The sequence below is a fragment of the Canis aureus genome, chromosome 3, assembly GCF_053574225.1.
Source record: "Canis aureus isolate CA01 chromosome 3, VMU_Caureus_v.1.0, whole genome shotgun sequence".
Lineage (NCBI taxonomy): Eukaryota > Metazoa > Chordata > Mammalia > Carnivora > Canidae > Canis > Canis aureus.
In genome coordinates, this window is record NC_135613.1 from 8,866,003 (window position 1) to 9,442,718 (window position 576,716).

At 39.5% G+C, this 576,716-nt stretch overlaps 5 protein-coding genes, 3 long non-coding RNA genes and 2 pseudogenes across 25 annotated transcripts; 5 read left to right on the forward strand and 5 right to left on the reverse strand.

Annotated features, from left to right (window-relative positions):
- The first annotated feature begins 244 nt into the window (after positions 1-244).
- On the forward strand, positions 245-122,194 carry NFAT5 (nuclear factor of activated T cells 5). 10 transcript variants are annotated; one of them, XM_077888564.1, is made up of 15 exons: positions 245-660; positions 2,414-2,467; positions 50,383-50,508; positions 64,068-64,626; positions 71,567-71,759; positions 74,558-74,748; positions 76,570-76,742; positions 89,225-89,359; positions 89,485-89,537; positions 96,710-96,842; positions 102,203-102,286; positions 109,635-109,783; positions 110,494-112,993; positions 113,656-113,899; positions 114,335-122,194. In XM_077888564.1, the coding sequence occupies exons 1-14, from the start codon at positions 588-590 to the stop codon at positions 113,889-113,891; spliced, it is 4,659 nt and encodes a 1,552-aa protein (XP_077744690.1). In that variant the 5' UTR covers positions 245-587; the 3' UTR covers positions 113,892-113,899; positions 114,335-122,194. The 10 variants fall into 10 exon arrangements, with proteins under 10 accessions (XP_077744690.1, XP_077744692.1, XP_077744693.1 ...); XM_077888566.1 differs by having other exon boundaries at positions 102,206-102,286; XM_077888567.1 differs by lacking the exon at positions 2,414-2,467.
- On the reverse strand, positions 45,833-57,157 carry LOC144308284 (uncharacterized). 2 transcript variants are annotated; one of them, XR_013374800.1, is made up of 3 exons: positions 56,995-57,157; positions 54,754-55,038; positions 45,833-46,085 (listed from the first exon to the last, which is right to left on the reverse strand). It is a non-coding gene; the product is annotated as an uncharacterized LOC144308284 (long non-coding RNA). The 2 variants fall into 2 exon arrangements; XR_013374799.1 differs by having other exon boundaries at positions 45,833-46,082; positions 56,995-57,156.
- Positions 122,195-127,213: 5,019 nt separating the features above from the next.
- NQO1 (NAD(P)H quinone dehydrogenase 1) lies at positions 127,214-138,291 on the reverse strand. Its single transcript, XM_077888603.1, has 7 exons — positions 138,143-138,291; positions 133,302-133,440; positions 131,746-131,910; positions 131,038-131,168; positions 129,823-129,936; positions 129,069-129,170; positions 127,214-128,143 (listed from the first exon to the last, which is right to left on the reverse strand). Exons 2-7 carry the CDS (start codon positions 133,303-133,305, stop codon positions 127,838-127,840), a joined length of 822 nt encoding a protein of 273 aa, XP_077744729.1. The 5' UTR covers positions 133,306-133,440; positions 138,143-138,291; the 3' UTR covers positions 127,214-127,837.
- Positions 138,292-138,584: 293 nt separating this feature from the next.
- On the forward strand, positions 138,585-149,897 carry LOC144308293 (uncharacterized). Its single transcript, XR_013374801.1, has 3 exons — positions 138,585-138,863; positions 148,492-148,603; positions 149,241-149,897. It is a non-coding gene; the product is annotated as an uncharacterized LOC144308293 (long non-coding RNA).
- A 1,832-nt stretch (positions 149,898-151,729) lies between these two features.
- NOB1 (NIN1 (RPN12) binding protein 1 homolog) lies at positions 151,730-159,539 on the reverse strand. The gene is made up of 9 exons (XM_077888666.1): positions 159,381-159,539; positions 159,127-159,259; positions 157,835-157,965; positions 156,682-156,753; positions 156,360-156,488; positions 156,062-156,265; positions 155,219-155,316; positions 153,026-153,170; positions 151,730-152,334 (listed from the first exon to the last, which is right to left on the reverse strand). The coding sequence occupies exons 1-9, from the start codon at positions 159,441-159,443 to the stop codon at positions 152,065-152,067; spliced, it is 1,245 nt and encodes a 414-aa protein (XP_077744792.1). The 5' UTR covers positions 159,444-159,539; the 3' UTR covers positions 151,730-152,064.
- Positions 159,540-166,085: 6,546 nt separating this feature from the next.
- WWP2 (WW domain containing E3 ubiquitin protein ligase 2) lies at positions 166,086-311,820 on the forward strand. Of its 5 annotated transcripts, XM_077888636.1 has the most exons (26): positions 166,150-166,204; positions 167,030-167,088; positions 190,655-190,739; positions 199,117-199,264; positions 199,611-199,732; positions 231,153-231,290; positions 233,112-233,208; positions 256,925-257,052; positions 269,599-269,809; positions 282,385-282,474; positions 290,879-291,053; positions 297,655-297,709; positions 301,235-301,316; positions 301,889-302,017; positions 302,397-302,472; positions 302,778-302,849; positions 303,073-303,161; positions 304,952-305,111; positions 306,381-306,514; positions 306,836-306,976; positions 307,596-307,716; positions 308,063-308,167; positions 309,079-309,175; positions 309,335-309,407; positions 309,855-309,914; positions 310,446-311,820. In XM_077888636.1, the coding sequence occupies exons 3-26, from the start codon at positions 190,670-190,672 to the stop codon at positions 310,723-310,725; spliced, it is 2,853 nt and encodes a 950-aa protein (XP_077744762.1). In that variant the 5' UTR covers positions 166,150-166,204; positions 167,030-167,088; positions 190,655-190,669; the 3' UTR covers positions 310,726-311,820. The 5 variants fall into 5 exon arrangements, with proteins under 5 accessions (XP_077744754.1, XP_077744762.1, XP_077744767.1 ...); XM_077888628.1 differs by lacking the exon at positions 167,030-167,088 and having other exon boundaries at positions 166,086-166,204; XM_077888641.1 differs by lacking the exons at positions 166,150-166,204; positions 167,030-167,088 and adding an exon at positions 170,043-170,145.
- An 869-nt stretch (positions 311,821-312,689) lies between these two features.
- On the forward strand, positions 312,690-312,840 carry LOC144311651 (U4 spliceosomal RNA; annotated as a pseudogene).
- An 11,141-nt stretch (positions 312,841-323,981) lies between these two features.
- Positions 323,982-332,602, reverse strand: PSMD7 (proteasome 26S subunit, non-ATPase 7). The gene is made up of 7 exons (XM_077888678.1): positions 332,423-332,602; positions 330,057-330,148; positions 329,145-329,237; positions 328,345-328,442; positions 327,505-327,585; positions 325,577-325,668; positions 323,982-324,933 (listed from the first exon to the last, which is right to left on the reverse strand). The coding sequence occupies exons 1-7, from the start codon at positions 332,494-332,496 to the stop codon at positions 324,489-324,491; spliced, it is 975 nt and encodes a 324-aa protein (XP_077744804.1). The 5' UTR covers positions 332,497-332,602; the 3' UTR covers positions 323,982-324,488.
- A 56-nt stretch (positions 332,603-332,658) lies between these two features.
- Positions 332,659-469,886, forward strand: LOC144308333 (uncharacterized). Of its 4 annotated transcripts, XR_013374821.1 has the most exons (8): positions 332,659-332,784; positions 333,285-333,445; positions 355,233-356,869; positions 392,382-392,576; positions 393,719-393,750; positions 413,371-413,632; positions 452,374-452,531; positions 469,654-469,886. It is a non-coding gene; the product is annotated as an uncharacterized LOC144308333 (long non-coding RNA). The 4 variants fall into 4 exon arrangements; XR_013374820.1 differs by having other exon boundaries at positions 332,664-333,445; XR_013374822.1 differs by lacking the exons at positions 332,659-332,784; positions 333,285-333,445 and adding an exon at positions 354,832-355,203 and having other exon boundaries at positions 356,104-356,869.
- A 29,096-nt stretch (positions 469,887-498,982) lies between these two features.
- On the reverse strand, positions 498,983-499,511 carry LOC144304334 (large ribosomal subunit protein eL20 pseudogene; annotated as a pseudogene).
- Positions 499,512-576,716: the final 77,205 nt, after the last annotated feature.

The following is a 576,716-nucleotide window of genomic DNA, read 5'->3' on the forward strand; positions in this document are numbered from 1 at the left end:
GGTCGGCGCAAATACCTCTTCCCTCCCCGGGGCCCCAGGCGCGGACACCTCCCTGCCTCCCTCCCTGCTGGCGGGGCCCTTTCCCGGCTGGGAAACAGCAGCCGCGGCCGCGGCGGCAGGAAGCGAAGCCCTTGTTGATGCTGTTCCGTGGCGCGTCTCCCCGCCCTCCGGCGGCCGCCCTCGCTCTTCCAGGCTGCGGGGCGCCCCCCTCCGCGCCTGCGCAGTGCCCCGCGGGGGGCGGGGCTCAGATTCCTGTCAGCGGCGGCGGCGGTGGCGGCGACCGTCAGTTTTCGCTGAGGAGAAGCACGAAACGGACCCGTTGGCTCTCCCCCCCTCCCTGTCCCCGCCCTGAGCCCCCCTCCTGGCTCGCCGGGAACCAGCCCCCGTGGAGTTTTCCCCTCCGCCTCGCTGCCGTTTCCTCGGTCCTCGGCCCGGTGGAAGTCCCTGCCCTCGAGGAGGAGGCAGCCGCAGCCGCCCTCGCGTCGCCGCCCCCGGATCGGTGCCCGCGGTCCCGGAGAGGAGGTGCCGCCGCCACCGCCGCTCCCCCGCCCTCCCGCTGCCCTCGGGCCGGGCTGGGTCGAGCTGCGATGCCCTCGGACTTCATCTCCTTGCTCAGCGCGGACCTAGACCTGGAATCGCCCAAGTCCCTGTACTCGCGAGGTGAGTCAGGCTGGGGGCTGGGGCGTGGGGGCGGGGAGGCGCGGCCCGCGGAGCCCGGGGGGTCCCCGGCGGGGGCGGGGGGGCCCGGGCGGCTCGGGGCCTGCGGGGGGGGCGGGGAGAGGCCGGCGGGTCGGGCGGTGGCGGAGTGGCGGCCCCTCCCCCGCGGGGCCGCCGGCCCCGGGTCTCTGCGGCACGCGCCGCTCCGAGCCCCCCCGCCGCCCGCCGCCCGCGGGCCCGGCCCCGCCACACAGTCGGAGCTGCCGGCCCGGCCCCCCCCCCCGCTCGGGGACCCCCCGCCCCCCCCGGGCCGCGGCCCCTCTCGCCAGGACCCTCCGGCGCCGCAAAGTTGCCCCCGCACGCGCGGCGCGGCCCGAGGCCGGTTCCGAGGGCAGGGGCACCATTCCCCCCCCCTCCGGGTTGTTTGCGCGGCGGCGTCCTACCCCCCGCTCCCTCCGGCCTAGTCCACTCCCTCCCGGTGTTGGGACGGCCCCCCTCGACCAGGCGTTCTCCCTTTCCTCGTCATCTTCTTGCTGGAAAGGGCCCGAATTTTCTGTTTTCTGTTTTTTTTTTTTTTTTTTTTTTTCCCTTCCTACCTCTGTGGCCTTCTCATGACTTACACCTCTGTCTTTTACAAAAGATAGGGGTGCTCGCTCGCTCTCGCTCTCTCTCTCTCTCTCTGGATCTAGTTTTATTTCTCTCCTGTCCCAGGGGTACCGGCTCGGGCACTGACGCTGTCCTTTGAGAATTTTCTCTTTGGTTGCCGTGTTCCAGGGCTCGTTGCAGGAATGGGGCACCCTTAACAGGAGATTTCACATTTTCTATAAACTCTTTCGGCGAAGGCCTAAAGGGGATTCCCGGGATCCACGATATTAGCACTCGAGTCGATCTCTACGGGGTTTAAATTCCTATGCTGGGCACCGCAAGAATGTGTTAGAACAGGTTTCCCCCGTTGCAAGGGGCACCAAACCAAAATGCTCCCGCTGCACTCTTCACCACTTTTTTTTTTTTTAAACCACCGGGAGGGGCAAAAGACAAAACTGGGTTATTAGCTATTCATTTCACCATATTAAAAAATATATATGTGTGCCGTTGTGAACCTCCTTCCTGAGAAATCCAGCATTTCTTCGGTTTTGGTGTGATGTATCCATCCGCTGACTCCCCCCCCCCGCCCCCCCGGGGGTACTTACTTGAGCGTCACGTCAGTAAACGTAAATTGTTTAAGTGAATCGGAGTGAGATGGTTCACCCTGGAAGGTACTGGACTTTACAGACTGACGATTGGGTTTGTACAGAGAGTCCTACTTAGTAACCGTGGCCATTGTCTGTTGCTCTGATGACTTTAGTTGGCAGTCACAAATCCCGTAGGATGTTTTTCAGGCAGCGTACCTGAAGTAGTTTGGAAATATTGTAGTTTAGAGCGTCAGAAGAAAAAGATGCTATCAAGCGATGATTCTTAGAAGAGGGCTAATGTGGTATTACAATTGGGTGCTAAAAATAGGCAAGACATTAACACCATTTGTGCAGTAATCATCAGATAATTTTCCATGAAACAAATGCTTTATGAAAAATCTAAGTTTAGCATAGAGACCAATGTAGAGGCAATTCAGCCTTCTTTTGGAGAGTATATTCACAGATAGGAGCTTTAGCTCTTAAAAATACATGGCAGTTATGTAAGAGATGTATGCTACCCTTGCCTTTTTTCTTTTTCAAGTCATTCAGCATAAAAAGTACTTAATGCTTTTTGTGTTTTTCAGATTCTCTGAAGTTACACCCATCACAGAATTTTCATAGAGCTGGACTATTGGAAGGTCAGCAAAGTACCATTTTAAAGCATATTGTGTGAGTATGCAAAGGCTTTCTCTGAAATGGAGTTTAAGTGAGAAAGTGTGAAACTTTGCAAACTCATACAATGTAATTTTCTCCTAAAGAGCCTGATCCTTCTTTTAGAGCAGCTGAATGTTTCAGTGGATTTTGTTGCTGTGTTTGATGTGCTTGTTAGCTTATTGTATCTGCTTTGAGAAGCTTTGAACCCCGCCCCACCCCACAAAATCATTAAAAATTATGTGTTGGGTGTTCTACTTTGGAATTCCAGATCTTAATTCTAGCTTTTTATAAACTGAATATGAAAAGGCTCAAATATTATGATCATGAATACAACTGAAAGAGTGACACCAAACACATACTTAGTTTGAAAATTCAGAATTTAGGATTTTTATATATTGAGCATTTCAAAACAGCATGTTAATTATTTATTACAAAAGCGATGTTATTATTGTTGAATTATTTTTAAGGATAAGAAAAGCCAAGTGACAGAGATGATGCCTGAACTATGCTTAGAAAAAGAGAGTTTGAGAAAGTTCTGGAAATGTTAATAGAAGGTGTAGAATTTAAGCAGCTCATAATTACTTTAGAAAACGTTATATTGAAAAAATGGGAAAACTTTGTTGTTTTTAGCATTTTAAGACAAAAAATACCTTTTTTTTGTATTTTCATAGGGTTTTTAAAATAAATTTTTTTAGTTTATTTATTTATTTATTTATTTATTTATTTTTTAAGTAATCTCTACACCCAGTGTGGGGTTCAGACTCACCACTCCTTGGATCAAGAGTTGCATGCTTTTCTGACTGAGCCAGCCGGGGGTGGGGTGGGGTGGGGTGGGGGTGTCCCTGTGCTTTGAGGATTTTGAGGTGGTTTTACATATATCCTCTTTGAATTTTGTAATCCTGCAGTTGGACAGCAAGGAATTTATTTTCCCATTATAGAGATGAGTAACCTGAGGCTGAAATTAATAAAAGTCACACGATAGCAGAAATAATGCTTTTTGTGTTTTAGCTGGAATTCTATATCCAAAGCCAAGCTGTCACTGTAAAATATATATGTAACCAGTAACTTAAACATTTTGTGGTCCACTTAAAAAAAGCTCTAAATATTTAAGTTTGATTTTAGATGCTTGCCTTCCATATGGTAGTCTGACATAGTGCTGGGGAAGAGTTGGTTTTGTAATTGAGCTTGAGTTTGAATACTAATTTAGTTATTAATAAACTCTGTGGCCTTGGGCAGGTGATTTCACCTCTCTAAACTTTAATATTCTTTCTATAAAAATGTATATAATTTCTTAAATTTAGTGAGGTAATATGTATGAAAATGCCTAGTGTAGTGTCTGGCTTAATAAATGTTGGTCTTTTCCTTTAGTTATCAGCTAACTTGTTTTAACTATAATATAGAACATATAAAATGTTTTCTAACTATTGATTGTATTTATACTTATCAGAAGCCCATTGACAGATATTAGTATAAAAATCAACTACAATTTGAGGCAAGAAATTTTATGTTTCTTGGTGAAGCAGATTTCCGTTTTTTATTCATATTGTTCCATTTGTGACTGTGCTGTAGATTTATATTTGTCTCTACAAAGCCATCCATTTTCTGGGCAGCAGACCAGAGAGTATCATAATCGTAGAGATTATCAGGGCGGAGAAAGATAGGGGGGAAAAAGTGTTAATTATTTCTGGAAATATTTTTAACAAGTCAGGGGAAATGCAGACAGCCATTTAATATGTTTATTTACATGTATGTGCTTCAATACTTTAATTATTAAATTTTTATTTTGGATGAGAGGATAATTTTTTTGAAGCGATACCATCCTTTCATAGGTTATATATGTTGTGAAATGTATCAATATCAGCTATCATTTTCTGTCTTTGATACAGAGAGTCATAAGAAAGTTTGTGTAATGAAAGTATTTAATATATGCAGTCTACTTCTGTTTTAATCTTTTATTATGGACATTTTAAAGAACATACAATAGTAGAGAATGAAATAATGAGCCCTCATATGCCTATCACCAAGTTTTTAACAATTCTCAGTGCATGCCTAATCTTGTTTCTTTTATACTCTCCCTTTCCCCAAGCAGTATTATTTTATTTTTTAAGATTTATTTATTTTATCTAAGAGAGAGAGTGTGAGTGGGCACACAGAGGGAGAGGGAGATGCAGACTCCCCACTGACCAGGGAGCCCATGGGGCTAGATCCCAGGACCATGGGATCATGACCTGAGCCCAAGCAGAGGTTTAACTGACTGAGCCACCCAGGTGCCCCATGCTGTATTATTTTAAAACAAATATCAGACATCAAGTCATTTCATATATACATACTTTTATATTGTAGTGATACTTCCTTATTACTTGTTTTTGAAAGATATTATTTATTTATTCATAAGAGACACTGAGAGAGAGGCAGAGACACAGGCAGAGAGAGAAGCATTCTCCCCGCGGGGATCCCCATGCAGGATCCCAGGAACCTGAGTGGCTCATGGTTGAGCATCTGCCTTTGGCTCCGGTCGTGATCCTGGGGTCCTGAGATAGAGTCTTGCACCAGGCTCTCTGTAGGGAAACTGCTTCTTCCTCTGCCTGTGTCTGTGCCTCTCTGTGTCTCTCATGAATAAATAAATAAAATCTTAAAAAAAAAAATACCGTAATTTATTTTTATTTTTTTATTTTTTTTAAACATTTTTTTTTTAATTTTTATTTATTTATGATAGTCACAGAGATTGAGAGAGAGAGAGAGAGGCAGAGACACAGGCAGAGGGAGAAGCAGGCTCCATGCACCGGGAGCCCGATGTGGGATTCGATCCCGGGTCTCCAGGATCGCGCCCTAGGCCAAAGGCAGGCGCCAAACCGCTGCGCCACCTAGGGATCCCAAAATACCGTAATTTAGAGGTGCCTGGGTGGCTCAGTCAGTTAAGTGTCTGCCTTCTGCTTGGGTCACAATCTCAGGGTCCTGGGACCGAGCCACATGTCAGGTTCTGCTCAGCAGGGAGTCTAATTCTCCTCCATCTTTCCTTCCCCCCATGCTCATGTGCACTCTCTCTCAAATAACTAAATAAAATCTAAAAAAAAAAAAAAAAATACAGCATTTAATCCAGGAAATACATATTCTGATTTATTTCAGTAGTCTCCTCTTCCTGACCTCTTTTTAAGATACACTTCTGCTGGAGGCTACTGCTTCTAGTTATAATGTACCTTGTAATCTGTGTGAAAATTGTAGGTCATACATCAAACTTGGGTTCAAATCCTTGTTTCAGCATTTGTGCTTGACCTTGGCTTACTCACTTATCTTTTGTGCTTCAATTTTCTCATCTTTAAATGAAGGCAATCGTATTATCTTCATCATGGGTTGCTGTGAAGAGTATTTGAGGCAAATTCATGTGTAAGCATTTAACCTAGCACATAATGCTCAATAAATATTAGCTAAATAATTCTAAACAACAACCACTTACTTGGCATTTACTGTGTGTCAAGAACTTTATAAATATGAACTCACTGAATTCTCTTAACTCTTCAAGATGGTTATTATTATCCAGTTTTACAGATGAGGGTGCTAAGGCATGAGAAGGTTCAGTAACTCACCCAGAGTCACACAGCTGGTAAATTGTAGCCGAGATTTCAACACCGGTATTCTCACTGTAGTCTCTGCTCCTAACTATTATACTATACGGACTTCCTGTGTTATGTAAGTATTTTCTAATCATATATATGCATACTTTCTGTCAGTAGTCTAGATTTCCATTGACTAGTAAATCCAACCCTGAGTAAGGACAATTTAATTACTATCCTATAATTTGTCAAATTTTTATAGAATATATTTTTTCCAATTTTAAATTCTCTCTTTAGGAAAACCAGGTTGGAAAACTTGCAGTTTAGTGTTATTGACCTTTAAAAATAGATTCAAGGGATACCTGGGTGGCTCAGTCATTTAAGCATCTGCCTTTGGCTTAGGTCATAATCTCTCAATTCTGGGATCCAGCCCTGCATCAGTTGCTCTGCAGAGCGGAGAGTCTGCTTCTCCCTTTCTCTCTCCCTCTCCCTCTTAGTCCCCATCTGTGATCTCTCTTGTTCTCACTCTCTCAAATAAATAAAATCTTAAAAAAAATTAAAAGTAGATTCAAAATCTCAAAATCTCTTCAATTGAATTTGCTTTTTTCCTACGTATCAATCTGGTTCTTCCTGTTACTATGTGTGTGTGTGTGTGTGTGTGTATATATGTAAATGTATGTGTATATGTATGTATATATATTATTAAAAATAGCAAATTCATTTTTTTAATTGCGGCATAGTTGATGTAAAACATTACAGTTTCAGAGTGTAATGATTCATTATATGTGTATATTGGAAAGTGACCACCACAATAAGTCTAATTAACATCTGTCACCATATGTAGTTCTGCTACTACCTTTTTTTTTAAGTTTTTTTTTTTTTTTTAAGACTTTATTTATTCATGAGAGGCAGAGAGAGAGAGAGAGAGAGAGGCAGAGACACAGGCAGAGGGAGAAGCAGGCTCCATGCAGGGAGCCTGATGTGGGACTCGATCCTGGGTCTCCAGGATCACGCCCTGGGCCAAAGGCGGGCACTAAACCACTGGGCCACTGGGGCTGCCCCTGCTACTACCTTTTTATTTATCATGGTGATTGCCTGACAATGGAAAAAGGGTCAAGGTATTTTTTTTTTTTTTTTAAGATTTTACTTATTTATTCATGAGAGACTCAGAGAGAAAGAGAGGCAGAGACACAGGCAGAGGGAGAAGCAGGCTCCATGCAGGGAGCCTGATGCGGGACTCGATCCCAGGTCTCCAGGATCACACCCTGGGCCAAAGGCAGGCCCTAAACCGCTGAGCCACCCAGGGATCCCAGGGTCAAGGTGTTTAATGCAGTAATACATAGCCATAAAATAATGTTTCTGATGACCCCATAATTACACGTGAAACTCTTAATGAAATACGTAAATAAAAGAGATACTGTTGGAATTATGCTAAAAATAACTCACATAGAAAAAGTCCTGTACAGATGTATATACTATAAGATTTTACTTTTGATTCTTTTTTTTTTTTTTTTAAGATTTTATTTATTTATTCATGAGAGAGAGAGAGGCAGAGACACAGGCAGAGGGAGAAGCAGGCGCCACGCAGGGAGCTGGACGTGGGACTCGATCCTGGGACTCCAGGATCACGCCCTGGGCCAAAAGCAGACGCTCAACCGCTGAGCCACCCAGGCGTCCCTGATTCTTTTTTTGCATTTTCCCTGCCTTCTTTTTTTTTTTTTTTTTTTTTTTCTGCCTTCTTTAAAGAAGATATTTTATATAGATTTAAAAAAATAAAATTGTTTATGGCTAGTGTGTTCAAAAAACTTGAAGGCTAGGAATCTTTGGAGTGCCTAGAGGAAAAATTCAAATATGGAGGAAAAGTTGTTGTTTCTTATATTTTCTGCATTGAAAAATGTTGATTTTGGCATGTATGGTTTTCCATGTAGAAAACTGGTAAAAAAATTTTTTTTGAAAACATAAAAATTAAACTAAAAGTAAATGAGTACAAGTAAGAGGGCATTCTGAAAATGTAGATATACGAATGTAGAAAATCAGGTAAAACAGGAAAAAAACATAAATTGGAAAAAATAGAGTAATAAAAACCATGGATTAAATTTTAAAATGTTTTAAAAGCAAGAGTTAAGAGATTACATGATGGACCAAATTGGTTAAATAAGAGCTAACTACCAATGTGAGGTAGTCTTAATATGAATTAAATATTTCAAACTGGAAGATTTTTAAAAGAAAGTACGAAGTAATACAATGACTTAGGGACAATAAACTACTTCTTTTTTTTCTTATTGCTGTCAAACTATTTGATATGTTACTATTGCATAATTATACTTTATAGTTTACAAAATGAAAATCCTAACAGAGTAGCAGTATTTTCCTGACTTTCTGGAGTATTTCTGAATTGCCATTAAGCCTGATTTATTTCTCTTCCTAGGGCTGATGTTAGTAAGGTAGTTAAACCATTAACTCTTAAATGATGAAATGTGTGAATAGTTATCTTGATGGAAAGGATTTTTTGAAAATATTTAACGTTAAAAATAATCTGTTGGATTCTTTTCTTGTTTAGTGTCAATTTTGTTTTAAAGATTTATTTAATTTATTTATTCATGATAGACAGAGAGAGAGAGAGAGGCAGAGACACAGAGGGACTCCATGCAGGGAAGCCCGACGCGGGACTCGATCCCCAGACTCCAGGATTGCGCCTTGGGCCAAAGGCAGGCGCTAAACCGCTGAGCCACCCAGGGATCCCAATTGTTTAGTGTCTATTAATCTCTATAGATCTTTATCTCGTAAACTAAAAATATCATTATGGGAATAATTATGGAAGTGAAGTTCAAACATTATAAAAGTCATACATACTGAGTTCATCTTCACTTCTTGGTACTAGAATCCATCTCTCTCTGATTTCCTACCATTTGTTTTTGTGTCTCTTTCTAAACTCTGTTTTTGTTATATTCATCAGTATTAGCATTCTGTTGCTTATTACAGTAAGAGGATAGAAATTCATATTTAATCAGATGGTTCTTGGCTGCTCTTAACACACTCTTGACTGTACCATAATTATTCCAGGAGTCTCCTAAAACTTGAAAGTAATAGTACAGAAAAACATCTTACTGTAATTAATAATATATATAAATACATATAATTAATAATATATATTTAAAAAGTGGTTACTTTTTATTAGAAAAAATTGACTTGTTATATTGTTCACAAAGAATAATAGGTAATTAGAGAAAAATAGAAGATCAGATTACTCTGAGACATCATTTGGACCTGATTGTGTAGTAAGAGAAGGCAGTCCTGTTAGTCCTAAGGTATAAGACATTCTCCAATAGAAATGTTGCTTGTTAACTTATGTTATTGTCTTATTGCAAGGATTATATTTCAAATTCCATAGAAGAGATTTATGTGTCTTTTATTTGCTATTGTCTTAATAAAAATTAAGGTTAAAATAACAAAGTATATAATATACTAATTACAAACATGTCCCTAAGTGAAAAGGTAGAAATTTTCTTTATGGACAAACTACAGATAATGATTTTAGCTTCCAAATATAAATAAAACCAGGTGTTGTGATAAATGATCTGTATATATATATATATATTTTTTTTAATGATCTGTATTTTTGATGATTTGAACTAAAGATGTGCTGTGTGGAAATTTTTAGTTATTTTTACTTATTCTTAACTATTGAAATATAAAATTTTTTCTCTTTTTATTTATTTTATTTATTCATGAGAGACGGGGAGAGAGAGAGAGAGAAAGAGAGAGGCAGAGAGAGAAGCAGGCTCCACACTGGGAGCCCGATGCAGGACTCGATTCTGGGACTCCAAGATCATGCCCTGAGCCAAAGGCAGGCACTCAACCACTGAGCCATCTGGGCATCCATCTCTTTTCTTTTTAATATTTATTTGACAAATAGGTGATGATAATTACTGTTGGCCAGCCATAAATATTCATCTATGTCTTTCCCATTCAGAAATGTTAGTCTTTTAGTAAATTTGGTATTGGTTGTTTTTTAGGGGGGTGTATTGAAGGTCAGACAAGAACAGAAAAGTTTCTAAGAGTGACCTAAGTTGTTGATTCTCTTATCTTTATAAATTTAGTTCAGTGTGGTGTTTTAGTTTTAAGAAATCTACTTACAGTAATATTTGTGGGACATGTTAAAAGAAACAGTGTTGATAAAGAAAAAATAATACGTTTGGTGCTAGTAGTAATTGAAAACATTTTTTTGAATTTTATTTATTTATTCATGAGAGACACAGAGAGAGAGAGAGGCAGAGACACAGGCAGAGGGAGAAGCAGGCTCCATTGAGGGAGCCGGACGTGGGACTTGATCCCGGGTCTCCAGGATCACGCCCTGGGCTGAAGGTGGCGCTAAACCACTGAGCCACCCGGGCTTCCCTGAAAACATTTTTTGAGCGATTTATGTGTGCCAGAATTTTACAGATATTTTTCACAGTCCTCAGAAAAATTTTATGAGATAGTATCAGTATCTGTATTTCATAAATGAGCAAACTGAGGTACAGAGGGATTCACTGATTTTCCCAAGGTCGCATAGCTAATCCAGAAGGCTGGGATTTGAAACTTCACTATTTTACTTATCCTGACTCTCTTTAGTATAAACATTTGATAATTGGTATTTACACTTTGGTCCCTACTAAAATTACACCACTGTTCGGATGGTTTAAAAAGAGTGCTTTGTGTAGGATTCTTCAACTAAACAGCTTTAGTTGAGAGAGTAAGAGAGAAATTTCTATAAGCCACACATAAAAATCCGTGAAGACTATAATGATGACCCTTTGAGGGAATACTTTAACGCTCAAAACTGGCAAATCATTGCCTGGTTTTGGGACTGTTAAGGTCGAACCACCCCTGTTTTGACAGATGATGGTACTCAGAAGTGAGAAGTAGGGAAAGGGTAAGTAGAGCATTACTTAAGGAGAATTACTTGAGAAATAGAGGATGCCGTGTGACTCGTAATTTCTTTGGCAGTAGTTTTATGGAAGCATGGAATCGTTGCACCTTCTTTCTGCTGAAATATTTCTTGTTTTTTTTTCTGCTGAAATATTTCAGAACCTAACTAAATTTGAATGGAGATGAATAACAGAAAAAACAGTAGTAATAGAGCCTCAAGAGTCCTGTGCTTGCTATGATGGGTCATTGTTCATGAACTTCCTGAAAATTCTGTGTTAGGCATTAGAAAATATGGATTTTAATTCTAGTTTGGTTTTGAGACCATGTGGAAAATCATACAAGCATTCCTTTTCTTCAGTAGAGGCATTAATAGCAGTTTGCTTACCTAAGAGTTAAGAGGAAGAACAACTGACACAAAGAGGACCAAACTATAAAATGTATGAGTAGTGATATTTTGTGTAAGGCTCTATTAATTTACTTTGGTTCTTTGTACTGTCTCTTTTTATTTTTTTTTATTTTATTTTTTACTGTCCTTTTTGAAAAAGTCTTTTACTCTTGTCTCCATTTTCTCATGGTACTTTGTACATTTTGCTTGTTAGTTTTACGGTTATTATTTGTATCCCTTCTTTCCCTTCTTTTTTAAAAATAACAAACCATCTTTAAATAGAGGTACAGAGGTTCACCAATTTTGAGTATTCCATGAATATTTAACAAGTGTATACATTTGTATAATCACAGATAATAATACAGAACATTTCAGTCACCCTATCAAGCTACCTCTTGCTCTCTTGGCAGTTCGCCCACTGCAGCCCCTCAGGCAACTACTCCTCTGTTTTTCTTTATAATGGATGAGTTTTGTCTTTTTAAGAGTTTCGTATACATGGATTTATACGTTATATACCCTTTTTTCTTTAGCTTTTGTTTGTTCAACCACCATAACATTCTAAAACAAAATTATTTTTTTAAAGGTCATACAAGTAATAGACTTTTTATGTATACATTCCTATATTCTATAATGTAGCCAAGTGTAGTTTTCTAGGGATGACTTTTCATGTTTATATGTAAGTATAGGTTGCTTAGTCATAATATTTATATTTATTCATTAACTCAAAATGAATTTACATGTGGATCCTGGACACCTATAGTTTATAGCTCAGTAGAAGAGATTATATGTGAATAAACAATGATAACAGTGTTTTAAAGAGTTTCACAATTCAATCTAGATTAGAGAATGAAATTAATATGGTTGACTTTTAACTTTTATTTGCTAATAGGAAAATACTTTTGTGCACGTTGTACCAGAGCATATAGTTTGCCTCTGTACTTGACAATTGTAAATTGAAGTTTAGAACTTCAAAATTTCTTTGTAAAAAGTAGTTTAAGTCTTGAGAGGGTTATACAGTTGAAGTACATAGGGGGGGTATGTACTTTATTTTCTCTGATTATAGGTTAAGTGCATAGGTTAAAACAGAATATGAGCTTTCTGTCACATGTAAGTGAGTACTATCTTGTTCTTAACTATATTGTAAGCACTAATTTTGAATAAAATTTAAGTCTGCCCAGTAATCATTTATGTTATGTACCATACTGCTAGTTTGGACCTTATACATTAAAATATTTTTGTTGGCAACATAATGGAACAATTAAATCTTTGTTGAAGGGGGCCTCATTATACAACCTTAAATATTTGTTTGAATTAAAGTTTTCATTACATTTGTTGAAGTAAGTTGCTAAAATGCCTTGTGTTTAAAGTGTATAACAGCAATGAAGCACCCAAACATAGGTTTAAGCTAACAAGTAGCTATTCTTCACGCTAAAGTTGTAATTAGAAGTCTTAAAGATCGTGTACTATCTCTTTTTTCCAGTTTTAAATACCAACTTGTTGGGTTTTCAGTCTGAAATGAAGATTTTACTTGAAAAAATATCACTGTAAAATGGAATTAACGATAATAAATTAATGTTCACAAGTGTAATCATTCAGTTTATAAGCAACTAGGTGATAAGCAGTTATAAGGATTTTTTTTTTTAGATTTTATTTTTATTTTTTTATTTTTATTTTTTTATGATAGTCACACAGAGAGAGAGAGAGAGGCAGAGACACAGGCAGAGGGAGAAGCAGGCTCCATGCACCGGGAGCCCGACGTGGGATTCGATCCCGGGTCTCCAGGACTGCGCCCTGGGCCAAAGGCAGGCGCCAAACCGCTGCGCCACCCAGGGATCCCCAGTTATAAGGATTTTAGAAATACTATAAATTAAAAATTTACTTGTTTTTTTAAAATTGTATTTTGAACTCCCAACTTTTTTTTTTAACTGTTAAATCATATTCTTTAGAGTATTAGGCTAGAGTAAATGAAGGGAAAATATAAACATAGAGCTTGAATTTTATAATTATTTTTTAATAACATTTCATTTTCTTAGTTTATTTTTATTTTTTAAAGATTTATTTATTTATTCATGATAGAGAGAGAGACAGAGAGACAGAGACAGAGACACAAGATGAGGGAGAAGCAGGCTCCATGATAGGAGCCTGATGTGGGACTTGATCCTGGGACTCCAGGATCGCGCCCTGGGCCAAAGGCAGGTGCTAAACCGCTGAGCCACCCAGGGATCCCCCTTCTTAGTTTATTTTTACCTGAATAACAGATGCTTTGGATAAAATGACTACTTAATTCCTTTATTTTTTTTTTTAAAGATTTTATTTATTTATTCACGAGAGGAACAGAGAGGCAGAGATATAGGCAGAGGAAGAAACAGCCTCCCTACTGGGAGCCCAATGTGGGACTCAATCCCAGGACCCCGGAATCATGACCTGAGCCAAAGGCAGATGCTCAACCACTGAGCAACCCAGGTGCCCCTACTTAATTCCTTTAATAAGCTCATTTGCTTTTTTGTTTTTAAATATTTATTTATTCATGAGAGACAGAGAGAGAGAGAGAGAGAGAGGCAGAGACACAGGCAGGGGGAGAAGCAGGCTCCATGCAGGGAGCCCAATGTGGGACTCGATGCTGGGTCTCCAGGATCATACCCTGGGCCAAAGGCGGCGCTAAACCACTCAGCCACCCGGGCTACCCGCTTTTTTGTTTTTAAACTGGGTAATGAAGTAGTTGAACAGAATGTCACTGGTTAGCTAACTTACTAATCTATTATAGTAAACACAAATGGTACATTTATAGTATAAAAGTAAAACTAAGTAAAAACTAAAAAATAGCTTTCCTGAAAACATTTTTCAATGAACTTAATAAGAATGGATAGAATCAATATGAAAAATTCTGCCCAGAAGAAATTCAGTACATACTTAATTGAGAACAAATGAACAGAAGAGTTGAAGTTGCATATGAAGAAGTGCTTTTCTTGGGATTTTAAAAATGGTAAAGATAATGATTAGAAAAATCAGAGTTCTACGTATTTATCAGTCTTGTTAATAAAAACCCAATTTCAGAAGCATGCATTACTTAATAGCTGTCTGATTTTAGGCAAGTTACTTAACCTTTCTGTGACTGAGTTCTATAAATTGGGGAAAATAGATTCATAGATTTATTATGAAGATTAGATGAGTTATATCTAAAGTACTTGGAATAGTACTTGGCACACGGTAAGCACTATATAAGTATTTGTTAAACAAATAAAGTAAAAATTCATATCTATAAATAAATTACTTGACAAACATATTTACCCAAAATGTAACAAGGAACCAGGAGTTTATTAGCATAAGCTTCTGAACACCCAAATCAGATGTTGCTAAATTTATATACTAAGGTTTAGGTATTCATAGCACAGTGTGGTACAGAATTTAAATATATAAATTTAATCATATTGCTTGCTTTAAAATCCTTTAATAAAGATAACAAAATTCTTAAAGACCTGGCTCCTGATTATCTTTTTTTTTTTTTAAATTGAGATAATTTGTTACTTTAACCATTTTAAAGTGTATATAATTCAGTGAGTTTAGTGCATTCAAGATATTGTGCAACCAGCACCAGTATATAATTCTGGAACATTTTTACCCTCTTGAAAAGAAACCCTTTATTTACTTAGCCAGTCACTCCTCAGTTCAACCTATCCTAAAAGCAGCCCTCTTCTACTTTTTGTCTCTGGATTTGCCTATTCTAGACATTTCCTATAAAAGAAATCATATATGGTCTTTGGTGACTTCTTTGTGTCACTTAGCATAATGTTTTCAAGGTTCATCCATTTTATAGCATCTATTAGTAATTCATTCCTTTTTATGGAAGAATATTTCTGACTTTTTTTTTTAAGAGTTTATTTATTCATGAGAGAGATAGACAGAGACATAGGCAGAGGGAGAAGCGGGCTCCCTCCAGGGACCCTGTTGTGGGACTTGATCCCAGGACCCGGGATCATGACGAGCCAAAGGCAGATGCTCAACTACTGAGCTATACAGGTGCCCCTATTTTTGACTCTTCATCCATTCATTTGTTCACGGACATGTGGGGTTTTTTTTAGCTATTATGAACAGTGTTGCTATGAACATTGTGTACAAGTTTTTATGTGTACAGATTTTTTTCTTTTTTTAAAAATTGTATTTATTTATTCATGAGAGACCCAGAGAGAGAGGCAGAGACATAGGCAGAGGGAGAAGCAGGCCCCCTGTAAGGAACCTAGTGCGGGACTCCATCCCAGGACCCCGGGGTCACGACCTGCACCAAAGGCAGATGCTCAACCACACGACCTGCACCAAAGGCAGATGCTCAACCACGGAGCCACCAGGTGCCCCCAGATTTTTTTTCTTGGAGCATATACCCAGGAGTGGAATTGCTAGATCATACATTAATTCTATTTAAAAATTTTTGAGGAATTGCCAAACTGCTTTTCACAGTGACTGCATCGTTTTACATTTTCAGCAGCAATGTGTAAGGGTTCTTATTTCTTCATATCCTTATCAATATCCTTATCAACACTTGTTATTATCTCTTTTTGATTATAGATGTCCTAATGGGTATGAAGTCCCTTATGGTTTTGATTTAATTTCTCTCATGACTAATATCGTTGAGCATCTTTTCATGTGTTTATTAACCATTAGTATTTCTTCTTTGGAGAAATGTCTACACATAGCTTTTGCTCATTTTTCAATTGAATTATTTGTCTTCTTATTGTTGAGTTGTAAGAGTTCTTTATTTATTTTTAATTTTTATTTATTTATGATAGTCACAGAGAGAGAGAGAGGCGGAGACATAGGCAGAGGGAGAAGCAGGCTCCATGCACCGGGAGCCCGACGTGGGATTCGATCCCGGGTCTCCAGGATCGCGCCCTGGGCCAAAGGCAGGCGCCAAACCACTGTGCCACCCAGGGATCCCGTAAGAGTTCTTTATATAGGGGTGACTGGTGGCTCAGTCAGTTAAGCATCTGCCTTTGGCTCAGGTCATGGTCCTGAAGTCAGGCTGGATCGAGCCCGGTGTCAGGCTCCCTCCTCTGCTCCTCCCTGCACCCACCCCTCCATACCCTTTATCTCTCTTTTTTTGTTTATTTTCTCAAATAAATAAAATCTTAAAAAAGAGTTCTTTATATATTCTGTATACAAGTCCCTTGTCATGTGATTCGCAGAAGTTTTTTCCCATTCTGTGGGTTGTCTTTTTACTTGCTGGATAATGTCTTTTGATGCACAAACATTTTATTAAATTTTAAGTCTACTTTATCCGTTCTACTCATGATTTGTGTCATATTTAAGAAACTTTTGTCCAACTTAAAGTTACACAGATTTGCACCTATATTTTTTCCTGAGAGTGTGATAGTATTGGGTCTTACATTTTGATTTTTGATCCATTTTGAGTTAATTTATTTCTGGAGTCTCAGTTCTTTTCCATTCATCTTTCTCTCCTTATGTCAGCACCATACTGTCTTGGATACTGTAACTTTGAAATAAATTTTAAAATTGAGACGGGTGAGTCTTCCAATTTTGTTCTTTTATGAGATTATTTTGACTATTCAGAGTCCCTCAAATTTCCATTCGAATTTTATTTTTTTTATTTTTTATTTTTTCCATTCGAATTTTAAGATTAGCATCTCAACTTCTGCAAAAGAATGAACTGTGTTTTTAATAGGGATTGCATTGTATCTATTTTGAGGAGTATTGTTTGTGAAATATTGCCATCTTAATAATATTAAACCTACTTGTCTATGAACATGGGATATTTTTCCTTTTATTTAGATCTTTACTTTTTTTCAACAGTGTTTTGTACTTTTTGGAGTATAAATTTTACACATCTTTTAAACATTTATTTTTAAGTATTCTTTTACTCATTATTTTTAAGTGTTAGTAAAATTATGAAAATGATTTGAGGAATGGTCTCTTAAAACTAGGAGACCTTTAATATTGAAATACTAGATTATATATGTATTCCAAAAAACCCAAATCATGATGTCTGAGAGGATTGTGTTCTAGTCATATACAACCATGTTGAAAACTTCAATTGTAATAACAATTGCATTAGAATTACAACAGATAGAAAACTAGGCCTTTATAGAATTGGAGCTATTGAATCTGTAAAGACAAAATCTTAGATAATAAAGATGAAAATGGAGGTAAATTTGTTTTTTAAACCCAGAATACTCAAATAAGAAAGTTCTCTTGAAGCTTGACTGGAACACCTTTAGGACAAAATGTAGGACTATGTAGTATAGTGAGTAAAAGTTTTCTTAGGGGAACTTTTACAATGTTACAACTGAAAAAAAAAAAGAATCTAGAATGGTTAGTTAAATTAATAGATAATTAGGATGGCCATCATGGATAATTGAGAAAGCTAGAGATGGGATCTTAATTTTATGGCAAAGAAACTGTGTGGTGCTTTTATCAGAAAATACAGTTTTTCTCAACAATGCTTTTTTTTTCTCTACGTTTGGGTTATTTTTTGGGTGGTGAGTTTTAATAAAAAAAAAAAAAAGTTTCTAAAATTTTGTGCCCCACAGAACAGAATAACCAGTTAATACGAAGTGATTTTATAGAACTGGAAGTAGACCTCAGCTCTACATAACGTAGCTTTTTCAACTCGTATTGGAATAGGTTTCCTGGGATTTTTTTAAAAAGATTTCATTTATTTATTTTAGAGGGAGAGAATATGAGTGGGGAGGGGTCGAGGGGTAGGGATAAAGAATCTGAAGCCGAAGCCAACTCTGTACTGACCATGGAGCCTGATGTGAGGCTCCATCCCACAGACATGAGATCATGTCCTGAGCTGCTGAAAGTAAGAGATGGACACTCAACCAAGTGAGCCTCCCAGGCGCCCTAGTTTTCCTGGGATTTTAGTAGAGTGAAGTGGATTATGTATATAGGCATATGTGAGATCACTTCTGTCAAACCTTGGTCCCCAACAACTATTTAATTAATCTTGTAATTTTTAACTGTCATGTACTAGGAGCAAACTTCACTTTAAATATAAGTGAATGAGAAATAAGACAATATTATTTATAGACAGATTTTATTTTATTTTATTTTTTTAAGATTTTATTTTTATTATTTATTCATGAGAGACAGAGGGAGAGAGAGAGGCAGAGACACAGGCAGAGGGAGAAACAGGCTCCATGCAGGAAACCCAACATGGGACTCGATCCCGAGACCCCAGGATCACACCTTGGACTGAAGGTGGCGCTAAACCGCGGAGCCACCCAGGCTGCCCCTATAGACAGATTTTAAAACACATTATGTGTATATCTTTTATGTGCAGAAACATTGCTTAGAAATTTTTTTAGCCTTTAATTTCTGCAGGGTCCTAGGAGTGATGTAGCATCTAAAACACTGATTTGGGACTACCATACTTGTATTATTGATTTCGTTGGTGTAATACCACTACTTTTGGAATAGTTGTGTAAAGGATGCTTTTTAAACATTTTTTTCCCCTGCTAGGTATTAATCAGTGCATTATAGAATTCTTAAATCCAGAAGAGTTGTTTTGTTTATTTGGTTTTTTTTTTTTCATTTCACTCCTATGATACTCCCTTTTTTTTAAATTGAGATATAATTGACATATAACATTGTATTAATTTTAGGTGTATAGCAAAATGATTTGATATATGTGTGTATTGGGAATGATTATATGACAATAAGTTTATTTAACATCCATCACCACACAGTTACCTTTTTTCTTGTGATGACAACTTTTAATCTTACTCTCTTAGCAGCTTAAAAAAATTTTTTTAAGTTTTTTTTTTTAAGATTGTATTTATTTATTTGAGAGAGCACAAGCAAGGGAAGCAACGGGCAGAAGGATAGGGAGAAGCAGGCTCCCTACTGAGCAGGGAGCCCAATGAGGGGCTTGATCCTAGGATCCAGTGAGCATGACCTGAGCTGAAGGCAGATGTTTAACCAACTGAGCCACCCAGGCTCCACTCTTAGCAACTTTCAAATGACAATACAGTGTTGGTAACCATAGTCACTATACTATACGTCATATCCCTAGAACTTATTTATCTTATAAACTGAAATTTTGTTTTTTTGTTTGTTTTTTTATTTTTTTGTTTTTTTGGTTAAACTGAAATTTTGTACCATTGACCACCTTCACCTGTTCCACCCACCACCTGCAACTTCTGGCAACTGTCAGTCTGTTTTCTGTAGTTCTCTGTATCTCTGAGTTCGGGGTTTTTGTTTTATATTATTTTCTTTTGTTTTAAATAATATGTTTAAGTGAGATCATACAGTATTTGTCTTTCTCTGTCTTCATTTAGTGTAATGTTCTCAACGATGCTTTTGTTCTCAAGCTCTAGTCATGTTGTCACATATGGCAAGATTTCCTTTTTTATGGCTGGGTAATATCCCTGTTCACATGCATGTGTGCATGTGTGTGTTACATTTTCTTTACCCACTTATCCATCAATGAACATTTAAGTTGTTTCTAGTCTTGACTTAATATATATAATGTTTCAGTGAACATGGGGGTGCAGGCATCTTTTCAAGGTAATGATTTCATTTTCTTTAGATAAATATCCAGAAATGAAATTGCTGGATCACATGGTATTTCTATTTTAATTTTCTTTTCTTTTTTTTTTAAGATTTTATTTATTTATTCATGAGAGACATAGAGAGAGGCAGAGACACAGGCAGAGGGAGAAGCAGGCTCCACGCAGGGAGCCCAATGCGGGACCCAGTCCCGGGACTGCAGGATCATACCCTGGGCCCAAGGCAGATGCTTAACTGCTGAGCCACCCAGGCGTCCCTGTTTTAATTTTCTTTTAAAAAAGATTTTATTTATTTATTGATGAGAGACAGAGAGAAGCAGTTTCCCTGCAAGGAGCCCGATGTGGGACTTGATCCCAGATCCCAGGATCATGCCCTGAGCCAAAGTTAGATGCTCAACCACTGAGCCACCCAGGTGTCCCATCTATTTTAATTTTTTGAGGAACCTGTGTACTGCTTTGCATTATGGATGCACCTGATTGACATTTTTGAGCACAGAAATTTATTCTATTTAAATAAAAATGTGTTCTTTAAATGAGAGAAACACTTAGATGATTGGCTATAGACAAACACAGTATGAAGAGAGTCTACTCCATTTTATTGATTGGAACAATTATTTATATTTACTTTAATAGCAGAATACTGCTTGTGCTATTAAACATATTTAAATTTTACTTAACATACTGACTTTAATAGCTCTTCTGTAAATACTGCTAAATGTATAAATGTTTTACTATAAAAGCACAGATAGAATAAAATGTATACAATTTCAGTAAAAACATGAATAGATTTTCAGCATCATTAGTCATTAAGGAAATGCAAATTTAAACCACAATGAGATACTACTTTATTCCCACTAGGATGGCTATAATCAAAAGACAGATAATAGCAGGTGTGGGAAGGATGTGGACAAATCACCTCATATACTACTGGTGGAAATGTAAAGTGGTGTGGCCACTTTAGAAAATAATCTGGCAATTCCTTAAAAAATTAAAAGTAGAGTTACCGTATAATCCAGCAGTCTCATTTCTAAATGAGGTTTCATTTCAACAGAAATGAAACCATCTGTACACACAGAGACTTGTACATAAATGTCCATAGGAGCATAATTCTTAATAACCAAAATGTGGAAACAACCCAGATGTTCATCAACTGATAGATGGATGGATAAAGAAAGTATATATCCATTTAATGGAATAATATTCGGCATAAAAAGGAATGCATTACTGATACATGCTATAACATGGAAGAATTTTGAAAATGTGCTAAGTGAAAGAAGCCAATCACAAAACATCACATACTGTATGATTCCATTTATATAAAATATACAGCATACATAGATCTATAGGGACAGAAGGTAGATTAGTGGTTCCTAATCTACCTAGTGGTGGGATTTGAGCATAGGGAATGATAAGAGTTTGGGGTGTTTTTTGGAATGGTGATAAAAATGTTCTAAAATTGATTGTGGTAAAAAAAATTGTGGTGACGGTTGTACAACTTTGTGAATATACTAAAAACTGTGCATCAAGAGATGAATGGATAAAGTGTGGTATTGTACAGATAATAGAATATTATTCACCCTTAAAAAGAAATGAAATTTGATACATCTTACAACATGAATGAACTTCAAAAACATGTGTTAAGTGAAATAAGCCAGATACAAAAGGACAAATATTGTATGATTTCATGAAGTATCTAGAATAGAGACAGAAGGTAAATTGTGCTCACTAAGGGCTATGGTAAGAGGCTAATGGAGAGTTATTGTTTAATGGGTATACAGTTTATATTTGATATGATGAAGTTCTGGAAATGAGTAGTAGTGATGGTTGTAGAAAATTGTGAATGAACTTAATGCCATTGAATTGTATACTAAAAAATGCGGTGGTAAGGATCCCCTGAGTGGCTCAGTCAGTTGAATGTCTGACTTTTAATTTTGGCTCAGGTCATGGTCTTCGTCATGGGATCAAGCCCTGAATTGGACTCCACACATAGTGAGGAGTCTGCTGCTTCTCTTCATCTCCCTCTCCATCTATCTCTCCCCACTGCTGGCAGCCATGTGGATTCTCTGTCTCTGTTTCTCTGTCTAAAGTAAATAATTCTTTTAAAAAATGATGTGGTAGATTTTATGTTACATATATTTTACCACAAAGATAAATATATATATATTAAAAAGCAGAAAAAAGTAATTTTAAGAGTCTGAGATAGACTTTTTTGATGCAGTTACTGAGATAGGTAATTGTGTGATGGCACATGAAAGAGAGACTGTTTTTCCCATTTAACAGAATATATTTTAGTTGTTTAAATCATTTATGGTTTTTGTACTTCTGTTTTCATAAAATGTGAATTTTTCTTGCTTTCTGTAGGGGACCCAAAATCTTTTTTTTTTTTTTTAAGATTTTATTTATTTATTCATGAGAGACACAGAAAGAGAGAATCAGAGACACAGGCAGAGGGAGAAACAGGCTCCATGCAGGGAGCCCGATGTGGGACTTGATACTCCAGGATTACGACCTGAGCCAAAGGCGGATGTGCTTAACCCTTGAGCCACCCAGGTGTCCCAGGACCCAAAATCTTTAGCTTTAAATGTGAATGGAATGACCTGGACCTCACTGATTGTGCTACATCTTGAATGACCAAAAACAAAATTTTGATGAGCCAGTCTAGACCACAGATGACTGAAAAATTCATGAAGTAGACAAAATAATTTAGATTGAAAAAATTTTTTTACTATTAATATGCATGGTTGATTCATTTTGTTGATTTCTGGAAAGCAAATGTTTATATTTAATAGTAGCAAGTGGATTGCAGTTTTCCAATAAATGTCACAGAATTGTGGCAGAGAGCCAGGAAGAAGAAAAGCTGCATTAGTGAAGTGAGACACACTTCTGTAGCTATGGAAACTATAAACCCTACTAAGTCTCAAAAAGGTATTCTCTTTGTATTTGTACTATTAATTAGACTTTAGTAGAGGTTAATGAGGACCCTAGATAACTGCTAGATTAAATATAGGTATAATTGTATTTGTCGGAGGCCTGGGTAAGAGGCATTTGTTGGGTAGTTTAGTATTTATTTTGTATGAACATTAAAATACTTAATTTCCTTTTCTTTAATTTGGTTTATTATTAGTTCTTAACTATGAAGATACTTTCTATTTGAAGATGTTTTCTTAGATTATTGCCATAGTTCAAGTTTTAATTTAAGAATAAATGAGAGAATATGAACATCATTCAATTAAGTAAGTTAATCTTGGCCAGTATTTGTGTTTACTGATAAATGTATATTGTGTTTACTGATAAATGTATATGTGCACAAGTTGATTTTATGAATAAAGAATGTTTTAGGTATAAATTTGTCACTTTGGTAATTCATAATAATTTTTGTAAAATGGTCCTTTTACTAGCAGGAACTTCTTGATGGATACACTGACTGACCTATAGGCTTATATTTCCCCTAGTTACAGAAAGTAATTTACTCTGAAGAAAATTTAAGATTAGATTTGTAATCCAGGTTGCCTATATTCATTTGATCGAATTATAATGGACTGCTTGTGGTGGCAAGCTTCCAGAGGGAGATGGTGTCAAATTCTAAAAATAGAAAGGTAAACTAGAACTGAAAGATAGCTACTGAGTAATTGTGTTTTTACTATACTTGTTTGTGTGTAAATCCAAAAGTGTGTTTTTCCTTAAATTTAGATGTGTTTTGTTCTCTTATACATTTATACTAGGAAGTCTTTTGCAGAAATAACAACTCCAACCAGCATGAAAGCCAATTGTATTTTGGAATATCCCTTATCAAATAGACTTAGAAGTGAAATTTAGCAGTCCTTTATTATATGAGCAAAATGAAATAGAAAAAGTGAACTATGAGAAGTAAACTCTTTTGGAAATATCATTTTAGGGTGGACCCTATAATATTGCTCACAAGAGAAAACCTATCCATTTGGAAATGCCACATTAGAGGAAAATTGGCAGAGAAAAAATACTAGGCCTTCTTCCGTTAAGAATTATTTGAATATTCACCACTATCTAGTTCTTTTTTTTTTTTCTTTCAAGATTTGATTTATTTATTCATGAGAAACACAGAGAGAGGCAGAGACACAGAGGGAGAAGCAGGCTCTTCGTAGGGAGCCTGATGCGGAACTCAATCCCCAGACCCTGATTCAGTGAGCCGAAGGCAGATGCTCAACCACTGAGCCACCCAGGTGTCCCTCCACTATCTAGTTCTTGAACAAAGATAGACCAGAGCATTATATGGAAGGTCCTTTTCATTGTGTTTGACCTCTCCTTTTCCTATTTCCTTTTTAGTAGGATGATGTTCATCTACTTGATTATTGATTTTTTTTTTTTTTAATCTTTATTTTTTTTTTTCATTTATTTATGATAGTCACACACAGAGAGAGAGAGGCAGAGACACAGGCAGAGGGAGAAGCAGGCTCCATGCACCGGGAGCCTGACGTGAGATTCGATGCCGGGTCTCCAGGATCGCGCCCTGGGCCAAAGGCAGGCGCTAAACCGCTGCGCCACCCAGGGATCCCTATTGATTATATTTTGCAGAGATAATGGATTGTAGTAAACATAGCTCCTTATAAAGGGACTGGATGGTGTATCCTGTGAGAAAAATACCATATTCATGATCCAAATGTGGATGTGCTTATCTTGTCCAAGTGGCACATCCACATCTGGATCGTTGAAATCCTTAAACAATCAATTGAGAAATTCAGAGGATGACATTTAATAAAAGTCAGAGTTAAAAAAGGGGTGCCTGTGCGGCTCAGTTGGTTGAGTGTCTGACTTTTTGTTTCTGCCCTGGTCATGATCTCACGGGTCATGGGATTGAGCCCTGTGGCAGACTCTGCACTCAGCAGAGAGTGTGCTTGAAGATTCTCTCCCTCTGCCTCTCCCTCCACTAGCACGCTATCTCTCAAATGAATAAATTGTTGAAAAAATAAGAGTAAAATAGGTTTTATCAGTTAAAATAGCTAGGAATAGACCATAAAAAGCAATATCCCTAATTTTGGGATTTAAAAGTGCATAGAAGTGCAGGTTGCAGAGTCTGTATCAGGATGCTTCAGATCACTTCTTTGAGTCTTTAGAGTAAGGCTCTTGAATTCTCCATTTCTAGGAATTAAAAGAGAAGTCTCTCTCTCTTTCTTTCTCGCAGCAGTAAGTTATTTTCCTTGATAATTTGTTTTGTTACTTTATCTGTTCTCTGTATATTTTGTCTTCCATCGCAAGTGATTCTTGGACACTCCAGGTATCTAAAAAGATCCTTCTTGGGCTTTTGTACATCTACTAAGTACAGATTTAAATGAGTGCTAAGTGTTAGGTGATTAATTATGACGATTCTGAATCAACCAATAAATTGATGAGTCTTGTTTTAGGCAGTTAGGCTATAGTATACAAAGGAAACAAAATAGTTTCAGACACAGAGAGGCAGAGACCCAGGCAGAGGGAGGAGCAAGGCTCCCTGCAAGGATCCCCATGAGGGACTCCATCCTGGAGCCCAGGATTCCGCCTTTAGCCAAAGGCAGAAACTCAACTGCTGAGCCACCCAGGCGTCCCTCCTAATAAGTTTAGATTTGAGCATTTATTTAAAAAAACGTGTTAGGAAAAGTTCAGGATTTTTCAGGGAGAGGTATTTCACAATACAGAACAATACTATTTCTTCTTTGTATTGTTAAAATTCAGTTGAATTTCAAAATTAAATTTTGGAAAATGTTCATTCATAGTTTCAGTCTCAGGTTAGAAAATTATATAGAGGGCAGCCCGGTGGCCCAGCGGTTTAGTGCCGCCTTCAGCTGGGGATGTGATCCTGGAGACCCGGGATCGAGTCCCACATTGGGGCTCCCTGCATGGAGCCTGCTTCTCTCTTTGCCTGTGTCTCTGCCTTTCTTTCTCTCTCTCTCTGTATCTGTTGTGAATAGATAAATAAAATCTTTAAAAAAAAGAAAATTATAAGGAGAAAATAAATTCTAAGTGGTTTAACAAATTTATAATTTAATGTTCTGTAACTTGTGTTCTGTATCTATATATTTTTCTGGCTTTTCTTTCCCTCTTAGCCTGACAGGATAAGGTTTGTCCCATATAATTGTTTTTTTCATTTTGTTAAACATATTTTTTATGTTGATGGCTATCTTTGAGCTAAGGGTAAAAAGACATTGAGTCTCTCATTGCCTCAAAGGTGAATTGTTTTGTAACAACTAGTTTGAGGTTTCCATTGTGTTTTAAATACTGTAGACCTGTAATATTCTATTACTAAATATAAATAAATGAATTAAACATCAGAGTCTTAGAATTTTATTTTAACTGTACAAGTTTATAAAATGTGAATTTTACTGAGTTCTTTTATCTTTCTAGAAGATGTTATAGTGAAACATCTAAGAAGCAAATTGGCAATGGCATTTCCCATTGAAATAATTTTAATTCACCTCTAGTACTATAGCACAGTGGCATTTTTAACAAAGTGGTTTTGAGAATTTAGATAAAAAAGGTGTAATCCCCAAAATGGTGGATATGTAGAATAGGGTGAGTAAGGAAAGTGAATAAAGGAAGGAAATGGTAAATTCAATTTTTAAGTTTATTAGTATAAAAAAAGATGTCATTTTTTGTACAGTATTAGCGTATAAGATTATCAGATTTTTTTTAATCACAAAAACTTGTATTTTAACCTGTTTTCATGTTAGAACTTTTTTCCGGATACTATTTTCAGCTGTAACTGTTAGTGGGCTGAAGATATCTCCTAGTTCATTAATTAATCTGTTAGCACTTGACTACTTTAATAGATTCAGGAAAATCTGCTACTCTTTAGTCGAAATGGTTAAGATTTGCAGTTGGAACTTTTCTGCTTCTAGTATATCTTCCAATTTTGATTTTTTTAAAGATTTTATTTATTTATTCATGATAGACATAGAGAGAAAGAGAGAGAGAGAGAGGCAGAGACACAGGCAGAGGGAGAAGCAGGCTCCATGCCGGAGGCCGATGTGGAACTTGATCCTGGGACTCCAGGATTGCACCCTGGGCCAAAGGCAGGCGCTAAACCACTGAGCCACCCAGGGATCCCCCAATTTTGATTTTGTTTTGAGAAAAGTTTAACTTTAATAGACTGACTAATGTCATAATAAATAACAAGAGGATTATTTACATTGTAAAAGAGTGGTCAGGTGGATGGCTTATGCCAGTGTTGTATTATACTTTGCATGTAGCTTTGTAGAGCACTTTGATACACAGAATTTCATTTAATCTTTTTGACAACTGGAAGGTATTGTTATCATCCCTGTCTTGTGTATAATAAAACCCAGGGGTTACTTGGCTGGGTCGGTTGGTGGGGTATGGAACTCTTGATCTTGGGGTTAATTTTAGCCTCACATTGAGTGTAGAGATCTCTTAAAAATAAAATCTTTAAAAATATAAAATAAAACCAAAACCCCAAATGACGGAGACTTGCCTAAGACACTGTTCATCATTAGAAGAGCTAGGTTAAAACAAAAAGCATTCTGACTTCTGTTCTATTCCTTTTTTCTGTAACCTCAGCCATGACCATTTATTTACTTACTACAGAGACAATGATAAAAGACAAAATGTGATTCCCATCCTGATTGGGCTTATCTTCTAGTTGGGAAGACCAACTAATAAATACTTAATTAAAAATAACATTCTGGGAGGCGCCTGGGTGGCTCAGTTGGAGCATCTGACTCTTGGTTTTGGCTGGGGTCATGAAGAGGGGGTGTGGTATGGTAGGGAGATCGGACTCTGTGCTTAGCAGGGAGTTTGCTTGGGATTCCTCCCTCTGCCCCAACTGGCGTGTGTGTACATGTGTGTGTACTCTCCCTTTCTCTCTCAAATAAATAAATAAATCTTTAAAAAAAGAGAAATTCTGGGCAGCCCAGGTGGCTCAACGGTTTAGCGCCACCTTCAGCCCAGGGCCTGATCCTGGAGACCAGGGGATCGAGTCTCACATCGGGCTCTCTTCATGGAGCCTGCTTCCCTCTCTGCCTGCATCTCTGCCTCTCTCTGTGTGTGTGTCTCATGAATGAATAAATAAAATCTTAAAAAAAAGTAGATTTCTGAGTGCTCTGAAAAGGGAAGTACAGGGCAGCCCTGGTGGCGCAGCGGTTTGGTGCCGCCTGCAGCCTGGGGTGTGATCCTGGAGACCCAGGATCAAGTCCCACATTGGGCTCCCTGCATGGAGCCTGCTTCCCCCTCTCCCTGTGTCTCTTCCTCTCTCTCTCTCTCTGTGTGTGTCTATGAATTAAAAAAAAAAAAATCTAAAAAAAAAAAATGAAAAGGGAAGTACAGATTGATGAGGTGGGGCTTGGGAAGGTGCTGATATGCCAGGGAATTAATCAGGAAGGGCTTTTTTTTTTTTTTTTTTTTTTTAGATTTTATTTATTCATTCATGATGGGGGGGGGGCAGAGACACAGGCAGAGGGAGAAGCAAGCTCCATGCAGGGAGCCCGACACGGGACTCGATCCCGGGACTCCAGGATCATGCCCTGGACCAAAGGCAGGCTCTAAACCGCTGAGCCACCCAGGGATCCCCAGGAAGGGCTTTTGATTGAAGGTGATATCCAGACTCAGTATTGAAATCATAAAAATCAGTAAGGTAAAGGTGAAGGGGCTGTGTTGGAGGAAATTGTTCCAGGTAGGGGGAGAGTATGATGGTGGAAGATTCATATGTCATATAATTGAAGGAAATTCAGTATGGCTGGGTCTTATAGTTAGAGATTGGATGGCAGCCCGCGTGGCTCAGCGGGTTAGTGCCTGCCTTCAGCCCAGGGCCTGATCCTGGAGACCCAGGATCGAGTCCCACATCGGGCTCCTTGCATGGAGCCTGCTTCTCTCTCTGCCTGTGCCTCTGCTTCTCTCTCTCTCTGTCTCTCAGAGTAAATAAATAAAATCTTAAAAAAAAAAAAAAGGGATCCCTGGGTGGCGCAGCGGTTTGGCGCTTGCCTTTGGCCCAGGGCGCAATCCTGGAGACCCGGGATCGAATCCCGCGTCGGGCTCCCGGTGCATGGAGCCTGCTTCTCCCTCTGCCTGTGTCTCTGCCTCTCTCTCTCACTGCATGCCTATCATAAATAAATTAAAAAAAATAAAAAATAAAAAAAATAAAAAAAAAATAAAAATAAAAAGCAAAACTTAGAGATTGGAGAAGGGAATGTTAAGGGGGGGGAAGGTATAGCTGTGAAAGATGTGGTAAACCAAGGCTGGCTGTGATAACATTCTGAATTTAGTAGCACCAGGGATGTAGGGAAGAGTATCACCAGTATCATGAAAACCTGAATAAATGTGATAGAAATATTGTAGTCAGGCAGTATTATATACGGTTATTACATATGTCTTGTCTTTGTACGGTAAAGGGCACATAATCTTAACAGTTGGAAACATAACTTTGCACTATTCACTGGTGAACTCTGAAAGATCAGCTTTTGCTGTCATATTCTTTTGCTACCATTTCTAGCCTGGCTTCCCTACTTTGGTGTGTCTAGGTTAATCTTCCTTTAACATATTCTTTTTTTTTTTTTTTTTTTTTTAAGAGAAGGAGTAGAAGGACAGAAGGAGGGGCAGAAAGAGAGGGAGAGAGAATCTTAAGCAGGCTGTCTGCTGGACATAGAGTTGATCGTAGCCAATCCCACAACCTTGAGACCATGACCCAAGCCAAAACCAAGAGTCAGATGCACAACCTACTCAGCTACCCAGGCACTTCCTGAATTAGGTTTTAAATAGATTATTCAGGCTATGGTATAGATAATAAGCTGAGTAAAATAAATAGGAAATGAGTTGAGAGGCAGTTGCATTAGTCTAGGTGAGACAGTTAGACCAAGATGGTAGTAGAAGAGGTAGCAAGAAGTGGTAGAATTGTAGATGTATTTCACAGAAAGAGCAAACAAGATTTGTGTCTACATTGGGTGTGAAGTGTGAGAGAAAAAGATGAGTGAAAGATGATACCAGAATTTTATAACCGAGCAACTAGAAGAATGGAGTTCTCATTTAATGAGATGCAAAGACTCTAGTGGATGAGTAGGTGAGAGAAAGTAAGTCATGAGATTGGTTTTAGGTAAATTAAGGATAAAGAGTCTTGTAAGTGTCCAAATGGAGATGTTAAGTCTTAAACTGGAGGCAAACATTGATAGTCACCACGTTATGGGTATCATTGGAGTTATTGTTGAAGTTGGAATTAATAATTAGAGTAAGAAAGAAGAATGCTGAGGGTTCATTTCCCAGTGAAAACAAAACAAAACAAAACATTTAAGGGGCATGAAAAAAGGAGTGTACTACAGAGGAGTAAATGAGGGAAGAAAAGGAACAGAAGATAGTGGAGAGAGGAATTTCCAGAAAGCAGAGGCAGTCATTAGTGTCAGAAGTTAAGTCAGGAGTTTTTTGATAACAGAAGTTTTTTTTTTTAATTAATTAATTTATTTATTTATGAGAGAGAGAGGGGCAGAGACACAGGGAGAAGCAGGCTCCATGCCCGGAGCCCGATGCAGGACTCGATCCCGGGACTCCAGGATCGCGCCCTGGGCCAAAGGCAGGCGTGAAACCGCTGAGCCACCCAGGGATCCCCGGTAACAGAGAAGTTTTACTGGAGTAGTGGGGACAGCAGCCAAATATAAGTAGCTGATTAACGTGAGTAGTGAAAATAGGGACAGCTAATGAAGACAGCTTGTGTTGTGCTAAGTGTGATCGTGAAGAGAAGGGGAGGTGGAAGCTTCAAAGAGATGAATAGGAATAGGAATCCTGTGGAGTGAAGAAATTGAAGATAAAATTATTAATAGAAAGTTTTGGAGGAACAAAGAAGAAAAGGGGATCTAATATACAGTGTTGTTTCTCTTGAGCCTTAAGGGACAGGAGTAAGGATAATTTGTAACTGGAAGAGGAAATATGGGAAGTTAATGTCCTGTAGCCTGTTTTCTCTCTGGAGAAATAGTCGTTTTCCAGGAATGATAGAAAATAGGGTAGTGGCTTTAAAAGAATAATTATGAGGAATGGAGGGGAAAACGGAGAAGGAATACTAAGGGGAAAAAAGTTTCCCTGAGCTACGTTGAGGAAGATCATGAGTTCATAGTGGTACTGGTCCATGTGTTTTCATTTTTTCCATCAAAACTTAGAAGCTATGGTTCAGGAATGTTGAAGATGAATGGTTAGGATCAGTATGATAGAAAACCCTGAGGACAGGGTGCAGGAAGTTTTCTTCAAGACACAATCTTATGTTTTCCCTGAAGTTGTACCCCATTGGGCTTTTTCTTTTTCATTTTGTACAGGGAAAACCTGCTAACACACTGCCTTATGTTTAATCTGTTAAAATACACACGCACACACGTTGAATTTTAAATGTGCAAAAGTACAAAATAAGGACAAATCACATGAAACCTTGCTGTGTCTAGATATAGTTATTAATATGTTGGTGATTATTTCAGACATCTCTCTTTGTGTACATATCTATTTATTAATAGATTTCTGCATAAATGGGATTATAGTATATCCTGTTTTCTTATCTGCTTACAGATAATATTAAATATAGATCTGTCTTGCTATTATTGCAGAATATTCCATGGTTGAAATAACAAAATATATGTAAATTAGCCAATCCTTTGATCGTGGGCCACTATTTTATTTTTTACCTGTTACAAACATCGCTGTGATCAACACAGTGCATACTTTTTTTTTCTGTACTATTATGGATATTTCCTGTGAGTAGTAACAACTAACACTTATGTAGTATTTTCTCTATGGTGAGTAGTGTTAAATTACTATTTAGTGAAATTACTATTTAGTAGTGTTAAATTTTCTCTATGGTGAGTAGTGTTAAATTACTATTAAGTGCTATTAATAAATAGCACTTAAATTTGTCTTACATTTCTAAATTTCTTTTGCTGTTATATTTTTTTTTTAAATTTTTTTATTTATTTATGATGGTCACACACAGAGAGAGAGAGAGGCAGAGACATAGGCAGAGGGAGAAGCAGGCTCCATGCACCAGGAGCCCGATGTGGGATTTGATCCCGGGTCTCCAGGATCACGCCCTGGGCCGAAGGCAGGCGCGAAACCGCTGCGCCACCCAGGGCTCCCTCTTTTGCTGTTAAATTTCAAGGTGAATCCTTCAGATTTGTATCTTTTAGTTGGATCTTGAGAATGCAGTAACTAAATAAAAACACCTGTATATAATTGGGTAAGACCACACTCAAATATATAGTGTTGCGATTAAGTGCTTAGGCTTTGGAGCCACAGCAGATTTAGATTCAAAAATCCTTGCTCTGCTGTTTACTTTGGTTATAGGTCTCTAAATTTCAGCTTTCAGTTTTTTAAACGAAAGACATAGTTCCTGGGACACCTGGGGGTGGCTCAGTGGTTGAGTGTCTGTCTGCCTTTGGCTCAGGGCATGATCCCAGTGTCCCCGCAGGGAGCTGCTTCTCTTTCTGTGTCTCTCATGAATAAATAAATAAAATCTTAAAAAAAAAAAAGACATAGGCCTAAGACCCATTTTTTTCACTAAGAGGATTTTTAAGCTAAGATGAAATAAAATTTATTTTTAAAAATTTTAAACTAATTAAAATACTTTAGGGTGCAGTTTAATGTTATTTTCCTTTTCTAAGTTAAGGAAATGTAGAGAAATCTTGGTTATCATCTTTTGTTTAATAAGTGTTCATTAATGAAATTTATGCTATTATTATAAATCATGTACTCAAAGAATAGTTAATACTAGAAGAAAATGCCCATGATGGATATTAAATTAAAAAGGAAAGAAGACATAAAATAATGATCCCAGTTTTATTTAAAAACAATAAGACTAGTAGGAAATTAACTAAAATGTTAGAATGGTGATCTCTGAAAATTGAGATTTGAAGTGACTTTATTTTCTCTCTCAAATAAAATCTTTAAAAAACAAAACCATGAAAATGTTAAAATAAGAATCACCATGTATTAGAAAAAAAAATTTTTTTTTAAATTTTGTTTATTTATCATGAGAGACAGAGAGAGAGAGGCAGAGACACAGGCAGAGGGAGAAGCAGGCTCCATGCAGGGAGCCCGACGTGGGGCTCGATCCCAGGACTCCAGGATCATGCCTTGGGCCGAAGGCAGGCGCTAAACCACTGAGCCACCCAGGGATCCCCTGTATTAGAACTTTGTAACTGGGACGTCTGGGTGGCTCAGGGCGTAATCCAAGAGTCTCAGGATCAAGTCCCACATTGGGCTTCCTGCATGGAACCTGCTTCTCCCTCTGCCTGTGTCTCTGCCTCTCTCTCTCTCTCTTTGTCTCTCATGAATAAATAAATAAAATCTTAAAAACACAACAACTTTGTAACTGAAAGCTTTATAATATCATCTTTTAATTCTTCCTCACAGATTTTAATTTTCAGTGTTCATATTTATTGCAACCCTGTAGTTGCTGTCAACCATCTGATTTCTCCCTCTGCCTCTCTCTCTCTCTCTCTCTCTCTCTGGATCTCTCATGAATAAATAAAATCTTTAAAAAAAATTGTACTTACTAAAGAAAATAAATGTCCTTACGGTAGTGTAATCCTATAAAAATGCCCTGGAAAAAAGTTTTATTTAGTTACTGGTTTTTTTTTTTGTTTTTTTTTTTTTAAGATTTTAATTATTTATTCATGAGAGACACAGAGAGAGGCGGAGACATAGACAGAGGGAGAAGCAGGCTCCTTGCAGGGAGCCTGATGCAGGACTTAGTCCCGGGACCAGGATCACGCCCTGAGCTGAAGGCAGACACTCAGCCGCTGAACCACACAAGAGTCCCATTATTTAGTTATTGTTGTATTAATTTAAGCATTTTCACCGTCCAGTTGTTCCTTAACCCTTTGTTAGCATGGAAGCATTCTCTAGGAAATTCAGTTATATTTCACAGTTGTCAAACCTAATGGCATTTTAAATTTTTATTTAACTATTATTTTATTAAAAATTTTTTTTCCTAATGGCATTTTTTAAATTAAATCTCTTCTATATGTCCTCTTTTGGATCTTCAAGCCTTTCATTATTCCTGGCTATTTCCCTTATGCCATCCAACATACACAATTTCTTCTTCCACACAAAATAAAATAAAGCCTTTATTTGGTCCTGTATCTGTAAGTTTTTTCCCTTCTCTTTGGAAAGACTTTGTGAAATAGTAGTCTATATTTCTGCTTACACTACATTTACTTCCTCACTTCCATTTGGTCTTCAATTCTTTTGCCTTCTGGCTTCTCTCACCATTACTCCCTTGATATTTCTTTGGCAAAAGTATCAAGAAATTCCTTTTGCCACATTAAATAAATACATTCTTCCAAATTTTTCCTTACTTGAACTGAATGAGGCATTTTCATTTTTGGCTGTCCACTCCCAAGACTGTTCCTTTTTTTGACACTGTACTGTTCAGGCTCTCCTCTGACTGTAACTTCTTGCCTGGCTTCTTTTCTTATTCTGATCCTTCTGCCTTTTATTGTTTATATAGTCTGTCAGTTATCTTATACATTGCCACAGCTTCTGTTTTCTTGCTCATTCATGCACTCATCAAATGATGCCTGTTTGTGCCAGGCACTGTGCTGTTGCTGAGAGTGAGGACTGACACAGCCACTGTCCTCAAGATGTGAATAGTCTAATAGGAAATACATGTAGATTAACTGTTCCACTGTTGTGGAACAGTGTATAATAAATTTTTTGGTAAAGGAAATTCATAGGAGGGATGCTTAGCTGGGACTAGAGAGGTCAGGAAGAGCTTTTTGGGAAGAAGTAACAGTTGAAAGAGTCTTTGGGAGGTCAGGGTTTCGGGCAGAAGCAATAGCATTTGCAAAGAAATAAAAGTAAGGGAGTGTTTGGCTAAAGAATTGAAAATCATTGTATCTTGAGAGTGTAGAGGGAAAGAGGAGAATGGGGAGGGGATAAGGTTGAAGGGTTATAAAGTAGGCACTCATTAATATTCATTCCATAAATAGTTGGTGCTCTGTGTGTTACTTTTAACCGTACTTTCACATAAGTATACATTTTCAAAAAAGATTTTATCTTTAAGTAATCTCTAAACCTAACATGAGGCTTGAATTTACGACTCCAATATCAAAAGCTGTATGCTTCACCAACTGAGCCAACCAGGCACCACAACATAAGTATTCATTTTAAAACCCTAGTTTTCACTCCTGCTGCTATGAACAATCATAACTAGGTTTTAGAGGCTGAGTCTGTGATAATTGATTACAGTTATAGACTGGTGTTATCATGGGTTTGTACTGGTTATATTACTAGATCTGACTTAGAATGTTCCAAGACTTTTTTTTTTATTGATTATTCAAGATTTTGGCCTTCTGTCTCGGATTTTAAGTTATAATCATTGTCATTAATGTGTAATCTATTCTTAATCTCTAAATGTTTAATATATGTGGCTTTATTCTAACTAGATTTTCAGGTCTTTGAGGGCATAGAATACTGTGTCTAATTTCTTTTACATCTTTGTGTTAGAGCACAAAGAGTCTATTTATATATGTCTGTATATGCAGAGTTTATATGCTTACAAGATTAACACTCATTTTTTTTAACCTTAAAGGGCTTAACTCAATGTCTTTTACATGAGGCACATACACTTTTCAAATATTTACTTAAGTAACCTGAAACATATTCAAATTTGTTGAAGGTTGTCAAGTAGAACATGGTGATATATTAGTTCTTCCTTTCTAAGCAAAGAACATACTGATATGGGTTAAAATAAAATAGCATAACTTCTTTTAGTGAGGATAGAGTAATACGGATTAGACTTAACCTCCTGCCTGAAGCATCTAAAAGAGAGAGAAAATATATGAAACACGGGTTTTCTTTATATCTAACATCAGACCGTGAAAGACAGTGACAGGAAAGGGGGGAGTGGAGGGCAAATGAGATGAGCCCTGTGAGTCCCCTGACTTACTCTGTGAAGATAGTTTCTAGGCTGTGGTGGTGCAGAAAGGGGCAATCCAGATAGAGCCCAGTGGTCTCCCTGAATTGAGGAGGTAAAGCTAGGAGTCTGGGAAAACCCAGATAGCTACAGTTCTCAGAGCAGAGTACTGGAAAGGAGGGAAATGCACATGGAATTCTGAAGATCAGGAGAGGATCTCCTTTAAGTATTCATTTGAGTAATGATCATTACATGCATGGATGAAAACTACCTAAGACTGAGGAAAAAAGTGAAAGGATTAGAAAGAAAGAACAGTGCTCAGCACTGACAGAGTGCTAGATATAATGCCCATTTGTACCAGTGAGAGTAGAAAAACCTCTTAATTCAGGGGACATTAGTGTTAAGAAAGGTCTTTAGTAGTAAAGAAAACTGAACCCTGGACTAAACATGCTCTGGTCATGCCTGACAAAGCTTAAAAAAGAAAGAACTAAAGGATCAAACTGTTTCCAGGTGGCTTAATCATATCCCCAAAGCTTAAGAATATTTATAGGAATGTAAAAACATTCAGCACACAGCAAGGTAAAGTTCTCAGAGTCTGGCTTCCAATCAGAAATCACCATGTAGGGGCAGCCCAGGTGGTTCAGCGGTTTAGTGCCTGCCTTCAGCTCAGGGCGTGATCCTGGAGACCCAGCAATGAGTCCCACATCGGGCTCCCTGCATGGAGCCTGCTTCTCCCTCTGCCTGTGTCTCTGCCTCTCTCTGTGTGTGTCTCTCATGAATAAATAACTAAAATCTTAAAAAAAAAAAAATCACCATGTACTCTAAAAGTTTATGTTATTCTATCAAAAATCACTAGTCATGGAAAGAAGCAAAAAATTGTAATGCATAGAAAAATCAGTAAGTCAAAACTGATTCAGAAATGACTAGTGGCTTCTGTTGTTTGCATTCATTGACATTTCCAGGTTATTGGCTTAACACCCACGAGGTAAAAAGAAAACCCAGTAATCCACTGCTAACCTGGGTCCCATGATCCAGAGCTGATCTGCCTTCTTTCTTCCACTTTTCAGTCTTTTTTATGTGTTCTTTTAAAAATGTATGTAAAATCTAAGATTTTTAGCTGAACTTGCAGGTATAGGGAAAACTGTGTCTACTCTATCTTTCCAATAGAGAATGTCTCTGAGACTTTTATTTTTGGAGTGAAAACAAACATTCCTTGCTGAATCAATTGGATATGCATATGGAAAACAATGAACTTTTACTTCAGACTCGTAATGCAATAAAACCAATTCCCGCTGGGTATAAATATGAAAGGTAAAGCAAAAAGACTTCTGGAAGAAAACACAGTAGAATATCTTTATGTCCTTGGGGTATGCAAGGATTTCTTAAATAGAATATAAAAATCATTAACCATAAATGAAAAAATTGATAGACTGAACTTCATTAAAATTAAGAACTTCTGTTCATTAAAGATACTATTAAGAGGGTGGAAAGGCAAGGCACATATGGGACAAGATATTTACAATATGTATATTTGACATAAGATTTGTATCTAGAATATGTAACATACTTGTGCAAATTAATATTTTTACAAAAGGGCAACCTCAGGGAGCCTGGGTGGCTTAGTCAGGAGTTTAATTCTTTTTTTTTTTTTTAATCTATTTTATTTATTTATTTTTTCAGGCTTCTGATTCTTGATTTCAGCTAAGGTCATGATCCTCAGGGTCATAGGATTGAGTTGTGTTGTGTTCAGCAAGGAGTCTGCTTGAATTTCTATCAGCCCCACCTCATTCGTGCTTGGGCTTCATCTCTCTCTCTCTCTCTCTCTCTCTCTCTCAAAAAGACCCCCCCAAAACAAAAAAGAAAAACAAGAATAACCCAATTAAAATATGAGTAAAAGACTTGGGCTTGAACAGCAAAAGAAGATAAGCATTTATAAAGTTGTTCAAAACCTTAGTTACCAAATTAAAACCAGTGTGATATCACTCCATCTCTGTGAGATGGCTTATAAAAAATTATAAAAACATTTTTATTATGACTGAATTTGTGGCATAGCCAGAACTTCATACATGGATGATGAGAATGTATTAATGCAACCTTCTGGGGAAACTAGCAGTATCTACTAAAGTTCAGTATAAATACACCTTTTGACTCAGCAGTTTTATCTCTGTATCCAAGGGAAGTACATATATGTGCATGTGAGAATATTGATGGCAGTATTTTTATAATAGGTAGAAACTATAAACAGCTCCATTGTTTAACACCAGAATAGATTAATTGTAGAATATTCAAAAGACAGAAAAATATATAGATGAACTGCTATAGCAGTGTCAATAAACTGAACAGACAATGCTGAGTGAACGAAGCTAGGCACAAAAGGATATATCCTATATGATTCTTTTATTATATAAAGTTCAAAAATGGGCAAAACTATAATCTATGGTGATAGAAGTTAGAAGATTTGTTAGTTCTTGGGCTGGTACCTGAGAAGAAGCATAAAGGATGCTTAATCAACTGGGTGGTAATTATTATGTGTGTGTGTTCACTTCTTTAAATTCTTCAATCTCAAGACATAAGTTATGTATACTTCACTGTAAGTGTATATTATGCTTTAATAAAAAGTTAAAACACTGAAAAACAATCTATTCTGAAATTAAAACCTATGAGGCAGTAATAATTAACGTGTTTTATTTATGTATACTTTACAGTCAAAGCACTTTTCACATATATCAGTACTGTGATTATAAACATAAAAGTACTTTATAAATTCTAAAGATTTTATTTATTTATTCATGAGAGACACACAGAGAGAGAAGCAGAGACACAGGCAGAGGGAGAAGCAGGCGCCATGCAGGGAACCCAATGTGGGACTCAATCCTGGGTCTCCAGGATCGCGCCCTGGGTCAAAAGTGGCTCCAAACCGCTGAGCCACCTGGGCTGCCCTGTAAATTCTAAATTGTAATGTTATCAGACACTATTTTTTAAAGATTTTATTTATTTATTTGAGAGAGAGAGCAGAAGGCAGGGGGAGGACAGAAGGAGAAGCAGACTTCCCTGGTGAGCAGGAGCCTGGCGCAGGACCAGATCCCAGGACCCCAGGACCATGACCTGAGCTTCAGGCAGGTGCTTAACCAACTGAGCTGCCAGGTATCCCTTTCAGACATAATTTATTTTTAGAACAATATTCTAGAGCTATTTCTCTACTTGTTTCTGTTTATGGACCACATCGTGGCATAAAATAATGCATAAGCTTACCCTTTCATTTGCTGTTGTAAAATGACAACTGAAAATCATTTTCAGGGCAGCCCCAGTGGCTCAGCGGTTTAGCGCCACCTTCACCCCAGGGTGTGATCATGGAGACCTGGGATTGAGTCCCACGTCCGGCTCCCTGCATGGAGCCTGCTTCTCCCTCTGCCTGTATCTCTGCCTCTCTCTCTCTCTCTCTCTCTCTCTCTCTCCTTTCTGTGTATTCTCATGAATAAATAAATAAAATCTTAAAAAAAAAGAAAATCGTTATCAGAATTAATAAAAATAATGGCTTTGTTGATCAGTAAAGTGACATTTAGTTACTACATCAAAATCAAGCTATTCTTTTTTTTTTTTGCAAGAAACAAAGTATTAAACTTTCATGTTATAATAAATGTTACTTGTATTTAGAGAATCCAGGAAGTAGATGATCTAGAAGAGGACTGTGTGCTGTCAAAATTTTACTCATTGAGAATCTTTGGGTTTTGCCCATAAGAGATAATTCTAAATAATATCTCTCAGGTTTAAAATAACAGGAACTGTGCTAATTCGCTTTATTATTGTAGGTATTGTCCAAGTCTTCATGTATCAAATATAAGTATCAAATATCTAAAATTATCTACTGTGATGTGAAATAGCAATTGTCATTTTAGTCAGGAATGACAGACAACACTCCTTTTTGATATGTAAATGTAATTGTTTCCTCTTCACAAGTTTGAAATTTAATCTGCAGAGAATGGTTCTTTTTTTTTTTTTTTTAAGATTTTTATTTATTCATTCACGAGGGACACAGAGAGAGAGAGAGAGAGAGAGAGAGAGAGGCAGAGACACAGGCAGAGGGAGAAGCAGGCCCCATGCAGGGAGCCCGACATGGGACTTGATCCCAGGGCTCCAGGATCAGGCCCTGGGCTGAAGGCAGCGCTAAACCGCTGAGCCACCCAGGGATCCCCTGGTTCAGCTCTTTGTTACTGTTCCTTTCTACTGTTTAGGGGGAGGGGGAAATGGCAAAACTCATGCCTGAACATTTGAGGCTAAATTTCATGCTTAAAAGTAATGACTCTTTGCCAGAACCATTATGGAATTCTATAAAAAATATGCATTCTGTGATCCTGCCTATTGTAAACCCTTATTCAGTAGGTCTGTGGTGGAATCCCAGGGCATCTTCATTCAGGGAAAGAAAATACATATTTCAAATGCAATTCTGATATGCATTGTTGATTACCACTTCTTAAATTAAGAGGCAGAAGTAATGAACTTGCTCGTTTATTTCCACTAATGGTAGATAAATATTTTTGATCTCTAAATAGCTTACTTCTAAAAGTTTTGAGGTTTGCATATTCTGTTTGTTGATAATCTGTGTGTGGAGAAGAGAGAAAAAAGTGAGCTTGTTGATTTATTTAGTATTGGCTTGAGGGAAGAAAAAAAATTCATGTTACATGAACAGAAAAGAACAAATTTGATAGGAAATTAGTTTTTTATATCACTGAAAATGAAGACCCTAAAATATGAAAAGTAATTTTTGTTTGTTCATTAAGAAAATGGTAGTTTAGGGATCCCTGGGTGGCTCAGTGGTTTAGCGCCTGCCTTTGGCCCAGGGCGTGATCCTGGTGTCCCGGGATCGAGTCCCACATCAGGCTCTCTGCATGGAGCCTGCTTCTCCTTCTGCCTGTGTCTCTGCGCCTCTCACTCTCTCTCTCTCTCTCTCTCTATGTCTATCATGAATAAATAAATAAAATCTTAAAAAAAAAAAAAGAAAATGGTAGTTTAGGTGATGATAGAGTGGAAGCCAGAAGATGGAATATGGGGAAATAGTTCGGAGTAGAAAATACTGCAGAAAAATGACATTAAAGTGTTAGAACATCCTGGTAGTGATAACAAGGAAAATAAGATAGATTTTGTTTGTTTTGTTTTTGCTCATTGAGATTATGAGGATGGAAACAAGATTTAATATTTTATAATTGGGTAGAATCAATCAAGATAGATGATTTGCTTATGATTCACAATATTCATTTGTTCATTCTAATTGTATACACAGGAATACTGGGAAAAGAATTTATCTTTCAGCCAGCTATTCTCCTATTCAGGATCCAGCTTCAACCAGTCTTGGCTATGCTAATAAAGTCATAACTTAATAGGAATATAATTTCTTTTCTGTAAAAAAAAAGTTATGCTGAATACTTTCACTGCTTCTACCTCTAAAATTCTATGCTTTTTTATGTGAATTTTTGGTTAATCTCATAAAACTACATTCATATCATTCTTGGCTAGCCCTCTTTTTTTTTTTTTTTAATATTTTATTTATTCATGATAGACACAAAGAGAGAGAGAAGCAGGCTCCATGCAGGGAGCCAGACGTGGGACTTGATCCCGGGAATCCAGGATCACACCCTGGGCTGAAGGCAGGAGCTAAACCGCTGAGCCACCCAGGGATTTCCCTTGGCTAGCCCTCTTTACCTTTAATCTCTTTTTTCTTTTTTTTTTTCCACACATAACATCTATGTCTTGGTACTGATTCGATTGGTTATTCATGTACTTGCAGTCTACCTCACTGGATGGTAAGCTGTTTGAAAACAGAGATACAGGTCACTTTAATGTCCGCACCTGTAAACACAAAATGGATTAATGGTGACAAAATTAGGTTTCTCTTTTAGAAAAGAAACTTCTGAACTACCTTGTAATGCAAGGTCTATCCAATTAGAAATAACACTGAAGTTAGGGGCTCCTGGGTGGCTCAGTTGGGTTGAGTGTCTGCCTTCTGCTCTGGTCCTGGGATCAAGCCCAGAATGGTCTCCCTACTCAGTGGAGAGTCTGCTTCTCCCTCTGCCCCTCCCACTGCTCATTCTGTCTCTCAAATAAATAAATAAAATCTTAAAAAAAAAAAAAGGAACACTGAAGTTAAGAACTCTTGTGTTATTGTGCCTGGCACATAATTGGCACTTCAGAACTGTGCTTAAAAAAGAAAATACTGCATTTAATACATGAATGAATGAACAAATCATTTATTTATTAACTGTCTTTTCAAGATTAAAAACAATATAGATATATATTCTACTTTTCAATGATAGATTATTATATATGTTGATGAGTGCATGGTTATTTTAGCTTAAAAAAGGAATGACTATAAAATATGTTATATAATATGGTTAATTGTCAGACAGTGGAAGAGATCTTCATTCAGTATTGGCTTGTGAACATTCAGCTAAATTTTAAGGTATGTACATTACAGTGTATGGCTCTGATAAGCACCCACTAGGCTGCAGATAATTTCTTTACGTTCCTTGGATTCTGCATCTGGATATCTCTTCTCTCTTTTCGCCTCTCTATTAATGTTTTCTTCACTCTGTTTGGGCTCTGAAACCCTGTCCTACCCACTTCCTCCACTGTCTCAATAGATACCTTCCTCACCCCACTAGGCTTCTGACACTCAGCCCTGGGTCCTGCTCATACCTTTCTTTGACTCTGTCTAAACTCCACGGTTCTTAAAGCTCTAATGAAAAAAATATTCTTATAAGATCTTTGAAATTGCAAACAAATAAATATTTTACTCAATAGTTTATGTCATAGATATGGCATTGAGGGACGCCTGGGTGGCTCAGCGGTTTAGTGCCTGCCTTCTGCCCAGGGCATGATCCTGGAGTCCCAGGATTGAGTCCTGTATCAGGCTCCCTGCATGGAGCCTGCTTCTCCCTCTGCCTCTGTCTCTGCCTCTTTCTCTCTTTCTCTCTGTGTCTCTCATGAATAAATAAATAAAATCTTTAAAAAAAAAAAGGAAAGATATGACATTGAAAGTCTCCTTCTAGGACAGACTTAAGTAATATTCAGAAAATAATACAAGTAAATTCAGAATGTTAGGTAACCAGGAAGGTTAGTCGAATAGTATATTCCATTCTATATTTCATAAATGTTTGTAAGTTAATTTGAAATAATTGTAAAATTATTTTTTATTTTTAAAATATATTTATTATTTATTGTTTTAGGTGAAAAGTAATACCTACTAGAAAAAATAAATCATGTATTATATTAAAATGGTTATGGAATTCAAATTAGTTTTCTTATTTCCCAAATTGTTACTATTTATGCTGCTCTATATTACTTAAAATATCTTAGAACACTAGATTGTTTTAGGAAAACAATAAAAAAATATACTCAGGAAGAAGTGATATGATTAAGTAAATATGTGATAGAAAACTACTAATTGACTTAGATGACAAAAATTTGTTAAAAAAGAATATCACCTACTAGTTATTCTTGGACTTCATAATCTTTTAGAAACCAAATATCCAGTAGACCTGCAGCCAGTACATTTTTCCAGTGGAGATGCCAAGTATGATGACTGTCAAGCCTGAAGTGTTTTTAACAGAATGAATGCTGTCTCTCTTGAATGCAGAACTATGTTGGCACTGTGGAGGTGCCAGGCATTTTGTTTTAGAATGTCTGACATGAAACCATAGCCTTGGGATTGACTGGCTTATTGAGACAGTTAATAGAGAGATGGAAGAGTAAAGCAATTAGTTCCCAAACCATTTGCAAGGATTTTTTGAAAGTCTTTTAACTATTTCAGGTGCTATGCTAGCTTCATATTTAGAGTGTAAAAAAATAAGTAAAACTTGATTTTTAAGTGGATTTTTCAGTATTCTAGTGTTTGCATCTGATATCAGGGAGCATTCATTATTTGAATAACTGGTGTCTGTGCTGTATTATTAGTTTACTTTTTGTTAAATTTTAAAGCATTCCCAGAACAAAGTATTATCCTTTTTTTTTAAGATTTTGTTTCTGTTTATATATTCATGAGAAACACAGAGGGGGGGAGCAGAGACACAGGCAAAGGGAGAAGCGGGCTCCATGCAGGGAGCCCAATGTGGGACTTGATCCCGGGACTCCAGGATCACGTCCGGGGCCCAAGGCAGGCGGCACAACTGCTGAGCCACCCAGGCGTCCCAGTATCATCCTTTTTACCACACATATTTCCAGTTATAGTTGCTTGTTTGACAGTTAAATAGAAACATCTTATTTCCAGAGCTTTCCTCCCATATTTTTATCATTCATCTCTGCATGCAGTTAAATCTGTAGTATTGATTGTGTATTTTTTTCTATTTCATTACCTGAAAGTAAATAAAGTCTTCAGAAAAGTCATAAAGTAAGTGGGCTGACAAGTTTGGTCTTTACTTTTTGACCCTAAATCAATTGAACATTGAATATTAGCTATCAGGTCAAAAGGGTGAGGTAAGGATACAAATTCCAACAAAAGAATGATGACTTACATAATTGTTTTTAGCAGATCATCTTATTTAAGCCTTATAGCAATTCTGTGAGGCTACACACTATCCATGCATAATCTTAATTTTTTTGTATTTATTGTTTTCTTATATATTTTAGGAAAATAACATCTGTGAGCTCACTGTCCAGCCCAACTTATTTCTGTTCCTCCTTTGTCCTGTCTCCTTTCTCCCCATCAAAGGAACCCATCGTCCTAATAAACTTTATATTTATCATTGCTTTCTTTTGTATCACATTTTTCATTTTTTACTATTGCACAGTCTTCAAATTCTTTTTTTTTTTTTAAGATTTTATTTGAGAGAGAAAGTGAGTGAGTGCATGAGCAGGGGGGAAGGGGCAGAGAGAGAGTAGGAGAAGCAGGGCCCCAATGTGGGGCTCCATCCCAGGACCCTGGGATCATGACTTGTGCCAAAGGCTGAAGCTTAACTGACGCAGCCACCCAGATGCCCCAGTCTTCAGATTCTTTATTGGTAAAACCTGCCTCCCAGGATTGTTTTGAAATTAAGTTAAAAATCTATACAGTGCCTTTGCATAGTGCCTGACCCATCCCCAAATGCTTGGTAAATGGTAGTTGTATTAATCTTATTTTGCTGAACATGCCTTTTCTCAGCTATTTCCTATATTTTATCACCCTGGACCCTTCTAGGGGAAAGTGAGAGAGTATGGGGGTTTGAAGTCTTTTTACCTTTCCTTGGGACTGAGCAACTTAAACAATGAAGCAATAGAGAATGAGGTTTGGATTATCAGTGGTTTGGGAACAGAGTTCGCAATTGAGAGGAAAAAAAATAAGCTGCACTATTAAGTTACCAATTTTTGCCTTTTCTTTCACTGCATTGTACTCTAGGATTTCTGTCTACTTTGAGTTTGACGCAGTATAGGAAAACTCCTCGTAACCACTGTTGAAGAATAAAACTACATTGACCCAGAAAATAATCAGTGACATAAATGGATCAATTAGAGTTTACTCTGAATGACCAAACAAACAAACCAGCCAGTTAGCCCATTTTTACATTGTTCACCTTCCCACCCAAATTGGGAAGTATTGGTTTGCTTTCAGTATCTGAAAATAATTTCATTACTCCATTTCTTCCTTCCCCCTAATGGCCCTAGGCTCTACAGTATGGCACCAACAGAAGATAAATTCTTGATCATCTGAGCTTGTTTCCCTTTCTGCCTAATACCCTTTTTCATATACTTATGTTAATAATTTCTGTTAACATTTATTATATCACACCTGCCCTAATTCTACTACAGGGATATTTAAGCAGTACACTTGCTTGGGATTTTGGTCAACTAAAATGCATAATGAACCAGCAAGTGAGTTGATTAAACATTACTACATAAATTATTAGCAGTGTTAATAGAAAAAATAGGTAAGACAGCAGTCACTTCAATCCTGGCTGACCAGGGAAAGAATTCCTTAGAAAACTAGAATTTTAAAGATTTCCTTAGAAAACAGTGCCTGGCTGGCTTAGTTGGTGGAGCATGTGACTCTTGATCTTGGGGTTGTGAGTTCAAGCTCCATGTTAGGTATAGAGGTTCTTTAAAATAAAGGGGGTGTGTGTGCCTGAGTGGCTCCGTTGATTGATTATCCAACTCTTTTTTTTTTTTTTTTTTTTTAAGATTTTATTTAGTTATTCATGAGAGACACAAAGAGACAGGCAGAGGGAGAGGCAGGCTCCATGCGGGGAGACAGATGTGGGACTCAGTCCCGGGTCTCCAGGATCACGCCCTGGGCTGAAGGCAGGCGCTAAACTGCTGAGCCACCCAGGGATCCCGATTATCCAACTCTTGATCTTGGTTCAGATCTTGATCTCACAGTTATGAGTTCAAGCCCCAAGTTGGGTTCTGCACTGGGCGTGGAGCCTACTTAAAATAATAAAAATAAAAATAAAATAGAAAAGTAAAATTATTTCTCAATTTAAAAAAAAAGAGAGTGCCTTTCATTACATTGTACAAGAACAATTTTTATCAGCTGTTACATTAATCCTAACTAAATTTCACTTTATTCCTCTGGGCAGATATTCCAGCCTTGCATGATCTGTTATGAATTACAACACATAATATATCCTTCTTAAGCCTATGACATTTGCAATATCTTTAAGATACTGATGTAGTAACCACCTCCCTCCAGGTTTGTTGTTTTTTTTTTTTAAGATTTTATTTATTTATTCATGATAGACACAGAGAGGCAGAGACACTGACAGAGCGGGAAGCAGGCTCCCAGCAAGGAGCCCAATGCAGGACTGGATCCCGACCCCAGGATCATGCCTTGAGCCAAAGGCAGATGCTCAACCGCTGAGCCATCCAGATGTCCCTCTTTCCAGGTTGAACCCATACTTTTTTTGGGTGCTGTTGCTTTAGTTACCTGTTTTATAAAGTCTGCATTTCTTCATCTAGGTTATGAGAACTTTTAAAGATTTTCCTCAGAATTTTACTGAATGTAGGATAACTATACCTGTTGGCATTTTCCTGGCCCTCCGATAGAAGACCCTTAAAAAGTAAATTAGTGTGCATCTTGGCCTTCATAATTTCACTTTTCATAAATAGAAGCTATATAAAGAGAGATTTTTATCCATAAGGTTTATTAGGAACAATGAGAGATGTACTTTGCTCTTGTACATTTTCATTTGTACTTGTTCTCATCCTTTTTTTTTTTCTTTTTTTAGAAAACAGCTTTACTGATATAAATTTACATATCATAAAATTCACCCATTTAAAGTGTACAGATTCAGTAGTTAGTTTATTTACAGAGTTGTGTAATCATTACCATAATCCAATTTTGGATCGTTTTACCATCCCAAAAAGAAAACTAGTGACCATTCCCTCTCCCTTTAAAAAAAAAAAATTTAGAAGTGATTTTACTTTTGTTTTCTAATGAAGTCTTTCCTTAAGAAACTGCCTTTCCATTATGGATTTCCTGGTCTCCTTCATATTCCTTGTTTATAAACCTGGAATTTCATTCCTTCCTTATCTATCTAATTGGTTTAAAAGATAACACAAGAAAAATAGATATATCTTAACATGAGGTGATTAGTACAAGCTTAGGACTTTTTTTTTTTCTTCTATTTTTCAATTTCATGGATTTTAAATTACCTACGATCTTGTTCAGAAGTTCTTTCATTGATGGGATCCCTGGATGGTGCAGCGGTTTGGCGCCTGCCTTTGGCCCAGGGCGCGATCCTGGAGACCCGGGATCGAATCCCACGTCGGGCTCCCAGTGCATGGAGCCTGCTTCTCCCTCTGCCTGTGTCTCTGCCTCTCTCTCTCTCTCTGTGACTATCACAAATAAATAAAAATGTAAAAAAAAAAAAAAGAAGTTCTTTCATTGGGCAGTAGATACTGTAAAACTGTAATTTGGATTGAATTTAGGAGTAAATTAGAATAGTATTAACAACATAATTTATATTTCTTTAATCTTTTTTTTTCCTTTAATCTTTTTAATGTCTTAAGGGAAGCAGATTTAAGAATAAGGCCAGTATATGTGATTGGGTCCTACAGTTATAGCTTGAGAAGAGTTTCTTTGAGATAATGGGTAAAAGAAAAATTTTATTTATTTTTTTATTTTTTATTTTTTATTTTTTAATTTTTTTTAAATTTTTATTTATTTATGATAGTCACAGAGAGAGAGAGAGAGAGCGGCAGAGACGCAGGCAGAGGGAGAAGCAGGCTCCATGCACCGGGAGCCCGATGTGGGATTCGATCCCTCGTCTCCAGGATCGCGCCCTGGGCCAAAGGCAGGCGCCAAACCGCTGCGCCACCCAGGGATCCCAAAAGAAAGATTTTAATGAGGATTTAAGTCTTGGATTGTTTGAAGTAGCAGAGCCAACCCAGTTATGTCTGAAATCAGAGCCTATGATGGTAATGACTATATTAACTGCTTCTTCGCTTGGGTAGATATGATAAAACTTCTGACATCTTTGATTTCCAAACGCTTGAGTCAGTTAATCAGAAAATACCTTTGATGAAGGAATGAGTCCATGCTTCCTATTCCTACACCTTCTACTTGACCTTGCATGTTAGTTTGTTTTGGGGGGGGTAGGCTGTGGGGACGGTTAAGATTTAAGTTCTATATTTAGTTACGTTCTTTTTTTTTTTTAAATACCTAAGATATTTTTATTTGTGAGTCAATACCTCTTTTGCACACTTTTTTTTTTTTTTAAGATTTTATCTATTTATTCATGAGAGACACAGAGAGAGAGAGAGAGAGAGAGAGGCAGAGACACAGGCAGAGGGAGAAGCAGGCTCCACGCAGGGAGCCCAACATGGGGCTTGATCCCGGGACTCCAGGATCAGGCCCTGGGCCCAAGGCAGATGCTCAACCACTGAGCCACCCAGGGATCCCCCTATTTAGTTACTTTCCAATGTATTTTTATTAACATTGCTTTTATACTTCTAGTATAGATTAAATTTTATATACTTTGGGAAAGGTAGAGTGTTTCAGCCCACAGGGTTTGTTTTGTTTTGATGTATTTATTTTAATAATTAAAGAAGTAGAGAAGGAGAACTAGTGAAGTGCTATTAATGATGGCCTATTACTAGGACATTTTTTTTCCTTGACATGAATGTATTTTGGTAGATCCTTTCACTTTTCATCTAAGCTATTTTTATTTTCATATTTCCTTTTGGTTTGTTTGGACAAAAGGACTTGAGTGTGCTTCTCTTATGTATAAGGAAGAAATACAATTGTTTTAAAATCAATATTAGATGTTACTGGCATTTCTGTTTTAATTAAGTTCTCCAAGTGTTAGGTAGTAGGGTTTTTCAAAAGAAAACTTTCAGTTGGTTCTGTACTATGAATGGAGATCATTTAATGATAAAACTTCTAATTTTATCTTTCCTTCAGGACACTCTTCCTTATCCCTGCCCACATTAAAATTGGTGTACCTAATTCAGACTTTAATTGGAAAGATCAATTTATGCATTCAGTAATCGGTAACTAAAAATATTGTTTTTATCAAGAATAAAATATCTTATAGTGCTACCTTTGTTTTTTTAATCTCATGCAAATAATTAATAATCTTTTTTATTTGTTGGAATGTTGAGTTTCTTGGAATACTAGGCAAGTCTCTTAAACCTTGTGTCTCACTTCTTTTGAAAATGAGCATATGATTCTAAGTGGTCTTTTGAAGTTTCTTCCAACATTGATTCTACTACCCCTACAGGATGTTTTGAGAATTATTTGTGCCCCAAACCATACATTAATAACTATAAAAGAATTTTAAATTAGTAGAGATAAATGTAATTTTATGGACAGTGATTATAAAGTACATTAAAAAGAAAAGTATTCTTTAGTCTGAGATACAAAAGTAATCATAGTTTAGTTAGGCTTTTATCCTTTCTGATTTAAGAGTATCCTATACTTGTGACTTTCTAGAGTTTGGAGTTAGCTCAGAATAAAAGAACAATATTTCCTTGAGCTATGACTAGCACTCCTTGTTTAGCTTTTTTGGGAGGGGAAAAATACATTATGATAATGAATTAAAATATTCACTAAAAGGTGTTGGTTAGAAGAGCAGGGCTAGACTAATGGTTTCATTGGAGAAGCCAAATAAACCTGATAAGATATAGTAAATTGCACTCATTATTACAAAGGAAGATATTGGACCATTTTGTTATTTGACATTTCTTACATTTTTTCTAATTTTATCCAGTTCTAAAATTTAGTAACTTTAGAGACCATCTTAAATATAAAGGATAAAGCCAAGAAGAAAAGAGGGGACAAAATTAATGGAAAATTCATTCTTCAGTTCAGTAAAATTGCATAATAAAAGAAAAATATTTGCTAATAATTCATTACCACAGTAATTATATGGAGTTTTTGTGTGAGTGTGTGCATAATATAGTTCTCCTCCTACGTGAAAGTACTTATTAATTTCATGCTCATATATTAGGTTATTGACTTATATTCTTTTAAAACTTTTTTCTTAAAATATAAAAATAAAAAAAAATAAAAACCTTTTTCTTGAGCAGCCCGGGTGGCTCAGTGGTTTAGCGCTGCCTTCAGCCCAGGGTCTGATCCTGGAGACCTGGGATCTAGTCCCTCGTCAGGCTCCCTGCATAGAAACTGCTTCTCCCTTTGCCTGTCTCTCTCTCTCATGAATAAATAAATAACATCTTTAAAATTAAAAAATAAAATAAAAATTTTTTCTTCTTTCTCCAACAGAATCTGTCTATGATCTTCTCCCAAAGGAGTTACAGTTACCTCCATCTAGAGAAACATCTGTAGCATCAATGAGTCAGACAAGTGGTGGTGAGGCAGGCTCGCCTCCTCCAGCTGTAGTTGCTGCTGGTATGCATTTCATTTTACTTTATTAAAGAAAACTAGTGTATTATCTGGCCAACATGAACAGTGCTGGCAAAGTTCATATCAAAAAGAGTGTGATTTGAGGGTTTGTTTTAGAAGGTTTAAAAATACTTTTAACCTTAAAATATTTCAATATACATTTCTTGATACAATTCTTATTTCTTAAAATTTCATATTGGCACATGTGTCAGTGCCATTTCTTTTCTAGGAGCTTACCTTCAGCTATGGAAACAACAAGCTCTTTTATTGACTACACATAAAAAAATTACATGCCAAGCTATGAATAGAAAATTAGCATTTGAATCTCAATTTAAAAATTCTTTTTAAAAATTTGCTGAAAGAGAAAAATACTGTATTTTGTATAATCTGAAAAAAGACTCAAGCACTCAAGTCTCTTTTCCGTTTATAGAATGTTACTGTAACTTTTTCCCTATATTTGAAAACGTCACTTCAGACTTGTTTTAAATTCAGTTGAAAGTAATGGAAGATTTGAATGTATTATTTATATAAGGCCATTTTGTAATGTCAATTAAATATAGAAAATAATGTTTTAAATGTATCAAGTTTATTTTTATTCAGCTCTCAAATCATACACTTTATATAAAATTGGTTCCATTTTTTAATGAACCAGAATAAAGGATTGATGGACAAGCCAATAGAAAAAAACCTTGATTATTGATAAATTAATGAGTGCTTTTAATAATATTAGATTGCCCAACTGTATTTCTTTTTTTAGTTGGGTTTTATAGACTGCTAAGTGTGTTTGGTTTAAAAAAAAAAAAGGGGAAAAAAAAAAGGGAAAAATTATATATATATATGTGTGTGTGACACACACACAGACTCTGAAATTTTATCCTTCTAAGTAGAGGTTTCTTATCCAATGATACCTCTCATCTTTTAAGTGGTACTTAAAATCCATCACAGCACTGTTTTCAGTAAATTCATTTCATTTCTAAAAGAACAGTGAAGCGGAAGGTTATGGTTTAAATAAGGATTTGGTACTGTAATAGAACTTGATATATTTTTCTTGTATGCATTAACCAGTGTACCATTAACCTTGTGTACAAATCTTTTCCCTAAGCTATATACTGCAGTGCGCAGCCTTCCTGGTTGAGGGCAGGAAAACTTAAACATAGCAAAGAAACTTATCAGCCCTGCTCACTGTTCATGTGTTGCCAGACATTTTCTAACAGATTCTGTGGATTTAATTGTGAACTTTTTAGTTATCCAATTGGTAAGATGACCTGGTTTTACTTTATATCCACTGGATTCTAAAATGTCCTTGATTATTTTTTCTGGAATTTAAAATTTTACATATTGCTTAAAAATTGTATCAGATGATAAAATATTTTTGAAAAAAAATTGTAATGAAATATTTCACTTTAAATCCACAAGTAGAAATTGACTAACTGATTTCTTTTGTATCTTTTGAGATTATTTTTTATAGACTTGTTGAATCTATATAGAACTAAAAGTCTGTTTCTTCTGTGCTTTTTAACATCTGTTGACAGTAGATCCAGTTCCTTTTAAAAGCTGAAAAAATGTCAGGTTTGGAAAAGAACACTTCCTTTTAAATAATACCAAAGTCAATTACAAGTTTTTATATATAGGTATTAAAAGTTCTTGAATTTGAGTCCCTCATAAAATGTTGATCCTCCCTCCTTCCCCCTATATAGTTGAGAAAATCTTCTCTAGATAAATTAGATTGAAAGACATGAGTTGAAAAATCATGAAAATAAGAGTTAACCAAAGGAAATATTCTGAAGTAATAAATTCTTATTAGAGGGAGAAGTTATTGATATTGTAAAGAAGGTGAAAAGAGAATGAGGAGATAACATGGACTGTTTTCTTATATTCACATACAGAAAGTTTCTATGGTCTAAAACCAAGTCATTTGTAATTGTTTTTTACATAAATTTACTTTTAGTAACCAATATAATCTTATTCAAGGATTCTGTCTTATTGGTAGAATAATCTTAGTTACATAACATTATAGGTAAGAGAGTTTAAATTACAGAATAATTGTAGGGAAATCAGTTAGTATATGTCATTATGGAGTTGCTTTTTTATTTGACATGAATATCTTTAGTGACATAACTGTCAAAGAGAAAGATTTGGAGTAGATTACCAGTTTACTCAGTGTTTCCTGGCCAAAAGATTTGATGTCTAAGGAAAGACACATTAATTTAGACTTCTTTGAGTTTTATTTTTAATTTGCTGTTTAAATATGAAATGCATAAAAATGATGATTCTTGATGTAGTTAATTCTTCAGAGTTTTGAAGGAGCCGGATTGGCTGCTATCAGGTATGAGGGCCTGGTGGGAACAGACTTCTAGTTCTGCTATAAAGGTTTGTGTTTCACAAGTTCTAAATCAATTTAAATTTTGAAATTAAGAGGCTGGGCATATAGGTATTCATGTACATTCTTTATTACTTAATTATTGAAAATGTGTTTCTCAGATTCGCCAATCTAGATTTTTTTCCCTTTACTTATTATTGAGGGAATGAGTAAACATAATGCTGCTAATCCACAATCCAGAATATTGGGTAAAAGAGTATCTCTCAAACCTTCTCTGCCTCTACACTATTCACACTTTCATTCCCATCAGTAACATCTTTTTATTGGGTAAGTTCCAGGGCTGAGGCTGGGAGAAAAAGGGCTTACTTCTACACAACTCCTCCTCTCTCCATGTGTCAAGTGTCAAAATCTGGGAATCTAGCTGAGAATCAACAGTCTGAAATTTGTACTCCTCATTTTTTAGTATCGTGCTGCCAAAGCAAGCACTGTACTCCTCACTTTTGTAAAATCTCTGCTTTTGTCCCATTAGAAAGGTAATTAAGAGTTTGAGGGTTAAGAAAGAGGTAGTAAGTTTGAGGTTCAATATGTGAATAAGTTGTAGAAATACAGATTTTCTGAACAGTATTGTAGGTTCTCAGCAGTTAAGACAGGGGCCGTTTTCCTGACACAAAATAGTCATCCAGATGAATTAATAGCATTTTCGGCAAGATAAGGAGTTGCTCAAGAAATGCAAACTGTGGGGCAGCCCTGGTGGTTCAGCGGTTTAGTGCCGCCTTCGGCCCAGGGCATGATCCTGGAGACCCGGGATCGAGTCCCACGTCGGGCTCCCTGCATGGAGCCTGCTTCTCCCTCTGCCTGTGTCTCTGCCTCTGTCTCTCTCACAAATAAATAAATAAAATATTTTTTAAAAATAAAATAAAAATAGAAAACTGTGAAAGAATTATTTTTGTTTGTTTTTGTGGGGGTGGAATCCTGTACTATAGGTTTTAAAGAACTAAAATGCAGGTATTATTTAGAACTAAAACAGTTGTACCAGACTGTGGGGAGTTTTTGCAAAGACTTATGGCAGCCATTTTTCTTAAATAACAGCTTTATTGGTAAATAACTCCTATATCAATCAAGTATTTTTTAATCTCTTCATATGTTTAGTTTTTAATTCTTAGATTTACTTAATTTAATTAAAATAGGAAGTTTTCCATTAGAAGTGAACAGTACACTTAATCCTCATTTTAAAAAGTCAGTTTATTTTCTTATTCCATTCTAAACTCTTTGTCTTCATATGGGATATGGCATTATGTTGTTAGTTTATATCAAAATATGACTTTGCTAAAGTAACTATTTCATTTTCTTTAAAATTTTTATTCTAATTCTTGAGGTAAACAATGAATTAAACCATAAGTTTTATAATTCAGCCAGAGAATCTTAAGAATAACTAGTGATTCTTTGTTATTTGTTTTCATAAAATTATTAATTTACTTTCAATAATTATATATTAATACTTTTTAAATAAATAATACAGTTTCAGGATACTAATACTTTGTAGCACTTTTTAATTTGTATAGGTGTACACACAGATTAAGCATGTGTAATAGAAATACCTGTTGAATATCTCCACTAGTTAGGTCATCAGAGGTTTTTAAAGGTTGTAATTTTAGTTAATGACTTTATATAAGGTGATCTATATAATATGCTTTTTTGTTAGAAGGAAGAGACTTATTAAATAGTGCTTTGAATTTTACAAATGCTACAGCAGTTAATAATCGCCAAGTACTTAACAGATACCTTCTATACTGAAATAGCATAATTGAGTGCTATTTATATTAGAGGAGAGGATGCTAGAGAGCTAAATTAATGTCCTATAATCAAAGAGCAGCTATACTTTAATTTTAGATATCTTAATCATCTAATAAAATAGGAATTTCTAAACATACATAACAGCGATACAAAATAGGAGTTGAAGAAAATGTAAGTTGCCATTTTTAGTTCCTACTATAGGAATTGTGCTAGGCAATTTGCATATCATCATATTTCAGTCCTAGGTACAAGATACTTCTCTTCTTTCCCGATGAGGTCTCAGTTCTTTTCTTCTTGCCATTTTACTTCAGGGAATTGTGTGCCTCTATTTTACTTAGATAACTGCAGTTCCTGGACTAAGCAGCGTGTAGGATATTGAGTTGTAAAAGCCATACGCCCCTTATTTCTGCAAGTTTCAGGATCTACAAATGAGAATATGATTTCTAGAAGAATATTAAGTTTTAATAACAGTGATTCACAGCAACAGAATTATGCATTTGATTGAATTTATTGTAACTTACTTACAGTTATGTAATTTGTATTTTCTTCAGCTGAATAAATTTTGAGGAGCAAATTTGCCTTTGATTGCTGTCCTAAGTTAACTTGGTAAACATATTTCAGAATTTTGGCCATTTATGTAGTATACTATTCCAAAAATTTATACCCAAAGCTCATTAGCAGGAATGGTGATTCACCTATATATTGATGTTGTGAGCTAAAATGTTATTTGATCTTGGTTATTCTATATGGCCATTTCAACTTTTTCTAGAAAGTTAGAGCACTTCCAGAAGGAAATCAGATCTTAGTTACAAATATGTTGCAAGTAGGTGTAAAAACTCTATTCCTCATTGTCTTTTAACTGAAATTATATTGTAAATCTAAAGTATACATTTCTATATTTCTATATGTATAAATGTATACATTTAGATTTATGTTAACATCTGCATTACTAAAATGAAAAGCATAAGCAAACTTGGGACATAATGGTGAATTCAGAAACAAGAATTCTGGAGGCTATCTGTTTTATAAATTTTCATTGACAAAAAGTACATATAGCCTGTTGATTTATCCTTTTAATGCTTATCTTTACCTCTTGATAATTTTTAGCAACAACTCTATAAATACTGTGATTTATTCTGTTTCTGATAGAAAAAGCATATTTTTATATTACCTGAGTGTGTAGAGTAGCATTTTTTTATTTTTATTTTTTTTAGAGTAGCATTTTAAAACTGCTCAATGATTTCAACCTTCAATAGACAAAATACATGCAAAAAATAGGCAGATCTATTTTAATGTATTTTATACAATTTAATATTAATAAGTTAATAGAAGTGGGCTTACTTTCTTACATCATCAATAAGATTGATAATATCATAAGTAAAAGGTGTCACCATGCCAATTGCCGTAAGTAATTGTTTTATAACAGTTGTATATATAATATCAATAAAGTTGTATAAATAGTACTCCAGCTGGGCAGGAGTAAGGAGAATGGATTAGGGTAGGGCACAACAAAAGATTTCAGCTGTTTCTGTTAATTATTTTCTCTTAAAAATAAAATCATGTAGTATTTGTTAAAATATGAGCAGAGGAAACAGTATTAGTTTTGAATATTTCATGATTTAAAAAACACCATGTAGTAGATGATTAAAATAAGTCAAAATATTCAGTGAACTATGCTGTTAAAAAGTAATAAAGGTATGAGATATGTTAGATCCTTGATTATTTTTGGCGTGAGAGTACATTACCTTTTTATCAATAAATGCAAGTAGATATCCATCCAGTGGTATTTATTTAGCCCACTGAGCTAAAATTCATTTCCTGCGTCATCCCTTCATGAAAAGTTGTTATTGTCAATTAAATTAAATAGAAAATAACTGAGAAAGCACCTCAAAGTGCCAGGCCTGTACAGGCATAATCTAGATAATAACACGCACACACACACACACACACACACACGTTATAGTTTTACTTCTATTTATTTATTTCTCCCACACATGAAAAATAATAAAATTAATACGGGTTTTGGAATCATTAGGATCTAATTTGCATCTTATTGCTATCATATCATTTCTATCATACAGACATAATTTTGTAGAAGTTAAAAAATTTGTAATATTGCCCCTATCACTACACAGTTAATACCAGCTTCTTATGGTTATTACAAAGATAAATATGTAAAACACTTAACATTACCAGAGAATTAATGATCATTCAGTAAACATTGACTTTCCTCCTACGTTTCTCCTTTCATTTGTAAAGTTTTTTTTTTTTTTTTTTCATTTGTAAAGTTTAAACAAATAGATCTTAATCTTATAAAAATAAGTTTTTAACCTTATTTTGCTTCTTTCTTTCCATTCTCACCCAGTCTCTTTTTATACCTTATTTTGAAATTTTGCCTGTTAGTCGAGATAGAGCCACTCATGGGCCATGGTATTTACATTCTGACTTATTCTTTCATGTTGACACTCTCTCAATATGAACCCTTGTATATAAAAGAGACATTGATAGAAGATGATGAGTCATAGGGAGAACAGACATTTCTCAAAGGGAGATTCTAAAAGGTGACTATTAGGGATTCTAGTTCCTAGAATTCTCTTCCCACCTTTTTTTAAATGAACTGATACATTTGTGTGATCAGCTGTCAGAATTTCTAATAGAACAATGTATAATTTACCTTATGTTTTTTGCATAGACACTTTTGCTTGTGGATCTAATATCCACTCTAACCCAGACCCAGGTGTAAAACCTGATTAATTAAATTACAGATTTTAACAATATAAATACTTTCTTCCCCCTTTTTGGTCTCCTCTAAAAAAAAGAAAAAAAAATGAAGACATTGGACTTAGAGTTGGCAGGAGTACCTTTATTATTTAATCTAAATATGTTAAAGTGTATTATGTGATAATGCATCGAGGTGACCTTCAAATAGCATCCTTCAGAACTGTTTTTCTCTAATTCTTACCTAAATTAATATAGTGACAATCTCTGTTTTTGTCTTCACATAATATTCCCTTTCAAATAGTAAAATAGTTGAATAGTTGTTTGGTTTTTTTTTTTTTTTTTTAGCCTGTACTTCTTGGGGTCTTTGACAGTGTAATAAATATAGTATCAGCTAGTATAATTATTCCCTTTTAGTTTAATCTTTTTGAGGTAAAGGATTCTTTTTAGGCTTTAGTCTCTTCACTCAGTATTGACCAGTGATGTTATCCAGTAGTACTTAAATCACCGGATGGTAAAAAAGCATCTTTCTTTTCCAACAGGAAAGGATTTAAAACCAAATTGCATAATATATACCTAGTATGTATTTTACACTGTGCTTAGATATTTAGGGTTGAATGGGACAGAAGATATGTTTAAACATTGCTATAAATGTCAGGACACTTAACAAATTTTGTAAGCATTTTATTTTTCAGGAAACATTCTTTAATGAATACTCTGTGAATAGGGGCACCTGGGTGGCTCAGTCGGTTAAGCATCTGACTCTTGATTCAGCTCAGGTCATAATCCTCAAGAGTTGTGAGATTGAGCCCCATATTGGGCTCTGCGCTGCGTGTGGAGCCTGCCCTTAAGGTTTTCTCTTTCTCCCTCTCCTCCTTCCTGCATTCTGACAAGGTAAAAAATAATTATTTTAGGAGAATTTAGATTAAAAATGGGAGAATAATTATTGTGTAGTATTAGAACTCTGATTGGCAATTTGATGGACTGGGGAAGAAAAAGATGGCTTCCAATAAATCAGTAACCTTTCAGCTTCAGCAACAGTGCTAATTATTTTTTAAAATAGAGCCTCTAGATCAAACGTTTTATGTACAATAGCATATCTAATTTAAAAGTGAAAATTGCTACTTTTTTGAGGAGTATGAGGAAGTAGGCCTGAGAAATGAAAAGATTCTTTTGCTGCTAAAATACAGGTATTTCTTACTTCTTGAGTGTTTTGGTTTCCCTTTTACTTCAAGGGAATTTGGGTAAAAGTACAGCCTAAAAAACACCTGAGAGAGACCATTCTGGCTTATGGATTAGATTGCATTAGTAAACAGGAGAACAAATTGGTGAATATGAGTTAACAAAAAGTTTGGATAAGAAATTTTTCCACATGCATTTATTTGGATGTTGATAATTTAATTTTTTAAAGTTTGTTTTCAAACATTGCTTATTGTGGCATGTTAACTTATGTGGGTGGGGAAAGTACAAATGGAAATTGAAATTGTTAAACGTGTAAATTAAATGATCAATCCTACAATTTTTTTTTTATTTTTTTATTTTTTGTTGTTCTTGGTAAAGTAATCTGGATTGCTTATTTTATATGCTGGGATGCTAGTTGTTTTTTCTATTAATACACTTAACTTGCATTCTAGCTTCGCCATTCAGAGACAGGCATCGTGTGGTGGGTTGTGTGACAGTGTCTGTCAATAGTGAAGACAAATAGTGCCAGAGACACTTAACCCATCCAATCTCACCCAGGGTATAGGTCGGTCTCGTTTTCAGACTTGTTCATAAGTCTTTTTTTTCTTTCTTTCTTTCTTCCTTCCTTCCTTTCTTTTTTTGTTTCTAAATAGTGGATTGATACTGATTGAAACTAAAAACTTTTTGTAAAGTTTTAAACTTTACATTAATACTATGAGAAGAAGAAGAAGAAAAGTAGAAAATGAAGGTTGGCATGTAAGGTGTTGACAAAGCAGGTTTGCAGCCACTTTGTGTGTTCTAGATTTTTCAATCCCTTAGCAACATGAATGTTGGCCTTACAATTTTTTTCTCTCAATATCTTTCTTCTTTGATCTAAAATGATGTCCTTGTATCTGGTGACTTTTATCAGGCAAGATGTTTAGATTTGAAGTCATTGTTACCAGAAAGAAAATGAAATGCTTTAAAAGGATAACTGAGGTTGAACAATAAGTGTTTTAGAATGGAAATGTTTCCAAATACCTGGATTGGTTTTTAAGATTATTTTCTGAACAGTCAATGGTTTACTCCTTCTCCGTTCCACTATTGGTTCACTTAAGCACACCTGCAAAATTTTATGGCTTTGTTTTAATGACTTTGTTAGGAAGCTTAAATGATTTTGCACTGATGTTGAAAGTTTTAAAATATATGTGCTTATTTAAATGCTAGAAATCACAATTTTATCATAGAAGCTCAGTTAAATGCTATTTTGCCACACATTTTAAATTAGTGATAGGTTTTTGTTTCTTTTAGGGACTTAAAGAATGTTTTAAATTCAAATAATAATACTTAATAATACTTAGAAATTCTAGGATATCCATGTAGGCAATATCTGCCACTCTATCACCACTACTTTGAATATTTATAGTGAACTTTAATGATTCCATCAGTTCTTAAAAGAATATAATATACAACTTATGTTCGCTATCATTACTGGCAGTCTAGTAATTGGCTACTGCTAATAATAGAATTGTTAGGCTTAGACATAGAACACTATAAATATGATACTTCCTTTCACTTACATATTTTAGAATTAATCTATTCTTTTGAAATTATAAGTCTTCATTAGTAAATGTAGAAATGGTTTTCCCTTTGGTTCGCCATGCTCTCTAGTCACAAAAGTGTTACGGAAAAATAGAATTCCTTTAGGTTCAAAGATAATTTTTTCATAAAAGAAAAAAATGAAAAATTTATTCATGTGTTACTTATGTAAGAGAATTTTAAGAAAATTTTAAGAAAAATTTAAAACTTTACAGAGCATTGGTATGGGATTTAAAAGAACAAATTATAAAGGTATGAAATAGAAATAACATTGCAACTATTCTGCTTAGTGAGAAGAAAATAAAAGCAGTTATTAGAACATTTTTATTTGGAGTTTGTGTACTTTTAATATGCAGCAATAAAATGTAATCTGTACATTCCTAATGGATAAAAGTGGGGACTTAAAACCAAAAAAGGGGGTTAGCATATTTTGTTCATAACAACTTAAAAATAAAAAAGAATATATAGATGAGGCAGGATTACATTAGCATTTTAGTTCTATAGAAAGTCATTTAAAGCTGTTTCTTGATATTAATGATATAGTCACTGAAAGGTTTTTGTAGATATTTTAAGTGCATTTATAATATTCCCAGTAATGTTCTTTATGCTTTTCTGGGATTGCTTGGGAATGAGAAATTTGTATTTAGAAATCAAAAATGTTTTTCATATAATTTAATGCATTTTTAATAAATAATGTTTTATTCTTAGTAAATTTATGGATTAATACACAAATAGATAATATGGCTTATATATATTTCAAGAAAGGAAGTTATTAGTATACTCTGTAGAAATAGCAAGTAGTTACCTCTAAACTCTTAAGGTACTTCTAAACCCTTCCCTGTATCAGATAATGCTATTATAGTCATACATATTTTAAGCACTTGGAGTAGTAAATCCTTTTTTTATACCTGACATGTTCATCATGGGCACATTGTTACATTTATTGGTCAATATAACTTTAATATAATTCAACATATATATCAAATATTGGCTTCCAATAAATCAGTTTAATAAAAAATTAAAATTTTTACTATATGCAAGGTACTGTATTAGATGTTGAGAGGGTCTAAGAAAGATCTAAAAAGGGGCCCATAGTTCTTCACCACCTCATTTGGCATTATTATTACACTTAGATGATGTCTTGCTAACCAGAATGTAACATCTTTATGCAAAGGATTTTATACACTATTATTGTCATTATCAACGTAAAAATAATATTGTTGTAAAGAGTTTTATAATTTAAAAAATTGTCTTATTATAGTCTTAAAATGAATAGAATCTTTTGTAATTTAGGCTCAAACTGAGATAGGCTTTAAAAAGTAATACTTTTTAATTAAAGGATGCTTACTGCTGTCTTCTGACAGAGTTTATGTTTTCAGTTTCATAGTTTTGTGCTAATGAACTTTTTTATTTAATAAGTATATCCAGGAAACTGCAGGTAAAATATAAAAATTGTATGTTAGGTGTCCAAGGAAAATGTATAGAATATTTTAATTTATGTAGGGTATGAGATCACAGTTTGGCATACCTGTCCCAGAACAGACATTTATGTATGATTATATCAATTGGGTTTTATAACATGATTACTTTGGTAAGATTTGCAAGATAAAATCATATATACCTGTAAGAGCAATACCAGGCTATGTCTTGCATATTAAATTCATAAATATCAAGTAACTTGCTTTTGAGTTCATGATCGCTTTCCACCAGTACTTTCCATCTGTCATGGACAGGGATCCCTGAGATGTTCATATTCTGCATTCTCATTTGCATGATATTTAGATTCAGAAAGAATGGGTGGGGGAAAGCCGCTTCATAGAAATACACATTCACACAGCATTCATGCTGCATGTTTTGTGTGTTCCACTGCAAATACTGCATGCTGCATACTTTTATTTCTCTGAAGATGAAGAACATAGGCTTATACACACACAAAAATTTAGTTTCATTTTGCCAATAGTTGGAACAGATGGAGGAATGTTATAAGTTTTCTATTTTTTAAAAATGATTTTTATAGTATTTAAAAAAAAAGAGGAAAAAACTTGTTATTTAAACCCAAAGTGGCTACAAATCAGCTCCTAAACTGTCACTGACATTAGCATCTAGATTTTGTAGTTTTTACAAATCTTTTAAAATATTTATTTACTAAGAAAACATTGCATTAATGCATGATACGAAATTGATAAATTTTTCTTTAAATTGGAATGCAGTTTAAAGTGACTGAATTTTCCAATTTCAGCTACTGCATTTGACAAGGACACAAAGTGGAAAATGGAACTGGTATCATCTTAATTGCTCTAGGTTCTTTGACTTATGATAGTTGGGGAAAATATTTCCACATGGCATTATGTAGATCACATCATTAATGGCTAATATAATTACTATGCTCTTCAGCTTTGACAGCAGTGATGAAAAATTATGGGTGAATTTAGCTCTTTTAATTGATTTAAGTGTTCTGGTATGTTTTTAATTTAAAAATAGATCTTTGGCACTTGGCTTTTGATTATCTGAACATTGACATTCTTACATTTCACTCTTTACATTAGAGTTGATAAGAATGTTGCAATTCCAATGACTGCACATTACATTTTTAAGTTTTATCCTACCACTTTAACACAGTGGCACACTTGGCTATAGATAAAAACTAATTTTAGATTTAAACATATCTTTTATCTCTGTCACATTACCAATTTTTAAGTTTGGTGTATGGGATTATGAGTCTCTCCATATCTTATACAAGATCAAATGGCATTTCTAAAATTTTAGAACTGACAACTTCCAACCTTAGCATTATTAGTGTGCCTCTGAGTTCGTGCTGTTTAATGGTTAAAGTAGTATTATTTTTCAACAAGCTGTTCTGCTGGTTGCCACATGTTTTGAAAGATACACTTAAATCTTTCTTGCTAGGTATAATAACTAAATGGCCTTATAAAAGACCTTTTTATAGAAACTAATTCTAGTGCTTCCCCAGCACTAGAATTTTTTATTCAACTCTTTTTTGTTAGACTTCAGTCAATAAAAGTTACTATTACTTATATTAAGAAATTCCCTTAAAATCAAGTAGGCTCATTAAAGAGAGAGGAGATAGATAGTGGTAACCAATTGCTGAGTGTGTAATCAAGTACTTTGTAAGAGAAATCCATCCAATAATCAGTCTTAACCCAGCTTTCATTCTGCCATAAAGGATGGATTTATTTACTCTAGAGATTATAGTTTTGAACTGCTATTTCTAACTTCTGGATACCCTCTGTGGTTAACTTCCTTATCTTCCACAGCCTAGCATATTCCAAATCGAACTTTATCACTTTTATTCTAGATTTTACAACAATCATAGTGACGGTACCAGTTCCATTTTGCCTCCAATTCAGTTGATTATATATTTTTTCTATTTATTTCTCATTTTATAATTGATATCTGGAATAATCAGCAGCTCTTTTCTCATTTATTTTCTCATATTTTTATTCCAGGATTTGCCTCTGAAGCAGGGAGTGTCTGCATTAAAAATGACCTGTAGTTCTCTGCTTCATAGGTTAGAAACTTATTTTAATATTTTGTGGCTAAGCACAGTCCCACTTTTCAAATTCTATAATGGATTATTTAATTGGCATTGAATGTGGACCACAAGCATATATTTCATATTGGGGTTTTATTATCTTAAATGATTAAAATTCAACAGAACATCCAGCTGAGGCAATAAAAGCTTTATTCTTGCTTTACAGCTTAAAACATTAAATTAGATTTTTAAAAATCTATCAATTATAACAAGTAAAATATTGCTGTTTGGGCATTTTTTAAAATTGCGTTTTTTAGGCCTTATATTGCTTGAAGCATTTATATTCTAAAACTTAACCAAATTCCAACTATTCATTTTGGGGAAAAACAATCAGTTCACGAATCACATTTTCAATGGGACTGCTAGCCAGCATAGGTGAAAACATGTATAGTGTATTTACTCTTAAATTGTACACCGCAGATGCTTCTTCAGCTCCCTCCTCTTCCTCCATGGGCGGTGCTTGCAGCTCCTTTACCACCTCTTCCAGCCCTACCATTTATTCTACCTCAGTCACCGACAGCAAGGCTATGCAAGTGGAGAGCTGCTCCTCAGCCTTGGGGGTAAGTAACAGAGGGGTAAGTGAAAAGCAGTTAACCAGTAACACAGTTCAGCAGCATCCATCAACACCGAAGAGGCACACAGTCTTGTACATCTCACCACCACCTGAGGACTTGCTGGATAACAGTCGGATGTCCTGCCAGGATGAGGGGTGTGGATTGGAATCAGAGCAGAGCTGCAGTATGTGGATGGAGGATTCCCCCTCCAACTTCAGTAACATGAGCACCAGTTCCTACAATGATAACACTGAGGTACCTCGTAAATCACGAAAACGAAATCCAAAGCAGAGGCCGGGGGTCAAACGACGAGATTGTGAAGAATCTAATATGGATATATTTGATGCCGACAGTGCCAAAGCACCTCACTATGTGCTTTCTCAGCTTACCACGGACAACAAAGGCAACTCAAAAGCAGGAAATGGGTTGGTATTCACATTTTTTAAAATTCTATCACCATTATGCAAAACAAAACAAAAAATAAATAAATCATTCCCCAGTTTTTGTAATTGCTCAGCTCAAGTGTGCATATAAAGCAAAGATACTGAATTTATCATAGAAATACATGAAAGTTCTAACTTAAAATTACCAAGTTTCACTAGAGAAAAACATATTATTAATAGATTTTAGCAATAGGTATTTTATTATGGGTATGATTCAGTAGTAGAAAATAATCTGTTTTGAAATGACTTTTAAATTACAAATGGATTTGTATTTTAAAAGGATTTAAAAATATTTTTACTCAGAGAAATAACTACAATGTAATGGCTATAGTTAACTCAAAACGTTCGAAAAGGGCTAGTTTGTGTTCTTTCATGTTGTCTCCCCATATAGATCAACCCATTTCCATTTCTATGAGGATTTTAGACTTTTTCTTTTTGCTTTTGATTGAAAACAAGAAAAAACTAAATTGACGGTTTGATTCTCATCATTTATTCATGTACTTTTTAAGCTTTTTCTTTGATACATTGTGCTGACATTAAAGAAGAATAAATATATCACTAATTTTTTTATCTGTGATTCTGGGTTAATGTATTGGAAGATGATAGAACACGACCATGGTACACATTTGAATTTTCATTCATCTCCACCAGTTCACAGCACTTACTGTAAACATATCTGTAAATAAATATATCTCCGTGGCTATAGGAGAGAATATTTATTGCTATAATACAGAATACTATGAATTATTTTTAATTTTGTAATTCCTTTAGTACTTTTATTATATTTAATTGCTTTTTAAATTAGATTTTTCTGTAGTGCATTCAACATAACTTGATAAAATGTAACTCATTGGATTTTGAGAGTTTTTTTTTTGGGTGGCAGATTATGGTCATTTAGTTGACCCAGAACCTCCTACAATTTCAGGTTGTTACAAAGGCTGTTGGAGAAGCTTTTGGTTGGTTTACTACTCGATGACATCATTCATTTCTTTTAAGTTAGAAATTTGGTTGAACATTCTAGAGAATATTTTTAATGTATATTAAGCTTGTTCTTAAATATTCTCCCCATATTACATTTTTAAAGTAATATCTACCATTTAGGCATAATTATTCTATACTGTTTTTCTTTTCTTCTCTCAATTAGAACTCCTTTGGGGTGATGTAGTTAAATAAAAATACACATTTAAATGTTTTTTTTTTTTTCTTTTTAGAAAGTCCAGATTAGGAAATTATCTTTAAAAAAAAAAAACAAAACAGTAAGATACACCCTTTCGTAAATTCTTGCTATTAGCAAAGTCAATTCTAGAACATATTTGTAGAAGTAGTACCTAGAGAATAATGCTCTGAAACATGATAGCACTGATTTAAAAGACTTGTGTATATAAGTATGTGTTTATTTGGGCTTCAATGCAAAAAAAATTTTTTTAAGTTCCGGAAGAGAGATTTTCATTTTTATACTGAAATAAATGTTAAAGGTCCAAATGAAGAACAAATAAAATTTTGACATAGGATTAGTCAACACATATGATTTGCAGTTCCTATTAAAGAGATATCTTGACCTACATCTTTTCTGCTTCTGCTTTTGTATGATAGATATATCTTAGAAATGATTTGAGGTTACCCAGGGAAAGTATAATAACATTTGTCAAGACAAAAATCTCTCATGAAATAATTCATGGAACAGAAACTCATCAAGCAGCAGAAGAAATGTCCAGCTTCTTAGGTAATGGAAAAATATTTGACACTAGCAAATAGAAATGATGGAAGAAGTTTTAATTTTGAATTTATAGAAACTATATCGAGGAGAGGATAAAATCTCGTAAATATTTAGAAAAATAGGCTTTTCAAAGCAGTTAATTAAGAAGATCTCAAGCCAAAGTGCTATATTCTTCAACAAGAAAGGTATTAGAAACATGAAAGAAGGGCACTTATGTGGCTCAGTGGGTTAAGCGTCTGTCTTCAGGTCATGATCCTAAGGTCTTGGGATCAAACTCCATGTTGGGCTCCCTGTTCAGTGGGGAGCCTGCTTCTCCCTCTCCCTCTGCCTGCTGCTCCCTCTGCTTGTACTTTCTCTGTCTCTCAAATAAATAAAATCTTTTTAAATAGAAAGAAATTTAGAAATCTTTTGAGAGAGAGGATATATATAGTCTTAGATCTATTAGGTCATAAATTTATAATTTACAAATGCTAAATTATAGGAAATATACTCTCAAATATGTTGCATATTGATCTTCAAGATGGAAATAGCATTTTTGTATAATTAAATGTTATATAAAAGAGCTTATTAAGAAAACAAAATCATTTGAAAAGGAACTACTCAGTCCTGGGATGCCTGGGTGGCTCAGCGGTTAAGTGTCTGTCTTCCGCTCAGGGCGTGATCCTGGAGTCCTGGCAGCGAGTCCCACATCGGGCTCCCTGCATGGAGCCTGCTTCCCCCTCTGCCTGTGTCTCTGCCTCTCTCTGTGTGTGTCTCTCATGAATAAATAAATGAAATCTTTAAAAGAAAAAAAACAACTACTCAGTGTTTAAACATTTCTCACCATGTCATTTTTAAATTCAACTAAATGTTCTGAGAATCAGTAGCCCTAAATCTCTTCTAGATATTCCTTGAAATTAAGATATGATGTCATCTGATATGAAACCTTTTTTAGGCATTTTGTTGTGAAAATTATTTTTTGTGACATAGACAACCAGAAGGATATTTAACTCCTGGGTGGCTCAGTGGTTGAGTGTCTGCCTTTGGCTCAGGTCATGATCCCGGGGTCCTGGGATTGAGTCCCACATCAGGCTCCCCAGAGGAGCCTGCTTCTCCCTCTGCCTATGTCTCTACCTCTCTCTCTGTGTCTCTCATGAATAAGTAAAGATCTTTAAAAAACAACAACAAAAAGACTTCTGAATAGAGTATGCTAAAACAGTGGATTTACCTTTTAGATGTCATTTAAAAGTAAAATCCCATACAGTTAACTGCTATTCTCTTGTTTGTTCTTAAGCCATCATGCCTTGAAAAATTAGTAATTTCATTGACTACTTTTCTAAAATTAGTTGACATTTTCTTTGTTTTATGTGTTTTACGTGTCTAAAGATCTAAATATATATGTATAGATGTTTACATTTAAGCCTTAGAGAATAAAGATAGTTCTGGGGCTTATAAAAGTATCATTTCAGAAGTTGTTTAGTTACATTGAACTATTCTTCTTTAAGAATGTGTATACTTGTCAACTCACTCAGCAGTCTTCGTCCTGAATGAGATATCTTGTTTTACTGAAAATAGTGTTCATCTGTTTATCCTCATAAATATTAGCTTGGCTAGCATAAGTGAATACAAAAACTGTATCTTGCCAAATTCATTGATATATGCTAAACTTTCCTTATATTTCAAACTGTTGCCTTTTCTATTATAAAATTAATAGATACTAATTACAAACATTTGGAAAAATGCAGAAAAATAGAGGAAAATAAATAATCCATAATCTAGTCACTCAGTACAAGTACTGTTAGCATTTTGTTGAATTTTCTTTTCAATGAATATTTGGGGGGAGGTGTTTTTACATAGTTTCTGTGAAGTGAATATTTTTGTTTTGATTTTAAAATAAGTTACAAATGATAAAATTGTAGGTTTTCATAAGTAAGAGCAAATTTTTGGAGAGCACGTTGTATTGAAAGGAGATGTTTGAATTTCTACCCAGAATGATGAAAGGGAAAATAGGATTTATTGCCTGTTGTTCCAGTTTCAACTCTTTGATTCATAGAATTTATTCTTCTAGGGCCTTTTAAATGACTTAAACAGGTAATCGTTGACTTACGTATGTCAAACTTACATGAATGGCATTCCTTGGCCAGATAGGATCCAGTCTTTCTCATCTTACTGTTATAGGTGTTCTTTTTTTCGTCTCTTTCCTTTCTTTGTTCCTTTCTCTTTTCTATTTGCCTTCAAATAATGACTAATTTCTCAGCACCTGTGGTTTCAGGAATTGTGCTAGGTTTTGGGAATATGAAGATGTAGGGCACATCGTTAGGTCTCAGAACTCCCCCACTTACCTTGTCAGTCTTACTGCATTCCTTGGCATTCCTTCATTTCTCCATTCTTCTGTCCCTTTCCTAGCCATGAGGTTCATCCTAGTCCCTGGTTCCATTGAGCATATAGCATTTCCTCGTTTTGTTTTGGTAATAGAGACAACAACTTGGTTAGAGATGGAGGGTTAAACAGTAGGGCCAGATTTAAGGCTTCTTAGCCACCATTGCTCTTCTTTTTTTTTTTTTTTTTTAAATTTATTTTTTATTGGTGTTCAATTTACTAACATACAGAATAACCCCCAGTGCCCGTCACCCATTCACTCCCACCCCCCGCCCTTCTCCCCTTCCACCACCCCTAGTTCGTTTCCCAGAGTTAGCAGTCTTTACGTTCTGTCTCCCTTTCTGATATTTCCCACACATTTCTTCTCCCTTCCCTTATATTCCCTTTCACTATTATTTATATTCCCCAAATGAATGAGAACATATAATGTTTGTCCTTCACCGACTGACTGACTTCACTCAGCATAATACCCTCCAGTTCCATCCACGTTGAAGCAAATGGTGGGTATTTGTCATTTCTAATAGCTGAGTAATATTCCATTGTATACATAAACCACATCTTCTTTATCCATTCATCTTTCGTTGGACACCGAGGCTCCTTCCACAGTTTGGCTATCGTGGCCATTGCTGCTATAAACATCGGGGTGCAGGTGTCCCGGCGTTTCATTGCATTTGTATCTTTGGGGTAAATCCCCAACAGTGCAATTGCTGGGTCGTAGGGCAGGTATATTTTTAACTGTTTGAGGAACCTCCACACAGTTTTCCAGAGTGGCTGCACCAGTTCACATTCCCACCAACAGTGTAAGAGGGTTCCCTTTTCTCCGCATGCTCTCCAACATTTGTTGTTTCCTGCCTTGTTAATTTTCCCCATTCTCACTGGTGTGAGGTGGTATCTCATTGTGGTTTTGATTTGTATTTCCCTGATGGCAAGTGATGCAGAGCATTTTCTCATGTGCGTGTTGGCCATGTCTATGTCTTCCTCTGTGAGATTTCTGTTCATGTCTTTTGCCCATTTCATGATTGGATTGTTTGTTTCTTTGGTGTTGAGTCACCATTGCTCTTCTTTGTTTGAAGTCATAATGTTCCTCCTGGGACCTGTTTGCTTTTGGAGTTTTTTGTCCATAGTCCTCTACTGTCTCCTATATTTTCAGTGTGAGTTCTACAAAAAGCATTATAGGGCATGACTTTTATTTATTGTATTTTTATGATTTAATCTATTCATTTAAGGGGGGGAAGGGGAGGGGGAGAAGGAGAGAATCTCAGGCAGATTCCCCACTGAGCCCAGAACCCAGCGCAGAGCTCAGTCTCATGACCCTGAGATCATAACCTGAGCCAAAAACCAAGAGCCCAGTGCTTAACCAACTAAGCTACCCAGGAGCACCTGACTCTTTTCTAAAACGTACTGGATGGCTCAGTTGATTACCTGCTTTTAGCTCAGGTCATGATCCCGGGGTCCTGGGATCGAACTGTGCATCAGGCTCCCCACTCCCAGGTCAGCGGGGAGTCTGCTTCTCCCTCTCTCTCTGTCCCTCCCCCTGCTTATGTTCTCTCTCACTCACGGTCTCAAATGAACAAAAATCTTTTAAAAAATTTATGTGCGTGGATAATTTTATTTTATTTTTTAATTTTTATTTATTTATGATAGTCACAGAGAGAGAGAGAGAGAGAGAGAGAGAGAGAGAGAGAGGTAGAGACATAGGCTGAGGGAGAAGCAGGCTCCATGCACCAGGAGCCCAACGTGGGATTCGATCCCGGGTCTCCAGGATCGTGCCCTGGGCCAAAGGCAGGCGCCAAACCGCTGTGCCACCCAGGGATCCCTGTGCGTGGATAATTTTAAATCTGTTAAAACTAGTAGTATTGTTTTATATTTATTTTATCACATATTTGCAGTGCTTCAGGTTAAATATGTTGGCCTAAAGTCCTAACGACCATTTGAAATATTTTTCTTTGGACGCTCCACATAGCAAATGCGTGATAAACATTAGAAACGCAATGTTTTTTATTAAAGATTTTATTTATTCATAAAAGACGAGAGAGAGGCAGAGACATAGGCACAGGGAGAAGCTGGCTCCATACAGGGAGCCCAACATGGGATTCGATCCTGGGACTCCGGGATCACACCGTGGGCCAAAGGCAGACGCTCAACCACTGAGCCACCCAGGTGCCCCTAGAAATACAATTTTAAAAAATAGATTGCCTGTGTGTAAAGCCCAGATTATAAAGATTTTATATGCTAAGGATTTTAGTTACTTAATCACAAATAAAAATACAATGAAAAATTACACTTCTAAGAAAGATTATTTAGAATAAATCTAAACTTCCAATAAAAATTGGGGCACTGATTTTTATTACTTTTTCAAAAAAATTATACTGAGAAAGATATCCAAAAGAATATGTATGCCTCTTGTACTTTAGATGTTTTATTAAGGTCTTTTGCTTGTTTCTTTTTGCTACCCCCACTTTTCTTTTGCTTTGGAAGTCTGATTAGAAAATGACAGTAATTAATCTTGTAGCCTTAAAATTTGTTTTGACTACAGTACATTGTGAAAGGTTATAATGACATCAGCTATTCTCTTACCTGTTATTCCTGGCTTACTACATTCAGTCTGTCCTCCCTTCTTTCTACCACTCGTATGCATTTTTTATTTTTGCATTGTATAGTTAAGTTTTATTATGGAATTTTAAGAGATACTTTACTTATGAAATGTATCTTCCCTTAGGCTGTAAATTGTCAATAAGATAATCATTGGTTTTTAATGTTACTGCCTATTGTTTCTTCATCTTAGATGACTTTTGTAGAAAAAAACCTTTTTTGATACTTTTTCCATGTTGTGCTTTGACTTTCCAGAACATTGGAAAACCAAAAAGGAAGTGGAGTAAAGAAGAGCCCTATGTTGTGTGGACAGTATCCTGTTAAAAGTGAGGGAAAGGAACTGAAGATAGTTGTACAGCCTGAAACCCAGCACCGAGCTCGGTACCTGACTGAGGGTAGCCGTGGCTCAGTAAAGGACAGGACACAACAAGGCTTTCCTACAGTAAAGGTACTGATTTTATTTAGCAATATACAAAGAATTTTCTCCAGTTTTGTTTTTAACGAGCAAAAGCTGCCTACAATAGAATGATAGAATTACTAGCTATATATAGTAGAAATTAAGGCAAAAGTCTAACTGAAGCCTATATTGTTACTTTGATATCATTTAAATTTTAGCTTAGATGAAAGAGGAAGTGAGAGAGTATTCTGATAAATATCTGGAAACCATGAATTATGTTCCCCTTATATTTGACATTGGTATCAACCTGATACTTAATTCTTCCCAAATTTAATATTTAAGAAGAAATTTTAAAGTGAATTCAAGGGATGCCTGGGTGGCTCAGCAGTTGAACATCTGCCTTGGCTCAGATCGTGATCCTGGAGTCTCAGGATTGAATCCCACATCGGCTCCCTGCATGGAGCCTGCTTCTCCCTCTGCCTGTGTCTCTGCCTCTCTCTCTGTGTGTCTCTCATGAATAAATAAACAAAACCATAAAAAAAAAAATAAAATGAATTCAAAAAATATTGTAGAAATTATTATGAACTTGGAAAATAAGATTTTTGAGATGGCTAAAGGAATCACAACTATTCATCTCAGAAAAGAATTGGTTGATAAATAGTTTAAGTCTTCACTTTAAGAAATAGGATATCAACTGAAACTTCATTTTTTCAGAATTTAGAAGGAAAAAGGGGGCTTAAATTTCAGCATCTGGGAAACTTTGTTAGAAAGAATATTTCTCTTTGAAGACAAACCAAAAAAGAGTGGATGGGAGATGTTTAGTAAGTGTTCCTACCCCTTATAAAACATTAAACATGATGACTTTTGGCTAGTCTGTGGTAAATTCTTGTAAAATACAGTTTATGGGGATCCCTGGGTGGCGCAGCGGTTTGGCGCCTGCCTTTGGCCCAAGGCGCGATCCTGGAGACCCGGGATCGAATCCCACGTCGGGCTCCCGGTGCATGGAGCCTGCTTCTCCCTCTGCCTATGTCTCTGCCTCTCTCTCTCTCTCTCTCTCTGTGACTATCATAAAAAAAAAAATACAGTTTATGAAAATGTGTTAGTTGAACAGTATTCAGTTGGACTGCCTTTCATTTTAAATTTTAATGAAATAATGGTAGAATCTTAGGATCAGGAAACCTATCCATGGCTATTTCTAAGGTTGGGTTAATAGCCTCGTGTACAACATCATTCCTATCCCTCTGCTACTTACCATACCAGTTCATCTTCAATCCCCCAAATTCAGGACAAATAATAGGTAAATAAGAAATTTCAGTTGTGCTTTTTGTAAATATTTGTCTAACCAGATGGATTGATAGTTTGGGCAATATTTTTAACCCAGTTCTGACTTTAAGTTATGCTTTGTTTAAGTACTCTCTGGTCAGAAATATTATTAGATTAATTGCCTGTGATAGGGAGTGAATTGACAGATCTCAGAAGTTTATTTATTCATTCATTCAACAAGTATGCATCCCTTTATGTGCCAGACACTGTTCCAAATACTGCTAATAGTTTGGGTAGATTGGTTATTTGTCTGCTTATTTCCCTCATTTTTTTTTTAAGATTTTATTTATTTATTAGAGAGAGAGAGAGAGAGAGAGAGAGGCAGAGGGAGAAGCAGGCTCCATGCAGGGAGCCTGACGCAGAACTCGATCCCAGGTCTTCAGGATCATGCCCTGGGCTGAAGGTGGCACTAAATCACTAAGCCACCGGGGCTGCCCCTGCTTCCCTCATTTTGATATCTTTTCACAGAGATACAGCTATACTGGGTTAGTATTAGAAAAGATTAGATTAGCTGTACTGGTTAGTATTTAGAAAAGATGTATGAATTTTTTAATGCACTTTGGTGTACATTGTACAAGTTATTTTGTGATTTCAGGCATTTTATATTAGAAGCTTCAGTGTTTAACTGTAAACCTGAACAAAAATCTGCATTGGAATTGTTTATTCCCAAATGCTGTTTTAAATATTTATTTATTCTTCAGCATACAAATTAAAATTTATGAAGGCTTGTTAGAGACCTGTTAGGACCCACAGATCCTGGGTTGAACTAACAGTTTTTCAGACCATTATGTTTTGGTCCAGTATTTCATGATGTTATGTATGCGTATACTCCATTTCCCTATTATTTAAACAGTTGCACTTCAAACACTTTTCTATTTAAATAGCTTTAAAAGAGAAAAATTCAGTATATGTACTCTTTTGATGATGATGCTAGCGATGCCACTAACACAGTTTAGTGAATTTTCCACCAGTGGTGGTGGTATATTTTGAGAAACCTGCATGCTTTGGCAGTCTATAAATTTATAAATACCTAAAGGACTGTGTATTCATTTGCATCTGGTTGTACAAGTTAATTATAAATGATAATTTATCATTAAACATAAATTTTAATCAAAGTATGATTATTACAGAATTAAAACTTATGATTTCCTGCAGAAACTTAGCCAACTCCTTTTTTTTTTTTTTTTTTAATTTATTTATGATAGTCACAGAGAGAGAGAGAGAGAGGGAGAGACACAGGCAGAGGGAGAAGCAGGCTCCATGCACCGGGAGCCCGACGTGGGATTCGATCCCGGGTCTCCAGGATGGCGCCCTGGGCCAAAGGCAGGCGCCAAACCGCTGCGCCACCCAGAGATCCCCCAATTCTCCTTTTTTAAGAAAATAATGTACTTTTATTCTTCTTAAGGATTTAAATTATTTATTGTTGTCTAGTTATAAATATAGAACTTGGTCTTAAGTGTTTGATTTGACAATTAGATTATTTGAAAGGCTAATTAGTGTTTATATTCCATGTTATCTCATTCCAGCTGGAAGGCCATAATGAGCCAGTAGTGTTGCAGGTGTTTGTGGGCAATGACTCTGGTCGAGTGAAACCACATGGATTTTATCAGGCCTGTAGGGTAACTGGGCGAAATACAACTCCCTGTAAAGAAGTGGACATTGAAGGCACTACCGTTATAGAAGTTGGTCTTGATCCAAGCAACAACATGACACTGGCGTAAGTACTTAGGAAACAGTTTTTCAGTATATATTACACCTTTACAGTGGCATCAAAAAAATTTTAGTTTCTAATGTAAAAAAGGAAGATTTTGAGTATTTTATTAAAATATTTTAAACATTACAAGTACAAAAATAGATTATTACAGAATGGTAATGGGTTAAAATGAACTCTTTTTGCCCTTTGCATTGGAATTCCCGTGATGAAAGGCAAGGAAATAAAAGCCAGGTGGAATGCTAGCTTTTTTGAAAATAATATGGACTTACTTGGGTTAATAAAAGTAACATTAAAAAATAAAAATGACAGACGATTAGATTTGCTTTCCTAAATTGTGCTCATAGTGTTTATATTAGAAACTCTTTGACAGAGACCATTCATGGTACCTTGACCCATCTTGATGTGAAAAAGCATATTGCTGTTCTAAATTCACCTTCTGTTTTTATTTTCCTTTTTTAAAAAGGAATGTTCTGGGGCTTTTTCATCTTATGGATTTTCATTGCCTAAAACCTATTGGAAGTGTTAATGATTTAAATTAAAAACTTTTTCCCCTTAAGGCTTTTATTAAGGTCCTTTAATCCTAAAGTTGAACCATAACAACAGCAAATATATTGAAAAGGGGTAAACTTATGTTGTAATTATTTGTATTGGATAGCTAAGACATTTCTCTATTTTCAATTCCCTTTTGAAAGCCATTTTGAATAGGTTAGTAAGAGGTTAATTAGAAAGGGAAATTTTGAAGAATATTTAATAAAGGCTTATTTTTTAACTTTTGAAAATTATAAAAATAAGTGTATATAGAGGAAGAAAGGAAAATTTATTTATTACAAAAATAGTGCTTATTCATTATAAGTTGAAAATACAGAAAAATAAAAAACAAAAAGAAAAATGAATAATAATAAAAAGCTAAAAACATACCAAACGCCAACGTCCCAGAAATAACCACTATTTTGATATGTGTCTTTCCATCCTTTTTTTTTTTTTTTTTTGGATAACATTGAAATAATACTGTACCCACTGTTTTGTAACCTTACTTTCACTTACCATCAGCATTTTCCATATAGTAAGTATTACTTTAAAAGCATATAATTTAATGGCTGTATAGTGTTCTGTTCTTTTTTTTTTTTTTTTTTTTTTTTTTTGTTCTGTTCTTTTTGGGGATAGTTGCTAGTTTTGTTTGCTTGTTTTTAGGTAAAATTCTTTCCCTCTATTTTAATATCTGAATTAGCTGCAGAGAGGATACATTTATTTTTTTTAAATGGCTGTTGGGGTGCCTGACTAGCTCTTGATCTCAGGGTCGTGAATTTGAGCCCCACATTCTGTGTAGAGCATACTTTAAAAAAAAATAAAATTTAAAAACGGCGGAAGTATTTCTTGTAAACCATTACTTGTGTTCAGGTTTTGAAATAGTGATTTTACTTTACTATTTTTTCCATTAGCATTATAAATGAAAAGTTGACAAGATTAAGAATTATGAATATTCAGAATTCACCCTTCTGTACTTTTTAAATTTGGAAACTTATGATTGTATTACATATTCAAAAAACTAATAATTAGCAATTTTTTTTAAAGAAACTTATTTTGGGGGGCACCTGGGTGGCTCAGTCAGTTAAACATCTGACTCTTGATTTCAGCTCAGGTCATGATCTCAGGGTTGTGAGATTGAGCCCCTGTCAGGCTACCCACTGGGTGTAGAACCTGCTTAAGATTCTCTCTTCCTCTGTTGTTCCCCCTCTTAAAAAAAAAAAAAAAATTATTTGGTTAAGAATATTGTACTATTTATACAACAGAAAATATCAGTTAATGTCTTTTTTTCTGTGCTAGGGTGGACTGTGTAGGAATATTGAAATTGAGGAATGCTGATGTTGAAGCCAGAATAGGAATTGCTGGTTCCAAGAAAAAAAGCACTCGTGCCAGATTGGTTTTTAGAGTTAACATCACAAGGAAAGATGGCTCCACTTTGACACTGCAAACACCCTCTTCTCCGATTTTATGTAGTAAGTAAGAAAATATATATTGATTTTTTTCATTTTCTGTTAATTTTCAGACATCTCTAAATTTGTGATCATGCAAAACTTGAAACATGTTATTATTTTTAAAGATTTTATTTATTTATTTATTTATTTATGAGAGACACACAGAGAGGTGGGGGGGGGCAGAGAAGCAGGCTCCATGCAGGGAGCCTGATGTGTGACTCGATCTCGGGACTCCCTGGGGTGAAGGCAGGTGCTAAACCACTGAGCCACCCAGGGATCCCAAAACTTGAAACATTTTAAAAGCTATAGTCAGATTTTTTAGTCTAAAGGTGGATAAATAAAATTCTAAAGGTGGTAACATTTTGTAGTTCCCTATTATCATCCTGAACTGATTTTAAAAGTAATTTGAGGTGACGCCTGGCTGGCTCAGTCACTAGAGCATGCGACTCTTGATCTCAGAGTTGTAATTTCAAACCCCCCAAATTAGGTGTGTAGCCTAGTTTAAAATTTTTTTTTTATTAAAAAAAATGTACTTTAGGACAGCCTGGGTGGCTCAGCAGTTTAGCGCCGCCTTCAGCCCAGGGCATGATCCTGGAGACCCAGGATTGAGTCCTACATCGGGCTCCCTGCCTGGGGCCTGCTTCTCCCTCTGCCTGTGTCTCTACCTTTCTCTCTGTGTGTCTCTCATTAATAAATAAATAAAATCTTTAAAAAAATGTACTTTAGGGGCAACTGGGTGGCCCTTGGTTAAGCTTCCAACTTGGTATCAGCTCAGGTCTTGATTTCAGGTTCATGAGTCAAAGTCCTGCCATTGGGCTCCATGCTGGGCATGGAGCCTTCTTAAAGAAAAGAAAAAGTACCCTGAATGATTTATGAAGTAAATTGGAAAGCCAAAGAATTGATAAGTTGCTTTAATCCCAAGTCTGTTTTCTATTAGAATGTAAGAAATACTAAGATAAGCAGAACTTTGAGAATATATAGCAGTCGGAGTTCTGATTACAAATTATAGCATTAAATTATAGTGTTGGGAAGTGAGAAATGAAATTCTTATTTTGCTAATCTTGGCATGGAAAGTAAATGAATGACGTGTGTGTGTGTGTGTGTGTTTGTGTGTTTAGATTCAATCATATATTCTAGTTTCCCTATAAGGAATATTATTACAAATAATAAATAGGAAAAATTTTCCCTTAAGTATCACTTCAGAAAATTTTCATTGGGGGAACCCCGGGTGGCTTAGTGGTTTAGTCTCGCCTTCAACCCAGGGCACGATCCTGGAGTCCTGGGATGGGGTCCCACATGGGGCTCCCTGCATGGAGCCTGCTTCTCTCTCTGCCTGTGTCTCTGTCTCTCTCTCTCTCTCTCTGTGTCTCTCATGAATAAATAAATAAAATATATTTTAAAAAAAGAAAATTTTCATTGATTGTAATTTTCTTGGGCATTGTGTTTTTATAATTTATACCTGAATTCAGAAGAGCAGAAGAGACTCAGATCCATCCATTCAGTTGACTCTCCTTTGGGTTGTTTTGGATATTACAACCACTACTCCTAGGACAGTTACAAAACCTTTGTTAATGTATTTTAGTTTTGTCGAATTGTTTTATCCTTTGTAATTCTTATTTTTCCCTTTCTTTTAATTCATCTCAGAAATGACTATATAACCGTACTTTAAGCATCAAACACCGAATTTTTTTTAAGTACTAATGTATCTTTCTCATCTCAAGAGAGTTCAGTTGGGGGATCCCTGGGTGGCGCAGCTGTTTGGTGCCTGTCTGGTGCCTGTCTTTGGCCCAGGGCGCGATCCTGGAGGCCCAGGGCGCAATCCTGGACACCCAGGATCGAATCCCACGTCGGGCTCCCTGCATGGAGCCTGCTTCTCGCTCTGCCTGTGTCTTTGCCTCTCTCTCTCTCTCTCTGTGACTATCATGAATAAATAAAATCTTTAAAAAAAAAATTCTTTAAAAAAAAAAAGAGTTCAGTTGGATTTCTCTATTTTTCATTATTATGACAAATTTCTGTTGATACTGGTATTTCCTTGGGCCATTTCCGTGTGATGTACAGTTATAAATAGACTGCTTTTACAGATCGTAGATTCCATTTCCATTCTGTTGCATTTAGATAGGCACAAAATAAATAATCTGTAGATGGTTTATTGAATTCTAAAGCTTTTTTTTCCTTTTTTTAAGATTTTACTTATTTATTCATGAGAGACACCGAGAGAGGCAGAGACAGAGGTGGAGGGAGAAACCGACTCCCCTAAGGGAGCCCATTGAGGAACTCTATTCTCGGACCCCGGATCATGCCCTGAGCTAAAGGCAGATGCTCAGCCACTGAGCCACCCAAACGTCCCTAAAGCTTTTCTAATTGGGGTGCTCCAATTCTGGATTTACTATAATTCACAATATGTCCCAGCTTGAATCTTACTAGGATGAATTTCCAATTTTAGTGGTATATTTGCACTTCTTTTTTAAAGTGATCTAATACTTTGAGCATGACTGTAGCCACTCTCTGAAGCCCAGAGCCAGGAGATGGCTAGATAATTCAGATTATACTGCTTCAGCAGAAACCGAGAAATCGTTGCCAACTTTAATTATTTGTTCTTTCGTTAGTGTGTTATTCATTTCTTCATTTTATTTTTCATTAAGGTATTATTGAAGTATAAATATAACTGGCTAAAGATTGTAGAAAATACAAAAGAACTAGAAAACATAATTTTCTGAACTATTTCACCTGCAATTATTATCATTTCTTAATTATCACTATTAATGATAATATTGTCCACAAGGCAAAGAAGTATATCTCTCTGGGAGGTGATGTGTGGGGTGGATTTAATGGCCCTAAGAAGCAGCACCACACAGTGGAAAGGATATACACCAGTGATAAAAGTTAGCATGTTTTGAGCTCTGACTATATGCTGGGGATTTTGTTAAACACTTTATAAGCATTGTATCATTCAGTCCTCTCTGTTACCAGATATGGATTTCATTCTACAGTTGATGAAACTGATATTTAAAGAGATTAAATAACTCCCTCAAGGTCACATAGCTAGTAAATCTTAAGACCAGGATTTAGAGCCTTTGCTTTTAACCACTATGCTACATTGCCGTTATAATCAATTAAAATTGCAGTGCTGATGCCAAGTTTAAAAAATTCATTTCATCCTAGCCATCGCCTCTGGATGGTTACAGAAAGAGATTATGTTAGTGAACTGTTTCCTCTACCTAGGAGGTTTATATTATGTAATTTAGACTTCTTATGAATTAAGAAAAGAGATCTGAGTTCATATTGCGGGATTTTACTTGAATTACCTATATTGTCCCTTCCTTTTTTTTTTGTAGAAGTCATTTATTACGGAGGTATTGGATATTTTTTTATTCCTTTAGTTGACTATTTGTCACTTTCTTTTTGCTTAGAGAGACTAGATTAGATAAACATGAGCAGTACTTTTTTTGAAAGAAAGGAGTACCTAAAAGGATATAGTCTTGCCATTTGTGACAACATAGATGAATCTACAGGGTATTATGCTGAGTTAAAAAAGTCAGAGAAAGTACCATATGATTTCACTTACATGTAGCATCTAAAAACAAAACGTGAATAAACAAAAAGAATAAGACCTATAAATACAGAGAACAAATTGATGTGGTAGCCAGGTGGCTGGGGGATGAGCAAGATGGATAAAAGGGAGTGGAAGATCCAGGATTTCAGTTACAGAATGAAATCAAATAAAAGATACAGCATAGGGGAATATAGTCAGTAGTGTTATAATAGTGTTGCATGATGACAGATAGTAGCTATACTCATGGTGAGCATAGCATAAGGTAAAGAGTTGTTAAATCATTATATTGTACACAAACTAATGTAACATTGAGTATATGTCAATTAATATTTAAATTAAAAAATCACTTGCAAGAAGAACATACTTTTAATTTGCTATAAACATACTATCACGTATGTTTACGTGATAGTTTTCATATTTATTAATGTTCACTGAATTTCATGCAAACGGTTTTTTTTTCTTAAACTATATAACTAGCTTAAAGTATTTCTAATAGTAATTTCTATGAATATCAATTAGAGCTAATCTTAGGGCAAGAGTCTAAGCCTCCTTTTTCTTTTTAATTTTTTTTTTATTTATGATAGTCACACACAGAGAGAGAGAGAGAGAGAGAGAGAGGCAGAGACACAGGCAGAGGGAGAAGCAGGCTCCATGCACCGGGAGCCCGACGTGGGATTCGATCCCGGGTCTCCAGGATTGCGCCATGGGCCAAAGGCAGGCGCCAAACCGCTGCGCCACCCAGGGATCATCTCTAAGCCTCCTTTTTAAAAATTTTTTTAAGTATTTCTACCCCCAACTTGGGGCTTGAAGTTACGACCTGAAATCAAGAGTCTCATGCTCTTCTAACAGAGCCAGACAGATACCCCTTAGCCTCCTGATCTGTACATTCCTAATGGTTCAGTGACTTGTTTTTTTTTTGAAGACCTATCATCTTATGTAATGAATGTCATCATTCTGTGTTCAGAATATAATTTTACTTGATCTTCATGGGTTTTCTTTCTTTTTTTTTTTTTTTAAGATTTTATTAATTTATTCATGAGAGACACACAGAGAGAGGCAGAGACATAGGCAGAGGGAGGAGAAGCAGGCTCCATGCAGGGAGCCTCATCCGTGACTCAATCCCAGGATCTGGGATCACGCCCTGAGCCAAAGGCACATGCTCAACCACTGAGCCACCCAGGTGTCCCAAGTTTTCATTAAATATGTTGCCCAGCAGTGTGTAGATTGGTCAGTCTTTTTTAACTGACAACAAAATGAAATATTTTAAATTTTTTTATTACTTTTTAATTATTTTTATTAAAATAATAGATATACAGGAAAAGGTATTAACTTCAATATTACTTTTTATAGTATTTTTTTATCCTTGTTATACTGTATGGTTTATAAAGCACTTTCATGTATGCTGAGGTCTTACTTAGAAAGTTAATAAATACGTGTTTCCCTTGTATTTAGAATTAGACACATAGGAGTTAGAGAAATTGAGATGATAATACTAACTTGACTTACTAATAAAACTGTTTGCAAAAGGACTTTTTCATTGCATGGTAGGATATATCTATCAACCCAGCGAGAGCAACCTTCCACAATTGGAGGCCTCTTATCAACTGGCACAGACCATCTAAAATGTATGTTTTATGCATGTAGGCAGTTGCAGAAGAGGTAGGCAAGAAGACTAGGCTAACCATGCCCAAGTGCTGGTTCCCACTTCTCTGTAGTTAAAAAATTCCTCCTCTCTAGTATTAATCTTTTTTTTTTTTTAAGATTTTATGTATTTATTTGTGAGTGAGAGAGAGAGAGAGAGAGAGAGAGAGAGGCAGAGACACAGGCAGAGGGAAAAGCAGGCCCCATGCAGGGAGCCTGATGTGGGACTCGATCCCAGGTCTCCAGGATCATGCCCTGGGCTGAAGGCGACACTAAACTGCTGAGCCACCCGAGCTGCCCTCTGGTATTAATCTAATGGAGTTTCCTATTAATAGTAGTACTATGTTATCCCATTTGATCTTGACAAAATTCTGTGTTATTAATAAAATAGAAGTGATTAGTTTCACTTTTTATGTAATAGGGACAAAACTGTTCAGTGTAGGAAATGGTAGGTAAGAGATAATCTGATGTTTTTGTAGTTGGTTGTTTTGGGCTGATACCTACTATAGAATATAGGAAAGATTTTATTTATTTGATTTTTTTTTTAGAAGTATGTTTTTTTTTTTTTTAAGATTTATTTATTTTATTCAGAGAGAGAGACTGAGACACAGGCAGAGGCAGAAGCAGGCTCCATGCAGGGAGCCCGACATGGGACTCGATCCCAGGTCTCCAGGGTATGGCTGAATGGTATTCCAGGCTGCAGGCGGCGCCAAACCGCTGCGCCACTGGGGCTGCCCAGAAAGATTTTATTTTAATCAACCGTAACGTAATAGTGGATATACTTCTTAAATTGTATAGATTATTTTTTTTTTATTTTTTTTTTATTTATTGATAGTCACACACAGAGAGAGAGAGAGGCAGAGACATAGGCAGAGGGAGAAGCAGGCTCCATGCACCGGGAGCCTGACGTGGGATTCGATCCCAGGTCTCCAGGATCCCGCCCTGGGCCAAAGGCAGGCGCTAAACCACTGCGCCACCCAGGGATCCCTTAAATTGTATAGATTATAATTAGGGTATTGGCATATGGCATTTATATCTTAAATTTACATACAATTTAGGTTCATGCTTTCTGTCCCAGAGTAGACAGTTTCTTTTTTCTTTTATAATGGCTTACTGAGATATAATTTACATGCCATGCAGTTAAGCCTTTTATTTATTTATTTATTTTTTTAAAGAAAATTTTTTTTATTTATTCATGAGAAACAGAGAGACAGAAGACAGGCAGAGGGAAAAGCAGGCTCCATGCAGGGAGCCTGACACGGAACTCGATCCTGGGTCTCCAGGATCAGGCCCCGGGCTGAAGGCGGCACTAAACCACTGAGCCACGCAGGCTGCCCACAGTTAAGCCTTTTAATGTGTACAGTTTAATCATATTCACAAAGTTGTATGACCATCACCATTACCTAATTTTAGAACTTTTTAAAAAGATTTTTATTTATTTATTTATTTATTTATTTATTTATTTAACAGAGAAAGAAGGAGAGAGAGTATAAGCAGGGGGAGCGGCAGGCAGAGGGAGAGGGAGAAGTAGGTTCCCCACTGAGCAAAGTACCCAATGCAGGGCCTGATTCTAGGACTCCAGGCTCTTGACCGGAGTCAAAGGCAGATGGTTAGCTGACTGAGCCACCCAGGCACCCTTTTAGAACATTTTTATCACCACCAAAAAGAAACCTCCTATACTTCTTAGGAGTCACTCACATTCCCCTGTTACCCTAGACCCTGGAAACCACTCTTCTACATTCTGTCTCTATGGATTCACTTATTCTGAACATTTCATATAAATGGGATCATCCAGTATGTGGCCTTTTTATCTGGTTTCTTTCTCTTAGCATGTTTTCAAGGTTCATTGATAATGTAGCACATACCAGGTACTTCATTCCTTTTTATGGCTGAATGGTATTCCATTATTGGATATACCACAATTTGTCTATCCATTCATCCACTCATGGGCATAGGGGTTGTTACCAACTTTTGGTTATGAATAACGCTTCTGTGAACATATATGTACAGGTTTTTGTGTGGGTATGTAGTTTCATTTCTCTTGAGTATATACCTTGGAGTAGGTAGAATTCCTGGATCATATAGTAGACAGTTTCTTGTTTAACATTTCTTTGAAATCCATTTATGACTCACAGGATACGGTTTAAAAAAAAAATTTCTCTGTACTGCTACTCCCTGTTTTAACATTTTTCTGAAAATATCAAAAGGAACTGAACTCCCTGAATTTTATCATCATTTTATCTCTGTTCCCCAGTAATTTTGACTAATTTTTCTTTTTTTAAGATTTTATTTATTCATGAGAGACACGGAGAGAGAGGCAGAGACACAAGCAGAGGGAGAAGCAGGCTCCTCACAGAGAGCCCAATGTGGGACTCAGTCCTGGACCCTGGGATCACGCCCTGAGTCAAAGTTGTTCTTATTGGGGTTACAATTTACTCCATAGAAACAGTACTGTATTCTAACAAAATACTGCCTTATTTCCATTCAGTCAGTCATTTTATTCAATATAAATGTGTTGCTTCTCAACCTTGGCTGTTAGAGTCTTCTGTGGTGCATTTAAAATTAAAAACAAACAAACAAACAAACACTTATTTAAATCAGAATCTCCAAAGGTTTGGGGAAAACTTCATAGCTAATTAAAGGGATAGTTAAAACATACCCAATTCTGGAAATAAAGATGTGATAGCTTAAGGAACTTACTCTAGCAGGCTAGAGAAAAAAAAAAACAGATAAGTAAGTTTCCTATTATAAAATGATATAAAGACTATAGCAGATGTGTGAATAGGGTACAGGAGAAACATTAGAAAAAAAGAACATCTTGTTTTGGAGATGGTAAAACTTGTGCTGTGTGTTGAAGGACAAATAGAAGCAAACCAGGCAGAACAGGGTTTAGATGAAGGTCATTGTAGGCAAAGGTAAGGGTGTATAAATACACTCAATGAAAGCATATGCTTCTTTCAAGGGAATTAAAAAGAGGTTGAGGGGTGCCTGGGTAGCTTAGTTAGTTAAGTGTCCAACTCTTGATTTCAGCTCAGGTTATGATTTCAGGGTCGTGAGATTGAGCCCCTAGTCAGGCTTGGCGCTGGGCATGAAGCCTACTTAAGATTCTTTCTCTGCCTTAAAAAAAAAAAAAAAAAAGAAAAGAAAGAAAGAAAGAAAGAAAGAAGAAAGAAAGAAAGAAAGAAAGAAAGAAAGAAAGAAAGAAAGAAAGAAAGAAAGAAAGAAAGAAAGAAAGAAAAAGATACTATGAAGGAAGTGGTAAGATTTGAAGCTACTAGAGCCTGGCAAGATCTGTTTTATAGAGACATGTGTGTTGAGCTAAATAATTTGAATTTTAACCTGACTACTTTAGGGAGCCTGAGGGTTGCACTTAGCCTTTGGAGTAGGGATATGAGGGAAAAGGAAAAGTAAACATATAAATAAGACACAGTGAAGCAAAGGGCCTCCAAAGTCTTTTTATTTAAAAAATTAATAATAAGAATGTTTCATTACAGGTTCCTGGTTTATGTTTATTTCCATGAATATAACCTTTTTGACATGTTTGAGCAATTGGAATAGAGAGAGAGGTGAAAAGGAAATAGGTTAGTAAGAAGGGTTAGAATTGGAATGGGAGATAAAAGGAAACAGGAAGATGAGAGGAGGTAAAAGAGGAAGAGGGGCCAAAAGGGTGATAGAGGTAGAAGGGAGGAGAGGAAACAGACACTTGATCTTCGAGCTAGAGACACTCCATGGAAAGAAGGCCTATTGCCAGTATTTATGTGCTTTGTGACATTGAAAAAAGAAGTCCTGCTTTTACTTGTTTAACAATGACTACTGGACCTATTCTCTGTTTTTGTTTGTTTTTAAGGGGATGAAAGAATTATTCCCTTTTATATTGTTTATATTATTTGGTGATACTATAGCAAATTAAAAATAGCAATTTTCATATTTTTTAGTATCTACCCTTCTATGCTAATTTTTAAAAATATAGCAAAATTAATTTTAGCTTTCTTCACCATAACGTGTATTGGATTAAATCGGACTGAATTTAACAAGTTTCTAACTCTGTTATTTCTGTGTATCCCACAACTTTAGGAAAAGGATCGTAACATTGAGTAAACTTTCCTTCTCTTCACAGACATTTTTAAAAAGCTTACTAATTCTTTTGGCACAATGAAATATTTGCTCTGTTATTTTTCAGTATTCAGACATTCATTAATTTTTTTCAGCTTTATTTTTGAAGCTAGTATTTGAAAAGCATCTAGAAGCACATTGTTTTTATAATACCAGAAAAGTGGCTGCTTTTTTTGTGTTACAATTTTTTAAGCAATGTGATCACTTTCAAGAGCTGGCTTACTAATTACTTAAAGATAAAAATAAAATAGTTAATGCTTATAGTGACTTTAGTTCTGTTTGGTATGGTGTCTAGCTCTTCGGTAACCATTAAACTTTTTAATAGAAAAGACCTTTTAAGATCAAAAGTTAAAAGTTAAATTATCTTGAACAGTAATAGACTAGTTCTTTGTATAAGTAAATACAAATATATAGAAGATATATACACAGTGTACCTTTCAGAAGGGCCTCATTTGGCCATTATATACCCTTAATACATAAAAGGAAAAAAATGAGATAGGAAAAAAATAAGTTTTGATAAGCATCAGTGAAGTGGAATTTCCACATAGTATTTGAAAATGGGGAGAAAGGTTATATACATACTTTCCATTCATTTGAATATAATATATTCATATAAATTTTCACCTCTTATTGTTTTCTAATCAAAATAATATTTCCTGGGGTACATGGGTGGCTCAGACCTTGGAGAATAATGACTCTTGATTCAAGGTTGTGTGTTCAAGGCCCATGTTGTGTATAGAGATTACTTAAAAATAAAAAAATCTTTAAAAAATTTACTGTTTTTCTTGAATGTCCTTTAATTTTTTTTTTAAAGATTTTATTTATTTATTCATGAGAGACAGAGAGAGAGGCAGAGGGAGAAGCAGGCCCCATGCAGGGAGCCTGATGTGGGACTCAGTCCTGGGACTCCAGGATCACACCCTGAGCCAAAGGCAGACGCTCAACCACTGAGCCACCCAGGCATCCCATTGAATGTCCTTTTAAAACAAATATCTAGTTCCAGTCAGTGTTACTCTAAAAAGCTATAAATTAGTTAAGTTAATTCTTCATGGGGATCCCTGGGTGGTTCAGAGGTTTAGTGCCTGCCTTTGGCCCAGGGAGTGATCCTGGAGTCCCAGGACTGAGTCCCGCGTTGGGCTCCCTGCATGGGGCCAGCTTCTCCCTCTACCTGTGTCTCTGCCTCTCCTTCTCTCTGTGTCTCTCATGAATAAATAAATAAAATCTTAAAAAAAAAAAAAGTTAATTCTTCATTTAAAAAGGGCATATAGGGGATGCCTGGGTGGCTCAGTGGCATGATCCCGGAATCCTGGGATCAAGTCCCATATCGGGTTCCCTGCAAGGAGCCTGCTTCTCCCTCTGCATATGTCTCTGCCTCTCTCTGTATCTCATGAATAAATAAATAAAATCTTAAGCATATAATTGCTAGTATTTGGCCAATAACTGTTTGTGTTTTCTTCATACATTAACCCTCTGGGTTTTAACCAGTGTATATGGTTATACATTCACACTTTCTTTTAAACTCTTAGACGTTGCTGCAAGTGTCATTTTCTGTTTGAATATTTAATGAAAGTACCTGGGTGGCTCAGTGGTTGAATGTCTGCCTTTGGCTCAGATTGTGATCCCGGAGTCCTGGGATTGAGTCTGGCATCAGGCTCCCCGCAGGAGAGAGCATGTTTCTCCCCCTGTCTCTGCCTCTTTCTGTGTGTGTCTCATGAATAAATAAATAAATATTAAATAAGGACAGGATACTTGTTAGTATCAGAAAATAAGGCTAAATGATGCAGTAACAACAACAACAAAACTCAGTGGCATTCAACAACAGTTCTATTTCTCCCTCATTTTATGATCGAATTGGCTGTGGTTTTGAAGCAGGTCCATTCCCTTCACTTTAGGATTCAGGCTGAAGAAGCTGCTCTTATCTGGGACATTGCCATTTTTGTAGTAGAGCGGAAGAAGGAAATAGTGAAACCATGTGAGGTTCTAAAAGCCTTTTCCTTGGAACTGGCACATTATTTCAGTTCACATTTCATTATACAAACAAGTCACATGGCCAGTCCTGATATGTGCATGGAACTTGTATACTATATTCACTTCTTGAATATTTATACTGTTTATCAGCATATTAAATACTTAGAGAAATCCTTTTGTTTATTTAGCTTTGCTTTAACCCAGTATTTCTCAGATTTACTTGACTTAGAAACCTGTTTTGCTAAGGAATACTTATTAGATTTTCTTAAGGAAATCCTGGCATGAGAAAAGTTGGTAGGCTGATTATAATATATTCATTAGATTTGTGCCCTCAGTACTTTACAGCTTCTTTGTTTATTTTAGTAGTGGTTACTTTGTCTTGTAATTGGAAAACTAGTGCATTTTATTTTTTGAGCTCAGGTCATCCTAATTCAGGGAGATCCCCTTGTAGAAAAAACTATTCAGATTTGGAGTCGGTCTGTTTTTAGGTGTTCTTTTGGTGTGGGGCCTCTGAGTCCTGGGTGTAGATTCTGAAAGTAGCCCTCACCACCACCCAGAGGCACATATTGCTTCAGAAGTCTCGTAATGGCAAAAGCATAGCTGGCATTTTTGAGGTTAGGACTGTGGGACAAGCTTGTTTTTATTTTTTTTATTTTTTTTTTTTGACAAGCTTGTTTTTAAATAGAATTCTTAAAAAATATTACGACAAATACAATTAAGTGCATTTTTTTAAGATTATTCATAGAGACACAGAGAGAGAGAGAGAGAGGCAGAGACACAGGCAGAGGGAGAAGCAGGCTCCATGCAGGAAGCCCAACATGGGACTCAATCCCGGATCTCCAGGATAGGATCACACCCCGGGCTGCAAGCGGCGCTAAACCACTGAGCCACCGGGGCTGCCCAACTAAGTGCATATTTTAAAACCTATTCATCAATCACATAATGATAAAACAAAGATGACATATAATAAAACCCCATCTTAGACATTAATCTATCCCTACAAAATCTCATCAGAATTATTAAAAATTAATACATTAATAAAAATACAGAATTATTAAAAACTAATTCCTGGGTTTTTCTTGTTAGGGTGAAAGTTAAGCTGCAGGGTAAAGGAAGTCCAATTCAGAGGTCCACAAAGACAACTTCTAGAACTGGATAATTGAGTCGATTTTAGAAAAGAAATAAGTGTTGGTGGTTCTTTTTATGGAATGCTTATGTGTACCCACAGCTCAGCCAGCAGGAGTGCCAGAAATCTTAAAGAAAAGCTTGCATAGCTGTTCAGTGAAAGGAGAGGAAGAAGTATTTTTAATCGGCAAGAACTTTCTGAAAGGAACTAAAGTTATTTTCCAAGAAAATGTTTCTGGTAAGTAGGCATAATACTGGTATGGAAAATGTCGCATGTTCTACTTTGTTATAAAGATACAATAATAGCTACAAAGTAAAAAGAGTTTCAGAATTTTAGTAAATTACTGTTTTTATTTCAATCAGATGAAAACTCTTGGAAGTCAGAAGCTGAAATTGACATGGAATTATTTCATCAGGTATAATTTAACCCTTTTTGTAGTTTAATTATTTACTCTTTGAGAAATTTAGTTTTGTTCTGAAATTTTCCTGATCAATAGATTAAATTTCTTCTTTATGTAGAATTCATACAAATCATATAAAAGTTTCTTTCTTGAGAATTTCTCTAACTGAAATGGAATTATTCCACTGATGCTAAAAATGACAGTTACCTATTTTTAAAAGTTAGAAGCATTAATAAATTATCATTGTTAATAAATGAAACCTTTCTTTCCTGGTATTTGTTTGTTCTGAGGATTTGGATTATCCAGATTTACTATTTAGTTAAATCAAAGGAAACTTATTTATCGAGTACCTGCTATGTGTAGGTGTTCTATGTTTGTTAGTTACTTTTTCGCAGAGGCACTGTTTGTTACACTTAAAGGGTCTGTAGGACCTCACCATACGTTATTTTCTAAATGACAAGTAAAAAGAGCTTGAAAACAGGGTAAAAAACTGGCTTATGAATTAGAATGTGGAACAAATAGTATTACACTTACAGAAGTTGAGACTATCAGAAGAGAAGGACAAATTAATGAACAAATCAGATAGAAGGCATATGCAGAATAACACATATACGTATAGGTCATGAAGAGAGGAACAAACTTACATGTAAAATACCCAAAGCCTAAAATTTACCAGAGGAGAAGAAAAGGAGTAGAAAATAGCACATGAAAGCAAATAGTAGAGATGGAAGAGGAAAAAATTAGAGATTGGCTAATTTAGCAAAAAAGTTTGTAACTTTTAAAGTTTTTTTTATTGCTTTGTATTTTTTTTAATAAAATCTAAAATATATATCCACTATAATACATTGCCAAACTCAAAGCTAAGGGCACAGTGTTCTCTGATACTGCCCTCACTTCAGATACTAGGCACAAGTTCAGGAGTCTCCTGACCACTTTCATTTTTGAACAGTAGGCTTCAGATTTAGAGGTTCCCACTCCCTACTCAGATTTGCTAGAATAACTCACAAAATTCAGGAAGCACTATATTTAATTTCAGTTTTATTAAAGCAAAAGGACACAAATCAGAACCAGCCAGAGGGAAAAGACCCATAGAGCAAGGTCTGGGAAGGTCCCGAAGGTGAAGCCTCTGTTGTCCTCAGGATGCCTTACACTCTCAGCACATCCATGTGTGACAATACACAGAGTATTATCAATCAGGAAGCTCATCCAAGCCATTGTACCCAGAGTTTTTGTTAGGGCTCAGTCACATATTGCCCATGCAGCTAACCTTTAGTGTTCAGTTGCATCAGAGCTTGAAACTAATATGACATATTCCAAAGTCCCCTTCGTAAATCACATTGTTGGATGTGTTAATCCAGTGGCAAAAGTCCCAAATCAGAGATACCCCTATCGAGCAGAAATTAAAGGTCTTAGAGATTACTTTTCAGTAGCCAAGGGCAAAAACTAAATCTTACTTTGGGTTGAGTTAATTCTTCACAAAATAGTATCCTATAATAAGTGGAGCTTCTTATACACCTAGATAAATGCTATGTAGAAAGTTTTCCTCTGGCTTTATGCTACTACTACATGCTGTCAAAAAGAGATAGTGGGACTTAACAGTCATTTGTTTGTCACATATACCTTTGGGCAATATGTCTTAACTGAAGTTCTAGCACTTACTTTATCACTAATACGTAAATTTTTACTAGATTATATGAGAGATTCCTTCTAACTCTGACATTTTATGATTTCTTATATAACTTATATGATCAGACCATTCACACTCCCCATGAACTACAGTGGCTTCCTTTCAAGGACTCCCAGAGGTTAGGAACAATATATTTTGAGTCTTCTGTGTTCCTCATAATATTAAGCACTTAACATATAAAAAAAAAAAAACAACTGTCAGTTCATTTTATTCACTTTGAAGAAAATGAGGACCTTGGGGTCTGAGGTTCCTTATTTTTTCTGAGGGGACTTAAAACCCTGATTTCAACCAGGCTCTTACATGCCTGTAGTTTTGGTCCTGACTAAAGCTTAACTTATCTGTGCAGTACTTCTATGTGTTCTATAAACATTTTGTTTTTTGATGAGTTGGTTAGATTAATGTAAATTCCTTTCTAATAATATTCTATTATAATTTCTCTTCCTTACCTTATGATATAGTTTATAGATAAGAAAACTAGTTCTGGAGACTGAGAAACTTGCCCTATAAATTGTACAAAATATTAAGATAGCTGCAACAAATTATAGTCTTAACTTGCTGATTCATATAGAACTTAAGAAGTGTTAAGAAGTTAAGTCTTTTGTGAAGTCTTTTCTCCTCCTCCTCCTCTTCCTCATCTTTCACCTTCCTCTTCTTCTCCCCCTCTTCTTCCTCTAACTCCTCTCCCTCTTCCTCTTCCTTCCTTCTTTCCGTCCTTCCTTTTTTTACTTCTTTACCTTTGAGGCATGGGGTAGTTAATATTCTTAAAACACTTTTTTTCAGGGTAGTTATACCAGCTACAATAGATTAAAGAAGAATAATCATAAAAATAAGACATGGTGGAATGGAAAGGAATTAATGTCCTTATTTGGTGACTTTATCTAGAGGTCCTGGGGTTTTTTCAAGCAAGTATGTATAACAAACTAAAACATAATATGATCTTTCATTAATTCTATGGTTCTTTTCATTTTTAAATTTTTATCTTTTTCAGAGAGCTTTCTGTCTTTTTTTTCCTAAGAGACTTTCTGGGAAGTGTTTTAGAATTGGATCACAATGGAGATATAAAGAATTGATCCAACAGATTATATTAAAGAAAAAGAAAAAAAACCAAAACATTTAGGGGTGCCTGGCTGGCTCAGTTGGTGGAGCATGTGACTCTATCTGGGGGTTGTGGGTTTGAGCTTCTGTGTAGAGATTACTTTTAAAAAAAAATCTGTTTGAAAAAATAAACATTTAGAGGAAAGAGTACTCAGAAAACAAGAGAAAAGAAATTTTAGTCTATACAGAAAAGCTGAAAGGACCTCTGTAGTATTAAAAAATGAACAAAAGATGGTATAGTAGAAAAGACCATTTAAGATAACTTTGCAAGTTGCAGTTATGAGTAATTGTGATAACTTCGTTTGCAACCCCAAAAATTAACTCATCAGTCGTTAAGCTTTTTTATTATTTAGAAATTTAAAAAATAATAAATTAAAAATAATATAAGTTTAAAAGTTGAGAGGTCCTGGCTGGTTCAGTTGAAGGTGCATATGACTCTGACCTCAGGATTGTGAGTTTGAGCCCCATGTTGAGTAGAGAGTAAGAATGAATAATACTTTAAAAATAGACTTAAATAAATTGAGATTAATGAAGTCTGGGAAAAACAGTTCTTTGTTTAATATCTGGCTCTTCTATTCAAAGCAATAATATCTTGTGCACATATATACCAAATGTGATAGGCACATGGTCATTATATCTACTCCCAGCTTAACAATTTCAGATAAATTCTGCCTATTAAATATATACAAAAGATACATATCTTAAAGATCAATCTCTTAAGATTGATCTTTCACATATAGTTAGATTATATAATCTCTATGTATATGTATATATACATAGTCTTAAACATAAGTTGGTTTTGAAAGAAAGCAAGAGTTTCACAGCTTGAAATATGGAGATGATTTTAAAAAGGGATCTAGAAACTAAGAATGGTTATATTAGAAACTAAGAAGTATATAATTCAATTTAAGAATAGCTTGTTTAAAAAAAAAAAAAAAAAAAAGAATAGCTTGTTTTAGGGCAGCCCCAATGGCCCAGCAGTTTGGCTCTGCCTTCAGCCCAGGATATGATCCTGGGACCTAGGATCGAGTCCCACGTCAGGCTCCCTGCATGGAGCCTGCTTCTCCCTCTGCCTGTGTCTCTGCCTTTCTCTATGTGTCTCTCATAAATAAATAAATAAAATCTTCAAAAAAAAAATAAAACAAAAAGAATAGCTTGTATTATAAAACATGAAACAGGCATTAGTGTATCAAAAAATACAAAGTTGTATAGATTGTTATTAATCTTTAGTCTTCTGAGGTCTTTCTATTGCACTCTTTAGAGGGAAACAATAAAAAATAAAGAGAAGCTTAGGAGTTTTGGAAAAGATGGAATTATCAGTTTAAATATGGAAAGTTATTGAAAGAAATGCCAAAAGAGATCCTCAGAATTTTGGGGAACATCTAGACTAAACAAAGGCTTAGAGGTCACATATTTTCAAATTATTTTATTAGGAATTTTGTTAGTGTTTCTAATCTATGTCTACATATGTAGACATACCCTAACTGCAAAATGAACGTGGCAATGATAAATTGTCATTTAGGAGAATGGAAAATATCTAGCACCATAGCTTATAAATTTAAAAAAAAATTATCTACTGAGAAGAAAATTGTTATTTTGAACCCAGGCAGATTTTTTCTAAGAAATTAAAATTAAGATATGCTTCTATTTTTATGCTAGAGAATATTGACTTGCTCCAAAGGCCTCCCAACCCTTTGTGTATTTTATCTGTATTGTGCTCCTAACTTAATGGTAGCTAATTGCTCTTAATTTACTAAAATAAAAAAAAAGTTGTTTAAAAACAACTTTCTATCACTTCATAATTTACCTAGTTTTTAATTCAAATCACTTGTAGAATTTCTAGATTCAAATTGAAAAAAAAATGGAGAGAGTATGAAAGAATAGTATAAAAATAGGTTCATTTGGTTTTTTAAAGGTTTCAAATTAGATTTGTTTAAATATACTCTCAAAGCAAATGGAGTAAAAGCTTTTAAATAACATATGCATCCAACTTTTAAATACTAATTCTGTTACTGATTACCAAGAACTAAGATTTTATTCAGAAGAATAATTTCAGTTGCAAAATTTGCCAAATAATTTTAAGAAGGAGAGGATAACCTCATAAGCCCATCCATTCAAACATCTCTTCAGGTAGGACTGCTTTGTGACATAGAGTGTTCAAACAAAAGAGTAACGTTAAGAGTAAGCAGAATTTTAAAACTGTTTATTAGAAGTTAGATCAGTGCAGATACATTTTTTGATGAGCTTATGTGTATTTGAGTATGTGTTTTCAGTATCTCCAAATATCTGTAGACATACACTCATGTATACATGTGTTTTCACCTAGCTTAAAAAGTGATTGATTGATTGATTTGAGGGAGGATGGCTAACTGGGCTTAGGAGGCATAGTGCCATAAATCAGAAGTTATTTCTTTACTTCTAACATGACTGTTTCAGAGAGTGTTTTAAGATGGCTTAGAAACGGGGAATCCAGGGGTGCCTGGGTGGCTTAGTGGTTAAGCATCTGCCTTCAGCCCGGGGTATGATCCTGGGGTCCCAGGATGAAGTCCCACATTGGGCTTCCTGCATGGAGCCTGCTTCAGTCTCTACCTCTCTTTCTGTGTCTCTCATGAATAAATGAATAAAATCTTTAAAAAAAAAAAAAAAAAAGAAGAAGAAGAAAAGAAAAGAAACGGGGAATCCCTGGGTGGCTCAGCGGTTTAGCGCCTGCCTTTGGCCCAGGGCGCGATCCTGGAGACCCGGGATCGAGTCCCATGTCAGGCTCCCGGCATGGAGCCTGCTTCTCCCTCCTCCTGTGTCTCTGCCTCTCTCTCTCTCTCTATGTCTATCAAAAATAAATAAATAAATCTTTTTAAAAAATGGCTTAGAAACGAACTAATTGCTCAAAAATTGAAACCTTGATCTTGGCCCCACTTGTCACTTGTCACTTAGTTCTATGAACTGAGTCAATCAACTGTAGTCTAGCTAAATAAGAAGGACGCCTGGGTGGCTCAGTGGCTGAGCGTCTGCCTTCGGCTCAGGGTGTGATCTCGGGGTCCTGGGGTGGAGTCCCGCATCAGGCTCCCCATGGGGAGCCTGCTTCTCCTCTGCTTGTGTCTCTGCCTCTCTCTCTGTCTCACATGAATAAATAAATAAAAAAAAACTCACATCATCCTCATTTGCCATCGTTAGCCTCCTGCATATCACATCCTCAGTAGAAAAACATAATCGCTAGCCCTTAATACTCCTTCCCATTACTATAATATACTAGGGAAGAAGTTGCAAAACTCAAATATGGTTCAAGAAGATGAAGTCTTCTTTGAGTGAGTGCTGATGAAGCACTATACACTTTTTTCTTATGAGGATGCTTCTGCCACTATCTGACAGAAAAATAACTTTGATTTGGTAGGGTTGGGTACACTGAACTCTATCTGACTTTAATGAGAAAGTGGTTAGGAAGCAGTTGTGAACTGCATTGCGAAAGGCACTTCACAATTAATGTTGTACAAAACATATAATTGACATTGTGCTTGGTGGGCATATTTTTTTCCTCAAAATTTATTCATTTTTTAATTCAACAAATACATTTGATCTATATTGTATAAGGTGTTTAACAGTGGTTATAGAATGAAAAACAGAACATCCTAGGTTCTTACAGAGCTTAAATTCTTGTGATTGGAGAGTGAAAAAACAATCACAGTAATTTAAAGTGGTGATAAATGCTATTTTAGAAATAAGATTATGTGACCCGGTTGGGAAGGGTTACTACTTCAAGTAGTATGGTCATAGAAGGCCAGCCTCTATGTGGAGGTAACATTTTGAGTAAGACCTGAAAATGGGTTAAGAACTAGCCATTTGAAGAGGCGAACAAAGAATATTTCAGTGGGAGAGACAAGCAAGTTGTAATAGCTGTGAGGTAAAAACAAAAATGAATTTAATGTGTTAAAAGACTGGACTGAGAAGGTTGGCATGGCCAGAATGTAACAAGCTCAGGGAGAATGGAAAAGAGAGATAGTTGGCGGGAGAAGCACCTTGTAAGCCGTTGTAAAACATTAAAAGCAGGGATACTTGAGTGGCTCAGTGGTTGAGCATCTGCCTTCAGCTCAGGGCGTGATCCCCGGATGGAGTCCCACATTAGGGCTCCTTGTGGGAGGCCTGCTTCTCCCTCTGCCTGTATCTCTGTTTCTCTCTCTTTCTCTGTGTCTCTCATGAATAAGTAAAATCCTAAAAAAATAAAAATAAATTAAAACAGTTTTAAGTTTAATGTCATGATGCCTGTAAACCTGAGCTTTAAAATGCTTTTTTTTTCCTAGTCAGACTTTTTATACTTTACAGCTAACAGGAAATGTACTTAACTATAATTATTTCAAATTTTTAATTTAAATATTGCTTCTTTTTTGACTCTTGTTATTTCCTTTAAATTTAGAATCATCTTATTGTGAAGGTTCCCCCATATCATGACCAACATATAACGTTGCCAGTATCAGTGGGAATATATGTAGTGACCAATGCTGGAAGATCTCATGATGTTCAGCCATTCACTTACACTCCTGACCCAGGTATGTCAAAATAAAAATTCTGAACTAAAATCAATCACTAATTTCTAATTTTTTGGAAGCATATGAAAACCAGTCAACCAAAAAGAAAAAGTTGTGTGCTAGGATGAATTGATTTCTAAGGGCATGATTTCCTAAGAAGATGGCCACCACATACTGTTTTTACTCTTATGTCAAGGATATTTATTATTTCTGCTTATGCTCCAATAGTAAAAAGAAAAGCTAGGAATGCACTGAAGTTTACTCTACAGAATTATATCATCCATATTACTTGGTAAGAGTTATCATTCATTTAGTACCTCTTATATACAGAAAGGTAAAAGTGACGACTTTGAAAAACTTAATAGTTTAGTCTGTATCTGGCCTATAGGATGCATTTTGGGAGAGGGAGAGATGAGCTTGGATTGATAAATGATAAAATCACAAGTGTAGTTATATGCATGTAACATTTTCTAATTTGTAGTCAAAAATATTAATTTGGTTAATATTTCAAATACAATTTCAAGCATTTAGGTAAAGTAGTTCCTTTAGAAACCAGAACAATAAAAACAATTGAAATGTTCATAAGTTTAGAAGATCTCTGGGTAGGAAGTCTCTTAAGAATTTCTTCCCTACGGGGATCCCTGGGTGGCTCAGCGGTTTAGTGCCTGCCTTTGGCCGCTCCAGGGCATAATCCTGGAGTCCCGGGATCAAGTCCCACATCAGGCTTCCTGCATGGAGCCTGCTTCTCCCTCTGCCTGTATTTCTGCCCCGCCCCCATCTCTCATGAATAAATAAAAAAATCTTTAAAAAAAAAAAAAAAAAAAGAATTTCTTCCCTACACGTTTAGTTGCTTAAAGAAGAGAAGTCTTTTCCTGGCAAAAGTAGGGGGAACATTTTAGAAAATGAAACTCTATACATGTTCCATTTACCTAGGCTTGATTTCTGCTATGTTTACCATTGGTTCAGTTCATTCCAGTCTCAAGCATACTTCAGAATTAGCATTTCTTCCATATTTTAAGTTTATTGTTTATGTTATTCCCATATAGTTCAGGATTCATTGAGGTACAAGGTGACTAAAGGTGGCAGAGGGGAAAAAGCCCAGGCAAGAAAAAGCAAAAGCAATGGAAACCGTAACTAGACCTGAGTTAATCTTATCTTGATAATTACTTTCTATCATTTAATGAATCTCTCCCCTTTTTAAAAAATCATGTCTAGGGACACCTGGGTGGCACAATGGTTGAGCGCCTGCCTTTGGCTCAGGGCATGATCGCAGAGTCCCGGAATCGAGTCCCATATTAGGCTCCCTGCATGGAGCCTGCTTCTCCCTCTGCTTGTGTCTCTGCCTCTCTTTCTCTCTGTCTCTCATGAATAAACAAATAAAATCTTAAAATAAAATAAAATTTATTAAAAAATAAAAATAAAATAAATCATGTCTAAATTTCACAGCATTGCTTATTATTATCCACCAGTTTGCTGTAAAAGTATGCTATATTACATAGCATTAATGAAATTAATATTTGTCTCAGAATAAAAGATCAGCAGTAAAATTTTCAGGCAGGAAAAGGCAAAGTTTAGAAATAATATACTGGTTTAAAAAAAAATAAATAAAAGAGAAGATACTCAAAGAGACCAAATATTTTATTGTTTTCTTTCTAGAAAGGTTTCAAAAATCCAAGAAAGTTTGACTTAAAACTAATGGTAGCTAAAGCATTGTAGTAATTGCTAAATTACTTAAATAGTGGCATTTAATATTTTTTGTTAAGAGGAGCTTACTCGTGAGGAGAAAGCTGGCATAATTGATACAGAACTAATGAGCTGTATCATTTGTGTGGAAAGGGAAGTGGGAAGTGTAGGTATCTAGTCAGGGAATAGCCTCAAAGATTTTGCAGTGTTGAAAATACTGAGGTTTTATGGTTGTTTGTTTTTATTGATTAATTATGAAGAACATTTTGGACTTTGCAGTGTTTAGTGTCAGCACTAAGAATACTGTCCTTTCTTACTGATACATATTGATGATTAGAAATTTCCCTTTGAGGGGATCCCTGGGTGGCTCAGCGGTTTGGCGCCTGCCTTTGGTCCAGGGCGCGATCCTGGAGTCCCGGGATCGAGTCCCGCATCGGGCTCCCGGCATGGAGCCTGCTTCTCCCTCTGCCTCTCTCTCTCTCTCTCTCTTTATGTCTATCATGAATAAATAAATAAATCTTTAAAAAAAAAAAAAGAAATTTCCCTTTGAAAAATTGGCAAATAAAACAGCTTTTAAGTCTTCTGCTTAACAGCATACACTAATTGCCTATCTTTGGCCACATTTAGGCAATCATTAACATGTTTATTCTTTTAAGTTTTTCCTTTCATATTTTGTCTTCAATAGATAATAGTTACACTCAGAATCTCTTAATCAAATAAATACATACTATGCAAACTTTGTAATAAGACCTAATGCTTCAGTTTCTGCCTTTATGATATAGTTAATTAAAGAATTTTCCTGGGGATCCCCGGGTGGCTCAGCAGTTTAACGCCTGCCTTCAGTCCGGGGTGTGGTCCTGGAGTCCCGGGATTGAGTCTCATGTCGGGCTCCCTACATGGAGCCTGCTTCTCCCTCTGCCTGTGTCTCTGCCTCTATCTCTCTCTCATGAATAAATAAATAAAATATTTTTTAAAAAGAACTTTGCTATAATTTCACTTTTTGTGTTTTCTGAAATATAATCGTTTCAGATATACATGAGAGAGAATATGATTTTCAGGAAAACTTGGTTATAGAAAATTTGCACTATCTCATGATAAACCAATTGCTGTTGTGATTCATCTGGGGACTGTGGTTAAACATTTGAGTATTCAGTGGTGTATAATTATAACAGCAAAAACTAGGACTACCCCAGTATTGTAGAAATGATGACTATTATACTACTTGCCTAAATATTTAAAAGTTATAATTAAACTAGCAAATTAATATGTCCTATCCTCCTGATTTGACCAAGGTACTTTCATACCAACCTGAAAGAGGAGAGTTGAATTTAGGATTATCAGAATGCTTGGGAGTTCCAAGTCAGATATGGCAACACAAGGAAGGAGGATTCCCCAGTCTGGTAGCCTTCTTTTCTTTCTTAGCTTCATTCTATACCTAGAGGGCCTTTGTGCACCAACCAGTGCTTCCAAGCTCTGTCTGCTCTGGAAATCTGAGACTGTACTCATAGTCTAACATAGTTATGCAGAAAATTCGGGGATCATGAATATTTGGTACATGTGATTGGGGCAAGGGTTCAATTGAACATAAACTGGTTCTGCATGCTTTGCCAGATAAAGCTCCTCTACAGTGCTCTGAGTCTAGAGCTAAAAAATATACTTCATGTGCATGTTCCCAAGCTTTTAGTTTGCAGGGTCATAAAACTTTGCCAGTTAGTCACCAAAGTTTTCACTTCACTCTATGAAGACACATAAATCACATCAGGTATTTTTTGCAGTGACACAGCAGTGGTATTTCTGTAAGAAATGAGGGATATAATAATTACTCTTTTTTTTTTTTTCTCTAACAACAATTGACTAAAACTTGATTTTAAAAGTTGAAATTTAAATGTTTTCAAAGATTTCTATTTTTAAATCTGTGGTTGCTGGGGTACCTGGGTGGCTCAATTGATTAGGCATCCAACTTTTGTTTTCTGCTCAGGTTATAATCTCAGGGTCATGAGGTCAAGCCCTGCATCAGGTTCTGCATTGGGTGTGGAGCCTTCTTAAGATTCTCTCTCTCCCTCTCCTATTCCCTACCCTGCTCACACACTCAAGCTCTAGATTGGTAGATTGATAGATTGATAGATGGATGGATGATAGGTAAGTCTGTAATTGTTAGAATTATTGTTATGCTTTAAAACTGTCTATGGATTTCTTTTCCATTCAGTTCCCTATATGTCATTCATTGGACTTCCTGTGTAGCACACTAAGTTATTTAACTTCATTCTTAGATGTGTTCATTTTGTCTTTTTATTCACAACTAACTAGCTCTTTATAGTCTCTTCATAAGTATCATTTCACATTGTCCTATCAAAAATAAGAAATTGAAAATAAGGTGGAGCTCTTGGCTGGCTCAGTCAGTAGAGCACCATGCTTGATCTCAGGGTTGTTAGTTCAAGCCCCACATTGGGTATACACTTTACTTAAAAATAAATAAAGATAAAATTTAAAAGAAATTGAAAATAAGGTGATTCTGTTCCCATTCTGAGTAAGTCACAGATTTTTTAAAAAGATTTATTTATTTATTCATGAGAGACAGAGAGAGAGAGGCAGAGACATAGGCAAAGGGAGAAGCAGTCTCCTCACAGGGAGCCCAATGTGGGACTCGATCCTGGATCCCAGGATCACACCCTCGGCTGAAGGCAGACACTCAACTTCTAAGCCACCCAGGCGTGTCCCTATTTATAATTTTAGAACTGAACCCTACTCTCAGGTCCATTAAATTTAAAGTTGCCATGGTAGCTGTAGTTGCTATGACTAGATGTAATAGTCTAGAAATTCTCTATTAATAATATACAAAGATTATTTTTTCCAAGGCTTTACAAAAGGAATAATCATAATGTTATAGGTTCTGTTTATCACTTTTTTTTAAAGATTTATTTATTTATTTATTTATTTATTTATTTATTTACTTATTTATGATAAACATAGAGAGCGAGGCAGAGACACAGGAGGTGGAAGAAGCAGGCTCCATGCCAGGAGCCCAACACAGGACTCGATCCCGGGTCTCCAGGATTGCGCCCTGGGCCAAAGGCAGACGCCAAACCGCTGAGCCACCCAGGTTCAGATAAAAATAAAAAATATTTATCACATTTTTAATTTAGTTCAACTGATTGATTAACATTTCTCAATCAGTATTATTTTAATAAATCATTTATGTAGATGAATGGTGAATTTTTTTCATTCTGGTGTTAAAATATATTTGATACATTTTAAAAGTTTTATATCCATCTTGGGGCACCTGGGTGCAGCATCCAACTCTTGATCTCAGCTCAGGTCTTGATCTAAAGATTGTGAATTCAAGCCCTGCATTGGGCTCCACGCCCAGCATGGAGGGGGGGAAAAAGGGGAAGAAAAAAAGGTTTCACATCAGTCTTCTACTCATCACATATTGTCAATGTGAATACTGTTACAAAAAGGATTTTAAGTTGCTGTTGTTTCTTGTTTTGATACATGAGCATGTTACTGCCCATTTGGTTGGTGAGTTTTTAGGGCATAGATTGGTGATTATAAAAACTCATCTCTGCTTAGATTTTCTGCTAAAAAAATAATTTAATAATATTTTATAGGAAATATTCCAATTAAAGATTTTTAGGATACACCTTTTTCTTAGGGAAAGTTTAAATAAATACATCAATCTTTTTGTTTTGCTTTTATAGCAGCAGCTGGTGCTTTGAATGTAAATGTGAAGAAAGAAATATCTAGTCCTTCAAGACCTTGCTCTTTTGAAGAGGCCATGAAAGGTACCAAGTCCATTCTTTCCAAAAATTATAAAAAGGTGATCCTATTTATTTTGTCTGGCAAATCTTACTATTTTGTTTTTTCTTATGTGCTTAGAACACTTAACAGGGTACCCTCCATGTCACAAAATAAACATTTGTTTAACTTTACTGAATGCAGAGACTTATTTCCCAACTTGATATTTCCCGTTATTCACCATATGAACAAACTCTTTTAAAGCGTATGTTGGAGGAGAGGAGATTTTTCTAATGTTTTTTATTCCCTAATGTTAAAGTATAAAATACAATAATTTATGTAAAATAGGGTCTGTAAAGCTTCTTGCTACCAAAATTAATATTGGACATTGAAATTTTGAAACTGAAATTTGAACTATTTTGAAAAAGTTTACTTAGATTTCTTGTTATCAGGCAGCCCTGGTGGCGCGGCGGTTCAGCGCCGCCTGCAGCCCGGGGTGTGATCGTGGAGACCCGGGATCGAGTCCCATGTCGGGCTTCCTATAGGGGGCCTGCTTCTCCCTCTGCCTGTTCCTCTGCCTCTCTCTCTCTGTGTGTCTCTATGAATAAATAAACAAAATCTTAAATAAAAAAAAAAAAAAAGATTTCTTGTTATCATCCTTCCTTCTGACATCATATTTACTCCTGCCAACCCCAAGAAACAATGAAGATACCTTCAGGATGTTATAATGTAACACAGAGTAAATTTCTTTTTCTTTCATTCTCTTTTTTTTTTTTTTTTTCCAGCTTGCAGACTTGATTCTGTGCCCAGCCTGTAATACCTGGGACGTCAGAGGGGCCAAAATCAAGATTTTTTTTTTTTTCTTAAGGGATTTCTAACACAACTAGATACTCAGTGGTGATGCTTTTTTGCCGTTATAGATGGAGATGTCAATTACATAATCCCCATTGATTTATTTTTATAATTCCTAGCCATTATTTATATTTTTCTGCCATGAAATTCATGAGTTAAAACCAATCTTAAAATTAAAAATATTTAATCAAATATGATGTGTTTTTAAATATCATCAGTAGCAAAATCCAGCATTCATGTACATAACTTACCATTTTAATTTCTGACTATGAACACATCCAGAGTAGATTAGTGAGGGATTTTGCAATAGGAAGTAAACAGCCAAGTTTATCTGATTCAACTACAGGAAAATTTACAAATCTATATAATGGATAACCATAGCTCACATTTATCAAATGTATATTAAGTGCTAGGCAATATGCCGTACTTTTTACTGGCACTATCTCATTTAATCTTCCAAACTTTATGAAGTAGGTAATTTATTATTCTCATTTCACAGGTGAAGAAACCAAGGTTAAAAATTTGCTCTAGGTCACTTAGCCAGTAATAACAGAAGGATAGGTTGAGCTCTAGTGTGTAAGGTAACACATCTAAGCAAAAATTATTTAAACCATGCTTATTGGGCAGCCTTGGTAGCTCAGCGGTTTAGTGCCACCTTTGGCCCGGGGTATGATCCTGGAGACCCGGGATCGAGTCCCACATCAGGTTTCCTGCATGGAGCCTGCTTCTCCCTCTGCCTGTGTCTCTGCCTCTCTGTGTGTGTGTGTGTGTGTGTGTGTGTATTCTCATGAATAAATAAATAAAATCTTTAAAAAATAAAAAGATAAACCATGCTTATTAGATGAATAATACCATAATTAATTAATCAGTATAGAAAGGGATATTTGTGATCTTTTTTTTTTTTTTTTTTTTTGGCCAACTTTGCCATCCATGCTTTTATCCAAAAAAAATTTTTTTTAAAGATTTTATTTATTCATGAGAGACAGAGAGAGGCAGAGACAGAGAGGGAGAAGCAGTCTGCCCATGGGGAGCCTGATGCAGAACTTGATCCTAGACTCCGGGATCACACCCGGAGCTGAAGGCAGATGCTCAAACGCTGAGCCACCCAGGCATCCCTCTCCAGAATTTTTTGGTGGTACTTTCATAGTGTATCATACTAATGGGACACTAATCCAGTTTAACATGAAATTTCTAATATAAGATTATGAGTTGAAGGTTGAAAGGTTGTAAATGTCATGCTTAATTCTTAGTAATAAATGATTTAGTTTATCAAAATCTTAAAAGGCTAAAAAACCGGATAAGAAACAAACACATACACATGTTATTAGTTTTTCACAATTTAGACCTGATTTTGACAGTTTTATCAAATCATGGTAAAATTTTTTTAAAGATAGAAAATTGAATACTAAACATTGATTTAAATTTTTTACTTGTCATTTTAAATTTTATATCATTATTTGGAGATTTCCTGAACAACGACATAAAAATAGTAGCTTTCAGAACCAACAGTTTTCTTTGACATATGGCTTATTTTTATGATTTCTTGAAATCAGAGCATTAGTGTAATGCCAAGTTGCTGAGAGATTTTTTAATAATGAAGACTGAGCAACATAAATGACTTAAATTTGTGTTCTGGCAGGAATCTTCTAAGTAACGTTCTTATAAATAGCCATCAATTACATTGAGCTTTAGAACTTGATACCAAGTATATTATTGAAAGATATTGAAAACTTTTGCTTTAAAATAAGTTTCTAATTTCTTAGGGTTTGGGGGAAGTGTGTAGGGAGTAAGGAGGATGACTGCACAGCTCACTCAGTGAGATATTAAATCTAGAGCCAAGGTATCATGATTCATTTTTGGTTTTAGTCAACTGTGTATGTATCCTTTACACAAAAGTAATAAAAATTATATAGGGAGTGCCTGGGTGGCTCAGTCATTTAAGTACCTGCCTTCGGCTCAGATCATGATCCCAGCATTCTGGAATCAAGTCCCACATTGGGCTCCCTGCTCAGTGGAGAGTCTGCTTCTGCCTCCTTCTACCTCTGCCTGCTACTCCCCTTGCTTGTGCTTTCTCCTCTGTCAAATAAATAAAATCTTCAAAAAACAACTAATTAAATAATATAAAGTGTGCAGTGTAAGCTACTATTAACGGTTTCTAGAACATATTTCCAGAAAGTATCTCTGTAGGTACAGGTAGACATGAGGAGACACTCTAGAAAGATGGCTCAAAGACTGTGATACAGGTTTATTAGGACCCAGGGATAAGTTTAATTGACCCTCGAATAATACAAGTTTCAACTGCGCAGGTCCACTTATATGTAGATTTTTTCAATATAGCATGTTTCCTTATGATTTTGTTAATAGCATTCTTTTCTCTAACTTTATTGTAAGAAAACCGTGTGTAATACATACATAAAATATGTGTTCATCAACTATTTATGTTATCAGTTAGGCATCTGGTCAAAGTTGGCTATCAGTTAAGTTTTGAGGGAGTCAAGTTCTATATGGATGTTCAACTAGTATGGCAGGGTCATTGCTTCAACCCCCATGTTGTTCAAGGGTCAACTTGTATTGATGTGCATTCTCTTAGTTTCGGCTTTGTAAGGAGTGCTTCACTGGATGAGTGAAAAATAGTTGAGAGCATATACTTTTCTCACTGGTTTTAACTACATGCAAAGGTTTAGAAGCTTGGAGGAACCATATCTCAATCCATTTCACAGGTGAATAAACCAAGGCTCAGAGAAGTTAAGTGATTTGCCTCAGGGTCACACAGCTAGTAACTGATAGAGCTTGTGACTTAGATGTCTTCCACAACTCTGTATTTTCTTACTCTATTATTTCTTCCCCTATAAATCTTAATTTATACAAACATATTTGTACTCCACCTAAATACTGCTTGCTGATAACAAACTTCCATAAAAATTATTCTGAATTTCAAAGATTATTCGGCATAGATGGAGAGAACAGTTCAAAAGTTGGCATAAACTGTCAATGCCATTATTCTTTACAAATTCACATTGATATTTGGATGGTTAAATATGTTTGTCTTATTTACTTTGTGGGTTTTCTGAATTGGCTTAAAAGTTCTCCCCTAGCCCTTACATAATACACAGACTTCATATGTTTGATTTTTCCCTCCCTTCACTAAAATGTAATTTCCAGGCAGTAGGGCTTTATCCATCTTAGTCATCACTGGAACCTGGAACAGTGCCTGAAATTTTGTAAAGGATCATAAATATATAATGAGAATGTAGGAAGGCAAAGTAGGGTGACATCTCTCAAGCCATTTAATATTGTTTACAGGTCCATTAAAGATATATTTGTGGGTTCTGGGACATAATAGTATACACTTATTTTTCCCTGTCCCTCCTTTCTAAATATACCTTGGAAATAATTGACACCAAGTGAGTTTCCTAGTTTTTCTTTTATCTACCATTTTATCTGAATTAGGTACCAGAGAAGTCTGCAACTCAGAACTGGCAACCTACACAGACAGAAAGAATAAATCAATAAATAAGCATGAACAGCCTGCTCTCAAAGACTAGGAAAGGCAAAGCCTAGCAGAGTCTTAGTGGGATGACTCATATCTAATGACAGCAGCTGATCCACGAACAAAATGTGGGGACTAGCACATCCCCCACTCAAATTTGTAATAGCAACAGCTATATGGTTAACTCACCCCATACACCACATCTGCCAAGTAGCAGTGGGCCCAATATACTAACAGTAGAACCAAAGAGGTCCCGAATACAGGCTTCACATAAGCCAGAAGCAGCAGGTCGGTCTGTCTGGGTGGGAACAGCAGAACCCAGGGATCCAACCCATCCCCTCCCTCATATCAGGCAGTAGCACACAGGCCCTTCCACCTGTGCTGGTGGCATCAGCAGGCCCTGCATCTCCTTGCCCTTCCCTCAGCAGCAAAGCAAGACCCAGGCCCAACAGCTCCTGGCCCTCCCCCTAAGGGTAGAAGATCCAGGCCAAGTGTCTCCCAGTCATCTACCCAGTGACAGAAGGCAACCCATTGTCAGAAGGTGAACCAGACTCAGGGTCTCCCAAATCTTCACCCAGTGACAAGGAGCCCACCTTAACCTCGAAGTTCTTGAGCAACCACAGGGCAGAAGTAGCCCATGTAAGTGCTTTCCCACCTCTAGCAGCACTAGCAGAAATAGAATGGGAAGCCCAATAGTATCAGCAGACTAGAGAAAATACCAGGAAAAATGTTTTCTTTTCTGTAGGTTCAGCATCCCTTGCCACCCACACCAGGGAGTTCAGGGAAGGCTTTCCATTCTTATGGGTAACACCAACAGGTTTCCAGCTACTGCTCATATAGAACTAGAACAACAAACAGACCAGATTGTCAGAAACCTCAATTATTATTGGCCATAGAAAGATTTTGTGCATATGGCTATAGATAGACTTGTATCTTTGCGTGGGCATTAGACAAAATGTCCTTTTCTTGTTAGTCAACACTAGTAGACCTACCTGTTTGTCAGCAGTCTCCTTAGGAGATGTTAAAGACCCTTGCTCAACTTGTTCTACTTGTTCTCATTTTCCAGAAGGGGGAAAAAAACTATAATAATAAGAATTATCCTCTAAGTAAATTTGGGCAAAATTGTATATAGACATGTTAAACAGTAACTGTGTAGGTAATGCATTTATTTGTCAGTGGATGTTTATATACAGTTTCTCATTGAACTGTAATATAAGTTTATCTTTAGATATTGAACTTTTTAAGTCAGAAATACTAGAATGAAAATATGCAACACTGTACTGTAAGATTAACCAAATAATCCACAGCGAACTAAATTGACTATGACAAAGGTAAAGTAGATTCATTTATTAATTTCTTCATTAATTCAGCAAATATTTATTGGTTATCCATTATGCACCAGGCAACAACAACAAAATCTGCCTTCACAGAGTTCACTTTCTAATAGAGTTCAAAAGCAAGAATAGGAACTGAGTATTACAGGATCAACTTGGGACACTACCAGTGGTCTTTCAAATTGTCTTGTGAGATGGGTCTAGAATACTTTCAAATGCCTGCCTTGTACATGATCCGAAGTTCTGTCTTAGTCAAACTTGGACTGTGAGTTGCATTGTATTGGTATTGTTAGAATCTAGGTGAAAAGAGGTCTGAGAACTCATGAGTAAATGATCCAGTTTTCAAAGTAATAAAGTATAAAATACCAAAAGTTAAATGAGCACTTTTCCCTCCCTCAAGATAATCAGTTTCCATAGGAGTTGTTTCTAGCCAGTTAGTTGTGAGACAAGTTGAAGTAAGACCAGAAAATTTCAAATATTTTTAAATCAAATTATTACAAAGATAGCTATCCTATTCATATATACCATATGCCATTTTAAAGTCCTCTTTGAAAAAGAAAAAAAAATAAAGTCCTCTTTGTAGCCAGTATTTCTTCTCCGTATCACATTAAGAAGTTTAATTAGCTATGCTTCTGGGGATTTTGTATTTCTCTCCACAGGGTTTCAAAGTAGTGGTATACTCTGGGTGCAGAATTTGGCTAGGTATTCAGTTCAGAAGACTATCATTAGTGGTATCAGTAGGCTCCACTAAGTGCCAGTAACACAGACTTGAGGCAAAAAAGAAGTCGAAGAAAAGGGATCAAGGAGAAAAAATAGAATGAAATGGTTGAACCTACCTTATCTGCTATGTATTAACTCTCCCTAGCATAAATCTGTAACTATTCCTGCAAACTAGAGTAAAGAAAGTGGAAAATACTTGATGGTTTTGCTTTGGAAGTTTAATTGGTAAATGTTTTGATTTTATGCTGCCAGGCAACTAACCACATGCTCTAAGAGGAGAGTTGTAATTGAGTAGCTTTAATTTGGAGATTTCTAAGCTGTACGCTATAATATATGTGATCATGTTGATTAGTGTAACTCATGGTACTTTGAAAGGGCCCTGAGGGATATAGCTTGATAATTGAACTGAGTAACCTTGTTGAATTCAACCCAGTCTCAGGTTCCTATCAGGAGTCCTCAAGCCACTATTACTTCAAAAAAGGGAAGACACTTTTTTTTTTTTAGATTTTATTTATTTATTTATCTATTTATTTATTTTTAAGATTTTATTTATTTATTTATTCCTGGAAGACAGAGAGAGAAGCAGGCTCCTCACAGGCAGCCCAGTGCGGGACTCGATCCCCAGACCCGGGATCACGCCCTGAGCCGAAGGCAGACACTCAACCGCTGAGCCACCCAGGCGTCCCAGATTTTATTTATTTATTCATGAGAGAAAGGGAGGCAGAGGGAGAGGCAGGCTCAATCCCAGGACCCCAGGAGCATGACCTGAAGCCAAAGCCAGACACTCAAGCAACTGAGCCATCCAGGTGCCCGGAAGACACATTTTGATACATCAGTTTTTATATCCTATGCTGCCAGCATAGCATCAAAAAATAGACATATTTAAATCATGACTAAGAATCACCATATTATAGAATGAAATAATTAATGATGTTAGTGATTTTAAGTTTTCTTTCTTTTTTTTTTTTTTTTTTTTTTTGTGTGTGTGTGTGTGTACAGCAATGAAAACTACTGGTTGTAACTTAGATAAGGTAAATATTCTTCCTAATGCTCTGATCACTCCACTCATATCAAGCAGTATGATTAAGAGTGAAGATGTTACTCCAATGGAAGTAACAGCAGAAAAAAGATCTTCCCCTATTTTTAAGGTAAGCTGCATTGACTAGTGCCCCACATCTTCTCAGTTATAAAAATTGCTAATTTGATTTCTTTTCCCCATGTTTGTGCTTTTACTTTTACTTTTTTTTTCACATGTGTTTCTTTTTGGATGCAGTTAATGAGTTTTGGTTTTCATAATAAATGCTTTAACATGCCAATAAAATAGCCTTCAAAGTGACTTCCAATATATCTTGATAAGGGAGGAATTGATTAATGTTAGCTAGATCTCTGGGATGTGGGGTATTCATGAAAGTACAAGTTTAATAGTTTCAGAATTGGAGACATTTTTATTTTCTTTTTTTCCCCAGTTTTTTTCTATAACCCCCTTTCCCTTTGTCACTTAACTCCTTTCCCTCCTATAATGTTACCAATGATCCACAAGATGGAGATATTTTTGAATTTACTATTAATTCATGAACTGTAGAATTAATGTGTTCTTCCTGTCCTTAGCACATCAATAACTAACTGATTATTCTAGTTTTTTGACTGTCTTTGCTTACAATATTTATTAAAGAAATATCATAATGACAGATATGGTGTCACCAAGAATCCTAGTCTTACACATTTTATGAAAAAACAATGTAGAGTGGAAAATTGGTCCTGCATATACATATGTATTCAGAGTAATAATTTTTGAAGTATCAAATGAGCTAATTTGATGTTTATATATACATATTATTTGGGGATTTTTATTTTTTAGACTACAAAGACAGTTGGATCAACTCAACAAACATTAGAAAATATCTCTAACATAGCAGGAAATGGGTCTTTTTCATCATCATCATCTTCCCACTTACCTTCTGAAAATGAAAAGCAGCAGCAGATTCAACCCAAGACATACAACCCAGAGACCCTGACAACTATCCAAACACAGGACATTTCACAGCCTGGTACCTTTCCAGCAGTTTCTGCTTCTAATCAGCTGCCCAACAGTGATGCACTACTGCAGCAGGCTACCCAGTTTCAGACCAGAGAAACTCCAACTAGAGAAGTACTGCAATCAGATGGTACAGTGGTTAATTTGTCACACCTGACTGAGTCATCCCAGCAACAGCAGCAGTCACCACTACAAGAACAAGCGCAGACTTTACAGCAGCAGATTTCATCCAATATTTTCCCATCACCAAATAGCGTGAGTCAGCTACAGAATACAATTCAGCATTTGCAAGCCGGAAGTTTTACAGGCAGTACTGCTAGTGGCAGCAGTGGAAATGTTGACTTGGTCCAACAAGTTTTAGAGGCACAACAACAGTTATCTTCAGTTTTATTTTCTGCTCCAGATGGTAATGAGAATGTTCAAGAACAGCTTAGTGCAGACATTTTTCAACAAGTCAGTCAAATTCAAAATAGTGTAAGCCCTGGAATATTTTCCTCAACGGAGCCAGCAGTCCATACTAGACCAGATAATTTAATCGCTGGAAGAGCCGAAAGTGTTCACCCACCGACTGAGAACACATTATCCAGTCAACAGCAGCAACAACAGCAGCAACAAGTAATGGAATCATCAGCTGCGATGGTGATGGAGATGCAGCAGAGCATCTGCCAGGCAGCTGCCCAGATCCAGTCCGAGTTATTTCCTTCACCTGCGTCAGCAAATGGGAACCTTCAGCAATCTCCAGTTTACCAGCAGACTTCTCACATGATGAGTGCATTATCTACCAATGAAGACATGCAAATGCAGTGTGAATTGTTTTCTTCTCCACCTGCAGTTTCTGGAAATGAAACTACTACAACCACCACACAGCAGGTTGCAACCCCTGGCACTACCATGTTTCAGACATCAAGTTCAGGAGATGGAGAAGAAACTGGAGCACAAGCAAAGCAGATTCAGAACAGTGTCTTTCAGACCATGGTCCAAATGCAACATAGTGGGGACAGTCAACCTCAAGTTAACCTTTTTTCATCTACGAAAAGTATGATGAGTGTGCAGAATAATGGTACTCAGCAACAAGGTAATGGTTTATTCCAGCAAGGTAATGAGATGATGTCCCTCCAATCTGGGAATTTTTTGCAACAGTCTTCTCATTCACAGGCTCCACTTTTTCATCCTCAGAATCCTATTGCTGATGCTCAGAACCTTTCCCAGGAAACTCAAGGTTCTATTTTTCACAGTCCAAGTCCTATTGTCCACAGTCAGACTTCTACAACATCCTCTGAACAATTGCAGCCTCCAATGTTTCACTCTCAGAGTTCCATGGCTGTGCTGCAGGGCTCTTCTGTTCCTCAAGACCAGCAGTCAGCCAACCTATTTCTTTCCCAGACTCCAATGAATAATCTTCAAAGTAACACAGTAGCCCAAGAAGAACAGATTTCATTTTTTGCAGCTCAAAACTCAATTTCTCCACTTCAGTCAACATCTAACACTGAGCAGCAAGCTGCTTTCCAACAGCAGGCTCCAATATCACACATCCAGACCCCTATGCTTTCTCAGGAACAGGCACAACCCTCCCAGCAAGGTATGTTCCAGCCTCAGGTGTCCCTGGGCTCCCTGCCTCCTAATCCAATGCCTCAGAACCAACAAGGACCGATCTTCCAGTCACAGCACTCAATAGTCGCTATCCAGAGTAACTCTCCATCCCAGGAGCAGCAGCAGCAGCAACAGCAACAGCAGCAGCAACAGCAGCAACAGCAGCAGCAGAGCATTTTGTTCAGTAATCAGAATACCATGGCCACAATGACATCTCAGAAGCAGCCACCACCAAACATGATGTTCAACCCAAGTCAAAATCCAATGGCTAATCAGGAGCAACAGAACCAATCCATCTTTCACCAACAAAATAATATGGCCCCAATGAATCAAGAGCAGCAGCCCATGCAATTTCAGAACCAGCCTACAGTTTCCTCTCTTCAGAACCCAGGCCCTACCCAGTCTGAGTCACCACAGACCTCCTTGTTCCATAGTTCTCCTCAGATTCAGTTGGTCCAAGGGTCACCCAGTTCGCAAGAGCAGCAAGTAACACTGTTCCTCTCTCCAGCATCCATGTCTGCTTTGCAGACCAGTATGAACCAACAAGACATGCAGCAGTCTCCTCTTTATTCTCCTCAGAACAACATGCCTGGAATCCAAGGAGCAACATCTTCACCTCAACCACAGGCTGCTTTATTTCATAACACTACTGGAGGCACAATGAACCAACTACAGAATTCTCCTGGCTCATCTCAACAGACTTCTGGAATGTTCTTATTTGGCATTCAAAATAGTAAGAAACTCTTTCTGATTTCTTATTTCTTAAATGTTATTGATTGAAATGGTCAGATTATTATTTTTACTAAAAGGAAGCAAAACACAGGGGTGTTAAGAGCACAGAGTGTACTTAGAACTGAGTTCAAGTTCCAACTATACTACTTATATACTGTGAGATCATGGACAAGTTACATGACCTACAAAAGCTTCAATTTCCACATCTTAAATGGTGGTAATATTATCTACTTACTCAAAAAAGGATAATGGGAGGACTAAATGTGGTCATGAATGTAAATGAAGGTGTTTGCCATTTTAAGCTATAAACTTGAAAGGAAAATGAAGTAAGAATGACAGAAAATATCTCTGCCAATTAAAATAAGTAGTTTCCAAGGAGGTAAAAACTCATCTTTAATGTTTATATACCGAAGAAAATGTGTAGGACTTACTTAGGATTAACGAAGCAAAGTTGTAGTTGTATACCACTTAGAGGAGACCTGGGATGAAGTCCAGTACTGTTCGGTGAGAACCTTTTTATGGGGCTGTCAGGTGCCTTCCTTCTAGTTCTATATTGGGTAGGCACAATAATCAGTTTCCCCCAGCAACTAATAAATATCTTCTTATAAATATTAATGGAAAGTAACTAATCAGGTAGCTTCTCTATTTTAAATGTCTCTGCAGACTGTAGTCAGCTTTTAACTTCTGGACCAGCTACATTGCCAGATCAGTTGATGGCCATAAGTCAGCCAGGCCAACCCCAGAATGAGGGTCAGCCTCCTGTGACAACACTTCTTTCTCAGCAAATGCCAGAGAATTCTTCACTAGCATCCTCTATAAATGCCAACCAGAACATTGAAAAGATTGATTTGCTTGTTTCATTGCAAAACCAAGGGAACAGCTTGACTGGCACCTTTTAACTGGATGAGTAAGTACAACATTTTGGCTTTTTTATTGAGAAGCATCAATAAATTGTATTATTCTTACCAGATTTGGGCTTAAGTAATACCACTCTTTAAACCCTACTCTTTTGAAATATAGCTTTCTCACAAGGTAGTATTTTTTCGATCTGCATAAATTACTCGAATGATAGCTCGTAGTCCTGTTGTTAATACCAGGCAATCCAAGTTTCTTTGCCATGGAATGATGGAACATCCAAGGAACATACTATATGTTAGATAGAGTTACATCTCATTTCTCCCTTCCTCCAGAAATACTGAGTCAGAAAAGTCTGTGGAAATATAAATATGATGAGGTATCATTTATGGTATTGTAATATACTTTGGGGTCATTCAAGGTAATGGGAAATTTCTAAATGCTTCCCTCCCTAGTGAGTTATATTCAACTTCTCCTTCTTTTTTAGAAATTCCATGAAGAAAATTCTGATTCCAAGATGTCCTGAGATCATGTGATTCCATGAGGATTTTTGAACTGTTACTTTAAAAACAAAACAAGAGTATGAAAAACTGTGATTGAGTAAATGGATAGATTTTACTTTTACTGCAAAAGAGCACACCTATGCTGCCTGTTGCAGTAATTAGCCACCATTGTTAACATCTTCATATTTTATATTCCTAATAACAGTAATGACTGAGAATCTATTTGAGTTTCCAGCTGACAGAATTAATTGTTGCTATTTTCCTAGGCGCTATTTCTCTAAAAGTACAGTTTAAATCCGAAAGCTGGACTGCTCAGTTATTATTGCTATTAGAGAGTAATTCAGAATGTCATGTTTACTTTTGTTCTTCATTCATATTTTCTTTCCTGCATCGTTTTAGTGAAGTAATGGCTTTTGAAAAAGGAAAGGTCACATAGTAACTAAAACTAAGGCTGTGATTCTTCCATATAAGAAGCACGGCTATTGGCCAAAGTGAAGGAATCTTTTGTCAGTTTTTATGGAGAAACTGAAGGGGTAACATTCTAACAAGTAGCTGTATTAAGAGCTCTGCACAGTTAAGAGGCATCTTTATCACAAAAGGCAGACAGCACACAAACTAGGAAGAGCTGAAATGCTATTGATTTTATTTTTTCCGAGAGTTGCTAATTTTCTGCATTTCTCTTAAGGGGTTTAGCCATAAATGTGCAAAAAAAAAATTATCTTGCTCTATCAAAAAATGAAGGGGATAATATGTGGTAAATTATGTTCTGATATCCTCCTTCAGCAGTTAAAACTGAACTGACACAGCAATTTGAGTGTTTTCTTCTGATCCCCGTAGTGGACCGATGTTCCCTTTTTATCATCATTTATATTATTCTCCTCTTCTCACTTTATTTTAGACAATGAGTAATATACTAGCTTTGTGACCCTGTAGCAACTTAAAGGAAAAGGCCACTTTGGTCTGGGGTAACCCAGCAACTCCTGCAGCACAGGCGGGGCGGGGGCCACCCTCTCAGGAATGAGGGGAGCTGATTCCTGAGAAACAAGAAACAATGCATTTTTTCCATGAACGGTGCTGTTCTGAAGTCTTCAAATTTTCCCCTCTAATAGAAAGCAGTATACATTTACATTTAAAAAAAAAAAAAAAAAAGGCAAACAAATTTCTTGAAACATCACTTCTCCCTGAACTGCAGAGAGTGTAATTCACTTGTCACCTCAGTGCTTTACAGTTTGAAGTGGTCACTTACCTGATGGTTCCCACAAGCCTTAGGCTTTACAGGGTCATGTCATTGACTTAAAATGAAGAATTAACTTGTGTTACATCTATAGAGAGCAAAATTACACACTCCAGAATTTGCAGTTGTAGCATTAGTTATACAGTTTTGGGTGTTCTTGCCACCCATGGGATGCCTGCTTCTCACTACAACCTATTGTCTGGACACATGCTTATGTCTTATTTTCCTTTTGGCATGTAGAAAGCTGTTAATACAGTTTAAGGCCAAATTGTGTGTGGCTTCTATCTGTAGATAAGATGTTTTGGTATTCATGTCCGTTTCATTTATTTTTTTTAAGTGTACAAAAAAATAGCCTGTTAATTGTTTGTCAAAGGCTACTTTTGTTTGTTTGTTTTTTAATTTTTTTCTATCCTATACATTTAGTTGAACTTTGTGGAATTGTGGTGTTGGTTTTGTTTATACAGCCAGATTTTTCCCCCTTTTTGTGGTCTTCCTTGGTTCTTCAGATGTGCTCTTCTTCTGATTTGTTCTTCTATATTCTTCCCTCCACCCCAACCCTTTCTTTCTTTCTCTCTCTGATTGAGAGGCATTGAATTACGTTTTCAGTAGTACAGGCTTCTTGCCGATATGAAGGGAACTTTTCAGAAAGAGACCTACTCTGGGTCATTTACTTTTGAATACAGTTTTCAATCGTTCAAGTTTTGGATGGTTTATATCTAATGTGTGTTTCATTTTTTTGGAAAGCTATATTTTGTATTTAGGAAATGGTATACTATTTTGCTATTTGTACTGAGTGAGTACATTGGCATAAATATAGAAATTTATATATATACATATATATAAACTATTCTTTTTTTGCCACACATTTTTGTGGTAAATTTGTGAGTTTGTCTGATGTTCTACCACAACGTGGCGTCTGATAACAGTGAGGGGGGGTTTGTTATGTCTTTATTGAGTATTTAAGTATCTTTTGAAACAAATGACCTGTTCATCTGTGGCCATTCCATCGGGCAGTTCCTTGATGCTATCAGTGGGCTAGAGGCAGCTTACTGTGTGTTTGCTGGGTCTTCACTCGGCAAGATGTCAGAGTAAGGAAACCCACCTAGGCAGTTGTGTCAAATGGTGTTTCACGAGAATGAGCCATTCAGTCCTTGCTCACTATATATTTAATATTTTATTGTTGTTATTGTTATTATTAATTGGCTTTCTGTATTCTATGCCTTTTATTTATAATGACACTAAAAAAATACCCATGTTTGTAATTTTAATAACATTTTCCCCATCTTGTAATATCCAGAGCTACTTTATAAATTCTCTGAACCAAAAGCATTTTCCTCAATATGTCATCTCTCCCCACCCATCAGGAAAAATTACCCAATATAGTTCAGGTTATAAGAAGGACCAGCCACACAATCCAGTGCTTCAGTTTTAAAATGTAAAACTCTAACTGCAGAGGTATAAAGAGGTAGCTTACCCAGCAGGTATAAAAATAGGAAGTAGAAATAAAATACGTTTATTTCTGAGTTTTCTGACTTTTTTTCTAAGAGATTACACAGGAGACTCAGGAAGTCTGTTTGTTCACCAGGTTCCAATTAGAATGTTTGTTAACACTGCTCTGTGGATGAAGTGGTGGCAAGAAGACTGGCTTGTGTGCTGACTTCTGTTCTGTTGTTTAGCCAGAGGCTTATCATTGTAAAATGCTGATTGCCAATGCCAAGTCACCAGGGACCAATTTTCTGTTTTATGGCATCTAAGTTTAGAACAGAACATACACCTGAACTGTAGTGGCTTGATTGGATGGAGCAGAAAACCCAATTTTTATTTTCATAAATTTTGTGGTTATTTATACAAGGGCTGTGCTATGCTACCATATTCTTATTTGATAATGATTTTTTTCTTTTTTTTTTTTTTTTTTTACCATTGTTAAATGTTCCTTACCCCTAAAGGTCAATGTTAAGTACAGCATTCTGAATATTTGGTTACAAAAAACATTTGTCTTCTTATTGAAGAGTTAGCTCAGTGGTCAGTGGTTGATACTTGTGCTAATAATAATACAACTTCCAGATTACTGTTACAAATTATATGGGATAGACTCCATGAGCCAGCAAAGGCCTTGGAAGCAACAATTTATTAAATTTATTTATGGCAGAAGGACCTAAATAAACTATGAACCTCTTTTATTCCTTTATATTGTTACATTCAATTGCTCTTTCTTTTAGCAACTCACCTTAATGCTTGGAGCTTATCTGTCTCTCTCTAACTTACTCTGTGTGTGTGTATGTGTGTGTTACTCTTTATTGTCATTCCATTATAAATCCACACCAACGTGGGAGAAGATAACTAGAAGTCATATTTGCTACTGAGCTTTATCATATTACCTTTGTAATTAGAGTATCATGCTGTTATTTAGTCAGTGCAAATCTATTTTTGCCATTCTCCCTAGAACAGGTTTTTAAAGAACTATTTATTATAAGAGCAGAATTAATGAAGGACCTCCCTTTCTTTTTTCTTTTTTGGTAATACTGTATATGCTATAGTTGAGAAGTTCATTATAGTGCATTTTTTGTCCATCAGAACTTCAGCTAATCTGCCTAGAAAAATAGTGTCAAAGGAAATGAGAAAGAATTTGTATCAGAGTCCCTCTAGGACTAAGATAATGATTCCTTTTGACCATTTAAACTGTTTTGGACAGTTGTTTTGGAAAAGTTAAATGTTTTAGACAGATCAGTAATTAAAGACTAGAGTTAAATGCTATAATAATCAAAGCCTCAAATTAAACATGGCTTATAAATACTAGGAGTAATTTGAGAATTTTTCATTGTTCTGATGAAAATTTCTGTTCTAATACCTGGTTCCTAATTGAATTTTTTTCTAATTCATTGAAAATTATGTGAGGCCTGTTAGCTTTACTTCGTGACCACAGGCTTCATCCCTACCCAGTGCAGCCATGTTGTATATGCACACATTTGGTTATAAGGAGGGACTCAGTGGGGAGACTGTATAGATCAGCTTTATTAGAAAAATAACTCAGAGTACATAGCCCTAGTAAGTTAGGTTAGTAGAATCTTGTTACATACTAAAAAGAAGTTTTCTCTTCTGCTTATTTGTGTCACTAGAACTAAGTCATGGACATAATTTGTATTCATAATGCAGTAAATATCAGAGTAACATCTACAATGTCACTTGTGTGAATTGTCCCAGTGCTCTAATCACGTATTTAATCCCCCTTGATTTAATGCCATTCTAGCCTCCTTCATTAATAAAATTGTATCTTTATTCCACTTTCTCTTTCAGGAAGTTTTTTTTAAATAATATTTTATATCTAGATCAAATGCTTATGGAAAAGTGCCTTTTTACCATGAGAGTGCCCCTTTCTTGTAATTTCATTTTACACTGTTGCCAAAAACAAATACACAAATGATTTCGCTAGGCCCCAACTTCAATTTTTTCATTTAGTCCATTCTTTTCTCTATTTTTCATTCATCATAGAAAGTAACTTCCCTAGGATTCTCCCTTTGGCTTAGAGTAACAGAGAAGTTACATTGCTAGAATTGTTCCTCTGAGGGAGGGTAAGTAATAGATTATAGAATTACACTGTTTGGGCTTTATATAAATTATCTACATATGTCTTCATCTTGACCAAGTAATGATAGGTCCTATCTGAATGCTAATGAAAATTTTATTATCTGTGAGACTCCATGTACACAAATGTTTGTAGTTAAATTTCAGGAAGGAAGTATTTAAAGCATCTTCTCTGATCTTACTAGACAGATGAAAATCACTAACATAGTTTAGGTAAAACCTGGTAATGTCAACTTTTCTAACTAGACAAGGCCATGTAATTCATTGTAGTGCTCCTCTTGTCTGTCAGAACCTTCGTAATCTTTATGAAAAATAGTGTCCAAGGAAATAAAGTAGTTATATTGGAATCCCTCTAGGACTAAGATAATGATTCCTTCCAACAAGATACAGTTGGATTAAGTGTCCCTCTGGTTTTTGTCAATTTTGCCTCCATTCTAGTTCTAGTTCCTTACTGCAGTGGTGGGTGCCTAACAAGAGGGCAGGAGAGCAGTAGCTTTGGCATAGAGCTGTTTTCCCTATGTATTTCTTTTACTTAGTGGCTCTGAAGACTGCAAACCTTTTATGCAATATTCTTAATACCCTAATGATATTATGCACTTTAATCATTCCAAAGAAGTCAAGAATGCTGTATAGTGATGATTCCTTCTTAATAAATACATGTTAACTATTTATGTCCCTTTTTATTTTGGATAGCCAGCTATCCAAATGTGTTATATGAATATTTTCTAAAATGACTATAGTAGGACTATAGTAGGACTATAGTAGGACTTAAGACTTTGACTATGTGAAGAAATGATTACACTTCAGCAAATCATTTTAGAAATATTAAATGTTCAGCTTGCTAATCTATATGTTTGAGACTTAATTAAAACCAGCTTTCTTCCAGTATTTTTTTATGTCATGTTTATAAAAACGTTGTAGTATATAGTTTCTACATAAATAGTGTAAACCAGTGGTTTTCAAAGTATGGTCCTCAGCCCACCAGCCAACATCTGTATCACTTGGGATCTAGTTAGAAATGCACATTTTGGGCCCTATCATAGACATACTGAATTAGAAACTCTGGCATGGGGCCTAGCAATCTGTGTTTTAACAAGCCCTCCAGGTGATTCTGATGTATGCTCAATTTGAAAACCACTGGTATAAATGTTATACAGTAAAATCTAGAAAGGTTTTCCCCCAATTCATACAAATAGTTATATATATTGTTCTTTATGTAAATTCAGCTTAACCCGGTTATCCATAATCATTTATTGGCAATGTTAATTTATTCTTAGTACTGCCTGTAGAAATATAATATGTTTTGTGTACATAAATAATTTAGTTATTGATAATTCAGTTAACTTAGTTTGGCATTTTCCTACCATTTACTAAAAAAGTTTACATTAAATGACTGATTTAAATACATAGGTGCAATCTTCTATATTTCTTTAAATTGTTAAGATATTTAAATAGCTAAAACAATTGACGGGTGCTAAAGTCTCCTGTTTATCCATGAAATGGGTACATTGTGGGCAGTGATAATACAAGCTTTCTTTTCATTGCCTCTTACTTTACCAGCAGACCACAATTTTGGTCTGGCTAGACCAACTTTCAGAACATCATTCCTTGTATTTAGATTTGTATCTGAGATATTAAACAAGATGGCTAGCCAGGTCACAAAGCACCTTATTTATTTAATTTCTTTTTTTAAATAGATAAAACTTATTTAAAAGTAGCTCGGTTTGTATGAGAACTGATGCAGTAGAGATATAGCTGTTCTCAGAACTTATACTTCAGACAAGCATTATTTACTAAAATAAATATTGGACAAGATAGTGCATTATATAATCTGGGCATTTCTCCCTTCTCAATCGTATGCTTCATGGTAAATATAAACTAACAAGATAAGTAGATTTATCCATTCATTTTAGTCTCCATGTGTAATTCAGCACCTCCATAATTGCTGTAATCTTCCTTCCACTGTTTACAAATCACCCAATTAATCAACTCATGGAAGAAAAATGCACATTCAAAATAAAAATAAAATAAAATTTTATAAAAGTCACCACTGCTGTCTTTGCTTAATACTAGCAGTGGAAATATAAGTGGCTTACTCTACAAACCTTGGTGCTGGCAGTACATAGGCAAACTGTGGGGAGATGCTCTAGGTACATTCCTCCTTTCTTGTTCCCTTCCCACCTCTTCCCCACTTTATTGCGTAATATATTCCTGTATCCAAAGAATTCTACCACAATTCTATTTGACTCCAACTTAGAGTGTTTCTTTTCTTTTAAAAGCCCCGTGTTTAACCATATCATCCTTGCTCTCTTTTTTTCCCCAGAAGTAATTTGAAATAGTTTGAAATAGTTTATATAGGGTTGCTTATTATTTTAGCTAATGAACCTCAGGACAACACACACATACACACCATCTCAGATGTTTGAGATTGGCTTTGGAATCAGCCTAATGTGTCCAATTAAGAACTGTCTTGCACTAAAGTGTTTATGCCTTTAGTAGCTACAAGCTGATTCCAGTGACATTGAGCTAATTTCTTTTGAGCTAATGAATGTATCTGCTCACCTTGTTCCCTTCTAATTGGTAAGCTCCAAGTAATTCCTACTTTTTTCGGTCAACTTTTACTGAGTTTTATTTACTTCTTTTACTTAGTCTTTTCATTAACATACTGCAGATATTTCATTAACCTTTTCTCGAGTGCTTTAGCTACCATTCTGCCATTTAAGTTTTTTAATTGTATTTTGCTTGAGCACATTGGTCAACCACTGAACTGCCTTCTTCCATTGTCCTGCAATGATATAAGGATTACATTTTTGTGTATATGGCTTTCATAGTTGGGATTTCAGAGCACTGACACCAGATATTTTCAGTTTGTTCTGTGGGGGAATTTCATTTGCATCTATGTTTTTAGCTATCTGTGATAACTTGTTAAATATTAAAAAGATATTTTGCTTCTATTGGAACATTTGTATACTCGCAACTATATTTCTGTAAACAGCTGCAGTCAAAAATAAAACATTGAAAGTTTTCATTTTGCAGTGGGTAACTGTCTTTTTTCCTCAAACTTTTGAATTAACATCCATGAATGTCAGTTTTGAGCAACATGAGTATGTGGCTGAAATGATAAAATCAGTAGGAAAAGGTATGAAATATAGATCTGTTTTTGAACACTCTGTGTCTATTTTGTCAGGCAGTGTACAAAGTGACAGTGTGGTAGCAAACCATGTATCAGAGAGGTGCTTTTGCCAAAAACCAAATCTCCCCAGCCTTCAGTCCCACATCCAGAGGCAATCTCTTTTTGTTGTGCTATCAGTTACTTCCACATATATAAATTGATGTTCGCCAAAACGTATATATAACATACACTGGTGGTATTTGAAATGAAACATGAGTAAAACATACATGTCTTTGTGCATTAGGAAAAAATGTACATCTACCTACTAGACTCTGGGGAAATGTGATACTTAAATATAGATGATATATGGACATCATCTATATAAGTAACTGAAACTTCAGAAGCACTGCTTTAAACAGTATGCTTATACCTCTTATCAATATAGACTGTGTTGATTCTATGAAAGTGACTGAATTTTAGCCTACCCAAATGTATACACACGTGAGTTGTCCATTTTGGAGGCTTTATATTATTTTAACAATGCTGCCATTGTTGCAAATGTGTTTAAAGGTTGTCTTTTGGCATTTATTGACTTCATCAGCACTGGAAAGAAGTGATAATGAAGTGAAATTCAGTAAGTATAAATATCAAAAAGGGTGGGGAATGGGCTAGATGGGTGATTAAGGAAGGCACTTATTATAACGAGCACTGGACATTGTATGTAAGTGAGGAATCACTGAATTCTCCCAAAATTCTAACTCCACTGTGTTAACGACCTAAAATTTAAATTTAAAAAAAATTAAAAAGTAAAAGTAATAAAAGGGTTAAAAAAAACAAAAACAAAAACCTTGGATCGGAAAAACAGCCTGTTGTGTGGGCAATAGATTGATCTGAAGTGGAGACTGTTAAGTGGCTGCCAGAAAAGCTGATGCAATCCTGGGTTACATAATTCAAGTTACAGTGTCCAGAACAAGGGAGGTAGTTGTCCTTGCTTTACTTCAAGCTCCTAAGAGTACTACTCTGTCCTATCATAAGGAGCGAACACAATCTTGACAGCCGTGTATCAGGCCTATATGAGAATTGGAACATCATTCATGCCTGCTCAGGACCCAACAGGGACTTCTGGAAGTATAAAAGTAGCTACAATTTCTCAACACCAACAGTTAATGGTCTCGCTCTCCAGAAGAGGTATGGATTGCTACTCTTGTGCTCTCTTTCATGGTGCCATCATCCTTGCTTCTACTAAGGCAATATACTGTAGTATTTAAAAGCCTAAGATCGGGTGACAAACCATGAGAGACTCTGGGAAATGAACAAAGGGTTTTGGAAAGGGAGATGGGAACTCTGGGAAATGAACAAAGGGTTGTGGAAGGGGAGATGGGTGGGGGGATGGGGTAACTGGGGACAGAGGAGGGCACTTGATGGGATGAGCACTGAGTGTTATATGTTGGCAAATCAAACTTCAATTAAAAAAAAAAAAGCCTAAGATCTTGAGTTTGCCCACCTGAGTGGAGTTCTGGCTCCTGCACATACGATTTAACTTCATTCTTTCATCTCCTTACTTATAAAGTACAAACAAAAATAAAACCCTTTTCTTAGGGTTATTGCAGAACTAAGTAAATTAATCCATGTAAAATTACATAGTTCCTGGCACACAGTAAGTGCCTAATCAGTGTTAACCTTGTTTTCGTATTACTAGTCCTGATACTACTTAGCTCTTCTGTTCTTTGTGCACGAGATCCCATCTCCTTTTGTTTTGTTTTGGTTTTTTTTGTGCGTGTGTGTGTGTGTGTGTCTCCTTTTGTTTTTTTCCAAAGACCTGTTCCTTTCATTGCCTTCTTTCTCCAGCATCAAAACCTTTCTCTCTGAGTCATTCCTACTGGCATGTAAATTTGCTATGATGTCCCTTATCTTTTAAAAAGTCAAATAACTTTGTTTGCCCATACAACTGTGTACACAAAGTTTCCACTTCCTCCCCTTACATTCTTTCTTTCTTTTTTTTTTTTTTTAAGATTTTATTTATTTATTCATGAGAGACACAGAGAGAGAGAGAGGCAGAGACACAGGCAGAGGGAGAAGCAGGCTCCACGCAGGGAGCCCGACGCAGGACTCAATCCCCGGTCTCCAGGATCACACCCTGGCCTGAAGGCGGCGCTAAACCGCTGAGCCACCGGGCTGCCCCCTTCCATTCTTTCTTGAACGCATTCCAAACCACTCCTGAAATGCCTCTTGTCCAAATCACCAGTGGCGTCCACATAGCTATATGCAAGTCCATTCTCAGACCTATCTTACTTGGCTTACGAGTAGTATTGGACACACTTGATCACTTCCTCTTCGAAACACGGTTAGCTTTCAGACCCCACATTCAACAAGCCTGCTCTGCTGGCCACCTTTTTAAATTCTCATCTTCTTGACCTCTTTAACACCAGAGAGCCCTAGAGGGGTCAATCATCGGATCTCTTTTCGTAATTTATTTCCTAGGTAATCTCATCCGTGACATTGCTTTATATACTATCTCTCTGTTGAAGATTTTCAAGTGTATGCCTCCAGTCGTAGTGTTCACCAAAACGTATATATAACATACACTGGTGGTATTTGAAATGAAACATGAGTAAAACATACATGTCTTTGTGCATTAGGAGAAAAATGTAACTTCTCCCCTAACTCCAGGTTCCTTTTTTTTTTCTTCTTTTTAAGATTTTATTTACTTATTTGAGAGAGAGAGAGCATGCTAGAGAGCATGAACTGGGGGAGAGGCAGAGGAAGAGAAAGAAGCAGACTCCCCATTGAGCAAGGAGCCCATTGTGGGGCTCCATCCCAGGGCCCCTGGATCATGACCTAAGCCGAAGGCAGATGCTTAACTGAGCAACCCAGGCACCCCGTAACTGCATGTCCCTATTATCCTTACTAGACACCCATTTCAAACATAAAATGTCTGAAGTCAAATTTTGATTCCACCCTTCCCGACCCCAACTTCTGCCCCCAATATGCTTTCCAAATTCTTGCTCATCCCAGCAAATGCAATCTCCGTTCTTCCAGTTGTGTAAGCCAAAATATGTTTTGAGTTTTTTATCTGACCTAGATCCAGTCCTTTACCAAATACTGTTAACACAACCTTTGAAATACATACAACCTGGGACGCCTGGGTGGCTCAATGGTTGAGCGCCTGCCTTCAGCTGAGGGCGTGATCCTGGGGTCCCCGGATCGATTCCTGCATCAGGCTCCCTGCATGGAGCCTGCTTCTCTCTGCCTGTGTCTCTGCCTCTCTCCCTCTGTGTCACTCATGAATAAATAAAATCTTTTTTTAAAAATGAAATATACAGCCTTTTAAAATCCACTTCTTGACACCTCTTGCTCAAAATGTTTATTGGCTAGATTGTCACACTGTCCCACAATTCGCTGTGCTTCCATGATTGCCTTATACTTGATTCCTCCCCTACCAGCCAGAATTAAACATGGGTCATATGATATTATACTTCTGCCCAAAACTCTCCAGTGACTTCCTATCTTTATATTCTTACAGCACTTGTAAGGCTCTATATGATCCGATCCCGGCTATATGTCTGACATAGCCTTCTGTTTTTTTCTCTGCTTTGGTTACACTAACTTCTTATTTCTTCTTCACACCGCGCACTTTCCTGCCTCAGGTATTTGCACGCTGAGATCACTACTGCCCGGACCGCCTTCCTTCACGCATCTGCCTACACCTCACTCTCTCACTTTGTCAGGACTTCGCAAACATGTAGCCTTATCGGGCAGGTCTTTCTTGATTACCTTGTATAAAACAAAACTCCTATCCCATCTCTCTCTTACCCTGCTCTTTCTTCCTTGCATTAGGTACTTGGTTTTTGTCAATCGTTGCCAACTCCCACTGCCTAGAAGAGTATCTAGCCCATTGACTGGATAAATCAGAATAAATGAGGCAAATCACAGTAAATACTGCCCCTTGGCATTTGTTTACTGAATTCTAGGTTTTTCTTGATTTCTAGAATGTTTTTCCTGGATCTCTGTAAATGTCCCGTAGATTCCCGGCGAGGGTCTTAATAGGTTGTTTCTTTACCAATTCAATATGAAGCAGCCCTGTTGGGAGAGCTCTCCAGTCTTATAAGCTTCTGGCCATAATTTTTTTTTTTTTAAGATTTTAAGATTTTATTTTTAAGGGGCCGGAACTCACAACTCCAAGATCAAGAGTTGGATGCTCTACCAAGTTGGCCTCCAGGCACCCTGGCCGTAATTTATTGTTGCAGACTGATCCCATCTTCCCTAGTAGGTTCCACTTTTGCCTGTATGCCTCCATCACTAGCTTCACTGAAACCAATGAGTGTGCATCCATTTTGTAGAAATGGTTTTTATTTCATCTGGAGCTTTCAGAAATTTACAAAAATTGCAGTGAGAATGAAGGCAACAAGAAAACATCTTTCAAACTGAAGCACCTAGCCATCTGCCATTGTAGGGGGAAATACCCAAATGCCTGTCAGCATCTGACACGTGAGGCTCCTGCCTGCTGCCCTCCTTTTCTTGGCTGGTCCAGGACCTGTTCCCAGTGTCCAGCAACCTTGTTTTGCCTCCTCTCTCGTTTCCTTTCAGTGCACCACAAGAGGGCAGCCTTTCATCATACTCTACTGGAATTATACCGACAGCGAGCTGCACTGCTGTAATCTAAACTGGAAATTGGAACAGTATACCAAAATTGTTCAAAGTTAACGAAACTCTAGGATTACAATTTCATCCCCAAAATGGTGGGACCAAACCACATCCAAAAGGAAAGTCATCAGTTTAGCAGTGGAGAAGAAAACCTCTAGGGTGTTCTAAGCTCAAAAATAAAGTACTATTTGTAGGAGGCTTTTGTTAAGTAACTATTTCTTGTTTGGTCATTGTAGCAGATGTACTGTATGGATGTGTTGGTTTATTTCTGCAGATATTAAATTAGAAGACTGAGACAAAGAAGAGACCTTTATTATCTTTTCACTTGAAAGTATCTCTAGGTACTGTATACAAACTACAAAAGTTGAAGCAAGAGGAACTCTCACATTAGGCATACTAGTCACGGCGCAGTAATTAAAGCCAGTATCTATGGTAAACAAGCATAGATTAGTAACTACTAAACCAGTCCCTTGGGTCAGCACCCAGTCATTTTTTTTCTCTGACCAATTCCCTTCTGCCATAAGCCACAGAGAGGAAACTAAAAGAAAAGTATGTCATTAAAGGGCTGGATGCTGTCTCGCAGATTCAGCCCTAAAAATTCATACTTAAAAAGAATTAAATTGTATAGAGGACCTTAAAGAATATTGTCTGGCATCTTTTCTCCATCTTTCCCTGCTGTATATCCTGAGTGGCCTCTTGAGCCTAATCAGATTTTGCCATGATCGCAATCATAAGAATCAGTTATATTTACTACAACTATCCAAAAATATAGGAATACAGTCTATTCTGTCTCCTAGTCATTCCTTGTGGAAAAAGAAAAACACACAAATCTCAAAGACTAAAGCAAGTCAAAGAAGTCCAAAAAAGAAACCTCGATTTGGCTACATTTTAGAAGGAAATAAAGCCTTGTGAGTTTCATTTTCTGGCTTTGATCTGGTTGTCAGTTGGGATGGACTTGCCCAAATGATGGCCCACAGAAAGGCCAAATTTCTCGTTTTTCTGCTTATCTTGCACTTCCTTTTTCATTAAGAATCCTGCCTGAAAGTTTAAGTCAAAGAGGCTACTTGGAGCAAAATACAGTGGAGTCTCATTCCAGATATTCTCCAGGCGTTTCTTCCATCCTTCCAAGATCTGAATTCGGACATCCATAGGAGTGTGCCCAATGCTATAGGTCAGTTGAGGTTCCAGGACTTGGAAGCCACAGAAATGCAGAGTGCCACTCTGGGGATACACCAAAGCACAAAGATGAGTCACACAACAAACCCTACACAGCTTGAACCATATACAAACAGCGAAAGTCAATCTAGGTTTTCCAGTAAGAGGATCCAATGTAGGGGCCTGAGGCCCCCTGGAGAAGCAATTCATATCTGTTTTCTTTCTCTCACCTGCTCTCTATTCCTAGCTGTTACCTATTTTATTTAGCCTAGTCAGCTGAACTCTTCTTTAAATGAATAAAACCTTGAAACACTGCCAGCCTGGGATCCTCTGCCAAAAATGCCGGAAGTTCTATTACATAAGGGAGTTTCAGCTTCTTGGCAGCCAACTCGTGCCAAGGCATGCCAATTTGCCTTTCTCTGCCTCTCTGTGTAACTAGAGGAGTCTCAATAAATGATTCCTATAACTTCTTCTCCAGTACCAACTGCCCGCTATTATAGGGGGCCACCATATTTGTTCTCTCCAATCCTCTTCTCTAGAGGGGATTATCTTGATACTCCAGTGACCCACCCCCAAAAAGCCTACCTCTGACTTCACTCTTGTTAGCTGGACTAAATTATTTCTTACAATTTTCTAATAGTTTGTGGGGCCGTAGCAACAACTTGGCAAAGGCCAGGAAGATTGGAGAGGTGTCGGTCCTCGGGAGAGAATCATTACCTGGCTCTACAAGTCTGGGGGTTATCTGCACTAGTCCTCGGTTAGGAGGCAGTAGTGTTTGGACGTGCCATACTCGTGTTCTTCTTTTAGTACAGGGGCCTGGGAAGACCAGGAAGGCAGGGGAGGGAGCGCCCTGGAGTTCTGAGTTACTACGTTGCTTTCGTCCTCACACCTCGACACCTCGGATCTGTTTTCAGCTGCTCTCTTGAGGCTCTGGACCCCACAGAAAGCTTGATTGATTAATCCCCCAGAAGGTTCATTGAAAACGAGTAACCTGAATTGGCCAGAGAATGATATTCATGTCTCCGTGGATACCCTGCAGAGAGTACATGGAGCCGCTACCGCCCGTGGTGATGGAGAGCACCGTCTTCTTATTCTGTAAAAGCAAAGTCGTCACCCTCCACATCTCCATGGCGACAGGAAGTTAATGACAACCCCAGGGGAAAGAACACACAGGTCCACCCACCTGCTATTCACGTCACTTCTCACATTGGCTCCTCTGAGCCAGCCACCCGGGTGGACTCCAGAAGTCACACTCCAGGGCAAGCCCAGGAGTCTCGATTTGCTCCGGGGGCGGGGGGGGGGGGTTGTTAGCAAATCAGGAAACTATAAGATCAGTGTGGATGCCTGGTGGAACTCTGTCCCCTCGCGGTGCTACCCACATACCCAGGCATGGAATCCAGGAGGCCTCAGAATGTGTCTTGTGTAGTATTTGGGTGTCTAGAAAACTGAGATAGACTCTCTGTTTAACTCTTATTATGGAAAATGTCCAACATACATAGAGAAGAAAGCATAAGGACACTTCTGCCACTCAGCTCCAAGTCTCCATACTTGGCCCTCCCCGTCTTAGCTAATATCCTTGCCCCTCATGTTCCTGGGGTATTTTAAAGCAAGTCCTAAAGTCACGTCTAAATATCCATAAAAATTTTATCATCCATCTCTCCCAGGAGCCTGACCGTAGTATCTAGTGGTGTCCCAGACCCTGCCTGAGGGAGAATCCCGCTGCTGGAGCAGAAGCATCCACGTACCCGGAAAGGTCCCTTGTCATACATGGCCGCGTACGTGTAAGCAAACTCTCCGATGAGCACTCGCTCGAACCAGCCTTTCAGGATGGCAGGGACTCCAAACCACTGCAGCGGGAACTGTGGGGCGAAGGACACAGAGGTCAGATCAGGAACCGCCAGCGCAGGGCAGCCCCTATGGCCCAGCGGTTAGCACTGCCTTCCGCCCAGGGCGTGAGCCTGGAGTCCTGGGATCGAGCCCCACGCCGGGCTCCCTGCATAGGGCCTGCTTCTCCCTCTGCCTGGGTCTCTGCCTCTCTCTATCTGTTGTGAATAAATAAATAAAATCTTTAAAAAAAAAAAAAAAAAGGAACCACCAGCGCAGAGGCGGCGCAGCTGTGCAGCTGCTGCCTGTGATGTCAGGAAGGGCAGACCCTTCTTGGGGCCCTTCTCATTTCTTCTGGAGAAGCAAGGACATTAAAGAAAATTATTGTCCTTGGTCTGTTGGCCTGACACTCCTATTTCTGCCCAAAGAACCAAATACGGGCAGGTCTGCAGAAAGCCACATGCGCTTAAGATTTGTTTCCATGAGCGGCGTCTGGGTGGTTCAGTCAGTTAAGCATCCAACTTGACTTCAGCTCAGGTCATGATCTCGGGGTAGAGAGATCGAGCCCCGCAGCAGGCTCCACCCTCAGCAGGGCTCCGCTTGAGATTCTCTCTCTCCCTCTGCCCCTCCCCCAACTCTCTCTCAAAGAAATAAATCTTAAGAAATTATAAAAGATTTGTTTCTCTGAAATCACATTTATCAGCAAAGTCTAAACAGCAGGGATCGCAAAGTTTGCTTCAATGTGTGATGCCTAAATCCACATTTTCCCAAGAGCTCATTTTAGTAGGAGCCGTGGCAACACTATGAAACCTGCACCTAGTGTTCGCAGGTGTACAATCCTGTGACCGAGCACAAACAGCCGGAGTGTGCACTCACCCAGGAGGCCAAAGGGCCGGGGGCTAAGGTCTACCAGAGAACTCCCATGAGAAAGGCTTGTTGGGCCTCTTGTCCGGATAAAAGAACAAGGACCCCAGAGGGCGCCCCGCTCGGCAGCTGGAGCACAGGCGGCCCGCGGCAGAGCCGAGAGGGGGGCTGCGCACCCGAGGGCCCCGGCGGCGCCAACCCCGGGGAGGCGCGGGCTCCCGCTTGGGCCGTGGCCCCCTGAGCGCCGGCCTGGGAGCGCGCCCGGCTCCCACCTGGAAGATCACCAGGTCTGCGGCTTCCAGCTTCTTCTGCTCGGCCACGATGTCGGGGCTCAGGCGGCCCTCCTTATAGGCTAGAGCGGCCTCCGCGGGGTACTGAAAGTTCCCGGGGTCCTTGGGCGTCCCTGCGGGGGGGGAGGGACAGGTGATGGGGGGCACGTCCTTGGGCGTCCCTGCGGGGGGGGGGACAGGTGATGGGAGGACACGTCCTTGGGCATCCCTGCGGAGGGGGGCAGGTGATGGGGGGACATGTCCTTGGGCATCCCTGCGGGGGGGGGCAGGTGATGGGGGGCCGCGTCCTTGGGCATCCCTGCGGGGTGGGGACAGGTGATGGGGGGACACGTCCTTGGGCGTCCCTGCAGGGGGGGGACAGGTGATGGGGGGCCGCGTCCTTGGGCGTTCCTGCAGGGGGGGACAGGTGATGGGGGGACACGTCCTTGGGCGTCCCTGCAGGGGGGGACAGGTGATGGGGGGCCGCGTCCTTGGGCGTCCCTGCGGGGGGGGGCAGGTGATGGGGGGCCGCATCCTTGGGCATCCCTGCAGGGGGGGGACAGGTGATGGGGGGCCGCATCTTTGGGCGTCCCTGCGGGGGGGGGAACAGGTGATGGGGGCTGCATCCTTGGGCATCCCTGCATGGGGGAGACAGGTGATGGGGGGCCGCGGGGAGCCGGCCGGGCCCTCCCGGAGCAGGGGCTCGCCTACCTGTCACATCCCGCCTGGAGATGACGGGGTTGAAGTTCATGGCGTACAAGTCCGACACGGTGACCTCCCACCCTGCGGCCTCCAGGGCCTCCACCGCAGCCTCCTTCATGGCGTGGTTGAAGGAGGCCTTCTCTGCGTGGGCCAGGACGATCAGAGCCTTCCTGGCTGCGGGCACACGAGGCAGGAGGGAGGCAGCGCCCACTTCGGGGTGCGCACTCCGGGTCTGGGGCTTGGGGGGCTCAGCCCGAAAAGCCCGCGACCCTTGCTCTGGGAGTCGTGACTTCTAGCTCCACGTTGGGCATGGAGATTAGTAAATAAATAACCAAACTTTAAGAAAAGGGGGAAGAGTCGACTTTGTTAGGCCTTGGGTGATACAGTCCACCCCCTGCGGCCAGAAACACAGTTACTCCTTACAAGTACCAGCGAGGGGTGCCCGGGTGGCTCAGGTGCAGCCGCCTGCAGCCCAGGGTGTGATCCCGGGGTCCTGGGTTCGAGTTCCGCATCGGCTCCTGCATGGAGCCTGCTTCTGCCTCTGCCTCTCTCTGTGTCTCTCATGAATAAGTAAATAATTTTTTTTTAAATACCAATGAATAAAGGAGGCATTTTAACTCAGTGGCTAATTTTGTTGGCATACTTAAGTGGCCATCTGCATGAAAATGGAATTATCCCCTAGAAAATTGACGTGTTAGGAGTTAGGATAGTGGTTCCCCTTGTGGAGGGGTAGCAACTGGAAAGGCACAGAAGGGGCTCTTGGGGTGCTGCCCATGCTCTGTTTCTTGATCTGGGTGCTGACCACACAAGTCTATGAAAAGTCACTTCGAATTTGTGCACTTTTCAGAGTGTCTATTGTGTTCAATATGTATTTTGTTGTGTTTTTTTTTTTTTTTCACTATCCCACAGACAGACCACATAGAGCAAAAAATTCCTGGCAGAGAGTAAAGATCTAAAGGGAGAATTTATATAACCTAAAGATAGAGAGTACTTTTTTTTTTTTAATTTTTTTAATTAATTAATTTATTTATGATAGTCACAGAGAGAGAGAGAGAGAGGCAGAGACATAGGCAGAGGGAGAAGCAGGCTCCATGCACCGGGAGCCCGACGTGGGATTCGATCCCGGGTCTCCAGGATCGCGCCCTGGGCCAAAGGCAGGCGCCAAACCGCTGCGCCACCCAGGGATCCCCCTTTTTTTTTTTTTTTAATTTTTTTAATTAATTAGATAGAGAGTACTTTTTAAGAAAGACTAGAGATTCAGAAACCATGAAGGAAAAGCTTGCCAGATAAAGACAAATAAAAATTAAAACTTTGTGTGTTCCAGAAAGCACCATAAACAAAGTCAAAAGACAATCAGCAAGGGAAAGACATCTGTAACTCTTAGCACAAAGTGTTCAAATCCCAAGGAATGCCTACAAACAGGACAAGACAATGCAGTAGCAACAATGCAAGGTCATGGGCACACTATTCACAGAGGAAGAAATGCAGATCAAAAACCAAAACAGAAGGAGTGCCCTGCCTGGCCTGTCACGAAAAACAAATTAAAATGAGCTATCAGTATTTACCCATTGGACTGGTGAAATAGGAGCGGATTGGCGAAACAGGAGCGTCTGGCTGGCTCAGTCAGGGGAGCGTGCAACTCTTGATCTTGGAGCTGGGAGTTCGGGCCCCACGTTGGAGGTAGAGATTACTTAAAAATAAAATCTTTAAAATAAAAAAAAAAAAAAGATTAGCAAAACAATTCAAACAAGCAACTGAGGGCTATTGAAATTGCAGGAAAACTGGCACCTTGTCAGTGGGACTATGAATTGCCAAGTAATCAGGCCAAATTTCTTAAAATTTTAAAGACACACGAATCTTTGGCGCACCTGGGGGGCTGACTGGCATGAGCTCAGGGTCGCAAGACTGAGCCCTGCACTGGGCATGGAGCCTGCTTAGGATTCTCTCTCTTTCTCCCTCCCACCCCCAACCTTGTTCCTGCTCGCTCTCTCGCTCTCTCTCAAAAACAAAACAAAAAACAAAAAACAAGAAGTCTTTGATCTCGCTCTCTGACTTTGGGGGGATCTGTTCTACAGACTAAAAGCATCGGGACACAAGGAGGTTTACTGTATTCTTGCATTGGCAAGCACTGCACACAGCCTGCCCGTGTATTGATGGGGAGTCTGACTCCAGGACACACAGAAGAGACCAGTAGGCTCTTGCCGAGCTGACGCTATCGTCTCCCAGAACGACAGCCACCATAGATGGTTGCTGATAAAATGAAGTAAAGTGAATCCATTCTTATGAAAGACAAAGAGGGGCATCTGGCTGGCTCGGTTGGAGCCCGCAACTCTAGACCTTGGAGTTGTGAGTTAGAGCCTCACGTTGGGTATAGCCATTACTTAAAGAAAAAAAAAAAAAAAGACAAAGAAACTACACATATGTGTGCGTAGATTTGCGGCCTCTAGGTATGAGGGAAGAAGAGATGTGCAAGGATCACATGAAACTATTAATGGTTTTCTTAGCTGAGTACGAGACGGCAAGGAGGTAGAGACAGAAGGGAAAGATTTACTTTTTTTTCTTGGACCTTTTTTCCTTGGGCCTGTATTCATAAAGTTGCCAGAACAAGCAGGCTATACGCTCACGAGAACAGCGTGCATCTTTTTAAAGTTTTGTTTATTTTTAAGCAATTTTACCCAACGTGGGACTCAAACTCGCAACCCTGACACCGAGAGCCCCACACTCTTCCGACTGAGCCAGCCAGGTGCCCTTCATTCTTCCTTATTTTAACTGAAGTATATTCGACAATGTTACGTTAGTTTCAGGTGACTGACACAGTGAGTCCTCGACCGTGTACTAGGCTATGCTCCCCCCACGGTAGCTACCACCTGTCACACCCTACGACACTATCACAATACCGTCGACTACATCCCCTGTCGGACCTTTTACCCCGTGATTATTCATTCTGTAGCTGGAAGCCCAGACCTCCCACTCCCCTTCACTCATTTGGTGCCCCTCTGCCCATCCCACTCCCCTCTGGCAAAGTTGCTTTGTTTTTTGTATTTAAGGGTCTGTGTCTTTTTGTTTGTTCATTGTTTGGGTTTTTAGATTCCATACAAGTGAAATCAGGTACTATTGGCCTTGCTCTGCCCTAACAGCATTAATGAGAGCTTACTATGTGCTGGGCACTGCTCTGAGTGCTTGGCATTCTTCTGTAATTGTCATGGCAACGCTGAGATGTGTGTGTGTGTATATATATAAAATTTACTATCCCCATGTTATGGATGAGAACAGTGAGGCACAGAAAAGCAAGTTTCCCAAGTTTACATAGCTAAGTGGTGAAACTCTAATACTTTATATAGACATGGGGCATCTGGCTGGCTCGGTCGGAGGAGCATGGGGCTCTTGAGCTCATAGTTGTGAGTTCAAGTCCCACACTGGGTGTACAGATTACAAAAACAAAAAGAAACAACAACTTAAATATATATAGAGAGAGACCTAGATAAATCCATGCAACCATGTGCTGGGCAGCAGGGGAGGTACCAGAGGACGGAATAGATCACCACCCCTGCTCCTAGCAACTGGCATCACAGTCTCATTTCTTTCTTTCTTTTTTTTTCCTCTTCCTTCCTTCCTTCCTCCTGCCCTCCTTCTTCTTTTCTTTTCTTTTTTCTTTTTTTCCTTTCCTTTCCTTTCCTTTCCTTTCCTTTCCTTTCCTTTCCTCTTTTCTTTTCTTTTCTTTTCTTTTCTTTTCTTTTCTTTTCTTTTCTTTTTTCTTTTTTCTTTCGAGAGACACAGAGGCAGCCACACAGGCTGAGGGAGAAACAGGCTCCGCGGGGAGCCGGACGCGGGACTCGATCCCGGGCCCCCGGGGTCACGCCCGGGGCTCAGACGCTGGGTCCCCCAGGTGCCCCCCCACTACCTCATTTCTTACTAACTCCTCACGGCTGTGCCCCCGGTGGGGCCCCATGGGAGCAGCTGCTTCGGGCTGAAGGACCGGGGCCCCGAGGGCCGCGCCCAGCCTGCGCGGGCATCTCGGGCTGAGGGATTTAAGGACATGACTCATCTGCTTTGAATCAGGAAAAGGGAAAAGGGAAAGAGGCTCCGGAGGCTTCCTCAACAAACTCCTACCCCCCCCCCCCTTTTTTAATCAACTCCAGGACTTAACACTCTTGGGAGAAATGTGAGTATATGAAGTTCTGACAAGCATGTTCTCTGCGACTTACCTTTGCGTTAGTTATATCAATATTTACTGAACTCTGCTTTGTCAGGTTTTATTCTCTTGGCTTCTTACCTACATATAAAGATTCTTTTTTACTTAGTATTAACAAGCGTTTCCTAAGTGGTAAAATATAAAGTCACTTGACATAAGATGAGAAATCGGGATATTTATCCCTAGCTTTCAAGGAGCTCACCACCTACTAGCTTCGGGGGATGCCTACCACCTTCAAAAATAAGCAATATAAGGGGCACCTGGGCGGCCCAGGGCTTGGGTGTCTGCCCTTTGCTCAGGGCGTGGTCCTGGGGACCCGGGATCGAGTCCCACGTAGGGCTCCATACATGGGGCCTGCTTCTCCCTCTGCCTGTGTCTCTGCCTCTGTCTGTGTGTCTCATGAAAAAATAAAATCTTAAACTAAGAAATATAAGACGAGGCCCAAACAGGAAGGATGTATTTGCAAGAAATACAACCAGCAAAGTTCAGTAGCTGGATATATATACACACACACAGATATATATATATATATATATATATATATATATATATATATATATATATATATATTTTTTTTTTTTTTTTTTTTTTTTAATTCATGAGACACAGGGAGGCAGACACAGCAGAGGGAGAAGCAGGCTCCATGCAGGGAGCCCGACGTGGGACTCGATCCCGGGTCTCCAGAATCACGCCCTGGGCGGAAGGCGGCGCTAAACCGCTGAGCCACCCGCGCTGCCCTAGATAAATAATCTATTAAAAAAAAAAAAAAAAAAGATAAACAAATGAAATCACCTATAGGTATTGTAAACCTACAACTTACACCGAAGTATTTTAAATTCTAAGGCCAAACAAGGTGGCCAGATTGGGCCTCTAACCACCGGTGCCTGACCTGTTCTGGAGGGAATTTTTTGCTTCTGAGGTCAAGTCCGTCTCAAACGCCCACCCAAGGTTGTGGAGATGGGGTGGAAACAGGAGCTCCCCTTCCCTCCCGTGTGTGGGGAGGGCTCACCCCGGGATGCAGTTTGAGTCATGGAGGAAAATTGAGACCTAAGCCCCTGGGGATCCCTGCAGACAAATGAGGGCTGTGGGAGCCCTCTGCTCCCAGGGCACCCTACTCTGGGGCCATCTCTGCTCCGGGGCCGCCTCCGCTCCGGGGGCGCCTCTGTTCCGGGGGCACCCCTGCTCCGGGGCCACCTCTGCTCCGAGGCACCCCTGCTTCGGGGCACCCTGCTCCGGGGGCTCCCCTGCTGCAGAGGCACCCTGCTCCGGGGCACCCCTGCTGCGGGGCGCTCTGCTCGGGGACACCCCTGCTGCGGGGCCGCCTCTGCTTCGGGGCACGCTGCTCCGGGGGCTCCCCTGCTCCGGGGCACCCTGCTCCGGGGGCTCCCTGCTGCACGGCACTCTGCTCGGGGGCACCCTGCTGCGGGGCACCCTGCTCCAGGGGCTCCCCTGCTGCGGAGCACCTCTGCTCCAGGGGCTCCCCTGCTCCGGGGCACCCTGCTGCAGAGGCACCCTGCTCCGGCGCAACGTGCTCCAGGGGCTCCCCTGCTCCGGAGCACCCGTGCTGCGGGGCACCCTGCTACAGGGGCTCTCCTGCTCCGGGGACTCCCCTGCTCCGGCGCACCCTGCTCCAGGGGCTCCCCTGCTGCGGGGCCGCCTCTGCTTCGGGGCACGCTGCTCCGGGGGCTCCCCTGCTCCGGCGCACCGTGCTCCAGGGGCTCCCCTGCTCCGGAGCACCCGTGCTGCGGGGCACCCTGCTCCGGGGGCTCCCCTGCTTCGGGGCACGCTGCTCCGGGGGCTCCCCTGCTTCGGGGCACGCTGCTCCGGGGACTCCCCTGCTCCGGCGCACCCTGCTCCAGGGGCTCCCCTGCTGCGGGGCCGCCTCTGCTTCAGGGCACGCTGCTCCGGGGGCTCCCCTGCTCCGGCGCACCGTGCTCCGGGGGCTCCCCTGCTTCGGGGCACGCTGCTCCGGGGGCTCCCCTGCTCCGGGGCACCCGTGCTGCGGGGCACCCTGCTACAGGGGCTCTCCTGCTCCGGGGACTCCCCTGCTCCGGCGCACCCTGCTCCAGGGGCTCCCCTGCTGCGGGGCCGCCTCTGCTTCAGGGCACGCTGCTCCGGGGGCTCCCCTGCTCCGGCGCACCGTGCTCCGGGGGCTCCCCTGCTGCGGGGCACCTGCTGCGGGGGCGCCCCTGTCCGGAGCGGCGCGGCACTCACCCGCCAGGGCTCCGGTGGCGCGCGGCCGCTGGGTGCTGGCTGTCGGGGCCGCGGGGGTGGGGCCGCGGCGTCGGGGCAGGGCGGGGCTCGGGGTGCCGCTCGCAGCCGCCGCCGCTTTATGGGCCCCGGGCGCCCGGCCCACGGGGGCGGCCCTGCCGGGCGGAGCCGGCCCCGGAGCCCGGGGCGCAGGGCGGGGCGTGCGGGGACCGCGGGCTGGGGGGCCCCGATGTGTGAGAAGGGGGCCGGGGGCGCGGGGGGGCGCGGGGGGGCGCGGGGGCGCGGGGGGGCCACCCGGCGGTGCGGGGCGCCCGGGCCTCCAGGAAGAGGCGGGGAGCGGCGGCCGCGCCCGGGTGTCGGTGTCTCCGCCGGGAAGGGCCTTCGCACGAGATGGGCGGGGGGGGGGGGGGGGGGGGGGAGCCTCGGACTCGCTGAGTCACGGTGACTCGGAGCCGCGGCCTGGGCCTGAGGTCTCGGCTCGGGACGGGGATCCGGGAACCGCGTCCTGCTCGGCGGCACCCTGGGCCTCGGGGTCGCCCTGGGCCTCGGGGTCGTCCCCAGCCCGGCCTGCTCTCGGAGGGGGCGCCGGGGGAGCAGCCCGGGGCAGGGGCGCCCGTGGGAAGGCCGAGACCACCGCACCCCGGGGTCGGGTCTCCTGGGGGGAAACTGCGGCGACGCCTTCCTCCTATGGCTTTCACTGGGCTCCTTTGATCGTGCTTTGCAAGTACGGCTCTTTTTTTTTTTTTTTAAATAAATTGAAAGTTTGTGGCAACCCTGCATTGAACACATCCACGGGCACCCGGGTTCCAGCCGCATCTGCTCGTTTTGTGTCTGTCAGATTTTGGTAATTCTTGCAGTATTTCAAACCTTTTCATTGTATTTGGTACAGTGATCAGTGATTATAACTAACTGAAAACTCAGATGATGAGGTTTTTTTTTAACATTGAAGTATCTTTACATTCAGGTACGTAATTGTTGGACATAATGCTATTGCACACTTAATAGACAAGTGTGGGGTAAACAATTTGTATATGCATCAGGAAACCAAAAAATTCATATGACTTGCTGTATGGCAGTTGTTTGCAACTCAACCTGTAATATCTTTGAGGGGGAAGGAAAAAAAGAACTTCAAAGTGCAAACATCAGAAAAATTAGAGATAATAACTAAGAAAATTCAGAGGGAAAGGAGCTGGGAACTACACCCTTCTGGGTAGGGTTTCCAAAACTTAGGGGGCACTAAAAAAACTCAGTAATCAAAATAAATATTTTTAAGGCTGTTTTTTTTTTTTTTTTTTTTTTAAGATTTTATTTTTTAAGTTATCTGCAAACCCTATGTGGGGCTTGAAACCATGACCCCGAGATCAGGAGTCACCTGCACCAGTGGCTGAGCCAGCCAGGTGCCCCAAATGGTTTTTTTTAAAATTGAGATATAATTGACACATATCACTGTGTAAGTTTACAGTGTCCGTTGGTTTGGTACATTTCTGTATCACAATATGATTGTTACATATTGATTTCACAATATGATTGTTGCATTAGCCGACTTCTTTCCCAAGTCGCACATTTATCATTTCTTTTTTTTTTTTTTTTTTTATCATTTCCTTTTTGTGTTGGGAGCAGCTAAGATTTAGTATCTTAGTAACTTATTACTCTGTAATGTGATATTGTTGACTTCAGCCACCCTGTTGCCATTAGATCCAGAACCTGTTGATCTCCTGGTTATAAGTCTGTACCTTAAGGAACAGCTCCCCAGCCCCCTCCCCCCACCCCCTGCTAACCACCATTCTACTCTGGTGCTCACAAGGTCAATTTTTTCTTTTTTTAAAGACTCCACACGTAAGTGATACCATATAGGACTTGTCCTTCTGTCTCTCGGCCTCATTCTGTCTAGCATAATGCCTTTAGGATCCATCCATCTTGTCAAAACTGGCAGGATCTCCTTTCTCACGTCTGGTTAATACCCTTTGTGCATGTGTCTTCTTTATCCACCCACCTGTTGACAGACACGTTGTTTCCATAGCACGGCTACTGTGAAGAAGGCGGCCCTGAGCCTGGTGTGCAGGGGTCCCTTTGAGGTGCTGACTTCAGTTCCTTCAGATAGAAGTGGGGTTGCCGGGTCAGGTGGTGGTTCCATTTCTAATTTTTTGAGGAATCACTCAAAAAATTGCCATAACAGCTGTAATGAGTTTTAATTACATAAATCAGTTAGAATCCTTTCTCTTTTTTTTAATAAAGATTTTATTTATTTATTCACGAGAGAGACAGAGAGAGGCAGAGACACAGGCAGAGGGGGAAGCAGACTCCCCATGGGGAGCCTGATGCGAGACTCGATCCCAGGACGCCGGGATCATGACTGAGCCACCCAGGCGCCCCTAGAATCCTTTATTTCTAAGGAAAACCAAGAAGGAAGCAACCGTGGACTGTTGGTTACACTAGCATTCTGTGGACTGGTAGATTTATGAACACGTTTAAAAAGTATTTATTTATTTTATTTTTTGAGAGAAAGAGTGTGCATGAGTGGGGGACGGGGAGGGAGGGACAGAGGGAGAGGGAGAGGAGCCCAATGTGAGGTTGGACCCTAGGACCCCGAGACCATGACCCCAGCTGGAGGCAGATGCCCAACTCACCGAGCCACCCAAGCACGAATACGTTTTACAATTTCTAGAGGTATAGTCTCCCTCACAGTAAAGTTTTCAGTGTGGCAACAAGATGTTACCTACTAACAGGCCTACATACCTTTGGTTCATCTGTAAAAGGGAGCCAAAAGTGTATGGACTTACATTCAGTAATTAATGTTTCCATATTTTACCTTATTTATTTATTAAAGGTGGGGGTGAGCAGAGGGACAGGGACAAACAGACTCTGTGCTGAGCGTGGAGCTGGACGCTGGGCCGGATCTGATGCCCCTGAGTTCGGGACCTGAGCAGAAACCAAGAGTCCGATCCTTAACCCCCTGACCCCCCAGGCGCCCCTCCAGAGTTTGTCTTATTTGGAAATGATCTAGATACTTAATGAATATCCATCATTTAGCTTCTCTCAGGGTTGGGGATTTTGTAGGTTCTGCGGTGTCTGTTGTCACAAGGAAATGTCCTCAAGGTTGATGGGGGACCTCGAGTCAGTCTAATTCATTCCAAGACCAGCCTAACCTAAGCGCAGGCTTCCGATGGTCACCTGCCGGGTGCTCCAGGAGCCTCTCAGAGCTCAGCCTGTGCCCGTCACTGTTGTGGCCTTGGCTTCCCAGATGCCCCTTAATGACGGAGCTGCTCCTCCTCTACCTCACTGGCACGTTAACAGGAGCCAACAGTGACCAACAAAATGGAACTTTCTGGTATGGAGTATATAAAATGGAATAGAATTTAAAAAGTTAAATAGCTTATGATAAACAGTAGTCCCCCATTCTATGCTTCCTAACTTGAGTCCTCTTTCCCAAAGTATTTTTATTTAGCGATTTTATGTATGTATGTTTGTATGTATGTATTCATGAGCGATCCAGAGAGGCAGAGACATAGGCAGAGGGAGAAGCAGGCTCCGCCTGATGCAGGACTGGATCCCAGGATCCTGGGACCATGACCCAGGCCACAGGCAGATGCTCAACAACTGAACCACCCAGGCGTCCCTCCCAAACTATTTTTGCTGATGCTTTGTGGTATGCCATATTTCTTAGTAGTGTCCTGTTTTAGGATTCTTTTAAGACTTTGTCTGTTGGCTTGATATAAAGAGGAGGACTAGCACTTTGATATTGTCTGCCACCTTTGCTCCTTCCAGTCTCCCCGTTGCTTAAGTGTCTGTCCTCGGCTCAGGCTGTGATCCCAGGTTCTAGGACGGAGCTGTACGTAGACTCCCTGCCCAGTGGGGAGTCTGCTTCTCCCTCTCTCTCTGCCTCTCCCCCTGATCCCACTCTCTCTTTTTCTCAAATAAATAAATTAAATCTTTAAAAAAAGTAAAATACAAAAAATTTTTGGCTAACTCAATATTTAGGGTTTATGCCATTATGACAATGAGCCAAGTAGTGAATTAGGATTTTATTTTCTTCTACAACTTATTTTCCTAGAGTTAATAATTGCCTCTTTTTCCTCATTAGTTTTCTACACCATAAGCACTATACTTGTTCTCAAACCTTCCACCGAAATTGTGAAAAGCAGAGGTGCCTGTTTGGCTCAGTTGGTGGAGAGTACAGCTCTTGATCTTGGGGTTGTGAGTTTGAGCCCCACGTTGAGTGTAGAGATTACTTAAAAATAAAATCTTGGGGCACCTGGGTGGCTCATTTGGTTAAGCATCTGACTCTTGATTTTGGCTCAGGTGATGATCTTGGTGTCATGGGATTGAACCTGGTGTCAGGCTATTCAGTGGAGACTCTGCTTCCTCTCTCCCTCTGCCCCTCCCTCCATGCATGCTCGTTCTATAAAATAAATGTTAAAATCTTTAAAAATAAAATAAAATCTTTTAAAAATTGCAAAACACAAATAAGCACCCCATAAGTGCTGTTTTTCACTTGGTCAGACTCCTCAGGTTTACCACTTGTGTTCTTCTGGGAAAAGTCCTGGCAGTCCTCTATTTCACTCTGGACTGATCACACTCTGAGGTTGGCTGCAAAGCCATCTTCCCGGGCTTCTTTCTCACCGCCCTTTTGTGTTGGAGTCCACGTATTCCTCTTTGCTTTACTCTCTCGCCACCCACCTCCCAGATCGCATTCTCTGCTGGTTTGCTAAGAAAGGATAAAAGGAAGGTAGTTTTTTTGGATACATTGCATATCTGACTGCTTGGTGGGGTGTAGGATTTTATGGCTCTGCTGGAGAATCTGATATCCACTTGAATGGGACCTGCCTTTTTCCCTGTAAGTACCCGAGGTGTTTTTATTCCCAGTGTTGTGACATTTTATCTAGATGAATATTGCAAGGATAACGCCAATATAACCTTATTCTGTACTTTTACCTGAAGTTAGGTCCTACTGCGGAAACCACATTGTATTAATTCATGCTTTTCTAAATCATCAGAATATGTTACGCTATACTTGACAGTGGACGATTCTTCTAACTTTATTATCCCTTCGTGTAAGAAAAGTCAACAGAATTTATTCCTTTTCCCCCACAGAATAGGAAGTAATGATCGCTAATTTACTGAAGACCTGTTCTGAATACACTTACATGTATTAACTCATGCTAATCCTGCACACTGCACTTTGAGGGAAGTGCTATTATAATTCTCATTTTAAAAAAAGACTGGATGGGGCACCTGGGTGGCTCAGCGGGTTAAGTGGCTACCTTCAGCTTGGGTCATGACCCCAGGGTGCTGGGATTGAGCCTCGCATCGGGCTCCCTACTCCATGGGGAGCCTGCTTCTCCCTCTGCCTGCTGCTCCCCTGCTTGCATGTTCTCTCTCTCTCTCTGTCAAATTAATAAAATATTTTTTAAAATAATAAATAAAAATAGGTTTGAGATATACAAGATATGAAACTCACCTATTTAAAAGGGACAGTATAACAGCTTTTAATATATGTATTGTTTTGCAATGGTCACAGTAATCTGATTTTAGAACATTTTCATTAATCCCCAAAGAAACCCATTAGCAATCCACTCTCCGTTTCTCCTGCCTGTCCTCCACCCTTTGGCCCTAGGTAACCACTAACCTGCATTCTGTTTCTATGGATTTGCCCAGCCCAGGCACCTCATGGAAACAGTGTACATTAGATAGTCTTTTGTAACTATCTTTTTTCACTTAACATAGTGTTTTCAAGGTTCATCCATGTAGGAGCAAATATCAATACTCCATTTCTTTTTATGACCGAATAATATTCCATTGTATGGATGAACCATGTTTTGTTTACCCACCATCAGTTGATGGGCATTTGGGTTGTTACCACCTTTGGTTATTATGAATAATCTACTGTGTATAAGTTTTTGCATGGACATGGGTTTTCATTTCTCTTGGGTGGGTATCAAGGAAGAGAATTGCTGGTTACACACTGTGTTTAACATCTGAGAAACCGCTAAACTGTTTTCCAAGTAGCTGCAGTATTTTACATTCCTGCCAGCAAAGCATGAGTGTTATAATTTCTTCTCACCACCACATGCTATCCCCTGTCTCGTGTATTATAGCTATCCTAGTGTGTGTGTGAGGTGCTAGCTCACTGGGGTTCTGAATTGCATTTTCCTAATGACTAGTGATACAGAATATCTTTTCATGTAATTCTTGGACATGTACATATCTTCTTTGGGAAAATGTTTATTCTGTTTCTGTCCACATTTAAAAAATTGGGTTGTCTTTTTGATTATTGAGTTTTAAGGTTTCTTTTTTTTTAAGATTTTATTTATTCACGAGACACACAGAAAGAGGCAGAGACACAGGCAGAAGGAGAACCAGGTTCCCCGAAGGGAGCCCGATGTGGGACTCGATCCCAGGACCCTGGGATCACACCCTGAGCTAAAGACGAATGTTCAGCTCCATATCAGCTGCAAATGCCCTTCAGAGTTGTAAGGGTTCTTTATGCAAATTTCCTTTTTTTTTTAGCTCTTATACTCAGCATGGGACTTGAACTCACAACCCCCAGATCAAGAGTCATGCACTCTACCAACTAAAGTTTACCAACTTTACCAACCTCCTTTATAGAAGTTCCTTATTAGATACATGACTTGCAAATACTTTCTCCCATTCTTTCGGTTGCTTTTTAATTTTCTCAATGGTGTCTTTTAAATCATGTAAGTTATTAATTTTTTAAAAGATCGTATTTATTTGAGAGAGAGGGCAGAGAGCACAAGCAAAGGAAGGGGCGGGGAGAGCGGCAGAGGCAGAAGGAGAAGCTGACTCTGCTGAGCAAGGAGCCCCGTGTGGGGTCTCTATCCCAGGACCCTGAGATCGTGACCCAAACCGAAGGCAGACACTTAACCAACTGAGCCACCCTATAAGTTTTAAATTTTGATGAAGTCTAACTTCATAACTTATGATTCTTTTATCATTTCTGCTTTGGTGTCATATCTAAGAAATCATTGCCTAACCCAAGATGTATACTTACAAGGTTTTTTTTTTCTGTGAGTTTTATAGTTTTAGCTCTCATGTTTAGGTCTGTGACCTACTTTGCAGTAATTTTTGTGTATGATGTGAGGTAGGGAATAAAACCCCCATTTGAGAGATAGTGAAACTGATGAACCAAGTGGTAATACGGCTTGTCCTTGGCTCGACAGCTAGTCAGTGGTGGGGTTTAGAATTTGAACTCAGGCCCTCAGACTGCAGAGGCAGCTTCCAACCCCCACCTGCTTTCAGAGTTAGGGTGAGAATTTTTTTAATGGTTTTATTTATTTATTTATTTATTTATTTATTTATTTATTTATTTATTTAAAATATTTTATTTATTCATTCATGAGAGACACACAGAGAGAGACAGAGACACAGACAGAGGGAGAAGCAGGCCCCATGTCGGGAGCCCGACGTGGGACTTGATCCCAGGACCCTGAGCTAAAGACAAATGCTTGGCCCCTGAGCCACCCAGGCGCCCCAGAGTCAGAATTCTGGACCCCAGCTCCAGATCAGCTGCAAATGCCCTTCTCTTGGAGCTCTGTTCGCATCTGTAACAAAATCGGTTTCAGCTGCGTTGCCTTAAAAGTCCCTCCAGCTTTAATTTGCTGTCAGTTTGAAAACTGTACAGTTCCCATGGGGTTCTGGGAGCAGGCCTGTCCCTAGTGTATGTGTGTACCAGGCATTGTGTGTCGAGAGAAAACCACGTCCTCAAGGTCTCCCCCACAGCACCAGGGAGCGGCCAGCACCCTGGAGCTGCAGAAAGCTTGTGGATGGTCTTCATTATCTAAAAATAAAATGCAGAAGTAGGAGAAACCTCAGGGGTCCCCCATCCTCCTGATGAAAGAACACAAACAGCCTCATTAGTCACCTACTAAGGCACTGCCTCCACAGGGTGCCTCCTGTTTTGCATAAGGAGTCCCTAAATCCCCCTTGCTGTGGGTGACGGCTCGTACAGTAGCTCAGGGCCCCAGGGGCCTGCGTGGGGACCTGGGCACCTGTTGTCTTCCGCCGTTCCGTGGCTACCAGCCCAGGATCCCTGCAGGGAGGGCACAGGTCTTTGCTATTAGGGGATTACTGACCGGACGGGGGCCTCCTCCGCGCTGTCCCACTGCGGCGATCGCCGGTGCCCGGGCCCCCACCGTCCTGCTAGACGTCTGCGTGCTCCCCGGGACCTTTGGCAGACGAGGCCGTTCTCTCTGGGGCTTCTGCCCGGCCCGCTGGAACTGAAATTTCTCTGGACCTGGCCCGCGTGTGTTGTGAGCGATTTTAGCTGATACAGCAAATTGAGTTCTGGTGTCCGGTCACAGAGTTCAACGTCTAGAAGGGACCCCGTTTTCAATGCTTGATCCTTCCTGTTCCACCCCCACTGGTAATTCCTGAGCTCTTGCACAAATGCCGTCAGAGATCAGGAAATTTCCGAGAGCAAACTACAAGAAAAGTTAGGGGAAAGTAGGGCGCCCGGGGGGCTCAGGGGTTGAGCGGCTGCCTTGGCCCAGGTCGTGGTCCTGGAGTCCCGGGATCGAGTCCCACGTCGGGCTCCCTGCAGGAACCTGCTTCTCCCTCTGCCCGTTTCTCTGCCTCTCTCTCTGTGTCTCTCATGAATAGATAAATAAAATCTTAAAAGAAAACAGAAGTTAGGGAAAAGCATTCCCTGTCTCTTGATTATTTTGTCCAGACTAGTGTGAGTCACGCATTCAGTTCTACAAGCATTTATTAAAACATCATTCAAGATCCAGGCAATGAGCTTCACGAAAGGTGTAGAAAGATAAGCCCCACCCCTTCCCAAGTTTGCAGACATGTGAACAACTCATTTCTACACTACAGTAAACGTACACCACACCTCTGTGTCATCATGGGTCACAGAATTACAGCCTCATTGTGGTGTTAATAATGCAGAAAGGTTGCATTAATGAGCATTGACCTTCAAACATCTGAACATACAGTGATCCCGACAGGGAAATTATTTCCACCCTAGCTATCTCCCTGTTCACACGTATCGGGGTGAAAATAGTAAATTTGGGGAGCTATTCTTCCAAATGTCTCAGTTTTGCATTTGATGCTTGATGGTGGATTACAGTGGTACTCTACCCCGGGGGTGGGACTCTACCCTGGGACAGTGGTACTCTTCCCTGGGGGGTGATTTGGAAATGTCACAAACACTGCTGTTGACTGTATCTTGTATTAAGGAAGAGAGCAGTAGAGAACTGATGCCGGCACACTTGATCTGGGGGCCCCTAGGGGGTCCTGCAGAACTAGCCAAGAGGGCCCTTGGCTTCATGCAGGATAGAAATCAAATGTGAGGCAGCAGAGCTTATTGAAGACCTAGGAAGAACAGATACAGACCGAGTGTGTAGCAGACTCAGAAAGGAAAGGAGCACAAGTCTCATCTTTGGGGTCTGGAGGTTTTTATGGAGGAGTGTGGTCTGGTATACAAGTCCCCTCAGGCATCCAGGAACCTGTTTGCACAAAGACGAGGGCTCAGTTGGAGCCACAGGGTCTTGGCATCGAGATGTGTAGCTCCAGTGGTCTGGAATACGCATATGAGGGTGTCCTCGAGTCCTCCTCGCCCGGCCCTTCCTTACGTGTTATCTATTCCAAAGAAATCATGAACCCCTCGTGCCTTACAAGGAGGACATCCTGAGGCATGTGTAAAGCGGGTTGGAGGTGCAGGTCCTGGTGAGAACGGAAGCAGGAAAAGGAGCAAAAAGCAGATTTTTATGAAGTCCTTCAGTTTCCCTGTCTCAGAATTATCACCTTATTGAAATGTTACTCAAGATTGCCAGTAGGATTTGGATTAAATATGAATTTCAAGAGTCGTGAACTAGCAATCAAAACTTTCTCAAGGATAACATAAGAGTTCTTAAGCTTTTAAAACCTCAAGTCTGGGACGCCTGGGTGGCTCAGCAATTGAGCGTCTGCCTTTGGCTCAGTGTGTGATCCCGAGGTCCTGGGATCGAGTCCCATATCGGGCTCCCTGCATGGAGCCTGCTTCTGCCTTTGTCTCTGCCTCTCTCTCTCTCTCTCTCTGTGTCTTTCATGAATAAATGAATACAATCTTTAATTAAGCTTCAAGTCCTCAGGACCTAAATGCTGGAATTAACTTGCTATGCGCGTACTTACAATCTCTCATATTGTTCTTGCTCACGAGTTTATTCCAAAGCCACTTGTATGCATCTCTACAATATGTGGTTGTCACTAATGCTGTTCACCAAGTATTTTGAACATCCTACCTTCCGGCCATTGATTGGGATTGCATTTCTTGGTCCTGTTTGGTTGGGTGAGGCCATAGGACTAGTTCTGGCTGGTGAAATTTTTTCTGGAAATTTTCTTCCTTGCCTCAGGAAGCTGTTCACAGGATGTGTGGACCAGTGCTTCGCTGACTCAGCAGGGCCCACTGCCATCTCCAGAGCGCCTCACCTTAATACTCCATGCTGCCCTAGAGTTGCAACAAAGGTGAGCTTTTTCTTCTTTACAAATCGAAGTTTTTGTTCTCTGGAATGTTTTTTCTTGATTTGAAGTAAACGTGGTGAAAAGCGAAAAGTTGACAAGCCTAGGTATTGGGTGTGGGGGTCTCCCAATTGGATGGGAAGCCACCAAACGTGGGGTGACCAGATGGGTGGAGGCCCGCAGCAGGGGCGGAGAAGGAATCCACCCAAGGCAGAACAAAGGAGATAGTTCACGGAATCTACCACAGGGAGCGGCAGGCGGAAGAGCAAGCCAAGGGACGGTGTGCCAAGAGGCGTCGGTGGGGGCTGTGGTTGGAGGGAGGTGAGGAGGTATGGGAACGTAAAGAACTTCCTTTGTTTGGTACCAGGTGTAAGTAACTCCTTGGTCAGCTAGGACTTAGGGATATTTTGAGGTGGGTTGTCTGATGGGCCTGCTTCTACGTAGCAGTGGGGGTGTCGAAGGGTCCCTATGGGTCCTTCTACCTGACTCAGGCTTCCATTGTTCAAGTTGGTTGCCTAAAATCGGCCTCTGCATTGGACACAGGGTGTTACAGTATCCCCTACTTTTCTGTAAGTCTGATAGTATGAGGAGAAAGAGAAAGGGATTCTCAGAGGCTCTCGCCCTGACCCCCCCTCTCCCCCAGCACCCTGGACTGGAGCTGTGTCCACAGCCAATCAGCTGGCAACCCCAGTGAGTCTCACAGAGGTGGAGGGCAGGGGAGCCAGCGTTCACCCTGTTTCCTGTGGTCTCCACTGGTCCATTTGTTGCATAAAAGATGGACTAAGCTGAAACCTTGGCCTAGACACTCGCAAGGTATGTGACTTGAAGGCATTTAATCTCATGTAGAGGATGAGTGCTGGGGTTCACAGCACCCACACCTCGTAGCAATGTCCTACCCAGTAAATAGATGAACACGGATTATATACTCAACCCAGAGCCTCTAACATGATGAAGTGCGAATGGGTAGCTTCCATCATGGAGTGATAAAGAATAAGGAAGATCTCTATGAATGGATGGGGAGTGATTTCCAGTGGGGCTCAAACCAACAACCCCAAGATCAAGTCACATGCTCTACTGAGCCAGCTAAACACCCTACTACTTAGTGTCAGAAAAGTTTGGGCACCTGGCTGCTTGGTCAGTGGGACATGAAACTCTTGATTTCAGGGTTGTGAATTCAAGTCCCACACTGAGCGTAGAGATTACTTAAAAACAGAATCTTGGGGATCCCTGGGTGGCTCAGCGGTTTGGCGCCTGCCTTTGGCCCGGGGTGTGATCCTGGAGTCCCGGGATCGAGTCCCACATCAGGCTCCCTGCATGGAGCATGCTTCTCCCTCTGCCTCTCTCTGTGTCTCTCATGAATAAATAAATAAATCTTTCAAAAAAAAAATAAAAACAGAATCTTTTTATTTTTATTTTTTTTAAGATTTTATTTATTTATTCATGAGAGACACAGAGAGAGAGGCAGAGACACAGGCAGAGGGAGACGCAGGCTCCATGCAGGGAGCCTGATGTGAGACTCAATCCCAGGACCCCGGGATCACCCTGAGCTGAAGGCAGACGCTCAACCACTGAGCCACCCAGGGGTTCCAATGTTTTTGTTTTAAGTTCAATTTAACTATATGAGAAATGGATTAATCATGTAAGAAAAAAAACCTAATTAAGGAGCTTCTGAAGATTACTATATATACACACATACATACACACATGCACACACACACACACAAACTCTTTGTACTTTGTGTTTATATTGTCAATATGAAGAACTTGGAAAAAAATCTTGTGCTCAGGTTCATATCCCAAGTAATCAAAGTTAACACTTAGCAGGACACCGGGTCAACCTATCACTCATGTAACATTCCTGCCCAAAGCGTTTCCTCTGAAATTTCTTGGGGTTATGTAATCTGTCAAACCCAAATGGAGGGACATTTTATTTATTTATAAAGGTTTTTATTTGAGAAACAGTGAGAGAGTGAGAGAGAGAGCATGAGCGGGGTGCAGGGGTAGAGGGAGAAAGGAGACTCCCTGCTGACACGGGCCTTGATCCCAAGACCCTGGGATCATGACCTGAGCCAAAGGTAGATGTTTAAAATGACTGAACCACTCAGGTGGCTCACATCTTTAAAAAACGGTGTTCAGAACTGGGAGGGCAGCCCTAGTGGCGCAGCGGTTTAGTGCTGCCTGTGGCCCAGGGTGTGATCCTAGAGACCAGGGATGGAGTCCCATGTCTGGCTCCCTGCATGGAGCCTGCTTCTCCCTCTGCCTGTGTCTCTGCCTCTCTCTCTCTGTGTCTCTCATGAATAAATAAAATCTTAATAAGAGTGAATCTAGGTCAAAGTCTGTAGTTTACTATACTGAACTTTCTTGAATGACTGAAATGCTTAAGTTTTTTTCTTTTAAAGATTTTTATTTATTTATGAGAGAGACACACAGAGAGAGAGAGGCAGAGACACAGGCAGAGGGAGAAGCAGGCCCCATGCAGGGAACCTGACCTGGGACCCGATCCCGGGTCTTCAGGATCACACCCTGGGCTGAAGGTGGCACTAAACTGCTGAGCTACCCAGGCTGCCCAAGTTTATTTACTTATTTTATTTATTCATGAGAGAGAGAGAGAGAGAGAGAGAGAGAGGCAGAGACACAGGCAGAGGGAGAAGCGGGCTCCATGCAGGGAACCCGACGCAGGACTCGATCCCATGTCTCCAGGATCAGACTCCGGGCTAAAGGCAGCGCTAAACCGCTGAGCCACCAGGGCTGCCAAAATGTTTTTTAAAAAAGATTTTATTTACTTAACAGAGAGAGAAAGCATGTGTGCATGCATACATAAGCAGGGGAACAGTGGGCAGAGGGAGAAGCAGACTCCCTGCTGAGCAGGGAGCCTGATGTGGGGCTCGATCCCAGGACCCTGGGCTTATGACCTGAGCCAAAGACAGACATGTAACCAACTGAGCCACCCAGGCACCCCTTAACTGGTTTTAAAAAAAGAAAAAATAGCACTTCCTAGTTTTATTATAACAAATTTAGTGTATCTTCCTGTAAAAAAAATGAAAATATAAATGCTTCATACTTGAGTATAGAGCTTACGTGTTAGCCTTCAAATTACGAAGCAGACGTTTGCCAACTTGATACAAAGGCACAGAAGCTTATAACCACATTTATTAGAAAAATATCACCAGCTGGAAGTTCCTTTCTTTGAATGCTGAAGATATGCTCTATGGCACCTTTCTGTCTGCTTTCATCAAGCTCCCCTCAATACGGCAGGAATCCCAGTCTCTGGATGCTCAGAGGCCAAGGGATGGCCCCGTTCCACCTGGGACCCCACCCGGCCCACCCCAGGTGTCAGGAAGCAGCACTGCCTAAGCCAGGCCTACTGTTTCCACCAGACGGCCCTGGAGTCCAACAGCTGGAGAAATGAGGCACCTGAGGTGCCAGCAGCTGCAGCGGCAATCCTGTCTGCCCATGGAGCTTGCAATTCACCTTTTCTTTACAAACTTCTTTCTGGAAGCATTAGGATTTAACCGCCTCCTGCCCGCTCCCAAGGCGTTGTCTCGGATCTGCAGGGTGGCTGACCGGCTGGAGATGTCATTCTCGGCAAAGGGAGACACCCCCGCGATGTAGTCAGGGGCAAACACGTCTGTTTTCTGTCTGGCCTTTCGGGAGAGTCTCAGCTGAGGGAAGCGCTGGTCCTCGGTCAGATGGGGGTTGATGGCGTATTTGCCCCCTTTGGGAGTGGGAAGGGAATACTGCAAACAAGATGAGGAAAGGCCATGAGGATGGGGCACCCTATCCAAACAAGCCCAATCCTGTTAACGTCAAGCACCCTGATGGTTCTGGATGCAGGCAGAGAACATCACGGAGTCACTACACACCCTCGGCCGACAACGGAGTTACCTCCAGACACAGAACTCTGGCAAGCAGGTGCCATTTTCAGTGGTGGGGGTTTAGTTATTCTGAAACAGGTACTGTAGGACTGAGCAAGTAATCATGGAAAGTGGTGTAAAGATAAAAGGGAGGGGTAGGATGAACTTTGCTCGGTTGAGATGGAACTTAACTCATTTTAAGACTCAGACACGTAATAGAAGATACTCCCGTGCATATTTATGTATGTTCGCTTACACTTACAAACTCTGTCCGCTGTGGGCTGAGAAATCTCTGACTCCCTAGGGCAATGAGCCCACCCGCCCACCCTGTGCTCAGCTCTTTGCTTCAAAAAACCATTTTCCCTATGGAATGAGAGCTCCAGAGAGAAGTGGCTGATGCCAGGGCAGGGACAGCATTAGAAGAGCAGAGAGCCAGAAAGTAAGACCATGTTCAAGGAACAACCGGGATGTTTAAATGCCAAGCTTTCTTGGCCCTCTCTGTTCATCTTGATCCTGGTGCTAACAGGTCTTGCTCCCCCACGGCTGCCAGGGGACGGGGAGATCTGCGACTCACCCGGAGGCCCCGCGGGTTGAGCACCTTCGGGTTGCGGGAGAAGTGCATGTGGAGGCTTCCATCATCGCTGACAGTCACAGACACCTTCTTCAGGGTCTTGTTTCCACAATGGGAACAGAACACTCGGCTCATGTCAGATGTTGTCCTGGAGACACAAAAGGCAAAGCTCTGCACTGAGGCCACAGGCGGCAAGCCCCGTCCCCAGAGTACAAGGTGAGTCAGGGTGTCAGAGGAGGAGGACAACAAGAGAATGGGGAAGGCCCAGGAGCCCCCTAACACGCCAGAGACCACGGCCGCTCGGCCTCACGCTGCTGCTACAAGCAAGCTGCCGCCACATGCTCCACGGGAAACGGCACATGAAATGACGCAGGCAGCAAATCAGCGCACGTGGAAACTGAGCAGAATGTCGTTACACTGGTAATGAAGACTTACTGAACTGTTAGGCATTATTCCACAAGTTTGACATCAAAGCAATCCTATGGAGCTGCCATTATGTCCATCCTATAGACGGGGAAGCTGAGGCAGGTAAGGTAGCTTGCTCAAGGTCACAGAGCCAGTATTTGGTAAATGCAAGCCCAAGGAACCTGGGTTCACAACCAATGCTCTTAACATCACCATACCTAGCCAAGGGGCATTGTTACTCACTTCCCACATCGTGCGCTGCAATGTCAGCCAGGGTATTGAGCCAGGAGGTGGCTCCAGAAGTACCCAGGATGTCCTAATGAGTCACACAGGAAACACTGACCAGCGGCTCGTTGGGTGGGTGTGGGTGTGGAGGGCTGGCCCTGAGGCCTCCCCTCTCTCCTACCCACTTGAGCCCCAACAGGGGATCTTGGACAGGAAAATCTGCCACTGCCAAGGACTAAGTGGCAGGGTTGATACCTGTCCTTGAGGAATTCTCCCTCAATTCCCCGTGGTCAGGAGATGAGCTGTGAATCTCCTGAGGAGCCGAATCCTTTACCGGCAAGTCTCTGAGAGTAAACCAAGCGCCTCTCGACAGACACTAGGAACTAATTATCCTGTGTAAGAAACCATCCAGTCACTGGGGCTCATCTCACAAGAATGGAGAACATTTCTAAGAGCTGCTAAGAGTGAGTGTCCATTTGGGGGAACTTGGCGTTTTGTAACAAAGGGCATTGGGGGAAATGGGGTTTCCGGAAGCAGGCGTACAGAGGCTGGTGCTGGGGCAGGGCCCCCGTGCCATGAGTGACTGGTTGTTTTGAAGCCGACAGGGGAGCAATGGTCCATTTAGGCAACTTTACCCTCAGTGGGAAAGCCCTTAGGGACCTAAGGAGGCACCTTGCTGCTTCAGAAACTTCCATGCGGGCCTCTGCACTGAAAGGTTCCGCAAGATGATTGACATGATGGCTACGAAATCTAGACCGAAGCTACGGAAAGGTTGTAAGCCACCATAGCGTTAAGATCACAGGGCCATGCTCCACCAGCAAGACTGCAGTACAGGGTCTTCTGCTCCAAGTAGGTCTCCAGGACCCTGGGGCCTGCCCGCTGAACACCAGCCCCCACTACAAGAACCAACTCAAGAGCCAGAAGAGAAATGGAAGAGAAGGGCATGATCCATGAACTAACAGTTCACCTGAGCGGACAACTTCCTATGTTCCAGATACACACTCCTATAAACTATCAGCTTTTTCAATTTACCTAAGAAAAATCTGAAGCACTAAGAAGTTCACCAACTTCTGAAAAGCTACTGCGAGACAAAATCTGGATCTGACCCTGTACGATCTGAATCCATCCCATTTAAAAAAAAAAAAAACAAAACAAAAACCAAAGAGCACAATGAACCCCCATGGGCCCCTCACTCCACTTCAACAACCATCAGTTGATGGCCACCCTGTTCCATCTCTACCACAACCTACTCTTCCCACCTGAGTATTATCTCAGAGCAAATCCCAGGCATCATTTCATCCATAAACATTTTAGTACATAGGTTAAATGATGGGGGTTCTTTGCTCATAACCCACACCTTTAATCCTAGGACTAAGATAAGATAGGCGATCAGGTGACCTCTGTCCAGAGGTTTTAGCGCTCTGGTGGGGACAGAACCTAGCTGCCTCTGAAAGACAAGGCAGAGGAAAACCCACAAACAAGGTTCTCCTTCAGAAAATTGACAGACGGGACAGAAAGACAAGAGTTCAACAGAGAGGCAGTGGGTCCAGATGATCAGCTACGTACTTGAAACAGCCGTGGCAGCGCAGGATGTAGCTCCGGGCCTCACGGATCAGCATGCCATTCACCGCCAGCACGTGCAGCCCCATCTGAAGCAGAACATTCTGCAACCAACAAGTTAAAGCACAAATAAAGTCAGCAAGACCAAATTCTCTTTTGACATCTGTATAGTCACTGTTAAAGGGCTTCACAAAGGCTGGTTTGCTTCATAAAGGACTTCTGCTAAGGGAAAGTGAGCTGAGGGTGCCTCTCAAGACAGGTAACAAGGACGAAGACCTAGTTTTCTCTGGTCTTTCAAGGGTCCAGGTCTTCCGCCAGGGCCCCCTCTCGTTTTTAAAAAATTATTTATTTATTTATTCATAACAGATACACACAGAGAGGCAGAGACACAGGCAGAGGGAGAAGCAGGTGCCATACAGGAAGCCTGACGCGGGACTCGATCCAGGGTCTCCAGGATCACACCCCAGGCTGAAGGTGGCGCCAAACCACCACCAGGGCTGCCCCAGGGCTCTTAACAAAGACATTTATCTTGTCAAAGGCAAATACACTCTTTTCAGAGCTGGAAACCTCTACTTTTTCTAAGTTCCTAAGCATGGAAGGTACGGAAAACCATCCAGAGACCATGAATGGTAAACATTAGAAACTTAACACATGATATTTTGTCACTACCTTGATTCTCTACTCTCCAACCTAAACTACAAATAATTAAAGAGCACAGGTAAAGTTTCTAGAACCAGGAAAAGTAGTATCACAAGGTAGAGCTGTACATATCCCCAAACCTCAGAGGGATCCCTGCCCACGAGAAGTTATAAAATAGAGCCTAGGGCCAGCCAACGCCCATCCACCCACCTGCATGGCAAAGTCTGTAGTCACACAGCCAACCCGCACACCCTTCGGGACGGCACACTGCTCCAACTCCCGCTGGATCTGCTTGATGTTGCTGGGTGTTATCCATCCACCCCCGTCATCATCACTATCCTCGTCTTTACTTTCTTCAAATCCATTCTCTCCTTCCTCATCTTCCTCACTTGGAACATCATCACCTTTGTCAAGCTGAAACAACAGAATTCTCAAATTCCTAGCCCCACAGGAACAGCAGGAAGACACTGGCATGTTGTCACCAGGAGATCATAAATCAAGGCCTCACCAGCAGCTCCTGCAGTTCACGATCAATATTAGGCAAAGGGTTTCTCCAGAACATGAAGGAACTGAATTCTAGGTTCTCAGGCTCAGCAGCTGGATGTCCACATTGTACTGTTTCTCGTGGGGGTTTAGGCTGAGGTTAAAAGAATAATAATTTTATTCTTTTGATTGAGAGCATTATAGATGCAATGACAGAGAAGTTGGATCAGACAGGGCTGGACTAACTAGAAATTAGCCTGGATAAATATAGCTCACTGTAAAGAATTTGTGGAGATGGGACATGTAGCAGAAGAGGGCATGAGAGCATGGCCTGTCTAAGGCATTACCTTTGAAGGCAGATGGAAACCAGAAATGTATAGAGGAGTTTCTGGGTGCTGACTTGATGAGCTCACTTTAACCTTTAAAAAGAAAAGAAAAAAGTGCCAACCCTAAGCAGAAAAATACGGTTTGAAAATTCAGTATGGAAGAGTAAGTAAAATAAACAGAAAAAACACTTTCCCAATGGTTACTGAAAATTGGGAAACAAAAATAATTATTCAGTGATTCCACTAGTGCCAAATAAGCACTTTAAAACATTTCTTTTTTTTTGTCTTCATAAATAAAGCTCTGATGAACACATTATTATTATTTTTTAAAGATTTTATTTATTCATGAGAGACACACACACAGAGAGAGAGAGAGAGAGAGAGAGAGGGGGGCAAAGACATAGGCAGAGGGAGAAGCAGGCTTCATGCGCGGAGCCCGACGTGGGACTTGGTCCCGGGTGTCCAGGATCACACCCTGGGCTGAAGGTGGCGCTAAACCGCTGAGCCACCCAGGCTGCCCCATTATTTCTAAACTTGCATATATCGGGTTCTTCTGGTTCTTCTTCCACCTAAGTTTTATACTTAGGATCAATGCCTAAGAGTAAAACTGCTGGATCAAAAGATACAGTATTATTCTTTAAAGATAGATGTTTTAAAGCTTCTGATACAAAATATCTAACTCCTGGGGCACCTGGCTGGCAAAGTGAGTAAAGCATGAGACTCTTATCTCAGGGTGTGAGTTTAAGCCCCACAAAGAACTTACTTAAAAGAAAAAAAAAAAAAAAAAAAGGGACACCTGGGTGGCTCAGTGGTTAAGTGTCTGCCTTGGGCTTAGGGCATGATCCCGGGATCCAAGATGGAGTCCTGCTTCGGGTTCCCTGTGGGAAGCCTGCTTCTCCCTCTGCCTGTGTCTCTGCCTCTGTGTGTCTCCCATGAATAAATAAATAAATCTTAAAAAAAAAAAAAAAAAAAAGAAAGAAAGAAATACAGTGTCTGAGTTCAAAATACTCAGGGCTGGGGTCAGTAGAAATGAAACCTGACAGATCATGACATAAGTGTGGAGACATAGTAATGGGAACACGGGGTCCATCATACTATTTATTCCCTCCACTTCTGTGTATCTGATAGTTTCTGAAATAAAGTTGGAAGAAAACCAATAATCTTCCTGACTTACCTTTTCTGGTTCTCGTTTTAGGTGTGACACCCCAACAAACTCTGCTTCTAATTGATAGGTGAGTGCCAGCACTTGGATATCTGTGGCAGAAAGGCTGGGATAATCTCCAGTTTTCTTTGAAAACTCAGTCACTGTAAAGAGGGTCCCAAATCGCATTAGAAACAAGACTTATAACCATAGATAACCAAAGAGACTGAAAAGAACTCAGGATCAATATCCCAGAAATCCTCTTAATACTTTCGTCCAGGGATCCCTGGGTGGCGCAGCGGTTTGGCGCCTGCCTTTGGCCCAGGGCGCGATCCTGGAGACCTGGGATCAAATCCCACGTTGGGCTCCCGGTGCATGGAGCCTGCTTCTCCCTCTGCCTATGTCTCTGCCTCGCTCTCTCTCTCTGTGTGACTATCATAAATAAAAAAAAAAAACAAACAAACAAACAAAAAAAAACTTTCGTCCATGTCCTTATGCTTTTCTACTCACTGTTGAGACATTTGTATTCTCTATCATTAAAATTCACTCTAGTTAGGTTGACTATGACATCTTTATCTAGCACAGATTACTAGAAAGTCACTGAAAGGGACACCTGGGTGGCTCAGTGGTTGTGTGCCTGCCTTTGGTTACACATGATCCTGGAGTCCCGGGATCGAGTCCCACCTCGGGCTCCCTGCATGGAGCCTGCTTCTCCCTCTGCCTGTGTCTCTGCCTCTCTCTCTGTGTCTCATGAATAAATGTATTAAATTTTTTAAAAAACTGTATTTATCCTTAAAAAAAAGTCACTGAGAGCATGTTTGCAACTGATGAGTTCATGAATTCCTCATTATGTCGGAATAGAAGGTCTCTTCTCAGCTCTAAAATTCTTTGATTCTTAGAATAACCATCTGGATTAATAGCATATTCAGATTCCAAAGTAGGATGAAAAATTCAGTCAATAACTTGTAGTCTACGATGAAACAAAATTATTGGAGGCTCTGCAACGACTCTGCTTTGTAACAGTAGCACTCACCTTTCCTAAAAAGCAGCTCTAGACAGGGCTACAGTGTACAGGGCGCTCACCGTGCACCAGCAGCTCTGGCACTAACAGCCTTTTCCATTTCATCCTCCAACCAAATCCTAGCAAACACCATCAGCTCTTCCGCGGGGGGGTGAAGTGACCTGCCTGCGGTCAGTAACCGGCCGGGCCCGGCGGGTTCCTGACCCGGGGGGTCCCTGGCCCCGTGACCTCCCGGAGGCCACGCGCCCCGAGGGGGTGGCCGGGGGCGCCGCTTCGCCGCCAGCCCCGGGGCAGGGGCACTCACCCAGGCGCACGTATTCTGGGCAGGGCTCCTTGAAACGCAGCTCGTAGGGCAGGACGGCGAGCCGCCGCCGAGTGGCCTTGTCCCGAATCTCGCTCACCACATCCCGGACGGTGTAGATGTTCTTCCCGATGTCCTGCGGGGACGCCCGCCCAGCTCACGCGCGTCCACGCCACGCAGTGCGCCGCCCGACCTCCCGCCCTACGTCAGGGGTCGCCAGCCCAGACGCTGCCCCTCTCGGCCGGGGCTCTCCGTACCTGCAGAGCCGCATCTCGCAGAAACGCCCCGGCATCGGCCACAACGTGCTCCACCGCCGCCATCTTGGCCGAACGCGCGCTCAGGGCGCCTGCGCACCGGGCTGGCCCCGCCCCTCACATCCGGGCCTCTGGGAGCCGCGACGTCCCGCTGTGACTTAGCGGCGCCTCCTGGCGGCCGGATGGGCATCTCCCGGCTCAAGGCTACCTGCCGCCGGCGCCACGTCGCCCGCCGCCCGGCCAGGTGTGGGCGGGGCCAAACTCTGAGCGACCCCTGAGGGGAGGGGCCTCGGCGTCCCTCCCTTAGCGCCTCCTTTACCTTCAAATGCAAAACCTGTAGAAGTCTCGTTACGGCTCGGGCAATAGAGAGAAACTGCAGAGCATTTAAAGATCACAAGTCAGGAGACGGGCCGTGTTCTACGGGTCAGGGAAGCTACTCGGGACAGCGAGTTTCGCCAACGTGCGCGGCACTTGGTTTAAGGTCAGCCCCGGGGCGACTGTTGCCCTCGGATCGTGGGTGCGGCCTGCGTACAAAACAAAACCCGACAAACCGACCCCCAGCCACTTTCTCGTCCCCTATGCTCTGCTGACCGCTTCATTTTGAGGGTCTTTGACATCCTCACCCACTTTTCTAAGCAAGGCACATCATTTGCTAGCAAATAATTCTTTGCTGGATGGAACTGAAGGGCGTTTTATTTTTAAAGATTTTATTTATTTATTCGTGAGAGACGCAGAGAGAGGGGCAGAGACCCAGGCAGAGGGAGAAGCAGGCTCCACGCAGGGAGCCCGAGGTGGGGCTCGATCCCGGGTCTCCAGGGTCATGCCTTGGGCTCAAGGCAGGCGCTAAACCCCTGAGCCACCCGGGCTGCCCTGAAAGAATTTTAGATTCTTTCTTAGATTTCTCAATTCCTTTTCAACTCTGATATTCTATAATTATGAGATCTGGCCTGTTAAAATTCATGCTGGAGAATTTCAGGAGAATGATGACGTGGGTTTTCTGTCATTCATCTTCAGCGACGCCGAGTTATTCCAAGCCTCCTTTGTCAAGTCCCCAATCGTATCCCTCGATTATAATTTATCCATCCTGCCCCCGAAAGTCCTTCAGTGCCCTAGGCATCCCCTTCCGCAGTTGCCCAAGTTCCTTCTTTCCCCAGACATCTGTCTCAACTTTTCTTAACGTTTTTTCTCTTTCATCTCCAGGGCCAGTGGCTCCTGTCCTACCTGCCCTGCCTGAAAGAGCACGGTGGAAGGCTGTTTTCTAATGCGCTAGTTCATCATATCAAATTTTTTTCCAGCTTTCTATTTCTCTGCATAATTTTTTATTTATTTTTTATTTTTTAATGATAGTCACACACAGAGAGAGAGAGAGAGGCAGAGACACAGGCAGAGACGGAAGCAGGCTCCATGCACCAGGAGCCCGACGTGGGATTCGATCCCGGGTCTCCAGAATCGCGCCCTGGGCCAAAGGCAGGCACCAAACCGCTGCGCCACCCAGGGATCCCTCTCTGCATAATTTGATATTGCTGACCACCTCCCCTTTCTGGGCTGTCTCTCCTCCCCTGACTTTGGTAATATTTAAGGATCTGGTCCCCCTGCCTCTCTGCTGGCTTCTCGTGCTCCTTCACTGGATTCTGTTCTGCCTTGCACACAGCGCACCTCTGCCTTGCCTTCTTTGTCCTTTAAGTGCTCTCCTTTAGCAATATTATCTATCCTCAAAGCTTCTTTTATTACATTATAGGAATGCCTCCCAAATCTTTAGGTCCTATCTCTATTTATTCCCCCAATCTAGCCTTCTGGAAACATCCATCTAAAAATTTTAGGCATCTTCACTTGTCAATTAAAATTGATGTAATTATCTCTTAACTTTTTTTAGTCATTAGAGTTATTTTTTTACTAATGGCATTTCCAACAAAGGCACTCAAGGTAAGAATCTCTGAGTCATCTTAATTCCTACGTTCTTTTTTAAAAAAAGATTTTATTTGAGAAAGAGAGAAAGAGCATGAGTGGGGGTGAGGGGCAGAGGAAGAAGGAAAGAGAGAATCCCAAACAGACTCCCCACTGATTGTGGAGCCTTACACCAGGCTCAATCCCAGGACACTCAGTCCTACCACCTGAGCGGAAATCAAGAGTTGGAATGCTTGACTGAGCAGGCTCCCCGTCCTCACCCACGCCTTCTTTTTTAACCCATACTCCCCTTGATGCCACTTCTGAAATATTTGGGATGTCTGTGACTCCTCTACATTTATTCCCTTTACTCTAGATAAGTTTTAATCTCATGCCTAAAAAATATAATACACTCAACACTAGTGTTCTTGTCTCTCCTTCTTTAATTGATTTCTCCTGTTGCCTAAAAAGGGAGGGAGGATGTGGGAACTGGACTCCATAATAGAAGAGGTTTATTAAAGTTGATAGTAATAGTTCTGTAAACCCTAGGAAGAATGATCTAGATCAGTGGTTCTCAAACTTGAGCGGGCATCAGAATCACCTAGAGATCTTATAAAAACAGATGGATAGGGATGGCTGGCTCAGTCTGTGGAGCATGCAACTCTTCATCTTAGGGTCCTGAGTTTGAGCCCCACATTGAGTGTAGAGGTTACTTATAAATAAAATCTTTAAAAAAACCTCACAGAAATGGATGTTTAGGCCTCATTTTCAGATTCTGATATGTAAGGGCACCTGGGTGGCTCAGTGGTTGAACATCTATCTGCCTTTGACTCGGGTCGTGATCCCACAGTCCTGGGATTTTTTTTTTTTTTTAAGATTTTATTTATTTATTCATGAGACACACAGAGAGAGGCAGAGACACAGGCAGAGGGAGGCTCCCTGCAAGGAGCCTGATGTGGGACTCAATCCCTGGACCCTGGGATCGTGACCTGAGCCAGAGGCAGACGCTCAACCACTGAGCTACCCAGGCGCCCCAATAAATAAATCTTCTTTTAAAAAAGATTCTGATTTGTAGATATGGACAGTGCCTGAGAATTTTTCTTTTTTAAGATTTTATTTATTTATTCATGAGAGAGAGAGAGAGAGAGAGAGAGGCAGAGACACAGGCAGAGGGAGAAGCAGGCTCCATTCAGGGAGCCCCACATGGGACCTATCCCAGGACTCCAGGATCGAAGGCAGGGGCTAAACCGCTGAGGCAACCAGGGATCCCAGAATTTGCATTTCTAACAAATTTTTGGTGATGCTGCTGCTGCTGACCTGAGGACATACCTGAGAACCACAGATTTAGGCGAATAGTCAGGAAAAGAAAGATTGGGCTTTAGGCCATTCATTTTCCGTAAACATTGAGAATATCTATTAATATAGAAGGTATCTTGACACCTTGTATCTGTCATTTTTAATGGTATTTTAATCCCTTTTCTGTTTTCCTGTAACATGAGTCTCCAAGTCCCCTGAAGACTTAGAAGGAAACTAATTTATTTAAAAAATATGTATTGAGAGCTAATTTATATCACCATGGGTTGGGTGATGTAATAAAATGATATTTAATGTAGTGTGAAAGGGCACCCTCAGAGTTTGTGACATGGGAGCCAGTTCTTTAAGAACAAGTAGGGCAAAGGCACTGAGTTATGAAAGTCCAGGTGGTGTTCAGGAAATTGAAGGTATGTGTGTAGTGTGTGTGGTAGCTGAGGATACCTGAAGACAGGATCTCTCAGAGGTGAGTGAAGTGAGCCTTGAAACAGTTCAATTTTTTGAAGTTTATGGTTTTTCATAAGGTAAAGAGATCTAAAACATGGTTACAAAAATTACGGTCACTTTACACAGTTTACATGAATAAATCAACACTTTGAAACACAGGTAGAATGATTCAACATTTAACTATTGGAGATAACGTCAACTTTTACATGCAAACCCTTTATGAAAGAGAAGGGTCTTGTGTGCCAGTAAAGATTTGAGTTCATTTCCAGGCCTGGAGGTTACAAAACTTTTCACTTAACAGTGGGCTAGGGAAGAGAAAAACTTGATGAAGAAGAAATACCATGTGAAATCAATGTATCCCTAGAATTCCTTTGAACATTCTTGGGAGTGTCCCATACTTTTTGTCTCTGTCCTTGCCTGTTTCTTCTTCTTCCAGAAAATTGTCCTGGCCAATCACTACTTAGTCTCCAAGAAGCAGATCAGTGTATCCTCTGTAAACCAGTCTCTGATAACTCAAATCAGATTTTCCTCCAAGGACAGATTTGAACTTTTCTTTCTCATCACTTTTAAGATGTTTTTAGTTTTGTTGTTCAGTGAGCAGTTATTATTTCTTCTTTGCATTGTAATTAATTGTGTGTCTTCTTTAAGTAGTTTGGAAATCAGGGACTGTTGTTTTAGGGGTCTTTTTCTTCAAATGATCATTTCAGTCTGCTTTTTAACTTTTGGGGAACATTTTTATGAAAATATACTTCAAATTCTTTGGTATGTCTTTTAAAAAAATTCTTCCAAGCTGTAGGATCTACAGCAGTGTGTTCAATGCTCAATAAGTGTTGATGAAATCTATTCATTTAGCAGTTTACTTAAAGACACCTCCTGTGGGCTAGACACTGCTTTAGGAGCTGGGATATGACTCCTGTCTTCCTAATTCTTGTAGTGGGAAACAGATTACATATACACACATGCATATATTCATATATGACTCAGTGATAAATATGAGGAAATATGAAGAAAAAAATAAAGCAGGAAGGGGGGCTAGTAGGAGAAGTAAGAGATGGGTTGCATGTTCATTTATTTATTTTTAAAGATTTTATTTATTTATTCATGAGAGACAGAGAGAGAGAGAGAGAGAGAGAGGCAGGCTCCTCTTGGGGAGCCAGATGTGGGACTTGATCCCGGTAATCCGGGATCATGCCCTGAGCCAAAGGCAGACACTAAACTGCTGAGCCACCCAGGCGTCCTGTTTTTTTTTTTTGTTGTTGTTGTTGTTGCATGTTTAAATAGGGTGATCAGGGGATCCCTGAGTGGCTCAGCGGTTTAGCACCTGCCATTGGCTCAGGGCATGATCCTGGAGTCCTGGGATGGAGTCCCACATCGGGCTCCCTGGATGGAGCCTGCTTCTCCCTCTGCCTGTGTTTCTGCCTCTCTCTCTCTCTCTGTCTCTCATGAATAAATAAATAAAATCTTAAAAAAAATAGGGTGATCAAGAAAGGCTTTACTGTGATAATTGGGCAAACATCTGGTGAGAGATGAGGGGGTCAGCCATCTGACTACCTGGAGAAAGAGCTTTCCAGGCAAAAGGAAAAGGAAGTCCAAAGGCCCTGAGGCCAGAGTGGCTAAAGCAGAGTACTGAGGGAAGAGTAACTGGAGATGAGGTGTGGGTAAGGATCGTGGAGGTCCTCATAGGTCCCCATAGGTCCCCATATATGCCTTAGGTCTTAATGTTTAATCCCTTAAAGCACGATTGTGAGCATGTTTGCCTAGTCCTTTCTTTTGGTGAACATCTACTCAAACGTCACCAAATCAAGGGATCCTTTCCTAATTCCTCTGGAATAGAATTAGTAAAACTCCCTTCAGTGGAACTAAAGAAATTTTAAGTTTCATAAATGGAATTAACGTAGAGTTTAAGGTATTAAGAGAGGCCTGCATCTCCTTGAAATGCCAACTCCTGGCTCCTGGATTTGGAATGGGAATAGGAAAAGTAGAGACCAAGCGCTCAACCAATTTAATTTGCATGCATGATAGGTTCCCTCTAAATTCAAAAATCCAAAAATAACAGAATAATTAATTCACAGTGCTTAAGGCTAATTAAGTCATTAGTATTAATTTTAGTTAATGGTGAGGAGCGAAAAAAAATTGAGTCTTCATTCAACTTGTCAAAGCTGAAGGTCTATACTATTAGTACAGAATGTTAATTTAAAATGTACTTTGTAATTAATAAATTTCTGCTTTGTAGATTAAGGGAACAGGGATTAGTTCGGTGTGGTGGGGCATTGTATGAACCCAACCAGGGGTTCTGACGCTTTCCTACCCGAGCTTCATGTCACAAAAACGTCTGCTCCATAAAGGCTTCTGTGTTTCTAGAGCCTAGTATGGTGCCTGGTACCTAAGCATAGGGCTGCCTGATACAGCAAGTAAAAACACAGAATGCCCAAGTTTTCCACTTAACAACAAATACTTTTTTCTTTTTTTAAAGATTTATTTATTTATGATAGACAGAGAGAGAGAGAGAGAGAGAGAGAGAGAAAGAGACACAGGCAGAGGGAGAAGCAGGCTCCACGCAGGGAGCCTGACGTGGGACTCGATCCCGGGACTCCAGGATCAGCCCTGGGCCGAAGGCAGGCGCTAAACCGCTGAGCCACCCAGGGATCCCCCAAATACTTTTTTTTAATCATAGATGCGAATCTGTAGTCCGTGTACAGAGACGTTCTCCCATGTGTAGTACTACCACGCAGTAGTTAGGGCACATCTACGTATTGCATAGTCGATCATTTGAAATTCAAATTTAACTGCGTGTCTGTATTTACTGGGTAACCTCAAGGAGCTCAATGATATTTGCGGACTTGATTGGCCTCCCCTCACCTGTAAAATGGGGCTAATGATAGACCCGCCTCCGGGGTTGATGGGAGGGACGGAAGCGCCCGGCACACGGTGAGCCTTCAGCTTGTTTCCTCGCTCCGGGGCCGCGTGGCGGGCGGGAACCCCTTCCACTTCCAAACGCGGGAAGGATACGAAGCTCGGCTCCCCGCAGGGGCGCCCGAGGCCGGCCTAGGTGGCCCACACCTGCGGGGCCGGCCAGCCTCTTCCGGGTCAGGTGACCGCGCGCGGTCACGTGACCCGGCCCGAGTGCGGGCGGTGGAAGGCGGAAGTGGGAGCGGGGCTGGGCGCCGCTTCTGTGGCCGCGGCAGGTAGCGAGCGCCGGCGCGACGGGCGCGGGGGGCGCGGCGGGCTGGCGGGGCGGGGGGTGCGGGGCGGGCGGGGGGCGGCGGGCGGCGCGCGGCGGGCCGGGGCGGCGCGGCCGGGGCGCCGGGGGGCGGCGGCTTCCTGTGGGAGGGGCCTGGCGCGGCGGTTCCGGCCTCCGAGGAGGGGTGACCCGCTCCCGCCCGAGCGCGGTGGGCGTGCGGCGGCGGCCCGCGCGGGGGGCGCTCGTAGGTGGGCGCGGGGCCGGCGGCCGCGGCGGCCGGAGCCCCGCCGGGAGGGGGAGCCGCCCGCGGGGCGGGGACGAGGAGGCGTGACCTTCGTGGAGGGACCGGGACCGGGACCGGGGAAGGGGCGACTTGGGGGCGAGCTGCAGGGGCGGCCTGAGATGCGCGTGGAGGGGGAGGCGAAGTTGGAAGGAGGTGCTGTGTGAGCCCCGCCGGGAGCCCCTGCCTTCCTTCCTCGTTGGACGGGGTTGTTAGCCGAGGCTTTGATGTCGGTCCCAATCAGTTTTTAAACTTGAGGAAGGACCACAGAGTCTCGGTCGTGTTGCTTTCGTCACGCCCACCCAGTTTGGGTAGGGTTCTGGTGGGTAGGGTTGCACTTCTTGGGAGCCTAGCCCTTCGCATCGTCTTTCTTTGAGATTTTCCCAGATCGCATCAACTTGAGAAAAAAAAAGACTGTGGCCGTAAAAGGGCTCTTAGCCCCAGCTGTAGACCACGACCTCGCCCAGCACACCTCGGCAGCAGGACTGCAGGAATCTTGGGCAGAGTGTCTGTACTGCTTTCTGACTTTTCCTTTTTTTTTTTTTTTAGTTTAAATTATTCAGTTTCCTCTACCATGTGACTGCTTATCAAGACAAACTGGAACTTAGGTAGGGTGACTGGGCGGTCTCTGTGTGCTCCTTAGCATTCGCGACCTGAATCTTGATCTTGATATTCAATACCTGTGTTAAAGATGCTTACCCTCTTTTTTTTTTTTTTTCTTTCACGTTTACTAAACTTTGCAGAAATGAAATGAATCTCATGGATGTGTGGTCTTAACTGGAGTAAATGTTCGAATGGGACATTCACAGGAGCCAGAGTCGTGTGGGATTACAAGTAGGGACAAAAATGACTTTGCTGACATATTAAGAAGTTAAAGTTTTTAGCGTATTTGACAAACGTGTAGAAATTAATTTCTGTAGTGGCCTTTGAGTTAGGCTGGGAAGGTATTATTCCCATTTCACAGTGAACAAACAGACCTAAGAGAGAGCGACTTTATTTTTTTTTAAACAAAGTATTACTTCCTTGTTTACTGCTCTCTTTCTTTCCCCCAGACTGCACATCCTTCAAAGGCAGGGCTCATATCTTATTTGGCTACTGCCTTAGTGGCTGGCATGTTGTGGGCACTTGGTAAATATTTGCTGAATAAATAACTTTCTAAAGGTCACATAGCTATACGTGGAGGACGGGAGATTTGAACCCAAGACCTAGCTCTTCTCTTGTCAGACTACTTTCTCATTTTTTTTTTTAAGATTTTATTTATTTATTCATGAGAGACCCACAGAGAGAGAGAGAGAGGCAGAGACACAGGCAGAGGGAGAAGCAGGCTCCATGTAGGGAGCCCGACGTGGGATTCAATTCCAGATCTCCAGGATCAGGCCTTGGGCTGAAGGCGGCGCTAAACCGCTGAGCCACCCAGGGAGCCCTACCTTCCCGTTTTTTGTTATTGATCCATATGCAAACGATGGGCTTGGGTTAGCTTCTTAGTCTCTTTTGTTTCATGAGGACTTTCTCGGTTACAAAGAGCTTTCACCAACATCTCATTTAATTGTCACCATGATCCTGGGAAGGTCAGGGTTGATTCTATTCCCTGGATGAAGAAACTGAGGCTTTAGATTCCAGAGCTAGTGAATGACTGAGCTGGGATTCAGGCCCACGCCTTTTAGCCTGAGACTCGTTCTCTCCCATTTATAGAGGCAATAAGTTTTATTTTATTTTATTTTTAAAGATTTTATTTATTTATTCATGAGAGACACAAAGAGAGAGAGAGAGGCAGAGACACAGGCAGAGGGAGAAGCAGGTCCCTCTGGGGAGCCCGATATGAGACTCGATCCCGGGTCTCCAGGATCCCCCCCCCCGGGCCAAAGGCAGACACTCAACCGCTGAGCCACCCAGGTATCCCCAAAAGTTTTATTTTAAAGCATTTTTTGAAGTATAAAAAGTATGACATTTTAATTTTTTTTAAATTTATTTATTTATGATAGTCACACAGAGAGAGAGAGAGAGAGAGGCAGAGACACAGGCAGAGGGAGAAGCAGGCTCCATGCACTGGGAGCCCGACGTGGGATTCGATCCCGGGTCTCCAGGATGGTGCCCTGGGCCAAAGGCAGGCGCTAAACCGCTGTGCCACCCAGGGATCCCAAAAGTATGACATTTTAAAGAAAAAAATAGTATATCTATGACACCAAAAATTGTCAATATGGAATGCAATTGAAGTGTAAAAAACCTATGTAGTATATGGTAGATGCCTCTTCCTGGGAGAACATTCTTTCATTCAATGACTATGTAAGTGCTAGTCCAAGCCAGGCACTGTTCTAGAGTTGTACTCTCCGCTGTTGTTGAGTACTGGAGATATGCTATCGACTACAAAATATACACCAGAGTTTGAAGAGTTAGTTTGAAAAAAACAGTAAACTATGTCATCGATTTTTAAAAATGTTATAACAAGTATAATATTAATATATTACTGTATGCTATATATCATAACATTTTAAGTTTATTGAGTTAAATGCACTATAATTGAAGTTAATCTCACCTGTTTCTTTTTGGTTTTTAAAGTGTGTTTCCTAGAAAATGAAAGATTATATTGGACAGTGCTATTTTTTTTTTTTTTTAAGATTTTATTTATTTATTCATGAGAGACACACACAGAGAGGCAGAGACACAGGGAGAGGGAGAAGCAGGCTCCATTCAGGAAGCCCGGCAGGGGACTCAATCCTGGGACCCTGGGGCCATGCCCAGGGTCAACGGCAGGTGCTAAACTGCTGAGCAACTCAGGAATCCCCCTGGACAGTGCTATTCTAAACACTGGGAATATAGTACACAGGAAAAACAAAAATCTCTGCCTTTGTGGATCTTAAATTTAGTGGTAAAAAACAATAAAATAACCTAGTAAAGTGCATATTGTAATAAAGGAGGGAAGTGGAATGTGGAGTGTTGGCTGGGCTTGCAATCTTGCATAGGGTCTTTAGAGAGAAGCCTTCCTGAGAAGGGGACTGGTGAGTGATGATCTTGACGCAGGTGAGGGCAAGAAGCTTGTGAGTGGAGATGTTGTAGTGAAGGCAGAAGGGACAACAGGTTCACTACCCCTAAGATTAGGAGCACCCCTGGCAGGTTCGTGGGCCAGCTAGGAGGCTAGGGTGGCTGGAGGGGTGTGAGCAAGGGAGAGTAGTAGGATGAGGTCAAAGAGGTGTTGGGGGCAAGGGGAGAAATGGGCAGATCACGGAGGGCCTCGCAGCCCATTGTAAGGATGATGATTTTTAATCAGAGTGAGTTGGGGTCGTTGGAGGGTTTTGGGCAGTGGTGTAGAAACAACCCACCCTGTTTTTTCTTTTTCTTTTTCTTTTTTTTTTTTTAGACTAAAAAAAAATTTATTTGAGAGAGAGAACAAAAGCAGGGGGAGTGGCAGAGGGAGGAGAAGCAGGCTCCTCGTTGAGCAGGGAGCCCGATGCTGGGCTCGATCCCAGGACCCTGAGATCATGATCTGAGCTGAAGGCAGATGCCTAACTGACTGAGCCACCCAAGCATACCTACCTCCCAACCTACCTTTTAACAGGCTCACTCTGGTTGCTGTGTGGACAGAGAGTATAGAGGTGCAAAGCTAGAAGCAAGGAATCAAGTTTAAAGACCTCCAAGAATGATGGGAAAGACACAGCCTGGAAGGATGGGTAATGAGTTCATCATGTTTAAATTTTGGTTTTATTGGATGTGTACTGAATGCATATCATTTGTCAGGTATTCTGTTCTTTTATAGTTTTAAAACAAACAACTTCACTGAAGTGAAATGATGTGCATGAGGTCATGTAGCTATGACACAGAAAAGCTGGGGTTTAAATCTTGGTCTTCTGAGTCTAGATCTCATGCGTCCGTAAGATATATGGTAGTGGATATATGAACATAAACTCCTGCCAGAATCAAATCAGCGAGCTGCTTTTGAATGATTCGAGTCACTGTGGACTGTTACAGATTCTGGAATTTCTGAGAGAAAAGGAACAAAAGGGAAGATCTTGTTTCCTTTAAAACGAACTAACTGAATCTTTTTTTTTTTTTTTTTTTGAACTAACTGAATCTTTAGAAGGTTGCAGGCCACTCTGCTCTTCCCAAGCTTGCAAACAAACACTCAGTGATTTAAGTCAAGTGTTAATAACTACTTCCAGGAAAATACCAAATACTAAGGCTTGGCAGGCCTGACCTAGGGCAGGTCCCCTTCCTCTGTGTCACCCGTGCCTTCTGCTTCCTGTTTTGTTGTGAGATCTGCTTTCCATTCTCTTTTGTTATTAGCCTGTAACTCCGCTGCGCTTCCAAAGATATGACCTCCCTGCCCCTCCTCCTCTCTTTTTATGTGCTTGGCCTTTGTATGGATGTCATTTGGCAAAACTGAGTTCTGTTTGATTGTTTTTCAATATGGGCCTTTGGAAAATGGAAGGTAACTCAATGCTGGCTAGAGAAAAGAGGCCAAGAGAGAAGAATGAGTGTTGGAAAGAACTGGGAAAGCATGAGAGTAATGAAGGAAAGGAGGAATATTTGAACAGACTCTTCTTTTCCACATTTAAAAAAATAAGATTTTATTTATTTATTCATGAGAGACACACAGAGAGAGAGGCAGAGACACAGGCAGAGGGAGAAGCAGGCTCCAGCAGGGAGCCCGACGTGGGACTCAATTCTGGGTCCCCAGGATCACGCCCTGGACTGAAGGTGGCGCTAAACCCCTGAGCCACCTGGGCTGCCCTTCTTTTCCACATTTTTAAAGATGTGAATCTAGAGTGGATTTATACTTATAAATAAGAAGCTCTCTTCAACTGGTTAATTAAAATTAAAATCTTGGTCTTGGTGAGCAGTTTTTGCTCTTCCCCAGCTCATCAGCTACACAGGTCCTTTCATCTTGAGATCAGTGTTCAGTGGTTTCTTGACTCAAAGCTACGTCAAGAATTTGAGGAATTGCAGAGCCTAGACTTTTAGCGTCAAGAAGAACTATTTTAGCTTGTAGTTAATACTTGAAGAGCACTTATTGTGTGCTGACTGCTCTACTTGATTGAACTCATTGAATCCCTACAGTAAATTTAGAAGATGAGTAATATTGTTGGGTTCATTTCACAGATGAAGAATTGAGATTTAGAGAGGGTGAGTAACTTGTCCAGTATCACTCAAAGGCTAAGGACCAAATGTATTTACCTCTAAAAGATGGACTGGTCTGAAAATTCTTGTCAAAGTTGGATGCGAAAAAGGATCGGGTGCTTCGGGCATTGCAAGAGCTATCACTTGCTACATTCGGTGTGTGGTTGCTTTCTTGTGCCAAAAGCTCTTTGAAGATTTCTTTAACAGGATCCCTCAGAGCAAGAGAACTGAGGTCCCAGAGGTCAGGGATCCCGTGACATTCACCTTTGTATTTCCAGGGCCTGGCACAGAATGGGGTCTAGAAGCATTACTGAAAGATGGACCCAGGCTCTGGACTGGGCAGGGTGAATAAAAGGGTCAGTCAGAAGGCTGGGTGCCTTCCTGGGGAAGGTGCCCTTGACCATTATAGGGCCCTGACTTCAAGAATCAACCCAAACGGATCTCTGGCCCCGGAGGGCCTGGCCCCCCTTCCCCTCCTCTCCCTTCCCCCCCCCCCCAAAAAAAAAGAAAAAAAAAAAGAATCAACCCAAACGTTGAGTTGTCCATCAGCTGACGAATGGGTAAACAAGATGTTACATATCCACATGGCGTGTGATTCCATGGGCTTGAAATGTCCAGAATAGACAGATCCAAAGAGACAGAAAGTAGATTAGTGGTTGCTAGAGGCTGGGGTACAGGGAGGAATGAAGGGTGACTGCTAATGAGTATGTTTTTTTTGGGGTTATGAAAATGTTACGGAATTAGATGGTGGTGGTGGTTGCGCTACTCTGTGAATATACTAAAACTCACTGAATTTATAGTATATGAATTGTATTTCAACAATAATAAAAATAAAGAGTCAACCAGTTCTGTTTTGAATGTACGTATTCTCTGTGTTCTGTGGAGATCAAATCAAGATTTTTGTACAGGTGACAGCAGCCATTATCCTTCGTGTTGTGGTGCCCGGGCACCACCCAGTATTCAGCTTCCTTTCGTGTTCCCAGGGGAATACATGGACGTGTTCTCCCTGCTTTTTTGATCTCAGATATTTCAAGTATTTTTAAAAGATTTTATTTATTTATTTATTCATGAGAGACACACAGAAAGAGGCAGAGACACAGGCAGAGGGAGAAACAGGCTCCATGCAGGGAGCCCCGACGTGGGACTCGACCCTGAGACTCCAGGATCATGCTCTGAGTTGAAGGCAGATGCTCAACTGCTGAGCCACCCAGGAGTCCCTATTTCAAGTATTTTAACCAAAAAGGACTGTGATAGATCTTTGTTGTCTTTCTAGATGTCTCTGGAAACTGAACCAGTCCGCTGACCCTTGACTTGTTTAATTTTGCCAATGAGAAGAACTCAGGAATTACTGCCCTAGCCCACAGTTTCTTGTCTTTAACAGTCTGTGGATTATAGGCAAAAAACCTCGCTTTTTATTTACCTATCTACTTGTTATGTGTCTTTACTTTTTAAAGATTTTATTTTTAAGTAATCTTTACACCCAGTATGAGGCTTGTACTTCCAACCCCCAGATCAAGAGTCTCACGCTCTATTGACGGAGCCAGCCAGGCACCCCTTCCTTTCTATCCATGTATTTATTTAAAGTTTCTTATTTAAAATAAAAGGTACAAGGGCGTTAATAGTTATTTTCAGGGTGGAGCTGATAAATGCCTGCAAGCTGGTAGCTCATTTTGTACACAGTCTAACTGAGCCGGGGGCCAGCTGCCTTTTGGTTGTGAGCCCTACAGGCCTGGGGTCTGCCCATGTCTCAGGAGGAAAAAGGAAGAAATTGGAGGGGAAGAGAGGCCTAGCGAAACAGAGAAGGAAAGGGAAGTGGGAAGGAGGAGGAAGATTATGAAGCTCTCCCGAGAATATGAGATAGCCCTCCTGATAGCCCTCCTTGCTTCATCCCTTCACTTTTTTTATTTTTATTTTTATTTATTTATGATAGTCACAGAGAAAGAGAGAGAGACAGAGGCAGAGACATAGGCAGAGGGAGAAGCAGGCTCCATGCACCGGGAGCCCAACGTGGGATTCGATCCCGGGTCTCCAGGATGGCGCCCTGGGCCAAAGGCAGGCGCTAAACTGCTGCACCACCCAGGGATCCCCATCCCTTCACTTTTCATTGAAATAGCTACCTTACTCTCAAATTCTCTAAAGCAAATCAGTTGTTGTGTCAGTCTGTAGTGGCATCAAAAAATTGTTTTGAAATAGAGTATGAAAGATACTCGTTTTTTTTTTTTTTTTAAATAGTGAAATATAAAGCATAATGATACCTCTAGGATTCTCTTTTGTATCTGGAATCACAGTGAAGAAACACACTCTGAGCAAGGCCACACCCCCTGTGACTGCAGAGCTTATTTCTTTCCAGAAGTTACCATGGGCCTGGGATTTGGGCCTCCAAAGATGTATTGTGGGAAGAGGACTTCAAGTTTCAGCCTGATGGTCACTGAAATCTACCTCCTCTAAAGCCTTTGTTTCTTTGCCTCTTTCAGTGGCTTGAGGCATCTGTTGGCTTGTATTGTAGGACTCCGTTTTCGGCTCATCTTCGAGTGGCCTCCTTCCCCATATCTATGTCTTCTCTCTATTTCCTATGATGATGCGGCGCCCACTCTAACTTCAAGGTGATCTTATTTTCAGATGTTTAACTTAATTGCCCCTGCAAAGACCCTGTTTCCAAATAAGGTCATATTAACAAGTTCCAAGGGGTTAGTGCTTAGAGAAAACCTTTTCAGGTCCACAGTTCAACCCACTACTCTAATTGAATGTAGATGAGATGTTGTTATTAAAATTAAATAAGGACGGCATCCTGTGACCTGATTTGAAGAGAAGCCTTTTCCTTTTCTGAATCTAAATTTTATTTGTGACCAAAGTAATACATGCACATAGTTTAAAGATCCAAATAGTGTTACAAGACTTACAATGCGACAGCAGTTCCTAGCTTCACCTCTTTTTGTTCTTGATTGGCTTGCTCTGTGGAGTCAGTGACTTTCAACTCTTAGTTTTCTTCTTGTGTTGACTTGTGCATTTCTTTTACTTTTTTTTCTTTCTTTTTTTAAAGTGGGCTCCATGCCCAATATGAGGCTTGAACTCATGACCCTGAGATTAAAGGTGCATGCTTTACCTACCAACTGAGCCAGCCAGGGGCCCCAACTTATGCATTTCTGAATGACATTTTTATACTGCTCTTTCTTAGCCTGTCAGTTTTGTCTACTGTCTTTTAACTATTGAAGGTGAGTATTTAGCCCTCTTTCTGGCCAGTCTCCACAAACACACACTTCTACCTCCATCTTCTAATTACTCTCACATCACAAGTTTTGATTATGCTATTATAAAGATAATTCACAGCTGAGCCACATAGTGTATTAGGATTACATGTCTTGTCATACAACTTTTGTTGTTACAAGTTCCATATTTCCTGATTTTTTCATTTGCATAATGCTCTGTGTTCCTGTCACTAATTCCGCACTGAACATTGTGATAGAGTTAAAAGTGCTACTTTCTTCAGTGCTGTCAGACGCATGTAATCTGTTTCTTCTCAAATTCTATTTCTTTTTCTTTCTTTCCTCTAGAGGTGACATTTCTTATAAACTCTCTAATCTGGACTGTTTAGTCCCTGGGCTCTTGTACTGTAATACCTTGGAATTTTTCATTGTTAATCTTGGAATTCCTTTTGTCTCTCCCATGTGAATCTCCACCAGCCTCCATCTTTCTCCTTTATTCCCCTGGAACTCCTCTTCCTGAGAAAAGTAGCTTGGGGAGAAATTTTTTTTTGAGACTTTACAAATCTGAAAATCCCATGGTTTTCCAACCATACCTGATTGATGGTTTTCTTGATTGTAGAATTCTAGCCTGAAAAATCATTTTATCTCAAATTTGAAAGCATTGCTTTGTCTTCTTGCATTCGGTGGTACTGTTGAGAAGTCTGATGCCATTCTGATTCCTTTTGTTTGTAAATATGCCTGGAAGCTTGTATACCCTTTGTTCTCATGTCCTGAACTTTCATGGCATTGTGCGTTAGAATTTTTTTTTTCCCATCCATTGTTCTGGACAGTCAGTTGGGTCCTTTCTGTCTAAAACTGTTTATCCTTCAGCATAAGAAAAATCTTCTGTAATTTTTTTTTTTATTTTTATTTTTTTCCCTTCTCTTTCTGGACTTGCTAAAGATTTATTTATTTATTTTAGGGAGAGGGAGCATGAGTGAGAAGGACAGAGGCAGAGGAGAGAATCTGAAGCTTACTTGGAGTTGAGCCTGGTTCTTGATGTGGGGTTAATTGTGGGGCTAGATTTTACAACCCTGAGATCTTGATCTGAGCTGAAACCAAGAGTTGGACGCTCAACTGACTGAGCCACCCAGGCACCCCTGAACATTGGACATTTTTTTTTAAAGATTTTATTTATTTATTCATGAGAGACCCGGAGACAGAGGCAGAGACACAGGCAGAGGCAGAAGCAGGCTCCATGCAGGGAGCCCGATGCGGGACTTGATCCTGGGATCATGACCCAAGCTGAAGGCAGATGCTCAACCACTGAGCCACCCGGATTCCCCTATCAGCTTTGTTTCTTCTATCGAACTGTTCTAAGAGCAATTTGTTATCCTCTGAAGCAACCAACCAACCAACCAACCAACCAACCAACTTACTTTCTTGCCTGCCTGCCTTCTTTTAAAATTACATTCTGTTCTTCTTTCATGGGTGCAATATTTTATCTGTTTAAATTGTTTTGAGGTTTTCTTTGATCTCTGTTTTATTTAACTATAAGCTTTTTATAAATTTCAGATATACTTCATATATCTTAAAATTCACCATTTTGAGGTATTAAATTCTGTGATGTTAACCTTTTCACAAAGTTGTACAGCCATCACTCAGCACTGTCTAATTCTAGAATATTTTCCCCTCAAGAGAAATTTTGTGTCTGTTAACAGTCACTCCAATCCTGTCTCAGCCCTTGGCAACCACGGATTTACATTCTCTTTCCACATGTTTGCCTATTCTAGATATTTCATGTAAATGAAATCATGTAATAGTTGGGTCTTTTTGCCTGGCTTTTGTTTATTTCATTCACGTAGCATGTTTTCCAAGTTCATCCATATTGCAGTGTGAAACAGCACTTCATTCCTTTTTTTTTTTTTTTAATTTTTATTTATTTACGATAATCACACAGAGAGAGAGAGAGAGAGGCAGAGACACAGGCAGAGGGAGAAGCAGGCTCCATGCACCGGGAGCCCGACGTGGGATTTAATCTCGGGTCTCCAGGATCGCGCCCTGAGCCAAAGGCAGGCACTAAACTGCTGCGCCACCCAGGGATCCCCACTTCATTCCTTTTTATGACCAAATAATATTCTATTGTATATTTTTTTATTATTGAGTTATAAAAGTTCTTTATATCATAGATACGAGTCTTATCAGATACATGATCTGCAAATATTTTCTCTCATTCTTTTGGTTGTCTTTCTTGATGGTATCTTCCAAAGCATAGAAAATTTTAATTTTGATGAAGTCAAATTTATCTTGTTTTTATTTATTGCTTGTACTTATCATATCTAAGAGACCATTTCTTGACTTAAAGCCATGAAGATGGGATGCCTGGGTGGCTTGGCAGTTGGACATCTGCCTTTGGCTCAGTGCGTGATCCTGGGATTCAGGATCGAGTCCCACATCAGGCTCCCTGCATGGATCCAGCTTCTCCCTCTGCCTATGTCTCTGCCCTCCCCCCCTTTGTATCTCTCATGAATAATTAAATAAAATCTTAAAAAAGAAAGCCATGAAGATTTATATGTATGATTTTTCTAAATTTTGTAGTTTTTGCTCTTATATTTTAGATTTTGGTGCATTTTAAAATTCATTTTTGTATAAGATGTGAGGTAAAAGTCCAATTTCATCCATTTGCACATGGATATTCAGTTATCCCAGCCCCATTTGTTGAAAAGACTATTATTCTTTTTCCATTGTATTGTCTTGGCACCCTTGTCTAAAATCACTTGGATATAAGTGTATCGGTTTGTATCTGGTCTCTTAATTTGCTTTTTAAAAATTATTTTATTTATTTACTTATTTATTTGAGAGAGAGCATGCACAAGCGGGGAGGTGGGATGCGGGTGTGTGGCGAGGGGCAGAGGGAGAGGGAGAAGCAGGCTCCTTGCTGAGCAGGAAGCCCAACTTGGAGGGTCCATCCCTGAGGGCATGACCTGAGCTGAAATTTTGAAATTAAGTAATATGAATCCTCTGACTTTGTTCTTTTTCAAGCTGGTTTTGGCTATTCTGGGTCCCTTGCTTTTCTTTACGAATCCTAGAATGGGCTTTATCAAATCAGTTATAGTTTTCTCTTTGTATGTTTTAGTGTCTGGCTTTTCTGGGTGAGGGTTTCCTCAAATAGTTGTGTTCCCTTATGTGCTAAGAGTCAACAGGCCGAGCCGTGTGGTAGGACTCCAATGAGGGAAGGTGAGTGGGGTTGGAGGCAGTGACTTCTCATAGTTCAGGATGTAGACTTCCACTTATCTATCTGGATCAGTATCATGCCTTACCACCACCCTCAGCTATGCGTGAAATCCTCAGGTCTAGTTTATCTAGAGTCTAAAAATTAACTCTCCTGTTTGAGATTAGGGAGGGGATGACTGCCTAGCTGAATTGTTGGGGAGGGGAGTCTGGAAAGTCTGTTTTTTCTACAGGCTTTTACTAGTCTCTCCTGTTTCTTTTTTTTTTTTTTTTTTCTTTTTTTTTTAGTCTCTCCTGCTTTTAGGCCCACTTATGCTCTCACTTTCAGAAGTACCTAGCGCCAGCACTTACCCTTTTTGTGAATCGCCAGTGCTGTCAGCCTGCCTCTTGTCCACTCCTCCCATCACAGCCAGTTAGGTTTCACTTTGAACTCACCTGCCACTTTCTAGAATGTTGCAGCCCTCTATATCTGTGGTTTCCTTTTCCATTCGTTTTCAGTGGGTTTTTTTATTTTGGTATTTCTTTTCTGTCATTTTGATAGGATTTGAGAAGGGAGCAGAGATGAGTATATGTGTTCAGTCTGTCATGTTTTATTGAGTGCTCTTGGAAAGCTCTCTAAGGGAAAAGTTGGTATCAGAGAAGGTGGTGTAATGCTTAGTCTCCTTGGAACCACTCCTGGCACAGAGCTCTTTCACTGTATTCTCTTGCCAGAGTTTTATATTGCTCCATTTTTTTCATCTGTGTATTATTCTGTGCACTTTTTCTGCATAATTTTAGTTTAGCCTTAAACATTCTGCTAAAGTCCTACTCTTAGTGCAGTCAACCAGTTCAGTAACACTAAACCAGCAGTTCTCATCCCAACTTTATATTAGGATCACCCGGGGAATTTTTATTTATTTTTATTATTATTATTTTTAAAGATTTTATTTGGCAGAGAGAGAAACAAAGAGAAAGAACGAGTAGGGGGAGCGGCAGGCAGAGGGAGAGGGAGAAGCAGACTCCCTGCTGTACAAGGAGCCTGACGTGGGGCTCGATCCCAGGACTCTGGGATCATGACCTTAGTTGAAGGCAGATGCCTAACTGACTGAGGCAGGCGCCCCTCACCTGGGGAATTTTTAAATCACGTAACTGTCTCTTACTCCAGACCAGTCCAATGGGAATCCCTGAGGTTGGGTTTGGCTGTCATTGTTGGCTGGTTTGTTTGTGCAGAAAGACTGGAGAACCACTGCTCCGATGCATTTCATATTTCATTAAGAATGATTTTACTTACATGGGTAAATCCCACTGAATCTCTTGTTGCCATTCTCTTCCTCCTTCACTGCTCTTGAGACAACTGGCCCCTGTGTTGTTTTTACGCTCCCGAGACTTCCTACCATCTTGAGAGCTTTTGCTCTTGCTCTTTGATCTGCCTGGAATGTTCTTCCATGGATAGTCTCAGTTCTGTCTTTCACCATCTTCAGATCTTTGCCCAGAAGCCACCTTTTCCATGAGACTTTCCTCATCCACAACTTTTTCGACTTGTGACCACTGTCTTAAATTCCTGTCCTCCTTCACTGCTTTGTTTTTATCGGAATCACTTGTCCCCTCTACAGTTCCCTCATTTGCTTTCTGGCATCCCTCTTGGCACACGTCCTTTCCCTATGTTATCAGCCTTTTAGTGTTTAAAGAAGCCCGTGGATGGAGCCTCATTTATTCCTTCTGCCATGTTCTTCTTTTCTTTTCTTTTTAAAAAATATTTATTTATTCATGAGAGAGAGAGAGAGAGAGAGAGGCAGAGACACAGGCAGAGGGAGAAGCAGGCTCCATGCAGGGAACCCGACGTGGGACTCGATCCCGGGTCTCCAGGATCACACCCTGGGCTGAAGATGGCGCTAAACTGCTGAGCCACCCGGGCTGCTCCATGTTCTTCTTTTCTGTGGGTAGTTGCGTTTCTGACTTGTATCATTTCCCTTCTGGAAGAACTATTTTTATTTTATTTGTTTGTTTATTTTTTGTATATTTTTTATTGGAGTTCAATTTACCAACAATAGCATAACACCCAGTGCTCATCCCGTCAAGTGCCCCCCTCAGTGCCCATCACCCAGTCACCCCATCCCCCCACCCACCTCCCCTTCCACTGCCCCTTGTTTGCTTCCCAGAGTTAGGAGTCTCTCATGCTCTGTCACCCTCTCTGATATTTCTCACTCATTTTCTCTCCTTTCCCCTATAATCCCTTTCACTGTTTTTTATATTCCCCAAATGAATGAGACCATATAATGTTTGGAAGGACTACTTTTAAACGTTTCTCTCAGGGTATGTTTTTGTTTGAGGAAGTCTTTTGTTTACTCCTTCATTTTTGAAGGATAACTCCATTGGACACAAAACTTTAGGTCAGTGTGTTTTTCTTTCAATACTTTAAATATTTTACCCTGGTCTCTTCTTGCTTGTATGGTTTCTGGTAAAAAGCCTGCTATAATTATTATCGTTATTCCTGTAGAGCTTAGCAATTTTTCCCCCTCTTCGGCTTCTTTCAAGATTTTCTCTTTGTTTTTGGCTTTCTCTAGATTGAATATGGTAATATTGCATACCTGGTTGTGTATTGGTTTTGTTCTTGTTTTGGGTATTTATCCTGCTTGGTGTTCTTTAAGCTTCCGGGATTTGGGGCTTGCTACAGGTTGTTAATTTTGGTAAATTCTTGGCCATTATTACTTAGGACATTTCTTTTGCTCTGTTCTCTCTTCTGGTATTCCAGTTATGCATATTTTGTACATTTAAAATTTCCCCCATAGTCCTTGGACTTTTAAAAACATTTTTTGTTTTGCATTTCCTTTTTTTTTTTAAGATTTTATTTATTTATTCATGAGAGACATACACAGAGAGAGAGGCAGAGACACAGGCAGGGGGAGAAGCAGGCTCCATGCAGGGAGCCCAGGGTGGGACTCAATCCTGGGACCCCAGGATCATGCTCTGAGCCAAGATGCTCAACCACTTGAGCCACCCAGGCATCCCTCATTTTGCATTTTCATTGAGGAAGTTTCTGTTGACATACTTTCAAGCTCTCTGATTCTAGGACCATGTTGTCTACTGATGAGCCCATCAAGGCATATTCTACCTTTCTCTTACACTATTTTGGATTTCTAGCATTTTCTTCTTTCTTTCTTAGAGTTTCCACATTTTTTTTTAAGATTTATTTATTTATTCATGAGAGACACACAGAGAGAGGCAGAGACATAGAGGCAGAGACATAGGCAGAGGGAGAAGCAGGCTCCTCGCAGGGAGCCTGATGCAGGACTCGATCCCAGATCCCAGGATCATGGCCTGAGCTGAAGGCAGACACTCAATTGCTGAGCCAGCCAGGCAGGTGTCCCTCAACTGAGGGCAGTTTTTTTTTTTAATATATATATATATATATATATTTTTTTTTTAATTTTTATTTTTTTATGATAGTCACAGAGAGAGAGAGAGAGAGAGGCAGAGACACAGGCAGAGGGAGAAGCAGGCGTGGGATTCGATCCCGGGTCTCCAGGATCGTGCCCTGGGCCAAAGGGCGCCAAACCGCTGTGCCACCCAGGGATCCCGATGAGGGCAGTTTTAAACTAGCACGTCTTCCCTGAGCTTTAGCTGTTTTTAGTCTGTAGCCTAAACTCAAGAGAATTTGAGAGAATGAAATCAGAACCTCCCACATGGCCTGGTAAATGAGAGAAAGACCAAACTTCTTGATCAATATACTTCATGGCCCCAAAACAAAATCAGTCAGTCACATAAATTCTAAAGAAGACTCAGAAGGAAGAAAGCCAATGGGAAAGCAGGAGCAACAGAGGAGATAATATGTTTTCTTTCTCCATTGTCTTTTATGATTATGGTCCATTGTTGATTCACAATAACTGGTGTTATTATATGGGGTTCTACCTGTCTTTCCAATTAGGTCCAATTAGGAAGATACCACCTTGATATTACATGGAGCCTGCATGGAGCCTGCTTCTCCCTCTGCCTGTGTCTCTGCTTCTCTCTCCCTTGGCCTGTGTCTCTGCTTCTCTCTCCCTCTGCCTGTGTCTCTCATGAATAAATAAGTAAAATCTTAAAAAAAAAAATCACCAAAGATAATAGGGGTGTCTGGGTGGCTCAGTCGGTTAAGTGTCTATCTTCGGCTTAGGTCATGATCCATGATTGAGCCCCACATCAATTTCCCTGTTCAGGGGAGTCTGTTTCTCCCTCTCCCCCTCTCTGCTGTCTCTTTCTCTCATACTCTCAAATGAATAAATAAAATATTAAAAAAATATATCACCAAAGGTTATAGACACACAAAGAATTTCATTATTGAAGGGAATAATGGATTTATTAGGAGGGAAAGGGGAAACCAAAACTAACTCTAATAGATTCACCCAAATTTCTGTAAAAAAAAAAAAAAAAAAAAAAAAAAAGAGACAACACTAAAAACATATTGTCCTCTGAACCTATCCTCTATATAAATCCTGAAAAGCATTTTTTTTTTAATTTTTCAATTTTTAAAATTTATTTATGATAGTCACAGAGAGAGAGAGAGAGAGGCAGAGACACAGGCCGAGGGAGAAGCAGGCTCCATGCACCGGGAGCCCGACGTGGGATTCGATCCTGGGTCTCCAGGATCGCGCCCCGGGCCAAAGGCAGGCGCCAAACCGCTGCGCCACCCAGGGATCCCATGAAAAGCATTTTTTTAAAGAAAATATAACACAGAAAGTATAAGAGTATGTCATACATAAAGGAAAGTATTATTTCATAAAAAGTCTGTTCAGATAAATGGACATTTATATATACAGGTATACTGGATCATGATATAAAAGACATTTTTTACTAAAGGTTGCACTCAAAAAAACGAGAGAACTCTTCTACACATCCCAATTTAGGTAGAGTTTCAGATTAGAGAGACATTAACAAACACCACAAAACCCAATAAGTCAATAATAGATTTGAGGACAAACTATTCAGAGAAATGTCATTAGTTTATTATCATTTTAGGTCTGAGAAATTTTCCCACACCAACATAAAATAATCTCATGGGCCTGGATAAAAGGTATTCATTAAGTCATTCAACAAATATTTACTGAGCAGCTATTATATACTGTGTACTATTTTTGGTGCTAGTGATATATATCAGTGAGTAAATCAGGAAAGAAACAAAAACAAAAACAAAAACAAAACTCCTGACTAGCAAGGTTGTCCTGGTGAAGAGCCAAGAAAGATTCCCTCCTGGTTCTGGCATGGAAACAGAAAAAGTAACCACCATAAAATATGCTGAATGTTTTCCACAACAAGGGCCTACTCTCTAGGGAAAAAGACTTTAGCCAGTGCTTTATCCTAACTAGAGGGAGAAAATTTCCCTGAATGGGGCCCTTCTAGTCTTCCTGTCTCACCTAAGGGGGAAAAAACAGTTAATAAACACTTGTGAAGGTCATAACTCATGGACACAGACCCATTAAGAGACTGAGATTTTTTGGTGAGATTTTATTTATTTATTTGAGGGAGAGAGAATGCACAAGAGAGCCCAAGCAGTGGAGAGGGCGAAGCAGCCTGCCCATTGAGTGGGGCTTGATCCCAGGACCCCAGGATCATGACCTGAGCCACTCAGACACCCCCAGGGTTTTGGCGTTTTGAGATTTATTTATTCATTATAGAGGAAGGCACAGAGAGAGGAGAAATGCTGAGCATGGAGCCTGACACAGACAGAGCTCAATCTCACGACCATGAAATCACGACCTGAGCCAAAACCAAGAGTCAGAAACTTAACTAGAAGTGCCACCCAGGCACCCCTAAAAGATTGAGATTTAATGATAAGACCACAACATGCTCTCCCTCCCCTATACCTTCCCACCATATCATGGGTCCAGTATAACACTGGATTATATTATTCAGCTGGAAGAGCTGAAAGGTGCATACTCTATTTAAGAAGGGGTTCTTAGAGAAGACCAGAGATAACAGGGAGACCAAAACAAGGACTCTAGACAAATTTGAAGTGTCTGGTACTTACAGCAATTGTTTTGTTTGGTCTTGTTTTAAGTAGGCTCTATACCCAGTATGGAGCCCAGCGTGGGGCTTGAACTCACAACCCTCAGATCAAGACCTGAGCTGAAATTAAGAGTCAGATGCTTAACCGACTGAGCTACCCAAGTGCCCCAACTGTTAGAGCAATTGTTAAACACAAATCAATTCCTAGCCAGATTAACATAAAACCCCATGCTAAAGGCCTGTTCACCTCAGTTCCTATTACCCAATACATCATTTCTGGCTTTCAATAACAAATTATAAGTAATGCTAACAGGTGCCTGGGTGGCTCAGTCGGTTGAATGTCTGACTCTTGGTTTCAGCTCATGTCATGATCCCACGGTCATGCGATCAAGCCCCATATAGGGCACTGCACCCAGCAGTGAGTCTGCTTTGGACTCTGTCTCTCCCTTTCCCTCTGTCCCTCCCCACTCCTCACGTGTGTGCTTTCTCTCTCTCTGTAGAATAAACAATTATATTACATTTTTAAAAAAATCATGCTAAAAGAAAAGCAACGTGAAGAAACAAAGCAAGCCTCAGAACCAGTCTCAGAGATGACACAGATGTGCACAGGGAATTTAAAATAACTATGGACTGGGACGCCTGGGTGGCTCAGTGGTTAAGCGTCTGCCTTCGGATCAGGGCGTGATCTTGAGGACCCGGGATCGAGTCCCACATCAGGCTCCCTGCATGGAGTCTATTTCTCCCTCTGCCTGTGTCTCTGCCTCTCTGTGTCTCTCATGAATAAATATCTTTAAAAAACAAAACAAAACAAAAAAAACTACCCTCAGTTGAGTTGCCTTAGGAAAGAGAGTCCTAATAGATGTAAAGATTTTTAAAATACTCTTTTATTTTTAAAGTCTATAAATGATGTATTTCTTGCTTGTAGTGCTTTAACCTCCCTCTGTTACAGAAAGCTCTGAGGCTTAATTTATAATCATTAATTTTTCCTTCATTATTCAAGATGCGATCTTTCTCCCCCCTTAACAGTATTGTTAAATTATGAGAAAGATCAAACATGTAAAATAGTTCAGAGAATAAGATAACAAACAGTCATAAAAACCACCATCTGGGTTTAATGAATATTAACATTTTGCCATATTTGCTTCAGAACTTTTTCTTTAAAAGACAAAATGTTTTAGTTACATTGAAGTTCCCTTGGCCTCTCTCCTTACTCTATTTCCTCTGTTCTCTTCTGTGCTACCTCAGAGGTAGCTCCTGTTCTCACCTCGGTGTGGTTACTTCTCAGCCACTTATACTTTTATTCCATTGACGTTTGGCCACAGCAATATATACAGCAATTGTATATACAAATATATACAACCACAGCAATATTACAATATATTATATACAATATAATATATATACAATTATATATATATACAATACATATACAATTCTGTGTAAGTTTAAGCATATGTGGATGGTGTCAGAGTGCTTTTAGGTTTTCACTTGCTCTTTTTTTTCTTTTAGCATTATAACTTGGGATTTATACTTGGAGATCGAATTTATATATTTCAACTATTATATAGCATCCCATTTTATAAAAATATGGTTTATACATTCCTCCATTGATGGACATTTGGGTTGTTTACAAATTTTTGCTATTATAAACATTGTCGTGATGAACATCTTTGAACATGGCTTCTTTAGCCTGTGTTGGAAGATGTTTCCCTTGGCGAATACCTAGGAGTGGACTCCTGGCAGGTGCAATGTATGCATCTTTAACTCTCCAGAGATTGTCAGGTACTGTCTGATTTGTCCCCAGAAGTGTATAAAGCTACTCACCAACACTTTTTTGGTCAGACTTCTAATCTCCTGCTTATCTGCTGGGTAGAAAGAGAGAGTTGATCTTTTTATTGTTTTACATTTAGTCTATTGTAAAACATTTAGTCTAGAGAGTCAAAACATCATCATTTTAAGTTTCAGGAAATGATGTTCAAATTCATTCATTCATCATTCACTCATTTATGGAGGTCTTATAAAGAGCCAGGCATCGTTTTAGACAGCAGGGCTACAGGGCTAACAGATGGGACACACATCTCAGCCCTTGTGAATCTTACATTCCACGGGAAGGAGAGAGACGATAAATAAACCAATATAAGTCATGTAAGTGATAAATACTAGGGAGGAAAAGTGAAAGGAAGGATGGGTCCAAATGTATGTGGAAAGGGTAATAAGGTGGTCCAGGAACACCTCTTAAGAAAGTGACATTTGAGGGCAGCCCTGGTGGCGCAGCCGTTTATCGCCACCTTCAGCCCAGGGCATGATCCTGGAGACCCAGGATCGAGTCCCACGTCGGGCTCCCCGCATGGAGCCTGCTTCTCTCTGTGCCTCTCTCTGTCTCTTACCAATAAATAAAAAAAAGCTTTAAAAAAAAAGAAAGTGACATTTGAGTAAATGCCTGAGAGAGTGAGGGAATAAACCATATATATGGTTAACTGAGGAAAGATCATTCTAGATGGAAAGGGTAGAAGTCTAATAGAGGAGCATGTCTGGCATGTTCAATGGAATGAAGGCTTGTGTAGCTTCAGGGGAGGGAGTAAATGGGGAGAAAAAAAGTGAGGTCAGAGAGGAGTGTGGACTGTATCACACAAGATGTCCATTTTAAGGACTTTGCCTTTTATTCTGAGGTAGACTGGAAGCCACTGAATGGTTTTGAATAGCAGTGTGTTATAATCTGACATACATATTTAAAGAAATCAGTCTGTTGAGTGTAGAGATTAGATTGAAGGGGCAGAGGGGTCTGAGCAGAAGAAATGAGAATCTGGGTAAGAGATCACAGGGCTTCAGACCAAGACAGTGACAATAGAGATGGAGAGAAATGTTTGAACTCAGGAATATTTTAAATGTAGAGCCAAAAGAGTGTGTGTGTGTGTGTGTGTGTGTGTGTGTGTGTGTAATAAATATATAGGGATGCCTGGGTGGCTCAGCTCAGCGGTTGAGTGCCTGCCTTCAGCCCCAGGGTGCAATCCTGGAGTCCTAGGATGGAGTCCCACATCAGGTTCCCTGCATGGAGCCTGCTTCTCCCTCTGCCTGTGTCTCTGCCTCTCTCTCTCTCTCTTTGTGTCTCTCATGAATAAATAAATAAATATAAAATATTTAAATTTAAAATATTATTTATTTATATCCTATATATATACATTAAAGATTTATTTGTTTTATTTTGGAGAGAGAGAGCATGGTGGGGAATGGTAGTGGGAGAGGGAAAGAATCTCAAATAGGCTACCTGCTGAGCAGGGAGCCCAACATAGGCTTGATCTTACTACCTGGAGATCATGACCTGAGCCAAAATCAAGAGTTCAAATGACTGAGCCACCCAGGTGCCCCCAACCAACAGGATTTATTGACAGATTGTATGTGGGGTATGGAGGGAAAGGAGAAGCAGGGTTGAGCCCCAGAATTTTGGCCTGAGCCACTGGTTAGAAAGAGTTGTCATTAACCAAGATGCTGAAGGCTAAGGAGCATTTTTGAATGGGAATATCAGATCAAAAAAAAAAAAAAAAGGAATATCAGATCAATTTTGTCAATAGACAAAGAAGGTCTGAGGTTCAAGGGTGAAGTTTGTACTGGATACACCAATTTGGGATTGTCAGCAAATGGATGGTATTTGAAGCCATGTGGCCAGATGAAATAACCAGAAGATATGCAAAGTCTAAGTTGTAGGACACTTTGATGGTTAGAGGTTGAAGAAGGGAGAGGGAGCCTGTGAAGAAGCTGAGAAGGAGCAGCCTGAGAGGCAGGGGGAACATCAGGCAGGTGTGATGTCCTGGAAGCCAACGGAAGAAAGCATTTCAAGGAAGAGAGCAATCAATCCGTCATGTCAGATGCTTTCAGAGGTTATGTAAGACAAGGACTGAGGATTCACTATTGGATTTAATAACACAGAGGTCTGGTCTTAAGAACTTGAATAATGTTTGTTTCAGTATCGTGTTCCTATATGTTTGCTAGAACTTTTCAGAGGTTTCCCTGTTGCTCCAGATGTAAGATTGAAGTAAAATGCCTGTTCAAGACTAGTTAAGAAAAAACTAGTCACTTACAATTTTTCTTATTTTTTTTTTTTTATTTTTTTTCAAGATTTATTTATTTATGATAGACATAGAGAGAGAGAGAGAAAGGCAGACACAGGAAGAGGGAGAAGCAGGCTCCATGCTGGGAGCCTGACGTTGGACTTGATCCCGGGACTCCAGGATCGCGCCCTGGGCCAAAGGCAGTCGCCAAACTGCTGAACCACCAGGGGATCCCCTACACGTTTTTAAAAAAGATTTTATTTATTTATTCATGAGAGACACACAGAGAGAGGCAGAGACACAGGCAGAGGGAGAAGCAGGCTCCATGCAGGGAGCCCGACAGGGGACTCTATCCTGGGTCTCTAGGATCAGGCCCTGGGCCGAAGGCGGTGCTAAACCGCTGGCTGCCCCAGTTACAATTTTTTTTAGACTGGATATGCCTTCTAAATAAGGCACACTTTTGTTTTGGCTAAAATCTTGTAGTATGAAATTATTTGACTTTAGCTATGGAAAATGTTAAAATCAGTGTGACTTCATGGTAGCTATGTTTCATCCTCCTGTAAAGGGCTTCCATCCTTAGAGTCATGTGGGGACTTAACCATGTTTTAAGGATGAACAACTCTTCAGAATAGGAAGTTGGAGGAGAGATCAGAAATTAAGTAGAGTGAAAGAAAATATTAATGATGGTGAATAGAGTAGGACTTAGTGTTTTTATTTTTATTTTTTAAAAATATTTTATTTATTCATGAGACAGAGAGAGAGAGAGAGGCAGATACACAGACAGAGGGAGAAGCAGGCTCCATGCAAGGAGCCCGACATGGGACTGGATCCCGGGTCTCCAGGATCACACCCTGAGCTGAAAGCTATGCTAAACCACTGAGCCACTCAAGCTGCCCTTTCTTAGTGTTTTTAGAATATCAGTTCTCAGATGGGATCCTTTGACCTCTGGTGGCCTCTTGAGACTTGAAAATCAAAACTATTTTTGTAATAATTTATTTGCCTTTTTCCCTGTGATCATATTTGCCCTGGTGATGCAAAAGCAAAGGTGAGTAAAACCGTTGTTGCCATAGTTTGATTCAGGGCAGTGCCACAAATCTGAGCTGTTGTCATTGTATTCCTCACCACAGCACACTCAGTAAAAAGAGAACAAAAAGCCAGTTTCACTTAAGAATGTGCTAGATGAAACAGTGAAAATGATTAATTTTATTAAGCCTTGACTCTTGTACATGTCTTTTTAAATATTCTGTGTGATGAAATGGGAAATATGCCTAGGGCAGGCACTTCTGCATACTGAAATAATGATTGTCTTGAGAAAAAGCACTTGTGTGAGTTTTGAATTGAGAGCTGAATTGCTTTTTTATGAAATACTCTTTTTGCTTAAAAAAAAAAAAACACGAACGAACTGAAGTTACTAGATTTGGGTATTTGGCAGACAGTCTTCAAGATGAATGAAGTGAGCCTGTCACTTGAAGGAAAACAACTGACAGTATTTGTTGCCAATGATAAAATATGAGTTTTTATTTTTATTTTTATTTTTATTTTTTTTTTTATTTTTTTTAATTTTTTTATTTATTTATGATAGTCACAGAGAGAGAGAGAGAGAGAGAGGCAGAGACATAGGCAGAGGGAGAAGCAGGCTCCATGCACCAGGAGCCTGATGTGGGATTCGATCCCGGGTCTCCAGGATCGCGCCCTGGGCCAAAGGCAGGCGCCAAACCGCTGCGCCACCCAGGGATCCCCCCAAAATATGAGTTTTTAAAGTGAAAATCAGAATTTTGGAAAAAAAAAAAAGAATTTTGGAACGCTTATATCTGCCACTAAGAACTTGACAGTTTCCCAATGCTTAAAGATCTGTTTGAGAAGATCAGTGGTGACATTCACAAATGTGCTTTTTTTTGATAGTGTATAATGAAATGTCAACATTTGGAGTATCTGCATAGCTCAGTGAACCAATATTTTTCAGATGACAAAGGATAATGTCACAAAATTGTTATATGAGTAAAAGATCTATTCAAAACGCAAGGCTTCTGGCCAAGACGAGTGACCTGGATGCCTGATGGCTAATGATGTCAAGAATAGGCTCATTGGCCATTTGTATATCTTTTTATTTATTATTTACTTATTTATTTCTTTTTATTTATTGTACAGAGAGAGTATGCACACAATAGTGAAGGGGGGGCAGAGGGAGAGGGAGAGAGAGAGGATCCCAAGCAGGTTTCTATACTCAGTGTGGAGCCAGACTCAGGGCTTGATCTCACAACCCTGAGATCATGACCTGAGCCTAAGTCTAGAGTCTGTTGCTTACTCAACTGAGCCACCCAGGCACCCCTCTGTGTATATCCTTTGTTGATTTATGAAACTGGATTTTTTTTTTTTTTAACTGTTGAACTGTGACTTTCTTTTTGAGAGTGTTATATTAGGCTCTCTCCTGTAAATGGTGACATCGTGCGCCCTTCCTAGTTGAGCAGAGACCCATCTAGGCTCAGGAGTCATTAGAAGACAGACAGCCTCCACCCCGACAGAAGTTGCTTGGATGTTTATATTTTCTTGGTTCATCTCTTTCAACTCAAATATGAAAGTTGGGTGCAGTTCTTTAATTTCTTTCCAGGTATCCTCTAAACCTACTGTTGCTCATCTTGCAGTTTTCTGGTGATGACATGGCATCTGCTAGCTCCAGCCGGCCAGGAGTGGCCCTGCCTTTTGAGAAGTCTCAGCTGACTTTGAAAGGTGAGTGGCACCATGTGAAATGTTTACTATTTGAGGCCCAGCCCAATCTTTGAGGAAAAGGCAGGGGTATGCCCACCTGGGTGTGAGAGCCAAACACTGTGAAACAGCTTAGGAATGTGAACTATTTATTCTCATAGGGTGACCATGTTGTAACTAGAATTCTATTTTTTCTTTCTTTCTTCCTTTTTTAAAAATATTTTATTTATTTATTCATGAGAGACACAGAGAGAGAGAGAGAGAGAGGGAGAAACACAGGCAGAGGGAGAAGCAGGCTCCATGCAGGGAGCCTGACGTGGGACTTGATCCTGGGTCTCCAGGATCACACCCCGGGCTGAAGGTGGCACTAAACTGCTGGGCCACCAGGGCTGCCCTATAGCTAGAATTCCTTTTTTTTTTTTTTTTCTTTTAAAGATTTATTTATTTATTTATGATAGAGAGAGAGGCAGAGACACAGGAGGGAGAAACAGGCTCCATGCCAGGAGCCTGATGCGGGACTCAATCCCGGGACTGCAGGATCGCGCCCTGGGCCAAAGGCAGGCGCCAAACTGCTGAGCCACCCAGGGATCCCCTATAGCTAGAATTCTTAAAGAAGAACGATAAAAGGAACTTTTGGCAAAAATTGTTGAAAATGGTGATTCTGTGATGCCCCAGAACCCTTTCCTATCGATACTCATTCCCTAGGTTAATCTCATCCAACCTCATGACTTTATTTATTTATTTGAGAGAGCGAGCACACACAGTGGGGAAGGGCAGAGGGAGAGAGAAACTTTGACATGCTCGTGCTTAGCAGAAGCCCAGCTACCTGATCTCAGGACCTGAGCTGAAATCCAGAGTCAGATACTTAACTGGCCACACCATGCAGGTGCCCCCCAACCTCATGGCTTTAAATGCCACCAATAATAAGGTCACTACTGCCAAAATTATGTCTCCAGCCTGGGCCTTTCCATTGATAGATTTCCAGATTTTGTATCTCTAGTAGCCCACTTGTCATTCCACTTGAATGTTTAGTAGCCATGTAAGCTCCTGGTTTTCCTTTATCATATCCTACGCTCAGCCAGCTGTGAACCTGGCCATGTCTGTCTGTCTTCGGAATGCAACTGTCGTTCAACCTCTTCTCACCACCCCCACCATCCCATGAGCTGCCTTCATCTCTACCCTCGATGAAGGCAGTAGTCTCCCTGCTTCTGTCCTTTGCCCTACTTCATTCTGTGGGTCACATAGCAGGCATGTCAAGGGCTTAAACATGTTCACAACTGGCTCTCCATCTCACCCAATAAAAGCTAAAGGTCCCACATGATGGGACCCCACCCATCACTCCCATTTCTCATTTCCTGTTACTCTTCTACCTAGACCCTGCTGTAGCCACATGGCCTCTTTGCTCTTCAGGGACTATACTGGGCATACTCCCACCTCTGAGCCTTTGCACTTGCTGTTCCCTTCGAGTGGAATGCTTTGGGGCCAGACGATTACCTGGTTTGCTTCCTTACTCTCTTTAGGTCTTTACTCAAAAGTCACCCTCTTCAGCCAGGCCTCCCTGATCCACCTGTAGCCTCCCCCACACCCCACTTCCTCATGTCTGTCCCCTTCACTACTTTATATTTGTCTTCTTAGGCTTGTCACCATTTAACACAGCACACATATGTATTTTTTAAGATTATTTGAGAGAGAGAGAGAGAGAGAGAGAGAGAGAAACTGCACAAGTTGGGGAAGGAGCAGAGAGAGGGACGAGCAGACTGAGCCCAATGCAGAGCCCGACTAGGGGCTCAACTTCATGACCCTGAAAGCACAATCTGAGCCAAAAATCAGGAGTTGGAGGCTCTAGTGCCTGAGCCACCCAGGCGTCCCAACACAGTACATATTTTTATGTATTTCCTTTATTGACTGTCTCCTTCAGTAGAATGTAAACACAAAAATAGGAATTTTTCTCTATTTTCGTTACTTTTGAAAACCCAGTGACACAGAATAGTACTGGATACATAGTGGGCTGTCAGTGAATATTCCTTGAATGACAGGTTGCTTTGGTGGCCTTAGCTCTGCAGAGGAGTCATGGAACTGAGAGATGCTTGGGGAACAGTGCTGAGTATCAGAGCTCAGATACACGGTCATTTGGAGGCAAAATTGTCTCATTATTTTTTAATTTAATTTAATTTATTTTATTTTTAGTTGGTTTTTTTAAAAAAATTATTTGTTTTTATTGAAGTTTGATTTGCCAACGTATAGTATAACAACCAGTGCTCATCCCATCAAGTGCTCTCCTCAGTCCCCGTCACCCAGTCACCCCAACCCCCTGCCTGCTTCCCCTTCTGCAACCCTTTGTGTCTCATCATTTTTTAAATTATGATTTCTGAAATATAAATGTTACTCATTTCTTTTATCTGTTTATCAGCCTTAAGATTGTTTCCTTCCCTCCAGCTCCTCAGTGCTCATCCTTGGAGGAAACTAATATACCAGTTTCTTTTCTTTCTTTCTTTTCTTTTTTTTTTTTTTTAAAGATTTTATTTATTTATTCATGAGAGACACACAGAGAGAGAAAGAGGCAGAGACACAGGCAGAGGGAGAAGCAAGCTCCATGCAGGGAGCCCAACATGGGACTTGATTCGGGACTTCAGGATCACACGCTGGGCCAAAGGCAGGCTCTAAACCACTGAGCCACCCAGGGATCCCCAATATATCAGTTTCTTGTGTGTCCCTTCTAAGATACATCAAAGGGGATATGATTGTGTAATCTTGAAAGCCAGGTTGCTTCCCTTGGAAGGAATACCCTTCTAGCGGTGCAGGAGAGTGCCTGTTTCCCCACATCTTTACCAACACAGTGTATTGTCAGACATTTATCTATCTATCTATCTATCTATCTATCTATCTATTTATTTATTTATTATCTTTGCCAGTCTGATTGGTAAAAATAACTTTTTTCAGCAGTTTTATTTCATATTTCTTTAATTATAAATTATGTTTAACATCCTATGTTTAAGGGAAATTTGGATTTCCTTTTCTGTGAATTGTGTGTTCATATTCTCTGCTGGTTTCTTACTGACTTTTATTTATTTATTTTAAAGATTTTATTTATTTATTCATGAGAGACACAAAGAGAGAGGCAGACGGAGAAGCAGGCTCCCCCCAGGGAGCCAGATGTAGGACTTGATCTCTGGACCCAGGATCATGCCCTGAGCTGAAGGCAAATGCTCAACCGCTGAGCCACTCAGGCGTCCCCTCTTACTGACTTTTAAAAAAATGGTGTTGATACATTTTAATCATCTTTGTTCATGTCTCATGTTGCTCTAGTCCTCTTGACGAGGGAGAAGTATTAGAGTGAACTTGATAGGGTTTTGAATTTGGGACTTTAGGTTTTACTACTTGCCTAATAATTAGCAAGTCTAGGATAAAACAGAAGCCTGTCCATAGAATCTAGTGACATAATGAAGTCCCTGTTTGGGGCCATAGTGTTCAGGAACACATTTGACTTGTAAAGATTTCTCTGTTTGCCTTTCCTCAATGTGAATTTTTACTAGTGTGGAAAGAGCTAACTTGATAATATAGGTGCCTCTGATTACATAGACATTTAACCTAGAGAGATCCTTTCATACCATTGAAGAAAATAGTAGGGATAGAGGGAAAGAGAAATAACAAAATAAATGGTGTGGCTGGTTCCTCTCACGTGTTTCACTGAGAGAGCCTGTCGTGTATTTTGGGAGATGTGACCATGCTGCTCCCTTTCTTTGCCTCAATTTCCTTCTACCTCTCTGTAATGCACTCCTATAGTTTTAAAATACACTTTTACTTATTTTTTAAAAAATATTTTATTTATTTATTCATGAGAGACAAAGAGAGAGGGAGGCAGATACAGAGGGAGAAGCAGGCTCCCCATGGAGCAGGGAGCCTGACCCGGGGCTCAGTCCTAGGACTCTGGGATCATGACTTGAGCTAAAAGCAGAGGCTTAACTGACTGAGCCACTTGGTTGCCTTAAAATACACTTTTAAAATACAGCAAGGCCCTTAAACATAAGTGAGTTCTTTTATCTGATACTTAACTCAAGAAGCACTGAGAAACTCATCACTGAAAACCAGCCCAATAAAGCAAAAACTGGTGGGAACCTATTGAAAGACAGTATATCAGATTCTATTCTGTGCCTTCCTAAGAGCTTTTCAAGGGTATAACTTTGGCCATGTGTGATTTTTTTTTTTTTGCCTTATTTATTAACTTTAAAAGCTAAATTATATGTGAAGATATGAAATTGGCATTTATATTTCATCAAACAGTAAATAAACTTTCCAGAAAAACCTGCTTGTATGTTGAGGCGTTTATTTTGGCTTGTGTTTTAAGAACAAGAAACTTTCAAAATATCAGAAAAATACAGAATTTGGTGCATTCTGTGAGACAGCTGGTGGAAGTCTTTAAAAGTCACTGTCAAGGAAAAAGAAGGGAGAGCATTCTAGATTTTAAAAGATTAAGGAGCCAGCAGCCAAATGCAATTTGCTCGTCTTGATTGGATCCTGAGTTCAAGGAAAGCAGCTCTTAACAAATATATTTGAAACAATTGGGGAAATTTTAATATGTAATGAATATCAAATGATAGAGGTAGTGACTAAATTTTTTTCAGGTAGTGGTGTGGTTAGGTGGGAGAGTGTCTCTTCTTTTCTTTTTTAAAATAGACTCCATGCCCAATGTGGAAAGTAACTTGGGCCTTGAGCTCACATGAACCTGAGATTAAGTTCTCTCTTTCTCTTTCTTTCCTTTCTTTTTTTCCTTCTTTTTTTTTTTTTTTTCTTTTCTTTTTCAAGTAAACTCTATGCCCAGCTTGGGGCTCAAACTCACAACTACGAGATGAAGAGTTGCATGCTCTACAACTGAGCCAGCTGGGAACCGCTCCTTATTTTTTTTTTTTTTTAATTGAAGTGTAATTAACATACAGTGTTATGTTAGTTTCAAGTGTACAATGTATAGAATGTCCTTATTCTTAAGGGTTGTATTCTGGAAGTATTTAATGTTCATTGGTCACAGTGTCTACAACCTTCAAATAAATAACCAAAAAAAGTTTGCAGGTATGTGCATGACTATGCACATATATAGACATAGATACCATATATCTGTATCCTGCGCTATCCATTAAGATAGCCACTATAGCCACACAAAACTATTTATGTTAAGATTAAAATTAGATTAAATTTGAAATTTAAATCCTCAGTCATACTAGTCATATTCCACGGGTTCAGTAGCCACATATATCATGGCAATGCATTGGACTACACTGGCATAGAACTTTTCCTTATCACTGAAGTTCTCTATTAAATAGCAATGATACTGACATACACATAGGAAAAAAAAAAGAAAAACAAACCCCAACAAAACAAATGTGGTGAGGTGCCTAGCTGGCCTGGTCAGTAGAGAGCACATGACTCTTGATCTTGGGGTTGTGAGTTTAAGCCCCACATTGGGCATAGAGATAACTTGAAAGAAAGAAAGAAAGAAAGAAAGAAAGAAAGAAAGAAAGAAAGAAAGAAAGGACCTATTTAAGAAAGAAAAAAAAGTCTTTTTTTTTTTTTTAAAGCAAATGTGGCAAAATGATAGTTGCTGCAGAGTATACAGTTATTTATTGTCTTATTCTTTAACCTTTTCTGTAGATTGGAAACTTCAAAATAAAACTATCAAGTGTGATTGGGTTCTGGACCTTTCTTTTCACTTTTGCTATAATGGACATTAATAGCACATTTAACAAACTTTTAAATAAGGTCTGTACATTAGATCACCGTTTTAAAGGATGTTAAATTTCTCCATGCTAATGATTATACTATGGTATTACAGAAAATGTCTTTGTTCTTAGAAATATACACTGAAGTATTTAGAAGAAAAGGGGCACAGAATCTAAAACTCTCAAAGTTTCAGGAACAAGTGTGTAGGCGTATGAGAGAGAGAAAGAGAATAGGAAAGCAAATATAGTAGCAAGTTAATATTTGGTGACCCTTAGGTGAAGAGCTTATAGGAATTCTTTCTATTTTTGTTGCAACTTTTCTAAACATCTGAAATTATGTAAAAATAAAAAAGAAAGTAAAAATACTAGAAAAAAATCAAACCCCTAAGCAAACGAAAAAACCTTGGAAAAAGCTAGAAGAACAAAGGAAACATGATAGAGTTCCAAGAATTGGCCTGAGAGCTCCCTGATTTGGGGTATGTTATTTCACCTCTCTGGTCTTTAATGGGCCCAACTATTTTTTTTTTTTTTTAAAGATTTTATTTATTTATGATAGTCACAGAGAGAGAGAGAGAGAGAGAGAGGCAGAGACACAGGCAGAGGGAGAAGCAGGCTCCATGCACCGGGAGCCTGACGTGGGATTCGATCCTGCGTCTCCAGGATCGCGCCCTGGGCCAAAGGCAGGCGCCAAACCGCTGCGCCACCCAGGGATCCCTGGGCCCAACTATTAAATGAAGGGTTTGAACTTGTTGATTTCTTTTTTTTTAATTAAAAAAAATTTATTTGTTATTTATTATTTTTAAAAAATATTTATTTATTTATTATTTATGATAGACATAGAGAGAGAGAGAGGCAGAGACACAGGAGGAGGGAGAAGCAGGCTCCATGCCAGGAGCCCAACGCGGAACTCGATCCCGGGACTCCAGGATCGCGCCCTGGGCCAAAGGCAGGCGCCAAACCACTGAGCTACCCAGGGATCCCCTGTTTTTTTTTTTTTTTTTTTTTAAATTTAAATTCAATTAATTAACATATAGTTATTATTAGTTTCAGAGGTAGAGTTCAGTGATTCATCAGTCTTATATAATACCCAGTGCTCATCACATCGCATGCGCTCCTTAGAAACTTGTTGATTTCAAAGAAACTGTCTATGGAAATGATAGGGCTATAATTATAACTAGTCAGCCCCCACTCTCCGACCCTTTTTAAGAGTCTGTGTGCAGAGCTATTCCCACACCACCAGGTGGCCTCAGTTAACCTTGGTCTCTGTGAAAGGTATTTCAGTTTTCTACTCTGGACCACATTTTGCACCACCACAACCTGTTTCTCCTAGTACCGTCCCTTATTGGTTTTGAATCTTAGCCACAACCTTTGCTGCTACTGTTCTTTGACTTGCTCTCTACTGTTCTTTTGAGCCGGGAAAAGACAGGTATTGCTAAAAGAATCCAGAGGTAGGTTTGTCCTTTGTCAAGTTGTTAACCCTTACGGGACTCTCACCTCTCAGAAGGGCCTGGGAGGGAGAGGTTTGCTCAGTTTTGCTTCATGGGTAATAAATGCCAGTCACATGCTCTCATTTGGGGCATGGGTTGGAGGCTGTCTTAGGTGTATTCCATCCCAGAGACCTGGAGTTTCCACCATGGCTAATGCATGCTGTAAGAGATGATTACCTGCCCCTGGGTGCATGCTTGGTGAGCTCGGTTTGCCGGTACCAAATAAACATCAGAAATGCTGCCACATGAAGGATACAAATAGAACAGGAAATGCAGATGGATGACAAGCACATGGAAAACATATTCAGATTCACTAGTAATGGAAGAACGACAATAGAATAAGCAAAACCTGATAATGACATATAGCGTGGTGTGGAGTCGGGTTGCCTGGGTGCACATCCTGGTTTGAAGCTTCCTAGCTCTGTCACCTGAGGCAATGACTTAACTTCCCTAAGCCTGCTTCCTCTTGGATGAAATGAGGGTGATGGTATATTCCTTGCTTCATGGATTTGTTTTAAGGATGTCATTAGATAATGTGTGCATAGCCTAGTGTCATAAGTGCTCTTTAAATCTTACTTAATTTGTATGATTTCTTTTTTTACCTCTTTGATTGCAAATAGTGAAAAAATGTTATACTCTGCACGGTGGGGGTGAAATGGATATATTGGCATCTACATGGGTTTATCTTTTTTTGCAAAGGAATTAAGCAGTTTGAAGAACTTTAAAAGAACATTCATATCATTGGGAGGAATACTCACGACTGCATGCAAATGTATATATTCATGATGATTTTCCCAGAGTGAAAAGTTGGAAGCAATTATTCAGCACTGAAAGAATAGTTAACTAAATTATGGCACGCCTATACTATTGGCTCATATTGCAGCCATTTCAAATTTATTTTTGGGAGGAGAAGATTCTTAAAGAATTGGGGGCATAAAAGATGAGAGTCTGGAAAGTCTGGATTTGCCAACATCTTAATGATAATTATCCCAGTATTTTCAGGTGAGGAGTGCTTTTTTTTTCTTATGCTTCATATTTTTAAGATATCCTCACATTTTTAAAAAAGTAATTTTTTTAGGATCAGAAAAATTCCAAAACTTATTTTTTAGAAGAAACAACAAAAAAGAGTGAGAACCTCTGCCACAGGGGGGCAACAGGGAGCCCTGAGACTCATTTTTGACTTTTCCTTCCTTTCCTGTCCAGTGGTGTCAGCAAAGCCCAAGGTGCATAATCGTCAACCTCGAATAAACTCATTTGTGGAGGTGGCAGTGGATGGACTCCCCAGTGAGACCAAGAAGACTGGGAAGCGAATCGGGAGCTCCGAGCTTCTCTGGAATGAGATCATCATCTTGTAAGAGAAAGTCCTTTCTCTTTGCAGTAACACGGGGGAAAGAGAGAAGGTGTTCCAAGAGGGTTGCGGGGGATACAGGTTTCCTGTGATGCCCCTAACTCTTCTGCCTTTGGTACCCAAGGGACCTCTCTTCAGGTGTTTTTACATCATTGAGCTCACAGAGCATTCATTATTAGCTAGATGGTTACAGGGTCAGCTTGGTGGGGGAAAGAGTACACACGTTAGTGTCTTCCTGTTGGAGGCTTCTCCCTCCCTCCAAGATGTCAGCAGTAGGTTTATCTGTTTTCTCCTAAGTTGTGAGAGACCAGTATGCTCGGATTTGATCAATCAAGTATCTGTTTTCCAGGAATGTCACGGCCCAGAGTCATTTAGATTTGAAGGTCTGGAGCTGCCATACTTTGAGAAATGAACTGCTAGGCACAGCCTCTGTCAACCTCTCTAATGTCCTGAAGAACAATGGAGGCAAAAGTACGTATGATGAAGGGGTGGCGGATGCGATTCGTTTGTGGGGGTGGGGAGAAGAATTGGAAGGCTTGGATTTCTCTAACACAGCATGGATAGACCTGGTGATGCAGTTTCCTCCAGGCCCAGGGGCCACAGGGGCCACAGGGACTGTTCCCCTTTTAGGAAGGCAAGAGCTCCTCTAGGTCTGCACTGCGGCATTCAGCCTCCTTTGTCCCCCGGCCTACTGATGGGATGCAGTGATAAGTCCCCTTGATCCTTTCTGATGTGTCCCTCTGCCTCTGCTCCTCTTTTCCTAATCCAGGAGGCATGTGACATGTGGAATCACACTGTCTGATGCCTCCAGCCTAAATCATTCCTAGTCTGAGTCCTCGAGCAGAAGAAAGAAGCTGTGTGTGTGTGTGTGTGTGTGTGTGTGGTGTGTGTAGGGGGGGATGGTGTTACAAATAGTGCCTTGTGCTTAGTAGGCACTCCGTAAATGTTTACTGGATATTGGAATGTGATGGAAGCTCTGTCTTAATTATTCAGGGTGCCTCTGCTGCATGGAAATGTAAATCCTGACGTCTCTTTATGGTGCTTGTGGTCAGTAGCATAACCCGTGGCTGTGGTATCTGGACCCTCCCTCATAAAGCCTCTATTGAGAGCAGTACCATATGTGGTGAGGGAATGCCACGGAAAGAAAGGCTCCTTTTTCTCTTGATGTCTGCTGTCTAGAAAATATTTTCTGAAAGTGGATTTAACTTAAGAGAGGTGTGGGGGTGGGGAGCATTGGGTCCCAGGGTGAGTGCCGCCTTGATTCAAGAGTCTTTTCTTTCTGAGTCTGTTCGTTCTTTCTTTCTTTCTTTCTTTCTTTCTTTCTTTCTTTCTTTCTTTCTTTCTTTCTTTCTTTCTTTAAGATTTTATTCATTTATTCATGAGAGACACAGAGAGAGAGAGAAGCAGAGACAGAGGGAGAAGTAGGCTCCGTGCAGGGAGCCTGATGTGGGACTCGATCCTGGGACCCCAGGATCATTCCCTGAGCCAAAGGTAGATAGATGCTCAACCACTGAGCCACCCAGGTGCCCCATGGGCCTGTCCTTTCTGACAGGCCACTCAAGTGGTACTTGGGGGCTCCTCTGGTCCTTCTGCTGGGCACACAGAGCTGTGGCAAACCCACTCCAGCTTCAGGAATTGTTTAAAATCAGGAATATGCCTCTATTTTAATTCTGTAAGGAAGTCCTTGATGGTTTATCTCCTCACTCTAATATGCCTTTTATAATTTGATTATCAAGGAAGATTACATTTATTATGTCATTTGGAAATACACTTGTGGACATTCTCACATTAAGATCAGCAACTAAAAAAAAAAAAAAAAAAAAAAAGATCAGCAACTAGTATGACTGTCTTTTTTTTTTCTCCTTTATTTGTTCTGTCATCATACTTTTGCTTTTGATTATAAAAATAATTGTAGAAAACCTGGAAATTACACAGAATAACACAGACACACAAAGAAAATGAAATTCTCCTGTAAACCACAGTACTTAGGGACAATTATTAACATTTTGATATGTATTTTTCTGAACTTCTTTTCCCTGTGTGCAAATATGAATATTTAGGATATCAATGAAACAAAATTGAGACTATACATAAACATATTATTTTGCAACATGCTTCCTTTTGAAATGTATTAATATATCTTCTTTTTACAGTGTGTTTATTGTTTTTTTAGTAATCTCTACATGGGGATCTTGGAACTCAAACCTATGACCCCTAAATCAAGAGTCACCTACTCTTCTGACTGAGCCAGCCAGGCGCCCCTAAATATATCTTTATTTACTTATTTCTAATTGTGATAAAATGCACTTAACATAAAATTTCCCATCTTAACCATTTTTAAGTGTACAGTGTAGTGGCAATTAAGTACATTCACATTGTTGTGCCACCATTGCCACCATGCGTCTTCAGAACTTTAGACTCAAATTCTTTTATTTTTTAAAGATTTTATTTATTTATTCATGAGAGACAGAGAGAGAGGGAGGCAAAGGGAGAGGCAGGGTCCCCACAGAGCAGGGAGCCCGATGCAGGACTCGATCCCAGGACCGTGGGATCATGACCTGAGCTGAAGGCAGACACTCAACCAACTGAGCCACTCAGGCACGCCTCAAATCATTTACCCATCAAATCACTCATTCAGTTTCTTCCCTCCACCTCCCTACCATTATGTTTTATCTCTATGCCTCTGAGTAGGTACCTCATTTAGATAGAATCATAAAATATTTGCCTCCTTTTAAAAGGATTTTAATTATTTATTTAGAAAGAGAGGGGTAGCCTGGCAGCGGTTTAGCGCCTGCCTTCAGCCCAGGGTGTGATCCTGGAGACCCGGGATCGAGTCCCGCGTCGGGCTCCCTGCATGGAGCCTGCTTCTCCCTCTGCCTGTATCTCTGCCTTTCCCTCCCTGCGGGGAGCGGCAGAGGAGAAGGAGAGAGAGAATCTCAAGCAGGCTCTAGGTCTGACTCCCTTTTATACTTGGCTTGTTTTACTCAGCATTATGTCCATAGGGCACCTCCACATTGTGGCAGGATCAGAATCTCTTTCTTTTTAAGGCCAAATAATGTTCCCTTTTCTGTACATACACATTTTCTTTATCCATTCATCTGTCCAGGGATGCTTGGGTTGCTTGCACCATTTGCCTATCGTGAATAATGCTGTTATGAATGCGAGTGTACAAACACGTGTTCGACTCCCTGCTTTTAGTTCTTTTGGGTTGAATAGCCAGAAGCAGAATTCCTGGATCATATGGTAAAACTATGTTTAATTTTTTTGAGGAACTACTATACTGTTTTCCCTAGCTGCTACACCATAAAATATATTGAAATAGCTTTTTTTTTTTTTTTTAAAGATTTTATTTACTCATGAGAGACACAAACAGAGAAGCAGAGACACAGGGATCCCCACCCAGGGATCCCACCCAGGGATCCCCTTGAAATAGCCTTTTTAAAAAAAGGTTTATTTATTTCAGAGAGAGAGAACATGAGTGGGAGGGGCAGAGGGAGACGGAGAGACGGTCTTACATATAGACTCCATGCTGAGTGTGGAGCCTGATGTGGGGCTTGATCTCACAACCCTGAGATCACACCTGAGCTAAAACCAAGAGTTGGATGCTTAACTGACTGAGCCACCCAGGCAACCCCCACAATATGTTGAAATAGCTTTAATTATCTTCCAAAGTGTAGTTTTTGATGACTGCCTGGTAGTAGTCTTTCAGATGGTTGTGTGATTTACATGGGGTAGTTTTTAGTATTTTATAGTCATAAATAATGCTATGGTAAACATACACTTATAAATCTTTATGTCTATTTCGATAGTTCTGATAAATTATTCACGATGGGTTTGCTGGATATAAGCATTTTTCATGTGTTTGTGGCATTGGACACATATTGCAAGATTACTGTCCAGAAAGGTTCTTCCAATTTACCCTCCCATCAGCAGTGGTCAAGATTGCTGGTTTCTATTGCTTCTTGGTCTTTATTGTATTCATTTATTAAAAAAAAATGTGTGTGTGTATATACATATATACATATATATGTATATATAAGTTTGTATATATGTGTGTGTATATATATATATATACACACACACACACACACACACACACACACCTATTTGATGATTGACATTATGCCAGATTTGCTTCATCTATTTTTTTGATTGTAGTCTTTCTAAGCAAATTAAAGGTGTTTCAGTATTTTAGATTCTTCAGCATGTTCTTATAAAGAAAAAGGATATATATTTTTTAAATTTTATTTTGTTACCTAAATTAACCTGTTTATTATAGGCCAGTAATATTTCAGATGGTGGAGCTTCCTCTGATCTTTCAAGTCCTTCAAGCTTCTGATGGCTGCTGACTTTACTGTGACTGCGGAAGCAGTGCTCTAGGTCTGAGCCCCACCAGGCACTGTTTTCATGCAGAACCATAATCCCAGATCCCTACAGCTTGTCTTTTCATCATGGTTTTGCCACAGATGGAGCAAGTGTGCTTGGCATGCTGGCTTATTTCAGTCTTTTTCACCATTTTCCTGTGCGAGGCACCATGATGGGTCTCACATTTACCAACGATTCTGACTTTGGTGCGTTTAGCTATGTCAGCACAAACTAGACCTGAGCTCAGAGAGGAAGCAGAAAGGATATTATCTTATATAATTACTATTCCATTTTCGCACCTAGCAATATTAATGTGAATTCCTTATTACCACCTAATACTCAGTTCCTGTTCAATTCTGTTCAATTTCACCATTGTCCCAAAGTATTGTTTCAAGTGGTTTGCTTGAACCTGAATTCAGATGAGGTCTACTCATTGAATTCAGTTGTTATGTCTCTCAAGTTCCCCCAGCTTCACTTTGCCTTTTGCTGCTGTGATTTATTTAAGGAGATCAAATGTTTTCAGAGTGTGTCTACTGGCTTATTAATGTTTTTTGCTCATTTTTATATCAAAGTGTGCATTTTTCTCTTTTAGTTTTGAAAGAGTTCTTTATATGTTAAGGCAATTTCTCTTTGTCTTGTTTTGTAAATATTTTCCAGTTTTTCATTTTAATTTTGAAGGTTTTTTTTTTCTTCTACTTTTCGAACAGATATTTTAAGCTTGTAGTTGACTCTGTTACTCTTTGTATTTGTAGTCTTTTTCTTTATGGCTTTCCCCATCCTGAGATCAGGTAAATAGTCACCTCTGATTTTTCCTGTGCATTGTGACTTTTCTTTCTTTTTCTCTTAAAAATATTTATTTCTTCATGAGAGAGAAAGTGAGATAGAGAGAGAGAGAAAGAGGCAGAGACTTAGGGAGAGGGAGAAGCAGGCTCCCCACAAGGAGCCCGATGTGGGACCTGATCCTGGATTCTGCCGAAAGCAGATGCTCAACTGGTGAGCCACCCAGGCATCCCTGACTTTATCTTTTTACATTTAATTATTATTATTATTTTTAAAGATTTATGTATTTCTTTTTTTTTTTTTTTTTTTGATTTATGTATTTCTTTGTGAGAGTGTGAGAGCGAGAGAGCACAAGCAGGAGGGAGGAGTGCAGGGAGAGGGTAAAGCAGACTCCCCGCTGCATAGGGAGCCCAATGTGGGGCTCAATCCTGGGATCGAGGATCATGACCTAAGTCGAAGGCAGATGATTAACCAACTGAGCCATCCAGGTGCCCCCACATTTAAATCTTTAAATGAGTTTATTTTTGTGTATATTGTGAGTAGGAATCTAATTTAAATTTTCCCAAGTAGTTCACTGATTGCTTTACACTATGTATTGAATAATCCATTTGTATCATCCCTGATTTGAGTTGTTACCTTCAGCCTATGCTGAAAAAAAATACATACACATATATATGTATACATTCATACATACATATATACACATACACATATATAAAATATATGCACACACACATATATGTGGGCCTGCATGGGGATTTTCCATTTTGTCGTTGTTTTATTAGACTTTTAAAATTGCTCCGTCTTAGCTGTTGTAATGTTACCACGTTTTAATGTCACACTGTTTCTCTCCTTTTCAAAAGCTTCCTACTTCTTTACTTTGTGTATATGACAACACCACTTGAACTTTATTTTGTCAGGTTCTTCCCCTCTTCCTCCTCTCTTCCCCCCAAATCCCTTTGGATTTCATAGAAATTCTATCTCGTGTAAAGTTCCTTTATGGAGAATATCTATACTAATTCTTCCTACCTAGGAACATGGAGTGTCTCTAAAGTCATTCAAATCATTTTGAAGTTATCTTTAGATAGACTTAAATTGTAAAAATATTTATGATCTTATTTTTAGTGAGATTTTTTCCTATTAGGTCTCCTAACTTAGTGTTGTTGGTATATGACTATTAGTTTCTACATGGTTTTTTGTTTGTTTTTTAATCAGTGAATTACTGAATAATTAATATAGGTTTTCAATAGTTTCTTTTGGGTTTTCTTTGTAGACATGTGATTTCTAAGATTGATAATTTTGATCACATTAGGAGATAATTATAGTTCTTTTCCTTGTTAGTTGCTTTACATACAACTCCCTGTTTTAGTGGTGATGGAATGGGCATCCTGCCCTGTCTAGTAACCATGCTTCTAATGACTCTTCTCTGGGAGTATAGTTCGGTGTTAGTAACCTTTTCTTATTTTTTTCCCCTTGGTTTATTATAATCATTTTTTAAAAAGATTTTATTTATTTATTTATTTATTTATTTATTTATTTATTTATTGATTGATTGATTGAGAGACAGAGAGAGGCAGAGACACAGGCAGAGGGAGAAGCAGGCTCCATGCAGGGAGCCCGATGTGAGACTCGATCCCAGGACTCCAGGATCACATCACACCCTGGGCTGAAGGGAGGTGCTAAACTGCTGAGCCACCCAGGCATCCTTCATTTTTTTTTTTTTTTTTTTTTAAATCAAGAGGGGCATCGAGTTTTTGTCAAATATCTTTTACGTAACTGGAGGTGAGGGCAGTGTCTGGGTGGCAGCAGTTGGTTCTGCTTAGGTTGTGATCTAAGGGCTGTGAGATTGAGTACCGAGTTGGCTATGGGCTCAGCTTGAGGGTCTCTCTCTGCTCCTCCTGCTTATGCTCTCTCTCTCTCTCAAATAAATAAATAGATAAATCTTACCCCCCAAAATGGTAACTATCAGGATAATTATTATTTTTTTCTATCAGGATAATTAAATGATTTTTCTTCTATTTCTTATATTGATTTCTTAATAGTAACAATCTTAAAATCTCTAGAATATACCCAATTGCTCATGTTGGATAATTCCTTGAAAATTTTGTTAAAATGGCTTGTTAATATTTTATTTGAGGGTTTTCTATCTATATTCATAAGTGGCATTTGTCTGTAGTTTTGTACTATTTTTGTCAGCTTTGGAATCGAGGCTTAGCTTCTGTTATAAAGTAAATTGAAGCTCTTTCCAACTTTGGGAACAGACTCTATAACATGGGAATTATCTGTTCCATGAGTGCAGGAAAGAGCTCACCCGTAAAACCAACTGGGTCTGGCTGCTTTCTCTGAAATAATTCTTTGATGACTTTTTCAGCTTTTTACCCCATAATGATTGGTTTGTTCAGCTTTTCTGATTCATCTTGCATCAATTTTGTTAATTCATATTTTCTGAGAAAGATTGTTTCATGAGATTTTTCAAGTTTATTAGTATGAAGATTTGAAATTGCATTCTTATTTGAAAACTGTTTTTCATTTTTTTCTCACTTAAAATATTTGATATTTGTTCCCAATTTTTTTCTTGACTAATGTGAGCATTTTTATTTTAACTTTTTTTTGCTTTTTAATTTATTTGTCACAAGACTACTTGGGTTAATCATTTATACCATAGTTTCTAATATTTCCATTTTTAACTTTAACTTTTTCAACTATTTGCCCTAGATCTGTTTTTTTTTTTTTTTAAGATATGTTTCTTCTTAATCCAGTCAGTTGATCATTTTAGCTTTTTGAGTTGAAAGCTTATAGTGCATTTATTTTTGTCTTGTTTAATGATGAAAACATTCATACTTTAAACTTGGCTTTGATTTTTTCCCCTAGATGTTCACATTTTTTTCTTTTAAAGAAAAGTGCACAAACCTTAAGTGATAGAGTTCAGTGAGTGTTTATATATGTGTAATCCCTACTCAGATCAAGATATAGAATATTTGTAGGATCCCAGAAGATTCCCACATCCCTGTTCGTCAATACCCCTTTGCCCATTCTGAGATAATCACTATTCTGACTTCTGTCACTATTCTTGAATTTCTATAAGTGAAATCATACAGTACATTTTCTTGTCCTGGCTCATCATTGTATCTGTGAGTGTCATCATGCTTTTGCATGTAATACTAGCTTGTTTTCTTATAGGGGTAAAGGTTCCTATTATATGACTATACCACAGTTTATTTACTTATTCTCCCATTGGTGGACATCTGGGCTGTTTTCCAGTTTGGGGCCATCAGGAGCAAAGCTGTTATGCACATTCTTATACATGTATTTTGGAAGATTTATACATGCTAGCCAGCACCAGCCATAGCACTTTGAGTGTGTGGCTGGGTGGAGCAGTGAGGCACATCAGATCCAAATCTGATGGAAAATGTGGGTTGTAATAGGGCAGACACATGGGTTGACATGGGTTGACACATGGGTTGTTTTTTGTTAGAAAAACAAATCAAGGGTGACAATGGCATAAACGAGATATATAACATTCCGGCCATGTTTCATAAAGCCTTTTGTTTAGAGCAAGGCTGTTTCTGGTCATTACAAATCTGTTGCATAGACAAGTGGTTAAGAACATTTAGACTCTGGAGTCCGACTACATGGGTTTGAATCCTGATTCCACCAGCTTTGTGATGTTGGACAGTCACGTAACTTCTCTGTGCTTCTGTTTCCTGATCTGTAAAACATGATTTTGAGATTATATGAGCTAAAAATAGTACCTGCTACTTGAGACTACTATATAAGTAGTAGCAGTGGTAGTAGTAGTAGTAATTCTGCTTCCTCTGATTTCTTTTCTTCCCAAAGATGAAGAGGTTCAAATCCTCAAGATGGTGGCAGAGACCCTATTTCTTTTTTTTATTTTTATTTTTATTTATTTATGATAGTCACAGAGAGAGAGAGAGAGAGAGAGAGGCAGAGACACAGGCAGAGGGAGAAGCAGGTTCCATGCAGGGAGCCTGATGTGGGACTCCATCCAGGGTCTCCAGGATCAGGCCCTGGGCCGAACGCGGCGCTAAACCACCGAGCCACCAGGGCGGCCCTTTATTTTCTATCTTACATTTAGAGTGATAAAATATGAGAACTAGAAGGCATCCTATTTTTAAAAAATTTTTATTTATTTACGATAGTCACACACACACAGAGAGAGAGAGAGAGAGAGAGAGAGAGAGGCAGAGACACAGGCAGAGGGAGAAGCAGGCTCCATGCACCGGGAGCCCGATGTGGGATTCGATCCCGGGTCTCCAGGATCGCGCCCTGGTCCAAAGGCAGGCGCCAAACTGCTGCGCCACCCAGGGATCCCCAGAGACCCTATTTCTTGATGTAGGACCTCCTTGCCTAAATGGGAGGCAGTCCCGAGGTTTTTCCAAGGGAGAGTTCTAAGACTGGATAAATGCAAAAGCTCTGGGTGTGTGGACTGGAGAGGCTGTCATTAACATGATGTATTTCAGCACTAGGGTCTTGGCTCCTGCATTCGTTGGGGAGCTGCTAGGCTGGAAGTGTGTCCAGGGTGGTGTGTAAGTATGAATATGGTTACGTAGGGTAGTAGGTCATAGTATGTTAGGTGACTTCTCTCACTGTGGCCTGGTCTTCCCAGAACAGCTTTTCCTGGGAGAAGGCCTGATGGGTAGTGCTTGTCCTGCCTGGTGTTTTTTTATCCCACATGACACAATTCCTTCCTTCATTCACAGCCTTGTTGTCCCCTGGGTGGACTTGAAAGCTGACTGGGAAACCCAGCTGGTGTTTTATGCCTCCCTCTGGCAGAAGGTAGCTGTGGCGGAGGGCTTTACTAGAGTCCTGCTGTTGTGTAAGGGTGAGCCTCGGCTGACTTTCTGCAAGGATATTGACCTGGCTGTGGCTGCAAGAAGTACTTGACTCAGAGTACTGGTTTGGCTCTTAAGGATGGCTCTAGTCATCTCTATGTGGAAGCCAGATGTTGAGGTTGAATATTAATTTTTTTTAAGATTTTATTTATTTATTTATTTGACAGAGAGCTCAAGCACAAGCAGGGGGGGAAGGGTAGAGGAAAAGGGAGAAGCAGGCTTCCCATTGAGCAGGGAGCATGATGTGGGGCTCGATCCCAGGACCCTAGAATCATGACCTGAGCTGGAGGCAGACGCTTAACCAACTGAGCCGCCCAGGCACCCCTTGAATATTGATTCTTAAAAACGTTTTTATTGGAATTTTCAAACAGAATCCCCATTGCCCAGCTTTGATAGTTATTAGCATATGTTTCATCTGTACCTGACCCCTGGATGATTTTAATTTCTTTCTAAATTGGTAGCAGGTAGGATGTAAGACTCAATTTTCTCTTGTAGCTAGCCTTATTAACACTGCAGATCTTGGTACTACCAGATTGTCCTTTCAAGGAGGGAGATGTAGCTTGAAGTAGATTTTTTTTCAAAAACTTCCCTATTTTTAAAAATGTTTTATTTATTTATTTATGAGAGACACAGGGAGAGAGAAAGAGAGAGAGAGGCAGAGACACAGGCAGAGGGAGAAGCAAGCCCCATGCAGGGAGCCCGATGTGGGACTCAATCCCAGATCCCGGGATCATGCCCTGAGCCAAAGGCAGATGCTCAACCACTGAGCCACCCAGGTGTCCCAAAACTTCCCTATTTTAAAATAATTCCTGGGATCTCTGGGTGGCTCAGAGGTTTGGGGCCTGCCTTTGGCGCAGGGCGTGATCCTGGAGTCCTGGGATCGAGTCCTACCTCAGGCTCCTTGCATGGAGCCTGCTTCTCCCTCTGCCTGTGTCCCTGCCTCTTTCTCTCTCTCTCTCTCTCTCTCTGTGTCTCTCATGAATAAATGAATAAAATCTTTAAAAAAAATAAATAAAAATAATCTTAAAAAAATAATTTCAAATTCAGAGACAAGTTACAAGAATGGGACAAGAAATTCCCCCATACTCTGCACCCAACTGTTAATATTTTAATACATTTGCTTTAATATTGTCCCTATCTTTATATACATCTATAATTCTTTTCTGAATCATTATAAATTATGAACCTTATACTTATTTTTGAATGCTCAATACAAATTATTATGCCATTTTTTAATATTGCTGTTATTATATTCTGTATGTATATCATTCTTTAAAAAATTTTTTTATTTTGTATTCTTAGTTTCAGAAGTAGAGTTCAGTGATTCATCAGTTGCATATGACACCAGTGCCCATTACATCATATGTCCTCTTTAATGCCCATCACCTAGTTATGCTGTCTCCCCACCCTCTTCTCCTCCAACAACCCTCAGTTTGTCGGGATCCCTGGGTGGTGCAGCGGTTTGGCGCCTGCCTTTGGCCCAGGGCGCGATCCTGGAGACCCGGGATCGAATCCCACATCGGGCTCCCGGTGCATGGAGCCTGCTTCTCCCTCTGCCTGTGTCTCTGCCTCTCTCTCTCTCTGTGACTATCATGAATAAATAAATAAAATCTTTAAAAAAAAAAAAAAAAACCCTCAGTTTGTTTCCTTTTTTTTTTAGTTTGTTTCCTATAGTTAAGAGTCTCTTATGGTTTGGCTTCCTCTCTACTTTTTCTTGTTTTATTTTTTCCTCTTTTCCTCTATGATTCTCTGTTCTTTTCTTAAATTCCACATATGAGTGAAATCATATAATTGTCTTTCTCTGATTGATCTATTTTTTTTGATTGATCTATTTTGCTTAGCATAATATCCTCTAGTTCTATCCACGTTGTTGCAAGTGATAAGATTTCTTTTTGTTGTTGTTGTTGGTTGAGTAACATTCCATTATATATATGTATATTATGTGTGTGTGTGTATATATATCTGTGTGTATATATATACGTGTATATACATCCACATACATATAATATACATATATATAATGGAATGTTACTCAACCAACAACAACAACAAAATATATGTATACAAACACCACATCTTTATTCATTCATCTGTTGATGGACCTCTGGGCTCTTTCCATAGTTTGGGTATTATGGACAATGCTGCTATAAACTTTGGGGGAACCTTATATATCTTTGTATAAGAAATCGACTTAAGTGTCAATTTTTAAGAAGGATGTTTTCTTACCTAACCAGTATATGATTAAATCAAGAAATCTAACATTTTTGCAATATTGTTACTTAATTCATATTTTCTAGTTGTAGTAAAAATTCACTTCAGGTGAATTCCCTGTGATCCAGGATCTCATGCAAAGTGATGTATTGCATTTGGTTGTCCTGTCTCTTTAAATCTGGGATTAGTTCCTCAGCCTATTTTTGTCTTTCAGGACACCATCATTGTTGAAGGGTTCAGGCCAGTCTTTTTGTAGAATCCTCTCAATTTGGTTCTGTATGGTTTTTCCTCAGGATTAGATTCGGGGTATGTATTTTTGGCAGGAACACTCTAGAAATATTATGTCCTTCTCAGTGCATCATATCAGGAGGCACATGACTCAGCTTGTTTAATTGTTAATGGCATTAACTTTGATCATTTGGTTAAAGTGATGTCTGCCAGGTTCTCAACTGTAAAGTTACTATTTTCTTTTTATAACTAAAAAGTAATTTTTGGGGAGATGTAATACTTTGTGACTATGTAAATAACTGTTCCTTGTCACACCTTAACCAACTTGTTTTTGCATTCTTTAATGTTTTTTTTTTTCTGAGTCAATTTTTACTGTGATGTTTGCAAATTTCCCTCCCAGTTTTATTATTCCTTGGTCATTTGTTAGTTGCTATACTATTGCAAAGAAGAATGTTTCCTTTTCTTTTTTTTTTTTTAATATTTTATTTATTTATTCATGAGAGAGAGAGAAAGAGAGGCAGAGACACAGGGAGAGGGAGAAGCAGGCTCCATGCAGGGAGCCCGACGTAGGACTCAATCCTGGGTCTCCAGGATCACATCCTGGGCTGAAGGCAGTGCTAAACTGCTGAGCCACCCGGGCTGCCCGGTTTCCTTTTCTTTTAGGCATGTAGGTATGTATTATCAGTCTCAACTCATGGATTCTTATTTCATTTGTTGGGTTATAATTTATTCCTGTCATTATTTTGATGCTCACATTATCTCTGGTTTAATCAGTGAGTGCCTCTTCAACCTGCTCCTGTATCCTTTTGATATGTCCTCCATCATATATTTTCTAAATAAGATCCAATATAGATAGAATTTACTATATGATAAAGGTGGCGCTGAGAATCAGAAAAGGTGAACAAACGGCGTTAGGACCATCACCTAACCAAGTGGTTTTCAAAGTGTGGTCTCCAGGGGAGCAACGTGGGTATCACTCGGAAACATGTTAGAAATGTAAATTCTGGAGACACCTGGGTGGCTTAGTTGGTTAAGCAGCTGCCTTTGGCTCAAGTTGTGATCTCAGGATCCTGGGATCAAGCTGCGCATTGATCTTGCTGCACAGTGGGGAGCCTGCCTCTCCCTCTCTTTCTACCCCCTCCCTGCTTGTGCTCTCTCTCTCTCTCAAAAAAAAAAAAAAAAAAAAGGAAAAGAAATGTAAATTCTTGGGTTCCTGGGTGGCTCAGTCAGTTAAATGTCTATCTTCCACCCAGGTCATGATCTCAGTGTCCTGGGATTGAGCCCCCAAGTCAGGCTTCTTACTTAGCAGGGAGCCTGCTTCTCTCTCTCCTTCTGTCTCATACTTTCTCTCTCTGTCAAATAATAAAATCTTAAAAAAAAAAAAATAATAAAGTAAATTCTAAGGCCCTATCCCAAATCTGCAGAATCAGAAACTCTGGGACCCAGTAATCTATTTTAACAGATTTTCTGGGAATTCTGATGTACATTCAAGTCTGAGAACCACAAAGCTAAGTGCTTGGGATAAGATAAAACTAGATACCTTTCTTATGCTGATACTTGGATAGTTTTCTTTCTTTCTTTCTCTCTTTTCTTTTCATTTCATTTCTTTTCTTTTCTTTTCATTTCTTTTCTTTTTTTTTTGGAGGATTTTATTTTTAAGTAATCTCTACACCCAGCATGGGGCTCAAATTTACAACCCCAAGATCAAGAGCCACATGCTCTACCAACTGAGCCAGCCAGGAGCCCCGTGACAATTTTCTTTATTTAGTTTTTAAAATATTTAACCCTTTAGTCAATCTAGAGTTTATTTTGATAAATGATGTGAGATAGGGGTCTAGTTGTATTTTTTCCTAATGGGTTTTACACATTCTCACTGTTTTCTTTGGAGGGAGTGTCAGAATCAGGTTGGACATTTCTCAGTGCTCTTCTTCAAAACTTTCTTGGCTCTTGAGTGTTCATTTTTTCTGACAGACTATTATATCTGTCTAGCTATATAGCTAGCTATCTGTGCCCCTGTATACACACACATCGCATATATACACACGTGTAAATATATTTCTGTGCCTATGTATTAAACACCATGTTCATAATGAAACCTCCATTTCTAGTTCAGCCCCACAGGGTTCTTCCTTTCTTCCTTTCCATATGAGAACTCTGGCTCTCAGCATCATCCATATACTCATTACCTCTATTCTAGAATGCACACAAGGTGGTTTGAGAATTGCTATACCCATACCACTGTGAAAAGTGAAATAGACCTTGAAAAGCCCTTTGCTTGTGTTCTTCATTTTCTATGCTTGTCTCTCTTCTTTGCCCATGTGTGTCTTAAAAAAAAAAAAAAAAAAAGGAAAGAAAGCAAACAGCTCGCTATTTATTTAAGCATCTTATAAGTGGAGGGTTGTTTCGGCACTTTACATTTCGAGAACAGATAGGCTAGTCATGAGGGGTGCACTACCTCCCTCACTCTTCCATAACGATGGAGGGTTCTGGTGGGTGGGCTGTGCGTCTCAAGGAGACATGCCTGACAGACAGTGCATGCATTTATTTTAAAGTAAACACAGTGCTGTTTTTCCAGTTTTTCAACTGAAAGATAAATAAAACTACTAATCCTTAGAACTTGAATCGGAGGGAGAAGAGAGAAAATGAAAAAAAAATTTGCTCTACAGTTAAAAACAATTTTACATTTATTTTTAAAATGAATTAATTTTTTTGGTCCCTCAGTTTTATTCTAGAACTCATACAAAATATTCCAGATGAATGAATTCTAATCCTCCTCTTCCTCCTCTTCTTCATCCTGGTTAATCTGGAAGTAATGCAATTCATAACTCTTTGCTTTTAGCAGCTCCGTGCAACCAGTCACAGAGATGATTCCTTCTCAATTATTTTTTGGTAAGATATTTCAAATACCTTTTGAGAAAAGGCACTACAGAAGTTAGTCATCTTGCTCTTGTTCGATTCAGCAGTTACAATCCCTCCACTGAGAATCCCAGCTTTGCCATTCACTTTGATTCTCTCTTGAAGAAACTGCTCAAAATTGGCAGCATCCATAATTCCACCTTCTGTGTATATATGTATGTACGTACGTACCTGTGTATGTACGTGTGTACTCTCTACACCCAACATGGGGCTCGTACACACAACCATGAGATCAAGAGTCGCTCGTCCTTCAGACTGAGCCAGCCAGGCACCCCCATGATTCCATCTTCTGTAGTAGGGTGGGTGCAGGCAAGGGTAAACTTAGGAACTTGCTTCTTTTTTGCCCCCCCCCCCCCCACATGCTTTATCACAGGGGCCATGGCAGCAGTGGAGGCAAAAAAGCAGAAACATTTTACATTTAAATTTGGCAGGTTGTTCACAACTACTTAAACTGAGGAGGAAGTGACAAAGGACAAAAAAGCAAAGGGCAGTATGTGAGAGGCCTGTAAGCTGCCAGGGAGATCTTACTTAGGACATGGCGACAAACCCCAGTGTCTTGAAGAGGCCTGATGGTAGAAGTGGCCTAAGCAGTCCCGCTTAGCCGGTTATTTTTAAGCCTGGTAAACAAACGAGACCTAGTTTTTGCAGTTTTGTGGAATGCTAAGAGAAAATTTCTGAGAAGTTTTGTCTTGATCCCCAAATAGAAAATATTATTATTTTTTTCTGATGATAAAAATTATATGTGCCTCTAAAACTGAAAATGTTATTTTTCTTATTTTCATTTTTTTTGGGGGGGGGAAAAGACAAAAACTCTTCTGAATTGCTTTTGTGTATATCAGGCATTGTTTTGAATTCTTGAAATACATATATTAAAACTTATTTAATCCTCCTGTGTACTTGTGATAGAGATTGTATTGCCATCCCCTTAGATGAGGAAATAGGTAGATGTTATTATGTAACTTTCTTTTTAAAAGATTTTTATTTATTTATTCATGAGACACACACACACACACACACACACACAGAGAGAGAGAGAGGGAGAGACAGGCCAAGGGAGAAGCAGGCTCCCTGTGAAGAGTCTGATATGGGACTCGATCCCAGGACCCCTGGGATCATGACCTGAGTCAAAGGCAGACGCTCAACTGCTGAGCCACCCAGGTGTCCCTGTTATGTACTTTCCCAAGGCCACACAGTAGGTGGTGGCAGGACTGGGATTTAATCTAGGCCTCTTGGTCTGGGAGCCTCTCTGCATTTACTGCCTTCCAATGAGGGAGAAGGTTAAAATGTCTTAAAATTTTATAGTTCAGAGGCAACCCCATAGACTCTTTGTTACATATCCATTAAGCTCTTTGGGTTGGTATGTAAATCATATATGTATGTGTGTATATAACTTTTTTTTCCAAAATGGGGACTCATGATGCAGGTTGCTTTGTAATTTGATTTTTTTTCACCCAGTTTTTTGTTGTTGTTTTTTTAACCTCTGTGAAACTAGGCCATTTTTAATGGCTGCAGTAGTGGTTTTTTTGAATGAATGCACCATGATTTATTTTATTTTATTTTTCTTTATTTTTCAAGATTTTATTTATTCATGAGACAGAGAGAGAGAGAAAGAGAGAGAGAATGGCAGAGGGAGAAGCAGGCTCCATGCAGGGAGCCCGACGTGGGACTTGATCCCGGGACTCCAGAATCACGCCCTGGGCTGAAGGCAGGCGTTAAACCGCTGAGCCACCCAGGGATCCCCGAATGCACCATGATTTAACCAATCTCCTATTGTTGGCCATTTCTACTCTCTTACTGTGATAAGCAGCACTTTTTTGGTCAGTTCTTGTAAAGATGACTGTGCTCCATTTTTTTCACTCAAGGTAGTCTATTCCTAGGCATGCAGTTGTTGAGTCCAAGGGCAGGCGTGTTTCAGGGTTTTAGGTGCCTGGGTCTGCTGCAAAGCCCTGGCCAGTTCAGCTGAGTGTCTACACCCGGACCTGTTGCCCACTTCTCATCTGTGGTGCTGTCAACCTTTTAACCTCTGTGAAGTGAAAAACCATTACTCTTTGTTATTTTAAATTGCACCTATTTTGTGTTGTCTACTGTACTCTTCTTGGGAAACATCCGGGGAGGTTTTGTCCTCGCTGCCCAGCTTCACTTGCTTCACTACCCGCTCTATTGGAAATCCAGTGGTTCATTCTCACCCTCAGTGAACTGGCCTTATTGGTTGCGATGAGCAACCTTCTCGACCTTCTGTTTCCACTGGGTTTTCAGGACACCAACCTGACTGGTTTTCTGTCTTTCTAGCCACTCCTGTTTAAGTCGTTTTTGTTGGTTTACTCCCCGCCAGTCTGGAAACATTGGGATACTCCAGCTTGGCTTAGTCCTGTGTCCACTTGTTCATCTATACCCCCCGCCTTTCATGATCTCACCTAGCCTCATAGCTTTAAATTTGGTCTGGACTGTGTGATTTGCACCCCGGGCCTCTCTTGTAACAACCAAAGACTGTGTGTTTCCGGGTGTCTAATCAACATCTTCAAATGAACATGTTAAAAGCCAAGCTACCTGCTTTCCACAGTTTCCTCCATCTCAGGCAACAGTGATTCAGTCTTGCTCAGGCTGAGAACATGTCTGCCCTGGTGCCACTCTTTCTTTCTGTTACAACCCACGTCCAGTCAGCATGTCCTGCGTTACCCTGGAGGTGTTCGAGGAGCTGACCATTTCTCACCGTCACTGCTGCCATCACCCATGTCCACATCCCTCTTTTCAGCTGTTAGGGGGCCTTTGCCGGTCTCTCTGCATCTGTCTTTGTTTGCCGGTCTCTCTGCATCTGTCTTTGTTTCCCTACAGTGCACTTTCAAACCCTCTGTGCCTAGTAGCCAGAATGATCCAACCTGTGAGCGCAATCATATGCCCATGGTGGTTGCCCATTGCACTAAGACTAAAACTGAAATCGTTCCGTAATGGCCTAAAAGAGAAGCTGGGGATGGTCATCCTATCACTCTTTTGTTATCTCAACTGTTCTCCCTCTCTGTAAGCCCTGGCTTGGCCCCCAAGCCTCCTTGCTGGTCTTCTGACCCACTGCTGTTCCTGCCTCAGGGCCTTGGCATTGGTCTTACCTTCTTCCTATTTTTCCTCATGTGTCCTCATGGCTATGCTCCCTCACCCCTTCTCATCTACTCAGATGTCACCCCAATGAGGCTTTTGTGACCATTCTTTCTATTTCAGAAGTGCACAATTCAGTGATTTTTAAAATTTTACCAATTTGTGCAATGTTACCATGAACTTTTCCATCACCCCAATAAGATCTCTTATGCCCATTTACTGTTAACTTGTTTCCACCCCCAGCTTTTGGCAACCACAAATCTACCTTCTGTGTCTATAAATTTGCCTTTTCTGGACATTTGGAATGTCTAGATCAAATGGAATCATATATGGGCACCTGAGTGGCTCAGTCAGTTGAGCAGCTGCCTTAGGCTCAGGTCATGATCCCAGGGTCCTAGGATCAAGCCCCGCATTGGGCTCCCTGCTCAGTGGGGAGCCTGCTTTTCCCTCTCACATTGCAGCTCCTCCTGCTTGGGATCCCCCTCCTGTCAAATTAATAAAATTTTTAAAAACAAGAAAACAAACGGAATCAAATAATAAGTGGCCTAGATCAAATGGTCTTAATTGCAATTCCTTCCTACCCAACATTCCCTGTTCCTTTCTCTTTCTTTTCTTTTTAATGGTATCCTCACATAATAGGATATATTTTGTTCATCTCCTTACCCTTCACAACTGGAATGTACCCTTCACGGGGCAGGCATTGTTTGATTTTTGTTCACTCTTGGGCATCCCCTCACCCCTGTGCCTAGAACACATGATGCTAATACTTATGTATAAAATAGATATAACATATCATGTACACTTAATTAGATTAGTGAGGACGCACATCTTCTGCGTCCAGCGTGTGGCTCACCTCCGAGGCAGCGGTAGGGCCGGGGTAGTACTGGGCACCTGCTCTGGGGGGGCATCAGGCCGAAACCACCCCCAGCCTCCAAATGCAAGCCTTTGTTTCATTTTGCCCCGGCCTGCTTGCAGTTACATCAGTGACTACTGTTTTCTTGATTGGCACCAGATGCCAGGCATTGGGCTTTAAAACCGTCTTTAATAGTCTCTGAAAAGCGCTCTGTGTGTTGCTTTCCATCATCTGCACCTCAGGCAGATATGGCCAAGCCAGAACCTCAAGGAATTCCCGAAGAAGCCAAAAGCGAGCCCTCCCCCAACCCCACGTCCCCAGCTTCTCAAAGTTACAGCCGGGGCCCAGTTCGTGGCTTTGGTGTCAGTGGAGAGCTGTTCGAAAGAAAAGGTCCTTTTAGCCAGAAGTCTCAAAAGTAAACACACAGGCCCCTGCAATGAATGTTAAAACAGACCTGCTCTCTGTGTCACCAGCAGAGAGGTTGCCTTGTGAAACCTCACTTGAAGAAAGAAGAAAAGCTTTCTGTCAGGAATCCCTTCCCCGGTACGTGGCCGCCTCAGCGTAGCCCGGGTTCACTGCTGCCTCTGGAGTGTTCCATGCAGCCTATCGGTTTTGGAAGTCACTCACCTCCTGGGAGCATGTATTGAGCAAGGAGTGGTTCTACCCCTCGAAACGTTGTATGAGGGGAAATCTGCCCTCGAGGACATTTTCTTAGGATTGTGAGACCTGCCTGGAGCAGGGGTAGGAAGAGGTCACATAGTAAAGTTTTACCTTCAGCTCTGGGCTGGATGCTAGAGGCGCAGCTGTGAGCAAGGCACTGTCTTGGAATTTAAGATCTAGAGAGAAAGTGGACAGACGTTAAGCAGGTCAGTGATGCACACTAGTCCAGTGGTGACAGACATGATGGCCGGATGTGCTGGGACTGTTTGGGGAGTTCACCTATCCTGAGGTTGGGGGTGTCAAGGAATGCTTCCCTGGGGAGGTGACTCCAGGACTTGGATGAGAAGGGATGCCTAGGCCAGCAAGAGAAAAGCCTTCCAGGGTGAGGGAATGAGGTGGAAGCTTTGAGGAAGTCAGGTCACACAGAGATGGCCCTTGAGGCCAGCCAGGCCTGGTGACTGGCAGCTGCTCAAGATTATGACCAAAAAAAAAAAAAAAAAAAAAAAAAAAAAATGGCAGGGAGGAGGCACTGGAGCAGCACTGGCCAATAGAAATCTAATGTGGGCCACATATGTAATTTTTAATTTTTTTAAAAGATTTTATTTATTTATTCATGATAGACATAGAGAGAGAGAGAGCAGAGACATAGGCAGAGGGAGAAGCAGGCTCCATGCAGGGAGCCCGACATGGGGCTGGATCCTGGGATTCGATCCTAGGACTTCAGGATCGTGCCCCGGGCCAAAGGCAGGTGTTAAACTGCTAAGCCACCCAGGGATCCCCTGTAATTTAAATTTTTCTAGTAGCCACATTATAAAAAAAAGTAAAAACAAAAACAGGTGAAATTCTAAAAATATATTTTTAGTCTAATATCCCAAATATTATTATTTTAATAGATAATCAATATAAAGAAAGCTATTATTGAAATTTTCTTTTTAAAAAGATTTAATTAATTTATTCATGAGACACAGAGAGAGAGGCAGAGACACAGGCAGAGGGAGAAGCAGGCTCCATGCAGGGATCCCATTATGGGGCTCCATCCCAGGACCCCGGGATCATGCCCTGAGCCAAAGGCAGACACTCAACCGCTGAGCCACCCAGGTGTCCCTAAAGTGAATAAATATAAATAAAGAGCACGAGTGAGGGGCAGAGGCAGAGGGAGAAGTTGAAGGAGACTCCCTGCTGATCAGGGAGCCTAATGTGGGCTCCATCCCAGGACCCTGGGACCATGACCTGAGCCAAAGGCAGATGCTTAACTGACTGAGCCACCCAGGTGCCCCGAATTACAATTTAAAAATGGTAATTTTTATTTATTTTTATTTTTATTTTATTTTTTTTAAATGGTAATTTTTAAAAAGCAGTTTTCTACAAAGGAGATTTTTGTGTGTGTGTGTGTGTGTGTGAAATGATTACAAGTTAACATTCCATCACCTCAAGCAGATTTAAAAAGAAAAGAGGAAAATGTGTTTTTCTCCTTGTGATGAGACCATTTAGGGTTTACTCTTAGTAACTTTCAAATAGATCAGTGTTCACTGTAGTCACCATGTTGTGCATTACATCCCGGTCCTTATTTACTTTATAACTGGAAGTTTGTAACTGCTAGCTTTTTAAAAGCAGAATCTTAACTGTGAAAGTTCTCTTCTAGCTGGCCCTCTACATTTTGTATTTAAAGACCATTGAAAAGGAGGTTTGTTCATTGAAAGCCTACCCCTGCTTATTTATAAACATGGCTTTGATCCTGTGCCACCTGGAGAGGTGGTGTGCTTGCTGAGGTTCCCTGAGGGCACAGAGAATGGATGAGCTATTAAGGTGGCTTTGGTCTAGAAATCTAGGAATTGAGTTAATGGGTGATGGGGACTTTCCTTCTCTTTGGGGATGAGGAGCACTAATGACAAGGCAGCAGTAACTCATATGGACTCGTTTATTCTGAAGACCTAACTTTCCTAGATCTCTTTCTATGCCCACTGAATCACTTAAGAAATTAAAAAAATATGCTACAGCTTGACAAACAGTGAGATTTACCAAGACAAATGAGGCCTTTTGTATCTGGTGTTAAAAAGACCTTCAGTTGGTTCAAAAGAGATTTTGTCTCTAATGTACCTTATTCGATAGATGACTGTGATGAATAGCCAGTTCTGGAAAGGGTAGGCCTGTGCACTTTTTTTTCCTTGTAAGTCAAGAAGAATGTCTGGTCGTGCATGGGCTTTGGCTTTGGCCTGAATCAAGAGAAATAAAGGTGATCCTGATTGACAGGTCTGTCATGTACTGAAATGAGGATGCGTGTGCCTAATCCCTCCTCCCTCTTTCCTCTGGTAGGAGAGGAGCTGTCCCTCTTCCTCCTATCTAAGGGTGGACTCTCCAGCCTTTCAGGAATCCTTTCTGATTTTCCTGCTGCCTCTCTGATTGTTCTCTGTCTTGCAAGTTCATCTTCCTCTGTTTGACTGTTAACTGCGTTTCCTACCATTCCATCTTCTGTGATCACAGTCTCAGCCATACCTCCTCTTTATGCATAACCACTATTTGCCAGTGACCCGTAGATTGGAATCTTCAGTCTGGATCTCTCCTCTGAGCTCCATGCCCACATACCTATTTTCCTGCTGTCTCTAGTGGATATGTCAGAAACATGTCCAAATCTGAATTCATTGCCTCTTTCCTAGACTTGATCCTCTCCCATTTTTGCATATTTCAATGTGTAGATCCACCATTTGTCCAGTTAAGGAAGTTAGAAACCCAGGAGTCATCTTTGCTACCTCTACCCCTCTTGCCTATTTACTTTGCTAACCTATTTTCAGGTTCTCTTGGTTTTTACCTTTGCAAATTTGCCCACCTCTTTCATCTCCACCTCTGCTGCCCTGGTCTTTTCCTTTGGCCTCCTATTTGCTCTGCCTGTATCTATCATTCCTTCTCTCCAGTCTTTTCCACACTGCAGACAAAATTATTTTTGAAATCACAAGGCTGATCTTGTCACACCTTGATTAAAAACCCTTAAGTACTATGTTGCTGCTTTTTGGGTAGAAAGGACCTTTTGAACGTGGTAGGCCCACAAGACGCTGCGATGGATGGCCACCACCTGGATCTCCTTCCCCATTTGGATCACATTCCATTCTGGTCCCACTCATCTCTGTTCAGTTTCCTGAATGCATTTGTGCCACAGGGCCTTTGCACATGGTATTTCCTCTGCCTGAATTGGTCTTCCTCCACACTGCACCCCACCCTTCAAAATGCTGACACTTCAGAGCACAGTTGAGTTATCATTTCTTTAGGAAACTTTTTCTGATGCATTGATGAAACCAGCTATCCAGGGCTCATGGAATCAGAGATATCTCATATGAAATCTGTTAAAATGAAAAAATGTTAAAATGTTAAAATTTCTTCATGAGCTTATTTAGTTCTGCCTCTCTCAGGTGACTTGTGAGGTTCCTAAATGCAGAGACATAGTCCATTTTAATTCTTCATGATAACACAGCCTCTTGCCCAGTGTCAGAGAGATAGTGGATGCTCAGAAAATGTTTCTTGAATGAATAAACAAAAAAGAAAGAAGGAAAATAAAAGTTTACAAACTGGCTTTGTAAAATGAAGCTATTTTCATTTTTAGAGGAGTTCATGTAAACCCCAGTAGACCAAACTTGGATTTAGGGACCTTGGGGGACTCCTAGCAGCAGCATACAGAAGAGGCTTCAAGACCAAAGTAGACTCTTCCTTGCACTCTCTGTTGTAGGAAAACCCTGCCAAATCATCACTGATGGGGGCCAAGGGGAGGTGGGGTGAAGCTGAGTCAACACTGGTACCCCAACAAGAATTCCAGTGTTTATAATCCGATGGTAGCTTGCTAGAAAAGACTTTCTCTTATTAGGCTCTGGCTAAGTTTGGAAGCCAAAGAGACATCGTAACAGTAAATCCTGGAAGCCTCTGGCTTCCTTTACTGCAAAGGGAACGTGAAAGAGTGTTCTCTTTAAACCTGGGTTACACTCCAGCCTGTGTGTGTCTGAGTTACAGAGAGCCGGGGAATGGAAAAGAGACTATTTACTCTCTGCCCTTCTGGAATTTCCTCTGGTTCCGTTCCTCTGTGCACCAGTGTTTCACAGCTATGTGTAGAATGAACACTGACCTGTTAATGAATGCCCTGCTTATTTTCACTTTCTTTTGATGGGCCTATGGGATTGAGGGCAGAGGGAGGCAGGAAGAAGGTTTGTTTGTTCCACTGAGCAGCTCTGCTAAGGCCAAATCAATCACATCTTCACTGGGGCTTCCGAGACGCTTGACCCAAGAGTACTTAGTCTCCCTTAAAAGTATCCTACTTTTGTGTCCTGTTTTGTTTTTCTCAAGTTTCCACGTAAATCTTTACATTTGTGCTCTGAGTGAGGAAGAAAAAGAAAAATCCAAGATCTCTCTCTCTCTCTCTTTTTTTTTAAGTAGCTCCATGTCTAGCACGGAGCCCAATGCGGTGGTCAATCTCACAACCCTGAGATCAAGACCTGAGTTCAAATCAATAGTTGAACGCTTAACTGACTGAGCCAACCAGGCATCCTGAGATCTTTCCTTTTAAAAGATGTGTGTACACGCAGATGCATTTTCGTGGTGTGAGAGCAGGAGAGGCAGTGATGATAGAGATTCTAAAGTAGAACATTCTTTCACACACTGCAGTGAAGCTGTCCAGGCAGGAGTTCTGGATTTCATAACTGAATCCTGTTAATAGTGGCACAGTTTGGCAGTTCTGGTTTACATCGTTTTCTCTTTTGTTGGAATAAGGAAGGCAACTTCCATGCCCTATTTATCTATGCTTATTAGTACCATATGCAAAAAAATATATTAAAAAGCCCAAGACAAGAAAGGGAAAAAGTAACTCTTAGAAAAATATTACTCATCTTTATTGCAAGTAACTGCTCTTCCCGATAGGAAATTATTAACCTGAAGCCACTTGTGAATCTGAGGCTTTGAATTAAGGAAAAAAATAAGAGTAGGCATAATTCCTGAAGCAGCTCGATTGTATATCCCCTACCTTTTTGTATTTAAACTGTATCTGTAATATTGAATTCTTTTTTTTTTTTTTTTTAAATTATTTATTTATTTATTATAGTCACACAGAGAGAGAGAGAGGCAGAGACACAGGCAGAGGGAGAAGCAGGCTCCATGCACCGGGAGCCCGACATGGGATTCGATCCCAGGTCTCCAGGATCGCACCCTGGGCCAAAGGCAGGCGCCAAACCGCTGCGCCACCCAGGGATCCCCGTAATATTGAATTCTTATAAGTTTTTTAGTTGGGTTGGGTCACTGTTTGTGCCTTAGGTATGCTGGCTGGGGAAAAAAAAAACTAGTATAGAAAATGTCATGCATATGTGAAAGTGGAAAGAATAGTACATGAGCCCCTATGTGCCTGTCACCAGCTCCATAGGCCCCGTGAAAGGCCATTCCTGTTTGATCTTACTTCTTACCTTTACCCCCCTGAATACTGGGCTATTATTATTATTATTATTATTATTATTATTTATTTATTTATTTTTTGAGAGAGCGCCTGCAAGCTGAGGAAGGCAGAGGGTGAGGGAGAGAGAATCTCAGGCAGACTCCCCGCTGAGACCAGAGCCCGATGCAGGGCTCGATCTCATCACCCAGAGATCACGGCCTGAGCCAAAACTAAGAGTTGGACACTTAACTGACTGAGCCACCCAGGGATTCCCTGGGTTATTTTTGCTTAAAGCCTGGGTAAATTTATCCACAGACATTTTAGTAGTTAGCTCTAAAAGATAAGGACTCGTCTAACCATAATACCAGTTTCAGACCTGAAAAGCCTACTGGTAGTTACTTAAATATCATCAAACATTTAGCGGGTTTTACATTTCCCCAGTTGTTTTACAAAGTTTCTACCATCAGTTTGTTCGAATCTGATACACACTCTTCCTGAACGGATACATTCTCCTTCCTCTATTTACCTCCTGCAGTTCATTGTTGCAGAAACGGGACAGTTTGTGGTTTCTCATCTTTTGGATCTTGCTGTTTGTGTCCTAAAGTGTGTTTTTTTTTTTTTTCTCTAAAGTGTGTTTTGACGTGTCCTCTGTCCCTCTGTGTTTCCTGTAAACTCAGAGGTAGATCAAGAGGCTGATCAGGTTCTTTACTTTCCTCTTTGATGCTGTGTGTGGGCCTCAGGAGGCACCTAAATGTCTACTGGTCTCTCTTGGTATGACAGCTTTTGAAGGGTTCTCCTGGCATGGTCCTTGACATTTCCTAAATTCTCTTCCCCTAGATTCTAATATTCAGCTCAGCTGCTGTCTGTCGACCTTCATAACATGGCATTACAAGGTATGGGTAACCAGGTGGTATTTAGAACAGAATAGAGGGTCAGTCCCATAACCAAAGTACAGTTGCTGATTGATGGAGTTAGTGTGAGCTCAGGCCTTTGGCTTTCTCAGAGAGCTGAGGTCTCTTGCCAGTGGAATATTTTCATTATATATGTTCCGTTTGGTGTAATTGAATCAGACTTCCTCCAGCCATGTTCTAAGTTGGTGCTTCTTGCAGTACCTGCCTATCATCTGCCCAGAGCTTTGATCCCGAGAGACTGGTGGACCCGTGTGTTTGGGGAGTCATGAGTCTTTCCTAACACATGCTAGGGAGGAGGCCAAGGTAGACTCTTCCGTAAGCACTGTTTCTGGAAGACTTTGTCATCGTGTTGGCCCAAGCCACCATCTGCTCCTGCCTGGAATATTGCACTGACTTCCTACGGGTCTCCTCCATTTCAGCCCTTGCTCCTCCCACAGCCAGAGTGATTGCACTACAGTGCCAGTCCTGTCCCTTCCTTGCTCATAACCCCCTAAACTCCAGAGACCTTGCAGGAGCTCCCAAGCTTTCCTTATGGGCTCTGGTTACATACTGACTGCCCTCATCTCCTGCTCCTGTCTTTGCTCAGCTATTCCAGGCATGCCAGCCTCCCTCCCATTCCTCAGACATGCTAGGCAAGTCCTACGTAGGGCCTCCATGCTTCTTCTTCTCTCTGCCTTGAATATTCTTCCTCCAAAGACCTACATGAAGGACCTCCCCCTGCCCCATCCTTCTCTCAGACTCTGCTCAGTTGTCACCTTCCGCAGATCCTCCTCCCACCTCTAGCGCTCACCATCCATCCTCTTTCCTCGGTTCAATCGTTTCTCTTGCACTTGCCACCTTCTAACAGATTATGCAATTTTCAATAATTGCTTATTGTCTTTTTCCACCAACTAGAATAGAGACACCCAGGCACAGGCTGTTAAATCTGTGACTCGACTAGTAGGTGCTTGCTGCGCATACGTGACCGGCATGACCACAGGTAGAGGAGGGGGGCGACGAGGCTGAAAGTAACTGATGTGCTTCTGTGGTGAAATCTGACTCTGGTTGTGGAAATCGACTTACTCTGCCCTTTTTTCCAACAGTTTTTTGGTGTTTGAGCAATGCCCCAAAAGGCAGTAGGAAGACATGCTGCAAGAGAAAGGCCCTTTGTGGAGGCGTCAGCGTGGCTGTCGTGAAACCCGAGGGCCCCAGAGGCAAAGTGGCTAATGCTGCTATTTATAGCTAAGATTCCAGTGTATGTTTTCCAGCCACACTTACTCCTTTCAGCCTCCCCTGTATGTTAAAGTCTGTCACTCAATTAGCTAATGGTTTCTTTAGTCCCATTATGCATTGTAGGGCTCCCCTGGCTCAGGTATTTTTTTTCAGAGAGAATAATGGGGTGTTCTGTTCTCAGAGGTTTAATTTTTTAATAGCCTTGCCATTTAAAAAAAGCCATTTTCCTACTTTTCATTATGAAATTTTCGAACATACAAGAGAATGGAAAGAGTAATACAATGAGCACCCAAATGCCCTCCACCTACACCCAACACTTGTTACCATTTTGCTGCGTTTGTTTTATCTGTATGTGTGAGCTTGTGGGCATGTACATCTTTTCCTGACCCATTTGAAGGTAAATTGCAGATATTGTGACATTTCCTTCCTAAAAATTTCAGCCTTTTCTCCTATAAAACCATTGAGAATAATTGTAGATATCATCATAATCTTTTTGCATCTCCCAAGAATAAGAACATTCATATGTAAAACCATAGGTTCTCATTGAACCTAAGAAAATTAACAGTCATTTCAGACATTTACTATCCAATCTGGATGTAAAATTTCTCCACTTGCCCCAAGGATATATTTTTTAAAGATTTTATTTATTTATTTTAGAGAGAAAGAGAAAGATGGAGAGGGACAGAAGAAGAGAGTGAGAGAGTCTTAAGCAAACTCTGTGCAGAGCATGGAACCCAACACTGGGCTCCATCTCTTGACCCTGAGATCACAACCCAAGCTGAAACCAAGGGTCGAATGCTCAGCCAACTGTGCCACCCAAGAGTGTTTTTTCAAACTAATGTTTAGTAAAATACTGCATGGCATTTGGTAGTTATATTTCTTCAAATCTAGAGGAGTCTCCTTTTGCCCTGCTTTTTAAGAAAAAAAAATCTATTTCATGACATTGTCTTTTTGAAGAGTCCAGGACAGTTATTGTATAGATGTCCCATATTCTGGATTTGTCTGATTGCTTCCTCGTGGTACCAATTGAATTTGTTTCTCTGTCTCCTTGTTTCACATAAATTGGGAAGGAGATTTAGCAGCTTACTTGGATTCAGGCTAAATGCTTTTAGCCAAAATATCTTTCAGAGTGATGTTGTGTGATGTGTGATGCTGCATCACACCAAGAAGTGTGTCAGATTGTCTTGCTCTTAGGAATGCTTCATTTGATCACTTGGTTATGATGGTGATGGCCAGAGGTCTCTCTGACTCTTTTTTTAAGTAAATAGAACAATGGAGGAATTACAGTCTCAAAAGTTTTGTTTAAAGAGGAAAGATGTTCCTCCTTGCTGGCTTTTTTTGAAGGAACAGTGTATCTTAAGGCATTGCAAGGTAACTCCTGAGCCAATAGGTATGACTACAATAATGACTCTATTGGACATGATTAATGGGTAGAGAGAAGAGCGAGGTTTGAACCTTGAGATGAGACCATGTAGAGAAAAATTTAAGTTATGCCTGTGGCTTCTGTCAGAGGACCATGGCAGTGTGACTCTCAAGAGTTTGAAATTAGCAACAAAAGGCCTGGGGCTCCCCTATTTTCCTCTCGAACATTATCCTCCCTCCAGAAAGGAGGGAAAGCCATGCTCACACTCCATTTGTAAAATAATAGTCTTTGAGACACTGAGAATGGAATCAAGGAACCTTTCTGGAATGTTCACCTCAGCACATTTCTGAGTCCAGAAGGCAGAGGGTCTTTAGGAAATGTCCTAGAAACAAGATGAGAAGACAATTTGTCCTTGGGATAGTTAGGTAGCCCACCTTAGAAGACTTTTTGGAGTTGTTGCTGCAACCCAGGAGAGGCTCCAGTAGGTTAAGAGAAGTGCAACCTTGCAATGAACAAGTTAGTGCAAGAGAAATCAGGACTCTTCAGCTTAAAAACAGGAAAGTCAACAGGGAGACTGTCGTCTGATAATAAAAACGACAGGTTATTAGGAGCCCACTGGGTGCTGCTTCATTCTTTACAAGCGCCCCCTGAAAAATATGCTCTTACTGCTCCTTTTTTCCAGTTGGGGAGACTGAGGCTCATGCTAAGTAATTTGCGTAATGCTGTAGCTACCAGGTAGTAGAACTGACATTTGAACCCAGTCTTCCTGGGTGGCACCCATCCTGAACCTCTGTGCTGTACTACCTGCTGGAGACTTATGCCCTGGATCTCAACATAATGCAGGAGGGAGACACCCCTTGACTTTCCTTTTAATAATAATAAATATTTATTATCTCCTGGTTTCAGTGGGTCAGGATTTCTGAGTGGCTTAGCTGAGAAATCTGGCCTGGGATCTCTCATGAGGTTGTCGTCCATACAGTGGCTGGACCACAGTCTTCTGAAGGCTAGACTGGGGCTAGAGGCTCTCCTTCAGGTGCCTTATTTGCATGGCTGGCAAGAGGTGCTGGCTGTGTCAGAAGGCCTCAGTTCTTTCCTGACTGCTAGACTTTTGAAGGAACTCGTTTTCAGATTACAAGCATTATTTTATAGAAATATTTGGAGCTTACCAAGCCCTTGAGTGAAACTGGCTGAAAATAGCAACAGACTCAGAAGGATTTGGAGAGATCCATTACAGGCAAGGGAAAATGAGGGAAGGTAGGGATGCTCAGGAGAACTTGAGCACCTAAAGGATGACTGGTTTCCACATTATTGTAGTAGATCCTTGAACTGATCCAGACTTTTCCTAAGTTCTTAAAGGATGGTGTCTGGATCTTAAATTTGGAGCAGGCTTTTTCAGTTGGGGGAGGTCGTTTCTAGAAGGTACTTAAAGAGAGACTTATTTATGCATACGCTGCCTTGTTCTAGAAAACCATTGAGGTAGTTTATAATAATACAGTAGCAGCTAAGAGATAGAATAAAGTGGTGGTTTAATGGGTGGTGGGTGGGGAGGGAGGTTGGAATATGTGGTGCTCTGCTAGCCTGGCTTTGTAAGATGTGGGAAGGCATGGAACAACTGCATGCCTTTTGGAAATCCTCATAAACGCTGCTCTCTCTTGGTCATTACTGAGTGACCCTGAACTGCAGGTTTTAGCTCCTGAGCAGTAACCGGGTGGAAGCTGTTCCCTGTGGCCAGGCTTGGTGGTGGGGGCGTTGGGGGCATGTGCGCAACAGTTTCCAGCCCATGGAGGGTTTAGGGCTTCTGCCTCGTGTCAGTTTGTTTTATTTTTCTGCTGTGGTTTCCTGACTCTTCTTGCTCACCCACAGGACTGACTGCCGGTGCTCCAGGGGCCGGGTGACTCCGAGGTGCCTTCTCACCTCTGTCACAGAGCCATTTGTCGACCACTTGATCTCCTTTGGGACTCACCCAGGGCCCTGTGACTATTGTGCGCTGACTTACCTTTACTGAACTGTTATCGCTTAAAACTTTCCCCTTATTTCAAAGCGAAACATCTTCAGAAGTGACAATTGAGAACAATATTTTTTAATATGGTGAATCTGAGAAGAAGCCCCTGTAATCCTTCATCTAGAGATGACTCCTGATTTCCTCAGGTTCTCCTGACCTGTTTCTCTTCTTTTTGCCACCATTCTTTATATGGACAGGGGGTTTGCTGCTTTTAACTGCTTCTTCCGTGTGCCATCAATATCTCTGGGCCTGTCTTTTCCCTTTCCTTTCCTTTCCTTTCCTTTCCTTTCCTTTCCTTTCCTTTCCTTTCCTTTCCTTTCCTTTCATTTCCTTTCATTTCCTTTCATTTCCTTCTTTTCTTTTTCCCTTCCCTTCCCTTCCCTTCCCTTCCCTTCCCTTCCCTTCCCTTCCCTTCCCTTCCCTTCCTTTCCCTTCCTTTCCCTTCCTTTCCCTTCCTTTCCTTTCTTTTCCTTTCCTTTCCTTTCCTTTCCTTTCCTTTCCTTTCCTTTCCTTTCCTTTCCTTTCCTTTCCTTTCCTTTCCTTTCCTTTCCTTTCCTTTCCTTTTATTTCTTTTTAAGATTTAATTTACTTATTCATGAGAGACACACAGAGAGGCAGAGACACAGGCAGAGGGAGAAGCAGGCTCCATGCAGGGAGCCCGATGTGGGACGCGATCCTGGAATCACGCCCTGAGCCGAAGGCAGATGCTCGACTGCTGAGCCACCCAGGTGTCCCTATCTCTGGGCATTTTCACAGTCTTGCAAGTATAAGCAAACAAATCAGTCATGTAGAAATTGTGTAGCTAACCTAAAGATATAAAATGTTTAGAAAAACAAGAGTACAGCCTTTCCCACCAGTCTGTCACAGCAATGATGACAATTTCGACCTGCTCCTTCCCATTCTTTCTTTCCATGCCACAAGACAGATTTGAAGCTGTAGAAAAATGTTGCCAGGGATGCCAGAGTAGGTTAAATGAGGGCTTCTAATTTACAGAATCTGAACTTGGGGTGCATTTGCTTTAGTCCATTGCTGTTGCTTTTCGTGTTCAACAGTGGAGAACACGCAGCTGACCCTGAACCTGCAGACGGAGAACAAAGGCGGTGTTGTCTCAGGCGGTGAGCTGACAATTTTCCTGGACGGGCCAACTGTTGATCTGGGAAGCGTGCCTAATGGCAGCGCCGTGACAGACGGTGAGTGCCGCCCTGCTCCCCAGGGCTGTGCTGGGACCGGGTGGGGCAGGACTGGGCGGGGGTAAGAGGAGGTGCCCAGGGCTTGGTTCTCTACCAGGTACCTGGGTTTGGGTACCACTCAGCCAGTCCTGGCCCATCGCTAGCCCTGATTCCTCTTAGCCATCTGAGCATGATCAAAACTGTGACAGGATTTCTTAAGGACAACCTTCTGATAAAGGACCAAAATAAATGTCGAGTCTTCCTAAGTGTGTTGTTTGCTTTGAGGGCAGAGAAAATATCTTTTCATCCCACATGGACTCGGGAAAATAAAATGTCTTTATTAGATGTTACTTGGGCCCATGTTTCTTCCCAATATACTTAAACTTCCTGGGGAACTTGAGGGTGTTTTTTAGAAGACGGCATTGGTTGGGAAAGGGGACCATGTGTCTTAGAGATTCACACTAGCAAAATACATGCAGAAGCAGGGAAATTGGAGTATCTCCCGCTCTGTCCTGAATGAGGGCAGTTTGTTTCTTTTGATCTAGTTTGAAATTAGTCACCTTTGGATCTAGCAGGAAATTATTTCATGAAGTCTGAGGTCTGAGATGGGTTGGGTTTCTCCATAATTTTTCTCGTTAAATATGATGTAACTGTGGCAATTTCCAGGCCCCAAACAGGCTTTCTGTAGCTTTAGAGGAGTGAAATTTGAATTCTAATTTAAGGGCATTTGGGTAGAATCTCAGTGATTGGATGGGCCTTGACTTGAGACTCCTCCCTGGTGGATGGATCTTCGGGTACTTTTAGTGTGTGGAGGAAACCTGCGTTATCCACTCATTCTGCACGTATATCCATAATTGAGCACCTGGTATGTACTAGATCTTGGACCAGGTGCTAGCCAGATGGCAGGGGCAAAATTCATATGGTCTTTTCTCCTGGGAGCCAATGATTTACTTGGTGGGGACAGGGATGATAGACGTGAAACAAGTAAATGCAGAAATAATTATGTAATTGTAATCATGAGAAAAGCTATGAAGGACGAGTATTTGGTGATATGAGATTCTCACCTTTAGGGGGATCTCACTTAAACTGGGGTTTCTTAGAGGAAGCTGAGACCCACTGGAGCTGAAGGGTTTAGACAGGCCAAGATGTAGGTGTGGGGATGGGGTAGCCGAGCAAGAGGTAGACGGCTGCCCTGGGCGAAGGCCCTGAGGTGGGAGTGGGCTTGGCCTGCAGCAGAAACAGAAGGGGCCGGGGTGGCTGGACTGGGGACAGCAGGCAGGAGAGTGGTGGCAGGTGAGGCTATGAGGGCAGGTTGGCTCAGACCATCATAGCCTTGAAGGCCTTGATGAGGATTTTGGACCTCATCCTCAGAAGCAGAAAGCTGTTGGGGGGTTCTTAGCAGAAGAGTGTCATGATTTGATTTGAATTGAATCTGCTTTGGCTTTTTAAAAAGCTTCCTGGTTGCAGTATGGACAGATGCCCCAATTCCTTGCCCCCACTTTGCATGGTCAGCATCTGTTCCGCGTCTCATGTGGCGTGGCCGAAGTTGATTTAACGCACCAGGCAAGTTGCTTATAAGTGCCTTCGACGTTCTTGAAGGTCTTGGAGAAGAGGAGCTGTTTCCCAGGTTTGAGCAGGCGCCTGTGTTCTGGGGCCCCACTCGAATCTCCTTTGGCTCTCCCTATTTTTATTCACACTGGAGGCTGCAGCTGCCTAACTGCCAGCATCCCATGTGGCGGGTGACTTGGACACATGGAGTGACCTTTGCTTCCGAGCCACGTCTCAAACAAGGATTGAATTCTCAATGTTTCTGTCTTTTCTTGTGATGGATCCCCTGTTTAGGAGCCCAGCCACCTTCGAGAGAATCCAGCGGGACATCTGTTGCTCCAGAGAACCGGCACCAGCCCCCCAGCACAAACTGCTTTGGTGGGAGATCTCGGTAAGACCCACCCCGCCCCCACCCATCCCCCTTGTGGATGAGGAGGAGCAAGGAAGGTGCTCAGAGCTATTGAAAACACGTTGGGAGGTGGCAAGGAACAATTTATGTTAGAAACTGTTGGAAATTTCCAGAGGGCTTATAACTGACTCACTACGTTAGTGAGGTCCAGAGGGGAGTACAGAATTCAGGATTCTCAGAAGGTGCAGGGGTTCCTTGTCAGCAATTGGGACTGGCTAAGCTGGTTATTTGGATAAGAAGGATTGTCAAACAGAACTTGCCTGGTGTTTGATGTTTCAGGGGCAGCAACCACAGTGAGCCTTTTAGGATACACATAGAAATGTTTAAGCAGTGGTTCTTTTTTTTTTTTTTTTTAAGATTTTATTTATTTTTTCATGAGAGACACACAGAGAGAGAAGCAGAGACACAGGGAGAGGGAGAAGCAGGCTCCCTATGCAGGAAGCCCCATGCGGAACTTGATCCCGGGACCCCAGGATCACGCTGTGGGCCAAAGGCAGGTGCTAAACCACTGAGCCCCCCAGGCGTCCCATGCAGTGGTTCTTTGTATGTAAGATTTTTCTGTCTGTGCTTTTCTATTTCTGGGGGTGATCCATAATTCCCTTGGAGTATCGATTGAGACCTCTTGCCCTTGGAGTCTGAGTTATATTTTACTTATTTTACCTATCAGGAATGACTTAATTTTATTTATCGACATACCCATCTAACACCTGTGTTAATGGTGCCAACTCATTTCCACCTCACCTGAATTCCCAGGCAGGAGAATAGGTTTAGTTGTATTAAAGAGATGGGGAGGAGGGAGTTGGGGACTTTTAAAAAATTATTTTTTAAATTATTAATCACAGGGCACAAAATCTCCAGACATTAAAATTATAGGGGAAAGAGTCATATGAGTATAGTTTGTAAACCGTTATTATCTGTAGAGAGTAGGTGAAAAAAAAAACTAGTAAAAATCTTCCCAAACAGGGGTGCTTATGTGGCTCAGTTGGTTAAGCATCTGCTTTTGGCTCAGGTGCCTGGGGTGGTGCCCCATGTCAGGCTCTCTGCTCCGTGGGGAGCCTGCTTTTCCCTCTCCCTCTGCCTACTGCTCCCTCATGCTTGTGTTCTCTCTCTCTCTCTCTCTCTGTCAAATAAATAAATAAAATCTTAAAAAAAAATCTTCCCGAACGAGCCCCAGGAAGTGGAAATAATGCTTTGAGAAACACAGTAAGATTTCAGCCAATACCCGCTGCATCTTGAAACATCCCTTTAACGACAGCCGTCAGCTTCTCTGAATTTGGTGGTTTTGAGAGTTTGTAAGGTTTCAGTGCCAGGCAGATATCAGGAGCAAGAGAGGGTTGCGTGTTTGGATCTTTTGTGTGTAGCATCAGTAGAAGCCAAAGTGCCATTTGCCTGTTCTCTTTTCTCCAAGCTTCTGTAGCAGTGCTGCCTCATACCCTGAAGACCATTCACTCTTTTCCTTGATTCGCTAGATGAGTTCTAAGTTAGGACAGTCAAGTCCCACAGAGTAAAGACCGATGATATAATTGGCAAATTTTGTGTCAACGGAGGCATGAGGGGCACCCAGAGCTAGAGAAAACAGAATCTCTTTGGTGGTGAGTAGCTGGTGGAGAAGAAGAACACCTCAGTATTTCACTCTGAGAATGATGCCTTCTTTGCTTTGGCACTAGCAGCTGCCATCTTGGTCTTTTAGCTGACTTGGAAAGTTTGTGTCATATGCAACTGATGTCACTTATTTAGGGGCTGGAAGGCAGAGTCTAGCTCTTAATAACTTTGGAATTACGTTCTTGACCTATTTATCTCTCTCTGAAGTTCTCTGGTTAATAGATCTTGAAATTCACATGTCCCAGTAGCCCTTCCTTATTGTTTGTGTTAAGGATTGCATCTTATAAAGCAGCAGCCAGACTTCAAGAGAAAATTGGGTCTGGGGCATGTGGGTGGCTCCGTGGTTGAGCGTCTGCTTTTGGCTCAGGGCGTGATCCTGGGATCCTGGGGTCGAGTCCCACATCGGGCTTCCTGCATGGAGCCTGCTTCTCCCTCTGCCTGTGTCTCTGCCTCTCTCTCTCTCCCTCTCTCTCTGTGTGTGTCTCTCATGAATAAATAAGTAAAATCTTACCAAAAAAAAAAAAAAAAAGAAAGAAAATTGAGTGCATCTTTGCTCATACCCATGGTAGACATCTGCTGCTACTTAACTGTTGGTGGGCAGAGTGCCTTCCAGTTACTTTGAGCGGTGTGAGAGTCCTCCCTGGTCTGCTTAGCTCCTGTAACACTTTCCACGCATGGCCTCTGAACTTTCACAGGCCTCTGCCACCTAAGTGTTTATTCTGTGTTCCCATGGAGCCTGCTGCCCTTCAGAAGCACTTTTGAAAGGGTCACCCGAAGACGATGTCTTCTGAGTCCCTGAGAACTCCTTTTCCCCATTGCTGCTGCACTTGAGAAGATCAGTGTGCGCAGGCAGGTGGTAGCAGAGTAGTTGTCTGGATAAGAATACGGGGCTTTAAAAACCAAAAATGTAGATTGAATCCTGGCCTGTCATTTATAGGCCGTGTCATGTCAGTCAAGTCACTCTCAGCACCTCAGTTTTTTTCAGAAGCAAAATGGGAATATCACCTGCCTCACAAAGTCATTGTCGGAATTAACTGAGCTGAGCTCTGTCAGTCTGAGGGCCGTGTGTGCTGGGAGTGCTTGGGGATAGTGGCAGTGGGTTCCTTTGCTCTAGAGAGTCTCCATCATACCTCCTTCCTCACCTGCGGACCTGGAAGTGTGGCATGGCTGATGCTTCTGCATCAAGGACTGTAATTAGCAGGGTGATGAATCAAGCCTTTAGGATTCAAGGACAATCCTCTGCTGTCCTAGGTTTCCTGGGATAGAGAGGATGGGCTTCCTCCTGCTGCCTCCAAGACTAAATATTTAGCTTTTGCTGTCTGATGGGTAGGTTTTTCTTGGACTTGGGTGCTACTCACCATGATCAAAGATGCTTTGAGATGTCCACAAAGGTGAAGACTGTGGGAGCATCTGGTTGGTTGAGCATCTGCCTTCGGCTCAGGTCATAATCCTGGGGTATGGAGTTTGAGTCCTGCATCAGGCTCTCTGTGAGGAGCCTGCTTCTCCCTCTATGTTTCTACCTCTTTCTCTATGTCTCTCATGAATAAATAAATAAAATATATATATTTTTAAAGGTGAAGATAGAGATGTCAAACAGCCTTTTCCTCTCCCTTCCCCTGCTTTATTAAGCTATCAAAGTGGAACCATGTAAGGGTTTTATTTAGGGGTTCACCTACCCAAGGTCATCCAGTAAAGGGACCATTTGCTTGCAGAATAAGACCTCCAAGCTCTATTTTTCAGTGGGATCTTACCCACTCTTTAAGAATAATTGGGTGAAACATCCCTAGGTATTTTATCATGTGGCATAAATTGATTTGTAGATACACCGTATCAGTAGGCAGTCATGGGTCTGGTTGAGTAAAACAAATATAAATTGTTGTATAGTCTTACAATGAAATACCGTCCCATAGTAAAAAATGAGTGAAAGATCATTGCATCCATGTGGTGGAATCTCAGAGATAGAATGTTGAACAAGAGAAACAGGTCACAGGAAAAAAAATACAGAATGATGTCATTTATATAAAGTTAAAACCGAGAACAGCGATGGTATTAGGTTGGAGAGACTGTTGTTTACTATTGAGGCAGATGTTAGAATTTAGGATTTCTTCGGGCTCTATAACCATCACTGATTTCTCTTCTTTCTTTCTTTCCCAGTTTATCTCTGTAACAGTAGCCAGGGATTCTAAGTCAGTGCTCCACACTGGCTCCTAGGTCGTGCTCCTGTCACTTCGAAATCTCAGCCTTGAGAATTTAGTTTGGGAGTTGGGGGAATGGGTTCCAGATGAAAGGCGGTCACTGCCAGACAATGTGTCCAAAACTGGTCTTGGTGGCCTGAGAGGGCTGACCTAACACAATTTGGCATTTGATTGGCGCGGGGAGGGGGGGGGGCAATTACGTGGCATACCCAGGATTCTGTGAGTGTGCCATCCTGCCCTGTGTCCTCAGCCAATGTTCCTTATTCCAGCACAGCAGTGGAGAGTGCCTGGTGCATTATGGAGCCCCCTGGGAGGGTGTGTGCTAGTTGGCATGGGGAGTACTTACCACACCCTTTAATAATCCCCCAGCATTTATTTTATTTTGCTGGAATGAGGGCTGGCTTTGGGAACTGTGCCTGAGTCAATTCAGGTTTTAAAGATCTGATATGTGCCTGGGACTGTGCACATATTGCACATGGCTTGCCAGAAGCATGGTCTTGACTTTGCATGGCGAGTTCCCAGACTTCGTGGTACAGGAGACCTGTATGCAACAGGCAAAAATATGAGTGTTATGGGACGTTCAGAGAGAGATCTGTGTGTGGAGGGAAAGACCGAGGGGAAAGTGGAGGGGGACTTTGCAGAGACTGTTGTCCCTTATCCAAGGGTTCAGTACAGTATCTCAGGGACTGACTAGTTGACAGAGCCAACAGTGAACGAGAGAAGCCACCAGTGGGGCATCTGAGGTGGGAAAGGACCCAGCAGACGGATCTGCGCTGGTACTGGCAGCTGTCTTCAGAGTAACTGTTGGGTTAGAAATGGGTGTGAAATTCGAGACTGGAGAGTAGAAAGTCGGGATGTTTGAGTCCCTCTGTACTTTGCTGATGCTCTATCACCTGTGAATTTTTTCCCTCCCTGGTGATTCTAATGAAATCGGGGCATTAAGGGTGAAATCAGCTTGCCCCTGAAACCCACAGGGCTGTCTCCTCCAAGCACAGCCTGAGATTCCTTCTGACTTGACTAACTCGCTGCTCAGTCAAGAATCTCGGTAGATTTTCCACAGTTATATAGGGACATAGGGAGACAAAAAGGGAAGAATGCATTGAATTTTTTCATTAACAGATCTGAAGCCTGAAAAATCTTATTGAAGAAGCTGTAAGGAGCTAAAGCAGTTAATTTTCCTTTGTTGTGTGTGTACATCTTTGTTTTGTGTGAGAGTGTATGTGGCTGTGCACAGATATATGTGCCTCTGTGTGTTTGGTGTGCAGGGAGGGAGGCCTGCACTTTGCCCACGTCCATTGTCAGCTACGAGTACTGGCCAGCGCTGATCAGACCCTGCATTTTAACATGTTCCCCTGTGCTTCTTTCACATGTAAAAGTTTCAGAACCTCTTATGATAGAGTTTTCATCCACCCTCCTTTCCTCTTTCCTTTTTGTCCTGCTTTGATGAAAACATGAAATTTATTGATTCCCTTGCCTTGGCATTAATGACCTCTGAAGATTTAAAAGAGTTATCGTCTCGGGGACTTACAAAGCCCCAAGGTCTCTGGTGAGCTCTAAATAGCTCATCAGCTGTGTCTGAGACAGCCTAGCCCAGAAAGGAAAGAAAAATAAACTCAGCCGGGCGTGAGCCTGCTGGGAACACTGCTGGGAGCCCTGGGAGGGCCAGGAGGGTTTGGGAAGCAAAGCTAATGGGGACAGAGGGACGGACAGGAGGGGAGTTGAGCCTTTGGGCCATGGGCCATTTTCTCAGTCATTGTTGGCTGCTGCTACCTCTCCTTCAGTTGAGATGACTAAAGGCTACTTGACTTGAAACTGTAGTTATTTAAAGATGTCACCCTGTCGCCATGAAATGCAACTGAACACCTTTACGGTTTTCATTCAGGCTCAACAGCTTTTACTTCACATCTGGGTATAGCCTCAGGATTTCTGAGGAAGTGAAAGGAGTAAGAAGACAAATAAGTGTAATTCATTTATTCTTTTAGGAATAACTAAGACACGGTCCCTGCTTACAAGGGATTCTTTTCTGGGTGGTTGGTTTATATGGAAGAGGATTGAGGCCGTAGACAGGGGACTCACTGTGTTGTCAAAGGAAGGCATCAGAAAATAATCATGGAGGTTAATTACACATTCATTTATACGTTAACTTACTCATTTTGCATCAATTAAAATTCTGCACTATACGTTATTACACACTTACCTATCCAGGTCTGTGTATTTTATAGGTAGTTATTGTGCTTAAAAATCCAAGATTATCAATTGCAAACACAAATTAGAACTAATGACAAATTTCGGTAAGGTGGGCAGACAAGATAAACAAAATCATGTTTTTTTTTTTTTTTTTTTTTAAACACACCAGCACAGGAGAACAGCATACTAGCATAATCAGTTAGAAAACATAATGAAAAACATAGTATTCTTGGCTGCAGTAAAAACAAATTTATAAGAACTACCTGAAGAATACTGAAAAGATGTGTAAAAGACCTGAGTAAATAGACTATGTTCTTGGATAGGTGTTTATAAAGTCCATTTCTTCCAAATTAATTAACAAATTAAGTATAATTCCAATAAAATTTGCAAAATATTTTAAAAAAAAGCAGTTCTTCTCTGTGAGCCTAGAAAAGTGTGGTGTGTGCCAGAGAAAGCTGGTTGTGAACTTTTCATGAACTAGGAGAAGGTTAAGACAGATATCTGCAATTGAAAGTAATTTTCTTTCCACAGACAAGAACGCCAGATTCTTTTTATTTTATTTTTTTTTTATTTTTTATTGGTGTTCAATTTACTAACATACAGAATAACCCCCAGTGCCCGTCACCCATTCACTCCCACCCCCCACCCTCCTCCCCTTCCAACACCCCTAGTTCGTTTCCCAGAGTTAGCAGTCTTTACGTTCTGTCTCCCTTTCTGATATTTCCCACACATTTCTTCTCCCTTCCCTTATATTCCCTTTCACTATTATTTATATTCCCCAAATGAATGAGAACATATAATGTTTGTCCTTCTCCGACTGGCTTACTTCACTCAGCATAATACCCTCCAGTTCTATCCACGTTGAAGCAAATGGTGGGTATTTGTCATTTCTAATAGCTGAGTAATATTCCATTGTATACATAAACCACATCTTCTTTATCCATTCATCTTTCGTTGGACACCGAGGCTCCTTCCACAGTTTGGCTATCGTGGCCATTGCTGCTATAAACATCGGGGTGCAGGTGTCCCGGCGTTTCATTGCATTTGTATCTTTGGGGTAAATCCCCAGCAGTGCAATTGCTGGGTCGTAGGGCAGGTATATTTTTAACTCTTTGAGGAACCTCCACACAGTTTTCCAGAGCGGCTGCACCACTTCACATTCCCACCAACAGTGGAAGAGGGTTCCATTTTCTCCACATCCTCTCCAACATTTGTTGTTTCCTGCCTTGTTAATTTTCCCCATTCTCACTGGTGTGAGGTGGTATCTCATTGTGGTTTTGATTTGTATTTCCCTGATGGCAAGTGATGCAGAGCATTTTCTCATGTGCATGTTGGCCATGTCTATGTCTTCCTCTGTGAGATTTCTGTTCATGTCTTTTGCCCATTTCATGATTGGATTGTTTGTTTCTTTGCTGTTGAGTTTAATAAGTTCTTTATAGATCTTGGAAACTAGCCCTTTATCTGATATGTCATTTGCAAATATCTTCTCCCATTCTGTAGGTTGTCTTTGAGTTTTGTTGACTGTATCCTTTGCTGTGCAAAAGCTTCTTATCTTGATGAAGTCCCAATAGTTCATTTTTGCTTTTGTTTCTTTTGCCTTCGTGGATGTATCTTGCAAGAAGTTACTATGGCCGAGTTCAAAAAGGGTGTTGCCTGTGTTCTCCTCTAGGATTTTGATGGAATCTTGTCTCACATTTAGATCTTTCATCCATTTTGAGTTTATCTTTGTGTATGGTGAAAGAGAGTGGTCTAGTTTCATTCTTCTGCATGTGGATGTCAGAACGCCAGATTCTGAGGTAGGCTGTGGTAACCAAGAGATAGAAAGCCCTGATCCCCGTGATCACAGACTGGCATCTAATAGGAGTCGGACACAAAAGTGATACTGTAGTGCGGGGGACCCTGTGGTGGTGGTGAGTTCACTTGCAAGATCGTGGGAAGTGTACCTGAATTCACCTGGGGAATTTGGGGAAGACCTCCCACGTGTGAACTGTACTTTGGAAGGAGATTGCAGACCAGTGGCATCAGGGTAAGGGAAGTCCCTCCAGGAAGAGAGTACAGCGTGGGCAAAGGCAAGACAGAGTAAAGAGAACCTAGCATATTTTTTTTTTTTTTTTTTTTTTTTTTTTTTAAATTTTTATTTATTTATGATAGTCACAGAGAGAGAGAGAGAGAGAGAGAGAGGCAGAGACACAGGCAGAGGGAGAAGCAGGCTCCATGCACCGGGAGCCCGACGTGGGATTCGATCCCGGGTCTCCAGGATCGCGCCCTGGGCCAAAGGCAGGCGCCAAACCGCTGCGCCACCCAGGGATCCCGAACCTAGCATATTTGAGGAAATATTAGTCATTTGCTAATGTTGAAATGTAAGATATTTGGGGTGATGGTTCTAGCAAACTCTGGTTCACAGGCCAAATCCAGGATGCCACCTGTTTTTTTTTTTTTTTTTTTTAAGAGCAGTGTTTAGGGTGACTGCAAAATTAAGCAGAAGGTACAGAGATTTTCCACAAACCTCTGTGCCCACGTGCACACAGTCTCCCCTACTATCAGCATCATGTACTAGCACAGCACATTTGTTAAACAGTTGATGAACCTACGTTGGTTGATGCATCCTTAACCCTAGAGTCCATAGTTTGCATTACAGTTCACTCTCAGTGTCATTCATTCTAAGGGTTTTGATGAATTTATTTATTTATTTTTTGTTTTGATGAATTTATAGTGACACTTATCCACCATTATAGTGTGTGTAGCTTAGTTTCACTGCCCGAAAAATCCTCTGTGCTCTACCTGTTTATCCTTCCCTCCCACAACCACTGATTCCTTTATAGTCTCCAAAACAACTGCCTTTTCTAGAATGTCCTGTAATTGGAATTGTAAAGTATGTAGCTCAGCTTCGCTTCCTTCACTTAGTAATATGCATTTAGGCCTCCTCCATGTCTGTTGATGGCTTGAGAGCTCATTTCTTTTTAGCACTGAGTAATATTCCATTGGGTGTTCCACAGTTTATTCATCCATTCACCTGCTGAAGGACAGGTTTGATTCCTACCACATTTTGACAGCCATGAAGAAGGCTGCTGTAAACATCTGTGTGAAGGGTTTTTTGTGGACATGTTTTCAACTCCTTCAGGTAAATACCAAAGAGTGTGCTTGCTGGAGCATATGGTAAGAATATGTTTAGTTTTGTAAGAAACTGTCAGGCTGTCTTCTAAAGTGGCTGTGCCATTTTGCGCTCCCACCAGCAATGAATGAGAGCTCCTGTTTTTTCATATTCTCAATAGCATGTGATGTTGTCAGCGTTCTAGATTTTGGCCATTCTAATAGCCTTTTTTTTTTTTTTTTTTTGAAATGAGAGCGAAGATGTGGACAAAGCAACCACAGTCAACTCTCTAGCTCTTTTTTTTTTTTTTTTTTAAGATTTTTAAATTTATTTACTCATGAGAGACGAGAGAGAGAGAGAGAGAGAGAGAGAGAGAGAGGCAGAGACACAGGCAGAGGGAGAAGCAGGCTCCATGCAGGGAGCCCGACGTGGGACTCGATCCCGAGTCTCCAGGATCAGGCCCTGGGCTGAAGGCGGCGCTAAACTGCTGAGCCACCCGGCCTGCCCTCTAATAGCTTTGTAGTAATATCTCATTGCTGTTTTAATTTGTGTTTTCCTGATAACATATGATGTGGAACATCTTTTTTTTTTTTATTCTTTTTTCAGTTTTTATTTAAATTCTAGTTAGTTAACATATACAGTAAAATAGGTTTCACTTGTAGGATTTACTGATTCATTAGTTACATACAACACCCAGAGCTGATCACAACAAGTTCCCTCCTTAATGTCCATCAACCCTCAGGTTATTCTTTTTTTTTTTTAAGATTAATTTATTTATTCATGAGAGACAGAGAGAGAGAGAGAGAGAGAGGGAAAGAGGGAGGGAGGGAGGGGCAGAGACACAGGCAGAGGGAGAAGCAGGCTCCATGCAGGGAGCTCGATGTGGGACTCAATCCTGGGACTCCAGGGTTATGCCCTGAGCCAAAGACAGACATTCAACTGCTGAGCCACCTAGGCATCCCAGCTGTTTTATTTCTTAAATTTCACATGAGTGAAATCATATGGTATTTGTCTTTCTCTGCTTTATTTTGCTTAGCATAATATACTCTGTCTCCATCTGTCTCATTACACGTGGCTAGATTTCATTCTGTTTGATGGCCGAGTAATATTCCATTATAAATATATACATGTTTGTATCTTTATACATATTTATAGTTATGTACACCCCCCCATATCTTCTTTATCCATTAATTAGTCTATAGACATTTGGACTCTCTTTGTAGATTTCCAATAATTAGTCTATGGACATTTGGACTCTCTCCGTAGATTTGGTTATTGTTGGTAATGTTGCTATAAACATCGGGGTGCATATGCCTCTTTAAATCTGTATTTTTGTATCCTTTGGGTAAATACCTAGTAGTACAATTGCTGGGTTGTAAGGTAGTTCTATTTGTAACTTTTGGAGGAAACTCCATACTGTTCTCCAGAGTGGCTACACCAGTTGTATTCCCACCAACAGTGCAAAAGCGTTCCCCTTTCATGGAGTATCTTTTCATAGGCTTGTCACCTGTATATCTTCTTTGGTGAGATGCCTGCTCAGGTCTTTGGCTTATTTTTCACTTGGGTGGTTTCTTTTCCAATTATTGAGTTTTAAGAGTTCTTCATATATTTTGGATAACAGTTCTTTATCAGCTGTGTCTTTTGCAAGTATTTTCTTCTTTTGCAAGTCTGTGGCTTGTCTTAATTCTCTTGACCACCTGTTTTTTTTTAAACAATATTTTATTTGAATACAGCTATGCTTATATATTTACATATTGTCTGTGGCTGCTTTTATGCTACAGTGGCAGAGGTAAGTAGTTGTGACAGACATTGGATGGTCTACAAAGCCTGAAAATAAAGGGCTCTTTGGCCCTTTGTAGACAGTTTGTTGATCCCTGCTAGGGGAGATGGTAAGAAGGCAAGACCAGTTCATAAAGGGTCATTATGCTTTACTGTGAAGTTTAGATTTTATTCTTTGGAAGTAGCAAACCACTGAGTTTTGAGCCACTCTAGGTATTTTGAGCAGAAAGGGATTTAATGTGAGGAATAGGGTGTTTACTGAAGTCGTTATATGGGCTGGAGGGAAGTGTGACCTTCCTCATCCTTAGTTTCAAGGTCCCAGCTTTGCATCTGTAATCCAGATGTCAGGAAACTGCTATTGCCCCTGTAGCTGCCTCACACACAGGAAGCTGGTGTCTAAGCAGTGAAGAATGGAGTCCACCAGAGCCCCTGCTAGCCATCAGCACCACAAGAGGAACCGTCTCTGCTTTCTTTCTGCTTTCCACATCTCCTGCAAGAGCTTCTCATTGGTATAATCTGCATCACTTCCAGAACTTAGCTGCAAGGGAATCTGAGAGTCTTCTAGCCCCTGAGTGAGTGGAGAGAAAGGGAGAGATGTGGAATAGAAGACGGCAGGAATGTCTACCACAGTGGAGGTTGAGATAAGAACCAGGGACCGAAAGGATGATGGTTGTAGGAACTGGCCTTGAGCAGTGGCAGAGTGGAGAGAAGTTAAGAGAAATACCTAGAAATACCTAGGAGGTGTAATCATTGAGCAGGACTGGATGATTGGCTGATGAAATAGTGAAGGATGAGTGAGAATAGAGAGGGCTCAGCATTTTGTGATGTAATTCATGGAAATAAGAAATGCAGGAGGGGAGGAGCTTATGAGGCTGTTATTTTAAAATGGCATCCTTTGTAATAGATGGGATTGGCGTGAGCAGCCCATGTGGCTGTGGGGCAGTCACACTCTGAAAGTATATCCACAGGGAGAGGAATGAAAACCAAACTTTAAGAGATACAGGGCAAAACAAAATGTATTTGTGACATTGAATGATGGGGCCATTATAAGGGTCACCACAATGAGGGCACAGTGGTGATGTTTCTACTTTAATCAGATCTGTATCTGGATTCTGGGATTTCTCAGTTCTAGAAAATTGTAGTTGAAAGGGAAAGGACTTACAGAGACACAAATAAAAAGAGTATGGGTTTGGAGAAATCACTTTTTAGTTATGGGAGCTTCGGCAGCTTGAGTCTGTGGTGATTAAAGAGCAGAACAGAACTGATGGCAGATGCTTTGGACAGATGGGGATAGCAGGGAAAGGGGTTGCTTATGCCAGCTTGTGGCGTAGTGTGGTGTGATGAGGTTAGGGTTTTCCTTTCGGATTCTATTGGCACTCGACGCTTTATGAAAGCTCCGGGTTCTGTGGAGGTGGAGATTTGGGGTTTAGTTTGGTGACTGTCTTTACAAAGGTGCACTCAGTAGTCTTGATAGAATGACTCCTTTCAAACACTGAAACAATTGTACATGTAAGTTTAGTATTAGATGAAAATAGTTCCAGAACTGAAGTACAGAATTTATATAGCATTATGCTTCATGTATCACAGTGTTCTGAAGTTATTATGTACTCTTAACTTTTTAAAAATATAGTGAAGATACTGGTCTCAATATTCCTTGGGCTTCCCTTCCTTATTTCCCCTTGTGTATTAGTTCACTTCATTCTGGCATCTGGTTCTCTCATCCTGCCAAGATTATAGCCACAAAGGCCCACCTGACCTATCTGCAGGTTTAACCTTGCAGATTAGTTCTTTCTGGAAACATCCTGTGCCTTGGCTTCTATAATGCAGAATCCCAGTGTTCCTCTTTTTTCTGGCTTTATTGATCTTTATTATTTAAAAAATAAATCTGACCCATGCAAATATACATATGACTGTATTATTTAACAAGATGCAGAAATAAATAAGGCAGTCAGGAGAGGCATTATTAAGGAGATGACCTTTCAGCAAGGATTTGAAGATGAGGGCTGGCCATGAGGATATCTGGGAGGAAGAACATTTGGGCTAGAGGAATGGCTTCTGCCAAGGCCTTTAGAGTTGGAGGAAGGGTAGGGAAGCTAGTTGGACTGGTGTGGAGGGAGTGGTGGGAAAATAGGAGATGAGGGCAGCAATAGGTGGGGCTGGATTGTGTCCATGAACTTAAGCTTTATGCATTGCAAGATTATTTTACTGGATCCATGCTATTAATTTGAAATATGGTTTATGTGCAAATTGAACTTTATATCCTTATTTCACAATCCTCTTTTTTTAGTGCTTTTTTTCTGAAAATTGATTTGGTCTGAACGATGACAAGGAACAACCTACAACAATGTAGATGACATTCAAAAGCATTATGCTAAGTGCAAGAAGCCAGACACAAAAGGCTACATTGTGTATGAATCCATTTATACAACATTCTGGAAGAGGCAAAATTATAGGGATAGAAATCCAATCAGCAGTTTCTAGGAATCGATGGGGTGGGTGGTGGGATTAACTTTAAAAGGGCACCAGAAATGTTTGGGGGTGATAGAAATGCTCTGTGTCTTGATTGTGGTGGTTGTTACATGATTGTATACATTTGTTACAACTCGTTAGACTGTACCCTTAAAAAGGGTAAATTTTACTCTATGTAAATTATACCTTATTTGTAAAAATCATTTTAAAAAGTCTGTTGGTTTGACATTAGCATAGCTATCCTAGCTTCCTTTTGTTTGGTATTTGCTTGGCATATTTTCCTCCCACCCATTTAGTTTCAACTTTTTTGCTCCTTGTATTTTGGGTAGGGTTGCTTGCAGTGTCATTTAACTGAATTTTTATTTTTATATTTTTCATTTTCTTTAAAGATTTTTATTTATTCACAAGAGACAGACACAGAGAGAAGCAGAGACACAGGCAGAGGGATAAGCAGGTCCATGCAGGGAGCCCAATGTGGGACTCAATCCCAGAACCCCAGGATCATGCCCTGGGCTGAAGGCAGGCACTCAACCACTGAGCCACCCAGACATCCCAAGAGTCAGACACTTAGCTGACTGAGCTACCCAGGCACCCCATAGGGTTTGTTCTTTTTTTTTTTTTTAAGATTTTATTGATTTATTCATGAGAGACGTAGAGAGAGAGGCAGAGACACAGGTAAGGGAGAAGCAGGCTCCATGCAGGGAGCCTGATGTGGGACTCGATCCCAGGATCCCAGGATCACGCCCTGAGCCAAAGGCAGACGTCCAACCGCTGAGCCACCCAGGGATCCCTTAACTAAATTTTTAAAACACCAGCATGATAGCATCTGTTTTGAAACTGCCACAGGCCATTTATGTGTCTTTGATTCTTGATATCCTAGGAGTTGTTTTCACCATCCTCTTGACTTTTCAGTTTCTGTCTGTCCTGCCTTCTTTGTTTTATTTCGTATCTATAGGCTGACTTTGCACTTTAAGCCTGTGTTTGCTGTGCCTTTTCTTGGTCTTGATGAATTGAAGTCATCTTAGACTCGCTGATTATTTGACAATGGACTGTGAAATTCTGCATCCAGCGGTGTAAAGAGAATGGGAACTTATTCACTTGCTCCCTGTCTGAAGATTTTGTTTGGCTTTACTTTTTAGCGCATCTAATGTGTTGGGTTTTTTTTTTTTTTTTTTTAATGTGTTGAGTTTACTTTGTGTAGATAAATAGCGTTTGAAAGTATAGCATTTTAGTGGCAAAATGACCAAAAATTAAAAGGATGAGATTAATGAAAACCTAGGGTGGGATGTAGTGCAAATAATTACTTTATGAAGGAGGAGGAGAAAGTTAAGACCAGATTTGTTTGTTGTTTTTGTTCTTTTTTTTCTTTTTTTCAAATTTTTACCTTTAAAAAGGTTTAAAAACGTTTTATTTTAAGCCCTATTACTCAGTTTTGCTTTACGCTTAGAAAAGAATGAACTGTAGGCTATTGAGGAGTAACTTCTTCCATCTACTTCTTTTTGGAAGGGGAGAGGGTGCAGGGGGGTGGCGCCAGATTTGCAGCCAAATACCATGTTAAAGGCATCTGTGCATTATTTATCTTTCTGTCCTTAGCGGAGCCTAGAATAGTGCCTTGCTGCATGTAGCAGCAGCTCAATAAATATTTGTTGAGTTGAAAGAGTCTTATGTTCTTGGTCCTTATTTGCCAAAACTTCGGGGTGGGTCTTGCTACTAGTTTACATTCCTTGGCGCCACGACTCCTGAGAAGTGATGATTTCAGGGGCCCAGGGTGTAGGGGAGACTTTTTATCAGGACTGCCTTGTGCTTTCCAAGGCTGAGCCTAACCGCCAAGAGCATGGTGGGTTCCCACTGCCGCTCAGTCTCTCCTGTTCAGTTTTTTCTTCATGGCTGATATTCCCATATTGGGCCCTTTGCGTGGAGTTTTCTTTTCAAATCCTTGCAACTTTTAAGGTTGACATTGCAATCAGACATAAGTTGACCCATAAATATGTCTTTTTTGGGGAAAAGAATGTATAAAGTCCCTGTACCTGAATTCTCCTGGAAGAGAATGATACTTACCCATTAAGAACAGTACTACCTCACTTATATACAGTTGAAATTCCCAAGTGATTGTTGAATCTTAGAAGTGTGTCTCATAAAGGACATTGCACCACAGAAATGCAGTTGCTGTGAGATGAGCCCTGACCACACAGAGCTGTACCACACCTGCTGCATAAGACCTTCTGAAGTCAAATAGGGCAATCAGAATTTGGGCCAAGGCTTGGAAATTGACGGTTATTTGTATTGAGAGGCTGTATCAGTTTTCTATTGCTGTGTAATAAATCACCACAAAATTAGGGCTTAAAATGATCATGTTTTTTTAGCTCGCAGTTCTGTAGCAGCACAGTGTTGCCTGGTTGGCTCGTCTACTCAGAGTCCCACAAGGCCAAAATCAAGGTGTTAGCAAAGCTGCATTTAATCTGGAAAGTCTAAGGAAGGCTTTGCTTCAAAGCTCATCCTGTGGTTGGTAGACTTTAGTTAGTTGCCAGTGTAGTTACTCACTATTAACTGGGGCCTCTCTCAGGTCTGTAAGGCCACCTGCATTCCTTCTCATGTAGGGGCCCCCTTGAGCTTTGGGTCTCTCTGATTTTCTTTTTTGCTCTCTACTTCTGACACCTGCTAGAGAAAGCATAGTGCTTTTAGATTGTGCAGTTAGATCAGGCTGCTTGTATGAACTCCCATTTCTTAAGGTCACCTGTGCTGTATAACATAATCAAAGGTGTGATCTTTTGTCTAATTCACTGGTTTTAGGCATTAAGGTGGGGTATCTTTGGGAGGAGGGGTTATTTTAGAAACTCCATCTGCTGCAGAAGGTGTCTCTCTAGAGTCTCACGTCTTGTCACTCGCCTACTCTTTACCTGTTTCAAGTGTGCTTGAAAATTACAGCAAGAACAAACAAAAACCCACACCAAATAAAACTTGGTTGGATTTGGAGATTGTCTCACAATTTTAGTATATGTGTGTGGGCATGAGTCTAGTGAAATGATTTTTATGTCTAGACCCTGATATTAGAGAATGTTTTCACATGATGCTTGGAGCTGGTCTTTCGGGAAAGCGGTAGCTCTGATGCTTCTCAATTACCTCTTAGACTCTGGATTCCATCCCCGGGCATAGATTCCATTCTCTAAAGGGATGGCGGGAGATGAGGAGGTGATGAGTGACTGGACTGCAAAGAATATAGGCGGTACTAGATATTACAGGCCCAAGAGTGTTTTTGAACTCGACAGCCTGCTGCTTTTATTCATTCAGCAAAAAATTTTATATGCCTTCTTGTGGGGCCAGGCACATGCTGGGTGCTGGTTATGCAAAGAGTCCCAAAAGAGACATGGTACCTGCCCTCATGGACCTTATTGAAGATAGACATCAAACAAATAAACACACAAACAAATACATAATTGCAAGTAGAAGTGCCACAAAGGGAAAAATTAGAATGCTTTGTGAGAGAATGCAAAGGAATTTACTATAGCCTGGGAAAGGAGGAATATAGATCAGGATTTGGATTGGGCATCCAGAAAAGCGTATGCCAAGTGAATAGATCAGCAAAGGCTGTGGATTATGTCCAGGAGCACTTCAGGGAAGTACTCTGAGGACTGTCCAAGGAACATACTATACTCTTTTTGGAGCTGGATTTCTGCCTTTGTGATTTGCCGGGTCAGAACACAGAAATAACTGCCGAATGTACTACTGACCCCAGTACCTCAGGGTCCCCTATAGTCCTTGTTGGTCTGAGGCTGTAGTGCAAGGGATGCTCGAACGAGAGATGATTTCAGGAGGAAGAAGGCGGGGACGCCCTTCTGGCTTAACCTGTTCAAGGTGGGGCTCTGCCTCCCTTTCAGGGTCTGCCCATACAGCTTCCTCCTGTGCCAGGGGAAGTTGGTGGCCCACAGTGCTTACCACAGGAGCATCTTATGCCCTCGTGCCATCTCAGGCCATGGGACATATCAGGTATCCACTGCTGCAGCAGCTGGGTAGAATGACAAGTGAATTAATACTTCCCCTGAACTTCAACTCCCTTTCATGTGTGGGAAGGTGTTTGAGCATTCTTTTCTAGTATTCTTGACCTACAACATGGGATCAGGTTAGATGAATCAAAATGTACTGTATGTTCGGTAAGCTGAGTCTTGTAGTCTCCCAAAGCTGCCGCTGTTGAGAGGATTGCTCTGTACTCCAGGTTGGGCAAACGTAAATCAGTTGTCTTTCCGAAATGTAGAATGGACTTGGCAGCAGTTTTATTTTTACCTTTCCTGTCATTTCTGAGGCTGGCAACCTAGAGGTAGGGTGTGGAATGGAGCTATAAATTACCCTTGGAATGACTAGAATGGTCCCATTTTTAACTCTTAATTGCACCTTTCCTTTTCACCTCTCTTTTTTATCCCTCCCTTATTTTTTTGTTTCCCCTGAATCCACATTTGAATGGAGAGGAAGAATTGAGGGTGTAGGTGGGAGCAGGTTTGCTTATCGATTCCTTTCTGAATGATGGAAACTGTTTCTTTTCCCATCACCAATTCCCAATCCCCCTCCCCCTTTTTTTCTTTCAGTGCTTCTATTTTAAGTGCCTGTTTTTTTGCTGGTTCTGTCTTACTGGAAAGTGGCCCAGCCTCACTCAGTTTTGTTTCCATGCTGCTATTAAAAGACAATGCCCAGTAAGAGGCCTTGGAGGAGGGGCAGGACAGCCACCCTCTTGGGTCAAGTCATCAGGCAAATATCAGTTTCCTGAATTGGAATGTGTGAAGGGTTTTAAGTATATTAGGTGATTTTAATCTCTGTGTCAGTTGTTGATTTGTTTTTGTAAATGGAGGAAAACTCACTGTTAGTTGTTATACCCTGAAACTTCTCATGTGCTGAGCTCAAATACTAAGGGGCCTGAATCTGAGGTCAGAGAATCTCCCTTTTGTATCCCGGGCCTCTTTTTACCAGGATAGAAAGTTATGCCACGCACCCAGTGTCCAGTCAGCCAGAAATTCTCGACATTGGGGAGAAGTGTGTTCCTGGTCTTTGAAGAATCCTCTCATTTATTAATACAGAGTGTTTGGAGAGTCTTGAATATCACCTCAAGTACATTCTTATCAAGATTCTTGTTTTCTGTGTTTTTTTTTCGAGCATCTTCCCACAAGTTACTTGTCTTTTAAAACTTTCTCACTTTTATTTTTTCTCATATGATGAACTGCTTTTGCAGTGTCTGAAATATACAAATTGATTTTTAAAAATTAGTAATTTTTATACAGTAAAATTCATCCTTTGCCATGTATAGTTCCGTGGGTCTTGACAAAATAGCATACAGTCCGGTAACTACTGCCATACTCAAAAGATACACACAGTTTTATCTCCCTGAAAATTTCCTTTGTGCCTCTTTGTAGGCACCCTCTCCTTCTACCTCCAGCCCCTGGTGAACACTGATCTGTTTTCTTTCTATACATTTGCCTTGCTTCTTCCTCAATTTTATAAAACTGGAATGAATAGTTTTTAGTCTTTCTGGTCAGCATAGTGCATTCGAGATGAATCTGTGTTGTTGCATGTATTAGTAGTTTGTTTGCTTTTATTTGCTGAATACTATTCCCTTGTATGGATGTACCATAGTCTGTCCATTCGTTCACTAGTTGAAAGTCTTTGGGTTGTTTACAGTTTTGGAAATTATGAACAAAGTCACTATAAACATTTGCCTACAGGTTATGGAAACATGTGTTTTCCTTTCTTTTGGGTAAAAACCTAGGAGTAGGATTGCTGATTTTTATGCTAAGTGCATATTTAACTTTATGAGAAACTGCCAAACCATTTTCATTTCTTTTCTTTTTCTAACTGTTTTCTAAAGTGGCTATACCACGTTGCAGTCCCTCCAGCAGTGTTCTAGAGTTTCAGGTGCTTTGTGTCCATCCTCCTCAGAACTCCCTGCTTTTGCTTCTTTTGTCTGTTTTTACTGTGTCCATTCTAACAGGCATGTGATAGTAGGCCATTGTGATTTTTAAAAAATATTTTATTTATTCTTGAGAGACACAGAGAGGCAGAGACTGGGAGAGGGAGAAGCAGACTCCCTATGGGGAGCCCCATGTGGGACTCCATCCCAGGACCCTGGGGTCACAACCTGAGCCAAAGGCCAACACTTAACCACTGAGCCACCCAGGTGCCCCCTGTCATTGTGACTTTAATTCATATTTCTCTACTGACTAATGAGGTTGAACCCCTTTCCTGTGCTTATTTGTCATTTCTGGATCGTCTCTGGTGAAATGTTTGTTAAAATCTTTTGATTACTTTTTATATTGATTCGTTGTTACTGAGTTTTGAGAGTTCTTTATATTTTCTGTATCTCAGTTCTTTATCAGATATCTTATTTTGCAAATATTTTCCCCCAGTCTCTGGATTGCCTTTTTGTTTTCTTGACAGTGTCTTTGGAAGAGCAAGAATTTTGAATTTTGATGAAGCTACCAACTGCTTTTAAAAATCAATTTCCACATGAAGAATATGATAGACTTTTTAATCTCAAATTCTGAGCCACTATCAAATATTGAATTCCACTTTTAATTTGGCAAAAAATTTTTTGTTCTGGCTTGTGAGCCATTGGTTTTTTGGACGTTCATTTTATTTTCACTTATGTTACCAATGCTAGGGCTAGCCTCTTTTTTAACCAAAGAAACAGAGTTTTGTTTACTGCACATGAATTATTGCATATGTAATGATGGCCAACAAAGCTGTGCTGGAGAGACAGTGCCAGGTTGTCAGCAGGCTCACTCATTGGTCAAGTGGCTCTCACATGTCAGCATTGTAGAGTGTGGTGCAGGTTTGTGTCTGAGCAAGATTACAGATCACTGCATTTCCATGAAGATGTAAACTTCTGGAGGTCAGGGACTCTTTCTGTTTTTGTTTTTTAACGTTCACTATTTTTTAAAAGGATATGATAAAGGATATGATTTAGCAGCCAGATGAAAGAGATACATAAGGTGAGGTATGGGGAAAAGGTGGAGTGCTCCTGTGCCCTCTCTAGGCATGGTACTCTACCCACATCTCCATGTGTTTACCAACCTGGAAGCGCCAGGGACCCTTTCTGTTTTGTTGCTAGCCCTGGAACAGGACGTAGTGATTAGGAAATAATCGAATGCTATTCAGTGGCTTTCGTGAAGTGTGACACAAGATGTCCCAAAGCAACCAAGCTGTCAGAGTACAGCTGAGGACTGAGGCCACCTCTGTGAATGGCAAAGCTTGAATGCTAAGGGACAGCCCAGGGCGCTGTCTGGGGGACTTCACATGCAGCAGATCTGCTTCTGGGAGTGTGGAGAGAGAATTCCAGGGCCCTGGCCTTGACTGGATTTCTTATGGAGGCCTCAGGTTCTGAGAGAGGAACTTAAGTAAAGATGATCACCCCAGCATTCTGAGAGGGGCACGCTGTAAGGAGAGCTGAATCTCTGTAACTAGATAACTTGAAGCAGTTGTGGAATTTTGCTGTTCCATCTTCTTCTCACTGCCCCAGGGGCAACATAATCCACCCATGCTCCCACCCCCACTGCCCATCCCCACCCTCAACATGGTGGCGGGATCAGGCCAAAGTTGAAGTCACTGGCAGAGCCGAAGCCAGGCTGCCTGTGGTGGAGCCCAGCTCATCTCCACCCCATCGTCTCGCTTTTGTCTTGATACTATTTTGGATTTTGGTGTGCGGTTTCAGCATTTGGGCCAACTTTTAATCACGACACAATCCCATCTTGTAAGGGTTGAGTGAGTCTTCCAAGAGGGGAAACTGGTGAAGACAAGATTTTCCTCAACTGTTGAGGCCTTCTCTTCTTTCTGAGTGTCTTATTTTAAAGGTAATTCAAGGTGAAAAAAGGTGGAAAGTCCCGATTTAGGGCAAGGGAAAATCTGGTGTGTGTGTGTGTGTGTGTGTGTGTGTGTGTGTGTGTGTTGGGGGGAGGGTGGAGGTGGCCGTGGGCTGCGGCCAGGGAGGCAGCAATTCATGCCAAGTGGTCCCAGCTGCCCCTGGTTTACAGGCTAATCCCAGCCCTGCTGCAGCCCATCATTCAGGGCAAGCTGCTATCATTAGTGGTTAAACATTTCTGAAAGTATTCTCTCTCAACTCTGCCCACATGCCCTTTCGGGGAAGGGAGGGAGGAGCCAGGAGAGTTAATGGGGCCCACCCTGTTGTCAAGTCCAGCTGCTCTTCGGAGGGATAAGGAGCCTTCGACTGGAAGTGATCATGGGCTTGTTGGGGAGTGTGTGTGTGTGTGTGTGTGTGTGTGTGTGTGTGTGTACACCAGTGTCGCCTTTTCTATGCTGCCCACACAGCCTGCTGCTTCTTGAGTGATACAGCCCTCGGCTGTGGGTTGTGTGTACCAAATCAGAGAGGCTTCTTTGTCCTTTTAAGGGTATTTTTGGCTGAAATAAACCTTTTATTAACCAATTTTATCTCTGTCAAGCTCTCGGCCCTCAACATGTACACACACATTCACTAGTGTTTGAGGACTGTCTTTCCCTTTGGAACTAATCTGGACTCATTCTGCTTTTGATGAGGAGTTGTGGTAAAATGCTCAATACTAACATTTCTTCCCATGAAGTGGGGACTTTGAAATATTTTTCTTGACTGAGGTGTGGTTGACAGCTTTTGATTTATGAAATTAGCTCAGGGAAAAATAAGATGGAAAAAGAGAGTCCAAATTAAATCTGTATTTCCATAGCTCACTTGTGCCCTCTGTATCCATTTTTAACTGCCATGCAGTCTTTAGGTATGAAGAGCTCCACAGTTTGCTAGGTTTCTTCTTTCCTTCCTACCTTCCTTCCTTTCTTATAGTTGTGGTCTAAGAAAAACTGTTTTCCTCCTTAAAAAATTGTGTTTTTTCCTTACTCGAAAGTATACAAGTTCAGGAAAGAAAACTAGAAAACTCTAGAAGAGCACAAAAGGAAAAGCTAAGGGAATTCATATTTACAAAAGTCAGATATAATCACTATTAATATTTTGGCTCATGCCCATCTTGTTGGAAAAAGTCCGTTTCTTGTGCTGGTGAAGGTAGTTGGTGGGGGCACTTCTTGTTCCCCTAGGAACCTTCGAGTTTGTTGTATTGTGGGCTTGTCCCAACACACTGGATAAGAGAGTCTCACCAGCAGAGGTGTTCTGGTTGATATGGAGCCTTCTAGCCCAGCAGGAGACCTTTTTCCATTAGGGTTCTTCATCTCACCATCGGTCATGTGCCCAGTGAAAAGAATAGCCTGGAAAGGGATTCAGTTCCAGTCCAGGCTACCCACGCCCAGTCTCCAACCAAAGAACATGGACTCTTGATCTTAGATTGTGTGGATTTGAGGCTTGCTCCACTGCTTATTTTCTTTTTTTCTTTAGATAAGGAAAAATAAAATAGGCATAGTAACAGTAAGCTCTTTCTAGGGTTACATGTTAAATGAGATAAAACAAAGTGCACTGCATGCCATGGATATCTGTTACGTAGCGTTCTGGCTCAGTGCATGTTCTATACTTCTATTGTTATTGTTATTCCTTTTGATAGTATTTCTCGCTGCCCCATGTACATGGTACAGATTGTGGACCTCTGTTTCTCTGCCTAGACAGAGGTGTTGTTTTCTTTCCTGGATAATATTTAAATACTCCAACTTGAAAACTAATAGTTAATGACTAAGTAGGAGAATAATCTCCTTTGACAAAATGGCTGGACTGAGGGCAAGGAGGGTTAGACATTTCCACTGAGTGAATGAAGTCAGGCTACTAAGGACTGTGAGAATGCATACTGCCTATTGTTCTCTGAAGTTGTCAGATTCTCTGCTCCTATAGATGCCGCCATTTTCTGTGATATAGATCCCTTTGTGCTTTGTTCCTCATTTATTTGAATGGACCATCAAGTCACCTTTTCTAGATGAAACATGTCAACATATGCATTGGCTGGAGTTGTCTAGTGCCCCTTGACTTCTTTTCCCAAGGGAAATATGTTTCTAGCTATAGAGAAAATGGATTTGGATGAGTTTTGAGCTCTTTTTACCTAATGGGAGAATTAACTCATCTGTAGCCTGTCCAGTGATTCTTGTTTATTTATTACATTTGAGCCCAATAAAAATAATGTGATGGTCACAGGATATTTTGCCAGTTATTTCAGATGTGGGGGCAATTCACTCTGGATGTGTTTACTTCAAGTGGAAAAGTTTACCCAATGTTGCCTTCTGGGCTATTACCAAGAAGGAGGCTTACCTGAGTCTTTCTGTTTAGAGCCAGCTTCTGTGGACTCAAAGACTAGAGGGGCTATTTAAAGTCTTATTTCCAATAAATAGTGAGAGAGGGAATACAGTGACTTAGATGGGACATCCCTCTTTCTTTTTCACAGTGACTTATATCTTTCTGCTTTATATTTTGAATTTCCAGGACGCACAGACATTCAGGTGGTTCAGCCAGAACAACCACAGCAGCCGGTGAGCAAAGCCCCGGTACTAGCAACCGGCACCGCCAGCCCGTTAAGAACCCAACCCACAGTGGCTTGGCCAATGGCACAGGTGAGTGACAGCACAAAATACCAGGCTGGACTAAAGCAGTGGCTTCTAGGCTCATATGGAGTCAGGACTCTGCCAGCTGCCAGAATGTAGGGTGGGCAAGAGGAGACTCCAATACTAAAATGAACTTGGATCCATCAACCTTTCCACTGGCCCATCTTCTTTTGTCTGTGGCATGTTCTGTTCAGCCAAGATCATTCTCCATATGACTGTACTCTTCTAAAATATTGCTTTGCACAAAAATAAAAAGTATTGGTTTTTAAAATTCATTTCTTGTCAGTACTGGGGGAAGGGGGCTGTCTTATTTGTATATGACACATTTTTTATTTCCTTCATTTAAGGAAAGGATCAGACTAGGGAGAAAGAAGACTAAGTATTATTGCTCAGAGCTGAGTTTGAGAAGATGGCAGCCCTGTTGGGTCGGTTGGGATGCTGACTAGGGGCAGAGCCAGGGTCAGGTGGCTTTGGGAGGGTGGGGAGATGGGAGGGTCTGTGGGGGGGGCACGTTCCATGGTTGTTCCAGTGGGAGTATTTGTCCCATTTGAGAATACGTAGCCCTTCCATATCCAGAGACTTTTCTGCCCTTGGTTCTGCTTCTCTGTAAGTGGGAAGGGAAGGACCTCTTTCAAAACAAACCAGTTTTTGTCATGCTTTCCTTCTGTCTCGTCAGGACAGTGTCGAATGAAAAAGGAAAAAAAAAAGGTTCACTTTTCTAAACCTATTGAAGATTGTCATATCTTGAGTGGCTGGCAGCCATTTGGTAATTTGTCTTAATTTGAAGGAGTTGGGAAAGGACTTGGATGTTTGCTTCAGTAAACTGTAGATGGGGGAAATGCAGATGTTTACATCAGTACATGGGATGGAAGTAGCTCTGCAGATGCTTGTGGTAGCCGAGGTGTGGTGTGAAGATGGGAGATCTGGAGCCGCATTCATTCTTCACAGAGCATGTCCATGGTCTTGTTACTGCCCTTTGTGAGACGAACGTACTGAGTAGAAAAAATCAAGTGAGGTTACTTTCTAGTGGCTTTCAGTTCTGGCAGCACTGTCTGAGGGTTGCAGAGCCCCCTTATAGTTACGGTGTAGTTAGACCATTAGGTACAATGGACTGCAGGGTAGAGTGGCATGTCCTTCTGGGCTCGTGTGTGGTGACTGGACATTGTCCCTGGAGTTTGGGACCTGCCTGCAGGACTTGAGTTAGCTAGCTCACACTGAGCCTTGAGGATGAGGATGAGCTGGAGACGAGGAGTACAAGCGGCTGCCATCTGAGCGCCCCTGGTGCTCCTGTGCCAACCACCATATCCGTGCCCTGGAACGTCCAGGTGGAGAGCAGCCATGGGGGGCCCAGCTTCCAGGGGCAGTGAGGTGGGGGTTCTGGACTGTGTTACGAAAACCCTATACAGCTCCATGAGCACCGGTAAACATGCTCTTAGAAAAAGAGGTCACTTGTCGAGGAGGGCTAGCATTTACAAATGGGGAGAGGAACTGGTTTTTTGGAACCACTTGTTTCTAGAGGCTGTGGCCAGGCTACCAAACTACTTTGTTTTGTAGGGGCCTACGTCACTTGATGCTGGTTTCCTTCAGCCATGCCTGCTTTTCTTATAAAAACTATTGGTAAATTGACTTTATATGGTGATGGTCTTTGAGTCACTCTTACTGGATACTGGACCAGATCTGTGTTTCCCCCCGTTTATTTTTAGGTACCTTCGCGTATTGTCCTTATCTCCAGGAACATTATGTTTCAGCAGACGAGGCAGGTGCCAGCCATGTCTTCGGAAAGCCAAATGTCTCTAACCCCAAACTGCATTGGGAATGTTTTATAGTGGTGTATCTGAGTGCCCAGACTGTTCCCAGAACCCATTTGTGAAGGACAATCGTTGCATTTTAGGGATTTCTGCCTGTTAAAATACCGAGGCCTTGGCCTCCGTCTCGTCTCTCTGCTCTCTGCCGTGATGACGGTTCACCTTTGCCTTCCAGCCAGCCTGGACTTTGTAGGCTCTTTCATGTCTATCCAAGGGGTACAAAAATCTTACCTTCCCTTTGCGGGGAAGCCGTACTCTTTGGCAGCGCAAGACAAGAAGGGAGTTTGAGGATGTGAGTGGGGACATCTTCATCTTTCAATACGCGGCTCTTAGAGCCGTGAGGACCAGTTCCAAAATGGTGGTGGTAGCGAGCTGTGCCTCCAGGAAATATTTCCACAGACATACAAGATTTATTTAGCAAGCCTTTTTGGCTATGCTCTGCAGTTATGCATGAAAAAGACATTTAGGGCAAAAACAGAGCCGACTTCCAGGTGGTTTTTTCATGTTGTCACAACTGTAAAGAATCCATTTTTATAAAATGAAAGTGAATGGCAGCCTGTCTGTATAAATGTAATATTACTGAGTTTTAGAAGTGGTGCAATCGAGAAGTAGGCAAACAGTATAGCACTTCATTGAGACTTGTGTGCCGTGATTTACTTTCTAACTTTTTATTGAAAACTTTATCCAAGAAAATTACATCTCTTACTCCTCTCTTAAATGTGATTTCCATGCGCATATAGTCTGGAGTCACACTGGTCATGGTCAGATTCTGACTACCCCCCCCCCCCCCCCCCACACACACATACAATATGTGTATAAGGCCCAATGACTGTCTGGGTCTTAAGTTTTTTCTTTAATAAAATTAGGACAGGAGTATATATCTCATAAAGCTGTTATAAGGAATAAGTTATAGAAGATACGTAGAGTGCCCGAGACCCTCAAAGTTAGCTTTTGTCTTTATGAATAATTTCATACAATCATAGTCATGTAGCATGGATGTGAGGGTTTTTTTTTATTCCATTTTTTATACACGCTTCTATGTTATCTGTGTCTTGTTTACTTTTTTTAGTGACCTCATACTGCTTCACAGTTAATATGTCAGAATTCATTTAACTATTCTTTAATTCTTTTGTATTTTCCTATTATAAAACAAAATCTTAATGCTAATGTCTTTGTACACAGCTTTGCTTCTTCTTGCATAAAAGTTTTTTTTTTTAATTTTAAGATTTTACTTATTTATTCATGAAAGACACACAGAGAGAGGCAGAGACACAGGCAGAGGGAGAAGCAGGCTCCCTGTGGAGAGTCTGATGCAGGACTCAATCCTGGGATCATGACCTGAGCCAAAGACAGTTGCTTAACCACTGAGCCCCTCAGGTGGCCCCCTTGCATAAAGTTCTCGAATCAAAGGATATGACTTTTAAAAAATGAGATCAAATGTTTATTACCAGATTGCCTTCCAAAGGGATTGGAATCATACATTCCAAAGCAGCATAAAATTTCCGTAAGGTGGTATATGAGGTTTATTTTTTCCTGAAACTGTATAAATACTGGTTTCTTGTTTTGCTAACAGCCATTAGGTGCCACTTCATTGTTGAACCTAATTGCACGTTTTCAGCGATTTAGTTTCTCATTTGACTGTTTCTTTCTTCTTGTGTGAGTTTTTTTCATAGCATTTGATTTTTTTTTTAAGATTTGGAGATTTAGAGATTTATATATTCTAGTACAGTTGTTTTTTTTAATTGTGGCAAAATATACATAACCATTAAACCATTTGAAGTGTGTAATTTAGTTTCAATGTTGTATACCTATCACTACCACTACACACATCCAGAACTTTCTCATCTTCTCAAACTGAAACTACGCACTTTAAACAATAACTTCCTCCTCTCCATCCATCCTCCAGCACAGCACCAACCCTTGGTAACCTCTATTCTCCTCTCTCTCTCTCTTTTTTGGTGTTCATATTTTTTTATATGTATATTTTTTTTATTGGAGTTCTATTTTCCAACATATAGCATAACACCCAGTGCTCATCCCGCCAAGTGCCCCCCTCAGTGCCCATCACCTAGTCACCCCAACCCCCTGCCCACCTCCCCTTCCACTACCCCTTGTTTGTTTCCCAGAGTTAGGAGTTTCTCATGTTCGGTCACCCTCTCTGATTTTTCCCACTCATTTTCCCTCCTTTCCCCTATAATCCCTTTCACTTTTTTTTTTTTTTATATTCCCCGTATGAGTGAAACCATATAATGATTGTCTTTCTCCCTATTCTCCTGTCTCTAAGAATTTGCGTATTCTAGGTACCTCTTATAAGTGGAATAATTTGTCCTTTTGTCTCTGGCTTATTTCACTTAGCATGCTTTCAGGATCCATCCATGTTGTAGCATGTATCAGATTTCATTCCCTTGTAAGGCTGAGTAATGTTCCACTGCATGTGTATATCACATTTTATTTATCCATTCATCTGTTGGTGGACCATATGGATCACGCCCATCTTTTGGCTATTGTGAATAATATTGATTAATGCTGTTGTGAACGTGGGTGTATATCTATCTGAGTCACTGCTTTCAATTCTTTTGTCTATAAACCTAGGAGTACAGTTGGTGGGGTGTATGTCTGGTAATTCTGCGGAACTTTTTGAGGAACCCCCAAACTATTTTCCCTGGCAGCTGTACCATTTTACATTTCCTCTAGCAGTGAATGAATGTTCTGGTTTTTCCAAATCCTTGCCAACACTTGTTTTCTGTTTTTTTGTTTATTTGTTTGTTTTTTGGTAATAGCCATCTTAATGTATACAAAGTACTTAGGTATAAATTTTATCTGTTAAATTTATGATTTTAAGTTTCCCTCCTATATTATTCTACATTTTGTCTCATTTTCTGTGGCTTTTATAGAAAAGGAGATAGAAAATTTAAAAATAATTGTGCCTGAGCATTTAAAAAAAATGTGTGTAGTTTTACTTTTTGCTTTGGTAGTGGAAAAAATTCTCTCTTGGCTGTGGCTGGAGTAAATACTTTATTCTGTTTTACCTTTTGTTTTTCATCGTGTCACAGAATAAGTTTTATAATGGAATGTACAGTAGTATATCTAAATACATATGTAAACATAATGAAGTCTGAATCTAAATTTAATTTTTCTTTGTATTGGGGTCCTATTACTCCAGAAATACTAATTTTTTTTTCCTCACTGATGGTTTTACTTAGTGTTTATCACTTACCATGTTCTTCCTATGCAGTGAGAATTTATTTCTGGACTCTTTACTCACTTCATTTATTTATTTCCAGTTTGGGGCCATTCCCATGTGATTTTGATTATTGACACGTGGTAGTGTGTTTTTCTAATGTCTTGAAGGGCTCCTTCTGCCCTATTACTTTTTCTCCCTGATAGTCTTTGGCAGTTTATACATTTTCAAAACTAATTTCAGTCTTTGGGTTCCTAGAAGCATGTTAGAACATAAATGGAAGTGGGGTGAGTGTACCTATTGGTCAAAGAAGGACTGAACTTTCCCATGGTGTGGCTTTGCCTGTCTCTAAGTTTTTCTTCTTGTTTTCCATCTAATTTTTCTTTTTCATTTAGTTTAGTTGTTTTTCTTTATATATAAGCCTCACCCACTCTATGCTATGCTAATTATGAAAGATTTTTCTAGTTTTGGTTCCTCTTGTGAAGAACTGAGCAGTTAATTGCCTTGGAAATCCATTGCTTTTGTCTTATTATTTTTTTAAATTAATTAATTTATTTATGATAGTCACAGAGAGAGAGAGAGAGAGAGAGGCAGAGACATAGGCAGAGGGAGAAGCAGGCTCCATGCACCGGGAGCCCGATATGGGATTTGATCCTGGGTCTCCAGGATCACGCCCTGGGCCAAAGGCAGGCGCTAAACTGCTGCGCCACCCAGGGATCCCTGCTTTTGTCTTATGGATGAGATACAGTGACTGCTTTGCTGTGCATTGTATGTTACAGGCTGATCTTCAGTTTAAAAAGTTTCTGTCCTTGGCAGTTGCCTTTGCTGTGCCTGAGTGTGGGGCCTGAAAAGCCCTGTGTATGTACCAAGAGCCTGCACTACACCACATACACCTGAAGATCTTGGAACATGCAGTGAGCTGGAAGCGAGTCCAGGATTAAGAACAAGAATTTACAAATCCTGATCTTTTTTTTGGCTGTGACTAGAGTGTGTCTTAGTCCTAAATGAATATCTGATTCATAAAGTTAGAATGTTTAACAACATCACAGAGGGAACCTTGTGAAATACTCTTGTTGCAGAAACCAGAGGCCATTCAACTACCATTTTACCTACTTACCCCATTTACCGTGTCATCTTGGTACTCAGCTTTTCTTCCCACAAAGGAAATCCATTTAAACCATCTTCATTTCTTCTCCCCTCCCTCCACCATTACTTTTACTTCATGGTATCCTGGATTTGAGTACTGATTTTGCTGTTTTCTAATTGCATGGCACTTGTTTGGATGGAAGCTCTTTGAGCTTCAGTTTTATCTTAAATAGAATGGGGATAGTATTATCCTTATGGAGCTATTGGGCAGATAAATGAACTAATGAAAATAAATTTGCTAAAGGCAATGTAGGTTCCTAGATTGGATCTGGGAACAGAAAAAGGACATTAGTGGAGAAGCTGGTGAATCCAAATAAAGTTCTGAAGTTTGGTTAATAGTAATGTACTGGTGTTCATTTTTTTAGCTTTGATAGTTGTGGTATGCTTATATAAGATAGTATGCCCTTGATTCACTTTCCCTTAATATTTTTTTTTAAATTTTTTAAATTTTTATTTATTTATGATAGTCACAGAGAGAGAGAGAGAGAGAGAGAGAGAGAGAGAGGCAGAGACATAGGCAGAGGGAGAAGCAGGCTCCATGCACCGGGAGCCCGACGTGGGATTCGATCCCGGATCTCCAGGATCACGTCCTGGGCCAAAGGCAGGTGCCAAACCGCTGCGCCACCCAGGGATCCCCACTTTCCCTTAATATTAATATCTTTCTGCTATCTTTGCAACTTTAAAAAAAATATTTTATTTATTTATTCATGAGAGACACAGGCAGAGGGAGAAGTAGGCTTCACATAGGGAGCCCGATGTGGGACTCCATCCCAGATCCTGGGATCACTCCCTGAGCCAAAGGTAGACACTCAACTGCTGAGCCACCCAGGCATCCCTGCAACTTTTCTTTAAGCTTAAAATTATTCCAAAATAAAAATGAAAAGAAACTGCTTTGCAATTGATAGTGTTACACAAGTGTCAGGTGTTTTTGTTTCAGATCCCTTTCATTAGATTATTAGGTTTATTGAACAAGTATTGAAAAAATAGGGCAGCCCTGGTGGCGTAGCGGTTTGGCGCCGCCTGCAGCCCAGGGTGTGATCTGGAGACTCTGGATCGAGTCCCACATCGGGCTCTCTGCATGGAGCCTGCTTCTCCCTCTGCCTGTGTCTCTGCCTCTCTCTCTCTCTCTCTCTCTCTCTCTGCATCTCTATGAATAAATAAATAAAATCTTAAAAAAAAGTATTGAAAAAATATTTGTCAAATGCCATTTTGCTAAGGACCATGGATGGTGGATGGTGTAAAGATTTACAAAATAAGGTCTCTGCTCTGTAATCTATTTAAAAGAAAATTGCTGAAGACACTGTCAGCTAGGTACTAACACAGCAGACATCAAAGGGGCTGTGTGGTTGAGTAGTCAAGACCACAGGTGTGAGATCCACAGAGAGGATCAGTCTGGCTGAAGTCATGGACAGGGTCTCCAGAGAGTGGGGCCACAGTGAGCAAAGAGGTGTAGGCAAGGACACTGGAGACAGAGTGCAAGTAGTGAAAAATGAAGGAAACAAATTTGCCCTTGGTCTAGGGAAGGGGTGCAGTCTTCGCGGTGAGCTCAGTTGTCTCCATCAGAGAATTAGGGTTAATAGAGAGCATTGGCTCTTTGTATTGAATAGAGCTATAATGTAAAATATAGTTGTTCTTGAAGACATGAGTAAATTGTAACTCCTTGTCTCCTTGTTTTTGTCAATCCAGTTGTTTTCTGTACCTGAAGCTACATGATGGCTTGATCATGGTGCTCTGTCACTGGGTTACCAGTGTGACTGTAAGCCAGTAATGTAATCATCTGAACTTCAGTTTCTTCAGACAATAAGCTGTGATAGGGTGGATTTATCTCTGAGGTTCTTTCAAGCTCTCATGTTCTAAGAATGTGTATATACACATACATACACTTTTTGAGAATAGAATACAAGCACAGACACAGAAAGCTTGTCAGTGCAAGGATATCCAGCTTTCATACTCTTATTTCCAAATCAAAGTGTAGCACAAAGCTCCAAAACAGATGAGCTCCTGTGGTGAATGAAGGGCTCTTGGGTAGGGCTGTGGACAGACACAGTCTGTCCTTTTGAACTAGATTTGCATCTGTGTGAAGAGTCAGGTTCAAATAGCATTGATTGGAGGGTCTTTTTCCATTGGCATGCCATGGAAAATTAGGCTCTCTGCTTTTGTTCTTTTCCTGGTCAACAATTTCATAATAATTATTTTTTGTAGGGAGTACATGTATATCATGAGAATTTTAAAAGTATAAAAGCTCAAACAGTACAAAGAAAGTCTCCTTCCTGTTCCAGCCCTCGGGCCTCCACTTTCCTCCCCAGAGGCAGTCACTGTTGGTTTCTTATGATTCTTTCAGAGATATTCTTTGTCTATACAAGCAATATGCATGTATATTTGAAAACACACACACACACACACACACACAGTAGGACAATGTACATGCTGTTCCACACTTTCCCACTTAATAATTATCTTAGAAATTTTGGCATAGAATTTGAAGCAAACTTGAAGAACTTTGCCACTTCCCTCCCTTGTCAACCCAAACCAGAGGTAGGGACAATTTTAGTATAAAAAAAAATCCCAATAATCACCATGGGTTGAAATATTTTAAATATGTTTAAATCCAAGAGCTTATAATGATTTTTACACAGACTAAAATTTCATTGTTCATTTTTGGAGGATGTGAGGAAGTCAGTTCATTTTTCTGAAAACCAATAAGTGAAAGGAAAGGTCCAAGCATTTCTCCTACTTTTTCTTTGCAAACTGAACCTCAAGGTAGCCAAGTAGTTGATAAGCCAAGGACATAGTAGATTTAGAATATGACTGTTTCGCAGTCTCCAACCAATTTATGGATTTAGGCAGTAATCAGTGAGTGCTAACGTTGCAAAAGGGTGACAACCAGATGATATGTGCCTCCCGATAGAAGTATGCAACTCTGTGTGTGTCATAAACATTGAATATATAAAAGCAAAAGAATATTATAATGAACTTACACCCAGCTCTAAATATTACTGGTTCATGGCTATTCTAATTTCATCTACAGGCCTACCTCTGTTCTCCACACCCATCCCCATCTCCCCCACCGCCTCTCTATTACTACATTTAAATTTTTTATATTGCCAGATGTTCTCCACAGAGATTTTAATAATTTCTTCTCCTGCCAGTGATGTATGAAAATGCCAGGTTTTCTTATATTCTTACCAGTATGTGATTAAATTTTTTATGGGTGGATGGGGCAGAGGGAGAGGAAGAGAGAGAATCTTAAGTAGGCTCCATGCTCAGCTCAGAGCTCCACGCAGGGCTTGATCTCACAACCCTGAGATCATGACCTGAGGCAAAATCAAGAGTCAGACCCTTAATTGACTGAGCCACCTGGGTTTCCTGGAATATTCTTATTCTTTTTCTTTTCTTTTCTTTTCTTTTCTTTTCTTTTCTTTTCTTTTCTTTTTTCTTTCTTTTCTTTTCTTTTCTTTTTTTTCTTTTCTTTTCTTTTTTCTTTTCTTTCTTTTTACCAATCTGATAGTTTAAAAAATCGTACTTCATTCTAGTCTTCAATTGCATTTCTTGTCTCATAATTGAGATTGAGTATCTTTTAATAAATTTAGGGGTGATTTATATTTCCTTTACTCTGAAGTGTCTGTGCATATTTTTGGTCTTTTTCTTATTGATTTGTAGAGATTCTTTTCATATCAAAAAAATTAGACGTTGGGCCGTAATATGAGTTGGCAATAATTTTCCCCAGCTTTTGGGTTTTTTTATCTTGCTTTGCTTGTGATTTCTTTCCCATTAAAAAAAAAATGTTTCTAATGTAGTTGAGTTCATCCATCTTTTATATCTTCTAGATTTTATGTGATACTTCAAAAAGGTTTTTCTACTTTGAGATAAAAGTATTCTCTCTTTTCTTTAGTTCCTCTTTAATTTCTTATGTCAAAATTTTTGATTCATCTGGAATTTATTTTCATGTCCTGAATAAAGTAGATATAACTCTTTTCCCCAGTGTACTACCCAGTTGTCACAGCACTGTCTACTGAATGATCTCTTTGCTGCACTCGTTTAAAATGCCACCTTTGTCATATGTGTCATATAATTTTCATGGCTATTCTTCTGTATTTAGTTTTTCTTATACCTTTTTAAAAAAAACGTTTTATTTATTTTAAGGAGAGAGAGAGAGAGACCTCGAGTGTGAGCAAGGGGAGGGGCTGAGGGGAAGGGAGAGAAAGAGGCAGACTGTGCTGAGCTTAGAGCCGTTGTAGGGCTCAATGCCACCGACCGGAGATCATAACTTGAGCCAAAATCAAGAGTTAGAAGCTTAACCTATTGAGCCACTTCAGCTTACCTAGTTTTTCTTATAACTTTTAGAATGAATTTATTTAGTTCTCAAAAATATCATGATGGTTTTTTTCTTTAGAATTAAATAAAATTTATAGATTTGCATAAAGAGAATTGCCATCTGTTGTGTTTTACTAACTGCTGAACTAGAATAGGAATAGAAGTATGAAATATCGCCTTTGTGTGGGGGAAACACGAGTTGCATAAGATGGAGTTACTTATTAAACAACTAATTTAGTTGATGTGGCAGACAGTATTTCATACTCTGGGGAGAAAGCAAATGAATTGATCATAGGTAGTCTCTAAGCTCTTTTCCATTTCTTTTTTTTAACATTTTATTTATTTATTCATGAGAGACACAGAGAGTCAGAGACACAGGCAGAGGGACAATCAGACTTGCTGCAGAGAGCCTGATGTAGGACTCGATCCCATACCGGGATCACGACCTGAGCTGGAGGCAGACACTCAACCGCTGAGCCACCCAGGCGTCCCTCTTTTCCATTTTTTAAGAGCGGGTGGCATCACGTCATGTGAAGAAATTTTGGTTTCAGCTGGCCACCGGTTTCAGGTTAGACAGTAGGATCATGTCCACAGAGGGAGAAGTAGAGCACAGTGAGTGAGTAGTTCAGGCTCTGAAGGCAGGCAGTATGGGTGAGAATTAGGTGCGCCTTGACCTCAGCAGGTTATTTGACCTCTTTGAGCCTCAGTTTCCACAGTTGTAAAATGGGATATTAATTGTACCTAATGTGTAGGATTGTGTGTGAGGCTTATATGAAATAATTCAAAATGCTTTGCACTTTGCCTGGCACACATTGATGTTCTCTGTGCATGTTAACTAATACCACTTATATTGGAAATCTGACTCCACTGATCTGGTGGTATCTGATATATGACATTCAGTTCTTCCTGTCATTATTGAGGAGAGGCAGTAGAAAAGATACCTAGAAGAGAGCAGCTAGGTGATAAGAAGGGAAGGACCTAAAAATATTAAAGCAAGAACAGGCCTTCTTACCAGAAAAGAGAAGATGAATGAGAAACAGGGTGGCCTATACTTACTGTATATGGAGTGGGGGTGGGGATTGGGACCAGATAGTGGAATTCTGCTTAACATAAGAAAAAACTTGCTGGCAGGACATCTGCTCAAAGATGGAATGGTTCCATAGCAAGTTCCTTGTCAGAAGCATTTAAGAAGACTCTAGATAGTACATTTGTTACATTTGAAACTGCAAAAAGAATTTCTGAATTAGAAAGATGAGACTAAATCACAACTAAGGGATTTTCCTACAAAATTCTAGTTTAAATGTGCACACATATGCAATCACATATGTAGAAAAATTCTCTGCATATGGCTTACCCATTTTCAAAGAATTCCTCAAAAACCTTGTTTGATCTCTTTTTGAGTGGGAGGATATTGTATTGTCTTGGGGTCCTTGTGAACACCAGTGATCATCAAAGAAATAAAGAAATGGAGAAAGAAGGAGACTCGGAACAGGCTTATTTGACTTCTTTTTGTCTTTTGTTACCTTGAAGACAAGTCCCTCATCTTTGGAGCCCATCTTTTTCATCTATGATATTAATCTTTGCTCCATACTTTGAGCTTGAGTCTTTCAAAGAGCAAGCACATTGTTGGAAGTTTTTAGCTTCTTAGTGTATAGAGAGCTTTTTGAAGGAAGGTGCTATTTATGCCCGGCAGACAAATGACAAGTTTAAAGAAAAGTATGTGACCCTATAGATGTGGCATTGGCCTTGTTTCATTTAGCACCAATGTACCTCCCTGTCATCCTCTTCCTTCCTGCTACTCTTTTATTGTAATATATGTCATCATAATACTTTAGAAAAATTTCATGAAGGTATACAAAAAAGGTAATATTTAATCTATTTATTTCAGATCCATCTCTCAGTTTGGGGGGAGGGGGGCCAGAGAGCAGAGGCAGGCCATTCCTGACATGCTGTAATTTCCAAAGTTATGTTTTGTAAAACTTTGTGCTGTCACCGGATACATGCACAGTAACATTGCAGGTACCATGTTACCACTTTAAGGGGAAAAAATGTAGCAAATGTGAACACGAGTCTGAGTTGATCTCTCAAGTATGATTTCTCTCTTTTCAGTGACTGATGAACCCGCTGCAGCCACTGATCCTGAAGAACCCTCTGTTGTTGGTGTGACATCCTCGCCTGCTGCAGTGTCGAGCGTGACCCCGAACCCCACTGCAGTGTCTCTCCCCGCTCCAGCCACACCGGCGGAAGGAGAGGAGCCCAGCACTTCAGGCACACAGCAGCGCCCGGCGGCTGCCCAGGCCCTCGATGCTCTGCCTGCTGGGTGAGTAGCCTTCCGGCCCACAGCAGCGCTTCCCCCACTCAAATCTGAGGCTCCTTCACCAGCAGAGAAACAACACGGTTATTTATTGCCCAGTGGCCTGTAGTCTCTGGGGAGGCTGCCGTGCATAGGAGCGAGCGAGGTGTAGAAGAACTGCTTGTTCTACATAAATCTTGAAAAGAATCTAAATCATCTGGGGCAGAATCAATGCTACCTTATACTATGACTTGAAACGAACAACTTGACTAAGAGAGTGTGGCTTTTATGAAACAAGGAGCTCATTTTGCCTTCCTTAGTCTTTGGAGAGTGTTCGTCTAGATCCTCCTCAGAAAACTGCTTTTCTCTGTTGAATTTTATCTTAGCAGTCTATGGAGGACATTAGGCTCTGAATATTACTGTATATTACTCCTGTAATAGAGGGGCTGCTGTTAACATGGACTGCTAGTTTTCTTGGCATCCATCCTTTAGTTCAGAGTTAAATCTGATGGTAAAGACCTTGGATGATAAGAAGATGGCCCCATTAAGCCAAAAGGGAGTTGAAGTTTGGCTGTATAGTGAATAGAGATTAAGAGCATGGGCCAGGGGATCAAACAGATCTGGCTTCCAATCCCCCTTGGATCCTATGTGACCTTGCTCAAATGGCTTGCCGTCTCTGTAAGGGGGAGTTAATAATCATGCATACCTCCCTAGGAAGTTAAGAGCATTTAGGAAGCACTCACCCAATGGTGAATGATATTTTTGAATTGATTGTGAAGGAACCGCAACGGAAGGGAACTGAGGTCTTATCTTGGCCAATACAGTCACAGTTAGGGCCAATCCTGTTGTGGTCCTGAAGTCCATCCTGGTTATCAGTTTGGTACCAAGGAAACCGGTGTCTCTATCACCAGAGTCACTGGTCTGGCTGATGGTGGTGGTAGTGGCGTGTGAGTGGGTCCTCTGAACCCTTGTTATTCATAAAGGAAAGGAAAGGGTGCATGGTCTCTTGCTTGATGTATATATAATATGCCCTGTCTTCTTAAGCCTCTTTAGAAAACTCACTTGTTAAAAACAAAAATCGTAAATCTGAAGGCAGATGTGATTTTTACCACGTACGTATCATATCCTTAGCATTTGGCCCACTACCTAACATATACTTTAATAAAGTATGATGAATAGATGAAAAGTATTACAAGTAGTTCCTCATACCTCGAACCTGGAGAGATGGGGTAATGAGAGGTAACTGAGAAGTTTTTGTGAAGTTTTCGATTTTGCGAAAAGATTAATAACCAATTGCTTGTGTCCAACTCTTTTCTACGGAGATTTATGTTCTCTTTTTGTATGTGGTAAAGGGTACTAGAAGGACCTTTGTTTGGTTTATAATTTCAGATCTGTATGCTGTAATTTGGGGGTAACAGAGCAAAATCATTTTGGCAGAAAGGAGAGAAAATGGCCGCCTGTGTCCCCTGTGAGCTGTTTGTTTTCTTTCCGCTGAGCAAATGCCTGGAAGGCCGGCTTCGCTCCTGTGTCAGTCACAGGCAATTAGGGCTAATGGCTCAACATGTCTTTATGTGGGGTGTGTGTGAGGGTTACTGTTCTCTGGGATTGGGCTCTTCCTGTTTCCAGGCAGCTGGAAGACTCCAGGCCCTGAAAACACTCTTTATTCTAAGTTTGGCAGATGGAGCAGCCCAGGGAAGCTGATTCCCCACCCCCATCCTTGCCCGAGGCTGAAGCCCTTTGCTGAGGTAGAGCCTGAACAGTCTCTTTTCCTCAGAGCGTTTAGAATGTTACGAGATTCGTGTGTGGGTCTGGGGAGGCCACTGCCCACTGCTAACATGTATGATGGTTCAGAGAAGGGTATTGAGACCCAGTGTTCCATCTGAAGGCCCTAAGGTGCCCACCCCTAAGATGGTGGGAGCTTAGTACTTTGCACACTGTCTCAAGGCCTGGGGATTGGAGATCGCCACCAGAACTGCTGACGGCGTGGCATGAGGATGGCATGCTTTCAGTTTGCTGCTGTGTGATGGCAAATCAGAGGACATACTCCCTGAAGTGCCCTTGCCACCTCAATGACCTACCGTCACACACTAGCTTACTTGCAAGTTCAGGAGCTCTGATTAAGATGGGTTATTCCTTTATTCCTGGTACCCGGCTTCACGAGTCAGGAGACCAGGTTTCACCTTTTTAAATAAAACTCTGAGCATGACATTTCACACCTGGAATGCTGCTGTGGCCGCGCATTGTCTTTAGGGATAACTTCTCAAATCCTTAACAAGCCCTAAAAAGCCCCACGTGATATGACCTCACTTCACCCTCAAGCCTTCCATGGAAGATTCTGCTTTGCTCTCTAAGCTCCAGCCTTAATGAGTTAGGTTAGTTTGACCAATGTACCACCTTTTCTCTGGACTTAGGACCCTCCACCATGCAGCTAGCTTTTGCCGAAAACTTCCTCACCATTTTTTCCATTAATCAATCAGCATTTCCTCTGGGAAGCCTTGATCCTTGGTAGACCAGGTCAAACGGCCCTACCTCCTGTGACACTCTGTTCACATGTGTATTTGCTTGTTTCACGTCTCTCTGCCCTGCTGAGCTGTAAATCTCAGGACGACAGAGAGACACAAAGTAGGCCCCCCAGATGTATTTGTAGTGAATAAATTTAAATGCTTTTTTTTTTTTCTTTCTTCACCTGGATGAATGTGTTCTGCTTCTTTGATACCTCAGATAGCAACTGTGACAGGAATATTGCATTTTCTTCCCAGAGGCCAGAGCAGAAAGCTGTCATCCACTGGGCTGATTGGCTTTGGGTTCAAATATGCATCTCTCCTGGGTCCTTGTGCACTGGGAGATCCCACGGAGCATATCTCCTCTTGACTAAAGCATTTCTGAGCCACTCAACACTGCTTTATCAAGGCATCTGGCCGACCATCTCTTCCCAACTTGATCTTCTGAACCCCTTCAGTCTCCTCTACTGTGCGATGACCAAGGTTCCCTGGGGAATCCCAAGGGCCCATCTTCCTGGTGACTGCATTGCCTTTCTGAAACATGCAGCATTTGCGACTTTTTTTTTTTTATAAGATTTTTATTTATTTATTAATAGGAGACAGAGAGAGAGAGGAGACACAGGCCGAGGGAGAAGCAGGCTTCCTGTGGGGAGCCCAATGTGGGACTCGATCCCGGGACCCCAGGATCACGATCTGAGCCAAAGGCAGATGCTCAACCACTGAGCCACCCAGGCGCCCCATGACTCTGGTCTTAAAGAGTTTGCACACATCTGTATGTTTTAAGGACCAAAGACTACAGAAGGCTGGGGTGCATAAGTCCACAGACAGAGCACCCCTCGGCTCCTTTCTCTTTCCCTGTCTCCAAAGTCATTGGCTTCCTGCACTTTTAAAATTTAATTAGCACGAAAGAAGCCAAGTGGAAGGGTGTGGCATTTTCAGGTTGCAAAAGTACATGGAAGGAGGGGGTGCCGGGAAGGCTGGGGGGACATGGCGAGATAGTGGCCCAGGCAGTGGGCAGTGGGGAGTGAAGCCACTTTGATCAGTTGGCCCCGCATCTGTTTTTTATCAGTCCCAAGCCCACTTTGGGAACCAAATGCTCATTAACAGACCGTGTGTACACGGCTTAGGTAAACTCCAAGTGCGTCCTGGGCCCTGCAGCTCACTCCGGCCGCCGCACACAGAGGCACATTATTTGCCTCTGGCAGCCTGCGCTCTGCTGTGGTTTCTTACATAAGGGAGGCCGTTGTGTTTGGACTGCCGACTTACCTCAGCACTGCCATTTCACACCATCCTTTTTCTCCCGCAGTCATTGGCTGGCCTGTCTGTTTCCTGCCTCAAAGTAGAATTAATTGAGGAGGGCTGTTTTCTAGATCTTTCGGATTTGCCATCTCCCCTACCCCTATACCCAGTGATGGGCATCCAGAAGCCCTTTGCCCCACATGCTCCTTGAGACGCTATCAAGGATGACAGTCTGCTAAGAGTTCTTGGATATTTTGTTTGTATAGAGCTTTAAGAGACGTTGGAATTTGGAGCTTCTCTGCTAAGTTATAAACCAGCCGCTGCCATTGCATTTCATTCCAAACTCATTTTTGGCACTCGCCAAAAGATCCTTACCCGAGGAGTTTGAAAACAGTACTTCTTACACTGTCTGTGAAGAACTAGACCTCTTTTTTCCCCTGTTTTTGTTTTATTTTCTTATTTTCAATCTGTTAGGAATCTTTACTTTTGCTCTCTACTTATCCACTGATCATGTATTTAGATGCTGTGGCAACACCAAATTGGTACGAAAGTTCCTTAATGCTTAGAAACTTCTGTACTTTTCTAGTTGCTAAACAGTAACAGTTTAGACCGTGGACCATGCTTTGAGTAGCACCAGATTAAAGGATTATACTGGGAGATTCTGTGCCTTTTTTGCTGAATATGGTTTAGTTCTTGGCCATGCAAGGACTATTACCCGCTTAGGTAATGCTGAATATCAGCATTTGCTTCTGACTTCCTCCCCCTCATCTCAGAATGAAACCTTATTTCCAAAGATTCTTACGTCGTCCAAGGTTGGTCCACGAGATGTTCTCACACTACTACACGTATGTATAATTTGAGTTTCCATTCTACTACACTTTCTTGAGACTCCTCAAGAGCAGAGATTATTGTGTCCATCTTTGTATCCCCAGCACCTAGCACAGTACCTGGCTCCGAGGGAGATGGGGTGAGAAATATTTGTTAATGACCAGATAAATGATTTCAATTTTCTGAGTAGCATTTAAGATTGAAAAAGATTCTTCTTAAGTAGAAAAAGAAAATAGTGAAGAAGAATAGCAGTAACAGACAAACACCCAGATTTAACCATTGGTGCTTTCCAGATTGTGTGTATTTTCCCCTGATTATTAGTAATAGCTAACATGTGTTCAGTGTTTACAGTGTGTAGGGGATGCTAAGTTTTGCCCTTGGATTATTTGGTGCAGTCTTCACAACACTGTGTGGTAGCTGCTTTTATCCAGATTTTACAAATGATGAAACCTTAAGCAATTTGCCCAGGACCACATATACAGATACATACACATAAATACATCTCTACCAAAATTTGATCATCTTACAGTATGTGCTTTTAAAACTAATTTTTTTATTGTAAAATGTTTTGAGCATGCCTATAAGAGTGGAAGAGTAATATGAGAAATGCCTGTGGGCTCACCAGCTCTGTCGAATTTTAGCATTATGCTGTATTTGCTATGGACTTCCCCTTTTTTAACTTCTTGATGAAGACATTACAAATACAGTAGAAAGTGTCTGTGAACCGCTTCCTGATTCCATTCCCTGTATACACAGATACATGGAACTTGGCATATTCATTTAAACCGCTATAAGGTATTCTAGTGTATGAATAGATAAATTTTTATGTATAATTCAAATTTATATTTATTATATTTATAATAAATATAGATATATAAAATATAAAAACTTATATAAGTATTTAAGCATCTATATTATATTATTATTATTTTTTTAATTTTTTTTAATTTTTATTTATTTATGATAGTCACAGAGAGAGAGAGAGGCAGAGACACAGGCAGAGGGAGAAGCAGGCTCCATGCACCGGGAGCCCGACGTGGGATTCGATCCCGGGTCTCCAGGATCGCGCCCTGGGCCAAAGGCAGGCGCTAAACCGCTGCGCCACCCAGGGATCCCTATATTATATTATTTTAACAAACATTTATATTTAATTATTTTTATATATAATTATGCCTTTTGTTTGTATATTTAATAATAGCTTAGTAAATGTTTGTATATTTTATATTTTTACTTTATTATCTCCTCACAATTATAAACATGCTACAGTGAAGTTTTTCTGTGCATATCTTTTTGTCTGCATGTCTCTCTTTTTTAAAAATGATTTTATTTATTTATTTTACAGTGAGAGGGGTAGAGGGAAGGGCAAAGAGAGAGAGAGGTAATCTCAAGTAGACTCCCCGCTGAGTTCAGAGCTTGAGATGCAGGGCTAAATCCCAGGACTCTAAGATCATGACCTGAGCGGAAACCAAGAGTCAGACGCTTAATCAACTGAGCCACCCAGATACCCCTGCTTGTGTATTTCTCTAAGGCATGTGCTGGACCTGGACCGTCTTTACTGTAGGGGTTGAAGATCTTCAATATTAGTATATATGATCAAATTGCTCACCAAAACTCACACTCCCATGAGCATACATAAGGATTCCTGCTAAAACTTAGTATTGTGAGATTTTTTTTTTTCCTTTTGGCTTTTTTGATGGGTATGATTGGTGTCTCTTTGTGGTTTTAATTTGAATTTCCTTGATTACCATTGAGATTGAACCTCTTTTTACATCTTCTTCATGTGCCATTGTGTCTTGTCTAAAATTCTTTCCTATACTGATGTTGTAAAAATTTTACACATATACACTCTTCACATTTTGTTGATTTTAATATGCCTGTTATTTCACATTAGAACTTTAAAATCAAGATGTAATTTACAAGCTTCGTTGGCAGCATTTTTTTCTTTCTTAGTGATAAGTTAAATCATACAATTGATGGCATTTTCAATTTAATGAAAAATAATGTTTTTATATAATTTTTAAACAAAAATTTGATTGTATTGTGCATGTTATTTGTTGACTTACTTTTTTCACCCAATATATTGTAAATACTGAACAAGACAATATTATCTATGCTATTTTCAATGACTGTACACCCATTATAGAAAGAACAATATATTTTACTAATCCTCCATTTGGGAGCAGTCAGTTTGTTTCTAGTTTTTGTGTAACAGGCCATAACATACTGTGATAGATGCACTTCTGGCTAAATCTTTGACGCATGTATGACAGCATACATCCTAGAAGCACAGCTGCTGAGTTAAAGGATATTTACATAGGAAAGGTTTTGACCAAGTTGCCAAATTGCCCTTTTGAAGGGGCATACCCATTTTTGCTCCCACCAGCTATTTTTTAAAAAGTGACTACTTCTCTGCATTGCCAAATTTATCTGCAAAATCTGTTATCAGCAGAAATGTTAAACTTTTTTCTTTCTTCCTTTTTTTTTAAATGTACACCATCTTGAGGAATTGTCTTGCCTCTCCATGAAAACATATGAAAACATACATTTTTATATTGCCATCTTTCACAGGAGCTTTGGAGACTTTTCCAATGCAAAGAAATTGGATGGTTGAATAAGAAGAAAAATAGACTTAATGCATGAGCCTTGACTCCTGCTACACAGTGCCATTCTCTGCTTAAAGGGCATAAAGCACTGGTTGTTGATAGTTTTTAAGAAGGAGTTAGTGTGATTAGATTGAAAGGAAAGCTCAGTATCTCAAGAAAGTTTCTTGGAGGAAGACTGAGTTTAGCACATTTCCGACCCAGTTTACAAAGGATCTACTAAAGCCATGAAAACATTGAGCAGGAGATTTTTTTCCACTGCACCTAGATTTCTGGCTTGTAAAAATGTAAAAATGTCCCTAACAGAGGAAATAAATTGTATGGTTCACCCAGGAAGTGGCCGAAGCTTGGGGAGTAGGATTTGGTTCAGTCACTTATTAGAAGAGCATACAGTAAGAAACTGAATTCCATGGGGTTTTAGCCTGTGGGGAGTTGAACTTCCACATATGCAGCTTTAAGAATACTTGAATACTTTTAGTGTCTTTTTCTGAAGTTTAGTTTTTGTCTTAAATAGTCAACAAGGCATCTTTCCTTCGGGGTGTGCGAGGGTTCTGGCCTTTGTTTTCTAACAGTGTATTTTGAATAAGAGTCAACTTTACCAAGGCCTAGTGCCTGTATTAGTAAAAGTGCACAAATTAGTAAATAATGAAAGTTAATAATGCCCTCACTAAGATTGAATTTTTGAGGATGTTAAATAGGTAAATCCATAAGTGCCTTTTAAAGAGAGCATCTCTGATACTAACCTGAACTCCTTGCCTGGCTTTCAGCCCTTCCCAACTTAATCCTACTCTTGGTGAAAATGTGATTCTGGCCAAACATAGAGAAATCTGGCCAGGGGGTATGTTGCTCAGGGTTGACTGAGTGGCAGAGTAATGGAGAATTTCCCGAAGACCTTTTAGGAAACCTTTCACAAGAAATGTAGTTTAGGGAACCAGACCATTTCCTTTCAGTTTATAAAGGAGAGAAACGATTGGGTGTCATCCTTACAATGGGATTTTTACCCTTTTAATGCTGGTGATGGCGGAGATGGGGGTGGTGGGGAGTGGGGGTGGGTGGTTAGGGCAGGGGCACGGAAGATAGAGAACTGAATAAAAGGCATAGGAGCGAAGGTAATTTAAGTTAAAAAAAAAAAAAAAAAGAGGACCTACGATTAATTGAAATTGGAGACTTCTTTTTAAGTGCCTTGGAATACAAAGACCCTGTGTAGTCCACGGTCGAACTGAATGTTACTCGTTGAAGGCCAAGGAGCAATGTGTTGGGAAGGGACCTGAATCAAGCCTGATGCTTTGAACACTGTTTCTGAGAGCATCAAAGAAAGCTATTCAGTGGGAGAGGATATGACCATGTGACCAGGATGCAGTATTGAGACCCATGGGTAGTGCGATTGAAAAGCTTTTTTATCTCAGTGTGAAGAAGGTGCTTATAAGGGACAGAAACCTAACCCCTGACAGGGATGTGCTGATGAAAGGTCGCTACCAGTATCACTTTCTTGGCATGAGGAGACCGAACCAAGACAGTCGGAAGGCTTCATCTATGTGGGTCAGCTGCTACTGAGGAGACAGGAGAATCGGGAGGCTCTTTTGATTGTTGCTAGAATTGACCGACTGTGCTACAGTGAATGAAGGGAAGAGGTTTGTGTGAATTCTGAGGAGCCGTGCAGGTAAGGGAGGAGTCGAGAGTTCCCTAAGAAAAGCAGTTAGGCCAGGTCATGGATCAGGGAGGACCTACATGGACATTTCATCTGAGCAGGAGTCCAATTTTAAAAGGAAAAATGTAGATATCAAAAAAGGTAATGCAAGAAAGGTCTCGTTCCTCTGGTAACTCTTTTTCCAGTTAAGCCAATTGAGAGGGTTCACAGAAGGACATGGAGATTTGCTGGACAATAACAGCTCCTGAAAGGGAGACTTTCATTTCTAGGATCAGCTGGGATCAAAGATGAGATGGACAGATCTTATCCGGGCTTGGAAAGAGCTGCTGTAACTCTTGAATGTAAGCGAAGAGGACTTCACGCCGATTTCCTTTCTGCCAGCGTGTGGGAATACCACTGTGTCAATTAAAGGCATTGACCTCATGGAATTTTAAGTGTTATCCCATCTTCAAATTAAATATGAGCCAAAGTACAACAAAATCAAGCTTTTCTCTTCACCTGAAATGAATTATAAAAGTAGAGACTACTTAGAAGATGAAAGTTGTAACAAAAGAATTTTTGGAATAAAGAAAAATGTGTTTTTGGCACATTTTATCTGCAATCACTGCAACAAATATTTTGTCTTTTTAAAAGGTGCAGCCTCACCCACATGTTATGGACGGGTTTCCAAATAGTGACTACAAAATGAGCAGACTCGTTTTTGTTGGTGCTGCTGTGCCAGAAACTGCCAAGGAAGAGAAGTTGCCTAGCTGACTTCTCAGGGAGCACTGAGAGGTTCTCAGCTACGTAAGCCTTCCTGGGAGCAAATGTTATGAAAAGAGTGGTTTGCTGCCATTTTCTTGAGTGGCTTCCGTATTTCAGTACCTAATGCATAAGCCACGTATCTTTTTCTCAAGACCATCTCATTTCCAAATTCAGATGACTAAAGAGGGTATCAGATTTGCTGCTCTAATACCAAGCAGACGGGAGGAGCTTGGGAATCTGGTGTGAAGCCACAGCATGTTAGCCTGGCTTTGTTTGCTGAGAGGTCCTCAGGAGAAAGGTTCTCTGTAGATATGGCACCAGCCTCTCGAGCTGGTAATACTTGTTTCTCTTTTGTCTTTAATTAGAAGGGCATCTAGAGGGAGAAGAGCTTTAGCTTTTTACCCAGTGTGCATTTTCATCTGGCCCCCTTTGGCAGATTATTCTTCCCTTTTGATTAAATAGTGAAGTGTACGGATCTTTTTGCATCAAGAGGAGTCAGGGCACCTGGGTCAAGTCACCCGTATCCACTTTAACCAGAACCTTGAGCAAGACTACCCAGGAGAGGAGATGTTCTCGAGCACATGTTGGCGGTGTAGGTAGCACTCTGGTCCTCAAGCCTGAGGCTAATCCCTTTTGAGGTGGGACTGTGGACCCACTGGACCTCACTGTTCCCAGGGCTAACCCTCCCAGTGGTGCAAGCTGTGAGCCTCTCCTGGTAGATCACGTCTGAGCAGAGGGCTGTAATTAGAATGGAGCCTAGACATGAATACAGTGGACCCATTGTAATTACTCCGCAGTGGTCTTGATTCTACAGAGCACCATACCTGGACTCCAGTGCTGGGGAAAGCTGTTCGCTTTGAGATGGGAATCGGGAAGGCACCTGGCACCTTGTTTTTGGGATAGTAGGTTTCCTATAAATTCCACTTGACTTTCCTTTCCCTTATTTCTTCCTTTCAGCATGTTGTGGTACAACTCAATGGCTGGGGAGTCAGAGCTGAGCTGGAATGACACGTAAAAGTTACTTAGCTTCTCTGATCCTCAGTTTTTTCTATGGTGGTGGCATTTCCAACCTTAAAGGATGAAGGCAAGGACTGCTTGGATAAAACATGAGCTTGTAGCTCATTGCAGATGCTGAGAGGGTGATGGTACCTCCCCCCTTCCTTTGTGTTACAAGCGTCATGTATATCAGTAGCTGAACTAGCCTCTGAGGTATTGAGCACGCAGGCTGCTGATCAGACATTTTGGTTTAAATAAGAAACAGTATTGAATAAAGCTAATGTCCATTTACACATGGGCATTTATAAATGTCTTATTAAATAAGACATTTATTTTGGTATATAGTCAACTCTGCTATTACATATGTGTTATTAAAAATCACCACATGTGCAAAAAAAATATGCAATAAAAACCACAGGGCTTACAGGAAAAAAATGGCTTAGGAGTATAACACTTCAAAATGTGTCAGTGACGGGGCACCTGGGTGGCTCAGTTGGTTAAGTGTCTGTCATCAGCTTAGGTCATGATCTTAGGGTCCTGGGATTGAACCCCGCATCAGCAGAGTCTGCTTCTCCCTCTTCCTCTGTGATCTCTCTCATTCTGTCTCAAATAAATAAATAAAATCTTAAAAATAAAAGTGTCAGTGATACGAAAAATAAGAACCTAATAATGATGGTAGCACAGCTTTACACACGTTGAGTGATTGAGATACATAAGGCTACAATATAGTGTGTGTTCCCATGAAAAGACCTGAAGTGTGCTTGTGGAAGCGGGTGTCCAAAGAGTTTGAGCTTGTGAATGTTGTCGCAAAGTGGTGCAAGAAGGGCTACCTGAAATCAGATGGGAGTTATAACGCCAGATGTGGATGAGTACAACGTGTAGTAAACTGAGACAGCTGGTGGATGCATATGGTGTATTCCTCCGTGACTGGGTTCAGCTGGGGGAAGTCATCTGTGTGCATTTAGTGTTTCTAAAAGGAAAAGTCCTACATAAGCAAACACAAAATTCACATTATGCTCACATTGTTCCCTCACGTATCAATCATGTTGGGATAGATTTATGTTTTCAAAACAAGCATTTCAGCAGAACTGACTGTACTAACTTCCTGGAAAAGTTCACCTTCCCCTAGGCAGTACCCACAAGTAGAAGTGAATGAAATCAATGTAAAACATAAAGGCTAATGGGATCATTAACATCCTTTATAAAGTGGTGATCATTTTATAAATCTAAAAATGTGCATCCTTTATATATGGATTACTATATTCTGGGTAAGTGAAGTTATTGTCAGACTGAGTTGAGGATGGGAGTCATGGTGGGGTTGGGGTGGGTGGTCCTTAGTTGTATTTTGTAGTGATTTTGCTTGTAGATTATTTCTTTGGAAATAATCCACTCGTTGCCACTGTTGGCACCCCTGTCTCATATTAACTTACACGCAGACTCATGAGAAGTCAATGAATAACATGAGGAGAGCAGTCAATAAATAACACCATGCTGTGTTTCTTGATTCACCCAGATCTCTGTTAAAGATCCTCTGTAAATGAATCTTGTATTTTGAAAAGAAATGTGATCACGAATATATATGATGCTAGGAGAATAGGGATAGTCTTCTAATTTGTGACAAAGGTTAGAGGGTCTGTGAAGCCCAGAAATCACATACAAATTTTTGTTGGTAAGAGCACTGTGGAAGACAAGTATCCTTGGCTTATATCACATTCCTAAAGGGATCTTTGATCCTGAAATGGCCATGAAACAGTGACTTAGAAAAATCTGTAGAATGTAGATTCATATGGGTCATTTAGGAGAAGCTGGAGTGATCTATGGCATATCATAGTACAGTGACTTGATAAAGAGGAGCTTTGGTTCTCAAGAAGTACTACTGGGTGCCACCATCAGAGATAGCATGGAGCTGGTTTGACCACTGGGTTGATCTCACAGGTCCTCTTTGTCCTCTCAGAGTTGCCACATCAATAGTGAAGATTCCTTCTCATACAAGGGGTTATGCCTTTCAACTATGTATTTCATGCTTCTCTTGACTTTATTTTTCAGATGGGAACAGCGAGAGCTGCCTAATGGGCGTGTCTACTATGTTGACCATAATACCAAGACCACCACCTGGGAGCGGCCTCTTCCTCCAGGGTAAGGCCTGAGCTGGCAAGCCCTGAGACTCTAGAATTGGCACCAAGAGTCACCCACTGGGTTCTCTACCATTCATTGCCATAGCCATTTTTTTAGTTAGTTTCCCCTACTCTCCTCCTTTCCCTATCTTTTTTCCCTTTCCGTTGTCTTCTACATTCTTTCTTCTCTCTCTCTTTTTTTTTTTTTTCCTGCTTCCTGGGCCATTGGTATCTTGATGGCCTCGGTTATTTCACCTACATGGGTACCCTATCAGGGCCAGGTTCTCAGTCTCTTTCTGCAGAGCTAGCAAAGCATAGGGACATTTATCCGTGGTCACTTGACTACTTTTCCTATTCACTTAATTCTTCTCTAATTTCTTAGGAGATCTTAGGATTTTTAGAGCATCTCTGGGGAAAAAAGGGCACGGGGAAGCCAGGATAGAAAGAGTGTTGATGTGTTTCACAAGAAGCTTATGCCAAATCGGCCCCTGAGGGGTGCTTCTCGTTCAGCTGGGCTTTGTGAGAACGCAGCTAAGTTCTCTAAAACCAGAGGATGAATGAGGCTTCCAAGAGAGAAGACTGTCCAAGTTCAAGGAGAAGGGGTTTGGTTCTGCTTGCCAGGGACAGAAAGTTCTTTCCACATGTGCCTTTTGGTCCTGAGAGCTTTCAAAAGAGAATGTATTCTGCTCTCAGGAGAGAATCACCTCCTAGTAAAGCAGTTATGAAGGGCTCCTGCTGAAAATATGAACACCTCCTCACCATAGAGGGAGAGGATGTCAGAGGTGGGGAATATCAGGAAAAACCCTTGTACTCTGATTTAGTGGTCAGGTATATGCCAGGCAAACACCACCTCACCTGCTGGTCCTACAAATTTCCATGGTTGGTCTGTTTTTCGTTTCAGTTTTCCAGTAGAATGCTTGTTTTCCTTTTTTTCCCTTACCCTTCTGGAAATGAAACTATAATCTGTCATCATTAGTCCTCATTCTGTTTTCTACTTTAAGTCCAGAATATTTACTTACACATTTAACCAAAGTAAAATATTGACTTCTTCGAAAAAAAATCAGACTTTTTACTCTGGAAATTATGGAAATTGTCATATTAATATAAATAGTTTCAAATACCCACTAAGTAGAGAGAATCCCCACATACTCAGCCCTTGGCTTCAGTAATTACTCAACTCATGGCTAGTCTTAGTTCATCTATACCAGGGGCTGGCACACTAGGAGGCTGTAGACAAAATCCAGCTTCTACCTGTTGTCAATAAAGTTTTATTGTAACATAGACACACTCATTTGTTTACTTATTGTCTATGGTGGTTTTCATGCCCAATGGCAGAGTTGAGTAATTGCCACATAGATCGTATAGCCTGCCAAGTCGAAAACATTTACTTTCTAGCCCTTTATAGAAAAAATTTTGTCAACTCCTAATCTGTAATCCTCACCCGGCCTCTCCCCCTTTCTTAGATCATTTTGAGGCAAACCCCAGACATCATATAATTTTATCCGTATTTTGGTATATATTTCTAAAAAACGTTCTCTTATTAAAAACAAAACCACTATATTGTTAACAGTATTTCCTTGCTGTCATCGAATACCAAGTCAGCAGTCAAATTTCTCCAGCATCTTGCAAATTAATTACTGATTTTTAACAGGATGAGTTTTAAACTTGTACTTTGTGTGCTGACAGCATGTATATTTAAAAGCAGTGTTAACTCTAGAAGTGTCCTGGTGGCTACCTCTTACCGTCTCTGGTCTATAAGTTATCTGGGCCTTGATCTCATGAACATTTGGATAGACTCTAAGTGAAGATATTTAATGATACCTTCTAAGGATGGCCAAGGATTGATTCTTTAAGTGTTGAGGTGGGACACTATATCTAGCTTTCTTATTTTCAGGACAGTTTTAATGTTTTATTGGGAGATGGTTCAGCTCACATAGCCTATTAGTTCTTCCTAAGTTTTAGTCACAGACCTCTGAGCCCCTGGCAGGTACTTATGCACTCTTACAGGGAGCCCAGAGAGAACAGAGTGCTCCAGCTCTCACTGCTAACTAGTGGGAGAAATTCACCCCACGGGAGTATTACTGTGCAGACTGCACACTTGAAACCACAGATGGAGCCATTATCTCAGCAGACCTAGTCACCCAGGAGTGAGATTGAGCCAAAGCCAAATTTGCTCACATGTGGTACTCAGACTAGAAGTGAGCATGGAGAGGGATCTCCATAGAGCATGGTGCAGGGGAGGTCTCGCAGAGGGAGGCCGATCAAACTTGGGCTTGTGGGAAATGCTCGAGGCGGACTTGAATGACAAGAGGAAGTTGATCCAGGTTTGGGGAACAGTGTGAATGTAAAAGGTGTCTCTAGGGAATGATTCATGGAGCAGTTTTGCTGGAGTGGAAGGGTTATGTGAAATAAAGATGCTCAGAGTGTGTCTAGCAAGACACCTGGGTTTGGTGGACACGCCTCCTCGAACTGGAGAGATTAAAAGGGCCAACTGGGCCTCCAACCATTGTTCTGTTTTTATAGATTGCGAATCTTTGTAATATTGCACCTGGAATCAAAGGTAGGGTTATGCTGCTTAGAAGTTTGGAATTCACCAGTGCAGAGGACTTGCAGTTAAACATGTGGATTGAACATGTATTTATTTCCCTTCCTTCCTGAAACACCCCCTTAAAATGGCAATAGAACTATGAAAAAGTATAATGATAAAGGAATGCAAGAGGAGAAGCAGCATATGGAAGATGGTAATCAAAGTTAAATTGCTGATAGATAAATGGCAGAGCTGAGAAAGCTGAAACCCAAACTTACAGTGTGGGTATCCCCCAGGAAGCCAGGGCTAGCCACGGAACGCTGGAAAGCCTCAGCAATCAGACACTGGGGTGCGGGGTGTGTGTGTGTGTGTGTGTGTGTGTGTGTGTGTATATGTGTATGTGTGTGTAATGAGTCTAAAGACCTGAAGTTAAGTTACAAATCTGTGCAGGGAGCAGTTACATTCTCAGGTTGTCACCCATCACTTCCGTCCCACTGCCACATGCATGCATACACACATGTACACCTCTCTCACACACATGCACACCTGCAGCCAGCCTAGAGGATACAGCTGTAGCCGAAGGCAGGGATGAACTCAGTAAAAAAGGGATTAAGTGAGGATGCTATCTCCAAATTAAAGATGGGAAGGTTTTTATGCTGAATAAAATGACTAGTCTAAGGGAAGAGAACTACAGATTGTGATTATTTGGGAGTCTTCTAGTGAAACAGTGGAGTGAAGCCACTGGTCAGCCTGCCCAGCCTGGATACCCAGAGCGTCCATTCAGCATTTTAATGACCTACTTTTAAATGTGAAAGAATAGTCTGGGACCAGCAGACAAGAGGATAGGGGACTTGGTGAAAATAATGTGGAGGATAAAACCAAATTATAATTCATATCCTCAAAAATTTGGTAGGAAATATGGCATCTGTGCAAGAAAGGAGACCGTAAGACGGATTATGCAGGGAATAAGAAGACCTTTTAGAAATTAATATATAGTTTGACCATTGAACAACCTAGGTATTAGGAGTGCTGTGGATCCCTGGGTAGCTCAGTGGTTTGGCACCTGCCTTTGGCCTGGGGCATGATCCTGGAGTCTTGGGATCAAGTCCCATGTTGGGCTCCTTGCATGGAGCCTGCTTCTCCCTCTGCCTGTGTCTCTGCCTCTCTCTCTCTCTCTCTCTGTCTGTCTCTCATGAATAAATGAATAAAATCTTAAAAAAAAAAAAAAAGAGGAGTGCTGACCCCCTGCACAGTTGAAAATATGGATATAACTTTGACTCTCCCAAAACTTAACTACTAAATAGCTTACTGTTGACCAGAAGCATTACAGTTGATTAATAGATATTTTATATGTTATATGTATTATATATACTATATTCCTACAATAAAGTAAGCTAGAGAAAAGAAAGTGTTATTAAGACAATCATAAGGAAGAAAAAATACATTTACAGTACTGTAGTGTATTTACTGAAAAGAACCCACATGTGAGTGGACCCCGGCAGTTCAAACATTTGCTGTTCAAGGATCAACTATATATAACAGCAGAAATAAAAATTACAAGATTGAAAGATAATGTTGGAGATCAGAAAATTAGAGGGTGAGTCTAGGAGATTCAGCCTCTGAAGAGTTCTAGTAAGAAAGAACAGAGAAATAGAGGCTAGGAAATTATCAAAGAAAGAATAAAAGGAGTTTGCTAGAATTGAGAAATTCAAAGTATTCAAATTCAAGGAGCCTACCACATGCCCTACCCAGAGAATGGGAAAGTAAAAGTATTCAAATTCAAGGAGCCTACCACATGCCCTACCCAGAGAATGGGAAAAGACTGACCCCAAGGCACATACAAATGAAATTTTGGGATGGCAAGAGAATATCTCAGAAGTCCCCCAGAAGATACATATCAAGGATTAGGAATCGAGAATGCCATCTTTCAACAGCCAACTGTGGACCTGGCTGTTATATTCTGATAGAAAATTATTTCCTGTCTAGAAATTAGCTCTTAGGGGCACCTGGGTGGCTCAGTGGTTGAGTGTCCTGGGATCTAGTCCCATAACAGGCTTCCCGCGGGGAGCCTGCTTCTCACTCTGCGTGTCTCTGCTTCCCTCTCTCTCTGTCTCTTACGAATAAATAAGTAAAATCTTTTAAAAAAATAGAAATCAACTCACTGTGAGGGTTGAAATAAAGGCATCTCAAGCATTTCAAAAAATGAACTTCGGTGATCTGGGACCCCAGGATCACACCCTGAGCCGAAGGCAGATGCTCAACCACTGAGTCACCCAGATATCCCGAACTTCGGTGCATTCTTTCTCAGAAGCTACTAGATGATTTGTTCCACCAGACGAGAGGAAGCCAAGAAAGAAGTCATGAGATGCAGTACATAGGGGACTCCATTCGGGGGCTAAAGATGTTGCCAAGAGGAAGGTGAGGGAAGATGACTCAGGGCAGTCATGTAGAGCTGGCCTGAGGATGGGTGTCTATATAGGACCAAGTGTGTCTGAAATGTGGCTAAGACACATCTAACTGACCCCAAGAGGCCACCTGTGCTGCCAGAATCTGGGTGTCCTGTACTGATAGGTTCTTGAAAAACAAGCAGAATGAAATGCATAGTTCTTTCCCATCAGAAAAAAGGAAAAAGTTGTACAACTAAGGAAACATATTCCTAGTATCCTACAAAGTCATCATACAAACTCTGAATATCGATTTAGTGATGATTTTCTAAATTGGGAGGAGAGGGCACTGTATGTTGTAAGGTAGGATGCAGTAAGTGCTCAGCTCTTATCATGGAAGGTTCACAAGTAACATCTAACATGACCGAAATCAAGAAATAATAGAAGAAGCGTGTTATTTAGAAACATGGCAGTAAATAGAGGAAGCAGTTGGGAATTGAAAGTTGTTGCTTCTGAGGAGCTCAAATCAGCAATGGGGAGAGGCAGGGAAGGAGATGCTGTATTTTTACTTTTTTTTCATTTTTCTTATTTTTTTTTTTGAGATGCTATATTTTTAAATTGTACCTACTGTAGTACTGTTTACATTTTTAAACTATAGAAGCATGATTCCTTTGATAAAAAAAAAAGAAAAAGAAAAATCGCTAGTTGAGAGGATTTATGAGAAAGGTGGGAAAGTTCCATTTTGTTGTGGGCCTTGAATACTAATTTGAAGTTTTGACTCAAGGGTGGTGGGGAGTCAGGTGAAGTTTTTGAGTAGGAGCATCACACACAAGGTGGGCCCGTCTGGTACGATTTTCCTGATGGCAGTTTATAGGTTGGCTCAGAGTGGGGAGATTAGTTCAGGGATAGTTGGACACCAAAATGGAAAGTCAAGGGCGGGTGGCAGCAACAGAAGAAGGCTTCAGGCCGAATGGTTTACTCACTTCAGCAGGAAGGGAAGAGTCAGGAATGATGGGGTAGCTTCACCCCTGGGAGGAGGACGAGCAGCAGGAAGAGGAGGGAAGACTCAGGTTTGGGGAGAGAGCTGTGGCATTTAGTTGAGTCCAAAGTGACAGCAGGTCATGAAGGCAAAGCAGTCTAGCAGGTGGAATCCAGACGCAGTGCTGGCACTGGCCATCGGGACGGGGAGCTCCTTGAAGAGAAGCCTTTTTTTTTTTTTTTTTTTTTTTTTTGAAGAGAAGCCATTTTTATAGAGGTTTTGGTGTAAAAGAACATTGAAGAGGTGGCCAAAAAAAGTCAGTTAGGAAGCTAACCCTGAAAACTGAGGAAGGTACCAAGTACAATAGTCATGTGAAGAAGATAAGAATTCAGAGAAGATGAAATGAGAAGGTAGTTAGGAAACCAAGACTTTCCAACACATATAATATAATCCATATTGGTTCCCTTCTTCGCATTGGCTTATTGTTGTTTTCTTCAGTGGTATCTCTTATCTTTTTAAAGCCCCTTTTGTCCTTCTCCCTTTTCTAAAGGTGTAAGGGAAAAATCAGTACATCAAATCTGAGATAGTAGTGCAATGAATCCCTTATAACCCACCACTTGGTTTCTCACAGTTAATAATACTTTGTTTTATCCGACCTCCTACTTTTCAGGGGAGGGGACTGATGAATTTTAAAGCAAATCCCAAATGTCATATCCTTTGAACCATAAATACATCCCTAACAGATAAGGGTTTAAACAAAACAAAACTAGGGGTGCTTCACTGGCTTAGTTGGTAGAGCATGCAACTCTTAATCTCAGGGTCATGAGTTTGAGCCCCACGTTGGGCATAGAGATTACTTTAGAAAAAGAAAAACTAAACTAAAATACCATTATCCACCCAACAAAATTAACCGTATTTCCTCACTTCATGTCATACCTGTGTTCCATTTTCCAGATTGTCTTAAAAATGTTTTCACAGTTGATTTATTTGAGTCAGACTCAAACTCAAGATCTTCACATTGCTTTTGGCTGATATGTCTCATAAGTCTCTCTTAATCTGTAAGTCTCTTAACCTTTCTTATTCTTTTTCTGGCCATTTACTTCTTGAAGATCACTGGCATTTGTTCTGTAGAATTTCTTATGTTCTGGACATGACCGATGTGACCTTGAGGTGTTGGGTAACATGCTCGTCTATCCCTTGTCTTTTCTGTAAACTTGTAGTTAGATGTGGAGGCTTGATTAGAATCAAATTAACTTTTTAAAATTGGAAGTATGATTTACATACAATAAAATACACAGATCTCAGGTATATAGTTTGCCGAGTTTTGACAAATGCATACATTCCTGTCACCTGCACTCCATCAAAATGTTAAAGCATTTCCATCATTCCACAGAGTTCCCACTCTTAACTTTCTTTTGATCACTTTTTCCCTCAGTGTGTGCAAATCAAGTTATACCTACCAAGCACAGATGAAGATTTTCACCATCTGTTCTAGCCTCGCCTTGCCCATGGGTATTTTAGGTAGTTTAGTACTTTGGAAAGGTTGCTTTCTCCTAAAAAATAATGTGGAGAATACTGCTGAGAATCCAACTCTTCTCTTCATGATCATGCAACATATTTTCACTGGTGCTTTATATCAGGATGATTTCTGTTGCAGGTAACACAAACTAGGATCCAAATTGGCTTTAATAGTGATGAGAATTCACTGGCTAATTTAACTGAAAAGTCTAGATGTAGATCCTGGTTTCAAGTGAAGCCTGATTTAGTGACTCATCAATATCACCAAGCAGCTGGCTGTGTTTTGTTTTTCTTTTTATTTTTTTTAATTTTTTTTTTAAATTTATTTATGATAGTCACAGAGAGAGAGAGAGAGGCAGAGACACAGGCAGAGGGAGAAGCAGGCTCCATGCATCGGGAGCCCGATGTGGGATTCGATCCCGGGTCTCCAGGATCGCGCCCTGGGCCAAAGGCAGGCGCTAAACCGCTGCGCCACCCAGGGATCCCGTGTTTTGTTTTTCTACTCTGCCATCTGTTGGGTCAACTTCCTATTATATTTGAGTTCAAGATGGCAGCCAATGGCTCCTAGGACAGCATGCTTTCTCAGCCATATCTGGCAAAGAGGAAAGACTATTTCTCCTAGAATTCCTAGCAAAAGTCATGAGATTTGCCCTGATTAAGCTCAACATAGGTCACGTGCCCACTCCTGATCCAGTCAGCGTTCACCTGTGCCCTTGAGCATAGAGTCAGTTTCCTCAGAACAACGTGGATCTCCTAGATGGAAATCAGGAGCTAATGGTGAGGAGGGATTGGTTGCTGCAGAGGCAGCCACAAATGACTGCTATAATCACATTAGCCCCAGAAGCCTCCGTGGTTGGGACTTGCCTGGCCGAGCTTCCCTGTCGCAGCCGAGCTCCTGCACCAGACACCACACTTAACCCTCCCTCTGTTCCTCCTTGCCCGCCACCTTGAGATTTCTCTGGATTTGGAGAGTGGGACTGGGTGATCACTATATTCATTCTGAGCTTAATGTTTCCAGCTGGGAAAAACGCACAGACCCCCGAGGCAGGTTTTACTATGTGGATCACAACACTCGGACCACCACCTGGCAGCGCCCCACAGCCGAGTACGTGCGGAATTACGAGCAGTGGCAGTCACAGCGCAATCAGCTCCAGGGCGCCATGCAGCACTTCAGCCAAAGATTCCTCTACCAGGTGAGAGGGCAGGGGCTCGCCTCCTGGCACTGGAGAATGTGCCACCTCCCACGTTATCTGTTGACCTGTTGGGTGAGCAGGGGAAACAGTGTCTAGAAACTTCAGTGCTCTGGAGATTTTACACATCACAGTGAAATTCCTTAAATTTCATTATTTCTAATTTAGTAACTCAGTGTCTAGCCTCTCTGTGTTTATGGACTCAACATATCTGAAATTGAAGTTATCGTCTTTCTTCTAAGACTGGATTTCACTTCTGGTCTCTCCTTCTAAGTCCATTTATTCTAATTTGAAACCTGAAGGTCAGCAGTGACATCTCCCATACCTCAACTTTTCAGAACAAAACACTCACCTATATCCTTTTATTTTCATTGTTGCTACTGTTTTTCTTTAGATCTTTCTTTTTTGACAGATTCTCAATGGTGGAGGGACCTTTAAAATTGATCTGGATCAGGGCTTGCAAAACTATAGTCCATGGGCCAAACTGGCCCACACTTTGTTTTGTAAATAAAGTTTAATTGGCACAGAGCACTCCCATCAGTTTAGGGATTGACTCTGGCTGTTTTTACACTGTAACAACAGAGTTGAGTAGTTAAAACAGAGACCATATAGCCTATAAAGCTGAAAATATTTACTGTCTGGTCCTTTATGGAAAAAGTTTATTGACCCTTGGTCTAGTTCAACTTCCTTCTATCTGATTCTTGATTTTCCTCCCTTCCTCCCTCCCAACAGAACAGTTAGGGCAGCCTCTGAATTGTTCTCTCTGTTGGCCTTGCTCTCTCCTTCAATCTTACTGCCTGCCTGTTCCTAGCAGAGTAGTCTTCAAATGTCACTGTCACTTGGTCACTTTTTAAAAATCATTGTGAAGAGTTTAAGGAGGAAAGGCTTTGCTCTACATTTATCACTGCCATTTTAATCACTGTGTCAAACCCTTCTGTGGTCCTTACCTACAGAATAGTATTTAAATTTCCTACTCTAGGGTACCTAGGTGGCTCAGTAGGTTAAGCGTCAGCCTTGGGCTCAGGTCATGATCCCGAGGTCCTGGGAGTGAGTTCTGCTTTCAGCTCTCTGCTAAGCAGGAAGCCTGCTTGTCCCTTTCTCTCTGCCCTTTCTACTCATCTTCTCTCGAATGAATGAATGAATGAATGAATGAATAAATAAATAAATACAATATTTGAATAAATAAATATCCTACTTGAGAATTCAGAGTGCGATGGTCCCAAATGAACTTTCTAATGGTTTCCTGTCCTGTGTCCCTTCAGGAACCATCTCAGCCTCACCTTACATCCCATTAGAGCCTTCACCAGTGACGTGGTGGCTGGGGGAACCCCGCCACACAGCTTCTTTTGCAGAGACAGAGAGGGTTCCCAAACTGGAACTCTGCATATTCTCAGGGCACCTTGAACATGAAGCTTGGGATTTGCACGAGAATTTCTACAAAAGGTGGTAGATTAGAGGCCAGAAACTTTTTGAGCTGAACTACATTTAATCACTGTGTTTAGTCAACATTGTTTCTATTTGAAATGAACTCTCACCCCACAACCCATTTCTAAATTATATACTTTTCCAAGTTACAGGCTCAGAAAATCTTTAATTCTGTTGAACTAAGTAGCATTCATTATCAGCTTTGTCTTTGCAGTTTATCCTCTGCTAACCCAAAGCAGGAGGGAGCTACACCATCAACCCATGAGGCGTAGTGCCATTCCCCTGGGCTGGCCTGTCTCCTCCCCTGTCTGTGGGGGCTGATACTCATCCTATAACGAGTTAACCTTAGTTTCCTTAGTATGAACAGAAAGCACGATGTTTATCACATTAGTTTGTCTCTAGGTCAGCTGTGACACTGGTCTATAATCCATGTCCTGGGGGATCTGCCCACTGCAGCACAGCCTATGTTTTTATGCCACAGCCCCTTTCAAACATGCTTGGCATGTTTCAAAATTGGATGAGATCTGATAATTCCCTGCATTTTAGAAATTGTCCTTCCAGAGCTAGGCCCTGAAGAACTTTACCTGGGTGACCATGGCTGTAAAACTAGGAAGGTTTGGGAATCTCTATCCTTTGACTTAGAGACAAGGACACATTTTAGGAGTCTCACAATGATTTTTTTCTCCCTGCTTACTCAGCTTCTCTAATTAAAAAAAAAATCTCTTAAAGGAATCTTTTTTTCTCTACAAGGCACCAAGTATGTTTGTTGGTTGACTGAGATGTTTGGTGTGTGAGTGGGAAGGTTCTTGAGGTCACATCCACTTGGTGTTTTGGAATATCCATTTCTTTTGCCCGCCTCTGTCACTTTAGCAGCGTCATTCCAGGCATGCCAAGGTAGGACTTCACCTTGGAGGGTCCCTTAGAAGGAAGAATATTTTTTTGAGTACTCTAAACTGGTTTTCTCAGCTTGGTTGGGGGTTCAGGAGGGTTCTGGATGGAGGTGATTGTTCCCTTTTCGCTGTGAAACAAGATTCATATTGAAAAACGTGTTAGGAATCTTTTTTGGGTCGGCTTTCAATGTCGCTCTGTTGGTTTCCCTCTCTCTTGGATTTGCTTTGCCCCTCGTTTGCTATGGTGCCATGTCCTGGTTACAAGTAAGAAGAGTTGCTTTCATACAGTTATTTTGGGGTTTGGCCTTGGCCCAGGGTTTGACTCGGAAGACTTAAGAGCTGATACTGTACCAGCGGCTTCCCCTCCTCCTCCTCCTGCCGGGCTGAAACCAAGACCTCGTTCTTCTTCACTTACTCTAGAGAGAACACAGAATGCAGTTCAAGATGGAAGTCAAGGGGGCCCACATGGCAGTCTCCCACAGTTCCTTCCTGCCATTTGCCTCATCACACATGTTTTTCACTTTCTCTTCTTGCTCCCTTATTTCTGATCTGCTTCCCTTTCCTGATGCCCCAGTGTGCCTTTGTTTCTTGAGACCATCACGCACACACTTGTATTTTGCCCTCACAGTTTCGCTGTGCCCTCTCTTGTGTGATCCTGCTGTGGTCCAGTGGGGCTGCCCACCCCATCGCGTGCATTGTACCTACTGCTGTTTCTGTGGCACTCCCATTACCCCGGCTTTGGTCCTCCCTTAATAACTAAAGGAGGTAGCCAGTGTCCTGAAAAAGATCATTCTATGGTTTCTAATGTGTGGATGCCAAGTTGCATTATCCAGAAACAGACTGGAAACTCGTTTGCTATTCTGCAGAGAGCCCCTTGGCTTAGACTCTCAAACACCTGGGTTTTGTTCTGCACCCACAGGATGGATCCTTAAAAAAAGGAGCCTGCCTTCTATACAGTAACCTTTCTGCCCTTCCCAGAGCCTTTCTTGCCCTCGGCTGTATTTGCTAGACATTCTTTATTTCTGAGTTTGTATCTTAAAATATTACTGGAACTTAGTGCTTAGTGCCTGAGGGAATTGAACTCAACGTGAGCTGCCTGGCTCACAGCCTGCACCTCAGATGTCCCAACCCAGGGACATTTACCAGGAAAATGATTCAACTGTGTTACTTTCTGTTCCTACACGTAAAGGAAACTGTCTTGTCACTTAGAGTCACCTGCAGATCTCAGGATCGTTCTTTGGACCGTCATCCCTCCATGCCCCTTTCTCTGTGCTTTTTTGGCTGTGCTCCAAGCAACACTTGTGGGAGAAGAGAAGTGGCAGTTGGTTGACCTACTGGAGATGTGGGGTTTTGGTTTTCAGGCCATGATGTGGAGCTCTTATGTTTTGTTTCTCTTTGGCTTCTTTCTGTCCACTTCCTTTTCTTATTTTTCAAGCTGTACTATGTACATTAGGGAAAAAAATGTCCAGAATAGTTACATGCTTTGCTTTAACTGCAAGTGGTAAGATTGTAATGAGTGTCAGCTTTCATTGACTCCTGCTCATGTGTGGTTCATGCTGATCAATCCCTGGTCACTCACCCTTCCCTCTTGCTTCCTCTTCTGTCCCCTTTTCACACGTTTTGAGGGGTGTGGATCTGATAGAATGAGAAGAGAACAATGCCAAAGAAATAAAAAAAACCCAACAACACAACAGTATAACTAAAGAGAGCCAGTACTGTATGAAGTTTAAAAAAGGCAAAGAAAAAAAAAACAAAGGAAAAAAAAAGGCAAAGATTAAGAAAAAGGTTGGGGCCCATGGGTGGCTCAATCAGTTAAGCATCCAACTGGACCTCAGCTCAGGTCTTGATCACAGGGTTGTGAGTTCAAGCCCCCTGTTGGGCTCCACGCTGGGTGTGGAGCCTATTAAAAAAAAAAAAGAAAGAGAAGAGTTGATAATTTTTTTATTCTCCTCCCCGTGCTTTGTATACAAGTCCTAGTTGATTTTGATGAATGATAGAAATCCACTTGGTTACACTTAAGCAGAAAAGGAATTTACCAAATGGGAATGGGGTGGTTTATAGGATTAACCGAATGGTGGAGAACCAAGCTCTGGCAAAAACCGGGAGTAGGCAAGGCAAAGGCATAGTTTGTGCAGGACATCGCCCTGTTGTGCTGCCATTGAACGGCTCTGGCTCCAGCGGACTGTGGACTGCACTGCAGCAGCGAGTCCTTTCCAGGAGACCTCCTGCTTTCCTGCGGTCCCCGCAAGTCCGGAGTGGGAGCATCTGATTGGCTGTTCTTCAGGTCATGTGCCTGGAGGTGTCCTGGCATTGGAAAAGGAAATATTCAATAGCTGATAAATATATTTGTGTCTAGTTCAATGCACATCACGGAGGCTGTAAGTAAAGATTGATCTGTTGACGTGAGAATTACGCACAAGATGAGGGTCTGTCCCCTGGAGCCCAGTTGGTAACAGTTGGGAGCTGACTTCCCATTGGAGCCCCTCGGTGCTTTGGGGATTATCCCCTCATTCCAAAAAAAGACTTGAAGCAGCAAACAGTTTTGTTCTGGATCCTTCTTTTACTTCTTTAAAATGCCCTTTCCTGTACTTCTTCCCTTTTGCTACAGCTCATTACCCACTGAGTTCTATTTGGCTTCATTATCTGAAATGCATGCGTATTTCACAAGTTAGTGCCTTTCCTTCTGTTCCCGAGTGCGCTCAGAGCTACTGCCCTTCTGTGTTAAGGAGAAACTTGGGTTTTATGAGATGCTACCCCCCACCCCCCCACCGCCCGCACTCTCACCAAAGTGACCTCTGGGAGATGTCACATTTAGATCTCTGCCAGTAACCATCAGACACATCTGCATCGGGATGCAAGTCTGAGCACGTCCTCCAGGATAACGATAACGGCGCCCCCATATCAAGCGACAGCCCAACTTCCCACACCGCTGGGCAGGAGGCCCTTTGCTGAAAGGAGGCCCTGTCCCATCAAGGAACCTCTGGTTTCAAGACTTAAACATCTTTGTTGGGACTTGCTTTGGAAGAGTTGCTTGTGCTGCCACCTTGGAAAGAAAGTTCCTCTGTCCTTTCAGCCGGGGCGGAGGGCCGGCTGCGAGGGTGGGGGAGGCCCAGGCCCGTTGGCAGTCGAGCTCCACCAATGTTTTCTCAAGCCGAGACTGAGCTCCATTCATCCTCCTGCCCGGTGTGCGGTGGCTGCGTCGCCCCCAGACAGAGCCGGCCGGGCAGCCCCAAGTCTGCATTGAGAACTTGATCCCTTCATGCAACGATTAAGTTTTAGTTAAGTGAAATAAAAAGTCTTCAGCAAAGAAAAGAAAAGAAAAGAAAAAAACCAAGCAAGCAAGCGCAGAACAATACTTGTTTTATTTAACTATGAAGAGTTTTTGACAGCACCCCCTTCCCCGCAGGATATGAGCGCTCGGGCCACTGCAGCCTTGCCCCGGGGATCTCAGGCAGAATTAGGCTGGGGGGTGTTGAATGTAAACAGTGACCCTGACGGCCTGGCGTCCGCTCCCCCTTCTTGCTCCCCCCTTCTTGCTCGTCTCTCCTGCTCTCTCGCCACCTCGCCCCCAGCCCCACCTCCCCAGACAGGCACACACCGAACACTGAGCAACTTCAGGTTCAGGCCGGAGGAGAAGAAAGGTGCTTTGTGAAGGGAAGCAAAACATTCCTGGGGGAGGTGAGGGGCCTGGGGCATGAATGTGCCCTCAGTCTGCGCTGGTTTTGCACACCGGCCGCTGCTCCCTCTCCCAGCGCACCCAGGAGGGAGGTGGAGGGAGGAGGGCCCAGCCCCCAGCCAGGAAGCTCTGGGCGTGGGCAGGGCTTGTGGGAATGATTTCATTGGAAAGGCCTGCGATATTTTTTCCCCTCCCGTGTGTGGTTCTTGGAGAAAGTTGGAGGTGGTGGTGATTTCAGTCGCCCTGGCCGCCCGGAGCAGGAGCCGAGCAGAGGCGCTGGCCGAGCTTGCGGGCCGCCGCTCCAGGCCTGCCGCCCGCCTGGGCCCGCTCTGCCTCCACAGCCCCGGCCGCCTTCCTCGCACCGGCTTCCTCCCCCTCGCTCACCCTCTCCAGAACCTGTCGGGGCCCTCCGCATGGGGGTCCTTGTTCAGTTTTTCTTTTTTGAGAAAAACTCTCCAGAGGAGCAGATGTCACCTAAGGCCCCACTGAAGCCTGTACAAAAGTGCTCAAATGTGGAAATGAGGCCTTGGCATTTTTATTTTTATCGATCGATTTATTTTTAACCAGCGGCTTTTTTTAACTTCTGTGTTCTGCTGTGTTTTCTTGTGTTTAGTCTTCAAGTGCTTCGACTGACCATGACCCGCTGGGCCCCCTCCCTCCCGGCTGGGGTAAGTACCGAACTCCTGAGGACTCAGCCACGGCTGAGGCTCCGCTCGCTGCGCTCCCTCCTCTCTCCCCGAGCGTCGTCTTCACTCCTGGCCCGCATCCTGGCCCGCATCCTGGCCCGCAGTGGCCTGGGCCTCTCTCCAGCGTGCTCTCTGGGGATGCCCAGCCTGAGCGCTTCCACGACGGGGCGCTGAGATCCCCTGCACCCCCATAGCGTTCACCTGCCATGGCTGAAGGAGCGTGACCCTGCAGACAGAGTCCCCGAGGAGCAGCCTGTGGGACTGTTGGGTTTTGGTCCTGATTCTGAACCATCTCCCCAACCCTCCATCCTGTCATTGGCCAAGACGTTTTGGCGCTGGCTTACTCCCTGGCGCACTGGTTTTAGGTCTGTGGCTGTGTGATTGGAAGGAGCCGCCTTACCAAACCTTTCTTTGCAGCTGAGATGTTGGAGGACTTCAGCCTAATTTTGACTAAAGAAAAGCTACCTTTTTATCTGTGACCCAGCTGTGAAACAGGCCAGAGGGAAGCAGATGAGACAGTTGAGCGCCGGGTGGCAACTGTGGAAGCGCATCATGGCTGGTTAATAGCGCCATGCTGGGTTCTGCTTGTCATTGGAGAATTTCCAGTCCTGGGTGTGATTTGCCAATAATGAGTTAGAGAGATGGACATCCATGACTTGGGAGAGGTTAGGGGCTTTGTGGCTATTCTGGGAAAGAGCAGCCATGCAGAAAGGGGTCATGAGAGATGGTGAGACGCAGTGCATTCTGTAGCCCTGAGCCGGGTCAGGGTTTTGTTCAGTACAGCAAGGGTCCCTGGGGGTGGAAGAGGGCAGATTTAGAAGGAATCAGCATGTGTTGGGTTTAATGTATTGGTTAGGCCAGTAGAAGACAATAAATGCTATTTGGGTGGTGTTTATAAGGGGTATTAAATTGGGCGGGGGCATGCTCCCCAATAAAAACAGAGAAGTGGAGAATGATAAGATGAGCATGAACTGGAAAAGTATGGCTGTTGAGCTGGAACCCCCTGGTGTAGACATACCACTCCCTGGTAGTGATTTACCAGGTTGCATCACCGCCCCCCCTTGGGTCCACAAGGTGTCACTTAGTGAATTACCACTGCATTTCAGAGCATTGGGAGGACCTCGTGGACCTTCTGGGGGCACGTGTCAGTTAGTGAGGCTTCCAGACAGTTCTGGATTTTCAGCTAGGGAATCCTGTACGGACACAGATCATCCACCTGCCTCTTTGGACTGATGCACGATCCCTGGTGTCTCAGGAATCAGCATCCAGTCAAATGTAATGAGTCGAACACAGGATCCCTGGCTAGGCAGGGGAAAGTGCGTCAGATTAAATGAGAATCTGTGATGTTGTTTGGCAGCCAGTAGACGCTATGACCTGGAGCCAGGGACCCAGAATTGTTCCTGCATCCACAGAGTCAAATGATTGATTTCTGTACCAGTTCTGCTACATGATGGTCACCAAGTAAGAGCAGCTCTAGCGCTTAGAAAAGAGCTCCCAGAAGCCAAGTGTGAGATGGCTGAGATGGGAGGAGGAGCCGTGGTCCGAGTCAACGGTGTTTACATATGATCAGGAAAACACACAAGATTATATTGGTAGGAAACTGAGAAAAAGGACCATGTGGCTGAGGGCCAGGGAACCTTCCACATCAGATCCTTTGGGCCTTGTGTTGGCTTTTTCAGGGCTGGGACTGGGCCACCTTCCCAAGGAGACTTAAGAAAGAACAGAAAGAGCAGCAGAGCCAAGCAAGAATTGCTTTTAGTGGGAGCCTGCGATCAAATCTCCCATACTCTCCTGCTCTCTGTCCTAGGTCCCTTTCTGTTCCTCCAGGAGGAGCCCCCTGGGTCGCCTGCACCCAGGGGTTGGGACACCTGGGATTTAGATCCACAGCTCTTCAGCTGCCCTGCCCCTGGACACGTCACTGAATGCTTCCAAGTGTGTTTCCTCCTAGAGAAGGCGCTCCCCTCAGGACTTCCCCAGCCCCCAGACTGCACTTGTATGCAGTGAGACAGTCCCAGGAGGCGCCCCGGCAGCTGTGAGTGCACAGGCCCCGGGCCCGGCTGGACAGATCCCCCAGCCTGATGATTAGCCTTGGCTTTGGCTCTTGGCAGGGCAGACACAGAGGATCTAGTTCAAAGCAGAAGCTTCTGGGATGGGAGCGGCTTCTCCTTTTCCTCAGAACCTTCTCAGGTAGCCTGCCTTCTGTGGGACAGTCCCATAAGCTGTTCTTTTTTTTTTTTTTTTTTTTTCCATAAGCTGTTCTGAGGTGACGGTAGCTCTGTAATAATCTTGGGCATCTTCTTTTCTTTCTTTCCTTTTGTGTGTGTTTTAAAAATTTCTGTCCAGTCCTGGATACCACGTAAGGCAGAGAGACGCCAGGATCCTGGGTTGACACTGGGAACATTGCAGCCTGATGCTTGAGGGAAGGGGAGTGGGCACCTCGCTTCTGTGCCTTTTTTAGCTTTTGGTTTCCCTGTAGCTTCTGGAACTAATTATTTTTATTTCTTTAATTTCCCCCTGTCATTGTAAAAGAGGGAGGGCCATTAGCATCATTCGTTTAGGGGACAGAAACAGGTTTGAAGGCTCAGGAACTTCGTAGGAAAGGTGACCTCTCTTGCGTTTGCAGCCTTGCCCCTAGTCTTGCCTGTTGCCTGTCATCTGCTTGGAGCTGATGGGGCGTGCCTCTCAACGCCTCCCAAAGCCTGGAGTCACCAGCTAGAGTTGGTCTCCCCAGACTTCCATCTATGAGCACCCATGCCCCAGGAGAGGGGAGAGAGTAAAGATTGTCCAGAGGACAGAGACAGGATGCCTGAGCACCCCTAAACACTGTCCCGGCTCGAAGCACATACTTAGTGGAAGGAGAAGGTAGCATCGTAAGTGCCCCAGCCCCGGGCATTCATTGCACACATGCAACATAGCGGTTCTACTGGGATGTGAGAGTTTTGGAACAAAGCTTTGCCTTCATGCAGGGGGAAGGAGAGAAGGTGGAGGGTAGGTAGGCCCTCTGGGAGAGAGCGCTGTCAAAAAGATACGGAGGAGAATGTAGCTACCCCACAATGACCCGGTTCGGATGGAGCAGTTGCATGACTGGAGAGCAACCCATGAGGGACTGGGGTGGGGACCAGGGTTGAGGGGAGGTTGGCCGTGCCTCCACTTTGCACACAGCTGGATGCAATTATGCCTCTGGTTTCAGCTGGGCTCTCCCCCCCCTCCTGTTGCCACACTGCCCCCTTCCCTCCAACGAATCAACCGACCAAAGACAGTTCTGGATCTCTAGTTGGAAATGTGTTTATCCTTCCCCCACTCCCCAGTAGGGAAAGATTCTTTGTCCTTTTTACCAGTGACAGATGTGCATGAGCCAGGCTTTCATCAGTTCAACTTCTCTAACAGGTTGGGAACAGGGGCAGAAACTGAGACCTGGCACTCAGGAGATGGGAGCCAGAGGGCAGTGGGCCTGGCCTCAAGGTGTTTCAAGCCAATTGTCCTCTTTTCTTTTTTCTCCCATGGCAGAGAAGAGACAGGACAATGGACGGGTGTATTACGTGAACCATAACACACGCACTACCCAGTGGGAGGACCCGCGGACCCAGGGGTAAGGATGTAGGCTGGGTTGGCCCCATGCAGCTCCAGTGTTGGCCAAGTACCCGGGACTGCGTTGGCCTTCTCTGGCCAATATTCTGGGATTTTTAAGCCACCCACAAGCGCCCCAAGACCCTTACCGTTTAGTGTCCACGTAATGAGACTTGAAAGTGGCTCCTTAAATGGACCTTCCCGACGGATAGAGAGTGGCCTGACTGGCAGGTGTTGCTAGTCTGCGTGCCAGTCGTGCAGGCTGCTAATAGTGTGATTTTGAAAGATTTAAGGGAACCTTTCCACCCCTTCCCTCCGGAAGCTGCTCTAGGATAGGGGCATGTGGTGTCTCAGGATTGCTGGTGGCCACTTAGGCCACAGTCGTCCACCCAGGGCTGGTTCTTTGACCTTGGGCTAGTAAACGACCTCTCTCCACTACAGAGCTGCCCTCATGACTTGGGTAGTACCGGGTGCCTTTCCTCAGGGCCCCCCCTCAAGGACTGCAGGGCCTGGGTGAAAGCTGTACCAGCCTCCTAGGCACAGAGACGCAGAAGGCGACATGGACTCTTAGCTCCGCTCTACCCGTGCTTCTAGGATGATCCAGGAGCCAGCTTTGCCCCCCGGGTGGGAGATGAAGTACACCAGTGAAGGCGTACGCTATTTCGTAGACCACAATACCCGCACCACCACCTTTAAGGATCCTCGCCCAGGGTTTGAGTCCGGGTAAGGACTGCCCGCAGGCGGTATTAGCGTCCGATCGATGGTCCACATTTATCCTTGTCTTGCTCTTCCTACTGCCCCCTGGTGGCCGACTTTGGTGTCACATTAGAGGGGGGTGGCGGGAGGAGGGGGAGTGGAAGGGGCTCTCCTGCTTATTCGGGATAACGCCTAGTGGGCTTTCTCTAAAAGCAAGAGCTCTGGCTTTATTTCCGGTTTTTCTTTTTCTCCTCAAATCTGCCTACAGAAATGGCAGTCGTTTCCTTTCCTCAGTGCCTTGCCTTTCTCGTCTTTAACATGGCATCAGCTTTCCTCAGGGCTAACAAGATACGTTGCTAATTTTTGAGAAATCACCTGGATTCTAGAATACCTTTGCTCTTCCCAGGACGAAGCAAGGTTCCCCTGGTGCCTACGACCGAAGTTTTCGGTGGAAGTATCACCAGTTCCGTTTCCTCTGCCACGTGAGTTCTGGGACGGGACCTCCCCCAGACGCTGGGGTCACTTGAGTTGCTTCAGCATGATTTCCCAGCCCAGCAGGGGTGTTCGAATGCCTGCATCTGAGATGGGGCCAGTTACTTGTCCTGCCCCCAGCACTTATCTGACATCGTCCCCAGGAAGCCAGCTCCCATTTCTGGGGTCCCAGGCCCTCTGCCACTGGCCCCGGGAGATGGGGAAGCCTGTTGGTACAGACGGGAGGCCCGACTGCTTAGTGACCCCTGATTTCCTGATTCAGCGTCTGTTTTCCTTTTCTTTCTTTGTTTTTCAGTCAAATGCCCTCCCTAGCCACGTGAAGATCAGCGTTTCCAGGCAGACGCTTTTCGAGGATTCTTTCCAACAGGTTAGAGGATAATCCTGGTGTCTAAGACCAACAAGCAGAAGGCCCCCTCACACCACTTCATCTTCTATCACGTGGCCTGTTAAGCCCACATGGTTGAGTTTCCAGGGTGTGGGCCTGGGTGACCAGTCTGCTGAAGGGCAGGACATAGAATTCCCTGGCCCTTGCCCCCAGCCTGCTACCGAAGCAAGAGTGGCAGGCTGGCCATGACGCTCTGTCTCCTCAGATCATGAACATGAAGCCTTACGACCTGCGCCGCCGGCTGTACATCATCATGCGTGGCGAGGAGGGCCTGGACTATGGAGGCATCGCCAGGTGAGCTCAGCGCCCCTGGAAGGCTGTGCCGCGCTGTTTCCCCAGGCCGTAGGGCTCGTGGTGGGTACACGTGGGTGCAGGAGCAGGGTCCCAGGGTTGCCTTCTGGGCGAGGTAGCAACCCTTTAGTTACTGGTCTCGGGGGGAGGCTGTGGGCTTCCGAGGGGAGATCTTAAGACATTCTCATTATTTCTGTACCTGAACCAGTCAGGCTGCACCGGTGGGCAGTGGTTAAATATTGGTGTCACTGTCACGTGGTTTCTGTTAAACTCGACCCCGGGCTTCTCGAGGCAGCTGGGACAGGTTCAATCTGGCGCGCCCCTGTGTGCCTGACAGGTGTAAGTTGTGTCACAATCCAGGGGGTCTTGATCACTGCTCAGGTCCGCATCACATGCCATAGGGCCAATAAAATTAAGATAACTGATGTACCCATAACGAGAGCCTAAAGCATTGTCTTGCCCTCACCCCAGTCTACTTGCAAAAGTTAACAGACTCTCTGATAACACGCTGCCTTGGATCAGGGGGCTGAAGGCCCCCGGCAGGGAGAAGGAGCATCTTGGCCTGTGGTGACTGCTCAGCTCACTGACCTCTCGTGGTGTGGGGACATCTTCTCTCGGTGTTGGGTTCACTTGTTTCTGGTCCTCTGTTTGCTGGTGGCGCTGCCCTCTGTGTCGGCCCCTGTGGATCACTTGCTCTTTTTCTGTGGTGACCTTCTCTCCAGGCTCTGCTTGGTGGTGTGGCTCCCACCCCGTGTGTGTCTGTCTCTCTGTGTCCTGCCAGTGGTTTTACCCTATGGTAGGTTACGTCATGCTGTTCTACCACAGGGTAGAACCACGGACAGGATACCGAGGCACCCTCTGCATCGAAGGACTCCTCGTCTGCCCGGCCACAAGCAGCCAGGGACTGGCCCCCTTGGGATGTCCCCCTGCTGGTGTAGCTCAAGCCCGAAAGGATCCAGAATTCTGGCTTGAGGCTTGTACCTAGGCCACAGAGAGATGCCAAGGCATGGGTGTTGGTTCAGACAAATGCGTGGAAGTGTGGGAAAGGGTATGGTGATGGGGTCTGGGGTGAGGGGAGGGCAAAGAGCAAGGGAAGCCCACTCAAGATGCCTTTTGTATAGCTACTGGGGGTGAGGTTCGTAATCTAGAGGCAGCATGGATCACAGAGTTTTCATGCCTTAGGACCTAGGACTATGTTACTGTGTATTCATATCACGCTGCCTACTTAGGATGGAAACAGGGTGGCTGTTTTCTATAGCACCTTTGCAAGATTTAGGAAGAGATGCCCTTTCTCAAGACACTTCCATGTTGGGAAATGGTCATGATATTTTGGTTTTATCAGAAAAAAAAAAAACACACAGCTTGACTGCTATATGCAGGAAAATTGTTGTGATCAATGTGCAAATCTATGATACTTTAACATAGTGCTCTTGTACAGTGCACAGCCGACACAACTGTGCATGGTGGCCCCAGGGTACAAAAAGCTCCTTTGCCATCAGCCACACTGGATACCGGATGTAAAGTCCTGAAATGCATCACCTGGGAGCCCAGAGACATGCACACAGGCTTTCCTGAGCTCTGTCCACAAGTGCAGTTGTCATCCTGGTTCACCCCCGGTCCCTGACCAGCTGTTAATACAAGTTATACCAGGTGTTTATCCTAGTGGGGCTTGACTCCCAGGACCTCATGTCTCCAAACTGGCCCTGACAGGACAGCAGAAGAGAGTCCCCTCTCCAGTGCAGGTATGCAGGACGGGATCCATTACTCTTGTCTTTCTCTCTCCTTTCTCACAGGGAGTGGTTTTTCCTCCTGTCTCATGAGGTGCTCAACCCCATGTATTGTTTATTTGAATATGCCGGGAAGAACAATTACTGCCTGCAGATCAACCCTGCCTCCTCCATCAACCCCGACCACCTCACCTACTTCCGCTTCATTGGCCGATTCATCGCTATGGTAAGTTGCATTGCTGTGAGATCGCTAAAGCAGGTGGCAGCCCAGGAGGCCAGACGTACCCACAGCAACCTGCCGTGCGTGCCCCACCCCCGAGCCCCACGCTCCTCCTCATACAACACCTAACGAGAAATGCAAAGAGCTGGAGAGAGTTCTGGAGATAGTTCGGAGCTCTCTCAGTGGCACCCTCAGGGGCTTTGAGAGGGTTTTCTTGTGTGGGTTTGTGTAGGGCTTGTCGAGCCATAGCCCAGGGTTCCTGGGCTGTGGACGTCGCTTAACTTTGAGTGTGCAGCCTGCCAAGGGGGTTGGTGACAAACACTGCCCACTTGCGGTCTTACTTGCGGCCGGGAGGGGAGATGCTGGGCAAGGTACCACCGCTTGTCACAGCCCTTGAGCGAGAGTGGGGATGTCTGGCTGAGACACTAAGGCCTTCTGGAAGGGGATCTGGGATCAACACTAGCTTAGAACAGAGCCCTAGTAGACCAGCTGGTCAGGATGTAGGAGGCATCACCAGGGAGTGGGTGAAGAGTGGGGAGAGGGGAGTTTATCTAGCAGTAGGAACGCGGCATGAATGGGGGGGTGTCATGCTGTGTGCATCCTGTCGAGTGTCTCGGGAGGGTAGAGAACCAGGATTGAGGAAGGGAAGCCCATGGGAGCCGCAGTCCTTCTGCCATATTTGGTGGTTTGAGATGTTGCGTTGCTGACTTTCCTTTGCTTCTCCCTGACTTCCTGAATGCTCTGTCCGCGAGAACTCAAGAGCCGTGACTAAATATGTCTCTTCCCCTTGTCTGGAAGTTCTTGGCCAAGGTGCTGGGCTCAGGAAGTGGGCACATTCTTCCCGGGTCTAGAGACCCGCCTGGCCAGGCGGCCGACAGGACAGACCAGTAAAACCCTAGACTATTACTCACCACTGGCCCGCCAGCTCCTGCCGTCGACAGCGTCTGCATTATTTTTGGCTGCCTCTGCCGCCCAGCTCTGAGCGTCAGTGAGTCAGGGCTGCCACCTGGGGTTGTGCTGCCTGTGAGCGTGGGGCACATCTCTGCTGGAACAGGGAGCTGGCGGGCAAGCGTGCCAGGCAGGCAGTGGGTTCCTAAGTGGGCTGGCTCTGCTTGCCCCTGTTGTCTGCAGGTGTGATGAGAGTCTGTCCCAAGGTCACGGTTGCTCTTGGGGAGAAGGGGTAGGTAGTTGGGCTTTGGCGTGGAGCATCCAAGAGCCTGCCTGGGCAGTGTCCTAAGAAGACCAAACACCTTTGGCGTGCCTCTTCCTCCGCAGGCTCTGTACCATGGAAAGTTCATCGACACAGGCTTCACCCTCCCGTTCTATAAGCGAATGCTCAACAAGAGACCAACCCTGAAAGACCTGGAATCGATCGACCCCGAATTCTACAACTCTATTGTCTGGATCAAGTGAGTCCTCTCCCCCGCGCCGTGCTGGGAGGACAGGGGTCTCTGGTTGGGGAGGAGGCATCGCTGGCCTGTGTTTTCTCTGCTGGAGTGGCCCTGAGCGCATACCAGCTGTGTAAGTGCTGGTGGAGATACGCAGCTCCTCGGTTTCCCTGTGGGACAGCTCCAGAATTCTCCCCGTGGTCAGGGGGAGGTCCCAGGCCACTGTCTGGATTCAGGCTGCGGGTCCTGGCATCCTCTGAGCGCTGATGCACCTGACAGAGTGGGATGAGGGGAGACCCTTCTAAGGTAGACGTTTTCCCTTTCGGTCTCTCGTGCCCCCAGAGAGAACAACCTGGAAGAGTGTGGTCTGGAGCTCTACTTCATCCAGGACATGGAGATCCTGGGCAAGGTGACAACCCACGAGCTAAAGGAAGGCGGGGAAAGCATCCGAGTGACAGAGGAGAACAAGGAAGAGTACATCATGTGAGTATCCCGGGGGCCAGGGGGCGGGAGCAGAGCCACCCTCGGTCCTGGGGCGTGCTCCAGCCAGGCCCCCCCTATTTCACCAGGGGCACGGCCGCCGCCCCTGTGGCATCGGCACACGAGGGCTGCCCACGGCCTGTCCCACGCTGACCGGAGCCCCTGGCCACCCGTAAGAGCCGCCGTTTGCTCTCTTTCCCCCACGTGCAAGGCTTCAAGACTGCAGGGCTTTGAAGAGGCAGGAAGCTTCGATATCTCCCTTTCCTTTCTCTGGCAGAGAGGATTTCTGTGTCCGTGTGTCTGAGCCCATCCTTGCATGTGTGTCTGTGTGCAAACTCACCCACGTGCCTTCTCCAGGTCTCTTGGTCTAGTCTCCTGACCTCCACGTTTGTGAAGTTCAGTCAGCAGTGGTGGGATGGGGAGGAGGCGGTGGGATGTCAGAGGTTCAGCTGTCTCCCACTGCCCTGGCTGCTCCCAAGGCCGATGCGGAGTGGGTCTGGGTGTGTGCCACGCGGCCTCTGGGCTGATATCTCACGGCTGTGCGACCGTGGCCCGGTGGCCGGCCCGAGCTGTGCCTGAGCAGTGGGCCTTGGCTCCCCTGACAGTGCACCTTCGGTTTTAGGCTGCTGACCGACTGGCGTTTCACCCGGGGCGTGGAAGAGCAGACCAAAGCCTTCCTGGACGGCTTCAACGAGGTGGCCCCCCTGGAGTGGTTGCGCTACTTTGATGAGAAAGAGCTGGAGGTGAGAGCTGAGGTCCCCGGGACCCTGAGCCTCTGCCTCTGGGGCAGTCGTGCCCGTTGCTGGCAAACCGTGGTTCCACAGAAACCCGCCAGTAAAACTTCACCTTCCCTCTGGATGGAGGCGGCAGGGCGGATAGTTGTGATTTGATCTCTCAAATCTGTTCCTCCCCTGGTCCTGGTTTTGAGGGGGTCCATGCTCAAGACTCCTATCACCCATATTACTCCCACTGCCAGCAGAAATAGATGAAAATGTTTGGGGCGATTCCACCTGCTGGTGAGTGGGTGAGGCGCTGTGCACCTGTGGGGAGGGGGTGGGCCTGGGGCTGCTGACACCTGTCCCCCTGCAGCTGATGCTGTGCGGCATGCAGGAGATAGACATGAGCGACTGGCAAAAGAACACTATTTATCGGCACTACACCAAGAACAGCAAGCAGATCCAGTGGTTCTGGCAGGTAGGTCCTGGGACCCGTCCCGGCCGAGTTGGGCTAAGGGTCTTGGAAGGGATATTTTAGTGGTCAGCCACAGGAAAGAGGCCTGATTAGATCCCAGGCTCCTGGACACATGTTGGGGGGTCACCTCCCTCATCTTTGGCACTTTCCTCCATTGGTGGGAGGAGAAGAGGAACCCAGCCTTGGGGTGAACAGAGCTGTTGCAGCTGGGTTGTGGCCAGTGCACCTGACGGGACGTGTTAGTGGTCGGCCGATGTGTGTGGGAAGGAAAGCACCAGGCCGTGTGGTTTCCTGCCAGCCTGGGGGTGGAGGGACAGGACAGCACGTGCTGGTCTCCAGAGAAACTGAATGAGCTCGGAGTCCTGGATATAATGAATTGATTCTTCCAAATGTGAGATCTTGTCGTTTCCCTTATGAAGTATAGCATACGTGAGAAAGAGAAGGTATATAAAAATCTCTTTTTGAAGGCAAAATTCCCATCCCATAAGATTCACAATGTGAAGCATTTTAAGGTATTACGGTTCATTGGTCTTTCACATTGGTCTTTCATTACCACCATCTAATTCCAGAACATTACATCTCCCCGCCAAAAGAAACTCCATACCCATTAAGCAATCACTTCCATCCTTACTATATGTTTAAAAGCAGAACTTGGCTGGGAAAAGAATACCTGGCTCGGGGTGCCCCGGAGCCCCAGAGATGTCCCATGGGTTGGTGGGAATGTCCTACAAACTCAGCCTCTCAGATGGAGCAGCTTTGGGGTTTCCAAGGCTGGTGGCTGTAGCCCCCGACCCCAACCTGGGCTTTGTGTTCTCAGCCCCAAAGAGGGGTCCTGGCTGATGGGAGTCACAGGTTAGGGCGAGGTTTGGGGTCAAGTGGGTAGCCTGGCTCTGCTCTGACTGGCGGAGTTCTAGGTGGTAAAGGAGATGGACAACGAGAAGAGGATCCGGCTGCTGCAGTTCGTCACTGGGACTTGCCGCCTGCCCGTTGGCGGCTTTGCTGAGCTCATTGGTAGGTCTTCCCTTGCCTTGCTGGCGCCCTAGGGTGGGCCTGAGGGCAGCGGCTCGGGTGAGTCAGTGGGTGAGGCCTGAGGCTCCTGTGGGTGGAGCCGGGGCCCTGCCCTACGAAGGGGCCGTCCTTTGTATATGAAGAGCTTCTCTTCGGATACAGGGAGCAACGGACCACAGAAGTTTTGCATCGACAAGGTTGGCAAGGAAACCTGGCTGCCCCGGAGCCACACGTGGTGAGCGTTTTGGTGTTTCTGGGAGGTGGCCAGAACCTCACAGCCCCGACGAGCCCGGCGGGTGGGGCGGCCTCAGGGACTCTGGCAACCTCCTGGGGTTGGAGAAGAGGCGCCCCGAGGCTTTTTGGGAGTTGCGGCAGCAGTTGCTCGCCCTCACCCTCGTGGCCTTCCCAGCTATTAAATATTCCACCGTTTCTGTTCCGGTAAACAGAGGGCTGCCTCCCCCTTTCTCCTACTGCCCTGCCTCCTGACCACCCGAGGTCCAGGGACAGGAAGCATTAAGGCCTCACGTAACAGGGCCCTCAAGGGCTCCACTCTGCCTTCTAGCCCCTTGGCACTGTGGTCAAGCCACAGTCACGTGAATGACTCTGAGCCCTCCCCGCACGGCAGCCAGGCTGGGAGCCCTGACCTCCCTGGGCTGACTGTCCTGCTTCCCTCTCTCAACAGTTTCAACCGTCTGGATCTCCCACCGTACAAGAGCTATGAACAGCTGCGAGAGAAGCTGCTGTACGCCATCGAGGAGACTGAGGGCTTTGGACAGGAGTAACTGAGGCTGCCCCTTCCCACACCCCCCGGCGCACATGTAGTCATGAGTTCTTCCTGCCGGGGAGGCCGGTGGCCACAGAGCTCCCGGGAGGCTCCCCCCACCGCCCCAGGTGGCAGCCGTGCGTGGGACCACACTGTCCTCAGGCTGGTGGTAGCAGAGCCTGACCTCAGGAGGCCTGTCCGCCTCCCCCCACCCCCCCACCGGTGGCAGTCTGGAATAAAGCCCCCATGTCACCTTTGGTCCCGTCACCCACTGCAGAGTCTGGAGGCCTGACCCTCGCAGTCAGCTCTTCCCCCTTCCGCCCCGAGACCAGACCAGCCGTAGGCAGCATGAGAATGTGAGGGGGCGCCCTGTGCCGAGGGCTGCTGCAGGAGGCCTGGTTCTCGTGTGCTAGTGAGGCAGCAGGGAGCCCGGCCACCCACTCGGGCTGGCTCTTCTGGGCCCAGAAGGCCCAGGGTCTTTGCCAGTCAAGGACGTTCTGTTTTTGATAGAACTTTTCCAGTGATCTGCATACGATGGAGGTCTGAGGGAGAGGACGTCTTCCCGCACCCGGAGAGAGCACTGGGTCTGGGCGGCCACTCCCTGTCCCAGGGGGATCCAGCCCCCGAGGCTGAGCGGCGAAGCCCATCTCTGCACTCAGTGCGGGACCCTTTGTCCTTTCCTGCAAATAAAGTGTTGTACCAGCTGCTAGGGTGGCAGCGGCTTGGAAACAACAAACCCCCTCAGACTTTCTTTGCCCTTTCACATCAACTCGAAGCATTCTGTGTGTAGGGTGACTTTGTGTTTTGATGTCGGTGTGCTGCTATCCCTTTGTGTCCAGGAGCTGGTGTGCCAGGTGTCGCTGGGACCTTGAGGGATCTGGCACCAGTGGTCCAAGGACTTCCCCAACAGCTGCTCCTCTTAGGAACCCGCTTAGCAGTTCTGGGAGCTCAGGCGGGCCTTGCCCTGCAGCCCAGCCTCCCAGTGGCCCAGTCTCCAAGCCTTGACAGAGGGGAGGGGGGGAGGGTCCCAGGTGTCACCCAACCTTTGATGGAGAACTCCCATTGCTAGATGTAGTTTCTAGGCAGCCCCAAGTGATGGAGCATGTGGAGGTGGGTGACCCTGTCACTCTCCAGTGGCCCTTAAGGCTTCAGGCAGGTCCGTTAGTCTCCTGTTGAGAATTCAGTGTGTCCCAGCCACCCTAGGGCATGTCCATCCTGCCTGGAAGGGCGGCTTTATCTGGACACGGAAGGTGACGGTCTTGGAGACCAGCAGAACGGAATTCCCACCAGCCTCCGACATGGGCATTCCGTGGCGTGCGGCGATCGGCAAGCAGAACATGCTCCTCTGGGATGCTGGAGGGGTTGCTCAAGCTCTCCAGTCTGGGCCCTCGGGCTCCAGCCCTGAGCACCGACGGCAGACTAGCTTGAGCCTCCTAGGACCCTAGGCAGGCCCACTGACCTCTGTAGGGCAGTGTCACATCCCCAGATCCTGGTCCTTCCTTCCCCCCACTCCCCCCCACCCCCGGGCCACAGAGGGAGGGAGAGCCTGTGTCCACTGTGTTGCATTTGCTGATTTGAGTGGCTTAGCTCACTGGAGCTCAACCTTTTTTCTTTTCCTCGAGTCATTTGCTGTGCTTCCCTGCAATGTTCCACACTACTGGGGGGTTGGGGTACCAGCTGCTGTGTGGGGTCTGGAAACCCGCGACTCATGGCTGTTCAGAGTGTGTTCATGTGTGTGTGTGCGTGTGTACATACATGTATGTAACCGAGGTGTCGTGTAGAATGTCCTTTGGTAGCTCTGGGTTGGTTGACAGATGGTTTTGTGATACTTAACCCCCTTGCCTTGGTATTGCCAGTTTCTCGTGCAATAAACAATCAGCAGCTGTGGGTGGTGTTGGCGTGGATGTCTGCAAAATCGCTGTCCTCAGATGAGAGGCCTCTGGGTGCCCCACACCCTTCAGGCAGGCCCCCATTGGGGTGGAAGTTCCGTGACTTGCTGCTTTTAGGAATGTGTAACTGAGACAGTCATATTACTTCTGGCTGGCTGAGTCCCTGTGCAGGGATCTCTGGGGTGGCTCTAGGTCAGGGTTTCCTCACTGCACCCTTTGGATGCCAGGCCAGTCTTTCTATGTCTATGAACAGTTGTCGCTGCGGAGCCAGAATACGAACAGCTGTGGCTGCAGGTTGGGTGGGTTTTGGAAGCCAGCTCCTGGGGACAGTGTCTAGGCAGTCGTTCATTGGAGAAACATTTACTGAGTCCCATGATGATAGAGGGATGCTATGATCTCAAGCTAAATCATCACATAAGGTCTTGCCACCCACTTTTTTTGAACACTTAAGGATTCAGATGGGATGGATCACCATGCTATGGTGTCTTGATGCACAGGACATGGAAATGACGTTGGCCAAGCCTTGTCTTGATTGTGCCTCTTCTCAGGGGAAGGCAGAGATGTTCAGAGTGGTTCCTCCCTGGAGTTTATTAGATAAATTCACGGCCCCACTTCAAAGCTGTTTTTTTGTTTTTGTTTTTTTACTTGACAGAGCAATGCTGTGCTTTGAGAAAATTATTGAAAAAAGTCTACACATTAGGCAGACATACTGTAATAAATTCAGAAAAGACGTGCTGAAATGGAAACTGTTCTTCTAGACTTATCCAGAAATCGCTGCTGTTAAGTTTGCTGCGGCCCTTCCATTCTATTTAGTGTGCGCTTGCAAATCATATATACATAGAATTTTTAAATACACCAAAAATGGAGCTTTGCACAGTGGCAGCATCGTAGCCAATGAGGTTTATCTGAGGCGTGATTATTGCTAATACACCAAAAATAGGATCTTATACTGAGCAACTCACTTGTCTCATTCAACAAAATTTTTGGGAAACCTTTCCATCTTCCTCAACATAGGTCTGAATGATTCTTTAATGACTGTGATATTACGAAGTATGGTTCCTGTAATACACCCATCTCCTACCCCAAGGGGTATTACAGTTGTGTCCAGCAGTTTGCTCTTGGCTGTGAAGCTTCAGCTTGTGCACCAGTGCTGCCCTCCCAGGAGGGGGCAGTCCTGAAAGTACAGTTGTTGATGATCTGCCTTTACTTTAACTTAAAAATTTTAAAAAGTCTTAAAATTCAAAGATAGAGTGAAAGATACAGTGAAGGCTGCTTACTCTTATTCCTCGGCCACTCTGATCACCTGCTAGAAGCCAGTTTGCTGGTTTCTTTTGTACCCTTCCAGTTTGAACTTTAAAACCCCCAACAGTCTACCCCACGGCCCTCAGAGAGGCTCCTGTTTTACTAGCCGCAGCAATGGGCAGAATCCCTTGCCATCCCACTCTGAACCGCATCTGAGCTGTACTGCACCCGGCTGTCCCTCTGGCTCTCCATCTGCATTCCCTCCTTTTTCTTCAGGCAGCTGTCTTTTCACTTCTATACAATCAAGTTTTTTTTTTTTTTAACATTGTATTGTGTAATTATAATGAAATCATCTGTACTTTTTCTAAAGGTTTATTCAAAAAGCGGAAAACAACAAAACCCATCTCTATTACTATGACTATATAAATATTGTTTGCTCCATAACTAAATAACATAATACAACTGTTTCTTCCCCATACAGTCTTTTACCCTCAGAGGTTCTAATTACCTCTCTTTGCTTTTATTATATCTTCAATTTCTTTTTCTTATTGTGAAGTGTTTCAAGTAGGAATAGGCAGGCAGAGAGGCCCACCTACCCCAACTCGATGTCATAAGTTCTGGATATAATTAGGCAAAGCTATAGAAGATGATTTTGGAAGGAAAGATCTGATATGACTTCCTTTGTCATTCAAGATCTCCAATGGATCTCCCAGGTGTCATTAAGACTTTACATAAGGTGGGACCTCACTGGATCTAGAGTCTCAGTGCTCGCTATCCCACTGCACAAGGGCAAAGAGAAGATAAGAGGATGCAGTGATTGGGCAAAGATATTGGGGCTCATATCACTCTTCCAGAAAAACCCTGAAGACCTGTGTCTCTGTCTAGAGGTATGCTTACAGAGAGCAAGCTCTCTTGGTTCTTGAGCCAAACTCGGCATCAGCAAGAAAATTGAGTAAGTGCCCGGAGTTATTATCACCCCAGCTTGTTTCCCTTTGGTCTGCCTTGTGAATCTAGGATTTTAATATCCTTTTACTTATCCAGTCCCCCTGATTCTGAGGTTGATTGAAGTGCCACGGTCTAGTTCACTTTTTTGCAGTCCATGTTTATGAGTCAAGCATCAGGAGAGTCAGATCAGGGCAGGTGACTTCTTTGGCGCACTTTTCTCCATACCATTTGAACGTCACGGATTCGGGGTCTAGCTCTGATTCAGCTGGTTCTAGTGACTGTAATCCTTACTTTCTTATTGATGCTTGTCACAGTTTTGGCCTTTCAGCTTGACTCTTGTCACTCTTTTGGATGTTTTTGATGGTCTATGTGATATTCTACTCCCAACTTCAGTTCTATGGCTCCAAACACAGAATCACCTATTCTGTATTCTTTTTGTAGTAGTGTTAGAAACCAAACGGAGTCCCATTAAGATGGCACAGCAAATTCATGACTTGGCCAACCTCTCTGTTCCAAACATATAATAAAGACACATAAAATATAAAAAAAGAAAAAAAATAAAAAGAGAAAGCCAAAAGGCTTTTTCAAAAACAAGATAAAGATTTCCAAGGGCCAGAAATAGAACAAAATGCAAAACACTGAACAAGACTGCAAGTGTGCCTCCGCACCCAGGTCTGGCCGTGGTAGCTGGGACTTCAGCTGCTGGGGGGGGGGGGGTGGTGGTGATGGTCAGTGGGTCTGAATAAGCTCTAGTATGGACACGCACTGGGCAGCAGCCCACTGCTCCCTCCCATTTCATAAAAAGCAGGCCGACCAGCAAACTGCAACAAAGCCAAACTGCTTCTGCTGTGCACCTGGCTATGGCTTTGATTCCTAGGTCATCCCAGGCCAGGGCCCAAACTGCCACTCAAAAGATAAGGCTGTAGAATGGATCCCCAGCAGGACAGGAGGAGACAGCTGCAACACCATTAGGAAAGAGCACACACATAGTGAGAAAACAACTCTTTTCCTAATCTTTGTGGCTGTCCATATTTCAGAAGGCACTCCTGGGTGGTCTCTTTCCTGTTGGTCTTTGCTGTAAGGGGACTAGATGGCAGGTGGACCTTTTCACGGAGGCCATAAATGTCATTGCTCAAGTGTCTTTTCTCTGGGGTGATCATTTCCTCCAGAGAGGAATGCTCTGTTCCCCACCTGAGGGCAAGGATATACCTGAGCCATGGTACACCTGCCTGTAGGTTCCCTGGGGATCAGGAGAAGGAAGGATCCTAGGTTCCCAGAGCCCTGGCCCCTGACTTGACTTTTCTGGCTCTCTGGCACCTCCCCTCAGCCTGGTCTCCTGCAGCTGGCAGAGGGGAGATAGCCAGGCTCCGTGGCTGGGGGTAGGGACCTGGGTGTCCCACCGTTCCATATAGACACTGCTTTTAACTACCTCTGTTGTGCTCTTCCTGTCCTCCTGCAGCGCCCAAGTGTGGAGTCTCTTTGGGGACTTTGCATGTCTCTGCATCTCCCTCTGCAGTGCTTTAGGTTAAAACTTCTGCTTAGCTAGAAGTTTTAGTTCTCCACCTGCTTTCCACTTTTTTAACACTTTGTTGAACATCCTTGCCCAATCACTGAATCCTCTTATCTTCTCTTTGCCCTTGTGCAGAAAGACTTTTATAAAGCTTTCTTCACTGTCATTTTGAGGCTGGAGGATGCTAAGAGATGGTAAACCTGCCATCTCAATTAACTTCCTTTCCCTTGATAGACCTGCCAGGGTGGGCAGAGGAGGGGGTAGCTTGCAGCTGGCAATCTGCACGGGGGTCCCAAAGGGGACTTGACTGTCATCTAATCTGTCCCTGTTTACCTCTCTGGCACTAATTCCAACCTCTCTCAGGTCCCAGTCTTTCCTGGCTCACCAGATCTCCTTGGCTAAACCCCTTCCACACTGATCTTGGCTGGAGACCCTGCTGCAGGCCCCTTCTGCTTTCCTTCTAGAAATTTGTTGAATTCTCTTTTCTACCTCAGGTGCTCTCTCTGTCAAATTGGGCCTTAATGACCAGGGAAAAATGGGAAACCTTTTACATTCATTTGCTATCATTTTAATGGAGTCTTGGTAGGAGGCAATGATAAGTACATGTCAATTACAATGGGATTTTTGCTATTTGGCCACAGTTAAACCCATTATGCCTTACCTCTCTAAGAGCACTGATTTGGTTCCTAATGCTTGGGGTTTGCTTTGTTTTGTTTTGCTATCTCCAAAGCCAAGAAGATAGTCCTGTTTATAAACAGGACAAATGTTTTATTTCTGCATTTTCTATTAACATTATCTTCATTTTAAGACACTTAATTAAATGCTGAAATTTAAAAAATAACCCCCCTGTAGCTTGTTGCAGATTACTCTGGTGATTCTTATTCCTGTCAGTGGAAGGAAGATTTCTTCTTTTTTAAAAAAAATTTATTAAAGAGAGAGCGAGAGAGCGAGCTCCAAGTGCACATGAACAGGGGGAGGGGCAGAGGGAGAGGGAGAAGCAGGCTCCCCCCCCCCCCCCAGCAGGGAGCCTGACATGGGGCTCCATGTGGGGCTTAAAGTGGGGGTTGATCCCAGGATCCTGGGATCATGACCTGAGCAGAAGGCTGACACTTAAGTGACTGAGCCACTCAGGCACCCCCAGGAAGACAGACTTCTTAGGGGGCCCCCTTAGGACCTCTTCCTGGTATTCACACCCTAGTGGGTTAATCCCCTCTCCTTGAGTGGTACTGGGCTAGTGATTTGCTTTTTGCCAGTAGATCAAGGCCAAGGTTTTGGGTGTCACTTCCGTGATTGAATTACAAAGGATTTGACCTCCTCCTTGCTAGCTGACTCTCCATTGCCCTCTCCACTTGTGCACTTTGATGAACTTTCGAGTTGGAGAGACCCATGGGGCAAGGGACTGAGGCCCTCAGTCTAACAGCCCACGAGGAATTAAATCCTGCCAACGACCATATGTGCTTAGAACCTTAAGATGACTGCAGCCCAAGTGACACCATGATTGCAGCCTGAGAGCGTCCCAGAACAGAGAACCCAGCCAAGCTGTGCTAGGGCTCCTGATCCGCAGAAACTGAGATCATAATGTGTGTTGTTTCAGCTACTAAATTCTGTGACAATTTGTTAAACAGCAATAGATAACTAATACACCCTCCTCGGTCAGATTCAATGTCCTTGGATTAGCATCTCTTCCGTGTTCTGGGCTCTGAATGTGGCCATGATTCTCAGTAAATCAAAGAGCCAGAGCATGAAGATTATGTGTAGATCAAAAATCTCACACTAACCAGGAACATAGGCAGAAAGGTACCAGTATTGCTCTTCTTCCTTTATGAGAGGAAAGCAAATCCTGTGAAGGCGGAATCATTTCAGTCCCTGCCCCCAGTCCACAGCCTGACATCACTTGCCCAGCAGCACCAATGGTCTCAGAGGCCTTGGGTCTGGCCCAGCCTGTGACTGTGGCACTCTGCCTTGGGATGCCATTAGTGCTGATCTGGGCCTCCAGCCAAACCCACTTGGCAAGAGTCATGTCCAATCTCTCCAGGACAATTTGGGGTCTGTTTCCTCTGTAATTACAGGGTGAGCAGCAAGATAGGTGGTACCATTACAGCAGTGTACTAGCATGAAGGATGCCCTCTGCAGCTCCAGGACTCCCGCTGAGAATGGCTCAAGTGGCACATCTTCCTCCTCTATAGGGTTCTCCACGTGAGCATCTGGGTGGATGTGAAAGCATTGTTTCTTCTGTGAGGGAGTTCATTTCACCCTTGATCATTTGGATTTTATAGTCATGGTCGCTTGCTAACTCCTTGTCATTGCTTCATAATGGCTAAAGTATAGGGTGTATGGGGTGGGGAGAAGCAGCTCATGCATTAAACTTGGACTCTTATCCTGTCCCTGCTCTCCAACAGGGCACACACCCCTGGTGCATCAGCTGTCTGCCTTGGGGTCTGGGAAGCCCCTCAATAAGTACTCCCCCCTCCCCCAGCTTTATTGAGATATAATTGACACAGAGTATTGTGTAAGTTTAAGGTATACAAGATGATGATTTGATAGACGTATATATTGCAAATTGGTTATCACAATAAGGTTAGTTAACACATCCATCACCTCATTTAATTACCATTTTGTTTTCATTGTTGAGGACACTTAAGGCTGTGTTGTGGTAGGGCATTTAAGATCCACTCTCTTAGCAACTTTCAAGTATACAATACGGTATTATTAAATGTAGTCACCAGGCTGTACCCTGGATAAATATGACAGAGAATAGTGTGGGGAAGTGGGAGCAAGAGTCTACTTTAGATAGGACCTTAGGGAAAGCATCTCAAAACAGGCGTTTCAGCCTGGACACCTGAAAGCTGGGGAGGAGCCAGTCAAGCAAAGAGCCACGTCCGGGGTCGGGCCTGTCAGGTACAGTGGCCTGATTGGGAGACTGGCATGTTCCAAAAGTGGGTAGAAGTCTGGTGTGGCTAAATACTGATGGAGGAGAATAAGCAGGAACAGTGTGAATGAGGTTGGCAGATCAGGGTGGATCTCACCATGTGTGGAGCCTGATGCAGGGCCTGATCTCACAACCCTGAGATTATGACCTGAGCCAAAATCAAGTGTCAGACGCTCAACTGACTGAGCCACCCAGGTGCCCCAGTATTGTTTTGAATTTTAAAAGGGTAGGAAAGAATGAGATTGAAAGGGAAATATCATATATGGAATTTAAAATGCATATTTACAAAATTAGACTGCATGTTCTTCCACAATCCATCCCATATATAAGGACATTTACTCAAAAAAAAAAAAAAAAAAAAAAAGGACATTTACTCAACACATATAAGCCTCTATCACTTGTTCACTTGTGTATATGTCTGTGTGAGGGGGGGCTGGAACTATAGTGGAAATCAGGATGAAGGTAAAAATAGTTCAAGTGAGAGGGGCCTTAAAAGATGATGATAGCTATGAGCTGAGGAGTAAGATTCATGCAACCCTCTCCAGCCCAAATTCACCGTCTAGCCAAGCTAACTCTGGCATGAGGATAGAATATGGAAAAGGAAGATGAGAAAGTATGCAGAAATTGCAGGTAGGCAAACTTAGCAGCAGAAAAGGTAGATGAAGGTCTGGACGGCGCGGGGAAATACAAAGGGCAGCCATCAGGTGGTTGGTAGGCCCAGCAGGTGGCTGAAAGCAGAGGCTGAAGGTGAGCAGGACCAGTAGGACTTCTGAGCTCTGGGTGAGTGGGTGACTAGCCAGGATATGGACTAAGGAGGAACAAGTTTTGGAATTAGAAGCATCATATGGGTTGAGACTTTTTAAAAATATGTAACTGATAGGTCAAGTAGGATGAAGCTTCAGAGAAAACTAGAGCAAAAGGGGCCCATGAGGGTCCAAGAGAAGCAGGATGAGTGCAGGGAGAGAAGCCTCCAGAGATCAGGTCAAGTGAGGTCAGGCTGACAGGGGCCAACTGGTTGGGTCAAGTGGAAGCTATTGGTGACTTTAGTGCAGGCTAAAGTGGCACGGTGGGGACAAAAGCTGGACTGTGTAAGATTTGAAAAATGCTCAGAAGATAAGGGAGCAGAGATGGCTATTTGCTGAATGAAGTTAACCAGGATGGAGGGGTGTGTGTATGTGGAGATGGGAGAGAACTGAGTGTTTATATCCTGAGGGGTAAAAGGTAGGGATAAAGACAGGGTTGAAAATAAGAAAGGAAGGGATAAGAGATGAAGTAAAGACGTTAGCTGGTTACTTTGGTTAAACGAGTAGGTAATTATGTTGTTAGTGATCAGATGTTAGCTGTACCATATAGATAGAAGTTGACATAGGTCCTAAGCTGTGAAGGAAAACACTTTGTGGAGTGTAATAGACGTGTGTGTATGAGAAGTCTTGAGCTGGGAAAGGACTTTTTTTTTCTTATTTTATTTATTTACTTAGGGAAAAAGAGAACCCAGAGAGGGGCAGAGGGAGAGAATCCTCAAGCAGACTCCTCACTGTGCAGGTAGCCCCACGTGGGGCTTGCTCCCAGGACCCTGAGATCATGACCTGAGCTGAAGCAGATGCTTAACTAATGGAGCCATCCAGGTGCCCCAGAGCTGAGAAAGGACTTCTTAAACATGTTCCCTGGGGTGCTGACAATAGGCAAGAAATGGATAGATTTGTCTGTATTAAAGGTTCTCCCACTTCCACATGTACAGAAACCACCGGAGGGCATCTTAAAAACAGATTCCTAGAGTCTAATGCAGTAGGTAAGTTGTTTAAATTTCTATTGAAGTAAATTATATCTAAAAAGGTCATACTCGGGATCCCTGGGTGGCTCAGCGGTTTAGCGCCTGCCTTTGGCCCAGGGCGCGATCCTGGAGTCCCGGGATCGAGTCCCGCATTGGGCTCCCGGCATGGAGCCTGCTTCTCCCTCTGCCTCTCTCTCTCTATGTCTATCATAAATAAATTAAAAAATCTTAAAAAAATTTAAAAAGGTCATACTCAAAATACATCATATCCGAGTTACTACATTTTACTATCATGTGTGTTCTTGAAGTTATTTTTGTCTATTCTATCCGTATTTAGGTAATACTCTGTAATGCCGTGCTGCTGTGCATCTTGAGATCTTCCCAACAAATGCCAGGATCTTGCAATCAAGCCATGGTGGGAGTATTTACACCAGGGAAATTGGCCAAGGCTACACATTAAAAAACCCTGCTGTTCCCCCCCCACCCCCTTTTTGGAGAACTAGTTGTTTCACTCTTACCAGCACACCACTGAATATGGTCTTTAAAGAAATCAGGTGTGGTATCAGCAGTGAGGAAAATCAAAGCATAAGCGATCTGCCGAGCTGAGAAAACTGTATTCATTGCCCACACAGTAGGGTGGGTGGAGAAGAGCAGAGGTGGAGGTGTGGCAAACTGACCCCATCTTTTTGCACTCATGCACTCTCCAGATTCTTTCAAAATCTTGTCTGGATGGTTGCAGCCCAAAGCAGAAATGAGGGTAAGCAACTCTGGGCCAGGTTCCCAGTCCCGTCCTGACCTGGCCACCAAGGCAGCTCTGGCCGGGAGACGAGGCTAGTCAATGGCGCCCTCTAGTGTCGAAGAATAGACTGGCTCCAAAGAGGAGTGCGGAGAAAGCGGTTTCTCTGGGTTTAGACCCTGGAAACATGAACTTCCCTGATCTCCTCTTCCTTTCTTTTCCTCTATATTCTTTCCCCACTTCCATTTCCCTGCTCTTTGAGTCACTTCCTACCTACTCCCCCAACAAGAATATTATTTTTTGATAGATCTGAATTCTGTGTAGCTCCCAGGCTACCATTGATAATACGGAGTTGAATAGCATAAAGTACTTATGCAATATATATGCAAATCAGTACTTGCCTATATTACGTATAATAACTTGGAATGAATTGGTTTAGGAAAGCTGTAAAAAATCTGCTCTTGTGTGTCACATAAGTCAAATGTTTCCTTGCCTTTGAAGCATACCCCAGATCCTCCCCATTTCTGGGAACAGGGGCAGATGAAGTAGTTTTCTTAGTGTGTTGTAGTTTAACAAACAACCCTAATTTCACTCTTTTATGAAGGCCTGCATTCAGTCTTTTGTTTGAAGTGAGAAAAACTGTATATGGCTGAGTTCTCATAGCTGCAGGGTCTTCCAGAAATTGGATTGCCATCCCAAGGTTGCTGTTTCCTGCTGGAAAAGATTTACTCTGCATCTAGCATATTGGAGAAGTAATATGGTAGCTCTTTAAGAGTTACTTCTCTTTTGTCCCTTTAGTGATTGGAGGGCTGAGCATAATTAAAGAACATTTAATTAGCTGGCCCAAAGTTGTTCCACTTTGATAATTCCCATCTTTTTTAAAAAAGATTTTATTATTTATTCATGAGAGACAGACAGAGAGAGAGAGAGTCAGAGGGAGAGGGAGAAGCAGGCTCCATGCAGGGAGCCTAATGTGGGACTCAATCCCAGGACCCCAGGATCACGACCTGAACCGAAGGCAGATGCTCAACCAACTGAGCCACCCTGGTGCTCCTGATAATTTCCATCTTTACATTAAGGATAACTAACTTAAAAGTTCATTGTTATTTCTGATGCTAGTTTTCTCACAAAATTAGTAAGGCACAAATACCATCCTCTGTAACGTGTGTAGGAGAGCAGCCTGACTCTAACAAGGTGGTCTGAAGTGTTGGAAGTGATGGTAATGTTACAGCTACAGATACAGGATCCAGGCTTTGGAGCAGACTTTTTCCAGGACCTGTTTATTTATTTATTTATTTATTTTTAAAGATTTATATATTTACGAGAGAGAGAGAGAGACAGAGAGAGGCACAGGGAGAAGCAGGCTCCATGCAGGGAGCCTAATGTGGGACTCGATCCCGGATCTCAGGATCACAACCTGAGCTGAAGGCAGACACTCAACCACTGAGCCACCCAGGCATCCCTTTTTTAGTGTTTTCAAAACAACACACATAGTTTAGAAATCTCATCTTGAGACTGCCAGGGTATACAAACACAAGGCTTTATTTCAAGTGAGGGTCATGGGTTTTGTAGTGAACTCAGATGCTATTTGTATAAGCAAGACTTCATTAACAACTTTATGAAGGTCGCTCTTATAGAGGGTATAAATTTTGCCTTAGAAATAAGCCTAAGTTACAGGCTACAAAGTGTTTTTCTAAGAAATCGAGGATCCTGTTAGAAAAGTAGAATTCAGTGTGGGGCATTCGGCTGGCTCAGTTGGTAGAGCATGACTCTTGATCTCAGGGCTGTGAGTTCGAGTCCCATGTTGGGGGATTAGTTAAAAAAAAAAAAAGGTAGAAGTCAATTCTGCCCATTTGTGCCTGAACTATTACATATAACAAGACCTGGGTATTCCCATGGTCTTAGATGCTTAACAAACTTTGCATTTTATGAAGTGGTGTTAAACTTAAAAGTGTGTGGCATTGTTGTTACCAGACCCTGGAAAGTTTTGAGTGCAGATTATACTACTAAAAGTGGATCTAAATCCTGTGTGGTCTCTAATTGCCCCCTGACCCTTACATAAATGACGCACTCCTTGGGATGACATTTTCCTCATTCCCCTACTAGCCTCAGACACATCCTGGCTCTTTCCTGCCCATTTGCTGCAGAGTTAATGTTCCAGGTTACTTTTCTCACATCAGTATGCTTGAAATGTTATCAAATCTCAAAAGCTTCTTCAGCACTCCTGTGGTTTTAAATGTATCTCATGCTTTGACTGTTAACATTTCTTTTATTCAGTTAGCTGCAACAACCCTGGTTTTGACTAGAAATACAAGTAAAAGTTGGTTCTCCAGTTTTTCCATGACCATCCCATTTTATGTCCAAATCTTCATGGACCTTGAAGTAAGCCCTTATGTTGGCATGCTTCTATTAAGTAGAATAAAAGCTTATTTATACATCATACTGTCAAGTTTCCAATTTCCACTAATTAGCTCTTTGGAAAAAAAATTAACATTTCTGGTAAACTTTGAGACATTAGGACTTCAGTGGTTTCTGAGATTCAACTGACTTAGTTTTAGTGCCATTTTATATTCTTAAATTTTTGCACATTGATAATCCATTTGGTGCATTAGAGAACTCTTAGGTGCCATCTGCTCAAGAGAGGAAATTATCTGAGCGACTACTGTAGGTCAAATGACTAAGTATTTGTTTGTGCTGAGCCCTGAGCATTTATTTTGGGAAAACTGTTCCATCCTCGGAACTAACCTTGGGGTCTGTTGTACCTAGACCTACTGCATTGTGTCCTTTATGAAAACCTAGTCTAGAGATTTCACAGATGACAAACCTGAGGCACAAACCCAGGTCTTCTGGGCTCAGTTGAGAGCTCTTCTCACCATCAGGCTGTTCTTAAAGGAAAGAGTCAGTCTCTCTTCCACGAAAGATTCCAAGCCTAATTCTGTAAGGCAGCTTCAATGAAAAACTAAGTCTTGGCTGCTTCTGAAAACGACTGTCACTCCCAGAATCAAAAACGACTAGAACACAGGCTTAAAAACCAAGTCATTTAATTGTGTCTTGAAAGGTAAACAATAAATGGAGCTGGATCCTGAGCCCTGAGGGTGCCAGGGCTACGGGTACAGAGTTCAATGACTCAGAACTCAGGGCGTTCTAAGGCTTATGGAATTCATGCATTCCCTTTTGCGGTTTTGCAGATTGCCAATAACCAACCCCAAGAGTCTTGTGAGATTGGGAAAATTCAACTTCCAGTTATATAGGTAGAAGAGTGAAGAGGACCAATAATGTTTACATTCCCTTCACTCTTCTCGCAGGGCCTGCAGCCTGAGCTCTCATATCCCCCACCCCAGCAGCCTCAGTGGCCCTGAAGGTATGGTCTCAGGCCCTGTCCACTTGCTTCTCTGCCACAGCAAGAGGGACCTGGGCCAGAGTTCTCAGCGGTACAGCTTTTCAACAAGCACTTAAAATAAAAAGAACCCTCAAGTGGCACACTGAGTTCGTTTATAAGATTTTAATTTACAAATTAAAAAGCTACAGGTTTTATTTTTTCTCCTTTTTCTCTTCTTTCTTGCTGTCACCCTTTTCCTTCTCCTTCTCCTTCTCTTTGTCATCTTTTCTATCCTTTTTGCTCTCTTCTTTTTCCTGCCCTTCTTTCTTCTCTGCATCACGGTTGGCGATCTTGTTGTTGATGAGGTTGTGCAGGGCGACCACAGAACGGATCAGTGAGGCCAAGTACACCACTACCATCTGGTCATTGGTCTTCAGGTAAAAGGCCTTGACAAACTCCTGGAGGCTGACGTCCGGCAGCAGGTTGAAGACATCCTGTAGCTGGTAGATGATCTGATGGTTGATGGGCAGCTTGCCCGTGGCCACTTTCTCCAGGTAGCTCCTGATGTCCAGAAGCTTGGAGTTTAGTCCCTTCAAACCATGGACCTGGTTTGTAATCCTCTGTGAAAGAGTGCCCACCGTAGTGTCTTTGATGTCTCTGTGATCACCCACAAGAAGAAAGGTGGGAGAAAGCGTCAGCGTATTGGATTATCATCCAGGTTTGCAAAAAGCTAGGCAAACCTGCCGCTTTGTGGGGGAGGGACCAGTTTTCAGAAGAATGTTACTTCATCATTTTATAAACTGCCTTGGTTTTGTTTTTATTTGGAGGCATGTGTTTCATCTTTCTCATCACAGGGTAGATTTCAAAAAAAGAGAACTAAAACGAAACCATTTTCATTTAAGGAAAAGCTATCTATTTCAATTTCCTTGCTCTTGAGAAGAGTGTCATTTCCCTACCTGCATCATACGGTGTGGTGAGAAGCGTACATCAATCAGGACTATCTTTCTGAATGGAAGGAATCTTACCTCAGAAAAACTGTGACCCTTTCAAACTAAGTCAGGGTTATGGTATCTTAAAAGCCCATCCTGACATGTAGCTTCTTTTCAGTGAAAATGGCATACACAGGACATGCACCTGCATTTCCTTCCCACACGCATTCCTGTCACCGGCCACACTGCCCATGGTCACAAATTCTAACTTAGGACGCTCCAGAAATGACCCAGGCCTGGCACCCAGATCTCTCCACTCCTGATAGAGCCTCTGGGGCCACTTATGGTCCTGATGCTATCTTAAGGCTCACCGTAACAAGTGCTCGACTCCAACTTCCTCGGCTTCCTCCGCTCCAATCTCACTGGTCACATGCTCAAATGTTTTTGAGGTTGGCGTTCCATCCTGGGAGAGGAGGCTCAATTATAGTTATTTACTTACAAACACGCTGGTACATGTTCCTTTAACAGCGTGGCTCCCGTGTTTTCAGTCGAATCACCTCATGGTGAATTACTAGGCTTCCTGTGTGCCAGCAGAAACGGGTAAGGTTTGCTTTGAAAGCTCAACCTTCTAAATGGCCACTGCAGTGGCCCTGTTCAGTGTTTGAGGAAAATCCTGATAATCCCTTATGCCCACTGTGGGGATGGACACTTGAGGTCTCGATTAGGTTGATTTTTAAAGGATATACTTCTTTCTAGAATTGGCAGTACATAGAATACCTGTATGGGAGGCAAGCTCAAGTCAGATAATCTTTTAACCACCTACTGTCCTTTAGATCAAATGATGCCAGAGCACCAAAACAGTACAGTCAGAAAAACCAGCTTTCTGGTGGCCTGAATGAATCAAAGGGTCCATCCAAGGATACGGTTCACTATATCACCTAGTGACTTCCCGACGGGATTCAGGAGCAACTTTCCTCAGCTCTTGTGCTAGAAGAGGCTGCACATCTGTAATGTCTATAAGACGTCTGCAAGGCAGGACAGCACAGCAGTGAGGATAGACGCTGTAGCCAGACCGCCTGGGTTCCAAGCCTGACTCTGCCATGTACAAGGGAGCTGTGAGACCTTGGTAAAGTCAGTTACCTTATACTAAGAGGTATGTATGTTAGCAGTTATTACTTTTCCAGGACAGTGTGAATCCTGCAAATATCATTTTCCTCTTGACGTTGTATGCTAGAATGGTCAGGTCCTCACGGCATGCCTTTTCAGGTGCTCATTTTCCCTTGGCTTCATCTTATATTGTGGCCTTCATGTCCCTTCTGTCCCATATTTAAAATCTTGCTTTATGTGTATGTGTGTGTGTGTGTGTGTGTGTACAGGAGCCTCGGATTCCTTCTTGAAAAAGGCAGGGTAAAATTAACATAAAAAACTGTATTAAACTGTATTAAAAGTCTTACTGTAACAAGGAAATAAATTTTGATCTAAGCTTCCTGGTGGCAAGGCAAAAAGAAACAGGTGGACAGAACTCTGTGCAAACAATATTTGCAGGAGTTAACATAAAAATTTTTTCCTGATTTAAAAACTGAATATAAGGATAAAGTCTACATATCTAAATCCAAAGACTTTCATTTTTATCTCTCTCAGACTTTTGACTTTGGAAATTCAAGACTGAGCTCAAGTGCAAAACTTTAAGGTCAGAACAAAACACACATCTATTTTCACATCAAATGCTACCCTAGAATCTGAAATTAGTTTTCCTGGAAACAGAGAAAAGCTAAATTCGGCACCTCTTCATGTCTACTCCCAAAGCACACAGCAGGTACTGGATGCTGTAGAGCTGAGTACTCAGGTGTCAAATCACACAGATGGGTCTTGCCATCTGGCTCCAGGCAGCTCTGACTCACTCTATTTGAAAACTTCTGTCTCGGCTATAGGAAAAGAAAAGTTTCAAGGAGAAAGGAATGCTGGCACAGGGGAGCTAAACAGTGGAAAGTGCATTAGATTAAGCTCACCAGGCTCTGCATTTACTTTGCTATAAACATCTCTGGGCAATCATATGATGACTTTGAGTCTCGATTTCATGTGTAAAAGGGGATTTTAGATTTCTGTGGTCCTCTTGATTTCTAAAATTTGAGGATTTAAAAACCCAAGGGGGGGGAACATAATATCAAACTGTTGACAAAAATCAGCAACCTACTCTTTGTTAGAGAGAGAAGATTTGTTGACTTAAAAACAACACAATATTCAAATTCTCCAGTAAGCAGCGGATCTAATCTTGTTGGCTCATAGCAAGAGGACTTACATCATGGACTTCTTCCACTGAAATATATGCTTCTGTGGGCAGTCCCAGGTCCTTTGGCTTCACATCAATGATGACCAGTACCTGGGAGAAAAACACACCTTACCACACCACCTCATACCAAGCACAGAAGGGAAAATCACAGCTGTGTTTCTGATGATGATTACTGAAGCTATTTCATTCATTCAATTAGACAAGAGCTGGAATTTTCAGCAAAAATGAGTCTACATTTCATGTGATCCCACCATCTGCTCTGCTCTTCACCCCCATCCATTAACAAGCTGAGAGGGAGTATAGTGTGGTTATCAAGCATGAGGAAGTCAGAATCAAGACAACCAACGGTTTGATCCTGGCGCCAAAATGTATGAGACCTTACTAACAATTCTGAACCTCCATTTCCTTGTAAGGAGGAGAACGAACCCCATATAGCTATTGAGAGGATGAAGCACTTAGCAAACGTTTACTGCTATTTACTAAATATTCTGGGTCACCGTGTACTATACATAACACTACCAATTAACACAAGCAGTTTAGAGAAAAAGCAGTGAAATGATAAGCTACTCGAATCCTTCCTAGGATGCTTATATAAGCCAGTTGGATATCACTCAAGAGTTTTATTTTTATTATTATTACTTTTTAAAGATTATTTATTTATTTATTTGAGAGAGAGAGAGAGAGAGAGAGAGAGAGGCAGAGGGAGAAGCCAGCTCTATGCAGGGAGCCCGACGTGGGACTCGATCCCGGGTCTCCAGGATCACACCCTGGGCCAAAGGCACATGATTAACTGCTGAGCCACTCAGGGATTCCCCTCACTCAAGAGTTTTAAAGATAAAGTATACTTACTGAGTTAGGGCAGTATCTTTTCATGAGTTCGTTAATGGCGATGTCATTCTTGTGTAGTTTAGGGCCTGTGTGGTACCACCCAACTATTCTTTCTCTGGCTGGAAGGAAAACATTAGTGAATTTGAACGGTTACATGAAGATCTATAGAATTCCCTCAAAAAGGGTGGTTAAGAACTCTAATCCTTATGTTCTCTACCTTTTTCAAAATTCTAGACATCTATTTTCAGCCCTGACATACTTGTGAAATCTAAAACTGAAAAACAAAATTCTCAGAAAATAAGCAGGGAAATCCAGAGATATCGGTATCTCAGACTAGTTTAGACTAGTCACACACGATACTAGAACATAATTCCAAGGCAACATATAAATGAATGTAAGTCTATGTCACAGAGATCGGAACTGTGACTGTTGTGGGAATAAACATTTCTAAAGCAATGAAATAAAATGAAAATAACACATGTGACAGAGATACATTTACCTTGATGGTACTTAAGCTTTAGAGGCAGGTGGATTTTGATAGTTCTTCACTTTTCTGCTACAGAGGGCCAGATCTAAAACCTAAGTAGGTCTAGCTGGCCTTAAATTGCTACTCTTGTTTCTCATTTATTCTATCTCATTCCTCTACTGCTACTGGTCTTAAGTGCAGCTAGGTCAAAGCCCTTGACATTAAACAAAGAGAAGGGAATACTGAGAAATGGAAAGACACCAGGGCATGTACCTGCGCATGCACACACACACACAAATACACAAATAAATCAATGCCACAATGCCTTCTTAAAAAACAAAACATCAAGACATACCATTGACCTTCTTAAACATTCCATACATGTTTTCCAAATAATCATGGTCTAAAAACCAGACAGAATCATCTTTGTCATCTTCATCAAAAGGGACTAAAGAAAAAGAAAAATAAGATTCAGTTTAGGGTGCTAGATAGGAGACGCCATGCCACATCTGATCCACCTAAGCGGTTTGTACAGCATGGTATTAAAATTATCTTTGAGTTGCACTCATTAAAAACTGGGAGATTTCATATAAAAATCCAGACTTCCAGCTTCTCTTGAAATTGAAGATCTGGCAACAACTGGCTAGAGCCAGATGAAGTTTCCCCCTTTAAAATGGACACACGCCCGTCAGTTTGCTACCAGCCCCATCACTTCCTAATTATTTCCCTTTGACAAATAACATTACTGTTTGGTCCTTTCAGATTTTGGAGTTTGTGACCTCTAGTCTAGAGTTCACTCTAGGGCAATTATTTTGTTCTTTGTTTTACTTTAACCATAAAATACACGGACACATTTTTGTAAAGGTTCATGACACCGAGGAAAAGGTAATGGTCTCCATCTCCCCCTGCCAACCCGTAACTGGTTAATAGTTTAGTGCAGGGATTTATAAACGACATCAGAGCTGACTGGTTTTATAAACTTTTGCTAGAATACAGTTACCCTTTTGTCAACACATTGTCTATAGTCGTTTTGCTGCTACAATACAGGGCTGAGCACTTGTAATGGAGACCATATGGCCTGCAAATTTAAAATATTTACTCTTCAGTTTAGTGAGTAACTTTTAGCTTCCTTCCTATACTTCAGCAATTCTGACAGAGAATTTCTGGGTTGTAGTAAAAATGGAAATCACAAAAGTCTCTTTTATTAATTTTAAAGATAATTGACATTTTAAGCCAGGTGTAGAACAATGTAAGATTTGTCTTGTACCTGCAAAACTGTTGGATACGTCGAGTACCTTCTTTTGCCATGACCCCAAAAGCACACCGACAACGCGCTTCTGGTTTCCAACCTTGCCTATTCTGAAGGAGAAAGCAGAAAGTCAGTCTGATAGGCACACAGAGACATGGAGCCAACAATTAGACACTCAATACGAAATATCAATGGTACAGATACAACTCCACTTACCTGGGAACTAATCCCACTAAACCAATGTAATAGTGTCAGGTCAGTCCTTAATATTAAATTCTAATAAATACAATGGGTAACTCACCAACTTTGTACATCGGCAGTATTTACACTGTTGACTCCAAGAAACACATGCTTGGAAAAATGTCAAACTTTCTAGAACCTTAAAATGGAGAAAATGGACACCCCCCACCCCCCCGCAGGGCTTAAGAGTTTTAAAATGCTATTTGGTTGGTGTTTGCAAAGTATATTTAAGTTATGCTGCCACTTTTAACTTTTTCTTTTGCACTTTTCTCCTTCAAACTTTCCCCATCTTCTGTATCCTTAAATATCATCAGAGATAAAGATGCTAAAGCAGACGACGTTCATGGGCTGGCTTGCCAGGTGTTCTCTGGGGTATCTATTCCACGCAGACAAGCCCCACCACAAGTCCTACTTCTCTGAACCATCTAGGGGCTCAGAAAGTGGGTTCTGACGCCGAGGTAGGCGTGTACCCTCTGTGGTCTCCGAATGGCTTCACCAGGCAGGATCAGAAGTGAGCTGGTGACTGATCACACTGACAGGATGGCTGGAGGAGTGAGAAAGGGTTTGCTTCGGAATTTCTACCTACTTGTCAAACCTCCTCAGTGACTTCTGTCCTCAGGAGCTGCCAAGTGTTTCACTTACACAATCTCATTTCATGGACCGTCATGTAGAATTCTCCCCTAAGCACTAGCGGACGTGAGACACAGAGCACACTAGAACCCTACGTTCAAACGAAAGACACAGGCCACCGTGAAACGAACCTGAGTTCCTTAACAGTCACTGGTTTCACTGTAATGTTTTCCTAAACATCTGGTCTGGGAAATCTATAAATGCTCACTGAATTTGGGATTTGGGTCAGAGTGAAGGATTCTGTATCCCTGGTGGTTCTGATTTTTTGGGAAATCTTATACACCGAATTTCCACACTTCAAAGGAAACTTCCACACTCACGTGCTTTTCTTTTGGTCTACAAAAATCTGACTGGGTTTAAAAAACAACAACAACAACAACAACAACAAAAACAATCCGTACATCTGGGCAGCCAGGGTGGCCCAGCACTTTAGTGCTGCCTTCGGCCCAGGGCGTGATCCTGGAGTCCTGGGATCAAGTCCCACATCGGCCTCCCTGCATGGGATGGGGCCTGCTTCTCCCTCTGCCTGTGTCTCTGCCTCTTTCTCTCTCTCTCTCATGAGTAAATAAATAAAAAATCTTAAAAAAAAAAAAAAACAAAAAAACCCGACATGTGTTATTACGACACCGCAGCTAGCAGCGGGTGTCTGCACTCCGTCCCCTGGATAGAAGTGAGAGGGAGCCTGTCCCAGTGGCACGTCCAGTACCCTGTGGGAGGAAGGAGTGCCGGCGGGACAGTGGGAACGCACGCCTGTCCCGTAGGCTGAGGGCTCTACAAAGCTGGGGACCCCGAACCCCACGGAGTCCGGTTTTATTAGCTCTGGTTCAGTGAGTGGGCTGTCCAAGGCAAGCTGCAGGGGAACCGGCACTTCACGACCGACTTTACAGCAGACGCTCCCCAGCGGGTCTTTACACTTGCCAATCGGAGCAATTACCTTGTAAAAGTTATGAACACGTGTAACAGGTCCAGCGGGAAGAACGGCTCCAAGACAAGGGAAGGGAAGGCGCAAGAAACCCTCGCGGGACGTTCCAGCTTCTTCATTAATGCCCAAACCTACTAACGCTCTCATTTTTAAAAGAAGGGGCTTGGCACCCAGTGTCGATTTCAGGTCACCATCAAAGGCGAGCGAGTCCTGCTCAGACGCCACGGCCCTGCCAAGGGAGCCCGTTCTGGGCGCCGAGGCCGGAAGGCCGGGGACAGCCTCCAGCGGCACGGAGGCGCCCACGAGGTGACGGGGGCACCGGGGCCAAACGGAGGCGCCCCCCGCGGCCCCGCCCTCCGCGCCCCTACAGCGGCGGCGCACCGACGTGGGCAAACGGCACGGCCAGTCCGGGCTGCGGGCTGCGGACTGCCGGCCGGGGCCGGGGCCGGGGCCGGGGCCGGGACGAGCCTGGGATTTAGGCTTCGCGACCCGTGAGTGGTCCGGGCCGCGGGCGAGTCGCTGCCCACCCCGGCCCAGCCTGCCCGTGACTCAGCAGCGGCGATCCCGGGAGGCCGCCCGCGCCCGCGCTCACCGGTTGAAGTGATCCACCACACTGAGCAGCACCAGGGGGTGAACGACCACCTTCTGCACCGCCAGCTCCGGCATCGCGACGCACCCCGCCCGCCAGGCCTCAGCCCTCGCGACCCGCACACTCCGGCAGCCGCGGCGGCTCTCGCGGACGCTCCAGGCCCGGCCCCGCCCCTTCCGGCCCGGCCGCCGCCGCGGGGCCTCCCCACTTCCGCTCCCAGAGTGCCGCGCGCGCCGCCCCGGGTTTTCGCGCCTGCTGCCATCTTGAGGAGGCGGGAGGCCGGAGGAAGCCGGGCCCCGCCCCGGGCGAGTCGCCGCGAGCTGCCCGGGACTTGGAAGCTCGAGGGGCCGCGGAGACTGACAAAGGTCGACCTCCTGGTGTGGGCCCTGCACCGGCACCCGCAGCAGCTGCTCGTTTTCGGTCTTCCCAGTTTGCAGCCCCCACCCCACCCCCACCGCGTTTGAAGACCGGAGGAAAAAAATTCTAGAAAAAAAAGGAATTCACTCATATTTCCAACCACCCAGAAAATGGTCACCTTTGTTCCAAGCCAGGCTCCTGCAGAATTTCTTGACTTCAGGTCTTTAGCGTTAGGGAACGTCGTTGAAGCCGATCTGGTGATTTATCCCATCATTTTTTTTTTTTTTTTTAATTGTTGGGGAATTAACCCTTAATAACCACTGCGGACACTTGGCAGATCATCAGCCTGCCTTTATATTGTCCCACCGGTTTATGTTACTTAACCATTTAACCAGGGCTAGAAGAATTCAATTAATTTGTGCCTGGAGTCAGACTGTTCAGGTTGATTTTTCTTTTCCCTTTTTACATTTTTTTTTTTTTTAATTTTAAGGTTTTATTTATTTGGCAGATAGAGCATGAACTGGGAGGAGAGGGAGAGGCCGGCTCCCTCCTGAGCAGAGAGGCAGATTTGGGTCTCCCTGGGATCCCCACCTGAGCTGAAGGAAGGAAGACACTTAACCTACTGAGCCACCCAGGCGCCCCCAGCTTGATTTTCAGATGAAAGTTTAGGTAAGGGTTGAAGTCAGGGTGAAAACCAATACGAAATATGTTTTGGTATTTACCTAGCAAAGAGATAAAAGGAAGACGGAGAGAGGGGGTAATGCAGGAGGCAAATCATTTAACTCCATACACGTTTATATTTCTGATTTTAAGCAAGAACAATATTTAAGCAACTTGAACTATTTGCTTATTGTTTGCCCTGTCTTTTCTTTGTTTTTAAAGATTTTATTTATTTGAGAGAGAAAGCCTGAGCAGTGGGAGTGACAGGCAGAGGGAGAGAGAGGAGCAGACTGAGGGGGATGTGGGGCTGGATACCAGGAGGCTGAGGTCATGACCTCAGCTGGAGGTAGATGCTTTGCTGACTGAGCCACCCAGGCACCCCTATTTGCCCTGTTTTTGTTTTGTTTTGTTTTGTCTTAGGATTTTTAATTCATTTATTGGAGAGACACAGAGGGAGAAACAGAGACACAGGCAGAAGCAGAAGCAGGCTCCCTGCGGGGACCCTGATGCAGGATCAGGATCCCAGGACCCCAGGATCATGACCTGGGCCAAAGGCAGGCGCTCAACCACTGAGCCACCCAGGGGCCCTGTTTGCCCGGGCTTTAAAGAACTTTTACCTTCCCCATAGCACCAGAGGATGTGGCCGCTCAGAGGAATACTCGAGACTTTTGCTCTGAATTTTGGTCTCCTTCCAGTGTAATCAGGGAGCTTTTGATATTCTTTCCTGGGTCCTACCCATCAATTTCATTATATGTACTCTTCCTACTTTTAGGAACACTGCTTAGGGTTTTCCTAATCGTCTTAATATTTTGATTTGGCTAATAATGATTGCTACTACTTAAGATAACAGGAGTTTAAGATGAAGAAGATTTGACTCAACCTCCCTTATGTGATGTGTTAAAGCATGCTTGCTGGTGTTTAGTGCCTGATTCAAAGTAGATATTCTTGTTTCATCTCTTATATGATGTTATTTCAACACAGGATAGACATGTATCTGTTAGGGGAAGAGCTTGGAAGGATTCCCTTCCCCCAATTTTGTTATTAAAAGTTTAATAGATATCAGAAGATCAAGATTGATTTTGATTTTTCTCATGTGTCAAGTAAGAGTTAAGAATTGGGAGTCTAGGGGCACCTAGTGGTTCAGCCGGTTGGGTGTCTGCCTTCGGCTCAGGGCAGGATCTCTGGGTCCCGAATGGAGCCACCACTTGGGCTTCCTGCTCAGTGAGGAGTTTGCTTTTCTCTTTCTCTCTCCCTCTGTCCCTCCCCACTGCTCCTTCTCTCTCTCTCTCAAATAAATAAAATCTTAAAAAAAACAAAAACAAAAACAAAAACTGGAGCCCGAAGAAAGCTTTATTTATATATTTATTTTTACTGAAATACAAGTGTTTAAAAAAGATAGCTTGAAATCATAAGAAAGGTATTTTTCTACCTGCCCTCCCCCACTTCTAAATGGAAGTGACTTGAAATCATATTTCATATTGTAGCCACTACTGGAGGCTGAATTCATTCAGAGGAATACAGAATAAGGTATAAGAAATCCACTTTCTTTTGTGAATTGAATTCTGGACTTAACTTTAAGAGGACCTGATGAGAGCTTAAGGATAATATATTTTCCTCTCCTTTAATCATGTTTAATCATGTTGTTTTTCTTTTTTTTTAATGTTAAATTCTTTTTCCAGATGTATTGAGACATATTTATTGAGATGTAATTAACATAACATCGTGGAAGTGTAACGTGTATAACATGTTGATGTGATATATATATATATTGCAAAATAATAAGGTTAGTTATTACAAAATAATTATTGCAAAATAATAAGGTTAGTTAATACCTGCATCACCTCACATAATTAACCTTTTGTGTGTGGTATGTATTGGAGGAGGGGGTTGAGAACATTTCAGATTTACTTTCTTAGCAACTTTCAAGTATATAAGCCAGTATTGGTAACTATAGTCACCGTAGTGTACATTATATCCCATCTTATAATTGGAGATTTGCACTCTTTCACCAACATCTCCCTGTTTTTCCCACCCTCTCAACCTCAGAATCAATCTTTGATCTGTTATCTATTAAATTTTTAATAACAAAATACTGTATGATCTCACTTGTATGTGGGATCTAAAAAGTTGAACTTAGAGTAGAATAGTCTTGCCATTGTTAATAATGCCACAGTGGACACAGGGGTACAGACACCTTACATAGTGATTTCATTTCCTCTGTATCTATACCCAGAAGCAAGTTGCTAAGTCATATAGCAGTTCTGTTAGTTTTTTGAGGCACCTTCGTACTTTGTTTCATAGTGACTGTACCAATTTACGTTCTTATCAACACTGCACGGGGGATTATCCCATATAACCTCGTCCTTGCCAGCACTTGTTATCTCTTGTCTTTTTGATAATAGCCATGTTATTACGATGTGAGATGATACCTCATTGTGGTTTTGATTTGTATTTCCTTAGTGTCTAATGTTGAACATCTTTTCCTGTACCTGTTAGCCACTTGTATGGATTGAAAATTGTCTATCCAGATCTTCTGCCCATTTTTAAAAACTGTATTATTATTGTTGCTATTGAGATGTAGGAGTTCTTCATATAATTTTGATATTAACCTCTTATTAGATACATGGTTTGCAAATATTTTCCCCCTTCCATTCATTGCTTATTTTGCTGTACAGAAGGTTTTTAGTTTGATACAGTCACACTCATTTATTTATGCTTTTGCTGCTTATGCTTTTGGTGTCATGTCCAATATATTGTCAAGACCAATGTCGAGGATCTGTTCATCCTATGTTTTCTTCTAGGAGTTTTGCATTTTCAGATCTTACATAAAGGTCTTTAACCCATTTCAAGTTAATATTTGTGAATGATGTAGGATAGGGGACCAAATTCAATCTTTTGCAAGTGACTCTGGTTTTCTCAGCACCATTTAATGAAGACACTATTATTTCCCCTTGAGTATTCTTAGGTCCCTTGTCAAATATTAGTTGACTGAGCTCTCACATTCTGTTCTATTGGTCTGTATGTCTGTTTTTATGCCAGTACCATACTCTTTTGATTTCTATAGCTTTGTAATAAAGTTTGAAATCAGGAGATGTGGTACCTTCAGCTTTGTTTGTTTTCCTCAGGATTGCTTTGGCTAATTGGGGGTCTTTTGCAGTTCCATCCAAATTCTAGGATTGTTTTTTTCTATTTCTGTGAGAAATGTCATTGGAATTTTGGTAGGGATTGCAATGACCTATGGACAGGCTCAGGCAGTATGGACATTTTAACAGTATTAATTCTTCTGATCCATGAGCATGGGATATCTTTCCATTTATTCATGTCATTTTTAATATTTCATCAGTGTCATAACTTTCTATGTACAGATCGTTTATCTTTGGTTAAATTTATTCCTAATTATATTTTTGATGCTGTTGTAAATGGGATTGTTTTCTTTATTTCTTTCCCAGATTTTTGTTGTTAGTGTACAGAATTCCAACTGATTTTTTTAATAAGCATGTTTTTAAAAATTTATTTATTTAAAATGTTATTTATTTGTTCATGAGAGACACAGAGAGAAAGAGTCAGAGATATAGACAGGGGGAGAAGCAGGCTCCATGCAGGGAGCCTGATGTGGGACTCGATCCTGGGTTTCCAGGATCAGGCCCTGGGCCAAAGACAGCACTAAACCACTGAGCCACCCAGGGTGCCCTTAAAATTTATTTTATAAAGTAGGCTCCACACCCAACATGGGGCTTAAACTCACAACCCTGAGATTAAGAGTCACATGCTCTACCAACTGAGCCAGCCAGGAACCCCAGAATCCCAACTAATTTTATATGTTGATTTTGTATCTTGTATCTTAACTGAATTTGTTTATTTTTAACAATTTTTTGGTGGTCTTTAGGATTTTCTATATATAAGATCATCTCAAATAGAAACAGTTTTATTTCTTCCTTTCTGATTTGGATACAGTTTCTTTTTCTTGCCTGAGTACTCTGACCAGGACTTCCACTATTGTGTTAAATAGGAGTGGTGGGAGCGGCCACTCTTGTCTTGTTCCTGATCTTAGTGGAAAGGCTTTCAACCTTTCACCATTGAGTATGATGTTAGCTATGAGCTTGTCGTATATGGCATTTATTATATTGATGTATGTTCCTTCTATACTCAATTTGTTGAGAGTTTTACTCATGAAACCATATTGAATCTTGTCACAAACTTTTTCTGCATCTATTGAGATGATCATACGGTTTTCATCTATTAATGTAGTGTATCTTGTTTATTCTGTGTTTGCGGTTCAACATGCATCTCGTATGAATCTCACTTGCTATTGGCCTGTAGTTCTCTTTTCTTGTATTATTCTTATCTGGCTTTGGTATCAGGGTAATGCTGGCCTTATAAAATGAGTTAGAAGTGTTCCCTCTTCAATTTTTGGATGAGTATGAGAAAGATTGGCATTAATTCTTTAAATGTTTGGTAAATTCAGTGATGGTTTTAGTGAAACCATCTGGTCTTGAACTTTTCTTTGTTGGGAGGTTTTCGATTAGTGTTTCAATCTTCTTTTTTTGTTATTACTCTGTTAAGATTTCATGTTTGTTCGTGTTTCAGTCTTTTCTTCTTTTTATACTTTTTTTTTTTTTAAAGTAAACTCTATACCCAACATGGGGCTTGATCTCACCACCCCAAGACTAAGAGTCCCATACTCTACTGACTGCATCAGTCAGGCATCCCCATGATTCAGGCTTGATATGTTTCTGAGAATTTATTCATTTCTTCTAGATTATCCAGTTTGTCAATATGTAGTTGTTCATTGTAGCCTCTTATGATGCCTTATATTTTTGTGTTGTCAATTGTAATTTCTTCTCTTTCATTTCTGATTTTATTGGAGTCTTCTCTGTTTTTGTTTTTGTTTTTCTTTGTCCAGCTCATGGCTTGTCAATGTAGTTTGTCATTTAAAAAATAACTCTTAGTTTCATTGATTTTTCCTATTATTTTTCTGGTCTCTATGTTCAGACCTTGGTTACTTTTTTTCTTCTGCTAATTTTAGGCTTGGCTTTTTCCTTTTTCTAATTCTTTGAGGTGGTTAAAGTTAGGTTGAGAGCTTTCTCTTTTTTAAAAGAGGGTTGGGGAGGGGCAGAGGAAGAGGGAGAGAGAGAAAATCTTAAGCAGGCTCCACATTCAGCATGGACCCTGACATGGAGCTCCATCTCACAACCCTGAGATCATGACCAGAGCTGACATCAATAGTTGGATACTTAACTGACTGAGCCATCTAGGCACCCCTGAGATCTTTCTCTTTTCTTAATGTAGGTATTTATCACTATAAACTTCTCCCTTAGAATTGTATTTTGCTACATCCCATGAATTTCGGTATGTTGTGTTTCAGCTTTCATTTGTGTGTGTGTGTGTATATATATATAATATATATAAATTTTTTTCCTTTGAACTATTGGTTGTTCAGGAGGATGTTGTTTAATTTTAAATTTTGTGATTAGGGACGCCTGGATGGCTCAACAGTTGAGCATCTGCCTTTGGCTCAGGGCATGATCCCTGTCCCATGATTGAGTCCCGTATCGGGCTTCCTGTGGGGAGCCTCTTCTCCCTCTGCCTATGTCTCTGCCTCTGTGTCTCTCATGAATAAATAAATTTTGTGAATTTTTCAGTTTTCCTACTTTTAATGATTTCTAGTTTTATACTAATGTGTTTAGAAGAGAATCTTGGTATGCTTTCAATGTTCTTACATTTGCTAAGGCTTGTTTTGTGACCTAACATATGATCCATCCTGGAGAACGTTCCATGTCTTTGAGAAGAATATGTGTTCTGCTGATGTTGGATGGAATGTTCTATATATGTCTATAAGGTTCATTTCATCTAGAATGTAGCTCAAAGTCAGTAGGGGACTGGTGTTGAGATGGGCTGGGGGCCTGAGGCCTCCAGAGCTGGTCTGGCCAGGAGTGTAGGTTTATGGGAGTCCACTTGTAACCTGAGTTCATGGTGGCTTGCTGGGAGCCTGGGGTCATAGGAGCTACCTAGGGCCATGGGAGCCAACTGAAGCTAAGCTAGGTTGGGAGCCTGAGTTTGTGGGATTTGGACTCTTGGTGAAGGCCTGGTGCTGGGGCTCATGGTGAAGGTGGGTGCTCACTCTACTTTCCTTCCTCCACAGGAAGGATATCTCTTCTTTAAGCCGCCCAGGCTTGGGGGAAAGGTGACAGGAGTAATGTGAAACTGTCTTTCCCATTCTCTTCAACGCATCTTTTCTTATTTCTGTACTCTACCCAAGTGCTTAATATTTTACTTGAATTTTTTTACCTCTTGTAAAGATATCTTGTACATTTGATAGTTGTTTAAATTGATGTTTCTTGGAGGTAATGAATGCTAGAAATTTCTATACTGCCATCTTGTTTACATCTTGTCTTTCAATTTTGAGAGCTAGCTCTCACAGACCCTAGTATTTTGAAAGAGCTTTTATTTATGTTAATTTTAGAACATGGCAGCAATACTTTGAACTTTACAGTCTCTATTTATCAGCTGACTAGTTTTGGAAGAAAGAAAAATACACACAGCAGACTTACTACCTTCATTCTAAGCTGCATTCATTGCTGGTGTTCAAACATCTTTGGAAATGTTTGGGAAACCTGGGCAGGCCCACTAGAACTCTGCGTATATCACCGAGAAACCTGCATTGGGACTGTTCTTTTCTTTTTTTTAAATTTTTTTAAATTGAAGTTTGATTTGCCAACATATAGCATATCCCCCAGTGCTCATCCCGTCAAGTGCCCCCCTCAGTGCTCGTCACCCAGTCACCCCAACCTCCCGCCCACTTCCCCTTCCACTACCCCTTGTTCGTTTTCCAGAGTTAGGTGTCTCTCATGCTCTGTCACCCTCTCTGATATTTCCCACTCATTTTCTCTCTTTTCCCCTTTATTCCCTTTCACTATTTTTTATATTCCCCAAATGAATGAGACCATATAATGTTTGTCCTTCTCCGATTGACTTACTTCACTCAGCATAATACCCTCCAGTTCCATCCATGTTGAAGCAAATGGTGGGTATTTGTCATTTCTAATGGCTGAGTAATATTCCATTGTATACATAGACCACATCTTCTTTATCCATTCATCTTTCGATGGACACAGGCTCCTTCCACAGCTTGGCTATTGTGGACATTGCTGCTATAAACATAGGGGTGCAAATGTCTCAGTCTTTCACTGCATCTGTATCTTTGGGGTAAATCCCCAACAGTGCAATTGCTGGGTCGTAGGGCAGTTCCATTTTTAATTCTTTGAGGAACCTCCACACAGTTTTCCAGAGTGGCTATACCAGTTCAGTGGTACTGTTCCGGTTTTTTTTTTTTTTTTTTTTTTTTTTAGTGATACTATTCTTAAGAGAAAAGTCAAAAAGTCAGATAGACCCATTTGACTGAAATGCTAAGCCTTATTAGTCTTTGGAGGAAGATCAGTGATTCCTGAGACAGTATGTATGTGCCACTCAGATTTGACTAATAGTTCACTTATCTTGGATGTATATCTGAGACCAGAAAGCCGTATTGGGTAAGTTTTATGAGAAAATTAAAAGAATTGTTTCATAAAATCTCTGTGAGACATTTGTGCACAAGTAGTAGCACTGCTTGTAGTATTTCTCTGACAGTGTAACCCTAAAACATGGAGGGAATCTTTAACCCACTTTGTGGTTTTGGCCCCTGGAGGCATCAGTATTCGATCAGTGGTGTTAGCAGGAGACTGGAATCTCTGAAAGATGGTGGTATCCAGCAGTGTCAGCAGGCCTGGAGGCTGTGGAGATGGACAGCAGATGGGTCAGAGCAGGAGGAAATGAAACCAAGGAAACTGCAGCATCACTGTGTGCGTATACAACATCCCCAGGACCTCAAGAAATACTTGGGGTGGGAGAAACATAGTGAAGTCCTGGTTTCCAGCAAGAAGTAGAATGCAAAAGTTAATGAACAGTGATTATATCTGTATATAGAATAGTATTACATGTTCAACAAATACTGCCTAAAAATAGCTCTCTGCTTATTACAAATTAGACACATAGCTCAAGGTCTCCTCCATTGGTCATTTGAAAAAAAAAATTGCTCTATTTTCCTAAGAGGAGGCCTTTAGATTTTTCTGTCATCTCATAATAAAAGTAAGAAAATAATTTAAAAATTTTAGTACTTTATTAATCAAAGTTGATGACATACAAGAAAACAGGGAATGAAAAAGTAAGGCTTAGAAATAATATATACAGAGGCATAAGGCATTATAGGGGTATGTATGTGTGTCTGTGTGCATTGGACTGTGATTATGTTATAATGAACTTGTCTATCTGTTCTAATGGAGGCTATTGTGTATGTGCAATGGAGGTAGTCTTTGGAAAATTATTAATGTCCTTTCTTTCTTTTGCCTTTTCCATGTAAAACATTTGCCCTAGGTTTTAGGAGGCTTCCATCTGTGGAGAGGGTGTGGGTCAAGGAGAAGTAAGTCAGAGAGAAAGATGTAATATTTAGCTTCTGATCTTCACAGTTGGGTTATTCAATAAGTTAATAGCTCTACAAGCCAGAGCATTGTCTTGAGTGATAATTTTCTAAATCTTTTTTACTTTTTTTGTTTCTAGCCTGGGTTGGAGATCTCAGTTCACTGAGGTCCTTGGGTAGTTTAATGAAATGCTCTGCTTACCATTAAGGCATAGTGAGAGTCAGGAAGAATGAAGAAACAATGTAAAGAAGGTAAAAGAAAAATCCCACTCCTTTTTTCTGCTAAGGGCAATAAAAGGAAGATATGTTTGGGTTTTGTCTTAATGTCTTAGAGAATGGGTGGTGTGTTGGATGAGTGAGAGTATGATAGGGCAAGGGAGATTTTCTGTCTTGTGCCTTTTGGGAACTCAGGGAGATCTTAGATTAACCTGCATCTAGGTGGCTGCAACTACATTGATTCATGGATTTGATAGTACAGTGAAGTCAGTGGAATGAAGGCTTTCAGGTTTGGCTGCCTGTGCTACTATTGGTTCTGGTGTGGCATGGATATAGGAGTCCCAGGTAGCAAGAGGAAATGGAATGGGAGAGATTTCTGCTGTGCATTAAATCCCACAGCTCAGGATCCCTGAGCCAGCCTTAACCATAGTCACAGGAATACTTTTGAGGTACAGTTGGCCTGGGAGCCCTCCCAGAGCAGTTCAGCCACAAGAAAGTGTCCCAAGTAAATCAGCCATGGAATGGACTGTGGAGGTCACCCAGGCCCTCAGTGACAGAGCTATAAGAGACATTGTGTCATAGACCAGCAGACACTGGCCAGCATACATTCAAGGACCAACATGAGGACTAGGCACCTGTCCTGCATTGCCACAGTCATATGCAGCCCATATCTCTTTTCATATAGAGCAATTCTTCTTAGGGAGAGAAGAGAGGCTAAAGAGAATACTTAGGCAAGTGATGGAAACTACTCTAACGGGATTGTTTGACTTAAACCACTTTGGACATTTAATTTTTGAAACCTAATTTTTTGCAGGTTAACCAGCATGTAGAGGCCTGTGAAGGAAGGCTTGCTATAGACAAAAGTACAGGTTCCCTGCACATTCCAGCATTGAGTTAAATGTGAGTTAAGTTTGTGACCCCCATGTTAGTAGCTACTGTAATCTCCAAGCTCTGTGCTTCCTTGTCCTTATTGAAGACATTGTGTGGAAACCAGGTGTGGCATATCTTGAGTGGGAAGGGAAAAAGTCTATTTCTATGGAAAACTTAGATGAGCCACCCTACTGCTAAGAATTTTGTATGAATTTTCTTTAGTCATATATAATCTGATTGATGATGATAGGCAGTTCATTAAAAATACCTTAATACCTAAATACCTCACTTTTTCCTGAAATTCCAGATCAGGACAGCTTCTGTCTATGGTCTCTCTCCATCCAGGTGTTCTGTGTCCCATAGCATCTCAAGTTGAGCAAGATAGAATTGAACTTGACACTTTTCTTCCCAGATTTTCTTCTTTTGTAGGAGCTTAGCAGATGCTCCCACCTCCAAGTGGCTTAGTCATAAACTTGGATGTCCATCCTAGATTATCTATTCTTTCAAAGAAATCTAACTGGGTAGTCAGTTTTGCAAATGGCCTAAGAGGCTCATTACTTTCTGGTCACCTTTCTAGCTTCTTTACATACCACCTAATCACTAGCTAGAGCAGTGATTCCTCCACTGTGCCATGCTCACTCATGCATTGGTACCTTTGCACATGTTTTCTCTCTGCCTGCAGTGTCTTTCCCTCTGGGTCTCAGTGCAGAAACCTTTGTGAGGACATTGGTCCTCAGGACAGTTAGACACAAGTATGTGACATGTGGTCTGTTCTTGCACTATCTAGTCTGTTTATATTCAGTCTTCCACAGTAGAATGAGGATTCCTAGAGGACAGTGATTTTGTACTATTCCTCTTTGGATCCCAAGGCAGGCTAATGCCAGAATAGCACTCAATAGTACTTGTTGAATAAGTACAATTCTCAAAGCCAGGCTTTTAGAAACTTCTAATTTGTATTTTGCTTTTGATTCTTTGCAGGAAGGTAGGTTACTTAACATTTGAATTGCTGAGAGATCTATGCAAACTGTGCTGACCTTTCAGTTGATTCCATAATGTTTTTAAAGTTTCGGTATTTTTGAGTAAACCTGTATGTGTCAATATAGGCTGGTTTGCAGATGAGTCCCTCAATTTGTGTATTGCCTTCTGCTTACAATTTAACCTTTTCAGGGGTGGGTTTTGTTTTGCTGTATACTTAACAGTGATGTGAGGTATTTAGTAAGTCTAAGAAATACCAAATACTACTTTAAGTTTTCACTGAATAAGTATTATTATATGAAATATTAGTAGATAATGCTTCAGAAAAAAGCTTAGAAAGAAATACGCCAAATCGTTAACAGTAGTTGTCTCTGAGTAGTAATAACAATGAGTAGTATATTGCATTTTCTTATTCTGTTTTTCAATTTTTCCATAGTCATATATTATTATTGTTATTTTTGTGAAAATCACAGGAAATATCTTGTCATATTAGCAGGGCAGGAGAATATAGTGGTTTTATAGCGCAACCTCTAATATCAGACAGTCCTGACCACTTAACATCCTCTGTTTCCTCATCTGGAAAGGTGGATGATAATATACCATACTGATGTAGCCATATTAGCCAGACAATTCTTTGATTCCCTTCTCTTTATCTTTTGTGTATCTTGTATAGATTTTTACTTTGTGGTTACTATGAGGCTTACATAAAAATTTTAATAGATATAATAGTCTAAGCTGGTAACTACAACTTCATCTGCATTAAACTATCCTTTTATGCCCCCACTCCAACATTTTATGTTTTTGATGTTACACTTTACATCTTTTTATATTGTGTATCCATTAACAAGTTACTGTAGCTATAGTTATTTTTAATAATAGTTCCATCCTTTAATCTTTATACTAGAGTTAAATTATTAACATTCCAGTATTAAAATATTCTCAATTTGACTATATACTCATCTTCACAGGTATGTTTTCTGTTTTCTTATATTTTCGTGTTACTAATTGGAGTCTTTTCATTTCAGATTCAAAGACTCCTCTCAGTATTTTCCTATAAGGCAGGTCTACTGTTATTATATTACCTCACTTTTGTTTTTTGGGGAAAGTCTTTACTTGTCTTTCATATCTGAGGGACATCTTTACTGGGTAAAGTATTCTTGGTCAGTAGCTTTTCATGTAGCATCCTGCTCTTCCTTGGCTTGCAAAGTTTCTGCTGAGAAATCCACTGATAGCTTTATGGGGTGTTCCCTTATATATGAAGTATTTTTTTTTCTGCTTTAAAATTAACTTTTTGTCTTTTAGACAGTTTATTATAACGTGTTTTGGAGAAGATGTGTTTAGGTTGAATTAGTTTGGGGACCTATGATCTTCATGAACTTGGATGCCCAAATCTCTCCTAGATTTGGGAAGTTCTCAGCCATTATTTATTTAAATATTTTTTGCCCCTTTCTTTCTCTTCCTTCTGGGACTCCCATAATACATAGGTTGTTTCTTTTAATGGTTTTCTGTAAATCCCTTAGCCTTTCTTCATTTCTTTTCATTCTTTTTTCTTTTTGCTCCTTTGACTGGATAATTAACAAGTGATCTGTCTTCAGGGTCACTGATTCTTTCTTATGTTTGGTTGTGTCTGCTGTTGAAAACTCTCTATTAAATTCTTCATTAATGAATGAAACTCCAAAGTTTTTTTTTTTTAATGTTTTCTACTTTTGAATCTCTTATTTTGTTCTTATATTGTTTTCCTGATTTTGCTAAATTATTTTTATATATTCTCTTTTTGCTCTCTGAGCATCTTTAGAACAATTATTTTGAATTTTTGTCAGACACTTCAATTTTGGGGTGGTCAGATGGTAGTAATTTACTGTTTCATTTGTGGTGTCATGTTTCTCTAATTCTTTGTGAACTCTGTAGCCTTACATAGGATAGGTGTCTGCACACTTAAAGAAGCAACCACCTCTTCTAGACTTTATGGACTGACTTCAGTAAGGAAACACCTTAACCTGTAGGTGAGGGCCCTGCCTCTAGTGGTATAGGGTACTCAGTTTGGTGGTGAGGGATGGCCCTGCATCCAGGGGTATATGGTGTCTCATTGGTTTGGGCAGCTGCGGTCCTCTGCATCAACTGCATGATTCCTTGTGAGAGCTGTGAGGGGTTAGCAGTGGCTGTAAGGGTTGTTGAGGTCCTAGTGATGCCTCTAGTTCCAGTGGCTGGGACCAGGGCAGCAGCAGTGGTGGCCAGAGTTGGGGATATGCACCTAGCTGTGGGTACTAGCTACAGGTGCCTGTGTGTGGCAGGGCCCTGCTGCAGACACACACTCAGTGGTGAGGGCTGGGGCCAGCAGCAGGGGTTGGGACCAATCACAGGGGAGTGTAAGTAGCTATGGGGGCCTTGGCTATCACTGTTTACTTGTGTGACTGTGAGGGGTAGCCATATGCATGTCCACTAACCAGACTATTCTTTCTTTGTCTCTCTCTTTTTTAAAGTAAACTCTGTGGCCAGCGTGGAGATCAAGCTTATGACCCTGTGATCAAAGTTATTCTTTTGTTTTCTGTTTTTTATTAATCAGACCATTCTTGATTGCTAGTAGTGTAACCCTATTCTAACCAGCTGAATCTCAAAGAGAAATTTATTATTAAATGTACTAGGCAAGTCCAGTGGCTCTTTTTTCCAGAGGCTCAAAGGATATTTTTGTTTTTATTTTTCTATCTTTTAGCATCTCTCAGTGTTTTGTCTCCATTTTCAGACAGTTTCATACTAGTAACAAGGAAACATGTTGATAGCTACAGACAGTCACAGGTTTAAATCTTTAAAGGAAGGGAGACCTCAAACTCCAAAACCTTTATTTATGAAATTTGATTAGCCTTTCCAAGACTAGGAGCTTTCCCTGTACTAACTAACCACTGTATTCAGAAGAATAGAGTTCTCTAAATGTCCACTTTGGGATCATTTTGGGCATGGGACATTTGTGATGAATCAGCTCACCAAGACCACATGGACTGGAGAAGGAAAAGGAAATGCTATAATCAGAAGTGGGAATGAATGCTAGGCAGGTGAAAACAGTAAGTCCATCCTATGACATAAATTGCTTAGCACAGTTTGGGGAACATAGGAAGAACTCAAAGATGTTAGATATCATTATCATTGGAGTGTATAGTCATCATCATTATATTTTGTAACAGATTATAAGAACTTTTTATTTTTATTGTCTGGTGTTTATGTTTTAAATATTCCAGCAGAATAAGAGTTAAAATTCATGTTTCTTAGTTACTGAGTATTTCTTTATCCTTTTTTGTTGCCTCAGGTATTTTTAGTTTATGAAAATGTGTTTTTTAAGATTACTATTTCTAAATGTATTGTTGATCATTTTGATTTTTCAAATGGCTAATTGTTGCATAATGACTTGATTAGTTTAAAGAGGTTTTTTTCCTTGTTTTATGTTTTATATGAGTGATGGCACTGTGTGTTGGCCCTGGATGGTTGTTATTCCTCTTGTTGTCATATTTCATTTAACTGCAAATTAAAAAGAACTAAAAAAATTACAGCAATTTCTAGTTTATATCCAGGAAATGGAACTCTCTGCAGGACCCCTTACGTGGCACAAATATGTTAGAAAATGATTTTCCATTGTGCTTTGAAAGCCTGTAAGCAGGCCACAATGGCGCACAGTTCACCAATCTTGGATGAAGCCCAGAGAGACTGTAGTGCATAGACTGTAGGAAATCTCCCATCTGAAGAGTTAATTTTCTTTCAGGATCAGTGTTAGGGTCTGCTGTGATTACAACAAGACACTTTAAGATTGGTACAGGAACACTTATAACAGTTGACTATAAAAGAAAACCCAGGAGGCCAGATTCAGCCCTTTAGTTTGAGCCTCAAAGACCTTTATTTCGAATTTACCTCTTCCTTCAATTACACATGCTGTCAGCTTTAGTAAAAAGAATTCATTACATTAACATAAATAAGCAAACAACTAGTTTCATTAATGTTTTAAAATGTCTGGAAGGCCACTTTTGTCTTTTGTTTCCATTCAGCTTCTTTTCAGAGCACTCTTAATGGCTGTGTAATATTAAATATTTCTTTTCTTCTCAGTTTTATCTAAATTTTAGATGCAGATTTATGAATTTAGTATCAAAACAGTTACAAGGTTTAAAGACAGATGAAGCTTTTCATCTTTTTAAGGAGGGAGATTTTTTTTTCTTATTTTCTTCAAGATAGTAAATCAAAGGAGCATTTTTTCTTTTTTTAATTTGAAAAGCTGGGGCAACAATATTAAGTAACTGCTGTGGAAGAAAAAAATCAACCATAATCCTAATCTCAAATATACCATCAGTTTTAGTTTTGCATGTACCTTCCAGTTTTGGATACACACACACATACTTTATCAAGTTGAAGTTAAAATTTTAATGCCCCTGCAAAACTGTAGAGAAGGAATTTGAAGCAAGCTAAATCAATTTGAAGTTGGTATACTTTATATTTTAAGAATAGAACAAGGCTTGTCTATAGTAAACCGTAATTTTTGCTTTTTGTAAGAAAATAAAAGGGAGAAAGTCTTTTCTTATTTTTTTAAAGATCTTATTTATTTGTTTTAGAGGTAGAACACAGGTTGTGGGAGGGCCAGAGGGAGAGGGAGAATCTCAAGCAGACTCCATGCTGAGTCCCACTCCGAGCTTGATCTCACAACGCTGAGATCATGACCTGAGCTGAAATGGAGAGTCCAGTACTCAACTGACTAAAGCATTCAGGTGCCTCAGGAAAAAGTCTTTAAAAAAAAAAAAAAATCAGTGCAGGAATCCCTCGGTGGCTCAGTGGTTTAGCATCTGCCTTTGGCTCAAGGTGTGATCCTGGAGTCCTGGGATCGAGTCCCACATCGGGCTCCCTGCATGGAGCCTGCTTCTCCCTCTGCCTGTGTCTCTGCCTCTCTCTCTCTCTCTCTCTCTCTCTCTCTCTGTGTGTCTCTCATGAATAAATAAATAAAATCTTTTAAAAAATCAGTGCATTGCCCATGTAGCATGAAATTTTCTTCTTTTTGACATGGAAGTCAGAAGAGAAGTATGTGTTAACCTGGGTTGTGGTAATGGTGCATTATCACTGACATCCTTTCAAGTCTTCTAGACTTTTGCAGTTTGTTTCTTATCTCAGTAGTCATTTGCTGTGCTTGATTTTGGTTCTTATAAGGATTATTACAGATACTTTTACTTTCCTCTATCTAGGACCTTCAAGCTGTCTTCTATATTGCTGGCATCCCTCCACTCCAAACCCTTTCATTCTCTGCCTCCTGCCAAGTGATGTTATTTCCTTAAAATTCTTCTAAACCTTTCCAATGCCTGTGGGGCAAAAATCTGACCTTTAGGAAGATATCCAAGACTCTACCCAACCTGGCCTCCACCAACCCCTCAGACCTCTTGTCTTTAGCTGTTTCAGCTCTTTCCAGCCCTTTGCTTTTCTTTGTGCTTATCCCACTGTTTGAATTGCCTTTGATCACATACATAAACCAGGAGAGTTTCTAGGTCTTTCTCAAGGATCCCACTCAGAAGGTCATCTCTGTCAGAGTTTTCCTTGCTTCCATAAGGCAGCGTTAGTTCCTCTGTCCTCTGGGTCTCCACAGCACTTTGTGCATCTTTATAATACAGTGCTCATCATGCTGTATGGTAACGGTTCGTATGACATGTGTCTCTTCTGCCCTAAGGTATATGTAAAGGCCAGCTTAGTCATCTTTTTAGCATCCGCACCTTAGCAAGTCAGACATTTATTAGCTATGTTGTAAAACTTGGGTGGTATGTTATACGATGCATCTGAAACGTGTTGGTCAGTGATCTTTCAGCATGCAAAAATCACGATATTTTCTGTAGTTTCCCATTTAGTCTCCCTGCACACACAACAAAGCAACATAAAGCCAAACCAAATGCAGAACAAGTACAACTCTGATTACACATTTCCTATCAATGCATGTAATTTTATGTATACCATTGTTTCAAATATAAATGAGATGTGTTGAAATGTGAGTAAGAAATATATGGACTATTATTGAAGCAATTCCAAACCAAAATGTTATATTTCCGGGTAGCAGTAGTTTTTGAAAGGTACTATATACAATTTTAGGTTAGTGTCAGATAACCCCTTCACCTTCATTTCTCTCTTAACACCTTTTATCATAATTTCTGAAGTTCCCCTTTGTAGTTTGAGTTGAAAGTCCTGAGGCAAGCTCTTCAGAACTCTAACACCTGCTTAGGGCTGAACTGGCAGGGGGAGAAATTGAAAAGCAGTGAAGAGTCTTTTCAATAAAGTACTTAGCATTTTAAGTTGTAGATGTTTGGGGAAAAATAATGGTAATAATAGTATTGGAAACTCTCCTATTGCCTCATACAGGGGGAGGAATGTGAAGTTGTTTAGTGGGTTCATACTTTGAGTTTGCAAAAATCATCATTTGCAAAGATAGTTCAAATTTGATTTTGATCAAATTAAACTACAAGAATGTAGACTTTTTCTTGAGCATAGACTTATACTTTCTCTTTTAAAATTCAAACCCTTTTCCTTCTGACATCAAAGCGAAAGGATTCAAGGCTTTTAGAATCTTACTCTAAGATACCAAAGAACCCTAGGACGATAGTTAGAAAATTAGGAAGAGAGTTTTGAAATAATTAAATTTTTTGGTTCTCATCTACTATTGTATATTGAATATAAATTCCCATCGTCCAAGTTAATGACAAAGTTTTAAAAAGGTGCATGCATTTTTTTAACCCTTAATGATTTTACATTATTGTCAAGAATTTCTTGGAGGCTTTTAAGATTCAGATGCCTGTGGTGAGCTTTTTTAGGTTGTATCTTTTAATTTTGTTGATCTTTTTGTTCTGTAACTAAAGAAAATTGTTTAATTTGTTTTTCCAGCAGAGGGAGACATCTGACCATGAACGTGGTATCGCTACTTGCCAGGAGTATTCTGTAGCCCATTTTATCAATATACATAAAAAACTCAATGTTCAAATTAACTAGTTCAATAAGTAATTTAGCTCATTGATTTTTGGGCATATCCTAAGTGCCATTACAAGCTACGGATATTTTAAATGCCATTACCTAATAGAAGGAATGTTTTAAGCACCTTTTATTGATTTTATTACTGCTTTATTTTGCTGTCTTGGTTTAAAATCATTTTAACCACTCCGTAATCAAGAAGAAATATATCGTTGGTGAAATACAGTCAATTTCCTAAAAACCTTTGACATCGTTAAATAAGGAATTACAGTTGTTAAATCATGTCAGGCAATAACTGAGGGACAGAAGAGATATAAAATTTGGAGCAGTGGGCCAGCATACCAGTAAGCCATGCTGACCTCTGACATTCACATTCTGCCTGTGACAGTCACACTTCAGGTTTGCTTATGGTTTTTATGTCAGCAAGCAAGATTTAAAATCTCAGGTAGGAAGGAGGGTGAAAGAACGATAGCAAAATATGATCCAGGGACCATTATAGTGCCTTTTAATCACTTCATGTTATTTTTTTGTTAAAATGATTCTCTAAGCAATTTTAAAATTTCATTTGCTTTTCTTGCTAGATTATAGTATATTGATATTCTGCATATGAAGGAACTAGAGTGTTCACAGGAGTTTTTACCACTTCTTTCTTTTGCTCATTTGATTTAACATTAGCAGTGTTACTGAGCTGATTAGCTAGTAGACAGACAAGGAATGTGGTCTATACACTGTTTAATCAAAGAGGCATAGAAGTGGGTAGTGAGCACTGAAGCTCGATACAAGCCTGCTAATGAGTTGATTGCATTGACATTTGATGTAATTTAACTGTAGAGTGGCAAATATCAATACCTGTATATGATTTGGCAGATGGTTGTTGAACTGTGATTAGAAGTTTAGAATGATTCCCGGTAAAAGACCACCTGGCAGTAACCCAAGAACAGAGAACTGAGTTTTCCCCATTAAATGGAAGAGGTCCAGAAAGTCAAGTGTTTTGATCATTAATAGAATCTTTCCTTTTCTTTTAGCAAATGTTAGCTTCAAGAGGAAATTGATAATTATGCATAGGTCTATTAAATGATCTTTGGGATAGCTCTTTTCATTCCTTCAAATGAGCTCATATCTATAGTAGTGGCAGTTACTCACTGGCAAGGAAAGAAAACTAGTTAAAATGCTGATAGGTGTCATTTCAGTATACTGGGGATATTGGAAACATCTTTGTAGATTTTAATATATTTGAGGCTGAAAACCAGATTTTTCTGATAATATAAATATTTCTAATATAATATTAAGTATTTTATGCATTATATAAATATAATATGAAATAAGCTATATTGAGTATCTATTATACACAAGACATTCTTGTAGGTGTTTGAAATGTAAAGAACACAAAGATGATCTTACTTTCCCTCAGTGGACATGCAGTGCACATCCCATAGAAGGACTGGAATAAAGGTCAGGAACTATGGCAGCATAGAGAAGAGTAATGGCTTCCTCTGTGGGAAGAGGAAGTGTCAGGAAGGGCCTTATGGAGGTGTCACTTAATATAGCTTTTGAACAGTTGGAGATGAGCATTCAGAAGTAGAGAGACCAGCAATACAAATTTTTTTTTTTAATAAACTTTATTTTTTTTAGAGCAGTTTTAGGTTCACAGCAGAATTGAGCAGGAAGTAAAGAGTTCCCATATGCCCTCTGACCCAACACATGCACAGCTTCCCCCACTATCAACATCCTGCATCTGAGTGGTACATTTGTTAAAATTGATGAACCTACATTGACACATGTTGTTATCACCCAAAGTCCATAATTTACATTAGTGTTCACTTTTGGTGTTGTACATTCTGTGGGTTTGACAAATGTATAAGGACATGTATCCACCATTACAGTATCATACAGAATAGTTTCACTGCCCTAAAAATCCTCTATGTTCCACCTATTTCTTCATCCCTCCCTCTTTGTCAACCCATTAACCACTGATTTTTTTTTACTGTTTCCAAAATATAAAAGCTTTTGAAAATTTTGAAATGTTTATTGTGCCATTATATATATGTGTGTGTGATGTATAAAGAACAGTGAAATAAATAAAATCTGTCCACCTTCTAGCTGAGATATTAAAATATTACCAATATTTTTGAAGCCCTGATGGGTTCTTCCCCAAGTATTCCCTTCTACCCTACCAATGCTTCAATTTTTTAAAAAATATTCTTATACCTAGTTGCAAAAGCACACAAAAACCTCAGTCTCTCAAGTCCCACCACCCCCTTATTCTTTGGTTTGGTCTATGCAAAATGAAGTGAAGGAATAAGTTGATGTTTGTCTAGTGAATTCCAGTGGTGTGGAAAGCTCTTTTTTTTTTTTTTTTTTTTGGTAGCTAGGAAGTGGGATTTCTAGATAACCTAAATGACTATCAATATCATTTTAAATAGTAAATAGTCTGATTAATTCACATTATAGTTCTGCTTCACTTTGAGCTTTGTAGACTTGACTTCTCTTGCTCTGTATATTCAAGTCTTTTTTTTTTTTTTAAAGATTTTATTTATTTATTCATGAGAGACACACACACACACACACAGAGGCAGAGACACAGGCAGAGGGAGAAGCAGGCTCCATGCAGGGAGCCTGATGTGAGACTCAATCCTGGGTCTCCAGGATCACACCCTAGGCTGAAGGTGGTGCTAAACCACTGAACCACCCAGGCTGGCCTTGCTCTGTATATTCAGATGGAATAACTAAACTAATCCCAGTGCTATGATAGAGACACGTTTGATTACGGAGACTTATTCAGAACTTCATGCATTTAGACTTCATGTCAGCATGGAATGTGTATCTCTAAATCTAGCAACAAGTGCTTTCAGAATTAATTTTTAATTTGGCTGATGGCCATGCTCCTTTATATTCATTTTGTAGTTTCATAGGACTTATAGGTGAACATATTTTATATTAAAAACAATGGTATATTGGAAAGAACACTAGGATATAAACTGTGTTCTTTCCCCCACTGCTCAGACCCATTCCGTGCCAGTTCTTTGCCTGCATCTGTATGAGATCTTGGACACATATTTTAGCTTTTCCAGCAACTCTTAGATTTAAGAAAATATATTCTGGTTATTCCTGGTCATAAGAACAGTCTAGTTTCAGTAATTAAAAATGATCAGTTCAGTGCAACATTCTAATGTTTATTAAAGTTCAAGCCACTCTTCTTGCCCATTGTGGTGTTGCTTTAGGTTGAGAAGCCCACAGTAGGAGGTGGGGATGGGTTGACTTCTGTATTTCCTTCAGAGCAGAGCTCCTCCCTTGAATCCATCTCACTCCCAGGGTGAGAGCTGGAAGGGGTGAGGAGGAGGGGCAGGGGCAGAGAAAGTCTTGGCAGTCCTGCATTGATCTGCCGGTGGTGTTTTCTGAGCTTGGCAGATGCTCAGTACTGACTTTTAAGATGCACTCTCTTGAGGTCCCCCTCTGGGCATGGCAGACTGCAGCTGACCTGCCCTTCCTCTGGCTGCATTCCAGGGTCCATCTCTAGTTTCTTGCTGCTGAGATCCACTGGTCCTTTTGGAAATGAATCTATCTTAAAGTGATCTTCTGATGGCCTCTCTTTTACATAAGGGCCATGCATACACTTGTGTGGAGATTAAATGAAATAACGTATGCAAAGCTCTCTCCCTGGCACACAGGTATTGAATAAATCAGTGAGTGATTCACTGGGTGTCTTCTCTGTGGAACACCTTATAAGTATAAACTTTTTCATATCAGTCTTATGAAATGTATTTAAAGGAACTCTCAGATACATTAATTTTCAAGGTCACATAGCTGGAAAGTGGCTGAGCTTAGGTTTGTATCTAGCTCTGTCCAGTGCTGGAGTCTTTGGCCCTTTGGACTATGGTCCATTGCCTTCTGAAATTGCCTGGCATGGTCTTAATGTTCTAAACTTTGGGAAATCTGGTTAATATTATGAATGTTAGTGCCCATTCTAGTAGTTTCTTAAATGTCATGTGTGGTATAAATTGATAGGAATGCTCTCTCAGATACTTTCATTTGACTACATCTCTATGACATTTGGATAATCTGACTTCCTTGACATGAATCCTTTATCTTCAGGGGCTTTGTCCAGATATCTACTGGTGAACCCAAGTGGAGATTCAAGGAAATTCATCATAATAATCCAGACAGAATCTGGATTCCAGAGAAATGCCTCAGTATTTCATAGACGTCTGTAGCATGTGTGTTCTGGGCCTCCTGGAATAATCTCTGGAAGAAGAGAGAGATGACAGTGTAGTAGATGTACAATGGAGAGGTAATGACATGTCTTTTTTCTGCCTCCAGTGGTTCAAGGACTGATGACCAAATCTGAGCTATTAAAGATCTCTGTGCTGACTGCCCGATGACACCCAGGGTGACCTGCCGATTGGAAATCTCCAGTCAGAAGAATATGGATTCTTTATTCCCATTCACTTAGGACAAAGGGTTAAGAAAATTTACTTTGGAAAGAATTGGCTAGAGAGAGAGACTAGGATAAAGCAAACCACAGAAGGGAAATAAAACCTCTGGAACATTCGTTCAATTTTGTTTCAGTAAAATGTTAGTAAATCAAATCCTAATGGTAAAACTGGGTCCTGGATATACACTGCTATGAGATGTGTACTTAATCAGAATGCTCTAAAAAGCATACATTAAAATTAGCTAGTCCCCTTTTAACTTTATGCCTACCAAGCTGCAAACTGCCTCAACTAAATATTGTGAAAGTCCAATTTTTATTTGCCCTTATTGCTTGGGTCAAAGTGAAGTTGAACTCCAGATTGTAAACTGGACAGTTTCTGGTTTACAGATAGTCATTCAGCCAATTTATATGGATTACTAACCCTTCTTTACTGTGGAAATATTGTCAGAGGAAAATGCATTCAAAATTCTTATTTTGTGCACGGTAGAATAAGTGAGGTCTTATGAGAAGAACACCAGCTCTAGCCAGTCCTGTTTTAGCTCTATGGAGAACTTAGCAATAATCAGGAAAGGGGATTTCTAGCTTTTTGTGCCTTAGCTTCCTTTGCAAGAAAGTACAACTAATAAAACTTGCCCTTTAGGATTTTGTAAGGCTGTTGTGGCAAAGTATTTTAAGCTCCTTAGAGAAAAAGGCTACTCAATGAGGTAGCTTTGTTATTCCTTTTAGTGTCAATTATATTCTGAAATATGATTTTAGAATTTCGGGATCCCAGGACCTATGATTGAACTGGCAGCTGATCGATTCAGTGGAATTTAGAGTTCTCTTTCTTGACACCGAACTGAAATTTGCTTTGGCTAAAAGAGGTAAAGCATACAATTATGGTCAGAAACGTAATAATAAATCTACTGTAACAACCTTCTTTCCACCACATACCTTTTCTGGTATTTATCTGAATACTCAGCTTCTAAAAACTAGAAGAGATTGTAATTTCAGTAGCAACTCATCAGCAACTCTAAGTGTACGAAGCCATTTCAGCTATGATCTTCTTTTATTTTGCCAAGGTTCATGTCTGAAAGGTTTTATTTCTTTTGGTTTTGAAAATTAGAAAGAGGAGACAAACAGTTAAAAGTATAAAAGTTCTACCCGTGTTGCTTTTTCTACACCTTGAGGACTAGCAAAATCTTTAATATGAGACTTTATTTGTACAAAGCAAAACTTCAAAACCACTCAAAAGCTTTTCTTATTAACTGCTGTCAGTCCTGTGATTTACAGAGGCAATAAAGAACTAGAGGGGGCGCATTTATCATGGAGTTCAGCACACCAGGAGCCATTTTCTCCAGCGGTAAAGGCAAGTGATAAAAACGAATTCTTTTGTTCTATAACCAAGACACATTCTCTGTTCCCTATTCTCTAGACTTGGGCACGCCAGGCTTCTCTGGTGGCAGCTTGGTACCACCTCATCTACACTCAATGATAAATTGTTAACATGAAAACACTGATGATACACCTGGAACACCTGGCTGTGAGTGGTGCTACATATTTACTTTCAACACACAGTAGTTAGCTGCCAACATATTTGTAGTATTAACTCTCAGTTTACTTTGAACAGTACTTTGTATGTGTGTGTGCTTTCTTTCATTTCAGAAGGGAGTAGATGGGAATGTTAATAGTGTGGGGTTTGTTTAGCAAAGAGCATAAAAATTTGGATTTTGAATCTCAGTTGCCTAGTTGTATCAAAGAAGACTTCATCTGAATTTTGATGCTGGAAAGCAGAACAGTTCCGGTACACATATTTTCAATTTACTTTGTATTTGATTTCGATTTTGTGTTTGGCGTTCTAGGCAAGCAGGTGTGATACTCAGAGATACTTTTAAACTGTCTCTGAACATTGATTACACATTTTTGAGTTTTTTTTTTTTTTTTTTTTTCATTTTTGAGTTTTTGAAATGAGTTCATCAGACTTTGAGCTAAGCTGGACATAGAGGCTATAATAGTTTTGCTGTTTGGGAAACTTACAAAAAGGAGCATTTTTGAGTATTTTATAATTGAGTACATCCATCATCCAATAGTATTTATTAAGCACTCACCTGTGCATGACAATGTATTAGGCACAAAGATTATCAGGGAAAAGGTCAATGATTTGGAACCAGAGACAGTGAAAGTATTTATACTTAGGGGAAAATGAACACAAATGTTATATCATGAATATTATTCCTTTTTTTTTTTTTAAGATTTTATTTGTTTATTCATGAGAGACACACAGAGAGGCAGAGACACAGGCAGAGGGAGAAGCAGGCCCCATGCAGGGAGCCCATGTGGGACTCAATCCCAGGTCTCCAGGATCACGCCCTGGGCGAAAGGTGGTGCCAAATCGCTGAGCCACCGGGGCCACCCGATGAATGCTATTCCTAACAGAGCAGGTTATGTAGTTAATTTAGTCTCTGGAAAAGACAGGGACACTCAAATAAAATCTCCTGGCATTTTCCAATTTTGCAATCACTAACTATGATCCTTATTCATGTATTAGTGAAAAATAATATTTTCAAAAGATAGTAGTAAGGTAGAAGACATGAAAAATCCAGGAAAAAAATCAGGTTAGGTTCTTTTGTGACTGGTTTGGCATACTTACAGACTGTTAGCTGGGGAGAAATTTAGAATGGAATTATGTGGGGGTTCTATTTATCTGTCTGTTCTTTGCGACATGTAATGTAGTGGTTAAAGTTATTCTCTTGCTTCTGTCACTATCAGTTTCTTTTCATTGGAAGAGGAAATAAGTCCTTCTGTCAGTAATTTGGCAAAAGTGCTGAAAAGCCCATTATCCCAGTTGGAAGGAAAGCAAACCACCTCTGGTATGTGAGGACCTGGCAGGCTTCATAGAGAGAGATGAGCCCAACAGAAGCTTCCAGTGAGAGATGGTGTTTTATTTTCTGAGAGATACTGACCATTAGTCATTCTTCTTGAATCCACCTAACATTTTCTCAGAGTGAAGTTATCTGCCCCCCACCCCCAAAACAAATTTATCGGTCCAGATGATATGGGATAGAGCAGGGGGGACAAAAAACAGTCATTTGAATAAAGAATTGCATCTTTTATGTACTTATGTTGTATCATGTACACTTGGGAAAGGACCACATCTGTCTGGAGGATGGTGGGAAATTGAACACTTCAATTCATGGCGTGCTTCTTGTATAGTATTTCCTTAACCAAAAGGGAGCAGCTGTTGGGTAGCACAGAAAACATTGTTACAAACCTGAGCATATGGAAGCCTGAAGCTTTGGCTAATTTGGATGTCTGGGCACCATTGCAGAAAGACCATCATAATTATTTGCTATGATTTTAGGTCCACACTCCACTGTTGGAAGGAAAAACTTTTTACTGAGGCTTACTCTTTTATATGGCTTTGAAGGGAATTGCATTTTATTTCTGACACTTATTGTATTGTAAAATCTCTAGTCTCTGATATTTAAAGGTGGAAACTTTTAACTTTCTCTCTTAAAAAAAAAACCAACTCTGGGGACTTTTTAGTACTATAGCCTCTCAAATAATCCTCAAGCTTTGAAAAATGAAATGCTTTATTTTATGAAGCAGTTTTGGGGTCAGTTTTTTTTCCCTAAAATGTATGCTTTTATGTTGGGTAGTTTAAAGACCAGCTGTTAACTGAAACCAACCGTCAACGAAGTTGCATAAAGTTGTGTTTCCTATTAGTCTTGTATCTTTCCTATTAGTCATTTATGAAAGGATACAGGAACATCTAAGAGAACTCCAAACAAAATTGAAAAAACAGATGTTGAAACCATATTGTCCTGATGGTTTGCTATTTTTTTAAATAAAATAGGAGCTCAGTAATTATTAATGGATTATGAAATAAGGCTTCTGTTGCTAACTTACTACAAAATTATTTGTAGTAGCTTGCCGTTGAAAATTGGTGTTTTAGTGGGATTTCAGAGAGTCAGAAAAATGAGTTAAAGTTTATGCCTAGGAGCACCATGAAGGAGGAACTATGACATTTTCAAGAGTTGGGCATGTATGAGCCTCTAAAGGTGTGTTTATTATGTTGTCATGGTGAGCAGTGAATTAAAAAAATAACAAGACTGCTCCTTGGGTAGTTGTGACTTATTGGTAGTTATCTTTACAAGAGTTCCATGCTGACTTAAGTAAAGATCTTCAGGGAAAAAAAAAACAAACTTTATTTTTCAAATAAATTCAGTTAAGAGCCTACAGGCTTCCATGACACTGCACTGAATTATTATTAATGTGCACTGCTGTGAGAATAATGCTTGCTGCTGTTTAACAATAACCCCGTCCTCTGGAATTTCAGGAAAGTGGTAGGAAAATGAGAGGCAGATTTAAGTGCTGCCGCTGAATTAAACGTGCTAGTTGATGGGGACAACATTTTTATCGTTACTTGTGCAAGGGAGTGTCGAAAGAGACCGTTATTCAGGGTCAGGTCACATGTGTGACTGGTGAAATTATTTGAGCGGCATTTCTGGCAAGCAAGGGCATTGCTTCTGGCCAAGCAAAGGTTTGTTCAACCTATTGCCTTTACCTGGATAACTCATTTTCATTCCCTTGAGAGTTAGGTGTCGTATTTCTTGAAGGCAGGGTTATGATCTTTTAAGGGTCTTCCTCGTTGACTTTAAGAATCTGTTGTTAAAATATTGGGCACATCATTGCTCATTAGCACCTTTTAACTTGGATGGTTAGTACAGTTGCCTTGATAGATGACGATAGATGCCTTTTTTCATTGGGAATTATCTTTTAAGTCAGCGTCTCCCAGCTTACATATTCAGACATATTCTACTATTCCCAGCAGGTAGTCTTTCCTCCTCTATGTCTCTCCTCCCTATTCCCGTGTCCTTTAGCCATGCCAGACTGTTCACTGTTCTCCAGATATGCCACCTAATATCTTGCCTCCTGAGTGTCTAGTGTCCTGTGTTCCTTTGCTCATGCTGTCCATGTAGGGTACTCTTACACCAACTCCTGTGCACTCTATAAGGTCTAGATCACCTTTGGAGAATGTTTCCCAAATTCTTACATACACTTCTGTGGAATAAACTTTTCCCTTCCTCCTGTCCTACTGCCACTGTGTATTCTTTCTTGAATTATTTGTGAATGTGTTTCCCTCCTTCCATGGATGGTGGGCCCTAAACTTGGGGCAGTGTGATTCTTACCTTTGTATCCTGCATATGGTCAGGTATAGCACTTCACACTGTTGTGCAGGGCAGGTAATAATAGATAAATCTTCAATGATTGGAATTCAGTCACTGGTGATTGCAGTGTCCATATAACAGGAGACATGTAAGGAGTCCAGAAACTATTAACTTATTTAATTGTAATTCTAGTGGGTGGAGTTTTATTTTATTTTATTAGGGGAGGACTCACGGCCATTAGTGTGACAGGTACCACTGAAGGGGTGGAGTTGGTGAAGTTCCGTCTGTTATGTAGTGTTTCCCTTTGCCTCTTATGCCTTTGCACATCTAAGTGCAACTTCCTGATGGGGTGGAGAAAATTCAACAGACAATGTGAAAGTTGGTATTTTGGAGAACATTTAAACTGCTTATCTAAGGTGCATTTGGTACCTTTTTTCAACTAATCCTGAATTTTTCACAAATTCATAGGGATTGGGATCCCTGGGTGGCTCAGTGGTTTGGTGCCTGTCTTCGGCCCAGGGCGTGATCCTGGAGACCTGGGATCGAGTCCCAAGTCGGGCTCCCTGCATGGAGCCTGCTTCTCCCTCTGCTTGTGTCTCCACCTCTCTCTCTCTCTCTGTGTCTCTCATGAATAAATAAATAAAATCTTAAAAAAAAAATCTTAAAAAAACAACAACAACAACAAATTCATAGGGATCTTAGAGATCACCTAAAGCCACTACCTTCCCTAGGCAGAAATCTCTTCCTAGCCTTCCTCCTTATGTCTGCTTCAGCACATTAGTGATACAGAGATTGCTGCTCTGACGATTAAAGGAAAGCTTTAATCGGGGAGGAGGTAAAAAGTCTGTTCCTGTGATAGCTTGTCTCTAGTTTAAGATATTTTTAAGTTTCCTTTTTTTCTAAGCTGAATATTTCTGATTTCACCCACCACGTGAATCTAGCTTCTCCTCCAGTGTAGCTAATTGAGATGGACACCTCATCAAAGTCAGCTGTTCCACTGGCTGGACAGTGACCAATCTAATTTTCTGTCTCTAGATTCTGACTCAGAGACAGAGACTGTAGCCAGTTATCTGTGGTGCATTGAGCTAAAGGGTGATGTGGGATAGAGGCCTGAGTCAGCACCAGGGCAAGCCAAAGTCAGATGAAAGCTAAAGTTGTGTTAGAACTGAAACCACAAGTAAGAGGAAGCTGGTGTAGAGGGGATGGAGCAGAGCTGCATGGAGAGAATCAGTGACAAGACTCATGCAGTCTCAGAGAGAGATGAAGAGAGAGGCTGTGTCTGTCCCCAAAGGTGGGGCCTCATGGAAACTGGAACTGAGAAGTCTTTCAATGGCATCTGCAATCTGGTGTGTGGCACAGAAGAGGGAATGATAGCAGTTATTCAAGAGACAGTTTAGTGCTTATCTCTTGAGGCAAGAGTCATTAAGATCATGGATAGTGGTATGAAACTGCCAGGGTTGGGTCCTCTCTCTGCCACTTACTACTGTGTAACTGCCTGTTAATTACTTACTCTTCCTCTGGGTCTTGGTTTCTTCACATGTAGAATGGGTACAATACCAAGGCCTGCATTATAGGGTTATTGAGGGAACAAACAAATTATTATTATTTTGAAGATCTTATTTATTTATTCATGAGAGACAGAGAGGCAGAGACATAGGCAGAGGGAGAAGCAGGTTCCCCATGCAGGACTTGATCCCAAGACCCCAGGATCGTGACCTGAGCCAAAGGCAGATGCTCAACCACTGAGACACCCAGCCATCCTATGGGATCAAACAAATTAATATGTGAAAAGCATTTCACTTGAAAGAGTATCTGGCCCCCCAAATGTTAGCCATTACTATAAAAAAATAATAGTTGTGTTTGTTTTAGTGTCTGAGAAGTTATTCAGGCCCTATTTCTTAGAGAAAATGAAATATAGTGGTGAAGATGGCAGAGTCTGGAGTCTCATTGCCTGCCTGATTTCAGATTATACCATTTCCACTGTAAGACAAGTTATATAAGCTTCTTGTGCCTTGATTTCCTCATTTATTCTAAAGGAGTAATAATGGTACCTACCATTCAGTGATTCTATGTAGATTAAGTGAATTGATATGTGTAAAATGTTTAGAAAAGAACTTGGGTAGAAAGGATCTTAATAATTTATAATATGTTAATATTAATTATTACTTCTTGTGACTTTAGCATGCCTTTAGGTTCTTATTAAGACACATTATCTTATAGAGCTATAGGAGACCTAAATATATTTACTTGGATTCAATTCTGTCTCATTTTTCTTTAGGGGGATCATAATCTCTCTGATGGTCATCTCTAGCCAATATAGGGGTTCTCCAGGAGTCTTGAAGGTAAAGCCTGAAGATGTCTGGGAGGCAGTAGAAAAGTGTGGTTTTGGAGTTCAGAAAGAGATCTTGAATAAAGATAGAGATTTGAGTGGGTATAGCAGAAGTCATGGGAATGGACAAGATCACCTTGGGAGAATGTGCAGAATGAAAGAAAGAAGTCTTGGAACAGATAGATCCCTGGAAGGGGGTTTTGGGGATGGCAGAGATTTTGGAGTTGGATAGAGGGTGACAGAGGAACATGAGCCAGCAGATAAACCTCAGTGTAGTCAGACAAGTGATACTTATAGTGAATATGATTGAAAGTGTACTAAGTATAAGATGCTGCTTTAAGCTCTTTCATTCATGCATTTAATCTTCTCAACAACTCTTATGTAGATATTATTATATTTTTACTTCATAGATGGGAAAATTGAGTACAGAGAGATTCAGTAATTTGCCAAAGACTGAAAAGCTAGCAAATGATAAATCCAGAAGAGTTTGAACCTAGATAATCCAATTCTAGAATTTATAATCTTAATGATTCTATGAAATGGTCTCCAAGGACAAGGAGAAGGAAAATCAGAATAAATAAGGACAAAGGACTTATCTCTGTCAGATTTAGCATTTATCTCTGTTAGTATTTAGTATTTAGATTATGAAGTACATTTAGATTGTTGACGTTCTTTATTTTGATTTACTTCTTTTATTTTTTTATTTTTTTAAATTTTTATTTATTTATGATAGTCACAGAGAGAGAGAGAGAGAGAGGCGCAGAGACACAGGCAGAGGGAGAAGCAGGCTCCATGCACCGGGAGCCCGATGTGGGATTCGATCCCAGGTCTCCAGGATCGCGCCCTGGGCCAAAGGCAGGCGCCAAACCGCTGCGCCACCCAGGGATCCCGATTTACTTCTTTTATTAACTCTTTCAAACCAATAGCATATGAGGTTACTTGGCAGCAACACTTCACAACATATTCAGAAGCTAAATGACTGTGAATTAGGAAATGAAAGTGTATTGGTCAGTTTTTGCTACAATAATAATGCATAACAAGCAACCCCAAGATGTCAGTGGTTTACTGCCATAAACGTTATTTCTTGCTCATGGATCTGTGGTTTGGCTCTGGTTCGGTCTACAAGTTAGGTCTTGTAGTTAGGTGTGTTCCACATGCATATTAATTTGGTCTTGAGTTAGGTCTATTCCACATGTGTATTAATTTGCTATGGATACCTTAACAAAATGCTGTAGACTCTGGCCTAAGCAACAGAAATTAATTTTCTCACAGTTCTGGAAAGCTGTAAGTCCAAGATCAAGGTATCAGCAGGTTTGATTTTTTCTGAGGCTCCTCTCCTTGGCCTGCAGATGGCCATGTCTCACTGTGTCCTCACTGTGGTCTTACTTATGTATGGGAATAGTCCTGGTATCTCTTTGTGTGTCCAGATTTTCTTTTTTTATAAGGACACCAGTAATATTGGATTAGGTCTCACTTTAACAGCTTCACTTTAACTTAATCACCTCTTTAAAAACCTCATATCTCAATATAGTCATATCCTGAGATTCTGGGGATTTATATTTTTGGAAGATTTTTGGGAAGACACAGTTCAGCCCATATCAATGTGTCTCCTCATTCTGGGACCTGTGGTTAAATGAGCGCAGAAAGACAGGATTCCTCTTAAGGCCTCAGCTATAGAACTGGCACACTGTCCCTTCTGTTTACAATCCATCATTTGAAACAGATCACATGACCAAGACCAAAGTACATGGGATAGAGAACTAGACTCCATCCACAAGAGAGCCACGGGAGGGAAGGGAACACTAAGGACAAACAACACAATCCACTAGAGTGATAGGGAGTCTTTCTCAAGAAGTTTTGTTAAAGAAAGTAAAAAGATGGGGTAGTAGGTAAATGGGGACATGTGTTCTGCAAACATTAAATGGTGTGTAACTGACAGGTTTCACTCATAGTCTCTCAGGACAAACCTGCTGATGGAATGGAATGGAATGGAACAGGAATGCCTTTCTCCAGCCACACTTGGCTTCTGGTGATCCCAAATGCTCCCGATTTCTTCACATTGTTGACTCTGTTGAATGCCTTTCCACATTTTTCTTCTGGATAACTGCTATTCATCCTTCAAGACTCAGTTCAGAAGTCACTTTCTCCGTGATGTTTCTGTTTCCCCGAGGCAAAGCACATGCTTCCTTCTCTATTCTCTCACTGCACCTCTGTTTTAGCTTTTATTACTTTTTAAATTATAACTTTGTGTAACTCTGATATCAACTTCTCTCCTGTCCTTTGGGTCCAGCATCATCAGGATCAGTGTATACTCTGGACCCAAGAGGATGCAAAGTTGAGCCCTGTGTTGGGCTTACAAACTGAAAGCCATCACCACAAAAAAACCCCAAATAACTGCCACCATCACCTTCTATTTGGAAACAAAAACCAATAGTAAAAATTCAAGTTCACTTTATAAACATCTTGAGAAAAAAAAGTTGATTTTGGGGAGGAGGTGGAAAAAGGGTTTATGTCACACTCCGAGGCAAAAAACTACCAAAATCCCTTCTAGACTTTTCTGCCCTTGGCTCAAATTTCCTCTTGGCCTTTGGGGATTCTTTTACTGCCCAGCACTGCCCAGTCCCTCTGCAAGGCTGTTGGCTTGTACAGTGCCATTCACATAGAATATAATTTGTGGGCCCTGGGCCAGTTCAGTCCTCTCTCTTACACACCTGTCTGCACCCTTGAACTCTCAGTTGCTGTTTTCTGTTATGTAGAACAATTCAGCTTTCTGTGTATTATTCAGCTTGCTATTTAAGTCCCTCAACTACATATTGGGGGTCAACCCAGAAGAGGGAAAACAAGACCTGCTGACTTTAGAAGGAGATTTAGAGACCATTTGTAGTTATTTTAGGTTGCCTTTTGGTGCACCCATGATCTTAGGGGCTCATCAAGACATGTTCCAAACCAAGTGGGGTACCCTTTAAGAAATTCTTTTTTTTAAAAAAAGATTTTATTTATGAGAGAGAGAGAGAGAGAGGCAGAGGCACAGGCAGAGGGAAAAGCAGGCTCCATGCAGGAAGCCCAATGTGGGACTCGATCCAGGACTCTGGGATCATGCCCTGAGCCTAAGGCAGATGTTCAACCACTGAGCCACCCAGACGTTCCCCCCCTACTTTTAAAAAAAGATTTTATTTATTTATTCATGAGAGACAGATAGGCAGAGACATAGGCAGAGGGAGAAGCAGGCTCCCTGTGGAGAGCCTGATGGGGGACTTGATCCTGGGACCCCTGGATCATGCCCTGAGCCAAAGGCAGATGCTCAACTGCTGAGCCACCCAGGTGTCCCCCTTTAAGTTCTTATTATTGCTTTTAGGGTACTGCATTTTCCTCTGTGTTACCACACCAGTTCACTTGATTGTCCTAGCTGGACTATGGTTATTCTTTAAGGCAGGAATTTTGCTGTATTCGTTTTTGTATTCCAACATCCACAACAATCCCGGAAACATAGTAAGGACTTCAAAAATGTTGCCTGAATACCTAAATGAGTACAATTCAATGTTCTTTATTTTAAATTATAATTAGGAAGCCAATGAAATGTGAATCAGAAACTAGTAAATATGTTTTCACATTCCCAGAACTGCACTAGAACTATTATTTTATTGAACCTGAACCTGAACTAAATTGAAACAAAGCTTCTTGATATTTTCGTTGTAAATCAGTTAGAATTGCTTATTGGCTTGAACCAGAGTAAAACTGCTTCACTGCTGAACTCAAAGTGGAACTAATCTGAAAAACGTACTGGTTTATTCTTAGTTACTTAGTAAGGTACTTGGACATTCTATGAATTTGAAATTGCCATTTTGTTGACAGTGGACCTAAATGTATTAACTCATAGGTTCTTTTCCTTTTTCTTCTAGTGAGATCACAGGATTGCTTATTAATTCCTCTGACCTAAGTGAGGTTATTCTAGGGCTTGCCAAAATATTGTGGGTAGTCTTATTTTCCTGTGTCTCCCATTCATTCATTCATCCATTCACTCATTCATTCATTCAAACATTCAGTCATTCCATGATTCCTTGCCTTTTTGCCAAAAGCCCATTCTAGAATAAGATGGAAGTTAATTAGGAAATCAGGAGATGAGGTAAGGGATTTTTTGGGGGAAGGGTAGGAAAGCAAGTAAAAATAAGGAAAAATGAAGTTAGGAAAAGCTTTGTAAAAGCTTTGAGTAAAAGGTTTTACTCATATTGCTAAATGATACTATAAACTTCAGTAAAATTAAAAGAGTATTTGGAAGCACTGATAATACTACACAGTTATATTGGATCTAATAGTTGGATGAATTTTGAGGGGAAAATCTTTGCATTTAAATTTTACCAATTTTCCTTTTCCTTTCTGATTTGTGCAGAAGTTACATTGGTTTACCATTCAAAAACACTCCTTTCCCCTTTGGTTATTTGAATCTGCTTCAAGGTAAAGTAAAATCCAGTGAATAATTTCAGAATTTTGTGCTTTAATTTGGCTACATGGATCAGTCCATAGAAAATATTTCTTAAAGCATTTTCCTTTTACTAAAAATAATATATATGGTTCCAGATATTCTTACTTTATGACGAAATGCCATACTGTCTCAGCTGTTCTCACAATCTGGTGATGGCCCTTTTAATTTTCCCATGATTTTATTAGAATTTAGAAGAGGTTAATTAGTTATCCACTGGTCTTAGTGGAAGAAGATTTAAAAAAATATAATATTACAAAACGTCCTAGTAGGGTATGAAGGTAACACCACAAGGGGGTACTATAATTTTATCAAATTTGTCCTGGTAACTTGGCTCAGAAGGTGAAATGATTAGAGCCTGCAGAGTTAATTTTAATATGCTAATACATCACAGCAAGTTGGGAACTTAAATAAAATTATACAATTAATATACTTTTATGGGATGTAGAAAGACTTAGTAAGGTCATTTGTAGATTATATTAGAGCTACATTTAGACTTACTGGGTTTAAAATTCAGCATTCTTTAAAGAAAGCAGCAGATGTCTGACGTATGCATTTTAGTGACCTTTGAATGAAGAAGTGAATGTCGAATTGTGTGGATCTAGATCTGGGTTCTTAAAATAAATGAACTCCCTGGTCTCCCCTCTATATACAGCTAGGATCAAGCATTTAGATATTAATTTCCTTAGTGTTGCAACATAGAAAATGTTACAGTATGTTAATCCTGGGAGAGATTTTTTGAAAGAATATTTAATCATAGAGGACTTTAACTTCTTAATGCACCTCTGAAAGTGATTCTGCAGTTTTGCTTGGTAATAAATTTGAGTGGCTTGTAGTCCATCTTGGTTGGATAACTCTCTTTTATTTAAACTGAAAACTTGGAAGGTAGTTATATGGCCAAAGAATTTTTTTTTAAATGTCACATCCTGGTACTCTATGTGTTTATACACTAATTATAGCAGATATTGCTCATTTGCTGAGCGAGGTGGATTGGGGTATTTGAAATAAGCTAGCGATTAATCTCTGAGGAAGAATAATTACGTGTTTACAGACTACAAATAGAACTGTTAGGTATTCTATCTTTTGTCACACACTTACTCACTGGCTCATTGGACCAATATTTAGTATCATGCTAAGATTAAGTGAGATAACATGTATAAATTGCCTAGCATAGCAGCTGGAGCAGTGATGAGACAACCCATAACCTTAGGGCTGCTGGAGGTCTCTGTCCTGCTGGGCAGTTCCCAATCCCACTGCAAAATGCAAGACTAGGAAACTGCCTCTGTGTCTCCACTTCTCTACTATACACATGTTAGAGTTTAGTTTGGTGGCTAAAAAGTGCAGTCGTTTTTCTTCTTTTCAATAATGTAAGCAATCTAAATTTTAAGATTTATGCTATATTCCCCCACAGGACTAAATGCAGTTATTTTTGTTTTGTACTTTTTTTTTTTTAAGCAACCCATAAACCCTTTGAGGTTTTAAAAATGATCCTAGCCTATAAAAGGTTTCTTGTGACTGGCTAAGGGCATAATTTGGTAAAGGATATTTTCTTTCTAAAAGTTTATTTATTAATTTCAGAGAGAGAGAGAGTGCATGATCTTGGGGGGCAGGGGGAAAAGGGGAAGCAGACTTTGGGCAGAGCCCAACATGGGGTGTGACATGACGCTGATCCCACAACCCTGAGATCATGACCTGAGCTGAAGTCAGATGCTTAACTCAGGTGCCCCTCTTTTCTCCTTACTGCCAACAAGGGGCCGCTACTTACCTGAAGGCCGACTTGCCTCCACCCTAAGAATATTTTTATTGGTATCACATTCTCTTCTTGGCTGTTCTGTCTTCATGCTTGTTTCTCATATCCTTCGTGTAAGTTTGGTCTCTTGTAGTTTATACTATCCCATTTATTTATCTCTGTTCTCTATGCAAGATGTCCTAATGCCAATATGTGGCATTTCAGAGTCTGAACTCTACTTGTCTATCTTCCCCCTTTGGTCTGCCTGGTGCTAGGCATAGTCGACTTGACTGGAAGTGTTCCTAAACTTTGGGCCACTGAGAATCCGTCTCAGTCTGTCTTTCTTTTTTTCCTGAACTTTGTTGTCTTAGGCTTACTGTAAATCTGTTTTTATGGCTAATAAGAAATAGATGACAAAACAGCATGTACAAGATCAACCCATTTCTACAAAAATAATAATGCCTGTTACTGTCATCAGTTGTGATAGTAATGAGTAAGTCTTTGGAAGAATTGAGCTATTGAGATATAAATTCCTGCTTCTGATGGAAGAAGGAATGGCAGATGGAGGCCCCTTTGGGGAGCAGCTGTTTGCTTATGATGGCAGAATTGTAAATATTCATGTCAAGCTAAACTTTAAGTACCATTGTGGGAGGAGTTGGGTGTATTTCTCTCACTATTGTTTCCCCAAAGTCTAGCCAACACCTGCTACATGATAAGCCCATAAAAAGCACTTGCTGACTGAATGAAATGAAGAAATGAGCCCTGAGCACACAGTGGGACTATTGCATGATACATCTATCCTGCTCAGATGACTCAGCGCCTTGGTTTTCCTTGAATAGGCACCTTTAACAATGACCTTCAACATCGTGTAGTGGCCTCAGAGGATCACTAACATGTCATCTGCTATAAGCCATATCTGTTGCCAGATAGAATGTTCATACAGGTGTCTGGCATTGCTTCTTTTCGGAAGGGCCTAATGTAATTTGATCAGTCCTGAAGATGGATTGGGGGTATTGGGATAAATGATTTCACTATTCCCTTACCTCCTTCAGCTGACTCAGACACTTAACCATTCAAAACATCTTTGCTTCCTGGGATGAGAGAGGCTTGAATATCTTATAGACTATAGTGAGAGTCATAGGAATGAACAGGGGTAATTGATGGGCAAGGCTCTGGGCAGGCAGTTGGTGACAGAGTCAGTATCACAAAGTGAGAGGAGGGACACTTTTTCTGGAATCTTCTAAATCAGAAAATAGACTCTTCCTTGCCTTCATCTGGCACATTCAATTGGACATCATAATGAAGTATCTACTTCCTGAATATCTTGAGATCTGTTCCCTTCTCTTTTTCACCTGTTGGTGTCTTAGTTCAGGCTTTCACTCTTTGCAGCCTGGACTATTGTATCATGGTAAAGTGCTGTATGGCACTACTGTAATACTGCAAAACTCGATTCTGGACTACTGTAATATGGTAAAATTATTTCTGGACTACTCTAATAAGTCCTTCTTTTCTTCCATTGAGTGTTTACCCTGCTGCCAGAATGATCTTCCCTGTATTCTCTGTTTAAACCTCTCCCCCTCTCCCATAGTGACTCCCATTGCCATCATGAAAAAATTCCAGTGACTTAGCCTGCAATTCAAGGTTTTTTTTTTTTTTTTTTTTTTTTTTTGATCTGGACTATACTTGCTTGTTTTCTTTTTAAATTCTAGAATTTTTAATAATTGACAGCATAATCCTCTTTTTTCTTTAAACTGAAGTATAGTTGACACACAGTGTTACATTAGATTCAGGTATGCAACATACCAATTTGATACGACTATGCCTACTTGTGTAGCTTCACTTATAGCTCCTATTGTACCTTAGACCCCAGCCATATACCCTAGAACTTATCAGCTCTTTTATCCCTCTACCTTTGTCTGTGCTGTTCCTTGAACTTGAAATGTCCTTTGCCCCAGTTCTGTGCCTCTGTACTTGGTTGTGGTAATATGGTCTTGATGATGGAGCCATCTTTCCCTGGTGCCTGCCTTATATCTATGCCCTCTATTGGTCAGAGGAAGTCTGCCTGGCTTCTTTAGCGGTTTCAAAACAAATGCCTTGTTATGGGATTCATAATGTTTGTTTTCTGTTCTTCTACCTTAAAACATTTGATGATTTTTACAATTCACTTAAGTAATATTCCCAAATAAACTGTAATTTCATAATATCAAAAGTCTTAATCACACAGCAAAAACCATGAAGATGATTTCTACCAAATTAGAGGCTGTTCTCTCATGTTCATTGTCAAAGCACAACTTTTTTTTAAAAAAATTATTTATTTATTCATGAGAGACACAGAGAGAGAGAGAGTGAGAGAGGCAGAGGGAGAACCAGGCTCCCTGCAGGGAGTCCAATGTGGGACTCAATCCCAGGACTCTGGGATCATGACCTGAGCCAAAGGCAAACACTCAACCACTGAGGTGTCCAGGCATCCCTTTAATTAATTAATTTGTTTGTTTGTTTATTTTTTGAGAGAGAGAGAGCATGAGAGAGTGCGCGCGCTCGAGCCAGCAAGCATGTGAGTAAGGGGAGGGACAGAGGGAAAGGAACTCTCAAGCAGGCTCCACGTTCAGCACCATGCCACATGTGAGGCTTAATCTCAGGACCCCAAATTATGACCTAAACTGAAATCAAGAAACAGACGCTTAACCAACTGAGCCACTCTGTCCCCAAGTGAGAGCCTATTTTTTTTTTTTTGAGCCTATTTTTGTTTTAGAGTGTTCCTAAGGGTAAAGAGGTGATGTTAATATGGACTTTTATATTTGGTGAAGAAAATGGAAAGAAGGGGGGATGGTTGAAAGAAAGAGGTGATTATTTATTTATTTTTATTTTGAAAGATTTTACTTATTTGAGAGAGCACAGAGGGAGAAGGAGAAACAAACTCCCAGCTGAGCAGAGAGCCCAATGGAGGGCTCAATTCCAGAACCCCGAAATCATGACCTGAGCCCAAGGCAGATGCTCAACTGACTGAACCACCCAGGTGCCCCAAGGCAGGTGATTATTTAAAAACACAAAGCATATATACCCACTATAACTTTCTTCTTTGTGCCTATTAAAACTTTTTCATTGCTCCTCTTCTGGGAATAGGTATACAAATATCTGTTTTTGAATTTCTGTGGAGTTTTGATGAACTGTCACAGGGTTATTCATGATTATCGGTGTGAAACATTAACTGGAAGCGTATAGTGATGTATTTTTGAGGCAGAAGAGACATAGGAATAAAAAAAATACTTCAAATAATTCTCAATTTCTATTTAGCAAGATCTGATATGAGCAGGAATAATTAGAGTGATAAAGTCTAACCAGCACTAGTAAATTTGACTAAAAGCCAAGAGCAGCACAGCCAGGACATTTATGTTCATGTTTAAATTACTCAAGTGCTTAATTGTTTAATTTCAGTTTCAATTACCAAATGCCCTTACTTTTAAAATTAGTCCTTTGAGTATTAGCTGCATGATGTTGTTATTAAAGTTGAAAATCTGCTATTATGGGTTTAGAGGATTATTACAAAGTTGTTGGCATATGTCTTGTTTAATAAATAAGTTTAATTGTGCATGTAATCTGGTAATGTAATAATGATGAATTACATTTTACAGAAATGTAGAATGACTTTTTTTTTCTTAGGGTAAAACAAAATTACCTTTTAGGGTTTATTTTCCAGAGGAAATATTTTACTATAAAAATACCTAAGATACCTCTTGCAGTGTGTAATTTCCCATAAAGGGTGAGACTTAATGGAGATTTAACACTAACAATCCCCTCCCCCCATAAAAGAGGTTAATAGTAGGAAAATGAAGTCCAGCTAACAAGGAAGTAATGTTTATACCTTTAATGCTTTCTCAGTTTGTCTTAGCCCTAGAATCTTGAGAATATGACAAAGTAGCCCATATTGTAGATTAGTGTATTTTTATTCCATGAGGCACCTTCCCATTTAGATATGAACTTGCAGTTGCTATTAATGTTAATGAGCTTCTCTAGTCAAAGTCCCTTGAGCTCATCCTGAATTACAGTACCTTGGGCAAAACCATCTGATTGGCATTATATTGTTCATGCTTCCATCAGTTCTAGTTGTCTCTGTTGAATTCTAGGTGGGGGGGAAACAATTAGAGAGAGAGAGAGAGAGAGAGGCAGAGACACAGGCAGAGGGAGAAGTAGGCTCCATGCAGGAGGCCCGATGTGGGACTCCATCCCGGGTCTCCAGGATCACGCCCTGAGCTGAAGGCGGCGCTAAACTGCTGAGCCACCCAGGCTGCCCAACAAATTGTTTTAAACCTGTATCTCAGAATATGAAATTTTCGAATTTTGTAATTCAAGGATGTATTTTTTTTCTAGATGATTTTGATCTCTTGGTTGATTCTTAAATGAACTCTCTGCACCAAGAAATGTGATTTAATTGACATTTGCCTTCATTTGTTGGGTGAAGAAATGGAGGGGTAATTTTTTTTTCACCTTTTGTATAAGATAGCAAACTAATGATAGAGTACTGAAATCCAACTCCAATAATTAAAAATTTCATTTGATAGATTACCTAATAATTACCTAATGTTTTTCTTTTGTTTAATCAATATATATATATATATATATATATATATATATATATATAAACACATACACACACACACATATATATGTTTTGAAACACAGAACATTTTTCATATGCATGTTTTGTGGCCTTTGTGTGTATATGTGCCTACCATTACACACCCAGTTACTTTTCATTAAGTTTTCCGGTTTTGAGATTTGAAAATAATTGAAACGGAGTACGTAAGCAGATAATTTTGATTTTTGTAATCAGTGGTGATTTAAGATTTCCTTGGTGATGCTGGAAGTTTTGAGCAGGATGGAGGGTCAGGTTAGCCAAGAGGAAGATCATAACTTTCGTACTCAAGTCCCCATCTCAGCCTGTTCCTAACTCTGTACTCCTGGACAAATGTTATTTTCTCATCCAGAAAACCTTCTTTGTAAAGTAGTTATGCAGATGAAACAAGATAATGCATATGAAGTACTAAATAGAGTGGCCTATACCAGGGCTCTGCTAACTTAGTGTGAGGCAGTAATCTGAGCAGGATGGGTATCTCCCATTTCTATTTATGTATAAGCAACTCTAATTTCTGAAGAAATATGGTTTTGAGTTTCTAACTTTGCATGGGAGCTTTTCAGACTTGTTCTTTTAGTGTACTAACATACTAAGATTACATAGTTTAGGACTAGATGTTTCAAGAGAAATGAAGTATGGATTTTTCCCTCAAGTTGTAATTTCAACTCTGGCATCCTTGCCAAAAGTACTTTGGCTGTGGAGCTAGTATTCCAAGTAATGCATATGTTTGATCTACCCCATTCCTTTTGAAAACTCACTCTTGGCCCAGTTCCAGGATAAGTGTTTTACTTCAGGGTTCTCCTGGATATTGTATCTTAGTCTCCAAATTCTTGAAATTGGCTCCCAAAAACTAATTTAGGCCCCAGAATGTCATTTCAGGGTGCCATGTGGCTCACTTTCGGGGTAGTATCCTATTTGAGGAAACAGTTTAGTTACTAACAGTAATTAAGGTATTAAAAATTGATCCTAGTGAAATAATTCCTTCCATAAACATGTTGAGTAATGCTCACCACCCGATGAGTGGTTAAACCTAGTAAGTTTCATTCTTAGGCACTTCTGCTCTCATTATTTGGGTTATATACTTAGCATAAGTCAAGTCTGTTCTCGAGTCTATGGGAGTTATATTTGATATTATATATAATGTAGTTAAATATTTTGTAAATTTATGAACTATGGGTATATAAAAGTTTTCTTCGAAATTACATCTAATACTTTCGGAAAACTCAAAGGTATCCTGGTGGGGAAAAACCCACAACTCTCCAATTAAATGTTTAACATTAGAATATATAATAACTCTGAAAGCATCCTGTTCTTAGACTGATGAGAAAGTGTCTATATTCTTGCTATGCTTTGAGCAAACTGGAAATCATAGACGATGTATTTTAAGTGCAGCTCATGCAAGAAAAGAGTTTTCTACTCCAGTAGGTGGACTTACACTGAAAGAAAGTCCTGTTAATATTTATTTTTTAAATTAAAATTTTAGTTTAAGAAACTTTAAGAGAGAAAAAGGGAGAACACTAGCAGGGGGAGTTGTGGGGGGAGAGGAAAAAGGAAAAGCAGACTCCCCAATGAGCACAGAGCCTGCTGGGCTGTGGGGTCCATCCCAGGATGCTGAGATTATGACCAGTCAGACCTAACTGAGCCACTAAGATGCCCCCTTGTTGATATTTTATAGCAAATAATAGATGGCTTGGATGGTGGAGAAAAAATCAGGATGTCCACTTAGTGGGCAGTAGAAGGAAGAAAATATCAATTGAATGACTTGTTGATTAGTAATCTACAGGTGAGTGAATCACTTATCAAAATAATTTGCAGATGAATATTTTACAATATTGATAAACTGTCCCAAAGTGGAAGGTGTTGCTTATAAAAACAATGACCTGAAAGTAGAGTCTGTGTCATCAAGATGGAAGGAAACAATATAGCAATGGCTTTTGCCTGGTGCTTAAAAATTACCACTTGAGGTTATTGACCAGCAAATCCTAGAGCATTTGGAAGTATGAATTATTTGTCTTTACTGGCTTACTACAACTCACAAAATAAGATGTGACTGAACTCTGGACAAAGAGTCTGTTTTTTATGAAGTTGTATATTAAAAAACAAAAAACAAAAACAACAACAACAAAAAACAATGAACTGTGCCTGAAAAAAAAAATCTATGTTTGTTTAGCTATCAGTCCTTTACATCCCAATTTTTAGGACCAGGTGGGGGATAGAAATATCTTACTGTTCCTTGGCAGATACAGTAACATCATTGATCTAATCAGTGGTGGGTTGAATATTTCTGAGATATATGTAGAGTAAGACAAGTGAAAATTTTTGACCTTTTATTTTGAAAACACTTGAAGGTAAAAATGTAGTGACAATAAAATTAAGAGTCAACAACATATTAGATAGTACTTAGAATATTGGAGTAGAATAGTTCCCAGTTCAGCTTACACTGCATCTCAGGAAATTGGGTTGAACTTGACAACTCCCGCAGAAAATCCAAGTGTTCAAGAACAGAGGATCTGGTTTATTAGTTCATTTCAAACAAACCAAGGGTTCTAGTGATTTTTTTTTAAAGTAAGATTGTATACAACAGAAGATTAAGCATGACCATTTGTTGGAAAGTGAAATCGTGAATGATGTAGAAATTATACGTACATCTGGGTTTGCTCAGTGATTGAGGGTCTGCCTTTGGCTCAGGTCATGATCCTGGGGTCCTGGGATCCAGTCCCACATTGGGCTGCCCGCTGGGAGCCTGCTTCTCCCTCTGCCTTTGTCTCTGCCTCTCTCTGTGTCTCTCATTAAGTAATTAAAAAAAAAAAGTCATACATGCCAAAACAAAAGATGGAGCTGAACATGAAGGAAAAGATAAAAGCAAATCCAGAGGCAAAAATTGTTCATGTTGTGGCCAAAAAAATGCCCCTTTACAGTATATTGGATCACAGCCTGAACTGGAAGTAGTCAACAATATGGTACGTAAACATGGAGGAGCTACGTTGAAAAATAGTTTTCCATCCTTAAACGAATTTTATTAGATGAGTATTTACATTTTAAGGTGAAATAAAATGTTTATTATAGGTTTTAAAAATTGTACTTTAACCATTGAATTTTTTAAAAAGTTAACCTGTCAACAACCAACTCTGAATTAAATAGAATTTCTACTATATTAAATATCTCCTCTAAGTTTCAATTACTGCTCCTAGCTAGATTCTTAAATTGTATTGAGTAATATGGATTGAAGCTGTAGTAGATGATAAAGTGTAATCTTTTTGGTTTGGAGGGATTGTTGAATGGCATCCAGAGTCAGAAACCACCTCCCCACATCCCTCCCCCACTTCTTCCAAAGGACGCAGTAATTTCTTCATAGGCCAAGAGCAAGGGTAGCTGTCTAGGTGGGTAGGTGACTTGAAGCTGTGATCTTGACCCACATTGCTTAGACAGCATTGGGACATTTCCTACACCAGTCAAATAAGGACATACTAGTAGACTGTTAGGATAGTCGCTAGCCACACGGGAAAATCTGACTTAGGCATTGGCACCGCACATCCTCTAACTGCAGTCTGTACCTTCTTCAGCTGCAGCTTTGCTGTGTTACCAACAGGTAACAGGAAGTCAGGAATGGTGGCAGTTTTGTGAGCTAATAAAAATTATTATAGGATTATAAAACTCTATCTACGTGCAAGGCTTTTATGTGCTTCTGTTTTAGTTACACTTTTTTTCCTTCCTATTTTTCTCCCGTCACCCTTCCGTTATTACAGAGTTGAGGAGGGAATCCCTTGTGGATTGTGTAAGCTTCAGAGAAATAAAGCAAACAAAGACAAAAAGACTTGGTTCACTGTTCTTACTGTTTACTTGAACACCCACCCACTGTTTCCTTTTCACAGTGAGCAGGCCCTAATATGCATCACATTACAAACTACAGAGCTTCAATTAAGTGATTCAATCACTCTGTTTTGGTCATTATGCAGAATTGACAAAGTTTTCCTCCGGCTCCCAGAAATTGCTGATATTCCTTTGGGAGAGCTAAATAAAGACACTGTATTAAGAGGAACGTTAAGAAACCTGACAAATGAGAACATCAGACAGCAGAAGTCAGCACATGTTCAAAGGAAAGTGACTACAACCTCTGTCACTGCATTTTCAAAAAATCTTGGATGATTAATAAAATGCTCACGTATTTTTCTAATGTGTTTTTCTCATGACATGATGGACTTTAGTAGGCATGTTTGTGGGGGTAGTGGACTTCTCTTTCACAAAGATCTGAATCACAAGTTGGAGCATCTAAGGGTTTTTTTTTTCCTGTTCTGTTTGGTCTTAAAAATATAATATTAAAATATAACAGTAGCAAAACTATATACTAATAACCCTCATTCTCCCTAGCTTTCAGTTAGAAATAGCAAGCTACTTTATCATTAGTAATATAGATATGGAATTCAAACATACAGTTGACAATATGGCTACTCCTTTTGAGCTAAAAGAAACTGAGAATACAAAAAACCAAAAACCAAAAAACACCCAAACCAATCTTATATCCTTGAACATCCCTTTAACATCAAAATCCCTCATTAATGTCATGTCACTCTTCCAGTTCCCCTTTGTTTGCAGTGTCTTCCATTTCACTGAGTTGTGGCCCCAGATGATAACAACTGGCTGTTGTTGTTCTAAGGAACTCATCCATGAGACTAGGAAGATAGTTGGTAGGCTTTTGGCAAATGTTGGATGAATACAATGGCATCTCATTCTCTTTTCTTACCATTTCTATCACTGCCCATCCTGCCTACCAATTTTGCTTTTTGCTGCTCCTTACTTGGCATTTCCAATCGTCCTAGTTTCCTGCTTTCATCTAGTCTATTTGGTAAAGTTGTGATTATCTGTCTCAAGGCTCCCTTCTTCAGTGCTTTTGTCTAGTACAGATATCTCACCATGGGTGGTTTATCAGGCCTTCATTTCTTTTATTGTTTCATTTATTTATTTTTATTATTTTAAAAAATTTTATTTATTCATGAGAGACATAGAGAGAGACAGAGAGAGAAAGAGAGAGATTGAGAGAGGCAGAGACACAGGCAGAGAGAAAAGCAGGCTCCATGCAGGGAGCCTAATGTGGGACTCGATCCCGGATCTCAGGGACTTGATCCCGGGACTCTAGGATCACACCCTGGGCCGAAAGCAGGTGCTAAACAGCTGAGCCACCCAGGGATCCCCTCTTTTACTGTTTTAGATTTTATTTATTTGAGAGTGAGAGAGTACTAGAGAGAGAGAGAGCACACGTAGAGGGAGGGACAAAGGGAGAGGGACAAACAGACTCCTTGCTGAACAGAGCCAGACATAGGGCTTGATCCCAGAACCCTGGGACCTGAGCTGAAGGCAAATGCTTAGCTCAGCTGACTGAGCTACCCAGGTGTCCCCAGGCTTTTATTTCTCTGGTACCTCACTTGTGACTCCCACATCCTCCTTCCATATACACTTTATGTTCTAACTGCTTAACATGTCAACAATAGTATACACTAAGCCCTGCCCTCTTATATCTGTTTTATTTATACTCATTGTAAATGACTTATGGTCTCTATTAGAGTATGAGTTGCTCTCCTAATTTAAGGATTATTAGACTACCCAGTAAGACTACATATTCTATATGTGGCACATATTTCACAGACCTTATTACTTTGCTTTCATACTTTTCTAGCAGTCTTAGAAGATGTTTCTTTTTGTAAAGCTTGTCCCTATATTTTGGGATCCTGGCCCCATACTTTGTTATATTAATAGATTTTTTGAAATCATTTATTGTTTTAGTTCATTTCAATTTATTTTGCCTTTGGTTTAGCATTTAGTATTTCTCTTCCAGTTTGTTTTCTCTCCTAATTAGTTGGATATACATTTTTAAGGAGACACTTTCATGTATTAAGAGACACTACACCCCTCACCTCATTCTGTTGGTTTCAAATTAGAAAGGTAGCATGGCTTGCCTGACTGGCTCAGTTGATAGAGGGTGAGACTCTCTATCTCTGGGTTGTGAATTCAAGCCCCATATTGGCTGTAGAGATTACTTAAAAATAAAATCTTGAAAAAAATAGAATAAATTTTCAATTCATTTGTTGTTTATCTTTTTTTAAGATTATGAATCCTTATTTTCTGAAGGTGGTTAAAAAATTGTCACAAATTCATGGATTAGAATATACTTGATAGGTTTCAATCCTTACTGAGGCTTGAGTTCTTCCAGGTTTGACCACAGGGAGGCCCTTTAAATTGGCTCCTCAGTCATTTTGGCAGGGCAGGACACTAGTAATCTTTGATAGCTTTCCTGCTGTGTGGAATAACAAAACATTCAAGCTCATTTTATTTATTTCTGGCCAAAGACTCAGAGTCAATTATTTCTTCAAGGAGCACTGTTTTCTTTTGGTAGGAAATAGTATTTCATTACCATAATCTGGGCACTAACAAGATTCATTATTATATTTCATTGTATTATTTCTTCAAAATGTTTGCTGGAATTTTCATTGGGATTGTGTTGAATCTATAGATGAACTTGGGGATAATTGACCTATTAATATTGAGTCTTCTGGTATATCACTTCACTTATTTAGGCCTTTGATTTTTCTCATAATGTACTCTTCTATAATCGTATCCCTGTTTTTAAAATTTATGTGTTACTTTTTGATGTTACTGTAATTGGTATTGTTGATTTCATTTTCCAGTATTTTCCCTTGTTAGCATATAGATATACAACTCACTTTTATATATTGAATTTGAATCCTATGATCATATTAAACATACTTATTAGTTCTAGTTGCTTTTTTTCTTTTATTAAGTAGAATCTGTAGGATCCTACGTAAGTGACAGTGTTGTCTCTGAGTACAGTTTTACTTACACTTTGCTATTTGGATGCCTTTTATTTCTTTTTCTTGCTTTATTCACTGGTTAAAACCCATTAGTATAATGTTGAATAGAAGTGGTGAGGTTGGTAAATGAGATACCACCTTACACCAGTGAGAATGGTGAAAATTAACAAGACAGGAAACAAAAATGTTGGAGAGGATGTAGAGAAGGGGAACCCTCTTGCACTCTTGCTGGTGGGAATGCAAACTGGCATAAGCCACTCTGGAAAACAGTTTGGAGGTTTCTCAAAGGGTTAAAAATAGAGCTACCCTATGACCCAGCATCTGCACTACTGGATATTTACCCCAGAGATACAGATGCAGTAAAATGCCGGGACACCTGCACTCTAGTGTTGATAGCAGCAATTTCCACAATAGCCAAACTGTGGAAGGAGCCTTTGAAGTCCTTCAACAGATGAATGGGTAAATGAATAAAGATGTGGTGTGTATACACACACACACACACACACACACACACAATGGAATATTACTCAGCCATTAGAAAGGACAAATATCCAATGTGGATGGAACTGGAGGGTATCATGCCTAGTGAAGTAAGTCAATCGGAGAAGGACAGTCATCATATGGTTTCACTTATATGGGGAATATAAGAAATAGTGAAAGGGATTATAAGGGAAAGGAGGGAAGATGAGTGGGAAAATTTAGAGAGGGTGACAAAACATGAGAGACTTCTAACTCTGGGAAACAAAGGGTAGTGGAAGGGGAGGTGGGTAGGAGGATGGGGTAAGTGGGTGATGGGCACTGAGGAGGGCACTTGATGGGATGAGCACTGGGTGTTATTCTATATGTTGGTGAATCAAACTTCAATAAAAAAAGGAAGTGAGGTTGGGCATCTTTATTTTGTTCCTGGTTTTAGGGAGAATGTATTCTGTCTTTTACTATTAACTGTGCTGGCAAATAAAAGTTTACATGTCCTTTATCAGGCTGGGAAAATTCTCTTCTATTACTGGTTTGCTGAGAGGTTTTATCAAGAATGGAGTTTAAGTTTTGTCAAATGCTTTTTCTCCCATCTACTGAGATAATCACAGGCCTTTTTTTATTTCGTTACATTGTGAATTATATCAATTGATATCTGAATATTAACCCAACCTTGCATTCCTGTTTAAAATCCATTTGGTCATGCTATATTACTCATTTTATGCATTTTTATATCTGATATGTTATAATATTAAATATTTTTTTCCTATCTATGCTCAGGAAGAATGTTGGTTTATACTGTCTTCTTGTCATGATTTTGTCTGATTTTGGAATTGGTAATTTTAGCCTCATAAAATGTGTTGGGAAAGATCCCTTTTTTTTCAGTTTGCTGAAGAATTTGTGTAGAATTCATAGTGTTTCTTTAAGTGTTTGATAGAATTCAGCATTGAAACTATCTCAGCCTGGAGTGTTCTTTATGGGAAAGATTTTAATTACATATACAATTTCTCAATAGACTTAATAGGTTATTAAGGTTTGTTTCTTTTTGAGTGAGCTTTAGTGTCTTTCAAGAAATCTGTCCATCAAGGTTGTTGAATTTATTGCCTTAAAGTTTATATTTTTTTATTCTTTTCTTTTCTGTAGGATCTCTAGTGATATCACTCTTATTCCTGATATTGATAATTTATATTTTCTCTCTTTTTCTCCTGATCATTATGATTAGTAGTTTTCTGAGAAAAGATTACCAAGGGTAAAGAACTATTGCATAAATAAAATGATAAAGGGGTCAATTAATCAAGAGGATAGAACAATTCTAAGTGTTTACATACCTAGTAACAACTCTTTAACATACATTAAGCAAAAACTGAGAGAAATGCTGGAGAATAGACAAATAGAGATTTCATCACCTCTCTTAATCGTTGATAGAACAAGGGGAGAACTAAGAAAGGACAAAGAAGATTTGGTAACCTCACCCGACTTTTACCTAGTTGACATTCATAGGAAACTCTACCCAACAAAAAAAATACATATTTTCTCTGGTAAATATAAAATATTTACCAAGATAGACCATTTTTATGGTCTATAAAACAAGTCTAAAATTTAAAAGGATATAAATTATACAAAATATGTTCTCTGACTTCATTGGAATTAATGTCGAAATCTAACAAGTGTGAAAAACCCTCAAATATTCAGAAATTAAACAATATACTTCTGAGAAAACCATCTGTCAAAGAAATCAAAGGAAGCTTAGAAAGTATTTTTCACTAAATGGAAATGAAAGCATAAAATAATGGGTTGCTGTGACAAAGTAGTGCTAGAGGAAATTTATGTTACTAAATGCCTATATTATAAAAGAAAAGTCTCAATCCAAAGTCCTTACCAAGAAACTTCTACTTTTCAACATATTAACTAGGAAAAGAGAGTTAAAACTAAGTGGAAGAAAGGAAATAAAGAGTAGAAATCATTGAATACTGGTTTTTCTGTTTTCTAAAGAAAAAAAATGAGCGAAACTGGCTTATTAAGAACTTCCTTCCTCTTCCAAAAGGAGATGGAAGACAGTAAAGGTCCTTCCTCTTATGGAGCTTATGTTCCAGTATGATAAGATTAAAAAAAAATCAAGAAATTAACAACAAAGTTTACGAAGAAAATAAAATACAGATGATTGTATATTTTAGAATTAGTGGTCAGAAAGGCCTTCCTGGGTGAGGATAGTGTCATTCATATTTTATCCATGTCTTGGATGACAAGAAGGTTGGGCCAAGATCTGGGGGAAAATCTCTCAAGGCAGAACTAAAGACTTTGCCACAGATGTGAAGGCTCTGTGGCAGGGAGAATGATGTGAAGAAGAAATATACTTCTATCTTACTTAAGTCACTTGGAGTATCTTTTTATTTTTGTTTTTTCCCAGTCTGCTTATGAAAGTTTATTTTAGGTATATCTCATTTAGATCTAGCTGGATTTTTAACCTGGCTTGAAAGTTTCTATTTTTTAAAGCAGAAGTCATTTAACTTATTTATATGTGTAGTTATAAACAAATTTAGTCTTCTAACTGCCTTTTTTTTTTTAGATTTTATTTATTTATTCCAGAGAGTGAGTGTATGAGTGGCTGAGGAGGGGCAGAGAGAGAGGGAGAAGCAGACCTCCCCCACTACTCCACCACTGGGCAGGGAGCCCAGCCTGGGGCTGGCTCTATCCAGGACCCTGGGATTATGATCTGAGCCACCCAGGTGCCCCAAGTCTTCTAATTGCCATCTTAACTTTATTTAAAAAAGATTTTATTTGTTTACTTGAGAGTGAGAAAGCATGAATGGGGAGTAGGAGCAGAGGGAGAGGGTGAAGGCTCTCTCTCACTGAGCAGAGAGCCTAATGTGGGGCTTGATCCCAGGATCCTGAGATCATGACCTGAGCTGAAGGCAGACACTTAACCAACTGAGCTACGCAGGCACCCCTGAACTTTTCCCCCCAATTTATCATGCTTCCTTGTTTCATTTTTACCTTTTCCTTTGTAGAGTTTTAAACTTTTTTCTTTTACTTTTTCCTGCTCCACTTTTTATGATATTTTAGGGATTATATATAAATTCTATAGTGTTTTTATTTTTATTTTTTTTTAAGTGGGCTCTACACCCAACAGGAGACTCAAACTCATGATCCTGAGATCAAGAGTTGCACATTCCACCACCTGCACCAGCCCGGCAGCTCAATTCTGTAGTGTTTTTTAATAGTAACATTTTAATTTATATTTTCCTTCAGTGCCTAAAATTATTCTATATTTATTACTTATGTACAAAATAAGAATTGTAGCATATTTCTTTTCTTTCTTTGTTTTTTTGAAGTAGTGTATTTCTCACTTTTCCCCATCCTTTCACTTTCTGTGTTCAGATTATCTTGGATTATAGTTCTCAATTGTTACGTATTTTACTTACTTACTTAATTAATCTTTTATTGGTGTTCAATTTGCCAACATATAGAATAACACCCAGTGCTCATCCCATCAAGTGCCCCCTCAGTGCCTGTCACCCAGTCACCCCCGCCCCCCGCCTACCTCCGTTTCTACCAACCCTAGTTCGTTTCCCAGAGTTAGGAGTCTCTCATTGTTACGTACTTTAAAATCAGTTAAACTGAAACACTAGTTTCTAGTTTGTTTGCTTTGCTTAGCTTTTTTTTTTTTTTTGTCTGCTATACCTTCCACTTGGACCTTGCTTTTACTTTTATTCTAGCATAATCACTTTACATGTTCACATCATCTCTTATTTGATGATGGGTGAATACTCAGTGTTGCACCTCTGGAACTTGGCCTGTAGTAGAGACATTGTAAATGTTCACTGAATGATTGTAAACCTCTACTTTACCCTAGTCCTGTGCTTTGATCTGCTTTCCTCTGTTTTTAAGTTACCTCATGATTCTGTGTCTAGGTCCTTATATGATACCAGAACCACAATGCTATCTGCTCTGTGTGGGATGTACCATGGGGACATCACAATTAGCAGGAAACAGATGGAGCTCAGGGCTCAAGGAACTTTCCTGAGAGGAGGCATGTTAGCTTTGCCACTTGACTGTCGGCCACTTGCTGAAATTTATTTACCTAAACACTTACATGTATGGTGACACAGAATTTTTATGTAGTTGAGATGGCAGAGGGATGGGAACACAAATGGAAGGGCAGCTGTGCATTGAGTGCTTACTTGTCTGATGTGAGAAGGGAGGAAACAGCATCTCAGGTTTTAAATGTAGGAGTCATCTTCAGATAGTCGATGTATTTGGTCATATAGTATGACGATGAGACTCAAGGCAGAATAATTCCATAAATAATATTATCAACTGATTTGCACTGCCATTTTTTTGTTGTCATTCAGAAGGAAAAACCTTTTCCTTCTGGGAAACATTCTACAAAATCCTAGATGTGTTAGCCTAGGCCTACATTTTACGTTGATTAAATTTTATTCTATTACTTCATTGATTGAGATACCACACTAAATGATCTTCCTCTTTGGTTTACTCCTCTAAGGCATTTATTAGATAGTATGATTTCTTAGTAAACTCAGTAGTTGTTTGGCCAGACAGCTCATTATTTTTACTTTTATATCTTTATCTCTTCAGTTCTGTCTTTGGTATTTCTACTCCCCACCCTCCCATCTCCCTACCTCAGTTTATGTCTATCTAAGTTGAGGCTTTGTGCCACAAGGCTTAAGAGTTCTTTGAGCAATTCCTTTTGTTTTCCTTTTCTGTAAATTGGAAAGTACTACCAGGGACCAAAAACAGTGTTGTCATTAGAGGATGAGATGGGACACTCATCTAGAACCTTTTACCATAGGGATGGGGGCTACAGTAAAGTGAATACAACTAGTGTCAAGATGGTCCTGCCCATATTGCCTTTCTATTCCCTCTCCACCAATCCCTTTAGAACTGACAGAGGACGCATAGGCATCTGTAGCCCCAGGGAGTAACTGATTTTCTAATCCTAGTGATCATCAACACTTAACCTTCATCACCAATAAGAAGAGACCAAGGAAAAAGAAAGCCATGTTCAGACTTTGGGAAAGAGGCTACAGGAATATGGTGTGTGTGTCGATAAGAAAAGCATTTTGTCATAGTTGCAAATTTAGACCTGTAATTAATAGCCTGATAGTTAGTGAAATTCTTGTCTTTCTCTATGGAATGCCCAGACTCTGAACTATGTAAAATATTCAAGCATTTGAAAGCTACACTCACATGAGATTTCACTCAGAATAGGCCTTTATGAATATTCATGTTGAAGTATTTAGCCTCAGGGTGTGAAATATTAATCTCTTACCTGAGTTTTACATCTAATTCTTTTTCAATGACACAGAGAAAAATTAAATGTTACCTGCCACCAGGGGCATCATTAGGATGAGCTCTTTAGGTTAAAGTCTAAAAGAAAAACTCATAGTCTCAAATAATTTTTTGGTATTTCTCATGTGACAAGTAAAATTTATGAAATTATGACCATTGTTTTTGCTCATTAGTGACATATCTATCCAGATTTGACAAGCAGATATTAAGTCACTTCCATTTAGTAAACATGAGCAATCCAAGTTACTTTGTGTGTATGTGTCTGTATTAGGATTTGTCATAAATAGTACATGTATAGAGATTATGACGCTAATCAATAGAAACTATAAAGATAGACTTTGGTGAATAAGCAATGAAAATTAGTACTCTGAATTTAGCAGGAGAAATTAGAAAGTAGCACTGGATTACTTTTCTGTTGTGCTGTGTTTGTTTTTGTATTTTGGGTTTTTTTGGTGGCATGAGTCTTTAGGTGGGTTTATTTGTAAGGGTAGGATATATGAGGAAAAGGCAGCTGAGGGGTAGTTTTTTGTACTTTCCTTCTTACCATTAAAATAATTTTTCATTAAAGAGCATTTAGAAGTAATGGACATATATATAAAATTAAAAACAAAACAAAACAAAACAAACCTATGAATCTACCACCAGGGAAAACCACCACTATGATTTCAGTTTTTTATAGTTTTATTCAGTGTTTTAAAATATGTACATTTTACAAAAGTAGAGTCCTCCTGTACTGTTTTATAACCTGGATTTCAGTAATTGTTATGATGGCATCATTTTCAATAATTGCCTGGTATTATATGGATATAATGATTAGATATTTTTGATATTTAGGTAGTATTCAATTTTATGTTATTACAAATGGCATTATAGTGAACATCCTGGAAGCTAAATTTTTACGTGTATTATTTCTTTATTCTTGGGATGAATTTCTAGATCTGTAGTTGTTTAATTAAATAGGATACACATTTTAACAATTTAGGCTTTATTATCAACTGACTCTCCAGAAAGTATGTACCAGTTCATACTTCCACACCTTTCCTAAAGCCAGTAATTATCACTAAAAATTACACATATTTGCTAATTTCATAGGGGAAAAATGAATGACTGATTCTTTAATTTTAACTGATCTGAAATTTCTACCTCAATTTCATAGAAATATATATATATTTAAATTTTTATTTATTTATGATAGTCACACAGAGAGAGAGAGAGAGAGGCAGAGACATAGGCAGAGGGAGAAGCAGGTTCCATGCACCGGGAGCCCGACGTGGGATTCGATCCCGGGTCTCCAGGATCGCGCCCTGGGCCAAAGGCAGGCGCCAAACTGCTGCTCCACCCAGAGATCCCTTTTTTTAAAAAAATTTTTTATTTATTTAGAAATATATATTTTTTAAGGGTAATTTCCTAATGAAGAATAAAAGACCAAAAGAAAATGTTCTTTTCCTTTCTACTGGGAGGAGATAGACCACTTTTAAAAGAAAGGATTGTTTCATGTTAAGGATTAGCAATAATTTCATAGTTGTGGAAATCATGGCATTGGTAAAACATCCCTTTCTTGAGATACAGATCTTTGCCCAAATCTTTTTATTGCAGTTCAGTTCATTGTGATGAGATTTTATCTGTATATAATTCAGCAAATTTACATTTAAAAAACTAACTGTGGGTTTGTAGATCGATACTGTCCCATGAGTCTAATAATGATTGCAAGAGTCTGGTTCGAGGTTATAATTAAGAATCAAACGGGTAGCCTCCGCCATGGGGGTAACCAGGAATAAGTAGATCACTCACACAGTTTGGGTTTAATGCTGCAAAGAGAGAAGAATGACAAATAGCATGAAAGGGTAGTATTCTAACCAATATACAGGATTTATATTCTTTTAGAAAAAATACGATAATAAAGAAAATGTTTGGGCTGAGATAGTCACTACTGAAAGTTCACTAAAATGTTCATGGATTGGCCTCACCAGCTCAATTTTGAACTCTGCTATAAAGTTAGATCCATTTATTTTGGCAGCTTTGTTGGAAGATTAGCCTGGGTATTGGGAATTCCAATGAGAAACTGTAGCCTGGAGGCATCCTGCTTGTGTCTACTTATTTAAATGCTCCTGGAATTCTGCTGGTCATCACTCATATTTGCTAGATTGTAGGAGGCATTTGGTAGAAACATGGCAGTAGATTATCCAGTTCATTTTTTTTTCATTATTGTTCTAAGACTCTAACAGTGATTACTTTCAATGATGGTTTTTCTGTTACCCCTTACCTATTGCAATCATTTTTCTCGTTTGTTTGTTTCCCCTGTCCCAAGTACATTATTGCCAGATTAAATGTACTAAAGAACATGAATTTCCTGAGCTATTGACAGGTCCTATCCCATCATACCAAAATTCCATTTGAAATCTGGAGTGGCTGTCCTTGCCTGTGGAATTAGGTAGGAATCATTTACCTGCCAATCAAAGTACACTGCAGTAAAGGTCATTGCCTGCCTTTCCAGTTTCATCTCTCATGATTAATCTACAGTGTTTTGAACCCTGAATAGAATTCTTGGTTTCCTACTTTCTTGTCTTAAAACAGAACACAACAAACAAAAAACAAGTTTTCCCTCAACCTACAGTATGCTTTCCTTCATTGGCACAGAGAATCTTGCATATAGGTTTGGGGGAGATCATCAAATTCATGCTCTCTGATTTTCCTGATCTGGAACATATTCCTGCCTGATTTCCAGTTGAAATGGTATATTTGCTCTGATTTTCTTTGATTCATATTCCCTTTAAGATAACATTGATCATGTTCTGCCTTATTTTATGGTTTATGTACTTATTCCTGTTATAGAAGAAAAATTGCTTCGGATTAGGGACTGATCTCCTTATTTTTCAATTCCTAGTAGTACTTAGTATGGTGCTGGGCATTAATGAGGTTATCAATAAATGCTTAAATGAAGATGTATTGGGAAATGACTGGCATTATTGTTAATGTGATTTTGTGGGTATTTAATTATGATAGATGATCAACTTTGAGGACACCCAAAACTTTCAAATTTTGTGTATAGAAACAAAGATTGTAACTCTAAGGAATCTTTTTTTAAGGCTGATTGAAAAACTTTTTTTTTTTTTTTTAATTGGTGTTCAATTTACTAACATACAGAATAACACCCAGTGCCCGTCACCCATTCACTCCCACCCCCCGCCCTCCTCCCCTTCTACCACCCCTAGTTCGTTTCCCAGAGTTAGCAGTCTTTACGTTCTGTCTCCCTTTCTGATATTTCCCACCCATTTCTTCTCCCTTCCCTTATTTTCCCTTTCACTATTATTTATATTCCCCAAATGAATGAGAACATATAATGTTTGTCCTTCTCCGACTGACTTACTTCACTCAGCATAATACCCTCCAGTTCCATCCACGTTGAAGCAAATGGTGGGTATTTGTCATTTCTAATAGCTGAGTAATATTCCATTGTATACATAAACCACATCTTCTTTATCCATTCATCTTTCGTTGGACACCGAGGCTCCTTCCACAGTTTGGCTATAGTGGCCATTGCTGCTAGAAACATCGGGGTGCAGGTGTCCCGGCGTTTCATTGCATTTGTATCTTTGGGGTAAATCCCCAACAGTGCAATTGCTGGGTCGTAGGGCAGGTATATTTTTAACTGTTTGAGGAACCTCCACACAGTTTTCCAGAGTGGCTGCACCAGTTCACATTCCCACCAACAGTGTAAGAGGGTTCCCTTTTCTCCGCAGGCTGATTGAAAAACTTGAAAAAAAAAACAAATTATGATAAAACTTTAAGTTGATTAAACAAAAGTTGGGGGGAAAATTGCCACTCTTAGATAACATTGAAAGCTTACCTGCAAGATGGCAGTGAATATAAAATACTTGAATTTTCTATTTGCCCAATTTCTTGATTCTATCATCAGTACCATGTTCTACCATCCCCGTGGAATTTAAACCTCAGGCATTTTTTTGTTTTGTTTTTTCTTAGAGTCAACCAGTCACTGTACTTACTTAATTAAATTTTTAAAAGATTATTTATTTATTCATGAGACACACACACACACACACAGAGCAAGAGAGAGAGGCAGAGACACAGGCAGAAGGAGAAGCAGGCTCCCCACAGGAAGCTCGATGTGGGACTCGATCCCGGATCCCAGGATCATGCGCTGAGCGGAAGGCAGACACTCAACTGCTGAGCAACCCAGTTTGTGGATTCATTGCCTACCCTCTCGCTCAGTCTGAAACACATTAGCAACAGCCTGACTGAGTCTCTTCCTGAGCATCCCTACTCTCAGGGAACTGGAGGCACTCACTTCAGTCATCTGCAGAAATGTTATACGTAAACCCTACCTCAACATCAATGATGGCTTCCCATTGATGAAATCCATACTCAGGCATTTGGCTCTCTGGTTCCATTCTACCTGTGCAAGCTGCCTAGCCCTTTTTTGCAACAGACACCTTTTACTTAGAGTACCATGACTTGGAGGTTTTTAAATCCAACATACTTCATCTTTCTGTAAGCCATCCTTAGTTTGTGATGCATGGAGCAGGTTTCTCTCTTCCTCTACACTATCGGCACTATTTCTCTAGGTCCTATTTATTCCTTAGGAATTCCCTGATGCTCAGCTCCCTTCTCTGGCCCATTTGTTATTGTCTGGTTTGCCTTCTTGGGGCCTTGTTGATCAACTGCTGCATATACCTCATTTCCCTAATAGACTGAGCCCTTCTACATGGTTGGTACTTTAGGAAATATCTAGTGTTGTAAGGTGGGAATCAAGGTTGATGTTTCTTTTGTGTTGCCTTGATACTTAGCACCAGGTTAGGGAATGCTCAGTGAATATCTGAGGGTCTGTAACTTGGGAAAAAGTTCTATCTATGATAAATTATGTTGCCTTTCAGAAATTTTGACACATTTCCATGATAATTTTATCTATTATAATGAATTATTTTTCCTTTCCCCAATTTATAAAAATACTTTAAAAACCTTTCATTTTTACTGAAACACCTTCCAAATGATGACTTTATTTTTTTAAAGATTTATTTATTTATTAGAGAGAGAGAGGGTACAAAGCAAAGAGAAGGGCAGAGGGAGAGAGAGAAGCAGACCCTCCAATGTGCAAAGAACTGGATGTGAGACTTGATCCCAGGACCCAGAGATCACGACCTGAGCTGAAGACAGATGCCTAATGACTTAAGCCACTCAGGTGCCCTCACATGATAACTATAGAACATACAACAAATACAATGAATTTTGGCATCTTCTTACGCATGGCCAGAGGATATTTATGCTTAAACCACCATGTTAACTTGGCTACTGGTTGGACCTGGGTGGGCATTAAATGTGGGGCTGACAGCCTCTAGCCCCTGTCTCCTTGTGTCTATTGAAACCAAGTTAGAAAAAAAAGTTCTTTAAAAGCAACCTTAAGCAACTTGAGAATTCTGGTTTTACGGAAGTTGCTAATGGGATTAATATGTTCTGTGTGCAAGGCTGGTCCTGCCCAGATGACAGTGTTTAGTGGCATTCCTCACAGAGAGCTGATGATGACCCATTCTCTGAGTAAAGAGATGAAATAGTGTCAGAGCTTTTTGATGGCTGCTTTGAAAGCTGCTCTCTTTTTCAACTTAAATAAAACATTTATTTATATATCTAAATGTTAAAAACTAATCATTGCAGTTTTTTACTTTGTCCCAAATTAGATGTTTTATTACAGTCTAACACCTGATTGAGCTCTCTTTTGTTGCTTAGATTTTGTTTATTTTGGTATCATATTTAACCACTAGTAAAGCTTTTTGTACATCAGAGAATCCAACCAAGCCAGTAAATAACATATACCATGGAAAAACCTAGCTACAGGTTTTTAAAAAACCATCATATTTATGTTGATAGAGAACTCTGTATTTCTCCACAAGGGGGCAGGAAAGTCTGGGCTGTAAATTTAATTTTTCATGAAAGTCTTCATAGGAAGAAGTGTTATATTTGATCTTCTGTGTACACTTTTTAAAATATAAAAAAATTTTCCAGTTTAAAAAACTTCCATGAGTGGATGATTTTTTTATGTTTCTCTTACCTTCTGGGAGCTTACTCTTCAGCTGTGTTTATCCCTTTTTCCTCTAGGTTATCACAGGTTTTAATTACTGGATTAAGTGTTGTGAAGTTACTGTTACCAGTGACCAAGCCAGCTCGTTTTATTTACTCATGATTGTGGACCTTTAATACATGTATAGGAGAAAGGAAAAGACCAGTGTTTCAGTACTGTTTGTGTTAATGACAAAATAAAACCTGTGTCAAAGGAAAACAATCATGTAATAGGTAAGATCAGTCCTAATCATCCATACATATTCGTATATTCTCCTGATAATAAGTTTAATTCTTCACTGCTTCCCACTGGCTCTCCCCTCCCCCCATACTGCTTTTGTACTTTTTGTTATGCAAGCTTTAAATTACACACCATGCTATAAAAGTCACCCAAATCTGTGTTATCAGTAACTGAATGTTTTTCTCTTGAGATCGTAACAGGGTTGGCTTAACACTGTAGGTCTCACTGCATTGAGATAACAACAGGCTATATTGTGAAGGAGACCTCTGACAAATTCAATTTATTTTCATAAAAATACAGTTGGGGAAATACTTGAAAAATTCAGATTTGAGGGTTGCCCCTATACTCCCTCTCCTATACTCCCTCCCCTACTGTTTTAAAGATAAACTGTGTAAAACAGTAAAGCATTAAAGAGTCAATTTTTGTTTAAGGCTGATAACGACTCTCCCCTGTAGGGCATGAAATTAAAATGTGCACATAGAACCAAATGATTCCTTCAGTACCATGTTTTCAGTGGCAGTTGTTCTCTAGAAATAGAGGACAAAAAGGAAGTGAAGTGGAGCCATGCAGGTGGCAAAAGATTGATTCAAAAAGAGGATGTTTATATAGAAAAAATATCGACGGCTACAGACCTCATTGGTTGGCATAGCTTGGTGATAGACACGGCAAAAAGACGTGAGAAAGATGGCATAGGAGTAAATGGGAGCTTGATTTACTTGTGAGATGCAAGTGTAACTAGTATCACTATTTGCATGCCACAAGTATAAGCAACATGGCCACTCACATGCACTATTTTTTTGCGATATGGCTGTTCAGAAACACACAAGTCATTTGGCACCCCTTCCTTTAAGTACCATGGCCGTTTGCAGTGTTAGGAAAGGTTTGCTTGAAAAATCTCTCGTTCCACTCCTAATTGTAAATACAGGTGGATGACATGAGTTTAGGGGGAAAAACTAAAATATTTATCAGTCTTAGCAGTTCATTTCAATCCTGTTGAATGTCTTATGTCTGATTTTCATAGCTTGTCTTCTTTTCGAAACACACAGTGGGGGTTAGCTGTTTTTCTTTAGAAGTAGTATAATGGGTGCATACATGCATATATATGTGTAATTTATATATTTTTTCTCACTTCTAGATTATAACTAATTTTTGCCTGAACTTAACAAGGTAAGTCTTGATTGAAGAGGGATATCATAGCAGTTCTGGTTTCCTTCCAGCAGGCAATCTTTTGTAGAGAGGAAAATGACAAAATTGAGAAACAATCCCATAGTACAATGTGATGAAGAATGTACGAAGCAGACTACCCAAAGGAAGCATGAGGAAAACATCTTATTATAAGACATACATTTAATATGTTTTTCATATTTGGAAAGAGAAGTGAATGTCTGGGAATGTCCTTTGATTCACTGGCCAGAAGGATTTTTGTAACTTTGTGTACCTCTCCCCAGTCCTCAATTCTTTAGATTAGAAATGATTTATTTACAGAAAAAAGAACAGTACTTTGATATGCTATACTAATGTTAAACATTTATGGGGTTTAAAAATATTTATGAATGTGTAAAAGTTATTAAAGCAAATGTGCTTTCGGTTACCTTGTGATCAGGTATAGTATGAGTACAAAAACTGGGAGCTTTTTTGTAAAAGAAAAAGATGAGAAAATACATGTGAGTAGATCTGTAAAGTTTAATTAAGGTACAGGCTTGGGTCTACTTTGTAATTTAAGATACTTATTCTTGTATAATATAGATTTAATATATATTTGTTGAGTCATGATGAATTATAATGTTAAAAACTCCAAAAAATTTTCCTTTTAGCCCTTTATTCCTAGTCACTCAAAAGTATAATAAAAAGTTTTTTAAAATAAAAACTTTCACAATTTGTTCTTTATGAAAAAATGTTGCACTGCTTTATATTGGGCATTAGTTTTAGAGGAAGAGAATTTTTATTTGCTCTGTAAGATTATCCAGGTCTTACTTTTATTGATAAGAAAAATGTTCAATAAATTTAAATAAAATTACACATACAAGTAGGATATAGAGAGAGGCTGTGGAATGTTTCAAGTAAATAAGGAGTACAAGTAAAAGTTTATACTTTCATTAACTCCATTTTTCTAGAGTCCTCTATAGCCTGTACACGGATAAATCCCCTTCTAGCAATGTTAATGGCATACTTAACACAAATCAAGCAAGGTCCTTTTGTTTTTGTTTTTCAGGGAAATCAATGATTCCAAAATTTGTTATTCTAAACTAGCAAGATTTTAAATCCTTCTTAGTTTTCTCTTTGCCTCTGAGGTTTGTAAACATAAAATGGCACTTAAAAAAATACATCCTGGTCTGTATATGATCATCAGAAGAGGGAGTACAGAGGTGTGAGAGACCCTATGCGTGTTGAAGAGATGTCCTCTTCCTGCTTCCCTGGTTCCCACTGTCCAGGTTCCTTTTGTAGCTTCATAGCCAATCAGGACCCAAACAAATTAGAACTTTACAAATATCTCATCACTCTGAGAAAGTTGGAGATGGTTCCAGTATAGGCAAGCATTGTTATTTGTATCTTTGTAATTTTACCACCTTAAATTCTTTCTATTTATGGATCATTGTTGAACCCTCTAGAGAATTTCCATACACATCTGCAACCATCATGGTTACTTAATATATACAGAAAATGATTATTTTCATCTTTTTTCAAAAAAGATTTTATTTATTTGAGAGTGAGAGCGTGAGAGTGAGGGAGAGCATGAGCAGGGGGAGAGGCAGATGGAAAGGCAGATTCTTTGCTAGGCAGGGAGCCTAATGTGGTCTCGATCCCAGGACTCTGGGATCATGACCTGAGCCAAAGGCAGACGCTTAAACTGATTGATCTACCCAGGCAACCCTGATTATTTTCATCTTGATCCCATTATTGAGTCTGCGAGATGAGGCAGGGAGGGCCCATTGTAAAACCGTACAATTTTTTTTAACATAATCTCTGCACCCACAGTCGGGCTTGAACTCATGACTTCAAGATCAGGAGTTGCATGGTCCACCAATTGAACCTGCTAGGTATCCCAAGACTCTATGGTTTTTTTATGCTTTGCTTTGGTGCAATTTTAGCTATGGTTTTATAAGTATATAAAGAATTGCCATATTTTTTAGTTTATCAAAGAGTTGCAAAAATCCCTCTATATAAAATTTACCCGTTTCTTTTCCTAAGCATTGTATTTTATATTTAGTATAACCATTTTTAATTGTAGTCAGTGACTATCAAAATCTTCAGGGTTTTATACTCGGTGTTAACTGTGGTTTTCCTACCTAGGGAAGTAGAAAATAAAAGTTGTGAGCAGTTAAATTGTTTAAATGGATATACTATAGGTAAGAATTATCCTTAAGAAAATATTTTGTTAGGGAAACCAGGATGGCATGGGTTGTCCCCTTTTCTTTGAAGTACAGGTTTCACATTAGAACCACCAACTCAAGGCTCAGCTATGATCTTCAAATTAAGTTTTTGGGGAATTTGGAGTGAGGCTGTAGTCTTGTCAGGCTTTGTCAAGAGAGAAAAGGGATTTTTTCTCCCAAAAGCTTCTTTTGTATTATCAAGAGACAAGAACCAAGGTCTGAGATGAGGCCAAGTCTGAAAAGATGGGGAAACCCAATGGGTGCCACTAGTGCCAGGACAGACCACAAGTTCCACCAGCTTGTGGAAGACTTGAAGACTTCAGCAAGAGCCACTTGAGTAGGGCCAGGAGGGAAAAGGAGGCATCCCTGTGGAGGCTACAGGGCAGTGAGGGCCCAGAGGACAAGTCAAAGTCTGGCTGTTGAACCCCAAATGTTGTAAAAATAGTACAAAGAATTCATCTATACTGTGTACTTAGAAACACCAATTTACTGCTTATACTTTAGCATTTTTTGTCTTTCTTTACAGAAGTTTTATTAGGTTACCTAATTATCAATATTAGATAACAGTTTTCTGAATCACTTGAGAGTGTGCTTTACAAACTATGCCTCTTTATACCTCAGTCTTTCTATGTATATTTTTCAAGAACAAGGATATCTGACATAATTCTATCAAAATTGGGAAGTTTAATATAGATGCACTCCTTCTGTGTATTCTACTGTGCGTATTTCAATTTCATCATTTATTTCTCCCAGTGGTGTCCTTTTTAGCATTTTATTTTCCATTCTAGGATTCAGTCCAGGATCACTTTTTTTAAAAAAAGATTTTATTTATTTACTTACAGTGAGAGAGCAGGAGCAGAGGGAGGGAGGAGAGAGAAAAAGACTCCCTGCTGAGCACAGAGCCTGACATGGGGCTTGATCCCAGGACCTGAGATCATGACTTGGGCCAAAGTCAGGTGCTCAACTGACTGAGCCACCCAGGTGCCTCTAGGATCAGCTTTTGAATTAAGTTTTCCTGTGAGATGGAGTTATCTTTAATTGACAATTTGCAGTCCAATTTCTCACTGTATAAACACAGCCTCTATTTGTCAGAATAGGAGCTTCAGATCAAGTTGCATTCTTTTTTGTATTTATGTGTAGTACATGTTGATTGTGCTATACATATCTTCTGTATATCTCACTGTCATAGCCTATTAAGTGCCCTAATGAAATTAGGGAATTAGAAGAAATTAGAAGAAAATCAGGGTTATATATTTTAAAATAGTAATAGCTACATTTTTTACATATACCATGTATGTAATATATGCAGTCTTAGTCTTCAAATCCATGATGTAGGCTAAAATCCTTCATGACTCATAAGATCAGGGTTACTTAGCTTTTTTTTTTTTTAAGATTTTATTTATTTATTCATGAGAGACACACACACACACACACACACACACACAGAGGGAGAGAGAGAGAGAGAGAGAGAGAGAGGCAGAGACACAGGCAGAGGTAGAAGCAGGCTCCATGCAGGGAGCCCGACATGGGACTCCATCCCAGGACTCCAGGACCATGCCCTGGGCTGAAGGCAGGCACTAAACTGCTGAGCCACCAGGGATCCCCAGGTTACTTAGCTATTTTCTGTCTTCCTACCACTTGCTCATGATTCTTCACCCACTCAGATGTTTGTTTACCTTTCTTATGGGTTATGATGTTTTCCATCTCAAAGTCTATCATATACTCTTTGCCTATAATGTTCTTTTCATAATTTTTTGAAGAAGCTTAGCTGTGAAGGGAAGATGAGAGTTAAAAGGGTCAAGGGAGAGTTTCGTTTGTAGTTCTTGTTGCTGATGTTGCAGGTATATTTAACAATAAGCCACATAATTTGAGTGGAGAAGAAAGAGTCAAAAGAGACAGGATGAAGACACAGAGGAGGTAAGGCAGTTGATGGAGGGAGATTCCTAAAGATGATGTTGATGAGATTCTGGATACAGTGAGGAGAAGATTGTACAGCTAGGAAAATTCATTGTTAGACATGTCAGAAGTTGAGGAAATTTGGTTCTGCTAAGTCTCTATTTTTCATTATGTAATAGGAAGCTTAGTCATTTGCTTAGATGCTCAGAGTGAGGAGGCTAGAGAGTAAGGGGAGGATAGAGGATGAGAATGAACGGACCAGATCATAGGTAGGAAGAATTTGGGGACTGAAGATGCCTGCCCTTATCTAATGCTGGAACTCTGAAAAGTGGCATGATTCTGGGAGTTTTTTCCAAGTGGCTTAGGGTGGGAGCCAAAGAAAGGTTTACTAAGGGCATCTGAGAAAACCTTCTGGAATCCTGGCCTAACAGGGAACGGTTGAGAGTTTTTCTGTGTGGTTAAAGTGGCACAGATATCGTACTCTAGGCTTATGGGAATGAAGAAAAAGCAGCAATGACCAGATGAAGATGAGAACATTGTTAGGATAGCATCCTGATGAATAAAATCAATGATGTGATTGTTTTTTCTCCATGCCCCAGTTCTAACACCCGTAATGGAATGGCGATAAAAATCTGGGCAACACTGATGGATTTTCTTCTGAACCCACATGCCCTTTTAAGAAAATGTAATCGGTTTATGAATAACAAAATATCTTATAAGGCAAACCCTCATTCAGCTATCTTTTAAATGGGAGACACTTCTAAATGTTAGTGTTACAAGGACTGAATTCATTGAGGAATTTCCACTGAGAATTGGAACTGAAAGAGATGTGTGATGAGAGAAATGGAAATCTTTCTCTTATAAGCCTTTGGAATATAAGCCTTTATACTTTCCAATAATTTTCTGCCTGAAGCAATGACATGTCTAATTAATAATAATATTCTATTAAACAGTATGATTAATCTGAGAGATCATTATGCACAAGTAGATTAAAAAAGCAACCTAAATCCCCTTGGTCTGATTTAAGATAAAATAAACCTGAATTTTGTATCCAGAGAGAGGTTTTTTTTTCTCCTTGTGATATAACTTGAGGGTACATTCTATTTCTATGATTCTTTCGGGGTCTGTTCTTTAGTATCTGATTAACTTAAAGGAGACTTTTGAATAAATAACACCCATTCAGTTGCCCCTAATTTAATTAAAATTTTGCATTAGCTTTTGCATATGAATTTTATTGTTGCAGAATATATCAGTTATATATATTTTTTCTGTTGCTAGATTCATATGGGGCAAAGCTGTTAACATTTTACTAAGAGAAACAAGGATTTGGGAGAATTCAGCAGAGAAGGACCCCACAGGATATTTCAGGGCAAATCCCATGTCTTAAAACTTGGCCTGATTTCTGAGCTGGGGAAGTGCCAGTAGTACTGTTTTATAAGTTAAATAATAGAAAATATCATAAATTGCCTTGCTTTCTCAAAGGGCATGATTTTAGGGAAGTCTGGGAATTGTAGGAGTTGTTCCTTAATTTTTCATTAATCAATGGGAAGGTTTTTGATAAATTTTTCCACTGCCAGGCACTGGAGCATAGCAATTAAAATCTAGGTTTGGTGACTTCTTGGTTATCAGTGTCAGCTTTGCCACTTTATCAGTTATGAGATCTTGAATAAGTTGGTTAATGCCTTAATCCTCAGTTGTTCTCATCTGTAAAATGGCGAAATCTCTAATTTCCTAGGCAGAACTTTTCCAATATGTGTGCCTCTCAGACAGTTGATCCTCTTGGTCACTACAGGCTTCTAGCAGTGGGACAAAGGTTTGTTGGTTTTTGTACGTGCTAAGTGGAGGGTGGCAAAACTGTTTGTGAGAATTGAAAGTGTGTATATGATGAATGTAAGGAAAGCTTCTAGTTATGTGCCTGGAACTTCTCATCCTTGTCCAGTTAAAGCCAGCATCTATTATTACTTAGTGCAGTTGAAAATTCATCAGATTTTCAGATCTGATCTATTTCTGCAGGTTATTTTGTCTTTTATTCACTTGTCTTTAACTGGGGATGTTAACATTACAAAGATTTATCCATCAGGTGAAACCTAGAGCCATATGGTAGCCATCTAACTTTCAAAGCAGTACTTTACAATTTACAAAACATTTCCCATATTGTTACCATTTTAGTATGTGGTAAGTACTGATATTATTATAACATGAAAATGTTAAAATGACATTCAAATGTAAACATACAGACACCCCATCTATAGATTTTTTTCAGTAAAACATACTGCTTACATATTGATACTTATAAATATTGATATGTAATGATTTGTACTGTTGTATTAAAGAACACTGATTGGCGTTGGGGATAGTTCCTATAATTTTTTCCAGTAATTTGCATAGAGATAAAAAAAAGTAAAAAAGGCAAAACCTCTTATAGTATAGATAATGTAAGTGAACTTTTAAAAAGTCTTTTTTCTTATTCCAGTATAGTTAATATACAGTGTTCTATTAGTTTTAGGTGTACAATATAGTGATTTAGCAATTTTTTTCTTTGTTATCATTTTATTTTTTCATCATAATTAAGTATGTTGTTTAGTATGTTAAATAAAGAATGTTGTAATAATAAAGTAATAGAGTATGTTGTAAAGTATGTTAATCCCTATCTCCTATTTCTTGGATTATCCCACCAACTTCCCCTCTGGTAACCATTAGTTTGTTCAGAGTCTGTTTCTTGGTTTGTCTCTCTTTTCCTTTGCTTATTTGTTTTTTAAATTCCATATGTGAGTTATATCATATAGTATTTGTCTTTCTCTGATTTACTTTGCTGAGCATCGTACTCTCTACCTCTATCAATGGTGTCGCAAATGGTAAGATTTCATCGTTTCTTATGGTTGAATAATATTCCACTGTGTATGTATACCACATCTTTACCCACTCATCAGACAGTTGGATTGCTTCTATAGTTTGGCTTTTGTAAATAATGCTGCAATAAGCATTGCGGTGCTTGTATTCCTGCAAATTGGTATTTTTGTATTCTTTGGGTAAATACCTAGTAGTGCAATTGCTGGATCATAGTGGGTCTTTTTTTTAACATTTTGAGGAAACTCCATACTGTTTGCCACAGTGGCTCCTTTCCCACCAGCAGAAGAGAGTTCCCCTTTCTCCATATCCTTGCCAACATCAGTTGTTTCCTGTGTTGTTTATTTTAGCCATTCTGACACGTGTGAGGTGATATCTCATTGTTATTTTCATTTGTATGTCCCTCATGCTGAATGATGTTGAGAATCTTTTCATGTGTCTGTTGGCCATTTGGATGTCTTTTTTGGAGAGTATCTGTTCATGATTTCTGTCCATTTTTTAATTGTATTGTTTGTTTTTTGGATGTTGAGTTCCATCAGCTCCTTATATATTTCGGATACTAACCCTTTATCAGATATGTTATTTGCAAATATCTTCTCCCATTCTGTAAGTTGTGTTTTTATTTTGTTGATTGTTTTCTTCTCTATGCAGAAACTTCTTTTTTTTTTAATGTAGTCCCAATAGTTTATTTTGCTTTTATTTCCCTAGTCTCAGGAGACATGTCTAGAAAGATGTTGCCATGGCCAAAATCAGAGAGATTACTGCCTGTGCTCTTTCCAAGTTTATGGTTTCAGAGCTCACATTTAAGTCTCTAATCTATTTTGACTTTATTTTGTGTGTAGTGAAAAAAAGTAGTCCTGTTTCATTATTTTGCACATGGCTGTCCAAGTTTCCTAAGGTAATTTGTTGAAAAGACTGTCTTTTCCCCATTGGATAGCCATTCCTCCTTTGTTGAAGATTAATTGACCATATGACTATGGGTTTATTTCTGGGTTTTCTGTTTTATTCCATTGATTGATGTGTCTATTTTTATGCCAGCACCATACTGTTTTAATTACTATTGCTTTGCAATATAACTTGAAATCTGGAATTGTGATACCTCAGTTGTGTTTTTTTTTTCAAGATGACTGTGGTTATTTGAGGTCTTTTGTGGTTCCAAACAAATTTTAGGATTGTTTGTTCTAATTCTGTGGAAAATGCTGTTGGCATTTGATAGGGATTGTATTAAATTTATGGATTGCTTTGGGTAGTATAGACACTTTAACAATATTTGTTCTTCCAACTCATTTGTATGGAATGTCTTTCCATTTCTTTGCATCCCATCTTGAATTTCTTTCACCAGTGTTTTATAGTTTTCAGAATACAAGTCTTTCACCTCTTTGGTCAGGTTTATGCCTAGATATTTTACTGGTTTTGGTGGAGTCATAAATGGGATTTTTTTTCTTAATTTCACTTTCTGCTTCTTCATTATTAGTGCCTAGGAATGCAGAATATTTCTGTACATTATTTTTTTATCCTGTGACTTTACTGAGCTCATTTGTTAGTTCTAGTAGTTTTTTGGTGGAGTCTTTCAGGTTTTCTATATATAGTGTCATGTCATTGCAAAAAGTGAAAGTTTTGCTTCTTCTTTACCTGTTTGGATGCCTTTTATTTCTTGTTATTATCTGATTGCTGTGGCTAGGACTTAGAATACTATGTTGAATAAAAGTGATGAGAGTATATATCCTTGTCTTGTTCCTGACCCTAAGGGAAAAGCTCTCAGTTTTTCTCCATTGAGTATGTTGAAATGTTGGCTGTGGGCTTTTCATGTAAGGCCTTTATTATGTTGGCCTTTATTATGTTGAGATGTGTGCATTCTAGCTATTTTGTTAAGGGTTAAGGGATGTTGTACTTTTTCATTTTTATACATTACTCTGTGCTTATCATGGTAAGTGTACTCTTTAATCCCCATCACCTTTTTCACCTATCCTCTGACCCACATCCCCTTTGGTAACCATCAGTTTGTTCTCTATAGCTAAGAGTACATTTCTTGGTTTGTTTCTCTTTCTCCCTCTCTCTCTTTTCTTGTTTTTACCTTTGCTTGCGTTTTTTGTTTGTTTGTTTCTTAAATTCCATCCACATGTGAGTGAAATCATATGGTACCTGTCTTTCTGTGGTTGACTTATTTCATTTTATACTCTCCAGCTTCCTCCATGTTGTAAATGGCAAGATTTCATTAGTTTTTATAGCTGAATAATATTCCATTTTGTGTATATACCACATCTTTATCCATTCATCTATCGAAAGGCACCTGGGCTGCTTCCATATAGTGGCTATTGTAAACAATGGTGCAGTAAACATAGGGCATGTATATCCTTCTAAATTAGTGGTTTTGTATTTTTTGGGTAAATACCCAGTAGTGTGGTTACTGGGTCATAGGGTAGTTTTATTTTTCATTTTTTTTGAGGAACCTCCATACTGTTTTCTACAGTGGCTATATCAGTTTGCATTCCCACCAACAGTGCATGTGAGTTCCTTTTTCTCCACATCCTTACCAACACTTGTTGTTTCTTATGTAATGTAAGTGAGCTTGGAAAGTATTGGAAAATGAAAAAAAACTAAATTTGAGATGCTAAGGATTTAAAGATACAAATTTAAAATAGAAAATAGATTTGAAACTAAACTAAATACACTGTCAAGTGGAAGTTACTATTTAGAAGAGAATAGGACAAAGTAAAAACTTATGAAGTATATACTTTTAAAGTGGGTTGTAATTGATGGTAACATTTTCATCACAAATACTTACCTGTCCTTAAAGAGTGCATACATTTGATAGAAGTGCTCTTCATATGAATGTGTATGAGCACACACAAACGGTTTTGGTCTTAAGAGTAAGCAGCTATAATAGAAACTCATCCCATGACAGATGAAGATATAGAGTGCAGAGAAGAGAAGTGATAGGCCCAAGGTCACACAGCTCATTCATGGCAGTTAGAGCTAGAGCCCATGGAACTCTAATGCATTTCCACTCATCACTCCTCCTCTGTGGGTAATTTCAGGAACCCTTGAGAAAGTTAAATGCCTCTTCATTTAGCTAATTGGTTCCAAGAAGGAGGCTTTTGACTTTCTGAAGAATCAGATTCATACCTTTCATTGTATCTCTGCTTTGTGTAGTCCAAGTAGCTCAAGCTTTAAGCCAGGTGGACTTGGGTTTAAAATCTAGCACTGACACTCAGAGCTACCATACTGCACAACTCCAGCGAGTACATTACAAAGTAGTTTACATGAATAGGGCTGAGATTAACAAGAAGCACAAGATGGGTTAGTCTTATACCTTAATAATTTTTGAGGCATAATGTCAGATGCTGCCTTTTTATTCTGTTTTTTTGTTTGTTTTGTTTTTTAGATTTATTTATTTATTTATTTATGAATGATAGACCCAGAGAGAGAGAGAGGCAGAGACACAGGAGGAGGGAGAAGCAAGCTCCATGCCAGGAGCCCGACGTGGGACTCGATCCCGGGACTCCAGGATTGCGCCCTGGGCCAAAGGCAGGTGCCAAACCACTGAGCCACCCAGGGATCCCCTACCTTTTTATTTTGATGGCTGATACAAATAGACTTGTAGACAAAGGATCATATGTGAAGAGCCATTCTAGAGAAGGACATACATGTGCTTTAAAAGGTCTCATAAATGAACATAATCAAAACCATCCATTATTTGGGAGCTCTGGTAATGGTTACAAGAGCTAGAACAGGGGCTCCCATCTTCTATCAGTCTGCTTTGGAAAGTTCTGGCCCTACAATCCTCCTCCCATGCAAGATCATGGTTGAAGGCCTGGTCACCTCTATAAAATGATGATAAATAATGAACCTTTGAGAAATTACTCAAGGGGAAGAGGTTGTAGGTTATGGCCCTGTCATCAACAGAGCTTCTCTCTGCACAAGAAGAACATCCTTATTCCAGTTCTACTCTCCCATTTGTTTGTGGGATTGGTGAGAACTTCCTTGATTCTAGAATTTCTTGGATTGTACCTCCAGAAAAGAACCTCTGTGATTTGAATCTGGGCCTCAGAGACTGGGAATCAGTGGGAGAGACTGAATTTTTACTTTTGTAATGTTTATGATCTATGGAGCAAATTAATAACATCATTTGATTGTTAGTTTATTCCAAATTAAGAAAATGAATTATTTTCAGTTTTTGAAGAATCATTTACATATGGACAGGATAATTGCATTATAACACAAGCTTGTATTTAAGTTGGGCTTGTATTATTTAGGTTGGTAGTCTAATTTAGGGGTGTCTGTGGTAGGTTATTAAAGCAGCCTGCAGTGATTCACACTTGAATTCTCCACATGTGATGTTATAATGTGATGTTGTTCTTCCATCAAGAAATGGAGACTCCTTTACCTCCTTGAATCTGAGCTGAGTCTGTGACCTGCTTTGACTGATAGAATGTGATGGAAGTCATCTGCACTGCCAAGCCTAAGTCTTAACAGCTTCTGTAGGGCTAGAGAGGGAGCCAGTCCATTAGGTAAAGAAATATAGGCTATCCTGCTCGAGAAAGGCCACATGGAGCAGCCTCAGGCAACAGTCAGCACCCAGGTTCCAGATAGTGAGTAAGGCAATCTTGAATCCTACAGTCCCAGCAAAGACTCTGCTTTTCTGAGTCCTACCTAGATTCTTGGCCTACAGATTTGTGAGTCTCTCAGTATGTGGATGCAAAGTCAGGGGCTGAATGAGATCGTGTGGTGGGTGGGTACTGTCAATAGATAAGAGATCCCTGAGACTCTCCCACAATAAAATGGTGGCTGTTTTAAGCCAGTGAGCTTTGAAGTGGTTTATATGCAGCAATAGATAATTGCAATCTAGCTGTTAATCAGAATCATCATAAGAGCTTTCATAAAAAACATTCCTGGGGCAGCCTGGGTGGCTCAGCAGTTTAGCGCGCCTTCCACTCAGGGGGTGATCCTGGAGACCCGGAATCAAGGCCCACATCGGGTTCCCTGTGTGGAGCCTGCTTCTCCCTCTGCCTGTGTCTCTGCCTCTCTCTGTCTCTCTCTGTGTCTCTCATGAATAAATAAAATCTTTAAAGAAAACCAGATTCCTGGGTCCCATCTCCAGAGAGATTCTGTTTAGAAGGTCTGCTGGGGGGCAGCCCCGGTGGCGCAGCGGTTTAGCGCCACCTAAAGCCCGGGGTGTGATCCTGGAGACCCAGGATCGAGTTCCATGTCGGGCTTTCTGCATGGAGCCTGCTTCTCCCTCTGCCTGTGTCTCTGCCTCTCTCTTGCTCTCTCTGAATGAATAAATAAATAAATCTTAAAAAAAAAATACTTAGAAGGCCTGCTGGGGAGGGAGTCATCCCAAGCATCTGTAATTTCTCCCTGTGCAACGGTCATTTGGAAAAACGTCAAATCAATAGAGAAGTTGAAAGAATAGCACAGCACACATCCAACCAAACTTCTCTTAGATTTACTGATTGTTTAATTTTACCACATTTGTTTCAGCCATCAATTAGTCAATCTGTCTATCCTATGCATTTCTTTTTTCTAAAATCATTTGAAACTAAGAAATGTCATGTTATTTCATTTTTAAATACTTGAGGATTTATTGCCTAGGAAAAGAACATTTCTTATATGACATTACCATTCTCATGTCCAAGACAATTAATACTGATTCAACAATGGAGGGGGGCACTGGAAGGGATGAGCACTGGGTGTTATATGTTGGCAAATTGAACTCCAATAAAAAACATAGACAAACCAATGTCATTTAATATATAATCTATATTCATATTTCATAAATATGGCAATGTGCTTTACAGTTTTTTTTTATATTAAATGCCTACTCCTATCAAAGAAACCCCACTTCTTAGATTCTGGATCATATCTCTTGCCTTAAGGCTTCTTTTCCTTGCATCATCATTTTTTGCCTCTTTCCAGGATTGTTACTATCATCACATAAATTCATGCTCTGACATCACCCTTCCCTTAACTTCACATGTCCCCACTCCTAACTCACCTATAGCCCCATCTTTTGGCTTTTACAACAAAATTTAAATCCTTTAAGTTGCTGACACTGGCTCTTTCTACTTCATTATGTCTTACTCTCTTCTCAAAACATTCCTAGGTCTTTTGCCCTCTCAACTCCACAGAAACTCTGGTTTTAAGGTCACCAACAATCTTTTCTTCCAATACAGGGCTCATGTCTATGCCCTCGTATTCCTTGACTTTTCAGATGCTTTTTCCATACCTGATCACTGCCTCCTCAAAATGTCGTTTCTTCCTTTGGCTTTTGTGTCAACATATTCTCCTGGTTTCCCTTCTATCTCTGTGGCTGGGGCTTCTTGTTCTCTTTGGCTCACCTTGGTCTCCCTTTCTGACTGACCTCTGGGTGTGGGAGTCTCAAGGCTCTTTTATCTATTGATAGTACTTCCTCCTATTGCCATGTGATCTCATTCAGCTCCTTGACTTTGCATCTACATACTGAGAGATACTGCCAAATTCATAACTAGCCCTGACCTCTACTGTGAGTTCCAGTCTCCTATGTGCAACTGCTTAATTGATATGTCTGCTTAAATGTCTTAAGAGGCATCTCAAATCTAACATGCCCCAGTTTTTGATTTCCCCTTGTCCACTTTGCCTCTGCCTCTTAGTCTTCCCCATTTCAGTTGCTTGAACCACTCAGTCTCTAAAGCCAAAGCCTAGGAGTCAAAGTTGATTACCTTGCAGAGCCCCCCCTTAGCACCACCTATCAACTCCACCTGTAAGAGGGACTCTGAGTGCCCATCTTTTCTCACTTGCCCTGCCTTTGTGGTCCAAGTCCCCATTATCTCCAGTGTAGATCACTTCAAGAGCCTTCAAGCTGGCCTCTCTGATTTCTTTATTCCCTCATCTATTTTCCTGTTGATTTTCTTTTGGGGGGTGGGGGGGTCATTCCTCTGCTTTAAAAATGCAAAATTTCCCATTACAATTGAATGGAATGAAACTCTTTACTGGCCTATAAATCCTATGTAATCTGGCCCTGCATGGCTATCTCTGAGATGGCATCTTTTTAATTTTTTTCCTCAGGTTTTTATTTAAATTCTAGTTAGTTAATGTACAGTGTAATATTAGTTTCAGGTGTACAGTTTGGTGATCCAACACTTCTATACAACACCCAGTGCTCATCACAAGTATACTCCTTTATCCCCAGGAGACTGCATCTTGATCACCCCACCATAGCTGTCTTTACCTTATCTTTGCTCCTTAAACCTTCCCGGTTTTATTTTCTTCATGGGACTTACATATCCTAATAGTACTTGCTCATTTGTTGACTGGTGTTCCACTTATCATCCTCTTTAAGTTTATGGAGTTGTATTCTTTTGTGATTTGTTCGTTGTCTCCAGTATGTAGAATAGTACCTGGCACTTATTTGGTAGTAAATAACTCTTGAAATAATGAATGAATAGGTGAATGATGGCAACATTAGAAATCTGGGATTCATTCTACACTCCTCTCATGCTCTTGCTTTCTAATCAGTATCCAAGTGCTGTAAATTTTGTACTGTTAATTTTCCTGAAATCCCTCCCCTTTCCTCACTCCACCACCCCTGCCTTGGGTTATGTCATCAGCTCCCAAATGGTGTCTAAATCTCTGCTCAAAGGCTGACTTCTGAATACAACTTTTTCTTTTCCTACAGTAGGAACTAGTCCTTCCTTTAGCCATAGGACCTTTAAGACTTTATCACACTTATTTCTTACTGTGTTTATCTCCTTTTACTTTATTGTAATCCCTCTCTAGGGAGAGACTACATCTTTCTGTTTTTGTTTTTGTTTTTCGGACCTAGCATAGTGCCTGGCATGCAGTAGATGTTCAATAAATGTTTGAAAGAGAGTGACTGAATACAAATATATGAGCCTGGCTCAGTGGGGCCATATAAAAACAACTATAGCAAAACATAGACATAAAATTTAGATGTTGAACTTTAGACTTTAAAATGCATTTTAAAATCAAGTCCATCTATTACAATTAAATGATGATTGTTAAACCTACTTTTGTGATTACTATGCTTTCTATCCCACTATCTTTAGTTCTAGCCTTTAATGTTTTGTGTGTGTGTGTGTGTGTGATAATTTTTACATAAAAATAAATCTGCTATCCCTACATTTTTCTTATAGAGAATAACTTAGGGCAAAGAACCCCATGATATACTCAAGTTTTAGAAAATCTTTTTTTTTTTTTTTTGCCCTTTGTATCTTTTGGTGTCTTTTAAATATGCTTCACATATCTAGAACAATTTAGGGAAACGATGAATAAAACTATTCACATATCCTAGGACCCTAATCTAACCTTAGGTGGTTTGAATTTCATTCTTATTTTTGCTACAATACTCACTCCATGTGTATCTTTTGTGTTCCTAAATATTGAAATCAGAATGTCTATGTCCATACTGGTTAAGAAAATATAGGAAGCTGTAACTTTATAGTATTTCCAGACAATGAATATACAGTATGTTTTGCATGTAATTTTTATCTCCTTCCATCAAGTGTAACAATATGTTGAATTTGCCATGGGCCTTTAAAGCTTCAATGTTGTGAAGAGCTCTGCATGAAATTTTAAAGAGACTGGACCTTTCATCTTCACAGCAGCGGGGCACCGCACTATAGGGACAAGAAAGGGAGAAAGAGAGACAGAACATTTCTGAAGCAATAGCAAAAAAATAACAGCAGAAGCAATTATTTCATCAAAGGTTGATTTTTTTTATCCCCCCCCCCTTTTTTTTTCAAATTTCTTAGCTGGAGATTGTCTGCCTTATTGCCTTCATCTCCTGGTGTATGTTTAATTTGCAGGTTTTACATGGTCAAAATGGGGAAAATTTCATAGATGAAAAGATGTTTATTTTAGAAGGTGATGTTATTGATAATAGCATTTAAGTGTCTTTGCAAGGGATCTGTGTATTAGGTGTGATGCAAAGAACTAAATTTGGCATTCCCTAGAGTTCTTAGTCTGTTGATCTCCTTGGGGATGTGAGTAATGCAGATTATTTTCTTTCCTACTTTGCTTTCTCCTTTTTCTCCCACAAACATTAGCACAAACTTTGACTGCTCTGGGAATGTAAGAGAATTTTTTGTCTTCCTTTCTGTGGCTAGGATCAATAATGCTTTCTTCTTATTTGGGGTGGAATGGGGCACTCCTGGCTGTGGTTTCATTGTGTCAGTACCAGTTCTTATGGTACATCATTCTGCTGCCAGTGAGGATAACCAAAGTGGGCCACCATCTTCTTTACTATGATCTTAAGAAATCATCATAGTGAAATGCCTGGGCTTCCCCAAGGGCAGGATCCAACCCCCTCACTCAAATGAAGCTCCAGAGAGCTGTGTTTTTGGAGTTGGGAGGATCATGTCTCCCTCCAGGTATTAAACTTGGTATTTTCTCTTTTCTGCTATTGATTTGGTTTTAGTCTCAGATGACCTGCTCAAACTCCTCTTTTTCTGTTTTTTTTTTTTTTTTTTTTTCTCTTTTTCTGTTTTATCTTCTCTAGGATATTGAGAAGATTAAGTATTTGCTTGGGCTTTGAGGTCTTTGGAGGAAACCCCTTTCTGCCATATCAGTTTCCTGTTGGTGTTTTAACAAATTACTACTAACCTAGTGGCTTAAAAAAGTCACAAATTTATGTTCTTAGAGTTCTGGAGGTCAGAAGTATGAAATGAGTCTTATGGGGCTAATGGTGTTGGCAGGGCTGTGTTCCTTCTGGAGGCTTCTGAAGGGAATCTCTTTCCTTGTGTTTTCCAGCTTGTAGAGACTCGGTGTTCTTTAGCTCACGGCCCCTTCCTCCATCTTCAAAGCACATCACTCCAATATCTGCTTCCATCATCCTGTTTCATTCTGGAGATTTTTTACTTAATCACATCTGTCAAAACTCCATTACCATGAAAGGTAACATATTCACAGGTTCATGGACGTCTTGAGGAGGGGAGTTATTCACCCTACCCTCCTCCAACATTATACTGCATAAAATTCCTATAATCCTCATCTGGCTTCTTTCCATTTGTGAATGCTCCATCCTCAAGTGCGACAGTTATGAACTTACTGCACAAGAGAGAGAAGTTTAGTTATCCTCTTCTCTACAGTTCCTCTTAAGTGTCAAAACAGTGATCAGCTTTAGGAAAGCAAACTTCTTTCAGGGATGGCTCCCTAGGTAATTGGGAATGTTTTTTCCTTATTTTTAAGAAGACTGTGGATGGAGTCTGACGAAGCAGAATTTTAGGGGCCACTGCTTTAGTTTCAGCCTGATGTATGGAGGAACAAAATAGGTTAGAATCTCAGCTATTCTAAACTTGAGTAGAGATAATGCTTAAATTTACTAAATATCTCTTGTCATTTTTTGGGCAATCCCCTCTCTGACCAACTTGAAACTTCTAGTTTCAAGAAGATCTCTCCCTTCTTTGTCAAATATAATCACTGTAACCTCTGTGTTCCCATAGCACTTTTACATACCTCTATTGTAACCCTGTTCTTAGGATTGTAATTATTGGTCTGTGTTTCTGAACAAATGGACTAGTTTAGGGGTAGGAATCCTGCCTTATTGTCTACCTTCTTATTCTACTACTGTGGTGCTTGGCACAGAATAAGCTCTTAGCAGATATTTTTCTGCATGAGTGAATTACTAAACAGCCCTATGGAGTGAGGCCCAAACCTAAGAAAATCACAAAATCTCCTTTAGTTCCCCTATCTCCCCTGTTTACACTCCTTATTTTGCGCTTGCTTCATGCCTTCCCTCTGTTGGACTGCTTTCTCTTCTCCAAACCACTTTCTATTTCATCTTCAAATCTTTGTTCCCACTGTGATAATATATAAACTGACAATTGTGGAGACTACTCTGTGCTAGCCTCAATACAAAGCACTTGACAGAAATTTAATCCTCACAGTACTCTCATGTGATTGTCATTTCACTTATATCAATTGAGATGCTTAGAGAGGTTATGTAATCCCTGAGACCACACAGCTAGTAAGGAGTAGCTCTGGGGTTTGAACTCAGTGGCTCAGCTCCAGAGTCCATATTGATAATTCCCACCGCCTCCTGATAAGGGCTTCCATTCAAAAAGAATTGCTTAGTATTTCCAAAAAGCTCTCCATTCCCTTTGTCTCCATCATAATGTCTAAAAAATGCACATCTATTTAGGATTGAAGTTGGAGTTTAGATATGAGGGCTTTTCTACAGTGTAAGTCACATTCTTGGGCGAATACTGGATAGAACCACCCTGGAAAACTCCTTGGGATCCATTGCCAACCACATATCTCAATCAACCATAGCCATGAATGCCTGCAAATTGATTTCCAAAGAAACAATAGACATTACTTCATGAAACCACATCTACCATCTCTTCCTTCTATGTCACTGGTGTTCAGATTTTTTTGTGTGTAAAGCAGTGGGACCCATTCTTCAAAAAAAAAAAAAAATCTCATGTAGACCTCCCCAATATATAAAACAGATAAAAGTGTCCATGAATTTTCTATCAGTGTGGTCTCCCAGAGTTGTTTCATAAACCCATTCCTTAAGCACACAGTACTCTTTGCTGCAACTTCTTTCTCTCACTCCACTTGCCCCAGTTTTTATATGTATTATCTGTGGGTCTGTGGGGAGAATCCAGTTGACCTATGTTTATAATAGATTTGTGGTATATATTCTTCAATAACGCCTTATGTGAATTCAAAGCAGGCCTAAAAACAGCAAAAGATGGTAGAAATACACCATTGGGTTTCCAAATACGGAGGAAAAAGAGCTCACTGAGGACCCATGGAGGACCTGTTTGTTTTTTAAGAAGTCTCCAGTGGTGATGTTACCTTGATGAATCTACAGTCCAGGCCCTGGCCTTTATCTTGACAGGCTGAAAATGATTTCTTGTGTAAATTTTGTGGCTTGGTTGGCCTGATACTTGAACCAAATGGATCCCTTGGATGGGAGTCATTGTTGCTCAGGAAGTATTCGAATATGCACCATTATCACCTATGCTGATCTGAAACTCTTGATTCTTTGCTTCTGTGGCTCAGCAATGCCTTTTTAAATTGACACATTTTATCCTTAGCTATACTGATACATACAGCAAGGATATAATCAAGTATTGCTGACCCAGAGGACTTTCTGCCCCTTTATGGGAGAGAGCATAGCTAAGTTAAGAACACAGGTGTTAAATTAAGTAAACAGTGCTGAATTCAAATCCTTGGCACTGCCTCATATAAACTATGTGACCCTTGCTAATTTTGTTAACCTTTCCAAACTCATTTTACCTGCCATATATTACAAACAACTAGGGGTTGGAGCACCTGGGCGGCTCAGTTGGCTAAGTGTCTGCCTTCAGCTCAGCTCATGATCCTGGAGTCCTGGAATTAAGCCCCAGATAGGGCTCCTTACTCAGTGGGGACTCTGCTTCTCCCTCTGCCCCTCACCCCACTTGTATGCTCTCTTTCAAGTAAATAAATAAAATATTAAAAAAAAAAACCCAAACAGAAAAAAAGCCAACTAAGAGTTGTGAAGATTAACTGAGATACAGTGTGTGAAAGTCCTTGCTGCTTGGCAGAGGAGATTGCTTGGTGATTGGTAACTGCTAACTTTGTTAGTATTTCAGGTGGCCTCTCTTCTCTCCCCTCTGATCCAGTTTGTATTGATGTGCATGTTTAACTTTCAGAGGTTCCATCTTGTTTCTTTTAATTCCAGATTCCAGGAGGTTGCTCTGTGTGGTTCCAAGAGGCGAAACACAGGGTCCCTAGTGCAGCTAACTGCTCATTATCTCCTCTGCCATTGAGACAGTCATGTTACGAGGACACCCAGTGCTAGTTTCTGCTCCCATCTGTGTGCAGTGCCAACCACTCCACTGCTTTGAACCAGGGTGAAAGTGGAAGCTTCCTCCATGAAGGCACAGCTCTTTCTCTGGCTCCTATGTGACTTCACCTATACTCTGCCCCTTTCTGCTACCCAGGTATGTGTACTATAAATGCATTATACACCAATCACATAAATCAGTGCTTCTGGGAGGTTCAAATGATGCATAAGTAAGTAAATTGTCTTTCTTCACTCTCACAACCATACTCATTGTAGCTTTCCTTTTTTTAAGATTTTATTTATTTATTTTGAGAGAGAGAGAACATGAGCAAAGGGGAGGGGAAAGGGAGAAGCTGACTCTCTGATGAGCCAGATGCAGGGCTCAATCCCACGACCCTGAGATCATTACCTGAGCCGAAGGCAGATTGCATAACTGACTGAGCCACCCAGGCACGCCTAATTGTGGCTTTTTAATGTATATCATTCTAGCCACCTTTCTATACATTTATGTACTTATTATTTTAAAAAATGGTATCATGTTATTCTTTGGCAACCTGCCTTTTAAACTTAAAATTTCTTCATCTTTTCATGTTAGTGCATAGATATATGTCAGGTTCTCCTAAATTTTTGTGTACTTTCCATAGATGGGAGAATCAAAACTTCCTAGAGAGTATTGATGATTATTTAGCTTTCAAGTTTTTTTAATACTAAAAAGAAGGTTTCAGTGAAATTTTTGGTTCAAAAGACATGTGCCCCATTAACATTTTGATAGATATTGCCCAACTGTACTCTTAAAAGCTGTAACACTTTATACTCCTATCAAGAATGTGTAAGAAGGCCTATTTCCCTATACAGTCACGGATACTAGATCTTATTTAATATTATTAACTTTTGATGATTTGATGGTTAAGCATCTCTTTATTTTAATTTACATTTCCTGATTATCTTTGAGATTAAGCATTTTTCACAGGTTTATTTTCCTTTGTACTTCTGAATATACCAATTTATATCTTTTTCTCAGTTTTATTTTGGGTTGTTCATCTTTTTCTATTGCTTTGTGGGAGCTCTTTGTATACTATGGATTTTAGCTCTTGATTAAATACATCATAACTGTTTTCTCTAGTCATAGTCTTGTTTTTGTATATTTTGCTATCTGTAGAAATAGTAAACTTTATCTAGTTTTTGTTTTCTTTCTATGAAATTTTTTGTATTTGTAAGATAATGTGAAAATTTAAAAATTACTCAATCTTTTTTTGTGGTGAAATAGGCTAATAATACTGACATGTTACAAATAAGGGAAGTATAGTTTATGGAATTTAAGATCTTACAAACCTCAGCTATTTTCAAATCAACCCAACAAGTATTTATTTAATACCTACTATGTGTTTAGTGTATTGGAAAATAAAAAAATAAATGTAAAACATGGTTTCTGCCTTCAGGGCACTTGTATGTGAATTACAAATATTTGGCTATACCTTAGAAAATCATATTGGCCATTATTTAGCTAAGCACTAAACTTTGCTAAAGAAAAAAGTGGTATTAAAAGGAATGAGATTGGAGGGTGTTTGGTTGGCTCAGTTGATTAAGTGTCTGCTGTCAGCTCAGGTCCTGGGATCCAGCCTTGAGTCCCTGAGTCCCAGGTCAGGCTTCCTGCTTAGTGAGGAGTATTGTTTTCTCTCCTCTTCCTCTGCCCCTCCTCCTGCTTGGGGTTTCTCTCTCTCTCTCTCTCTCTCAAATAAATAAAATCTTTAAAAACTAAAAGGAACTAGGTCAAAGCAACTGGGTGGCGTAGTTGCTTAAGTATCCAACTCTTGATTTTAGCTCAAGTCATGATCTCAGGATAGTGAGATCAGGCTCTGCACTGGGCTCTGTACTCAGTGGGGAGTTGCTTCTCTCTCTCTCTCTCTCCCTTAGCCCCTCCCTGGGCTCATGCGCCCCTCCCTCAAGTAAATAAATAAATCTTCAAAAAAAAAAAAAAGAAACTAGGTAAACACCTAGCACCTGGCAAAGGCTATAGACATAGTGGGGAAACTTGAAATGGAGCGTAGAGTCTGGGAAGATTTAGTTATGAGGTTATAGTACCTTTATGAGTATCTATTTCTGCATAACAACCGCAAAACTTCATGGCTTAAAAAATACCTATTTATTTAAGTTCACAATATTGCAGGTTGACAGTGTTGGTTGGGTTAAACTGGACCCTCTCTGGTATAGAGTAAGCTTAGCTAATCCTGGCTGGGCTTGCTTATGGTGTATAGTCAGCTGATAGATTGCCTGGGCTTACTGGTTTATGATGGTCACATTTTTTTTTTAAGATTTTATTTATTTATTCATGAGAGAGAGAGAGAGAGAGAGAGAGAGAGGCAGAGACACAGGCAGAGGGAGAAGCAAGCTCCATGCAGGAGCCTGACATGGGACTCAATCCCAGGTCTCCAGGATCATGCCCTGGGCTGGAGGTGGCACCAAACTGCTGGGTCATTGGGGCTCTCCCTGATGGCCACATTTGAAACAGCCAGGATGACTGGATCTGTTTACCACATGGGCTCTCAATCTTTAATAGGCTAGTTTGTGTCTGTTCCCATAGTGAATACAGTTTGAGGATAGAAGCTGCAAGGCCTTTTAAGGCCTAGCTCAGGATTAGTATATAGCCATTTTTGTGTATTTTATGGGTCTAAGCTATAAGACCATTCCAGATTCAAGGGGTCAAAAAGTATACTGTGCCTCTTGATGGAAGGTACTAAAATATTGTGGCCATTTTCACAGTCTACTGCAGAGCTCCAATTGAGACTTCTCTTTGATGAGTGATTTAATCCTTATTATGTGTGATGATCATGCTCAAAATCTCTGATAAGGTCAGCTAGAAATACAATTAGCAATAGAGTAGAAGTCTGAATATGAATGACTTTTTTTTTTTTCCTTGGCCAAACTTGTATTGGCTTTTTAGGGAAACTTTCTTAACTTTCTTTCATCTTGTTAAAATGAAATGATGAGGAATGGTAATCCTAGATTTCTAGACTGGCTGAAGTGATCTATGATAATTTTGCCCCCTGATTTTCCCTTTTAAAAAAGTACTGGTAGAGTGAAGGAGCGGTATTTAGTTGGGCAATGAATGCCATGGTCACAAATACAAAGCATTAACTAAAAAACTACACATGATATTTCTGTAATTTGGAAGAGCCAGTTTCTAGTCTTGATTTCTCGTATTCATCTCTGTTTTCAAATTACTTAACCTTGTAATTTCTGGTTTAAAAAATTCGTTTAAGTGCTCTTATTTGGTCTTGTAGAAACAGTGTGGCAGTTAGATCAATTCTTGTGTTTACTATTTGGAGGTAAGGGGAAGTGGCCAATAATTCCTTTCTCTAAGCTTCTCTCCCTTTTAGTGATAATGGTAGCTACTTGGTTCAGGCATAGCCAAATTCGACTGCTGGTTCATGTCTTGTTTATCAAATAATGGTCTCTTGGCCAAACCTTTAACTCAGAATGAAACATGAGTGATACGACGGTGTAACCTAAAATACTGTATATAAAGATGGTACTTTAAAAAGACTCAAGGTTATTCTCCATTGTTTGTAGTTCTTCCTTTCTTAAGCAGACACACCTTGTGATTTCTGTATATTTACACATAAAAGCCCAATATCTCTCTGATACTTGCACCTGAACAAAATGATGCTAGTTAAAATAAATCTGCTATTCAATAGAGGAATGGTATATCATGGTGAAGTTGTCCTGAATGCTAGAGCTAGAATCTTATTTGAATTAGAAGGATATCTGCTAATTTAAGGTGCCCCACAGAGACATATAGGGCTAGAGCTTTCAGCAGTCCATACTATCGTTATTGAGAGACATATTTATATCTTCCAGACTAGTAATTAATCACTCAGTGGGGTTTTTCTTTGAGGGGATGTCATGTGCTCATAGAGTATCTTTTTGTACTTCCAGGAACCACAAAGCATGGGCACAATTAAAATGCTGATTTAATTTATTATATTGAGGCATGGAATGAGAATGTTTAAATGATGTTGACAGGGCCAGAATTTCAGAACCACCTTTTTAAAAATAGAAAACAAATGCCTATCCCCTAAATTAAATTATATTAATAACATGTTTCTGTAAGTTGCTTGGAAGCAAAATAAAGCTCTTGACATTAATTAAAATTTGAAGATGTATCATTTATTGTTAATGTGCAGCCTTTGTTAGGGGAAATACATTTCAACAGGATCTATTTATGAAAATTAAATGGGGGAAAATTGCCTATTGAGCAAATGTCGCTTAATAAGGCTGGTTTTCTTAGAAATGCGAATTCTTAAGTAACTAAAATGTTTTAATATGCCAATAATGGTTTCTATTTTTGATCCTCTCAAATTGTCTTTGTTACTTGAATTTAGATATTTCCACACAGAATTCTATTGTCAGGGGGCTTGTAAACTCTAAAAACTAAGATGGCTTTCATATATTTTGGGGGTGTTGGGTAACATGTATTTGCAAAGAAAATTTCATCTGAAATTGATGTGGTTAGATACTTGGACCTCCTCAAAAAATCTCAGCAGGACCAGAAGCCAAAGGGTCCCATTAGCAGCCTGTAACTAGCTCTCCTCTAATGAATGCTATGTTATGTGTCTAGAAATGATGCTATCCTCACACAAGCTCTAAGGTACCATGAGATAAATGGATAGTTGTTTGCCCTGCTGTATCATGATGAGGGGGAGCAACAGAGTTGCCTCTGTGTAGAGCTCATGTGCGGATTGTATTCTGAAAAGTAACACATCTCCATTGTTGTGAAGAAAGGTGGTTTCTTATCCTATTCTAAGTTTTATTTGCTTCTGGCATTGGAGCAGAAGCATTTGACTTGGGCTTTCAAAGTTGATATCAAATAAAACTCTTAGATAATGTTAAAATGATCTGTTCTTCGGTGAATGAAATAAACCATAAATGATGCATGTTGTTCCTTACCACATTGCTGCCATTTTTGTGGACCTTGATAGTGCAGTTACAGAGTGGGAATTAATCAACCCCTGTTGATTTTGCTAATTCTGATGATAGTAGCACAAATAGGACAGAAAAAAATGGAATAGTTTGTCTAAGTGTATTCTCCCACTGGTTAAAATTCAAGCAGCCACAATGAAGTCAATATTTATTTTATGAACACTTAGGTGATGTGAATTTTCTTCTGGGAAATATTCCTATTTTTGTGGAAAAACTCCTTGACTGAGGTACCAAATAACAAACCATTGTTGACATGTTTTCCCCTCCTCCTTTTACTGGTCCCCCACATCTGTTTAATCACCAATTCCTGTGGCTTCTACTTTTTAATATCTAAATGTTATGTTCCCTGTGCCTCCTCCCCAACAGGCTCCCAAACTGCCATCACTGCAAATATTGATTTGTTTATCTGTCTGCCCTACTAGGCTGTAAACTATTTGAGGCCATGAATCATGTTTTATTTGACTTGGCTATAGTGTCTGGCACCTTCTGAGTAATCTGTGTATATTTGACATAAATGGAGGTTTTTATGTAAACCATTCATTCATCCTCAACTGGGGGCGGAGGTGACTTTGGCCACCTACTCCCCCAAAAAGGACATTTGACAATGTCTAGAGACATTTATGATTGTTACAACTGTGAGGTGTGTGTGTATGTGTTTGTGTGTGTGTGCTCCTGGTATCTGGTGGGTAGAGACCAGACATGTTGCTGAATGTCCTACAATGCACAGAATTGCAACAAAGAATTATCAGGCCCACAATGTCAGTGCCCAGGTTGAGAAACCCTGTTGTAATTTTTCAAAATCTCTCTCTCAAGTAGATGATGTGTAGTAGGAGTTTAGATATGAGAAAACACACTGGAAGAGACTAAATTACTATTCCAAGTCCACCTAGCTTAGGATAGTGTTAGAAACAGGAAGTGAACCTCAAGCCCAGGATTCCACATCTAGATAATAATAATAAATATTTAATTTCAACTATTTAGATGATTATTATACTTTTTAACTTTACCTAACAATTACCTTAGATTTTAGCCTTGGAAATCTGTCCATGTTCTACTTGACAGTAATAATCAAAATTAGGCAGAAATTATTAGGGTGCTCATTTGAAAGTTATCTCTCATGGAGATTCCTTTAGATCTTATAAAAAATACTTGAATTTCCAGGTGTCTTGGTGGCTCAGTGGGTTAAGTGTTGGATTCTTGATTTCAGCTCAGGATCATGAGATTGAGCCTTACGGTGGGCCCCACACTGGGCATACAGCCTGTTTAGGCTTCTCTCTCTTTTCCTGTCCCTCTGCTCCATACTCCCCCCTCTAAAAACAAACATAGAAAAAACAAAAACAAAAAAAACATAAAAAACCCAAAACTTAAATTTCCTAGATATATGTATCTTCCCATAGAGAATGAATTTCTTTAGCAAAATGACTCAGTTCACAAATGAATTGTGATATAGTTCTGAAAGATTAACAATATTAAATATTTTTATATTATTAAAATTAAGACCTGGGATATCTTAATTGGCCATTAGGTATTTTGAGCTAATGCCTGATTAATTTCTAAAAAATGTAGTACCTATATACTTCTATGATTCTGCTGAATACAGCTGCTTCAAGTGCCTGAATCTGGGTATCACCTGAGATTGGAAATAAAACTATTGTGTACCGGTACCCAGACCACTGTATATTGTTTAGCCATTGCCTCTCTAGAAATAGCAGGGATAGAGCATGAAAGATGCAGATGGGAACAATTACAGTGGTCAAGAGGAAAAAACAGTTGATTTAAACAAGGGACAGAAGTTCTATGTGCAAAGATATATCCGATGTACAAGACTTTGAGAGAAAAACAAAGATATTTAAGACATAGTCTTTCCTTAAGGAGTATTGAATTAGTAGATGAGATTATATATATATCAAAATAAGGAAGACCAGACAGCACGGGAATCAAATGAATGATAATAGCAAGCAATATGGAAAATGAGAAGTATTTCATATTGGTTAAGTGTGAGAAGGAATTAACCAGTAAAAAGATAAACATGTATAATTTGGAATCTTTCTAACTTAGAAATGTAAGCTTTGAGCATTGGCTAAAATAATATTACATAGTAAATTATTCTAGGTAGTATTTTTTATATTGACAAAACTCTTTTCTGAAATCTCTGTCCATCTTCTTGATAACTAGATGTTATTCAAAAAGTAAATATATTTATGGAAAGATTTTATTTACCATTTAAATTTTTTTCTATTCTATCAGTTCCTGATATTTGCAAGAGCTGAATTCTTCTGGGTTCCTTAGGGCTTTGTGCCACATGGCAAGCGAATTATAGCACTTTCTGTATAAATTCCTTACAGCCACTTGAAGTAGAATTTAAAGAATATGTAGAAGAAAACAAAATGTGTATTTCCATCCTGTCTTTGAATATCATCTTTACTTTACATGTAAACTGTGGTTCCCTCAAAGTTGGGATGGGTGGTCATTCAAGAACTGCTGGGTCAAATGATTAAAAGTTAGTTCTTTTCTAATTAATTAATTAATTAATCCCGGGACTCCAGGACCATGCCCTGGGCCAAAGGCAGGCGCCAAACCGCTGAGCCATCCAGGGATCCCCGGGAAAGAGAATTTTTTTTTTTTTTTTTTTTTTTCAGGAAAGAGAATCTTAAGCAGGCTCCATACCTAGTGCTGAGCTGATGTAAGTTTCGACCTCATGACCCTGAGGTCATTACCTGAACCCAAATCAAGGGTCCAGTGCCCAACCAATGGATCCACCCAGGTGCCCCGATGAAAAGTTAGTCTTTTTTTTTTTTTTAAGATTTTATTTATTTATTCATGAGAGACAGAGAGAGAGGCAGAGACACAGGCAGAGAGAGAAGCAGACTCCCTGCAAGGAGCCCGATGTGGAACTCGATCCCAGATCCCAGGGTCATGCCCTGAGGAGAAGGCAGATGCTCAACTGCTGAGCCACCTAGGCATCCCTGAAAAGTTAGTGTTAAAGGAAGATTTCGGTGTATATTTTCAAAATCATGAAAGATTATCCATAGTCCAAGATTATACTTCAGAATATAGTAGAGAGGAAAGTGTTTGAGAGGAAAGTATTTGTTAATTGACAGTACTTCCACTTTATATTTTAAAATCCAAATTAAATAAATTAGTATTAGGTTGAACCGTGTTGGCCAGTAATTGGCAATTTCATGGTGTAGTGCAGCAATGGCTAAATATGCTGGAAATGTAGAACACTCCAATTTTGAAATTGGCAATTGAAGAAATTTTATGAACACATTAACAAAACACATTATGACTATATTAACAAGAACATCAGATTTATGGAAAAAATGTGTCCCACCCAAGAATATCAACCTTTACAAGATTGGACTGAAGGCAGTTATATTAAGGCAATTTAAATAGTTAAATTGTCCATCTGATTCATGGCAGAGTATGATGATATTTCATGTAAAAATCATAATATTAAGAAATCTCAAGTGAACTGTAGAAAAAAAATAGGTAACTTGGTGATTTCATACCCCAAATCCAGCTTGTTTCAAGTTGTGCATTTAGCAGGCATGTTTGAACATATTCAAAAAAGCAAAATTAAACAGACCTGAGGTGATGTTATTTTACATTGAGATATTATACAAATATTTTTTTAGCTTATGAAATATGGCAGCTGAAAGGATTAATTTTAAATTTCAGTCAAACATGTCTAAATTGAAAATAGTAGAAACTATGGTTTCCAGATCATTTGAGATCATTTATTTGGCTGAATAGAGGACACACTATTTCCCTTCAAGTAGAACTGGTGTCAGGTATGACTGTGAAATAGCCAGAGATTGCTTTCCATCTTGTTCCAGACTTTTTATGTTGTATAGTGTCCACTTATGCCAAAACCTAATTTCAGAGAAAGATCTTTACTCATTCATAGCAGAATAAAATGTCAGAGGTTTACTTTGTGACCACTTGCTGAAAAAAGACAGTGAGGAAACTAGAAGGTATATTAAAACACTTCACAGAAGTTGAAGGTACCATGGTTGCTTGGTGTAGGGAAAGGAAGGAAGATGAGGGGTAGGCATGGATAGAAACTTAAAGGCTACAGTAAGGTTATGTACATCAAATGTGGCACAGAACATGCTACCCAATATAATGTAATAAGCACAGATAATGAAAGCTGTGATTATAATAATGAGTAAGAGGGACCAGTGTATGGCTCTCCAAATAAGAAGAGTAGATAAGTGGAAGATCTCAACCAGGCAGATTATAGTCTTGAAGGAAAAAATACTTGAATAGGGCTTTGCAAAAATGAAATGAAACAACCTGAAAGAGAACTTTCTAATCATTAGAGTGGTTGCATATAATCCAGATCTATCACTTTCAAATCTGGTCACACACCAGAAAATCTGGGGGAGAGGCTTGTTGAAAGTACTCCAGTGGTTCTGATTTAGTAGGTCTGGCTGTGGTTTGGGATCTGTATTTTTGTAGTACCTGAGGTCCTTCTCATGCAGCTGGTCCATGAACATTTGGATATGACTGATCTCAGTGATCACTTGATAAGGCCATCGTGCAGCAATTTGGGCATCAGGTAGAAGATTGGGGGAAAATTCAGTTTCATTTCATTAAATATATTTTCAGAGTGTTTTTAGAATGTATGATTTCTGCCTTCCAAAAAAAATGTTTGGTTAAGAACATTTAAAAAATACAACAGAGTTGGGGCACCTGGGTGGCTCAGTCAATTAAGCATCTGCCTTCAGCTCAGGTCATGATCCCAGGGTCCTAGGATCAAGCCCCACGTTGGGCAGATATCCTGTGAACCTTTGGGTAAGCTTCTGTTCAAGCAGCTCAAGGTATTTAGACTTGAGTGCTTTAGTTTTCCCGATTTCCTATTCCTTCTCAATTACAGAGGGAACTAAATCAAATAGTTAAAAATAAACTGGCTTACCAGTGAATAATCATAGTTCTATCTGCATCTATTTTTAAACTTATTTTTAGGGATGCCTGAGTAGTTCAGTGGTTGAGCATCTGCCTTTGGCTCAGGGTGTGACCCCCGGTCTGGGGATCGAGTCCCACATTGGGCTCCCTGTGAGGAGCCTGCTTCTCCCTCTGTCTCTGCCTCCCTCTGGGTGTCTCTCATGAATAAATAAATAAAATATTAAAAAATTTAAAAATAAATTTATTTTTAGTTTTTAAAAATATCTTATTTATTTGAGAGACAGAGACGGAGATAGTGATCGAGAGAGCACAAGCAGAGAGGAGAGGGAGAAGTGTGCTTTTTGTTGTTCCCTCCCTCAGCAGGGAGCCGGATGCAGGGCTCATCTCAGGACCCTGGGATCATGACCTGAGCTGAAGGCAGACACTTAATGGACTCAGCCACCCAGGCACTCCTATCTATATCTGTTTTTATGGACAGCTTCTCCATGACCAAAAAAAAAAAAAAACAAAAAACAGAGGCCTATAGACCTCATGTTTATCTATGGAGAACAAGGGGTGGGCATATTTGATCAGATTTCTCTTAGCAAAGTGAAGTAGAGTTGGAATACTTATCGAGAATTTCCTAAACTTAAAAAATTATAGATGAGCTAAGTAATTTAGAAGCAAATGATCCAGTTAGTCATTCTTATCTCAGAAACTTCTACTTTAAGCTTTTTCAATGGAAGGTTTAGATTCTGAAAATACTAGCAGATCAAAGAAGAAACTGATAACATACTGTGAATATAAGTTTTGTATGAATGCTGTTGAAATAGCAGAAATCATGAACTGTGTGGAAATATTGCCCTTGATAGTATCTGTATGTGAGGCAGTTTCGTTCGTCCTTGTGAATGCTAGAATAAGGACCCTGGAGTGTTGATTATGGAGGATGAAAATATGCATAGAAACAAACAGGTGAGGTTGATGAACAGTAAGAAAATTGAGAGGTGAGATGAGGTTCAAAGTATATATCAAGTTGGGCCACTAAGGGGGATTTTTGAGATGGAGACACAGTTGATCCTCATTCACAAATTTGTAATCTGTGAATAATTTGCCTATTTGCTAAAATTTATTTCAAACTCCCAAATCAGTACTTGTAGTTCTTGTGCAGCTTTTTGTGGACACACAGAGATCAATGAAGAATTTGAGTTACCCTACATGCACATTCTCAGCTGAGGTAGATTAGGCTGATACTCTACCTTTGTCTTTTAGTGCATATAGTGTAGTCATTGTGTGAGTGTGTGTGTGTGTGTGTGTTTGTGTGTGTGTGGTCTGTTTAGGGCCACATTTCCCACATTTTTGCTTTTCGTTGGTGACTGTGCTCTTTAAAATGCCCCCCAAAATAATGCTGATGTGCTGTCTAGTGATCTTATGCACAAGAAGGCTATGATGTGCTTTACAGAGAAAACAAGTGTGTTAGATAAACTCCATTCAGGCATGAGTTACAGTGCTGTTGGCCATGAGTTCAATGTTAATGACTCAAGAATATATATTAAATAAGGTGTCCTTAAACAGAAAGACATAAAACAAGGTTCTCCAGTGTTGATGAAAATGTGACCAGAAGTTCTCAAGACCCCACTCTATATTTCCCTTATGGGCAGTGGTTTGCTAATTCAGTATTTGCAGCAACTTTATAGAATATAACTACCATGAATAATGAGAATCAATTATAATATTTTGGGTCAGTCAAAGAAATAGATTGGATATTTTAATGTTTCTCATTTTTTAAGCTCAAATCCTTGGAGTTTTCTCAGAAGCACTTATTTTCAAGAGCATGCTGGCAAATCCTAACCTTTAGTGTGGTACTAGTTTTTGTGAAATAATTATTCTTCTCATATGGGAAGTTGGCAGGCTGAACATTCCGTTTACTTAAACATTCTGCTAAACTAATAAGTTTGGAATTATGTTCTTTGATGTCATAGACATTTTTTATGTGAAAATTTGCTTCATTTTCCTTAAATTATAATTCTAGTATAAGAATTATAACACCTTCTTACTTTGGCTTTATGTCAACATTTGTTCTCAGACCTTTCAAGTTTACTCCTTATCTAGAGCCTGACTCTTGGGGCTGGAATTAGAATGTAGTATATAGCTTAAGAGGAAGGTTCTAGGAAGCCTGTCTGAACAAATACAGTAGTGCTTGAAAGAGGATAGGTTATAGACTGGGGGATAAAGTGATGGTGGAGGAACCAGAGAGCCAAAGAAATGGATCAGGGAACCTCATATCTGACTATTGACTAGGGCAGATTGGAGACTAGAGAGGTGAAGCTGAAAGCAGCAAGGAGCAAGTAGCTGAGAAAAAGGATGAACTTTTTTCAACAGTTCCAGGGTGCTGTGTCTAGGTGGGGTTTTTTTTTCTTTTTGGGGTTTTTTCTTTTTCAAAATAATTTTGCATATGATTCTCTGGGGTTTTTTGATCTATGGTTTGTTGTTTTCACTAGTCTCAGAAAATTCTTAATCATTTATACTTTCAAATATTTCTGTCTCTCCATTCTTGGACTCCATTTACACATATATTAGCCATTTGGTATCCTCCTACAGCTGTTTGGTTTTTTAATTTTAAAATTTCTAGTTTTCATTCAGTTTTGCTGTGTGTTTCTGTTTGGATACTTCTGTCAATCCATCTTTACATTCATTGGCTCCCATCTGCTAATGAGCTCAACAAGGAAACTCTTCATTTCTAATATGTTTTTTCATTTGACTCTTTTTTATAGTTTCCATTGCTTCACTGACCTTCCCGTCTGTTCATGCGTGTTATCCATCTTTTCCTGTAGATCCTTTGATATATTAATCCTAGTTAAGTTTATTTTTATTTTTTTAAAAAGATTTTATTTATTCATTCATGAGAGACACACACACACACACAGAGGCAGAGACACAGGCCGAGGGAGAAGCAGGCTCCCTGCAAGGAGCCCGATGTGGGACTTGATCCCGGACCCTGAGATCACACCTGAGCCGAAGTCAGACGCTCAATCACTAAGCCACCCACGTGTCCCAGTCCTAGTTATGTTTAAATCCCTGTTTGATAGTTTAACATCTAATTATTGCTCCTGTTGGTTGGTTTAATCATTTGACAATGGCTTGCTTTATTTTGCTTTTGTGTATGTCTTGTACTTTTTATCAAATGCTGTGTATTATGTGTAGAAGATCCAAAGACGCTGTGTTAAATAGTAAATTTGCCTTGTAATGGGCATACCTTTTCTTCTTTCATGCCGTTAGTGTGGATTTTGAATCCATCTGTTCAGGAGTTGACCTGGATTTGGATTTAGTTGTTTTTGTGGTTATTACCACAGACTTCAAATTACTTCAGCAGTGGCTGCTGTTATTTCATGCTTAGAGTCAGATCTGGGGTGCTGGAAGGCTTTTCTCAATGTTCTTGTTCTACCCTGCCTGCTTGAGCCACAGTAGGGATCTCTCATTATGTTTTTGCTTTTCCCAGTGAAAGGTTGCTGTTGCTTATTAGATGATGTTAGGCGCCTGGTTGGGGCAGGAGTTTTTTTTTGTTTTTTTTTTTATTGTGTTGGTCCAGCCTCAGACTTAGGCAGGCCCTGTGTGCCTGGGCTTTGGGATGGTTTCCTCAGCATTCCTTCCTCTGCTCCCTATGGCAGCTAAACTCTACCTTGTGTCTGTGGTTGGTTTTACATAGGAGAATATTTCTTGTCTCTGTCCTTGGAGGAGCTGACATCTACCTGGTAACAGTCCAGAATCCTGGGCCCAACAAAAAGATTCTCTGCCTTGCTTCAGAGACAGGGTTTTTGCTTTTGTTGCTTCATTATAAGTGATGGATCTTTGCCTGGACTCTGGGTGTGGCAGGGTTTGTTGTCCCTCCTTTGGTGTCTTAAGGCTATTGCTTTATAAGAGAAGAGTCCATTGGATTACCTTTCTGCAGCAGCAGCAAATGTATCCCTGAAGGAGGCTGTTCTTGTACCCAGTCTTTTTCATGAGTGTGAGTACCCAACAGAGGCCCAGAACAGGAATTTTGAGTGGAAACCTTCCTTGTATTTGGGCCTCCTACACTATTCCAAATGGGTATACTAGCCCATCCTTGCCCTTTATGAATGGATTAAAAATTTGACTTGTTTTTCTTACTTGCTTGGAAGATGACCACTTATTTCTGTCTTGCTTCAGCCAAAGGCTAAACAGTTTATGTGTCCAATGTCTCTTTGGAAGTGCTTGTCCCTCTTTGGAATTCAGGTTATTTGTTGGATTATGATTTTAACTTTCTGATGGGCTCAAGCACAGTGAGAATTTTGTAGATTCTTTGACTTTTGTTGTTGTTAGAATGGGAGCAATATTCTTTTACGGCATTTAACATCTAAGTGGAAATGGGACTCTGAGTTTTTTACTTGATCTATGTGCACATGTATTACCATGCTAATTAAAACAAAATCTTGTGATCAACTAGAAAGCACTAAAAACACTTGAGAAACATAACCATCCTTTTTCTCTTTACATCTGTAAGGTAGTTTCACAACTTAATATGTCTAAAATTGTGATGTGTTTTACAGTTGATAGACTATCATAACTTAATTGGCATGATTTATTTTCTAAGTAAATAAAATAGTAGTGTCTAACAATTGATGGTGTCTTAGACTTGAGATATATTACACAGGCAATTTCACAGGTTAAGAAACTAATAACCATCTAAGTTTTTAAATAGAAGTATGTGGAGATTTCTTGACCTCATCTAGATTGTTCCACCCACAGGGTGATACTTGTCTGTGTTAAGATGTTTAAATACCTTATATTTGAATTTAAAAAATGAACTAAATTATACTTTCAACTATGGTATAAAATATAATGTCTCTCTTCCTGTAGATTTATAGTATTTTTATTTTCCTTTCTGCTTTCATTTTAATCATTATATCTTTATTTTTATTTTATTTTTTTAAGATTTTATTTATTTGTAGAGACACGGGGCGGGGGGCATGGGGGGAGAGGCAGAGACACAGGCAGAGGGAGAAGCAGGCTCCTTGCAGGAAGCCCAACGTGGGACTCAATCCCGGGTCTCCAGGATCAGGCCCTGTGCTGAAGGTGGCGCTAAACCGCTGAGCCACCCAGGCTGCCCAATCGTGATCTCTTTAGAAAGCCATTCATTCACTTTGTTTTCATTCTTCCTGTTATTTTCATAGCAATTAGCTGCATTTATGTTAATAAAAGGATTCTCCCACATGATATACACATAGAGAAATTGTGCTCCCATGAACAATTGGTCTTGCAGTTCGCCCTTTTCTTTAAAAGGGACACAGTTGAGAGGACAAGATTTGAGTGTCATTACCAGGTAAATTGTGGCATAAATCTATACCAGGAAAAATTCTATAGTTACTTATGAATTTAAGTTTGTTTATTCCTATGATGGGGTAGATTATAATTTGTTGTCTTTGCCTCATTGGAATACCACTGTCCTGATTATAGTGTTGGGATATCAAAGGATGACTGGCCTTACTCCCTTTTCTGAAATGAAAAATTTGTGAAATAATCATTTAAAAAGACCTTAAGTTATTCATAGCCACTAATAGCTTCCATTAATTAAAGACAGAAAATCTTACACTAAATATTATGTATGACCTTGGCATCAAAAAGTACTCAGGTCTTTAATAGATTTGTTGTTTTTCTTTGGTGTTAGGTCATAAATGTATATAGATGAGATAATTTGTAAAGTAAGTGTTCTTTTTCACCATCAACACAGATTTCAGAACTATTCTCTGAAGGTCTGTCACTTATACATAAGAAGTTATGGCAATGTAGATAACTGTTTCTTTCCCTACTTTGACTTAAAACACTTCATTTGTTTTGGTGGCATCTCTTAGATACAGTCTCGATCATACCCCGGATATATTCACTTTTCTCTCCGTAATGCACAAGTTCTTTGACATGAAGTAGATATACGAAGGAGAGCAATAGGATATAATTCTTAGAAAGCAGAATAAGCGTGATCAAACCAGAGTTCTGACATCTGTACTGCAACAATTATAAAGAGCCGTAACCAGCCCTCCTAAGTATCACTTGGGCTAGTACTGGGGTCATCTTTATTTGTGTGTGTATACATATATATATTTTTAAATGTGTACAGTGTTTCCTTCTAGTGCTTTAAGGAAGTATCTTTAGAACTCCATCTGCTGAATAAAAACCAAAAAAACTTAATACCATGATATTTTAGAACATTGGAGTGCAAAGAAAGTTCAAGATGAATTCTGCTATGTAAATATAAATAAAATGCTTCTGAATGAGCAATGTGATTGGCTGGACTCAGGAAGAGATAAACGTTTGGTAAAATTTGGACTTGGGTCTTGGGGAGTGTAGTTTGATTCTTGGCATTAGTGGAGTGAAAAGAAATTAGAAAATACCTTGGGCAGCCCGAGTGGCTCAGTGGTTTAGTGCCACCTCCAGTCCAGGGCCTGATTCTGGGGACCTGGGATCAGTCCCACGTCAGGCTCCCTGCATGGAGCTTGCTTCTCCCTCTGTCTCTCTCTCTTTCTGTGTCTCTCATGAATGAATGAATGAATGAATGAATGAATGAATAAATAAATAAATAAATAAATAAACCTCATTAGAAAACTTAAGGATATCAGTGAGTCAGATAAGCTTTGGGTTGGATGGAAGAAGGTAGAATTTTAAAGAAATGTATGTTAAGCTCATGTGTCAGATTTTAGAGATAGGTTAGAGAATCTACCATAAATTCATAGAAATAAACTTTCCACCAGAAAAACTGACATTTCATAATTGTGAATTATAACTGTAATTCATAGTGAATGTTTATATATATTCAATTGTTTTGTAGTTAAGAAATAAAAAAAATGGAAGCCAGGAAGAATTGACCTATAGAGATATTAGATGTGTATGAAGTGGTCCTGGAGGCTAAGGTATGTTTTTAAAGAAATTCAAAAGGATAACATGTATCAAAACATGACACCAGAAGGGTAGGAAGATATTTAAAAGCCTAATCACTATATATTATGCAATAATTTTAGTATTTCTTAAATGTTTAAGACTGCATTAAAAATAAATTACAGAGTTCTATGGCTTCAATGTGGGTTCATTCACAGAAGGAAAAGAAAGCCCTTTGTAAAATATGGAAACCATCTTGAGTTAAACAAATGCCAGAAGAAATTATAATTGTAAAAATGAGATGTCGACTATCGTTATTACAGTGGCTGTGTTGTTTCCAATAACAATTTGGCATTTTATTTAGTCTGTAACAATCTACAATTGAAATATAAAATAAAGATTTTTCTTTTATTTCCTTCAGAAGTTCCGTGCCAAGCTAAGCAGAACTGAATGAAACATCTGTGGATGATTAAAACAAGCTTTCCTATGAGGTTTTGAATAGAAAGTAAACATGGATTTTATCCATAGTCAACAGCATTTACAAATGTAAAGGGAGGAAGCTACTGAGTTTTTGAAGAATGAGCTGTTAGAGAGGAAATAGAAGTATGGAATGGCATATGGCGATAATTAGTTCCATACGGTGAAAGGCTTCTATTAAAAAAAAATGACAGTGAGCTGCTCTGGTTGGGTGATATTTTATTGAAGCAATTTTTGTGTCTATTTCCTATCTTTGTCTTTTTAGAATAGTCCCATCTCATGAAACCGATTGAACGTGACTAACATATGTGAGAAATTTTGTTTTGAGAGTACACATTGGTGTTCATGAGTGAGAAACCCTGTGTTGGGGGTTGTCCATACTGTGGATAATCCACATCTAGTGGAAACTCCCCACTAGATGCCCACTCATCTCTTCCATGTGGGATTTTTAATTTTTCAGTCTTTCCTGCTTAACTGTACTTTAGGATAGTCATAGTTTCCTAACTCCTTGAGACTGTGTTTTTGTAGTACTAAAGAATCCTGGCTTTGGCATGATTGTCCTGATTTGAATTGTTTCCTCCACTCACTAGCTTTGTCAGCTTGGGGAATTACTTAACCTTTCTATGCCTGTTTTTCTCATCTGTACAAGAGAATAATTATAATACCTGCATTGGTACATTATTTAACCTAATGGTATAATTGTTATATGGATTAGCATGAACTAATACATGTAAAAACTGTATGCCAATGTCACTTGGACCTCATGCTAAGACCTATTGATTCAGAATCACTATCTTTTTAAAAAAATTATGGACACCTATCAGTAAACAATTATTATCACTCATCTTCACTATAGGCTTGTTTATGCAGTTAGTAATTTATAGGTACTGTTGTTCTCATATAGTATATACATGTTAAGATGCTCACAAGTTATATTTTCTAAAAGAGTGAGATAAAAAATAAGTATAAACGGTTTGAACATCTTTTTCCATATATCAGTAGTTTAGGATTCAGACAGAATTAGAATGTATTGGTTGATTTTAACTAACCTGAAAGAGTAGTACTGAATTCAACTAGTCAGAGTCTACAGACCACAACAACAAACAACAATAGCATACCCCCAGAGCTTTGGTAATCGCCGTCTCTGTTCTTATGTGTGTGCCAAGGCCAAATATGAAATCCTGTTCCCAGTGCCCTATGTTTCACATTTCAACAATATTTTTGTTTACTTTTATCTCTTTGTTCTTTGTGCTTTTTAATATTGCCAGCCAACTCACTTTCGCAGTTGTGACCTTGACAGTATTAACAGTTCTCTGTTCTTAGCTACAGATTTCTGTAGTTTTCAAAAAGATGAAGTAAGCTCTTTGTTTTTAATTGTTGATGAAGGTTTCCTCACTTCCACCTTATTTCAGTATTCCCTAGCCCCCCCCCCCCCCCCCCCCCCCAATTGGCAGTGGTTGCAGCAGCTTTCTTAGTTCTGGGTCACTGGCGATTCTGCTTCACTTATGTTGCATCAACACACAGAGGTGTTAATCTTCTTTTGTTCCCTCTAGCAGCCTTTCTCTAGCTTTATAATTATCCAAGGTGGTAATAGTTCTTAAGAATATACTCTGTCACCTTGAAATCAAGTGGATTTTAACTGAAAACTCAGGCAAGGTCTTAAAGATGTTGTTTCTCTTGGTTATGAATAGTAAGGGAAAATTTGAACATGACAGTCCTTAGTTGTAATGATATTTAGATGATGGATTCCCATTACCCTGCATAATATGGGGTGTTGACATTTTATTCAAACATGTAATCCTTGTCATTGAATGTGAGAAAGGGAGAGATTGCTATCTGGATAGGGATAACACACGATAGCACTATAGAGAAATGACATAAAGCCAAAAGTAATAGCAATAATCATTTTTTACTTCCTGTCATGTCATTTTTAGAATTTAGATGATATCCTATGGTACTTTCTTCATGATTTTAAGTGGCTGCAGTGATTCTGAGCAATGTTTAGGGCACATCTTATTACATAAATGCCTTAAGAATGCATTAACATTGATTATATATGGTTATTGAAACAAAGTATTTGATTTATGTCCTTAGAATTATATCTTGTAATCAGAGAAATGTCATTGTTGGGTTCGCCTGGTGGCTCAATGGTTGAGCGTCTGCCTTTGGCTCAGGGCGTGATTCTGGGGTCCTGGGATAGAGCCCTGCAGTGGGCTCCCCGCAGAGAGCCTGCTTCTCCCTCTGCCTATGTCTCTGCCTCTCTCTCTGTGTGTCTCTCAGGAATAAATAAGTAAAATCTTAAAAAAAGAAGAAATTTTATTGTTGAATTACTTATAAGTAAGCTTGCATTTGGTTTTTAATGCATATTCTTTTACACTGTTAATATGTTGAAGATAGAAATCATTACTACCTTAATGATACCAACTTAATGGTAAATATTCAAGAACACTGTAGTGGTACAAATTGTTGTTAATCCGGAGAGATTTAAGAAAAGGGTTATTGTTTAATTTGAATATCCTCTATGTACTATACACTGATTGACAATTCATCAATAATTTGAATAAAATAAAGTATACAAAAATGTGTAGAAAGCTCAATCTTTCAGGGTTCTTGTAGGAACATGCTAACAACTTAGAATTAAGTATCCCTACCTCCCTTCCTAAAAATCATACAAGGAGAAAGAAGCATAACATAGTGAAGAAGAAGGGGACAGTGGACCGGGTGATGTGAAGGAGTCAACCACTGAGGATCTGTGTGGAAAAACATTCCACACAGAAACAATGGTAGTTGCAAAGGCTCTGGAGTAGAAATGAGATTGTGTGCTCAAGAACAGAAAGAGGACCTGTGGGGCTTGATCAAAGTGAAGAATTGGGAGAATCTAAGGAAATGAGGGAGAAGTTGGCAGGAGTATGAACATGAAAGGCCTTGTAGGTCAAAGTAAGGAATTTGGATATTAGAATGCATGAGACAACTGTTGGTGCATTTTAAGCTAGAGAATGACATGGTTTGATTTATTCTTTAAAAGGTTGCTTTGTTATTGGAACAACTGGCAAAATTTGAAGTCTGTAAAGTCTGTAGATCAGAAAATAAAATTGTATCAGTGCTAATTTTCTGACTTTGCTACTTGTGTTCTGTTCATGTAAGAGAAAGTTCTTGTTTTTAGGAAATACACCTGGAAGTATTTAGGGGTAAAATGGTGAGATGTCTCAAATGCTCCAGAAAAAGATGTGTTGGAAAGAGGGAAGAGAATGATGAACAAATGTGATAAATGTTACTTCTTAGGAATTTGGGGGAAAGGCACACAGATACTCTTTGTTCTGTTCTTATTCTAGTCATGCAACTTTTTTGTAAGACAGAAATGATTGCAAAATAAAAAGGAAAAAAATCATACTGGCCTGTGTGAGGAATGATTTATAGGTGAGCAAATGTGGGAATAGGGCTACCAGTAAGATGAGTATTGCAGTGGTCTAGGAAAGCAATGATAGTGGCTGGAGTTGAAGCAGTAACAATAAAGTAGAGGAAAATAGACTCAAGATATGTATTGTTGATTGAACTTGCTCATTGGTATATATGGTTAGTAAAGAAAAGAAAGGAACAGCATATGGCCTTAGGTTTCTTGGGTATGGTTATTCAATTTTCTGAGCCAGAGGACCAAAGTTACTCAGTTGACCTCTCTTCATTTTTTGCCATATGGGCTTCTCCACAGGGCACTCACAACATGGCATTTGGCTTTCATTACAGTAAGTAAGGAGAAGCCACTGTGTGTAATATAGCCTCAGAAGTGATACTTGTCACTTTGGTCCTATTCTTTTCATTAGAAGTAAATCACTAGGTTCAGCCCACATTCAGGAGAAGGGGATCATACAACGGTGTGAATATGGTAATCATTGGGGCTAGATAAGAGGGTGCCTACCATCATGTACCTATAGTTACATAACTTACGTTTTTCACTTATGTGCTGTGAATCTTTCCATGTTAATATCCATAGATCTATCTTATGTTCTTTTTAATTTTTGTATGGTAGTCCTTTGTATAGACAGATCATAATTAACAGTTCCTCATTGATTAAAATTTAAATGGTTTTGTGATTTTTGCAGTGAACACCACACATTGTCATTAGTGCAAACACTTTTTAAAGAACTTATTTTTTTGGTTTTATGTTTATAATAAAATTGAGATGAAGATATAGAGACTTTCTGTGTATCCTCTACCCTTCCCCTTCTCTGTGCCTTCCTATATTATCAACATCACTCTCCAGAATGGTGATTTTTTGTTAAACCAAGGGTGGACCTACAGCTGACACATCATAATCACCCAGAGTCCATAGTTTATCTTAGGATCACTCTTGGTACATTCTGTGGGTTTAGACAAAAGTATAATGACCTAAGTCCATGATTATCATATCATGTAAAATATATTAACTGCCCTAAAAATTCTCTGGCTGATCACCTCTTCATCAACCATTCCCTAACTCTGGCAACTGCTAATCTTTTTTTGTCTCCATAGTTTTTTCTTTTCCAGAATGTCATATAATTGGAATCATACAGTATATAGCCTTTCCAGATACGCTTATTTTACTTAGTAATATGCACACAAGTTTCTTCTGTGTCTTTTCATGGCTTAGTAGTGCTTTTGTTTTTAAGGCTCTGAATAATATTGCTTTGTCTAGATGTACCACAGTTTATCCATTCACTTACTGAAGGACATGTTGGTTATTTCCAAGTTTTCAATTATGAATAAAGCTGCTATAAATATTTGTGTGTAGATTTTTGTGTGGATATAAGGTTTCAACTCCTTTGGGTAAACACCAAGGAACACAATTTCTAGATTGTAAAGTAAGAAGAGTATGTTTAGCTTTATAAGAAATTGTTAAGTTGTATTCCAAAGTGGCCAGTCCATTTTACATTTTCACCAGCAGTGGATGAAAGTTCCCCTTCTATGCCCTCACCAGCATTTGGTGGTGTCAATGTTCAGGATTTTGGCTACTCTAAGAGGCATGTAGTGGTTATCTCATTTTTCATTTGTGTTCCCTGATGACTGGTGATGTATAACATCTTTGCATATGTTTATTTGACATCTGTATATCTTCTTTGGTGAAGGTCAAGGTCTTAGGTCCATTTTTTAATCAGGTTGTTTGTTTTCTTATAGTTGAGTTTTTAGGAGTATATAGAAAATGTTTGGATAATTGTCCTTCATCAGATGTGTAGTCTGCAATTATTTCTTCCCAGTCTGTGGCTTGTCTTCTAATTTTTTGATATCCTCTTTCACAGAATAGAGGTGTTTTTAATGAAGCATATTCATTATTTCTTTCAGGGATTGTATTTTTGGTGTTGTATCTAAAAAGGCATCACCATACCAATGGTCTTCTAGGTTTTCTCCAATGTTATTTTCTAGGAGTTTTATGGTTTTGCATTTTACATTTAAGTTTATGATCCATCTTGAGTTTATTTTTGTAAAGGGTTTTAAGGTCTTTGTCTTTATTCATTTTTTTACATGTGGATGTCCAGTTGTTTCAGCACTGCTTGATGAAGATACTATCTTTTATATTGCCTTTGCTGCTTTAAAGTCAAAGATCAATTGACTGTATTTATGTGAGTTTATTTTGGAACTCTTTACTTTGTTGCATGATCTATTTTCCTTTTCTTTTGCTTATACCAATGTCTTACTTTATAGTAAGTCCTTAAATCAGGTAACATCAGTTCTTCAAATTTGTTCTTTCCTTTCAGTATTCAGTTGTCCATTCTGCTTTTGTTTGTTTGTTTTGCCTCTCCATATAAACTTTAGAATCAATTTGTTTATATCCATAAAATAACTTGTTCTTTTGCTTAGTAATATGCATTGGTTTTGCCTTGACTCTATAGATCAAGTTAGGAAAAACTGACATCTTGACAGTTTTGAGTCTTTCTTCCTATCTCTTAACATGGAACATCTTTCCATATATTTAGTTCTTTGCTTTTGAATGCAAACATTTTGTGGGATGATTCATAGAAATGTATTACTAGGTAAAAGATATACATATTTGAAAATTTGATAGAAATCATCAGATTTGGGCAGCCCTGGTGGCTCAGCGGTTTAGCGCCACCTTCAGCTTGGGGTGTGATCCTGGGAGCCCAGGATCCAGTCCCACGTCGGGTTCCCTGCATGGAGCCTGCTTTTCCCTCTGCCTGTGTCTCTCTGCCTCTCTCTCTCTCTGTCTGTCATGAATAAATAAATAAAATCTTTAAAAAAAAGAAGAAATCACCAGATTTCCCTCTAAAAAGATTGTACAAGTTTAAAGTTCTTTCAAGCATATAAGAAGTTGCCTTTTATCCATACATCCATCTGTGCTGGATGTACAATTTTGCCAATCTGTTACAAGTATCATTTCACTGTTTTAATTTCCATTTCTTTTACTTTTCATATGCTTATTTGCCATTGGTATTATTTTTCCTAGTTTCCAGATATTTTCTTTTGAATTTTATTCATGAAGTAGTTTATTACACCACCACCCCTGCCCCCAACCACCCACTCCATGTCCTGAAATAGTTTACCTAACAAGGCTTATTTAGAATTGAGACTCATCCTAACCAGTTTGTGTCATTTGCATCCTCTGGCAAATCCATGTCTTTACTCAGCTTTATTTTCCCACAGCTGTGTTAGTTTCCTTTTGCTGCTGTAACAAATTAGCAAAAATGTAGTGGATTAAACTATATATATATATATATATATTTTTTTTTTTTTTCATACAATTCTAGAGATCAGTTCTAAAATCAAGGAGTTAGTAGGGCTGGTTTCTTCTAAGAGGTCTCAGGAGGAATGTTTCCATGCCTTTTCCAACTTCAAGGAGCTGCCTGAATTCCTTGGCTCTTGGTCCCTTCATCTTAAAATTCAGCAGTATAGCATATTCAAATCTAACACTTTCTCTAAGTTTACTAACCCTCCTGCCTCCCTCTTATGAAGACTTCTGGGACTACATTGGGTCGACCTAGATAATTGAGGATAATCTTTCCTGTTTAAGATTCTTGATTACATCTGTGAAGTCCCTTTTGTGATATGAAGATATTCACAGTTCCAGGGGATTAGGACTGGGACATTTTGAGGTGAGGGAGAAGGCATTCATTATTCACCTTACATGCTGTCTGGTGGGTGATATATTTTTTAATTACTCTATTTTGCCTGTGTCCTCCTTCCCCCCACCCAATCCCACCACTAGAATGTAAACTCCATGAGGGCATGGAGTGTTTTTTTTTTTTGGATTTGGTTTATTGCTGAATCCCTATCATTAAGAATAATGCCTTCTATATTAGGTGTTCAGCTGATACTTTTGAATGGATAAAATAATAATAAATGAATAAAAGTAATGATTTATTTAGGGTTAGATCTTAAGATATCATTTCCCTTTATTTTATGGTTATTAGAATGTTTATGTTTTATCTATTTTTTTGCATTAGTTTGGGTCATTTTCATTAGAAATCATATATTTAATTTAGATTTTTGGTTTTTTAAACTTACTTTATGTTTAAAATTACTCCCATATTGTGAGTATGGCCTCTTTCTCATTCCTAAAGTATTTATTTGGGTTTGCTTTCTTATTTTCATAGATAGAGTTGCCAGAGATTGTTTCTATGATCTTGGAGATTATTGCAGTTGGCACCTAGATGCCTTTTAAATTAGAAGCCTGCCCCTCAAGCTGCTTTTGAGATAAGCAAATAGGTCTCTGTTGTGGAAAGATTGAGTGTTTCTGTCTGCTAACTCCACTCTGGGCCCTGGGTGGTAACCCACCAGCCCTGGTGAGTGCATGAATTAGTCCTTTAATAGCTGTTTCTTAATGTAATATAGAATTGTGGATCTTGTGAATACAAACTCTATTGGCTTTCAAAGCCATATATTGTGAGGGCCCATCTCTCAAATGGAAGTGTTAAAGGTTGGGGCATAAGATGTAGGGTCCAAATCCTTTGCTCCTCACAGAGAAGCTGGGACTTATGAATTCGTCCCCAGTTGTATGTCCCTATGCTGGGGGTGGGGTTTTATTGCAAGATTGCATCTCAGCATCTCTTAACTGTTTTGATGTAGATTTTCTCATTCAGGTTAGGAGTCATTCAGCTAGTTTCTCAGAGAGAATTGCTCCATATGCAGCTACAGATTTGGTGTGTCTGGAAGGAGGTGAGTTCAGGAACTTCCTATGTTGCCATTTTGAAGCCATACCCTGTCAATTTAGCTTATCTTTTTAAAAATACGACTCTTAGTTGAATTGATCTTTTCTGTTGTTCTGATCTCTGTTTCATTTATTTCGGCTCACATCTTTGTTTTTTTCCTTCCTTCTGGTAACTCTAGGCTTAGTTTGTTCTTTTTCTAGTTTCTTGAGGTGTAAAGTTAGATCGAGTTGGTGATTTTTTTCTTTTTTCTTTAAAGTAGGTGTTTACTGCTGTAATATTTAATCTTAAAACTGCTTTGCTGTATTCCATAGCTCTTGGTATATTTCCATTTTTTAAAAGAATTTCCCTTTCAATTTCTTCTTTTACCTATTGGTAGTTCAGAAGTATGTTTCTTAATCTCCATATATTTGTGAATTTGCCAGCTTTCCTTTTGTTACTTATTTCTGGTGTTAAACCATTTTGGTTGGACAAGGTAGTTGGTATGATAACAATTTTAAATTTGCTAAGGCTTGTTTGTCACTTAACATATGATTTATCCTGGAGAATGTTCTACTGTGCATGTGAGAAGAATGTGTTTTCTGCTTCTATTGGATGGCATGCTTTTTATTTTGTTATCCCATTTGGTTTAAAGTATTGTTTATGTCCAACCTTCCATGTTGACTTTTTTTCTGGATGATCTATCTGTTATTGAAAGTAGGACATTGAAGTCCCTATTATTATTGTACTATTTCTCCTTTTTAATGGAGAAATGAGTATTTGCTTAATATTTTCAAGTAGCCTGATGTTGGTTTCATAAATATGTATTGTTGGTGAGTTGATCCCCGTATCATCATGTAATGACTTTCTTTATCTCTTTTTTATCATTTTTGGCTTAAAATCTATTATGTCTTAAATAAGTATAGCTATTCTTTCTCTTTTTTGGTTTTCCCTTTCATTAAATATCTTTTCCCATCACTTTACTTGAGCCTATGTATGTCCTTAAAACTGTGAAGTGAGTATCTTGTAGTCAGTTTATGATTGGGTGTGGTTTTTGTTGTTGTTGTTGTTGTTGTTGTTGTTGTTTTAATCTAGCCAGCCACAATCTAGCCTTTTGATTGGAGAATTAGGCCATTTACACTTAAAATAATTATTGATTGTTAAGGACTTACTGATGCCATATTACTGTTTTTTGACTGTTTTGTAGTTATCTTTTTCTTTTCTTCCTCTCTTGCTGCCTTCCTTTGTGAATTGATGATTTCCTAAAGTGGTGTGCTTTTATGCCTTTCTGTTCACCTTTTGTGAATCTGCTGTAGGTTTTTGGTTTGTGGTTACCATGGGAATTAGATTGTTATATCCCTAGAAGTTTTTTTAAAGATTTATTTTTTTATTTGACAGAGAGAGAGAGAGAGAATCCTGAAGCAGACTTCCTGCTGAGCCAGATGTGGGGCTCAATCTCACCACCCTGAGATCATAACCTGGGCCAAAACCAACAGTTGGATGCTTAACCAACTAAGCCACCAGGCACCCCATCCCTCAGATATTTTTATTATTTCATACTGATAACAATTAAATTTTGATCACATAAAAACTCATGTCTCTCAGTGGGGAGTCTGATGCAGGTCTCAGTCCCAGAATCCTGAGATCGTGACCTGAGCTGAAGTCAGATGCTTAATGGACTGAGCCATCCAGTCTCCCCTATGTATTTGTTTTAAACGTTTTTATTTATTGATTTTAGTGGGAGAAGGGGGAAGGGCAGAAGGAGATGGAGAGAGAATCAAGAAGATTCTCTGCTGAGCATGGAGCATGATGCTGGACTCTGTCTAATGACCCATGTCCATGACCTGAGCTGAAATCAAGAATTGGACACTTAACGCACTGAACCACCCAGGAGGCCTTGGGTCTCTTTAAATTGATTATGTTTGGAGACCAATGAGCTTCATGAAATTGAAGCTCAAAATTACCCACCCCCCCCCAGATTTGGGAAGTTCTCATTCATTATTTCTTTAAATAATCTTTCTTCTTTCTTTTCCCTCTCTTCTTGAGTTTTAGAAATTCATATACTGATTTAGATGGTATCCCATAGACCATGTAGGTCTCTGTCATTTTTTTCTTTGTTCTCTTCTGATATAATTATACATAATTTCACCCTTCCTATGTTCTCTCTCACAAATTCTTTGTTTTGCTTGATGCATTCTACTGTTGATGCTCTCTATTGTATTTTTCACTTAATTCATTATATTTTTCAGTTTTAGAATTTCTATTTGGCTCTTCTTTGATTTGTGATGAAGTTCTCAATTTGCTCATATATTATTTTCCTGATTTCACTGATTATATTTTTGTGTTTTCTTGCAGCTAATTGAGTTTCCTTAAAATAGACATTTTGAATTCTTTATTGGGTAGATTACAAGTCTTCATAACTTTGAGATCAGCTACTGGAAGATTTCTGATGTTATATTTCCTTTGTTTCTTATGTCCCTTGAAGGGTGCATTACTTTCTTCTCATTGAGGTAGCAGTCACCTCTTCCAGTTTTTCTAATTGCCTTTACGAGAGAAATACCTTCTCTCAACTCTGTTAGTGATTTTGAGGCTTTCTCAGATCATCTGTGGATATATGTGCTCCACACTTCTGGCTTTCTTTTGGAAAAATACTTAAGCTTCTCTTGATCCTGAAAGGCAGTAGTCTGTTTGCTGACAAGCCTCCCTTTTGTTTTCTAAAAGATAGTGCTAAAGCTTAAGTTTGTGGTCTCTCCCTGCCTGACATGTTTGGGTCAGCTTTCTGTGTGTTCACTAGCCATCTTCCAAAGCTCATTCTTACTACTGCAACTGAGAGAATGCACAGGGAGCTGGCCACATATTTGGGGTGTGTGTAGGTGAGGTACACTGAGTGCTGGCAGTGCCTATGGGCCACTTAGAGGGGATCCACAGGTAATGCTTTCCCAGGGGATCATGGGTAGGCTTCTTGAGGGAATTCACAGTGCAGTTAATGGGATTCATGTCCCTTTATTGCTTTATGAGCATCCTGTCATGCTCTTCCAGCCTTATTTTGCCTCCTAGTCATGCAGCTCATAATTTGGTATTTTGGATGGAGAAAGAGAAATGAGTCTTTTTGGCAGGGTTCCACACAGCTGGGGAAGCTGGGTGCTCACTTGCATACTTTCACTTTCTACAGTGAGAGAATTCAGAGGCCAAGAAGATCTCTTATTGCTGTGCTGCCTTGTGAGAGGGGTAGTACAGGTAAAGTCAACTGTTCTTACCTTCTCTAATGCATCCAAACTAATATATTTTTTTTGTTTCCAATGGTGTACTAGACTTCTTCTTTGGGAACCTGAACTTATACAAAGGCTCTCTTGTCCATGGGTGATTGTCTAAGACAATGTTTTCCAGGGGCTCCAGATCATGGCCAAGAGGGGCTGTAGCTGGTTCACAGACCATGCAGACCCATAGCCAGGACTGAGGTCTATATGCCTATTACCTGGTGCATGGGTGGATGAGACTTCCCTTGAGTACCTGGCTATATGGTGCTGGATCCTGTAGCTCCCACAAAGCACTTTTATCCATGGATAGATGCTGAATCACATTATTGGGGAGGGGATACAAAACAAGGGAAGTTTTATGTTATGATACTGATGTCACTCTTCATTTCGCATTTTTTTAAAGATTTATTTTTATGATTTGAGTGAGGGAAGGGGAGAGGGAGTCCTAAGCAGAGTCTGTGCTGAGCATGGAGTCCAAGATGGGGCTTGATCTCATGATGCTGAGATCATGACCAGAGCCAAAACCAAGCTTCCCATGCTCAACCAACTGTACCACCCAGTTACCCCTCCTCATTTTACATTTGGTATATGCTTTCTTACTGTCATTCATTTCCTTTAAAGAACTTCTTATTATGAAAAATTTTAATCATGCACAAAAATAGACTAAAATAATAAAGTCCTTAGTTTTATACCACCAGTTTCAGCAAATATGGCTAATTTTATTTATCCATACTATATATCCCCAACCTTCTGATTTATTTTAAAGCAAAGCCAGACATAATACTATACACATTTCTTTTGTGTTTGTAACAGATTAGGACTCTCTGTCTCTCTCTCTCTCTCTCTCTCTCTTTTTTTTTTTAAAGGAGGGGAGAGGCAGAAGGAGAGAGAATCTCAGGTGGGCTCCATGCCCAGCATGGAGCTTGATATGGGCTCAGTCTCATAACACCAAGATCATGACCTCAGCCAACATCAAGAGTTGGATGCTTACCTGACTAAGCTTCCCATTTGGACTTTTTTTTTTTTTTTTCCCATTTAGACTCTTAAATAAATGACATTATCTCTAAATAAAAGAGTAACACATTCTTTATATAATTTGATAGTGTTTAAATTTTCTGCACTTATCTTGTGAATATCTTTTAACACTTGATTTGTTTGAATCTGCAGCCAAGTAAGACCCATACATGGCATTTGGTTGATATGTGTCTCAGTCTGTATGAGTCCTTTCTCCTTCTCCTGTTCTGTTTTTACTTTTTGATAAAGAAATGGGCATTTGTTCTTTAGAATTGGCTGAGTTTTTAAAAAGGATTTATTTATTTTAGAGAGAAAGATTTGGTGGGGGGGGGGAGCGGAGAGAGAGAATCTTCTGGCAGACTCCCCACTGTGTGTGAAGCCTGACATGGGGCTCTCAGTCCCACAACCCTGAGATCATGACCTGAGCCAAAACCAAGAGTCAGATGTTCAACCATCTGAGCTACCCATGTTCCCAAAATTGGCTAATTTTTATTCTCATGGTGTCATTTCACATGTTCATCTATTTCCTATAAACTAATGGTTACAACTAAAGGCTTGACCAGATTTAGGTTTGGGTTTAATGATTTTGGCAAGAATTTCTCATAGGTGGAGCTGTGCACTTCCTATTACACAATGTCAAGAGACCCATAATGTCTGATCGTTTGTCTTGTGATATTAAGGTTGATGACTGAGCACAAGTGTTTTCAAGTCTGATCCATCCATTATAAGGTTCCTTTTCTGTTGTACCTAATGGTTCCAACAGCCATCCATGATCATTCTCCTGATACATTATTTCATTAAGGGTTACAAAGTGGTTTCAATTCTAATATTTGTTAATGTCAACTGAATGTTTATCCTGACATAGATTTTATAGAGAAGGGTAGGATAAATTGAGTCTTTTACTTACCATTTTTCAGAATGGATTGATGCTGTACAACCTCTGGAATGACAACTTCTAAAGTATTACTACAAGTGCATAGATCTTATTATATTTGATATGTTTTAATCCACTGTAGTCATTAGTTTTCAGTGTTCATACTATCTCACCATCCTAGGCCACTGGGAATTTGTGTTGGTTCCTAGGTCCTGTTCATGTGATACTTGTAGTTTTTGATATCTTTCTTGTTTTGAGGAACAAGATGTTCCTCAAGATTCCAGGCTTACCTTGTACAATTCCTGTCTTAGATCTGGAATCTGTCATCTAGGAAGTTCAGGTTCTTTCTAGTGGGAATCATTGTTAATTTCTTAGTGGTCTATGATTTTATTCTTAGATGTTGAGTTATTTAGAAAGTATTTAAGAATTACTAAGTGGTTAGTTTTTGGCTTTGTTTTGTTAATTTTTTTCATTTCTTTGCAACCACAAAATGTAGCTGTATAATTTTTTAGAATATTTTACCATTGGATTAATTAAAAATGTTATATGAGCATTTGAAAAGAATTCTATGGAGATAATAACTTCTTAAATTGTTACTTAAAACCTTACTTTCATTTACTTATCTGTACGTTTTTAAGGGGGCTATGTTAAAAAACAAGTACTATTATGGTGGTTTGATAATTATTTAAATTTTAAAAAATTTTTATTTGACAGAGAGCTAGAGTGAGAGCACAGCAAGGGGAGTGGCAGGTAGAGGGAGAGGGAGAAGCAGGTTCCCTACTGAGCAGGGAGCCCTATGTGGGACTTGATCCCAAGATCCTGGGATCAGGGCCTGAGTGGGAGACAGACACTTAATTGACTGAGCCACCAGGCACCTCAATTATTTCATTTCTGAAAACATACTTTAGTTTTTTTGAAGCATTGTTATTTAGTATGTAATAATGGAGTCTAGGTAGAAAATCTGATTCTCATTTGTAAGATAGTTAAGTTGAAACAATATAAGATTTAATTTTCTTTTTATCAAAGATTAGATGGTACAAAGAGCAAACAGATTTTTACTTTCATAAAAAAGTATTTGGATTTTGTTTGTAGCTCCGGGAGAAGTTGAAAATGTCATGCTTTGGGAATTGTAGTGCTAGTTAGTATATGCAAGAAATTAATAATATGGTGAAATATAAACAGTTGAGCAAATAAGAAATTGGATAGTGATCAGTATAATTATCTTCAGTTGTACATTGTTTTGTTTTGGGGTAAGGGAATACTGAATTGGGAAGCTTTATTTACACAGTAAAAGTAACAAGCAGATTTTTGGGAGACTAGAGCAGCTCTAGGGAAAGACTGCGATGGCCTGAGTGGGAGGACAGGCAACTGTGGGTGGAGGGGAGTGACACAGACCTAGTACCTTTTGCACACAGATCACTCTGCCCTGGTCAAGGGCCTCGCCCAATACTACTTACTCTGGCTACCTGACTACAGGATGCTCTTTAACACTGAGTAGGTGTGATTTGGGAAAGCATGCTACAGCCTCCTAATCAGCCTACATGCTGTCACAGAACCCCCAGGACATTTCTCCCATGCACTGAAAACAGCTTGCCAAAAATCCTACGCCAGAAGGTTAGACTCTCAGACCTAAGCTAAGATCTCTGCTGTAGTCAGGGATTTTTTTTTTTAATTCTTTTTGCTGCTTTTCTCTTTAAAGAGGCATGGTTTGCTCTGGCGAGCCAGTGGGAGAAGTTTGACCTCTGTGGACATGGCAAGGTGCAGCATCATTGTCTACATTGGGAACCAGGGTGTCTGGGCTGCACTAGCCATGGCCTGGCTGGATAAAGCCTTGGCCCTTGGAGGGAATGCTCATACCCCAGGGCCCTGTCCTAAAGTGTGTACACATTTTCTTTTAATACTTTCTTGGTGGCCTGGTAGTCTCAAGAAAACAAAGACATTTGTGTAGAATGTGGGTGCAATAAGGATGCCTGTGGGTTGTACCTTTTCCTTTTCTGGAATGCTAGGAACTTATGAGTGTCTGTATTAAGAAGGCTTAGTGTATTACCTGAACACCCCATGGTAGGGCCAGCTTCACTCCTGTTAAGATGGTAAGTGCGATGGGTGATGTTCACATGACATTTCAACATACTAGGTTGTGGACTAGCCTAGAGAGCCTGCATTGTATGAGTCTCCTTCCATTTCAACTGTTTAAAATACAATTTCACACATTCTTTCATTTTATTAATGAAATGCTATGCTTCAAACCAAGGGGCCTGCCTGCCAGGTGGAGCTATAATTATGCCTGGGCAGTCTGCAGCTGTGCCTGGTTATAAAGTTTTAACTAAAGAAAATAGAATTTGAGTTGCTTTTATGCATCTCATAATATTTCCCCAAATCAATACATTTATATGACAATTAAATAATTTGTAAAGAAATTACTGACATTTACTTTTTTCTTTTTTTTTTTTTTTTTGCCAGGACAGGGAAAACATGGTACTAAAAGTGACTAATTTTTTGGTTATCTTTCAGCAAAACTAACCATAAAATTATTCACTCCCCCCCTTTTTTTGAAACAGTATAATCCATGTCTTTCTTGACTCCTATTCCCCCCCCCCCCCACTATCTCCACTCTAAATCCACTGGTTCTGATTTTTAAATGGATGCAGGATCCAGCCCCTTCTAGCCCTATGACAGCTATAGCCTAAGTCCAAGCTGCAGGACTGTGCAAAAGCTTTCTATATAGGCTACTGCTTGCCTTCCACAATGTATTCTCTACTCAGGCAAAATTATCTCTTAAAAAGGTGGGTTAGGCCATGCTTTTCCTCTGTTCAAAACCTCTTTTGCTGTCTCTTCTCCCTTGGAATAAATGTAAAGTTGTTGTCACCACGTACTAGACCTCACCTGATCTGGACTTCTGTGGCTCTTTGCTGTAATCTCTTACTACTCTTCTCACTGCCTCTACCCCAGCTACACTGGCCCTCGCTGGTCATAGACACACAGTGAGCTTGATACCTCCTCAGGGCTTTTGCCCTGGCAGTTCCCACAATTTGGAATATCTTTTTTGCACATATGTGCTTGATTTACTCTCTTCATTCAAGTCTCCACACAAATTTACCTTATCAGACAGGCCTTCCCTAAAAGAGTTCCTTCCCCTCTTGGTTCCTCTCTGTCTTTTAACCTAGATTTGTTTATTCTTTTCTTAGCATTTACTAGTGTAATATGTCTCTGTTCATGCAAATGGAAGTTCTAAAAGAGCCTAGATTTCATTTTGTTCATACTGCATTTCTGTGCCAAGGCAGTGCCCACCTAAATCATCAATGCCGAATTTGTTGAATGAACTCACAGGGGCAAGTGCCTGCTAAGTCTCCTGTACTTGGACTGGGAAAGTCAGAACCCAAATTCATGCAGCAACCCAGAGCTATTGTGTATGGGATTAAAATGTTACTATGTAAAGAATGGCTTTCAAAACTTTTGCATAATTCTTAACCATTGATAAGCCTTTTCCCACATATTACCTCCTTGAATTCTCATAATCAGTGTTCTAATGAGAATTTAGAACAAACTAGAAAAATTAGAGGTAAGAAAATAGAAATCCAAATAATGTGGGGGAGTTGGGATTCAAACCCAGATTTTATAAGCTCAGAGGACTTTTTCCTGCCTCCATCCCCAATAGAAAGATGTTAGGGTTCTTGGTATGGATATCCTTTGGGGAGTTTAAGAGTATTGGTGTATTTCTTATTTAAGAAGAATTACTTTAGGCATTAAAGCTTATTGCTTCAGGATTTCAAGTGGCCCTAGTTACTTAACACTATCTCTAGCAAAAAATAATGTAGGGAGAGCACATTCTAAGAATGGGTTGAACTTTGTGCACTTGACTCACAGCATGACAGCTGGTTCCACATGGCATCCGAATGTCAGACAATAGCTATAGGTCTCTCAAGGCCCCACTTATAATGTTGTACATTGTCACTTCAACTACATCTGGATTGATTCCATGATCAAAGTAGGTCACAGGGCCAGTCCAGATTTCGAATGAGGGAAATAAACTCTACCTCTTCAGGAGAAAGTAGCAAGGTCTTACTGCGAAAGGTGGGTTGCAAGCACCTTTGGAAACAACCTACCTCCAAAAATCACCCTCCAACTGGTCATAATGTTATTGTCAGGTAGAGAATAGAGAGCTTTTTAAGATGATGATAATAATCACCCTTTTGAGAAATGGGTTTTCTTTGGTGTGCTGGGTACTGAAGAAAAACTTCCCTCTGGCTAGTACTCTACTCACTGGTTATGCCATTACATCCAGGAGATCTATTGTTCCTCTTGGTAAGCATTAATAACGTTTTCAAAAGAAAGAAGAAAAGCTGTATTGTGGCATTGTGCTAAGTTTCCCATATTTTATATATGTAGCTAGTATTTGTACTTTGCAGTAGGATTTAATGAAGCTGACATTCTACTGGTTGTCACAAGGAAGTTTAGCAATATAGAACAGTCATTGTTATTTACTTCTATTAGTAGGATGAAATTTGAGGTGATTTTAAATTAATTATTTCTCCTTAATATTTATTTAGATACCAGTACACTAGTAGGCACATAGTAGGACCCTAAAAAATTGCAAATATTTGGGTTTTAAAAATATCTATAAAATCAGTTTGTCTTTGAAATTTCTTTTTATGGGAAAGAAATGAAATACTGATTAACTCTAACTATAGGTTCTTACCAGGTACTACCTTTTTTTATAGACATACCAAACTATGTGTATATAATTTATCTAGTCATTGTTTTAACTTTCATTCACTTTGTCACTGTCATTTTTATTTGTGACTTTCTGGTGTCATGTTTTAATTTCTTACTCTGTTCCATCTCTCCCAATTCACCGTCTGGTGCTTGGCAGGACACTCTGTCTGGAATTGCTGAGTTAACAACTTCCTCTGCTGTGATCATGTAATTCTAATCTTTCCCCTCACGAGAGAACTTTTTGTGAATTCTAAGCCCATATGCTGCATATCCCCATTTTGCCTCTGAAGTGAGTTCCAGACACGTGACAAATGTGGTCAAACTATTTACAACAAATGTCCACAGGAGCATTCATACAGTGACTGGGAAACTGAGGTTGATTCACAGAAAAGTTTCTGTTTGACTTGACTGTCATAAACAATGAGATCACAAAAGTAAATACTCCACATCTGGCTGTCTAGATCCTTACTTGCATGAATATTTCTGGAAGGAAAGAAAGAACTCATGTGGATCAGTCAGCATCATATTGTTCACATAATTGCAATATTTTCTAAGAAGTAAAAAAAAATGTGTTTTGGTTGATTCTTTGCTTATGAGAGTGAAAGTTATTTAGTTATTGTGTTTCTTTTTTTTTAGTTATTGTGTTTCAATCAGCTCTGTGCAGGCAACTTAAGGCATTTAAGTATTTCAGTATGACAAGGGAATGCTTGTGGTGGAAGCAAACTTAATGATATGTAACTTAATTATAAGTTTGCTTAAAATTAAGTTCACAGGTTATATTCTTGGATTTCTGCAGGAAAACAGCTGCCTCAGGATTTATAGATACTTGTTTTTTCTCTTTTCACAAACTATTTTTACTTTAAGATTTATTTATTTTAGAGAGTGAGAGTGTGGGCAGGGGAGGGGGCAGAGGGTGAGGGAGAGAAAGAATTCTGAAGCAGACTCCCTGCTGGGCACAGACCGTGACATGGATGTTGATCTCAGGACACTGAGATCATGACCAGAACTGAGATCAAGAGTTGGCTACTCAACAGACTGAGCCACCCAGGTGCCCCCAGAATATTTTTTAAGATGCATCTAATTAAGAGAAAAAAGCTTGTCCACATTCAGAAATATTTTACGATACTCTGTTCCACAATAAAGTAGGTACAAAAATGCCAACTTGATTATCTCCTTATGCATTAACCAAACATTCAAATAGTTAAAACTTTACTGGTAACCATTAGCTATGGAAATATAATTGAGCTAAAGGTGAAAAGAAATCAAGAACTCTCCTAATAATGTGCTTGAATAATGTGTTAACATATGTGCATTTTTCTCAAAATGTGTTTGCTTTAAGGGATAATCTATATTTGTTGTTTCTTTAGCATACTATTTGCACTTGAAATACTTTTTTCTCTCCTTACAATGCACAGTAATAAAAGGTAATATTATACTTGGAAGTGTGTTGGCAAGGGAAACTGGTGAAGCTAATCCAATAACTTGGAGCTCCTTGGAGAAAAGGCACTATAGAAATGCAAGGTATTATTGTCACTGTTATTACATTGTGGAGCTGGAAACCCCGTCTGCCCTTTGTGAAAGCTGGCCACTTAAGAAGGAATGCGGAATTGCCATAGCAGGAGTTGAGAGAGTTTTATATTTTGAAAAATTTACACAGCTATCGTAGAAACATTTTTTAAAAATTTTAAATAAAATGACTTAGATTTCTTGCTACTGTTCTTTGTTGTTGAAGATGATATTAGCCATGCTTATGTTTCAGGTACAACATGTTAGTAAAAATTCCAATTCTTGGTGGTATTTGTGGTCAAACCAGAAACAGGGTTCTTTAGAACTTGTAAAGCATTGACTGTTGAGATTGAGCAGAAGCTGACTTCAAGATACACAGAAAGATATGCTGGTTTTTAAAAAATTATTTATTTATTTATTCATGAGAGACACAGAGAGAAAGAGAGGCAGAGACACAGGCAGAGAGAGAAGCAGGCTCCATGCAGGAGCCTGACGTGGGACTCGATCCTGGATCTTCAGGATCATGCCCTGGGATGAAGGCAGCGCTAAACCGCTGAGACACCCAGGCTGCCCAAGATATGCAGTTTTATATAAATATCAGAACATATGTGAATAGGAATCCTATACTTCTGTATTTTGGCTTAGGACGTGTCAGTAGTAGGAAGGCAATAAGTATAGTGGAGGAAAGGATTACCTCTGAAATAAGACTGGCTTCCATTTAAGTTTGGCTATTGGCAATGTAACTTAAAGCAATTAATCTCTCTAAGCCTCAGTTTCTTTGTCTATAAATTGGGGGTAATAAAATCATAGTGAAACCAGTGCATTGCACATAGATATGATCTCAGAAATGTGGCCATCATCCTAGCTAAATGTTATAATTTTCCTAATTAAAGTTGACCTGGAACTATAATGGTCACTCTCAATTCAGTTATAAGCAACCAATTTATATACTTTTTGCATAACTGATATTTCTTAATTAACTTTTAGAGAGGGGATAAAAGGAAAGCTCATAGAAAGTGATTCACCAATTTTGATAGTTACTAGTTATTATATTTGGAGATGAGAGGGAAATTATAAAATATGTTGGTTTGATACAAACTTTTATTATATAAATATAATGAAAGGAAATATGATATATAAGTTAAAATCATTTGGCCAATTAGCTAGAAATTTGCATCTTTTTAATTAGCTTCTTATCAGTGTTGTGGTTACACGTTTTCTTGGGTATCATGTAAATGATCTCTTTAGGACTATATTTTCAAAAGTGCTGTAGGAGTATTTCAGAATTTATTTACCAGGTGTATTTGATTATTCTAGTCATTTTAATTCTCCTGTAATTAATAAAACAGTAGGAAATGTGTCTCAATTTCTTCTTTCTATAGATAGGTATTTTTGAGGGTATTTCAGTGTTCCCAGTTGACTTTGGATAAGAGGTAGCTATTAACCAGGTTTATGTGCATATGTGATCCTGTGTCTGAAAATAATTACGAATGCAAACATAATGCATTGCCAAGTATGGCAAACATATATATGGTGTCAGAGCAATGATTTGCAACTATGTTGGCTTAGCTACATATCTGACTACAGCTTTGATGAAAATACTGGGCTAACCCTGGAAGCAACTAATTTTATTTCTATGAACTCTTTGGTAGTCATGTTTTTATTCAGCTGAGACAAGTGATGAACTCGGTTCTTATTTCAAGATGGTATTTAAATTGGACCCAGATAAAAACCTTAAGGGGACTACATTTTATTAGACACCAACCGATTCTCATTTTGTTTTTGTTTTTGTGTTTTAAAGGAGTATGTTTTGGTTTCTAGGCCCCCTCTTCCTACCCACTTTTACTCATGTTTTGTTTATATATACATGCACACCAGCAGATAGTCACTTACTTTCTTCTTGCTATTCTTTTTTGCTTAAATTATTTATTTACTCATTCTCCCTTAATTTTTCCCTTGTCTTTCCCTGCTGGTGTCAAATGAATTCCTCTTTTTGAAGAAGCTCAGCAGGAAATGGATTAATGCAGCTGGAAAACAACTACTATAGTGTCAGGATACTGGAGTGACCTCTGTATTAGAAAAATAAAAGAATTGAAAAGTATCCAGCAGCTAAAAGTCAGGAGGCAAAAGAATCTTGATGCATCTTGTTCATTTCTACAATGAACATGTTTCTTTTTTTTTTTTTCTTAAGCATCTCCAAGGTATCCTGTGAGACAAAAATCATTAAAAAAATCCAAAAAACTGGAGAAAAAAAACTTAAATGAAGATGAATCAGGCAGAAATGCTGAGTCTGGGATATGTTTTAATACATTTCAAGTTAGCAACTCATAAGGAACCTGGAATATTGAGGTATGTGATTGATATGAACAGAAACACGACATTGTCCCTATCCCTCTCACTTAAATTGTTATTTCCAGCAGTGAGAACTATCTCAAAAATTCATCTTTCCAAGATAAAAAGGGTTCATATTTCTAGCCATCCTTCATCAATGTCAGGCTGTGATGGTCAGCCATTGCATGGATATCTTTGCTGCTGAGGTCAACAGCAACTTAACCAAGACAGAAAAGATGTCCATTATCCCTCCTACTGGGTCACTGGCTAGTCAGGAGTGTTTTTTTCCATGACTGAGAGTCAATGAAATATCTGATGTTTAAAAACAAGATTGCTTAGCCTTGCAGTTGTTATTAAATTCTTTTCCTGGGCTATAATGCATAAGCTTTGATCTAAAGTCCTACCGTTACTAGAAGGACTTGTGTGATTACGATAATGTGCACTGCTCTTTTTGCTATTCCTATAGGGAAAATAAAGCCCACATTAGTTCCATATTAGTACCTGACTTGGAGAAGTTAAAAAGCACCAGAAAAAGGTTAAACAGAGTCAAGTACACATAAGAGAGCAGTGGTTATTAGTGTTCAGGGAGCCATTAAAAAATTCTGCTTATACAGAAGAATTTATTGGTGCTCCTGCTTCTGGCTGCTTTATGCATTTTAATAAAGAAGTGGGATGTGTGTGTGTGTGTGTGTGTGTGTGTGTATGCTTGCACACATTTAAGGCTGTGATTGAACAAGGACTTCAGCTATTTGGTCTGTCACTAATTTCATCCTTCTCCCTCCTTTTCCTCAAGTCTCACTGTTTAACTTGAGCTTCTGAAAATGCTTCACTTGCATTTTTATTAAGGCAATGCAGGAAGAATATGTTTATTAACTCTATGGCTATATTTTTTCCTGATTTACATATTTGGGAAGACCTTTTACTTTAGATGTTTGAAAGTAAGTATCCAGAGGAAAAATTGTACAGTTTCATTGACTAAGGAAATTTTGTGATGTTTTATATTTTTTAAATTTTTCTAAAAGATTTTATTTTTAATCTCTACACCCAACATGAGACTCGAACTCACAACTCCAAGATCAAGATTCACATGCTCCAGTGACTGAGCCAGCCAGGCATCCCATGAAGTTTTATGGGATGCTTTGAAATAAAAAAAGATAAATTAGAAGAGACATGTGGATTATGATTAAAGGAAGTGATTTGAGCATATGCATGTCACTATACCATCTAAATTCCCATTTAAATGACCAAAAGGAATGTAAAATGAGAGAAAAAGGTATGCCAGTGTTAAAAAATAAGATACAGTGTTAACAACATTCAGAAACTAGGAGAGATACTTGCAAAATATTCAGACAAGGTAGAATTATGAGGAGAACCAACCAGCATGTAAAAGAAATGTTTTCCTTTCCTAAGAGGAGTAGACCCTGAGGAGAACCCAGTGATAACCTTGAAGTGTCAGGGTACTGTGGACAAGAACGGTCTTTATGAATGAGGGAGGGAAACATAAAGATATAGTGCATGTACCAGATAGAGCACTACACAGCACTAATTTCTAACTTACATTGAGGCATATGTCAGGTTAGGTTACATAGAACTTGATTTTTTTTTTAAGATTTTATTTATCCATTTATGATAGACATAGAGAGAGAGAGAGGCAGAGATACAGGCAGAGGGAGAAGCAGGCTCCACACAGGGAGTCTGACGTGGGACTCGATCCCGGGACTCGAGGATCGCGCCCCGGGCCAAAGGCAGGCGCTAAACTGCTCAGCCACCCAGGGATCCCCATAGAACTTGATGTTACAGCTAACTCCTACCATCCTTTTTTCCCTATGTTCCTTTTAATATCTTTTCATTGTCATCATAGAATGTATTTTGTTTGACTTGAGTCCTTTTAAATTTGGTATTTGATTAATGCTGCAAAATATAATGTATGTTGGTAAATGTTTTATGTGCACCTGAAAAGAATGTGTATTCTGTTGTTGAAAGAGTCAACTAGTACATATTGTTTGATTATGTGGTTTAAATCTTATGTATCCTTACTGATTTTCTGTTTATAAGTTTTATTATTTATTAAGAGGTGGGTATTGAGATTTCTAACTATAGTTGTGGATTTCCCTATTACTTCTTGGAGTTCTATCATATTGCTTTATGTACTTTCAGGGTGTATGATTTGGTGAATGTATTCTTAAGATGACTTATGTCTTAATAAATTGATCCCCATGTAGCTGTGATAGGTTTACTCTGAAATCTAATAAACGTGAATAGTATCACCACTCTAGGTTTCTTTTGATTAGTGTTAGCATGGTTATCTTTTCCCATCCTTTTATTTTTAGCCCATATGTGATATTTATTTATTTATTTATTTATTTATTTATTTATTTATTTATTCATTCATTCAAGGAGACATACACACACAGAGGCAGAGACACAGGCAGAGGGAGAAGCAGGCTCCATGCAGGAAACCTGACATGGGACTCAATCCCAGGTCTCCAGATTCAGGCCCTGGGCTGAAGGTGGCGCTAAATCACTGAGCCACTGGGGCTGCCCTGTGATTTATATTTAAAATTTATATTTTCTGTAGGCAAAATATAGTTAAATCTTGCTTTTATATACAATCTGACAATCTTTGCCTTTTAGTTAGGATATTTAGACCATTTATATTTAATATATTTGTCCGATTGTCACCTTTTTCCCCTTTTTTCCTTTTGGACCAACTGGATCTTTTTATGATTTTGTTTTAAAAAGAAAACAACATTTACTTATTTATTTGAGAAAGAGAGAGAGGGAGAGCACTGTGGAGAGGGGCAGAAGGAGAGAGAAACTCCAAGCCGACTGCGCTGGGCAGTCTCAAGACTCTAAGACCACAACCTGAGCTGAAACCAAGAGTCAGTTGCCCAACTGACAGTGCCATCCAGGCACCCCTATGATTTTAATTTATCTCATTTTTTAGTTCACTAGTTGTAACTCTTCATTTATTTATTTTTTTTAGTTTTGTTCAGGTATACAGTATGCATATTTAACTTATCACAGCTTACTTTTAAGTGATATACCATTTTATCATTAGTAAAAACAAAACCTTAGAATAACACACTTATATTCCTTCCTTCCTGACATTTATATTACTATTGTCACATATTTTACATAAGTTACAAATACCACATTACATTGTATTCGTTTTGGTGAAACAGTCAAATATCTTTTATTTTTTTAAATTAATTAATTAATTAACTTTTAAAATATTTTATTTATTTATTTGACAGAGCGAGAAGAGGGGGAATGGCAGAGGGAGAGGGAGAAGCAGGCTCCCTGCTGAGCAGGGAGCTTAATGTAGGGCACCATCCCAGGACTCTGGATCATGACTTGAGCTGAAGGCAGATGCTTAACTAATTGAGCCACCCACACATCCCAAAACAGTCAAGTATTTTTAAAACAGATTTAAATAATAAAAAAGCTATGTATTATTTGTGTTGTTTTTATTTCTGGTTATCTTTTTTTTTTTTTTTTTTTTTTAAAGATTTGCCTATTTTTGAGAGAATGCAGTAGGGGGAAGGGCAGAGGGAGAGAATCCTAAGCAGGCTTTACCCCCAGTGTGGAGCCTGATGTAGGGCTTGATCTCACAACCTTGAGGTCATGACCTGAGCTGAAATTGAGAGTCAGACACTTAACCAACTGAATCACCCAGGTGCCCCTATTTCTGGTTATCTTAATTCCTTTATACAAATCCATATTTCTATCTGGTGTCATTTTCCTTTTGTTTGAAGGGCTTCTTTTAACATTTCAGCAGGTCTGCTGGTGATGAATATTTCCAGCTTTTGTATATCTGAAAAACTCTTTATTTGCCTTTGTTTTCAAATATATTTTCACTGCATTTGGGATTTCATATTTCCTCAAATCTGAAAGTTCGCTGAGTTCTGCCTCAGTGTTTTTTCCCTCTACTTGCACAATGACCTAGAAACTGTCTCAAAGGAGTAAGCCGGGACAATCTTTGGGTTCATCTTACTTGTTTTGCATCTTTAAGGAATCAGTGTTTTCCACTGCCTAATATCCAGTGTCTTAAAAACTATTTTTCATATATTTTTGACTGTTACCTACTTGTTGCTGGCAGCACAGTCTGGTTCCTGCTATCTGTCTTGCTTGGGAAATCCCTATAATTGGATTATAATCACTTTTGCATTTTAAAATCACATTTTCATTTTCTTCATATATTTAGCTCTGGTATGTTTGGTGCAAACAGGTTTATGAATTTCATCTTGGAAATTCATCTTGAAAATTCTACCTTTTATCATATAATTCTGGATTTTTAATTTTATATCTAATTTTTTTCATCATTTTTGCTATTAATGTTGCTACTCTTTTCTGTCTGCCTGAAATATTTTTAACTATCCTTTCATTTGGTTTATTGTTTTAAATTTGCAGTTTATTTTAATACACAATATTTACATACAATATTGTATTTAATACACAATATTTATTATACAATATTACATAATGTTGCAAAGCCTATAATACATATTATTATAGATATCTTCAGTCTTGAGGCCTTTTCCTTAGTGGCAACTACTTAAAAAATTGTATATTTTTTTGTTGTTTCCTCATATATATATGTGTGTGTGTGTGTATATGTATGTTATATATATATATATATATATATATATATATTGAGAGAGTGCAAGTAGGGAGCGGAGGAGGGAGAGAGAGAATCTTAAGCAGACTCCATGCCCAGTGTGGAACCCATTGTGGTACTTGATCTCATGAACTGAGATCATGACCCGAGCTGAAATGAAGTCAGATGTTTAACTGAGCCACCAAGCACCTCTCCTTGCATATTTTAAAATTAAAAATACTATAACTGATTTTTTTCCCAGTTTCAGATATCAATGGACTTCCTGATAATATTGATGAGATTTAGTATTATTTATACCATCTCTCCTCCGAGGCAAACACAGTTTTCTTCCTTCTGTCCTGTCATTATAGATATGTCATATTTGATTAAATAATCAGAATCTTCATCATCATGACTACATAAACATCACGAATAGCTGAATCTTTGTGTTTGTGTGTATGCTGTTTGTATTATTGCTTGTTTATTAACCTTTTGTTTTCCTGGATTTGTAATTGCTTTGTATTTCTTTTTATTTTATTTTTCTATATCTATATCTATCACTAATTCAGCCCTACATTATTTGTCAAGTTGCTGTGATTAAAAACTGGTGATCTCTCAGTGCTATTCTCTTGATTAGGTATTCCTTCTGGAACTGCCCAACATTGTGTTCCAGTGTGCATTGCTTGCCTTTCAAACCTGTTGCACAGCCATTGCCCTGGGACTTAACTCAGCTTCATTCTGTGAGATCCTGTCACCAGTTCTTTGTGTTGGATCTTCTATTTTCTGTATTCTAAGTCTTCCTCTTTATTGTGTTAAACCCTCTGTTTTGTTTATCACGTACTCTACTAGCTTCCTGAGAAATAATGCATAGGAGGTAGGGTTTTTTTTTTTTTTTTTTTTGAGATACTGCATATATGTAAATGTCTTTACTCTCTCATTTTACTACTACTTGGCTGGATCTAAAATTCTAAGTTGGAATTTCATTTTTCCTTGGGTTTTTTTTTGAGGGAAAAACATTGGCTTTCAGAGTTGCTGTTGAGAAATCAAATGCAATTCTGACTTCTAATCTTTATTTATTTTTTTCTTCTAATCTTTAGAATGCTCTTTTTTTCCCCCTTTTTCATTTCAAAAGTTTTGAGTTCTTTTCTTTTTTAAAACAGATGAGGTACCTTGGAGGAATTGTCCTTGCATTCATTGTATTGGGGACAGGTAGACCTATTTAATCTGGAAACTCAACTTCTTTAGTTACAGATACTTTTAAAAAGATTACTTTGACTATTTATGTCTCTCCATTTTCTCTTTCTGGAGCCCTTATTAATACTTGATCTTCTTTTAGAATTTATGATGTGGCAGGCTGTGTTCTAATGGCTTCCCATTAGAAGGGCTAATTTGAAGTAGATTTTGCTAGCATATTCATTTTCCAGGTGAAGAAACAGCTCAGAGAGGTTAAGGAATTACACAGGTGATACATAGTAGAATTGGGCTTTAAATCATGACTGCCGAGTTAGGGTATGGATCCTAATTCTTCTTTCTACATAGTTTCAAGTTACTTGAACTGCAGTCTATAGAATTACTTGATGCCTCTGCTGTGCTCTACTGGAGTTCTGGAGCTAAAAATTACCTTATTTGGCTGCTGGCCTATGTTTAATATTTTCTGATCAACTGAGTTTAGCAGTCTGACAGATTTCAAGGCTCAAATACTTCGTACTGTTTCTTAGTCACTACTTTCTTTCTTTTTTTTTCTGTATTTTTTTTTAATTGGAGTTCAATTTGCCAACTATATGTTGGCATATAGTATGACACCCAGTGCTCATCCCGTCAAGTGCCCCCCTCAGTGCCTGTCACCCTGTCACCCCATCCCCCTGCCCATCTCCCCTTCTACTACCCCTTGTTTGTTTCCCAGAGTTAGGAGTCTCTCATGTTCTGTCACCCTCTCTGATGTTTCCCACTCATTTTCTCTCCTTTTCCCTTTATTCCCATTCACTATTTTTTATATTCCCCATATGAGTGAGACCATATAATGTTTGTCCTCCGATTGTTAGTCACTACTTTCTATTCTCTTTGTTAGGGTTTTTGTGTATTTTTAAATTTTTAAAAATTGCTTTTTGTAGATTGCAGTATGGAAAAGAGGTAAACACAAATCTTTAATATATGTCCACATCTGTTTGTTTTCTTAAAACTTTATATTAAATATGGTGTGACTAGATTTGTTTTCTAATGTATAACTGACAGTTTCCATCTCTTAAGATAAAAGACATAATCACCATGATTATATAAAGTTTTTCATTTGTTATTTACTTCTAATTTTATTCATCAAGTTTTTGTGAGGATTAGTGACTTAACATATTTAATACACATAGAACAGTGTGTGGTATATGTTAAACATAAATGTCAAGTATCATCATTCTTTTCATATTAGAACAACATGTCTGGAAGAGAGACTATTCTCCCATTGAATTTTATTCTTAGGAACACTTTCACTTCTACTTTCTCCTTGTTCCTAATTCTCAGAGAATAACAAAGGATGTTTTCTTCCTTCTCATTCTTCTTCCATTCTCACTGCCCCAACTCTTAAATTTTGTTAAGGTAACTTAGTGCTTAATTCTAGTTTATTATCAGAATTTATCTTGCGGCATACGGAGTGATATCTTCCCTTACTCACTGCATTTTTACAAATGTCTTTCTCGATTATTTTAGCTGGATTCCAGAATTTTTAGGGCTCATTTCTTTCCTTCTCAGTAATCTTAAAAATGCTACTCCATTATCATCTATGTTCTAGTGTTGGAGATGAATGTTTGATATCAGCCTAAATTCTTTTCATCTGTTGTTTGCGTTTTCTACCTTGAAAATGGATATTGCCTTTTATTCCTTTGAGTTCAGAAATTCTTTAGGATATGCCTGAATATATATTTCTTATCAGTTTTACCTGGAACTATTTGAGTCTTTTCCCTCTGTAGGCTTTTAGCTCAGGGATATTTTCTCATATTACTCAGTTACTGTCTTTTCCCATAGCTTTACTTTTCTCCTTCTGGAGTTCATATTTCTCAACTCTTGGATTTATACCTATTCCCTCAAATCTTGATCTTTTCTTTCTTGACTTTAATCTCTTTGTATTTTTTTCTAGATTGGAAATGTTTCTTCCATTTTAACTTCCATATTATTATTATTTCAAGGCTCAGCAGTGATTATTTGTCTTTCCAATAAATGTACTTACTATTTATGTAGTATTAAAATGTTAATACACTTTCTAAACTTGTTACTAATGGATAAAACTCTAAAGGAAATTATTGATAGCTTTGTCCATGTAAAAACAAAGCCAAGCAATGAACTCATAAAACAGCTTTAATACATGTGCCAAAGTGCTAATATTTTATATATTAAATTCTTACAATCAAGAATTTAAGCACAATAATAGAAAAAAAGAGATATTAACAAAAGATTTACCAAAGAAAGAAACACATCCAGTACAGTTGTGAAAACATTTTAACCTCACTAGTAGTCAAAGAAGTGCAAATAAAAAATAATCTATCAATATGTGTATATGTATATATATTTATATATGTGTGTGTGTGTGTGTGTGTATTTTTTCTTTTAGATAGCTCATGCACACAAGTGTGAGCAGGTTGAGGGATAGGGAGAGGCAAAAGGAGAGGGAGAGAGAGAACCTTAAGCAAGCCTCCCCACAGGGCTTGATCCCACGACCCTGAGACCATGACCTCAGCTGAAATCAGGAGTTGGATGCTTATCCCACTGAGCCACCCAGGTGCCCCAGCAATATATTTAAAAGATTATTTTCATGGATTATGAAGAATAATACAGATACTGTCCTCTATTAGGTTATATTTGGTGGCAAGTAACAGAAAACCTAATTCAAATAACTTAATAAATGATATTTATTGGCTCTCATTGCTTGAAATTCAGAAGATTGGCTTATTTCAGGCAATCAACAGTATTATCTAGAACCTGGTTTCTTTCTTTCTTTCTTTTTTTCTTTTTTTTTTTTTTTAGAACCTGGTTTCTTTACATCTCTACTCTCTGCTTTCTACAGTTTCAGCTTCATCCTAAGGCCAATTTAAGATTATAAATAGTTCCTGAGATTGTTTCCTTATCTACTTGCAGGGTGAATGAGAGAAGGGAGAGGACATTGGTTTCATAGAAATCTTCAGTTTTGGGATCCCTGGGTGGCGCAGCGGTTTGGCGCCTGCCTTTGGCCCAGGGCGCGATCCTGGAGACCCGGGATCGAATCCCACGTCGGGCTCCTGGTGCATGGAGCCTGCTTCTCCCTCTGCCTGTGTCTCTGCCTCTCTCTCTCTCTCTCTCTGTGTGACTATCATAAAAAAAAAAAAAAAAAAGAAATCTTCAGTTTTCTATAGATCTCATTGGCCCAACTTGAGATACGAGCCTATCTCTAAGCCAGTAGCTGGATTCAGGTAGTTATATTGCTTAGTTTAGGCTGGAGCTATATGTTTCATTCATAGATCTGTAGTGGGGCTACCTTCAACCAAAGCCATGTAGGTTGAATGAAAGAGAGATGAGAATGCTGCATAGAAGTTGGAGATGATATCAAGGGGCAGATAAAAGGTTTGGAGAAAGCATATAAAACATCAACTGTCCATGCATTTCTCTGGACATAAAAAGTGGTATATACTTTTGGTCATGAAACTGGCAATGAGAATCAAAATTTTAAAATGTGCTTATAATATTACCCAGAAACTCTATTCCTAGGGATTTAGCTCAAAGAGTCATGGATATATATATAAATATCTAGTTATTGTGTACTAAGAGTGAAAGCATTTCGACTAACTAAACATTTGAAACTAAGGATGTACTATATGTTGGCCAATTGAATTTACATTAAAAAAAACACAAAGTATACAAGCCTTCAGTTATAATAAGAAGAATAAACTCTGGATATCTAATGTACGGCATGATGACTATAGTTAATATTGTACTACATAATCGAAATTTGCTACATTGTACACTTAAAGTATATGTAATTTATCAATTATACTTCAATAAAGCTGGAAAAATCATTAAAAAAATAAATGTCTAACCACATGGATTTGATTAAAGTGTGAGTAGAACATTCAACATTCATACAGTGGAATACTACTTAAAATGAAAAACGATGCTATTAAGCATATTAAATGACATGGAAAAGAGATCACTATCATTAAGTGGAGAAGGCAATCAACAACACATCTCTTTTGGAGAAAAAAGCATATATATTCATAGGAAAAGAATACCAAAATATTAACAGTGGTTATCATTAGGAGTTGGGTGGTAGAAATAGTTATTTGCATATTTGTATTTTTATAAATTTCTTAAACTAATTATTTATTATTTTAATTCCTTACTTTCTGATCTTTATGCTTTCTTTTTCTTAGGACACTGGCTAGAACCTCCAGGATGGTTTTGAAAAGAATTGATAAGAGTGAACATCCTTGCATTATTCCTGTTCTTAGAGAAAAAGCATTAGTATTTAACCATTAGTTATGATCATAGGTATGGATTTTATAGATGTCTTTCAGCAGTTTGAGAAAGTTTATTTTTAAAAAATTTTTAAATTTATTAATGAGAGATACAGAGAGAGAGCGAGGCAGAGGCACAGGCAGAGGGAGAAGCAGGCTTCATGCAGGGAGCCTGACGTAGGACTTGATCCTGGGTCTCCAGGGTCAGGCCCTGGGCTGAAGGCGGTGCTAAACTGCTGAGCCACCAGGGCTGCCCTTGAGAAAGTTTTTAAAAAATTTTTAATTTGTTGAGAATTTATCATAAGGAGGGTATTGTCAAATGATTTTTTTCATCTGTTAAGATGATCATTTGTTTTTTTCCCCTTATTCTGTAAATGTAGTATATTGATTTTCAAATGTTAAATCAACCTCACATTCTAGGGTTAAACTCTACTTTGTTATGAAATATATTTTAATATATTGCTTGATTCACTTTTGCTAATATATTCTTAAAGATTTTTGTTGTTATATTCATGAGGGATACCCATCTGTAATTTTCTTATATATCTTTGTTAGGCTTCTGTGTTGGCTTTATAAGACAAGTGGGAAGTGTTCCTTTCATTTTCTGAAACAGATTGTATAGGGTTGCTGTTATATCTTCTTTATACATTTGGCAAAATTTGCCAGTGAAGCCATCTGGCTCTGGAGTTTTGGGTTGTTGGGAGATTTTTTATTTATTTTTAATTTTTTAAAAAAGATTTTTATTTATTTGGGAGAGCAAGAGAGCAGATGGGAGAGGCAGAGGGAGAAGGAGAAGCATACTCCATACTGAGCAGAGTCTGATGGAAGGGGGGTGGGAGCGAAGTGATCCTATGACCCTGAAATCATGAACTGTGCCAAAGGCAGATGCTTAACTGACTGAGCCACCCAAGTGCCCCATTATTTTATTTTATTATTTTATTTTATTTTATTTTATTTATTTTATTTTTTAGAAAGAGAATGTGCATGCACATGTAGTGGGGAGGGGCAGAGGGAGAGGAAGAGAAACAATGCCAAGCAGACTCTTTGCTAAGAGTGGAGGCATGACCTGGGTCTCCATCTCATAGCTGTGAGATCATGACGTGAGCCAAAGCCAAGAGTGGGGTGCTTAACTGAGATACCTAGATGTCCCTACATCTTCTTTTAAATATAAGAATTTAAAGCTAAAAATTTCCCTTTAGTCCCTGGTTAGGCTACATCCCTAGATTTTTTTATATGTTGTGCTTCTATTATTTTTTAATTGCATGATTTCTTCTTTTGCTCCTGGTTATTCAAAAGTGTGTGGTTCAAATTGCAGATATTTGGGGGATATTCTAGATACTTATGTCTTTAGAGTGTTTTGTTAAATTGTTCAGAGAATATACTCTGTATTATTTCAGTTTTTGGGTATTCGTTGAAACTGATTTTATGAGCCAGCATGTTTATCTCAGTGACTTTTCCATGTGCACTTGAAAAGAATGTGTATTCTACCTAAAACACTTTTTTTTTTTAATAATAAAAGACAATCCTATAGAATACTTTAAAATCACTAATTGCGAGATATTTTAAAATTGACAGTGTTTAGGGATGCCTGGGTGGCTTAGTCAGTTAAGTAGTTAAGCTTATGCTTATGACTTAGGTCATGATTCTGGGGTCTTGAGAGTGAACCTGCATCAGGCTCCCTGCTCAGTGGAGAGTCTGCTTCTCCCTCTTCCTCTCCTCCCTGTGTGTGCTCTATCTTATTATTTTAATAAATAAAATCTTAAAAAAAAACAGCAACCCAAAACTGAGTCTTTAGATGGAATAGTGAAACAGTTGATATTTTTCTTTAGCTCCCCCACTAGGATTATTTATTTCCTCTACCCATCATCCAAAGTTTTCTGTCCTATGTTTATCTTTCTATGTCTTTTTAGATAACTTTTTAACAGCTGTTAAAAAGTATAATAAAATTTTTGAAGACTACTTAAGATAATACTTTTTGAATTTTAAAAAGTTTATCTCAGATTCCTATACTGAAGGAATGGAACTATAATGGCAGTATTTTAGGCTTTAGGAATTCATGGACCCCAGCTTTTTCTGTACCAAGTTAAACACACATCATCTATGAAAGTCATCCTTTATACCATTTTCATTCTCATATGAATGATTGAAGTAAAAGAAGTAAAGCTAACAATTGAATTTCAGGTCTCTGTGTACATATTTTGTTGCTGGTAGAACTTCTGTATACTTCACTTGGTATATTGAACTTTCCTAGCAGATAGAACATGATATATAAAAGCTCTGTGATGGGAATGAGCCTGTTTAGCTTGAGGAAGTAAAAGGGGTCAGTAAGGCTAGAGTATGGAGAATTAAAGGAGATTAATAAGACAGGCAGGGTTAAACTTGAGAGAGTTTGTGGGTTTGCCTAGGATTTTGATCTTTATCCTCATAGCAGACAAGACAGCATGGAAAAGATTTGAACAAAAAGATCACGTGTATTGAAGGTTGTGCGTCAGAAAGACCACTCTAGCTACGTGTTAGAGCACTGACTGAAGGGGATCAAGAAGGAACATGGGAAAGATTTTGAGGTATGACTGGCAGTGTCTAAGTAAGACATAATAGCAAGTTGGGTTGTAGTAGTGATGGTGTAGGTTGAGAAAAGTTAGCCGATCCAGAAGATTAAAGTAAACAAGACCTGTACATGGATTGGCTATGAGTGGAAAAGGAGAAGAAAATGTTAGAAGAAAACCTAGATTTCTGGCTTGCCCAACAGAAAAGGCAGTGGTGGTTATATGCCACTAACTAATATCTTTCCATATAATATATTTTGGGAAATTCTGCATCTTAATGCATAAGGACTAATAAATAAATCTCTTAGTAGTTTAACAACATTCAAGTTCCACCTTCTTAGTCTGTAGCAACTGCCCAAACTATTGTAAGCCTAGAAGTCTTAAGTAGTAAAGAAATCTATAACATACTTTAGACTTGGTTAGAAAACAGTCCATTAAATAAATATGTTAAAGGGCAAACCCACAGCCAACATCATACTTAATGGAGAAAGACTTGAAAGCTTTTCTTCCAAAGTTCAGGAATAAGATAAGGATGCTGTTTTCACCACTTCCATTCAACATTATACTTGGAGGTTCTAGCCAAAGCAGTTAGAGTTTGAGAGCAACACTTAAGTAGAAACATAGATGTAAATCTTCATAGTGTTGAATTGGGTGATGTTTTTTGAAACATATGTAAAGAAAAACAGATGAATTTTATCAAAATTTAATACTTTTGTACTTCAAAGGACACTATCAAGAAAATGAAAACTCACACAATGAAAATAATGGTAAATTATATATTCTATATACTAGAATATTGAGATAAAGAGTTCCTATGACTCAACAATAAAGAGACAAATAACCCACCTAAAATGGGTAAAAAAAATTGATTAGACGTTTCTCTAAAGAAGACATACAGATGGCCACTAATTACATGAAAAATGTTTAACATCTTTAGTTATTAGGGAAATGAAATTATAATGAGAGTGATATGCTAGTTAATCTTCATTATCATGGATATAATTTAAAAAAGGACAATAACAAGTGTTGATGAGTATATGGAGAAATTGAATTTCTTATACATTGCTGGAATATAGAATATAGAATATAGAATAATGCCACTGCTTTGGAATATAGCTTGGCAGTTCCTGAAAAAGTTAAACATAGGGTTACCATGTGACTCAGCAGTTCCACTCCTAAACATCTATCCAAGAAAAACTGAAAACCTATGTTTACACATATGTTACACATAGGTACAAAAGCTTGTACATGTATGCTCATAGGAGCATGATTCATAATAGCTGAAAAGGTGGAAACAACCTGCATGTACATCAGTGAATAGATAAAACAAAATGTGATATGTCAATAAAATAGAATTTTCAGCCATAAAAAGGAGTGAAGTACTTATACATAGTAGAACATGAATGAACCTTGAAAACATGCTAGGTGAAAGAAACCAATCACAAAAAGCCACATATTTTATTATTCCTTTTATATGAATTGTCCAGGATAGGCAAATTCACAGAGACAGAAAAGTAAGTGGTGTATGCAGGGGCTTGGGGGGAATGGGGATGTCTGCTAATGGATATGAAGTCTTTCTTTGGGAGGTGATGAAAATGTTATGTAGTTAGTGATAATTGTATGAGTTTATGAATATGCTGAAAACTATACTATGTTTTAAAAGATGAGTTTTATGGTATGTGAATTATATCTCAATTTAAAACTGAAATTGGAGGGATGCCTGGGTGGCTCAGCGGTTGAGTGTCTGCCTTTGGCCCAGGGCGTGATCCTGGAGTCCTGGGATCGAGTCCCATGTTGGGCTTCCTGCGTGGAGTCTGCTTCTCCCTCTGCCTGTGTCTCCGCCTCTCTCTCTTTCTGTCTCTTATGAATAAATAAAATCTTAAAAAAAACTGAAATTGGAAAAAAATCATCCTCATAGAAAAACCCAAAAGAAACAACATTAATTCTTCATATATGTAGATTTGACATAATTCTAATAAAATTTCTAGAAGTTTTTTTTGAGTGTGGAAATGAGAGCTGGTTCTAAAATTCATATGGATATATAAAGTGTTAGAAATAGCCAAAGCCATCTTCAAGAATGACAAATCTGAAGGTCATATAGTCTAGGTATGAAAATATGTTACAGCTAAATTCAGATATTGTGGCTTATAGGCATTCAGAGTTTATACTGATTATTCATAGAACTGACTAATAGAGAATCCAAAAATAGATCAATACATATAAAATTGATTTTTGAGAAGTATACTGCAGCAAAGAAAATATGGTCTTTTAAATTAATATTGTTGGCCTACTTGGATATCTGGATTGGGAGAAATACATCTGGAACTCTACAACGTATACATTCCAATTTATTGAATTTATACATCCCAATTTATTGAATTTTTAAATGTGAAAGGTGAAATGATAAAGCCTTTAAAGGGAAACATATGAGAATATCTTGTGACTGTAGTAGAGAAATATTCCTGATTCAGGATGAAAAAGCATTCACCATAAAAAATGATACATTGAACTCCATTAAAATCAAGAACTCTGTTCATCAAAGACAACATTAAGAGCAAGAACAGAGTGGCAGACAATATTTGCAAAACATATATGACAAAGTGCCAATATTTACAATATATAAAGAACTGCAAATAAGGAAGTAAAAGACAATTCAGTAATAAATAGGCAAAAGGCTTGAACAGACATTTTGCAAAACAAGTTTACAAATGGTCAGTAATTAGTTGAAAAGATGATAAACTTAACAATCATTGGGGAAATGAACATTAAAACCACGTTGAGATATGACGTTATACCCGGTAGAATAGCTAAAATTTAAAAGATGGAAAACACCAAGTGTTGGTGAGGATATGGAGCACTTGAAACTCTGATACATTGCTGGTGGGTATGTGAATTGATCCAGCCACTTTGGAACATTGGCAATATTTACTAAAATTAAATATATCCATGGCTTAAACCTAGTGGTCCGTGTAGAAGTATATTCTCAACAGAAATGCATGCCTACATTAATCAAAATATATGTATAAGAATGCTCTTAGTAGCATTATTTCTAAGGCCTTAAACTGGAAAATACCCAAGGACATTCAATGATAGAATGGATAGATTCACATCCTGAACATGGCAGTGAGGATAATCTACAGCTGTTTGCAAGGATATGGATAAAATTTACTAACATAACATTGAGCAAAAGAAGTCAGGCACAATATATATTCTGTGATATATTGGGTAATTCAATTCCATTAACAAAAGTTGAAAAATAGGAAAATGAGTTCATGGTATTAGAAGTCAGGATGTTTGGTACCTTTGTGAAGACAAGATAAGGGTTGGAAGGGGAAATAAAGGGGAGGGGATTGGGCATAGTAGTAATGTAGTGTTTCTTGGTCTGGGTGCTATTTACATGGGTTTGTTCAGTTTGTGTGTATACTTAGGATTTGTGTATTTTTCTATATTATACTTTTAAAAAACTTAGAAAAGAGAAAAATAAGGTTAAAGTACAAGTAAGATGGTATAAATAAGACCATTTATGTTGCTAATCATATATATATAAGTGAACTAAAATCCCCAATAAATGGAGAAGGATGATCAGATTGGATAGATAAAGGGTGTGTCTGGAGCCTTTGGGGACATGGGCAAGAAGTGTCTCCTGAGAGAACTTGAGCAGGATTTCATTTTACTAGTTAATTAGTGGTATGTCTTTCCTTTCCCTTACCTTCTTGAGAATCTACTGTAGGACCCAGGCAAAAAAGAGAACCTAGAATTCTTCCTGACAGAAAGAAAGCCAATAAAAGTGAAGAAAAGCCTAACCCACAAAAAACTTCAAAAACCGGGGATCCCTGGGTGGCGCAGCGGTTTGGCGTCTGCCTTTAGGCCCAGGGCGCGATCCTGGAGACCCGGGATCGAGTCCCACGTCGGGCTCCCTGCATGGAGCCTGCTTCTCCCTCTGCCTGTGTCTCTGCCTCTCTCTCTCTCTGTGTGTGACTATCATGAATAAAAAAAAAAAAAAAAAAAAAAAAAAAAAAAAACTTCAAAAACCTAGAGATTCTTAGGCTAGCTGTTGCAGGAAGAAGGCTATGCATAGTTTAAACAAGTGCTGAATCTCTGATGGGCAACTTGCATGTTCAGCTTAACAAATGTATCACTAAATCTCAGTCCCAGAATGCTGCAAGGGTACAGGGAGCCATGTGTTCAACAATAGCTTTTTTTTTTTTTTTTAAAGATTTTATTTATTTATTCATGAGAGAGAGACAGAGACACAGGCAGAGGGAGAAGCAGGACCCATGCAGGGAGCCCGACGTGGGGCTCGATCCCAGGACTCCAGGATCACGCCCTGAGCCAAAGGCAGACGCTTAACCACTGAGCCACCCAGGTGTCCCCAACAATGGTTTTCTGTGGAGAAAGTTGAGTTATTAATACCAAAGGAGGACAAGTACTAGCCTTTGATCAATAATTTTTAAAAATGCCAACACACTAAAAACACAAGTTTCAAAAAAGTGATAAATGGCATAACCTTTGTGTCTTGGTAGGTTATAAAACCAATTGATGTGACGACAAATACCCACCATTTGCTTCAACGTGGATGGAACTGGAGGGTATTATGCTGAGTGAAGTAAGTCAATCGGAGAAGGACAAACATTATATGTTCTCATTCATTTGGGGAATATAAATAATAGTGAAAGGGAATATAAGGGAAAGGAGAGGAAATGTGTGGGAAATATCAGAAAGGGAGACAGAACATAAAGACTCCTAACTCTGGGAAACGAACTAGGGGTGGTGGAAGGGGAGGAGGGCGGGGGGTGGGGGTGAATGGGTGACAGGCACTGAGGGGGGCACTTGACGGGATGAGCACTGGGTGTTATTCTGTATGTTGGTAAATTGAACACCAATAAAAATAAATTTATCATAAAAAAAATAAAACCAATTGATGTGTTTATTAACTCCTGTTTTAAACTTTGCATTTCTGTCTTTTGCATATCTTTTCAAACAAACTTAAATGACATATTATCTGACATGTTTTACAATTTTCTTAAAAAGGATGTAAAAGAAAAATGTCCCATGAACAAAGATATCCCTTGGTGTTAGATCCCAGCAGTATGGCATTATGACATCTATCTATAACCCATCCAACTAAAAGCAGGAGGAAAAGCCAAAATAAATTTGTGTATGGAGTTTTTTTGCTTACAGATGGACAACATTATTAACCCCATATGAAGAGGATTTTGAATGAGTAATTTCAAGTGATTAGAAAACAGAAGCCATTAAAAGAATAAAAGGACAGAAATCCATTTATTGAAAAAGACACAGAACATTTATATTATGCTTTATATATTTTTTTGGTTCTTGTCATTCAGTCCTGCTTATTGTTTAGAATCATTTCCTAATGAGTTCAAGTATTTCTTTATACCTTCTGTTGATTTTTGTGACTTGTTATTTTTTCTGTCCTCTAATTGTCTAGAAATTGTCTGAAATGACAGTTTCCTCCAGGATCCTATATAATTGTTTGTTAATTAGTTTCTGTTTTTAGGTTAATTCTCTGGATTCCTATTTTTCCAAATTTTGTGAGTGAGGGCAAGGGAATGAGGTCTTGGTAGTTGCTTATTTTCTTTTTCTCTGTTTGTATATGTTTTACCTAGGCAGTTGCATAGCCTTTTACTTTATTCTGTGGTAGGTAGACTTGTCCTTAATTGAAAGAAAAGCATTTGTCTAGCTTTCCCTTTACATCAGTAGAAAGGTTAGTTTATTTTTTCTGTTTCTATTGTGTTCATGATCTGCTGCTCCACATGTTGTCATTGAGTTAAGTCAACTTGAATGGTTAAAATCCACAGAAATATATTAATGTCAATGGTGTTTCCAACATAATCTATCTCATTTTATAGAAAACAGTTTTGAAGAAATGTGAGTATATGAAGGATGACCAAATACTCTATCCTAATATAAAAATCAGAGAATGTGGAAGTCATATGGTATAATGAGATTTATCTGACAAATTGAAGTTCCTTTCTTTGGTTGGTGGGGTAAAGTCATTTGTGTGGGTGGGCAGTGGGTGAGCAGGCAAAGATGAAAATAATGGTTTTAAAGAAAGCTAAGCAGGATGGCATAGGAGCATGGCTGGTGGATGGATTCTCTATTACTCCTAATGTGTAGGGGTTGCTGAAATTAGGGATGTACAAAGTAAGAGTAGATCAGAAATCCAAGGGAGGGAGGAGTTAAGATGGTGGCATAGTAGGACTGTAGGCTTTCCTCATCCCTCAAACACAGCTATAACTATCAAATAATTCTGAATGCCCAAGAAACCAATCTGAGGATTGAAAGGTTAAACTTCACAACTAGAGGCTGAGAAGAGGCCATGTCAAGGAAGGTAGGAAGTGCAGAGATGTGGTTCGGAGGAGAAACAGATCACAGGTGCTGCGGAAGGGAGGGAACCCTGTTGAAAGAGAAAGGTGAGGGAGAGTGGAGTGCACAGGATATACACAAGGAGAACATTTTCCCAAAGCCATTGGCAGTGAACCTGAGAAAGGCTGGTTTTCATGAGTTTTGCAACCAGTGGCACTCAAAGACTGGAGTATAGAGGTTCCCAGACTTGACTGGGGATAAAGACCTGAGGATTCTACCCTCCTCCTGGCGAGAAGACAGGCAAGCAGCCCTGGGGCAGACTACGTGATCTGAAGATCATCTAAAGCACAAGGGGAGAAACATATACTTTTTTGATTATGTCTGTTAGAGGTGACATTGCCTCTCTGAGGATGAAAGAACCAGTGGGTGCCATTTCCCTCCCCCACCCCTTGGCATAGGTGCAGAGACACCTGATGAGGGTAGCTAACCCAGACACTGGCTGTTCATCCTGGTTTGCTCCAAATCCCATGCTCCTGTGCTCTGGGAAAACTGCCTTCTGGGTCAAACCTGCATCAGTCCTGGTGTGGTAAGACCCTTTCCCAGAGGACCAGTGCAGGTCCCTGCCACACTAGGTCCCTGAAGTTTGGAATTTTAGAAGTCAGCAGGCTGGGCTGGGATAGAGCCCAAAGTGCCTTGCCCTTCTCTAGGCAGGCAAGCAATCTGGAGACAGTGTGAAAACAGGAATCTGAAAAACACCTGGGATGCACAAGGGGAAATTATTTGCTCCACTTTTCAGAGCAGTAAGCCATGACTCTCCACTCCAGGAAAAAAGAAGCTGACTGGTGCCATTTCCCTCCCTCACCACTCAGCATAAACCAACTTCAATAAACAACACAGTGCCAACACTGTCTGACTAAACTGCTTACACCAACTCCACCCTACTGCACTCTGCTGGTACTGCTTTTCTTAGGCAAGTGTGCCACTACTGGTGGAGCAGGCCCCTTCCCCAGAAGGAGAGCACAAAACCCTGCATGCACCACATCTACTGACCGTAGAGTTCTGCAAGACTTCAGTTCTAGTGGAAATCAGATCTATTTTTTTTGTATATTTTTTATTGGAGTTCAATTTGCTAACATATAGTAGAATACCCAATACTCATCTTGTCAAGTGCCCCCCTCAGTGCCCATCACCCAGTCACCCCATCCTCCCACCCACCTCCCCTTCCACTACCCCTTGTTCATTTCTCAGAGTTAGGAGTCTCTCATGGTTTGTCAAAATCAGACCAATTTTAACAAGCATACCAGAGCCACACTCTGTCAAGTCCCAAACACTGCCTACTGCAGGCAACGGAGCCTCTGCAGATGACTGACTGGAGGGATAGAGTAGCCAAAGCATAACAGCAGAATAAATGCAGCACACACCAGAGAGACTTCCTGAAGTGCCAGGCCCTGGACATTAGATGACCCTTCTTCGTAAAGCCATTACTCTCAGAAGCAGAAAACATAACAGGCTTTTCTAACACAGAGAAGAGCAGACCTAGACAGAATACCAAGATGGAAGAATTTGTCCCAAAAGAAATAACAAGGAAAGGTTATGGCTAGGGATCTAATTGAAATAGATACATGCTTGGTACAGAATTTGTAGCAACAATTGTAAAGGTACTAGCTGGGATTAAGAAAAGCATAGAAAATATGAGAGAGACCCTTAGTGAAAAGATAAAAGAGCTAAAACACAATCGGGCCAAAACAAAAAATGCAGTAACTGAGGTTCAAAACCAATTGGCAGTAATGAGCACAAGGATGGAAGAAGCAGAGGAATGAGTAAGTGATATAGAAGATGGAGTTATGTAAGTCAATCAGAGAAACACAATTACCATATGATCTCACTTATGTGGAATTTAAGAAACAAAACAGAGGATCATAGGAGAAAAAAGGGAAAGGGAAAATAAGAAAAAAGGGAAAGGGAAAATAAGATGAAATCAGAGAGGAAGACAAACTATTAAAGACTCTTACCTATAGGAAACAAACAGGATTACTGGAGGGGAGATGGGTAGGGGGATGGGGTACCTGGGTGATGGGCATTAAGGAGGGTATGTGATATAATGAGCACTGAGTGTTGTTATAGGCAACTGATGGATCACTAAACTATACCTCTAAAACTAATAATACACTATATGTTAATTGAATTTAAAATTTAAAAAATGGAATTATGGAAAATAATGAGGCTGAACAAAAGAAAAATTTTGGATCATTAGAGTAGACTTAAGGAACTCAATGATTCCATCAAACGCAATGACATTTCTATCATAGGAGTCCTAGAAGAAGAGAGAGGAAGGGGGCAGAAAGTTTATTTGAGGAAATTATAGCTGAAAACTTCCCTAATCTGGGAAAGGAAAAAGACTTCCTAATCCAGGAGACACAGAGAACTCCCATGAAAATCAACAAAAACAGGTCAACACCAAAACATATTGTAATTAAATTGGCAAAATATAGTAATAAAGAAAAAAATCCTAAAAACATCAGGACAAAAGAAGTCCCTAACTTGCAAGGAAAGACTCATAAGACTCATAGCAATCTTTACAGAGAAACTGGCAAGCCAGAAGAGTGGTATGATATATTCAACGTACTGAATGGGAAAAATTTTCAGCCAAGAATATTCTATCGAACAAGGCTATCATTCAGAATAGAAGGAGGGCTAAAGAGTTTCCCAGATCAAAAAACTAAATGAATTTGTGACCACTAATGCAGCCCTGCAAGAAATATTTATTAAAGGGGAGTCTGCTTTTGAAGGAAAGACCAAAAGTGACAAAGACTAGAAAGGAACAGAGAAAAATATCCAGAAATGACAAAACAAGCAATAACTGCACTAAATTCATATCTATTAATAATTGTTCTGAATGATGGACTAAGTGCTCCAATCAAAAGACATAGGGTGTGAGAATGGATAAAGAAAAAACAAGACTCATCTATGTGCTGATTACAAGAGATTCGTTTTAAACCTAAAGACACCTACAGATTGCAAGGGAGGGATGGAGAAACATTTATTATACAACTGGATATCAAGAGAAAGCCAGTATAAGCAATACTTATAGGAGACAAAGTAGGTTTTAAATCAAAGACTGTAACAAGAGATGAAGAAAGGCATCACATCGTAATAAAGAGGACACCTGAATAAGAAGATTGAACCATAGTAAATATGCCCCCAACTTGGGAGCACCCAAATATATAAAACAATAACAAGCATAAAGGAACATACACATAATTATACAATAATATTAAGAGATTTTAACACCTCACTTGCAGCAATAAATGGATCATCTAAACAGAGAATTGATAAAGAAATGATGGCTTTGAATGACACACTGGACCAGATGGACCTAGCATATATTCAGAACATTTCATCCTAAAGCAGCAGTTTATATATTCTTTTCAAGTGCACATGGGACATTCTCCAGAATAGAACACATACTAGGTCACAAATCGGTCCTTAACCAGTACAAAAAGATGGAGATTGTACCATGCATATTTTCTGACCACAATGCTATGACATTTGAAATCAACCACAAGGAAAAATGTGGACAGATCACAAATATACGGAGGTTAAACAACATATTACTAAAGAATAAATAGGTCAACCAGGAAATTAAAGAAAAATACATAGAAACATATGAAAATGAAAACATGATGGTCCAAAACCTTTAGCAAAAGCAGTCCTAAGAGGTAAGTATATAGCAATGCAGCCCCACCTCAAGTGCAAGAAAAATATCAAATAAACAACCTAACCTTACACCTAAAGGAGCTAGAAAAAGAACAACAAACAAAGCTAAAGCAAGCAGAAGAAAGGAAATAATAAAGATTGGAACGGAAGTAAATGAAACAATAACTAAAAAACCCCAATAGAACAGATCAGTGAAACCAGGAGCTGGTTCTTTAAAAAAATAATAATAAAATTGATAAGCCCTGAAACCAATATTGCACTAAATGCCAACTAACAAAGTTTAAATTAAAAAAACAATAAACTCATTGCCAGACACATCAAAAAGAAAAGAGAAAGAACCCAAATCAATAAAATCACAAATGAGAGGGGAGGAACAACAACCAACACCACAGAAATGCAAGCGATTATAAGAGAATATTAAGAAAAACAAATATACCAAGAAATTGGGCAACATGGAAGAAATGGATGAGTTCTAAGAAACATATAAACTACCAAACTGAAAGAGGAAGAAATAGAAAACTTGAGCAGACCATAACCAACAAAGAAATTTAATCAGTAATCAGAAATCTCCCAACAAAAGTCCAGGGCCAGATGGCTTCACGGGGGAATTCTACCAAATATTTAAAGAAGAGTTAATACCTATTCTTCTCAAACTATTCCCCTAAAAATGAAATGGAAGGAAAACTTCCAAATTCATTCTATGAGGCCAGCATTACTCTGATTCCAAAACCAGACGAAGACTCCATTAGAAAAGAGAACTACAGGACAATATCCCCAATGAATATGGATGCAAAAATCCTCAACAAAATACTAGCAAATTGAATCCAACAGTACATTAAAGAATCATTCACCATGACCAGTAGGATTTACTCCTGGGCTGGAAGGGTGGTTTGGTATTCACAAATCAATCAGTGTGATATACCACATTAGTAAAAGAAAGGATAAGAACTGTATGATCCTTTCAATAGATGCAGAAAGGGCATATGACAAAGTACAACATCCATTTGTGATAAAAACCCTCAACAAGAGGGTGCCTGAAATAAATAAAATAAGGTTTTAAAAATTTATTCATAAGGGACACATAGAGAGTGATAGAGACATAGGCAAAGGGAGAAGCAGGCTTGCTGTGGGGAGTCTGATGTGGGACTCGATTTTAGGACACTGGGATCACGACCCAAGTCGAAGGCAGATACTCAACTGCTGAGCCACCCAGGTGTTCCAAAATCTATTGCATTTCTATACACCAATAATGATGCAGCAGAAAGAGAAACCAATGAATCAATTCCATTTACAATTGCACCAAAAACCATATGATACCTAGGAATAAACCTAACCAAAGAGGTAAAACATCTGTACTCTGAAAACTAGAGAACACTGATGAAAGAAATTGAAAATGACACAAAGAAATGGAAAACCAGCCCATGCCCATGGACTGGAAGAACAGATATTGTTAAAATGTCTGCACCACCCAAAGCAATCTACACATTTAATGCAATCCCTGTCAAAAAAGCACCAGCATTTTTCACAGAGCTAGAACAAACAATCCTCAAATGTGTGTGGAACCACAAAAGACCCCGAATAGCCAAAGCAACCTTGAGAAAGAAAAGCAGAGCTGGAGGCATCACAATTCTGAACTTCAAGCTATATTAAAAGCTGTAGTCATCAAGACAGTATGGTGCTGGCGCAAAAACAGACTTCTAGGTCAACGGAACAGAAGAGAAAACCCAGAAATGGACCCACAACTGTATATGGTCAGCTCATCTTCAACAAAGCAGGAAAGAATACACAATGGGAAAAAGACAGTCTCTTCAACAAATGGTATTGGAGAAACTGGACAGCTGCATAAAAGGAATGAAACTGGATCACTTTCTTAAACCATACACAAAGGTAAATTCAAAGTGGATGAAGACCTAAACGTGATAGGAAACCATCAGAATCCTAGAGAAGAACACAGCAAGCTCTTTGACATTGGCTGCAGGAACTTCTTACTAGACACATCTCTGGAGACAAGGGAAACAAAAGCAAAAATGAACTATTGGGATTACATCAACATTAAAAGCTTCTGCATATAGAAGGAAACAATTAACAAAACTAAAAGGCAACTTAGAGAACGGGAGAAGATAGTTGGAAATGACCTATCTGATAAAAGGCTAGTATCCACAATCTAGAATGAACTTATCAAACTCAACACCCAAAAAACACATAAGGCAGTTAAGAAATGAACACATGCATAGACATTTTTCCAAAGAAGACATCCAGATGGCTAACAGACACTTGAAAAGATGCTTAACATCACTCATCATCAGGCAAAAACAAATCAAAACCACAATGAGATACCACCTCAGACCTGTCTCTATGGTTAAAAATTAACAACCCAGGAAACAACAGATGTTAAAGATGCAGAGAAAGGGGAACCCTCTTACACTACTGGTGGGAATGCAAACTGGTGCATCCCCTCTGGAAAACAGTATGGAGGTTTCTCAAAAAGTTAAAAATAGAGCTACCCTACCACCCAGCAATTCTGCTACTAGATATTTTCCTAAAGGATACAGAAATACTGATTTGAAGGGGCACATGCACCCTGAGGTTTTTTTTCTTAAGATTTATTTATTTATTTATGGAGACAGAAAGAGAGAGAGAGAGAGAGAGGCAGAGACACAGGGAGAGGGAGAAGCAGGCTCCATGTAGGGAGCCCGACGTGGGACTTCATCCCGGGTCTCCAGGATCACACCCCAGGCTGCAGGCAGCGCTAAACCGCTGTGCCACGGGGGCTCCCCATCCTGAGGTTTTTAACAGCATTATTAACAACAGCCAAATTATGGAAACAGCCCAAATGTCCATCGACAGATGAATGGATAAAGAAGATATATGTGTGTGTGTGTGTATGTATATATACATATATATATGATATATATGAAGAAGATATTATAAAGAAGATACAGTACACACATACAATGGAGTATTACTTGGCCATTAAAAAGAATGAAATCTTGGGGTGCCTGCATGGCTCAGTTGGTTGGGCATCTGACTCTTGATTTCGGCACAGATCATGGTCTCAGGGTCATGAGATCAAGCCTCAAGTCAGGCTCTGTGCTTAGCGGGGAGTCTGGTTGAGATTCTCTCTCCCTCTTCCTCCATTCTTCCCCCGATTCATGTGTTTTCTCGCTCTCAAATAAATAAACCTTTTTAAAAAAAGAATGTCATCTTGCCATTTGCAATGGCATGGATGGAGCTAGAGAGAATTATGCTAAGCATATTTAATCAGTTAGAGAAAGACGAATACCATATGATTTCACTCATATGTAGAATTTAAGAAAAAAAAAACCAGATGAACGTGGTGGGGTAAGGGCAAAGAGGAAGGCAAAGCATTAGAGACTCTTAACTATAGAGAACAAACTGAGGGTTGCTGGAGGGAGGTGAGTGCAGAATGGGCTAAATGGATGATGGGTATAAAGGAGGGACCTTGGGATGAGCCCTGACTGTTATATGTATGTGTTGAATCACTAAAGCCTACACCTGAAACCAGTATTGCATTATCTGTTAACTAGAATTTAAATAAAAAGAAAAATAAAATGAAAATTAATAAAATCACAAACACACTCTACCCCACTCCCACAAATTCCTGATTCCCATTCCCTGCTTTCCTTTTGCCACAATACTCATCATTTTGACACTCTCTTTAATATGTCTATTGTTCTCTATCTTCTTTCTGCACTAGAGTAAAAGCTCCATTCGGTATCCCCAGTATTGAGAATAGTGCCTGGCACACAGGATGAAGTCATTAAGTAGTTGTTGAATAAATGAACGTTATGCTTCTGAGATTATGCATGTGATGGCACAGAGCTATATTTTGCTTCACATTTCCATTGCATGAATATCACAACTCAGTTACCCAGTCTGTTGTTGAAAGACTTTTGGGTTATTTCCTTTTCTGTTCTTTTGTTTTTGACTCTTATAAACAATACTACTACACATGGTTTTATATATGAGTCCCGGTGCAGATAATTCAAGAGTTTCTCAAGGGTGGACACCTCAGTGGGGACTTGTAGTAATACTAAGTATGCAAATTTCAACTCCCCTAGCAGTGCCTATTTCTCTGCCAAAGTGGTTGTATCAATCTAGACCCACCAGAATGTAGGAGAACTCACATTTCTCCACATCCTTCACAACACTCATTGTCAGGTTGCTCATTCTTGCCAAGTTGGTGAGTGTGTATGCTATCCCACTGCGCTCTTGCTTTGTATTTCCCTGAATATCAATGAGATGAACAATTTTCGCTACACTTCTTGGCTTTTACTTCTTTCTGAAGGGCCTATTTAAGACTTTTGTAGAGATTTCTATTGGGTTGTCTTTTCCTTATTGATTTCTAAGTTTTATAAGTCAAAGTCCAGTCAAGAAAACCAAAACTACACAAGGTATTTTAAGTGGATGGGATTTAATACAGGGAATGGTTACACAGGTATTGGAAGGCTGAGCAGAAAAAAGGAGGGGGAGGGAATCTTGAGGTAACCTATTTTTTTAAAAAAGATTTATTTATTTGAGAGAGAGAGAGAGAAAGAGAATGGGAAGGAGGGGCAGTGAGAGAGGGAGAATTTTCAGCAGAATCTGTGCTGAGTGTGGAGTGCAACGGCAATGCAGGGTTCAATCTTAGAACCCTGAGATCACAATCTGAGTCAAAACCAAGAGTCGAGGGATCCCTGGGTGGCGCAGTGGTTTGGCGCCTGCCTTTGGCCCAGGGCGCGATCCTGGAGACCCGGGATCGAATCCCACGTCGGGCTCCCGGTGCATGGAGCCTGCTTCTCCCTCTGCCTGTGTCTCTGTGCCTCTCTCTCTCTCTCTGTGACTATCATAAATAAATAAAAATTAAAAAAAAAAAAAAAAAAAAAACAAGAGTCGGACGTTTAACTGACTGGGCCACCCGGGCTCCTCAATGTAACCTAGATATTAATAATATCAGGAAGCAGCTTATGGCCATAGGAAGAGAGAAGTTTGGAGTTCTGGGGAGATAGGTCAATACTTGGACCCAGTGGCTGCTTGGACAACTCAGAGGTGAGTGTAGGAATACTGATGTTAAATGCAGTTTAAGTCCTCCCAAATATACTACTGGGGTTGCAAGTACAGATGGAGGCCCAAATCCTGTCTACATTTAATCTGTTAAATTATGTACCGTTATCACATTTTAACAAATATATACTCATAATGTTCTAGAAGACCAGGTGTGAATTTAGGTGAATGTTAGTCTAGATATGGCCTGCAAAACAAGTCTGCAAATCATTTGCTCCGTGCATAGTAAAAATATAAATCGAGATTAAGTATTTAAAAATTTAAGTATTTAAAAATTTTTATAGCAATTTGACAGTAATGTTATATTGGCTATATAATTTAAAATTTTTTTCTTGCAATTTGATTTTTTAAAAAAGATTTTATTTATTTATTCATGAGAGACACAGAGAGAGAAGGAGAGGCAGAGACATAGGCAGAGGGAGAAGCCAGCTCTCTGCGGGGAGCCTGATGCGGGACTTGATCCTTGGACCCTGCGATCATGCCCTGAGCTTAAGGCAGATGCTCAACTGCTGAGCCACCCAGGTGTCCCTCTTGCAATTTCTTTTTATTGTATTTAACAAAATTATTAGTCTGTAATGAATTTGAAATTTAAAAAAGAAAAAAAAGGATTTCACCAAAGTTTGAGAAGCAATACTTTAGACTTCTTAATCTCTCAAAATTTCTGGCCAGAATGTAGCTGGCAGCAGCCCCTGGGGAGAGTCATACTCTCGCCTCAGATCCCTGGCCCATGAGCCAGCCCTTCTTCTTTTTATTTTTTTATTTTTTTATTTTTTAGAGAGAGAGTGTGAGCAAGCACACTATGTAGAGGGGTGGGGTGCAGAGGAAGAGGGAGAGAGAGATTATTAAGCAGGATTCACCCTCATTGTGGAGCCCAATGCAGGGCTGGATCTCATGACCCAGAGATCAGGACCTGAGCTGAAATCAAGAATTGGACACTTAAACCAACTGAACCACCTAGGTACCCCTAAGCCAGCCCTTTCTATATGCAGCTCCATCCTGCTTTATTAGTGGCCTTGTGTATATATGTGATCTCCCAAGCAGAGACATCAAAGTTCCATTCACCCTCATGTGCACAATTATATATAAAAATTTATATGAATAGTCACCTTAAAATTTTTTTAAAAAAGATTTTATGTATTTATTTGAAAGAGAGTGAGTGAGCACAAGTGGGGGAGAGGGGAAGAAGGAGAAGAGAAGCAGCATCCCCACTGAGCAGGGAGCCCTCAATCCCAGGACCCTGGGATCATGAACTAAGCTGAAGGCAGAGGCTTAACCAACTGAGCCACACAGGTGCCCCTAAATGGCCACCTTTTAAGCCAAGATGTGCACACTGGAGGTCTGGCTCACCCTTGGAAGGAGGGACTCAGAGCACTCTGCACATGGAGCATCAGCATTCTGTTACCCAGCTAGGGAAAAGTAGGGAAGAGGCTCCAATTAATCATACCCCTTTGGCCACAGAGACTCCTTGCCCCATAGGCAGAAGTGTAGTCCAACTGTAGTCCAGTTAGTCCAAGTGTAGTCTAACTGTAGTTAGAGTGGGGCTGTCTAAAGCATAAGGCTCCATGTAGAGACCCTCTCACCTAGTCTTTGAAGGGCAGTAATGACTGTATGTGATAAAAGAAGATGGAACGTAGTGGTGCTACAGCTAGAGACAGGGTGACAGGAACAAGAAAAAGGAAAGCAAATATTGCATCTCTTCCTCCTAAGCTTCCTATCCTGAGCTCTCACTTCCAAAACCTAACCAGGAACCAGCTGATGAGAAGTCTGGGAAACATAGTTTGTGATGTTTCAGCTCCAGCCAGGGAGATGTTCTCTTTCTGGGTATCAGTCCTCTGTCACATTTTGTTGTTATTTTACTCTCTTTGTGTCAGCTTCTGATGAATTCTCATGTTTAACCTGGTCAATTTTTGATAAGTTCTCAGTTTTAACAGACAAATTCATCAATCTTCTCCCTTATGCTTAGGGTTTTTGTGTCATGTTTTAAAAATACTTCCCCGCTTCAAGGTCATGAAAACAATCTCCTGTATTAGTTTCTAAAAGCTTTATTATTTTAAAAACTATAGCTTAAAAACTCATTCAGTCTTAAATCTCATGATGACTTTTGTGTATAGTGTGAGGTAGGGGTACAATTTCATTTTTTCCCCCCATATCCATACCCAGATGTCCTTGCACAATTGACCATAGAATCCATCCTCTCCTCCTCTGTCTGAGTGTGTCACGTCTATCATGTATCAAACGTGGATCTCTATCTGGGCTCCTGTGTACTCTTCCATAGTCCTGTTCCTATAATAACACTAAACTATTTCAGTTACTGTAGTTTCATAAGTCACGATCTTGATAAGCAATTTCCTGAACTTTGTTCTTTGTCTTTAAGAATATTGTGGTTATTCTTGGTCCCTTGCATGGCCATATAAGTAGCTTATTAAATTTTTCTAAGAAAAATAAATCCTTCATATATTCTAAACAGAATTACATTGACTCAAAATCAATTAGAGGAAATGTGACATCTTTACAATATTAAATCTTCTGATCCATAAGCATGGCTTATCTCTCTATTTGGTTAGGTCCTCTTTAATATCCTTCAATAAAATTTTGTAATTTTTTCCATAAAGCTCTTGCATCTTTGTTAGATTTATTCCTCAGTGCTTCATATCTTTGTGCTAAAATAAGCATCTTTTTTATTCATTTTCTGAATGTTTGTTACTGGCATGTAGAAATGCAATTGATTTTTGTATATTGATTTTATATTCAGCTATCTTTCTAAACTCATTAATTCTAATGAATTATCTGTAGATTTCTTGTATTTTTAACACAATCTGAGTTGCCTTCCTTCACCATTTCTGTACAATTCCATGTTATTTTCCTTGCGTGGATATTCCCATCTTATAATTCTTCCCATCATAGCACCTATCACTTTGTTTTGTATTGTTTTTCTTTCTGCATTTTTCATAGACTGTAAGTTCCTTAACAAGAGAAACTATGTCTGCTCTTTCACTTTCGAATCCTCAGTTCTTAGCACAATACTTGGCACTATTACTCCCTTGATAAATATTTGTTGAACAAACAGAGCCCCTTGCTTGAAATCCTTTACTGGTTTTCTGTTGCCTTCTTACAAAATCCTGTGGAATTTGGCCACTTATGAAAGTTTAGTTCATAGGATGCTACCATGATTACAAAGTCTGTCCTGGCCACTGACCAGTATAGATGCCTACATGTCTGCTAGGTCATGTATCTCAAGAGAAAAGGGGATTGTGATTTTATCAAGGCTATCCTGTGGCAGGTGGGCATATGTACCACATCCAAATGTGAGTTATCAAAAGCTGGGCAGAACTGAAAGCAGACTTTGGTACTGCCACTTGTCACCTCTGAAGTGAATCTCTCACATCCACATGTATACCACACTGTTTAAATGTAGCTAGACAAACATCATCTTATAGGCAAAAGGGAAAGAAAGTCCTATTTGTCACTTTAATGAATATTTTCTTTGCTGTGCTAATTGAGACATTGCAATTTGAGCCTGCCTATACTCCAGATTATCCATTCTAGATCAGGAACATTTGTTATCTCTACAGATGTTTAAGAGCTCTTTCTACTGAAAAGGGTGTTTGTGATATATGCTTCCTAAGAAGTTGATCTTTTATATCCTAATAATATGAAAAGACAAAATTATGTAATTCTCAAAGCCAAAATAAATTTTAATAAGTTATTTGAATTCCAACCTATGGGTAGGATTCATCTAAAGTCAGTTGTTCAGCATTTTTTCAAGGGACGAGATGTCAAATTTTCCATTACTGGTTCAGTGCTTCAGTAGTTCCTACTATTAGAGAAGTTAGTATTCTTCACTTTGTCTCTCACTCATTAAACCTACCAGGTTCTACCTGGCATTGGACAAGCCAGTGAAAGACAATTTAGGCCACATGAACTTGTGTCTGCGCTAGAAACACCCAGGTGACCCAGAACCAGCTGCCTAGACTTGGCCGTTTTGCTACCCATTTCGATATCTTGGTCCCATGCTTTAGAATTTGGTACCTGACTGACTTCTTCATTGATTCAGTGACCTATTTGGCCTCTTGGCTTTGGCCAATAGACCCTTGATGTTTTTTCTTTTTCTTTTTTTCTAGTTCTTATCCAAATATAAACTTTTTTCTTTTTTCAAGTTTTAATTTAAATTCCAGTTTCATTCTTTTTCATGTAGCTGTCCAGTTTCCCCAATACCATTTGTTGAAGAGACTTTTTCCCATTGTGTATTCTTTCCTGCTTTGTTGAAGATGAGCTGACCATATATAGTTGTGGGTCCATTTCTGGGTTTTCTCTTCTGTTCCGTTGACCTAGAAGTCTGTTTTTGCGCCAGCACCATACTGTCTTGATGACTACAGCTTTGTAATATAGCTTGAAGTTCAGAATTGTGACGCCTCCAGCTCTGCTTTTCTTTCTCAAGGTTGCTTTGGCTATTCGGGGTCTTTTGTGGTTCCACACACATTTGAGGATTGTTTGTTCTAGCTCTGTGAAAAATGCTGGTGCTTTTTTGACAGGGATTGCATTAAATGTGTAGATTGCTTTGGGTGGTGCAGACATTTTAACAATATCTGTTCTTCCAGTCCATGGGCATGGGCTGGTTTTCCATTTCTTTGTGTCATTTTCAATTTCTTTCATCAGTGTTCTCTAGTTTTCAGAGTACAGATGTTTTACCTCTTTGGTTAGGTTTATTCCTAGGTATCTTATGGTTTTTGGTGCAGTTGTAAATGGAATTGATTCATTGGTTTCTCTTTCTGCTGCATCATTATTGGTGTATTGAAATGCAATAGATTTCTGTACATTGATTTTGTATCCTGTAACTCTGCTGAATTTGTGTTTCAGTTCTAGCAATTTTTTGGTGGAGTCTTTCGGGTTTTCCACATAAAGTGTCATGTCAACTGTGAATAGTGAGAGTTTGACTTCTTCCTTGCTGATTTGCATGCCTTTTATTTCTTTTGTTGTCTGATTGCTGAGCCCATGACTTCCAGTACTATGTTAAATAACAATAGTGAATAGGAAGGTTCATTAAGAATGTGACATCATGAGAAAGACTTGAAGGTGATAAGGTATGAGTCATGGTGACAACCACTGGGGCAGAAAAAACAGCCAGTGCAAAAGCATAGGTAGGGACATTCTGGGCAAGGAGGTAGTATGGCAAGAGGAGTGTGGGATTAGGTTAGGAAGGTAGCTATTGATTCAGATCATGGAGAATCTTACTGGCATTATTACTTTTATTGAATGAATTGAGCAACCACTTTAGGGTTTTGAGGAATGGCATAGTTTAATAAGATTGTTTGGCTGCCACATTTGAATGGACTTGGAGAATGGACCATAGTGAGCAAAAGAAGCACACCACTGAGAGAATGCATACAGTATGTGTTTATTTATATAAATGGACAAAGTGCTAAACTAAGCAATATCCTGTTTGGATAGACACAGACAGGTGGTTAAACTATAAAGAAAGCAAGGGAAAAAGCCAATCAAGAGTTAGGGTGGAGGTTACCTGCAGGGAAGAACATGTAATATGATGTGTGTGGGGCACACAGGAGCTCTGAGTGGCCATGTGTTTCTTTCCCTGAGAGATTTTTACTGGCAGTCGCTTGATTATTACTTTTACTTTTAAGCATATGTTCTAGACACATATTTCATACACCATAATAAAAATGAAAAGAGAAAAGGAAAAAACCTTTCTCTCAGTAATAGACTACACTTTCACTATTGATGTACACAACAGTTTGTTTTCTAGGTTAAGACAAAAATTCCAGCTGTGCTTAAATATCTGAGAAATTAAAGAAAGAAAATTATTATATTTGGGTGTAAGTTTTTCCTGATAGGTAAAAATCAACTTTTGGCTATTAAAATAATACAATAAGACAGAGAATTGCAAGTCTGCCAGTGCGTTTGTAGGTCCAAAATCTTTAACTTAGATAAACATGCTTATCAATCAGGAAATATTTTTGAATATTCGTTACATGTGCAAAGAAGTTTGGGAGTCCAGTGGAATATTTAATCTAGTTAGCAAGATGAGATCAATATACCAGTCAATTACCTAAGACATCATATTAAATGCTACGTTATGTGGCACTAGATAAAAAGCACTGACAGTACATATCTGTGAATTCCAGATGTTGTGCACAGATATGGTTCACTTCTTTTTAGAAGTGGGTCTTGAACTCATGATCCTGAGATGAAGACCTGAGCCAAGATCAAGAGTTGAATGCTCAATTGACTGAGCCACCCAGGATCCCCTTGAATATCTGATATCTTTGATATTTAATAATTTCACAAACACTTAAGCCAACACATTCAGCTTTCCCTTTATGATTCTTATCTGCCCAGAATATCCCCATGTTTCTCTTTCCATATTAGATAGGTACAAAAGCCTTTGAAAAGTGGACCATTCTTTCTGCTTTGGCATTTCATATAGTCTTTGGTGTCAATGAGGTTATTTTAGCTTGGAACACCCCCTGCTGGGCTGTACACAGTATAAATAATCAGGAGATAATGAATACTATAACTTAAGGAGTTTTTAATTTCTTGTTAATGATTTCAGTAAGAACTTAAAAAAACTGGTCATTGGCAGTTTTCTTAAGCAAATTAAAGGAAGTATTTAAAGTCACTTTTGGGGAAACTGTTTAGTAGTGCTTTGCTAGGTTTGGAGATATTGATGAAATATATTAACACAACATATTCTCTTTAAAATATAGCGATAAAGTTAATATATTTGCTGATTCGTGCACATATATCTGTCTTTTAGTGTTGATAATTTTCCTTTGGAGCTCTGGGAAGGAAAAAGTTTTAAACTTTTTTAGCCAAGTGCACTCTCATTTTAGGTGTCCACAGCTGACAAGATCTAAAAACAAAATTGGCTGTATTGACTGCCTGATACAGCTCTACTTTACATAAATACATACAGAAAAACAAAAAATTTTGTCTTTGTTCTATGCTTTGATGTATGGCTGTCGCCCAAAATAAGTGGTGTATTTCAGTGAACTATTGAAAAGTCTGATTTTACTATAATTGTGATTCAGTATTTTGTTATATGTGGAGTTTTGAGATATTATATCCTTGGGAACATTTGCATGTGCTTCCAAACAGGTTAGTAGTCCCATAGGCTTTTTTTGTTGTTGTTAAATTGTAACCATGGTCCCTTTCCAATTCTGGTGACCTGATCCTCCCAAACTGTATTAATACTGAGAATTATCCAGGAGATAAAGTGAAAATGAGGAAAGTATGGCCTCAGAGGTATGTGTTTATCTTTTGCTTTATTTTATTTGACATTGTTTTGGCCTTAAGCAAAAAGAGGAAATTTGTTTTTGTGATTCACTTGCTTATATATAGGGAAAAAAAGAACCGCTTGGCTTCTTTTTTTTTTTTTTTTTTTTTTAAAGAAAGACATCTTTAATAATTCTCTTTTAGGATTTCTTCAAGGTATGACATATACCCTAGATTAAAGGCATTCGAATAGTCAGCAGGAATCTAGCCTCAGTTCATATTAATGCCTCTAAGAGTCGATTCTCTGCCAATACTATTCCTAGGGATGAAATTAACAGCAAGTTGCAACAGCTCACGAATGTCAGAATAACTGGCCATCTGAGTGTCAAGAGTTGGTTGGAGCCATGTCTTTTTGGGGATTTTTAAATATTCTGAAGTATTTATGGAAACTTGGATCAGTCTAAATTTACTCTCCTCTCTCCCCAGCCCACCCCTGCCATTGTTCTCATTGGGAAATTTAAACTACAAGTTCTGTTGTGTGTTTAGATAGGTATTCCTTGGAGTGTACCAAAGTGAGTAGCGATTATGTTGGATATAGGTGTGTGGGAATTAGTTTAGGAAGACTGCAGCCCCAAGGTAATGATGTTTGGATAGATTGAAATTCAGTTAGAATGGAGGGTTTTTTGGCACCCTTCCAAAGGTTGCCCTTCTGGTTTTCAGTTCCTAGAGGTATTTGATAGGGAGGTCCTATTAAAATTTACTTATTAAATAAGCACTTTGAATTCTGTTATGGGTCCTGAATGTTTGATTCATATTAATTAGGCCCGGTTAATATTTTTTCCCTTGTGTAAACTGAGAGTTCCTTAATGATCTCCTTCAGGGTAAGGATAGTCAGTTTCATTATGTGTCCCTAGAGTACTCGATGTTATTTACCAAATGTCAGGTCAAGAGATAATGCCCGTTTGGCTTAGGGTTAACACTTGTTTTTCCATTTTAATGTAACTACTACTGAAATAGTTGTCCCCTTCCTCTTCCATTATCTCAAAAAAAAAAAAAAAGCATTGAAGATTTGTGTTAAATTTTCACAAATAATTCTACCCATGAAGTTGGCTAGGTTGTATTTAATAATCTGAGCTGGGAAGAGTTTCATGTTTGAAGCAATAGGGTTCTATGTTAGGTATTTGCCTATTTGTTTTCGGACTCCTTCTGTGCTCTTACCTTTCACTTGTCTTATTCTAGGGCCAGCACCTGCAGATTGTTTCTCAGGTTTCCTTGCTAACTAGTTTCCATATAGGTTTGGCCAATGTGAAAAGAATGGTGGGTAGGAGGAAGGGAGAAACCCCAGGGCATATCTTCCTGTTACCTTCTTCTTCAGGATGAGTGCCTAGCAGTGGTTGTGTCTCCCCTTTGTTCCAGTTTCCACATCGTAGCCCCTTCCACACTGGCCCCAGTTTTTGGGAGGGTCTTGGCTCCTGATATTTGGCAAAGTAACTTCTCCTCTTGTCCCTCTTGCCCTTTTTCTCTTTCCTTTTTTTCTTCTTTCCTTTTCTTCTTTTTCCTTTTCTTTTTTTCCTTTATTTACTTCTAATTGAAATATAACACAAATATCATACAATTTACTCTTTTAAAGTGTACAATTCATTGGTTTTTACTGTATTCACAAACTTGTCCAGCCATCACCACTGTCTAATTCTAGAACATTTTTATCACCCCAGGAAGAAACTCTGTACCCGTTAGTGGTCACTGTCCATTTTCCTCTCATCACAGCCTCTGGCAACTACTAATCTCTCTGTCTCTCTGGATCTACCTATTCAAGCTTCATACAAATGGAATTCTACAACATATGGCCTTTTGTCACTGGCTTCTTTCACTTAGCATAATGTCTTCGAGGTTCATCCATGTTGTAGCATATATCACTGGTTGATTTTTATCAGTTCTCGGTTTGCAATTCCCAATTCTCTTGAGCAAAACAGGATTTTCCTAGTAGTAGAAGGCCTAGGTTGTATCATAACTCTGCATTGAACCTTTTGAAGAAATGGGCAGTGGCTTCTTTCTGTTGTAAATTTGTCTTATCTCATTGTCTTCACTTTGGGCTTTTGGCTTTTCCATCTCCTTTAGAACTAGTTCTTGGTATAAAATATCCTTTTTTGAAACACCTGGCATGAAGTATTTCCTTGACTGAATCCTGACTGTAATGGTTTTCTTTATATTATACATGAAAGTCAAAGCTATATTTCTTCTCTTTTGCATAAAAGATAAACCACAAAGTTATTAGCATTGTCAGGGAACAGAGTGTCTGGTTATTTAGGTTCTGCAACTTGAGCAATCTGTGCCATCTCTAATCTGGTGATAGTTCTTTTGAGCCTGTTTCGACTCCCCAACAGTCCCCATCTCTGTATGTAAGTAGTTTATTTGGAAAGAGATCCCAGCACACTCTAAGAGAGGAAGAGGGAAGTGAGACAGGGGAGAGAAGAAGCCAGTACAAGGTGGATTGATGAGTAGGTGACTCTTGAGAGCAATTGGAACACAGTCCTGCTAAGGATCTTTGAGAAATTGTACAGAGCACATCCTAGAATTATTCCATCTGGGGGTCATGGAGGCTGGGGTATCTCTTCACTGTATTTAATTTATCATCTGTTGAGGGCTGCTCCTCAGAGAATTAATTCTCTAAGCCCTGTAGGTATGGTACTGTGACTAGAGAAAGCCCACAGGCAGTGACCCAGGTACTTGTAGTAAGAGGAGCTGTGTGTGTGTGTGTGTGTGTGTGTGTGCATGTGTACTATAGCTTCCATAGGCATCTTGGCAGGGGCTGGGGGAGAGAGTCTGTAAACTCCTTGAAGGTAGAGACCTTGCATTTGTATGTTTAAATTTTACTTGTGAATAATAACTAGTTGATTTTATGCATTCATGAAAGAAACTGCCAAGAGAAAGAAGCTTCCTGAATCTTAGGTGGGAACTGTCACCCATGTTTACATTAGAACTCTGCTTTCAGGTATTGGTTCATGTCAAAGTTATACATATTTAGAAAGAATCATAAATCTTCAATTTGCAAACAGACCATCAGCTTCACTGTCAGCACACCTTGAAAGAAGCCCCATAGAAATACAAAGTGAAAATTTCCTTGATGCCTTTAGCTGCCAAGAAGGGAAAATAAAACCTAAGAAGGGAAATTAAAATCTTACCCCCAAAGTTTTCATAGACACAAAGCTGAATGCTTCAGAAGTTCAAGAGCAGTGACAGGTATTAAAAAAGAAAAGATTGATTAAAAACCAGCAAGCTGTAGGAGTTTCTTAAAACAATGGACCAATAGACAGAGCATGTTTCAATAAAAAAGCAGTGATAAAAATGGAAATGAGTAGTTTCCTGTGGATCTCCTAGCCAGCAGAATAAATTTAGATGCAATCAATTCTCCTCCCTTAGATTAAAGCTGTGTTTTCATTAGGTTGAAAGCAAAGTGATAGGAAAGAGGAGAGTGCTAAGAGTTATTGAGAAATGACATGTAAATGGGTTAAAGCCACTGGCATATGGGAACTTCTCTCCCATTTTTGAATTTAGCCTGAGGCTCCCTTAGGGCAGGACTGGCCACATCTAAACCATTTTAAAGACTTTTCAGTTATTCCTGCCTCTCCAAGCAGGCCTTGGCAAGCACCATTATATAATTTAATTACAGAAACTTCACTATCCCTGCCTTGATTCCTACATTCTCAAGCAGGAAATGGTATTTAGTCATATCTGGCATAGTTTGTCTCCTCATTTTGAAAGTGACAGCAATGTATACTTTGCCAGTAGCATCCTACACCTTCTATTTAATGCCTTCAACTCCTTTCCCCATAATCTCACCTGTTTTTTCATGCTCGGTGTAAGCTTAAACCAATCTCATCACCTCTTGGAACCCGACTCTCCCCAGCTGTCAAGTGCAGATAATAGCAGTAGCTCCTTCAGAGTTGCTGGGAGTACAAAAGGAGAACACTTGAGTGCTGATAGCTTCCTGCAATGGCTTAGAACCCTAGTGCTCAGCAATTGGTAGCAGTTGGGCTTACATCGTTTTGTTCAGCTGCATTCATCCCTTTAGCGGTACTGAAAGCCTTGTCTGAAAAACCTGGTTTTGAACCCACCTAAAGAACCCATCTTAAGAACTTACCACCAGTATCTTGAATGTTCTGAAGTGAAACTTGAAAGACTTGCTAGAAAGTCCTCATAGGAATTTTCTCAAGTTGTGACACAGGGCTGAATGAAAAGAGAATTTTTCTTCCATTATTTCTCTGGTATTACCAAATAAATGTGTATATTTGAAATAACAGCTGAAGCGGAAGAGGTGGTGCTGTGGACAGATGGCTTCTGGTGACAAAAGATTGTTGAGCAGAAGGGATTATTAACATTTTGGTGAGGAATTGATTCTCAGTATACAACTATATTGGTGAAGGGGGCTAAGTTTCTTTGGCTCTACAATTATGGGCATACCAAAGATCTTTTGTGGCTGTGAAGAGAGAATTATCTTGTTGATGGAACTTCATCTTTCTAAACCCACTGAAGATGAGCCAAATATCCTTTATTATAAGTTGCCATCGAGAGTTCCTTTCTCATCACCAAGGAACCTATTTTCGGGTTTTAATAAATCAATCAGATTTGTTTTGGATATTTCATTGTTAAGATTTTTCATTAAAAAATTTTATGGATACCTTACAGTTAAGGCAAGCAAGATTTTCAATTATAATAGTGATATGATTCCTTTTGAAATAAATATATATAAATTAAAAAGGAAAGTTTAAAATAATAAAGCTTAAAATGAAAAGCTTAAAAAGAAAAATAGAAGAGTGGTTGGCTTACAGGTACGACAAAAATTGTGAATTGTGGTATATGACAACTGAAGTTTGGGAACATGGGCCTTGTTGCATCTAAACTCCTCAGCATGGCTTCTGCACTGAGTTGAAAGGTTTGCCTCACACTGCCTGGGATCTCAGAATGTGAGAGAAATAGGGTCTTTGCAAGTGTAATTACTTAGGATGAAGTTATATTGAATTAGCGTAGGCCGTAAGTCCAATGACATTTTTCTCAGAAAGCCATGTGATAATATAGGCAGATACTGGAGTATGCTACTATAAGCCAAGGAATGCTGGATTGTCAGTGGCCACCCAAAGTTAGAAGAGGGACAAAAGAGATTTTCCTTCAGAACCTCCAGAAGGAAAAAAAAAAACAAAAAACCTTACTACTGACACTGACTGCCGACCTCCAGAAATTAAAAAGATTAATTTCTATTATTTGAAGGCGCTCAGTTTCAGGTAGTTTGTTGTAGCAGCTTGTAGGAAACTAATGCAGCCTCCCTTCCCAGTCCTGTTCATTCTTAATATTTCTTGAAGATGCATGGTGCTTCCAGACTTCTGTTCTGTACCTTTTCCTTTGTCTGGAATGTACCTTATGCTGTCCTGCTTCTCTCCCACTGTCTGGTGAATTGTGTGTAGGCTCTGCTGTAATTTACTGCCTCAGAATCTTTTCCTCTTTGCCCTCCCACTTCATCTATACACACTCAGCCATTCATTTGTCTCACATTGTTGTATTTTCTCTTCCCAAGATATGATGTATAGTTTGTTGTCCAGTGTCTGCATCTCAGTTCATCCCTGAACTTCCTGGGTGTTGGCCTGTTTTTATGTTCCTGTACCTTGGGATGTGATGGGCACATAACTGATTTATGTTAAACATTTAATTAATGAAAATTTCTCTTTTTTGTTTCTGTCTTTTAAAATTGTTTTTAAAGTTTTTTTTTTTTCATTCTCTTTAGAAGATCTGTGTAAAAATGAATGTTACTTTGGCTGTCAAAACAGGCCATGGTGAGATCAAAAGTTAAATCTTCTTGCCCTTGCTGGTAGAAACTATTTAAAATTTGCTTAATTTAGAACTTATTTTATGAAGATAAATGGTAGAATAAAAGGAATAAACGAGTAAATAACTGTCTTAAAATTCCAGAGAATGAAACTTCGGTGACTTCATTGAAGGCCATTAAGAGTAAGGTCACTGTTAGCAAATCAGAGAAATATTTCCATCTAATTAATTGAGGTGAGTTCATAGTATAAAAGGCCTGAAAAGCTTTTATGCCCAGAATTATTCGTCATGCCATCTACCACAGTGTGTGGGAAATAGGTTAGGGAGAAAACTTGTGGGAAGAGGTAGAGAACTTTTTTTTAATTCTCTAATCAGTTGAGGATGATAAGACAGTTAAGTCATTGAAGGACATAGAAAGAGTTGTCCTTTAAGGACAGAAATAGAATTATAAAGGAGAGACCAAGTATTTCAAGGATTCTATGTCTGTTGAATTCTTGTGTGTTTTTAGAACTATTTTCTGGCATGGCAGCATTGACCACCAGTTAGGGTAATCTGTTGTGGATAAAAGGGTAGAAATAACCTGATTCTATCAGGTTCTTAAGGCATAAATCAAATCCCAGTGAGGTTATGAATTTGAAAAGGCTGATTGTGGTTGTGTTCTTAAATATCAGTTCTATGTAGGGAAAGAAAAAAAATATTAGCCACGTGCTCTTGGTAATAAATTAAAATTGCCTGAAAGTGAAATGCAAATTGCAAGTTGTTCATGTTTGGTCTTTGCTAGAGAGCTTTCCTTCCTTCCTTCCTTCCTTCCTTCCTTCCTTCCTTCCTTCCTTCCTTCCTTCCTTTCTTTCTTTCTTTCTCTTTCTTTCTTTCTTTCTTTCTTTCTTTCTTTCTTTCTTTCTTTCTTTCTTTCTTCTTTCTCTTTCTTCTTTCTTTTCTTTTCTTTCTTTCTTTCTTTCTTTCTTTCTTTCTTTCTTTCTTTCTTTCTTTCTTTCTTTCTTTCTTTCTTTTTCAAACTTTCTTTTCCCTGTAGGTAGGAAAGAATCATCCCTCTACTAGAGGTGCTCTTGCTGCTTTTACTGTCTGGGTCCCTTTTTTGTGGCCCCTGCCCAGTGAATTTGTCATTGTCCTATAAAGAAACTTTCTGAAAATGGAGCTCTCCTTCTAATTTGGGGGGTAATGCTCATCTCTAACATTCTCTGAAACTCCTAATAGAGACACCCTGATGAAAATGTGTTAAGAGAGAAAAGACAATTTGATGAGCAGCTCTAACAGACAGAGGCTACAGATAAATGCAGTTAATAGCAGTTTTAGACTCTTTCAGTATCTATTGCCTGAAACTTTCAACAAATATTTTTTTCCTCATGTTTCTATGGGTCGACTAGGCTTACTTAGTTGGGTAGTTCTTCTGCCTTATATGGTGTCAACAACTAGGATTGCTCAGTTCGATGCATTTAGCTGGCATCTGGTCTAGGGGTAGAAGTTCCAAGAAAGCTTCACTCAGATGTCTCATGCTTTGCTGCTTCTCTGCATGTTCTTTTCATGTGGCTGACTTGGGCCTCCTTTATGGCACAGTGGTCTTAGGTTAGTCAGAATTTTTACACTGTAGCTCACTTCAAGAGGGGCAGCTGCAGCCTAATATAGTGTCACTTCCACTTGAATTACGACCCAAATTCAAGGAAAGGGAAGTAGACTCCATTTCTTTTTTTTTTTTTTTTTAATTTTTATTTATTTATGATAGTCACACAGAGAGAGAGAGAGAGGCAGAGACACAGGCAGAGGGAGAAGCAGGCTCCATGCACCGGGAGACTGATGTGGGATTAGATCCTGGGTCTCCAGGATCGCGCCCTGGGCCAAAGGCAGGCGCTAAACCGCTGCGCCACCCAGGGATCCCTAGACTCCATTTCTTGATGGAGACGGTGGCTGGTTCACACAGGGAGGGAAATAATTGATGGCAGCTGTCTTGGGAGAATACTGCCATGGCCTCATTAGTCACTATAAATTAGCACTATTAATTTTGTAAATCAGATTATTTTCATGTATCTTCAGCTCTCTTAATAAGAGCCATCTTATGTTTACTTGCCAGTTCCAACCAGCATTTTCTGGTCCTTTGGGAAAAGTGGTCCTAGTTATTCTTAGTAATTGGTACTGTTGAGGCAGGCCTTACTGTGTGCTCAGCCCTGAGTTTAGTTACTTATGTATATGAGCAAGTCCTTAAAGCAATCCTGTGAGGAAGGTATTATCTCTCTTTTCTTGAGTTTAAAAAACTGAGACTTTCAGCAAGTAAGATACTTGCCCAAGTTCTCAGAGGTTATAATGTAGGAGAGCCAGCTTTGAAAACTTAGAGGTTTCTGATTTCAAAGTTGTGCTTTTGTACTGAAATATGATAGTTCTTTTTTAGGTCCATTATGATTCTATTTAAAACTGCTGTCAAATCCATCTGCACTAGACTTGTTGACTTCCCTGAATCTGGTGCACAGAATTTCCCTGAAATAGTTGCTTCTGTTCTCGGCATGCAGATAGACAAAGGTCTATGAGATGAATCCATTAACAAATCTCCCCCGCCTCCCCCACAAACCTTTCTGATTTATGGCTTCTCTAACAGCAGAAATATTTTTTGGGACTTTGGCAGTTTTTCCATATCACCCCTCGAAATCTCTTTTTCATGTTCACATACTACCCACCTGACCAGCATGGAAGATAATTCTAACATCCCTAAGTCTTACTATTTTCTTGTCTAATATTAGCATATCTTAATTACATTTTCATTGCTGAAGTCTTAGACTGTGGCTGTCCAGACTGCAGAGAATTTTTCAGTAGGTTAAACAAATATAAGACTGGCTTTTACTATTTTAAGTGTTAGATTCTTGTCATGTTCTCTTGTGAACTTTACAGTCTGTTAAATTTTCTAGCACATCCCTTTAGGCCGTTAGTACTTTCTGAGCCTTTTTGTATTTCACTTTGATGTTAATATTTTGTCTTTCTGGTCATGTATTTACTGTTCACCATCTTTAAAAATAGTTAAATTGTTCAGTCTCAGGCATGGATTTTTAGTCTAACTCTTGAATTCCCTGAAACCTGTTTTTGTGGGTAAAAAAATGTCAAATATATCCAGAAATTAGTCAGATTTGGGTGTTGGCTTAAAAATACAATAATTTTATTCTTTTTTCTGTTATTTTTCAGAGAGGACAGAGATAGAACTAGAAATGGCCATAAAAACTGACTTCCACCTTTTTGAACTATGAGTACAAGAGTTGATGGGAGGTGTGTGTCATGATGATGCCAACTTCTTATTTTAATGCCATGGTAAAGATTTTCATTCAAGGTGGAAGTTGGTACTTCATTTAAGACCTAAAATACTGAATGACTTCCTAAATGGAATCCTAGTTACCTGCATTATCTTAGAAGTTTTTTATTCTAAGAAGTACAGTCCAGAAATAAAATAATAAATTTTGATATGTTGTGTTTTCATTTTTAACTCAAAATACTTTGTGCTGTTTGATTTTTCCTTTGCCTATGGTGTATACCATGGAGGTATATTATTTAGTTCCAAAATATTTGGGATTTTTCTGGAGATTTTTCTGCTGTGGATTTCTAGTTTATTTTCAGTGTGATTAGAGAATATACTTTTTGTGACTTGAATACTTTTTAACTTTTTAGAGACTTCTTTTATGACCCCCAATATAGTCTATCTTATGTAGACTATGGGCATGTGAAATGAATGTATATTTTGCTGTCTCTGGGTGGAGTATTATATGAATGCTAATTAAATCAAGTTGGTTAATAATATTTTTCATATCTTCTATGTCTTTACTGATTTTCTACTTGTTCTATCAATTATTGAGATGGGTGGAAATCATAGAGTATAATCATAGCTTTGTCTGATTCTCTTTGCAGTACTTTGTTTCATGTGTTTTTGAAGCACTATTATTAGGTGCATAAATATTTATGGCTTTTATGTCCTCTTGATGAAGCAACCCCTTAATCATTATGATATGACTTTTCTTTTTTTAAAAGAAGATTTTATTAATTAATTAATTAATTAATTAATTAATTTTAGGAAAAGAGAGAGAGAGGGAGAGAAAATTTGAGTGTGGCTTGGAGGAGGGACCAATTAAGTTCATGACCAATTAAGAGTTGGCTGCATAGTGGTCTAAGCCACTCAGGCCCCCTGATAGAACTTTTATCCCTGACAGTCTTTGTTCTGAAATTTACTTTGTCTCATATTAACATAGCCACTTCTACTTTTTTCTCAATTTGTTACACAGAATATAATTTTCAACCTTTTTTACTTCTTTTTTAAAAGATTTTATTTATTTATTCATGAGAGACACACAGAGAGAGGCAGAGACATAGGCAGAAGGAGAAGCAGGCTCCCTGTGGGGAACCTGACACAGGACTCAATCCCAGGACTCTGGCAACACACCCCGAGCCAAAGGCAGATACTCAACCATTGACCCACCCAGGTGTCCCTTTTTACTTTTTTAAGAAAAAGTTGCAGCAGCATAGTGTTTGATGTTGCTTTTTTCTCCTAATCTGATAATCTCTAGATTTTAATTGGATTTTTAGACCATTTACATTTAATGTGGTTGTTGATATGATTGTATTGGAATCTACCATCTTGTTATTTGTGTTCTATATGTTCCTTCTGTTTTGTGTTCCCTTTATCCTCTTTTTCTGCTTTCTTTTGGATTAGTTTATTATTTTTATGATTCTGTTTTGTCTCCTTTGTTGTCTTATCAGTTAAAACTGTTATGTTATTTTATTTGTTGCTTTGGGGAGTATATTGTTCAGCTTTAACATATCATAGTCAACCTTCAAGTGATACTGTACACTTAGAGTATAAGAACTTTATAATGGTATATATTTTTATTTCTTCTTTTCTCCTGGCCTTTAAACTATTGTCAACATATTTCATATTTAGATATGCTCAAATCCCTACAGTACATTGCTATTATTTTTGTTTCAAACAGCTGATAATCTTTGTTTCTTTTAAAGATTTTATTTATTTATTCATGAGAGACACACACAGAGAGAGAAGCAGACACAGGCAGAGGGAGAAGCAGGCTTCATGCAGGGAGCCTGATGTGGGACTCAATCCCAGGACTCCAGGATTATGCCCTGGGTCGAAGGCAGGTGCTAAACTGCTGAGCCACCCAGGGATCCCCCAGCTGATAATCTTTTAAAGAGATTTAAATTAAAAAGCAAGTGTTTATATTTACCTTTGTAGTTTCTATTTCCAGTGCTCTCCCTTTGTGTACATTGAAATTTCCATCTGGTAACTTTTTGTCTGGTAATTTTCATTCTGTTTGGGGAACTTGCTTTATTTATTGTACTGCAGGTCTATTAGCAGTTGATTTTTTTTCAGTTTTTGTAGGTCTACAGAAAGTCTTTATTCACCATCATTTTTTAAAAGTCTATTTTCCCTTTTTTTCTCCCAGTTAGTATTTTAAAGATCTCAGTACAATATTTTGTAGCTTATGTTGTCTTTAATTAGAAATCTGTTGTTCTCTTTATGTTTATTCCTCTGCATGTAATATGTCTCTATTTTGCCCCTATGGTTGTTTTTCACATTTTTTCTTTATCACTGACTCTAAGCTTTTTGATTATGATGTGCCTTAATTTTCTTCATGCTTTTTGTCCTTGGGATTCATAGGAATTCTTGGATTTTTTTGTCCCTATGAGTTTACTTGGTCAGATGTGTGGATGGGGAGGGCCATGCATCCAAAAGAAGGTGCTGGGGCTTTTGGTGGCGAAGCTTGGTCTGTGCTGTCAACTCAAGACCCCATGTGGGTGGTAGGAACTTGATCTTGGAGTTGTGGAACTGCTTGACCACTGACTGGCCATGATCTCTTCTAGGTTTATGATCTGGATTGAATGGGCCTGGGTGCTGTACTGGGCCCCCACATCATGATAACCCTGAGTGACAGTGCCCACAGTGGCCAAGTCTCTATATACCCAGTATGTGTGGATCCTACTGTTGTAGCACAGTTAGATGCCAAAGTTCTTTACCTGCAGGGGAGATTGCTTAAATACCTGCTGACAGTAGAGCATTTTTTCTGAAGACTCCTTCAGTTGAGACAGAAAGTACCAGAAGCAGGACTTGGCAATGACACGATTAGGTACAAAGATTGGCATGTGGTAAAGTGCAGTGAGTAGCATTTGGGAGTGGTAGGAAGTACCCCACCATCTTATATTCTTGCAATATGCTTAAGAGCTTCATGATGCTCTCCTTATGCTTGCTGCCACCCACAAAACAAATTTATGGTTTTCAACCAACTAGGACAATTTTCAGTCACTATTTCTTCAAATATGTATTGCCTTCCCATCCTTTCAGGGATGCCAAATACATCATATTTGGCCATATGAGTTTGCCCCATCGTTCACTGATGCTTTGTCAATTCTTTTTCCTGTCTTTATTTCTGTCTGTGTTTCATTTTGGATGGCTTCTATTGCTGTCTTGTAGTTTACTAATCTTTTTTTCTGTTTTGTCTATTCACTTGTTAATTTCATACAGTTAATTTCATCACATATTGTAGTTTTCATCTTTATACATTCATTTGTGTCTTTTTATTTATTTTTTAAAAAATATTTATTTTTGAGAGAGAGAGTGTGTGTGCATGTGGGGAGGAGGGCAGAACAAAAGGGAAAGAGAGAATCTCATGCGGACTCCCCAGTGAGTGTGGAGCCTGATGTGGGACTCAATCTCATGACTCTGAGATCATGACCTGAGCTGAAATCAAGATGCAACTGAGCCACCCAGGTGCTCCCAATTGTGTCTTTTTAAAATATCTTCCGTGTCTCCATTTAGCATGTTCAATCTTTCTCTATTATTTTCCGTTTATAATTCTGTCAGTTTTGATTTTTATGTTTTGAAGCCATATTGTGTTAGAAGAATACAAGCTATTTACTATGCGTGTGTGTGTGTGTGTATTCACGTGTGCATACATGTATTGTGTGTATATATATCAAAAGTATATATATTTTTTCTATAAATATTCAATGTACTTATTTTAATATATATGTATATCATATATATGATTTTTCCATTTAAGTCTTTTTGCTTTATTTTCTACATTGATACCAAAATTAATAAAAATCACTAAAATTACTACATTACCAGCTTTCTTCTAGTTAGTATTTGTATAACAAATCTGTTCCTACATTTTTATTTTCAGTATTTCAAGGTTCATATTTTTTTAGGTGTATCTCCTGTAAGCACTTTATTTTTTATGTATGTTTTAAAGATGTTTTTATTTGTTCATGAGAGGCACAGAGAAAGAGAGGCAGAGATGTAGGCAGAGGGAGAAGCAGGCTCCATGCAGGGAGCCCGGTGTGGGACTCGATCTTGGGGCTCCAGAATCATGCCCTGAGCTGAAGGCAGACGCTTAACTACTGAGCCACTCAGACATCCCTTCTGTAAGCACTTTAGAACTAAATTTTATCTTGTTTGTTACTGCATTCTTTGAATTAAAAGTTTTAATCTATTTACAGAGGTTGCTCCTAATCATCACAAGGCATCAAAGAGTCATAAAATAACTAATATGGGGGGAAGCACAGATATTTAGGAACTCTCTTACTAAGGTCTTGGTCATGGGCCCCAATTTCAGTGGTTTTTCTGACTTTCTTTCTCAAGTAGAGGCTGGAATTACAGTAGCTTCTATGAAATCATCTTTCTTCCTGCAGATAGGCCTGAAGATATTGATAGAGAAAAATGACCTTACTTTCCTAAAGTGTGAGACTATACTCAAGGTACTCTCATGGTCTCTTAAAGCATTTATGTATGGTATTATTTTGTATTCTGCTTGAAAGTTGATTTTAAATAATGTCATTCTTAAAAAAAAAAAAAACTTATTTCTTAGTGTTTAGATTTTCTAATTGTCTCCATATTATTTAGTTCATGAAGTTGCTCCTTTTAAGATGGTCATGAATTTACCTGATCAGTGTTAGGGTGAAAATTTTTTTATTGTAATAGACCATACACTGTTCAGGGTCATTTATGATGAATACAAGGTAACATGCCTATTACATAAAAATAAAATAATTGTTTTTGTAAAATGAATTGGAAGATGTGGCATAATTAGACAGTGGGCATTTGTATTCTCCTATTATCGCTTTAGAGCTGCAAAAAAATGGAAGTAATTTATTTCATCTTGGTAATGCTCCTTCTTTCTGGTCCAACAATTTATCAGAAATGTTAATCCAGCAAGCAGTAAGTGGGGGTGGGGGGAGAAGAGGAGAGAAGGGATTTAAAATTAGCCTGGAAATATTGCACAACTCATTAAAAATGTAATCATGCGTAAAATGAGATCAATGAAAATTTATCTAAAAGTGCAAGGAAAAGGCATTTTCTAGTATGATACTGGATTTAATAGACTGGATTTTAATTTAGTCAGTTTGCTACAAAAAAATCCCTCCAGGCTAAATAAAACAGTTTTCCCTCCCAGTTATTGTACAGACAGCTAATTTTCAGACCCCTTCCTTCTGATATTCAATCTTATCTCTTGCTGGATATGGGTTTCAGTATATTGCAGAATTTGTTTTCTTTACATTTTCCATTACTGCTTTCATTTGCATGATAAATGATTAGAAGTAGAAACAGGGAAAAAAAACCCATGCAGAACATTTCTTTATTAATTTTGTTTAAATTAGAGTATCTTTCTTATTCACCCTTCCACCACCCTATTTAACAACCAGTATATCTAAGAGTTATTTTAATATTTTGTTGTACAGTTAGAGAAATAAGGTACATACTTTTTACTTTATTATGTAACATTTTCCTTTGTTCTTATGTTTGTAGTCTACATTTTGGTTCCTGTCTTGTGCTGTTAATGATAATGATGAATTTTCTCTTAAAAGAAACCCTTGTATTTTAACATGATCATGGGATGCAGACTTTAAAATATATTAACATTGATGAATGTAAGGGTTTGACGATTTATTCTGCAGACGATATCCTCATGATTCTTAATAAATAGGGTGTGTAAAATTGGGCTTTACTTAAGGCTTCTGCCCCTTCCCAGCTTAGCTGTTTTTCTAGTCTGATAATTTAGAAGTCTGATATGATATAACTAACTAAACACATCAATGAAAATCATCTAATGCTTTGCCAGATTCTATATGGTAAAAGAAAAAAAAAGGGCTATCTTTATCAATAAAAATTTGCGTAGGCAAAACTTGCCTGAGCAAAAATTATGTAAGCTGAATAAGTGGTGCCTGCCAAATTTGTCTGTAAGAGAAGAATCCTATGTGATCATTCTAGAATAATTCACTTAGATAACTTTTCTTTCTCTACTATACAAATTTTATATAAATACTCTCATGTTGTAAAAAAAAAAAATTGAACAGTACAGTTAATTGAGTGTTCCCTTGATCATTCCTCTTATCTACCCTCTTCCCTAATAGTAGCCCTCTGGCCAGCCACTATCCTTCCTGACATTCTTCTCTGTAGAACAGATATATACCAGTAGAAATACATTAGCTTTAATTTTTGTGAGATTTTCTAACATAAAAGGTATATTACTATTATAATTTTTGTCTAGATTTAAAGAATATTACTTAATATTACGTCTTGAAAAATTTTCTGTTTCAATACTTAAACTCTATTTATTCTGTTAAACTGTTGCATAATATTCCATAATATGGAGCTAAAAAGATCTGGAAAGAACTAAGTGTCCATCAGTGTTAACCATGACTAACTATGATGCAATAAAAACCTTGTGCATATCTCTGTGCACAGTAGAAATGTTTCCTTGGGGGAAAATAACAAGAAATAGAGCAAGGTTGATGGATGCATTTTAGTTTTTCTAAGTATCATTTTACCTAAATCCTACAGGTTTTATAAGGGTCTTGTCATTCATTTTTAAATAGTTTATAGGTTCTATATTGATTTTCTCTTAAACATAAGAGTTATTGTCAAGGGAGTTTTACAGTTTTTAAGTCCACGCTTTTTTTTTTTGGCTATCATTTTGATGATTAACCTAATTTTATTTCATGGGTCCAATCAATATGGCTTATATGATTTCTGCTTTATGGGAGTTGATGAGATTTTTTTCTTCATTACCTAATATGTGATCAATTTTCTTTTGTGAGTGTCCCTGACTTTTTGAGAAGAATGTTCTTTAATGTGTTCAATGTTCTATTTTATATCTATTACATCAAACTTGTTAATTAGATTATTCAAATATTCTATATTCTTAATTTTTGTCCATCTATTGTATCTACTCATTCTGGATAGCTATATTTTTAGGCATAATCAAAAGTTCATATGTTATGTCTTCTTGGCAAATATCCCAGAGTCCTGAGATCGAGTCCCACATTGGGCTCCTTGCATGGAGCCTGCTTCTCCCTCTGCCTATGTCTCTGCCTTTCTCTCTCTGTGTCTTTCATGAAAAAATAAATAAAATCTTTTAAAAAATGATTTTATTTATTTATTTGAGAGAGAAAAAAGAGCATGCGTGCATGCGAGAGAGTACTAGCAAGAGGGAGGGGTAGAGGGAGAGGGAGAAGGAGATTCCTTGCTGAACAGGGAGCCTGATGCATGACTGGGATCGTGTCCTGAGCTAAAGACAGACACTTAACCCATGAGCCACCTAGGCTCCCTGATTCTTATTTCCTTTTAGGCCTTTATGTTCATATGTGGTTTTTTCTCTCTGGAATATTTTCTAAAAATTTCTTTTTTAAAAAAATATTTTATTTAACAAAAAATTTTCTTACTATGGGTAATATGTTTACTTAATTCACACACACAAGAATCATATAGTGTTGCACTCAGAATTCTTGCTTTTATCCCTGTTCCCTCTTGTCTGTTCTCTGTATAGATAATAATTTCTCTTAGATTCCTGGTTATCCCTTCTATCTTTATTCAAAGGAAAACAAATGCAAACATGTATTTCTGTTTCCCCTTCTTTGTTATAGAAAAAGTACGAAATTATGTAACTTGCTTTGTATCTTGCTTTTTTTTCAAGAGCTTTCTACATCAGTAGGTTGAGATAGTCATCAAACTTTTATTCAGTGGTATGGATATATTCATAGGGTTTCTTCAACCAATACTCTGTTAATGGACAGTTGGTTCACTTCCACTTTTTTGCTATTTCAAATAATACTATAATGAATAATCTACCTATGCCATTTTTTTGGTTTCTGAATGTGAATTTTATACATTTAATTTTATAATTATAAATTTATAATTATAAATTTTAATTTTAAATTCCATTATAGTTGACTTATAGTGTTAAATTATTTCAGGTGTACAATATAGAAGATAATATATATATATATATATAAACATTATTCAGCCATGAAAAAGAATAAAATCTTGCCATTTGCAACAACATGGATGGAACTAGAGAGGATAATGTTAAGCAAAATACATATGCCATTTTTTATGTGTATAGCTGTGTCTGCAGGATAGATTCCAGGAAGTAGGATTTCTAGGTCAAAGGATAAATGGATCTATATTTTTGGTAGAGATAGCTGGATTCTTCTCCATGAGGGTTATACAATTTCACTTGCCCATTAGCAATGTACCCTCTGTACTCCAGCATTAAGAGTTGTCAAAATTGTAATTTTTGCCAATGTGTTAAGTAATAAATGGTATCTCCTTGTAGTTTTTATTATCTTACCATGAGCAGATTGAGACTTTTTCGTAAGCTTAATGGCTATTTGTATGTTTTTTTTTTTTTTTTTTTTTTTTTTTACTGAGTATGTGCATGTCCTTTGTCCATTTTTATTTTGGGTTGTTGATCGTTTCTTCTTGAATTCTAGGTAATCTTTATAAATTATGATCTTTATGAAAAACAATCTTTATAAATCATAAAGGGAGATCAGTTTTTATAATAAAAATGTTAATTCTTCCCCTCCAGGATTAGTCACTGGACTTTTAATTTTGCTTATACTGCTTTTGGTATTGTGGTTACTTGGTGGTTTTGGGGGCATGTATAAGGTTTGGATTCTTATTCAATCAAATTCTTATATTGTCTTTGAATTTTACAGTCTAACTTCTGGATTTCCTCACTTTATTTTAGTATTTCATTTTTTAGCTTTAATCCTTTGCAGTTTTTGCTTGCAGTGTGAAGTAGGGAACCAACTTTATCTTTTCCCAGACTGCTACTCAGCCATCCTGACATTTATTAAAATGTCCTTCTTCATCTCAGTAATTCGAAATGTCATCTTTATAATATAATCTCCTGTTCATTTTGGCCTGTCTATAAACATTCTATTTTGTTCACTGGCCTGTCTCTTCAGTCACCAATTATACACTTTTAATTAGTGTGTTTTGATAGCTAGTAGGTCAATTCTTACATAATTTCCTTTTATCAGAGTTTTCTTGGCTCTTGTAAAATTTATTTTTCTATATGAATTTAGGATCAATTTGTCTAGTTCTATAGGGTAAAAAAACAAAACCCCACTGGTATTTTATTAGATTGCATTAAATTAATTAAAGGAGAATTGACTTTAAGTCTTCCTTTCCAAGAATATAGCATTTCTTTTTCATACTACTGTTTATCCTTTGGTAGTATGTCTCTTTTCCTCCTGTCATTTGGTTTGCACATTTCTTATTAAGCTTGTTCCTAACTGTGAATAGGTTCTTTCCTCCATTGTATCTTTTAACTGTGTTTTATTATATAGAATGTATTGATTTCTTTTTAACTAATTCTACATCCTGCCACCTTACTGAATTATATCATTTTTGTTGTGGTATTTTAGTTGATTTATTGAGTTTACAGATACAAAATCATATCATCTCAAAATAGAGATAGGTTTGCCTCTTTTCAGTCTTATGCCTCTAATTTCTCTCTCTAGTTTGTGCTGGTCCAAGATAGTGTTAAATATGGTGATGCCTCTGAGCTTCTTTGTGCTTAATTTTAGCAAGAATGCTCCCTGTGTTTCTACATTATATCAGAAGTGTGACCTCTGGGCTGGTTTTATATGATGCATTCATCTACCCAAATCCCTCCAGCTGTCCCAGAGGTCACTTGTGGACAGTTACTATCCATAGGGCAAGCTTCCTGCCTCTCTGTGCTTAAGCACATTCTCTAGCTGTGCGATGGTATTCTTAGCCTTTGTGCAGACCAGACTGGGTATTCTATATAGTTGTTACTTTCAAAATGAACCCCTCAATCAATAAGGTTTGGAAGTCAATAGATAAATACTCAAGGTTCTTCGTCTCTCTGGGGAACAACCCAGAGGTGTGATCCATGTAGTCTTTGTATACTATATTCCAGGAGGTTTAGGAAAAGGAGAAGATAGAGAAGAGAGCTATCATTGTTGCCTAGCACCTGGCATATGATAGGCACTCTTCATATTCTCTATGTGGAGAGGCTTATTAGGGCTAAAGGAACACAGGGTGCTAACCTTACCCAAATGGCTCTGGGTACCCAGGTGTGTTGAGTCTTGGAGAGTCTTCTCTGGAATAGTTGGTCTAAGGACAAATGGAGTGGAACTGCTAGAGCTGCTCTTAAATCAAGGCATCTTTTGTGGCACATGTATAGATAATGTTCGTATGGTAGCAGAATTTTCTCTGGAATCTTTTAGAATTTGTATCTTAGGGCAGGCTGGGGGGCCCAGCGGTATAGTACCGCCTTCAGCCCAGGGCCTGATCCTGGAGACCCAGGATCGAGTCCCACGTCAGGCTCCCTGCATGGAGCCTGCTTCTCCCTCTGCCTGTGTCCCTGCCTCTCTCTCTCTCTCTCTGTGTCTCTCATGAATAAATAAATAAAATCTTAAAAAAAAAAAGAATTTGTATCTTAATAAAATATTTGTTTGAGAGAGAGAGAGCATGAGTGGGGAGGAGGGGCAGAGGAAGAGGGAGAAGCAGACTCCTCACTGAGCAGGAAGCCTGGATCCCAGGACCCCAAAATCATAACCTGATCCCGAAGGCAGACTGACTGAGCCATCCAGGTGCCCCTAGGATTTGTATTTTAACTTTGACATTATGAAAAATTGCCAGACTTGTGTGCATGTATTTATGTGTGTGTGTGTGCGTGTGTGTGTTTTGTCCCCCACCCATGTGACTCTTTTCTGTTCTTCCTTCACTCCTGTCAGACAAATTTAGAATTTCTGGATCTTTCAAATCTTCTTGTTTCTTCCTTAATTTCTGAAGCTTTTATGGTGTGGTATGCTGTGTTTGGCTATACTTTCCAGTTGACAATTTTAATTTTTAGCTTTGTCTACTTTGATATTAGATCACATAATGAGGATTTAATTTCACTGGTTTTTAATAGACTTTATTTTTGTAAGAGCAGTTTTTGGTTCACAATAAAATTGAGGGGAAGGTATAGAGATTTCCCATATAACTGCTGCCCTCAACATGTGCATAGCCTCTGCTATTATCAAATCCCCCACCAGAGAGGTACATCTTACAAATGATGAAACTACAGTGACACATCCTCCTCACTCAAAGTCCATAGTTTACTTTGAGGTTCACTCTTGGTATTGTACATTTTATGGATTTGGACAAATGTATAGTGACATATATCCATTACTATGTTATTATAGTAGTATATACTGTATAAATGTAATTTTAATAATAAATTCTGTATGTATTATATATTATATATAATTATATATAATTATATTAATATACAAAATATGGAATATATTAAAGTAAAGTAATATGATATTACCCAAAATACATTCACTACCCTAACACTCTCTCTACTTTTCTTTCCCTTACCTTCCAACCCCTGGCAACCACTGATCTTTTCATAGTCCCCATAGTTTTGCCTTTTCTAGAATGTCATATAATTAGAATCAGAGTATGTAGCCTTTTCAGATTGCCTTCTTTCACTTAGTAATATGCATTTAAATTTTTTAATGTCTTGTCATAGCTTGAAAGCTCATTTCTTTTTAGTAATAAATAATATTGTATTGTATGGATGTATCTCAGTTTATTTATCCATACACCCATGGAAGGACATCATGATTGCTTCCAAGTTTTGGCACTTAAGAATAAAGATACTAAAACATATGTGTGCAGATAATTTTTATGTGGGTAAATAACAAAGAGTGAGGCTGCTTGGTTGTGTGATAAGAGTATGTTTAGTGTTATAAGAAATTTCTAAATTGTCTTCCAATGTGACTATACCATTTTGTGTTCTCATCAGGAATGAATGAAAGCTCTTGTTGGTCTGCATCCTTGCCAGCATTTACTGTTGTCAGTGTTCTAAATTTTGGCCACCACTACACAGGTGTGTAGTGATATTTTATTATAACTTACATTGGTATGGAATATTATACAAGCATCTTTTCATATGCTTAATGCCATCTATATATCTTTTTTTGGTGAGGTGTCAAGGTCACTCATTTTTAATTGGGTTGTCTTCCTGTTTTTGGCTTTTAAGTTCTTTATTTTGGATAATAGTCCTTTTTAAGATGTGTCTTTTTTTCTTAAAGATTTATTTATGTCTTTTAGAGAGAATATGAGTGGAAAGGGCAGAGGGAGAGGAGGAGGAAGTAAAGAAGAAGGAGAGAGAGAGAGAGAAAGAGAGACAAAGAGAGCAGAGAGAGAAGCAGAATCCCTGCTGAGCAGGGAGGGCTCTCCCTCACGACCCTGAGATCATGACTTAAGTCAAAATCAAGAATCAGATGCTCAACTGACTGAGCAATGCAGGGGCTTGGAGCCCAAATGTTTCTCTTACAAACATTTTTTTCCTAGTCTGTGGCCTGTCTTCTCATTTTATTGATACATCTTTCTCAGATCATGAGATCTAAATTTTAATAAAGTTCAGCTTATCCATTATTTCTTTCATGGATTGTGCCTTTCATGTTGTATCTAAAAATGTACCTTGGGATCCCTGGATGGCACAGCAGTTTGGCGCCTGCCTTTGGCCCAGGGCGTGATCCTGGAGACCCGGGATCAAATCCCACGTCGGGCTCCCGGTGCATGGAGCCTGCTTCCCCCTCTGCCTGTGTCTCTGCCTCTCTCTCTCTCTGTGACTATCATAAATAAATAAAAATTAAAAAAAAAAATAAAAAGGTACCTTCATTCCTTAGGTTATCTTGATTTTTATCCTAGATTATCTTCTAGGAGTTTTATAGTTTGCATTGCACATTTAGGTCTGTGATCTATTTTGAGTTAATTTTTGTGAAAGTTATAGATTTATGTATTTGCATGTAGATATTCATTTGTTTCAGCACATTTTGTTGAAGAAACTATGTTTTCTCCATGATATTGGCTTTTCTGTTTTGTCAAAGATCAATTGACTATATTTATGTAGGTCTATTTCAAGGATCTCTATTCTAGTCCATTGATCTTTTTGTCTCAGTCACAAATTTTTCTTTATTTCATCTCCAATTTGTTTTCTTTCCAATTTGTTTTTATTCTTTGTTTCCTGCTCTTATTTTGTGAGTGCAATGTTCTGTCATATATATATGTATATTTATATGTGTGTATATATGTATAATATTTAATCTTAAAGACTGACTTTTATGTTAATATTTTCAAGTTCCATCCATGTTGTAGTATGAAGTAAAACTTCATTCCTTTTTATTGCTTAATAGTGTTCCATTGTATGACTTTACTACATTTTATTTATCCATTTGGCTATTATGAATAATATTGCTGTGAACATTTATAAGTTTTTGTGTTGACTCATGTTTTCAGTTTTCATGGGAATATATCTAGGAATAAAATTTCTGGGTCAGGGCAGCCCCAGTGCTGCAGCGGTTTAGTGCTGCCTGCAACCTGGAGTGTGATCCTGGAGACCCGGGATCGAGTCCCACATCAGGCTCCCTGCATAGAGCCTGCTTCTTGCTTCTCCCTCTGCCTGTGTCTCTGCCTTTATCTCTCTCTGTGTCTCTATGAATAAATAAATAAAATATTTTTTAAAAAGTTTCTGGGTCATATTACCATATGTTAACTCTAGGTTTAACATTTTGAGCAACTTGTGAAAAAGGTTTACAGAGTAGCCATACAATTTTACTATGTCAAGCAATATAGAGGATTTCAACTTCTTCATGTATCAATTCTTCTTCTGTTTGATACTTTTATTTTGTGGTGTTGATTTTCCTAAAATGTTTAGTGATTCCCTTATATTGGAAATTCTCTGATTGTTGTTGTATGCAATTAAGTTTTGGATACATTATAATTCAGTGAGAGATAACTACAATACATACATACTTTTAAACTACAATTAACTAGAATGCTTTGAAAATGGAGTTGAATCTTCCTGATTAAAAAACAAACAAACAAAAAGCCAAACCCACTTTGCTTAAATTCTTGTGGTGAAAGTTCTTTAAAAAACATTTACAAAAATATATAAGTTCATTATTTTTTTGCTTTGGGAAGTGTTTTGTACCATAAAATAACACTGGATTCTTGGGGATTTCAAACATCTTAATGTCAGGTCCATGAGTATAGGTGGTTCAGGTCGGATATTATTACTATTATTATTTTAGAAGTTACCTTGTTAAATGGACTGTGTGATCTCCCTGCAGTTCCTCAAGCATGTTGAGTCTCTTTCATGTTGGAGCATCTTCCATGCTGATCTCTTTGCCTCAAATGCTCCTGGCCACTTTTTATGTTTTGATTCCAGGCTGCCTCGTTTGATGAAGAACCAGAATCAGTACTAGGACTATGGAAGGAAGTTTTAGACATCAGGGAGAGGTGCTGTTGAGAACCAGTCATGATGTCTGGATCTCAGACAGGCATTCTAGAGACACGGTAGTGCTTAAAGTGTGGACAGAAGGCTGGTCCAACTACCTGGACAAACTCAGGATTACTTAGGGGTGAAGGTTGTAGACTGGAGTAGTGCCTGGGTCTGAGAATGATACCTGGTCCCGGGACCTCAAAATTAGGGAAGCAAAATGAATTACAAATACGAGAGGCTATGGATCTGGATCTAAGCTGTGAATCCTGAATGGGCCATAGCTGATACATTGGATTTGTGTTCTTTGTACATAAGATGAAGATGATGCCCTTCAGGGCCTGCAGGGATAACAATGCCCTACCAAGGCCACCAGAAAATAGAATGTAAACTTGTTCTTTCTTCAACAGTATTTAGACTGTTCCTTAACAATGATATTAAAATCCTCCAATAATTGAGAATTCACTTTGTGAGATCAATGGTACCTCCTCTGAGTTTACATTGCCCTTGTAAATGTGTTTTTAAGTTAAGTTATAGATAGTAGCTTTCTATGTACCTTATTTTTTTTAAAGATTTTATTTTTAGGTAATCTCTATCCCAATGTAGAGCTCAAGGTTGCAACCCTAAGATCAAGAGTCACATGCTCCACTGACTGAGCCAGCCAGGATAGAATTTGAGGATATGTTTAGGCTGTGAGAATGGGATAAACATTTTCTTGGTGTTTCAAAATTTAATCAAATGGTCACTAAAAAGTTACAATAGATAGTAGTCAAATAGTGATGTGGTTTCTAAAGTACATGGGGACTAGTGCTTTTAATTAATTTTAAAATATTAGTTTAAAAATGTTACTAGGTGATGCTTAAGGTAGTGTTTTTAAATATTTCATAAAAATAAGTTGGTTGACAAACAAATAAAATCTAAGCTTTGTTGAACTATTTGGGCCCACTGAATTTGACAGTCATGCTATTTCAAACTTGGGCTGTTCCCACAAATCACCTTTAATGATCCTTCTTGGTAACAGCTCTCCATTGGCTATCGTCTTGGGCATCCTAATAACCTCATTTATATCTATTTCAAACCATCTTTCTTCAGTGATCATTGCTTCCAATTTTATCTCATAGCACGAATGTCAGGATTTCATCATTTCAATCTTGTCACACAGCTTTTCCATTTTACTCTATGTAAGGTGGTACCAAGATGGTTCTGGAAAATTGGTGTTCAAGTAAACAATTTCCTTCTCAGGAGCCCTATGTGTATTCTTATTCTGCTCTGAACTACAGGGTAGACACAGTAGCTCACCTTTGTTTCATGGAAGCTTGATCATATGTACCTTTATGCTAACTACATTTCCCATTATGAGGTTTTCTGCATTAATTTGTATGTTACTTTTCTCCCCCAGAGTAAGCACTTCCTTTTAGGTCAGTAAACTATGATCTTAATTAAGTTAATGTCCCAAAACTTTTAATATTACTTTATAAAAATAGTACTTCTTAAATGGTGGCAGTTCCTTCTCTTCACTATAGAATATACAATTGCAGTACATTAAAACATTTTACATCATTTATACACCATAATAATTGTTGCACAAAATAGATTCCTCTCGTGTGGATTGATATTTTCTTTTATGTCATGTTTTGTTCCAGTGGTTGTCTTTTTTTTTAATTTTTATTTATTTATGATAGTCACACAGTGAGAGAGAGAGAGAGAGAGGCAGAGACACAGGCAGAGGGAGAAGCAGGCTCCATGCATCGGGAGCCTGATGTGGGATTCGATCCCGGGTCTCCAGGATCGCGCCCCGGGCCAAAGGCAGGCGCTAAACCGCTGCGCCACCCAGGGATCCCCAGTGGTTGTCTTTTAATGTTTCAGCAGAGATATTCCACAACACATGCCTCTACTGGGCTAACCTTGAAAAACTGAGTGTAATACGGGAGAAATAACAACTGTGCCTTTCATTGTTACTGGTGGCTATCATTATTTGATCTAAGAGTTGGCAATGTGCTTTGTGGCTTTTGGAGAATGAGTCATTCTTAATAAATGCATGATGTCATTATTGTCATCTCTTGACCTTTTTAATGTTAATTAGTTTATATCCACTGCTTTTCCCACCTTTTCTCTACATTATCTCCTAAAACATTTCTTTGGTTGGGCTACATGGGATTTGCCTTCATAGCACTATGTATTAACTTTATATTTCTCTATCAGCCCTTCTTTCTCCAAATGAACTGTGATCTCACCACTTGTTAAGGCCACCAGATTCAGGTTGTTTTTACCATTAAACTTACTGGTGATCAATGGTCTGTAGTATTCTGGTTCCTAGAAGACTGAAAAACAGATTGTGCCACATTGTACAATTACTTAGAGACAAAGCATATGTGGTCTAGTCAGAAGATTTTCTGTTCTTACATCGGATGATGTATACATAATTTGGAACTTTCTTAGAAACTGTGTTGGTGACCTTAAAAGTGAAAATGCAGTTGAGATAGAGGAACTTCTTTTTTAAAGAACAGATAACCATATAATTTTCTTCTGCTGCTAGAGATAGGAATGTAAATACTCCTATGCAGTTCCTTCTAGAGTAATTCTATAAAACAAATTTTCTTTGGATAGAAAAAGATTACTATTTGCCATGATCTTACTTGTCTATCTGTTTTATAGACAAACTTGGTTGATTATTGTGAAATTTTTACAATGGAAGGATATTAAATTAACATTGTAGTATAATTCGGGATATTAAAAATTTTTTTTTTGGTTGCAAACACTGTAAAACACAAACTTACATAAGTGAAAAAGAAATGTATGGCTCAACTACCTGAAAAGTTCAAGTAGGCTTAGGTACAGGTGGATCCAGGAGTTCAGGTTTGGTCACCAACACTTAGCAAACTTTCTCTGCCTTTACTCTGCTCTCCTATGTTGGTTTGTACTCCAGTAAACTCTAACTTGTGTTGGCAGGTTGGTTCCCAACAGTTCCAGGCAGACTTATATTTTCAGGGAAAGAGAGCATCTTTATCTTGAACTCTCCAGGAACAAAATGGGTATTAAGTTTGATTAGACTTGGGTTATGTGCCCATCACTGTTATTAGAAGGATAGAATATGCTGATTGGCAAGGTATCAATGCCTGCTTCTGAATCTGAGAGTAGAATCTGCTCGAACCATGTGAACCACTGGCCTATAGGATTGAACTAGAGTGATTTATGAAGGAAAACCTACATGCAGGATGCTGAGCAGCCAAAAATAGCAACTATTTACCACAAATGGTGACTTGGAAGACTCAGAGTATTTTCCCAGAGCATAGAAAATCTGCTCTACACATAAAGGAAAGCAGTACCCAAAAGGAATGCTGGATTTTTTAGTCATAGTATTGCCTTATGGAATAGCCAGAACTGATTCTTTCTTTATGATGTATGCTATTCTTGATAATTTAATACATTACAAATAATGATTCCTAATACTCAAATATTTAATTTTTGTTCCAGAATATTAAAATAAGTCTAACTTGTTTAATATTCAAGGAGACATGATTAGCTAGCTACACACCAAATCTGGAAGCTTGACTTACTGACTTAATTAAGATATGCCATTGATTCTTTTATTTTTCAGTAGAGAAGTCTATAAGGCAGAGAACATTACTCCCCAGAAACAGTTTTGCTCTTGGAAGCAAATTTTGTGTTTGCTGCTGTTTGACTTGGAACTGAAGAAGAGGAGCCTGACATAGAGGGGTGGGAAATCCTGACATTTGCAGATTGAGCCACTGAGAGCAGTACTTAGAGTTCATCTATAAATTTCCACATCATAGTGTCTCAATGTACAAATACTGTTGAGAATGACTCTCGCATGGTTCATAGTCATTTAGTGAATAGGAAATACATGGGAGTGAAACATTATCAACTAATACTGACCCCCATTACTTATTTTTTAAAAAAGATTTATTTATTTATTTATTTATTTATTTATTTATTTATTTATTTATTTAAAGGGGGGATAAAGAGAGAGAGAGAGAGAGCACTGAGCGGGGGGTGGGGAGGGAGGAGCAGAAGGAGAGGGAGAAGTAGACTCCTTGCTGAGCAAGGGAGCATGATCTAATCCCCATTATTGTGCTCCCTTTACCAGCAGGGGGAAATTGATTTGCTTTCTCTGGTGTTCAGAAAGTATAGGCAAGAATCTTATTTCTTGGTGGAAGGAAGCATTTCTCATTGATGGGTGGCAACTGCTGTTTATGGAGGAGGAAATTTCTAAGTGCAGAGGTTTGCAAGAATGGAAGTGATCAGTCCCTGCCAATATAATAGAATCACAAAATCACTGAATGTTAGAGGTAAGAACGATTTTTGAGATCATCTTGTCCCACATGCCATTTCATACAGGAAGAGAAGGAGTTGTTTAGAAGTGATATGATTCATACAGGCTAGTTTTTGATCACTGTGAGTGATACATGGCAAAATGGGGGATTGTGTGGCCTTTGGAGGCAGACAGACCAGTGTATAGTTGCCATTCTTCTGCTAAGAGTGCAGTCTTGAGCCAGTTCCTTAACATTCAAGTGCTTTTGACATTCAGTTGTTTAGTGGGCCATTGTGGTATTATAGGTAAAGCACCTATTAGATTGCCTGGCACACAGAGTGTGCTCAAGAAATACCAATTGGCTTGTCTCATGCTAGGAAATATCTGACTTACTTTGGTTGAATATGCCATCGCTATCTGGAAGTGCCCTTGTAAGCCTTCACTTTATAAAACCTTCCACACTGTCACTGATGAGTGCCAATAATCCACTCATATTTGTTGATTTGATTTTTTGAACCCAGCCCTTTTACATGAAGCAAGAGGACAGACCTCAGTTCATATTTACTTGATAATATTAGGTGGTTTGTGTATTAAATACACCTGTCTCTGTGAACATTTCACATTCCAACATGAAAATCAACACAAATATAAATACAGATAAATATAGCTACCTGTAATGAAAAGTGATTTCAGAGCTTGACCTGGTCCTTGCCTACCTTTCTAACTCCCATCTACCCTGTCACCCTCGTTACCAGGTTCTTGGCTCACTAGCTTTTAGGACCTTCCTCCGAAATTAAGTTTCTATTCCACAACCTGACACCGATGTTTAAGTGTCAAGATGTGCCCTCTGTCTGGAACATTCTTTCTCCATTCTGGTTGGCTCTTCGTTGTCACTCAGATATTTTAAGAGTTCTTTGCTGATCAGCTCTCTGAGATGGCCCCTAGTCCTTTGTATTACATAAGTCTGTTAAGTTATCAATACAACATTGTTTGCTTATTATTGATGTTATGTTTCCTCCCTTTAGATTATTAACAACCCAGTGAGCACATAGTTACCATAGTTAACTCTGTTATATGAATAACTACATAGTAACTATGTAGTTATCTCTCTTGTTCCTTACTTCATAATCAGGGCAAATGCCCCCCACATAGGCAGATGCTTAAATATTTGTTGGATTACCGAGGAGTGATTTCGAACGACCCATATAGGCAGCATTGTGCATTATGAAAAGAGATCTGGGCCAATATTCTAAGCTGCTTTTACTCCAGACTATGTGATCTTTGGAGAGAATTCCGTTTGAATCTTGATTGTTTTTCTCATAAAATAAGGAGGGTTAAACTAGATCACATAAGGTTTCTTTCAGCTCTTCCATTCTGTGATTCTGTGTCTATTTTTTTTCCATACTGGACAACTGACAGGATTCAGGACATGCTGCCCCAAAATATGGCACCACATTTTAAGCTGAAGTACTTTGGGAAATAGCAAGTGAAGGAACTTTGACCTCTCCTTTCTTCCCTGAGCTAAAACCCTCTTGTGAGAGGTGCCCTTCTCACCAGCACCCTTATCTTCTAAGATGGAACAGTACTGAGAGGAGTCCAGACCAACAGGTTTTGCTATGTTTCCACCAGTTACTATCTTATAAGCTTTTGCCCTATCATGTATTCTCATGATTTCCCACTTTTTATCAAACGTAGTATAAAAACAGTCAGGCACAACTGCTTCTTCTGGTCTTTCATTTCCTTACAAAGGCTCTGGTATAATGTGAAACTTACATTAAATAAGTATCTCTGCTTTTATCCTATTAATTTATTTGTCTTTGTCAGTTTAATTTTCAGGCCCAGCTAGGTGTGTACCCTAAGATGATTGAGGAAAAGTTTTTCTTTCCTTATACAATCTAGTAATAATTTACTCTTACAAGTCCAGGTGATCTTTTAAATGGCTTTTGTGTATTAAAATACAAACTACATTCCAGGTAGTAGCTGATGTTCAGATGTTAAGTAAGAAAGAAGTATTACCCAAGGAAAAAAAGAATAGCTTTATATAGGGATAAGTATTCTAATGCTAGTGGAATATAAATCCATAAATACTAAAGGATCTTTCTGATAAATGGAAAAAATGTAATAAGCAATTAAAACATATTTAAGCATCCAAATTATTCTTTCTTATGTAATTTTAAAAAAGAGACCTTTCATTTTGTGATTTCCTTTATGAACAAATGCTAACAATTTGCAGAATTATTTTCCATTCTCACACCATTTGCCTTTCAGAATAAAGAGTATTATTTAAATACTCTATTAGTTTCCTATTGCTGCTTTAATTACCACAAACTTGAGAGTTTAAAGTAGCACAGATTTATTATCTTATAATTCAGGAAGTCAGAATTCTCTAATTGATCTTGTTGGACTGAGATTGAGGGTGTCAGTGAGACTGCATTCCTTCTGGAAGCTCAAGGGGAGAATTTGTTTTCTTGGATCATTCATCTTTTAGCATCTGCCTACATTACTTGTTTTATGATCCCTTCTTCCCTCTGCAAAGCCAGCTATATCTAGTTAAGTCCTTCTGATATCGCTTTTGGAACTCACTCTTTGGCCTTTTTCCACATTTGAACACCCCATTGATTACATTGTGGACTACCCAATATAATCTCCCTATTTTTTTTTTTTTTAAATTGACCATAGAAAAGGTCTTACTTTTTTTTTTTTTTTTTTTTAATGATAGTCACACAGAGAGAGAGAGAGAGGCAGAGACACAGGCAGAGAGAGAAGCAGGCTCCATGCACCGGGGGCCCGATGTGGGATTCGATCCCGGGTCTCCAGGATCGCGCCCTGGGCCAAAGGCAGGCGCCAAACCGCTGTGCCACCCAGGGATCTCTAATCTCCCTATTTTAAGATTGGCTGATGAGTGCATTAATCCCATCTGTAACCATTATTTCCTTTTGCTGGACAATGTAACATATTCACAGGTCCTGGTAAATAGGACACAGGTATCTTTGGGTGGCCATTATTCCGCTGCCACACACTGTTTAGGAGAAAAAGAGCAACCCCTAAAGAAATTCCAAATTCCAAAGCGTGTGCTGAAATGAAAGCAATGTATGCATTAATACGGGAGGATGGCCGCATTCTTGATGTATTTAAAAGAAAAGATGATTGCATCTACTCTTTCTAGTTTGTTGAAGAACAGCTACCATGTAGGGTAAGTAATGTTCCGATAGCTTGCTAGAAATACCAACAGCTAGGTATTTGCACCGTAGATTTTGGAAAACTGTCTTGATCCTGAAACTCTTTAGTCCACTGGCACCATCTTTTATGTATTGAGTTAGTGGAAAGTTGATGGTCCCATTTACATAGATCTATTATTGCCCACAGAAGATGTTCACAAATGTAGTTCCATTGGAAGCTCCTTTGCCCCGCAACCCTGGCCTCAAATGATTTCTGTAAAAATCTACTACTATAACCAACGACACAATAGAAACCTGTAGTATCGCCCTGTGGAATATCAAATGTAAATTTCTGCTTTGCCTACCTGATAGCCAGAGATATACAGAGAAAGGAAAAGTTAACTTCTGGCCCTGATTCATCACTTTTATTGAGGTTAAATTCTTTTGTTTTAATGCACACTTGATTGAGCAAGCATTTATTGAGGCGGTTATGGTTTGTGGGAGAAAGAGACAGTTGAAGAAAGAACAAATGAATATAATGTAAATCAAATACTTAGCCCTTTTAAAATAACTACAAAGACTTAAATGTGTGTTCTTAATGGTAATTTTTACAAAACTCCAATAGGAGGCTTTGACAGTGATTGTTTTGGTGGGGAGATGGGTTTTCTTTTCACATGCTAATCACCTGCTCCTGGTGATATTTCTTTCCTTGACTGCAGTCACGGAATTGAATAATTTATGGAATGAATTTTGTTGTAAATTTATTGTGTCACAAGCAGGTTGTAATTTCACTAACAGTTCACTTAAGTTATTAAGTTAAAAAAAATGTGGTTGATAGGATAGTGCATTTGGAGGGTTTTTTTCCTCCCTGCAAGTTCACATCTTACATATTTTCAAAACAGAGCACTTGCCTAATTTTTATTCAGAATCTGATATGCGAGAAGGAGGCACACATTAACATAAGTGGAATTGCATTTGCACACTATTGTTGAATTTTAGAAGTCGTAAACAAATTATTGAAGATTTTATGGAGACAGAAATAGCATTAAACCCCCAGTGCTGTGTAGCTCCCTGCCATTGTTTTCTGAATAACTGTCCCCCGCTTACTGATGACGAATGAAGAGTTGGGGGTGTAAAGGTGAAGATGCTCCTGGGAAGGGAAAAAGCCACATTAATTCCTTTAAATTTTGCTTCAATTCCGAGGTTAAGATAATAGCAAATTGTCACTCCCCCAAATCTTATCCAATCCAGATGGAATACAATGGAGGATAGAAAAAAAAAAATCTTTAAAAATCTCTCAAAGGGGTATCTGATTGGCCTTCATCTACATTCAAGACATTCTCAGGGCTTCTCTTTTAATGGTCGTTCTGCTGTGATAAGAGGAAACATTTGGCCACCGCAGAAACCTCTGCTTAGTTTCTACCCCCAATGCTTCAGCATTCAGCAAACACACATTTAAGGTCTCCTGTTATTTACATTGAAATTTTTCTATTGACCCTGCCAGTGTGAATGAATTTCAAACAAGTCATTTCTTTCTCTGCATAGATGATTTCCCTAGGTTCTTGGTGGGGGTTACTTTTAATTCCTCTAGGACTACCCTCTATTCCTGTTAGCACCCTGAGGATTTGCTTTCTGTTTTCCACCCTGTTGCCCATGTGCGCCCCCACCCTTTCCTTACACCCTACTCTGGATATTCCAACTCTTGTGTGGGGGATGTTGGATAATAGCCACTATTCTTGAACAGGAATACTTTATAGGCCTTCAGAATAGACATTTTCACCATCTGTTACATAGAATCTGGAAGTGTGATGGGAAAACAGGTTATAATTAAGTAAAAAATGGGTAAGACTCTGTGTGTCTTAATGCATTTAGAGTTGAGGAAATAGCCTCTCAAATTTTCATGAAAAGAAATGTAGCTTGCACTTTTTAAAAAAATTAATAGGATTTTTTGGGAGCAGCTTTGGATTTACAAAAAATTGAAGGGAAAGTACAGAGAGCTCTCATATTCTCCTTCCTCCCCTGTCCAATTTCCCCTGTTAAGTCTTGCCTTAGTGTGTAAATTTATTGCAACTGAGGAGCCAGTTGTTGAGACATCATTATTAACTAACATTCATCATTTACATTAGGGTTTTTACTCTTGGTGTTGTGTATTCTATGGATTTTGACACATGTATAATGAATGACATGTGTCCGCTATTATGGTATTATATCGAACAATTTCACTGCCCTGCGTTTTGTCTATTCATCCCTACCCCCAAACCCTTGGCAATCCTTGTTCTTTTTATTATGAAGGGGTTCAGGACAAGTCTCTCCAAAATGTGCCACTTTGGCTTGTGGGGTATTCTGAATTGAAGATAATCAAAACCCTGTGGGCTCAAAGAGAAATCTTTGTCTCGCTTTTAACTACCTGGAAGAATCTAAATTGGGAGTCTTTCCCAGAATGAGAGTTATTACCAGAGATAAATTTTATCCAAATGACCCATATGTATGGCAGGATAAACATCTAACTACCAAACATCTGTTCTTCTTATTGCCCTGTGATTTACCCTCTTCCCCTTTGAAGCCCCAGGCCTCTATCCCATTCCTTAGCTCAGGATGGCATATATACTTTATTTTACTTTTCTATCTTTGAATTTCTCCTGTATGTGAGATTCCTAAATGTACTGAATGAAATTTCATTTTCTTTTGATAACCTTTCTCATGTCCTTTTAATTCTTAGACCAGCTCCAAGAACCATTGAAGTGCAGAGAAAAAATTTTCCTTCCCAACAACTCTTTCCATGTTTTGCCTTTTCCAGAATGTCATCCAGTTGGAGTCATACAGTAGGTAGCCTTTTCAGATTGGCTTAGCAGTATGCATTTATGATTCATCCATGTCTTTTTTGTAGCTTGATAGTTCATTTCTTTTTAATTGGTGAGTAATCAGCTTATGCTTTTAATTGGTTAGCATTGAGTAGGGAACTCAAGTTTTCTGATATGGGAGAAAAGGAAAAAGAGACTTACCTTTTGCTCTCCTGGGTCCAGCCTGGCATTTTTTTTCTAACACTGATAACCTGGTAGATTTAAGTCACCAGCCTAATTTATGGATACCAGATAATGAGACTGATTTAACAATCCACATGGGAAAATAAGACTCATTAATTTAATTACATTTCATATATTCATATTAGCATTTTCCCTTGGTTAATTATAAAAGACATACAATGTCTAGTCTCTTGCTCACTAAGAAAAATAGACCTATTTTTAATGATGCAGATATACATTTGATCTGAAACCAGTTCAGGGAAGTTATAATTCTGTGTGTCTATACTTGTCTCATATCAGGCAAAGGCAATCCACAATTTTTTTCAACACATACTGGGTATTAAATACCAGTTTGTATACTGGGGAAAGATTGGTCAATGAGATTAGTGAATAAGCTTACAACTTTTTTATGGTAAAGACTAGAGAGGCAATGAACAAATAATGAACTATTTAGGTCCTAAAGAGTTCTGTGAAGTAAACAGAGTAGGGGCATCTACTGGGTGTGGCTCAGTGGTTGAGTGTCTGTCTTTGGCTCAGGTTGTGATCCCAGGGTCCTCGGATTGATTCCTGCATGAGACTCCTCACAGGGAGCCTGATTCTCCCTCTGCCTATGTCTCTGCCTCTCTCTGTGTGTCTTTCATGAATTAATAAATAAAAATCTTTAAAAAAAGAAAAGAAAACATGTAGTGTAATGGAATATTTATGTGTATATAGTGGGTATGTAGTTGTGTGACATACATGGGTATATGTAGTATGTACATATATATAGATATATAGTGTGTGCTTGTGTAGTGCATGGAATCAGTGCATGTACACATTTATAGTGGTGTGTGTGTGTGTGTGTGTATCAAGAGGCAGGTTGCAACTGCTTTTGCTAGGGTGTTAGGGAAGGCCTCTCTAAGGAATGGCAATTAATTTGATGAACAGTCAACCATGTGAAGATCTGGGAAAGGGCATTCTAGGTAGAGGGAACATCAGGAGCAACAGTCCTGACTTGGGAGCAATCTTTATCTTAGGAACTGAAAGAAGAGATCTGGCTTTTGCCCTTGGCTCCTGGGAGCCTTGGCTGATAAGATTCTTTGTCTACCTGGAAGTCCTGAGCCACACTGGATAGTTTGACATTGTGATTCATGGTGATTGTTTTGGACCATGTGGTAGCATATCAGCTTCCAGAGGGACTGGAGACTAAAGATCAGCCATGTGGATAGCCAACCATATGTAGGTGACTGAATTCCAATAAAAATTCTGGATACCAATGGTTGGTTGAGCCTCCCTGGTCATGAGTATTGTCACATATCATCAGAGGGAAAGTTAGTGCTATACATGACTCTGCTGGAAATGACAACTAGAAGCTTTGTGTGGAGCTGTCCTGGACTCTGCTCCATGCTCTTCTTCCCTTGGCTGATTTCAGTCTATATCCTTTCTTTGTAATAAACCAAAACCATGACTATGATAGCTTTCAGTGAGTTCTGTGAGGTTTCTAGCAAGTTATCCAACCTGAGGGTGGTCTTAGGGACTCCCAAACTTGTAATTGGTGACACAAATGAGGGCAGCCATGGGGATCCCTGAACTTTGTAGTTGGTGTCAGAAGTGACAGTGATCTTGGAGTCTCCTTAACTCTGCAAAAGCCATTGGAATTTAAGTGAGGGAGGAGCAATGTTTGATTTTACTTTAGGAGGATGGCTTTGACTGATCTATTATGTGTTAGAGTAGTGTGGAAAGAGGTCGTAGAGACTTAACCAGGATGACATCAGTGGAGACATGGTTAGATAAGCCATATGTTTTGTCAATAAAGGTAATAGTGCTTACTGATGATTTGACTATCATATTTGCTGTCACAGACAGGCGTCTATGACTGGCAGATAAATGCCACTATTAGATATCAACAGGTTTTGGGTTGCATTACAGGAAGACTTTCTGAGGAATCCGGAAAGCTGTTTCTGAGCTCTTCAAGCAAGCCCTTTGAGCTCATTCTCTCCTTAGGACTACATCTTAAAACATGTTTAATACCATACTATTAGTGTTCACAAATCTTCCAATAACAGTTCTCTTTGTGTGTAATTCAAATTCTCTTTGTGTGTGTAGTTTAGGATAATTGAAGACTATTTGGCTTTTATGTATTGGGTGTACATTTGGAAGCTAGTACTTTCTTTAAGGTTGTTGTGCTATTGTGTCATGCCTCATGCCCTAGGGCATTCAAGAATTTCATGAATCTTATTTTCTTCTGCATATGATATAAAATGAGTGTTAACTTAGAAGAAATGTATACACTTTCTAGCACTGGGTCTAGAATATAAAGGGTGCTAGATGAGAATTGGCAGAATGAAGGAAGGAATATAGGAATGCATTTGAGCCTTGGACTTCATCAAGGTCAAGCATAGGAAGAGCTCACAGATCCTTCAAGTGTTAAAGTTTGGGGCTGACAGGTGCCCTCATTACTGTAATGTATTCTATGAGTTACAGTCTGAAGTTTGGCTCCATTGAAAAGGATATTATGTGAATAATACCAATTCTATTAGTTCAAATCCAGTTCCCTTTTTTTAGATGAAAGCATTATTTAGTTTACTCACTACATCTTCATTGAATTCCTGCTGGGTACCAAGCATTAGGCTGGCCCTGGGGATTATAAAAGCAAAGAAGACGTCATCCTTACCCTCAATGATTTCATGTTCTTGGTGAGCAACACTTCCTTAGGGGATAGGGAGATGTAGAGAAAGGAATAGTTTTATGTAGGATAAGCATTTCCTGAGGTTGAAGTCCAAACAGCATGCTTTGGGGACAAAATAGAAAGTAGGAGGCAAGAATGCTGGAGTTACCTTTTGTCTCTTCTGTGACTTATTTCTACACTGGGTAGATAACCAGGATCAAACATTCAAGTCTATCTGTTCTTTTCCTATTAAAAGATATACATTTCATACCACTTCTGAGCTTGTAAAAACTCTTTCTGAACATTTTCTATGAAGCTTTGTTTTTCTGTTCCATCTTTCTCTGGGCCCTGGGAAATTGACGTTGTACACCAGAAACTAATTTAACATTGCATATCAACTATAATAAAAAAGATTCCTGAAATTCTACAGGAGTTTTAACAAGGAACAAAACAATTAATTGTTCTCAAATTTTTAAAAAATATTTTATTTACTTATTTATTCATGAGAGACACACACAGAGAGGCAGAGACATAGGCAGAGGGAGAAGCAGCTTCCCGGCAGGAGCCCGATACAGGAGTCAGTCCCAGGACCCCGGGATCACAACCTGAGCCAAAGGCAGATGCTCAACCACTGAACCACCCAGGTGCCCCTACAGATTTATTAATCTATATATAAATAGAGCAAACTCTTACATAGATGATGAGAATAATGCAAGTTAGATACAAAGTGTTCTCAGGGGAGAGAAGGTTCTGAATGAGGGACTCAAATCATATCTACTGGGAGCAGAGGTGGGGAGGTGGGAAGTAGGGGGAGTAGGACTGTATGCTACAGTCACCTTATATTGTCTCTCTGTAGCCTATTGTGTTTTCAGGAATTTTGCCTGCTGGTTGATGTCAACCTAATAGCTTCTAATCAGCCACAGTGAAAGTATCGAAACAGAATTTGGTAAATTGGTAATCCCTATGAGTCAGGGCTTTGTCCATCCTGTGCTGATTTTTAAACAATTACCATTACCCCAGTGGATATTGGAGAACTTTGGCTCTGAGATGAACTGGGATGGAAAAGAGAAAACTCTCTAGGTAGAGCACCTAGCTCAAATCTAGGTAGGAAGGCAAGAGAGGCCATGGTGTGTGTGTGTGTGTGTGTGTGTGTGTGTGTGTGTAACAGTGCAAAGGTCAGCAGGACTGAAGGGTAGGAGAAACATAAGGGAGGATTAGGAATGGGCCTGGAAGGTAGGGTTAGGGTCTTGAATTTCAAAATACTAAGCTAAAAGATTTTGTAAGTTCATTTGATAAAAGTGAGAGCCATGGAAGGTCTTACAGCAAAAGAGTAAGACAAGCAGAGATGATGTTGTACAGTTTTTTTGAGGATTTATTTTTATTTATTTTAGAAAGGGAGAGAGAGAGCATGCAAGTGGGGCAGGGAGGGACATAGGGAGAGGGAGAGAAAGAATATTAAGCAGATTCCCTGCTGAGCAAGGAGTCCAACGAGGGACTTGATCTCATGACCCTGAGATCATGACCTGAGCTGAAACCAAGAGTCAGGTGCTCAACCAACTGAGCCACCCAAACGCCTCAATAATTTATTTAATCTGTCATCCAAGATCAAGGTCATAGAGTTCTCTGAAATTCCTTGTCTAGGGTCCTCCATTTGCAGTCACTTTCTAATTCATATAGCTCCTGCTTTCACAATTTTTATTTATTCATCCTTTCATTCCCATTGCAGGTGGGAGGCCTGGGAGCCGACCCTGGGTGTAGGAAAGAGGTTTCTGTCTTTAGAAGGCATTTCCACATCAAAATGACATCTTTGGAATTTGTAGGGGTATGAGATGAGAGACCTAATTTATTACTCTGTCCTCCAAGATGGTCAGCAAGTTGTTCCAATTTATTGACTAGTTCATCCTTTCCTTACTGATTTTAAGGGTGGGACTCAAACAGATAGTAATGTTAAGATCTGGACTTAGATCATCCAACTGTGTGGTGCTTTTCCCAGTGAGATCGAAGTATACTAACTAGAATCCCTAAGAGTATCTAAAACCCTTTCCTTTACTGTAGGGTTTTATGACACATCATATTAATTTGCTTGTTTTAATTGGGTTTCCCAGAAGGAGACTCCGTGGCAGAGTAGTAGGGCATTGTGGAACTGAGCAAGGAAGGGAATGTAGTCAATGAACAGTCTTTTATGATGCAAGTTACCATTGTGGATAATTAGTTTTGGTCTTAATCTGTGTAATAAAAATTATAACAGCTAACATATAGTGCTTATTATGTTCTAGGTACTGTTGTAAATCTTTTACAAATCTTGATGCATTTATTCTTTAAAAATCTTTTTTATTATAGTTGATATGCAATGTTATATTAGTTTCTGGTGTACAACATAATCATTCAACAACTGTGTGTGTTATGCTATGCTCACCACACGTGTAGCTACCATCTCTCACCATACAATGCTGTTACAATACCCTTGACTATATTCACTGTGCTGTAACTTTCATTCCCTCAGTTATTCATTCTGTAACTGGAAGCCTATATCTCCCACTCATCTTCATCCAATTTGCCTTCAACCCCCTTCCCCTCTGGCAACCATCAATTTGGTTTCTGTATTTATGGTTCTGTTTCTGCTTTTTTTATTGTTGTTGTTCATTTGTTTTAAGTGCCACATAAAAGTGAAATCATGTGGTATTTTCTTTCTCTGACTTATTACACTTAGCATGATACCCTTTAGGTCCATCCATGTTGTTGCAAATGATAAGATCTCGTTTTTAAAATGATTAATTAATATTACATCTTTTTAAATGTATTTATCTATCAATGGACACTTGGGTTGCTTCTTCCATATTTTGGCCCTTGTAAAGGATGCTACAATAAACGTGGGGGTGCATATTTTTTTTGAATTAGTGTTTTCATTTTCTGGTGTTTTCATTTTCATTACTAGTAAAGGGCCAGTAGTAGAATGACTGGATCATATGGTAGTTCCATTTTTAATTTTTTGAGGAGATTCCATACAGTTTTCCACAGTGGCTGCACCAATTTACATTCCTACCAATAGTGCATGAGGCTTCCACTTTGCGCTCATCCTCACCAATACTTGTTATTTCTTGTCTTTTTTATTCTAGTCATTCTGACACGTGTAAGGTGATATTTCATTATTATTTTGATTTGCATTTCCCTGATAATTAGTGATACTGAACATCATTTCATATATCTGTTGGACATCTGTATATCTTCTTTGGAAAAAATGTCTATTTAGGTCCTCTGCCCATTTTTTGGTCAACTTGTTTTGTTTTGTTTTTGTTTTGGTATTTAGTTGTATAATTTCTTTATGTATTTTGGGTATTAACCCCTTACTGGATATATCATTTGTAAATATCTTCTCTCATTTGGCGGGTTACCTTTTTGGATTTTTTGGTGGTCTCCCTTGTTGTGCAAAAGCTTTTTATTTTTGTGTAGTTACAATAATTTATTTTTGCTTTTGTGTTCCTTCCCTGAGGAGACATATCTAGAAAAATGTTGCTAAGGCTGATGTCGAAGAGTTTACTGCCTATGTTGTCTTCTAGGAATTTTTTGGTTTCAGTTCTCATATTTGGGTCTTTAATCTATTTCGAGTTTGTTTTTGTGTATGGTGTAAGGAAGTGTTCCAGTTTCATTCTTTTGCATGCAGCTGTTCAGTTTTCTCAGCACTATTTATTGAAGAGACTGTCTTTGCCTCATTGTCTTGCCTCCTTTGCCATAAACTAATTAACCATATAAGTGTGGGTTGATTTCTGAGTTCTCTGTTCTGTTCTCTTGATCTACATGTCTGTTTTTGTGCTAGTACCATACTGTTTTGATTATTGCAGCTTTGTAGCATACCTTGAAATCTGGGATTGTAATACCTTCAGCTTTGTGCTTTCTCAAGATTGCTTTGGCTATTCTTTTGTAGTTCCATATAAATTTTAGGATTATTTGTTCTAGTTTTGTGAAAAATGCTATTGGTATTTCGATAAGGATTGCACTGAATCTGTAGATTGCTAGGGGTAGTAAAATTAACAGTATTAATTCTTCCAATCCATGAACATGGTATATCTTTTCATTTATTTGTGTCATCTTTAATTTGTTTCATCAATGTTTTATAGTTTACAAAGTACATGTCTTTCACCTCCTTGGTTAAGTTTATTCCCAGATATTCTTTTTAGTATAGTTGTAAAGGGAAGACTTTTAAAAATTTCCCTTTCTGCTTCTTTTATTCTATAATTTTACTGAATTCATTTATTGTTTTCTTTTTTTTTAAAGATTTTATTTATTTATTCATAGAGACAGAGAGAGAGGCAGAGGGAGAAGTAGGCTCCATGCAGGGAGCCCGACGCGAGACTCGATCCCAGGTCCCCAGGATCACACCCCAGGCTGCAGGTGGTGCCAAACCGCTACACCACTGGGGCTGCCCTCATTTATTATTTTCAATAGTTTTTTTGGTGGAGTCCTTAAGATTTTCTGTATATAGTATTATGTCATCTGCAAATAGTGAGTTTTACTTCTTCCTCACTAATTTGGATGCCTTTTATTTATTTATTTATTTGTGTCCAACTGCTGTGGTGAGGACCTACAGTACTATGTTGATTAAAAATAACAAGAGTGGATGTCCTTGTCTTATTTCTGATCCTAGTGGAAAAGCTCTCAGTTTTTCTCCATTAAGTATGGTTTTAACTGTGGGTTTTCACTTATGACTTTTATTATTTTGAAGTATGTTTCCCCTAAACCCACTTTGTTGAGAGTTTTTATCATGAATGTATGTTTAACTCATTTATGCTTTATAACAACATTATAGTTTCTCCATTTTATAGATGAGGAAAATGAGGCAGAGAGAGTGGAGTCAGTGTCCAACATTGCATAGCTTGTAAATGGCAGATCCAGCAATTTGTAGGACTTGCATAGACTATAGGACTGATTTTACAGGGGGAAATATTGTTAGTAGTGAAGTGCTGAAAAACCAGGGCAGTTACATCATTGGTGAAAATTGGTGCAAAGTATTGGTTTTGTCCTTTAGTAGTTAAGTGTTTGTGAAAACCCAGGCATGGCCCTTAGGTATGCCATTCTTTTTTTTTTTTTTTTAAGATTTTATTTATTTATCTATGAGAGACACAGAGAGAGAGAGGGGCAGAAACACAGGCAGAGGGAGAAGCAGGCTCCACGCAGAGAGCCTGATGTGGGACTTGATCCCGGGTCTCCAGGACCACGCCTTGGGCTGAAAGCAGTGCCAAACCACTGGGCCACTGGGGCTGCCCTAGGTATGCCATTCTAATGAAACAAAGTAGACAATAATTTCCCAAAGAAAGCCTTTTGAGAAAAAGTTGCTTAAAGGAGAGTGTCCACTTGAATGATATTAAAGTGGATTTGTTATAATGCTATATATAGAATGAGGAATAGGAGAAAACACAGAAACCCAAGCCTTCTATTTTTGCTAGCATTGGTTTATACATCCTTTTGTTTTCCCCATCTCTTTATATAAAAAATTAAAATGGAGAAAATACTTTTACCTTTCATTTTTTAGTAGAAATACTGTTAGGAATCTAATATTTCTGGAATATGTTTAATTTTTAATCTGCATTTTATTTATCTGTCCTATTGATGTCATGGGTGCTCACTTAGCCCAGAATACAGGTTAGTAAACTCTTAACCTGAGGATGAAAAAGGATTAAAAAGAATACTTCATGGTTTAGGTAATCATTTGAGTTACTGTCTCTCCTCTTTCAAGAACTATTCCATTTCTTGCCCTTTCCACACGTGCCATTTTGTGCTTTCCAAAGCTCCATTGCCCCCCCCGCCCACACACACACAAGACTTCAAGGCATTATTTCCAAAAGAATTACAAATGAATTACTTAAAAAAATTAGACCTTGATTTGCACCATAATGGCAAGAAAATAAAGTATTTCTATTTTATTTATCTATATTCAAATTAGAACATTGTTGCTTTGTGATTTGAAATACACACTAAGATACTTTTATTATTCCTAAAGAACAGTGTTAGTTAATCTGCTCCTTAAGCATATTAGCTTGTGGAAAATTGTGTAAAGACAATACAGAATTTGAAGAAATATGGAAAAGTTTTTGGTCAAAAAATATGCCAAACCAGTGTCATTCCCATTATTATGTATTGTAAATAAACACATTAGTGTAACAGCTAACCTTTCTGTGTCAGCAGCACTTAGCACATTGTATTGCACATTGTAGCACTGAATAAAAGCTTGTTGAATGAACAGATGGATGGATATGTGATGGTTAATTTTATGTGTAAACTTAGCTAGGCTACAGTACCTAGATATTTGGTCAAACATTATTGTAGATGTCTCTGTGAAGGTATTTTTTAGATGTGATTAATATTCAAATCAGTAGACTTTGAGTAAAATGGATTATTCTTTATAATGTGGGTGGGCTTCATTTAATCAGTTGAAAGCTTTAATAAAAATAAGACTGACTTCCCCTAGGGGAGGGAATTCTGCCTATAGGCTTGAGAAGTGAAATACTAACTTCCATGGGTCTCTAAACTGCTAGTTTTAGGATTTGCCAGCCTCTACAGTCACATGAGTCATTTTGTTAAAATCACTCCTGTTGTCGATCTTGCTCACTCTCTCTGTACCTGTCTGTCTATCTACACACCATAATGGTTATTGCTTCTATTTCTTTGGAGGACACTTAGTAATACAGGATGATAACCACTGCATAAATATATTATGACTTCTGTATTTGTATTAGAGATGTGAAGGCAAAAAACGTACCCTCCCAAAAGGTTATGTCAAGATCAACACCAACTTAGTTATTACCAATGAAATTTTTTTGAAACTAATTTGCCTTGGGGTGAAATTTTTTCTTTTCTTTTCTTTTTTTCTTTACCAAAGCCCTCTCTTATCCTTTTTCTTTTCTTCTTTTCCTCCCCAGACACCCTTTGGATTTACACTGACTTGTCTCTTTAAAGCTGTTGGTTTCTATATCCCTACTAGAATTTGATTTGATAAGGGTATAGGAATTTCTCTAAATATTAGCCACATTCTTTTCCTGGGTTTTCCACTGAGTAGCATTGGTGACCTTGGCCATATCATTAATCCTCTCAGTCTTCTCTGATAAGTAACGATCTCTAAAATATGTTGCAGCTCTAAAAGTTGACAATGCCAACTGACTTGTTCAGTAATTATTACAAAGGAATCACTATGTCTTTTGCTTATCTTATTGTGAAAATGATAGTGGCAATAATAATTTTTTTGACATTTGTTACCCTGTGTTTTAGTGGTCTAGGTGGGATTATAAATTAGAAAAAATAGGGATCCCGGGGTGGCTCAGCAGTTTAGCGCCGCCTTCCACCCAGGGCGTGATCCTGGAGACCCGGGATCAAGTCCCCCATCGGGCTCCTTGCATGGAGCCTGCTTCTCCCTCTGCCTGTGTCTCTGCCTCTCTCTCTGGGTCTCTCATGGATAAATAAATAAAATCTTTTAAAAAATTAGAAAAAAATAAAATTTATTTCTTTTATTTTTTATTTTTTTATTTTATTTTTTAAAAGAGAATTTAAAACAAACCTTGTGTCCATTTTACAGGCACCCATGATTATAGAATAAGGGATGTCAGATGGCACCATAACAGGACAGAAACACAGAGAGTAGCCATGTAGGAATTGTAAAACAACATTCAGGAGAGACCACTTCACAGTTACTTCTGCATGTGGTCCAACTGCATTAGGAGGCCATAACAAGGGCTTGGGTGCAAATAAGGTGAAAATTTAGGGCCTCATTCCATCTAGTTTATTCTATCTCGTATCTACTCCTTTAAACAATATTAAAAAAAAGCTTTACGATGTAACTGGTTAATCAAAATAATTCTTTGTTTAGAGGTTTTCCTTTTAGTCTAGCAAAACTTGTTTTGTGTAGACCAACATTCAACTGGATAGATAATTAATATGGTTATTAATTTAAAAGTTGGGTGAAGAGCTCCTTTTCCTATAGGCTACTGTGATTTTTGATCCTTAATTTGATTAAATGTTTCACAGGATTGAAACCTTCCCCTTGAGAGTTACACACATTACCTGAATTCTTTGAGACAATGGTTCTTTCTACTGTAGGACTCTTATCAGTGTTCTTTCAGTTGAGGGACTATTGATCAGTTTGCCGGCATTATAGATTTTCATCAGCAACAGGGCTTCTGAAACCAGTGCAGAGTTGTCTTTGAGAGAAACTCCTGTCCCATAAAAATTTTAAGAACTGCAGCAATGACTATCTGTTTTGATTATTTTAAATGCAGCCCTTTTTGGCAGTCTGGCCCAGAAGATGACCTCTTTGAGCCCTTTTCAGTAGTGTGATTTTTAAGATTCTTTGCTGGAAAAACTAACTGAATCCCTTGCAGAAATAGATCAACTAGGGACTCATAAGTGTTCATTGTTTTTCATTTGAGAGTCTTTTGCTGCTCTGAGGATAGAGACAGGCTCATTGCTGGGGATTAAAGGGTTTCAAGGCAGGCCAAATGATAACCAGCTGGCCTAAAGTAAAGTTTATATTCTAAGCCTTTGTTTTATACCCCTGAAGATTTTATGTTTACAAAAGAATTCAAAATGAATTTTCCATTAGGTACGTGCTGGTACCCTCTAAGTCTTGTCATATAGGGAAAGGGAGAAAAAGTTGAGGTAGATAAAAAGAAGGAGGTGTTACAGCAAATAGGAGTGAGAACCAAGAAATCTTACAGCCCTGAAAAACAATTGTGGACCTAATAATGCTTTTGGAACCACTGAAGGCTAGACTGGTGGAAATTCCATATTTTCACCAATCCAAACAAAAATCCAGAAATAGAAAACGGAGCTTGATAGTTTGGTTCTCCTGTTCTCTTTTAACCTTAGTAGTAATTTTTCAATAAAAAATTATGTGCTTCAGAGAGGGAAACATTGTAATCCGAACAAGAGGGCTTGTGCGCTATCTTTTGACATGGTATTCTGTGACATTTAGCTGAGGATTGACATTGCAACAGTTGAGAAAGCACCAATGACTGTTTCTAAGCAAAGGCGAGAATGACTTTGGTATTTTTTGGGGAGGGACGTACCCACCGAGATAGAAGGTCAGTCCCATTTTCATGAGGAAGTTTCACTTTGATCGTTACTTTTGAACCTCATCAAGATTCTGAAGGACAGCATGCCAGGGCAAACCTTGCTTCTCAGTGAACATTTAGTTGCTGTGAAACAAGACAGAGGGGCTTTGAGGCAGAGGGTAAACCCAGGAGTTGTGGGGCCTATAGCTTAGCCACTTTTAGAGCCCTCTTTAAAAAAACATAAAATGATTGATACAAAATTGTGAAGGTAAATATGTAGATTGAGAACAGAAAACAAAATAACAAAACTTAAAAAGTAAACACAATAAAACTCACATGGCCCAGGAAAATAATATAGTATTTTAATTAATTAATTGCCCAATATACTTCAATGATACTTTTTCCTTATAGTTTGTGGCTACATAGTCTTGACCTTGATTTTTAAATTTAATTTCAATTTCCCTTACCTTTAATGAAATATAACTGACATATAATGCTGTATAAAGTTAGAGTATACAGCGTGATGGTTTTATACATGTATTTAACAATGATTTTTAAATTTTGCTTTTCTTTTTCTTTTTCTTTTTATTTATTTATGATAGTCACCAGAGAGAGAGAGAGAGGCAGAGACATAGGCAGAGGGAGAAGAAGCAGGCTCCATGCACCGGGAGCCTGATGTGGGACTCAATCCCGGGTCTCCAGGATCGCGCCCTGGGCCAAAGGCAGGCACTAAACCGCTGCGCCACCCAGGGTTCCCTTAAATTTTGCTTTTCATTGAGAGGACAGAAAGACAATTCAATTTTTTTTTTTTTTTTTTTTTTTTTTAGCATGGCTGGTTGGCATTTGTTTTTTTGTTGGTCCTTAGAAAAAAATTATTTTAAAGAAAAATGTATTTTTAGTATCCTAAATCTTTATTGGTAGCACTATATGAAATTATAAAATCATTTAGGATTCACATGAAACAAAATTGCCCCAAAGTCTCGTTTCTGTGTGGGGTATGTGATTTCAAGGCATTTCAAGTTTCCTTAGACAGTGAACAGTCTTGGCCTTTGAACTGACAACAGTCATTTGTTTTCAGTACATTGTAAGTTTTATGTCATTTTCATCAATATCCAAATTTCCTCACAAATCAAAAATAAATTTAATTTTTCCCAGTGTGTCATTTGTGTTCCTTCTCTTCTTAGTTTTTTTTTTTTTTTTCTCTTCTTAGTTTAATGATCAAACAGTCCAAGACTGTATTCAGTTATGGCTAGTCAACATTTATCTCTTCCTTTATTTGTTTTAAAAAGATTTTATTTATTTATTCATGAGAGACAGAGAGAGAGAGGTAGAAACATAGGTAGAGGGAGAAGCAGGCTCCCTCCGGGGAGCCTGATGTGGAACTTGATCCCAGGACTCATCAGATCATGGTCTAAGCCAAAGGCAGGTGCTCAACCACTGAGCCACCCAGGTGCTCCTTTTCTCTTCCTTTAATGAATCATTGCTTTGGTATGATTTAAACATTTTGGATACAATTCTTTTCTTGATGTCAAAGTAATTTCTATTGATTTCAACTCTCATCTTTATTTCTTTTGTTTTATATCATTATTTTTTATCTGAACTTGCAGATCTTTAATAAATAAATTTAAAGATGCCAAAAGAAGATATGCTAACTATACATCTGAATCAGGAGTCTTTAATTTCTTCCTTGCTTGATTAAAACCTTGTAAGACATCTTTTTTTAAAAATTATTTATTTATTCATTTGAGAGAGAGAAACAAGAGAGCACACACAGGGGTAGAGGGAGGGGGAAAGAGAGAATCTCCAGTAGACTCCCTGCTGAGTGCAGAGCCCAACATGGGGTTCGATCTCACGACCCTGAGATCATGACCTGAGCTGAAATCAGAGTTGGACGCTTAACTCACTGAACCACCCAGGCACCCCTGGTAAGACATCTTTTAAAATTGTAGCAAAAAACCAACCAACCAAACAAAAACAAACAAAAAAAGAAACCTTTCCTGTGAAATAAAGAAAAAAGAACGTATGGTGTGTTTTATTTACACACACTGGATCATTTCTGACAAGACAGAGTGTCTATTTTGACTATGCACTGGTGAGAGCTGAATCCTTTGCTTGCAGTTTTATATATCTGATAATTAGAAGAATTTTTTTTTACAGAATAGCTTCTGGCTTGATACCTTTCAAACATTGTCATATCATGATACAACCTCTGACCCTGCTCCTTCATGTCTGACCCTGCTCCTTCATGTCTTATCGGTAGGCAAATGGACACAGTGGGAAGTCAGGGGTATTCCTTGGAAGCCATTTCTCTGGGAAGATGAGCAATATTTTCAGTACATGTTGAAGGAACAGCAAAAACACATAGCTGGATCCCATAAATCCCAAATCACCTTCCCCTTTCCCACATTCCCCTTTCCAAAACATAAAAAAAAAAAAAAAAAAAGCCTGCAGTAACTTTAATGCCACCCAATACAAGGGGAAGTGCATTAGAGAAGTCAGAGGGGAAAGAGATAGTTTAACTAATTTGGTTCAACATATCTTGGCTTTGAAAGTTTTATGAAATCATATTGTGAGGGACCTTCCAGTGCTTTGGAAGAGGCTATCCAAGGGAGAGGCCCCAAAGCTGAAACTCCATTAGCAGCATAGTAAAGACGTCTCAGCTGTAAAGATAAAGTACAATTTGTATGTTCCACCCAGGTCTTCTCTTGGTCATCGATAGGTCTCTTTCTGGGGCACACATTTTTCAGCAGTAACCTAAGTTAATTTTTGCATCTAAATATTTTCTAGAATACTTTTCTTGTTATCTCCTCTTTCTGGCTTTTCCTCTTTCAGCTCCCTCTATCCACGTGCTTATCTTGAAGGAAACCTCTCTCTGGGCGTATGTAGTCTCATACAGTTCTGCACTTGAGTGTGAAGCCAGGTTTTTTCCATGTCCTTCATAGCTGCATGTGAAAATGGTTCCTTTGTATATTGGCTTTGGTTGAGTATCAGAGGCTCCCTCAAATCTACCTTAAGCATCATACATGTATTGGTTTTCTTTGTTGATTTTATTTTCTTTTTAAAGATTTTATTTATTTATTCATGAGAGACAGAGAGAAGGCAGAGACACAGGCAGTGGGAGAAGCAGGATCTCCACAGGGAGCCTGATGTGGGACTCCATCCCGGGACTCCAGGATCATGCCCTGGGCCAAAGACAGATGCTCAACTGCTGAGCTACCCAGGAGTCCCATAATTTTCATGTTTGGCTTAAAGATAATTCTTCAGGTTTAATTATGCATCGGATTTTTTATTATAACTCTGAAACAAGTTAGGTATACAAATGGCTTGTCTCCATTGTGGATGAGAGTGTGACAAGTGAGATGATGGTCTCTTATCACATATTTGCCACATAATCATAAACAAATGGCCTTTCTCCCTGCAGCACATGCTTGCATAGCTGTGTGTAGCCCTTCTAATGGTGAGATGAGAACATCAGGACAGGTTATAAAGTACTGATGGAGACCTATGATACCACCTTAGTGAGCAAAGGCTACAAACTCCAAAGGGTCCATGGCTGCCTATTCCTTGGTCTTTTGACCTAGAGTTTGGTAAAATGAATCACCAAGTTAGATAGTGGCTAGAGGTTATTTCCTAGTGAAAAAAAGTGTTTTCTTTTAAGGTGACAAAGTTATTCTTTACAGAGAGCATTTTCTCTTATCTATATAAGAAGTAATAGCTAAAGATTTTTTTAACAGATAATTCATCAGTAAGGAAAGCATTATCTGATTATTGTGGGTTTTTTGTGGTTACCTTAATTAAAAAGCTAAAAATCTTTTATATTCTAGGAAATCCAGTGTAGTTCAGATGTGAGAAGCCATGTGAACAGTGGATATTTTCTCACTGTATTACTCTAATCTCTCTTTAGGTCAAGGTTAAGCGGGTCTAGAAAAAAATAGACATCTGTGTTTGTAATGCAATAAAGTGTAATGAGTGTGACGACTTTTTCTAATTTACCTCAGCTGGATATGCAAATGAAACGATTAAACTTGTAACCCATAACTCTATGGGGGAACTGATGGGTAACGAAAGTGCAGTGTATTTACTGTAGCTAATGGGAAAGTTGTTGGATGATAGGAATGTAATATATTCTATTTGCAAATGTACTAAAGAGCTAGTTAGTAGTGTAAATGAGGATTTGGTTATTTAGGAATAACCTTCAAATTGGCAAAATTAGTCCCAACAGCACGATTAAAATAAAAAAAATCAATCATTTATTTTATGGTATTTGAACTTGCTAACTACAGCTTGTTATATGTATTTAGAGATATGGTTTTGGGAATGGAGAAGTTAGTAGAATCACCAGGGACATAATGCATCAATGCAATATATTAGTGCCTTATTTTTATGTAATATTTTCTTAAAGGAACTCCAATTCTTTACGATAATCTACTAGTTAATTCCATAATGTATTTGTCAGGAAGGCAAGACTTAGTGTTATCATAATAACTTTATAGATACAAAAATTATAGATTCAGGGACGTGTGGGTGGCACAGTGGTTGAGCATCTGCCTTTGGCTCAGGGTGTGATCTGCAAGTCCCGAGATCGAGTCCCACATCGGGCTCCCTGCAGGGAGCCTTCTTCTCCCTCTGCCTATGTCTCTGCCTCTCTCTGTGTGTCTCTAGTGAATAAATAAATAAAATCTTTAAAAAAATTATAGATTCAGTTACTCAAGTTCTATCACTGAAGACACGAGTAAAATTTAGGCATTTGGTCTCAGCCAATATTTAGACAAAACAATGATTTTCTTCCTACAGCCAGTTACAAAGTTTTCTATTTTTGTCTATACAAGTTCTCCAGCATTCAGGAGTCACATTCTTTTTTTATACCCAAATGACCTTCCCTGAAGTATTCTACAGTCACAGAGATAAATGAGTAAACAGTTGCAAAACATTGTGAAAAATGTAAATCCCTCATGTTAAGGACGCAGAGAAGTCTTCCTTCAGATACAGCTGAGGACTATGTGTTAAGTTATTAATAAAAATATGGACTTTTAGGATTAGAGGAGGCATTAGGGCCGATTTAGCCTACCCTCCTCATGATGCTATGTGGATTGCTTTATACTGCAACATCCTCCTTGACCTAGGATCATCTCCCTTGAGCACTTGTAATCGCAGGAAACTAGCAGGTATGTGGAATTGCTGATATACAATTCCTTTTGACCTATAAAATGGCATTATCCTAATTCATCTTAATAAGTTCCTTTTTATCATAGGCCAAAATCTAAGTTTCTGTCCTATTGCTACAGAGGAATATTCTAAAAATTGCTCAGGAGAAGAGATTTAAACTCTGCTTTGGTACACCATTCTGCTATTTTACATTTCCTCTGTTTTTACCCATTGTAAGTAGTAAATAGAACAGCAACTTGAACTTTTATTATTTCAAATTTACATCTTTTAAAAATGATCTATATATCCTAAATGGAATTTATTTTTGCCCTCATTTGCTCCAGTTTTGTTTATGCTCTATTAGTCTATATACTCTTTTGGAGATAAAATGAGATAGAGGGATAGGATTTTATCATTAAACTATTCCCTGAATTTCCCTAAATAAGAATCATGTTCCCTCAGTATAGCTGGAAAGAAAAGAGTCCTGTCTCCCCCTCTATTTCTGTATACTGTATTTCTTAAAACAACTTCTCAAAAACTATAAGATACACCATAAAATAAAACTCAATGGATCTGATATGGAAAATAAATTCTATCACTAGTATGAATTAAGATGTTCTGGTCTTTCTTGAAGATGTTTTACATTCATCTCAGTGATAATTTAGTCAGAAATCATCAATGGATGCTAAAACTGTTGGAAAATTTGATGAACAGGATATTCATATGGTCTTAAACTCTCTCCCTACTGATTATAGCTCTAGAGTGAAGAAACTGGACAGACACCACCTTAACCAAATCATCAAAGTTAATATTACCACTAAGGGGACAAAGTGAGCGTCAGCCTCCTGATATGATGGGATAAACCAAGGACATAATATCACTTGAGGAGTATTCCTGCCAAAAATATATTTAGTATAACATTAAACGATAATCTTGAGGAAGCATCATCAAACTCAAACTGAGGGACACTTTGCAAACTAATTATTCTATTTTCTTCAAAAATTTCTATATCATGAAAGATAAAGGTGGGTCTCCAGATTAAAAGAAACTAAAGAGACATGGCAACCACATGTCATATGTGGGACCAGGTTGCATCCCATATTAAATGCTCTACAGGATAGTATTGGGACAGTTGGAGAAATAAGAATATTGACTGCTTCGTAGATAATGATATTAAATTAACATTAAATTCCTGACTTTGATAACTGTACTACAGTTACATAATATCTGATTTTTAGGAAACACATTGTGAAGTGCCCCTAAAAGGGCATGATGTCTATAATTTACTCTCAAATGGTTAAGAAAAAAAAAATGTTATGGAAGTTTTTCTATACTGGTCCTGCCAATTTAAACTTAAAATTATTTCATAATAAAAAGTTTTAAAATGTTCTCCATAAAAAAAGATCTATAGATGTACTGGAATTCCTCCTTTTGATTTCATATAGACCCCTATAGCCTTGAACAATCAGCTGCTATAATGAAGTGTGGTAGCACCTGAAGAAATGGTCCCAAAGGTTACCGAGGCCAGGGCATTTTTTTATACTGGGTTTTATTGATTCTAAGATAATATTTGAACATTTTAAAAATCAAAAGGAAGTTTAAACTGGAAGGTGTGTACCATCGTTTGATTGTAGCATTTTTTCCTTCCGATGTCAGATAAGGTAGTGATTTGATGAATGTCAGATTTGATAAAATATGGTAGTTGTTAGTCCGGTAGGGCCTGGGCTAATTTAAAAGACAGTAAGTTAGTAAATTTTATTTTGTTCATGAAATCCTTGGGAGAACCTAGCCCCTATGTGGAATCTCAGACTTGTCAAAGGTGTATAGTATTTCGGACTAAGAATAATACATGTAACAAAGAAACTCCTTATCCAAGCTCAACATCTCAGAGTGATACTCCTTTTAGCTCCTCCAAAATAACATCCCATTATCCTCCGTAACATGACAGGGGTGTGTGGATTGGGAGAGAATATTGTCAGAAGAGATGAGAATAATCAGCTTGCCACTGCAACTTTAAGTTTGAAATTGGGGACATTTGTACATTTCCCCAGTGAACTCCTCCTCCTTCATGACTTACTGAACATAACCACTGAAGATTCCAGCTTTACTAAAAATTCTGGTGCTTGAGTCCCTCCTGTAAGTCCAGGTTCAATAGATCAGAAACCCTACATATTATCTCGTGCAAGTCTCCAAGTGTGTCCCCAGACTGGCAGCATCAGCATCACTTGGGAACTTGTTAGATATTGGAAGTTCTTAGAGACCTCATTGCCAGAGACCTACTGAACCAGAAATTCTGGAACTGGACTTGGCCATCTGTGTTTTCACAAATCCTCCTAGGTATTCTGATACCTAGAGTAGACAGTTTGAGAACCAGTGATCTAGCAGAAATGGGAAACAAAAGGAAAACACATTGTCACCAGTGAGGCTGTTTGATGGTGAAGGAAATACGAACATGAGGAACATGGTGACTGCTTGGAAATAAGGGCCTGAGCCCAGACCCTCTATGCTTAATTGTTGGTCCTGCTACATACCTACATACCTGCTCTGGAAGGAAGAACAGTTTGCACTTGTTTGCCTGAGTTGATAACACATCACAGGTGCTTCACTGGGTGAGGTGTCTCAGGAACCACTTGCCACTATGAGCCATCCCAGCATATGCTACTCAGCCGTAATTTGAAGTAGCTCTTCAAGCTTTGCCATTTTGATTGTAACTGTCACTTTTTTGGTGGTCTTCTATTTTCTGAGGTGTAGGGGGGCATGCATTATGTAAGATTGGGAGGTTTGATCTGTTAGTTACTTTTACTGTTAGTGACTTTTAAAATTTAAGAAAATTTTACCCTGTGCAGATGAATTGGGTGCAGGCACTCCCAGAGAATTTAGTGTGAGTTCAGTCTCTCTGTTGTTAATGCTGCCACACGGAAAGCATTTCCTACTGATTTTAGCTAAGGACTGTTTCAGTTGACTGGTTTTCTCTTCATTAAGGATCCTGTTTTGTTTGCATGTCTGGGAATTTTTTTTTTTGATGGATGTACACACTGTAAATTTACTTTGTTAGGTGCTGGATATTTTTGTATTTCTCTCCATATTCTTTTTCTGACAGTTTTTAAGTTTAGTGAAGTATAGTTGACGCTGAAGATTATATTAGTTTCAGGTGCACAAAGTAGTGTTTCAACAACTCTATACGTTATGCTGTGCTCACCACAAGTATAACTATTACCTGTCACTATACAACACTATTACAATACCATTGATTATATATCCCAACCTTTCACCCCCATGATTTAATCGTTCCATATCTGAAAGCCTATGCCTCCCACCCCACTTTACCCCTGCCATCCATCTCCCCTCGCTCCTCCCCTCTGGCAACCACTAGTTCTCTGTATTTATGTGTCTGTTTTGCTTTTTTTGTTTTTGTCTGTTCATTTGTTATGTTTTATGATTCTACATATAAGTGAAATCATATGATATTTGTCTTTGTCTTATTTCACTTAGCATAATACCCTCTAGGCCCATCCGTGCTGCAAATGGCTAGATTTCATTTCTTATGGCTAAGTAATATTCCATTGCATATAAACACATCTTGATCCATTCATCTATCGATGGACATTTAGATTTTCCCCATATCTTGGCTATTGTAACTAATGCTACAGTAAACAGAGGAGTGCTTATATCTTTTTGAATTGGTGTTTTTATTTTCTTTAGGTAAATAGCCAGTAGTGAAATTACTAGATTATATAGTGTTTCTATTTTTAATTTTACATATTCTTGAGGTTTGTTTTCAGAAGCAGTTAATTACTTGAAAGTTGGTTAATCCTTTGGGTCTTGTTTTCAAGATTTGTGAGGCAGGACCAGCACTGCATTTAGTCTAGTCTCACTATTCTCCATGACAACAAAAGCAAAACCCTCTGAATACTCTGCCCAAAGCCCCTTCAATTAGGAGATATCCCAGTCTGACTGATGGGAATAGGCATTGTTCTTGCCCCATGTGAACTCCAAGTTTTGTTCTCTCTAATCCTTCCGATCTTTCTTCCCCAGCCATGGTGTGAGGGTAGTTTCCTCATACTGTGCGTTGGTCAGTTCTCTACTGAAAGCTTGAGGGGAGCCTCTGAAAATCTTTGAAACCCTCTCTCTGGGCAGCTCTCTCCTCTATAGCACTCTGCTACAAGGACTCTAGCTGTTTGGCCTCCCCAGGTTCTTCGCTTCCTCTTCAACTCAGGGCATCACTGGGTTGTGCCTGTATTCTCCTATTAATGCGCTGTGGCCCAGAAACTCTCTGCAGGCATCTAGTTGGGGCAATTGTAGGGCTTGCCTACAATTGTTTGTTTCCCATTTCTCAGGGATCACAGTCTTTTTTTGGTGTCCAATGTCTTGAACACTGTGGCTACATCCATTGTATCCCATTTATGTTTGTTTCAGGTAGAAGGATAAATCCAGTCACAATTATTCCATCTTGGCTGGAAATAGAAACTCTTAGTGATTTTATATATGGTCAAAGCAGTTAAAACAATTCATAATTTTTAAAAGATGGTGTTTTCATTTAAAAGTTATTCATAAGGCTTCCTTAAACTTAGAGATATAAAGCAGTTAAAATGCTATAAATTTGTGGACAGTACAGTGTGTGTGTGTATGTGTGTATATGTATGTATAAACATGTGTAAAGTTCATTGTGTGGCTTAAGTATTAAAATGCTAGTATACTAAATTGTGTATTCATTGTGGAAAAAACATGTGGAAACACACCTCCTCTCTAGGCTTTAGCTTTTTCATTTAGTGATGCTTTCTCCAGGCGATACTCGGGCATACAGGTGTGTCAGATTCCTAAAACTAAAGTCAGAGTAGAATGAGAACCACAAGCCTTTAGTAATTCTCTCTCTCTTTTTTTAGTTGTGCCATCATTCTTTATAATTAATCTTAAAATGGCAAAATTTCCCAAGTTTGTATGAAGAGACCATATTCCAAACTATTAGTGAGGCAATCCTTGAATATAAATGGAGGTCATGCAATGGACTGGCAAAGTCAGATTAAGGCTTTGGAAATAAAGAAATAAGACAGAGAAGAGGATACAAACATAGTTTTAGTTTAGAAGAGCTGAACTTTTAAGTCGTAAGAATTTACAGTTTCTACTTAGATGTAGATTTTGCTCTTCATTTTTACTTTAATGGGAAATTAAGTTACAAGTGAAAATAGACTTGATTGAAACCACATTGTTAAGTTAGTAAAATGATTTGTTTTTACTGAAAAATGCCTTGTGAATTGATGGGGTGTTTTATGTATTTCTGCTAGGTTCAGTTATTCATATCTGAAGTACAACTAACTACTGAACTTACCTTGTGGTAAACAGTCACTAAAATTTGCCTGGAGGCAATTTCTTAAATACAGACATAGTGGTTGGAGAGAGTTCATTTATTTTTTGAAAGACTTGATTTGAATACTAATTCAGGATGTAAATGTCACAGTTTGTGAGCTTCAAGAGTTACAGTGATTATTCTGCAAGTACAATATTTGAATAATCATATTTTTTTTCATTATGGGAGAGAACAGATCATTCAGCCAGTCATAAGCACCAGCAGCAATACTCCTAGTCTCAAACATAATCTGAATGTGCAATTTATAACTAGATGTTAATTACTAAATAACATGGTTTTCCATTTTTGATCTCTATTTGTCTACATTTCCAAAGATAGATGTTAACTGAATGATAACTCACTTTCTTAAAATAATCTCAAAAAATGGCATTTCAAAATAAGGATTTTAAACTGTATTTAAGACAAATATTGACTATTTTATCAGTGTTTCTTAAGCTAATGATAAAAGATATTTAAGTAAATCACTCCTGTGACTGACGTTGAAAGCTCATTTTACTAGAATAAAATTATTTACCAAGATAGGTGTATATCTATGATGATATTTCTCAGTGTTCTCCAGAGTAGCTAACTCACTATCACCTGGATTACCTGTTAGGCAAATTTTCCAGCCCCACATCAGACCTACCGAATCAGAAACTCAGGGTTTGGGTGGAGTCCAGTCACGTGTATTTTAACAAGCCCAGGGTGATTCTGATCCTTGCTAAAGTTGGAGCACCTGTGATTTGAAAAAATGCTTCTCCACTTACGAATGGATGACCAAAGAAAGGCTACTTTTCACAAGAATTTTCCCCAGTGTTCATTCACATCTCTGAAACTTCTGTCATAAGTCTGATTTTGAACTGTTAGTTGAAGCTAATTAGGATTTGAACTTATTTAAAGTGAATAAGTGCAGCCTCCTCAAACCATCTTTTCAATTTAATGCCCAAATGATCATTTCATTGCTTTAGATGAAAGTAACTAATTTGTCTTATGATTTCCAAACTGTAACTAACTCAAGCTAACCAGGAGAGTCTCATCTAATTGGATCAATTCTTGATGGATAAACTCACCAGAACTAATCTGAATGCAGAAATTTACTTTTTCATTTGTCTATCTCCACCCACAAAAGGAGAAAGAAAACCAACTGCTGATGGTTATTGCTTTCATCTGTACCATTTGCACCTTGCATTTAGTTGTGAAATACACATGGATTTGCTTAGATGTCTTTGAATAATTGTTGCAAGCTAGAGGACTGTGAGTGAGCTTTTACTTCTAGGAGAACCTAAGTTGATAGTGGTATTTCAAAGCCAGGAAGAGGGAAAAAACTGTTTTATCCTCTTGTCTGCCAGGGGAAAAGAAAGACCTTTGAAAGGTGAGTTTGAGAATTTTTCTACCCTTGTAGGACATAAGTTTCTTAAATTAAACGCTGTATCACCTTAAAGGGATGATAGTATTATGAAAATTTATGGCTTTTTTCAGCGATAGAAAATCATTGCTTGTGATGAGAAATTTCTCCTGTGAGTTGCAATGAAGGATATTTGCTCTCTTTCAAACTTGAAATGAATATTGGGTATTAATATTGTGAAATTTAATCTGAGATTTAGGCACTTGTCAAGTTCTTTAATTTATTCTTATTTGGATGGCCTCATGAGATTCATGCTCTGATAAGCAACAAAAGTCAGTGGTGGCTAAATCTTAGCATGAATTTCAGACATATTCATGATTCTTGTCCTCAGAGGTAGTTGGTGTGCGCAGGTAGCTTCTGAAAAATGGGTTAATTTTTGTAGTCCTGTGCCTTCTGGATTAAGCATCCCAAAGTAGCCATTATAAGGCAACAAGCTTGGAATAGTAAATCCCTGGTAGGTACATAGGAGAAAAGGATTAGGTAATTTTTTTTTTTTTGATGATTTCGTGTGTGATTATCACTGGATATCTTGATTTTATGTTTTTAGTTAGGGTAAAAGTTCATACCTGCACATATGGCTTTTCTTTATTCTCCAAATATAGTTATGCCATACTCTTTGGTTAAATTTTTAATGTATATATTACTTTGACTATAAATATTGTTCTTAACTGAGCTATATAATGTTCTACAGCTAGATTTCCTTTCTGGGGCCACAGTTTTATTGTCCTAGAGATAATAATTTTTTTCCTCATTTTCGTAATTTTCTGGATATGTGTCATTAAATCTTCAAAGTTTGTTTTGGTTACCCTATTTATTTCTTTCTCTTCTTTTCTTTCTTTTCAATAGCTTTAATGAGATAGAGTTCATATACCATACGATTCACCCATTTAGAATGCACAGTTCCATTAATTTTAGTATATTCAGACATGTGAATCACAGATAGATGATAACAGTCAATTTGAGAACATTTTTAACACAAAAGAGAAACCCTGTTTTAACTATCACCCATCTCCCCTGAATTCTTCACCCACACCTTCCTACCATCCCCAGAGAAAAGCAACTCTATTTTCTCTTTAGATTTGCCTATTCTGGACATTGCATGTAATGAAGTCACATAATATGTGGTCTTTTGTGACTAGCTTCTTTCACTTGGCATGTTTTCAAGGTGTATCTATGTTGTGGTATGTATCCACATTTCATTTTTTTTTATGGCTGGGTAATATTCCACTGTAGGAATATATTGTATTTCTTTTATCCATTCATCAGCTGATGGATGTTTGGGTTCATACCTTTTGGTTATTGGATTAATGATGTGATGAACATTTTTGTACATGTTTTTGTGTGGATATATATTTTCAATTCTCTTGGGTATATGTATAGGCATAGAATGGCTGGCTTATCTGGTAACCTTTTGAGGAACTGCTAGACTGTCTTCCAAAGTGGATGCACCATTTTACATTCCTACCAACAATGTAGGAAGGTTCCTATTTCTCCCATATCTTTGTCAACACTTGTTATTGGCTGACTTTTTAAATTTTAGGTGTCGTAGTGAGTATGAAGTGGTAATTTGTTGAGTCGTCCTATTTTCTAGATCATGTGTGTCCCTTTCTCTTGGTTTACTTTCTTTGGTTAGAGCAAGATATCCAATAACTTTGTGAGCAACAGTGAACAGGAGGTGAATTCTTTTAGATCTTGTAGATCTTAAAATGTTCACGTGGTATGTGAAGTAGCCTGGGGAATTTTTTATTCAAGATTTTGAATTCCTTTTTTTTTTTTTTTAAGATTTTAGTTATTCATGAGAGAATAGTTTAGATTTAGTTTATTCATGAGAGAGACAGAGAGAGAGAGGCAGAGACACACAGGCAAGGGAGAAGCAGGCTCCATGCAGGGAGCCCGATGTGGGACTCGATCCCCAGACCTGGGATCATGCCCTGAGCTGAAGGCAGATGCTCAACCACTGAGCCACCCAGGTGCCCCAAGTTAAAATATTTCTAGCTATCTTTCAAAACAAGTATTCCTAGAAAGACCTTTGTGTCTTCGTACAGCTTTCCTTCACATGGCCCACATTTTTCAGTAGCTTTATTTGTGATAAACTGGTTTCCCTGGGCGGTTGAAGTCAGAGGACTTGGCATGGAAGGACCCTGAGCAAAGCTTTTTAAAACGTGGCTTTTGATAGCTCTCTATTTTCCCAAAGTCTCATACTCTGATCAGATGCTAGAAGATGTCTTCTCTCCATGAGTTTTTTCATGCCTCTGGTTCCTGCAGCCCTCTAGGATGCTGAGGGGGGAATCCACTCCATTCTCTCCCTACCTGCTTCTGTGCTCTGGGGTTTAAGCTTCCCCGGTGCTGCTCAGGGCTCTGCTGCCTTTCAGCATCTAAACTTTGAGGACAGCTTTCACTGACTGTGTTCTCAGCACCCATTTTCCTTGCCCTTTTCAGTAAATACATACATAAAATATCCATTCAGTGTCAGTTTAATGGGCTTTTAAGAACAACGATGATAAGGCCTCTTAATCTGAGACCCTCCAGAGAGACTCTCATCTGGCCTACCTCCATCCCCACCCTTGGTTCTTCACCCTGAGTGCTTCAGTATCCCTAGGAGGGCTTGTGAAAGAGCAGGACAGGTTTCACCCTGGGAGCTTCTAACTCAGCAGGTCTGGGATGTGGCCTGAAAACCATATTTCTAACAAGTTCCTAGGTGATGCTGATGCTGGGGTTTTGGGGATCTCAGCTGGAGAACCGCTTTTCCAGATACTCTTCCAGTCTGCTGCTTGCCGCAAGGGTTAGTTTTGTAAGACCAATCTGCCTGTGTCGGCGCCCCACATATGCATTTCAGGGATCATCCCTGGTCACACGTGAGAGGACATCCAAACTCCTTGGCATGTCCTGGGCAGTAATATAATTTGAGAAATCAGTATATCTTTGATTGGCTCTGAACTTTTCCCTGCATCCTGTGGGGATGATAGCCAGAGTTCTGTTTTCTTTGCTTCAGGGGAGGTTGGATCTAGGAGCAGAAAGCAATAATTACATGTATGTATCTATATTTACCTTTATTTTTGTATTATATTTGTGTTATATTTTGTATTATGTCTTTACTTATATGTTTCTATACCTATGTGTGTATATATATACATAAACACACATTAATAGTTTTCTTTTTAAAGATTTTATTTATTTATTCATGAGAGACATAGAGGCAGAGACACAGGCAGAGGGAGAGAAGCAGGCTCCATGCAGGAAGCAGAACTCGGTCCCGGGTCTCCAGGATCACGTCCTGGGCTGAAGGCGGCACCAAACCGCTGAGCCACCCCGGCTGCCCTAATAGTTTCCTTTCTAAATGGATCTACTAGAGAACTTTTCCTAAAATGGATCTACTAGAAGAGTATGCCAGGGGACAGGAAAGTAGGAAGGAAGGGGAGAGAGATTCCCCTTAGCCTTGGACATGCTGGATAGAGGTAGAACCTAGGCTTCTAGACCTTGGCAGAGATTTCCAGGTACTCGCCATGGCCCATCATCAGCGTGGGAAACTGTTGGAGGCTCACCATCAAGTTTCTTTAGACACTGACTGAATTAGAGGAACATTCAGTGTAAAACAGTATTAAGTTCAGAGTTAAATATAATGATTTCTAGTATTTGTTGGCTGCCTTGACCATTTCCAGGGACTGGAGTAAGTGCTTCTAACATGTTATCTTCTATTACTGATGATCTCTACTCACATGAGAAAACACACAGAAATGCATCATTGACCAGAGTCACACAGTGGTGTGACTCATTTCACTTGTCTCATGAAACCTACAGGAGAGAGTCCTATCTCCCTTCTCCCAGCATATCTGGCAGCTTTTCTACCTTGCTGGAAAGCATTCAAGTCTACGTTCTTCCCCATTTGGAAAATCCTAGTATATGAGTTACATTGTTGTATCGCTCTTAGCAACTGTGAGAATTTCACTTCTTGTATATGTGAACCGTGAGTCATTCCTGTCACTGGTATTTGAAAACGTGGACACTGGGAGTTGGGATAGAAATTGGCACACTAACATTTAGAACACCTAAGAGAAGCTGAGGGGAGAGAACCCAGCAGCATTCCTGGTGGGAGGAAGGACAGGGAACGAGCAGGGGTGTGGAATACCTGAGGACCAGGGCAGGGGGGTTCAGAAATTCTCAGTGGTGCTGCCTGGCTTGAATAACATTGCCTAAAGAGGTGGTGGCTACTGCTGTTCTTCTTCCTCCTCAGTCCTCCTATTTCTCTCCCTCATCATATTCTTAATACAGTTATTGTGCAAATCATTTGCTTTGTGGGGCCTGGGTAGAAAGAATTTATTCTGAGTCATAAAATAAGGGAATCAAACATTTGGATACATGACTGACCTTAGAAAATAAATATAGTTCCCATTAGTTTATGTATCTGCAACAAAGCAAAATGAATTGAGGGTATAGAACTTCCATAGAAATTGCAGAGTGTGGACAGCCCAGGTGGCTCAGCAGTTTAGCACCACCTTCAGCCCAGGGCGTGATCCTAGAGACCCAGGATCGAGTCCCACATCGGGCCCCCTGCATGGAGCCTGCTTCTCCCTCTGCCTGTGTCTCTGCCTCTCTCTATCTCTGTGTCTCTCATGATTAAATAAATAAAATCTTTAAAAAAGAATTGCAGACAGCCCTCAATTTGTTCTTCCCTCACTGGGTCTGCTCCTGTATGGACTCTTGGCCATGGGACTCTTGGCCATGGGACTTGCTTTGGCCAATGAGATAATATAGCAAATACGATGGTAGGGACTGGAAAAGAATTCACGATGAGGACGTACAAGCTCTAGTTGCTGAAAACCCTTCTGCTGCTGTATAAACAAGCCCGGCTAGCCTCCTGGAGGATGGGAGATGGTGTGGAATGACTTCCAACCATCCAAGCCATGCAGTGGCAGCTGCAGGTGTGAGTGAGGCCATTACACATCATTCTTCACTGGCTGAGCCACCCCAGATCAGAGTCAGGGGAAATAATGTTTAGTTTAACTTTTGATTTGTTTCATACCAGAAATTAATACTCAAGTAACCTTTATTGCATATTTTTGCTGTAAGAAATATTGTTTCTGTTCTCTTCATTTCATGTGCTATCTCTGTTCTATTTTAATGAAGTTCTACAGGTTTGTCATAAAGAGTGTTGGCTCTGTAGTTGGATTATCTGAGTTTAAATGTTGGCCCATCTGCCAGGTGTCTGGCTTTGCACAAGTTGCCAAACCTCTCTGGATTCAGTTTCCTTATCAGTAAAATGGTTTTTGGGAGAATTAAATGAGAATGTATGAAAGACGCTTCATATTGTTCCTGACATATAGTAAGTGCTCACTGAATATGAGCAATTAGAAGTAGTATGCAATATTTATAAAGTTTCTCATAGGTTAACTCCGTCTTCTGACCCTGTTTTTCCATAAACTTTTATAAGGTTTTTAAATGTCAATTCGATTGTGAAATGGATTTTTAGGAATAGACTTCAGGGTTGGTGAAGGAATCAATTTTTTTTTTTCTATTCATCATATTTTTTGTGTGTGTACAACTCTTTCCCTCCCAGGCAAGGGACCAGGAACATAGCTGTATTAATATCTAGCACAGTTTCTGGCATGCTGTAGTGTCATTAAGTGTCATTTGGTTGACTGGAGTCAGCAGGAGTTAAGTAGATGTTCCAGAACTCCACATGCTTTTTGGCAAGACCCTCCCTTCCCAACATTTTACATCTTACCAGCTGACAGCTCTACCTTGGGCCATCAGGATCCCTCTCATTGAGCCTTTATCCCTGTTTATGATGGTCATAAAGCCAAAGCTGTAGAAGGCATTTGAGTTCATGACTCCTGACCCAACCCCCAATAAACACGAAAGCTCAGTCACATCCCTAAGCCCCCTTCTACCATATTGTATGTATGATGACTTTTTCATTATCATATGCCTGAAATGGGCTAAAGTGACATAAATCTGCAATTAATCAGAAAATACTGACAGAACCATGAGTAGAAACTGGGTTTCTGGAGCTATTGGCCTGATGGTGGTAGTAAAGATAGATGGATGAACTAGTATATGTAGCAGATAAAGTTAATGCTCTGCCTCCTGTTTCCTGGGCTTATAACTGAGCCCACTTACAGCTACTGTGGCTGGTTCCTGCGCCTTGTGACAGCTTCCGCTTCTAGTGTGTGTCTTTGCTTCTATTCCTAAGAACTTTTTCTAGCGTTGAATCGGGTCGCCCAGAAACTGGGGATTTAACCCTCTGCTAATGTATTCATTAAAATACAACAAAGTAGCTCATGATATGAAGAAAACTGAACAATGTTCATATGCAAAAATATGCAATAGCAACCCTTAGCTCCTGAGAGATGGGAGTTAGTGAATACACTCTCTTGCCTCCCCAGCCTTTGGAAGGACACTTTTTTTTTTTTCAATTAATTTTTTAATTTTAATTCCAGTGTAGTTACCATACAATGTTATATTAGCTTTAGGTGTACAATATAGTGATTCAACAATTCTATACATTACGCAGTGCTCATCATAAGTGTACTCTTAGTCACCTTCACCTTTTCTCATCCATCCCACCATTAACTTCCCCAATGGTATCCCTTTGATTTCTATAATTAAGAGTCTGGTTTTTTTTCGGTTTGTCTTTTTTTTCTTTGTTTTGTTTCTTAGGTTGCACATAAGAGTGAAATCATATGATACTTGCCTTTGTCTGACTTATTTTGCCTAGCATTACACTCTCTAGCTCCATCCATGTTGTTGCAAATGGCAAGTTTTCATTCTTTTTCTATGGCTGAATAATATTCCATTGTGAATATATATATATATATATACACACACACACACACACACATGCAATGTATATATATATATTCAATTGTGTGTATATATATATATATTCCATTGTATGTATGTATATATATGTATAATGTGGTATATATGCATATATACTGCATCTTTATTCATCTATTGATGGACACTTGGGGCTGCTTCCATTTTGGCTACTGTAAATAATGCTGCAATAAATATGGAGGCACATATATCCTTTTGAATTATTTTTATATTTTATTTGGTAAATACCCAGTAGTATGATTGCCAGATTTGTAGGGTAGTTTTATTTTTGAAGTTTTGAGGAACTTTCATACTGTTTTCCACAGTGGCTGCACCAGTTTGCCTTCCCACCAACAGTGCATGAGAGTTCCTTTCTCTCCACATCCTTACCAACACTTGTTTTTTGTGTTGTTGATTTTAGTCATTCTGACAGGTGTGAAGTGACAGTCTTTGTAGTTTTGATTTGCATTTCCCTGGTGATGAGTGATATTGAACATCTTTTCATGTGTCTGTTGGCCATCTGTATGTCTTCTTTGGAGAGATGTCTTTTGCCATTTTTAAATTGGGTTGTTTTTTGGGTGTTGAGTTGTATGAATTCTGTATATATCATGGATGCTAACCATTTATTGGATATGTCATTTGCAAATATCTTCTCTCATTCAGTAGGTTGTCTTTCAGTTGTTTTGTTTGCTATGCAAAACCTCTTTATTTTGATGTAGTCCCAATAGTTTAGTTTTGCTTTTAGATCTGAGGGACACTTCTGATCCACATGGCAGCTCAGAGAGTCTCCAGTGGGATTGAGTCCCAGTTGTCTATGGCTCTAGCCTTAACACACCTTTTTAAGCTTTTCTCTCCATCTTAATTTTCCCATTCCCTCACTTGTGCATCCTGAGATTACCTTCCAAATAAGTGGCCTGTGCCAAACTCTTGCCAGCTCAGGGCCTGCCTTCCATACCAGCATAATGCCTGCCTAGCCTTTTCCCAAGGAGCATTTAAGATAGAAGCAAGAATACTATATTCTTCCATGTTAGAGCAAGAGAAAAAACTGGTTTTGTTCATAACAGAAAAATAGAATATACAACAGTATCATAAGCCAGTGATTTTTCACGACATTTCATGGATTTCAGAAGACTCCAGAGAAATCTCAGGATGGCAGATGTGTTCATTTGTTTTTTGGATCCCCTCCAAGTCTATGCATACATTATACCAGGTATCCTGCCCATATGAAAAAACAAGCTCAAAAATACTATAGTGGAACAAAGAAATCTCAAGAAATCTTTCATATTGAAAGTGACTGCTATTAAGTGTCAAGTAATGTGCCAACCACCTAGGGAGAAATCTGTCCTTATATTATGCCTTGAACCCAGTGGGTACTTAATATATTTTTGTTGAATTATGCTTGAGGAACTTATATTCTAATTAAGTAGGCAAGACATGCACTCAGTGGTTAAGTACTTTTTAAAGGTGTTATTTAATTAGGACAATAATTAACAGAATAGGTAATAAATGCTTAGATTCTTTCCTCTGGGGTCTGGTGCCTGGAGTGAGTAGAAGAAAATTATAGAACTGGTTAAAAATGGTCTAGTCTCTTCTATTGATTTTACAGATGCTGAAACCAAGAACATTTTTGTCAGAATCCCTTCTCCTAAACATACTTCTGTGAATAAATCTGGTTAGAATTTGTATTTAGTAAGCATAAGCCTCATTCAAAGGGTGGAAATAATTACTAGTAATTAATTAATTACTAGGATTAATAGCCTAAACCTCTATATTTTCAGCTTTAAAATTTTCAAAAGTCAGTTCTTATTGTTGTATTTGATGTGGGATCCTCTAATGAGTCAGGGAAATATTAGTATCTTCACTTTTTTCTTGTACTATTGACTCCCTAGCAAAACATAAAAAATGCAAAGGCATCTGTCTCCTCCTGTACTCTCATTCCAACCAGATAGTAAGCCAAGCACTTCCCAGGCAAGAGGGGAAAGGAATTATGGGGAAAATCATGGAGTTTGGGAGTGATTTGTGATTTGTGATTCGTGTAGAGGGAAGTATTATAGTGGCTTATTTCATGTCCATATCAAATCAAATCAGGCTCTCCACTATCAATGGTTGGTATTAGGTTCAATATCAATTTTCATATACTTTCCTTTGGGCTGAGCCCAGGGCTTCTGTTATCCATGACAAAGAAGGTAGAGACCTCTGGCCAGGTTTATCCCAGGCACTAGTGAGACCATGTGCTTAGGACCATTAATAAATTAGCTCTGCTAGTGGTGTCAACATGAAGCTTGTATGTGGTTCTCAAGGCTGTGGCCCTGAGTGTGGGTCATAGATTTCTACAGAACCACTGCCATCTGAGGTCTGTTACCTACAAGGTACTCCATCTATGGAACCTGCTATCTCTTTGGGAACCAGTCTTCACTTGGGAAAATAAGGCTGGACATAAAAGATTCTTGGGCCAGTTGTGCTCCCAGAATGTGGCCAAGGGAGAAGAGATTTTTTATTTTATTTTATTTTTTGATGATGAGTTTATAGGAGGTGGAAAATAATTTAGGACATCCATTAATTTTTCCATATCCCCGGAATGGGATCCTGTTCTTGCACAGTAAATAAGGAAAGTTGTGAGGGGGTCAGATGAGAGAAAAGCCTTGATTACCATAATAGAGAAAAGTTTGCCTCACTAGAGGTGTCTGGAGTTTTTTCCTAAAAGGAATGGTGCATTTGGGAGAGGGGGTTGGTGTAATGAAATCAGTGTTCAAGGTAGTTTAACCTGGTATTGTTTAGACAAATTAGAGAACATGGAATTGTTTATTAGGTAGGAAGGGTTATAATAACTCTTGAAATGAGATGCCTGGTTGGTGACAGTATGATTAGAAAGAGATCCAGGGATGGATGGATGGATGGACTACTAGTGACTTACTCTCTGCTCTATCAGGCACAGGGTCAGTAAGACCCACAAGGTCCCACTGTCATGGAACTTACCTTCTAGGAAGGAAGGAAGACACATGATAAAACATAAATAAGGATTTCAGATGGTGATACATGCTCCAAAGGAAAAAGAAGGTGATAAATAGTAGGTGAGGATTTCTACTTTATACTGATTGGCCAGCAAAGGTCTTTCTTTTTTTTTTTTTTTTTTAATTTTTATTTATTTATGATAGTCACAGAGAGAGAGAGGTGCAGAGACACAGGCAGAGGGAGAAGCAGGCTCCATGCACCAGGAGCCCGACGTGGGATTCAATCCCGGGTCTCCAGGATCGCGCCCTGGGCCAAAGGCAGGCGCCAAACCGCTGCGCCACCCAGGGATCCCAGCAAAGGTCTTTCTGAGGAGGTAAACTTTGAGCTGTAAGCCATTGTCCACCCCACCCCCACTCCACCCTTCCCCTCTCCTCATGCATGAACTCCTGTGCACTTGTACATGCCTATTAGTATCCTCCACCAGGTAACTTCTCACAGTAGGCTTAAATATATTTATATTTATATTTATATTTATATTTATATTATTTATATTATATATATTTATATAAATATTTATTTATATATTTATATTATTTATTTTATATTATTATATTTATATATTTATATTATCTATATTTATATTATATTATTATATTATATATATAAATATATTTATAAGGGCAAAGATTGATCTTATTTATCTTTATAACTCTAATACCTAGCACTGTACTTGGCACATCATGTGCATTCAGTGTTGAGTGAGTAAATGAATGAATGGTTCAACTCATCCCGCGAAAGAGTCTGAAGAGAAGGCAGTGGATAAAGGATGAGGCTTTGGGAAACCTCTATAGGTGGAGATGGGGACAGAGAGACAGGGGCATTGTCACTTCCTTCTGCCATCCTTGCCCTGTTTGCACGTTATTCTGTACCTGCCTCACATCCTTCTCCTGTCTGTGTAGAACAGAGCTTTTCAGTGTGGTAGTCACCCTGGTAGATAGTTCAGTGTGGTAGCCACTCATTATATATCATATGTAATGTAAAATATTACATACAACTAATGTCACTGTTTTTACTTTTTTAATGTGGTTACTAGAAAATTTAAAATTAATATTTGGCCGACATATTTCTAGTGCATATCACTTATCTGTATCCTATAGTAATTAGATTAACTTGATATTAGCTGATCATTTCTGAAATGAGTGGTGCAATATAAAAATCTCCACACATGGGACGCCTGGGTGGCTCAGTGGTTGAGCATCTGCCTTCGGCTCAGGTCATGATCCCAGGGTCCTGGGATCGAGTCCCACATCGGGCTCCCCGCGGGCAGCCTGTTTCTTCCTCTGCGTATGTCCCTGCCTCTCTCTCTGTGTCTCTCCTGAATAAGCAAATAAAATCTTAAAAAAAAAAAATCTCCACACATTCAAAAATGGTGACCAAATGGAGGAGGCATAACATATATTTTGTAACCAAGGAGACCTGCCCCAGTGCAAAACAAGTTTGGGAGATACTGGTTTAATTTTTTAATGAATAAGTAAATTCAATCACCTTGATTGGACAACAGCTTTCAAGTTTTTGGAGAAAAAAACCTCATAATTTTACACTTGAAAATCCCTTTTCTAATTTCATTTGTTTTATTGCTACTCTTTGATATTTCTGCCAGATGACAGAGAACTGTATGACGTAAAGGGATGGTTTTCCTTTTCTTTCTTTCTTTCCCTTTTTTCTGACGGAGCGCAGTGGGCAAGGATGCAGGGAACGCTGCCCTCGCACCCATCCTGTCTTGGCCTCGCGGAACCGATAGCAACGTGAAGATGCTTGAAAGAGAGAAGCAGATGTGAGACGCTCCACTTTTATCCTACCAGTAACATTTTTAAGATTAAACTCCTAGTGAAATTCTTTCACAGATCCCAAATTATGAATGCTCCGTGTTGCTTTAATCCGTCCCGTTGCCCCGGCTTTATTAGATGGAGCACCCCGTTGAGCATCTGAGGAACAGTGGGATTATCACATTTCCCTTTGAAAATCCGGTAAAGACAAAATAAATGGTTAACAAAACAGAGGGAAATCAGTTTGCAGGTGTTCATGGGCGATGCAACCCCCGATAGAATCCGAGAGCCTGTGTCCTTCCTCACTTGCAAACTGCCTTTTAAGCAGGCTGGGGAGGTTCTTGAGGAAGAAGAAATCATGGGGCAAAAGTTGCTTTCCTCTCCTTTTGATGTGTAGCTAATTGCATTGTGTCGACTCCAGAGACAGTGTGTCGGAAATCTGAAAACTTTATTTTGTTAAGCTTTACTTTCGACTCTACCCTGAGTGTGCCCATAATAGTTCTTCATCCTGTGCATCTCCTAGAGTGTTAACTCAACCATTGATTTTTTTTTTTTCTTGGCAAATCTAATTAACTATTTGAAGTATTTCATCAAGCGGTACCTGGTTACTACACACACTTGGTGGGTGGCTTTTTGAGATAATCTTAAAAACTCAGTTACATCACAGCACTCTAAAACTTCTTGTCTGTCAGAGCAATTTGAATTTTGTTATTAGTGTCTGCTGGAAACCATAATTCAATAAAGACTAACTCATTTAAAAATGTTTCATACTGGGCATGCATTAGGTAACAGGTAGCTTAGGAGACAGAAAAACACGCAAATGGTCCGGTCTACACAGGAAATTGGAGTGGTAGCGAACAATTCGAAGGAGGTTTTTTGTATTTTTTAAGCATCTGTGGCCAGATGAGTAAGGCTGCGTGTGTTTATGTATGCATGCGCACACACATTTAAATCAGCGAACCCAGTGGTCTTTGCTTTTGCTCCCCTAATATACTAGCATTTTCCATCAATCCCCAAATGCAAGCTGGTGGATATAAAAGGAACCTCTATCAACATGTAAAATAATAATCAACAAGGGCCCCTGCATATTTCTTTGTGTAATACTTGTATGACCCTGGCTTCTCCCTTGAATGAGATTGTATCCGTCTCTTGTCCTCTCTCTCTCTTTCTTTCTCTTGTTCCTTTTATGGACATAGGATTATTGCTATAGAAAATATGGTCATGCCATAGGGGAATGTACCTCCTGCTCAGGGTGTTTTTTTTCAACTACATCTGCAGACTGCAGCTGCCGCAGCCTTTGAAAAAAAAAAAAAAGTCTGGGTCCTTATGAAACTGTAATTCTTGAACAATGAATTCTTCCTCACAGGACACTGTACGTTTTCACTGGTGTTTAGCACAGTCTGCCATTAGTCTTCCCTGCAGTTTATTTGCTCCCCAAGTCTACCATCTGACATATGTAGGAATATTTAAGCAATTTTTTTTTCCCCAGAGAAGTTTGCTTCATCTTTGGAAGGACGGGGCTTTCTGCAGACTTCACAGGACCCCTCATAGTCTTCCCTTCTTTTTTCCATGGCTGTGTGTCTGTGCCCACTCCCACATGCCTCTTGTCTTTATGAAGACGCCTCTCACTATTCTCTATTTGCCTCCCAAACTGCATTTAGAAAATACCATCTTTTCCCCACATCCCCTTGCCTTCGCTATCCCCAAACTCCTTATCTTCTGTAAAGTATCAGTGGCGTTGAACTTCAAATTTCTTCTTCGTTTTTTACTGCTCTACTGCTTGTCATTTGATGAATTGTCATTTCCCTTGTTTTTAAGGTTAAATTCGGTGCCTAGAGAGATGATGAAGTTTTTCTAAAATCATGGGAAAATAAAAAATACATGTATTTTATTTTGGTACATGTCCCTTTTTTGTCCTTTGGATATTATTAGTTACCTGAAACCTAAGAAGAACCCATCTTGATTTGATGAATGCAAGGCTGCAGCCTCTACATAAATAAACAGACAGCTTGATTATGGTTAATGATTTGTCATCTAGAGCTACATTCTTGTATCTTGAACTTTCTTGTACGTATTAGATGAAATCAAACCTGATTTGTGATTTTTGTGGTGCAACTCAAAGATTTAAAAAAAAAATTAGGTGTTTTCAGATACCAGTTAGTTCTCATTTGTCCTTTAATCTTTAGAAGCAAGTAGAACCAAACTACTCATGGCCCTGTAATTGTATGGTTTTTTGGGGGGGTGGGGTGGGGGTGGTAAGCCTTTAAAAAATAAGAATCAACCTGAGACAGAAATCTAAAGTTGTTGTTTTCTGGTTAGTACAGATACCCATGCTAACATTCAAGCTTGTTGTCAGTTAATGTTTTTATGGGGAACTTTTGTTGCTTTTTCTTTTTAAGAATAATATAGAGAAAGCTGTTGGCATGTTGACATTAAGCTGTATTGGGGAAAGTGGGTCCCTACTCTCCACATCTGTTCAGTGTTTCTGTTGCCTTTCATTTTCTAAAGTGTTACATATGGAATACATATGTCTTTCTGTTCTAGTACCACAGGAAAAAAAAAGAAGAAATAAAAAAGAGAAAAATCACAAAGAAATCAATAAACACCTGTTATTCCCAGATCTACAGTTATTTGGGCTCAGAAGTGCCTGCAGGCAAAGTTAGAACAAAAATCCAGGATGTCTATATGCCTTCGTAGATTTCTCTTAGCCTGTATGAGAGTTTTAAATTTTATTTTATATTTATTTCATTTTGTTTCATCTTATTTTATCCCAGAGTGGATCCTTCATCTTCTGTTATTTTACTGACCTGGATTTGTGCTCTCCAATGTATATTTCCTCTTTCCCTATATGCTATATTTTTGTGTTCAGCAAAGTGGAGATTTTTTTTTTAAACTGGCTCTAGAATATAACCTTGCTTTATCTTTCACCATTTCCACAGCAGGTTTCCTACGTTAGATTGCCCCCTGCTGCTTCTGGAACATTAAAAATAAAGCTTGAAATAAAGTATGTTTGGGGATCTAATATTATAGAAGTATGTATTCAGTGAAATATATTGGAACGTAATCATTGGAAAACTGGTTCAAATATAAGTAACAATTGATGCTCTGGCATGTCATATGGTGGTTTTAAATTTGAGTGTGTATGTGTGTGTGTGTGCGCACGTGTGCACAGGCACACCTGCACAATGTACATACATACTTGTAGCCAGTTTGCATATTGCTCCTTACCATTGAAAGTTAGCTATGAATTAGAAGGTATTGTTTAAAATAATTATGAACCATGATACATGTTTTTCTTTTGTCTTTTACAGGCAATATAGTTCCCATAAGTGTGTTCTTACCCAATTGTACCATTGTTGGCCTAAAACAAAAAAGATGTTTTTTAAAGGGCTGTGTCCATATCTTGTTTGTTTTGTGTCTTTAGTTCACTGCCTGACACATAAGACACCATTTGTTAATTTCACTGGGTTCATTCATTCAGCAGAGAGAGTAAGGTCACTCAAGTTTAAGTCATAAAAATAATTTTTTGTTGGATTTAGGATCCAGAAGAGTAAATAATGTAGCTAATATTTTGACAGAAAGAACTCCCAGCAAAGGCACAGGAAATTTTTAGTAATCCCTAATGTCAGGGCAGATTCCACATTAGTGGCTTGTATTTTTTGCTTTCATAATTTTTCTTTTTATTGCTATTTCCATCTTTCCCAGCTCACATTTTATAGATAGACTTGACCTCTCCTGGGTACTCCTCCCTGGCCCCACATATATTTCTAGGATACCTCATTCAATAATTTGATTGCTAAAACTTGTCTGCATTCTCTGTTAAACTTTGTAAGTGATTTGAGGGCAGGGACTATATCTGATTCATTTCTGCATCCCACAGATTTCCATTTGCTGTTACATAGTTGACATTGAAGTGGGATTCAAATATCCTCCAAAGAAAACGAACTTTTAAAATAAGAAAAAATTAATAAAGATGGAACTAAAAGGACTATAGATGTGGTACCTATTTTTAAAGTTTTATTTTTTTATTTCTTTATTTATTTTTAAAGTTTTAAAGGTGACCCAACTAAAAATGAAGCAATGAGGTATGAAATGGCCATGGTGCCAAAGGCAAAGATTTGATAGTGGAATGAATGGTTGGATGCCATAATCTCTGTCCTTTTTCCCTACCTGTAATCGTTACAGCATCTCTATGTATATATCCTGACATTTCTTTTTCCCTTTTCCCTCAACAGTTGAGTCCCACTGAGTCTGGCATTCCAATTGACCAGAACTATGACAGCTTGATTTTAATAGCCTAAGACCTGTAAGACTCTAGAGTGGAAGTGAGGGATCTTGTGTCCCTCGCTTATGTGGGTAGTATTAGACTGTAACCTTTACTGTAGACCTTTTGCTTCTCTCTCATTCTAGTGTATAGAGAAGCTTGTCCCCTCATGCTGGTGTCTGCTTAGCTAAGAAACGTTCACTTTATTCCACTCTAGGGATGTCTCCTATCACCTCTGGTTTAGGTATGTGCAGATGAGGTTTATAAAAACTAATGGAGTTTTAACCTTTTGCTATCCTAAAAAAAAAAAAAAAAAACTTATTTAAAAAAATAAATCCTTGCAGACTCATTCTCCTTTGTTCCCAGACAAAAAGTAACGAACATACCCAAATTTTATTCCCTCATTATCTTGTCCCTTAAAAAAACACACTTGTACCACTATGTGATAGTGATACATAGGCCATATGGCCCCATTAGCAATGTATAATATAGCTCTACTCTTTGATATATAATATATATCAAAGCCATATATATATATGGATTTTATTTATTCATGAGAGACACACAGAGAGGCAGAAACACAGGTAGAGGGAGAAGCAGGTGCCCCTCAGGGAGCCTGATGTAGGACTTGATCCCAGGACCTGGGGATCAGGACTTGAGCCAAAGGCAGATGCTCAACCACTGAGCCACCCAGGTGTCCCTCTACTCTTCCATATTCTTGCCAGCCCCTTGAATCATCAAGCTCCTAAATTTTTGCCCATCTAGTGATATAAAATTATTATGTTACTTTGATTTTTAATTTGCATTTCCTTGATTACTAGTGAGGTTGAGAATCTTATATGAATATTGGCCATTTGTGTTTCTTTTCCGAAAAATGCCTGTTACTGTGTTTTGCCCATTGTTTCCTAATATATTTTTTCTTTTTCTTATCAATTTATATAATTTTCTAAAATATTATTGATACTAACCCTTTGTTAGTTATGAATATACGTTTTTTTTCTATTCTGTGGCTTTTTTCATTTCTTTGATTTTGTTTTTTTTTTTCCCTTTGTTATTTTTTGATGAAGAGTAGTTCTTCATTTTAATATATTCTTACGTATCAATCTTCTGCTTTCCGGTTTGGGTTTTTAATGTTTTGTTAAAAAGAAATCTTTCCCTATTGCAAAACCATAAAAATAAATTCCCTTATCTATGGGGCTTAATGAATTCTAAAAAATTTTAAATTTGTGCTTTTCATGGCAAAATCCTTAACGTATCTGAGATTGGTTTTTCAGCTATGGTGCAAAGGTAAGGATCCACACTCATTTTTTTCTCTACATGGACCATCAGTCAGCCCAGCATCATTCATTAAATGCTCCATCCTTTCTCTACCGATCTACCAAGCCAGCTCTGACATCCATCAAGTTTTTATAAACATGGAATCTGTTCTAGCCACTTAATTTGGCTACACCAGTCTATTAATCTGTCTTTTGCCTTTATGGATTCTCTTTCCATTCTGTTTTCCAAGACTAAGAAATAGTTGGCCTTGAAAACCAAAACCGTTGTTTGCATTACCTTTTGTAAAACTGCCTTAATGTGTAATATGCAGAGAAGCATTGGGAAACTATTTGTTAATATTACTGCGTGTTTGTGGCAGCTTTTTTAAAGTCCTATTTTTATGTGTGTAGTGCCAGGATAAGTACTTTTTGTTATCTAAATCCTTGTATCAACTATTTAGTCTCTTGATATTTCAGGCTCTTGTTTGTGAATCTTAAGTTGTCATTGTGTTTCAGCTTCCTATGTGGACCTGATAGAACTGTTGGATTTTGCTCTTTTATGTCCTATGAAGGAAAGTACCTAGAAACAAATAATATTGCTTCTACTAATGAAAATTCAGTGGAATCTCATTATGATGCTGATATCGGAGAATGAGTGTAACACTTGCTCTTTTGTAGCTTATTGGGTTATGGTGTGATTTTCTACGTGTGTATGGGAAACTTGGTGGCACATGATTTGATTCATTTGAATCCGTGGTACAGTGAGATTGTTTTTGTTTCTTACCCTATATAAAACAGTCTAGGAAATAAACTTCAGATTTAATTTCTTTTTTGAAAGGATTTCCTAAAAGTGGAATCTTTCATTAAAAGATTCATAGGGCTGGTTTCAGGAGTGTTTCTCACTTGGATTTTAATGAAAGTCACATATTTTTTTCTTCAACTCTGTGGTAATCTGTATACATATACTTGTATTCATTTTAATAAATCATAAAATGGTGACTAAGGGATCCACACATCTCAGTGGTCTAACATAATCATAAACTACTCAATCTTGACTCTCTAGCCTAAGATAATATGAAATGGAATTTCATTGATCTATAGCATTGCTTTCTTAAATCCTAGCTGTGTATACAGATACACCCATACAGATTTCAACAGATTATGGACTCCATGTACTCTCTATATTCTGTAAAAATTTATGTAGTGACTTTTGTGACTTTATGCACCACCTGATCTAAGAATTGAATTTAATTATTTTTGCTTGCTGATGAGACTAGCTTTTCTTTCAGAATGAGTTTTGTTCCCTAATTTTTAAATATAGTATTTGTTACTGTTTTATTGATATTGCAACTAGGCTTATTGTAGGCATAATGTTCTTTTAAGAAAGGTACCATTAAATGCATGATATCTGACTTAGAAGCCATCAAAGTATAAAAATAACCAGTTGCTGGGTATTAAGGAATCTGGATTTATATACTTAGGAGAGGTGCTGCTGTTCTGGTCTATATTCTTTTTTCTCCTAAATGCATCCTGTTAGAATCTAGCTGAAGCGTTATTTTGAGTTACTTTTTAAAGTGAAGGACAGCACAAGACAATACTAAAACCATGTCTGACTTACTTGAAACTTAAACTACTGAATATATCATGTTTCATCGTAAATGCTCAACTTTTCTGAAAGAAAGAATGTAGGTGGAAGGAAGACCACAGCAGGAAACTTTGTTTATACAAAGTTCATGTTTTGATGTCCTTAGTGTGATTAAGAAAAATGGAGATCCAAAACACTGTTCTCAAGGTGTTCTCTTGGAACCAAAAGGACCAGTGTCACTTAGTAACTAACTAGAAATTCAGGTTCTCAGGTCTTACCCTAGACTTCTAATAATCAGTTCATATTCTTTACTCTGAAGCTTTGTACTCATTGATTGCTCTCTATCTGAGCTCATGGTTTGGCTTCTCATTCACATTTTTTCATCTCAGCAAAGTAAGGCCAATTTCACATTTCTCAAGACATTGGAGGACATTACAGAAAAATTGAATTGTGGCCAAGGTCACCTTAAGCAGCTTTAAGGCTTTTCTTCCTCTTGTTTCTTATCTTTCTTCCTCTTCCTTCTTCCTCTCCCTCTTCCTCCTGTTTCTTCTTCCCTTTCTCATTCTGCTGCTGTCAGAAATGGTTCTAAACCCTTCCGTAGTTAAGCCTAAGGTATAGAAGTCAGTTCTTGCTTGTAAATTCTGAAGGAAGAAGATATCATGAGGTAACCCTAAATGTTAGATGAAGGCAGGCCTCATTATATGGTAGCCCAACAGGCTATGTGGCTTTATAGAATTATAAAATTAATCAGCCAATATATTTAGTCTCTAAATTATTTGAGAATTCAGATTTTGATTAATCTGTTCCTGTCTTATCTATACTTCTGACTTTCGATTAGCTGTAGACTAATTTTGATCTGCTGAGGATGCCATGACTCCCAGTAGGGTTAAGCTTGCCATAAGTTACCACTAGATGCTCCGCCCCCAAGTGTCAACCCCACTGACTTATGCCCGGAAAGGACTTGGCCCTAAGAGAAAAGAAGTGGACCTCAGAGTCCAGAGGGCTTGGTTCTGTAATTCCTTAAAATGTACCTGTTTTAATTTTCTCCATCATGCATCTGGGAAGTGTTCATTCATAACAATGTTATTATGGAGCACCTACTATATACTGGGTACATTGTTCCATCTAGTGACCAAGACACAGTCCATGCCCTCCAGCCTAGTAGGCAATTGAAAGGACGATTAAAATGGAGACTGATGATTATTACTACTGGGATAGTTCAGGGCAGACCTGTAAGGATGCTCTTTTCAAAGGCCATGTTTTCACTGAAATTGAAAATAGGACTCTACTCTTTTCTAAAAGAGCTTATCTATTTTGCTCAAAGCTGGATGTTTACAGGATGTCTTTGTAAAGGCCATAATGATACATTTTCTTAGCTACAGAGTGAATTTCCAAGTATTTACTTGGCTAAAAGTAGCTTGTGAACAGGTTTTGCTCTTGTCACTTTGGCTCACACTGGGGAGTACTCAGAAATTCTGAAGAGACCTAGAAATGGCAAATAATGAGGGTTGGATGAAATGTATCATTGTGGTTGATTTTTAAAAGAATTTTAATTATTAACAAAGCCTGAATTTGTGCAGATCAACCAGTATTTGTAAGTAGGAGGAAAACTGAAATAGAGCATTTTTCTGGAACTTAGTTTCAAGAGAAAAGGACTGAATTTCATGAAACCTAGCTCATAGCTCATCCATTACTCAATGTACAACTTTGACCTAACTTGGTTTACTGTAGGAAAAATAAAATTCTGGACATATTAGTAATGCTATTATAGCAGTTGGCAATGTTGTAAACAGTCTGGAAATCAGGGAAGATAGTCTGAAGGCCTTTTGTGTGTGTGTGTGTGGCTAAAGCATTTCAAACTTGTTACGTGGCTCATGCTTATTACCTGTCCTGTGATCTTATGAAGCCCAAGCAACCTGAAGGTATAATACCATTGTCAACATGGCGAGATTTTAGAGTCACTTGTTCATTTTGCAACAGAATGAAGAAGGACTGTACTCTAAACAGAGAAAGCTTTCAGGTTATAACATTGACTGAATTCTATTACTGGCTTTAAAATCTTTGGGATTAAAAGATACTCCTGTTACACTGAAATAGATTTATGGGATATTTGAGAGAGAGGATGTTAAGACCAAGAAAAATCAGGTGCATATTTGGGTAATTTTCAAATAAGTGGAAATACCATTCTGGGCTTGTTTTGTTTCTGGTGAATATGATCTTCCATTTCTGAATCTTCTATCCTGTTATTCATTGGGGATTTCTCTCTCCCTCTCTCTTTTTAAAAATTTTTTATTTATTTACTTTAAAGAGAGAGAAGGAGAGAGAGAGAGAGAGCAGGGAGAGGGGGAGAGGGACAAGCAGACTCCCCAGGGAGCACGGATCCCCATACAGGGCTTGATCTCACAACTCCAAGAACATGAACTGAAAGCAAGAGTCATGACTCCTCCTAACTCACTGAGCCCCCACAGGCACCCTTTCTCTAGGGATTTCACTCTTTATCACCATCATTTAGGCCCTTTGTTTGGCTGAACGTTTTAGGCCATAGCTTCTTCATAAAGGTGATGGCATTCAAGGTCAATTTAGGCATAGCTAGAGGCAGAATTTCCTGAGTTCTAGTCTTGCAGGATCTTGAAAACTCCTCTCCTCCAAATAACCCTACTTGCCCTCCAAAGTTTTCAATATCTTGCTATTGTCTGAAGTTTTCAATCAGCGAGTCATTCCTCTGGGTTAGCAAACACCATTAGAAAAAATGCAAATTATTATCAGTCACACATGCCCTAGTGCAAATAATTCTTAGAATTATTAGGAGTAGGATAGTTTGGAGTAGAAGCTCCCTGTAGAGGAAATCAGGCCCAAGTGGGCATGATAGGGGACTATACTTATGGTAGCATTTGGGAGCATAGGAAAGGAAAACAGGATGATTGCATTTCAGTGACTTAAAAAAGTTTTTTAGCTTAATGTCATTTAGTGACCTACCACATTGAGACTTTCATTGTGTGACAGTACAACCTCCCACTGGAGCAGAAGCACTGTAGAGAGGAGTTCTATTCATTTACTGGGGTTTGTCAAGCAAGTAATACGGTACCAGCACATAGTATGTGCTCAATAAATACATGTGAATGAAAAACCTTGTACACAAAAGCTACCCTGAAAGTGTTTTTCTCTGCATTGCTAAAGCTACTTTTCAGTAATTTTTTTAAAATGCTCTTTTTTTACCCCTACCTCAAATGATTTTTAATAAGTTTCAGTATGCCAGGTACAAGTAGTTTCTACCTCTTCCCCTCAAATCTTAAAACACTGAGTATTAGATATTCTAGTACCTAAACAAGCTTATTACGGGAATGAGTCAATCAAATATTATTGACCACATACTCTGTGCCCAGGAATTTTTTTTCTAAAAGATGCTAATCTGTTAGTACATATTTTACTTTTATACTTAAAAGAACTCAAGGCAAGCAATTAAGACTTTTACTATTTGGGGATGCAAATATGCATGATAAGTAATAGCCATCATTTTAACCTTTCAGATTTTATTTTATGGTTGCATTCATGACCATTTGTCTGATGTATTTAATTTTCTAAATTTCTGTTACATGAAAAATGGAAACCATATTGATTTAACATCAGAAAAATGTACAGCAGTTAATTTAAAAAAGGCGGCATCTAATTTTGTTAATAAACTGTAAATGGTAAAATGACATACAGTTAGATTTCAAAGCTTTGGGAACCTACATTTTTGTGTAACATTAATGATGTAGTTTTAGTTTTGGCAGCTGCATATTTCTATAGTGTGATATTTCTACTTTATTGTTTCTCAAAGTAAGCCTAAAATGTTAATAAGGGAAGTTTTCCCCTAGTGAAGTGTGCACTGAACAAGGGGGATGTAATGTTTGTATTACAAAGGTAAGTCTTACAGAGATTTGCAGATTAGACACTCCTGTCATCATAACTCCTTGTAACCCTGACACTGAAAGGTTTTATTAATATCAGATGACACAGATTTGCCATTATTTATCATGAATTTAAATGTAGTTTGTTCTTCCTCATTTTCTGTGGAATAAGAGTCCGTTTCAGTACTTAACTCTGCAACCTTATGGCCTTGGTTTGAATCCTGGTGCTCCAGTTATTAGCTGCATCATCTTTACCGAATCATCCTGTGTGCCACTTCCCTCATCTGCAGAATAGGGCTAATAGCTGAATCAACTCTAGGGTTGCTCTGAGGATTGCATATGTTAATACAAATAAATGGTTTAGAACAGTGAATTGCAATGGGGATAGATTATGAATGTTCTTGTCTTTAGAAATTTTAGCTCTGAGGAAAGAGTAATAAAAGAGTACTATGGACCAGGATAGCTCATGAACAAAATACAATGACACGTCTCTGGTGTGTCATGTCTTGGAAGATTTATTAGAGGTTGGACTGAGCACAGAAGCCTTCAAGGTGAGTAAGAACATGGGTCTCTGTTTGGAGAGTGCACAATCTCAGTTGGTGAGAGATGGGGCTGGGTGAGTGAGGACAGAATCTGGAATGCATGATAGAGAGCTCGGCTGTTATCTTGAGGACAGTGGGAAGCCCTAAAGGGTTTTACACTGGAGAGTGACATGCTGAGATAACTTTTGAGCAAAACCACTGTGCCTGCAGCACAGCAAAGGGGTGGGAGGGCCTTGGCCTGTGCTGGAAGTTAGTTAAGAGGCTAAATGGAAAGAGTGATGGCTGGTGGGAATAGAGACATGGACAAATTTGAAATCCTTAAAGAAGATGAAATCAGTAGCATCTAGTGATTGCCTCGAGGTGGTGGGTGAGAAAGAGGCAAGAGTTGAGGATGATGGCCACATTCCGAACTGTGGTTGACCAGGATGTGGCCCATTTTTCTGGCCGGGTGCCCAGTGTTGTGCTGGATTCATGAGACTCAAAGGAGTAACATGATCAGCTGGAGCTGCTGTCTGAAGACAGCATCACAGGTGAGACTGAAGTGTTTGGTCCCTGGCTGAAGGTCCAGAGAGGTTAGAGAAGCTACAAGTGTATGATGTTCAAAATAGAAATGAGGGCTAGTCTGGGGTCAGTGTCCAGAACAGCCTAGGACGGTGCTCCCACATTCTCAGAGCTCCACGCAGCAGTGAGCAGTCTTTTAATTTTTTTTTTTTAACCTAATGTGACTCTTTTCTAGTGAATATTGTCCCCAGAACAGTCCCTCTAGGCTTTAAATGCCCTGGGCAATTCCAAACCCTTGTTGACTCTCCCCTTATTTGCCCTGGAGCCTTGTTACTAGCAGTTAAGGGTTGTGTCTGTCTCTGAGGCAAATTGTAGGTCACCTTGAATCTGAGATTGTCTTGGGCTCATACCTCCAGGTTCTGAAGATGCTCTTTTCCCTCTGGGACAGTGGACTCTGAGAAGGGGAAGTGGAGAGTTCCTAATTCTCCTTTGTCCTGGTGGCACTTGCCTTCCTCAATCCTTAAGGTGGCTTCTGAACCATTCTGCTGAAACTTGAGCCCTTGCGCTGAATTCAGCCGTGTTTATCTGCAACCTTCCCTCTAAAGATGAGTTAGGTTGAATTCACTCATTGATAAATTAACTTTCTAATTTCACCAAGTTCAAGTTTTATGAATCATTCCCCAACTTTTAGAATAAAATACAAGCCAAGTCTGCACACGAGGTGAATTGCAGCACTGGTGGGCGGGAATTGAAAAATGAATGTTGTTCAGAAATTAGCAATCTAATCTTTCTTGAGCCAGCTAAGAGTGGTAGAATTGTTAATTTATGTGAATGAAATGTGAATCTTTTTTCAGTTTGTTTAATATTAGAAATTCAAGAAGAGGATGATTCAAAGCATTTCAGAATATTGGAAACCTTCTTAAGGTGATGATTACAGCAAGCCTCATGGAAAGTAAACAGACCTCTCTTGCTTCTTCAGTAGACAAACTGCACTGGAGAGAATGAAATTAGCACTGAAAGTATTAAAATATTGATAGCAATCATTCCATGTCCACGCTCTGCCAATTAATAATTAATTTTACCTTGAAGGTAACTGTAAGAGTCAGACTTTTTTTTTTTTTATGCTTTCACTTGGCGAGAATGCTTGACTTCTTTCCCCCTCAATGGTATCAAGTCTCCAGCAAATAATTCACATTTTAATGTGGTTCGTAGCTAGAATTTCTTTTGCATGGCTTCATAGAATGAATAAAAGTTTGCTGTGAGTGGTTTAGAGAAGGCACAAGTTGGTCATCTCTCTGATTTATATGTGGCATCAGTGGATTTTTTTTTTTAATTTACTTTAGAAAGAGAGAGCACGCGCACACAAATGTGTGTGTACAGGCTAGAGGAGGAGCAGAGGGAGATAGAGAGAAAGAATCTTAGGGAGACTCTTCACTGAGCACAGAGCCCTATGTGGGGCTTGATCTCACGACTCCAAGATCATGACCTGAGTTAAACCAAGAATTGGATGCCTAACTGACTGAGCTACCTGTGCACCCCATTGGTGGATTCTTAATGTGACATTGCCAGTTATGTACTTCTCACATCACACCTGGTTGTTTTTTTAAAAGGGTCGTATGCGAAAGTGGAAGGTGGTGATCTTTATCCTCTGCATGCTGATGATTACAAAAGGATTATAAATTATTACAAAATAAAATAAACATCCTTCAGGTTTTATGGCTTTCGTTGGGGCAAGAGAAGTTTGTGTGGAACTTCTCCCAGTAGCATGAGTGAAGAACCTTCTTGCTATGGTGGTATTTGGAGTTTAAAGAGGTTATGCTATCTAAGTGTTGATTTTGCCCTAATAGTTGGTAGCAGAACTACGTTCTAATTTATTTTATACATACAATAGTTATCTAACCAGAAGTGCATTGGAATAAGTTTTGAGTAGAATTTTTAATTTTGATAAATAAAAAGTGGCTAAAATATTCACTCATTATCTGAATTCTTTGCTGAATGCCTGGTATGCCCCATTCTAGATAAAAACAGACTTAAAACTGGTTCACGTTCTACTGAAAAGGTTATTAAGAAATAGTACTCTTTCATTTTCTAAAATGGGACAAGATATTCACAGCCTTTGGACCTTATACCAGCATGTTTCCCCTTTTAAAATAACCTTTCCTGCCAACTTAAGGAGTAGGCTTAATTATTTTGATTATGTATACTTAGAGTCAACCTTCGCTCCAGTTTTTGGAAATGTTTTGTTAAAAAATATTTCTGATGTGTAACTACAGGAAAAACATAGTTGTCCTAAGTGACTGTTCAAATATTTTGCAAACCACACCTCACAGAGTGCGCGGCTCACATATTTGTCAGTGTGGAGTGTGCTATAATCCCAGCTTCATTCAGCCCCAGCTCTGTGTAGTAACCTGATTTTTCAGTAGTGCTTCCTTGACTTTATTTCAATCTTGGTGACTCATCTCCAACCTGACCCAGACAATTCAATCTGCTTGCTACTACTATCCTATAAACAAGCACTAGTAATTGCAGACTAGTAATTACCCTGTTAACAAAAGACTTGCAAGCACTGATTATGTTGAATAAAGAGTCAGGAACAGAAGGGAGTACTTTTTTCAGGTGACCATTTGTGTGAGTGAAGGTGAGGCTACTGATAGGATAAGGTTTCACACGCCGCCACTGTATTTATTATTAATAGGATTTATGTGGCTTATAGGGTTTGTACCTACTCCTGTTCTACTGATCCAGTGGCATAAGTGGTGAGACACTTGCCAATGAGTTAGACACTTATGGTTTTCTGTAGTTACACATGAGATTTATATGGCCATGCCAATAATTTAATTTCTACAATTTTAAGGTCAATAGGCATTGTCACTTGTGAAATGTGAGCCAGAATTTATAATAGTCTTCAGATGGATTTTATTTTGCTCTTTATAGTTACTCATGGAGAGCGAGTATCTGTGAAAACAAAGATGTACCAGCATAGTGTAGTATTTATCATTTTTCCAGATTAGATAGAAAGCACACTTATAGGTTATTTTTATTGGTCACAGTAGAGTTCCCAGTGTAAGTTGACAAGAAATGCTATAATGCTTTATATTCAACCTTTCAAAACCCTGTTAATTATGCATAAGATAATACTCTTCAATAACATCAGGAGTAGACAAATGAAATCATTAGTTTTATATTCCAGAGCCCCATGCACATCTATTATAACTGTGCATTTGAATGCCTCCGCCCCCATTTCTCAAAATCACTTTTTCATACATTATAATGTGATATCATAAATGAATATGAACAGTATTATATAGTTGATGAAATTGTACAAAAAGGATCTTAGCTTTTGAAAATTATAAACCTATTTCATTACTTGGATGGGACAGTTTGCTGACAGCCCATGACAGTGGAAAGAGAGGTGTTGATCAGCCATTTACCATGGTCTTCATTTCATCACATAGTGCCTCTGACAAATACGGCATCCATTCCAACATGCTTAAGATGCTTAACATGCTACCCTGGCAGTGTCAATATAGATAGAAAGGGATCTTTATGGTGATAAAGTCTTGGAATATGAAGTCTAGATGGAGAAAGGTGCCCTGGCTTCCTGCAAAGTCTGAGTATGCTAGGCTATCTGGGGTGTATCTGCATATTTCTTTAAGTTTGAAGCATTCTAGAGAATTATTTTGAGAGGTAAGAGAAGAAATGCACAGTGCACATTTAAAATGACTTTGTAAAATGATATGATTTGCCCAAATGCACATTATTGTAATTTAGCCAAGATAGGTGGCCAATTGAATGTTCCCGGAACTGTAATTGTCTACATGCTATTTGCGAGACCCTTTCTGATAGCACTAGCAAAATGCACCTTTTTCTTTCAATATCCATTTGGTTAGGAATGCATCCATTACATATAAATGATGACTCTCTCTTTCTCTCTCTCTCTCTCTCTTTTTTTTTTTTTTTTTTTTTTGGCTAATGTAAATATAGGTGAAGGTAATTTCTAATGTGATATTTTTTCTGGTTTTGTTCATTTTTTATTTTGTAGAAGTTATTTTTAAATATACTATTGTTTTCTTAAAATTCATCTTAAACTGCATATTTGCTTAAAAAGGAAAAGGAAATCTAATTTGAGAAAGACCACTATATCCCAAATGCATCTAGGTATGCATTTTATGTCCAGAATTTCAAAAGAGAAGTGTCAAATTTCTATGTTGTCATTATTAAAAACTGGGTAATTTAAAAAATCTTCACTTAACTGACACGAACCAGGAGCAATTATAATATTTTTTAAAAATCCATTCTGTTACAGAAATGGCGCATTATAGAAATGGTGCATTTTAACTGGAAAAAGTCATGATTTATACATCGATAGAATCACTGGTGTTTTTATTGCAGAGTTTAAAATATAAACACATGAACCAAATTATAGAAAGGAATTTTCTCTTGTCTATGAATTCCTATGAATTCCTACTAACACTATTAGTAGTAAGTGTTAAATATATTCTTTCATTGAAATTTTCTTTTTTTAATTTTCTTTCTTTACTTATAAAGTAAAATAAATGAACAAGTAAGTAATTTTTGTAAGTTCTGAGATGTGTCTTACATGTTAGACCTAGATGTAGATGTCTGATCTCTCCAGTGCACATGACTAGTTATGTTTCTAATCTAATCCTATCTCTACTAGATGTTTGACATTAGGCAAGTTATTTAAATATTTCAGTGCCTCATCTTCCACATTTGCAAAATGAAGGAAAAGTAGTATTTTTCCTCCATAAGCTGATAGATTAAATGATTTAATATGTGTATCATATATATGGATTCAAATAACATGCAGTGTTGGTTATTCTCAGTTATAATCTATTAATAAAGTACTTGATAATTAAAAATGCATGTATTTTTTCAAATTCTGAAAATAGTATATTTTCATTTAAAATTTTTGGTAAATGCAGGAAGATATAAAGAGAGTAATAAAAATCACTTTATTATTCCCCACAGAGATAATATTACATTTAGTTATAAATCATTCCATTCTTGACAACTCTTCTATCTATCTACCTACCTACCTATCTCCTATTTACCTTTTTTTTTTTTTTCTTTTTTGAGAGGGAGGAGGGAGGAGCAGAGAGAGAGAGCGAGAGTCTTAAGCAGGCTGCATCCCTGGCAGGGAACGAAATGTGAGGCTCTCATGACCTGAACTGACCCTTAGCTGAAATCAAGAGTCAGACTCTTAACCAACTGAATCACCCAGATACCCCTCCAGTTTTTGAGGGTATTAGTATTTGCCTAGCTTGGCTTTCTTTATCAGTTTATTTTCAACCTTTCTGTACCACTCTGTGTCTCCCTAATAAACAAGTAGCTGGACTTTAATTTTGATACAGTTGGAGAATCTCGGTCTTCAGAAAAGGCAATCTAAATCATTTGCCTTTATTGTAGTAATGGATACTTAAACATTTTTTTAGTATCTTTTTTTTTCTTTTTAGCATTTTCTCCTTCTTTCCTGCCCTTAGTTGGATTATTTATCTCCCCTGCACATTTTCTCTCATTTACTGGATTTGTAGTTCACACTCTGTCAATTCTTGCAATATGTACCCTAAAATATGACATATGTACTAAACTGTAGATTGTCCTAACACAGTGTGAAGTTGCTGAAAATTCTATCCTGCTCTTAAAACAGTAATCTTAAAATCTGAACACCTTCCTGTTTCATGTTTTTGCTATCAAGAATTTCATTAATTGGAAATTCTCCAAAATTATTTTTTCATTTAGGTTTACCAAGACATGTTACCAATTAATTTGCTTGCTATTTTTTGTTGTATCTCATTTCTTCCCGTGAGATACATTTTGGTATTGGTAGTTTTTTCATAAGGGTATGCACTTAGCAAACTCTTTTATGTCTTTGGCAATTTCCTTTTGTTTGAATTATTATTAAGTGATTATTTAGCTGGGTATGGAATTCTAGGTTAGTTATTTTTTCTTAGTATTTTGAAGTTACTATTATTGTCTTTTTGCATCTCTTGCTGCTGATAGGACTCCTATTGGTCTGATGTTCCTTTGAAGGTAGTTTATCTTCTCTCTCTTTTCAGCTTTCACAATTTTTTCTCCTTTTGCTTGGTGTCCTATAGTTTCTACACAGTGTTTTAGTTGTGGCTTTGGCTTTATTTAGTCTGGGGGAGTTGATGAGCTCTTTCAATCTATGCATTTATAGTTCTGGAGTTCTTTAGTTCTGGAGACTTCTAAAAAGTATTATCTTCTTTGTTCTCTGTAGTCTTTTTTTCACAGAATAATTATGCTAGAGTTTTTCATTCTCTTTTGTCTTTTTAAATATCTCTTTGATACTTTCATATTTTTAACTTCCTGTGATACATTCTAGGTTATTTCTTTAGATCTGTATTCCAGTTGACTGAATTCTTTCTCTTTGTCATACGTACTCATTTACATATCATTGTTTTGTTCTCCAGTCCTAGTCTTTTAGTTCCAGAATTCTTTTTCAAATTTTCCACTTCATTGTAATACCCTGCTTTTGTTGTGTGGAATCTATTATCTTCTTTATCTGCCTGATGGTTTTAAATACTTATTTCAAAAATTAAAAAAAATTGCCTTAGTATCTGAAGTCATTTGATTATGACTTTTTGTTGCATTTTGCAGACTCTCATAGCATTGGATTTCTTTGTATTCTTTGTGATCTTTCATTTAGGTTCATCAGTAGTGATGATTTTTTTTATAGGTTATGTGCTGTATCATAGGAGCATTCTATTCTTATGGGGCATTTTTGTGCTTTACTCTGCCATGGATATATGGGTTCTCCAGCTTTGGACCACCTTTTATATTAATTTCTGAGTTTGGAGTTTCCTAATGGCTCAAAGAATTTTATAGTGTCCTTGCACGCCTTACAGAGTAGGGAGTTTGTATTGTCATGATTGACTCTGCTTCCTGCCCATTCCTTGAAGCAAACCTTGATTTTAGGCTGTGGGGAGTTTTCCTAGTTGCACTTTACCTCCTGGTCTAGCTTCATGGAGGAAAGTTAGGACTTAAAACTTTGTGTCCGTGCCAAAATCTACATCTACCTCCTCCAGAGGGCACAGTGACTTATTTTTGTGCCCCCTTAAAATGTGTTTTTCTTATTTTCAAGTCCAGGTGCATCCTTCAAAAAATTTTCTTCGGATTTTATGTCAAATTTCTAGATGTGTTTGAAGTGGGAGGAGGATTTCACACCTCAGATCAGTCTGCTAGCAGTCTGGAATGCCCTCTCATTTTTTATTTTTTAATTTTCTTTTTATACAATTGGGATTCTACTATATATAATCTTTTATTAATTGCTTTTTTACCTCTAAGAATTTATCATGAGTCTTAAACCATTATTAATCTTCTAAACCATGACTCTCTGGTAGTTATTTTCCACAGAATGGATATATCATTTATCTAGGTACTTCTTGTTAAATAATAAGTTATTCCTAATTTTCTTTGCAATTATAAGTTGTGCTTCTGTGAACCTCCTTATATGTATATCTTTGTGAGCCTTTCTGCCAGGGCTACCTTATTTGAGGTGGAAAAATATTGTTTATCAGGATGGGATCTTAACAGTTTGAGTGATTAAGAAATAATGGAAGGGCTCAGTGGCTGGGCGGCTAGCCTTCTGCTCTGGTTTTGATCCCTGGATCTGGGGTTGAGTCCTGCATTGGGCTTCTGTGAGGAGCCTGCTTCTCCCTCTGCCTGTGTCTCTGCCTCTCTCCCTCTGCGTCTCTCATGAATAAATGAATACATATTTTTTTAAAGAAATAATGGGAAGTATAATAGAGCTATCTCAAAAATTGTGAACTTTAGGAAAAACAGAATAAAATAATAGGAGGATAAAGGTACAATGGATTAGAACTTTATACCATTATAAACTTGAAATCTGTTCACTTATTTCATTCATAAAATAGATCTTTGTGACATTATGTCAAGTTTTAGACTTGTGGGGTGGGATGAGAGATAAGAACAAGGTGGTTTTGTTCTTTAGAAGAATCTAGGTGAACTCTCAATGAAGATAAATAGAACTACAAGGAAGTCTAATAAAATGGCATTAAGTGATATACTAAAGGTTACAAACTGGAGAATGCTGTGAGATCTCAGAATGATGTGCTCAATCCTTTTGGAGGAGGGGGCCATTTAATTTATGACTCTTAAAGTGACAGGAAA

What these genes read in the sequence shown, in the direction of transcription:
- NQO1 (XM_077888603.1), bottom strand. An exon ending in CAGACCTGGTGATCTTCCAG is followed by an intron (nt 129,937 to 131,037) that starts GTGGGAGCCGGG and finishes TTCGCCCCACAG; the next exon opens with TTCCCGCTGCAGTGGTTTGG. An exon ending in ATGACAAGGGACCTTTCCGG is followed by an intron (nt 129,171 to 129,822) that starts GTACGTGGATGC and finishes TTGCTTTTACAG; the next exon opens with AATAAGAAGACGGTGCTCTC.
- NFAT5 (XM_077888564.1), top strand. Translation starts at nt 588, where the DNA reads ATGCCCTCGGACTTCATCTCCTTGCTCAGCGCGGACCTAGACCTGGAA. An exon ending in AACTCAAAAGCAGGAAATGG is followed by an intron (nt 64,627 to 71,566) that starts GTTGGTATTCAC and finishes TTGACTTTCCAG; the next exon opens with AACATTGGAAAACCAAAAAG. An exon ending in TTTCCAAGAAAATGTTTCTG is followed by an intron (nt 89,360 to 89,484) that starts GTAAGTAGGCAT and finishes TATTTCAATCAG; the next exon opens with ATGAAAACTCTTGGAAGTCA.
- NOB1 (XM_077888666.1), bottom strand. Translation starts at nt 159,443, where the DNA reads ATGGCGGCGGTGGAGCACGTTGTGGCCGATGCCGGGGCGTTTCTGCGA. An exon ending in CCCAGAATACGTGCGCCTGG is followed by an intron (nt 157,966 to 159,126) that starts GTGAGTGCCCCT and finishes CCCTCTTTACAG; the next exon opens with TGACTGAGTTTTCAAAGAAA. An exon ending in GTTTCCATCTGCCTTCAAAG is followed by an intron (nt 156,489 to 156,681) that starts GTAATGCCTTAG and finishes TTTTAACCTCAG; the next exon opens with CCTAAACCCCCACGAGAAAC.
- PSMD7 (XM_077888678.1), bottom strand. Translation starts at nt 332,496, where the DNA reads ATGCCGGAGCTGGCGGTGCAGAAGGTGGTCGTTCACCCCCTGGTGCTG. An exon ending in GTGGTGGATCACTTCAACCG is followed by an intron (nt 330,149 to 332,422) that starts GTGAGCGCGGGC and finishes TTTCTCCTTCAG; the next exon opens with AATAGGCAAGGTTGGAAACC. An exon ending in AATGTTTAAGAAGGTCAATG is followed by an intron (nt 328,443 to 329,144) that starts GTATGTCTTGAT and finishes TTTTCCTTCCAG; the next exon opens with CCAGAGAAAGAATAGTTGGG.
- WWP2 (XM_077888628.1), top strand. Translation starts at nt 190,670, where the DNA reads ATGGCATCTGCTAGCTCCAGCCGGCCAGGAGTGGCCCTGCCTTTTGAG. An exon ending in TGCTTTGGTGGGAGATCTCG is followed by an intron (nt 233,209 to 256,924) that starts GTAAGACCCACC and finishes TTGAATTTCCAG; the next exon opens with GACGCACAGACATTCAGGTG. An exon ending in GAGGACCCGCGGACCCAGGG is followed by an intron (nt 301,317 to 301,888) that starts GTAAGGATGTAG and finishes CCGTGCTTCTAG; the next exon opens with GATGATCCAGGAGCCAGCTT.